Genomic DNA, 576,716 nt, shown 5'->3' with positions numbered 1-576,716 from the left:
GGGGATAAACTTTTTGGATCAAAGGCGGACTCTGCCCTTGAAAGATTTAAAGAGAGTAGAGCCACGGCAAAATCGTTAGGCTTGCAAGCCTCCTCTTCTGCTTCTTCTAGGATGTTCAGAAGATTTAGGGGGTTTGGTCGTGGCTCCTCCGTCTCCTTTTGGGGCAGATTTCAGCAGCAGGCCGCCACTGCCCTCCCCTATAGATCATACAGGGGGAGGGGAAGGGTCCGAACCAGAGGAGCCACCTAGCAGCACTCTGCCTCTTCCTCTGGAGGGGTGCAGCATGGGAAGCAGCCTTGGTCATCCACCAATTCCTTTGTACACCACTCCTGTAGGGGGGAGGTTAATTAACTTTCTCCACATGTGGGAGGCAATAACATCGGACTCCTGGGTCACCAGCATTGTGGGGAAAGGCTATGCCCTTCCCTTTCGGGAGTTTCCACCCCCCATCCCGACCGTCCTTCCTTCTGTTCAGAAGAACATCTCCTGTTACTAGAACAGGAAGTTCTAGTCCTTTCAAAGGGTGCAGTGGAGTTGGTTACAGAGCAGGAAAGGGGTCAGGGTTGTTATTCAAGATACTTCCTGATCCCCAAGAAGGATGGTCGGTTAAGACCAATCCTGGACCTGAGGATTTTGAATTGGTTCCTCAAACAGGAAAAGTTCAAGATGCTGACCCTAGCTCAGGTGCTTTTGCCGTTGAACGAAGGAGATTGGATGGTGTCTGTCGACTTACAGGATGCTTACTTTTATATCCCGATACTCAAGTCACACAGGAAGTATCTCCGGTTTGTGGTGGGATCGCAGCACTATCAGTTTGCAGTCCTTCCGTTTGGTCTTACTTCAGCACCTCGAGTCTTCACGAAGGTGATGGCGTTGGTTGCAGCAGAGCTCAGAAGGAAGGGGATAGCGGTATTTCCTTACCTAGACGATTGGTTGATCAAAGTCAAGTCTCCGGAGCTCGTGCTGCGTCACCTGCAGTCGACAACCCAGTTGTTGTTCGATCTGGGCTTTTCGGTGAACGTGCCCAAATCTCACCTGGAGCCCTCTCAGCGCCTCCTATTCATAGGGGCAGTACTGGACACAACATTGAATCGTGCCTTTCCTCCGCCTCAGCGGATTCAGGCGTTGGTTCCAATGTTTCAAAGTGGAGCGGTCATTCCAGTCCTCAAGGTCCTTCGTCTGTTCGGTCTGTTCGCTGCCTCCTTTAGTGGCCACAGTGATAACGGATGCTTCCACTCTAGGGTGGGGAGTTCATCTGGGGGGACCTGGAGGTCAAAGGTCATTGGTCTCCAGTGGAACAGATGTTTCACATAAATCTGTTGGAATTGCAGGCGATACGTCTGGCTCTCAAGGCCTTCCTCTCTTCCCTTCGCGGTCAGTCAGTGCAAGTCCTGACGGACAACACTACCGCGATGTGGTACATCAACAAGCAGGGGGAGTAGGGTCGTACCTTCTCTGCAGAGAAGCTCTGCGGCTATGGTCCTGGGCAAGGGACCATCGGATTTGTTTGGTAGCAAACCATCTGGCCGGAGTCTTGAACGTGCGTGCGGGCAGTCTGTCGGCACTTCTCGACCGATCACGAGTGGCATCTTCATCCAGATCTAGCCCTGCATATCTTCCAGATGTGGGGATTCCCTTGGGTAGATCTTTTTGCCACTCTGGAGAACACGCACTGCCCGTTGTTCTGCAGCTTCCAGTATCCGGTGCAAGGAACGTTGGGGGATGCGTTTCAAATGTCCTGGTGCGACCAGTCGCTTTACGCGTTTCCCCCATACCTTTGATTCCTATGGTTCTGAGGAAAATTCACCAAGACCGGGCCCAAGTCATCTTAATAGCTCCAGATTGGCCAAGGAGGGTATGGTATTTGGATATTCTCCAACTCTCTCTGTGCCCCCCCGCTCCGTCTCCCTCAAAGGGCAGACCTCCTCTCGCAATCGCAGGGGCAGGTTTGACACCCCCATCTCCAGAGCCTGCACCTTCATGCCTGGAGAGTGAACGGGGTAACCTGAGTTCCTTTTCTCTCCCACCTGAGGTAGTGGATGTTATTTTATCGGCCAGGCAACACTCCACTAAATCTATCTACGCTAGCAGGAGGGCTAAATTTGTGAATTGGTGTGGAGAGAAGCAAATTGATCCCTTACGTGCCCACTTATCGGATATCTTGTCTTTTGCGTTGTCCCTGGCACAGAGGGGTTGTGCAGTTGCGACAGTTAAGGGCTACTTGTCGGCTCTGTCAGCCTTTCTGTGTCTGCCTGACCGGCCTTCTTTATTTAAATCTCCTTTAGTATTGAGGTTTTTAAAAGGCCTGATTAATAAATATCCTCCCACTCCTTTCATTATGCCTCAGTGGGATTTGAACCTAGTTTTAACGTTTCTTATGGGCTCACCGTTCGAGCCAATGCATTCTTGCCCTTTGAGGCTATTGGTTCTAAAGACTGTTTTCCTTGTTGCTATTACTTCAGCAAGAAGGGTGAGTGAGCTACATGCTCTTTCTGTTAAGCCCCCGTATACATCCTTCTATGGGGATAAGGTGGTGTTGAGGACCAAGGCTGCTTTCTTGCCGAAGGTTCTTTCACCCTTCCATGTGGGTCAGTCTATTACACTCTCCTCTTTTTATCCTCCACCTCATCCTTCGAAAGAGGAAGAAAGACTGCATCGTTTGGACCCGAGAAGAGCACTGAGCAACTTCGTCGACAGAACGAAGGAGTTTAGATTGGAAGATCAACTCTTCATTGGGTACGTGGTCATTCTTTGCATTAAGCTGTGTTATTCTCTGGCAAAGAAGGAACCCCCTGATGGAATAAGGGCTCATTCCACCAGAGCTAAGTCGGCCTCTTTGGCCTTGGCTAGGGGTGTTCATGTGGTTGACATCTGCAAGGCCGCAAGCCCTATATATCCCCACAGCCAGAAGAGTCCAGCAGATGTAACAGTATATTGCTTTAAAACATCTGACATCGTAGGAAAAAGTTACAGAGTAAGACGTGGAGATCAATGGCTGTTTTTTTCACCTCAATTTCACATCCCTCCATACTTCTGCAAAGCATTATTGCTTGGATTCGAGGTTAGGAGGGATGGCCATTTTGCTCGGTCGGTGCTGCAGGATTTCTTGGTTTGACCATTCAGGCACCCTCCACTGAGTGCGGTACTGCTTTGGGACTCTATTTAATGAGTGAGGAATCCACAGGTAGTTGTATCCATCAGAAGAACGAGTTACTTACCTTTGGTAACGCCTTTTCTGGTGGATACACTAGCTACCTGTGGATTCCTCACGGTCCCACCCGCCTCCCCGTTGCCTTTCTGGTCTTACCAAGTTATCCTTGGGTGAGCTCCTGTTGGTAATATGTTGTTTTTATATGTATATGTGTATAAATATATATTTAAAAAAAAAAAAGTGCAGTGTGAAGGTGGGACATCAGAGCGAGGAGAGGGTCAGTTCTCTACCAGGCCTCTTCAGTCAGGCTCTAGGGACCCCAGGCTTGAAAGGTCGAAAAGGAGGAGTTCAGCCCAAAAGCAGCGTCGTTCCTGGCTGATGTTGGGAGGATCAGTGTCTAGACAAGGTTCTGCACCTACCTGCTTACTGTCGAGGGCTGGGTTGATGTCAAGAAAGAGGCTTATGACTTCAATGGAGATTCCCCTAAGAGAGAACTGGGATCACAACAGTTATAGCATTTTTCAAAGAGATAGCCCATATTCCCTACTTTTGTGCTTTCAACCTACTTGTAGTTTGTGGAGGAAATCAGTGTAGAACCCATGGGTGATTCTGGAAAACTTCAGACAAAATTTTGAATTCATCAAGGGGTTGTGAGTAGATCCCTTTTACCAAAGAAACTAACTTTTGAAATAGACATATTGAAATTGTACTCCAGGGGTCAGAAAAGATGCTGCAGGCTCCCCAAGGCCACAGGGCTGCTCGTGCAGGGGTCTCCATGGGCATCAAGAAACCTCAGATCCGATCTCAGTCCTGAATCCGGATTCAGGTTGCAGGTGTCATTGTGATGGCTAGGAGGTGTCAACCCAGGGTGGGCTTGAAGTCGGAATAGTCTGGGCACCTTCTCTGACCTGGTGCACCACCTGGACTCGTGCCATGAGGGTCGGGTGCAGGGTGAACAGGGCTCACGCTTCTGGAGTCCTTTTGGAGATTTCTTCTGGACAAGGGCCACTGTCCTCTGGAGTTCTAGGGTCCTCTGCTGGGCAGGCAGTCCTCTGGAGGTTTGTAGAGGTCACTGGTCCTGCAGGATGTGTCGCCTTTTTGGAGCAGGAATCTTTAAACCTGCAGACAGGCCAGCAGACCTGGGGGCCAAGTCAGTTGTTGTCTGTAGTCTTCTCTGCTGGGGTCGGCTTAGCAGTCCTCCTTTCTTCTTCTTGAGGTCACCGTGAACCTGGTATGAGGTTCAAGGGAGCCCCTAAATACTAGATTTAGGGGCATTACAGGGGTCAGAGGGCAGTAGCCAGTGGCTACTGTCCCTGAGAGTGGCTACACCCTTACGGTGCCCACTCCCTTTGGGGGAGAGAGGGAGCACATTCCTAACCCTACAGGGGGCATCTCTAAGATTACCTCTGTGTGCATTTTACAATAAATCCAGCACCTTTCATCAGTGTGGGTTTATTGTGCTGAGACGTTTGATATCAAACTTCCCAGTCTTCAGTGAAGCCATCATGGAGCCAGTTGAGTTCGTAATGACAGACTCCCAGCCCATGTACTCAGTATGGCCACACTGCACTTACAATGTCCAAGAATGGACGTAGATGCTGTAGGGGCATATTGCTCATGCAGCCATGCCCTCACCTGTGGTATTGTGCACTCTGCCTTAGGGCTGTAAGGCCTACTAGAGGGGTGACTTAATTATGCCACAGGCAGTAGTTTGTGGGCATGGCACCCTGAGAGAGATGCCATATTGACTTTACCTTTTTCTCCCCACCAGCACACACAATCTGCCATGACAGTGTGCATGTGTTTAATGAGGGGTCCCTTAGGGTGGCATAATACATGCTGCAGCCCTTGGGGACCCTCCCTGGTCACGGTGCCCTTGGTACACCTGGTACCTTTTACCTGTGACTTAGCTGTGTGCCATTTGTGGAAACAATGGTACAGTTTAGGGAAAGAACACTGGTGCTGGGGCCTGGTTCGCAGGATCCCAGGACACACTCAGTCAAGTTAGTATCAATATCAGTAAAAAAAATAGGGGGGTACCATGCCAAAAGGAGGTCGCAACAGAAAAGGGCCTAAAACACTATATGGACACATCACATTTTGTTGGATCCACACAAGGCACACCACTTGTTCAGTTCCCAGAAATGTGCGGGACTATAAATGTTCATTTGAGTGCATCCACAACTCAATCAAATTCATCCTGGTTGGTTTTGGTACTACCAGTAGTAGTAGGGTCAGAGCATCAAAACTAATAACAGTATCTGGCTTGTGAACTCATCAGTTAGTGTTAGTGAGCAGCAAAGCCACATGAAGGCACTGACTGATATACGATCCACGCCACAAAGCCATTCGTAGTACGGTAAATCCATATTAGTTTCTATTGGGTCTCAGGAGTAGCTTAGCTCTTTTGCTTCCAGTTCTGTTCCCCTGTCACCTAGTGACTTTTAACCTACTTAGCATGCTCTGTTTTAATCCATTTATTTTATTATTTATTTTAAGACGGCTGCCTTTGCTTATATTTTATAAACATGTTTTGATTTACATTATCAGTGCCACTCTGTGAAGGTGTCACTATCAGCGTCCTAATCAAGTGATGTACGTAGGTATTCAAATCATGTCCCTTTCTCACTTATGTGTAACAAGAACATAATGTACACTTGTTGGGGATTGTTTACATAATTGCTGCCACAAGTTTGCCTCCTTATCAATTGTTTGGGAACATACTTGCATTAGGGGTCCTACATGATCTGTATAAATACATCTCACATGGACAAGGTGTCAGAGGTATTCCTTCCAGCTGCCATATTCACCTTGCTGCAGAAATCAGCCTTTGTATCACCACAGAGTCTGACCTAGAGACCTCATTCCAAAGTAACAAGGGTTGGGTGGCTCTTCTTGTGGATATGCTACTGGCAGATTAGGTTTATCATACCTAGATCTCATTAGGTGAGAGATTAGGTTCTCTGTGCTAGGGATTTTGCATTTCATGTTTAGTGCAAGATGGTGGGGGTCTGTTTTCACAACTCATCTTCACAATTATGCTTCTTTTATTGTTTGTTATCCTAATCATTGCAGCTTGTGCATTTTACTGTAGATTGCAGTCTTTTCAGTAAATATATTGAAAACTTTCCTGCATCTCCTTCATTGCTTGTGTGTGACGGAGACTGATGGCTAACGAGAGAAAAGGGTAACTTTTGTTCCAACACGACTCCCCTGAGATGTAACAATCTAGAGTGCATGCATAAGGTTGGCAGAAATCACCTTTTACTATTTGGGTTTTTGGTGAGGTACTGCTTGTGACCTGGGAGGGTTGGGCCGACAGTTGCGACTTGTAGTAGGAGTGACTCAGTCACCTACAAACAAAAGTGCTTTCTTCCCTAAACCAGCAGTCTCTCCTAGGAGCGAGAGTCCAATTACGACAATACCATCTGTATGAACCCTACACTCACATCAACAAACCACCACTGTTCAATGGCCCATCACATTCACACGCCAACTGGACTAAAACAACGATCACACTGCCAGTCAGTCACTGATCAGCCAACTTATTATACAAAAACACCTCATGCAAACTGTAGAAAAGCCCCTTTTTTGCAATGTTACCCCCACTTTTTGCTCAACCAGCCCTTGACTAACTTCTCCATATCCTCTGGTGGGAGACACATTCTTGCATTACACTATTTTAGTATATGGTTCCCCCCCCCTATAAGGCACATGATTTCTGGTGTTATTATGTGAAGTCCTAGTTCTTATCTGTGTATATTTTGTGTGTACTTACCTCCAGAAATGGGGGATTGCGTATAGTATCTAGTTCAGTGTTCCTGTAATAAAGAACCTTTATTTTTGCAACACTGTGTGGTTCATTTCAGGTGTGATAAGTTACTGTGTGACCACTGTGGTATTGCAAGTCCTTCACACACCTCCTAGATAAGTCTTGGCTTCTCACCACAGCTATCACTAGAGACCCCTGCCTTCCTAGACACTGTAACACTAAGTGATAAGGGTTGCCTGGACCTGGTATAAGGTGCCAGCACCATAGGTGTCCACCACACACCAGGCCAGCTTCCTACAAAAAAAACAATACACAAATTGTGCCAGCCAACAGCCACTCATTCTTCCAGCCACACTTTCTGATACAAATTCCGACAGCCAGCAGCCACCCTATCACCGCTAAATACATACTGCCGGATGTGGTTAGGTTAGTACCTTGAACAGTTTCACTTCGACCATGAACATCGTCTTCTACCTACACAAGATAACTGTGAAAACAAGCATAGATTATGGTTTGACTTCCAACTTTAGAAATGTTCTGATTTAGATTTCAGCAGACAAGGTTAGTCACAAACATCACCGAAATCCCATATGCCAAATTAGAAGTGCATTAAATCATTTGCCACTTGTAATTCAGCCATCAGAATATCTGTGATGTTTGTGACGGCATACCCCATCCGCTGAAATTTAAATCAGGCACTAAATACCCTAAAGAGCACTGGCGGAAAGACTAAGAACCCTAGGGTTTGGTGAACAGGATACTCAGTCAAAACATGAGACATCCTGTTGACCATCACGGGCAGTGCACGCACTGAAATTCACTTTTAATATGGTGGAAAGAACCTCCACCACATTTTTGATGGGGAATGAAGGTGATAAGCAGACAAAAGTAAGACTATTGTGTGCCTCTTTAGTGGAGTCAGTAAAAACAAGATTGCTCAAATCTAATTTTGAAATAAAAGTATAGGATTACAGTTTTCAAAATTTAGATGGAATAATTTCCAACACTACATAGCTATTTGTGTAGTGGCCCATGGAAGGTTATGTATCGACGACCAGTCCTTTGGGGCAGATGGCAACTCAGAACTTACTTTTGTGTGGTATAAAGTAACGCAAGCTGGAAAATATAGGCCAGGCTGCAGTAGGCACTGGGGACAGCAATATCTACCCTCCTGATTCTTTCCTTGCCAAGCACATACTCTGCATTGGTGATATCAGTGACTTTTTCCTCTGTTGCAGGAATGCAGTCAGGAAAGTACCAATCCTGCAGTTTTTCAATGTCCTCCACAACACACCGAGTAGAGGCTACTGCTTCTACAGCATTAAGCTTTCAATAACAGACAAATGAAAGTAACGAAGGACATCAGTCTTCTGTGTTGGTCTGTCGATAGACATATGCATGGTATGTTTGCAACTGAATCAGGTGGGTTCCCAACTTCTTATACCATGTGCGAGTATCTGATAGTAACATCTATTTTTCCCCCATAGCACTTGTGCACATCATGCGACTCCGTATCAACGTGGTTCACTGGATGTGATGGCAGCGGAGTCCATCTAACACCCACTCCAATGTCAGTTCTTTCTTTCTTGCGCTTGCATCGTGGATCCGATAACTATTAGTTGGGCTGTTTGCAGCCACCTTTGACCTTTTTGTCATTTGGAACAATGTGCTTTTTCCATTTCTTCTGTGGACAAAAAATATCAGCTACATACTCCCACTCGATTTGTATGTGGTGCCTGGGAGGGCACCATGACGACGAAGAATGCGACTCCTGTCATCAACTTTGGCCAAAGGCTCTGCGGGAGCATCGTATGAAGCTTCTGGCGGCACATATGTCAGAGCTGTCCCAGTCTTCCTGCCAACAAGTGTCTCCTTCTCGTACTGCCTCCTGATCGCAGGCCAATTCAAGGAATCGTTCTTGTGGATGCCATTCTCCATTGACGTCAAGAGGTGAGTCTCAAAGCAACTGGTCGAAGTCATCAGAGTTGCAGACTTCACCACATATGACCTCCCACCATTTTGGGTTGAGGAGTCGAGGTCGGAGTCTACCCTGCGTCTCCCTTTCTTTCCAGGAGACGGGGCAACTCTAAACCAAATGTGTAAATATTACGCTTCCCTTCACTGTGCCTTTGTTAAATCATCATCTTCTGTAGTGCCTCTGGGTCCCATGGAGATAAAAAGTGCCTTGACATTTCCACGCCGCCGGGTTGGCCCTCGGCTTTAGTTGGGACTTCACCATCCGTTGACAAAGACGTTATGACGCCGGAGCACTGCTCTTTGAGGGTTCCCACCTTCTGCGGCAGTATCTGATCAGCCGACTGCAGCAACTCCACTGGTGGCCCTGATCGAAGTTGAATCCCCCTCTCCCTCTGAAATCGAAATCGACGTCAAGGAATTGCCTTCTCGATGCCAGTCGATTTCTGGAATGATGCCAGTCATGCCTGTTATCCATGACCTTCCTCCACAAGAGTCTCCTCATGTTCATCATGTTGAGGGAGGTAGTGGAGAGGTGTTAGAGGATTTTCATCAACCTTAGAGAGAGGACAACTGGCTAACTGACCTAGCTGCTGCAAGTGGCTTGGATTCTTCTCCAGCCTCATTTCTACTTTCCCTCACTGGACTTGCTACAGAGGCGAGCTCAACTTTTCCAGAATATGCTGAAAAGGGTTGCTGTAGTGTTGGATCTGACACTTCCCTCAGTGGAATTAACTTCAGGTCTACTAATTGATGTCTTCCATCAAAGCCAAATAGTGGTTGAGCCAGTGTTTCCTTACATCGAAACCCTACATGATGTTTTGTTAGGGGCTTGGGCTAAGCCTGATACAGGGGCCCCTGTTGACCAGACTATATCCCACAGGCACCAACCTGCCCCTGGTGACACTGCTTGTCTATTAAGACATCCTACTCACCGTAGTTTGGTGGCACAGGCCGCTTTGTCAGCTTGGTCGAGCAGTTAGGCTAATCTTAGAGAAGTGGAAAGCATTTGTTGTACTCACAGTATCAATAGAGCATGACACACACTCAATAGAATAACTCAAGACCAATTTACAAAAATACTTCAGATTTTTGTAAAAAAAAAAAAATGTAAGACCAAAATCAGGTATGTACTTTTTTTTAATTATGAATTTTTAAAATTTAGAAAATGTCTCAGTTCAGTGCGTAATTTCGCATCATAGGAATCAATAGAGAAATACTGTAAAAAATGCATATAAAATCAGGCAGATGTGTTTACCAATGTCTCCTTTTGTCGGTATATGGAGGTCGTCAGTTGGCCCTATGAGCCAGCTGGAGAAGTATGGGGGGGGGGCTCCCTGTTTCGGTGGGAGCAGCTGCAGAAAGTTATTGGAGCTGGTGCAAGGCCACTGCAGGGAAAGACTTGGAAAAGCACTGCATAGGTAGACTTCAAGGTGGGTCCCCTTGAAGTGTCGAGGTCAAAGAGGTGTTGGTCCCTCAGGGCAGAGCTGGATCTTCTGTGCAGGGCACAGGGTGACCAGATACATAGTGAATCGGTGAGCCAAGTGCTGTGGGCAGAGGTGCCCTAGGAAGCAGGAGGTAGGTCACATTGAGGGTTGCTTGCAGGTCAGCAGGGGCACTCTGGTGGGGAGGTCCTGGTGTTTTTTGAAGGCCCTCAACTGGGGCTTTCTCCTGGTCCTTTTTCAGTCCGAGTGGACTGTACTTCTGGGTGTCCGATGGTAGGCGGCCAGAACCTAGGGCAATTGTGGTTTGGCCATTGGAGGGCGTAGTGTCACCAAACTTGACACACTTGCAGGGTTTGTCCTCACGGTTCATCAGGTGGTGTTTGGTCCCGCTGCGGTGTCAGTTTCCCTGGTCAGCAGCCATTCAATGAAGTGGACTTCACTTGACTTCTGGTATTTGTTGCAGGAGTATGATGCCCTCACTCTAGAGGGAGATCTTTAGCGATTTTCAGAAGTGTGGAGGTTGTGTGGGGGTTTGAAGAGTCCGTCCAACGTCCAAGCAACCCCTCAGCGGCAATTGTCGATTTGTGGGTGCAGCAGGCAGAATTTGGCTTGCCGCCTTGGTGCAGCACGACTTCAGATCTCGAGCCTTGGGTCGTCTTTGTTTACTTTTAAATATACTTCTTCTGTGGGCTTACAGATATTTCATTTGTTAGTTTCAGTGTCATTTAAAAATCGTTGCTTGCTAGTGCTCAGTCGTGCCCCCTTGCGCCTCCTTCTGTGTGGGAGCGGGGACCAACTACTGTATATTCGTGGAGAAGTGTGGCTCAATGGTTAGAGCGGCAGACCCTGATGCAGAAATCTGGCCTGGGACCAGGGTTCAATTCCCGCCTCGGCGGGTCTTGGGCTCAATTTCCTCGGACCTGATAATTCTCGCATCGGTGCCTAATCTAATTCATGGGTCCCGCTCTGTAACTCTGGGCAATAGCTTGCTTAATCTCCACAACGGCCCCAACAGCGCTGGGATGCCTGGCTTCACCTTGGAGGTTGCACCTCACAGGGAAAAGCCAGGAGGGGTTCCACAGCGGTATGCGTACAGCGCCTTGAGACCCTAACGGGTGAGTAGTGCGCTATACAAGTACGAAGTTTACAGTATAATTACACTTAGTCCTGTTTATCTGGGCTGTAGGGGACTTTTTTTTGTTTACTTTGTTTCCTGCTCCTGTCCAGAAAAGCTTCCCTTTTCATTTGCAGAGCATTCTTGTTCTGAGCCTGGCTGTAAACAAGGCTATAAATCAGGCTCTTTTCTTGGTCACATTTGGTCGTGGTGGACTCTCAGCACCCTCTCTCAGCTGCCTGGCTCCCGCCCTTCCTTGGCTTGGATTTTCTTTACCAAGTGTGCCTGCCTGTATGCTGAGCGCAACGACGGAGGATCGCTTGTAATTGCTTATAGCATAGGCACCCAGCTCTACCAGGGCTCTGCAATCCTTAGAGACAGTGCCCACTTCTGCTCCTTACTGGGATCCTACTCGCAGCTCCATCAGTGCACCTCAGTTCACACACACACGAAGCCCTCAGCCATGCCAATGTCAGGAACCCCATACACACTGTCTGCCAGAGCACCTTAGTTATTGCAGTCAGCACACTCTGTTGCTCCAGTACTGGGACCTCGGGTGCAGCTCCATCATTAGACCTTAGTTCACACACTGCAAGCGCTCAGGTGTGCCAGTGCCAGGAACCCCCCACACTCTGTCTGCCAGAGCACCTCAGTTCTTACAATCCGCGCACACTGCTATTCCAGTACTAGGACCTTGGACGCAGCTCCATCAGTGCACCTCTGTTCTACCCCCGCAAGGTCACTTCCTTTCCTTTACTGGGACCACGCTCACATAACAGTTCCATTACAGCAGCTTAATTCTAATATTTAGTCCCACTGTCAAGCCAATACTGGACCCAAAAGAGCAAAAAACAGCTCAGCCAGTGCACCTCAAGTCTAACATCCAATGCCTCTGTTGAACCACAGCTCCACCAGAATCCATCAATTGTAGCATTTCTTCTCAGTACTGAGGCTCACGCACGTGCCCTTCAGGACTCCTGCTTCTGTGATTTAGAGGCAATGCCACTCCCATACTGTGCCTCACTCGCAACTTCACCTGGGCATTTCCAGGCTAACACTCCGCAACTCTGGCACGCCAATACTAGGTTCTACACATAGCTCCATTAACCTACCTCACTTCTTACCTTGTGTGCCGATTACTATTCCAGTATTGCAGTCCACATACAACTATGTCAGTGCACCTCAACCCTAACATGCAGCGCCCCATTATTCCAATATCAGGAATTACAAAGCGTTCAAATTCTCATTTGTCACCCGCTGCCTTTCTGTTATTCCAGCACTGAGCCGGGACACAGCTATGTCTATACCCCCAATCCTGATCTGAAGCGCCGGTTCACATATGAATCTGCTAATGCACCGCCTGCTGTTCTGCAGTGACTCCTAGTGTTCCACACTCTGACTTCTGTTTGAGGACATGGGGGAGCCAATAAAATATATTCTTAGCTTCCATCTTTATTTGGAAGGGTCTGTTTCACCTATCTAACTCAGTTCTTTCCTTTACTCCATTTACTCTCAATGTTTTCTTTCTTCCCCAACTTTTCTCTTTTCCAGCTCGCAAAATCCTCACATTAACAGTTTTGCTCTTTCTTTCAACTGTTTATTTATTTCTACTCCTCTCCCATTTTTTATTTTCCTCTTCTAATTGGTTCCTGCTCTTTCAAACTTTGGTTATTTCTTTTTTTTGTTTCGTTCCTCCTTTTTCTTCACTGTTTTTTCTCTTCCCTTCATTCTTTCTTTTGGTTTTTGTTTGCTCTCTCCTTTGACTTGGTATGCGTCCTTTCTCTTAATTTTTTTTTGTTTAAGATCTTTCGTCCTTCCTTTCTCTAGTGTTTTTCTTATCTTTATCAATTCACGTTTTACTAGAAATCCCTCCATTTCCTGTCTGTATATGGAAACCACAAGTTATTTGTCGAGACCGAAAGTGTCAGTGGCTTTCCCATTCTGTGTCTGTGAGAAATGTCATTACATACATGCGCTGTTTCTTTAGCTGCCTGTTTCTCTCACCATCTCTTTTTTTCTCTAATGTTCATTTTTCTCTTCATTTTCACACTTTTCATTATTTTTCCTCTTTATCTTTTGTTCGCTAGCTTCCTTCCCTTTTTTCTGGTCTCACACGTTTGCTCTGTTTCTTCTTAGTTTCTTTACCTTATTTCTTTTTTCTTTGCGACCCCTTCTCTTTCTTCCTTTTGCCTGTTATACTACTTTCGCTTCTCTTTTTCTACCCCATCTGCTTTCTCTCCTAAGGCCTAGTTATCAATAGAGCAACAGGGCCTATGGACCTCACTCAACTCTAATTACTGCTGTATTTTCCTACCGAAATTGGAGTCAACCATTTTCCTTTATTGCTCCTAGGCTCATGACACCATTACTATGCCACTTGTCCTCTCCATCTTTACTCCTGACTCCCTGTTTCCGTTAAACCCCCAATCCGTCCCAAATTATATTTTTGTTATGGTGTTTTGAGCATTCCACTCTAATGCCAAAAGTTTTTCTGCTAAAGGTTTATATGATAATTGTATATGGTTTAAGATGGAGGGCGAAGGTAAATGGAACTGCTTTAGTTAAATGCTGGGCCACTGGAATTATATGTCAGGAAAAGACAAAATTATAAGGCAGGGTTGACCAATTTATGTGGCAAGAAAAGTCCAGCTATGAAGTTACAATGCCAATAGCTGTAACTCAAGAAAATGCGACACCTACTGCATTGCAAATGCTTGTTGTCCTTGCAATCTGAATCTCTGGTCTAGGGCTGCCCACTGAATATTGTATTTAGTGGGCATTTAGGGAGTACCTAGTAGTGACCGGTGGCTACTTAACTCCTCCTGTCATTTGTTTTTTCCTGCTGTTGCTTCACCAAAAGTGGGGGTTTACAACAGGGGCGGCCATCTGCTGCTAGCAGCAGGCTTGGGGTTGAGTTTCAAGGGCGCTAAGCCCCTTGAAGCTCGCTAGAATGGCAGTGCACATTCCTGGGAGGAGGTGTGATAGCATTTCTTCCCAGGAAGGGCTTTGTTCTGAGACCCAGGCAGCAGGATCTCCAGGGTTCCAGAATCTTGTCTGGTGGTGGCAGGCTGGATGGGACCAGCCAGCAACCATGCCAGGGTGGTTAGCACCCTGGCATGGGGCACCTCTAAGATGACCCCTGGGTACATTTTGCAATAAATCCAATACTGGTAACAGTTTGGATTTATCCTCCTGAGTTGTTTGATACAAAAGAACCCAGGGTTCAGAGAAGCCGTCATGTAACTGAAATTCTTACTGACCAGTGTCCAGCACATGCACTTAAAATTACTGCACTGTTCACTTACTATGTCCTAGGTTTGGCAAGGACACAGTAGGAGCATATTGCTCATGCATCTATGCCCATACATATAGTACAGTGCACCCTGCCTTAGGGCTGGAAGGCCTGCCAGAGGGATGACTTACCTTTAGTACATGCAGTGTATAGTGGACAGGGCACACAGGCTGTGCGTCATGTCAAGTTTGCTTTTTAGGATTGCAACGGGACACTCAGCCTGTGATGGCAGTGCTGGGTGCATCTGGATGCATGGCCCTTGAGGGTGGCACAATCTGTGCTGCTGCCCTCAGGGGCCTACCCTTAGTATACCATGCCCTGGGTACCTAGGTACCATTTGCTAGGGGCAGCTAAAGGTTTTGCCAATTGTGCCAATGCATCACAACTGTTTTAGGGAAAGAGATCTGGCCCAGGGAACCTGGTTAGCGACAGTCCTAAGCACTAACTTCTGTGAGACCACATCAAATACCAGGCAAAAAAAGTGAGGGCTAACCATGACAAAAGAGGCCTTTTCTCACTGTTACCCCCACTTTTTGCCTGGTGTCAGTGTGTTTAGACTGTAGTACACTGGGATCCTGCCAACCAGGACCCCAGTGTCTGTGCTCCCTCCTCTAAATCTGGTTGCTTGATAACTTTTACACCACACAATTGGCATGCTGGTGCACCCATGTAAGTCTCTACTATATGATACTTGGGTACCTAGGGCATTGGTACACCAAGGGGCTCACATGGACTGCAGCATGTACTATACCACCCATGGGAGCCCAGGCAAACTGTCTGCAGGCCTGCCACTGCAGCCTACATGAAATGGTGCATGCACCTTGCACTTTAGATATAAGCCTTGCCTTGTATCACAGTCACTGCACTTGGACACTGTAAGACACCCCTCTAGTAGGCCCTTCAGCCCAAGGGCAGGGTGCATTTTCCTAAGTGTGAGGGCGCCCCTGCATGAGCAGAGGTGCCCCTACAAACCCTAGCCTCCATTCCCTGGTCTTTGTAAGTGAGGGGGAGCCAACTTAAGGGATGTAGTGGACATTGGTCAACACGAGTAGTTTAACTACATAATGGCTTCACGGAACCTAGGCATGTTTGGTATCAAACATGTTGGAATCATGCAACTACACTGATTATAGTGTTAGTTGCATGATACCAAGTACTCTGGGGGTTCCTTAGAGCATCACCTAGATCTGCCTGTACAGCCTTGCAGGTTCTGCCTGCCAGCATGTGCTGCTGCAGACCCACAGACACTTCTGCCCTCCTTCTGCTGAGCCTAACTCAAGCAGGGGAAGGCAGAACAAAGGATTTCCTGTAGGGTGGAGGTGTGACCACCTCACTCTTTGAAATGGGTGTCTGGGCTGGGGTGGGGTGGCCTCTGAGCATCACCAGACTCCTCTGAAGGGCACATTTGGTGCCCTCCTTGCATAAATCGGGTTGTACCAGTGCAAGGGCCCCCGCTTCCCGCTATAGCGCAAAACAACACAAAGGACAGGGAGTGACCCTCCCCTGTCCAGCTTCTCTCCTAGGCAGGTGCACAGATCTCTGCCAGGTGGCCGGTGGCTGGTTGATTCTGACATCTTGGATAACAGACTAGTTAGGCCAGGTAGATGATAGGTGGGTCACTGCAGATAGTTACCAACCCCCTTTTAGGGATACTTAAGGGGCTCTCCCAGGGTGGGTCCGCAGGAGACTGGGCTTCCACTGAAACATTGTTTCTCCAGCTTCTATAGGATTTCTGCAACATCCAAGGTTGTACATCCCCCACGGTCATAAGGACTCTGTTTGCATAAAAGAAGCAAGAAGACATTTCCCTTCGAAGGAGTCACTCTCCTGCATCAGCAAGCACCTTAAGACGACAACCACCGGCTTGTGGATCCTGCTATCCCACAGATATCAAAATAATCTGCAACACAGGTGGTGGTTCTATGGACCTTGCAGGGTCCAGTTTGTCTTAGGACCAGCTTTGGAGATGGTGGGCCCTTGCTGCAGCCTCTGGAACGGAACCCCTGTGCTCTACGACTGTTGTCCTTACCAACTCTTCCCTCAGGCGATCTACAAGCTCCAAGAAGCCCCAGCAGCCAGCCCTCTCCAACTCCAAGTTCAGCTTCCACTCTTCAACTCCTGTGGCATGGGACTTCTGTTTTATTGTACTGCTGAGGACTCCCTGTGACTCCTCTGCCTGCTGCCAGTGGGTCACTCGTGGGGTCTCCAACGATTCCTGCCAGCTCTCCTGCATGCTGAGGGCCAGCCCTGACTCCCCTCCAAGGGTTGAGTTTCCTGGACCTTTCTGGTCTCAAAATTCCGGCAAACTTCCTGCAACAACTTCTTACACTTGCCAATGTTTGTTGGCAGTCCTGCTGATCACTGACCCTCCTGCAATCCGGCAACCAACGTGGGACAGCTTGTGGGTGACTCCAAGGATCTTTGTGCATCGCCTGGACTCCACAGCTGGACATCATCCTTCACTGACCTGCAGGAACCTCACCTCTAAGAGGGTGGGCATTGCCTACCTGCACTGCCTGAACATCTCCGAGTGGTCTGTACACTGGCCCCTTCTTTTTCAAATTCTTCACATCTGCATTCCTCCTCTGGGTTGTACCGACCTGGTCCACTGGTCGCGACAACAGCTGGACAACTGAGGCTCCCATTGCTCCAGCAAGGGTTTCCAACGGCACTTCACTCCTATGCTTCTGGAATGTCTGGTGTAGGTACTCCAATCCTCCATCCAGGGGTGGGGGCACTATCCAACCTTCCTTGTGCCAACTGGTTTCCTCTGGGTCCTCTGGGAAGGGTTCTAAATCCTGAAAATTCAAACTGTAATGGTCCTATGTTAGCCTATGGGACACCCAACTCGACTCGTGGTTGGGTGCCTCCGTTCTTATTCCCCTTTCTTAGTATATTGTTTGCTTCCCCCCTCTACCCTCCACATAGGGTCCCATGTATTTCTGTGCTTTTCCTGTTTGTTGCTAAATGTATATTTTGTGTGTAGATATCTCCAAGTGGAGATAAACTAATGTTAGTATAATAGTAGTGTTATAATGAAGAGTACTTTATTTTTGCAACACCTGGTGTGATTCTTTCTTGTGTGACAATCACAGACTGCCTACTGTGGTATTCTAAGTGATTTACACTCTCCTCTCCACAGCTACCTTGTAGGAGGCTGGCCTGGTGTGTGGTGGACACCTATGGTGTTGGCATCTTATACAAGGTCCAGACAACCATTATTAGTAAGTGTTACAGTGTCTAGGAAGCCAGGGCTCTCTAGTGGTAGCTGTGGTGTGCAGCTAAGACTTATCTGAGAACAGTGTAAAGCACTTACAATATCACAGTAGTCACATAGTAACATATCACACATGAAAGGAACCACACAGTGTTGCAGAAATAAAGGTACTTTATTATAGTAACACTGAACTAGAATACTATACACAATCCCCGCTCTCTGGAGTACACACAAAATATACACAGGTAAGTACTAGGAATTAGCATAAAACATTAGAAATAAAAAGGGCCCTATAGGGGGGAAAAAAACATATACTAAAATAGTGAAATGCGAGAATGGGTCCCCCACCAGAGGATATGGAGTAGTTAGCCAAGGGCTGGGAGAGTATTGAACCCCAGGAGGTGAGTATCTAGAAGACCCCCAGCGACCAGGAGCGTATAAGTAAGTTACTTGGTCGTACTGTAGGCTAACATGGGACTTAAAATGTGAACAATACAAGAACTGGACCAGGCCGGTGGAACTGAATGGTGGATTCCGGATGAAGAGGACTTGTAAAAGGAGACAGAATCCAGTCCACACATCTGTGAGAAAGTAACCTCTTTCTAGCATGGTTACCCCCATTTTGGCCTGTTTGTCAGTGTGTTTGACTGTGTCTACTAGGATCCTGCTAACCAGGACCCCAGTAGTTATGCTCTCTCCCCATAAATGTGGTTTTTGGATACTGTTAACACATAATTCCACTCATAATTGGCACAGTGGTGCCTTCTTATAAGCCCTTTGTATATGGTGCCTAGGTACCCAGGGCATTAGGGTTCCAGGGGATCCCTATGGACTACAGCATTTCTTTTGCCACCCATAAGGAGCCTATGCAAAGGACTGCTGTTGCAGCTTGTGTGAAATGGTGCATGCACCCTTTCACAGCCATTTACACTGCACCAGGTCACTTCTAAAGCACCCATATACCAGGCCTTCCAACCCTGAAGGCTGGGTGCAGAGTACCTGTGTGTGAGGGCACCCCTGCACTAGCAGGAGTGCCCCCATGTCGTCTGGGACCATTTTCCCAGACTTTGTGAGTGCAGGGACACCATTTTACGCATGCGCTATACATAGGTCACTACCTATGTACAGCTTCACAATGGCAACTCCGAATATGGCCATGTTTGGTATCAAACATGCTGGAATCATACCCCAAGGCTTTTGCAAGCATTGCTTGTATGATTCCTTGCACTCTGGGGGCTCCTTAGAGGTCCCCCAGTACTGCCATTACAGCCTTCTGAGGTTTTCCAGGCAGCCCCAGCTGCTGACACCTCACAGACAGGTTTCTGCCCTCCTGTTGCTTGAGCAGCGCAAGCCCAAGAAGGCAGAACAAAGGATTTCCTTTAGGAGAGGGATATTCCACTCTCTCCCCTTGGAAATAGATGTTACAGGCATGGGAGGGGTAGCCTCCCAGAGTCTCTGGAAATGCTTTGAAGGGCACAGATGGTGCCCTCTTTGCATAATCCAGTCTACACTGGTTCAGGGACCCCCAGTCCCTGCTCTGGCATGAAGCTGGAGAAAGGAAAGGGGGGTGGTGCGCAGAGCTCCTCCAGAGTGTCCCTGGGTTTGGCCATCTTGGATTCCAAGCTGGCAGGGCACTTTGGGAGCATCTGAGTCAGAGACCTCCCCTGATAGATGCTTACCTGTTAGCTCACCAATCCCCCTTTCTGTGCTATTTAGGGTCTCTCGCCCTGGTGTTTCCTCAGATTCGGATTGCAAGACTCAAGCAGGAATGCTCTGCGTCTTACCAAAGGAACTGCATCTGGACCCTCCATCAACTCTACAAACTGCAACAAAGAAGGAAAGATGACTTCTGCAACATTGTATCTTCAGCTCCTGCCAGCAAATGTTTCCTGGTTGTGCATCCTCAGAGGACAGCCAGTCTTCAGCCTGAACCAGAAGAACGAAGGAATCTCCCTTAAAGTGAAGGAGTCACTTCCCTGCTTCAGCAGGCACCCCTCTGCAGCGACAACTGATGGCTTGGGTCCCCTCTTCTGAAGAAGTGCATGGATCCAGCAACACGGGTGGTGGACTGAACTGGTCCAGACATCCAACTGTCAAACTTTGGTGGAGGCAAGAGGTTGCCTCCCCACGCAAGACAGTATCCCAGTGCACCGCGTGTTTTGCAGTTGCCAAGGCTTGTTGGCATCCTTCCACAAAGTTCCTCATGCACCGTGCAGCTCCGGCCCTGAGCACTCCTTCCTGCGATGCACAGCCTCCTGCGTGGTTCTCGGGCAGCATGGGATCCCTTTGAGTAGTGCTGCGTGGGCCTCCTTTTGCACCTTCTTTGTCCTCGTGCTGTGGGACTCCTTTGCGTGCTGCCTAGTCTTCTGAGGGCTCTCTGAGTTGCTGAGAGCCCCCTCTGACTCCCCCTCCTGGTCCCGGGCAGGGCTATTTTCTGCTAACTGCGAGCTATGTGTGTGCCAGGGCTTGTTGGCAGAATCCAATATTGCAAACCAGACTGTAATCATCCATCTGGCTTGGGACATCATGTGCACCAACCAGGAACCCGCATCCATCTTCTTGGGTGAAGTACTAACTGTTCTTCACTGGTGGTGGTTCTTTTGTACCTTCATCCAGGTTGGCAGGGGCTCCTTTTCTCCCTGGACTCTTCAGTGCTTCTTGGACTTGGTCCCCTTCTTTCACAGGTCTTCAGGTCCAGGAATCCATTTTGGTGTCGTGCAGTCTCTTCTGGTTCTTGCAAAATCTTCTATCATGTGTTCTTGTGTGTTCTAGGAAAGTTACTGTGATTTACTCCTGCTTTCCTAGGCTCTGGGGTGGGTTCTGTTACTTATCTTTGGTGCTTTCTAACACTCCCAGCGCCCCTCTACACACTACACTTGTGTAGGTGGGAAACCGACATTCGCATTCCACTATTTTAATATATGGGTTGTTTTCCCCCTAGGCCCATTTCTAACTATTGTGATTTTCACTATTTCCACTGTTTTCCAACTGCTGTTACAGCTATTTCTGCATTCTAGTGTATATACTGTGTATATTACTTACCTCCTAAGGGAATATAGTCTCTAAGGTATTTTTGGTATTTGTGTCGCCTAAATAAAGTAACTTTATTTTTGTAACTGAGTATTTTCTTTCATGTTTGTAACTACAGTAGTATTACATTAGCATTGCATGTCTCATAGTTAGGCCTTGGCTGCTCATCCACACTACCCCTAGAGAGCTTGGTATCTAGACACTGACTACATTTCACTAATCTGGACCTGGTATAAGGTGTAAGTACCTTAGGTACCCACTACCACCCAGGCTAGCCTCCTACAACAGGAGTGTCCAGGCAGGGCAGGAGGCAATGCCCACCCTTCTGTGGGTGAAGATCTGTGTCCACAGTGGTGGATGAAGTCCAGCTGCAGAGTCCAGGAGCTGCAGAGGAGTCTCCCTGAAGTCGTCTAGGAGCTGTCTCTTGACAGTTGCTGGACTCCTGGTGGGTCAGGAAGACCACCAACAAGCACAAGCAAATGCAACTTGGAGCTGAATAAGATTTGCAGGGCTGGAGAGGACCAGCAAGATCCTGGGGACTTGACCCTTGAGGGGAGTCCGAGCTTGACCGTAAGAAGACAGGAGATCCAGCAGAAGCAATTGAATCCCCCACGAGCAACCCACACGCAGGTGCAGTAATTCACAGTGAGGCCCAGACAGCACACCTGTAGAGTCCCATGTCGCTGGAGTAGCAGTGAGGTGACTGTCCTTGCAGAGGTAGAGTGGAAGGGGCCAGGGGTACTTGGAGACTGAAGATCCTTCGGAGCAGGAGTCGACAATCCTTGGTTGCTACAACAGTGGTGCAAAGGGACTCCATCCTGGAGAACGAGACAAAGGCTCATTGTCTCCCAAGTTGGACAGAAGGCAGACAGTACCAAGGGGACCCCTCAGAACCACCACCTGTGTTGGAGAATCTTCGCAGGTCCAGAGGACAGCAGATTTCCTTAGTTAGACATTGTTGTCTTAGGTGCCTGCAGATGCAGGGGAGTGACTCCTTCACTCCAAGGGAGATTCCTTTTTGCTTCTTTGCTACAGCTGAAATCTTGCTGATCCCAGAGCATGCACAGCTGTGGAAATGTTGCAAAGTGCTAATGGGAACCACAGAAACTATCTTAAAAGGAGGGTTTGTGTCGATGTTGTGGTCTTGTCCAGTTCCTGTGGAGTCCATCAGCGGTTCCGGTGGCCATGAGCAGAAGAGGTCATTGCAGAGTAGTCCTGGTGGAGTCTTGCACAACAGATATGGGGACCCACCCACAAGGAAGTCTCTAAATGGCCCAAAAAGGATTGTGGTCACTTTGCAAGATGATAACCTATTGGAGGTCATCTGCCTAACCTGATCACTCAGATGCTACCAGGGGCCTCTGCCCATCTTGTTTTCAAGATGGCAGAATCAAGTGGCCACCTAGAGAAGGTCTTGGCACCACCCATGGGTTGGTGAGGGACAGGGGAGTGGTCACTACCCTTTCCTTCGTGTAGTTTCACGCCAGAGCAGGGACAGCGGTTTCCTGGACTGATGCAAACTGGATTATACAAGGAGGGTGCCAAATGTGCCATTCAAAGCAAGCTGTTGGCATGGTGAGGCTACCCCTCCCCAGCCTTGCAATACCTATTTCTAAAGAAGAGGAGATTGCCCCCTTCTCCCACAGGGAATCCTTCGCCTTCCCCAGGGGGCAGAATCCTGTCTGAGGGGCTGGTGCAGCATAGGCTATTCGCAGACCCTGGAAGACTGGTAGGAGCAATACAGGGTTCCTCTAAGGAGCCCCCAGAGTGCACAGAACCATGTCACCAATACTGGCATCCGTATTGGGGTATGATTCCGACATGTTTGATACCAAACATGCCTAGGTTCCAAGTTACCATTATGTAGCTGGACCATAGGTAGTGACCTATGGCTAGTACATAGCTAAAATAGCTTTCCTGCACTTACAAAGTCCAGGGAACTGGAACTGGAGTTTGTAGGGTACCTCTGCTCTTGCAGGTTTGCCCACGCTCATAGGGACCGGCACCCTGCCCTTAGGACTAGAAGGGCCTACCATAGGGGTGACTTACAGTGACCTGATATAGTGACCAGCAGTGAAAGGGTGCATGCACCTTTTCATGCAGGCTGCAAATGGCAGGCCTGCAGACAGTTTGCATGGGCTCCCACAGTTGACATAATACATGCTGCAGCCCATGGGGGACCACTGGTGTACCAATGCCCTGGGTACCGAAGTACTATAAACTAGGGACTTACAGGGGTACACCAGTGTGCCAATTGTGGGATACATATAAAAGAGGGTGAATATAGAGTAATAGGCGCTCCTGCCCTCAAATCAAATGACCCATATTATAATACACTACACAGTGCAAAACACTAAGGTTTCACCCTCCAAACACCCCACATGATAACACAAGTGGTTATCCAAAAACTGACAATAAGTAATTGCACACGTGTACAAATTGCAATGAAAAAGTACATCAGTCACCAAATAATGATTCAAAAAATAATATTGTATCCAAAATAATATCCTTTCTTGAGTTCAGAAACACAGTTTATTCCAAATGAAATTTAGCAGTCCAAAGATCCATACGTGTATTCTCGTGAAAATAAAGTCCCAATTCAAACAATATCTGATCCAAGAATTTCAAATCATTTCAAGTTTCACTTGGTAAGCCGAACATATTCCCATATACAATATCCAAAATTATTTCATTCAAAAGTTTTTCACTTGCTTGTCCGTCAACACGTGTTTCATCCGGGGAGTGCCCCTGGATTTCTTCAGGACCTCCTAAAACAATATTCCCATAAATAATATGTCAATATACAGCTTATTAATTACCTTCCTGATCTCATTATTAGTGATATACATACATCTCCGTGACAAACAATGGGGACCGTGCCAAATATTTTTTTCATAGCATTCAGTGATGTCGTAACATGTGAAAATCATCTTACTAGTAATTGATATAAAAATTGTGCTGTGTGTCGAGCATGCTCAGCCAAGAAAAAGAACCACCACAGTAGTGATGTATTTACTGAACCCCATAGACCTGCTCAAATATAGACCAAAACGTACATCTAAGTAAATTATATATAGAGTATACCTTCCAAATAGACTTAGATTGTCTATCCAACTATTTAGAAAACCCAATATTCTGAGACACTTCAATATGTATCCATACACTTAGCTGAAAAACAAATAAATGTTCGTAGATATTAGATATCCCTAATATCCTTCACTGACAAGTTATACTAATTATGTCCTCCAAACTACTCACCTATGCCCGATTAGTGTTGCTTGTGTTATGTATATATCAATAACCGCTTCTCCTATAACAAGTATCCAAAAATATCAAAGTAAATAATCTTTAACTACTAATCCACTCTAACAAAAGCGTAACGCTGAAAACGTGATGCTGAAAACACGTCTTACCAGCTGTTGGGGGTCGCGTAACTAGGCGAGTACGCCCAAGGTCGACTATCGAAGCCGAGGCTCTGCGATAGCGCCCTATTTGAGAGCCCCGGTCCCAATTGTAATAAAAAACGGACTAGACGTGCTTGCGTCCGTATTAAAAAACTATAGAAATAGAAGACGGACTGTCTCTATTTCATATGTGTACCTTCCACTCTTAATTCCATAAGAAACATAACTCCCCTATCGAATATGTAACAGACATTCCATTATTTAAATATATAAATAGATCTTTGATGGCAGATTGTATATAAGACTCACCTTTATAGTAATTACAACCATGAGTCCTATTTATTGACCTAATATTGAGTAGACCGAACCCTATATTATTAAAACAGGTTCCTATTGCATTAAACATGCCAATAGAGATATACTCACCTGTATATAATTAACTACATAGCTAACCACTCTTCCAATAGAGTTTCCAAATGAATATGAGAAAATAGAGAAAGAATTAAAAGTTAAGAAAAAATGAATAAAACTAAAACAATTTCCCAATCTAATTTTCTTAAGGAGGTTACATTTAACTATTTACAAACTTCAGGAATTTGAAAATTTGGACCTTTTCCACTCGTTAAATTCCCAAAATTTAACTAATGGGCTACCACCAATCCTAATACCTAATGCTTCATCTGCTATGCCCAACTAAAAGAAAAAATAATAAATAAATCTCTTGTATAAGTCTTACTGCTAGTTATTCCTCACTCCACAATCCTATAGTATAAAGTTTCCATATTTAATCATACTGATTGTGTTTGATAATCCTTAAATCACTAATCCTATTACTACTCTATCACCCAGAAAATATTCCATCTCATAATCTATATTAAGACCTCGCTACACAGCTCCTAATCGTAAAATCCATGTAGACTCCCTTCTCCGTAGGGCTAATTCCCTATTACCACCTTGTGGATTTACTTCGCAATAGTCAAAGCCCAAAAATGTAAATGCCTTGTAAACTCCCTGTGCGTCACATACCTTCATATGGGAGGCTATGGGATATCGTTCGTCTTCCTGCCTAATTGCCTTCCAGTGTTCTGAAATTCTCACTTTTAGTGGGCGTATTGTACTGCCCACATAAATTCTCTCGCATTTACAAACGAGCATATAAACCACAAACTTGGTGTTACAATCTATACGTGATTTTATGTACACTCTGTTACCACTCATATCATAAAAATCCTTTTTAGCCTGCCATGCCCATTTGCAACATTGCGCATGATCCACATTTGTAAAAGCCTAAATTACGCCCACTAAGCCAGTCTGGTTTAGTTTTGTCTGATAGATAACTAGGACTAAGAATATTATTGAGGGTGTTACCTCTTCTAAATGAGACCTCTGGTTTATTACCAATAAATTTCTTTAGTATCTCATCCTGAGTAAGTATAGACCAATGTTTACTCATGATTTTCAATAGTTTCGGAGAAATCTCTGTATAGTCCAAAATAATCCTTCCCTTTTGGTTACTATTTTTCTTGCCTTTACTATCTTTCCATATACTTGACCCCAATGTCTGTGGATGAGGTATATTCAAAACCTTGTGTTGAGATTTACGTATGACTGTCTCCGGGTAACCCCTAGCTGAAAATCTCTGTCCCATATCCTCAATTGCCTTGTGGAAATCATAATTTTTGCTTCAATTTCTTCTTGCTCTAACCATTTCCCCTAATGGTATGGCCTCTATCTGATGCTTCGGATGCGCACTTGTTGCATGCAAGAGGTCGGCTTACGATATAGTCTGCTCTCTATTCTATTATCCTCAACGTACAGTTCCACATCTAAGAATTCTAAATGAGTCACACTACAGTTGTTTGTGAATTTGATATTCACATCATTCTCATTAAGATGCTTGCAAAAGCTATCTAATGTCACTTCATCTCCTGTCCATAACATGAAACAGTCATCGATGTATCGCCCCACAATACAAAATATGTGAGTGCCATCTCGCTGCTCCCGGGCCCCACACCCAGTTTTCTTCAAACCACCCCATAAACAAGTTGGCATATGAGGGGGAAAATCTAGAGCCCATTGCCAGACCCTGTTTTTGTTTGTACCACTCTCTTTTGAATAAGAAATAGTTGTTGTTTAATATAAGATCAATCATACTTAATATCATCTGCGTGTGTTCCAATAGACTCGCAGATCTTCTATTCAAAATATGCTCAATCGCTTTCATCCCATGTTTGTGTTGTATACTGGTATATAATGCTACCACATCCAAAGTTACCATAATCATACCCGCTTCCCACTGAATATCCGATAACAAACTCAGTATGTGTTTAGTATCTTTGATATAGGAAGGTAAATTACAGACAAATGGTTGCAAAAATATATACACAAATTCTGAAAGTCTCTCTGTGGGGCCTCCCATACCCGAAACTATAGGTCTCCCAGGTGGAAATTTTGACTGTTTATGTATCTTTGGCAACGTGTAAAGACAAGGACATTTAGGGCGATACACCTGTAAATAAAGATATTCATCCTCATCCAGTAAATTTCTATCCCACCAGCTTTTCAACAGACTATTTGTCTTGTTAGTGCCATTATCTGATTGCGTAACAGCTTTTCATAGCAGTTGGTATCACTCAATTGTATGTAAATCTGCTCATAATCCACGCGGTTCATAACAACTATATTTCCACCTTTGTCTGCTCTCTTAATAATTAGATCATCAGGTTTGAGAGTTTTCAATGCAACATACTCCTCATGCTTCAAATTAGGTTTTCTCAATGGTGTCTTCTTCCTCTCCTCTCTATTCAAATCACACCATACCAATTAAAAAAAAGTCTCAATATTGCTGTCCACTATAGATCTGGGCATCCAAGTCGATCTTTGTTTTAAACCACTAGTAACATGTATGTCCGATGGTAAGTTCAAATCTCGTAAAACCGTAGATATTGTTATTGGGTACTCCTCATAATCTGTAATCGTCATCAATGCTACAGTATCATGAATATCCTGAATAGATAAACCATTATGTACCAATTTAGCTTGTGGGGCTACCTCTATATCCATTACTCGTGAATCAAAGTACCTTTTCATTTTCAACTTTCTAATAAATTTATACAAATCTATCTTAGATTTACATATATTCCCCACAGATGATGGACAAAATCCTAGACCTTTATTCAAAAGAAGTAACATATCAGAAGACAGTTGCTTATCAGACAAATTGACTACATTGTTTTCAAATTCTATGTGTGCATTTAGGTCTTTTTGTCCTGTGATCTTGTATTCATACCCAAATAGGTATCGCTTTTTCCCTCCTCTTTTTCCTCTTCTTGTCTTCCTACCCAGTTTCTTTTTTGATTTAGTTCCAAATTGCCCTGTTTTATTCTCTTCAGCTCCTGTAAAAAAAACTACCCCCTGTGTATCAGATCCAGTGTGCAATTCTGTAGCATCAGTATCACTCATACTCGTAGCCAAACTACTCGTAGACGTTGATGCAGAGTCTACAGAATTGCTAGACTCAGCTACAGATGTTACATTTTTTACCAAATTATCATATTTATGTGAAAAAGCAAATACTCTCCCGTTTAAATAGTCTAATTCATCTCTTTTTAGTTTTCTAGCTTTTCTTTGCTTAATCTCATCTTGAAATGTCATAATTACATCATTCAAAATAGCATAGTTCTTATCAGTAGCTTCTTTCAAATTCAAATCATTGATCTTTTTCCAATGCATCAGTGTCTGATTGTAACTTTCCAACTTTTCTTTCAGCATTTTCTATAAGAATATCCATCAATTTCATTGAATTGGGTTTCAATTCATCCTCCCACCTCATCAATAAATCAACATCTAAGTCATCATATGTGGGGAAAAATGTGTGAACGCAAACCCCTCGATATTCTATCCAACTTCTTATATTGTTTCAATGTAACTGCGTCCCACCATCTAAACATCTCACTTTTCTTCAGTTTCTCCAATCTTATAAATTTATCTCGGAGTCCTTCCTTATTTCTACGGTTCCCACTACCCGTTGCCTGTCGTACCGTATAACCTCTATCCAAACTCCTAAAAAGCTCTTCCGCTAATTTCAATCTATCCTCCATGATGTTGTATAATATCAAAATATACAAAATGAGTAAGGAGCTGCCCACTCATAAAATTACTACATATGAAAGAGGGTGAATATAGAGTAATAGGCGCTCCTGCACTCAAATCAAATGACCCATATTATAATACACTACACGGTGCAAAACACTAAGGTTTCACCCTCCAAACACCCCACACAATAACACAAGTGGTTATCCAAAAATTGACAATAAGTAATTGCACACGAGTACAAATTGCAATGAAACAGTACAGCAGTCACCAAATAATGATTAAAAAAATATTGTATCCAAAATAATAAAATCCAACAGTAATAAACCAGAGGTCTCATTTAGAAGAGGTAACACCCTCAATAATATTCTTAGTCCTAGTTATCGATCGTGCAAAACTAAATCAGACTGGCTTAGTGTGCGTAATTTAGGCTTTTACAAATGTGGATCATGCGCAATGTGCAAATGGGCGTGGCAGGCTAAAAAGGATTTTTATGATATGAGTGGTAACAGTGTACATAAAATCACGTATAGATTGTAACACTAAGTTTGTGGTTTATAAGCTTGTTTGTAAATGCGAGAGAATTTGTGGCAGCACAATACGCCCACTAAAAGTGAGAATTTCAGAACACTGGAGGGCAATTAGGCAGGAAGACGAACGATATCCCATAGCCTCCCATATGAAGGTATGTGACGCATTTTTATTATTTTTTCTTTTAGTTGGGAATAGCAGATGAAGCATTAGGTATTAGGATTGGTGGTAGCCCATTAGTTACATTTTTGGAATTTGAGTGGAAAGGGTTCAAATTCCTGAAGTTTGTAAATAGTTAAATGTAACCTCCTTAAGAAAATTAGATTGGGAAATTAGTTTAGTTTAATTCATTTTTTCTTAACTTTTAATTCTTTCTCATATTCATTTGGAAACTATTGAAAGAGTGATTAGCTATGTAGTTAATTATATACAAGTGAGTATATCTATATTGGCATGTTTAATGCAATAGGAACCTGTTTTAATAATATAGGGTTCGGTCTACTCAATATTAGGTCAATAAATAGGACTCACGGTTGTAATTACTATAAAGGTGAGTCTTATATACAATCTGCCATCAAAGATCTATTTATATTTTTAAATAATTGAATGTCTGTTACATATTCGATAGGGGAGTTATGTTTCTTATGGAATTAAGAGTGGAAGGTACACATATGAAATAGAGACAGTCCGTCTTCTATTTCTATAGTTGTTTAATATAGACGCAAGCACGTCTAGTTCGTTTTTTATTACAATTGGGACCGGGGCTCTCAAATAGGGCACTATCGCAGAACCTCGGCTTCGATAGTCGACCTTGGGCGTACTCGCCTAGTTACGCGACCCCCAACAGCTGGTAAGACGTGTTTTCAGCATCACGTTTTCAGCATTACGCTTTTGTTCGAGTGGATTAGTAGTTAAAGATTATTTACTTTGATATTTTTGGATACTTGTTATAGGAGACACGGTTATTGATATATACATAACAGAAGCAACACTAATCGGGCATAGGTGAGTAGTTTGGAGGACATAATTAGCTTAACTTGTCAGTGAAGGATATTGGGGATATCTAATATCTATGAACATGTATTTGTTTTTCAGCTAATTGTATGGATACATATTGAAGTGTCTCAGAATATCGGGTTTTCTAAATAGTTGGATAGACAATCTAAGTCTATTTGGAAGGTATACTCTATATATAATTTACTTAGATGTACGTTTTGGTCTATATTTGAGCAGGTCTGTGGGGTTCAGTAAATATATCACTACTGTGGTGGTTGTTTTTCTTGGCTGAGCATGCTTGACACACAGCACAATTTTTATATCCATTACTAGTAAGATGATTTTCACATGTTACGACATCACTGAGTGCTATGAACAAAATATTTGGCACGGTTCCCATTGTTTGTCACGGAGATGTATGTATGTCACTAATAATGAGATCAGGAATGTAATTAATAAGCTGTATATTGACATATTATTTATGGGAATATTGTTTTAGGAGGTCCTGAAGAAATCCAGGGGCACTCCCCGGATGAAACACGTGTTGACGGACAAGCAAGTGAAAATTTTTGAATGAAATAATTTTGGATATTGTATATGGGAATATGTTTGGATTACCAAGTGGAACTTGAAATGATTTGAAATTCTTGGATCAGAGATTGTTTGAATTGGGACTTTATTTTCACGAGAATACACGTAGGGATCTTTGGAATGCTAAATTTCATTTGGAATAAACTGTGTTTCTGAACTCAAGAAAGGGTATTATTTTGGATACAATATTATTTTTTGAATCATTATTTGGTGACTGATGAACTGTTTCATTGCAATTTGTACACATGTGCAATGACTTATTGCCAATTGTGGGATGTAAGGAGTACCGAGGCAACCAAATTTAGATAAGAGAGCACAATCACTGGGGTCCTGGTTAACAGGATCATAGTGAAAACAGTCTAAGCACACTGACAACAGGCAAAAAGTGGGGGTAACCATGCCAAAAAGGGCCTTCCTACAGGCACCCACAGATCCGTTCCCGGATCTGAACCTTCGTCAGTCGTACAACCTCGATCTTCCCCAATGATGGTTCCGACATTGATGCCCATGGTTGGCATCGACCGCATCCAGCTCTGACACTGAGCCAGACCTGCATTGTGTTGACTCTGATTCCTACTTAGAGAGGGGCCTTGTTCCGTAGGTTGGATCCTGACCCTTATTCTCTTGGGTTAGGGTACAGTAAGGATTGGAAGGGGTCGCTGGACCCTTTGCAATATCAGCTAGAAGATCCCAGGGACTCTGGATGGACCTGGGTGAGGCTAGTGGTCTAGACACTTCCCCTGACACTAGCATGCTTTCTCCCCCTACCATGGCTACGGAGGAGGGAGCGTCCTACTCAGTGGTGTTATGGAGGATGGGTCCTGGGCCTCAAGCTGCCTTCCGTGGCAGTCAGTACTAACTTGACAGAGGTGCTTCAGCCTGGGACTTCTACTTCTGAACTTCTGAACCTCTTTTGCCCTTTAATGAAGCCCTGACTGATGTCCTGCTTTGGACCTGGTCCAAACCCAACACAAGGGTCCCTGTGTCCACTACAATTGCCTGCTCCAAATGACCCAGTGTTCCTAATGCAACACCCGGTCCCTGCAAGCTTGGTTATGCAGGATTCCATTTCTCCAGGCACATTCCCTTCTGCACCGCCAATAGGGAATCCAAGAGGCTGGATCAGCTTGGGAAGATGTTTTCTTCTTCCAGCCTGGCATTGCGGTCTGTGAACACTGCTTGCCTTTTGGGCCGTTGCACCCACACTTTATGGAACATGGTTGCCCAGGTGCTGCCACAGGTCCCGGAAGAGGCCAGGGCCAATCTCTTCCAAGCTGTTGCTAACGAAAGAGACTCAGCGAAGTTCACAATCTGGTGTAGGCTGGATACAACCGACTCACTAGACTGCATCAACGGTGGCCTTGAGGCGCAGTGCCTCATTGAAGACATCTAGCTTTTCGGGGGATGTGCAATCCACCCTTATGGACATGACGTTTGATGGCACCCGTTTCTTCAGAGACAAAGCAGACTTGGTGCTCAAGTGCTTTAAGGAGTCCTGGGCTACAGTCAGGTCCTTATGCTTCGCAGCTGCCCCTCACCCCCCTAAGTCTGTTTTCACCCCTTTTGTGGCTACGGAAGGGTGTCCAACCATATCCGTTCCCCTCCAGTCACTGTGCTGCACATGCTGCCCAGCTTCTGCGTGGCCAGGGACGTGGGATCCTATGTCCTCGTGGACCATGAAGCCAGCAGTCTAGCCAGTCCACTGCACCCAACCCCCTCTGCAGCAGCCTCCAAATCTTCACAGTCTGACGCTTCCCCACCAAGGATCAGACAGAAGCAGGATTCGCTATCACCTGCCCCGCTGGCAGTCCATCCCCTCAGAGAGGTGGGTTTTGCAAATTAGTCCAAAGGGCTACTCCCTCCCCTTCGAGACTACTCCGTCATCCATGCCTCCATTCTACGATCGGATGACAAAGTATCACTTGGCACTTCTCCACAAGGTTTTGGCTCTTTTGGCCAAGGGAACCATATAAAGTGTCCCTGTGCCAGAAGCAGGTCATGGCTGTTACTCCCGCTTCTTTGTGGTGCCCAAAAAGCACAGGTGCCTCCACCCTATCCCAGACCTTTGGTCCCTCAATCTCCTCCTCAGGAAGACGAAATTCAAAATGCTCACACTGGCTCCGGTTTTATCGACCCAGGAGACTGGATGGTAGTGTTGGCGCCTATTTACATATTCCCGTCCTACCTGCCCACAGACATAACTTGGAATTCACAGTAGACCACGAGCATTTTCTGCTCTCCTTACTCTGCTTTGGCCTTACCAGCACCCCTCAGGTGTTCACCAAGGTGATGGCGGCGCTTGCAGCTCATCTGCAGATATCACAGGTTTCAGTCTTCCCTTATCTTGACAACTGGTTGTTGAAGGCAGGCTCACCCCAGGCTGTCGTCTCCTACCACAGACTACGGCGGACCTCCTGCATTCCCTGGGGATCACTATAACGAAGTCACACCTGCTTCCTTCTCAGATGCTTCCTTTCGTTTGAGATGTTCTGGACATGGTGTAGTTTCAGGCTTATGCTCCAAAGCAGCAAGTCAAGGATATTCAGGCTATATTGATGTGTCAACCACTATCCTGGAGCTTGTTGAGACTGTCACTGAGGCTGCTGGACCTCATGGCCTCCTACATCCTGCTGGTGTCACATGCCAGGTGGCATATACAGGTTCTGCAGTGGGACCTGGAGTTCGGGTGGGTGCAGCATCAGGGGAATCTCTCCGATATGGTCCAGATCTCAGAGGGAACTGTGCAAGATCTGCAGTGTTGGCTCTTGCACTGCAGTTGTGTTAGAGGCAGATCCCTCTCCCGTCCCCAACAGGATTGGACAGTAGTGACAGATGCATCACACCTGTGATGGGGCGGCCACATGGAAGAGGCGGAAATCAGAGGCATCTGGTCTCTGGCGAAGGCCGGACTCCATATCAGTCTTTTGGAGCTCAGATTCCTTCCCCCTCTCAAAGAGAAAGTAGTGCAGGTATTCATGGACAGCACCACCATGTGGTACTGCAAAAAGTAGGGTGTGGTTGTGGAGCCTTTGTCAGGAGGCTCTGTGCCTCTGGACATGGCTAGAATTTCAGGGCATTTCCCTAGTGGTTCAAACCCGGCAGGCTCTCTGAACGCCAGAGCGGACAAACTCAGCCAACAATGCCTGGTCGTTCATTAATGACGTCTACACCTGGAGGTGACACAAGGTCCTCTTTCAGCAGTAGGGAGCGCCTTGGTAGATCTGTTTGCCTATGCAGAGAACATGGAATGTCAGCAGTTTTGCATGTTGGAATTTCCAAGGCTGCACTTGCGCAGCACCACCAGGCCTCCTGTATGCCTTTCCATTCATATCTCTTCTGCCCAGAGTTCTCAAGAACAACCAGTCCCAAGTAATCCTTGTAGCTCTGGACTGGACACAAAGAGTCTGGTATCCCGAGTTATTGAGCATGGCCATCGATCCTCCGATCAGACTGCTCCTTTGGGTGGGTTCTCTGTCGCAGCAGCAGGGAACGGTTCTCCACCTGAACCTGCCCTGTCTCCGCCTTCTTGCATGGAGATTGAGTGGCGGCAGTTGACAGCTTGTGACCTTCCAAAGTCTGTAACGTTATCTTGGCAGCCAAGCGTACCTCCAAAACGGTTATACGCCTGTTGATAGAACACATTTGTGGCATGGTCCACAGACAACTCTCTCTGCCCCTCTTTCCCATTACCTCTTGTTTATATTTTGTTTGGCCCAGCAAGGCTCTGCTTTGGGCACCCTCAAATGTTATTTGTCTGCTATCTCTGCATTTCTGGGACTACTTGACCAAACCTGTTTGTTTAAGTCTCCTATTGTGAGTAGATTCCTTAAGGGTCTTACCCATATTTTTCCTCTTTCACCATTCATAATGCCCCAATGGGATTTCAATTTGGTGCTTACTTCCTTAATGTGCTCTCCTTTTGAGCTGATCCGTAATTGTCCTCTCAGGCTTCTGACAATAAAAAAACAGCCTTCCTAGTGGCTATTACATCTGCCCTCAGGGTGAGTGAGTTGCAGGGATTGTCATCTATGCCCCCCACCTTTCCATCTGTCCTGAGAAAGTGGTGCTTCGCACCAGGGCTTCCTTTTTGCCCAAAGTGGTTGCATCCTTTCATATAGGCCAATCCATCACCATGCCTACCTTTTACACACACCCTCATACTTGTAAGGAAGAGGGGAGACTACACCTCCTGGACCCAAAAAGAGTGTTGCCGTTCTTCCTTGATCGTACCAAACGGTTCTGGGTGCATGATCAAATCTTTGTTGGGTATGTTGGTGCAAAGAAGGGGCGGTGTAGGAAGTTGGCTCTGTATGTACTATTTCAAAGTAAGGAATAGCATGCACAGAGTCCAAGGGTTCCCCTTAGAGGTAAGATAGTGGCAAAAATAGATAATTCTAATGCTCTATTTTGTGGTAGTGTGGTCGAGCAGTAGGCTTATCAGAGAGTAGTGTTAAGCATTTGTTGTACACACACAGGCAATAAATGAGGAAGGGTCCAAATAATATACACACAGTTCCAAAACAACAAAAAAAAGGGGTGCTCTAGACCAAAGGTTTCCAAAAGGGGAAAGAGAGCCCTCACTCACCTTTCGGTGACATGCTTCATCATAGGGCCATGCTCCTCGTCAGGCCGGAACTGCAATGCCTGACGGGCCCCACAGGGGGGCTCTTTTCCGGAGGTCTTTTGAAAAATGATGTGAAACCGTTCAAGACGTGAAAAAGGATTGGTATAGAAAAAGTTAAAAATGACTAGAGGTAAAAATTTAACTGTTTATTCTGATATTAATACCCCTGACATGATTAAAAACAATGCATAGGGATATTGTAAAATAATGTCTACACTCCCTGGACAAAAATATATACAGTTTACTAAGACTCGTAGGGAGAATGGTACAGAAGGAGAGGACACAGAGTCCTTGTGTTACTCAATCAAAGGGTCTTTGTCTCCACAATTGTCACAGCCCTGGCACACACACATGTCCCTTGTAAATGGTACCCCTGGTACCAAGGGCCCTGTTGCCAGGGAAGGTCTCTAAGGGCTGCAGCATGTATTATGCCACCCTGGGGTCCCCTCACTCAGCACATGCACACTGTCTCACAGCTTCTGTGTGCTGGTGGGGAGAAAAAGACTAAGTCGACATGGCACTCCCCTCAGGGTGCCATGCCCACAACCCACTGCCTGTGGCATAGGTTAGTCACCCCTCTAGCAGGCCTTACAGCACCTAAGGCAGGGTGCACTATACCACTGGTGAGGGCATAGCTGCATGAGAACTATGCCCCTACAGTGTCTATGCCTATTCTTAGACATTGTAAGTACAGGGTAGCAATAAAGAGTATATGGTCTGGAAGTTTGTCAAACACGAACTCCACAGTTCCATAATGGCTACACTGAATAATGGGAAGTTTGGTATCCAACATCTTAGCACAGTAAATCCACACTGATGCCACTTATTTAGAAATGCGCATAGAGGGCAACTTAGAGATGCCCCCTGCATGCCAGGCCAACTGCTAGTGCTAGGTCTCTGCCAGCCTGCCACTTCCAGTCTAGTTTCCGACCACATGGGATGAGTGCCTTTGTGCACCTCCCCCTGCAGGAACTGTAACACCTGGCAGTTAGCCTCAAAGGCTCAAGCCTGGTGTTACAATGCCCCAGGGCACTCCAGCTAGTGGAGCTGATGGCTCCCCCCACCCCCAGACACAGCCCCCACTTTTGGCAGCAAGTACGGAGGAGATAAAGAGAAACACCAGGAGGAGTCACCCTTCAGCCAGGACAGCCTCTAAGATGTCCAGAGCTGAGGTGACCCGTTCCTTAGAAAATCCTCCATCTTGCGTTGGAGGATTTAGCCCAATAGGATCAGGGATGTGCCCCCCTGCCCCAAAGTGAGGAGGCACAAGGAGGGTGTAGCCACCCTCAGGGACAGTAGCCATTGGCTACTGCCCTCCAGCTCTAAACACATCCCTAAATTTAGTATTTAGGGGCGTCCCCGAACCCAGGAAAACAGATTCCTGACGACCTGAACAAGGAGGACTGCTGACCTGAAAACCCTGCAGAGATGACGGAGATGACAATTGCTTTGGCCCCAGCCCTACCGGACTGTCTCCAGACTCCAAGAACCTGCAACAGTGACGCATCCAGGAAGACCAACGACCTCTGCCGACTCAGAGGACTGCCTTGCAGCCCAAAGGACCAAGAAACTCCTGTGGACATCTGCTCTGTCCAAACATCCTAGAAGAAACCATCTTTAAAGGGACTCCCACCTCACTCCTGAAGCACGAGTCTCCAACACTCGGAACCCGACACCCTCGGCCCGTGTCCAGAGAAACCAACACTGTAGTGAGGACCCCCAGGCGACTCCCACGGCATGTCCACCCTGAGATGACCTCCTTGTACCCCCGCGGCGACGCCTGCAGAGAGAATCCAGAGGCCCCCCCTGACTGTGACTGCCCGGTAACAAAGAACCGGACGCCTGGAAGAAGCACTGCATGTGAAGCTCCCAGGCCTGAGAGGAACCATCTACCGGTGCAGGAGTGCCCAGCAGGCGGCCCTCATCCTTGCCCAGTCAGTGGCTGGCCCGAGAAGCCCCCCTGTGCCATGTCTGCATTGCCAGAGTGACCAATGGGTCCATCCGTTGAAACCAATACAAAACCCGACACCTACTTTGCACACTGCACCCGGCCGCCCCTGTGCCGCTGAGGGTGTAATTTGTGTGCTGAGGACGCAGGTACTTACATGCTAGCAGACTGGAACCGGAGCACCCCTAGTCTCCATAGGTGCCTATGCTATTTGGGCCCCTCTTTGACCTCAGCACCTGACCAGTCCTGTGTTGCTGGGTGTTTGGGGTTGACTTGAACCCCCCCAACGGTGGGCTGCCTATGCCCTGAAGACTGAACTTGTAAGTGCTTTACTTACCTGCTAAACTAATCTGTACTTTCTTCCCCCAGGAACTGTTGAATTTTGCAGTGTGTCCACTTTTAAAATAGCTTATTGCCATTTTTGACAAAACTGTGTACATTACTGTTTTACTTCAAAGTTCTGTATTTACCTATGCCAAGTACCTTACAATATATGTACTTACTTGAATTCTGAATCTTGTGGTTCTAAAATAAATTCAGAAAACATTATTTTTCTATATAAAAACATATTGGCCCGTAGTTAAGTCTTTGAGTGGGTGTTCTCATTTATTGCCTATGTTTGTACAAGAAATGCTTAACACTACCCTCTGATAAGCCTAATGCTCGGCCACACTACCACAAATAGAGCATTAGTATTCTCTATTATTGCCACTATCAACCTCTAAGGGAACCCCTTGTACTCTGTGCACACTATCTCTCTCTTTGAGCTAGTATATACAGAGCCAACTTCCTACAGTATGTTATTGCTCACCTAAATCATTACGAGTATCAGGTATATTTATCTTGTTCTAGGCTGGTTTTGTTCTATGTAGAGACTTTTAAAAGTCTCAGTTCGCAGTGTCTTCTCCGGGGATGGTATGACCTTATCTGATTCTGAAGTAAGGAATCTGAGGATAGTTGTTTCTGTCAGATGAACAAGGTATTTACCTTTGGTAACGCATTATCTGGTAGACACAGGATATAGCCACAGATTTCTTAATTATCCTCCCAGCTCTGCTAACTGAGTCATCTTTTGTCTCAAAGATTTCATTCTGGAAATTCATATCCTGAATTGAGAATTCAGTGACTATTTGACACAAGGGTGTCTTTAATTTTAGCACTCTGTTTCTATATGTGGATGCACGTTTTGAGCATGGAAAAACTGTTATGGCAGGAACTGGCTTCCATGTGTCAGAGAGGAGGGTATATGTACTCCGTTGACATCCAATCCGGTGGATGACGTCAGTACGGAGTTACGCGACGCCCTCTGTCGACACGCAGATGTGCTGGGACAAAAACTTTTACAGATCCGGTCTCGCTCCTGTGGAACATTCTAGAATAAGGAATCTGAGGCTAGATCTGTCTTTACCAAATAATGCGTTACCGACAGTAAGTAACTTATTCATTGTGAACTGACCTTTGTTACTAGAGTTGGGCCTTCTGGCCTACTTGTTTAAGTTCCATGCCTGTTAACTCACCCTTGACCTGTATGGATTGTGTGTAATGACGGACAGTGCTTGATACTTGCATGTGTGTCTGTTGGAATGCATGTGCGTGCCTGTGTGTCGTATATGACACAGAGGCCTGCCTATTCCGTTTTGGAAACACAAGGCCAGGAGAGGTGAGGAGTGCAATCTCCAGATTGTAGATGTGTATTGGTGACGTTCCGGAGCTCTCGCTGGGTCATACTCACTGAAAAGAGGAGCCAGAGCTTCCTCTGTGCACATCAAGTCTCTTTGATTCCTGCAAGTGTTCCTGGCAATTGGGGCCCGGGCATATTGTCAGGAAGGTGCTGGGGCTGATAACGCTGTCACTATCAGGAAATATTGAAAGAGGAAGGCTTAGTCCTGTAAACCTTTTATAGGGCATATTTGAGTGGACGCTGACAGCCAGGTGTGATCCTCAGTTACTCCCTTGGCATGTGTTTTGGGCCATTTAGAACTGGAGCCACTCCTGCTGTGGTGCCACTGTCCCTCTGACAAAGGGCAGTATAGAGGTAAATGAATTTCGAAGGCCAAGTACTAAATCACATGTGAATGGAATTGGACTGTAAAGATTGGAGCATGACTCATATATGGGGTTAAACTTCACATCTCACCAGGAGATGGAAGATCGCAAGGACTTCTTGCTGCTGGAATCAGGACTGGGGACCAGGGTCTGCCAGGTGCACCCTACGAAGGGGGACCCAGTGAAATTTGGGCCACTATCAATAGTAGCTCTTCAGACATCAGAGGCACCAATGATCTGATTATATTGACTTATATACAACACCTTTGTGTTCACTGTCATCAGTTCCTGTTTTTTATTTTAAGTTCACATTTTCCTGCAGGTTCCTCAACAGTTGAATTGCCTTTCCAGGCTGGTCTGGATAGGCTTTTTTTCAGTAATAGCTCACTATCACCTCCTGGTCATTCTGCACGTCTTCAGCCTTAACAATGCCATATGATGGCACCAGAGTATATTTGGCCCCAACCAGCAAGATTGTGTCAGTACCTGTTAGTTGGACTTGGCTCTCTCTCTCTGCAGGATCATCCCCAAACTTTCTGCCTTCACCCCTCCTATTTTTGCTGAAATTGCTTTTGTTGGCCTTAGGACTCTGTGCACTTTACCATTGCTAAATAGTGATAAAGGGCTTTTCCTCTCTCCTTTATACATGATAGAATTGGCTTATACCCAGTTGGTACAGTTAATTTACTTGGAAGTCCCTAGTAAAGTGGTACTACACCTACCCATGACCTGTAAACTACATACTACTTGTGGGCCTGCAGCACTGATAGTGGAACTCACTTAAGTAGCCTTTGTAACATGTCTCAGACCTGCCACTGCAGGGTCTATGCAGTTTAAACTACCATGTCAACCTAGCAAAATAACCCTTTTGCCAGGCCTAAGCTGTAGGAGGCTGGCTTAGTATACAGTGTACACCTATAGGTGAAGCACCCTGTACTGAGTCCAGACAACCCATGGCAATAGTATAAGAGGTTCTAGATAACTAGAGTTCTCAAAGGGTAGCTGTGATCAGCTAAGCCTCATTCAGGAGAGTGTAAAGCCTTTGCAAATACCACACAGCTCAGTTAGTGATATACACACAGGAAAGAACCACACCAGTGTTAGAAAAAAAATATCCTTTATTATAACACACACACTAAACTAACTTTGGTATATCATCTAACTGGAGATATATGAACATAGAAAAATATACTGAGAAACAGGTAAGTAAAAGCATAAAATAACATGGACCCCTATGGAGAGGCCAAACCATATATTTAAAAAACAGAATGTGAGAATCTCTACATTTAAAACTACAACCCAAGGATCCTTAAGGCTCGGGAAGCACTGAAACACCAAAGGTAAGTAGCTAGGATTCCCCAGGAGCCCACGTGCAGAGTTGTAACCCTGGCCTGTGTCCATAGGATAACATGGGAAAGTTGTGGTTGGAGTTCTTGAGTTTTAGGACCCTTTCCAGAGGACCCCAAGGACATCTGTTGGGACAAGGGAGGTTCAAGAGTGTCCCCACCCGTGGTTACCCAGAGAAGTGGAGTACCTACACCAGGGGGGAGCCCAGGTGCATAGGGTTGAAGTTGTGTCTGAACCTCCCTTTGAAGTCAATGGGGACCTCGGTTGTCCAGCTGCTGTTGTGACCCGTGGACCAGGTCAATGGATTCCGGCAGAAGTGGACCAAAAGAAAGAGGTGACAGAGTCTCGAATACCCAGGGGTGCCCAGGCGGTGCAGGGGGCAATGCCTACCCTTCCTGGAGATGCTTTCATGTTGGATGATGGTTGAAGAAGTGCAGCTGTGGAGTCTATGCAATGCTGGAAGATCCCAGTAGTTATACACTAGCAGCCCACGCTGGTCGTCTGATTGCAGAGGGGTCATTGGTCAGCAGAACCAGCAACAAGCCTTGGCAATGCAAGGAGAGTTTCAGAATTTTGGGTACCAGCAAGTTCCAGGAGACTCTAACTGTACAGCTAAGTCAGGGCCAGCCCTTAACAGGCAGGAGAGCCAGAAGAAATTGATGATGCTCCCAGCAGGACCCTCTAGCAGCAGGCACAGGGAGTTGCAGGGGGTGGGGGGTCAGCAGCACAGCAAAGAGGGGTTTGTACGTAGCAGGAGTTGCAGAGAGGACGTCATTCTTGGAGCTGTGTAGCGCCAGAGGCTGGAGCTTCTTGGAGCTAGGAGGTCTTCGGACTGAAGAGCCAAGAAGCCTTGGCAACAACAAAAAGATGAGGTGCACAGGACTTCCAGCCAGGCAGCTCCAGTGAAGGACCTCCGGCTTCTCAGCTGCAAAGAAAATGAGTCAGACCTCTGCTGGGCCACAAAACCACCACCTGTGGTGTAGAGCCTTGGAGAATCCCTGGGACAGCAGGATACACCAACTGGTCGTCGCCGTTGAGCTGCGTGCGGATGCAGAGTAGTGACTCCTTCATTCCAAGGGAGATTCCTTCTTGCTTTCCTAAGTGCAGGCAGAGTACATGTGTCTCTTGAGGATGCACGGCCAAGGAAGTTGTAGAGTGCTTGCAATGCACAGGGACAAGGTTGCAGAAGGAGCCCTCTTACTAGGTGCAGTCTGTCTTGGGTCATGGTGAAGTCCAGCAGGGGTTCCAGTATCCAGGTTGCAGAAGAGTCTTCTGATGGTTCCAGAGACAAATCCACCAACAAATCTAGGGTCCCACCCACAGGGATGCCCATAGGTAAGCCAGGAAAGGGGATACTTACTGCAGTGACCCACCTATTTGGGGGGGAGAAGGGGTCAGGGGTGTCATCCAGCTGGACTAACTAGTCGGATGCGTCCAGGGGCCTCTGCTCAAATTACTTCCAAGGCAGCAGAATCAAGTGTAGAGGACCTGGACAGAGAGGTGGTCAAACCCCTGTTCTTTGTGTGGTTTCACTGCCATTGCAGCCTTTTTAGTGTGCAGTTTTATACTGCCATTTCCACCTGGCAAAATAAACCTTTTGCCAGGCCTAAGCCTTCCTTTTGAATGTCTCCCCTATGGTAGGCCCTAAACAGTCCTTAGTGCAGTGTGTTTAATAGGGTGTACATGTACTTTTAAGTTTTACATGTCCTAGTAGTGAAAACTTCTTATTCATTTTTCACTACTGGAAGGCCTACCTGTCCTGTGAGATAACATTTGGTTATCTTATTACATTTAAAAAGTGATAATTTTCAATTGAAAGCAAGTTTGGTGTCTAAAGATTTGTAATTTAAAAACCCTCTTTAATGGTAAAGTCGGATTTTAAATCAAATCCTGAAAATACTACTTTTAGAAAGCTGCCATTTTCTTGACCTAACCACTTGTTGCCTGCATCTTGTGTCACGTGATGGGGGAGGAGTTGTCACCTACCACAATTTTACATAACAAAGCCTCTGCCTGAGCACAATCAGAAAAGGGTTTGACACTAGTCTTTTGTGTCCCCAGACAAGCTGGGGCCAGGGTAGGGAGTCAGGAAATGCCAGACATCTCTGGTGGTGGAAACCTCCAGAACCTTCTCCTACGTCCAAGCTGGCACCAGGTATACATATTGGACCTTCCGTTATATTCTTGTACCTCAGAACAGATCATCAGTCAGCTGCCCTTAAAATCACTTTAGCCTGGCGTGAAGAGTGCAGGTCCAGTCTTCCTTCTCAGCAAACATGGCAGCAGGGTAGCAGTCCTGGCAGCAGAGCAGCACAGCAGTCCTGTATAAATCCAGTTTCTCTTAGATGCACAGGCTCTCCTTCATGAGTTTTTGTACTGGATGCAACCCACATGAAGTCCTCTCATTCTTCTCCAGAGAAGATTGGAGGTATTTAGGAGATGATGCTGAGATTTCAGACTCTGATCCCTGTTCTGTGGTTCTTGTGTATGTTTGTCTTCATGGCCTTGTGCATCTTGTTGGTGATGGTAAAGCTCAAGTTGTAGAGGAGAGTCCTCTTCTATTGAAGGTGTTTGCTTACCAGCACCAGGGACTCCATTTTCACTAGCCAGTTGTCCAAGAATTTAAAAAATGTAAATACAGATTCTCAACATTGTGGGAGGCTGGCCTGGTTTGAAGTGGGTACCTATGGTACTTACACCTTATACCAGGTCCAGTTATCCCTTATTAGTGCAATGTAGGCAGTCTCTAGAAGCCAGGCTCTCTAGATGTAGCTTTAGCTGTGCAGCCAAGGCGTATCTAGAAGACATGCAAAGCTCATGCAATACCACTGTAGTCACACAGTATTCACACACATGACAGAAGATACTCAGTGTTACAAAAATAAAGGTGATTTATTTTGGTGACACAAATGCCAAAAATACCATAGAGACTATACTTCCTTAGAGGGTAAGTAATACACAAATTATATACACTAGTATGCAGAAATAGCATAAAACCAGTTGGAAAACAGTTCAATTAGTGAAAATCACAATAGTTAGAAATGGACCTTGGGGGGGAACAGAAACCATATACTAAGATAGTGGAATGCAAATGTTGGTTTTCCACCTAGGCAAGTGTAGTGTGTAGAAGGGCGCTGGGAGTATTAGAAAATAGCAAAGTTTAGTAGTAGACCCCACCCCGGAGCCCAGGAAAGCAGGAATAAAACACAGTAACTTTCCTAGAACACACAAACACGAGAAAGAAGATTATGCAAGAACCAGAAGAGACTGCAATACACCAACAGTGGATTCCTGGACCTGAAGACACGTGGAAGAAGGAGACCAGGTCCAAGAAGCACAGAAGAGTCCAGGGAGAACAGGAGTCCCTGCCAACCTGGGTGAAGGTGCAAAAGAAGAACCACAGGTGAAGAACAGTCAGTACTGCACCCAAGAAGACGGTTTCGAGTTCCTGTTTGGTGCAAGTGATGTCCCACGCGGGATAAAGGATTGCAGTCTGGTTTCAGTCCGCCAACAAGCCTTGGCACATGCACGGTTAGCGGATAATGGCACTGCTCGGGACCAAGAAGGATCAGGTGCACTCTACCCAGGAGGGGGAGCCAGAGGGGGCTCTCAGCAACTCAGAGTCCACAGAAGACCAGGCAGCGTGCACAGAAGTTCCATCACACGGGGACAAAAGAGGTGAAAAAGGAGACCCATGCAGCACTCCGACAAAGGCTCCCACGCCGCCAGAGAACCACTCAGGAAGATGTGCGTCACAGGGTAGAGTGCTGGGGGCCGGAGCTGCACGGTGCACGAAGAACTAAGTGGAAGAATGCCAACAAGCCTTGACAACTGCAAAACATGTATTGCACAGGGGTACTGTCTTGCATGGGGAGGCAAGCTCTTACCTCCACCAAAGTTGGACAGTAGGACGTCAGGACCGTTGGGACTACTTCAGTCCACCACCCATGATGCAGGATCCACGCAGCCAATCGTCACTGCAGTAGGTGCCTGCTGAAGCGGGGGAGTGACTTCTTCACCCCAAGGGATATTCCTTCACTCTTCTGGTGCTTGCTGAAGACAGGCTGTCCTCTGTGGATGCACGACCGAGTAACAGTTGCAGTTGCTGGCAGGAGCTGAAGATACAATGTTGCAGAAGTCGTCTTTGCTTCTTTGTTGCAGTTTGTAGAGTTCTGGAAGGTCCAGATGCAGTTTCTTTGGTGAGGAGGTGAAGTGGAGGATGCAGAGGATTCCTGCTGGAGTCTTCCAATCCGAACCACCCAAAGGAGAGACCCTAAATAGCCCTGAAAGGGAGATTGGTCGGCTAAAGAGGTAAGCACCTATCAGGGGAGGGCTCTGACATCACCTGCTGGCACTGGTCACTCAGATGCTCCCAGAGTTCCCTGCCAACTTGGAATCCAAGGTGGCACAACCCAGGGACCCTCTGTAGGAGCTCTGAGCACCACCCCTTGGGTGGTGATGGACAGGGGAGTGGTCACTACCCTTTCCTTTGTCCAGTTTCGTGCCAGAGCAGGGACTGGTGGTCCCTGATCCGGTGTAGACTGGATTCTGCAAGGAGGGCACCAAAGCATTTCCAATGGCTTGGAGAGGCTACCCCTGCCAAGCCTGTAACATCTATTTCCAAATGGAGGGGGTGTAACACCCCTCTCCCAAAGGAAATCCTTTGTTCTGCCTTCCTGGGCTTGACCTTTTCAAGCAACAGGAAGGCAAAAACCTGTCTGTGAGGTGGCAGCAGCTAGGGCTACCTGGAAAACCTCAGAAGGCTGGAATGGCAATACTGGGGATCCTCTAAGTAGCACCCAGAGTGCGTGGAATCATACAGCCAATGCTTGCAAAAGCCTTGGGGTATGATTCCAACATGTTTGATACCAAACATGCCTATGTTCAGAGTTACCATTATGTAGCTGGACATACGATGTGACCCATGTCCAGTAAACGCATAAAATGGCGTCCCCGCACTCACGAAGTCCGGGAACATGGTCTTGGAGGTTGTGGGGACACCTCTGCTAGTTCAGGGGTGCCCTCACATACAGGTACTCCTCACCCTGCCCCAAGGGCTGGAGGGCCTTCTATAGGGGTGACTTATAAGTGACCTGGTGCAGTGTAAATGGCAGTGAAATGGTGTATGCTCCTTTTCACGCAGGCTGCAATGGCAGTCCTGCAGAAGCCTTTGCATGGGCTTCCTATGGGAGGCAAAAGGTATGCTGCAGCCCATAGGGATCCCCTGGAGCCCCAGTGCCCTGGGTACCTAAGTACCATATACTAGGGACTTATTAGGGGGCACCAGTATGCCAATTGTGGGTGAAATACCTTGTTACCAGTATGCAACAACCACATTTGGAGGAGAGAGAGCATAATCACTGGGGTCCTGGTTATCAGGATCCCAGTGAACACAGTCAAGCACACTGACAGGCAGAAAATGGGGGGGTGGTAACCATGACAAAACGAGGGTACTTTCCTACACAGATCCTAAGATGGTAACCAGTCTCCAGCATTCAAGGCCAGAAGAAGTTGGCTGAATGACAGCATATTGAACTTTACCCGTCATATGAACAAATTCATATGAAAGTTCAGGCCGACCACAATCGAGTGAGGACTGGATACCGGGACCAGGTGGGTCCTGCAGTTAGAGCTACCTTCAAAAGTCCAGCGTGAAGAGTTCCATTTACAGTAGATGGAGGCCGCAGGAAGAGCATTGCGGATGGTCTTTGCTGTAGCGCAAAGAGCCAGTCAGTCATCGTGGACAGTCGTCTCTGTAGTGCAAAGATAATGCCGCAATGTCACAGATGGTTGTTTCTGGAGATTTGTGTTGGTGGCTGACACAGGCTGTCAATTCTGTGAAGTGCAGATTTCACTTTGCCAGATGTAGCTATGGTATTACGAGTCTGATTCTTGAGAGCCTTTGTTGGCAGGTGGAAGGATCTTGGTGCAGCCAGGTCCATTCATGAAGAGCCCAAAACTTCAGGATTACTTCATTTCTTTGGGAGGGAGCTCCAGTGATGCCCCACCAAGAGTACCGTACCTAAGGGACACCTCTTGGGGATCACTCCAGCAGAGGGCAGCATAGTTCAGGCAGGTCTTGTTGAAGGTCCAGGCAGCAAGTCAACTCACCAGATGAAGGAAGACCTCTGGAGCTTATGTCCCTGTAGCTTAGGACAGGAGATTGGTCCGCTGACCCATAAAGTCACTTTAGCCTGGGCACAAATTGCAGGTGCAGTCTTCCTTCTCAGCAAGCAGAGCAGCAGGGTAGCAGCATAGCAGCACAGCAGTCTTTCTGTAGTTATACAGTGTAGGACATTGGCTCTATATGTACTATCTCAAAGTGAGAGATAGTGTGCACAGAGTACAAGGGTTCCCGTTGGAGATTGATAGTGGAAAAATTAGATAATACTAATGCTCTGTTTTGTGGTAGTGTGATCGAGCAGTAGGCTTATCAGAGGGTAGTGTTAAGCATTTGTTTTACACACACAGGCAATAAATGAGGAACACACACTCAAAGACTTAACTCCGGGCCAATAGTTTTTATATAGAAAAATATATTTTCTTAATTTATTTTAAAAGCACAAGATTCAAGATTTTAGGTAAGTACATAAAATGCAAGGTACTTTACACAGGTAAGTAGAGAACTTTTATTTAAAACAGTAGTAAACACAGTTTTAGTTAAAATGGCAATACGCTATTTTAAAAGTGGACACTGCAAAAATCAGTAGTTCCTGGGGGTGGTAAGTTTGGTTAAGTTTCTCAGGTAAGTAAAGCACTTACACAGTCAGTCTCCTGGGGATAGGCAGCCCACCGTTGGGGGTTCAAACAACCCCAAAGCCACCGCAACAGCAACACAGGACCGGTCAGGTGCAGAGGTCAAAGGAGGGCCCAAAACATATAGGCACCTACGAAGAACAGGGGTGCTCCGGTCCTAGTCTGCTTACAGGTAAGTACCTGCGTCCTCGGGGAGCAGACAGGGGCGTTTTGTAGAACACTGGGGACACACACAAGCCCTCAAAACACACCCTCAGCTGCACAGGGGCGGCCGGGTGCAGTGGACAAAAAAGGCTGCAGGTTTGCTATTGACCGCAATGGAGGGAACTGGGTTCACTTAGGCGATGCAGGGCACAGGGGGGCTTCTCGGGCCAGTCACCGACTGGGCTAGGATGAGGGCCGCCTGCTGGTCACTCCTGCACTGGTAGGTGGTTCCTCTCGATCCTGGGGCTGCGGGTGCAGGGCTTGGTCCAGGCGTCAGGTTCCTTGTTACCAGGCAGTCGCGGTCAGGGGGAGCCTCTGGATCCTCTCTGCAGGCGTCGCTGTGGAGCTCCAGGGGGGTCGACTCAGGGTGCCCACGTCGTCTTAATCGTCTGAGAGTCCTCTCTGTGGTGTTGGTTCTCCTGAACTCAAGCCGGGGGCATCGGGTGCAGTGTGTGAAGTCTCATGCTTCCGGTGGGAACAGAGACTTCTTTAAAAGTTGCTTCTTTTTTTGCAAAGTTGTTGCAGGTTTTGAACAGTGCCGCTGTTCTCGGGAGCTTCCTCGTCCTTTGGGTTTAGGTCAGTCCTCTGAGTCCTCAGTGGTCGCTGGTCCTGGTCGAATGCATGGCTGTGCAGGTTCTTGGAGTCTGGAGACAGGCCGGTAGGGCTGGGGCCAAGTCAGTTGTCGTCTCTGCGGGGCTTTCAGATCAGCAGTCCTCCTTGTTGTAGGTTGCAGGAATATGATTTCCTGGGTTCAAGATCACCCCTAAATACTAAATTCAGGGGTGTGTTTAGGTCAGGGGGGCAGTAGCCAATGGCTACTGTCCTTGAGGGTGGCTACACCCTCTTCGTGCCTCCTCGGGGAGGGGGGGCACATTCCTATTCCTATTGGGGGAATCCTCCGAACTCAAGATGGAGGATTTCTAAAAGCAGGGATTATCTCAGTTCAGGGCACCTTAGGGGCTGTCCTGACTGGTGGGTGACTCCTCCTTGTTTTTCTCATTATCTCCTCCAGCCTTGCCACCAAAAGTGGGGGCAGTGGCCGAAGGGGCTGGCATCTCCACTAGCTGGGATTCCCTGGGGTGCTGTAACAAAAGGCATGAACCTTTGAGGCTCACCAGCAGGTGTTACAGTTCCTGCAGGGGGAGGTGAGAAGCACCTCCACCCATTACAGGGTTTGTTCCTGGCCTCAGAGTGACAAAGGCACTCACCCTATGTGGCCAGAAACTCATCTGGTTGTGGCAGGCTGTCAGAAACTGGTCGGCCTAGCACTAGGAGTCGGACTGGTATTCAGGAGGGTGCATTTTACAATAAATCCCACACTGGCATCAGTGTGCATTTATTGTGCTGAGACTTTTGATACCAAACTTCCCAGATTTCAATGTAACCATTATGGAACTGTGGAGTTCGTATTTGACAGACTCCCAGATCATATACTCTTTATGGCTACCCTGCACTTCCAATGTCTAATGTTTTGCTTAGACACTGTAGGGGCATAGTGCTCTTGCACTTATGCCCTCACCTGTGGTATACTGCACCCTACCTTAGGGCTGTAAGGCCTGCTAGGGGGGTGACTTACCTATCCCACAGGCAGTGAGAGGTGGGTATGGCACCCTGAGGGGAGTGCCATGTCGACTTAGTCATTTTCTCCCCACCAGCACACACAAGCTGTGAGGCAGTGTGCATGTGCTGAGTGAGGGGTCCAAGGGTGGCATAAGACATGCTGAAGGCCTTAGAGACCTTCCCTGGCCGCAGGGCCCTTGGTACCAGGGTTACCATTTAAAAGGGACTTAGCTGTGTGCCAGGGCTGTGCCAATTGTGGGAACAAAGGTACAGTTTAGGGAAAGAACACTGGTGCTGGGGCTTGGGTAGCAGGGTCCCAGCACACTTTCAGTCATAACTGGCATCAACAGAAGGCAAAAAGTCAGGGGTAACCATGACAGGAAAGGCATTTCCTTACATCCAGTGTATCCTAGACGCAGTGGCTCTCCTCCACATGAAGGCCTTTCATTCTCCTCCAGAGAAGATTGCAGATATTCAGGAGATGATACTGAGATTTCAGACCCCGATCCCTGTTCTGGGGGTTCTCTTGTGTGTTTGACCTTATGGTTTTGTGCATCTTGTTAGTGCTACACACCAGATAGAGGAGGAACCTTCAGTGGTGTTGGCAGTCACAGCTCCATTATCAGGAGAGCCTCAGGGTGCTCTGGTGCAGAACTCCACTCTTTATTTGGATCTGCATGTGAGAGTGCTGCAACGTTTTGGTGGCTCTCCTTTCAACCCTCCACAGGCTTAGGCTACTTTGGCCATGGATGACTCCTCACTTGGCTGGTGTGTCCATCTGGACTTAATGACACTGCAGGACCTTCCGTTTGCATTGGCAATCAACACCTGCACATAAATGTGCTCTAGGTCAGGTGGTCCACCTGGCAATGATGGCATTTCCTCCCTTCCATCTCAAGGAACAGCATTTACAGTATTAGACGACACCACTAGCTCCATTATATCAACAGACTAGGCAGTGTGGACTTGTAGAATCTAAGTAGGGATGTAGCTCTCATGTGGAAGTATGCATAGTGACAGTTATCGTCCCTGTAGGGGCTCCCCTATGTGAGGGTGGATGCCCTGTCATCTCACTGCAGGCCCACGAATGAGAACTGCATCCAAAAGTAACAGTGGTGACCATGGTTTCTGCCAATGTATTTATAAATGACCGCCTGCTAGGCAGTCATTTATAAATATGGCAGACAGAGTAGTTAGGACCTGGCAGATGTTAAGTCCTCCACCAGGCCTATGGAAAGTACTCAGTCTGACAAAAATGTAATCCAGCCTTAAGTTTATTCAGTGCTACGAATCTGAAGATAACCTCCTTAAATTTCTCCTTTCCAGTCCCTTGCAGTTTGCATTTTCTCTAGGGTCTGGCAGTGGCTTCTGTTAATCACTGTATGTGGTGCTGGGGGGGCCTGACCAATATATTTCAGCCTGAGACTCCTGCTCCTCCATGCAACCTAACCATCAGGGTAAAAAGCCAACTTGTTCTTGGCATGGCCCATATGAGGTCCACTAAACCATCACTCTCACCAACTATAGTTTTCTCCTGAAAGGTAGCAGTCCACTAAATGATTTTCCCCTAAGAAATACAAAAAGCTTGACACAAAGACTGAGATTTCTTTAGCCCCTTCGCTGTCAGGCCTTTTCCCCCCTCCTGTGCCAAGCCTTTTTTTGGCTATTTGGGGCAGTTTGTGCTTAGTGCTTAGGCCCTCATAACGTTTTGTTCACATAAGGTACCCACGCCAAGTTTGCGTCCTTTTTTCCCCCAACATCCTAGGGATTCTAGAGGTACCCAGACTTTGTGGGTTCCCCTGAAGCAGTCCAAGAAATTTGCCAAAATACAGTGAAAATTTTGTTTGTTTAAAAAAAAAAAAAAAAAAAGGGGGTTTGTCGTTTTTTCCCTGAAAATGGCATCAACAAAGGGTTTGCGGTGGCAAGATCACCATCTTCCAAGCTTTCAGGAACAGGCAGACTTGAACAGGAAAACCCTATTTTTCAATACAATTTTGACATTTTACTGGGACTTACCCCATTTTTACTTTTTTTTGTGCTTTCAGCCTCCTTTCAGTTAGTGACCAAAATGGGTGAGAAACCAATGCTGGATCCCGGAAAGCTAAACATTTCTACAAAGTAGACATCATTCTGAATTCAGCAAGGGGTCATTTGTGTAGATCCTACAAGTGTTTCCTACAGAAAATAACAGCTGAAATAAAAAAAAAAATGAAATTGAGGTGAAGAAAATAGCCATTTTTCTCCACGTTTTACTCTGTAACTTTGTCCTGCGATGTCAGATTTTTTAAAGCAATATACCGTTACGTCAGCTGGACTCTTCTGGTTGCGGGGATATATAGGGCTTGTAGGTTCATCAAGAACTCTAGGTACCCAGAGCCAATAAATGAGCTGCACCTTGCAATGGGTTTTTATTCTATACCGGGTATACAGCAATTAATTTGCTGAAATATAAAAAGTGAAAAATAGGTATCAAGAAAACCTTCATATTTCCAAAATTGCCACAATATAAGGTGTTGAGAAGCAGTGGTTATTTGCACATCTCTGAATTCCGGGGTGCCCAAACTAGCATGTGAATTACAGGGCAGTTCTCAAATAGACGTCTTTTTTATACACTGCTTTACATTTGGAAGGAAAAAATGTAGAGAAAGACAAGGGACAATAACACTTGTTTTGCTATTCTGTGTTCCCCCACGTCTCCTGATAAAAATGGTACCTCACTTGTGTGGGTAGGCCTAGCGCCCACAAAAGGAAATGGCCCAAAACACAACGTGGACACATCACATTTTTTCACAGAAAACAGAGGTGTTTTTTACAAAGTGCCTACCTGTGGATTTTGGCCTCTAGCTCAGCCGGCACCTGGGGAAACCTAGCAAACCAGCACATTTTTGAAAACTAGAGACCTAGGGGAATCTAAGACGGGGTGACTTGTGGGGCTCTGACCAGGTTCTATTACCCACAATCCTTTGCAAACCTCAAAATTTGGCCAAAAAAACACTTTTTCCTCATATTTCGGTGACAAAGTTCTGGAATCTGACAGGAGCCACAAACTGCCTTCCACCCAGCGTTCCCCCAAGTCTCACGATAAAAATGGTACCTCACTTGTGCGGGTGGGCCAGGTGCCTGCAACAGAAAAAGGCCAAAAAAGTGTAGAGATTGAGGGGATAGCACAGCAAGTTGATCAGCACATATTTTTCTTTTATACATCTTTTAGGCTGACTCTGCTTTGGGGTCCCATGCAAGTGAGGTATCATTTTACTTGGGGGACTGAGGGGAATGCTGGGTGGTAGGAAATTTGTGTGTGCGGCAGCAGTGATCCTACAAAGAAAAGTGAGGAATATATGATTTTTTAATGCAAATTTTGAGGTTTGCCGAGGAGTCTGGGTAAGAAAATGTTGGGGGATCCAGGCAAGCCACAACCCCTTGGCTTCCTTGGGGTGTCTATTTTTAAAACATGTCTGGGTTTGGTGGGTTTCCCTAGATGAAGACCGCACCCGGGACCAAAACCACTGGTGACCCCCCCCCCCTCCCCACCCCTCCCCACCCCCAACCCCACCCCAAACACAGGTAGTTTTACAATAGATAATTTTGGTGTGTCCACATACTTGTGACGTTCCAAACACTAAAATTGTGAAAAGAAACGCACTTAGGTTATGTTAAAAAAGACCCCTCACCCACCAACCAAGTTGGTGGCATGCTTCATCATCGGGGTCCCACTGAGGCACCTAGTGTCACAGGTGTGCTGCGACGCCTGATTACAGCGGAGCAGGTTTGGTCATTTTCACCACACATACTGGTTTGATTTGGCACGAGGGTGATGGTTCAGTGGATCAAATTTTATTAACGAGAGATTTCACAAAAATGAAATGCACTGTTAATAACTGAAAGGCCATAAAACGGAACCAATGACTCACAGCTCCTGAGCTGTAAAGCCACGGCAAGGCACCAACCGCTTTACAGTCCATTCACACACCTTTCATACATGACATGCACAAGACCATTCACGCCGCCAGCCACGGGCCCAGCACATTACAACACTTGCATCGACAGACAGCGCCACTCAAGGGCCCATCACTTACATAAGCCCACATGCCTGATACAGCAATCACACCAGCTGATGGGAGTGTGTGGACTGGTGTTTGGCTGGCAGTGTGTTGCAGTAGCCAACAGCAAGTCAATATGAACACTATGTACACCCTCAGCCAAGCCCCACTCCCCACACAATGGCATCACTTTTTTTTTTAACAAAGAAAACACTAATTAGAAATAATTACAAAACTACAAACACAAAAGCTCTAACTAAGTACATGACAGAAATGCTAACCATGAAACTGAACACATGAAAATACAAAACAGACAGTTTACACTGATGGTTGTTCCCAGTAATTCTTCTGGGTGTGGTAATTCTTAAAACAACCACCCACACACAGCCCAGGCTTTGAAGGACAATCTGGGCAGTACATTTGAGTCTCCCTCCGGATACCTTTTCGAAAACACACTCTACATTTCTTAGCTGGAAAGTCTTTTTTGGGTGTGGGAGGAATGTGCTCAGCAAAGTGGCGATCTTTCAATCTAGCCACATCCTCCACCACTGCTTCTCTAGGAACTGTGCCTGTTCCACCACAATAAGGCTCTCTATCACTGACTCCTGAAATTTCACAAATGTCATCTTTGACTCTGGAGACCTATCCTTAACCACAATAAAAGCATTAAAAGTTGCTAAGTGGAAGAGGTGAATTGCTAACTTCTTATACCAAACGTAAGACTTACGAATAGAAGTATAAGGTTCCAACCTTTGATCAACTCTATCTACACCTCCCATGTGCTTATTATAATCTAAAATGCACACAGGTTTGCGCACTTCAGCAACCTGGCCCCAAACAGTCACGGGGGAAGTACTCTCATCATGGATGGTACTTACATGTAGACATCCCTCCTGTCTTCAAACTTCAAGGCTAGCAGCTCATCATTCCGCAAGGCACTGCACTATCCCCTCTGAAGTTTTTTTTTTTTTTTACAGATAAGCTCCCTTGGATAGCCTTTCCGGTTACAACAAATTGTGCCACAAGCAACAGTGTCCACTCTAAACAATTCCTTGAACAACTTCACTCCAGTGTAAAAGTAATCTACATACAAATGGTGACCTTTGTTGAACAGTCGTCTACCAAGTTGCCACACAATTTTCTCAGTAACTCCAAAAGTGGGAGGACAACCAGGGGGGTCAATACTGGAATCCGTACCAGTGTAGACACAGAAAGTATACACATATCCTGTACTACTTTCAGACAACATATGCAATTTAATTCCACATTGTGCCCTCTTGCTAGGAATGTACTGCCTAAAAACCAAACGACCCTTGAAGAGGACCAAAGACTCATCCACAGCTATTTCTTTGCCTGGAACATAGACCTCTGTAAACCGATCTACAAAATGATCAGGGACAGGCCTAATCTTAAAAAGACGGTCAGAATCAGGGTGATCTCGTGGCAAGGCTAATGCATTGTCAATAAAATGCAGCATCCTAAGAAGAAGCAAATACCGATTACGCTTCATTGTTGTAGGTAATATAGCTGTTGCCATCAAGGGACTAGTAGACCAATAAGAAGCCAGTGACGGTTTCCTTATCAACCCCATCAAAAGAGTCAAACCTAAAAACCTTTTCATCTCCTTCAAATTTGTGGGAATCCACTGGGCAGCTCGAGTGCGGCCTAAGTCTAGCAGCATTGTCCCTCAAATACTGCTCTGCATACAAATTAGTCTGCTCAACAATCTCTTCCAAAAATACATCATTCACAAATAACTCAAAGAAATTGACAGGCAAAAAGTTCTCTGTATTGACTCTACACCCCGGGAGACCAGAAAAGTCAGGCAACTCTCGCTGCTCCATGTTTGGGGCAACCCAGAGTTCAGGTCTTCTAACGGGAAACCTTTCAGCCCCAGGTTGCTGCACTAATGGCACATCAGTGTCCTCCTCTGAAACAGGCCCTTCATCTGCACTGAGTGTGGCCTCCTCATCAGAAGATTCCTCTCCGACAGAAACGTCACTGCCAGAATCTCTCACTTCCTCCTCTGCCTTCGATGCAGAGTCCGTCTCATAATCATGATCAGACAATGACTCAAAAAGCATATCAACCACCTGCTTGAGCGGTCATCCTGCGGCTAGCCATGATCTTTCCTACGAAAATTAACTGGACAAATGCACCACCAACAACCAGCACTGTGTAAGATAAGTAATAAAGTGTAGCTTTATTAGTAAGAGTTATAAACTCAAAAACTGTACCGCTCACTTGCCTGAAAAAGCTTGAATCACCAGCAACTACTCTGCACAGACACAGCAAAAACCAATGATATCCCACTAAAAAGAAAGAAAGAAAAGCAAGTTAGAAATAAGACAACACAAATATTGTGCACAAATCTAAGGACAATTTCACACAAACCTGCAAAAAGTACACCACCTACAAACATGTCATTTATGCATGGCAACAATACTCCTTTGGAGTAAATTGTTTTTACTTACCTAAAACAGGCAACTATGCAAACCGCAGGTCAACCACCGCAAAAACCGCAAGGAGCCACAGCAAAGAAAGCAAAAGCTTTGAACTAGAACAAAAAGGAGGAAACAAATGATCACAAATGCAAATACTTCGTCAGTCGACAAACATCTCACCATCAAGCATTTAGAAATTGATGCCTAAGTGGATTCTGCCATAGGGGCAGATGGTCCTACTAAAAAATGGGCATATCTGCCCCAAGGAGGGCAGAAAATACCTTTAGTAGTGTGTCCCCAGAGGGAGCAACCCTTGCCCAAGGGGCCACCCCCAAACAAAAACAAAAAACACCCACCCACTATCCCTGGTGCCTACGTGGCTTCTGTCCCCTTTGGAGGCAGATGGGCCTAAAATAAATAGGCTCATCTGCCCCCGGGGGGGGCAGAAGTGGCCAAGAGTTCAATGCCCCCCTACATAAATAAACATATTTTAAAAAATCCCTGGCGTTCTGGTGGTTTCTGCCCCCCTTGGTTCAGATCGGCCTAAACCCTTGCCCAAGGGGCTGCTCCCCAACACACAAACAAGAAAGAACAACAACAAAAAAGAAAATCCCTGGCGTCTAGCCTGGGGGCAGAAATGGCCACACAAACATGCCCCCGAATGGGAGCGACCCTTGCCCAAGGGGCCGCTCCCTAACGCACAAACTAGAAAGAACAACAAAAAAAAGAAAATCCCTGGCGTCTAGTGGATTCTGCCCCCCTTGCGGGCAGATCGGCCTAAAAATATTAGGCCGATCTGCCCCCAAGGGGGGCAGAAATGGCCACACAAACGTGCCCCCAAATGGGAGTGACCCTTGCCCAAGGGGCCGCTCCCTAATGCACAAACTAGAAAGAACAACAACAAAAAAGACAATCCCTGGCGTCTAGTGGATTCTGCCCCCCTTGGGGGCAGAAATGGCCACACAAACATGCCCCCAAATGGGAGCAACTCTTGCCCAAGGGGCCGCTCCCTAACGCACAAACTAGAAAGAATAAAAAAAAAAAGACAATCCCTGGCGTCTAGTGGATTCTGCTCCCCTTGGGGGCAGATCAGCCTAAAAATATATGGCCGATCTGCCCCCAAGGGGGGCAGAAATAGCCACACAAACATGCCCCCAAATGGGAGCGACCCTTGCCCAAGGGGCCGCTCCCTAACGCACAAACTAGAAAGAACAACAACAAAAAAGAAAATCCCTGGCGTCTAGTGGGCATTCCTGCTGCCTGATCGCAATGTTGTCGGGCAGCAGGAATGCTCAGAGACACCGGTAGAAAGGAAAAGCCTTTGTCCCAAACCCCCCACCCGCCGGAGGAGAAACTCACCTGTTTCTCCGTACTCGCACTGGAAGCAAATAACTTCCAGTGCGACCGGCAGTGTGTAATGATGTTAGCGCGCGATCGCGCGCTGACGTCATTACGGTGGGGGGGAAGGGGAAGGTCTGTGCCACAGGACGTAACCACTACACCCGCGGTACAGAAGGGGTTAAGGAAGGGGTCTCCCTTCATGGACAAGTCTGTTCATTGTTCATTCCATGCACAGATACTGAAAATTGAGTTTTCCGCACCTTCTGCTAACCGTTGCCAGGTTGAGTCCTTTCAATAAACTATGTTGGAAATATTTTCATATTGCACTACAGTGTGCTGGGCCAATTCCATAGAGCACCTTGATATTGGGCCAGATAAACAGCATCTTGTCTCTCTAGAGGCTCTGGCCCCACCTCTATACCATACTCCCACTTTCACTGGCTCTGAGATTAGTGCCCCTTCCAAAGTCGCTCTGCCCAGTACTGCACGAGCCTGACTGTCCTTACACAGTTTTTGGTTCCATCTGAGCTTTCAGCCTTCGAAGAAAGCAGAAATTATTCAAGTTACTAGAGGACAAGTGAGAGCTTCCTTCATTAACTCAGCCCTGGTGAGCATCTACCTAGAGCCCAGAGATCCACTCAAATTAAAAAATCAACTCTTTTATGCTCCATTTCTGACACTTATGACATGCCTATTTAGGATGATGGGTTCATGGAGCACAATAATATCAGCACTCCTTATAACTTAGATGCTGGGCTCTAACTACATCTCCAAAAAATGACAATCTAGACAGTCAATACAGATTCCAGCAATGCTTCATTGAATGGCAAGAAGAGGGTTCAGGTCCTCAGAAGACTGTTGCAGGATTTTTTCTTTGGATTCCGCAGTTGGTAAGGGCAAGTCAGATGCCTAGCTGTTTAGTGATGTGACGTCCTCTGACTGAGGGTGTGAAGGATCTGGGTTTATCACCTTCCATAGCTGTATCAAGACCACCACTAACTTTCAAGTCAAGCTGTTCAGCAATATCACTGCCACAGTCCCGTGTCATTAAGTCAAAGTTCTTTATCCATGTTTCCTTCTCTAGAAAGTTTGATGCTTCAGGCTTCATCAGTGGAGGTAAACTCAGCGCTTTGCTGCTGCACCTCTGAACCGTGAGTGAAATTACGTGGCTCCAGAGGGCGTAAGATTTCCAATTCAGATCGGAAGTTTATCCCTGCCTCATATCAATGTCATAGTCCTCCTTGGATGGTATGTTTGCACCCTGTGGGATTCGCTAGGGTGGCTGATAAGACTTCTGGATCACAGATGTAATAATGACCTTACAAAAAGATTCTCCCCAATGTCAGTGGGTTTACCTTTTCTATATCATAAATGTTTGCTCTGTAGGTAGAGATGGTTCCAGAGATCGTTGTCTGATGCGTTTTAGGTATAACTGGGGCCCTTTGTTGTATGATGGCTGTAGGAAAGTGCCTCTTTTGACATGGTCAACACCCCTCCCACCTCCTCCCCCTCACCACACACACACCGTTTGACTGGTTTTTGGTGCAGTTTCGACTGAAAGTGCACTGGATCTCTGCTAATCAGGTCCCCAATGCCAGATCTCTTTTCCCAAAACTGCAGTTTTTTTTTCCAGTTGGCCAACCTTTAACTACCTCTGTAAGTCCATAGTAAATGATACCCCTGGTACATAGGGCATGGGGTACTAAAGGAAAAACCCTGAGGGCTGCAGCACGAATTGTGCCATCCTCATGGACCCTCTCACTAGGTGCACCCAGTGTTACTTTTGTAAGCTGCATGTCCTGGTGCAGAACTAAAATTTAAAACACGATATAGCACACAGCCTGTGTGCCCTGCCTCCTTTTAAATTCATGCAATATATGTAAGTCACCCCTCTAGCAGCCCTTCCAGCCCTAAAGGCAGGGTGCACTATATTACATGGGTGAGGGCATAACTGCATGAGCAAATATACCCCTGCTGTGTCTTTGTCGGTTCTCAGACATAGTACGTGAACAGGGAAGTCATTTGAAGTACATTTGCTGGACACTGGTCATTATAAGTTCACCAGCTACATGATCGCTTCACTTAAAATAGGGATATTTAGTATAAAACATCCTGTATTAATAAACCCTCATATAATCCAGTGATGGATGTATTAATACAGGCTCTCAGGGGCACCTTAGAGGTGCCCCTGAAAACCTACCAACTCCTAGCGTAGACACTGACTGGTTAAAACCAGTGCAACCACTGGTTTTGCTCTGGGCAGAGGTGTGACCTCTCCCAGGCAGGATGGACATTCCAGGGCCGGGAGCTTCAAATGGCTTTCCGCCTTTGTAATGCGACACAGGTCTCTCCTGTTGGTGGAGATGACCAGTACCCCTGTTCTGACCCCATTTTTGTTGTCAGCACAGGCGTGAACATTAGTTAAATTAGGAGGAGTGCCCATTTCATGCGAGTCCCACCCCTAAGGTGGACGAGCTGAAGTGAAAATTACCTTTTAAATTCCTCCACCTTGTTTAGAACAAATTAGGTCAATAAGGTTAGGGCTATGCCGACTTCCCAAAAGAAGTGGTCATAAGAAGGGTGAAGTCACCCTAAAGGTGAGTAGCACTGTAACACCCCTACAATCAGTATTTAGGTGGCACCCCTGAACCCTATCCTGTCAACCTAAGAAGAGACGGACACCACAGAGTCCCACCAGCAGAGAAGACTGAAGACACCAACTGACTTGGCCCCAGCGCAACCGTCCTGTCTGCAGCCCTCGAAGATCCTGCGCAAAAAAACGACTTGTCCTGCAGCCCAGTGACCTCCAAAGCCTTGGAGGGCCTGCCTGCCTATAATAAAGACCAATATCTTCTGTGAAAAGCGGACCTGCCCAAAATAAAACCAACTTCAAGGAAGAAGTCTGCCTGAGGAACTCCGAAACCGCCTCTGGATCCACCTCTGCACCCAACTCCCATACCCTGAGTCCAAGTGGCCCACCGGTCCTGTGAAGGTTCCCGAGCAATTCTGAGTCAGAGTCCACCATGGACTCCCCTGACCATCACCTTCCTGGGATGATATTTCTGTTGCCAAAAGACACCCCTGCACCAGGAGCCCTTGTGCTTTGGGGAGCTGAACCATTGGTGTCACTACAACCCCTGAACTTACCTGGGCAGCTGTGGGCTTTCTTCTTTCAGTCTCCTGGCCGAGCCTGCAGGCTTTTTCCAAGACTAATCTCTCCCATTGACTTACATTGGGCCCCCGAAGCTGTGTTGGCAGTCTGCATCCAGCCACCCTTATGCCGCTGAGGGTGTAAGTTTGGAGCTGCCTAGTGTACCCCCCCCCCCCATTGCTTACTTCCAACCCAGGAGACCGAGTCCTGACACTGCTTTACTCACCTGTGATCAGTGCATCTTCTTTTTCCCCTCTCACCCCCCCAGTCTCCATTGGTTAACATTGGGCTCCCGACTCCGAATTTGACCTCTGCACCCGGCCACCCCTCTGCTGCTGTGGGTGCACTCTTGATACTGATTTAAACCTTGCCTGGTGTTGACCTAAAACCCTGAAGACTGTATTTGCAAGTTGTGTACTTACCTGCAAAACTTGATTTTTGAAACTAAAACGTATTTTTAATTTAAAAACTGCTTACCTTCTAACGAAGTTCTTTGGTTCAAAGCATATATCAAAAAACATGTTTTTCTAATTTGGTCTCAGATTTATTCTTTGAGTGTGTATCTCATTTATTACCTCGGTGAGTACAAGTTTTAACACGACTCCTTGATAAGCCTAACTACTCGCCCACACTACCACAAATAGAGCATTAGACCCTGCACAGTGTACTTCATTTTAGTGAACTATATAGAGAGACAGCTTCCTTCAAGGGCTCTACAGATGGCATTGTTCGGCTCCACATCAGAAGTGAGTTTGCGCTGCCTATATGTGAGCCACCCTGACACGCTAATATCAGTTCCTTTCATTCCACTGCAACAGCATGGTTCCAGAAAACTACTTTGGTCATTTTTTAACCAACTTTTTTGACTATTTGTTGATGTTTTTGAGTTTTGCCCTAAGAGTGCTAGAGCATCATGTCCCCTGCAAAGCCTTCAAGGTTCAAGCCCTGTGGGGACTCCTGATTCCCACGCCTGATGCCAGCAGAGCCAGACTGGCTGTAGCAGGCATCAGTCATTTTCTCAGTGGGCTGGAAGGTTGAGGGCTGTTTTTTCAGCAGTGGGGGCGGTTTTGTTGCTTTAGGTTCCCAGTCCATCCCCGAGGTCCAGTCTTCACTCATTGACATGCCTTTCTATGGCTCCCATCTATTTTCCACCATGCAGCCCAGGCCCCCACCTCTCCGGCTTCTCCCACATCCAGGCCCCTTTTGTGTACCCTCCATTCAACACAGCCATCCTGTTGACAGCAGAATGTGTCCTACCAGTCCCAGTGGTGGGTGAATACTTCTGACAAATGGGTGCTTTCAATCACATAGAAGGGGTACTCCCTACAGATTGTGGAAGCACCTCAGCCTTTCCCACAGTTTCAAGAAAGGCTGATGGAGGACCATCTCTCCTTGCTGTTTCAGGAAGTGCAGGCTCTTTTGTCCAAAGGAGCTATTGAGAGGGTGCCAGCTCTAGTAGTAGGACGTGGTTGCTATTCCTGCTACTTACTGGTACAGAAAAAGGATGGAGGCCTCCACCCTAAACTAGATCTGCGCCCTCTCAACGACTTGCTGAAAAAAGATAAATTCAAAATGCTCACGTTGGCTCAGGTTCTGTCTATCCTGGTGACTGGATGGTAGAGCTGGACTTGCATGCTTTGAATTTCCACATCCCTAACCTGCTGGCCCACAAGTTTTACCTGTGGTGCCTTATGGGGCACAAGCATTCCCAGGTCACTGTTCTCCACTTCAGCCCCACCAGTGCCCCTCAGGGGTTCACGAAAGTGATGGCGGTGATTGCAGCACATTTGCAGAGGTTCGGAGTTTGTCTTCCCGTACCTTGATGAGTGGCTGCTGAAGATGGGTTCACTCCAGGCAGTCATTGCCCATATCTAGACTGCAGTGAACCTTTTACATTTGTTAGGGTTTAATGTCAACATGCCAAAGTCACACCTGACTCCATGCCTGACGCTCCCTTTCATTGGGCTGGACATTGGACATGGTGCAGTTCCACACTTATCCTCAGGAGCAGCCAGTCTGGGATATTCAGGCTGAATCTGATGTTTCCGCCTCTCCTGGATTTCAGTGAGACTGACTTTGAAGCTGGTGGACTCCTGCATTCTGCTGGTATAACACGCCCTATGGCATATACAGGCTCTGCAGTGGGACCTGAAGTCCCAGTGGGCGTAGCATCAGGTTAATCTTTCCAACCTGGTCCTGATATCGGAGGAAACTGCAAAAGATCTGCAATAGTGGGTGACCAACCACGACTGGGTCAGCAGCAGACCCCTCTCCCTTCCCTGACCCAGAGCTCAGAGTGGTGACAGATATGTCACTTCTGGGTTAAGGTGGAATTGGAAGGACTCTGGTGAAATTTCAGCTCCACATCAACTTGTTGGAGTTGAGAGCCATCTGCTTGGTATTAAAAGCCTTCCTTCCATCCATCAGTGGAAGTCTGGTGCAGGTGCTCATGGACAGCACCTTGGCCATGTGGTACTGGTTGGGATTGAGCTATGGGCCCTGTGCCTGTAGGCTCAGCGCCTCTTGACATGGCTGGAACTTCAAGACATTTTCCTGGTCGTACAACACCTACCGGGATCCTTGGGTCAGGGTGGACAAACTCAGTTGTCTCCGCCTCGCGGATCAAGAATGGTGTCTACATCCAGAGTTGGTGCAAGGTCTCTTTGTTCAATTAATTTGCCACCAATGAGAACGTGCAATTCACTTTTACGTGCTGAAGTTTCCAAAGCTGCTCTCGCTCAGCAATGCATTCTGCCTAGAGGGGAACGTGGGACTCCTGTATGCCTTTTTCCCGATAGCTCTCCTCAGTGATGCATTCTGCCTAGAGGGGAACGAGGGACTCTTATACGCCTTTTTCCCGATAGCTCTCCTACCCTAAGTTCTAAAGAAGATCAGGACTGATCAGGCCCAAGTCATCCTAGTGGCTCCTGACTGGGCATAGACAGTATCCAGAACTCCTCAGCATGAGCATCTGTCCTCCAGTCAGGCCCTCCTTCAGGACAGTCTCTTGTCACAGCAACAGGGCAGGGTCCTACACCCGAAACTGCACACGCTCCACCTTCATGCATGGAGATTGAGTGGTGACAGCTGAGGGTTTTTGATTTCCCTCCCATGCTCCTCATCTTGGTAGCCAGACGTCTTTCCGCTAAAACAGTCTAAGCTTGCTGAGGGTATTATTTTGTGACTTAATGTTCCTCAAAACACATGGACCCCCCCCCCCCCTTTCTTCTCATGTTGCAGAGGTTTTGTTGTTAATTCTTTCTTTAGCATGGCTTGGTCTAGCTCTGGGCATGTTTAAAGGTTATTTGTCAGCCATTTTGTGACTTGTTTTTGTAAAAGTTTACAAAATGTATTCCTACCTACTCTTTTTGTGATGCCCCAATGGAACCTAAATTTGTTCCTTGCTTTTCTCATGTGTTCTCACTTTGAGACCCTGCATAGCTGCCCTTCTGAAAACAGTGGGCCTGATTCTAACTTTGGAGGACGGTGTTAAACCGTCCCAAAAGTGGCGGATATACCACCTACCGTATTACGAGTTCCATAGGATATAATGGACTCGTAATACGGTAGGTGGTATATCCGCCACTTTTGGGACGGTTTAACACCGTCCTCCAAAGTTAGAATCAGGCCCAGTGTCCCTAGTGGCTGTTACACTGGCCAGGAGGGCCAGTAAGCTTCAGGCTCTGACTATCCAATCTCCATACACCAACTTCTTCCCAGACAAGCTGGACCTTCCAACTCCTGTCTTTTTTCTCCCAAAGGTGGTCATCTCCTTTTACGTTGACCAGAGCATCACCCTGCTGGCGTTCTATGCTCCACATCTTCCGTTCAAGAAGGAGGGACTCCATCGTTTAGACCCTAAAAGAGCCTTGTCATTCTATATTGATCACAACAAAGATCTTTGAGTGGAACGGGGACAAAGAAGGCTGTGCAGAAACGAACCAACTGCAGATGGATGTACTTTGATTAAGAATTTGCAACACACTGGTGAAGAAGCAAGCCCCTGAGAGCTTGCAGGCTCATTCCATCAGGGCCAAAGCTGCCAGTACTGAGGTACCATGCAGGGTACCTGTTCTGGACATCTACCATTGAAAGGTTCCCTCCATGCATTTACACAACAGTTGTGCTTGGACAGTTATGTCCATTGTGATGGGCATTTCCCCCGTTCTGTTCTCCAGGATCCAGTAGACCCACCTTTATGGAGGAATTAATTGAGTATCTATTCTGAGGTGAGGAAGGCTCTATCATAAGTACAATTTACTTAGCTTCTTAACTCTTTCTGGTAGAGACTATCTAACTGCAGATTCTTCACCAACCCTCCCCCCCCCCCCGCCCTACTGTGCAAACTGGGCTCTTTACGCAATCAATCCATTTAGCCACTGCACAAGGGTAAAAAAAAAAGTAACGTGTTTTACGTGGTTCTACGTTTCTGGTGCAGAACTAGTTACAAAAGAAACTGATGTCAGGATGCCAGGGTGGCACCTATGTGGGCACCGCAGCATCACTTCCAATAAGGCTGATGTGGGGCCGACCCGTGGCACTTATCGTCATGAAGTACTGCTCAGGATTTTCCAGATTCAGTCTGACACTTGGTGAATATTCTAAGGTGAAGAATCTAGGATTAGATGTCCTCTACTAGAAAAACCTTTACCAAAGATCAGTAACTTTTCCTCCAAATGAATACTGTAGGAAAGTAGCACCTTTCTGACACTTTTTGCCTGGTGTCGGTATGTTTAGCATCTGCAGGCCTGGCATTGCAGCCTGTGTGGAAATGGTGCATGCACCTTTCACCTAAGGTAGGCCCTTCAGCCCAAGGGCAGGGTGCATGGTTCTCATTGTGACGGCACCCCTCCATGAGCAGAGGTGCACCTACAAACCTAAGACTCCATTTTCTGGCTTTTGTAGGTGCGGGGAAGCCATCTTAAGGTATGTAGTGGACACTGGTCATCACGAGATGTTCAACTACATAATGGCTTCACCAAACATGTTTGAATCATGCAGCTACACGATTCCAGTGCTAGTTGCATGATACCATATACTTTGGGGGGGGTTTCCTAGGGGATCCCCTGTGTCTGCCTCTACAGACTTGGAAGGTCTGTATGCCAGCCCGTGCTGCTGCCTACCCCAGACACTGTTCTGCCCCCCTGCTGCTGAGCCTAACTCGGGCAGGGGAAGGCAGAACAAAGGATTGCCTGTAGAGGAGAGGTGTTACCACCTCTCCTTTAGAAATCGGTGTCTCTGGGCTGGAGTGGGGTGCCTCTGAGCTCCACCAGACTGCTTTTAAGGGCACATTTGGTGCCTTCCTTGCATAAACTGGTTTATTCCAGTGCAGGAGCGCCTGGCTTCCGCTTTGGCACAAACCACACAAACGACAGGGGAGTGACCTCCCTTCATTCCAGCTCCTCCCCTACGGAGCTGTGCAGAGCTCTGCCAGATAGCCACTTGATTCTGCCATCTTGGAAATAAGATGAGCAGAGGCCCCTGGGAGCATCTGACTGGTTAGTATAGCTGGGTGGCATCCCTGACCCCCCAGACCTCCCAAGAGGTGGGTCATTACAGTAAGTGTCCTCCTTCCTTCCTGGGTTTTTTAAGGTCTCCCCTGAGGGAGGGACCTTAGATTCATCTGGAGTCTTTTCTGTGAGGCACTTCTACAACCTGGACACTGGAACCGCTGCTGGTACCCAAGGCAAGACTGCACCTAGTAGGAGAGCTCCTACTGCACCTTTGTCCCCGTGCATTGCAAGGAGTCTGAATCCTCTTTGGCCCTGCATCATCCAGAGTCACAAGAATTCTGCCTGCACTTAGGAAAGCAAGAAGGAATCTCCCTTGGAGTGAAGGAGTCACTCCTCTGCATCCGCAGGCACCTCAACGACCACGACCAGCTTGTGGATCCTGCTTTACCACGGATTCTCCAAGGCTCTACTGCAAAGGTGGTGGTTCTGTGACCCTCTAGACGTCTGACCTGTCTTCTTTGCAACTGAGAAGTCTGTGGCCCCTCACCTGAGCTACCTGGCTAGAACCCCTGTGCACCATGTCTGTTTACGGTTGCCAAGGCTTATCTCTTCAGTCCAAAGACCTCCTAGCTCCAGGAAACCCCAGCCAGCACTACACAGCTCCAAGAACGACGTCCTCTCTGCAACTTCTGCGACGTGGGTACTCCTCTTTGCTGTTCTGCTGAGGCCTCCCTGCGACTCCTTGTTTCCTGATGCCACAGGGTCCTGCTGGAGGCTTCAGCGGTTCCGCCTGGCTCTCCTGCTTGCTGAGGGCTGGCCCTGACTTACCTGCAATTGTAGAGTCTCCTCAACCATGCTGGTCCCCAAAATCCGTACAATCCTTCCTTGTATCTATCAAGGCTTGTTGGTGGTTCTGCTGATCACTGACCCCACTGCAATCCAACGACCGGCATGGGACAGTTCATGGATGACTCCTGGGATCTTCCTGCATCACCTGGACAGCTGCACTTCTTCGACCAATGTCCAACAGGAAAGCATCTCCAAGAAGGGTTGGGCATTGCTCCCTGCACCACGTGGGCATCCCTGGGTGGGCCGGAGTCAGTCCCCTCTTTCCTTAGGTCCTCTTCTTCCTGAATCCACACCTGGGCTCCACGACCTAGTCTGCTGGTAACCTGAGGTCCCCGTTGACTTAAACGGGAGGTTCTTACCCAACTTCACCCCTATGCACCTGGGCTCCCTGATGTAGGTACTCCACTTCTCTGGTTTTTCATGGGTGGGGGCAGTCTTGAACATACCTTGTCCCACCTGGTTTTCTCAGGGTTCTCTAGGAAGGGTCCTAAAACGGCAAAAATTCCAACCACAACTTCTCCATGTTATCCTGTGGACACTGACCCGGCGTTACAACTCTGCACACGGGTGCCTGGGGAATTCTAGCTACTTACCTTTGGTGTTTTAGTTCTTCCCCAGTCCTAAGGGTCCTTGGTTGATACTTTGGGTTGGTAGGGATTTTCGCATTTCATTTTTTAGAATATGGTTTCCTACTCCCACCTCCCAACCCCCCACCCAACCTTCCCAAGGGCCAATGTTATTTTATGCTTTTTATTCACCGGTTTCTGAGTATATTTTTGTATGTTTATATCTCTGGTTAGGTGATATACCAAAGTCAGTTTAGTGTTTTGTGTTTTAATAAAAACAATGCATTACTTTTCTAACACTGGTGTGGTTCTTTCCTGTATGTACATCACTGACTGATCTGTGTGGTATTTGCAACTGCTTTACACCCTCCTGGATAAGCCTTTGCTGCTCTCCACAGCTACCCTTTGAGAACTCTGGTCATCTAGAACATCTTACACTATCACTAAGTGTTGCCTGGATTCAGTACAGGGCACCTCACCTATAGGTGTACACAATATACTGAGCCAGCCTCCTTACAGATACTGTATATGCAGATTCCTCACTGCCCTCCAACTTCCCCATTCTATTTCGTGGACTCCCATATCCCAATTTAGATTTGGCATTCTGTCACTAACAAATTAAGACACCAACATCAGTGTGCTGGGAGTGACTGCTCAGTCACTTGTGAGGCAGTGAGGGGCTGCTGCAGAGCCACACACAGCCACATCACAGTGCACAATAGTCATTGCTGGGCGAATTTTCAAGATACAGTCTAGCACCTATGGTATTCTAAAGTGAGGAAACTGCAGTATACACCCGACAATGTTACTGAAGTTAAGTAACAAGCTCGGTTAGCACGGGTGTAGGGTCACTGATGAAGTGGACCATCAGTCCAAAATCTGTAGCTATGCAGGTCTTGCATGCTGGTTGCAGTTATCTTTTAACAGTCTCAACAAAATCATTTAGCTAATTTCAAAGTCTGTGTGAGTGTCCCACTTTCCAGGCAAAGGTTTGCAGTTTTTGTGTGTGTGTGTATATATATATATATATATATATCACTAAAGAGCAGTCCTGTGTTTCTTCCAGTGATTGCCTTACGAGGTTGGTGCTCAGTAAATGGGCACAGGACCCATTTTGTATCCACTCCAACAGAAAATCAAACTTTGGCACTCCATGCAAATCACTGGCCGTGATTTATTAAAAAAATTCCATTGAACAAAACATAGGGCAACGCGTTTCAACCATCACGGTCTTCTTCCTTGGCCCTTTTTACAAACATATAACAGAGATGTGGCCCCTCCTACTTACTATATATCCACTCATCCATAGACATAGAAAAAATCCTTTTTTTTTTCTTTCTCCCCTCCGTGAAATAGCAAAATTCCAAAATCTAATGTTAGATTTCTAATTATCTATTACATACAACATACCCTATTAGAGTGATACTAATATGTAGTAAACAGTAATGCAAATAATTGGGAGAGCCACTCTATAAACCAATCATCAAAATAATACTCATTTAGGCCTTTTAAAATAAAAGATAACCTAATGTGGGATTATTACAATTTTCCCTGCCTTTCCACCATCAGACTAACCAATATGAACAGAAAGTTCTTCGTCCTTGTTCAATCCCCAAGGATAGCGGCTATTCAGCTGAATAATGTATTCAGACTCCAATCTCCTTAATTGTTTTTCTCTGTCCCCTGCTCTCAGAGTACCCAGGACCCTGTCAATACCAAAGAATTTCATCTTCTCTACTTTACCCTCATGTTTAAGATTACAGTGTCGCGCTACTGGATAAGCAGCATCCTTATTCAATGTTGCTCTCCAGTGCTCAAGAATATGTTTTTTCAGAGGAAAGATTGTACTTCCAACACATTGCAATCCACATGGGCATTCTATTACATAAATAGCGAAATCTGAATTGCAATTTATGTATTTCTTAATGTTTACTCGCCTACCGTGGGTAGCTCATATTGCTTACGATTAGAACTATATCTACACGCTTTGCACTTGGCACATTTGTAGAAACCTTGATGTTTGTCTAGGAAAGTTCCTTTCGTCTTTCTTGCGTAACTGTGTACGAGAATATCTCTCAAGGAGCCGCTTCTTTTGTAAGTTATCATTGGAGTACGACTCACTAGCTGACCAATTGTTCTGTCAGCCTTGATGAGATGCCAATGTTTCATGAGGATCTTTCTAACTTCTGAAGAATATGCATTAAATACTGTCACAAATCTCGGGGTATTGATACCTTCTCCTCTCTTTCTACGGATCAATAATTCAGCGCTCTGAACTTCTTCTGTCTTGCGACATGCATTCTTCACTATTTTGTGTGGATATCCCCTAGATCTAAATCTCTGTATCATTGTTAATTGTTCTTTCTCAAAACTTTGCGGGGTACTACAATTTCTCTTAGCTCTTAACAATTCCCAATAGGGTATACTCCATTTAACATTAGGTGGGTGGTGACTTGAGGCGTGTAGAATGCTGTTTCCAGATGTACTCTTTCTGAACAGTTTGGTATGAAGCGTGCCTTTCTCTACACTGACCTCTATATCTAAAAATTCCATCACCTGTTTATGTATTTTATACGAAAAATGCAAATTCAGATCATTGTTTGGTAACGAATTCAGAAACTCATATAATGTTGATTCTGGACCTTCCCATATAATAAATATATCATCAGTATATCGTGTCCAAAATATATGTTGGAAGCCTTTCACATTTTCATCTGACATCACCAATTGTGTTTCCCACCACCCCATAAATAGACAAGCATAACTGGGAGCAAAGCAACTTCCCATCGCCGTCCCAGTTGTTTGTCTATACCATTGATCCTCATACAAAAAGAAATTGTTTTCGAGACAAAATCTTAACATATTTAGAAGCAGTTTAGAGTGTTCCAAGAGTCTGATCGGTTTGTCCCTAAAAAAGTGTCGGCATGCCTGAATTCCCTTCTCATGTGGGATACAGGTATATAACGATACTACATCTATAGTTACCATAATATAATCAGTTTGCCAAGGAATATCCTGTATTTTTGTTAGAAAATCTGTAGTATCTCTGCAATATGAATTTAAATTGAATACATAGGGACTCAAAAAATAATCTAAATAGATGGAAGCATTCTCCAATAAGCTACCTCTTGCTGACACTATAGGTCGACCTGGAGGGTTCCCATATCCTTGTGAATCTTGGGTAACAGATAGAAGCAAGGTACTACTTGTTTTTCGTACCAGTAAAAACGTATACTCGTCATCTGAGAGCAGACCTCTGCTAACGCCTTCAAAGAGCAAATCATGGAACCTACTTATAGAATGCCGGTAAGCTGACATTGTGGATATCTCATAACAGCCTGGATTCAACAGTTGTCTCTTTACTTCCTGTTGATACTTTGTAGCATCTCACAACACTACATTGCCCCCCTTATCGGCTGGCTTTATCACAAATGAGGTTGCTTTTTTAAGGGATATTAGTGCAGTTCGTTGGCCTGCTGTTAAATTTTGTGCAAAAACATCCTTTGGCCTCTTCCACAATTTAAGCAACTCAAGTCACTGCCTCATGAAAGGCGTCAATATTGTCATGTGGTAAGACTGGGTTACATCTTGATTTAGCTTTAAAATTACTGCCACTGGCACAATCTGTTTGTAGGTCTAGATCATCTAGTAATTCAGTATTTCGCCAATGTCCTTTCTCTTATTTTCAATTCTCGTAGGACAGCTAAACCATCTATATCGCTAATCGTTAATGCTGGAGCAACCTCTGAAATGTCTGCTTCTGTTGTATGTGTTGCGGTTCCATCATTAGCTTCAATTTCCTTATCAGATGAAAGACATCAATTCGTGTTCTTGTATAATTGAAGTTGGCTGTCGGGCAAAACGATAACCCTAATTCCAGTACCGATTGTTCATCCTGTGATAAGGTATGAGATGACTGCAGGGGTGTGGAATTTATTAAAATATCTACTTGTCCACGGGACAGGTTGCTTCTCAAATCTACTTGTCCTGTAAAAAGATCTACTTGTCCCTTTGGTGCCATGTAGTGTGGCGCCAAATTATGGCAGCAATCTCATTATGTAAGAGCTCTGATAATAGCCTCTCTGATTATGCCAGGGCTACTACCATAGTAGGGCTTGAATACTTGCAGTTTCAATCCCTACTGTGTCAATTTCCTTATTTTTCCACCTTTCTGCAGATCTGCATACTGGGGCTGGAGGAAGCAGTAAGCAATAGTTCCAGGGCTGGAATGCCTTTGAGTCTGCAAACCTACTAACCTGCATGTTTTAAAGATCTTCACCAGCTTCTCTCTAATATTTTCCCATAATAAGAAAGGTTGGACATTTACTCCTGACAATGGCAGAATTAGAACTTCTTCCAGGGTTGGGAAGAAAGTGGCTGGAGGGAAAATGAACTTGCAAATGCTCAATAGATTTTCACATGAGCAAATCTACACATGCGTATTTACCCATGCTAAAATACAGTTCACAAATATTTTATAGGGGTGCGACATATACCATGGGTGCACTTTTGTGACTTTCTTTAAGAATTTGGGGCCACATTGCAATTGTAATCGTATTTATATAGCGCTTACTACCCCTGACGAGGCGTTGAAGCGCTTTTCGATGAGTAGCACGCTACTCCGGTACCCAACAAGAATTAGTGATGGATTAGTATAATTTAAATGAGGAGTACAGTTTTAGTATTATTATGAGTTAATTTGAGTTGCGGATATGAGAGTTTGTTAGTTAGATTGACTGGAGTAATGGAGGGGTGGAGGAGGAAAGAAATCCAGAAGTGTTAGTTGGGAGTTTATCCTTCATTTACTCAATCCAAAGGCTTGAGATGAATAAAAGGGGAGCGGAGGAGAAAGAGGATGTGGAAGGGTTAGGGAGAGCATAGTAGCAGGGTGAGCTGAATGCAGGAGAATTTAGTAGGGTTGTGTGGGAGGTCACAGAGGTAGAGTGAGGTTTGGTGAGTTAGATGTGGAGGTGGAGGGAAGAGCTTAGGCAGAGAGATTTAGGAGATGAAAGTGGTCGAAGGGATTTGGGATGAGTCCGAGTGAGAATGGAGGATAGTTTGATAGAGACATGACATAAGAGTGATGAGTAGATAAGTGTGATAAAAAGAGAGCAGAAATTCATAGATATCTAGTATAACAACCCATGCTATGATCCACAAACATGCCAGGCACAGAAACAACATATACACATACATACACATATATATATATATTTATACACACACACACATGAATACACACACATATGCACATACAATACATAATTAGAATCATGGGTAAAAAATACTTAGTCAGACAGGTTTAAAAGAGTGTGTGTGTATTTTATTGTTATTGGTTTAGTTTCTGTAAAATGAGCATCGTGGCCTACCCAACCGGAGTATTTTCTACGAGTATGTCAGTAAGCGTTACCTAGCATGTTTTATATGCCCCGTTTATATTGTACACTAAGGGTACGTGATGGGCCACGGGGTAAGCGTCTCCAGCAACCTTGTGTGCCTTTGGCAATGTGATTGTTACTAGTGCGTCTTTGTGGAGATGTCCTTGTGCTTCTGAGCATCAACAACGCACCACCGGAATCGGCGGTAAACGCATTGGGGTCATTTTGGAAAGCTGTCCATCATCCTGGTAAAAGGCGGGAATTCCTTTACCTACTTCGAGGGTGGACGGGGCGTGGCTCAGCGGGCGGAGCTTACAGGTGCTTTATAAAGGGAGAACCTTCGACTCTGTGTCTCCAGCAGAGGAAGATAGAACCCGAGCGTCACAGTCAGATACAGATTACGCTCCAGTACATCATCAGTTCACCTCCAGGAAGGATTCTAGATCTTTTCTGCTATGGGATCTCTGAGCGTACAGCCTTGCTTTATCTTTGCCAAGCCCAAGAGTTAGGGTGGCTTGTCCTTTCCAGAGGCTGAGCTTCAACTGCGGCACCTGCTACGTTTATATTTCTAAGTGCTTCCTGTTGAGGTTTAGTTTCTGTAAAATGAGCATCGTGGTCTACCCAAACGGAGTATTTTCTACGAGTATGTCAGTAATCGTTACCTATCATGTTTTATACGCCCTGTTTATATTGTACACTAGGGGTACGTGATGGGCCACGGGGTAAACGTCTCCAGCAACCTTGTGTGCCTTTGGCAATGTTATTGTTACTAGTGCGTCTTTGTGGAGATGTCCTCGTGCTTCTGAGCATCAACAACGCACCACCGGAATCGGCGGTAAACGCATTGGGGTCGTTTTGGAAAGCTGTCCATCATCGTGGTAAAAGGCGGGAATTCCTTTACCTACTTCAAAGGTGGACGGGGCGTGGCTCAGCGGGCGGAGCTTACAGGTGCTTTATAAAGGGAGAACCTTCTACTCTGTATCTCCAGCAGAGGAAGATAGAACCCGCGCGTCACAGTCAGATACAGATTACGCTCCAGTACATCATTAGTTCACCTCCAGGAAGGATTCTAGATCTTTTTCTGCTATGGGATCTCTGAGCGCACAGCCTTGCTTTATCTTTGCCAAGCCCAAGAGTTAGGGTGGCTTGTCCTTTCCAGAAGATGAGCTTCAACTGCGGCATCTGCTACGTTTATATTTCTAAGTGCTTCCTTTGAGGTTTAGTTTCTGTAAAATGAGCATCGTGGCCTACCCAACCGGAGAATTTTCTACGAGTATGTCAGTAGGCGTTACCTAGCATGTTTTATACGCCCCGTTTATATTGTACACTAAGGGTACGTGATGGGCCACGGGGTAAACGCCTCCAGCAACCTTGTGTGCCTTTGGCAATGTGATTGTTACTAGTGCGTCTTTGTGGAGATGTCCTCGTGCTTCTGAGCATCAACAACGCACCACCGGAAATCGGCGGTAAACGCAGTGGGGTCGTTTTGGAAAGCTGTCCATCATCGTGGTAAAAGGCAGGAATTCCTTTACCTACTTCGAGGGTGGACGGGGCGTGGCTCAGCGGGCGGAGCTTACAGGTGCTTTATAAAGGGAGAACCTTCTACTCTGTGTCTCCAGCAGAGGAAGATAGAACCCGCGCGTCACAGTCAGATACAGATTACGCTCCAGTACATCATCAGTTCACCTCCAGGATGGATTCTAGATCTTTTCTGCTATGGGATCTCTGAGCGCACAGCCTTGCTTTATCTATGCCAAGCCCAAGAGTTAGGGTGGCTTGTCCTTTCCAGAAGCTGAGCTTCAACTGCGGCACCTGCTACGATTATATTTGTAAGTGCTTCCTTTGAGGTTTAGTTTCTGTAAAATGAGCATCGTGGCTTACCCAACCGGAGTATTTTCTACGAGTATGTCAGTAAGCGTAACCTAGCATGTTTTTATACGCCCCGTTTATATTGTGCACTAAGGGTACGTGATGGGCCACGGGGTAAAACGTCTCCAGCAACCTTGTGTTCCTTTGGCAATGTGATTGTTACTAGTGCGTCTTTGTGGAGATGTCCTCGTGCTTCTGAGCATCAAAAACGCACCACCGGAATCGGCGGTAAAACGCAGTGGAATCGTTTTGGAAAGCTGTCCATCATCCTGGTAAAAGGCGGGAATTCCTTTACCTACTTCGAGGGTGGACGGGGCGTGGCTCAGCGGGCGGAGCTTACAGGTGCTTTATAAAGGGAGAACCTTCTACTCTGTGTCTCCAGCAGAGGAAGATAGAAACCCGCGCGTCACAGTCAGATACAGATTACGCTCCAGTACATTATCAGTTCACCTCCAGTATGGATTCTAGATCTTTTTCTGCTATGGGATCTCTGAGCGCACAGCCTTGCTTTATCTTTGCCAAGCCCAAGAGTTAGGGTGGCTTGTCCTTTTCAGAAGCTGAGCTTCAACTGCGGCACCTGCTACGTTTATATTTGGAAGTGCTTCCTTTGAGGTTTAGTTTCTGTAAAATGAGCATTGTGGCCTACCCAACCGGAGTATTTTTTACGAGTATGTCAGTAAGCGTTACCTAGCATGTTTTATACGCCCCGTTTATATTGTACACTAAGGGTACGTGATGGGCCACGGGGTAAACGTCTCCAGCAACCTTGTGTGCTTTTGGCAATGTGATTGTTACTAGTGCGTCTTTGTGGAGATGTCCTTGTGCTTCTGAGCATCAAACAAACGCACCACCGGAATCGGCGGTAAACGCATTGGGGTCGTTTTGGAAAGCTGTCCATCATCGTGGTAAAAGGCGGGAATTCCTTTACCTACTTCGAGGGTGGACGGGGCGTGGCTCAGCGGGCGGAGCTTACAGGTGCTTTATAAAGGGAGAACCTTCTACTCTGTGTCTCCAGCAGAGGAAGATAGAACCCGCGCGTCTCAGTCAGATACAGATTACGCTCCAGTACATCATCAGTTCACCTCCAGGATGGATTCTAGATCTTTTCTGCTATGGGATCTCTGAGCGCACAGCCTTTCTTTAGTTTCCAAAGAAACTATAAATAAATAGAAATATACATATAATCTTAAAAAAATAATTATCCACATAGGCATATGCAGTTCATAGTTGTTTGAAAAAGGTGGTTATGAAGGAAAGAGCCAACTCTTGAGTAGTTTCCTGAAAACAAGAAAGTTATCTGTGGCTCTTATAGTTGGGGGTAATGAATTCCATAGTTTGGCTGCTTGGACGGAGAAGGATGTACCACCTACAGTCTTTTTCTTGTATGGTGGTGTTCTAAGGCGGGGTGCCAGTCTTGAGCGGAGGGTTCTTTGTTGGATGTATTTGGTAATTTTCTTTCTGATGAAAAGTGGTCCTGTTCCATGTATAGCTTTGTGGGTGATACAAAGCAGCTTGAAAGTGCATCTTCTGGCAACGGGTAACCAGTGTAGTGCTCTCAAGGCAGGGGAGATGTGGGCTTGCGGCTTTATATGTAGTAGTAGCCTGGCTGCGGAATTCTGGATACGTTGTAGTTTTTTCATAACAGATAGAGATGATCCATGGTAGAGGCTATTGGCATAATCCAGTTTGGATAATACAAGTGAGATAGTAGCTTGCACCTTGTGTGGAAATCTGAGGTGAGGGAAAATGCGTCGTAAAGTCTTTAAGGTGATGAAGCTTGTGCGTGCTAATTTGTCTACTTGGGCATTCATAGTTAGTTTGGAATCCATGGTGATTCCTAGGTTTTTCACTTCCTTGGATAATTGAGGAGGTGGTCCGAGATCGTCAGGCCAGACGCACAGAGGGTCATAATGTTTCCAGTCACCACATATGAGTATTTCAGTTTTGGAGGTATTTAGTTTGAGATGGCTCCAGGTCATCCACTGATCAACGGCTCTGAGGCAACTGAAGATTTGAGATTTTCAATGTTTTTGGGGTCTTCTAATTGAAGTAGTATTTGTGTGTCATCTGCATAGTTGTAGCATGTGAGATGGAAATCATTGATCAGTTCTGGTAAAGATATCATGTAGATGTTAAAAAGCAAAGGTGAGATGATTGACCCTTGGGGGACCCCTGTTTTTGTGAGGTAGGGTTCAGATGAGAAGGGGGGTGAGTGGATGATATTTACTCTTTTTTGGAGATAGGAAGTAATCCAGTCGAGCGCAATCCCTTGTATGCCGGCTTCGTGGAGTCTTTGAGTTAGGGTGTCATGGTCAACCGTATCAAAGGCAGCTGAGAGGTCCAAGAGAAGTAGTGCAGCAACTCCATTTCGGTCAACTGTGTTTTTAAGATCGTCCCAAATTGCCATGAGTGCCGATTCAGTGCTTCTTCCTGGGCGGAATCCAGTTTGGAAGTCTGAAAGTATAGAATTGTCTTCAATGAATTGTGACATCTGGGCGAATGCTGCTCTTTCTATCAATTTGCCCAGGAAAGGTCCATTTGTGATAGGTCTGTAGTTGTTGGGGTCTTGCGGGTCTAGATTTGTTTTCTTTAATAATGGTCGTATGTATCCCTTTTTCAGGTCTGTAGGAAAAGTTCCTGAAGTTAGAGTTGTTGATGATTCTTCTTACAGGTGTAGCAGCGGAAGTAGATAGCAGGATGTTCTTGAAGATCTGTGGTGGGCAAGGGTCAGAAGGGCAACCAGAAGGTCTGCTTGCTTTGACCAAATCCATAAATTCATCCTGGGATATTTGTTTGAAGGACTGTAGAGGTTGGGATGGTTTATTCTTAAAGGGTATTTTAGTAAAGGGGTTGGTGCTGATGGTTTTCTTCTGTTTTAAATAGGAGTCCAATGTCTCTGCCTTGGTTGTGTAGTGCGTTGGCAATTTGTTTGTGAAATCTTGAGTGGTGGGATGACTTCCTTCCATGCATGTGGGTTTTCGAAATTCATTGAGAATTTTGTAAAATTCCTTGGTTGTAGATTGAGCATTTAGAATTCTGTCTGAGTAGTATCTTTTTTTAGCTTTTTTGATTGATGATTTGTATATCCTGTTAAGTTTGTGTAGCTGCAGTTTGTCTTGACTGTTGTTTGTTTTGAGTCAGGTCCGCTGCAACTTTCTGATTTGTTTCTTTATCTTTTTAAGTTCTGTGTTTCTCCAAGGTGTTGGTTTTCTTTTGTCATGTTTAGTTTTTCTGAGTGGTATTAGGACATCAAAAGCTTCCTGTAGCCACTCATAAAGTTTAGGTACAGAATTGATTGTATCTAGATCTGTGTTTGCTGTTAGTTGTGTTTCTAAGTGATCCAAATTGAGTTTTCTCCATGGCCGATAGGTGTATGTATGTAAGTGGTTGTGGGGTGTGTTGATTTGTGGAGTTGTCTGTCGGAAAGTTATTAGATGGTGGTCTGACCAGGTGGTTGGTGTGATGCTATGAATAGTAACAAGTTCAGGCTTAGCAAAAATTACATCTAGGATGTGACCAGCGATGTGTGTGGGATTGTGTACAATCTGATGTAGATTCAATGCGAGTAGGCCAGTGGTGATAGCTTTTGGATGGGGCATATTGGGTTTGTCAAACCAAATGTTTAGATCCCCAAGAATGCATAGATTGGAGTATAGTGTAATAAGGTTTGAGACTATGTCAAGAAAGGCATCTGGGAAATGTTGAGTTGTTAGGTGGAGGTCTGTAAAGGAGGAGAAAGTTACAGGTGGAAGTTGGAGTAGGGTGGCATCTGGTAAGGAGGGCTTCACAACCTTGTATGGAGATGTTGTCTGTTTTACTGAGGACTGTTTGAATATAATAGCTAGTCCACCTCCTCTCTTGCCTATACGGTTTTGTGTGATGGTTTGATAGCCTGGAGGAAGGGCTTTGTGCAATACTGGTGCCATGTCATCTCCCAACCAGGTTTCCGTAATGAATAGTAAGTCAGGTTGTGTGTCTGTGAGAAGGTCGTAGATGTGGTGCTTGTTTTTTGAGAGTGATCGAGCATTTATGAGCTGGCAGTTTAGATAGGGTGTGTTTGTGGTAGTGTTGTTTTGTTTAGTAGAAGGGTAAGTAGTATAATGTGAGCTTGAAGCAGGAGAGTTGCTAGTTGTGTTAACTGTTTGAGGCTCACAATAGTCTTGCTTTTCAACATAGTGTTCCTCTTCCAGCAGGTTAAGGAGGCATTTTGTTGGGTCTGTGTGTGTGGGTGGTGAACTTGGTGGCTGAGAGAGCCATGAGGAGTGTAGTGTTTTTTGTAGGGTAGTTTTATTATGAAACAAACAAGGGGATGCGAGGTTGCTATGAGTGGCCTGTTTTTTATTTTGTTTGCGTTTGTTTAGTGTGGATGGAGTATGGGTTAGGGGTGGTGGCGGAGCATGTGGATCATGATGTAAGGCTCTAAATTGTGCAATGGAGGAGAGGCGACTGAATGAAGGTTGCTGGGATGGGGTGCTTGTGGGAGGTGTTTGTGAAGAGTGGGGGGGTAGGGGTGGAGATAGGATGGAATTTGTATCCTTTGTGTAGTCTTGGGGGTGAGAGTGGGTATGATGATGAGTGTAATGTAAGTTTGTGTTGCTTTGATGTGCTGATGTTTGTGGTTGGTATTGTTTTTGTGGAATAATGAGAGGGGCTATTGGTGTAGTTGTTTTTGGTGAGGGACTTGTATGTGAGTTAGTGCTGTTAAGTGGAATTTGAGTGTTAGATGGGGTGTTGATGTGTTTTGGAGATGAATGTATGAGGTGTATATGAGGTGATGGATGTGTGTCAGGGAGATAAGTATTAGTTGAGATGACTGGAAGAGGTAATATGTGTGGTGGAGTGAAATATGGGGATTGTATGGTTGTGTGTAATTGGTGAGCAGAGGGGAAGAGTGTGTGTAGAAGATGTGTTTGAAGGCAGGGTTTTGGCATTGTTATGAGTTCAGGCGGTCTGTGTGAAGCGAACAGCGGATAGTGTTTTTGGTTAGTATGTGTAGAGAGTGTGTATTTGGGAGACTGAAACTGAGAGAATTGTATGTTGTAGTTTTGTATTGTGTGGGCGGTGGCAGGTAGTGTTAGTGGGAGGGGACAGAGTAGTGTTTGCTGTGAGTATGAAGGTGTTTGACTGTAGTAGTTATGGGGTGTATGTGTATATGTGTTGTATGTAGGGTATTGTGTTGGGTGGTGGGGCAATGCAATATGTCTATGGTCAGTTTGTGATGCATGAGTTGGATATCTTTGCAGATAATGTGTTTGCATGTTGAGGGATGTGTTGGGGCAGAAACCATTCCTGGTGGAATGGGAATTGGGCAGCATTTCTGGCCCTAGTCCCTAGTCCCTACCTGTCCCGAACAGACCCAAACAGAGAGCTGCCCTTGTCCTCTCCGCCCAAACAGACAGCTGCCCTTGTCCTCTCCGCCCAAACAGACAGCTGCCCTTGTCCTCTCCGCCCTTTGCCTCGACACCCGGGCTGAGACGCCCTGAATCCTAGCCTTTTATAGCCCTACTGGCCAATAAGAAGCTGGTCCTAACCCTAGCCAATCCAATTTTAAACCCTGATTTAGCCAATTAATGGGAGGCCCAGCCCTAATCACCAGTCACAGCCCTATTTCCTGACCCCCAATCACAGCCCCAGCCCTAAAACCAACAGCCAATCAGAATCCTAGACCTATCCACCAATCACAGCCCTAGAACCAACAGCCAATCAGAATCCCAGCCCTATCCACCAATCACAGCCCTAGAAACCAACAGCCAATCAGAATCCCAGCCCTATCCACCAATCACAGCCCTAGAAACCAACAGCCAATCAGAATCCTAGCCCTATCCACCAATCACAGCCCTAGTACCAACAGCCAATCAGAATCCTAGCCCTATCCACCAATCACAGCCCTAGTACCAACAGCCAATCAGAATCCTAGCCCTATCCACCAATCACAGCCCTAGAACCAACAGCCAATCAGAATCCCAGCCCTATCCACCAATCATAAAATGCATCTCTGGAGCTAGCAACCAATAAAACACCATCTCCCAAAAACCAATCACAACAGCATATGCAACAACCACGAGGAACCTATATAAGGAGCAAGTTAACTAAAGTCCAGTCACTGTGGCCTGGGGGGAGGCTATTGCTGCTCTATTCAGTATCTCCTTGGATACAGACAGGCTGAATCCACACTTCCAAGCTAGCAGAGTCTACTTTTCAGGTAAGGGGAAGATTGTTTAAGAGACCAACACTGCAATAGTTCTGGGCGCACACTCTAAAATCGGGCTTTTTTAAGGCAAAAAAATTACAGGGGGGCAGACAGCTTTTAAGCACAATTTAATTCACACAAACAGATTAAAAACAGTCTCCTAAAACCACACTCTGAAAGATTTATGTAGTCTTTTTACTAAGAATAGGGGTGAAAAAAGGAGGGCGGGGGGGGGGGAGCCACAAACTTGCAAGGGAATTCACACAGTCACAGCAAAAACGATTTTGAAACAAACACCACTTTAAAAGAGGCCATGCTGCCTGAAAACACAGAGAGTCCACAGTAAAACAAACACTTTTTGAACAATGAATACTATTTGACTAGAAAATATCTTTGGGCTCCTTACCTAGGTCTCTTTGCAATCCTTGAACACTGGGCTGTATCAGGACACAGGAGAGATGCACAGAGGAACACAAAATGTAGGTAGGTTCAGATTTGCGACCCGCAAATTACGAGTCGCAAATCCGAATGTAGGATGGTGTCCCTGACACAATCTGTGATTCACAAGGGCTTTGCAAATGCACACCTCATGAATAATCATGAGGTGGGTCGAAATTTGCGACCCCCTTGCGAATGGCGGCCTCACAGGGATGGTGGCCTGCTGGAGACAGCAGACCACCATGTCTGTGACTGCTTTTCAATAAAGCAGTTTTTTTCTCTTTTGTAATGCAGCCCATTTTCCTTAAAGGAAAACGAGATGCATTACAAAAACGAAAAATGAAACGTTTTTGTTTCATTTTTTCAGAGCAGGCAGTGGTCCTGCGGACCACTGCCTGCTCTGAAAAAATGTTTATAGTGACATTCACAATTGTTAAAGTGTTAGCACCCATTTGAAAAAGGTGCAAACTGCGATTGCTTTGCGCCCGCGTTCGCAAAACAATCCTACATTGCACTGCGAGTCGCAATTAGGAAGGGAACACCCCTTCCTAATTGTGAGTCGCAAACCCGTTTTGCGATTCGGTAACCAGGTTACCGAATCGCAAAACTGGGTTTGTGCATCGCAATGTGCTTTTTGCACGTCGCAAACAGCGAAAGACGCTGTTTGCGACATGCAAAAAGCTACCTACATGTGGGTCTTGGTCCCTAATTAGGTCTGGTGTTAAAGACATTTTGTTTTTATTAAACTTCTATTTCTCTCTCTTTCGGCTGGCTTTACTGTGAGTGATCGCATTCTTCTCTTCCACAAGGAGCATATTGGCACACAAAGTAGTTTTGTTCAGTGTCAGGAACTACAGTGGCAATCAGTGACGTAACAAAACTGGAGGGTGCCCCTTTGCAAAGAACATGGAGGAGCCCCCTCTCCAGACTCACTTAGGGCAGGCGCTGTGCTGAAGGGGCCCCCTGGAGGGCGGCTGCGGGGCCTTTGTTATGCCACTGGTGGCAACGTGTGCTCAAGTTCAAAAAAGATTTTTTTTTTTTGCCAGTGTTTGTTACAATGTTGAGGGCCTGGTAGCTCCCACAACAATAAAGTGTTACAAAAGCCATGTCAAAACAAGACACGCATTGATGAAACTAAAAGACTTATAAAAATATGTCAGATCAGTTGGCTTTGTCAGTGTTTGTTTATTTTCATGCTTCCCATAATCGTGTTGAAAATGGTTACACTGATTTTCCATTAGAAATATTTTTGGGAAATACTAGCATGCATCAAAACATTTTACTAAATGACACCTAATTTGCATCTAATCAGAGAGCATTCTGGGAGCATTATACTTAGCCTCATAGCCTAAACTTTTCAAACATGTGTATACACGTTTTTTTTATTTGTACTGGAAGCAACGTCAGTAGTGAAGTGTGACCTTAAAACATTTATTTACAGCACTCACCTTAATAATGAAGGTTTTCAAATAATGAACCATAAATACAAGTTCGAACAGCATTATCTTTTGAAAACACATTACCTCAACTGTAGAGAGTTCCACTCTCTGTAAACAGGCAGCCAAAGGGTTTGTGCTGCAGAGGGTTGGGCCTACTTGTCCCAAGGACAAAGTAAACATAAAAACTTGTTGCCCTTGACCCCAAACAAGATGTCCTGGGCGTCGGGCGATAGGAATTCCACATCCCTGTGACTACTGTCAACTCTTTATCCTTCATTGTTTCTTCCTCCTGGTCTGTCGTGCACTTTTGCCAGGCAGTTTGTCGTTTTCTTGTTGACCTGCCCCCTCTCCTGATCTTTTTGTTTCTGCGCTTTCGCCTCTGTCTCTTGGAGGTTTCCTCTGCGGTCTTGAGCTCATCTGTAAAAAACAGTATTCTTCCAGCATAGTAAATGGTTGACCCACCGATGTACTTGTATATATAAACACACATATATGTATATACATATATATCCACTCTTTTTTGGGGGCACTCAAGTGAGGTCCTTTGGGGTGTGACAAAGGCAGAGTTGCCACAGGTCCACGGTCTTCCTTTGTTTTATTTTTTTTATTTATTTATTTATTTATTCAATTATAAAGTGAACATCCAACAAAAAGATCACAATCAACAACAAAAAGGAGATAGTAGATCTCGGGTCTGGTGGCTTAGTGGACTAATGCGTCCACTATAGGGGCATGTGTTTGATCTCATGGTCACAGGTTCAAATCCCGGCAGGTTCACTCAGCCTTTCATCCAAAAATTCTGAAGTCGATAAAATGAGTACCATTGAGTTGGGTAACAATAAACATCTGTTATTCAGCGCCAAGATGCCTGCGGGTGAACGTGCGCTTTACAAATACACATGTTATGTTATGTTATGTGATCCGTAATTGTACAGGAGTATCGGATAGAGGTTCAAACCAGACATGCAACATCTCAAAAAGAAAATCCAACCTCGTATCCCGCTAACATCTCGATAAAATGTTCTCAACAATATTAAAGTATCAGTGATTAGTACATAATAAACATAATTCAAGAGAAAAATGAAGCAGATCAGAGATCCACGAGAGAAGGAAGAAGAAAGGAAGGGGGTGAGGCTGGCAGAGGGAATACATCCAAGAGGGACACAGCTATTCTTTACAAATCCATCTTGCAGCATGGAAGCAGTTGGGAAATGGAGGATGATTGTCTGTGTGGCTGAGTAAGTTATATTGCAGTATTGGATTCAAGAAAGGAATGCAGTGGAGCCCATATGTCCTTAGGTCTAGAGCCCTCGGGGGTCAGCTCCCAAAATATCATTATTTGCTCCTGGCAAAAGGAGGCGTCCCTCAGCCAGTCCGATCCACGGGGAGCGCGTCCACGACCCCAGCACATCGCAACCCTGCGCTTAGCCAGCAGCAGCAACATGCCCACCAATCTCCTGTAAGCTGGCGGCACCTCCTATACATATCCGAGGAGCGCTAATTTAGGAGAAAGGGGTAAATCCAAGCCAATCATCGCCCCAATCATGCGCATCACCTCTGACCTGTAGACACTCACATCCTGGCAAGACCACGACAGGTGTAAAAAGTCAGCATCAGGCGCGCGGCACCGCTCACAACATGCGTCTGAGCGCAAACCCATAGAGTGCAGCCTATGTGGAGTGTAATACACGCGATGCAGGAATTTAAAATGTATGAGAGACAGTCGGTAGTTAGGTGACAGGATTCTCATATGTGCACAACATTTCCTCCATTCTTCCTCAGAGATACTCTCGCCAACATCCACCCCCCATTTAGCCCTAGCCGACTGTGCAAGATCCCCCTTCTGCCTCTGAACACCGTTATACAGTTTAGTGATTAGCTTACGCGGCGACCCACGGTCTTCCTTTGTGACAGTCTCTGGAATATTGGCAGGTATGAATGTGCTTCCTTGACAATCTGCTTTTTGTATTACTCTTCTCCTTGGGCAGACAGTTCCTGCAGGAAAAGGCGCTCCCTTCTCACCGTTCTGTAAGCAGGCTGGCTCCCAGGTATTAGGAAGTCCTACAGCTTAGCCAACAAGATGTACAGATTTTAGGCAATGTCCCTTCACCTCTAAGACACTGATTATCAGTAGTTTCAGTCCTGGATCCAGGAAGCTCTTCAATTAGTCAGTTGAGTAACCCTGCCTTTAGTCAGTGAAGGAGCTTAGAACTGGAACAGGCTGGAGAAATTTTGGTCCCACTTTTATACATGGTTTCCAGAAAGGGGTTGTAGATTCACTGTCTGCAGGTCTGAGTAGCCGTAACAGAAGCACAGTAAGCGTGAAGCTCTGAACCTGGCTTTCTAGCTTTCTTGAATTAGCCTAGGGAAAGACAAAAGGCCCAGGCACTTCTTAGCAATGTCTCCCTATAACACTGAATCTCCTGTGTCTCCCCCAACTTCTCACCATATTGCAGTGCTCAATAAAGACTAATTGGCAATCCCTTTCTTCTAAGTAGATCCTACAGACTTTCTAAAGGCAGTTCTGTCTTAATTCTTTGACACTTTAGTCGCTACAGCTACACCCTCCAGCTCAGAAAGGCTGGCAATATAGCTTGACTATCTGGGGAGGCTTTATCACAACCTCCATGTTATGCTTGTCCTGAGGGCAAGAACTCTGCATAAAAGTAGCACCCTTACCTCAGATCATGCTTGTACTGGAGAGAGAACTAAAAGAGGACTATCCTGCTATTCCCTGGACCCAGAAAAGAGAGGCTGCACTAAAGACTGGAAAGACCTGTGCCTGTGGTGTCCATTTGAGGAAATGTCATCCCCAAGCCCCAGACAAAGGTGACTCCTAGAGTCAGTTGGCTGACTTCCTGGTCCCACTACAGAGCCAGAAAAGCTGAAGAAACCCACCTTAGCTAGTCAGTAGCCCCAATCCCTTGATCACCACTGACCATGCTGCTTGGGAGACCAAGTCTGGATGCTCTAAAGTTGCGCCCGAGTCAGCTGGATTCGGGAGAGTCATTGGAGTGGGGTTTGGTTGCCCAAGAGGGACACTATCCTCCAACAAGAGGAACCACTGGTTTTGTTGTGACCCGAACCAGCAGACCAGTGACAGCTGCTCTTTTGCTGGAGCCAACTAGGACTTTGAGCAACATTGACCCCTGTGGCTAAAGCTGCCCCACCAAGACTGTGGACAGAATAGATGTCACAGGAAGCCATACAGCATCTTCAGCATCCTGTATCCCTTGCATCAGGACAACTCCATTGTGTCTCATTCATAACAGCTGCAACTGGACTGGAAACTGCTTTGTTGACAAGTTTACTGTTCTGCAGCTCCTCAATGGCCCACTTCACTTGCTCCCTATTGGAGTTGGTTGCCCAAATCGGGCTGGAGTATCCAAACACTTTACAAAAAAGATTTGGAGTTTTCAAAAGTTACTGCTAACCACAGCTTTTGCCAATATTTGTTTGCATTTTTAGGGAAAAGATGTTGCTTAAATATTTATATCTCTGGAACCCCATGGTGGATTTTGTTCATTTTGAAAGTAAGAGCTGTTTTTTTATAAATTGATGTTTCATTTCTTTTGGATTGTGTGACTCTCTTATTTAATTATTTTGGTACTTCTAAATGCTTTACACTTATTTCTGTGTTTAAGCCACACTGCTCAAAGCCACAGTTACTTGGGGTTGAGCTAAGTTTTTTTTTTTTTTTTACAAACGTGCCTGATTGGACCCAAGACATAATTGTGAGTGTATTACATGGTGAGGCTGCACAACCGCACCATATAGCACACACGTTCCTCACAGTTCCTTCCTGGTAGTCATTCACACCTCCCCCCTAGCAGAGGAGAAGGCTGTCTTGAGGACAGCAGCTTGTGTGCAACCGTAACCAATCCCTGGAAAATGTTAGGCAAAAAACTAGCAACTTTCTAAAGTTGCCTTTGTGCAAAAGTTACATTAAATTCGGCTTGAGCATCAAGTCTGGTTTAATGCAGTGATTTGTTTGATACCTTGAAGCATCATATTTAGTTGTCTCATTCAAAAGTTAGCACTGCTGAGGTGTCAGCATGTAACTCTGTAAGCGCCAATCTGGCTACTAGCCTTTCCTCAGTAAAAACTACAATGCGGGGGTATTACTACCAGGATATGAAAATGTTAATAAACAAGTCAATATTTTTTATATAATGCACCCTGCATTTGGACTATAGGAGCCTTACCTTAGGGATGACTTATAAATATTAACAAGCATTTGCAATACAATGGATCTTGCGTTTGCTCGAGTTAAAGCTATTAGCGTTGTAAACTCCTAATTGTACTTTTCTTGCCACATAAACTGAAAATGAAAAGTAAAACAGTTTTACACAAGCGAGCCGACTGCCGCCATGAGCACAAAGCAGACACACAAAAGGAAGCAGAAGTTTGCTGGCAGTGAAACGTATCGGCAGAAGTGCAATTATCCATGTAACTGGGAAAAGTACAATTATCCATGTGTGCAATTGTCCATGTAACTACAAAATTGCAAATATCCATGTAACAGGGTCGATGTCATGCAAAGCGCTAGACTACTGTCCAGCGAGATTGTGCTGCCTACGAAATAAAGAGAAAAAGTAATCCGGAAACCATACGGATCTCGTATGTTTTCAGTAGTTGGCCGGTGTACTCGAGGCAGACTAAACACCAGAAAACGCATGACTTATGCATGCCTTTCACTAATTAGATCAAGGGAATATTAAAAGTCAAGCCAACGAACCAACCAAACTGATGGGCGTGGTTAAAAGCCCACCAGGGACAGAGCGATTTGTGCTCGACCCTAAAAAAGAAGGTTTGCTGGGTGTATATGTATTGCCAAACTCAGAACTGGCATGGACGAGCAATGTATCTCCAATATAGACACAACTTAAAGAAGAAGTGCAGAATTGGTCTATACTGCCACTGTCTATTCTGGGGAGGTCCACAATTTTCAAAATGGTCACCATCCTGGTTCAGCCAGCTTAACTCCGTTCTGTCTGGGTTCTTGTGGGAATGGCAGCGCAATGCAGGGCGCATTGCGCACATGCTTTCAATTAACCTGTTGTGGTGGCATCGCCGCTGCCGATATCAGCTCCTATTATGCTGCCTCCCATTTGTAAATAATTAATGATTGGCTCTGCTCCTTCCCAAACAGACCCTGCATTCTCACTAGACAGATGGGCGATGAGTGACTCCTCCCTTCTGCAGCTCCTCTACAGTAATAAAAAAACAGATTTTCTACCTCCGGCGACCCAAACAGTGATACTTATATGCAGACTGGCTCTTGGGCCCCTTTGGAGTGGTACACTTTTCCACTAATTGGCCTTCCTGCAAGGTTTTCAGAAATGGGATTATATATGGATTTCCATACTGGGAGATGTCATGCAGGGCTGGACCCTGAAATCCTTTCAAGATCTTGAGAGCGACTTTCAGTTACACCGTAGTCAGTTCTACAAATATCTACAATTCCACCACGCCATATCCCCATACCTTAGAGACTTACAAGTATTACCCGAATTAAACCCCCTGGAGCGGAAAACTCATGATGGGAGACATGGGAACACATGAAATCACACACATCTATAGCTTCTTGATCACCCACAGCACAACCACATTATCATCCCTTACGCAGACCTGGCAAGATGATCTTGATGATGATGACTGGACAGAGGCCCTAATGGCCCCTGATGCGCCGCTATCTCTGCCTGACTTCACCTAATCCAGTTCAAATACCTTCCCAGGACAAACTTCACCTGGCATAGACTGTGGCGCATAGGCGTCATAGCGTCCCCTGTATGCGTGCACTGTAGAGTGGTAGATGGAACCTTTATTCACACAGTGTAGAGCTGCAATGTGCTAGAGCACTTTTGGTGGGGGTGAAGGCATGCGCCAGTAGGTTCTTGTCCTGGGATATACCACAGAACCCTAAATCGATCCTCCCTCATAGTGATGAGGGCATTGGGGGTAACAGATACAAATGTCAGCTACTCTTCTTAGGCTTCACGGTAGTGAAAAGAGACATCGCCAGACTGTGAAGGGCAGATACACCCCCACCCCACCTTGTTGGGAGTTTGGAAAAAAGGGCTAGATCATTGTATGGGCGTTGAAGTTGCTGTCTGTCAGGCTAGGGGCAGCGCCTAGAAACATCCAAAGGTATGGCAGCGCTGGGCAGACTACTGAAGTATCGTCCTGGCACCCATTGATACTCCAGCTGTCGCCATGGACCGAGAAATAGTAAGCTGTGGCTCTACAGTGTAAGTTCTACGCACATTGGGTGAATTGTATAATAAATATTGAACATTGTGGTGGCGGAGAGGCTACGAGCAGGTGAAACGAACTGTTATGTACTTGTTATTGTGTTATGGTTGATCTAAAAGGCCTGCATATACATATGTTGTACGTACGTGTAGGCCAACTGGGCCATTTTCTGAGGCTACAAATCAATAAAAAAAAAATTGTTTGAATACCGAAGTCAAGTTAGTAGTTTGAAAACCACTTTGACAGCCAGCAATGGTGGGTTTGGAATCATGCTTTGCCTTGTCACTCTTCTGATTGCGCAATAAGTACTGTGGTCCAAGAGGGACACTTTAGCTTACAGGCCCTGGATACCCCTGATAGCATATACTTGGGATGTATAAGTTGTAGAAAATTGGCCCCTTATTGGCCTCTTGTTGGCAGTACCCTTTGCCCCCCCTGCTATTTTTGCCCGATATCTGATGCGAACTTGACATTGTATGCTGCGATCCTGCTAACAAAGCCCCAGCACCAGTGTTCTTTCCTTAACCTGCACAATTGTTTCCACAATTGGCACACCCCTGGCACACAGCTAAGTCCCTTGAAAAAGGTACTAGTGGTACCAAGAGCTCTGTGACCAGGGAGGGTCCCTAAGGGCTGCAACATGTATTGTACCCCCCTAAGTGGCCCCTCACCAAGCACATGCTCACTGCCATTGCAGATTGTGCGTGCTGGTGGGGAGAAAAAGGTAAAATTTACAGGGCACCCCTTCCAGGGTGCCATGCCCACAAACCACTGCCTGTGCCATAGGTAAGTCACCCCTCTAGCAGGCCTTGCAGCCCTAAGTCAGGGTGTACTATACCACAGGTGAGGGCATAGCTGCAAGAGCTATATGCCCCTACATTGTCTAAGTCCATTCATAGACATTGTAAGTGCAGTGTGGGCATATTAAATACATTTGCTGGGAATTTGTCATTACGAACTCCACAGCTCTATGATGGCTTCACTGAAGCCAGTGTTGGATTTATTGTAAAATGCACACAAAGGGCATCTTAGAGATGCCCCCTGTATTTTTCCTTAACCCTTTAGTACAGGACTGACCAGTCTGTGCCAGTCTGCCACTAAAAGACAGGTTTCTGACCCCATGGGGTGAGATCCTTTGTGCTCTCTGGGGTCAGAAACAAACCAAAAGACAGACTACCAAGCCACCTCAGCAGTGAAGACTCCAGATGACAACTGACTTGGCCCTAGCCCTACAGGCCTGTCTTCAAAGACCCCTGTTCCAAGAAGGCGATGCATCTTGCAGGACCAGCAACTTCTAGAAACCCCTAGAGGACTGCCTGTCCAGCAGAGTATCAAGAACTCCCAAGAATAGAAGAAACCTTCATAAAAGGACTCCAGAACCGCCCCAGATCTGCGAGCCCTTGGCCACTCTGCACCCAACGCCACTGGCCTTGGGGAATCTGATCGATGGTCCAGCAACATCCAGCGAACGCCTCCCCTACATGTCCAGCCTTTGGTTTTCCGGAACTGACCCCTTGGCCCCAGCCTACAGCATCTTTTGGGACCCCCGGGGTGCCCCTATTGAAAAGCATTGGGCGCCCAGCTGTGTTTGCACCCTGCACCCAGCCGCCCCCGAGTTGCTGACGGTGTGTGTTTGACGTGAACCTGTGCATTCCACCACCCCTCTACCTCCCCCCAGTGCTGACCTAAACCCCTAAGGCCTGTGACCTGGAACCGCAGGTACTTACCTTTAATCTGCTTTCTACCAAGCATCCTCAGTCCTTGTAGGATTCCATTGTAAACCTGACACCAACTTTGATCTCTGCACCCAGCTGGCCCTGTTTTGCTGGTAGTGCACTTTTGGGGTCAACCTAAACTTTGACCTCTGAACATCAGAACCCCCGAAGACTGGAATTGTAAGTCCGTGTACTTACCTGTTAAGTGTGCTAACACTCCCACTCCCCCAGGAATCTATAGACTCCTATGAAAAATTGCAGTGTACATTTTTTAAATTGAAGTGTTACTTGTAAACTGCTTTATCTGTAAAAAACAAAGTACATATGTTTGAAACCTATTGACAACTGTACTTATCTGCAACAAAGACCTGGTTCTAGAAATAATGTAACAATATATATTTGTGCTATATAAAAAAAATTGACCTGAAGTTACTCATTGAATGTGTGCCTCATTTCTTGACTGTGTGTGTACAGCAAATGCTTTGCACTACCCTCTGATAAGCCTGACTGCTCGACCACACTACCTCATAAGAGGGCATTAGTATTATCTACTGTAGCCTCTGTTAAGCCTCAGGGGAATGTCTGCACTCTGTGCACTTTATAACTCATTTTGGTGTAGTATGTACAGAGCCAGCTTCCTACATAAGTAAGTTAAATTGTCAATTGTGGGTGAACCACAAAGACATACATGTTTTAAGAGTTAGAGCACTGACACTGAGGTCTGTTTGGCAGGAATTGGCACACCTTCCGAGTTGAAAAACCAGCAGCATCAATCCAAAAACTTGAGGATTTTCATGCACAAAGAGCCTTTTCCTTCAACTATGTATACACCTTATACTATTTATTGCTATTCTTATAACTTGTACTGACCACCCCGAATGTTCTGTTCACTTGCAGGGAGCACTGCATCACTACTGTACACTTTTGTTTTACTTTCTACACTTACGCATGCCAGTTAACAACTGCAGAGAACCTAAGACTGATTGTACCTACCATTTAATTAGTATCTAGTGAATGTTCATGTCAAACGGGAATGTTCCAATGAATGTACAAATCTAAAATAAATAATAAAAAAGAATTAATGTTAATTTGTACTCAAACATCCAGGTTTATTGGATTACAGGTTCCCTGTGTTTTTAAATCAGCTACATTATAATCCACTTTGTACCCAAGGTTATATGGTAATGGGTGGGGTCATTTGGCCAGTAGGTTGCAAGAGAGAGGTTAAATTGTTAACAAAAATAATACCTATTCCTCTACTGATTAAGTTTGAGCCATCCACTTGTTGACCAACCTATTACTCTACTGGAACGACTCAGCCAATGACACATTGCCATCCATTTCAGGTGGCAAATTGGGTGATGATGGCACACACTTAAATGGTATAACCCCTTGAATATATATTTAAGCCCAGAGGTACAATTTAAGCATTAAACAGCTGAGTAGATAGGGCATATGCCTGTAGGCCCTCACCCTGGGGAGTATGAGGGTTAGAGCAAGGAACACCGCTTAGGGTGAACTTCTTAAATCGTTTTAGGGAAACTAAAAGGCTCCTTATCCAATGGTTGCATCTCCAACTTTCTATTTTAGATAGAACGAATCTAATACAAATGGTGATACTCCCAAAAGTTACATTCATCTTTAACACTCTCCCCCTATTTTTTAAAGCTGACTGGTTACGGAAATTGCAGGGGGAAGTAGTCAGTTTTATCTGGTCATATAAAAATCCAAGAAAAGCCTGGAAAAAATTGAGGAAAAAGAAGCTGGATGGAGGAATTGCACTTCCAGATTTCCAGCTTTATTACTGGGCATTCCAACTGAAAAATATCAGACCACTATTTTCTAAAGAATACGGTTCCCCCAAGCTACGGGCATTAACAGTTAGCCTTCGGGGGCAGGCTACATATTTCCTTTATACATTCGGCCATCCTAAATACTACAAAAAAGTAAGATTAAAAGTTATTAACTCTGCTTGTAGGATATGGTTTGCACTAAGAACGAGGTTTGGAATTCCTAATTATAGTGAGTTAGCCCCAATCTGGGATTGACCCGGTACACCAATATGTTTACAAGATGCCTTAGCTACCCCACTGATAGAGGGAGGAATTGTACGATGGGGACAAATAGTCCAACGGCTCCACGGTTTCATGGGAGCTATTATCTAAGCTGACAAATGCTAAATTATCCAGATTTAAATATATACAAATTAAATCTTGGCTACAAGGGGAGCCGGAGGCAGGTTTTGTTAGAGATTGGGAAAGTGAAATAATAGATACCCAGAGGATAAAGAAAGAAGTTTCAAGATGGTATTGGGTACTAGTGCAGGCCGAGGATGCTTCTCTTACATCACCTGTAGAGGAGTGGAAACCTGATCTCTCGATGTTTGACCTTTTTCACTTTTGGCAAACATCTTTGAAGACACTTTGGTTTGTGGTGAAACCCGCCTCCTTGAGGAGGGATCACTTGTTTACCCTATACAGGGCTTATTGGACCCCCAAAAGGTTAGCTAAATTAGGCTTTCAAAAGAGGAGTAATTGCCCAAAGTGTGGCCTAGAGGGTGTAGATGATATACATTTTTGGTGGCGATATCCGGGAATTAAGAATTTTTGGGAAAATGTGGGCAAGATGATTTTACTTATCATAAATGGTCGAGCAGAAATTAGATTGCCAATGATTATATTTGGGCTATATGAGGGTTGCCAATGATTATATTTGGGCTATATGAGGGTTTTGGGGAAAACATACATGATAAATTGACAAAACCTTTGGTACATCTTTTTTTTTTTAAATGTAATATTGATAGCACAGCACAAAATATGTACCAAGTGGTTATCTAGTTCACCCCTTCCCCCCCCCCTTTTTCATATTGACTGGTTATTGTTGGTAAAGAGTTTCAGACCAACTGTAATAAAGGCCAACTCAAACGTCCGAGAATGTGGGAACCTTTTTTGACCTTTTATAGAATTACTTCCCTCAATTAGACATGTATGGGGCCACCTCTCGCCAGTGGATTATGGTAAGAGTTCACTGATGAATCCAGACGCAACAGAGAGGAGGAGGGTATGGGGTTCGGTTCCTACAACCTCCCCTACGTAGCTTCTCACTGCATGTTAAAGGAGGCCATGTCTTGGTATCTATTCTCAGGTCTGGGACCTGATAAGAGTTGTGTAAATGAGGACTCCTCAAAAAAAAAAAAAAAAAGAAACACCGCTTAGGGACAGTCTATAAGAATGGAGGAAATCCTAGCCAGAGCGGAGGAGGACATGCCATTGGCACAAAAATACACTAACTGAAGGGCGTGGTCAAGAGTATCTGATGTTGCAGATAAATCGTAAATGAATATCTTGCTAATAATCATTTTTTAAATAGTTGTGGTCCACCTGAGTAGATGTTGCTTCCCCTCCCCTCAAAAGAGCAGAAGCAGAGGTTCCATTGTTTTTACGCAATAAGACTGAGATTTCACAAAGTTTATATATACTGTAAGGTTCGAAAGGCATAACATCAAACTAATGGGTCCTTCAAATTGCAGAAAGAGACTATGCCCTGCCCTTCCAGCAACTCTCTCCCTTCATCCCACCTCAACAGTCCTATCAGACAGAGCAACATTGGTGCATACTGCAGAAGGAGGTGACATCCCTGTTGCAGAAAGGAGCAGTGAAGTAAGTGCCCAAACTGGAAATTGTCCCTGGCATCCTACTCTCTGTACTTTATGGTTTCCAAGAAGGACAGCGATCTTCAGCTGTCCTATAGCTCAGGATCTTGAACTTCTTCATTCAAAAGGAAAAGTTCAAGACGCTGTCCCTGGCTCAGGTTGTGTTGATGCTAGAAGCAGTAGACTGGATGGAGTCCCTCGCATTGCAAGACATGTAGTTTCATATGCTGATCCTGCAGTGACACAGAAGGTACATGCACTTTGTGGTAGCGTCTGCTTCCTGTCAGTTTGTGGTTCACCGGTTTGAGTTGAGGTCAGCATCTCATGCCTCCACAAAGGTGATGGTGGTGGTCCTAACTTATCTCAGGAGGTCAGGGTTTACTGTACTTACATTCCAGTATGTCTAGCTGCTAAAAGGCAGTTTGCCGCAGATAGTGATGCATCACCTGCAGGCAATTCTGTCTCTCCTGTTTGACTTGTCCTTTTCCATCAGTGGGCGCAAATCTCACCAAAAACCTGCTAATGCACTCTTGTTTATCATGTTCTTTACAGTATGGAACACAATATCCCTACAAACCTTCCCTCCTCTCCAGGGATTCTGATAAATACCGGATATGATTCTGATGTTTCGAGGGGGAACTCGGCTACCAGTCCTGATGGTTCTTTGCCTGCTGGGTCTTCTGGCTGCTTACATCCTCCTGGCCACACACACATGCTGGCAAATGCCTGCTTTCCAGTGATGCCTCTGCAGCCAGTGGTTCCTGCACAAGCTAGATCTAACAGACACCATTGTGATTTCCTGGAATGCTGAGGCGGATTTGACTTCATGATTGGTAGAGTGGCCCTTGTACCAAGGGATGTCCTGCTGCCACTCTCCCATCCAAGCCCCTTTCAGCTGTGGCCGCATTCCTGAAACGTGTATCCACTCTTAGGGTTGTGGGGGGGGGGGTGGTGTAGCAGTGTGTTTAGTCATCTGGAAGTAGAGGAGGACAATATGACTGTAATGTAGCATGTATACAAGCAGGGCAACAGTAGGTGCTTGCCTTCTCTGTCAGCAATTGCTGAGACTCTGCTCTGGGCATGGCCACAACAGGGAATTTGGCTAGTTGACAACCATCTGTCTAGCTCTCTGAACACCAGAGCCAACACCCTGAGGCAGTGTCATCTTGCCAACTTTGAGTGGCGCCTTCCTCTGGAGGCAATACATGCAATCTATGATTCTTACCAAAAGGGGAGTAACTTCTCAATAATTCTATAAAAACTGTGACTAAAATAAGGCTAGCCTCAACTATACAAACTGCTGAAAATTAAATAAAATATTTCAGCTGTACCATACTGATAGTGATTCAGGATTTCCATTTCCATTTATTTAATTGTTGTTAGCCTATCCGGCCATAACAATAATCACACAATAAATATCAGTCCATCACACTCGGTAAAAATCACATTGAATAAAACGTCTCAATAGAAAGGGAAAACTGTGCTTGAATTTTTGATTTAACATGTGCCGAAATGTATCCGATTTGCCCTGCATTATCATAAAACTTAGTGTATAACCATAATTTGCATAAAACTTTACTTATTCTAGAAAAACATTATAAATCTAAAATTTAAATAACTTATTCTGGCACAAATCATTTGGGACCTTACGGTGCCTGCCAACTGTTTAGTAGAAGCCCAAGGCCTAGCCCAGTTTTACAACACCCTGCACCGATTTCCCAAGCTAGATAGCTATGGGATAACACAAGCAGTTATGCTTGTGCCAACTGTGGGTGCATTGATGAACGTAACTTCCATGCTTCCAATATATAAGTTGAAACCTTTGTCACAATGTGTTTCACGTCTGATCACATACATAACACTTCCGCCTCATTGCACTTCCTAACTCCGTAGGATCTAAAAAGTGGACGTAAATTCAATTTGCGGAGTTTAAGCGTGAAGTGACATAATAAAAGGAAGTGGGAAAGTGTTTCTTGGCCGCCATGAAGACATGGACAACATTCTAATCTACCCGGAGGAACGGGTTGCCATCTGTTGGTCACCGCCATCACTGGTAGTGTGCCCATGCGGAATTTAAAATAGAGAACCCTTTTTTCCTCCGGATAAATACTGTCTATGAATATTGCTGGTTTAAGCTCTTGGTTAAACAAAATGTAACGCTTAAATAAAGGGCTAAGTGTCTCACACATACTCTGTCTTTTGCTCCCAGTATGCCTTTTTTATGACAGCTAAACTAGGCCTTCTGATTTTTTCTGGATGGAGCCAGAGGTCTTCCTGGCCAATAGCAGCCAGGGTAGTTGAGATGTGTTTGAACCAGGGCAATTTCCGATGACTTTGTAGCTTCATGATGTCCATAAGTACATCTCTACATGGTTTGAGTTCCTCTTTTGCCCAAATACGGATCCAGTATCTTATTGGAGCCAGAGCAATTTAGTCCTCAACCTTTCTCATTTGTAGATCAATTCTTATTGCATTCATTGGTGTGGCATTGCCTAAACAAAGTAATCGGCGTAAAAAATTATTCTCGATTACTTGTATTGATGGAGTCTTTCTGAATCCCCAGATCTCTGCGCTGTAAAGTGCTGCGGCTCTTGCTTTTGTTTTGTATGCAAGCAGTGCAGAACTCACAGAATGGTTGCCTGTAGCTTTTGCAAATCTGAGTACTGCTCCAGCTTGTTGGGCCAAGGAGATGCTACTTTTATAAATTTGTGGTTTCCATGCCTGTTTTTCGTCCAATCTGCAACCCAGGTAATCATAAGTAGCCACTCGGGCCAAAGGCTTGTTGTTTGCCCTAAAGGTCGATTGCCTCATCTGTTTTTGGTTAAGAATCATAAACTTTGTTTTCCCCTCATTGATTACCATGCTCCTTGAGGTGCAAAATGATTCGAAACCCCTAAGTAGTCGATGCATTGCTATCTCCGTTCTTGCCAGTAATACAGCGTCATCAGCAAAGAGCAGGATAAGTACACTTTCATTGGCTAGTTTTGGTACATCCAGATTTAATTCCCTCAGGTCTTGACTTACTTCATTTATATAACAATTGAATAAGGTTGGGGCCAAAACACAGCCTTGTTTTATGCCTCGCTCGATTGGAATTTCTGCCGTATAATCATTTCACGTAGTATATCTGACCCTGGCAGTATTTCCTGTATGCAGTAGAATTAACTGCCTTCAAATTTTTCCCTGTATACCCATTTCCGACAATAACTGCCATAATTTTTGGCGGTTTACGCTGTCAAAGGCTGTTTGAAGATCCACAAAGACCAGATATAATGGACAATCTTTTAGGGTGGCGTATTTAGCGCAGATCATGTTTAGCTTAAAAAGTTGATCTGTTGTACTTTGGCCTCTCCTAAAACCAGCTTGATGTGTTGATATTAAATCTCCATCCTCTAGCCATTGGTCTAGGTGCGACTGAATCATTTTGGCAAAAATCTTTCCAACACTATCAAGCAGTGAGATAGGCCTGTAATTGCACACCATGTCCCGAGGCCCTTTTTTGTGAATTGGAACAATTATTGATTTCTTCCAAGAAGTAGGGATTACCTCGTGGTGCCAAACACTGTTGATTAGACGGGCTAGAGCAGGTAACCATAACGTTAGCTGGTTACGGTAAGTGTCTGAAGGGATACCGTCTGGGCCTGCAGCCTTTTGCGGCTTTTGGAGGAGAATAACTTGTTTAATCTCTTTCTCACTGAATTCCGGTATTAACTCCATTGCACATGGAATGGCATGGGTTACTTGCATGGTATTTGTGCTGGGGAATTCGTTAGGGACTAGTTCATTCTGGGTTTTATTTACCGATTTAACAAGCCGTTTTGAAGGTACTGCATAGGTCTTTTGAAGTGGAAATACCTTACTTGATCTTTGATTTCTGCCTACCAGCCCTTGAGTAAGACTGTTTGAGTTATTAGTACTCCCGAATGCCGTCTTGGCATCTTCCTGGTACAAGGCAGTAAAATGCTTTACCCAAAGTTGTGGGTTGATATTCAGTTCTAGGTTTTTGGAAGGACCTTCGCATCCCCACCTGACTATCTCCCAACAAATTTTGCAGTTCCCTGCCGATATTGCCTGCAGTAGAATTTTCCAGAGTTTATGTGGGAATATCTTCCTTTTGTGTCTCAGTAATTTTTTGTACTGTTGCCTGCATTCATGAAAATGTTGCTCATTAAAGTCGTTCAAATGCCGATTCTTTAGTGCTTGTGATAAGGTCTTTTTTAGTTTCAAACACTCTTCATCGAACCAGCCCTCCATCGTTTTAGGATTAGTTTGAAGATGCTTGGTCTTTTCCTTTGTTGTTTGTAATAGCAGATTATTAAAATTATGCAGGAGGGGTAAAGCTTCGTTAACTGGTAGGTTTAAAAACGTGCTAAGTGATAGCAACCAGGTTTGACTAGGTGCGCTCGTATAAGGTTAATCCTCATTTGACCTTAATATGTTTTTCCTATTTGGTCTCATGGTTATTGTTAAGCTATTTCCGTTGAATGGAGACTCTGCCTTCCCTGGGCTCGTGTCCGGAATGACTATCTCCATTAGCAGTGGGTCGTGATCACTCTCAATCCTGTCCCTTATTTCCATATCGATGACATAATGCCAGGCTTCGATGTTTATTACCATGTAGTCGATTATACTTTGCCTTTTTCTAGTTCGAAAGGTAGATTTAAAAGTTCTATCTGAATTTGTTCTTCCATTTAATGTGCGGATTCCTCCTTCTATTAATGCTTCAAAGATTAGTTCTCCTTTCTTGGAGTCTTTACAACGTTGGATGAGGGGCGTTGGAATATTCCAAGCATGATCTTCCTCTACTACTTGTTCATTGCAGAGGATAGAATGAGGTTTAGTGTTGAAGTCACCGCATATCAGTAAAAAGGTTTTACAAGGCTGGGGAGAGCGGTTGTTCGTATGACCTAGTGCTGGGTTCCTCCAACCCTTAGTTCTTTTATTTAAGATATGTTCCTTAAGGAGCCGCACACCTGGCATGACTTGGACCCGGCTAATAGGAGGGAAATACACATTTACTATTTCGAGTGACCACTCCTCATATTTTACTGCAAGCGTCTGGATTTCCTTGCTTAATACAGCATGAGTTACTACGGAGTTTCCCTGTAGTGAAGTTCTGATCCAAATGATCAGGCCTCCTGATGGTCTTCCTTTTTTTTGCTTGATAGCGGGTGAGTGGAAAGTGGAGAACCCATCTAGGTCAATAGCATTAATAGACCAAGTTTCTTGGAAGCAGCTGATGTCTTGTTTTTTAATGAATTCAACCCAGTCCTTATCTTCCATTTTGCTTTTTAAGCCTGCAATGTTCCAGCTTAGAATGTTTAATATGGGACTAGTTTTATCTTTTATGTTCAAGCCGTCCATTTTTTGATACAAGCTTCTAGATGGTTGATCTTCGTAATTCTGCGACTGGGGGGGATTGCCCCTTCTGTTTCTAGGGGAATTGGCCAACAGGCAGAACCTCATATTGCTCAGATTTATTCGTTCAGGGAGTTGTTGTTTGGAGCTAATTGCTCCCTGGAGTATCGAACCAGAATTGCCTTTTACCTCTTGCCTACCCAACATGTTTTGGTTTGGAGCTTTTTCAAGAAATATTGTTGGATATGGTTCCTTTTGTGGAATAGCAATAGATATTCCCCAGGTCTTCATCATGTTAGAACATTTTAGGATCTGTTCTGCTACCCAAGGTGAAGCCTTGTTCTCTAATTCTTTTTTTGGTATGAATCTTACTGAGAGGAGGTCTTTGGTTGTTACATTCTGCAAGGCTGGCAGGGAGTTGACCAAATGTAGGATATTAGACCTGTTCAGGATGTCATGACTTCCTCTTGAGGAGTACTCGGGGATAAACGTGATCGTGGCTTCAAGCTCTTTAGTTATTTCAGTGCGGATCTCAGTATGCCCGCCACCTCCCTGCGACCGTCTTTCTTGAAGTTGATTATCTTCATTTTGTCTGTCATGAGTGGTAACTGCCCGACTAGTCAATGTTCGTTCTACCTGGCCTTTTTCCCTCCCAAGTTGCAACTCTTTGTTCCTATGTTCTTCATAAGGTTGCCTTTTTGGAGGCCAACTATCCCTTTTTCCTTTAGTTTCCAGGTCAAGCGCTAGGCGCGGTAGGGCAAGCGAATCAGTGATCCACCCAGGCTGGTTACTGAGGTTGTGATTTCCAGGGCTAACCTGAGAGCAGTATTTTACTTTTGTCCGGGGTGCGGGAACCGGGGCTATTGTGTTGTCCACGCACATGGTTGTTCTTATACTTTGTTTGCTTCCTATGCACTCTGGGGTCTCTGTCCTTCTGCTTTCACCTTTGCTGTTTTCTTGGTCCACCTCCTCAGTAATGGAGTTCGAAGGCTGCTGGCGTTTTCCATAGTGGTCTCCTACTGTATTTGAGTAATGTACCTGAACTGAGTGTTCTATTTTTATAGCTGGGAGGTACTTGTCGATGCCGGTACTTAATTTTGATGTTTCTGGGCTCCATTTGGGTTGTCCATTGACTAGGGAGTCGTTTGCCTCATTTGTCCCATGATTTCTACCAGGATTTTTTTCAGACCTCCTTCCTTTATCTAAGTCATGCCCAGATGCTTGGTATCCCCTGGGGCCAATGGGTATATGGTTTATATGGGAATGGTGAGTGCAACTTTTGTCGCACAGTAATCCAGGATTTTTATTTATGAAATTAATGACTTTGTCAGTAGGTTTCTCGAGACTCTCGGACTTAATGTTTTCATCTCTATGCTGCTGTTGGGCAGACTCATCACCTGTGTTCCTGGTTTCCCCTATTGGGCTTATCTGTTGTGGCATGTTTGAAGCCTTTTTTGCTGGTACTTTTTTATTTCTTCTAGCTTTTTTCCATGTGTTTTTCCATCTGCCTATTGGTTGAGGCCTTTTGCTCGGGGTCCTTTTTTCTACTGTATTCGAGGCTTTGATTCCAGATTCAGGACTTCCGTTGATTCTCTCCATCTTGTCTATCTGTTTTTATGCGTCTGGGCAATCCTCTCGTCCTGGGCCAGAGAGCCCTTCTCTTTCTTCTCTGTCTATTGGCGTTTCAGTTAATCTAGATTCTGTTTCTTCTGACTCGTGATTGCACACCTGTGTGCTTTTAAGGCAATGTTTGCAAGGCTATGTTTGTCTTTGATTACTTTCGGGACTTCCAGTCATTTTTCCAGCAGTGGTCCACAGGCTTGCCTATCCGTCTTGTCCATTTTGTCAGCCACTGCCTGGTGCAACAGGTTTCTCCTTATTACGCCCTCTACAAGGGCCATCCTGCAATCTATAGTCGTTATTGAGGTTGTAAATTGTTTAGTCAGCTCAAGTTGATCGTCTAATTTTTGAGACTGGGCCATGATTGTTGTTGCAATTGAGCCCAATGTTGTACATATAACTTTCATGATGCTAAGAATTGGTTGATCTAATGAGAGATCATCTCTGTTTCCCAACTTTGCCCACTTTGCTCGTCAATTATCTGGCCTTCTAAGTTCTTATCGTCCTCTCCTCTGTGGCCTTGTATTATGCTACCTTCCAGGAAGTTTAGATCTTCTGATGTTATACTGTTTAATTGGGGCTCTATATTGCCAATAACGGAGTTGTCAGGCGAGGAAAGCTCCAGACTAAAGGAACTATCGAGTCTGCACAGCGTTAAATTAGTTTTTACAGTTTGGCTTTCGCAGTGAAGCTGTGGCGCTGAAAGTTTATGGGTCTGTTTTGGTGGTAATTGTTCTATTTCAGGACCCTTTATGTTTTGGAGTACTATAAGTTCTGCTTGGGCACATCGTGGAGGGAATATTAATGAGGAATTCCCGGAGTTTAATAGTCCCATTTGGGGTTCAGGATAAGGTGATTCATTGCTTTTTCTTTGCTCTCCCGAAAAATTGCCCCACTCTGGGAAATTATTTGACTCCACTTCGCCATCCCCGAGGGAGTTATTCATTGGACAGGATAGTCGCGATAATCCGGCAGATCGCTGCTGGAATAGGCAAATATCCTGATGCCCGGTCTCTGAAGGCTCAGGTTCACCCCCCCAACGTTATTGCCACCTTTTTCCCCCGATGACTGTAATGGGAGGTCACTAGCTTTGGAACTTTGCATTTGTAGCCGATCAGTGTTTAAGTTCACTTGGTTATAGTAGTTAGTAATGGTGTTTATCTTTAATTTAGTTTTCCTTACTCCCGTGGTCCCACCTGGGCCCGGGTGCATCGGTGTATACTGTTGTCTCCTACACAGAGGACTTACAAGGCCCCCCACAGTTTCTCCTGCATTCAGTATTGCACACCCCATATCAACGGAGTCAGTATGGGCTGGCAGCAGAGGCACTGACAGCGCTTCTGGTGTCCCACCCAACTCTTCTCCTGGTTCGCTTTCGTCACCGGGAATCCCGATTTGGACACCCTCTGCTGTGACCTCTCCTTGATTTATAAATTCCCCCTGGGATAACTGGATGATTCCAGGATCCTGGTCCTGGTCTAACCCCAGATCTTGTGAACTGTTGGATTCCTGCTCTGATCTTTGGAATTTCACTAGGTGAACGAGTGCCTTGTTGGCCTCCCTGGCCTTCTTTGTTTTTCCTCTTGTTCCAACCATCTTCGAGGGCTTCTCCGTTCTCCGTTCACCGTTCGCCGTCCCCCCCTTGGTTCCTTACTTAATCTTTAGGAGAGACTTATTATTGTTACTGATGTCTTGTTATATCTTTTTTTTTCTTACTATGTGGACAGGCTGACAACTTCACCAGCTTCAGCGGTTTCTAGTCTCTGTAGATTGTTCTCAGGATGTTAAGTGCTTTTTACGATGGCACACAGTATACGCACAATATGCTGCACACGGAAGGCACAGTACACAAATGGTGTTTGTCCCTCCAGCACCATTAACGTCAGCTCATCTGGTCCTCTGAACCTTCCCCCCCCACCCCCACACACACACAGCTGCTGGTCACAATGTCTTTAATTAGATTGATAGAGAAAGAAATAGCAGGTAAATAACAGGTGAATGGCAGGTAGTAAGGCCGCCTACTTGCGTTAGTTTATGCAGTCCACACGCGATCACCGGACCCACCAGAGCTAGAGTCACCTAAAGTCACCTCCTTTTCCAGTTCTCCATTTATTTCCTATCTCCAATCTCCTCAACACCTCGTAGTCCAGGCAACCACCAACTGAACCAACCGGACCACCAGCAACGCCAGGTCCGAGGCCGAGGCTAGAGCTAGAGCTGGGGCTGGGTGAGGTGACACGACTAAACACCAGCACCAGGGCTGGGACCGGAGCCGAAGCAGAGGGTAGAAGCGGGGGGGGAATCAAGTGGCCAAGGAGTGTCCTGCACGACAAGATCTGGCCAGGGTACCGCAGAAACAGCAGGAGCAGCGGCTCACCCGGTCTCTCCCGGTCTGCTCACCTGGTCTGCGGGGGTCTACAGGGGAGGGCAGCAAAACTCCTTCTGGCTCTCCTTCAGGCTCCTTCTAGCTCTTTCTGGCTCCCCAATCCGCGCCAAAACAGCAAATCTGGCGCTGGAAGGGAGCAGGGGGGGCACCCTCAGCCAGAACGCAGCCAGAACACACACCGGCGAAAAGCAGTCCTCCCCCGGCTAGCACCCCCAAATCGCCGCAGAAGCAGCGCGTCCGCGGCTCACACTCCCGCAGCAGATCCAAGACGCTAGCCACCCAGCACTAGCGTCCACCAGTGTCTGTGTCCCTCGGAAAAATTCAGGATTTCACTATGATTATAAGGGCAACTTAAAGTTGAACTTGCACACACTTTTCAAGTCAGAATTTGGAATTTATTTCTTAATGATAATGGTGCATTATAAAATATTTTGTGTATTTATATTTGATAATAGATTAAATATTTCTTTCTTTTGGTTTCTCTTTTTCTAGATGTTTATTAATTTGTGGATTGAGTATTCAGAAGTCGCTACCCTTTTGTTAATCAGTTTGGATAGGTCAGATATTTGATGACCTTAAACAGTTTGGAGCTAGGCACAGGGCTGAGGAAGTCTTAACTATCTAACTTAAGGCCCTCATTACAACCCTGGTGGTTGGTGTTAAAGTGGCGGTAATACCGCCAACATGCCAGCGGTAATTACCACCAAATTATGACCATGGCGGAAAGATCTCCGATAGACAGCCATGTACCACACCGACTCCCAGGGCGGAAACAACAGGCACCACGGCGGTAGCCGCCTACAGCCAGGCGGAAGTCAATGTTCTGCCCACCATTTTATGACCCAAGAAACCGCCACCTTTTCCGGGGTGGTACCACCGACATCAAAAGCCTGGCAGAAACTGACCTCAGAAGGGAAAGGACTCACCATTGGAGACACCCGGAAGAACCATGCCGCCATGGAGCCCGAGCTGCATGTCTTCTCCATGATCTTTTACGTGCTGCTCCACCATGAACAACGCTGGCGAAGACGACAGTGAGTACAGCCACCTAGCACGAAAGAGAGGGTGGGAGGAAAAAGAGTGACATACACGCACCACACCCCTCCACCCCCCACACCATACGCATAATCAGCTGCATTATTAACAACATTTTTACCCCGTACCTCAAATGAATAACACAAGGACAAAACGATTTTGAAAAAGTGAATGTAATGAGAGCACCACATCAAGATAAATAAGTAAGGCAAGATAATAGATAAATACAAATACACAGAAAAAGGGAAACAGCCCAGTCCACAATATACGTTGTCCACAAGGCCACATGCCAAAGTCCAAGGCCACACATGGCACCTGCCTCAACACAGAGAGCACACTGCAGGGGCATCAGTTGGGAAATAGGCAGGCACCTCAGGGGGATGGAGGGGCTTTTCAGCCGTCAGATGGAACAAGACCACTGGTTCTGGAGAGGGCAACATGCCCTGTGCTTGGTCCTGGGGAGTGCAAGGCCACAGTCTCTCGAGTGGTTGACTTGCCCACTTGCTCTGGAGGGGGCAAAATGCCCTGTGCTTGCTCCTGGGGAGTGCAAGACCACAGTCTCTCGAGTGGGTGACTTGCCCACTTGAACTGGAGGGGGCAACGTGCCCATTGCTTGGTCCTGGGGAGTGCAAGGCCACAGTCTTTTGAGTGGGTGACTTGCCCACTTGCTCCGGAGGGGGCAACATGCCCATTGCTTTGTCCTGGGGAGTACAAGAAGGCTACAGTATCTCAAGTGGGTGACTTGCCCACTTGCTCTGGAGGGGGCAACATGCCCTGTGCTTGGTCCTGGGGAGTGCAAGGCCACAGTCTCTTAAGTGGGTGACTTGCCCACTGGTTTTGGAGGGGGCATTGTGCCCTGTGTTCTTGATCCTGGGGAGTCTGGGGTAGGTGGGTGTCATTCTCCACTGGTTCTGGAGGGGGCATCGTGCTCTGTGCTCTTGATCCTGGGGAGTGCAAGGTCACAGTCTCTCAGGTGGGTGTCATACCCACTGGATTTGCAGGGGGCAGGCCGCACAGCAGCCATGGAGGCAGGATTGCATATCGTCTGCTGGCAGTGACTGCTGCTTACTGGAGGTGGTGCTGGTGGGGGGAAGCTCCTGCCCAGCCCCTGCAACCTCGAACGGCTGCTCACTGGTGGTGCTGGTGTGGGGAGGCACCTGCCCATCCCCTGCAACCTCGGATGGCTTCTCACTGGTGGTGCTGCTGCTGGTGTGGGGAGGCACCTGCCCCCAACCCCTTCAACCTCGGACGGCTGCTCACTGGTGGTCGTCGTGGTGGTGCTGCTGGGTGGGAGGCTCCTGCCCATCCCCTGCAACCTCAGACGGCTGCACAACCATGGTTGGTGGTGGGGGCTCCATCACAGTTCCTGCCCCAGGCCCCTTGCTCTACCTGCCTGCTGGTGCAGGCTCCTTGCTGTTCCTGACAGCTGTGGCAGGCTCCTTTGTCTTCATGGCAGCAGCTTGGGCAGGCTCCTTGCTCTTTCCGGCAGCTGTGGCAGCCTCCTTTCCCTTGAGGCTGCCTGGTGTAGGCTCCTTCATCGTCAGGACATGTTCCCTGGATCTTTTTCCACCATGAGTGGGTGTGGTGACGACTGGGCTTGTGAACTGGATGGCTGAGGTGCTTGGCTGGGTTCTTCCCACCTTGGCCAGACATGCAGGCTGGTGGGGGGGACGGGCAGAGCTCAATGATGGATAGGAACAGTTTTTTAGGGACATTGGGGCGGGAAGAGGGAGAAGGTTTGGGAATAGAGGAAGAGGAAGTGGTTGTAGGAGGTGTCTGCTGATTTTGGGTGCAGGTGCATGGGCTGGATGCTGTTGTGAGGTGGATGGCTATTGGGTGTCTGAGTGCTTGCGTTTGTGTACTTTAGGAGTGGGGTGGACAGACACAGTGGGAGAGGACACAGGGGACATGTATGGCTGTTGTGGAGGTGTTTGCCAGTGAGGTGTGTGTGCTGCTTGGTGTGGTGGCGATGCTGGTAGTGGATGATGATGTAGTGCATTTCCACTGTAGTGACAGTGGAAATTGGGGATGTTGGTATGTCTGCATCTGGATGGTGTTTGTGAGAGTGCCTGTGGGATGAAGTGTGGTGCTTGTGTTTGCCTGTACCACTCTTGTGTGCATGCTCGTCTGCCTGTGTGCTTGGGTTAGGTTAGGGTTGCGGAGAATGGGATAGTGAAGAGGAGGCTGAAGTGGGGAGGGTAGAAAGAGGGACAATGGCTGCCATCAGAGAGGAGGCCAAAGCCTGGATCGATTTGTTGGGCCGCCAAGCTAGTGTGCATTAGTCGGTTGCATCTGGGCTGCCAGCCCTTGGATGGCATTCACAATGGTTGACTGCCCTACAGAGATGGATCTCAGGAGGTCAATAGCCTCCTCACTCAGGGCAGCAGGGCTCACCGGGACAGGGCCTGAGGTGCCTGGGACGAAGGAGATGCCCATCCTCCTGGGTGAGCGGGCACGGGCAACTTAATGAGGGGCTGCTGAGAGGGCGGTGCTGGTACGGGGGTGGCGGCTGTACCTGTAGCTGGGGTGGTCACAGAAGTGTCCGCCACCACCAGGGAGCTTAAATTGGAGGAGGTATCTGTCAGTACTGTCCCCTTCAGTCTCCGCCGTGGTGCTCTCTTCGCCCTCCGTCCCACTGGTGCACTCACCCTCAGTGGACTTTGCCTCCTGGGTCCTGTGGGATGCAGCTCCCTCCATCGCCGGTGCCTCTGCTCCTCCGCCAGATGATGCTAATGCACATAATGACAGGATAAGAAAACAAAAAGGAAGAGGGAAGAGACAAAGGATACACTTGTTCAATGGCTGCACCAACACCACTGTTGGCGTACACAGCACCCTCACACACAGGGAACAGGCCTATGCAATATGCCATAGCACTACCATAGAAATAGTTAGCTGCCAAGGCATAGGGAGGGGCACACACCGTCAAATTAAGCACAGCTGGGACCCATGCAGCCCTGACCAGTAGTGGAGGCCTAAGAGCTAGGTAGCAAGATTTTCTCTTCAGAACCCTAGCCACCAGGGGACCTACGCTGCAATGTCAGGCCTGGCCTAGGGGCACCCATCGACACACATCCCCCACCCGGATACCACCCTACCATGCGTAAGTTATAATGATGAGCACTGTACTCACTCCCTTGTGGCTGCTATGATGCCCTCAAGCACCCATCCAGCTCTGGATAGGCCACCGCCAGTATGTGGGCCATCAGGGGGTGTAAGGGTTCGACAGGCACCCCTTCCTCATTGGGATGCCATCCCCAGCTGGGCCTCCGCGGTCTTCTGTGCCCAGCCTCTCAGGTCCTCCCACCGTTTGCGACAGTGGGTGCTCTGCCTGCCGTAGACCCCTCACCTCCTTGGCGATGGCACGCCATATACCCTTCTTTTGAAGGGCGCTGACCTGCAGAGGAAATACACACAGGAAAATAGTATTAGTCAAACAATCCTGCCTGTTACACTTATGGCCCACCATACCCTGACCTGATATCTGCTACCCGTCACCCCACTGGGATCCCCCCCGCTTGTGCTAGTTCTATCAGTGCTCCATATCCTGGCAACTGATTCTTTCCAAGTGACAGTGGGCTTGGCAGCAGGAATGTCACAGCTAATGTTCTCAAACGTGCTGACAAGAGTGTTGTCTGCCCTGATTAAACACGTGTGTAGCTAAATTGTATTTCCCTAGGTTGAAGATTTTGCCACTGTGAAGGCCGAGTTCTATGCAATGGGACATATCCCCAACATAATTGGGGCGATTGATGGAACACATATTGCATTTGTTACTCCCCCCGTCAAAATGAACATGTGTTCAAAAATTGTAAGAGTTTCCACTCTATGAATGTACAGATGGTGTGCTTGGTAGACCAGTACATTGCTCACGTCAATGCTAAGTATACTTGGTCGGTGCATGATGCCTTTGTCCTGAGGAATAGCAGCATCCCAAATGTGATGGGCCAGCTACAGAGGTACAAAGTGCGGCTAATAGGTGAACCCTGGTCCCCACCCAGTATATGTTGGTGTATGGGTATGGTGTGGGCCATATGGTATAGTGTGTGGCTAAGTGTTGTCCCTCAATATTGCAGGTGACTCTGGTAACCCCAACCTATCATGGCTGCTGACCCCTGTGAGTAATGCCAGGACAACGGCAGAAGAACATTATAATGAGGCACATGGGAGAATCAGAAGGATTATAGAGAGGACCTTTGGCCTTCTGAAGGCCAGGTTCAGGTACCTTCATCTAACCGGTTGATCCTTGTGCTACTCACCCAAGAAGGTCTGCCAGATAATAGTGGGATGCTGCATGTTGCACAATCTTGCCCTGAGACGCCATGTGCCTTTTCTGCAGTAGGAGGAGGCTGGAGACGCCCGTGTGGCAGCAGTGAACCTTGTGGACAGTGAGGATGAGGAGGCAGAGGATGAGGATGATGACAACAGAACATCAGTCATCAGACAATACTTCCAATGACACATAGGTAAGACAGTGTTACTTCACATTTCAATTACATTTTTGGGACTTTGTGGCACTGGCATGCTGTTATTTCCCACTTCTTTGCCCACCTACTGTAGCCTTTGGCAATTCATTTTACAGATGTTGTTGACCTCACATATGCTCCTCGTGTGATCACTGCAGCCAGCTACAGGTCATTAACCTATGCTCATTTTCTGTACAGTTGAATTGCAATGTTTGTACCTGTTTAAATGAATATATACTTGAAAAATTTGACATACTCCATTCTTCTTTTTTTTTCCCAAGGGTTTTTATTGAAGTGCTAAAATATTCAGGGGCAAGTGCAATGGGATGGGGTGATGATGGAGGAAAGTCCAGGGTATTGTTCCAGGCTGTAGCACAGGTGCATTGTCCACAGGGACATAGGAAGGGGAGCAATGGTAGTTCAAGGTGGACAGGGTGGGACACAAATGTGACAATCAGGAGAGTCTCATTTCCTGGCGAGGCTCTTGGCAAGTGTCTCTGGCTTCTGTCTGGATCGAAAGTAACAGTTGCGGGGTGGTTCACCTTCTGCTGGGGAGGGGTGCTGGTGGCCTATTGGTCCTGTGGCGGGGCCTCCTGTCCACTAGCGGCAGCGGAGGTGGAAGGCTGTTCAGATGTCTGGCTAGTGGCAGGGGCCCACTGTTGTGTGACTGCCTCCCTCATAGTATTGGCCATGTCTGCCAGCACCCCTGCTATGGAGACCAGGGTAGTGTTAATGGCCTGCAAGTCCACCCTGATCACCTGGTACTGTTCCTCCTGCAGCCGCCTGATCTCCTGCACATGGTCCAGGATCTGGCCCATCGTGTCCTGGGAATGTTGATATGCTCCCAGGATCTCTACACGTGCCTCCTGGAGAGTCAGTTCCCTGGGCCTGTCCTCCCCTTGCACACAGCAGCCCTCCCAGTGTCCCTGGTGGCCTGTGCCTCTGTCCCCTGATCCGTGTGTCCACTGCCACTGACCTCAGGCCCCAGATTGTTTTGTGTGCGAGGTTAGCCTGGGGTCCCTGTAGAGGTGGAAACACTGCTGATTGACGTGTCCTGGGGACAGGTGTGGGTACGCTGGATCAGTGCTGTGGTAGTGTTTCCTGATGAGGGAGGCTCTGTGGTAGTGTGTGACTGGGCCTGGGTAACCAACTGTCCAGAGGTCCCTGATGGGCCAGGTTGGTCATCCAGATCCTGAAAACCAGAGTTGCTGTCATTACTGTGGGCCTTTTCTGTTGGGGGACTGGATCGTGCTGACCCCTCCTCTCCTGTGACATTGGCTGGGATACCTGTGGGGATGTAAATGATGTGTTAATGTTTCTGGGTCTGACATATTGTGCATCCGTGGCTTGCCCCCTTTGGTTGTATTTGCCCTGGCAGCTTTCACTTGTGTAAGTTGGTATGTGGTGGATAGTTGATTCTCTCTAGTGTGCATGCTTTTGTGATAGGTGTCCATGCTTTGGTATGTCATGCAGGGCCTTGCATTGGGATGAGTGAGATGTGATGATGGGGTATGTGGGACGTGGTGGAGTGATGGGAGTGAGGGTGAGGGTGGGGGTATGTGATGGTATGCAGGTAGGGGGGTAATAGTAATAGAGATTTGACTTACCAGAGTCCAGTCCTCCACTTACTCCGGCCAGGCCCTCCGGATGCAGGATTGCCAAGACTTGCTCCTTTCATGCTGTTAGTTGTGGGGGAGGAGGTGGGTGCATCTTTAGCCCAAACCATTCAAGCTCATCAGACTTTATTTTATCCGGGCAGTCCCTGACACAACTGATTGCTTTGGTTAGGCCTTTGGCATGTGTGGTGCTTTGCATCACTTTTCGATCAGGTCTACGTGCTTCTCCGGGGTTGTAAAAACATTCTTAATAGTTATGCCATTCAATGGCTCTTGCCTCTTTGGGGAGAAGCTGCACTCAATCCTCCCTGTTCAGAGAGATCGTGCCAGACCTCGCTCTTTGAGTCTCTCCACAGCTGGCAGTTTCCCCAACATTTTTGTGCATCAACGTCCGACTCTTCAAGGTTGTAGCTGTGGCTCCCAGAGACAATGCTCAGGACACTAGGTACAGGGCACAGCTCAGCCCCTTACCTCTCTCAACCACAACTTTCAAAACACTTAAGTGTATCTGACACACATAGGAGCAGGAGGCAGGATCTTCCATTTTGTCCATGGATAGTAAGATATTACTTTCAACAGACTACCCTTCCATTCCCATAGGGTCCACAGACAGGGTTCTGGCTTCATAAGTAGGAACAAGGTGGGTGTTACTCCCACTATTTTCTTGTCCCTAAGAAAGACTGAGGGGTTTAAGGTTCAGAATCAACATACCAAAGTTACACCTGACTCCTTCTCAGATGCTCCTATTCATTTGAGCCATCCTGGTTATGGTGCAGTTTCATGGTTCCACCAGTCTCTCCCCTGCCCTACCGCCCAAGAGTTGAGTATCCAGGACATTCGGGCTCTGCTCTCGATGTTCTAACATCTGTCCTGGATTTCAGTGAGAAGGACTCTGAGGATACTGAGATTGTTGGCACCCTACATCCTGCAGTTAAACATGCCAGATGGAACATACAGGCTCTGCAGTGGGATCTGAAATCCCAATGGGCGCAGCACCTGGGGAACCTGTCTGATTCCATCCACATTTGGGAGGAGACTTCAAAAGATTAGTAGTGATGGCTGCTTGACCGCTATTAGGCCAGTTGCAGAACCTTCTGCTTACCATGCCCAGAGCTGATAGTGGAGACAAATGCATTGCTACAGGTCTAGGCAGGCCATCTGGGAAAGATGGACAGTCTCTGGTCCCGGGGGAAATCAGGCTCCTTATATATCTGTTGGAGTTGCAGCATTGAAGGCCTTCATGAACATCATCAGAGGGAGGGTTGTACAAGTTCTCACGGACAACCCCACCACTGTGTGATACCACAGCAAGCAGGAGGGTGGGGTCATGGGTCTTATGCCCACAGGCTCGGGTATTGGCTGGATTATCAAGCAGTTCTCTCATCATGAACACATTGCATGCTCTCTAAAGGCCAGGGAGGAGGAACTCAGCGTCCACAGATTAGCTGATCACAAATGTCAGTTACACCCTGACATAGTGAACGGCTTATTCCAGTAATGGGGAGTACTCTGGTTCAGTCTTTGCACCACGGCTAAGAACGCAACTATTAATACTGTTGTATACTGGAGTTCCCAAGGATACTCTCTCTGGTCTTTGGAGCTCGGTCTTGTTAATGCCTTTCCACCCCTTTAAAAGAAGGTAAGGGACAACTGGGCCCAAGTCATGTCAGTTGCTCTAGATTTGGCCAGGATAATGTAGTAACTGGTAGTCTTGGGCATGAATATCTGTCTTCTGATCAAACTGCTGCTTTGGGAGGATATTTTTTTAGCAGGACAGGGCCCCTGCATCAGAGCCTATACAGCCTGCACCTTTATGCATGGAGATTGAATTGCAGCAATTGATTCAATTTGATATTCCTCCCACGGTTGATCATGTTATCTTGACTGTTATGCGCCCTTCCACATACACGCCAGGCCCTGAAATTAGTTTGTGGCTTGCTGCAGCAACAGCCAGATGGACCCATTACAGACCAAACTATCAGACTTTGTATTGTTTGTTTTATCTTTGGCCCAGCAAGAGCTTACAACGGGCACTGTTGAAGGGCTACTTTTCTGCTCATTCGGTTTTCTTGCATTTGCCAAATCAGCCATCTTTGTTCAAATCACCTACTGTCGTGAGGTTTCTTAAGGGTTTCCAACCTATGTTCCCACCGAAGTCCTTGTGATGCCACTGAAAGACTTGGATTATGTTCTCACTTTTTTTGATGTGCTCCCATTTTGACACAATGCACAGTTGTCCACTACGCTTTTTTTTATTAATACTGAGAACAGGTTTTTTTGGCCCTGATGATGTCCACTCATCGCTTTCAGTCCAGCTGCCTCATGCAACCTGTTGTCCAGACAAACTAGTGTTAAGAACTCAAGCGCAATTTCTGCCAAATGAAGGGACACCTGTTCAGTGTCTTCATATCGGACAGGCAGTAGCCCTTCTTTGTCCTGCTTCAACCCTCAAAAGGGAAGGAGCAACTCCAATGTTTGGATCCTAAAAGAGCCTTCAGTTTCTACCAGAGACCATCAGGTGAATGTTAAGCTTTTTGTGAGCCTCTTGGGGACAAAGAAAGACAAGGTAGTGCAGTAAAGAATGAATCATCACTAAGTGCATAGTCCTCTGCATTAAAATCTGCTACACACTAGCTATGAAGCAGCCACCAGAAGGATTAGGGGCTCATTCTAATTGAGCAACGGCTGCTACTGCAATAGCACGCAAAGTGCCTGTCTTGAATATCAGGCTATGTTGCCATCAATACACATGTTCACAAAGCACTATTGCCTTGACAGTCCGATCTTTTGGGATGGGCCTTTTCGCCCATTTGGTCCTGATTGCCCTTTTCATCTGAGCCATTCCACAGATCTACTAGCTAGAGAGGTACTGCTTTGGTATCTATTCTCATCTGTTCACAAGGTGAGAGAAATGTGGTTAGAAGTATCCAGCAGAAGAGCAAGTTACCTTATGTAATGAACTTCTGGTAGATATTTTTCATTCATCACCACCTCCTCCCTGTTCTATGACATGGACTACTTTCCATTTAAAAAGATCCCAATTTAGAGATCTACAGACTGGTCAAAACTATTTGCTGATGATGGGGACAAGCCTACGAAATAAAAAATGTCAGTGCGTATGGATGGCATTCATATCCTGCTCCGTTTGTCGCTTCCTGAGCGGAACAATGTTCATTGCTGACTGGTATCACCTATAGGCATGTAGGAATACTACATTTGAGGTTTCTGGATCCAGTCTGATGCCCGGGGGATATCAATAAGTTGACAAATCTGCAATTAGAGTATCCACCAGAAATATATTTACCAAAGGTCAGTAACTTGTTTTTGAGCAAAATATATCAAACCTAAATCATTTCCTCTATTCAGCCCGCTACACCATCACTGTCCTCAGTCTTTCGGCATCTAAGTTCTGACACTTCTTTCTTAAGAGTCTAATAAAGGATGTGAACTCTGCAAAAAAAATGCCTCAAGGACTTTTTTTGATCAAAAATGCTATTAGAGCCATTGCCAAGATGTTCCAAATCATTTGAACTCATGCACAGATCATGGATCCACCCTCTTCCAACATGCAGCAATTTCCAGTTGGGCTGATCTGAGCTTTTGAGTCATGTTTCTACTGGATTTCTTTACATGCTCCAGTGTGATAATTCTGACAGGGACATTTGGACTGTGTATCCTGGAGTCCTCTGTTGTGGCTTTACACCAACTTTTCAGTCATTATCAGGTTTGGGCAAAACCACAGTAAATGTAGCTAATACACTACTGCCCTGAATTTCTTCAGCATTTCATATTGGGAACATTTGTCTTATATTTATAGGCTGCTTTTACCAGTTGGCCTAGTTTTTTAACAAGCCTCTGTCAAATGCACTTTGAAGCCTTCATTTGATGCTCCAATATTTGGCCCCTTTGGTCTGATGAGATCTTAGAATCCAGTGCCTTGCTCTTTTGTGCCTTACTTGGCTACTTTTGAATAGGCCTAATTTCACATATGGCAAAATTGATTATGGAAATCACTGGAGCCTTATGGCGCCCTGACATCAGTTAAAAATTATTTTTTCCTACACCCTTACATGCGGAGAAGAGGAAATTACATCAAATCTTTTAGTGCAATACAACAATCTAGGTTGGCATATTATAGAGTCCCTTGGAAGAATGGGTAGGGTTTAAATAGGTTTTAAACAATGGGTGGACTCTCATCCCAGCTGTTCTGTAATCTGCAGACATCATCCAGTGCAGAATCGAGATAATTTAGACACACTGCAATCTGCATAACCCTACTTGAAAATCTGTTTTGCATATAATAAAAAAATGTAAACAAGCCATTAAAGAACGTCCGCAAAGCATCTACTCACACCCTTGCTCTGTTTTTCAAACCTCAAGGTGATATTTCCCTATGTGAACTGGGTGGAGGTGTGTCAGCCTCTTAAGTGGGGAAAGTTGCCTAAAATAATATTCCATTTCACTTACCCCATACCTCAATAGCGGACTCATGACACAGCACATTTGATTTATATTCCTGTAAAACGCAAACAAATACCTAGAGGCGTCTGGGTGCTAAATAACAGGGAATAGTAACAGGGTGCTGCTTTTATTGACTAAACATCTAGGTATTTGATCGTTTCAGAAGCAGCTAAGGTCCTATTGGCTAAACAGCCAGGATTTTAAAGTCTTTCGGAACGAGATCAGGGATGGAGCTATTTTCAGTTCTAAAGGAAGCGAGTTCAAGTTCCATGCAGTGCAGATAACAAAACTCCTGCCTCCCCACAAAGAAGGTTTGTCGAGGGAACATCCAATTTATTAGCAGAGTTTGAACGAAGAGTCCTGCTTGGTACATACCATCTGAAAATTTCCCTCAGATAAGCTGGCCCTGAACCCTGAAGGGCCTATTATGCAATGAGCAAGGGCTTAAAAATGATGCCCTTTTCAGAGGCCACTGTTGTAAACTGTTGATAGCCTATGAGGCAGAATGAAATATGTGCACCCTCAGCAGCTGCCAAGTTTTGAAGCATCTGTAGTTTATGCAAAGAGCTTTTAGGAAGATTTTGATATAATCCATTACAATAATCAACTCTGGATAGCATGAGGGCTATGACGACTGCTTTTCGTCAATCAAATGGTAGGAACTGCTGGATTTTCCTGATGATACGCAAAGTGTAAAATAAAGTACAAATCACTTTATTGACTTGTTCCCTGTAGGGAAGTCTATAGTCAGTTAAGACACCAAGGTTTTTCACCTTTTTAACCTGGATTGGAAGAGAGCCTAGTTCATCTGGCCATCAAAGAGGGGACCAGAAAGTTGTTGCCAAAAAGGATGACTTCAGTTTTTGATTAATTTAATTTGAGACAGTCCATAGGCAATTACAAAAGATGTTGCTCGTATCCGGGCCTTTACTAGAAAGATAAAACAATCTGGGTGTCATCAGAGTATGACACTGACAGTCCAAAAGGGTTCACTAGGGATGCCCGGGATGTAACATCTAGGTTAAAAAGAGTTGGGCTTAATGATGAGCCCTCTGTAACCCCGCAAGTTAAAGGTTGAGATGTAAAAGCATTCATGGTAACAGATAGAACATGATCAGTGTGGAATGAACGCAAAAGTGAGAGTTCAATATCTTCAGTCCCTAAGTGTTCCCACCGGTCAGTCAGGGGATCATGATTGACATGTCGAATGCTGCAGATAGATCAAGTAGGATAAGGGCTGCATTACCACCCTTATCCACTTATGCCTTGATTTCCTCTGTGGCCACCATCAGTGCTGGCTCTGTACTGTGGCCTTTGCGAAACCCAAATTGTGTATTATCTAGCAGGTGGTTGTTGTCCAAAGAAAGCAGCTAGCTTGGAATTCATAAACTTGTTTGACAAGCTTGGCTGGAAAAAGCAGCCTCAATATAGGTCTATATTTGTTTGGATCAAGCGGATTCAAATTAGATTTCTTCAATAACGGTAGAATTGACACTGATTTCTACTGATTAGAAAAATAGTCAACCCGAAAAATGGCATTAAAAATTAACTTTATTGGGTAGATACTAGCTCAGGCACTAAGGGCCTCATTTACAAGAAATGACACTAGGTTGCCTCAGCGTAGTTTAGCATAACAAATTCTAACGCTGGCTATCGACTAATCCCAACACCATGCTTGCGACATATTTACAAAATGGTGCAACTTAGCATTAGGATCTGGGCAGCAGCAAAAAAAAATTATGCTTGCCTGTGCGCCTCATCGTAATTCAAACTGGCGCTAGTGCTGCAAAATTGACTGTAGCACTATTAGCGGCACATAAACTGACGCTAGGCAGCCTAGTGTTCATTTTGTGCCTAAAACAGTTGGAAAAACACCAGCAAAGCACCACTTCACAAAAGAAAATCTGAAAGGAAACGCTGCAGGTAGCTGAAATGGAGACCCTTCAAGACCAAAGACCCCAGGACAAACCCAGCAATCCAAGTACAAGCCAGGATGTCCAGACAGACTTGTAGGAGAAGGTTAAGAGGAAAGAGTAAGTGTAGATTCAGTGAAGAGGAAAACAACATCTTGATCCGTGAGGTGACGCAGCATCAACAACAGCTATTTGTCTCCCCCAAATTGCCATTAGGGAGGAAAGAGGCCATATGGCAGTCTATAGTGGACAAAGTCAACAGTGTGGCAGAGGCGAAGAGGACAGTCATCGACTGTAAGAAGCGCTTGCACGATTGCAACTGCAGAACAAAGGAGAAACTGGACAGCAACTGCAAGGCAGCAATGAGCTGGAGGTGAAAGTCCAGCACCCCAGGAGGAGGTAGGTGAACTGGAGGAGATGGTGGCAGCTGTCATCCCTAAGTTGCAGTGGAGGGCAATGTGGTTACTATGTAACATCAAAAGGGGGTGGCAGTCATATCCCTGTGCCAGAATTCACTGCCTGCAAGCTATAGTGTAGTATGCCAATGCCCTTGTGGTTAAACATATGTAATGTGTACTGACCTCACACAATTAGCTCATCTCAGGCCACAACCATCACATCACTTTCTTTATTGTGTGAAGGGCATCATCAGCCCTCGTGTACCTCACTTTGGGCCTCATTTACAAGGCACTATCAGCAAACTGTACCACCAGTGTGTCAATTTTAATAGATGCTCTGGAGATGCAGTGTGCCAGCCCATATGTACAAGGCCATGCAAAGCCAATTTGCACTGCTTTTCATGGCCATCTAAATATGGACACTTTTCACATATAACACTGCATGAAATGGCCATTACATAGTTGTTGCTTGGGGTGTTCACATGCAACAACCATGGAACCCAAAGGAATATCATGCAGTCACAGATTTACAAGGCTAGGAATGTGTCACAAGCCTATGCCACCCCAGGAGTGGCGTAACAGTGATGCAACAGGGAGAAATATCTTCGTGTAGTTTTGTTTGTACAGCTTTCTATGTGTGCTGCAGGAGCCAGCACACATAGAAAGAAGAAAACACCTCTTGTGATTGTATCTTCTGCATGAAGGTGTCCCTTACTGCACAAAGTCATTCATCCCCACAAGGCAGGCATCCTTGCACAATGGTGCATGGGTGCCTGCATTGGCACTAGACAGCAATTTGTGCACCAGTACAAGGGGAGAGGAAGAAAATGCACCTCAGCTTGTAGATAAGGCGCATTTCTGTCCTTTCCCCATGGTGCTGGCTGGTGCAGTAAGGTACTTGCTGTGCCGGCCTGTGCCACCTGCCACATGAATGAGGCCCTTTGTGCATGTTAAGGACTACAGGAATTCATCACAAAATAGCAATTTGAGGGTGGTTGATGTGAAAAATGTACAACGTTTGACCATGTGTGTACAAGCCAATGATTGTGTGGGCATGGTGGGACACCGCTACTGCTCTGCATGGTATGTGCTGACTCCACATGGCAACGCTCCATTTGGTCTGAATGTGGATTCTTACATACTGGTGAGGCGGAAATGGACACGTCAATCAATCAATTTTTGTACAGCGTGGCTACTCACCTGTGAGGGCCTCAAGGTGCTGGGGGGCTGGTAGTGGAGAAGCCTGATCCGATGAGCCACGTCTTGAGGTTCTTTCTGAAGATAGCGAGCGATGCGCTTTCTCTGAGGTGCAGGGGGACGTTGTTCCAGCTCTTTGCTGCAATGTATTTGAAGGATCGTCCTCTGGAGGTAGTTTTGCGAATGCGCGGGATGGTGGCCAGGGCCTGCTGGGCAGAGCAGCGGGAACTGGCGGGGGTTTGGATGGAGACACTGTGGTTTAGGTAGGCTGGGCCTGCATTGTGTATGGCCTTGTAGGTGTGGGTGAGTAGCATGAAAATCATTTCTTTCTTGAGCCAGTGGAGGGCCCCCGGGTATTGGGAGATGTGTTCTCAGCGTGGGAGGTCCAGGATGAGTCTGGTGGCGCATTCTGGATGAGTTGTAGTTTTTTGATGTTTCTATTTGAGGTGCTGGCATAGAGGGCATTGCCGTAGTCGAGCTTGCTTGTGACTAAGGCTTGGGTGACTGTCCTGCGGCAGTCTGCTGGGATCCAACTGAAGATCTTCCAAAGTTTGCGGAGTCTGTGCCAGCAGGAGTGACAAGTGAGTTTACCTGGCTGGTCATGGATAGGGATGAGTCGAGGAAGATACCTAGGTTGCGGGCATGCTCAGTTAGTGCGGGGGGGGGGGTGCTGAGGGATGTGGGCCACCAGGAGTTGTACCAAACTAATGTGACGTTTCTGAAGATAATGAGCTCAGTCTTGTTGGAGTTGAGCTTGAGGCAGCTTTCTCTCATCCAGGTTGCGACAGTTTCCATTCCTGAGTCGAAGTTCCTTTCGGGCATGTACGGGTCTTCGGTGAGGGAAATGATGAGTCGTGTCTCATTTGTATGTGGGACGACATGGCTTCTGACGATGGCTGCGAGAGGGGCCACGTATACGTTGAACGGTGTTGGAATCAGAAAGGATCCTTGGGGGACTTTGCAGTTGACTCCTGTGGGTTTGGATGTTTAGGGCGGAAGCTTATGGCACACCTGTGAAAGGATGGCACAGAAAACCCATTAGGGGACCACAACCTACATGTAATGTGGACTGGACCATGCTAGAAAGGGGAATGATGCACCTGTGTCTGTGTCACGTACAATTTGGAGGAGGTCAACAGGAATTTGACAAAGGGATACCAAGGAACACTTAACCACCACAACTCATGGCACACATGGAGGATCTCAGGCTAAAGTGGGTTCGCCCACTGATGTGGGTTCCGGATGTAGGGACTTGCCAATAATCACTACACCACTATAATGTGGGGTGAGACCCCAAAAAATAACTGTCTTTAACAAAACAACATGTAGTCACCTTGGATATGGACATGCATTGTTGACCTGTTGTAGCCATATGATAATGAATGTCTGGTTTGGGTAGGATCACTGTGTGCCACTTACCTGTGTACCTGGATTCAAAAGTAGGTAATCTGAGGCGGCCTGAACACATACAATGGTGTAGTCCTAAGTCATATGATGTGGGACACTATGCAGATCAACACTACACATCTGGGTGTAATGGGGGGTGGGATGTAGGTGAGCCAAATTACACATAGAAGCCCATCCTTTCAGAGCTGGCACATAGTGCCTGTGACAACAATCCATTAACAATGCAAATCTAGTAATACTGTGCAACAGAACCCATGGCCAGTATGTCTACAACATATCACTGTCTAACTCTGAGCTCCATGTGTGAGGAAATTATGCAATGTGGTGCATTAAACAAGCTTGTTGTGCTGTATCATTTACAAAGTGCAGGGATATGTGGTAGTTACTAAAATGCAACACATACCTGTACTTACCTCCATGATGGTGTACTGTCTGCTTCCTAGCGTCAACACAGGCACCCTTGCACTATAGTGTCAGGGTGCCTGCGTTGCAGCGAAGGGTGCATATGTACTGAAAGTGACATGTTCCTGAACTAGTACAATCATCAATGTTGACTTCCACTTACTATGTGTGCTGCTCAGGACTGCATACATTGAAATAAGAAAAATGTTGACTAATATGTATAATCTTTCTGTTGCACCACTTTAATGCCATACCTGAGGTTGGATAGGAACCTGACACATCTCCAGATATTTTAATCTGAGAATGGGTCACATTCCTCATACATGTTAAGCAGGTGGGGACCCAGAATATCGCTGCATTTGCTATATAACTCTGCCGGGAAGCCATCAGGGCCTGGGGTCTTGCCCGATGCCAGATTGGATATCGCATTGGAGATTTCTGCGAGGCTAATGGCCTCCTCCAACCTGCCTCTTGCCTCCAGGGACACCCTGGGAAGGGTAATGTTGTTTAAGAGGGGAGTCTCTCTCTCAATAGCGGGACGGGGGTGTTTGGCATATAGACAGGTGTAGTAGGAGGCGAAACTTTGTGCGATTTCGACAGGTGTTTTGGCGAGGGAGCCCGAGTCCTCTAAAATCTCGGGTATAATCCATTTGGCCAGAGGGCGGGTGGCCAACCAATGCAGAAGCTTCCCATTTTTGTCCCCCCATCCATAAATTCGGGCAGCTGAGGCTCTCCACATGTGTTTGGCTGAATCCAGCATTATGTGCTTAATATCATCTCTAACCCTAATCAGCTGTCTCATGATAGAGGCCGACGCCGAGATCACATGCTAGCGTTCCAGTCTTAAGGCCTTGGTCTCCAGCTCGGAGACCTGAGAGTTCCGGTCTCGCTCGCGGGATCGGAGGAGGTGTTTGGCGTGCCCTCTGAGGGTAGCTTTACAGGCGGCCCATATTGTTCCTGGGGATCGAACCGATCCTAAGTTCAATTCAAAATACTGATTGAGGTGAGTCCTGATCTCCTGAGTGTAGTCTTTGTCCTGTAAATGCCATGCGTTCAGGCGCCACATCGGGCGCCTGGTGGGATCTGCTCCGCCCAATCAGACACGTATTGGCGCGTGATCTGAGACTCCCCGAGGGAGTATCTCCGCCCCTGTGACGTTCAAGAAGTCCAAGGCGGGCATGAACACAAGGTCTATTCTGGATTGCGTCTGGTGGGCAGCCGATGTATGTGTGTATTGGCGTTCCCTGGGGTGCCAGGTGCGCCACACCTCACATAGGCCGAGGCTCTCTGCCCAGTTGCTTAGGGCTGAAGCCCGGTTGGATCTACCAGCGGTGATCCCACCAGACATGTCCAGGTTGGGGTCAAGAACAGCATTAAAGTCTCCTCCCAGCAGGGTGGCCCCCTGAGGAATTCCTGTTGTCACCCGGTGGAGCGAAAGTAAGAAGGCATCAAGTCCCGAGGGAGGAGCGTAGGCACATACAAGGTTTATCGGTGACCCTTGGAGAGTCCCCGTGACTACTACAAATCTGCCCTGCGGGTCGGACTGCGTGGTTGTGATCGCAATGGGTAGAGACCGATGGAGTAGGATGGCCACTCCTCTAGAGCCTCCGGAAAATCCCGCGTGATATACTCTGTCGTATCCTCCTCACGCAAGCATGGGGCATCTAGACCCGAGGAGGTGGGTTTCCTGTAGGAGGACCACTGAGGGGGGATATCTACGGAGAGTGCTAAATACTGCTGATCTCTTGATCTTGTCTAACAGGCCGTTTACATTCCAGGAAAGGACCTGAGTCAGTGAGGGCCAGGCGTGGGTTGTGTAGGTGCTATACAACGCTGAGTGTGTGGCTGCGGACCTAGGGACGACCATTTCAAACATATCGATGAAATATTAAAACTACAAACTAGGATAACTAACTTGTTGCCCTCTAAACCTATTTCAAACTCCCCCTCCCCATACTCCCACCCCGGAAGCATCTGTCGCCCAAGTACCCAACCAGAACCAGACAGCCAATAGGACTGTCATTGGGGTGGAGTGGTGGACCCCTCCTTTCACTCAGATCAATTGCAATTAACGGTCACAAGTTGAGCTTTAGGCACCATGTAGTAGGGAGTCTCGATGCCATCAATGGTAGTCCCTCCGGGATCCGTGCGAGCAAGTCAAACAAGGTGAGTCCCCCCCGCGTTCATCGAAGGGGCCACACACATCATGTCAGCCGAGCACCGGGGACTGGCTCAAGCGATTGTCTTCCGCCGTCTGGGCTGATGCCTGAGGCCCAAGGGGAGCAACGGAGATATTCTCTGTCTGTGAACCAGAGTCTCGGGCCGCCTCACTGTCCGCAGGAGTGTCCGGGTCTTTCTGCCTACCTCTCCGGGATCTGGTACGCTGCTGGCTCCTCCAGGGCCCTCCCGGGGGGGAGGGTTCGATACGTGGGGTCTTCCCGGCGGATCCCGGGGGACCCCTCCGGGCTCTGACGCCCTCCTCTGTTAGCCAGTCCCATGCCTCCTCCGGTGTTTCAAAAAAGTACGCTTTCCCACCAATAAGGACTTTGAGCCGCGCGGGGAAGAGGAGCATGTACGAAAGTTGCATTGCTCTAAGTTTTTGTTTAACGAGCTCGTACGACCGGCGGCGGGTTTGGACCTCCCGGGTGTAGTCCCGAAAAATGTGTTTTTTGTGGTTCTCCCATTGAAGATCTTCCGACCGCCTAGCTTCCTTAAAGATATTGTCTCTGTCTTTGAACTTGAGGAAGCGTGCAATCATCGGGCGTTTTGGGCTGCCCGCGAACAGGCGCGCAGGGGCAGCACCGCTCAACCGGCGCTTTCTTCCTAGGTTGGGGCCGTGCTGGCCCCCAGCCCATGGGGGTCCGCGGCTGGAGCACGGGCCCAGATTCCCCGGGGACCTCCGCCGCTCCTTCGGCTCGTAGCGATCACATCCAGAGGAGCCGCTGGTCCAGCCTCAGCCCAGCCGGGCGCACCCAGCCAGGGCCGCCATTTTATCTCTCGGATCAGTCGGGCCGTCGCAAGGACACGGGGTCTAAGATCCTCGATCGCTCACCGCACCAAGCCCTCCAAAGGATCCTAGGGCCACAACGATGTCTGGAGCGGCGTCTTTCACTCAGCCAGACCGCATTAACCACGGGTGGATGACGGAGGGGTCCAGAGCACTCTCAGAGTGCAACCGCCATCTTGACGCCCGAAGCCGCGCCCATGGGTCACATTCCTAAGGATTCAATGGTTGTTGTGGGGGGAACACCCACATCAGCAACTAAGGAACTCACCATGTATGCAGTGTAATGGATTAAAGGGGTACACAATTTCAGGACAATAACAAGCAACACAAGTAGCTGTGGTGTAGTTTGGTTTGGTAACATATAGGTCAGCACACTGCGCCACTGGAGCATCAACATCAGTGACACCCCAGTTGCACAGTGTGCTGTTAGGGTCTCTGAAAATAGGTCTTTAAAGTTTTCCTTTGGAAACTTTGATTGTAAACATGAACAAACAGCTCAACATTTAGCTGAGAGAACCTACCTCCATTTTATTGCAAAGGATGACACCATACCTCCTGCTCAACTGCCTGTCCTGGTCTTCTCCAATGATGTGGATGACCAGCTGTAAACCATACATCTGGATACCTTCCAGGAAATCCTTGGTGCCATTCAGACACCATCTCTGGTTGCAGGGAGACTAGACAGCGTTCTGGGGTCTTCAACAGCCATGCATCACTTGCCAGCTCCAGTTCAGCCCTGGACTCTGAGGACCCAGCACTTAAATTTCATAAAACAGTGGTAGGTCACTGTAGGCAGGTGTCCTCCACCTCGCCTGTTTGCTCCTCCGACTGGCGTCATCCCCACGCCTCGGTCGGGGAAGTATTGCATTCCCACTGCAACGTGGGAACGCCTACAGACGCCTGGGACTCGGATTTCCGGGTCCCGGGCATGAAAAGGGAGGACAGACTCAGTGAGGGGGGAGAGGAGTTTCCCTCAGCGTCCTCGGAACGCGAGCACGACAACGAACGGGAAAGAAAAGGACGGAGAACCGGAGGTGACGACGCAGCCCAATACCAGAAGAATACCGGGACCCGCGGGAAGCCTGCCGAGCCAGCAAAAAGCAGAGAAACAAGCATTTTCCGCCACGGCCCTGGAGGGACGTGGCTTAACAAGGTACGGTCCTTGTTTCAAGGACGCCGTAGCTGCTTCGAATTAACAGGGTACAGGGAGGAGGGGAGTGGAACGGGAGAGAAGGGGTTTGAGGAAGGGGTTTGATGGGAACCATCAGGGAGACCAGCCTAAAGCCTTCAGGACCTATGGGGAAGCATTAGTAGTGACAATCACACATGTTCCTACTGTTCCACTCATACACGGAGGTCGGTCTCTCTCTCTCTCTCTCTCTCTCTCTCTCTCTCTCTCTCTGTCTGGTTCTCTCTTCCTCTCTTCCCTGCTTCTTTTTGTTTGTGTGTGCGTTAGTAACGTCCCTTCGCCCAACTTACCTTTTTCTTTCTTTTTCCACTCCTTTGTTTTCGTGTTTTCCGGTGTACCTGAGAGCTGCGTCATTCTACGCCAAATAAAGAAGCACTGATAAAGGGCAAAAGGAGAAAACGCCAATAAAGAGAGAAGCCTGGTGGAAGGACCTACCAAATCTCCTTATTTGTTTTATTTTTCTCACATACTGCTTAAACGTCTGTAATAAAGTAAATACTTCCCCTTTAATCAGTCTCGGAGTCCTCTGTATCACCTCCACGCCCCGCCACAGTCACGTGTGAGCTAGCTGATACAGTGCGGGTGGGGATGGAAACTGTACCCTAGAGGCAGGCCTGAGGTGCCTCACTACAAGTGAGGACAACTAGTCTTCCATACCAGGCACTGACCTTTTAGCTCCCTGGGCTCCAGCAGTCCTTGGCTAATATCGCTGGTGTCATGCAGCTGAGGCACGACCAAATGCCCAGCCCAACTGCCACAGTAACAAAATCTGTTGTAGATCATGGAGTGGAAGCAGGACTCCCTCATTGCCACCTTGGGTGCTCGTTACCATGAATTTGCTGCTGTGTTGCAGAGCCTGCAGCTCCTTCTTGCTGCTACGCTGCCTCATGTGTTCCCACAGATGAGAGCTACTGTGGACGCAGCATCCACATCTTCTGTCCCTAATGTGTGTGTGCGTGTGCCTCCCTCTACTTCAGCACATGAGGCCACCACATACATCAGGGGAGGAAGATGTGGAAGGAACATCTTTCAGCAGGAAAACTGCCCGGTAGCTTTTCTTTGTGGGACATGGCCCCGTTTCCCTTTGTTCTGTGCCAAAGAGCATGCCAGTGTCAATCACCTGGTACCGTACTCTGTAGGAATCTCCTGCTGTTGACCTCTCACATATGTGGACTGCCATTGTGGCCAATCTTCCCTAATGGTATCCCTAATGTCCTCCTCCTCACTAAAGCATCCTCTTCAACACATTTTGTATGACATGTTCACTCCCATGGACTCTGTCTGGACATCCAAAAGACCAAATACATCTGTTGTGGCTGTTGTCTCATGCAATTGATATCAGTACTGCACATAAACTGACATACATAAATTCACTAACCAAACCAAAACCGTGGTGTTGTATGTGTGTCTGAAGCATGTTCATCAAACGGATATGCGTGGATTGTAATCCGAGACAAAGCCACACAGACTGAGTACAGTATGTTGTAAGTACATTGATGAAAAAAAGGTTTTAGGGCTCCTAAGCATGTAATATAACAGGTTTCAGGCTGTCATCGTGACAGCTGATGTAACTCACACCACAAGTGGCTGGTTTAAGCAAGGACCATAGCAAATATCTCACTTTGATGTGACAACCATATATTGCTAGTCTAAGTCACTGAGGGGCAGGCATAAGTGTGTGAGTTACAAATTCATGATTTAGGGTGAGTTCAATGACAAAACATTCTACAAATGCATGTCTTATGACTTACCAACACAGAGCAAATGCACATGGACCGTTGTGATGGGATGTGTATCCCTGAACATCTAGCTTTTCAGTCACATTGATAAATGTTTGTAGCTAGCTTTTTGGATCCCATTGCCAACCTCATGTACTTGTCAATTAGGAATACACCTTGTCATGCGTTAAAAATAAACTTCTTTCAAAGCCATATGCATGTACCAATGATAACCTGTGCAGACATGCTAACTCATAGACGGTAAAGCATGATGGAGACCATAAGGTATGATACAACAATTGTTATATAAAATATCAATAACAACTACGTAAACTAACTAACCTAGCTATCCTTACCTAACCTACACTACCTTAAAATACTTAATAACAACTAACTTAACTTATCCTATACATTTAACGTCACTTGGTAGACATTAACCCACCCACCCCCATTAAAACACATCAGGTAGACGAGGACAACAGTAACTACAGCTATACATTAACTACACAACCCGGCCTAAACAAATATATATTTTTTGTATTTGTTTCGTATTTTTTAAATATTGTTTTCTTTTTTTTCCATTAAGGACACATACCTAAAACATCAGCTCCCCTCCAATAACACCCAATAATAAAAAAGCCCAAAGAAAGTTCCCATCCCTAATAAAAGCTGCTACAGACGAAAACTACCCTACACTATGCTAACTTAATTTACACTGTATATCCAAAACCCCAACTAGAAAAATATATGCTGGGGAAGTGAGGTCAGTCCTTCTTTAGCTCATCCTTCTCCTCATTCTCTCATTCCAGCGGCCTTTAGTTCACGCAGGATGGTGAGCACCTGGTCCTATTTGTGCTCCAGGTTAGATAGCCGTAGCTTCCTGTCCGCAATCTCAATCCTTATGTCCCACTCAAAATCTGTCCAAAAGGCTAGTAGTGGGCCCTGTGGTGTGGTTGGGACAGTCATGGTGAAGGTGGATGGACCGGCCCTTGCAGATCCACCCCTGTCTGTGGCCCTGGACTTTCCCTGTTTGTGGTGGGTGGAGGTGGCTTTTTCATGGGTTGGAGGCCCTTGGGGAAAGGCACTCCAGGACCCCGATGCTGTCACCTGCTCATACGTCTTCCCCATCCTCATGTATGCTTCCTTCTCATGGCGGATGTGGCGATAACGGTCAGCCCTTTTCTCAAATTCCTTATTCTGGGATGGGTTCATGTAGCCTGAGGAAACAGGAGGAAGACGTCATACAAAGGTCCCTTGGGCAAACAAATGAATATTACGCATTCCATGTGAACACTATCTGCAAACATCACATGCTGCAAATTACAACTCTAAATAACCTCTCCAAGGGCAATGTGACTAGACATCTGCCCAAATTCCTTCATCTCCACATTGAACATGGTCAAGATAGCAAGGCTAAGCAAATGTTACAGAATAGCAATGACTCCTCTTGAGACATCTTTGAATGACCATGCCATTATTGACAATGGTTTTGACAAATACGGTTTTGTGCACATGGTATGGCACACTCATTGTGTTGCATTGCTCATCAATGTCCCTTCTGCTTACTCCATTGCCCTTGGATCCATTGGCATTTAGCAGTCATCTGAGCAAGGACTGTAAGTTAGATGGTATGTCTAACAAAATTATGTGCCTGATATGGCAAGGACACGTTTCTGCACACATTGCTAAATGGAACATACATGTGCCAGATATCATATGTGAGAATGGAGTGTTGATAGCTCACTTACATCACACATAGGTACATGACGCTACTCCCATACCCACTCATGTACATACGTGGTGGGGCGGGACATGATTCCTAGCATACTCCTCGAATACCTGACTGTCTCTCACTATGCAGGCCATTGCCTGTATATTTGGGTGAACAATTCATGTCACTTTGCTGCACACCACCACACAGCAGAGCCATTTAACTGGTGAGTGCATGGATACCCTACATCTCATCTGCAAAGGCATCTTGCAACAGTTATGGCTAATGCTGATCATTGTAGGTATTACTTCCTGTAGACTATTGGACCTAGCGCTATCTGAAGCTTCATTTGGTATTGGCATGTCATATGACACTGTTGTGCGGACACCCCTCTTGTCTTACACACGTTTCCAGTCTGAAGATGATGGGATAGCAATGTTGTCATACACAACATAGAGTATGGGGGCATCACACCACAGGAATGGGCAATCAACTGCAAATTCAAGTGTGGTATGTTGACCACTGTCCTACACATAGTAGGGCCCTATTCACATGGTCCTCAGTCCTAGTAGTACATGATTTACTGTGATGTACCTCCCGCACACACAGCAGGATTATGTCATGTGATCCACATATTCGCAGCCTGCATAGATGTGTAGGACCCTTTAACTGTGTTTTCACTCATACACCATGTGTGGGCTAGCCAGTCATATCAGTCATAGATTGCACCATGAGAAACAACAGCCTACCTGTTCCTATGAAAAGCTTAACTCTGATACACAGTGCCCTGCCATGTCCATTTCTGATTCCACCACCACATATATTCACGCCTTGGCATTGTCCTTTGGTCATACCACCATACTTGTGGGCCCTCAGTTGTAGCAATCAGAACCACCTTGACATTTTTCAAATGCAAATGCACTTCCTGCATGCAGCTCCACCTTTCTGTCCACACATGGTTAGCCTATGGAGTTTCACTTTGTATACATGCATTTTGTACATGGCATTGCACACAGCACACAACATCACGCACACTCCTTGCACTAGCCATTACAAATGTTGTAGGCCACTCACTGGTAGCATCAGAGTCAGTGAATCTCTCCACGTCTCCTGTTGTGTAGGGTTCAGTCCACCTGCAAGATAAGACATGAGACATAGCATTGTGAAAGTTAAAGAAAGAACACTTGATCACATATTGCACATTAGATATGACTTGCAAATGAACATTATGGTTTAATGGTTGTGCCAGCTCAAATGGGTCATTGGTCCTTCCTCAATGTCATTCATTGGTAGGCCAGGATGACATGTACAGATATCTGTTGGTACCGTACATGCATGTCTCCAGAACATAGTATGAGGCTTTAAAATTACAACCTACCCCAGGTTTTGTCAAGACTAGCAGAGTATAGTGGCACTGCACCTGCATGGCTCACAGAACACACTCAGCCATAACTAGCAATACTCCTGCCTCACTCTTGTCATCACAGGTTCAAGACTATGCAACATACAACAGTAGTTAGACATCCTTGTCCCTTCATTTAACAGACATCATTCAGTGTCATTGCTGCATGTTCAAAGTCAACAAACACAGGTGTTCTACATCCCCAAACCACTAAATTAACTTTACAGGTACAAACGTGTGTGGCATGTCAGGCATGCCATTCAACATGTAATGACTATGTTCATAGTCACACACATCATGCCTCATTTCCGTGAGACATAACCCCCTGAATTTTTTAAAATTTGGAAGTCCATTGCTAAGGGACATCTCCCAGGGTGGCACATGTTGGCAAATGCCCTGGCCACAGGGCACATATAGGAATTGTGCACATTTCCTGCCCACAGCACATCGGGTGACGTGCACTGTGGTGCTAACAGAAAAGTGTCCGACAGATGTACTGGCGACAGTGCCTAGTGTGGGTGCATAACAACTCAGTAATTGTACTCCTTTGTCATGCTTTGGCTATGAAATGACTATTTTGGGGTGTGCTGGCATTTGTGCCCTGACATATGTGAACCACTGACACTATGGGCCCCATTTACAAGCCCAGGTGTCACCCTGCACCACAAGAGCAATATTTCAGCTACGCTTGTGTGGCACAGTGTGACAGGTCATGATCCCAAGGCTGGTAAATAATCTGATTCAAATGGAAACTCCGGGGTAGCGTCACAGTAGCCCAATGGGAACAAAATACATGGTTACTCCACATGTTTCCTCATCCTATGTGTGCTGCTTACCGTAGCACAGATAGATGACGCAAAACACCATTGGAGATTGTGTATGGGCAGGAAGGTGTCGCTTTCTGCAAATGAACACTTGTCTCTGTCAACCATGTACCCTTGCACCATGACACAAGGGTGCCTGCATTGGTGTCCATCAGCAATTTATGCACATGCGACAAGAACAGGAATGTACCATATGTCATAATTATGGTGCATTGCAGCACTTTTTGGGGATGCCTATAGGTACAGAAACACCACTTGCAGCCAAGCCCTGTGTCCTAACTTAGTAAAGGAGGCCCTAAGGCCAGAAGGCATCTGATTGGAAGTGCAATACAAGGAATCTGCCTCAAAGAATGTGTACTCCTCCAACCTCGATTCCCAGGTAGTCAAGAAGGTCATGTTCCCTGCTTATGAAGTCTGCCCATCGATGTTTCAGCTGAAGGGCTGACAGCTCCACCTCGAAGATCCGCATCATGTGAAAGCTACCCCAGCAGATGTAACTACCCCAGAGACAGACACCCAATAATACACTCACTAAAAATATACAGTACACGAATAGGACCAAACAGGTGTCAGGAAATAACAGAAACAGAAGACAACAGAAAAAACACCTCCACCAGCACTCCTGAAAACAGCCCCAACAACTCACAACCTTTCTCAAACACAGACAAAAAGACTGGGACTGTAAGAGAAAGTGGAAATAACAGCATTTCTTGGTTTGCAGCATGGCTGATCCATTACATCACTTTCTGTGCTGTGGCCGCATGTTTTGAGCCAGTGCATTGTTTTTTTTTATTTACGCTACTCGCCAATGTGTGGATTTTTTATGACGCATGACGACGCACCATGAGGCAGTTCTGATGCGTCCTCTGGGATGCGTCATTTTGGGCAGATGCAATGGGTTAAAAAAACATGCCCTGGTACAATGCGTCGGTTTTTTTTTGTTTTGTTTTTCATAATTGTTTTTTTTATGCAGTGACTGTAATCGTGTTGCCTGTAAATAGTTGTGTTTCCCACACTCCTCTCTTTTCATGTGTACAGTGTATGTATAGAAAGTGTATAGGGGTGAGAGTACATGCCTTACAAGGATTAGACAATGCATAGACCACATTTCCTATGATTCGTGGACCTTCAGAGGATTGCCCCATGTTCCTACTATGTGCTGGCACTTCAGTCCATTGCTTAGTTTACATCCCTGGGATGCCATGGAATGTGGCCCACACACCCACATCTAGGACAGGGCAGACATCAAACAATATGTTCTGTGTCCCAACGTGCAGGCTTTCAGGTAAGAGTCAGGGGGGGCAGGGTTGAGTTATAGTTTGGGATGCAGGCAAGTGTTGTGATACTTAGGGTCTCATTTACAAGCCACTAGTACCACCAGAGCATCACTTTTAGCGATGCTCTGGTAGCGCTGTACCCTGCAACATATTTACAAGATGGGGTTAAGCCACTTTTTGTGGCTTAATGCTCCCTTGTAAATATTGGGTACCCTGACCCAGTTTTATTCAGCAAAGGGGCACTAAATGGGTGTTGCTGTGGGCGTACCCTGGCAACACCCACTGTTTTTTACACTACCCCAGATTTGCAAGAAATTGTAAACCTGAGGGAGTGGCAAAAGCTAACACCGCTAGGGGTGGTGTTAGAGTGACACAACAAGGATTTCTCCTCATTTTTTCCTCTTTCCACATGTGCTGCATTGTGCAGAACACATAGCTGAGAGCAAACTGCCATCTGTGATTGTTTTTGTGCAGGAAGGTGTCTATCCCTGCCCAAAAACAATCACCCCCTGCAACGCAGGCACCCTTATACCATGGCGCAAGGGTGTCTGCGTTGGTGCTAGGCAGCTAATTTAGCGCCTGCGTAGGGGCGAACACCGGGATGCACCATATTCTTGTACATATGGTGCATTTCTGCATTCTGGAAATGACACAGCTCGGGGCAGCAAAAATTAGCTTGAGGCACCACCCGGCGCCATTCTGTCATAAAAGAGGCCTGTTGAAGGACCAAAAAAGTTGGAGAAAAAAGTAGTTCACCTCGTTGTGGCACTCAAACCCCACCCCTGGGGAGGTATCAGTTTTTTGTGCTGCCTTAGGTATACCTTTCCATGTAAATCTGGGACAGTTTCAAAAAGCAATTGTTGTTGCATAGGTACACCCACAGCAACACCCATTCCATACCCCTTTGCCACATAAAACTGCATTGGGGCAGCTCATATTGACAAGGCTGCATCAAGACACGAAAAGTGCCTTAATGCCGCCTTGTTAATATGGAACAGACACCAGAGCATTGACAAAGCGTGCCACTCCAGTGGCACAAGGGGCTTGTAAAAGAGCCAATTAGTATACACATGTATAGATGTGTGAAAGGTGCAATTTGCTCATGTGTCACCCCCCCCCCTCCCCCCTCCCCCCTCCCCCCTCCATCCAGGTGCCTCCCATCAGGGGACACACACGGCCAGTTTTGCCACAGGATATGGTATCTGCACCACATTTGAAATACAGCAGACAGTCAAAACTTTCCTGCCCTATTATCTACTTGGGACTTATAGGTAGTGCAATTCAACCTTGCCCTATTATCTACTAGGGACTTATAGGTAGTGGGATTCAACCTTGACCTATTATCCACTAGGGACTTCAACCTTGCCCTATTATCTAGTAGGGACTTACAGAAGTCTGTCGTTAGCAATTCTACGCGTACCAATATAGCTTATGCCTATTGTTCAGAGTAGTGGGCCTAGGCCTGGTTAGCAGACCCAGGGTACAGCCAAGATCAGTCAACACCTTTTTCAGTGACTGAAAATTTGTAGTATATGGAAACTGACCTTCACACACTGTGACAAGGCAGTTAATTTTGCCACACACTGGTTATCTGTAATCTTATATAGGTATACTCTTTCTTGTTATCACAATCTTCTGACATTGTGTGAGTCACTCACTCATGTCCAATACAGATGACTAGTTTTGGTAACTCAGCAAGGTTGCTGCTATTGATGTTATATTTTGTGCTTGCCCCCCATTCTCCACATACTACTCCAGCTGTTCCTGCTCCCCATTGTCATTGGGGCATGAGAGATTATGGCCTGCACATGTTTGCCAATATGCCGCACAGTAGTATTGTTTTGTGGCCTGTTGTTGGAGAGTAGGGTAAATGGCCCCAAATCCTGTCCTGACTCCAGGAGTGATAGATACTGGGGGCCTCTGGGAGTCTCCTCCACAGTGTAGCTGGTCCTCTTTAGGCCATGATGTGGACTGTGCTGGGCTTCCACATGGTTGTGTTTGTGAGGAGTAGTCACCCACAGCTACGGACTCTATACTTTGTCACCTGCACAGTGAGTAGTGGTGGTTTTGGGTAATGGGCTTTCCAGTTAATATTCCAACATACAAGTACAAGTCATTCTATGTCCTGATGTACTCTGTCCTATTGCCAACAGTATGAGACATGCTATGACATTGATTGGCATACATGCAATATAATCATTGATTTTTTTGGACACTGTGCTACGCATACAGATGTTCTGTCCTCTGTGAGGCATTTATTATTTGTCATACATGTGAGTGCTAAACATGTTGATGTTGCGAGTTCTCAGCAGTGTTATGGATCTTTCAGCCATTGATTTGACACATATCTCACACTGATCAACTGTTGCGGTTCCTGACTACTGTTTACAGACTTTGGCATACAGTGTTGTCCTGATGCATCATGTAGTGATACCTACCTATCTGTTTTCCATTTGGAACAACAATTCATTGGCAGATATGACTGTTTATTAAAACTTGTTTGTTTGGCAGGCAATGCAAACATTACACACCACACTTTTCTGAGCTCAGTGCATTGTGTTTGGTACTTGGAGGGTGACAACAGTGTTCACACTATAGATTGACAACTTTTGGGGTCTTCTCATGGTTTCCTGGATGTAGATTTCTTTGGAAATGGGACTGTGCCAAACACTCAAGACATAGGTTGTATATGATTATTTATTAACACATTTGGCAGTCGTGCCATACTCCACATGTATTCAATTGAAGAAATGCTGAACAATGTGGGCACTTTGCCATGCACCAGCAGTAGTGTTCTGTATGTCTGGATGATTTGGCATTTCATCCTACTCCTCTTCCCAGAGAGGCTCCTGCTCCTCATCCCAGGGGACATTGGTTTTTACACAAATATTGTGCACAATTGCACATGCCAGGCTCATCTTGAAGACCATTGGGTGGAGAATACAGCAGTCACCCATCTGATACATCCAAGCAGCGGAAGCGGCTTTTAACAAGCCCAAGGTGCTCAACACAATGTTTCTGGTCCGAACATGTGCCTAGTTATAGGCCCTCTCCGTGTCTGTTTGTGGATTGGCAAAAGTTGTCATTACCCATGACTGGATGCCATTGGCAAAAGATGTCACTATCCATGAGTAGATACCATAAACTTGTAGGAACAAATGTCATTGGGATGGCTTACTGCATTTGCATACATCCTGCACGTGCTGTGTATTTGTATTGTCATGATCTTCTCCCAATTATTATCAGATGATATGTACATCATGGCAGTGTAGTGCCATTTCCTGGGGCCTGTTCATTGACTGTATGTGAGGTTCAATGCAGTGTATGGGCAGCTGCATCATACTAATCAACTTCCTGACAGACATATTTGTGCAGCAGGGTTGGATGGTGTCTGATTCACATCACTCTGGTTCACTTGATGTTTTATGTTGCCGCTATATGAGTGGTAGGACAGAATGGGCTGTGAATTATTTTTTTTTATGTCCAGCCTAGGTTGCTGGTGACATTCCGGAGGTGGTTGACACAGACACCTGTATAGGTCCAGACTTCTCCCCAGATGTTGTTTTTGCCCTACATTAAATTGCCCATGCCGTCAATTATCCTACATTGTCCATGGCCGTTGACATGATGCCATCCACACAGAATGCCCTCACACATCCCAACTGAGTGACATGATTTGACAACTGCCATTTCCCAATCCATGCTTGCGTGTCACAATGTTGTAACATTTTGTACATGTGAGATAGATTTGTAGCCAATTTGTGCACATGTGACATGTATCTTGCAGATTTGTGTGTGTTCATCTGTCTGACAGCTTCACAACTTGATGCACTGTACTACAGTTCTAAGAGGGAAAACTTGTACGCATTACCTGGGTCCTCATACCAATTTGGGGTCTAAAAAACTGGACTTATACATGTTGCCTCGCAAGTACACATTCACACTTGCATCAGGAGTTGTAGGTGTACTTTTTGACTCGTGGGTATACCCCAAGTGACAGCCATGGAACATAAGCCACGCAAGGTGGCTTTACATAGCCTTGTAAATATGGCCTGGCACACTGTGGCAGCAGAGCATCCTACAGATGTTACTCTGGTGGCACAAAGTGATGCAGGGCCTGCTAACTGATGCTCCTAAGCCCTGATGTAGGAGGCATGATGCTGCTGATGTCCCATGTGTGTTGTATGTGATCTCTCCCCAGTGTAGATGGTACACCTTCCTTGCACACACAGATGTAGAGCAGGTTTCCCATCTGCCATGCATGGCTGTGTGCCTTTACATCATGCAACGTATGCAAAAGTGGTTTGAGATGTCTTCACCTGTTTGTCAAGGTGATTTGCTTTTGATATGTGCATAGAGGCAGAGTTCATATTTGTGTGACAGACCTCATTGTGCAGTTCCTATCTGTTCAGGGAGAGTGAGATCTGTGCATTGTGCCCCACATATCTATTTATTCTTGTGTCTGTTCGATACTGGCTGCGTGCTTACCTAGAAGGAGGCCATTCCCAAATTGTCCATCCTGAAACCTCTGAGTAATGATGGAGCTGCAAAAGATGTACGCATCATGGACACTGCCTGGGTATTTGGCCAGCACAAGGAGGATTAGGCCGTAATGATCCACGATAACCTGCACATTTATCAAGTGTATGTGCGCTTCCAGCTGCAGTTCACATGTTCTGTTGCAGCAGGTGGTACAAGCTGCACATGGGTGCAGTCCATGGCTCCAAGGACATGTGGAAACTCAGCAATTGTTTAAAAGCCCTGTTTAATTTCCTGCTGCAATTGCTGGGTGTTGGGGAGGAGGATGTGTTGAAGTGTGAGGCAGATGATTTCATCCAGAACAGAGGGCAGGAAAGCAGACATGGAGGACTGCGATACTCCACTCACTTGTGCTGATGTGGTCTGAAAGGATCCAGACGCAAGGAGGTGAAGCACAGCCAGGAGCGTGGTCAGTGGTGGGATGTTGGTGGACCACTCAACCGTTGCCTGCAGTTGTGGTAGAATGAGGTAGAGCAGCTGTAAGATTTATTTGCTGCACAGCTTGTAGAAGGTCAAAACCACCTCCCGCCTGAGATCAATCAGGGATGCCCGCTAGTGGTAGATGTGCTCCCTTCGTCTGTGCTGCCTCTTTGGTCTGGGTGGTGGTGACTGTCGTGGTGCTGGATATTTTGGTGATGATGTTGGGGCTTGTGCTGGCCTGCTTGGTGCCCCAAGTTGTAACACGAGTAGATCCATGTTGGCCACGAGTACGTTTTTGTTTGTGTTCTCTTAATGTCCCTGTACCAAAGAGTAATTTTAACGCCTGGTCTAACAAGGCATGAAAATGTTGACAATAGAGTTAGTGTAACTTTTCTAGACACTTGCCATTTTTTAAAAAGCTTGTAAATATTGCGCTAGTGTAATTTTTTATGAGGGAACGCCTACATTGTATATTATTGTCGGTATCTGACACAGCCAGATCCGACGCTGATAAGATATGACGATAGCCCAGTAAAAGTGGCGCTAGAGGCCTCTCGCGTCACACTGTAGATCTGGAGTTGATTTAGCACCGTCACAGCATCGGAAAAAATGACACTACAGTGGCGCTAAATCCTTGTAAATGAGGCCCTAAGTGTACAATCATGGGGGACATGGGTCCGAGGGAGATCCTGACTTGGTACTTAGGATGGCTTGTTTCACCTCTTGCTCAGAGAGATGCTCAAATTCAATAAGTGAAATCCTGTCTTTATTCCTGACCTTATTAGTTGGATTTGTGTACTAGGTTCAAAGAAAATTTATTACAAATGCTTTAAACTTTGTTCTCAAATACCTGCGCTAGTGTATCAGAGAACACCTGACTAGAAACTGTCAGGTTTCTGGTGGCAAGGGAAGAAGGTTTGGTCACTGTGTGAAACAGTCTAGTTAGAACAACAAGCCGATTTAATATGATAAGCCAACATTTCTGTAGTAATATGTTTTTTATATTGCACAAGACTTTGTATTTTTCTTTTTCTAATGGATCATACAATCTTCTCCACATACATTCCTGTCTACAGCACCCCTGTTTGGTGGCTCGAAGTGTGTTGCCAAACCAGGGGGCGACATACACATATATTGGATCCATATTAAGTCCATCTTGAATGCACATTACGTCCAATTTCTACACCAACGCGTTACACCAGAATACTATCTACAGATTTCTCACTTCCTAAATCTCCAAGTGCCCTCCCTGATCATGACCACTTGAAGTAGCTTTCCTGTGCCGGTAGAGGGTACCCAGCCTCCGAGACATGGCTTCACAGATTAACATATATCAACATACGGAGTACTAATGTTAATCATTGTTTGAGCCCCTTGATGCTGATCCAGAGTTAGCTCTTGTTCTAAGTTTTTCTGCTACGTTTTTTTTTCGGTGTCCTTAGGGACATGTCACTGCCTAAGTTATCAGACTTTTAAAGATGTCTATTTCGGACCCGCATAATACCTGCCCCCTGGTGTTTGAAACATAAGCATCAGACCAAATCCTGCCACAAAGACAGCCACATGCACTCCAAGACCATGAAAGGAAAGGAAGCAAAGCTCTTTATGATGTGGGCTTTCAACTACCACTGGGGTTACCAAACTCTAGGTCTCCCTTTGCATGGTTTCCTCAAAAGACAAGCATACCTGCAAGCCGCATAAAAAGGTTTACAAATGGAATTCTACTTCTTGATGATGATCTTGTTCAGGGGAGAGGTTTTCAATTTGTGGTGCATTACTCTGATTCTGGTCCAGATATTGTCCACAGACCTGATACCCATCTTTAAGGATGTGTGGTTGGTGCCCAGCTTCTTTTCATTTCTACACCTTGAGTGGCCACCAACCCTACCAGATAACCACCTTTTCACACTGATCCCTTCCCAAGTGGCAGCCTTCATTTGAAGCTTTGATGCCCATGTTCCACCATCCTCCGGCTCCCTCTGGTGAGCTGATAGGACCTTTGCCCATATCTCTGTGGACAGACTTTTCCCTGGCATCATTCAATCCAGACTGTGCTGCTGGTATGGTGCTGACACACCCTGGCCTCTGCCAAAGGCCTTTCAGGTTGCCACGATGCTGCTGTCAGCAGTGTATTTGGAGCCCCCAATGTCGACTTAGGATCAAGACTCCGCCATCTAAGATGCCAAGGCATTGCAGGCCTTCTTTCATTGATGAGCCTCTTTCTGGGTCTCGTCCTCGTGCTAAGTGGTCTGCCCATGTAGACAGGATTTTGGGGTCTGATTCTGACTTTATTTGGAAGCCTAACATTGTTTAGCTTGTTTATGGTGACAGTAGCAAAGCATGTTCTTACACAGAGGTTTATTGTTTGACCATACAAAATGATAGTGGCTTGGACATTGTACCATAAATTGCCTGAGATCCTTCTCTTGGTCTGCTTATGAAGGAAATTGCTGCTCATCCAGCAAACCTGTACAAGGCAGTTCAGGTCCTACAGCTAAACCCACCTGAGTCGGAAAATAAGGCAAACATCCTTAAAAAAGACTAAGGCCTTTGTTCCCTTTCCCTGAACCACTGCTTCCCTTCAGATGCTCATGGATCCTGTCCTGCCTGCATAGGACAAACCAGATTAATTTCTAGTGCTGAGCTGCAAAGTTACTCACCACCATTGCCAGGCTCTTGGTGTATGAAGCTGGTTCTGTATATACTCTACCTAAAAGAGGTCTAGTGTGCACAGAGTCCAGGGGTTCTCCAGAGGCTGAAGTAGATAGTAATAATGCTCTTTATTGTGGTAGTTTGGATGAGCAGTTAGGCTTATCAGAGGGTAGTGCGAAGCATTTGTTGTACACACACAGTCAAGAAATGAGACACACACTCAATGACGAACTCCAGGCCATTTGTTTTTATACAGCAAAAATATATTTTGTTATTTTATTACTAGAACCAGAAGAACTTCATTGCATGCAAGTACAGTTAATAAATATCAAGCATGTGTATCAAATATACTTTGTTTAGTTTTTGCAGATAAAGCAGTTTAAAAATAAGTAACACTTTTCTATTACAGTGCAATTTTCATAGGAGTCAATAGAGTCCTGGGGTATGTGGGGAGTGTTAGTAGAGATAACAGGTAAGTACACGACTTACAATTCCAGTCGTCGGGGGTTAGCATGTCCACAGGTCAAAGTTTAGACTGACCCCAAAGGTGCACCACCAGCAACACGGGGCTGGCTGGGTGCAGATGTCAAAGTTGGCGTCTGCTTTTCAGGGGAATACTATGAGGACGCGGGGTGCTTGGTAGATAAGAGATTGCAGGTAAGTATCTGCGATTTCAGGACCTAGGCGGTCATTCTGACCGCGGCGGTAGCCGCCCGCCATGCGGTCACTGCCATTTGCCCGCTCCGCGGTCAAAAGACCGCGGAGGCGATTCTGGCTTTCCCGCTGGGCCGGCGGGCGCCCGCCAAAGGAGCACCCGCCGGCCCAGCGGGAAAGGCACTGCAACACAGAGGCCGGCTCCGAATGGAGCCAGCGGTGTTGCAGGGGTGCGACAGGTGCAGTTGCACCCGTCGCGATTTTCACTGTCTGCTATGCAGACAGTGAAAATCATGCTGGGGCCCTGTTAGGGGGCCCCTGCACTGCCTATGCCGGTGGCATGGGCAGTGCAGGGGCCCCCAGGGGCCCCACGACACCCGTTCCCGCCATCCTGTTCCTGGCGGTAAAAACCGCCAGAAACAGGATGGCGGGAAGGGGGTCGGAATCCCCATGGCGGCGCTGCTTGCAGCGCCGCCATGGAGGTTCAGCCCTGCCAGGGGTATTCCGGCGGGAAACCACGGGATCCCCTTTTCTGACCGCGGCTTTACCGCCGCGGTCAGAATGGGCACTGAAGCACCGCCAGCCTGTTGGCGGTGCTTCCGTTGCCCGCGGCCCTGGCGGTTTAGGACCGCCAGGGTCAGAATGAGGCCCCTAGTCTTGGGAATTTAGGTCAGTACTGGGAGGGCACTGGATACCACCAAACATACATCCTCAGTGGCACGGGGCAACCAGGTGCAGGGTGCAATCACAGAGCTGGGCGCCCAATGCTTTTCAATCGGGGGACCCCAGGGTTCACAAAAGATGCTGCAGGCTGGGATCAGGGGGTTGGTTCTGGGAAACCAAAGGCTGGACAGGCAGGAGAGGTGCCCGCTGGATGTTGCTGGACCATCGGTTGGATTCCTCAAGGCTAGGGGGCTGCGGGTGCAGAGGGTCTCCTTGGGTGTTGAGAATCTTTGTTGGATCCGGTTCCCATCAGGGGGTACCTCTGGATTCAGGCATCATATTGTTGGCCGGGGGAGGGTCAACCCAGGGGGGCCTCGAGGTCCAAATCGCCTGGAGACCTTCTCTGGACAGGTGGGCCACCTAGACTCGGGCCGTGGGTGCGAAGTCGACAGGGATCGCAGATCTGGGGCCATTCTGGAGTCATTTGGAGACTTCTTCCAGACAGGACCGCTGTCCTGTGGAGCTCTTGGTCCTCTCCTGGGCAGACAGTCCTCTAGGGGTTTTGCAAGGTCGCTGGTCCTGCAGGATGCATCGCCTTTTTGGAGCAGGAGTCGTTGAAGCTGCAGACAGGTCAGTAGGGCTGGGGCCAAGTCAGTTGTCGTCTGGAGTCTTCTCTGCTGGGTCGACTTAACAGACCTTCTTTTGCTTCTTGATTCTTTCTTCTTGAGGTCACCAGGAATCTGGTGAGAAAGGATCAGGGGTGCCCCTAAATACTAGATTTACGTCAGAGGGCAGTAGCCAATGGGAAGGGGGGGCACATTCCTAACCATATTGGTCCCTATCCTCCAAAACAAGAAGGAGGATTCTGCAAGGAGGGGGTCACTTCAGCTCTGGACACCTTAAGGGTGGTCACTCGTCTCTGTTTTACCTTATATTTCTGCCGGAACTGCTGCCAAAAGTAGGGCTTTGTCCGGGGTGGGGGCGTGCATCTCAACTAGCTGAAGTCCCCTGGGGCACTGTAACAGGAGGCCTGAGCCTTTGAAGCTCATTGGCAAGTGTTGCAGTTCCTGCAAGGGGGAGGTGTGACCCCACCTCCACCCAGAGCAGACTTTGTTTCTGACTCCAGAGAAGACAAAGGCTGTCACCCCATGGAGTCAGAAACTTGTCTGTTAGTGGCAGGCTGGCAGAGACTGGGCAGGCCTGCACTAAAGGGTTGGGTAAAATGTGAATTTTATAATGCATCCAACACTGGCATCAGTATGGGTTTATTGTGCTGAAAGGTTTGATACCAAACTTCCCAGTCTTCAGTGAAAATCCATCATGGAGCTGTGGAATTCGTAATAACAGACTCACAGCCCATGCACTCAGTATGGTCACACTGCACTTACAATGTCTACGAATGGACTTAGACACTCTGGGGGCATATTACACATGCAGCTATGCCCTCACCTGTGGTATAGTGCACCCTGCCTTAGGGTTGTAAGGCCTGCTAGAGGGGTGAGTTATCTATGCAGCAGGCAGTGGGTTGTGGGCATGCACCCTGTGAGATGCCATGTCGACTTTGCCTTTTTCTCCCCACCAACGCACACAAGCTGCAATGGCAGTGTGCATGTGTTTGGTGAGGGGTTCCTTAGGATGGCACAATATGTGCTGCAGCCCTTAGGGACCCTCCCTGGTCACACAGCCCTAGGTACCACAGGTACCTTTTATAAAGGACTTAGGTGTGTGCTAGGCACATGCCAATTGTGGAAGCAATGGTACAATTTTGAGAAAGAACATTGTTACTGGGGCCTTGTTAGCAGGATCCCCGCATGCAGTCAGTCAAGTTAGCATCAATATCAGGCAAAAAGTGTGTGTGGGGGGGGTAACCATGCCAAAAGGGACACTTTCCTACACAACCCTCTGCCAAACGAAAGAGGATGAGATTAACCTTTCCCAAGAGAGTCTTCTTTATCTAAGTGGCAAAACCTGAAAAGGCCATCTGCGTTGGCTATTCCGTGTTCCCTATGTCCCACTGTAAAGTCCATTCCCTGTAGGGAGATGGACCACCTCTAAAGTTTAGGGTTCTCACCTTTAATTTGCATTAGCCATCTAAGAGGTCTGTGGTCAGTCTGAACAATGAAGTAAGTGAGAAACAAGTATGGTCTCTTCGTTTTCAGGGACCAAACCACAGCAAAGGCCTCCATCTCAATGGCACTCCAAGGCTGTTCCCTGGGTAGTAACCTCCTGCTAATGTAAGCAACAGGCTGGTCATAACCATCATCAGTGGAAACCTTAGGACACCCTACCCTGGTAAAGATGCCAATGATGGCCTTGCCTACTGCAAGTGCTGTAGTAGACCTAAGGTGAATTGTTTCAGGATACCTGGTAGCATGATCCACTACTACCAGTATATATTGGTTTCCTGAGGCTGTGGGTTGTTCAAGTGGACCCACTATGGCAACACCAACCCTTTCAAAGGGAACCCCAACCACTGGTAGTGAAATTAGAGAAGCCTTTGGGAGGTCACCTGCCTTACTACTGGCTTGACAGGTGACAGAGGAGCTGCAAAACTCCTTTACCTTCTGAGGTATGGTACGACAGTAGAAATGGCTGACAAGCCTATTCCAAGTTTGTCTGGCCCAGATGCCCAGCTAAGGGGATGTCATGTACTAAAGTGAGGATAAATTCCCTGAACTGCTGAGGCACTACCACTCTCCTGTTTGCACCAGGTCTGGGGTCTCTAGCCTCAGGGTAGAGGGGTCCTTCCTCCACACAGACCCTGTGGGAGAAACTGACATCTCCCTTCTGTGGAGCTTTGCTGCCTCTGGCCTTCAAAAGTGGGACAGGTTCTCTGTCCCTGGCACCTTGGTTTTCTCCCCCCCCTTCTTGAACTTAGGAAGAACTGCAAAAAGTTAGAGAGGCGGTGGTGAAAAAACTACAGTCTCTCTGATAGAGATATCTATAGACAGTCTATCAGAGCATATCATCGCAATATTAAAATGGCCCAGTCCACCTATTATGGTAGGAAAATAGAAAATTCCTTATGCCCCCAGAAATACATTTTTCAAATTTTTAAAGAACTTACTACACCTCCCATAACCGCCCCCATGACTGAAGCGTCTATTACCCACAGTAATCTACTGGCATCATACTTTCAGGATAAAATCACCAGCATATACTCTGGGTTCCCCACCTCAGTGAATCTGCCCCCTATTTGCCAGGCCTTAGATTCCTGCTTTGAAGGAGTCTCATTATCTACTTTCTCCCCTCTCACTGATGTGATAACTGACAACCTTTTGTCCAAAATTAAATCTGGCTCTCCCATGGACCCTGCCCCTCCCTCTGTTCTTCTACGGGTATCGGATATTATTGTTCCTCCGCTTACTACAATCCTGAACCATTCGCTATCCTCTGGCTTCTTTCCTCAGTCTTTTAAACATGCTGTTATTAAGCCTCTTCTAAAGAAACCCAAACTTGACCCCACCCTACCAGAAAATTACAGACCTATTGCTCTCCTCCCTATTGCCACCAAGATCCTAGAGAAGCTTGTCAATTCTGAATTAACTAGCTATCTTGAGAACCATGAGCTCCTACATCCCACCCAAATGGGCTTCAGAGCCTTGCATAGCACTGAGTCTGCCCTTCTCACTGTAACCGAGTCGGCTCGTCAGCTCTTAGATCAAGGGACTCATGTAGCCATTATCTTGCTTGATCGGAGTGCAGCCTTCGACACAGTCGATCACGATCTTCTTTGCTGCAGACTATCAGAAATAGGGGTAGGAGGACGCTCTTTGTCCTGATATTCTCCCTTTGACCTGTGGAGTCCCCCAGGGCTCCTCTCTTAGTCCCACTCTTTTTAATGTCTTTTTGTCACCATTGGCCAAAGTGTTCGCCCCTCACAACCTCTCATTGGTCACCTATGCAGACGACACTCAATTGGTGGTGTCCCTCTCCAGCTCTGGAGACTCGTCGGTGGATAACCTCTCCTGCTGTATGAGGGACATTACTAATTGGATGATCAATTTCAAACTTAAATTTAACGATGGGAAGTCAGAAGTTTTGGTTTTGGGCAATGGTTCCCCTGCCCTCCCTCTTCTATCATTCTCTGATACTTTTAATAATCTCCCCCCTCCCAAATCTCAAGTTAAGATTCTGGGTCTGTGGCTGGATCCTCAGCTCACCATGGATTCTCAAGCAAACAAAGTCTCCTCCACCTGTTTTGGCCTTCTACGCGTGTTTAGGAAGATTCTCACTCTTCTTCCTCCCACCGCTAGAAGAATTCTTATCCAAGCCTTAATTCTCTCTCGGCTTGACTACGGAAACTCCTTGTTCCTTAGCTCTCCGCTCTACGTAATAAAGAAGTTGCAGAGAGTGCACAATGTAGCAGCCAGGCTCCTTACTCATTCATCAAAATACTCTTCTGCCAAATCGGCTATCTCTACTCTTCACTGGCTCCCCATCAAGGAGCGGATTCACTTTAAATCACTTTGCATTGTTTACAGGGCCCTACGTGGTAGGGGCCCAATCCTCTTAAGAAATCATTTTTTTTTCTGTATACTCCATCTAGGAATCTACGATCTTCCTCTCTTAGGTATGTTCACACTTTTCGGTCTAGGAGAAATTGGGGTAGCAACTCCTTTTCTAGTAAAGCTGCTCGTCTCTGGAATACCCTTCCCTTGGAGCTCCGTCATGAATCTTCAGAGCGACTCTTCAGGAAAAAACTTAAAACTATTCTTTTCCGTAACTAACTTTTGTTCTTCTACCTGTACGTGATTTCGGCTGTTGTTAGCGCTGGGATGCCCTTGGGTAACTATGCGCTCTATAAATCTAAAAAACTAAACTAAACAGATGGTCCCTAGAGGGTCCCCCTGGACCCAAGAGCTCTACCTGATAAGGATCGAGTTCCATGGGCTCAGTTCCCTCAGAGAAAGTTAAGACTTGTTCTTGAGAAGAGGAGTTTTGTGCTTGTTGCTGTACAGAAGCTGGTCCCCTAGTCTTCTTGCTTTTTCTCTTGGAAGGTTGGGCCATTATTCCAGGCTCCAATACTTCTTTTTTACCCTGTGCTTGGCTTTGTGCTCTAGTTTTCACACACACCACCTCAGGGATTCCCAGCATGTAGGAAGGTGGCTTTCTTCTAGCATGGTTACCTCCATTTTTGGCCTATTTGTCAGTGTGTTTTTTCTGTCTCACTGGGATCCTTCTACTCAGGACCCCAGTGCACATAGTTTGTGGCCTATATGTCAGTATGTTATATTGTGTTGTCAGTATGCTGACTGTGTCACTGGAGTCCTGCTAACCAGAACTCCAGTGCGTATGCTCTCTCTGATTCCAAATGTGTACTTTCATACTGGTAACCCTTTATGCCACTCAAGATTGGCACACTGGACCCCCCTTATACGTCCCTAGTATATGGTACCTAGGTAACCAGGGCATTGGGGTTCCAGGAGATCCTTATGGGCTGCAGCATTTCTTTTGCCACCTGTAAAGAGCTCAGAGAAACACTCCTTCAGGACTGCCACTGCAGCATGAGTGAAATAGTGTACATGCTATTTCACAGCCATTTTCAGTGCAACAGGTAACTTATAAGTCACCTATATGTCTAACCTTCAGTTACTCAAGGCTAGGTGCAAAGTTACTGTGTGTGAGGGCACCCTTGCACTAGCAAAGGGGCCTCCACGTTGTCCAGGACCAATTTCCTGGTCTTCGTGGGTGCGGCGACACCATTATAAGCAAGCACTACATATATGTCAATATATATATGTAGCTTCACAATGGTAACTCCGAATATGGCCATGTGAGGTGTCTAAGATTGAGAAATTTAACCCCCAATCCAATTCTGGGGGGCCAATTCCATGCACCCTTGGGGCTCCACCATGGACCCCCAGTACTGCCAAACCAGCTCTCTAAGGTTTCTACTGCAGCCCCAGCTGCTGCCACCTCGCAGACATGTTTCTGCCCTCCAGGGGATTCAGCAGATCAATACCAGGAAGGCAGAACAATGCATTTCCTTTAGGGGAGGGGTGTTACACCTTCTCTCATTGAAAATAGGTGTTACAGGCATGGGAGGGGTATCCTCCCAGAGCTTCTGGCAATGCTTTGAAGGGCACACACAGTGCCCTCCTTGCATAATCCAGTCTGCACAGGTTCAGGGACCCCCAGTCCCTGCTCTGGCACCAAACTGGACAAAGAAAAGGGGAGTGACCACTGCCCTGTCCATCACCACCGCAGAGGTGGTGCCCAGAGCACCTCCAGAGTGTCCCTGGCATTAGCCATCTTGGATTCCGAGGTGTGGGGCCCTCTAGGAGCATCTGAGTGGCCAGGGCCAGCAGGTGACGTCAGAGACCCCTCCTGATAGGTGCATACCTGTGTAGGTAGCCAATCACCCTCTCAGGGCTACTTAGGGTCTCTCCTCTGGGTGTTTCCTCATATTTGGTTTGCAAGACTTCACCAGGACTCCTCTGCGTCAGCTTCTGACTGTTGGATCAACCGCAGACTGCTCCAGGCCCCCTATAACTGCAACAAAGTATCCAGGAAGGGTACTGTGACCCTGCAACTTCAGCTCCAGCCAGCAACTGCAACAGTTTCCAGGTTGTGCACGCTCTGAGGGCAGCCTGTCTTCATTCTGCACCTGAAGGACCGAAGGAATCTCCTGTGGAGTGACGGAGTCATTTCCCTGCTTCAGCAGGCGCCTCTCTTCAACTACAACCAGTACTCTGGGACTCCTCTCCTTTCGACGCACATGATCCCTGGAACACAGGAGGTGGACCGAAGTGATCCCGACTGTCCAAAGGTCCAGCTGTCCAAATTTGGTGGAGGTAAGGGCTTGCCTCCCTGCGCCAGACAGTACCTCTCTGCACCACGTCTTTTGCAGCTCCTCGGGCTCCTGTGCACTTCCTCCAAAAGTCCTTCATGCAAAGCATAGCCCAGGTCCCCAGCACTCTATCCTGGAACGCTCAGCTCCCTGAGTTGTTCTCCGGCGGCGTGGAATCCCTTTGTGCAGTGCTGCGACGACCGCATTCTGCAACTCCTTTGTCCCTGTGTTCTGGGACTCCTGGGGGTGCTGCCTGGTCATCTGAGGGCTCTCTAAAGTGCTGAGAGCCCCCTATGCCTCCTCAGTCTGAGTTGAAGTACCCAGGTCCCTCCTGGGCCCCGGTAGCACTTTTCCCGCCAACTGCAACATTTGCGTGAGCCAAGGCTTGTTGGCAGAATCCAACAACCAAAACCAGCCTGCATCCAACGACTCGACTTTGGACATCTCCTACACCATGCAAGAACCCACAGCCATCTTCTTTGGTGCTCTTCTGTACTCTTCTTCTAATCGGAGAATCCACTTTTGCACCATCTTCTAGGTTGGCAGGGGCTCCTGTCCTTCCTGGAATCTTCTGCGACTTCTGGACTTGGTCTCCTCTCTTCACAGGTCTTCAGGTCCAGGAATCCACTGGTTGTTGATTGCAGTCTTGCTTGGTTCTTGCAATATCTTTCATCAGGACTTGTAGGGTGTCCCAGGGAAACTTGCAGTACTTTACTCCTACTTTCCTGGGCTCTGGGGTGGGGTACATTACTTACCTTTGGTGTTTTCTTACACTCCCAGCGCCCCTCTACACTTGCCTAGGGGAGAATTTGTGATTCGCATTCCACTTTCTTAGTATACTGTGGTTTGTGTTGCCCTAGGCCTATTGTATTTTCTACTGTTTGCACTATTCTATGACTGTTTACTTGCCTGATTTTGGCTACTAGTGTATATGTTGTGTATAATACTTACCTCCAGAAGGAGTATTGCCTCTAAGATATTTTTGGCCTTGTGTCACTAAAATAAAGTACCTTTATTTTTGGTAACACTGAGTATTGTCTTTTATTGTGTATCAGTACTGTGTGACTATAGTGGTATTGCAAGAGCTTTGCATGTCTTCTAGTTCATCCTTGGCTGCTCCGCTACAGCTACCCCTAGACAGCCTAAGCTGCTAGACACTGCCTAAGGTGGATCACTGGACCTGATATAAGGTGTAAGTACCTCTGGTACCCACTACAAACCAGGCCAGCTTCTCATACAGCATAGCTGCCTGGGTTGTGAGTTCTACCTAAGCCCAAGCTGAGTAATACAGGTCATTCCCTAGGAGATCTTCAACTGGGATTGCAGAAGAGATCACTACCTGTGTCAGGCCAGTAACCCCTCTCCATTCTAAGGTCACGATAGACATGATATGGACCTTAGTCATATTGTCAGCAATGGTGACTGGATAAGTTTGTCCGGTCAGATACTGTCCTGGGGAAACAAGTTTTTCTATCACCATGGTGACACTGGCATCTGTATCCCTCAGAGCTTCTACCTTAGTCCCATTAATCAAGGGATGCTGTCTCTATCTGTTCATATTAGTGGGCCAGACATCAAGAGTGGCAATATCTACCCTATCCTCAGAAACTAAAGTATCTTCAGTGTGGATCCTGATTTGCTCTGGGCACACTGTTGATCTTACCTGGAGTGTGACTATACCAGTGCTAGCTGGTGCAGTACTAGGGGATTCTCTTTGGGACAGGCCATGTCTCCAGTTTGGTGTCCATTCTACCTACAGTCCTGACACCAGGCCTTTTGGGGATCAAAGTGTTTACCCTTGTACCCAAGTGAAGATTGTGAAGAGGCTCTGGGCCTACCTTCCTGCTCAGGTTTTTGGGGGCCTTTAGAAGATTCTTTACTTTTGTCCTTAGGTGTCTTACCCCTTTTCACTAGGGATGCTCTGTAACCCCTTTCTTTTGGTCACCCCAAGTGAAAGTCTTGTTTACCTTAGTCTTGATCAATGGTCTGCCTTCTTACCCCATTCTTGGGGAGAAATTGAACCTAGTTCTTGTCATTGAAACAGTTACTTAACAGATATTCTTTCATAAACAAATTATAAACCCCATCATAGTCATACATTCCACTTCCAGTTATCCAACTATCTAGTGTTTTCACTGAGTAGTCTACAAAATTGAGCCAGTTCTGGCTCAAGGTTTTTTGAGCCCCCTGAATCTAATTCTATACTCCTCAGTGGTGAATCCAAAGCCCTCAATCAGGGTAGCCTTCATGTGGTCATAGGACTCAGCAGCTGCACTAGTGAGTGTGAGGAGTGTGTCCCTACACTTACCAGTGAACAGTTCCCAAAGCAGAGCTCCCCAGTGAGACCTCCAGTCACACCCCCTCAACCAGAGCCCTCTTAAGGGACCGGGAGGTGCGTCCACGCTGTCTAGATTGATATTCCACAAAAGTGACCCACTTTCTTTTCCTTGTAGGTCCTCAATGGCCATGTTTGGGAGGGAGGATCTTCCTTCTAGAAGTTTTAACCTTGGCATTCTGTAGGCATTTATGCCATTTTTACTTCCTTTGTTTTCTTATTTAATACTTTTTTTTATTTTTTATTATTCCTTGGTTACCAATATTCCTGTAGCACAGGGGAGCCTGTTCTGCTCAAAGGGGGTTGCTGGATCCCCCTTATTTTTTTATCATTTGCTCAACTGTCTTGCTTCTGAGTGCTCTAGTGCTTCACCCCACTTCCAGCCACGCCCTCAACCACAGCCCTCTTAAGGGACCGGGAAGCATGTCAGCGCCGATAGTGTGCTAAAGGCAAGGCCATCTGCTGCCGACAGCACCAAGCACCAGGACCCCTGGTCCTCCTAACCTCAAAGCTACTCCAGATCAGGACTTATAGAAATTGGCAAGAAAGGTAAGCTTCCCTTATGCTCTTTGTATAATTTTAATGCACCGACTACCCAGCACCTTTGCCAAAAATGCAGTTTTAGCTTTCACACTGCGTCATGGCCATGGCATGGCAAGGATGTTGACCAGTTCTCGGCTCGCCCCTGAATTAAACTCAGTAACTTAGACCACGAGTTGTCTTGTTCGTTCCTTAACACAAGATCACTTAAAAACCATAAACATGAATTTGCAGACCTCTTGAAATGAGAAAATCCAGATGTCGTTTTCTTAATGGAGACATGGGTAGTCATGTCGTCTGACCCAGACTTTAATACACCTATTCCTGAAGGTTACTACAAATTAGGGTTAATAGACAACACAAGCCAGGAGGTGGGATTGCGATTATTTACCCTAACCACATCAAAGCCACTTATAAATCCCTCTTGCATCTTATTTGTAAAGCCCTCATCTTTAATTTAAAAATTCACAACACATTCCTTTAATGGCCTTCTGATTTATCGGCCCGAGGGAGAATTTCATTTAATCACTATTGGGATTTATGGAATCCTGTGTAGACTACCCGAATTTTACAATCCTAAGGGATTTTAGTTTTTACTTAGAACGCATGGATGACAAGGATACGGAGCATCTTACTGATAACCTACAGAGCTTCAACCTCTTACAAGTGGTGAAACTTCCAACTCACGAAGCCAACCACACACGTGATGGCATTTAAACAAACAAACCTTACTTAGTTGTAAAACAAAAATCATGCCTCTGGCCTGGACAGACCATAGGGTCATTATGTTCCAAATACCTAGCCCTACAAAAATACCATCATTGGAAGAAAACTGACAATTTGAAATGAGGCAATCTGCTGCGTGAATCCCAGCCTACAATTGATGATGATATTGAGCAAGCATCTGCCACCTATGCTGCTTGGATTGATTCAGCTATCTTCCCTAAAAATCAGGCTAAATCATAGGTCCACGCCTTCGGCACCTTGGTATTACCAAGAGTTTAGAGAACTCAAGAATAAATGCAGGCGCCAAGAGCAACTCTGGAGGTTGAGTTATAGCCCTGAGAAAAAAAAATACAAAACCCTGATAGAATACAAATAGGTACAACTAAAACTATTTTTTTACAGAAATAAAATAAAGTAACCAGCACTTCCACTAAGGAACTCTTCAACACAGTGAAGTTGCTATCCAATTTTTGCGATAAACACATGGCTATCCCGGACCAACAATTATGCAATGAAATAGCTGACTTTTTCACACTAATGTAAATAATATATTCTTAGTAAGTACTGCATGGATAAAACAGTACTCAATGACAGATGGTTGAGGAATCCATCTCTGCTAAACTGAATTACTGCCCCCACTACATTGACCACCTTCACCCCACTTACTGAAGAGAAGGTAACAATTATTATTGAAACTACTAAATCAGGTGCCTCTTCGAATCCATGCCCTCATTAGGTGCTTCACCCTGTGTAAAATACTATAATCAGCTCATCTTGCTTTGCTTTTAAACATGATTCCTATTTCTGGCTGCTTTCCAGCTACATGGAAAAAAACATCCATCCTGCCCCTTCTAAAGAAACCCTCACTTGACCTGAGGTGAAGAATTATAGGCCAATCTTGCACCTTCCTCTACAAACAAAGTTCCTCGAAAGGGCCATGAACCAAGAGAACATGACCTTTCTTGAAACCACCAACCTTCTCGATCCAGCACAGCATGGATTTACCATTGTAAAGACTCCGCCCTAGTGACGGCCACAGAAGAGATCAGAGCCATCATATATGGAGGTGGCAAGGCAGCCTTGATCTTCCTTGATCTTTCAGCTGCGTTCAACACGGATGACCACTCTCGTTTGGACAACCATCTTGAAAGTATTGGCATTAAGGGTACAGCTTTAAACTTGATCAGTTCTGTCCAACAGAGAGCAAGTGGTCGTTTTGGAGGACTTCATCTCTGTACCTTTTACTCTTCCCTGCGGGGATCCCTGCTAAGTCAAACCCTTTTTAGTGTATACATCAGCCCTCTGATCAAACTCAGTCGATAATGTGGATTCTCAGTATTCTCTTATTCCAACGACACCCAAATAGTTGTCTATCTCATCTGAACCAAAAAAACTGACCAAACAATTCAACATCTGCCTGGGTATGATTGATTATTGGATGCAGAAGAATTGTTTACAAATAATTTTTTTGTTTTTTTAAACGGAGGTGGTGTTGTTTGGCAATTACACCTCCTGTTGGAACACCACTTGGTGGCCCCTCCAATATTGGGTTCCTCCCACAGCCAGTCCAGAAAGCAAGGGACTCGGGTCATTTTTGAGGCTGTTAGCATTCACGGACCACACAAAACAAAACCCCTTGTTTTCTCAGTCTGAGAATATTGGGGGGGGAAAACGCATGCCTTCCTCACATTTGAGTTAAGAAAAACAGTTATTATAGTCAGAGTTTTCGCAAAAGTAGACTACTGCAACACCATATATGTTGGCTCTCAAAATCGCCTACTAAATAAGTTGCAGATTATTCAAAATGCTGCAGCCCGGGTGCTGATGAACCTTCCAAAATTACGTTCAGTTCCCTAAATATCAGGGATTTGCACTGGTTACCAATCAGGGCATGGATCAAGTTCAAAGTCTTGTGCTGGGCTCATTAGCCCTTGCACCATTCCCAGAATCAAAAAAGCACAATGGGGTAGGAAGATGTTTCTCCTGCTCTACATCCAAATGGTGGAACTCTGTCCCTGACCATCTTAGAGCTCAGCCTAATCTCCTAAAAGTTAGGAAACAACTAAAAACTTGGGGCCCCATTTGCAAACTTTTGGCGCAGGGCAGCAGCACAAGGCTTCTTGCTGTGCTGCCCTGAATCAAAAGAAATGGCAAGAATGTGCCACAAAAATGACATCCAGCGCATTCCTGTCCTTTCTGCCTTCTCCTGTGCACAATTTGGTGCTCAGCGCCAAAGCAAGCAACCTTGCACCTTGGTGCAAATGTGTCTGCTTTGTTGGAACAATTGTTTTGTGCAGGAAGGGACAGATTCATGCACAAAAACAATCCATGGAGGTGTTTCCTCTTTCTATGTGTGCTGCAGAATGCTTTCTCTGTAGGTGCCAAGCTCAGAGCCTAAGAAGGTGGAGATGGGAGGCATTGGGGTCTGAACCACCAAACTCAAAGGATAAGATGTACCCTTGCGGATTGGCATTGAATTTATCAGAGCAGGCTTAAGTAAGCACAGCGCAGCCAGGTGGAAGGACTCCACCTGCAAAGATTTTGGCAGATGGACAGGGAATACCAGCTGGATTTTTTTCTGCAGCAGAATCAACTCTGAAAACAACTTTGATTGGTGTTAGAGAGCAGTGTTTTGACTCTAAATTCCTTTTTTTTCCTTTTTTTACTACCATTGATCCCCATGATGTAACATCCTTAGGATTCAAACATAGCTTTCTTCCATCTAACTGAAGTTTCTACATGTTGAGTCTTGTGTCTCTAGTCTTGGAGACAAAATTAGTTGAGGTTGAGGTTAGTAGTGTGCTCTACACGCTTTCATTATTAATCCATTCACAACTGACTCTATTTTGATCTATTTATCCATCATACTCTGGCTAAATACATACATGTCTTCACCCCGCATCCTGCCTTCACAAGCCCACGCTATACATAACAACACATTTTCGACCCATATATCACAGTGGTGCACTATTCCATTCATAGGAGCCCTGCAAAGATCAACTTTCACATGCTTTCGTTTATTCCTTGATAAACATCCGCTCCTGCTCCCTGGTCACAAAGTCACTGGATAGGTAGTGGTTTACCTTACCTAGATTCATCACAGAGAGGACACAGGTACGGCAAACTCATGGAATGGAGAATATTGCCACAGGGGAGAAGCCAAAATAAGTTATGTTTGCATATATGCCTGTGTGCTAATGAGCTTGTGGTCATAGTACTTGAGGATGACAACTGTGCCACAGGCATCTTTCTTCTCTCAAAAACCCTGCAGAACTCTGTGCATTTTAGCTAATCCCAAGCAAAACAACAGCCTATGATCAGGGTGAGGGCTGACCGTCTAGGTTCTACTAATGTTGGATCAGAAAGAGCATTTCTTAACCTGATGTTGAATTTTAGCTTGTATTGTCATGTATGGGTCTTTCCAGAGCCCCAAACTGTTTAGGGAAATGAGTGCCTAGGCTGCCATAACAAATATATAACAACTGAAACGTCCCTACTTTGAGCATCCTAGAGAACAGTGAATGCAGGAGGTCCGCCATAGTCTGGAGGTGAGTGACAACAGCCTGGGGCGAGCCCACCTTCAACAGCCAGTCGTCGAGACAGAGGAAGACTAAAGCCCTGATCTGCGCAGATGAGCTGCGACCACCATCATCACCTTGGTGAACACCTGATGGGCACTGGTAAGGTCAAAGGGGAGCATGGTGAACTGAAAGTGCTTGTGGCCTACCGTGAACTGCAAGTAACATCTGTGGGCAGGCAGGACCGGAATATGGAAATAAGCATCTTGCAAGTCCAACACTACCATTCAGTCTTCTGGGTCTCTGGAAAATAGAACCTGAGACAGAGTAAGCATTTTTAACTTCTTCTTGAGGAAGAGATTGAGGGAGGGGAGGTCTAGAATAGCGCGAAAGCCTTTGTCCTTTTTGGGTACCAAAAAGTAGCAGGAATAACAACCGCGACCTACTTCTGTCACAGGGACCCCCTCTAAGGCTCCATTGGAGCAGGTGATGGTGAATTCTGCCTCTGACTGTACCAAGGCTAGGAAAGTTTTGAGCTAGCCTCGTGGAGGGGGGTGGAAGACTGGCCAGATCGCTGCCTCCCTGATCGATGAGGTCGGTGGATCCCACATCTCTGACCACACAGAGGCTGGGCAGCATGTGCGGCGTGGTGGCTGGACGAGAACGGACACAGGTGGGTGCCCCTTCCATAGCCACGAAATGGGCGAAAGGCTAATATAAGGGGATGCGGGGCCACCGCAAAGCCCAAGGACCTAGCCGTAGCATGAGAGTCCTTTAAGCACTCGAGCACATAGTCTGCCTTGCCTCCGAAGAGACAAGTGCCATCAAAGGGCATGCCCATCAGATTGGCTTGGAGGTCCCCTGAAAAGCCAGATGTCCTCAACCAGGCATGGCACCTCAGGGCCACCATTTGCAAAACAGCTCTGCTCAGTGAGTCTGTTGTGTCCAGTCCACATCGGATCGTGAACTTTGCTGTGTCTCCCCCATCAGCAAATGTTTGAGAGAGTACAGCCTGGGCCTCCCCAGGGATCTGTAGCAGCACTTGTGCAACCATATCCCACAGAGTTTGGCAACAATGTCCCAAAAGGCATGTGCTGTTTCCAGAACGCAATGCAAGGCTGGAGGGAAGAAAACTTATTCCCAAATGTGTCCAGCCTTTTGGATTCCCTAGCCGGAGGTGCGAAAGGGAACACACCCTGGGAGGTAGAGACATCTCAGTGACATCCCCGACACACCAGATATTCTCATTAAGCACCTGAAGAGAAACTACATCACCCCAATGCTGACTGAACTGCACTGGCTTCCTCTACTAACCCTTATCTTCAAGACCATCTCCCTCACATGTAAAGCCAACTTAAATGATATTCCAACGTACCTGGCCAAGAAACTAGCCACCTCCGTCAGACAGCATGTCACCTGGAGCCAAGAGATTACCAGCCTGGAGATGAAGTGGTGCAAGAAAGAAAAATGATCTCTTGATATATGCACCAATATTTCCATTGAAATCAGAACCGCTCCACAGTTTCCTGCAATTTGGAAATTCGAGGCACCTCTCATTAAGGAACATTCATTCTCCAACACACTAGAAATTACCCTCAATGGCATGCAATGATATTGTTCCTTGGACTTTTACCCTTGTTGAGTACTCTGTTGCGTCACAGATTTGCATCATATTAGTAGCACTACATACATAAATTTAAAGAAATAATTGTCATACCTAATGGTGACACACTATTATGCCCCACTATTAGATGCTTTTATATTATACAGGAGTATAACTCCTAAGGAAATAGAAAAGCAGTTCATGATTTTACGTTACCAGCCCAGTTGATGCAGACACACCGAGCTCTGCAATACTGATGGTGGCTAGAGACGGATTACTTTGCCTGATGGGGCTCGTACCTCCCTTTGTGGATTCAAAGAGGCAAAATACCTCCAAACCAGGATAACCAACACTTCCTGTAGCAAGCAACTGCCCTGTGAGTGGGTCTAAAAACTAAATAGCACACTGGCAGTTGGGGTCTGCCCAAAAGCCATTTTATATATCGCCACTAGGTAGCTATAGTTAGGACCTAGTTTCCCATAGAAAAGGCAGTTTGTTTACAGGCCAATATCTTTGATGCCTCATGACAAACCTTCACAAAATGTTCCCAAAAATCAGAGTCCCAGAAAAAAGTGTTTAAACGAAAGGACCAGGGTAGAGTCACCCTGACCCCTTAGCTCTGGTGCTGGGGAGAGCCAAAAAGCATTTTTCTTTTATTTTCCACAGATCTGGTGGGGGAAAAAAAAAACAAAGCACAGGCTTCCGTGCTTAGTCATTCTCAAGTCCCTGGGTAGGCCAAGTCCCAGGGGCGTTGTAAATTTTAATCAACCCCTCCCCAGCATCTCCGGGAACAACCACCTCTCTGGGGCTTAAATGTAATTCAATACGGGGGAGACCTCACAGCCCCCCCCCCCTCTGAGCCCCGGGTATCACCACATCCCCGAAGCTTACGTGTAATTTAATGTGGGGGCGCACGGTACCCTTCCCAGACCTGGGGACCGCCACCTCACTGGGGCAGTAATTATGAACAGTGTGGGGGGGGGGGGGGGGCCTGGGGACAACGAGGGCACAAGTTATAATTACTTGAGATAACTAACTATAATTGGTGAATTTATATAGTTTAGTACATTTAAAATGTGAGCCTAACTAACATCTCTGTAACCTTTCTTTTTAAATTAATTCCTAAGGGTTTATTTTATGTTATTTCCCTACTATAACGTCTCAGTAATCTTTGGTGTTTTCAGTAAATTTCTTGTGTTTTTCCTAACATAAAGTGATTTTCATTACTATATATTAACCCAGCGATTTGCGGCAGCGGTTGGTCACAGGGCCTGGCCTGTGGCCAGACCCTAAGGCCAACTCCCCTAACCACCCAACCATGCTGCTCATGGCCCTTTGGCTGAGTGTTGTGGGAGCTGGCTGCACCCTGCCTCTTTTGTTATGAGAATCTGTGAGAGGGTGTATCTAGGGATAAGATTGGCTGTGAAAGTGGGTGCATCAGTACCTTAGTGGGTGCATCAGTGTCTGTGAGTGGGTGCCTGAGGGTTTCAGTGGGTTAGTGAGTGAGTGTGTGAGTGGGTGGGTCTGTGAGTAGGTATAAGAGTGCCTGTCGGTGTGAGTGTATCAGTGCCTTAGATGGTGTGTCTGTGTGAGTGTGTGCGAGAGGGTTTCAGTGGGCCTGTGATCGGGTATGTGGTAGGGTCTCTGAGGTGGTGTGTGACTGTCAGATTGGGTCTGTGAGTGGGTGCACAATGGTCTGAGTGGGTCTGTGAGTGAGAAAGATAGATTGAAAAGGAGAAATTGAGAGAAAGAGGGAGAGCGAGAATTGGTTTTAGGCTTAGGTGAATGATATAGTTAGAAAGAGATATTTCTGGACATATTGAAAAGAAAAATGTTTTGTCAATTTAAAAGAGTGAGATCACCTTTTTATTATGGACCTTAAATGTTTGAAGTATAAAATAAATTAAAGTAAGGAAATGACTACACACACACCTGGACTAGAACCCTCAACTTTCAGTGTGAGGGTCTGTGACCTTAACCATTATGCCACAGCTGACTTCTTTGTTTTACTTTTTGGAGAAGTCATCGCATGAAGAGACCATTGTAATGACTATCTCTCGCTCTTCCATCTCGTTATGGGATGGAAGAGAGAGAGAGTGACAGGACTGCTTGGGGGGGGGGATGGGGGGAGAGCGAGCCTGAAGGCCTCTGTGGTCCTAGCTGGCACTTCCACATCCTGTGGGAGCCGACGTTGCTCCCCTAAGCAGGGAGCTGCTTTTAATAACCGCTCCATGCTTGCGAAAGCAATGTTTTCATTTGTCTTCTCCGCATGCATATTTGCGTGCAGGGAAGACAGATGAAAACTCCGCTTTCTGCAAGGGAGAGCTGTTTGACAGCTCTCGCTTGCAGAAAGCCGCCTTTGTTTGCTTTTGTTTGGTGGGAACTGTCATCTTCCAACAAGCAAAAGGAAACAGCTATGTCCTGGGGGTGGGCACCCTGGGACATAGCAGGAGCCAGCCCTGGGGGGTGGCGGACCCCAGGACCATCAGTGGCTCGGTGAGGGGGGCTGCACGCCCCCCTCCAACTGTAAATTTAGCCCCGTGAAGGTGGTGGTCCCCAGGGCTCCAAAACGGACCGCCCTTCACATTTTTTATTGTAGCCCCGGGGAAGTGGTGGTCCCTGGGGCTGTGGGGAGGCAGCGCACCCCCTCATTGTATTTGACAATAGTCCGGGGGTGGTGGTCCACGGTCCCTACACATTTAACTTGATAAAAGCCCTCAGGAGGTGGCGGTCCCTGAGGCTGCGGGGGGGGGGGTGGACCTTGGGGGGAGCTGCGCGGCCCACCCATTGCATTTGACAATAGCCCCGGGGAGGTGGTGGTCCCCGGGGCTGCGGGTGGCAAACGCAGACCCCTCGCATTGAATTTGACTAGCCGTGGGGAGATAGCGGTCCCTGGCGCTGCGGTGGGCGCAGTCAGCCCCCCACATTAAAATTAACAATGCCCCTGGGACTTGGCCCACCCGGGGACTTGAGAATGATGAAGTACAAAAGCCTGCACTTCATTGTTGTTTTTGTCAGATCAGTTGCGAATCGCAGCACAAATTAAAAATATATATATATATTTTTTGCTCTGGGTGGGTGGGGGAGGGGGACCTCTGAGGTCCCAGCACCAGAGCTAAGGGGTCAGGGTAACCCTGCCCTGGCCCCCTTTTTTTTTTTTTTTTTTACACACTTGTTTCTAGGCCTTGGCTGAAGCTGAGTCCCAAAATGGGTGCCAACACTTCCCTGTTGATGTGTTGGCAGCCAATCAGATCTCAGCACAAGATCAAAAGGGGTTGCGTATCCTTTGCTTCCCCGCAAAGCAAACACACCCCTTTCAACAAGCAGGGGAGCTGTCAAACTGCTCCAGCTTACTGAAAGCAAAATTTTCATCTCTTTCCCTGCCTGCTGTCATGAGATTAAAACATTGCTCCCAGACACAAGGAGGAGCTATTTGTTGCGTAGCCCCTCCTAAGCTTTTTTATTATGTAGCTCCAGGGAGGTGGTGGCTTCCGGGACCTAGGGAGTCTGTGAGGCCCCAATATATTTATTTAATGTTACCCTCAGGAGGTGGTGGTCCCTGGGGCCCAAGGGGGTTCACATGGCCCCCCCTCAAAAAAATGTATTAGGTGGCCAGGGGGGTGGGGGGGGAATGGTCCCCAGGTGGTCCTGTGCGGGCCTTTAAATATATATATTTAATGTTAACCCCCCCCCTTAAGCTCCAAACCCCTTCGGCCGTACATGGCGTGGGGTTTGGAGCTCAGAGGGTTGACCGCAGGCAAGGCCCTGTGACCCTCACCTGCCGCGCATGGCCTTTGTTTGATGTGGTTATAAGGGGTTGGCCTCAGGGCCTGGTGGTAAGCCAGGCCTTGCAGACAACTTTTTGCCTCGCACATCCTTTGGAAGTGCATGGCACAGGGTTGGATGGATAGGGGGGGGGGGGTTGGCTGTAGGTTTGCTGACTCTTCACAAAATTTTCCAAAAAAGGCTGAAATTCAACAGTGATTCGCTGTCCAACTACAGGAAGCTGCTGATTGCACATAAAGCCAGAAGCTGCCTGGAAGCAGGATGTCAGCTGCCTGGTGTGCCCACCTGGAAGGAGATAGGAGACAACTAACAGACGCACTGAAACATAGCAGCAGCAGGTCGGCATTCGAACACAGGAAAGCATCAACGTGTGTTTAAGAAAGATGTCTTGTTTTCAGTGTTCATTTATGGATTTCAGTGATGTTTTCGCAGTGTTTTCCAAACCTTTTGAAATCAGTGTTTATTCAGCTGCCTAACCTCTCGAAACTGTGTTTCTCCGGTGTTTACAAAACATGTTTTGATGTCAATGTTATAAAGCACATATTTAATTTAAAGGAGAAATGCAATGTAAGTAGTGTCTTTCCATCGGCAGTGGGTCCAATGGACTTCTGTATGATTGTTTTCAGCATGGAAAGCCTGTATATTGCACTCTTGTCTCATTACCTCTCACGCGGTCAGGACTCTGTCTGGCTTACAAGACTATAAATAGATTACAAAATGTAAGAGTGCTATATCCAAATGTTTTACTGAATTCCTGAACACAGTTGGCTGCCATTTGCCTACTCCTTACTGAATATTATGATACTTTAGGTGTGGTTAACTCCGACAACGACATACCTTGTAAATCCTTTGAAATTCTGAATTACACCAGATTAATTTGTACACCTGCATTCTAAGGCACCTAAAACATCATGGTTTAAGCATGCCCGCCGCTGCTTTTTAAACTCTTTGTATGACTACATTAAGGTGGTGCTGATGTTGAGTGGGCATTCTTAGCTATCAGGTGTCCCCATGGGAAATGTCTCACCTTAAATTGGCCCTAACCTTTTAAAAGACATCATGTTGAAATTCTGCTTTTAACATTGTAACCTTGGTGTAAAGAAAAAAAACGCAGTAAACTGCATTGGGGTAAAAGGCAGAATTATCGGAAGACATCACACATAACAATAGGTCTCCTTGAAGCTATAAATGGTGTATGTGGAGAGACTTGTCATGTTTTCACCACTACCCCAGGTGGTTTGTGGCAGCACTATTCTCACAGGTACCTGTCACTACAGCTTGCACTGAATGTTTAAAGCCTGGACTGTTTGCCAGTTAACCTGCTGTCAATATTTACTTGTTAGAAAGGGTGACTGATGTATCAAAGGATTAACACATTATGGGTCTTTGAGTAAATGTTATAGTATATTTTGGTCATGATTAATATCAGCCAAATTTTCACCATTAAGTGAAAGAATTAAACGCTGCCAAAATAATTTAAACTATTTAAATATTTACATATCCTCTATAATGTGTAAAATAATTATATCGGACCTAAATGCACATCTAAATCCTGCACCTTTAGTCCAAACACACAAAACTGGAAGAAACAAAAAGAAACAATATTTTATTGACAACCCTAAACAACAACAAAACTCCAACAGAATAATCTTAGACCGGTCTTTCTTGCTGCTTCCTTGCATAACGTTACATGCTGTTGACCCCTTCAGGAAAAAATAAAAATGACTCATTCTCTCCCTCTTTCATTCCTTTGAACAACATTTTAGTTTGTGGCTGTGCAGGCGTTTTTAGTGTTTAGATGTTTACACTGATGAGAGCCTGTTGGGGGGGGGGGGGGGTGTTAGTTTTAGGTTTAGACTTAAAACTGGGTAGCCTAGTTGGAAGCCAGCAGTGGTCTGTCAGAAGGATGACCGGAAACTACAGGCATAGAGAAAGCCAGTAGGCTTTTTATTTCCGTAGCAGAAAACCACCAAAAGGCATTTTTTTTGTTTAAAGAGAACGCAGCATATCATGAAAATAAATTGTCTTTGAAAACAAGATGCAAAAATATAGGCATTTGGAAATTACATGGAGTAGAAATAAACCTCTCTAAAGCTAAAGGATAGAAATTACTGACCAACATCACATCTACCTAGTAAAATAGCAGATATTATTAAAGTGATGAAGATTATTTCATTTATTTCTTGCCTTCTATTACTGCCATTATTATCCTAGTCATTGCCCTCTGCTGCAGTGGTTACTAGCATTTGTACTGTGCTTTCCTACACATTGCAAGCGCAGGGATGCTTCTGCATCGTTCAGTATTTGTATAATTTATATAGCGCTTCTTACCACTGGTGAAGTCGTGAAGAGCTTTAATATGTTTCGGTTCTGGGGCGCCCTTCAGAGTGTGAGGTTAAAAGGATATTGACTGCGGTTTAGCATACAGGGGCAAGTTTGGAGAACTGGTTCAGCCATGGTGAGGGGTTGCACAGTGTGAGAATAGATGTTGGGAATACAGCTTTTTATCACGCGTACATACTGCTGTTGGTCATCTGTATAAACCACTAAGGTATGCATTAAATTGAGCAACCTCCCTCACCTCAGTAGCAACAAAAAAAAACCATTTTACTGGAGGCACCATTAAAACATCAAGGAAGTACTACTTGGGGGCATCCGTGGAGGCACAGTTAACTAACTCGGGAGTATCACATAATAGACCTTACACGGGCCAAGTCCACTGAAGGCACTGCTATTGTGGAGGAAATTCTATTTTAGCACACTTCTTAATAACAATCAAGTCTTATGGTTATTAACATTTCATAGAGATTGCCGTTGGTAATACGATAACCCACTCCTACTGTTCACCAAATTGAGCATACAAGGCTTAACTCTCAAAGCTGCATGCAGGCCAGCTCTTACCATATTCAAAAAAGACTTGCACTTGTGCATGTAACAGCATTACTAACATTTGCAGATGTGTGAAGTAAAGCAGTACTTCATTTTGACAAATTTTTATAAAACCGTTTTAGTGCATTTTCATTGGGTATATTTCCTTGGTAATAACATTCAAATGCTGCTTAATAATTATGATCCTTGAGGCTTTGTCAACAATAACTAATTTACTGGCACTTACCATCTTGACAGAAATTGCTATAAGGCGCAAAACTCGCTTGTTTGCCTGCTTTGTAGACCTCAAAGCTGCCTTTGATTGTGTGCCAAGCAAGCAACTTCGAGCCAAGTTGGCAGAATGGCATATACCAGGGAATATACTAAGTGGGATTATAGCACTGTACAGTGACACTTGAGCACAGGTCAAACTAGGAGACGGCAGAAGTCACCTCAAAAATTCACACTATAAACAGCTTGAAACAGGAGTATGTCCTAGCACTGAGCTTGTTCAATCTGTATTTAGCCAACCTAAACAACAATTTGAGACAAGCGGTCAGTCATCCATCTATCCTGGCGGCAGAAAGTATAGTGGGCTTGCAGTATGCAGATATCATCATTGTTTTGAGCCAATCGCCCATCGGCCTGCAAAGATCCATCAATACGCTAGTTGCTTGCATTGAGCTGCAGGATTAGAGCAGAACACAAAAGTCATGCGTTTAGTGGATCCCAAGCACAAGTCATTCTCTTGGTCCATTAGGGATGAGCAGGTGGGGTACTTCAATCGTACAAGTTTTTGGGCATTCACATTGGGTGTCCTTTGTCCTTCAAAGAAACATCTGGCTGCATTACAAGCAAAAGCCCACTCATTAACTCTTGCATTTAAGCTCCTGAAAAATAAATTTAACAGACCTTCACATGGCCACCTACTAAAGGTAATGGAAGCCCAGCTCACCTCGCCAGTAGCATATGGCTTGGAAATTATGCACGGGAAGGAAGCTGACTTTCTAAATCCGCTTCAAACAAATGTTTATAAAGCGGTCTTCACTTTCCCAAAATCAACCTTTCCCACACAGATGGCTTAAATTTGGACTTAAAAATCAAAAACTACAAAGAATGAACACCTTCATAAAACTGTGTGGTAAACTCTGCACGGCTGTGAGCTGGTCCTTGAATAATCTAAGCTGGTGTGAAATTGAGGCGTAAGTAAGGAAAAATCAAGCAAATTCTTGAGGTGAATATCTAAGAAAGGCTTTAGAAGAATTAGGCGTCCAGGACCTGTGGGACAGTAACATTGAAAGAGCAGCCTTCAGTCTAAAAATAAATTATTCTGTAAAACACCAGTCACTTTTACAAGACAAGAATTAATTTGCAGCGCGGCTGCAAGCCTGGACAGTGATTAACTCTTATAGCAGACTGAACCACAGGTGTATTTACTGCCCATTTCTCTCCTGCTCTAAAAAGAACTTTTATGCTATGCTGATTTGGACACTGGAATATAAAAGACCCCACCCCAACTTGGAATGGTAGACCAACACACCCACGTTGTCAGTTATGCGGATACAAAACAGAGTCGATACCTCACATCGTAAGTATGTGTCTGACAAGTTTTGGAGGCCAGAAAGAATTTCCTTAAACCACTATTTCAGAAGCTCCACATTCGCTCTTGTAGGCAAGTGGTCATCAATTCTTGAGCAACATGGAGATTGAGGCCAACTAGTGTCTAACAACGTGCCTCATATAATGCACCTTTTTCAAACTCTGCACACCGTTAAAGCACCTCAGAGTCCAAGCACAAAGTTTCCATTTTTGAATCATTGTCCGGCAGTCCCTCATGTGTAGTTCAGCAGAAGGGGTTAACTGTGTTTCTTAGCTGAACAGTACCCATAATAACTGCATGAACTGTTGATTTCATTTGACTTGACTAATGACTGCAATTTAGAGCCAATTATCCTGATGAAATACCTTGGCATTTCTGGCAATGTTTTAGTTGTGTATCAAGTAGTAGGGCCAATGTAATACAGAGATTGAGGCTGACTAGGGATCTATAGCATGCCTTATATACCACGTTTTTGCAGATTTTGCATAATGTTAAAGTACCTTAAAGTTCAGGCAGTACTTTTAAAGCTTTTGTTTTAGTGATTGGTAGTCCCTTAGTGTAGGTAGTTGGCTTTGTATATACTATCCCAAAGTGAGAGACAGTGTGCACAGAGTCCAAGGGTTCCCCTTAGAGGCTGATCGTGGCAAAATTAGATAATACTAATGCTCTATTTTGTGGTAGTGTGATCGAGCAGTAGGCTTATCAGAGGGTAGTGTTAAGCATTTGTTGTACACACAAAGACTATAAATGAGAACACACACTTAGACTTAACTCCAGGCCAATAGGTTTTTATATAGAAAAATATTATTTTCTTAATTTATTTTAGAACCACAAGATTAAAATTTTATGTAAGTATGTAAATTGTAAGGTACTTCGCACAGGTAAGTATACAACTTTGATTTAAAACAGTAGTATACACAGTTTTGGCAAAAATGGCAAATAGCTATTTTAAATGTGGACACTGCAAAAATCAACAGATCCTGGGGGAGGTAAGTATTGGTTAGTTTCTCAGGTAAATAAAGCATTTACAAGTACAGTCTCATGGGCATATGCACCACCGTTCGGGATTCAAGGCAACCCCAAAGCCACCACACCAGCAACACAGGGCCGGTCAGGTGCAGAGGTTGAAGGAGGGCCCAAATAACATAGGTGCCTCTGGAGAACAGGGGTGCTCCGGTTCCAGTCTGCCAGCAGGTAAGTACCTGTGTCCTAGGGGAGCAGACCAGGGTTTTTTTGTAGAGCACTGGGGGGGTGGGGGGTGGGGGGGACACACACAAGCACACAAAACACACCCTCAGAGGCACAGGCACGGCCAGGTGCAGTGTGCAAAGTAGGTGCCGTAGAAAACAATGGAGGGACCCGGGGGTCACTCTGGCGATGCAGGCAGGGCACAGGGGGCTTCTCAGGCCACCCACCGACTGGGCTAGGATGAGGGCCGACTGGTAGGTGGTTCCTCTCGGTCCTAGGGGCTGCAGGTGCAGTGCTTGGTCCAGGTTCCTTTGTTACCAGGCAGTCGCGGTCAGGGGGAGCCTCTGGATCCTCTCTGCAGGCATCGCTGTGGGGGTGCAGGGAGGTCGATTCAGGGTGTCCACGTCATTGGAGTCACCTGGGAGTCCTATCTGCAGTGTTGGTTGTCCTGAACTCAAGCCTGGGGTGTCGGGTGCAGAGTGTGAAGACTCACGCTTCTGGCGGGAAGTTGGAGTCTCTTTAAAGTTGCTTGCTTTGTTGTTGTTTCTGGACAGAGCCGCGGTCCTCGGGAGGTTCTTGGTCCTTTAGGTGCAGGTCAGTCCTCTGAGTCGTCAGAGGTCGCTGGGCCCTCTGGATGCGTTGCTGTGCAGGTTCTATGAGTCTGGAGACAGGCCGGTAGGGCTGGGGCCAAGTCAGTTGTTGTCTCCGTCGTCTCTGCAGGGCTTTCAGGTCAGAAGTCCTCCTCCTTTCTTCAGGTTGCAGGAATTTGATTTCCTGGGTTCAGGGTTGTCCCTAAATACCTAAATACTCAACTTAGGGGTGTGTTTAGGTCAGGAGGGCAGTAGCCAATGGCTACTCTCCTGGAGGGTGGCTACACCCTCTTTGTGCCTCCTCCCTGAGGGGAGCGGGGGCACATCCCTATTGGGGGAATCCTCCAAAACAAGATGGAGTATTTCTTAAGGCAGGGGTCACCTCAGCTCAGGGCACCTTAGGGGCTGTCCTGACTGGTGGGTGACTCCTCCTTGTTTTTCTCATTAACGCCTCTGGATTTGCCTCCAAAAGTGGAGGCTGTGTCCGGAGGGGCAGGCATCTCCTCTAGCTGGGATGCCCTGGGGCGCTGTAACAACAGGCATGAGCCTTTAAGGCTCACCGATAGGTGTTACAGTTCCTGCAAGGGGAGATGAGAAGCACCTCCACCCAGTTCAGGATTTGTTCCTGGCACCAGAGTGATAAAGGCACTCACCCCATGTGGCCGGAAACCCGTCTGATTGTGGCAGGCTGGCAGGAACTGGTCAGCCTAATACTGGTGTTTGGACTGGTATACAGGGAGCATCTCTAAGATGCCCTCTGTGTGCATTTTTCAATAAATCCCACACTGGCATCAGTGCGGATTTTAGTACTGAGAAGCTTGATACCAAACTTCACAGATTTCAGTGTAGCCATTATGGAACTGTCGAGTTTGTGCTTGACAAAATCTCAGACAATATAATCTTTATGGCTACCCTGCACTTAGAATGTCTAAGGTTTGGCTTAGACACTGTACGGGCATAGTGATCATGCAACTATGCCCTCACCTGTGGTATAGTGCACCCTGCCTTAGGGCTGTAAGGCCTTCTAGAGGGGTGACTTACCTATGCCACTGGCAGTTGGTTGAGGGCATGGCACTCTGAAGGGAGTGCCATGTCGACTTAGTCATTTTCTCCCCACCAGCACACACAAGCTGTGAGGCAGTGTGCATGTGCTGAGTGAGGGGTCCCCAATGTGGCATATTACATGTTGCAGCCCTTAGAGACCTTCCCAGGCCGCAGGGCCCTTGGTACCAGTTACAAGGGACTTATCAGTATGTCAGGGCTATCCCAATGGTGGGAACAAAGGTACAGTTTTAGGGAAAGAACACTGGTGCTGGGGCCTGGTTAACAGGAACCCAGCACACTTCCAATCATAACTAGCATCAACAAAAGGCAAAAAGATAGTGGGGGGGGGGTAACCATGCCAAGGGAGGCATTTCCCTACACAACCCCCACACCCCCAAAACAAAAGAGGATGAGACTAACCTTTCTCAAGAGAGTCTTCGTTTTCTAAGTGGAAGAACCTGGAAAGGCCATCAGCATTGGCATGGGTAGCCACAGGTCTTTGTTCCCGTTACAAAGTCCATTCCCTGTAGGGATATGGACCACCTCAACAGTTTAGCGTTCTCTCCTTTCATTTGCATTAGCCATCTGAGAGGTCTGGGGTCAGTTTGAACTGTGAAGTGAGTACCAAACAGGTATGGTTTCAACTTCTTCAGAGAACAAACTACAGCAAAGGCCTCCCTCTCAATGGCACTCCAACGCTGCTCCCTGATGAGTAACCTCCTGCTAATAAAAGCAACAGGCTGGTCAAGGCCATCATTATTGGTTTGGGATAGAACTGATCCTATCCCATGCTCAGAGGCATCAGTCTGCACAATGACCTGCTTTGAATAATCTGGAGCTTTCAAAACTGGTGCTGAGCACATGGCTTCTTTCAGGGTGTCAAAGGCCTTTTGACAGTCCAAGGTCCAGTTTACTTTTCTGGGCATTTCTTTGGAGGTAGGCTCTGTGAGGGGTGTCACTATGGATCCATATCCCTTCACAAACCTCCTATAGTACCCAGTCAAGCCAAGGAATGCCCTGACTTGAGTCTGAGTATTTGGAGCTTCCCTGTCCAGAATAGTCAGGAAGTTGGGTTGGAGTGGCTGAAGTTGGCCTCCGCCTTCAAGGTGACCCAAGTAAACCACAGTACCGTGCCCTCTCTGACATTTAGATTCCTTGATAGAGAGGCCTGCTGCTTGCAGGGCCTGCAAAACCTTTTTCCGGTGGACCAGGTGATCCTGCCAGTTGGAGCTAAAGACAGCAATATCATCTAGATATGCTGCACTAAAAGACTCCAAGCCAGCAAGGACTTGATTCACCAACATTTGGAAGGTGGCAGGGGCATTCTTTAAGCCAAAGGGCATAACAGTAAACTGATAATGCCCATCAGGGGTAGAGAATGCTGTCCTTTCTTTTGCTCCAGGTGCCGTTTTGATTTGCCAGTACCCTGCTGTCAGGTCAAAGGTACTTAAGGATTTGGCTGCACCTAATTTGTCAATTAACTCAACTGCCCTCGGAATGGGGTGGGCATCTTTCTTGGTGACAGAGTTGAGCCCTCTGTAGTCCACACAAAACCTCACCTCTCTCTTTCTATCTTTGGTGTGAGGTTTGGGGACCAAGACAACTGGGCTAGCCCAGGGACTGTCAGAGTGCTCATCACTCCCAACTCCAGCATCTTGTGGACTTCCACTTTGATGCTTTCGTTGACTTGGTCAGCCTGTCTGTATATTTTTTTCTTGAGAGGTAAACTGTCTCCTGTGTCCACATCATGGGTGCACAGGTGTGTCTGACCATGGGTCAAGTAAAAGAGCTCAGCAAACTGCTGGAGGACCTTCCTGCAGTCAGCTTGCTGTTGGCCAGAGAGGGTGTCTGAGTAGACAATTCCATCTACTGAGCCATCTTTAGGGTCAGTGGAAAGGAGGTCAGGGAGAGGTTCACTCTCTGCTTCCTGATCCTCATCAGTAACCATCAACATGTTTACATCTGCCCTGTCATGATAGAGTTAAAGGCGGTTAACATGGATCACCCTCTTGGGGGTCCTGCTAGTGCCTAGGTCCACCAGGTAGGTGACCTCACTCTTTTTCTCTAGCACTGGATAAGGGCCACTCCATTTGTCCTGAAGTGCCCTGGGAGCCACAGACTCCAGAACCCAGACCTTCTGCCCTGGCTGAAACTCAACCATAGCAGCCTTTTGGTCATACTACAACTTTTGGAGATGTTGGCTGGCCTCAAGGTTTTTGCTTGCCTTTTCCATGTACTCTGCCATCCTAGAGCGGAGGCCTAGTACAAAGTCCACTACATCTTGTTTAGGCTCATTGAGAGGTCTCTCCCAGCCTTCTTTTACAAGTGCCAGTGGTCCCCTTACAGGATAGCCAAACAAAAGCTCAAAGGGGGAAAACCCTACTCCTTTCTGTGGCACCTCTCTGCAGGCGAAAAGCAGGCATGGCAAGAGGACATCCCATCTCCTTTTGAGTTTTTCAGGGAGCCCCATGTTCATGCCTTCAATATATTGTTGAATCTCTCAACAAGTCCATTGGTTTGTGGATGGTATGGTGTGGTGAATCTGTAATTCACCCCACATGTTTCGGGTAAACGGACATGAAGTTTGTACCTGTCAGACCACCTCAGGGCCTTGGCTGCTGCAGGGGCATTAGCAGACCTAAGGGGAATTGCTTCAGGATATCTGGTAGCATGATCCACTACTACCAGTATGTACTGGTTCCCTGAGGCTGTGGGTGGCTCAAGTGGACCCACAATGTCCACACCAGCTGTTTCAAAGGGAACCCCCACCACAGGAAGTGGAAAGAGGTGCGCCTTTGGGTGGCCACCTGTTTTGCCACTGGCTTTGACAGATAACACAGGAGCTACAAAACTCCTTTACTTTCTGGGACATATTGGGTCAATAAAAGTGGCTGACAAGTCTGCTCCACGTTTTGGTTTGTCTCAAATGCCCAGCTAGGGGGATGCCATGGGCCAAAGTTAGGATAAACTCTTTAAGCTCCTGAGGCACTACCTCTCTCCTAGTGGCACCAGGTTTGGGGTCTCTGGCCTCAGTGTAAAGGAGTCCATCTTGCCAATAGAACCTGTGGGAGCCACTGACAATTCCCTTCTCCTGCGAAGTAGCTTGCTGCCTCAGGCCTTCAAGAGTGGGAAAATTATTTTGTCCCTGGCACAGCTGTTTCCTTGAGGATCTCTCTGGGCCCAAGAGCTCTACCTGATAAAGTTCCAGCTCCATAGACTTATTTCTCTCAGGGGATAAGACATCTTCCTGAGAAGAGAGGTCTTGTTTCTTGTGTTGTTCAGGGGCTGGTCCCCCAGTCCTCTTACCTTCTCTTGGAATGTTGGGCCATTATTCCAGGCTCCAACACTTCTTTTTCCCCCTGTGCTCTAGTTTTCACAAACAACAGTTAAAGGATTCTCAGCATAGCTGCATGGGTTTTGAGCTCTACCTCAGCCCAAGCTGAGGACTCCAGATCATTCCTTAGCAAACATTCCACTGGGATTGCAGAAGAGACCACTACCTGTTTCAGGCCAGTAACCCCTCCCCATTCTTAAGTCACCATAGCCATGGGATGGACTTTAGTCAGATTGTCAGCACTGCTAACTGAATATGTTTGTCCAGCCAAATACTGTCCTTGGGAAACCAGTGTTTCTGTCACCAGGGTGACACTGGCACCTGTATGCCTCAGGGCTTCGACCTTTGTCCCATTGATTAAGAGCTGCTGCCTGTTTGTTTGCATGTTAGGCAGCCAGGCAGCAAGTGTGGCTATATCTACCCCACCCCCAGAGACTTGAGTAGCTTCAGTGTGAACCCTGATTTGTTCTGGGCACACTGTTGATCCCACCTGGAGACTGGCTATTCCAGTACTAACTGGAGTATTGTTAGTGGGATTTGTCTTGGGACAGGCCATGTCTCCAGGTTGGTGTCCATGCTGCTTACAGGTGTGATACCAGGCATTCTTGGGATCAATGTTTTTACCCTTATAACCATTTGTAGACATGAAGAGGCTCGGGCACAACCTCCTGAGCAGGTTTTTGGGGCCCTTGTGAAGACTCTTTGTTTTTGTCCTTAGGTGTCTCACCACCCTTTCCCTGAGGAGGCTTTGTGACCCCTTTCTTTTGGTCACCCCCTGTGGAAGTCTTGGTCACCCTAGTCTTGACCCAGTGGTCTGCATTCTTTCCCAATTCTTGGGGAGAAGTTGGACCTAGGTCTGCCAGATGTTGATATAACCGGTCACTGAAGCAGTCACTTAATAGGTGCTCCTTCATAAACAAATTATAAAGCCGATCATAGTCATGCACTCCACTGCCAGTTATCCAACCATCTAATGTTTTCACTGAGTAGTCTACAAAATCAACCCAAGACCGGCTTGAGGTTTTGTGAGCCTCCCTGAATCTATTTCTATACTCCTCATTTGTGAATCCAAAGCCCTCAATCAGGGTAGCCTTCATGTGGTCATAGGATTCAGTATCTTTACCAGCGAGTGTGAGGAGTTATCCCTACACCTACCAGTAAACAGTTCAAAAGGAGAGCTCCCCAGTGAGACCTGTTTAACTTTAGGGTTGCACAGGCCCTTTCAAAGGCTGTGAACCACTTGGTGATGATTTCACCCTCTTCATATTTTGAGACAATCCCTTTGGGGATTTTTACGATATCAATATTCTCTCTGATCCTATTTATATTGCTGCCACCATTAATGGTTGCTAAGCCCATTTCTGCTTTCTCCCTTTCTATTGCTTGGAGCTGCTCCTCCAAAGCTAACCTTCTGCCCATCCTTGCTAAAAGGATGTCCTCTTCATTGAGGCTGCCCCCAATGTTCCCAGAGAAAATGGACTCCCCTGTGGAAGATCCAGATCCAGTGGGTTCTTTTCTTGGAGACAAGGGTTTGGGGACCCTGGTTTCCCTAGTTAGGCGAGGAGAGGGGGGAGAATCATCCATCTCATCTCTACCGGTTCTAATTTTTCTTAGCTTAGAGGATCCTTAACTCTCCCATCCCTAGATGGAGGTAAGGGGTGAGGTTGAGTTCCATCACTATTTCCTATCAGCTACTCATTATACTACCAAAGTTGGGATTACTTGTTAGAACTAAAAACTACTTCTAGTAACTAAATCCAAACTTTTACAAAACTTTTAAACTTAAAAAGAGGTGCTAAGGGGACTTAACCAAGGCTCTAGCATGACTTTTAAAAACTTAGAAAAATAATCGAAATTCAAAAATCAGTTTTCTAAAGGCAATTTTGGAATTGGGTCGTGTGATCAGGTATTGGCTGAGGAGTAGTCCAGCAAACGCAAAGTCGTAGACCCCACCAATGTAGGAAGCTGGCTCTGTATATACTATATCAAAATGAGAATTAGGGTGCACAGTCCGGGGTACCCCAGAGGCTTGACAGAGGCAATAATAGATAATACTAATGCTCAATTAGTGGTCGGGCAGTTAGGCTTATTAGGGGGTAGTGTTAAGCATTTGTTGTACACACACAGACTATAAGAGAAACACACACTCAATGACAACTCAAGACCAATAGGATTTTTATATAGAAAAATATTCTTTCTTAATTTAATTTCTAGAACCACAAGATTCAATTAGCAGGCAAGTACATTAAATATAAGGTACTTTGCTTAGTTATAATCAGAACTTTGAATGCAATCAACAATGTACACAATTTTTCTTAAAATGTCAAAAAAGCTATTTTAAAAGTGGACACAGTGCAATTTTCAACAGTTCCTGTGGGAAGAAAGTACAGTACAGTTTTGGAGGTAAGTAATCGACTTACAGGTTAGGTCTCCGGGGCATAGGTAGCCCACCATAAGGGGTTCAAACACCCAGCAACACAGGGCCGGTTAGGTGCAGAGGTAAAACAGGAGCCAAAATAACAAGGACCCCTATGGAGACAGGGGGTACTCTAGTTCCGGACTGCTTGCAGGTAAGTACACGCGTTGCCGGAGGGCAGGCCAGGGTGGGGTTTATAGGAGCACTGGGGGGCCCGACTGGTCAGGGAGGAGGGCCGCCTGCTGGTCACTGCTGCACCAGTGGTCGGTTTCTCTTGAGTCTGGAGGCTGTGGGTGCAGTGCTTCTCCAGGCGTTGGAAATCTTCGTCCCGGGCAGTCGCGGTCAGGGGGGTCCTCGGGATTCCCTCTGCAGACGTCATCGTGGAGGGGTGGAGAGGTCATCCCAGGGTGGACACTTGGTCGGAATCGCCTGGGGATCCTCTCTGGATAGTTGGGCCACCTGGACACGGGCCGTGGGTGTTGGGTGCAGAGTGGTTTTGGACCCACGCTTCTGGAGTGAGGTGTGATTCCCTTGGAAGGAGTTTCCTTTTCTTCTTGTTGGGCAGGTCCGCTGTCCACAGGAGTTACTTGGTCCTTGGTGATGCAAGCTGTCCCCAGGAGGCTTTTCAAGGGTCGCTGGTCCAGTAGAACGCGTCACTTTTCTTTTGCAGGGTCTTTGAAGCAGGAGACGGGCTGGGGCCTGGTCAGTTGTTGTCTCCTTTTCTGCTCTGCGGGGTTTTCAGCTCAGCAGTCCTTTTCTGGAGGTCATCAGGAATCTGACTAGCTTGGTTCAGGGAACCCTTAAATTCTAAATTTAGGGGTGTGTTCGTGGTCAGGGTGCAGAGCCAATGGCTACTGTCCCTGAGGGTGGCTACACCCTCCTTGTGCCCACTCCCTTTGGGGAGGGGGGCACATTCCTTTCCCTATTGGTCCTAATCCTCCAAAGCAAGATGGAGGATTTCTCAAGGAGGTGGTCACTTCAGCTCTGGACTCCTTAGGGGTGGTCCTGGCTGAGGGGGTGACTCTTCCTTATTTTTCCTAACTATCCCTCTGGACTTGCTGCCAAAAGTGGGATCTTGTTCGGAGAGCAGGTATCTTCACTAGCTGGAGTGCCCTGAGGAACTGTGTCCGAGGCTTGAGCTTTTGAAGCTCACCGCCTGGTGTTACAGTTCCTGCAGGGGCGGTATAAAGCACCTTCACCCAGGACAGGCTTTGTTTCTGACCACAGTGTGCACAAAGGCTCTCACCCCTTGTGGTCAGAAACTCGTCTGAAAGGGGCAGGCTGGCACAGACCAGTCAGTCTTACACTAGCAGTTGGGCTAACATACAGGGGGCATCACTAAGATGCCTTCTGTGTGCATTTTTCATTAAATCCCACACTGGCATCAGTGTGGGTTTATCGTGCTGAGGAGTTTGATACCAAACTTCCCAGTATTCAGTGAAGCCATTATGGTGCTGTGGAGTTCATAATGGCAAACTCCCAAACTATATACTTAATATGGCTACACTGTACTTACAATGTCTAAGAATGGACTTAGACAATGTAGGGGCATATTGCTCATGCAGCTATGCCCTCACCTGTGGCATAGTGCACCGTGCCTTAGGGCTGTAAGGCCTGTTAGAGGGGTGACTTACCTATGCCACAGGTGGTGGTTTGTGGGCATGGCACCCTGAGAGGAGTGCCATGTCGACATAGCCTTTTTCTCCCCACCAGCACACACAAGCTGCAAGGCAGTGTGCATGTACTGAGTGAAGGGTTTCCAGGGTGGCATAATACATGCTGCAGCCCCTAGAGCCCTTCCCTGGCCACAGGGCCCTTCGTACCATGGGTAACTTTTATAAGGGACTTAACTGTGTGCCAGGGCTGTGCCAGTTGTGGGAACAAAGGTACAGTTTTAGGGAAAGAAAACTAGTGCTGGGGCCTGGTTAGCAGGGTCCCAGCACACTTTCAATCAAAGTTGGCAAAAAGTGGGGGGAGGGGGGTTATCCATGCCAACAGTGGCACTTTCCTACAGTAGGTAAAAAGTGAATTACGTGGATGTTTTTCACTGAGGAGTCCTGAGTGACATCATAGTAAAATAAGTAAATAGAACCCTAAAAACTGTATCTGAATCTAGCTGCAGATTCCTTACCTTAGAATTTTCAGTCATCAGCTAGGAAACCAGAACTTTTGCTGAGCAATACCCCCGTGCACCATCGGGTGGCTCCGTTTAGAATCGCGTGGCATCGTTGGAGGGGTCGATTACATTACAGTCACCTATAAAGGCACCACCCAGATGCCCATACGTCAGTTCTTTTCCTTCCATCACAGTTAAGGGCAGATCTGGAATAGAGCTACCCCCTTGTCTTTTTTGACAGGCCTTTTTTCAACTTTTTGTCAAAGTTTTTTTATCTGTGTGAGGATGTCATCGAGGCCGCCATGTGGCATCTGCCATTGCACCATGTCAGTGAGAGATTCCCCATCCAGTTCGCCTTTGGTGTCTCGAGCACGACTACGACTCAAAGTCAAGCTTGGACTGATGGGCCGTGGCTCCGAAAGCTTTGAGGGAGCGTGCCTGAAGCTCCTTGTGGCCCAGTAGGTGAAATTGGCTCCAAGGTCACGGTCCCGGTGGTGGAGAAGGTCGCAGCACCGCTCCAGGAGCCCCAAGTCCTCTTCGGCCCACTTGAGGTCCTCTGGGCACTCAGGAAGAGGCACGAGAAGTCCAAACGGACTTCGACTTCACCTCAGCCGAGAAATCGAGGCAGGAACATCAACGTTCCAGGCACGGTTACGCGGAATCGTTGTGAGGGCTGACTCCCACCTCCCTTGCGGGAGCCAGAGCAACCCCCTATCAGTTAAAGGAATTTTACAAGGCCATGTGCTGCGTGTTTGAGCAGGATGGCCCCGTTGGAGCGCCTTCGGGTCAGAGGAGAGGCCCCATCAGGTTCCGCTCCGGCAGCTTCTATGTGGCCGCAGGGATTCAATTTTGGAACGGCGCTGGCTGCACACAGTCTACTTTCCCGGCGCCATCAACGTCCAGCCCAATTTTGATCTCCGATAAGCCGAAACTGCAACACACAATGCTGATTCCGGTGCCCACTGGTGCCAGTTCATTGTCTGGGCTTTTGTTAGACCAGCCAGGCACTGGAGAGGAATGGGAGGGGTCTCTGCACCCTTTAGAAATCCAGATGGATCTATGGAATGGTTTGAGGAACTAAGAGAGGCCAGTGGACTGTATACCTCTCCAGATTCTGGCTTGCTCTCTGCCCCATATTGTGGCTATGGAGGAGGGGCATCAAATGCTATGGTGGTGAGAAGGGCAGCCGAGGTCCTGGACTTTGGACTCCCCTCAGTGCAAGTCAGGACTAACCTCCTGATGGAGGTGCTTCAGCCAAGTGGCTTCTTCATCTGAACCAATGTTGCCCTTTAATTAAGCACTCACTGATGTCCTGCTGCGGACCTGGTTCAAACCCAGCACAGGGATTCCTGTAAACAGGACTATCCACTGCTGCCATCACCCGGCTCTGGGAGACTATGGTTTCCTCACCCAACACCCTGCGCCTGAAAGCTAGGTAGTCCAAGCCTCCACTTCCCAGCCCCTTCTCTTCCGCACCCCCAGATACGGAGTCCAAGAGGGTGGATCAGCTTGTGAAGAAGATATTTTCTTCCACCAACCTTGGTGAACACCTCATGCGGCTGCTTTTCCCCACACACTGTAGGATACAGTGGTGCAAGTGATGCCCCGGGTCCCGGAGGATGCACGGGCCATTCTCTCCCAAGCAGTGAAGGATGGGAGAGATGCGACGAAGTTCACCATATAGTGTGGCTTCGACACAACTGATTTGCTGGGCAGAGTGATTTCGTCTGCCTATAAACATATGGCTTCTTGGGGGATGTCCAAGCAAACCTTATGGACATGCCCTTCAACGGCTCATGCCTCTTTGGTGAAAAGGCAGACTTGGCGCTGAAGTGCTTTAAGGGCTCCCGGGCTTCGGCCAAGTCCTTGGGACTCTCAGCGACCCCTCACCAACCGTCTGTCTTTTGCCCCCTTTCTGGCTACGGAAGGGGAATGTCTGCCTTAGACCAAGGAGACTGGATGGTAGCGTTGGACTTGCAGGAGGCGTACTTCCACATTCCCATCTTGCCTGTCCACAGACGTTACTTGCGGTTCAAGGTGGGCCACAAGCACTTTCAGTTTACTGTGCTCCCCTTCGCCTTATCGGTGCCCTTGGGCGTTCACCAAGGTGATGCCAGTGGTCGGAGCTCATCTGCACAGGTTAGGGGTTTCAATCTTTCCCTACCTCGACGACAGGTTGTGGAAGGCTCCTTCGCCCCAGGCTGCTGTCTCCCATCTTCACACTATGGCAAACCTCCTGCATTTACTGGGGTTCACTATAAACATGCCGAAGTCACACCTCACTCCCTCTCACAATGCTGCCTTTCATTGGAGCTGTTCTGGACACAGTGCAGTTTCATGGATATCCTCCTGAGCAGCGAGTCCGGATTTACACATTATGATTCCAATGTTTGAGCCTCTATCCTGGATTTTAGTGAGACAGACTCTGAGGCTGCTCGGTCTCATGGCCCCCTGCATCCTGTTAGTAAAACATGCCAGATGGCACATGCGGGTTCTGCAGTGGGACCTGAATTCCCCGTGGGCACAGCATTAGGGGGATCTTGTTGCCATGGTCCAGAATTCGGAGGGAAGTGCAAAAGACCTGCAGTGATGGTTAAAGAACTGCGATTGGGCCAGAGGCAGACTACTCTCCCTTCCCCAACCAGATCTCAAGATGTGTTGCCACTGGAATGGGGTGGAAATCTCAGAGAGGAGGAGATCAGAGGACTTTGGTCTCCGACGGAATCTGGACTCCAACTCAATCTACTGGAGCTCTGGGCGATCGAGCTAGCATTGAAGACATTTCTTCCTTTTGTCAAGGGGAAGATAGTGCAGGTGTTCATGGACAACACCACAATGATGTGGGGTACTGCAACAAGCAGGGCGGTGTGGGGTTGTGGACACTTTGTCAAGAGGCCTTGCGCTTCTGGACATGGCTGGAACAGCAAGGCATAACCTGGTGGTTCAACACATGACAGGTTCTCTGAGCGCCAGCGAGGATGAACTCAGCCTTCGGTGCCAAACAGATCACGAGTAGCATCTCCATCCGGAGGTGGCACAATGACTTTCTGCAATGGGGAGAGCCTTGGTTAAATCTGTTCGCCAATGAAGAGAACGTGCAATGTCAGCAGTATTGCGAATTGGAGTCTCCAAGGCAGCACTCGCTCAGCAACGCTTTTCGCCGGAAATAGAACTCAGGCCTCCTGTACGCCTTTCTGCCCATACCACTTCTGCCCAGAGTTCTCAAGAAGATCAGGAACGACTGGGCCCAAGTAATCCTTGTGGCTCCGGACTGGGCACGGAGAGTCTGGTATCTGTAGCTTCTGAAAATGAGCATCGATCCTACGATCAGGCTGCCCCTTTGGGAAGATCTTCTGTCACAGCAGCAGGATAGAGTTTTCCGCCCAAACCTGTCAACTCTGCACCTTCTTTGGTGGAGACTGAGCGGTGGCAGTTGACAGCCTTCAACCTTCCTTCAAAAGTCTGTAAAGTTATTCAATCAGCCAGGCTTCCCGCAACCAAGACGGTATACCCCTGCCGTTGGAGGTGATTTGTAGATTATTGTACAGAAAAATATATTGATCCTCTTCTGCCACTCTCCTGGATATCCTTTTCTTTATTCTATCCTTGGCCCAGCAGGGTTCTGCATTTGGCACACTAAAGAGATATCTATCTGCTCTGTCTGCTTTTCTACGGCTGCCTGTTCAGCCTTCTTTGTTCAAATCACCTATTGTACATAGATTTCTCAAAGATCTTGTACATATTTTTCCTCCTTTGCCCTTTGTCATGCCTCAGTGGGACTTTAATCCGGTTCTCACCTATCTTATATGTGCTTCTTTCGGACCACTGCACAACTGTCCCCTCTGCCTGCGCACCATCAAGACAGCCTTCTTAGTGGCAATAACATCTGCCCAGAGGGTGAGTGAGATGCAGGCTTTGTCATCCAAGCCTCCGTACCTCACAATGTTTCTTGGACAAGGTAGTGCTATGCACTCATACCTCTTTCCTCCCTAAGGTGGTGACCCCATTTCACCTGGGTCAGGTTATCACCCTTTTTTGGTCCCCCGCATCCCTCTAAGGAAGCGGAGTGACTCCACCAACTGGACCCAAAATGAGCGTAGTCATTTTACCTTGACCACACAAAAGAGTTCTAGGTTGATGACCAACTCTTTGTGGGGTATGTGGGAGCGAAGAAAGGTCGGGCAGTGCAGAAACAAACCATTTTGCGCTGGGTCATTCTCTGCATAAAGATCTGCTATGCTCTGACCAAGAAGCAGCCTCCTGAGAGCTTGAGAGCCTATTCCACCAGGGGCAAGGCTGCTACCACAGCGTTAGCACAAGGTGTACCACTCCTGGACATATGTCAGACAGCAACGTGGATGTCTCTGCACACGTTTTCCAAACACTACTGCATGGACAATCAAGTCCGTAGAGATGGGCATTTTGCTTGTTCGGTCCTGCAGGACTTTTTAGTCTAAAGTGAATTTGTCTGCAGCCCTCCACCAGGAGGTTATGGCTTGGGTAGCTATTCTAAGGCAAGGAATCTGCAGCTAGAAGTCTCTATCAGATGAACAAGTTACTTACCTTCGCTAACGCATTATCTGACAGACTATCAAGTCTGCAGATTCCTTACACCCACCTATGCCTCCCTGCTCTGCGGACTCAATTACTAAGGTTGAGGGTTGCCCCTTTCAGGGCCCTAGTGTTGGCACAGACAAAACATGGCAGTTTCTTCCATGGCTCTGCACTTCTGGTTTGGAAATTTGTGGTATGCGGGCCTGGGTAGTACTTTTATAGGCGACTGTGACCTCATAGACGGCTCCAACGACACCACGCGAATACGTACGGAGCCACCCGACGGCACACAGTTGTATTGCTCAGCAAAAGTTCCAGATTCCAAGCAGACGCCTGGAAATTCTAAGGTAAGACGTCTGCAGCTAGATAGAGTCTCTACCAGAAAATGCGTTACCGAAAGTAAGTAACTTGTTCATCAGTTCCAGTATCATTACCTAAATTGTTACACAATTCACGTCAACATTATGTATTAAAATTTTTCTTATTTCTAACAAATTTGGCCTCAAATGCATTTACTGAACACACAGCAAAGTAAATTGGTATTTTGCTAATACAGCAATTTCAGCGTCATTATTTCTTTTATTGTTCTTTTTTGTTATTAACAGATGCAAACATGAATATTTCGACTAAATGCAAATAAATAAAAATAATTGTTCTTTATTATTCAGTTTAAGAATTATAACCCTGACCACTTAAGATGGGGAGAGATGGGAATATAAAGGAAATATCGCATTTCTGTAGAACTAAATAACTTATTGTAAAGTGTTTTATGCATGCATTACTTCAAGTATGCTGTTTTACTTATGATGCCTTCAACTACTGTGCACTTCATTTACAAACCGTTTACTATGAATATCTTGTATTGTAAAAAATGTTGAGTCTATAGCTTTTGCAACTGAAATAAAACAGTATTTTTTCAGATTTCTACCACCTCATTGTCACTTTTACAGCTAATCATCCCTTGAATTGTTTTCTTATTAACACATCTTCAACTCATTTATTTTAATACTCATAGTTTATCGTATCCATAAACAAGCTCAGGCTCACCAAAATATTTAAGGAAACGCAAATAGAGAAAAATATCTTGATCCATTGTGATTTTTAAACAAAGCATTCGTTCTGGATTGCATTAACTTGAAGGCACTGCAGTGAGTCATTTTGAGGGTATGTATATGTGTGTATGTGTATATATATGGAAAATGTCACTTACCCAGTGTACATCTGTTCGTGCCATTAGTCGCTGCAGATTCACATGCTGTGCACATCCCGCCATCTGGTGTTGGGCTCGGAGTGTTACAAGTTGTTTTTCTTCGAAGAAGTCTTTTCGAGTCACGAGAACGAGGGACTCCTCCCATTTTGACTCCATTGGGCATGGGCGTCGACTCCATCTTAGATTGTTTTCCCCGCAGAGGGTGAGGTAGGAGTTGTGTATGCTAGTAATAGTGCCCATGCAATGGAGTGAATGCGTATGTACATAATGAAGTTTAAAGTAATATATTTACAAATGTACAAATGTTTAAGATCTACTTCTAAACGGCTACAGGCTCCCGGGGAGGCGGGTGGGCGCATGTGAATCTGCAGCGACTAATGCCACGAACAGATGTACACTGGGTAAGTGACATTTTCCGTTCGATGGCATGTGTAGCTGCAGATACACATGCTGTGCATAAACTAGTAAGCAGTTATCTCCCCAAAAGCGGTGGTTCAGCCTGTAGGAGTTGAAGTAGTTTGAAATAATGTTCTTAGTACAGCTTGACCTACTGTTGTGCAGTTAACACATCTACACAGTAGTGCTTGGTAAATGTATGAGGCGTAGACCATGTTGCTGCCTTACATATTTCGTTCATTGGAATATTTCCTAGAAAGGCCATGGTAGCACCTTTCTTTCTGGTTGAGTGTGCCTTTGGTGTAATAGGCAGTTCTCTTTTAGCTTTAAGATAGCAGGTTTGAATGCACTTAACTATCCATTTAGCAATACCTTGTTTTGAAATTGGATTTCCTGTATGAGGTTTTTGAAAGGCGATAAATAGTTGTTTTGTCTTTCGAATTAGTTTTGTTCTGTCAATGTAGTACATTAGTGCTCTTTTGATGTCTAATGTATGTAGTGCTCTTTCAGCTACAGAATCTGGCTGTGGGAAGAACACTGGTAATTCTACCGTTTGATTCAAGTGGAACGGTGAGATTACTTTTGGTAAAAATTTAGGATTGGTCCGTAGAACAACTTTATTTTTGTGTATTTGAATAAATGGTTCTTGAATGGTAAATGCTTGAATTTCACTCACTCTTCTTAGAGATGTGATGGCAATTAAAAATGCAACTTTCCACGTTAAGTATTGCATTTCACAAGAGTGCATGGGCTCAAAAGGTGGACCCATGAGTCGTGTTAAGACAATGTTGAGGTTCCATGAAGGAACTGGTGGTGTTCTTGGTGGTATAATTCTCTTTAGGCCTTCCATAAACGCTTTTATGACTGGTATCCTAAACAATGAAGTTGAGTGCGTAATTTTCAGGTAAGCTGAAATTGCCGTAAGATGTATTTTAATGGAAGAGAAAGCTAGTTTAGATTTGCAAATGTAGTAAGTATCCTACTATCTCTATTGCAGATGCGTGTGAAGGTTGAATTTGATTATTATGGCCGTAATAAACAAATCTTTTCTACTTATTTGCATAGCAGTGTCTAGTGGTAGGTTTTCTAGCTTGTTTTATGACCTCCATACATTCCTGTGTGAGGTCTAAGTGCCCGAATTCTAGGATTTCAGGAGCCAAATTGCTAGATTCAGCGATGCTGGATTTGGATGTCTGATCTGTTGTTTGTGTTGTGTTAACAGATCTGGTCTGTTTGGCAGTTTGACATGAGGTACTACTGAAAGGTCTAGTAGTGTTGTGTACCAAGGTTGCCTTTCCCATGTTGGTGCTATTAGTATGAGTTTGAGTTTGTTTTGACTCAACTTGTTTACTAGATATGGAAGAAGTGGGAGAGGGGGAAAAGCGTACGCAAATATCCCTGACCAGTTCATCCATAGTGCATTGCCCTGAGACTGATGTTGTGGGTACCTGGATGCGAAGTTTTGGCATTTTGAGTTTTCTTTTGTTGCAAATAGATCTATTTGTGGCATTCCCGACATTCTGAAGTAAGTGTTCAGTATTTGGGGGTGAATTTCCCATTCGTGGATCTGTTGGTGATCCCGAGAGAGATTGTCTGCTAACTGATTCTGAATCCCTGGAATAAATTGTGCTATTAGGCGAATGTGGTTGTGAATCGCCCAATGCCATATTTTTTGTGTTAGGAGACACAACTGTGTCGAGTGTGTTCCTCCCTGTTTGTTTAGGTAATACATTGTTGTCATGTTGTCAGTTTTGACAAGAGTGTATTTGTGGGTTATTATGGGTTGAAATGCTTTCAGCGCTAGAAACACCGCTAACAGTTCTAAGTGGTTTATATGAAACTGTCTTTGCTGAATGTCCCATTGTCCTTGGATGCTGTGCTGATTGAGGTGTGCTCCCCACCCTGTCATGGATGCATCTGTCGTTATTACATATTGTGGCACTGGGTCTTGAAAAGGCCGCCCTTGGTTTAAATTTATACTGTTCCACCATTGAAGCCAGATGTATGTTTGGCGGTCTATCAACACCAGATCTAGAAGTTGACCCTGTGCCTGTGACCACTGTGATGCTAGGCACTGTTGTAAGGGCCGCATGTGCAACCTTGCGTTTGGGACAATGGCTATGCATGAGGACATCATGCCTAGGAGTTTCATTACTAATTTGACCTGTATCTTTTGTTTTGGATACATGGCTTGTATTACATTGTGGAATGTTTGGACTCTTTGTGGACTTGGAGTGGCAATTCCTTTTACTGTGTTGATTGTTGCTCCTAGGTATTGCTGTGTTTGACACAGCAGAAGGTGTGACTTTGAGTAATTGATTGAGAAACCTAGTTTGTGTAGGGTTTCTATGACATAATTTGTGTGTTGTGAACACTGTATTTGCGTGTTGGTTTTGATTAACCAATCGTCTCGGACGGGAACACATGTATTTGCTGCCTTCTGATATGTGCAGCTACTACTGCTAGACATTTTGTAAAAACTCTTGGCGCAGTTGTTATTCCGAATGGCAACACTTTGAATTGGTAATGTATCCCTTGGAATACAAACCTTAGGTACTTTCTGTGTGAAGGATGTATTGGTATATGGAAATATGCATCCTTTAGATCCAGTGTTGTCATGTACTCTTGTTGTTTGAGCAGTGGGATTACTTCTTGTAATGTAACCATGTGAAAGTGGTCTGATTTGATGTATGTATTTAATATTCTGAGATCTAGTATAGGTCTTAGAGTTTTGTCTTTTTTGGGTATCAGAAAGTACAGTGAGTAAACTCGTGTGTTTAGTTCTTGTTTTGGTACTAATTCTATTGCCTCTTTTTGGAGCAATGCTTGAACTTCTAATCCTAGAAGATTTATATGTTGTTTTGACATACTGTGTGTTTTCGGTGGGACTGTTGGAGGGAATTCGAGAAATTCTATGCAATAACCATGCTGGATAATTGCTAGTACCCAAGTATCTGTTGTTATCTCCTCCCAATGTTTGTAAAATTGGCTTAGTCTTCCCCCCACAGGTGTTATGTGATGGGGATGTGTGACTTGTAAGTCACTGTTTATTTTGAGGACTTTTGGGGCTTTGGAATTTTCCTCTATTTTTTTGGACTTGTCCCCCTCTATATTGCCCCCGAAAACTTCCCCGCTGATATTGGCTTTGGTAAGTGGGCCTTGTTTGTGATGTTGTGGTTTCTGTAGGTTGTCCTCGAAACCCTCCCCTAAAAGGTGTTTTGCGAAATGTGCCTCTGCTCTGCGGGGAGTAGAAGTGCGCCCATGGCTTTTGCTGTATCAGTGTCTTTCTTGAGTTTATCAATAGCAGTGTCGACTTCCGGCCCAAACAACTGCTGTTTATTAAATGGCATATTTAGCACGGCTTGTTGAATTTCCGGCTTGAAACCTGACGTGCGCAGCCATGCGTGCCTTCTTATTGTTATTGCAGTATTTACTGTCCTTGCAGCTGTATCTGCTGCATCCATTGAAGACCGTATCTGATTATTAGAGATACTTTGTCCTTCTTCCACCACTTGTTGTGCTCTTTTTTGGAACTCCTTGGCTAAGTGTTCTATCAAATGTTGCATCTCATCCCAGTGAGCTCTATCATATCTTGCCAAAAGTGCTTGTGAATTGGCAATGCGCCATTGGTTTGCTGCTTGTGCTGCAACCATTTTGCCCGCAGCATCAAATTTGCGACTCTCTTTGTCTGGAGGTGGTGCGTCCCCCGAGGTATGAGAGTTTGCTCTCTTACGAGCTGCCCCGACAACTACTGAGTCTGGTGCTAACTGGGTTGTAATATAAACAGGATCTGTTGACGGTGGCTTGTACTTTTTCTCCACCCTTGGAGTTATGGCTCGGCCTTTAACAGGATCCTGAAAGATTTGTTTTGAATGTTTTAGCATTCCTGGGAGCATAGGTAGTCTTTGGTATTGGCTATGAGTGGAGGATAGCGTGTTAAACAAAAAGTCATCCTCAATTGGTTCGGAATGCAAGGTGACGTTATGGAAAGCAGCTGCCCTTGCGATCACCTGTGTGTAAGATGTACTGTCCTCAGGAGGGGACGGCCTGGCAGGGTACGAGTCTGGGCTGTTGTCCGATACTGGAGCATCGTAAAGGCCCCATGCATCGGGATCATCTTCACTCATGGCAGTATGAGTCGGGGAGTGCATCAGTGGAGGAGTTGCTACTGGTGATGTGTGCACTGATGGTGGAGGAGACGGTGGTGGAGTTGTTTTCTTTGCCACCTTTGCCTGTGGCTCCTTGTCCTTTTCCTGAAAGGCAAGTTTTCTTTTTATTTTAATTGGGGGAAGAGTGGTTATCTTCCCTGTGTCTTGATGAATGTGGAGCCTCCTTTGAGTATAGTCTGGCTCTACAGCTTGAAGTTCAACTCCAAATCTATGTTTTTGCATTTGGGAGGACAATCCTTGTTCCTCTGTATAGGAACCTGTTTTCGGCTCCGAGGCTGGATGTTTGAGACCCGAAACTTTTTCGGACGTCTTTTTAGGCTCCGAAGAAACCTTTGTAATTTTCGTTGTGGTGGTGTCTCTGTGCGAATTTGTTCGGTGCCGCTGTCACGGTGCCGAAATTTCTCTGAGCCGATGTCTCGGGTCCGAGATTGCTGTGTGGCGGTATCTCGACCGGAGTTGGATGACTTCGACACCAGGGTGCCCTTTTTCGGTGCCTTGGCTCGGGCACCTATTTTTTGGGTTAAGCCATGGTGGCGTCCCCTAGGCTTTTGTTGACTTCTCGTGAGTCTTATGTTTTGACGTCTTACTCACGGTTTTCGGCATTTCTTCGGCCTCGAGCTCTTCCGAGTCCGACTCGTGGATAGAGAAAGCTTCCTCTTCCTCCTCGAAACGCTCTTGTCCTGTCGGCGTCGACGCCATCTGCAGTCTTCTGGCTCTTCGGTCTCTTAACGTCTTTCTGGACCGAAACGCTCGACAGGCCTCACAAGTATCTTCCTTGTGCTCTGGGGACAAGCACAAGTTACAGACCAGATGCTGATCCGTATACGGATACTTGTTATGGCATTTTGGACAGAAGCAGAATGGGGTCCGTTCCATCAGCCTTGAAGTCACACATGGCCGGGCCGACAAGGCCCCGACGGGGGATCGAAAAAAACCCAAAGGGCCACCGGAGCTCTTCAAAATTCGGTGTCGATCTGTTGTAACTAACCCGATACCGAACGCAAACAATACCGAAGTTTTTTCCGAGATTCTAACTAACTTTCCGACCCGAAACACGGAGCGAAAAGGAACACGTCCGAACCCGATGGCGGAAAAAAAACAATCTAAGATGGAGTCGACGCCCATGCACAATGGAGTCGAAATGGGAGGAGTCCCTCGGTCTCGTGACTCGAAAAGACTTCTTCAAAGAAAAACAACTTGTAACACTCCGAGCCCAACACCAGATGGCGGGATGTGCACAGCATGTGTATCTGCAGCTACACATGCCATCGAACATACATATATATATATATATGCAAAAGAAGACTTTCTTTGAAAGAGCCAACCCTTCCCATTATTGCGCATAACAATCCAATATGTCTCTTTGTATGACTCTTATCAGATACACTTAGAAAGAATAAAATAATCAACAATTAATGACCTGTAACTTCCCTAGAATTAAAGATCTGTAAAACATAAACACTTAAAAGTGCAGGATTGACTTGACTCCCTCAAAAACGAATTCGGTTTACTTTTTAATAAAACAGATTTTGTATTTGCTAAACATATTATTTGAAACATTTGCTAAGTGAAAACATTTAATTTTTTTCTCCTATAGTAAAGTTTGCTTCAACAGCGGAACTTCCTCGCAAGAGCCAATGCAGAATTTGAAGAAGCTCTATATGAATTGTTTGTCGCACTGTAAGAGCCCATGTACAACGTGGCATACGTCATTCACTGTTTTAGTTGTAACGTGGGAAAATGCCATGCTTAGACTGTAGTGGAATGGCAGACAGTGGCCAGCGCTCTGGTCCGTGAAATATGAGAAAAGAGTTTCAAAAGTATGTGATAACTTCTTAACTTGGTGTCATTTCTTTACAACTTCAGGCTCTGTTGAAGGTAGCATGATGTTGGTTCCTGGAATGAGATGATCCCCCTTTCCATCTAAGAGAGCATCCCATTGATTGAAATCTCTCTGGAGGGCTGGAGGCAAAGAAAGAATATTATGTAATAATCATAAAAGACACAAACATATTTAGTACTGAGTTAATAATCAGTGCGGGAGATCCTAAAAGATCATGTTTTTCATGAAGTGATGCCAAGATACAAAGTACTTCATATTAATGACATTCATTTATAGGGAATCCAACAACAATGTACAACATCATTTATAGCTCACTTAAAAGGAAGATGCATTGAATAATTAACACTTCCTGAAATGCCTGATCTTTAATCAACTCATGATCTCTGAACGCCTCATTTAAATATGAATGAATAAATGTGGGCCACAACACAATTTGAAATGTTCAAGCAGGTACCCACTCAGCACTGGTGGGCAATCTGGAAGCTTCTATAATCCTCAACAAATCACCTCTCATGAGGAAGTCACTATAATGCATAGCCTAACCAGGATGGGATGAGAAGTTATAAATTATCCTTATGACTATCAAGTGTCAATCAAAAGAATAAACGTCCTCCTGGCCTATAAATTCTTTCATCTTCCTAGATAAACAGATGGTCTACAGAAACATTTAGGGGCATATTTATACTCTGTTTGCACCGAATTAACGTCATTTTTTGTTTTTACTCTAATTCGGTGCAAAACTATCTTCATATTTATACTTTGGTGCTAGACCTGTCTAGCTCCAAATTTATGGTGTTAAAGTCATTTTCTGGAAGTGGAGACCTACCTTGCCTTCATGAGATGAAAAATAATGCTAATTCAGTGCAAACAGAGTATAAATATGCCACTTAGCGTCAAAAAATGACGCTAATCTGGTTAGTCATTTATTTTGACTCTAACCTGACTAACGTAATTTTTATTTACGCTACACTACCCTTTGCACCGGCTTGCACCATTCCATAAATATGGTGCCTAGCTGGTGCAAAACTTTTTGGTGCAAAACTGCGTTAGTGCAGTTTTGCACCAAAAAGTATAAATAAGGCCCTTAGTGAGGCTACTTGAAAAGGCAGTCCCTCTACTTCACCTGTTACATGTTTGTGTCATAAACTAGTCATCCACGATCAATAACCCCTTGATGGTATATCCTGAAAGAGCTTCCATCTTGCTGGACTTTCAAGAAAAACATGCAGCCCAGACTAAAAGATAACAATGACATCTGAATCCTAGTCACTTTCAAGGGCCCGAAGAAGCCCAGCTTTCTTATACCTGCCAAGATGAATGCAAGGTCCACAAACTGTGTCTTCGCTTCATCCCCTACCTACTTTGTCCCAAGTCTCATCCTACATTAAGCTTTGGCTCCAATGCCTAACAAGCACCTGCCTAATGAGCATACCTTAAATACATTTAACATCACTCTTAAACTAGTAACGGAACGAAATCTCAAACCATTACCCAACACCTTCAAGTGTTCCTTTAGCTAAGGGCTGTAACTTCATCAAAAATATTCCTGGATCAAGAACTCATTTGGAATTTGCTCGTGCTAAGTTATTTAAGCATTGTAATATAGTGTGGAATCTTTTGCTGACAAAACCCTGGCCCCTACAATATCAAGAACAAATCCTTGCACTTTGCCCCCTTTCAAAAGCAAACTGAAAACATAGAAACGGAAAGCCAACCAGACAGTTCATTCGGAACATAAACACCCTCAGCAAAGCCAACCAAGAAAGCATATACTTTCAAAGTGATCTCATTTATGCTTTCAGAATTACATGGACATGGCCCACGTATCCACCACCATTCCCACATCTGCCACTTTCCTCCTTTCCCATTTTATATTACCTCTGCAATGTTCAACAACGTTGACCAATCCATTAAACGTATGGTACCAATGGTTCTTTTGCTAACAGCTCATTCACAGCATCTTGCTGCTTGTCACTCACCTTTTATTCACCCCTCCCAGCCCCAATGTCCTGCACTTTCCCTTTGAAAGTCTTCTTTGGCAAAATCCTTTCCTAATCTAAGTTATTATACCACATTTATGATGGCAACAGTCAAAACATGTTTATTTTACCCTTGCTAGGAAAATGCCACTACTGGCATGCTTAACCCCTAATCTTTTGCCTTTTGTTGATGCTAGTTATGATTGAAAGTGTGCTGGGACCCTGCTAACCAGGCCCCAGCACCACTGTTCTTTCACTAAACTGTACTTTTGTCTCCACAACTGGCACAGCCCTGGCACACAGATAAGTCCCTTGTAAATGGTACCCCTGATACCAAGGTTCCTGTGGCCAGGGAAGGTCTCTAAAGGCTGCAGCATGTATTAAGCCACCCTGGGGACCCCACACTCAGCACATGCACACTGCCTCACAGCTTCTGTGTGCTAGTGGGGAGAAAATGACTAAGTCGACATGGCACTCCCCTCAGGGTGCCATGCCTACAACCCACTGCCTGTGACATAGGTAAGTCACCCCTCTAGTAGGCCTTAGAGCCCAAAGGCAGGGTGCACTATACCACAGGTGAGGGCATAGCTGCATGAGCACTATGCCCCTACAGTGTCTAAGCCAAACACAAATTCCACAGTTTCATAATGGCTACACTGAATACTGGGAAGTTTGGTATCAAACTTCTCAGCACAATAAATCCACACTGATGCCAGTGTGGGATTTATTGAGAAATGCACACAGAGGGTTTCTTAGAGATACCCCCTGTATACCAGCCCAACTACTAGTGCTAGGCTGACCAGCTTCTGCCAACCTGCCACATACAGACAGGTTTCTGGCCACATGGGGCGAGTGCCTTTCTGCACTCTGTGACCAGAAACATAGCCTGTACTGGGTGGAGGTGCTTCACACCTCCCCCTGCAGGAACTGTAACACTTGGCGGTGAGCCTCAAAGGCTCAAGCCTGGTGTTTCAGTGCCCCAGGGCACACCAGCTAGTGGAGATGCCCGCCCCCGGACACAGCCCCCACTTTTGGCGGCAAGTCTGGAGGAGATAATGAGAAAAACAAGAAGGAGTCACCCTCCAGCCAGGACAGCCACTAAGGTGTCCTGAGGTGACCCCTGCCTTAGAAAATCCTCCATCTTGCTTTGGAGGATTTAGCCCAACAAGATTAGGGATGTGGCCCCCCTCCCCACAGGGAGGAGGCAGAAGGAAGGTGTAGCCACCCTCAAGGACAGTAGCCATTGGTTACTGCCCTCCAGCCCTAAACACACCCCTAAACAGTATTTAGGGGTGACTGAACCCAGGAAAAAAGATTCCTGATGACCTAAAGAAGAAGGACTGCTGACTTGAAAGCCCTGCAGAGACGACGGAGACAACAACTGACTTGGCCCCAGCCCTACCGGCCTGTCTCCAGACTCAAAGACCCTGCAACAGTGACGCATCCAGCGGGATCAGCGCCGACTCAGAGGACTGCCGTGCAACCCAAAGGACCAAGAAACTACTGTGGACAGCGTCTCTGTCTAACCTACAAAGAAGAAACCATCTTTAAAGGGACTCCAGCCTTACTCCGGTAGCGAGAGTCCCCACCACTCTGCACCCGATGGCCCCGTCTTGTGTCCAGAAAAACCAACACTCCAGCGAGGACCCCCAGGCGAGTCCCATGATGTGGTCAGCCAGAGATGACCTCCCTGCACCCCCACGGCGAAGCCTGCAGAGAGAATCCAGAGGCTCCCGACACCTGGAAGAAGCATTGCACCCGCAGCCCCCAGGCCCAAGAGAAACCAACTACAGGTGCAGGAGTGACCAGCAGGCGGCCCTCATCATTGCCCAGTCGGTGGCTGACCCGAGAAGCCCCCCTCTGCTTCGCCAGAGTGACTCCTGGGTCCCTCCATTGCTTTCAATGCAAAACCCAACACCTACATGGTACACTACACCCGGCCGCCCCTGTGTCACTGAGGGTGTATTTTGAAAGCCTGTTTGTGACACCTTCCCCCCCCCCCCCCCAGTGCTCTACAAAAAAAAACCTTTTCTGCTCCCCGAGGACACAGGTACTTGCCTGCTAGCAGACTGGAACCGGAGCACCCCTGGTCTCCATAGGCACCTATGTTATTTGGGCCCCACTTTGACCTCTGCACCTGACCAGCCCTGTGTTGCTGGGTGCTTGGGGCTGGATGTTTGGGGTTGACTTGCCCAGGAGACTAAACTTGTAAGTGCTTTACTTACCTGCTAGACTAACTTGTACTTTCCTCCCCCAGGAACTGTTGATTTTTCCAGTGTCACTTTTAAAATAGTTTATTGCTATTGTTGCCAAAACTGTGTACCTTACTGTTTTATTTCAGAGTTCCATACTTACCTATGCCAAGTACCTCACAATATATGTATTTACTTGAATTCTGAATCTTGTGATTCTAAAATAAATTAAGAAAATAATATTTTTCTATATAAAAATCTACTAGCCTAGAGTTAAGTCTGAGTGTGTGTTCTCATTTATTGCCTGTGTATGTACAACAAATGCTTAACACTACCCTCTGATAAGCCTACTGCTGGACCACACTACCACAAAATAGAGCATTAGTATTATCTAATTTTGCCACTATCAACCTCTATGGGGAACCCTTGGACTCTGTGCACACTATCTCTCACTTTGAGATAGTTTATACAGAGCCAACTTCCTACACCCTTCCTTTACCTCATTAGTCCAAATGTTCAAATTGTCTCAATTCCATCAGACATTAGATAGCTCTTGATCATACAGTAATCTACAACTGAAAAACTACAGGCCTCAGCAGCTTCCACCTCTCTCCCAGCCACTATAACCCTTCTCTGATTCCTTGGTTTCTGTCCCCAAAAGTCAAATATGGGTACTTCTGTTCAGCTACCAGGTCAGAAGTCCTTCATCGCCCCCATCATGCATGCCAAGTTCCGGTGTTTAATATTAGTGAAATTACCCAGCATTATCATGTCCAGATAAACAAATCCTTTATCAATTTGTTTTCCATTAGTGGATAAAATCCCCTTTCAGAATAAAGAGTTGTCTCTTTTGGATCTTAAATTCTAGCAACCCATGTCATTGTGCGACATTTCTAGCTCTTTTTCTCACAGTGAACTTTAATTTGGAAGCGACAAGAGTATGTGTATGTTCAGGTAGAAAGTGGTAAGTGATAATGGATTGATTTACATAGAAGTCTGAAACCACCCACCCTATTATTGTGAAAAAATGTATAACGTTCAAAGGAATATAAATCACTGTATGGACGGAAGTGGTTGTTGTCAACTAAAGAAGCTGAAGTGAGTATTTAAGCTTAGGGATTTTGTGAGGAGCATTCATTAGAAGAGAATTATATTAAGTTCCTAAGCGGAAGAGAGCTTCCTAAATACATTTATGGCTTCACTGGTTGCCTCTTTTGCCTCCCCCCTCCCCCACTAATTGATTGATTCATGGAGTGTTCATTAGCTTCTTCCCAGTCTCCTGAATTGCTTGGAGATAGACTACAAACATCCACTTCCAATTCCACCAGCCCCTTGCACTTACTGTAATGGCTTAACTGCCGTCCATTGAGTATCCTTTGGACTGCTGGTGTCTTTGATTTTTATCTTTCTTTTGAATGCTTACTTGCTAGCTTTAATGCCTGCTCGCTTCTTCATGCATAATCACTAGACTGGTCCCTGCCCACACTCCTTTGATCCCTGTGAATTCCTACAGCTTAAATGCTTGCATTTCCCACTGACCATTCCCATTTATGTCGATAGATTAACTGTCCATTATCACACTGACTAGACCACAGCCCTTAAACTCATCTTTCTGCTGATGTTCCTAACTGCAGATTTCTCACCTTGTGAATATTCCCCCAGGTGTCACAGTGTAGTCAAAATCTTTTCAGTAGTCCCCTTGGGTGCCAGTAGGCGGCATTGTGTGGCTCTGCGGCAATGTTATTCGACTCTGCAAGTGACGTGTGGAGCTGTATACAAGAGCAGTGCATGCGCACCCACGTCAGTTACTTTCTTTCTATGCCACCAGACGCAGATCCATAGTTACTCATGATTTTAGATGAGATTTTTTTTCTATGAAAGAAACATTTATTTAAATCCAGTGTGCAAAGGACAATGTCATTTTCCAAAGCTACAGGGTTTAATGCTTCTAGGGACTGTCACAAATACGTCTGACAGATCCTCTCCAAGTATGCCTTTGGTGCTTGGTGTCGGAACATGCATCCAGAGCCTGCAAAAAGTGAACCAAGATCATCCTGGAAGGCCATACGGACCATGATGTGAAGCTGTATGTTACCAAACACTGAAAGACTCCACTCTGGGACCAGTCAAGTTCGAAAGGAAGGATTCTCTCCTTTCCCAATGCTGTTCCAGAGGCAGGCGATCATCTCAGTTGAAGTCTTCGGGTAAGTCAAAAAGGAAACACAATAAGTCCAATGACTTGGCCCTTCTCACCACACTCGAACTCCAGAGCGCAACGGTGTCAAAGTGCCTCTTGGACCTATGGTCGGTTTCTCTTGGGCTTGGGGGCTGCGAGTGCAGTGCCTCTCCAGGCGTCGGATATCTTTGTCCCGGGCAGTCGTGGTCAAGGGGATCCTGGGGATTCCTTCTGCAGGCGGCGTTGTGGGAGTGCAGAGAGGTCAGCCCAGGGTGGACACGGCATCTGAGTCGCCTGGGGTTCCTCTCTGGATAGTTGGTTTCTCTGGACACGGGCCGGGGGCGTCAGGTGCAGAGTGGTTGGACTCACACTTCTGGAGTGAGGTGAGAGTCCCTTTAAAGTTGGTTTCTTGGTCCTTTCTTTGGACAGGTCCGCTCTCCACGGAAGTTTCTTGGTCCTCGATGATGCAGGCAGTCCCCTAGAGGCTTTTCAGGGGGTGGCTGGTCCTGCAGAATGCGTTGCTTCTTTTCTTGCAGCCTTTAGAAGCAGGAGACAGGCCCGTGAGGCTGGGGCCAAGTCAGTTGGTGTCCCCTTCTCTTTCTCTGCGGTCCTTTGTTGAGGTCATCAGGAATCCTTTGGAACTTCCTATGCTTCTTAACTTTCACTGGATGATTTTGGATGTCCAATTCACTTTCTTCTCTTTCCTCTCTCACCTCGTAACCGATAGTAGACATATATGAGCACACAGTCTGCCATGCCAATCACTTTCTTTTCACTAACGTGTGCATGTTCACACATTTTAAGATAAGCGGATCACGGGCATAATCCATTTCTTTCATTTGTATATACGTAGAGTACTTGTAAGGAAATGCCTCCTTGGCATGGTTGCCCCCTGACTTTTTGCCTTTGCTGATGCTATGTTTACAATTGAAAGTGTGCTGAGGCCTGCTAACCAGGCCCCAGCACCAGTGTTCTTTCCCTAACCTGTACTTTTGTATCCACAATTGGCAGACCCTGGCATCCAGATAAGTCCCTTGTAACTGGTACTTCTAGTACCAAGGGCCCTGATGCCAAGGAAGGTCTCTAAGGGCTGCAGCATGTCTTATGCCACTCTGGAGACCTCTCACTCAGCACAGACACACTGCTTGCCAGCTTGTGTGTGCTAGTGAGGACAAAACGAGTAAGTCGACATGGCACTCCCCTCAGGGTGCCATGCCAGCCTCTCACTGCCTATGCAGTATAGGTAAGACACCCCTCTAGCAGGCCTTACAGCCCTAAGGCAGGGTGCACTATACCATAGGTGAGGGTACCAGTGCATGAGCATGGTACCCCTACAGTGTCTAAACAAAACCTTAGACATTGTAAGTGCAGGGTAGCCATAAGAGTATATGGTCTGGGAGTCTGTCAAACACGAACTCCACAGCACCATAATGGCTACACTGAAAACTGGGAAGTTTGGTATCAAACTTCTCAGCACAATAAATGCACACTGATGCCAGTGTACATTTTATTGCAAAATACACCCCAGAGGGCACCTTAGAGGTGCCCCCTGAAACTTAACCGACTGTCTGTGTAGGCTGACTAGTTCCAGCAGCCTGCCACACTAGAGACATGTTGCTGGCCCCATGGGGAGAGTGCCTTTGTCACTCTGAGGCCAGTAACAAAGCCTGCACTGGGTGGAGATGCTAACACCTCCCCCAGGCAGGAGCTGTAACACCTGGCGGTGAGCCTCAAAGGCTCACCCCTTTGTCACAGCCCAGCAGGGCACTCCAGCTTAGTGGAGTTGCCCGCCCCCTCCGGCCACGGCCCCCACTTTTGGCGGCAAGGCTGGAGGGAACAAAGAAAGCAACAAGGAGGAGTCACTGGCCAGTCAGGACAGCCCCTAAGGTGTCCTGAGCTGAGGTGACTCTGACTTTTAGAAATCCTCCATCTTGCAGATGGAGGATTCCCCCAATAGGGTTAGGATTGTGACCCCCTCCCCTTGGGAGGAGGCACAAAGAGGGTGTACCCACCCTCAGGGCTAGTAGCCATTGGCTACTAACCCCCCAGACCTAAACACGCCCTTAAATTTAGTATTTAAGGGCTACCCTGAACCCTAGAAAATTAGATTCCTGCAACTACAAGAAGAAGGACTGCCTAGCTGAAAACCCCTGCAGAGGAAGACCAGAAGATGACAACTGCCTTGGCTCCAGAAACTCACCGGCCTGTCTCCTGCCTTCCAAAGATCCTGCTCCAGCGACGCCTTCCAAAGGGACCAGCGACCTCGACATCCTCTGAGGACTGCCCCTGCTTCGAAAAGACAAGAAACTCCCGAGGACAGCGGACCTGCTCCAAGAAAGGCTGCAACTTTGTTTCCAGCAGCCTTGAAAGAACCCTGCAAGCTCCCCGCAAGAAGCGTGAGACTTGCAACACTGCACCCGGCGACCCCGACTCGGCTGGTGGAGATCCAACACCTCAGGAGGGACCCCAGGACTACTCTGATACTGTGAGTACCAAAACCTGTCCCCCCTGAGCCCCCACAGCGCCGCCTGCAGAGGGAATCCCGAGGCTTCCCCTGACCGCGACTCTTTGAATCCAAAGTCCCGACGCCTGGGAGAGACCCTGCACCCGCAGCCCCCAGGACCTGAAGGACCGGACTTTCACTGGAGAAGTGACCCCCAGGAGTCCCTCTCCCTTGCCCAAGTGGAGGTTTCCCCGAGGAACCCCCCCCTTGCCTGCCTGCAGCGCTGAAGAGATCCCGAGATCTCTCATAGACTAACATTGCGAACCCGACGCCTGTTTCTACACTGCACCCGGCCGCCCCCGCGCTGCTGAGGGTGAAATTTCTGTGTGGGCTTGTGTCCCCCCCGGTGCCCTACAAAACCCCCCTGGTCTGCCCTCCGAAGACGCGGGTACTTACCTGCAAGCAGACCGGAACCGGGGCACCCCCTTCTCTCCATTCTAGCCTATGTGTTTTGGGCACCACTTTGAACTCTGCACCTGACCGGCCCTGAGCTGCTGGTGTGGTGACTTTGGGGTTGCTCTGAACCCCCAACGGTGGGCTACCTTGGACCAAGAACTGAACCCTGTAAGTGTCTTACTTACCTGGTAAAACTAACAAATACTTACCTCCCCTAGGAACTGTGAAAATTGCACTAAGTGTCCACTTTTAAAACAGCTATTTGTCAATAACTTGAAAAGTATACATGCAATTTTTATGATTTAAAGTTCCTAATGTACTTACCTGCAATACCTTTCAAACAAGATATTACATGTTAAATTTGAACCTGTGGTTCTTAAAATAAACTAAGAAAAGATATTTTTCTATACAAAAACCTATTGGCTGGATTTGTCTCTGAGTGTGTGTACCTCATTTATTGTCTATGTGTATGTACAACAAATGCTTAACACTACTCCTTGGATAAGCCTACTGCTCGACCACACTACCACAAAATAGAGCATTAGTATTATCTATTTTTACCACTATTTTACCTCTAAGGGGAACCCTTGGACTCTGTGCATGCTATTCCTTACTTTGAAATAGCACATACAGAGCCAACTTCCTACAGTACTATACGACACTTAGTATTGATTATTGTTTTGCAGCCTTGATAAAGTCACTTGTGTGACGAAACACGTGTTGGCTGTTCTTCAGCAAAAATGAAAACTCCCCTATGACAAACGCTGTCTTAAGGATTAAAGACTTTGATCAACACCAACTTGGAATCAGTGCTTTCTTCTCCGCTTCTGGATCTACATTACCAGGGACACATTCTCCCATTGATCTTACTGGACTGTACTCCTCTGAGTGCCTGGTCAATCTGTAGCAATTTTCTTTGTGTATCTGGGTACACAATTTTCAATGCCCATTGGGTAGTTGGGCACTCGACCAACATGGCACCAATTTCTCGTATCTCTGACTTTGATATCCAATACAAACTGTAACGTTACGGAGGTGCGGCACCTTGACCGCCACTACCCCTTTTGATTGTGTGTTTACTTGGCTTTGTCCAAAGTGTGGTCGGCTGCACTCCGGTTATTGTGACACTTGCCTTACTTTATATTTTTTCTGTACACTATTTGTTTACTCCCTACCAGGTTCCCAGGCATGGCCTCTTTTGACGACAACAGGGATGTCCTAGCTGCTGAACTATTTTCCAAAAAATCCCTGACTGCACATACTTTGAACTCCATACCACCCAAAGAAGGGCTTAAGCACAAGTTTATTAAACTAGAACGATTAAAAAAACAGGAGCTAGCTCGTTGGTGGGACATCACGACTCTCAAAAGATATCTGGAACTCAAACAGATCCCTAGGGGGCTACGGGTCATAATATTTCCCTCATTTGAAGAACTTGACCCAGATTTACTTGGGGAGCGGGAACACCTTATCTCCTCTGCGTCATTCGGCATGATCAACATTCTTATCAAACATGCTGATAGGAAACGTAATAAACTACTTTTGGACATAGCTTCTCTAGAAGAAGAAATCAAAAGTCTAAAACTTACGGAAGCCACTGATAAAAACTACACCATAATGAGAGACATACTAAATGGGTACCAACTATATGTAAAAGACAAGAAGATGAGAAAGCTCATCAGGGACGAGAATGACTATAGTAGCGGCAGAATATACACTTTTGCACGCAAATTCGATCAGATAAATAGAGACACCAACAAGCCCAACTCGAATGCCACTCCGGCAAGTGCCATTTCAGATAGCCTGTCTGATATTTCCAACCTTTCCAGCGACGGCACAGACACTCCCCTGAACAGACCCATTGACAACACAGCCCCCACCAATGCCTCTCTCCAAACGAATTCTTTTTTAGAGGAATTAGGACGATACAGAAGAGGGATACGGCAGGGTTTCAACAGACCAGGCACAAACCGAAACCCACCCGGAGGGGAGGTCTCAAACACAACAAACAACACAAGGGGGGGCGTCACAACACGATCCACCGCGAGGAATCAGAAGTCCTAACTAGCAAACCAGACCATGCTACATTAAAAGCAATGGATGACTCAGTGCAAGTCATCAACCTATCAAGTTCCTGTTTGTCTACTAACGAAATAAAGGTCCTACAAAAAGGTCTGGGCTTCTGTCCTACTTCAATGCCCAATTACACCAACATTCACATCGACCTTTTTAAATTTGTACGTAACCTTAAACTAAAGAAATTTTTTCACAACAAAATTGGCACCACCAAAGACTCACCTACACCCACACCAACCAGTAATAAATCCATTAAAGATCTGCAAGACATACAGACAATACTCTCACTGGACAACCCCTCTCTCTCACCCGTACGCCTCGAGGAACTACTAGTCCATCTTGACATCCCTTCCAATTTAGATCTGCACAGTGGACTTAAACCCAAATCTTCCTTTGTCCCAATTCTATCTCCAGATAACTGTATTGACGTTTTCTACAAAGCAGTAAGCACGGAACTTTTCCAACTTGAGGACAGACTTGGGTCACGCCCACATAGATATAAGAACAACTTGACACATAGTGAATGTATGGCTTTGCAGGAACTTTCCAGACGCACAGATCTAGTAATCAAAGAAGCAGACAAAGGGGGCAATGTAGTAGTCATGGATAGATCAGACTACATCTTTGAAATCGATAGACAACTGAGTGACACACATGCTTATATTGCTGTCCAGTCCAACCCTCTCCCTGACATCTCCATTCGAATAGAAAGCAAACTTACCCATTGGAAGAATCTGTGTCTCCTATCTGACCTTGAATATAGGTACTTGCGAGTTACAGCACCCCGAGCACCCTGTATTTACATCCTACCCAAGGTACACAAAACAGATGGGTTTCCTCCTGGTAGGCCCATCATTTCGGGACTTGGGTCTCCCACTGAACACATCTCTGAATACATTGACTCGTTTCTCCAACCCTTGGTTCGTAACCTTCCATCCTACATCCAGGACACTAGGGATCTGCTCTGCAAACTGGAGGACATTGAATGGACAGAAGAATGCACATTTGTCTGCCTAGATGTCAGCTCGCTCTACACATCAATCCCACTTGAAAAGGGGCTTGAGATGCTTTCCAAGACTCTCAGCTTACGAGATGCCACCCTATTTGAACACACCTGTATGCTCCTCGATCTTACGCGCTTGGTACTTGAGAACAATGTCTTTTTACACAATGGCAACTGGTACCGTCAATGCCAGGGTGTAGCTATGGGTGCAAAATTGTCTCCATCTTATGCCAATCTATACATGGGACAGTTTGAATCAATACATTTGTGGTCCAAATGCCCGAAACACATTACCCAGCACATTCTCTACTGGGGCAGATACATTGACGACATTCTAGCTATCTGGACGGGCAACGCCTCTGACCTTGACACACTAATCCAACATCTCAACACCAATGATTTCAACTTAAATTTCACACATAAGGTGGACCGCATCCAAATCGAATTCCTAGACCTTCTCCTTTACATCACCAACCATAAGATCACCTCTAGACTATACAGGAAACCAACTGCGTGTAACTCTATCCTACATGCGCAGAGCGCTCACCCACTGACACAAATCAGAGCTATTCCCTATGGGGAAATGATCAGAGTTCGACGCAACTGTACTGACCCTGACATCTTCCAACAAGAAATAAATAAACTAACACACCGCTTCCAAGCTCGCGGTTATACCAAGGAAGTAATTTCCACGGGAATTAAACGCATTTCCTCTAAAGACCAACACTCGCTTCTCATTAGGGGTTCCAAGAAACCACCTAGAACATCTAACAAACGTCCTATCTCTTTCATCACGAAATACAGTCCCGCCAGTAAAACCATACTCCGTGTCCTTAGAAAACATTGGCATCTACTACTACTGGACTCTTGTCTAAAGAGCTATATCAACAACTCTCCAACCATGACTCACAGCAGGGGACGTACACTCAGAAACATACTGTGCCCCAGTTTTCTCATGCCCCACACACAGACACACTCCTCTACTTGGTTTCCTAGTAAACCAAGGGGTTTCTTCAAATGTGGAAACTGTATCTCGTGCCAACTGGCTCTTAACAAGATCACTTCGTTCTCATACAATACGAGATTTACTCACAAAATCACGAGCTTTATTAACTGTAACACCAGATTTTCAGTCTACTGTTTGATTTGTGTGTGTGGATTGATTTACGTTGACAGCACGGTACGCCCTTTGAAAGAAAGGATACAAGAACACGTAAGAGCTATCAGGAACTTTAACAGCACATACCCAATGGCCGTCCATTTTAACACTATGCATGGCGAGAGGGATCTTATTAACATCAGGTTTCATGGTATCGCCCAGGTCACTGGTTCGCCTAGATTGGGGGACAGAACCAGGGACCTACGGAGATGTGAGGCTGGTTGGATTCTCAAACTCCGTGCAGTAGAGCATGGACTGAACACTGACCATGAACTGCATTTCTTCCTCACCTAGCTTTGTGATGTATGCCTTTGAGCTCCATGACTATTCACTGTATATGTTCAAGTGACTCATTTCCGATGGAACATGCATATAAATGTGCATCAAACTACTGCTATATGAACCTGCACATGTAACTATATTTACCTGTTATCCCTGCATTATTATGTGTGCATAAGGAGGTTTTCAACTACGCCTCAAATTGTATTTTGTGAAGTGTTATTACGTATGCTCTGCACACTTGTCTGCACTTGAGTTGTTAACCTTTATTCCAGTGTCCCTCTTGCTGCACCAATGGAATCAGGATACTTAAGTGGACATAGACTGATATTCCACAACTCACTCACAAATAGCATGTTAGGCGTTTTTCACTTTCCCTGTCTTCTCTAATCACACAGGGCAATTGGGTCTATTTCCAGCACTCCTGCTACTCGGCTTATTTCCTGCCCTCCTATGGCTGATTCGATTTCACCATCACAAAATGGCCGCCTCTTTCTTCCACATTATCGGTGTCTACTTGGGACGTTAAGTCAGCATAGTCCACCCTCCGTTTTGCTGACACGTTTTTCACATCCAATACGTGCGGGGCGCTTAGACCCCAGACGCGTTCTTTTCGAACAACAGACGAACCGAGCACTGCCAATAAGGTATATCGCTTTTCTACTAGCGTTTCAGACTCTAAGTTTGGTTTACTTTCACCATTACAAAATGGCCGCTTCTATCTTCCACAATATCGGCGTCTACTTGGGACGGTTAGTCAACATAGTCCTCCCTCTATTTCGCTGACACGAATTTCACATCAAATACGTACGGGGCGCTTAGACCCCAGACGCGTTCTTTTCGAACAATAGACGAACCGAGCACTGCCAACAAGGTAAATCGCTTTTCTACTAGCGTTTTAGATTCTTAGGTTGGTTTACTTGCCCCCTCTTGGTTCGCGCTCACCACTCCTGCGCTTTACGAACCTTGTCATATAATTAGAGCCCGTTTGGTGGCACCTGATTTGTCTCTCCTTTACGGACCTCAGGCATTTTCATCACCCCCTTTTTCTTAAACCGCTACCCGGCAACTCACACCCGACTGTGTGCAGCTCCGTGTAGTCACTTCTAGGACGTTGTATGTTTATGCCATCTTAAATGGACACTAACTATGGGACCCAAGCTGTTTAACCTTTATGGCAGATTTTACTAAAGTCTGTACAACTGGATCTCCGGCAGCTCTGTCCAATTAGCTCCGGACACCCTGGGTCAACAATAAACGCACGCCTTTGTTCCCCGCCCTTTTTTTCCTTAATTACACATCCTAGTTCCATGGCGAACCTTTACCGCTCATATACTTACCCTTTTTTTGGCTATGTCCAACTGTGCATTTCTTTAGATAACTAGCACTACCTCTGACTCAGTTATCAGCGCTTAGTACTCGCAACAACCTTCTACCAGGCCCCTGTTTCCCTCCCTTTTTTGGTGCCTTTGGAGTTATCCTGCCATGGAGTTTCTCTGCATGAAGTATACGTGTATACCTTCTCTGTATACTCCACCTTAGACTGCTTCATTTTTTAGGTACTCGTTTGGAGGCTTATCAGGGCTTCCTTGCCTTCTTCTTCGACTACTGGATGAACATATACTCAACTTGCCTGATCCAGTACACTCTTTCAACCTACCTACATACCAACTACGGTCGTACTTTCCTTGGCCAGGACTGGCCCAGGTATGATTTTAAGAGCAGTGACTCATACCGTGTTTCACTAGACACCGCGCCACACGGCACTTTCTTCTCTCATCAGTATTAGAAACTTAGGTGGAACCCTTCCTTCCTTCTTAGCATCCACAGTTTTAAGTCCACTATATAGCACCCGGGCTTTTTTGGTCTACATTTTCAATACCTATCCTTTGGAACTTCCTATGCTTCTTAACTTTCACTGGATGATTTTGGATGTCCAATTCACTTTCTTCTCTTTCCTCTCTCACCTCGTAACCGATAGTAGACATATATGAGCACACAGTCTGCCATGCCAATCACTTTCTTTTCACTAACGTGTGCATGTTCACACATTTTAAGATAAGCGGATCACGGGCATAATCCATTTCTTTCATTTGTATATACGTAGAGTACTATACGACACTTAGTATTGATTATTGTTTTGCAGCCTTGATAAAGTCACTTGTGTGACGAAACACGTGTTGGCTGTTCTTCTGCAAAAATGAAAACTCACCTATGACAATCGCTGTCTTAAGGATTAAAGACTTTGATCAACACCAACTTGGAATCAGTGCTTTCTTCTCCGCTTCTGGATCTACATTACCAGGGACACATTCTCCCATTGATCTTACTGGACTGTACTCCTCCGAGTGCCTGGTCAATCTGTAGCAGTCATCAGGAATCTGATGATCTGGGTTTAAGGTCACCCCTAAATACTAAATTTAGGGGTGTGTTAGGGTCAGAGGGCAGTAGCCAATGGCTACTGTCCCTGAGGGTGGCTACACCCTCCTTGTGCCCACTCCCTCTGGGGAGGGAGGCACATCCCTATTGGTCCTAATTCTCCAAAGCAAGATGGAAGATTTCTCAAGGAGGGGGTCACTTCAGCTCTGGACACCTTAGTGGTGGTCCTGGCTGAGGGGGGCGACTCCTTGTTTTTCCCATTATCCCTCTGGACTTGCCACCAAAGTGGGGGCTAGTCCGAGGGTGGGCCTCTCCACTAGCTGGAGTACCCTGTGGCACTGCAACATCAGGCTTGAGCCTTTGAGACTCACCGCCAGGTGTTACAGTTCCTGCAGGGGGAGGTGTGAAGCACCTCCACCCAGGTCAGGCTTTGTTTCTGACCACAGAGTGCACAGTGGCACTGACCCCATGTGGTCAGAAACTCGTCTGGAAGTGGCATGCTGGCACAGACCGGTGAGTTGGGCTAACATACAGGGGGCTTCTCTAAGATTCCCTCTGTGTGCATTTTTCCATAAATCCCACACTGGTAACAGTGTGGGATTTTGCGCTGAGAAGTTTAATACCAAACTTCCCAGTATTCATTGTAGCCATTATGGTGCTGTGGAATTCGTAGTGACAGACTCCCAGACTATATATTCAGTATGGGTACCCTGCACTTATGTCTAAGAATTGACTTAGACACTATGGGGGCATAGTGCTCATGCAGCTATGCCCTCACCTGTGGCATAGTGCACCGTGCCTTAGGGCTGTAAGGCCTGCTAGAGAGGTGACTTACCCATGCCACAGGCAGTGGTTTGTGGGCATGGCACTCTGAAGGGAGTGCCATGTCGACTTTCTTTTCTCCCCACTAGCACACACGAGCTGCAAAGCAGTGTGAATGTTCTGAGTGAGAGGTCCCTGAGGGTGGCATAATAGATGCTGCAGCCCTTAGGGACCTTCCCTGGCCACAGGGCCCTTGGTACAAGGGGTACCTTTTACAAGGGACTTAACTGTGTGCCAGGGCTGTACCAGTTGTGGAAACAAAAGTACAGTTTTAGGGAAAGAACACTGGTGCTGGGGCCTGGTTAGCAGAGTCCCATCACACTTCCAATCAAAGCTGGCAACAACACTGGGCAAAATGTGGGGGGTGACCATGCCAACAGTGGCATTTTCCTACACCACCCTTCTGTGGATGAAGATCCGGATCAACGAGGGACGATGAAGATGAGCTGTGGAGCCCAAGAGCTGCAGGGAGTCCCTTTGAGTCATGCAGATGATGTTCCACGCCGGTTGCCGGGTCGCAGATGGTCAGGAGGACCACCAACAAGCCTTGGAAAATGCAAATCTGGGCAGAAGAGAATTTGCAGCGAGAAAGAGGACCAGCCAGGTCTAGGGGACTCGACCCCTGGAGGAGAGTCCGGGCTGACCCTCCGCACTCGGAAAAGCCAGTAGAAGCAGTTGCAGCCCCTCTCAGGCAACCCACTGACAGCAAGCACTGTAAACTGCAGGGAGGCCCAGTCAGCACACCTGGAGAGGAGTCCCACGTCGCTGCAGCAGCTGAGGCGAGACTGTCCTTGCAAGGATAAAGTGCTGGTGACCGGGGCTACTTGGAGCCTGAACAGGAATCAACAAGCCTTGGTTGCTGTAAGAGTCGCGGTGCACAGTGAACTGTCCTGCAAGGAGAGGCAAGGGCTCACTATCTCCCAAGATGGAAAGAGGGCAGAGAGGACCACTCAGGACCACCACCTTTGTTTAGGATACACGCAGTTCCTGTCGAGAGCAGATCCCAGCAGCCGGACGTCGTTGCGTTAGGTGCCTGCAGATGCAGGAGAGTTACTCTAAGGGAGATTCCTCTTTGCTTCTTTGGTGCAGCTGAAGTCTTGCTGACCAAAGAGGATGCACAGCCCTGGAAATGTTGCAGTTACTGGAAGGAGCCAAAGAAACAATGTTGCAAGGCAAGGTCCTCTCTGGCGTTGCAGGCTTGTTTGGTTCCTGTGAAGTCTAGCAGCGGTTCCAGTAGCCAGGAGCAGAAGAGGTGATGCAGAGGAGTCCTGGTGGAGTCTTGCATGCCGAATCTGGGGACCCACCCACAAGGGAGTCCCTAAAAAGCTTTAACAGGGGGATTGGTCACTCTGCAGGGTGACCACCTATAAAAGGGGGTCACTAACATCAGTCACCTGTCCTGACCAACCAGATGCTTCCAGGAGCCTCTGCGTAGTTTGTTTTCAAGATGGCAGAATCAAGTGGCCACCTGGTAGAGCTCTGGGCACCACCCCTGGGGTGGTAATGGACAGGGCAGTGGTCACTCCCCTTTCCAATGTGTGCTTTTGCGTCAGAGCAGGGATAGGGGGTCCCTGGTCTGGTGCAAACCGGATTATGGAAGGAGGGCACCAAATGTGCCCTTCAAAGCAAGCCAGTGGGGTGGGGAGGCTACCCCTCCCCAGCCTTGTAACACCTATTTCCAAGGGAGAGGTTACTGCATCCCCTCTCCCACAGGAAATCCTTTGTTCTGCCTACCCCTGTTTGAGCTGGTCAAGCAGCAGGAGGGCACATGCCTGTCTGAGGGGCTGCATCAGCATGGGCTGCACCCAAATCCTGAAAGACTGCTAGGAGCAATACTGGGGGGGTCCTCTGAGGAGCCCTAGAGTGCATGGAATTATGCCACCAATACTGGCATTAGTATTGGGATATAATTACAACATGTTTGATACCAAACATGCCGAGGTTAGTGGTGACCATTATGTAGCTGGACCACAGGTGGTCAGTACATGGGTAAAATGGCTTCCCCGCACTTATGAAGTCCAGTGCACTGGAACTGGAGTTCATAGGGGCACCTCTGCTCATGCAGGGGTGCCCTCACCCACAGGCACCTGCACCCCACCCTCTGGGATAGGAAGGCCTACCATAGGGGTGACTTACAGTGACCTGATGCAGTGACCAGCAGTAAAAGGGTGCATGCACCTTTTCACCCAGGCTACAATGGCAGGCCTGCAGACAGTTTGCATGGGCTCCTACGGGTGGCATAATGCATGCTCCAGCCAATGCCCTGGCTACCCAAGTACCATACACTAAGGACTTACAGGGGTACACCAGTGTGCCAATTGTGAGGTGTGAAGGGTACCAGAGCAACCACATTTCGGTGTGAGATGCACAATCACTGGGGTCCTGGTTAGCAGGATCCTAGTGAAAACAGTTGAAACACACTGATAAACAGGTAAAAAGTGGGAGTAATTATGCCAAAAAGAGTGACTTTCCTACAGTATTCCAAAGATATGACATCGCAAGTCATATATAGGTGCCACCCCGGCACGCTGACATCCGTTCTATTCTTTTGGCGCCAGCCTACATACAGATCCAAATAATAGCTACCCCATAATCACTTTTTGACTGTCTTTTTTTATTTTATTTTATTTTTTTACTTTTGTCGAAGCTTTTTTGACATCATGGTGCGTCGAGTATGTCGTCACGGAAGACCGGCTACAACCTGCGCACCACCTGATGTGTGTGACAGATCCGCACCTCATGTGTCTTTGGTGCTAGGAGTGCGACCACAACCCGAAGTTGTGCTCAGAGTTCCGGGCCATGAACGCGGAAGCTTTAAAGGTCTCTAAATCTTCTTGCAGCCCGTGCTCGTCTCAGTGTCGCTCTCGGTCTCGTTTGAGAGGAAGGTTACAAGACCGCTCACAGAGCCTGCACTCTTCCTTGTCCCATTCAAAATGATTGGGATGCCCTGGTAAGCATAAGAAGAATTCAAAGAAGAGCAAACATTCTTCAACTTCACCCCGTCGGTTGGATGTTGTGACATAGGAAAAAGTGTGTTGTCCCTCTAGGCATCTGTCCTCGGACCCTACTTCTGGGTCAACTCCACGTCTGCCCGAGTTTCCGGGATCCAGAGCCCCCCATGCCCACCTTTGTAGGTTGTGTGAGGGCATGTGCCTCATACTTGGTCAGTCTGACCCTGCTGGAGCGCCTTTGGGCCCTGAGGGGTCCACAGGGTCCCCATAGATTTCACACAGACTGTTTCGGCCTTGTCTCTGGAGGGCATCCAGGGATCCTCTTCCAGATCTGCATCGGCCGTGCCACTGCGATCTTCCCTGATGCAGACGTTGACACTCCTGATGCCACCCGGGTCCACAGGTGTCGTCGATCCCATACTGATTGCCGACTCCAACATGGAGCCATAGGGGCGTCGCGCAAAGCCAATTTCGCATTTGATGGGGCCTTTGCTCCCCAGGTTGGACTGTGACCCTTATTCTTATGGGTACGGTGAGAGTATTGAGGAGTCTCTGAACCCTTTAGAATACCAGCTTGAGGATCCAATGGAATGGGCCCAAGATTTGGGCAAAGACAGTTGGCTAGATACCTCCCATGATGCTGGCATGCTTGCTCCCCCTAATGTGGCTACGGAGGAGGCGGCATCCTACTCAGTGGTGGTGAGAAGAGTGGCCGAGGTCCTGGGCCTTAGAGCTGCCTTCTGTGGCTGCCAGGAACAACCTCCTGACAGAGGTGCTTCAGCCTGGGCCGTCTTCTTCAGAACCCCTATTGCCCTTCAATGAGGCCCTCACTGATGTCCTGCTGGGTACTTGGTCCAATCCCAGCACAGGGGCTCCTGTGAATAGGATAGTCACCCGCCACCATAGGCCTGCACCTAACGACCCAAAATTCCTGACCCAACACCCCACCCCTGAGAGCGTGGTAATCCAAGCCTCTACATCCTTGGGCGCATTCCCTTCCACACCTCATACATTTTGGGTTGTTACCCCCATACTTTATGGGACACAGTTGCACATGTGCTGCCACAGGTCTTGGAGGAGGCCCAGGCCTTTCTTTCCCAAGCTGTTGCTGATGGGAGAGATGCAGCTAAGTTCACAATCAGATGTGGGCTGGATACGACTGACTCACTAGGCAGATCGGTTGCGTCGACGGGGGCCTTGAGGCGCTATACCTGGTTGAGGACATCTGGCTTTTTGAGGTATGTCCAAGCTACGCTCATAGACATCCCCTTCGATGGCACCCTTCTCTTTCCGAGACAAAGCACACACTTCGCTCAAGCACTTTAAGGAGTCCTGGGCTACAGCTCTGTCCCTGGGCCTCGTAGCTGCTCTTCACCCCCCTCAGTCTGCTTTTTCCCCTTTCGTGGCTATTGAAGGAGCACCCAATCATGTCCCTTTCCCTTCAGCCACCATGTCGTTCATGCTGCCCAGCCTCTCTGTGAAGGTGGGATCCAGTGTTCTTGTGAATCATGGAGCCAGTGGTTGACCTAGTTCAACCCCTCCCCCATTCTGCAGCCTACAAATCTTCCTATTCTTATGCTTCCAAATGTCAGACCAGTTGGAGGCAGGATCTGCCATTACCTGCCCGCTGGGAATCCATCATGTCAGACAGGTGGGTTTTGCAAATAGTCCGAAGGGGCTCCTCACTCCTCTTCGAGACTACCCATCCATCCATGACAACATCCTGCGAATGACAGAGGCTCATCTGGCACTTCTCTGCGAGGAGGTTACTGCTGTCTTAGCCAAGGGAGCCATATAGAGGGTCCCTGTGCCAGAAGTAGGTCATGGTTAATGTTCGACCTCACAGCCTCAGGGTGGACACCCCTAACTTATTGCCTACATCTCTCCATTTTTGGACACTGTTTTTGCTGGTTTTAGTACTCTGCACACTTTTCCACTGCTAACCAGTGCTAAAGTGCATATGCTGTCTCCCGTAAAACATGGTGACACTGGCTAATACCCAATTGGCGTATTTAATCCACTTGTAAAACCCCAGTAAAGTGCATTAGATGTGCCCAGGGCCTGTAGATTAAATGCTACTAGTGGGCCTGCAGCACTGATTGTGCCACCTACATAAGTAGCCTCTTAACCATGCCTCAGGCCTGCCATTGCAAGGCCTGTGTGTGCAATTTCACTGCCACTTCGACTTGACATTTAAAAGTACTTGCCAAGCCTTAAACTCCTCTTTTTCTACGCATAAGTCACTCCTAAGATAGGCCCTAGGTAACTTATAGAGCAGGGTGCTATGTAGGTAAAAGGCAGGACATGTACCTGTGTAGTTTATATGTCCTGGCAGTGTAAAACTCCTAAATTCCTTTTACACTGCTGTGTGGCCTGCTCCTTTCATAGGCTAACATTAGGGCTACCCTCATATACTGTTTGACTGGTAGATTCTATCCTGGAAGGAGTAACAAGCTCATATTTAGTATGGCGAGAATGGTAATAGAAAAAACCCGCTGACTGGTGAAGTTGGATTTACTATTACCATTTTAGAAATGCCACTTTTAGAAAATAAGCATTTCTCTGCACTTAAATCCTTCTGTGCCTTACAATCCACGTCTGGCTAGGTTTAGTTGACAGCTCCCTTCCAGTTGAAGTCTTGCTGACCAAAGAGGACGCACAGCCCTGGAAATGTTGCAGTTACTGGAAGGATCCAAAGAAACAATGTTGCAAGGCAAGGTCGTCTCTGGAGTTGCAGGTTTGTTTGGTTCCTGTGAAGTCTAGCAGTGGTTCCAGTAGCCAGGAGCCAGGAGCAGAAGAGGTGATGCAGAGGAGTCCAGGTGGAGTCTTGCATGCTGAATCTGGGGACCCACCCGCAAGGGAGTCCTGAAAAAGCTCTAACAGGGGGATTGGTCACTCTGCAGGGTGACCACCTATAAGAGGGGGTCACTGACATCAGTCACCTGTCCTGACCAACCAGATGCTTCCAGGTGCCTCTGCGTATTTTGTGTTCAAGATGGCAGAATCAAGTGGCCATCCGGAGGAGCTCTGGGCACCACCCCTGAGGTGGTAATGGACAGGGCAGTGGTCACTCCCCTTTCCAATGTGTGCTTTTGCGTCAGAGCAGGGATAGGGGGTCCCTGCTCTGGTGCTAACCGGATTATGGAAGGAGGGCACCAAATGTGCCCTTCAAAGCAAGCCGGTGGGGTGGGGAGACTACCCCTCCCCAGCCTTGTAACACCTATTTCCAAGGGCGAGGGTACTGCATCCCCTCTCCCACAGGAAATCCTCTGTTCTACCTTCCCCTGTTTGAGCTGGTCAAGCAGCAGGAGGGCACAAGCCTGTCTAAGGGGCTGTGTCAGCGTGGGCTGCCCCCAAACCCTGAAAGACTGCTAGGAGCAATCCTGGCAACTTGGTGACTGGACGCAAGGATATTGAATCACGATGGTGGGTGGTTTTGAGGGAAAATCCGGCGCTCACAATCGCACACTTATTTGCTTCAGTATAATTGTTACTACCTGTCCAATTCTCTTAAAACGTGGGGCTCTTAAAAAGGAACACACCCAAAACCCCAAGCATCTAACAATCAAGCGATTGACAAACAATATGTACACATTAAGGAACACGCCCTATCATGTAAAAACAAGTTTGGCTGTTACAGGACACAAAACAAGGCTACAATAATGTGAACCAACAGAAATGTTAATAAAGCCAAGGAAATAAATCTGCAACATATTTATGTACTGCATACGAGGAAAAACTTTTTTTTTTTTTTTTTTTTTACTTGATAGAGCATGTGCCTTAATGTGTACATAGTTGCCAGGATATCCTGAGGGTCTTTGTGAACCATCTTGGTGTTGGGGGGGAATACTGTGCGGAGGGGTGGGACCCCTGGGGAGACTCAAGGGTTTCTTGGCGGCTATGGGGCTACCGACTCTGGCACTGGATTTTATACAGGACCTGGAGAGAGAGATCTCCTTGGAGGAAACGGGTTAGGCAATTCGGGCCATCAATAGATCCAAGGCTCGAGACAGGGATGGGTTCCCTGTGGAGTTTTTTTTGTAGACCTACTCTATTACACTTAAATAGAAATTGTTAGATGTCCTTCAGGAGGTACAAGCAAAAGGGATTTTCCCACACTCCATGAGGGAGTGGGTTGTCTGCCTTCTATTGAAACCTGGGGGTGATGCTGCAAACTCTTCCTCTTATAGGACCCTCACAATGCTCAATACTGATGTCAAAATATTATGTAAGCTGTTGGCAATGTGTTTTGGGGAAGTGATTCCAGAACTGGTACATGAAGACCAATGCGACTTTTGCAGGCCCATAGCACTGCCTTCAATCTACAGAGGCTTCAGCACGTTTTGCATGAGACCATGGATGATGATCGTGAGCTGGCCCTGGTCTCCCTGGACCTGGAAAAAACTTTTGACACTGTGCATTGGGCATATCTCATGGCAGTGTTGAGGGCAATGGGGTTTGGGCCAGTTTTCTGTTTCTGAGTGCAGCTTTTATATACCAATTCCACGGTTCGTGTCAAGATCGGGGGCAACCTCTCGGATCAGTGGGTGGTTAGGAGGACGACTTTCAAAACCCAAAAGGCTGATGGACCGAGTGCTGAAACTTTCAAACACGTACCCCCAGTCATAGATCTGGGATAAATCCATCTTTCTTTTGCTCACTATGCCACCCCAGTTTGGACCCAGCCATATGCAAATCAGTCTTGGGTCTGCTACCCTTGGGAACAGGCCAGCCTGAACTGCAAGGCCAGGTCCTCCCTGGACCGGAAACAAGCATCCTGGGACTGGTTTTGGGGTATCACCCCTCATCAGACAGCCTAGCTTGAATCCAGTGGTACAGTGGACAAAGGACCCATGCCTGGGCATACCCTTCCCACTTATGGCAACAAAAGCAAAAAAGAACAGATGATGGACAGAATACTGAACAATGCATACATTCACCCCCCAATCCCAGAGATCTGGGTTTAATACATTTTTTTGTGCCCGCCGAGCCACCCCAGATTGGACCCAGCATATGCAAATCAATCTTGACCCTGTTCCCCATGGGAATAGTCCAGCCCGAACTGCCAGGCCAGATCCTCCCTGGACCGGAAACAAGCATCCTGGGACCAGTTTCCAGGTAAAAACCCCTCATCAGCCAGGCTAGCTTAAATCCAGTAGCACACTGAGCATGTGACCAACATCTGGGCATAACCTTTCAACATAGGGCGACAAAAGCAAAAAGAACTGATGATGGACAGAATGCTGAACAATGCAAACATTCAGCCCCCGTCACAGAGATCTAGGTTTAATCCATTGTTTTTTTGCCCACCACGCCATTCCAATTTGGACCCAGCCATATGCAAATCAGTATTTACCCTGCTCCGTATGGGGAGGGTTGTCCCCTCCCACCCCCCCCTATTTGCTCTTGCAATTGAGCCATTGGCCTTTCTGCTGTATCGGGAATTGGAGCTGTGGGGTTTAGAGTGGGTGGCTCTCTATATAATGACGATGCACAGGTGTATGTTCAGTCCCCCTGCTGGGCAGTGGTGGTCTTGATGGGGTTGCCGACTAAATGTAATGAGGTGTCTGGCCTTAGAGTCAATGACCGGAAGTCGCTATTGTTTCCGCTTGGAAGTCTGATTGGGACACCCACTGACCGATTGCCCAAGCTAGGCCTCCGCTGGGAGACGGAGGGATTTAGATACTTGGGTATGCTGGTTGCCCATATAGAGGAGGTGTATCGGCGTTTGAATGAGGGTAAAGTTGTGAGTTGCTTGGAAGGTTCAGTACCATTCTGGTACAGGCTCCTCCTGTCAGTGATAGGTAGGGCCTCTGTGGCCAAGATGGTTTTTCTCCCATGCTGTCTATCTAGTTCAAAAAGCAAAGTTCTCACTCAGAGCTCAATTCTTTTGTGAGATGAACAGCCTGCTCATTTCCCTGGTTTGAGTGGGACGGAGTAGTAGAATAGCATTATTGGTTCTCAAGAGTGATATGGAGACTGGGGGCCTTGCTCTCCCGGATACACAACACTACTATTATGCGGCTAGTTTACAACATGCTGCACAGTGGTTGGCTGGGAAAAGAGATTGTTCCATGGCATGCTGGGGGATGACACTCCGGCATGTTTATTAATGAGGGAGGGCTGGTCTGAGCACCTGATTCCATACCTGGTGGGGTAGATGGCAGCGCTATGGGAGGGAGTGGTTGGGAAAGTACTGCGCAGGGCTCTCTTTGACATGGAGCTTTATCTTTGGGTCTTAGCTCCATTTTGGGCAATTGATGGATCAGTGGAGGGCAGGAGGTTGCTGGGTAATGGGGCATCTGTACTCTGGGGCAGTCTTCCTCACTTTTCAGGTGGCTCGCAAGACCTTTTTTTAGTGGAACCAAGTCATTTCCTTCATTATTCCAAATAAGAAAACGTCGCACAAGAGATGTGGGCTGGTTTTCCAGGTGTGCTGCGGTCCTCTAGGGTACTTGGTGACCTGTTTCAATGGAACAGAGGAAGGGGATGCACCTTAATACCTTACTTTATAAGGGGCAATCCGGGAGGACATGGCGTGTGCCGCATGTGGGGCCTGGGAGAGGGAGTCGATGGAGCCCATTGGGGATGGAGATTGGTCACGGGCATGTGAGTTGCTTCAGCGGGAGTCTTGCAACCACAGATTTAAGTTGCATCATTTTAACTTCCTCCATCATACCTATGTGACCCTAAGGCAGTTGAATAGGATAGACCCCATTGAAAGAGGCAAGATATGCACAGTGTGGAGAGCTGTTAGCCGCCTTCCTGCATCTGGCATGGAACTGTGTTGGGATTCAGAATTTCTGGTGGGAATTAGTGCCTATTATAGTGAGGGTGATGGGGGTGGAGGTCCTCATGACTGACTTATCTCTTGGGGGCGGTGACACCCCTGTGGGTGGAGGATTCCCTACAGGCTCGCCCAGCTTGCACTGCTTCTGGCTAAACGAGTGTCTTCTGGGTGGATGGGCACTCTGTGCCGCTCACATCTTCTTTGCTGCATGATCTTCTTGAATAGGCGGGGTGGCAGAGGAGATGCACATGTACCTTGCCCATACTGATATGGGTACCATGGATGCAATTATATTGTGGGGGCTTCTTCTCAATAAGTTTACTGAGGGGGATCATTCCAGCTCGCAAGATAGCTCGGATGCGGTAGCTGTGAAGGCCAAGTGTGACATCACAGTATTATCTAATGTATATCTAACTTGACAACTTGTGCTTCTGCTATTTATGTTCAGCCATGTACATAGTTGGTTTTTGCCTGTATTGCCATCTGCAGCATAAGTGATAATTTCCCTCATGTATGACTGGAAACTTGCACTGCCTGTTACAGTTGAGTTTTTTGTTCAAAAATCAATAAAACAAAGTTTTTCAACAAAATCAATCTTCAGAAAAGGCAGGCTGCCTAACAGAATTCTTCCCTCACTGCTAGGCAGGGCAATTCCAAGATCCTTTAAAGCACAGGGACCGGTATTCACTAATTAGTGTAGATGAAAGGCAGCCCCTATTTCCTGAATTTGTGCCCTTAAACAATCGATGTTACAATTCTGTTTTCACTCAAGTGATACATTCTGTATTTGGTATATTTAATTTGGTATATTTTACAAATATTGAATCACATAATAGCAAACATATATTACACATCTCAATAATAAAATATTCGAACAAGTGGAGGATTAGATGTGAAGCTGTCCAGCACAAGAGGCTGGAAAGGGTGGAGCCTGGATAGCCATTGGAAAAATATATTACAATACGTGATGCGCTAATGTATTTGCTGTATGTCGAGAAAATATTCTCTCTCTAAGTGACCTAACTCTCCAGTAGCCACATCCAGTCAGCTGTGTGTCTATGTACCTCTTTTAGAAAATTAGGTAGGCAAGCTAAGGCCAACCAATGACCATCAAGGTACACACCCACTATATTGCATGGTTAACACTGCATCTACTAACATCAATCTAACCACTACATTGCAAGGTAAGTAGGAGAATATAATAGTAAACAGGGTTAGATAGACAATGTGGAAGTAAAAAGATGTTCACCTAGACAATGTGGTTGTAGACAATGTACAGAATGTGATATTATTGTAGGCTATTAGTGTCCTTCATATAATGCTATACAACCAACATCAGATTACCTCTCTGTAGATGTGGAGAATATTGATTGGCGGGCTCAGCTAGTACATTAGGAGTTCTGAAACTCCCTCTCGCCTCATGCGGTAAGTCTTCTCACTTTCAGATTTTAGTTTAAAGAACCTAAAATAGGAAGAGGCAGTACCTGGACTCCAGTGTACCTGACCTATCTTATAATGAAGTGTTTGACAATAAGCTCTACATTGGGACATCACATAGCACAAAGTTGGGGCAGTCTATTCCAAATACCCTCTTGTAACTTGATCTTTATGATATGCCAGAAATGAGCGCCAAGCATATTATCAAATTGGAATTCAATTATACTGGGTTAACAAATCCCTTTGTAAAGATCATATAAGCTATTTATGTGTATAGGCCTTCAGGAAGAGGCACTGAATAGAACCGGACAGGTCAATCAACAAGCAAACAATCCTTCATCTTCTTAATAAAATATTTTCTCAGTATGTGGCATTCTGTCACAATGCACATTTCATAAAGCTCCAGGGAAGAAATATAATTCCTGTAATAGCATGTGGAAGATTGATGCTAAATAATTACTTACCTAAATGCTTTTGAAGAAAGGACAATGAGGCTTTATTGATTATATCAATGGCTACATGAGGATCTATGCTTCCTTTTAATTTGAAAATCTTTCCAACCAGTGTACCAGTCAAGAATGTAAAATCTGGAAAACTCTGATGTACAGCTCCTCTATAAAATGAAATAAAGAGTTTAATTGGAGCGGAGTAGATACAAATATACAAAAAATGTTCATGCATCAATACTTATTCAGTTAACTAAAGTCTAAATTTGATAATTATCAATAGGTGATAACTTTATAATTAAAATTAAAAAGGCTTAACAAATATCTCAATATTCCCTGAAACAGATGTGAAGAATAAAAGCAAAGGCTGTTTAATTCTCTTCCATTTATCAGAAGCTCGGATATATTCCTTAGATAAATACATTATTTGGATTTGATCTTGATTCTGATATTTACTCTTTCTGAAAGCAAAGTCTAAATCTGGCATTGGAGTCCCCAGATCTCTGTCCCCGCTGAAGCTATATATGTGGTGTGCAACACATTGGAGGCTTCCCTCTGACAAACTTCTTTTTTAAATGCTTCTTACCAGACACTGAATAGAATATCTTCTTAGTAAATTAACATCAAATGAAGAAGAATATAAAGCACTTGAAATAAACCAAAAGGGCTTGAAACAGACTCAAAAGGCTTTAAGTGCTGTAGCCACAGTGGTGACAGGAAGCCCATAAGTTTCAACTTGGACTACCGTTTTTTAGATCTCTCTTTTAGCAGGAAATTGGGCACAGATTCCAGGTTAAATTCCCAGAAGCCACAGCGCTCCAAAACATCTAATACAAAAACATGGAATACATAAAAGGAATATGAATAGGATGCATTTCCCACTGTGTCAAGATTTCTCACCATGCTTGCTGCCAGGCACATTCTATGACTGTAACCTTTTAAACATGAAGTAGTCGTAGCAGTTTGCCCGAAAGGTCCTATGCTGGTTGTAGTAAATTACCCTCTTTTGAGTGGTGGACACAGAATTTATCCTTGACTGTTTTTGTTGGCTGTAGAACTCTGTGCACTTTACCACTGCTAACCAGAGGTAAAGTGACTGTGCTCCTCTTTCAACATGATGAAATTGGTATAACCTTGATTGGCACATTTAACCCACCTATAAGTCCCTATTGTATCGTACAAAGTGTATCCAGGGACTGCAAGTTAAATTCCACTAGTGGACTGTGGCACCCATTATGTCACCCACCCAAAACATGGCTTCAGGCCTGCCACTGTGGCCTGACCAAAGCAGCTTTTAAACTGCAATACAACCCGTCAAAATAAACCCTTTCTACAGATCAAAATCTCCCTTTGATATATTTATAAGTCACCCCTAAGTAGGCCTTAATGCCCAAGACAGGGTGCATAGGATTTAAAAGTAGGACACATACAAATGTAATGCTGCACATATCGATACATTGAAAAAGCCCCAAAAGCTATTTTCACTGTAGCAAGGCTGCCTGTTCTATAAGAAAGTATTGGGAGGCAATATTGAATCTAAATATGGTATCTCTGACTAGGAAACCGTTTGAAACATCATTGTTAGACTCTTAAATATTATGTAAATGTTCAGCTCACTGCAGAATTTAGATTTGTAAGACAATAATATGAAAAAGGTGCTTTTAAAAAGATACATCTTCCAAGGCATTCGCTTCTAGCTGCAGCTCTGTTGAGTGCTTAACCTTGAATGAGGTGTAAAAACTGCTCCCACCATAGGAGACAGACTTAGGTTCAGGGGCGGTGTTACTCTGTTAGGATGTCCATTTGGACTGCTCCCAGGAACTTGATTAACTTCAAAGAAGGCCTACTCTGTCACAGGCAAATGTTAGCTGACAGGTGGCAGGGCCCTTTTTTTTGTTCCTCCAGCCAGGTAAAGTCCAATCACAGTGAGAGGAGCTGCCACCAGAACTGGTTTAGAGAGGCCCCAGATGAGGGGCTGCTTCTTTCCCTCGCCATCAGGAGTAGGCATACAGGCTCTGCACAGGGAAAAAAAGGTTTTGCCTCTTAGATTTATGTAGAGGGGCAACGTGGGCATTCTTGCTGTAGGGCACACAGGACATGCTGCAAAAGTGGGGAAGATAACCCCTAAGAACTTTTACAATATTGGTAAGGAAAAGTACAAGAGCACCCCAACCCCCAAACGTCAGGCGTATACATAATCCCCACAGCACTCTCCTCAGAACACTACTAGACCTGTGGAAGATCATAAGAGCACAGAATCTGCTGTCCAGGCCCTGAGAAGAGCCTACACGATTGGACCTGCACTCCTTCTGTACCCAAGACAAATACATGGACTTCAAAGGTCATAATAATGACCTCCTGTTCAAGCAACAGCGACAACACGCTTCAAGTGTCCTTTCCTGCAACTGCCCAGCTGGACCTGCCCTGGACCCTGATGGTTGCTGCTGGTGGAGTCTTGACCCCCAAGTGAAGTTCCTGAGATTCTGGAACCCTGGACTGTGTTGAAGAGTACTCCTCCTAACAGACTGAGAAACCTGGGACTTCAAAACTGTTTGTCCCCAAAGGCGTCCAGAGGACTGTGACAAAACATGTCAAGCAAATATGGTGAAGGTGTGTTGTCACTGGATTGATGATTCAGGTTTTCCCTGTCAGAGATTTTCCCCACCAGCAAATATGATTTAGCAGGACCTTATGGATATGCTATCCATCTCAGGGAACCCTCTTTAGATACAGCCTGCAGCCGTGGCATACTGGAGGAATCCAAGCTCCAAAAAAATTTGGCTAAGTGTGAATGTAAATATCTTCTTAGGGCCAAGGCGCCAAAAGTAATTGGCCAGCGAGGGACCTTCCTTGGGCGAAAAATTACAATTTCACCTACTTAAGCTCTCCCGCCAAAAGTCAACGGCTTCACAGGGATATCATTTGACAGACTTTGTGGAGCCCTTCTTGTCCACAGCTTGCTACCTCACCCCCATTACAGATTTTGGACTTCCATTTCATAGATTAAGTCCGAAGGTAAAACTTCCAACAGAGTCAAACCTGGTTTCTGTAGCCAACCTGCACTCCACTGTGGTCAGCTTCAAAACTGGGTTATGGTCTACCATGACCAGTTGTCTGTGATTAACACTTAACACTTTTTGGCTCTAATTTTTACCTTAAATGTTAAAAATTCATATCCCTGGTTTCCCTTATTGAACTTTTGAGATTTTGATATTTTATTAATTAAAATGTACTCTTTTTCTAAATTGGTTTGGGTTTTTTCTTGTGTTGTGTTATGACTTTTTTACTGTTTTGGTACTGCATAAATACTTTATCCATTGCCTTTAAGTTTAGCCTGCCTGTTCTGTGCCATAGCTACAGAGGGTTGAACTCAGGTTAATTTTGTGATGCACTTTAACAAGGATTGTGGTTATTGCTTAGGATGGATGATCACCTCCTCTGACTTGTACACCAATTCCTTACACTGGTGCTACTGATGGTACAAAGACAAAAAGGGAAAGTAACACAACATAATGATATATCGGCTGCAGTGTTTAAAACGCTGAAATCTCGGTGTGCAAAATGTAGGATAATTTTTGACTGTTCATGCCAAAAGTGTGCTTAAGGTCTCATGGATTGTTGGAATTTGGCATTATTTCTGGTCTCCTCAAGAGTTGAACTAAAGCGCCAGAACCTATTACCTTGACATTCATATACATCAGTCCACACCGGGAAAGGATCTGCTGCTCAACACAAGTCTTCCAAAAAACTATCCACAGGCTGAAGATCCTTTTTAATTGTGGTAGTATGGCATCAAAGATTTGCAGTGCCAAATCTTTAGAGCCAAGCGCGAACAACTGTAGACTACAGTTTAATCTGACTTCTCTTGATGGTTGTAAGAGCTGTGATTAGAGAGAAAGCACATAAGAATTTGCAGGGACCACTACTTTTAGGTTTCTGTAAGTACTTTGACCATGCAGGTGTTATGAGCACGGTTAAGTCTATTATCTTAGTTTAATTTACACTGTTGGAAAGTATCTGCTTAGAAATGTGGAGGACGCATTTTATACAGCTCAGAAAGCTAAACAGAGACTGTAAATGGCTTTCACTAAAACATTCAACTACTGGAAATACGTTAGCTAGAGAGATGGTAATTTCTTGTTTATTAATTTACTGTTTTATACAGGGCAAGAATGACAAAGTAGTTGGTATAGAACTTTATGTGGGAACATGCTTCTACAAACAGTAAATAAATTTAATACAGAATCTGCAAATATCCCTTCATACCTCCGATGAGAACCTGAAGCACTCTAATTAACAGTGGGTTTATGGGCACCCTTTTCAGACTGCATAGTTGTGTTTGCTATAATTCGGCCTATATGAGCAGAGTGAGGTACATGACATTTGGAGACATGCTCTAAGTGTGGTGAAGTCTTCGCTGCACATAAGCATGATGGGCGAAAATAGGCAGTCACAGTTATAAGAGTAAAAATAGTTTGGCTTTTAATGCTCTCCAGTAATTCAGGGTGGAAATATTATTTTTCTAGCAGCTTTCAGGTTACATATCTCCACTGTCTTGAGACTTTTTCAGGAGAGGAAATTTCAATAGTGGGCCCTATCAAGAATTAAGTGACCTTGTTTTGTGGTAGGTCAAAGGTTTATGTGAAAGGTAGAAAGTCCAATGTGCTGGACAGCGCCATGTGCACTGCATTTTTTATTTATTTATGTAACAGTTTTCTCAAGACTAACCGCACAAAGCTGTAGCTGTCTTTTGGATCCTCTACAGTTTATACCTTGGCATATTATAAACAGAAAAGTGCTAAGACAATCATGGCTTGTATCCTTTGAGGGAAAGATAGTTAAGGGAAAGTTCACCATAAGCAGTTGCAGTACGTAAAATGAATGAATCAGTATATTTCTAAGGCAACTACTGCTACCAAAATACATCTTGTACATATATAGAAAGATTCATAGCTAACCCTTACATTCCTTTATGTAGGTTGACCTGTTTGGGGGTGGGGCCCGCGTTATTTGGGCAGATGGTTAATGAGCGATACAGCATCTATTTCCTGCATGCTAGTTGCTTAGTATTCATCATATTTACCTTCAGATGGCTAGTGCTCAACTGTTATACCTTTGAAGACAGCCTAATCCACAGGAAGTAATCTCTAATTTGTTTTCACACAGCAAACTAGTTGAATAGCTAATTCCCATTTTGTTTAGGCTGTTTCCTTAATGCTAAAGCACAAGTGGGAATAATCTATATACATCTCAATGGTAAGAATAATTGCATCTTGTGAGTTTGTAAATTGTGTCAGATTCAGTCCAACAACTGCAAGAGAGTAACAGGCATGTGACAGAATCTTCATCACTCCAGCGTTTTCCTGCTTCTCGTCAGCTCTTACCTGCTCTGTGTTGCTAGGGATCCTGAGGGAAAGTTAGAGATGGTGCTGCTTCTGGGGTGTCAGAGGTCTTCCAACAACTAAAGTGTGCAACACAGATGAAATTAATACACTACAAACTATGAATATTGTGGGAAGTGAATTTTAGGAAAAGGAACCAAGATTCTCAAACATATACCATCCCTTTTTATAACCATACCCAGTCACTGATCTGAATATGGAGAGGTTCCCGGATTAGGAATCTGCCTTCACCAGTCAGTTAGGTTTGGAAATACATGGTCTCCTTAGGGAAGCTGCTACGACAACCAGCAGTTTTGTAAAGACTATGGGGGTCATTTTGACCTCGGTGGTCTTTTTCAAAGACCGCCGAGGGACTGCCGTGCGGAAGACCGCCATTGGTGGCGGTTTGCCGCTCGGCCTATTATGACCGTTGGCAGCTCTCCGTTCTTTTACGGATGGAGAGCCGCCAACAGCCATACTGGCGGGAGGTGGGGAAGTGGAGGTTGCTCCACCGCCACGCCAACAGAACACCGCCCAGCGAATCACGTCCTGTGATTCGCCGTGGCGGTGTTCTGTTGGCGGTGTGGTGTTGGCGGAGCTGCCCCCATGGCTCCCGTCCCCTCCCGGAGGATCGTCGGACCAGGTAAGTCGATCGTCCGTGAGGGGAGGGGGTTGGGGGGGTGTTGTGTGGGTTCATGGGGGTGTGCGTGTGTGTATGTAGAGGGGATGTGTGAGTGCGTGTATGCCTGCGGGGGTGTTGTGTGCATGGGAATGAGTGCGTGTATGTCTGCGGGTATGTCTGTATGGATGTGTGCGTGTATGTTTGAATGTGGGTGTGCGTGTATGACTGTGTGTGTGGATGTAGGCATGTATGTCGGCGTGTGTGCGTGTAAGTATGTGCGTGCGTGCGCACGTGTGGGTATGGGTGAAATTATGTTGTGGGTCGGGGTGGGGAGGGGGGCCCTGCCACCTTTGGGGGGTGGCAGGGGTGGTGGGGGGGTAGGGGAGGGAGTCGGGATGGGGGTGGGGGAGACCCCTATCAGTGCCAGGGAAGGAATTCCCTGGCACTGATAGTGCTTACCGCCATGGATTTCATGGCGGTTCAAACCGCTGGAAATCCACGGTGGTAAGCCGGGTCCAAATACCGCCGGCGGTATAGTGACGGCCGCCGGGCTGGAGACCCAGGTCTCCAGCCCGGCGGGCGGAACGGAGAACCGGCGGATGACCATGGCGGTAACCGCCATGGTCATAATTCCACAAAGTAAGACCGCCAGCCTGTTGGCGGTCTTACCGCTGGTTCTCCGCCTTCCGCCAGGGTTGTAATGAACCCCATTGTGTTATTGTAAGTCTGAAAGAGAGAACCACAGCTGGCTGCTCCTCTCTGGTGCCCTGCACCCACGCTCCTCTTCCCGTTCATTTTCTCCCGCTCTCCTGCCTCCCTAGCACCCCTCCCAGGACCTATTTAATGGAGGCTGCAGCGCACCCGCACCACCGGTGCACTGAAGGCATGACAAAGGCAAGCCTGTTTTTGCCAGTCCCCGCCTGGACTGCACCTAGTGCCAGGAACCCTGGATCTCCAGACCCCCTCAGATACTCTGCTGCAGATCTTCGTGCCCTTAACCCCAGATGCAGCAACAACTGCTGCCTGGCACTTCTCTGCAACACACCAGGACCTTTCAGCTGCCGCCACTGTTGCCTCACTGCCATGCCAGCTCCGAACACCTCCGTAGTACCCCTCCCTTCACCATAAGCACAGACCAACACCGAAGCGAAGAAGCTCAGCTGTATCTTTCTCAACACCAGATCCCTCTGCAATCGGGCCACCATCTCCTTTCTTGCCCTGATGTAAAATTCATCACGAAACCTGGATCACCCCAGCTTTCACTCCGGAGATCGCCACTGTAAAACCCACAGGCTACAAGATGAAACACTGGGACCCCTCCAACAAACACAAAGGCACCTTTCACCATCATACACAAGGAGATGACCACCTGCCCCATAACGGACGATCAGACCATGCCAATCATGGAACACATGAACTTTCAGCTCCACACCGACAATAAGACCACCATCAAAGGCACCTTGGCTTACAGACCGCGAGGTCCTTGTACCAGAATCAGCAACGCCATTGCAGATTTCATCACTCCTCTCGCCTTAGAATCCGAACACTACATCTTCCTGGGAAACCTCAACTTCCACATGGACCTCACCAACACTAACCCCACCAACCTTTTGGAAAGCCTGGACAACATCGGCCTCAAGCAGCTAGTCACCGACCCTTCGCATATAGCAAAACACACGCTGGACTGTATTTTCTCACCTAGCATCAAAACAAGGTACAGCCACACTTCGGACCTCACCTGGACCACTCCTTCATACACTTCACCATCACTGGACATACTGGCTCCATCCTGAACTGCCACAGCTAAACCTCCCACAGCTGGAGCAAAGTCATGCAACAATGGACTGATGCCCTCGTTACCACTCAGTTCAACTACCCCCCAACCTGGACCAAGCAGCACAGAACTTCAACGACTGGATCACCAATGCTGCTGACCTAGTCACTCCCACCAAACTAGCGAAATCGCACAGACCAGCCAAACAAGCCAACTAGTGAAGCTTGGAACTCAGCAGGACAAAACGCAAATGCAAACTGTTAGAAATTGGGTCTCTAGTTGGCAGAGTTATGCATCCGGTCTAAGTAGGACCCACAATCCTAGTTCAGGGTAAGGCACAACACACACTAAATTATCTTGTGCTCACCCTCTGGTAGCTTGGCACAGAGAAGGCAGGCTTAACTTAGAAGGCAATGTGTAAAGTAGTTTTGCAATAACTCATACAGTAACACAGTGAAAACACCACAAAAAGTACTCCACCCCGTTTAGGAAAATAGCTAATATTTATCTGAATCAAATAAGACTAAAACGACAAAAATCCAATATGCACAGGTCAAGATATTACTTGTTAAAGGTTTAAATGAGTCTCAATCCTTAAAAATCAGTAGTTGCATCCTTGTAACACACAGTACCTGGGATGTGTCAAAAATAACTACGCGCGGGGGCAGCAGAGGAGGAGATGAGGTGAAAAATAAGGCGCTGCGTTGGATTTTTTGGCACGGCACAGACAATGCACCTTTTCTTTCCATGCTGCAAGGTGATGCGTGGATTTCCAGGAGGGCGGTTCCTCACTGCGATGCAGGGATATTTTGATGCCCAGGGACGATACGTTGAAAATCCTTGATGCTCTGGTAAGAAGGAGCAGGTGCTGCAATTATCCAGTAGGCGATGCAGTGGTTTTTCAACAGCGAGGCAGGCGTCGATTTCTGCAGGCGTTGCATCTATTTCCTGATTCACAGGGATTTTCTTCTCTTTGGTGAAGTGTTTTTGGCCCTGAGACTTCAGAACAGGAGGCAAGCTCAATCCAAGCCCTTGTGGGGAAGGCAGAGTCCTTCCAGCAGAGGCAGGGGCAAGCAGGTAGCAGGGCAACAAGCAGGACAGCAGTCCTTCCAGCAAAGCGGTCCAGATGAGTCCTTTGGGCAGCCAGGCAGTCCCTCTGACAGAGTCCAGTTGGTGATTCAGAAGTGTCTGATTTTGGAGGGTCACAGACCCAGTATATATACCCAAAAATGTATTTGAAGTGGGGGAAACTTCAAAGAGTGGTTTTGACGTGCACAAGGTCCGCTTTGAACCCAGCCCTGTCTGCCAGGATCCCTGTAGGGGGTTATAAGTCCTTTGTGTGGGGTCACTGGCCTTTGAAGTGTAAGTGAGAGCCCCTCCACCCTATCTGCACAGGGAGACCCATTCAGTTTGCAGATGAATGCAGATGAAGATGAGTTTGCAGATGAATGCAGATGTGGCTCAGTGTCCTGTGTTTGGGTGTCTGGGTAGAATGCACAAGGGGAGCTGTCAACCAGCACAGCCCAGACATGGATTGGAGACATGCTGTAACGCACAGAAGGCAGTACGTGCAGAGAAATGCTAACTTTCTAAAAGTGACATTTCTAAAATAGTAATATTAAATACAACTTCACCAGTAAGCAGGATTTTCTATTACCATTCTGGCCATTCTAAACAGACAGGACTACTTCTTTCAGATCATAATCTACCATTTAAAAGTATTTAAAGGCAGGTCTGATGCTGGCCTATGAGAGGAGCAGACCTCACAGTAGAGAAAAGCGAATATGCGAGTTTTTCACTACCAGGACATGTAAAACACATAAGCACATGTCCTGCTTTTTACTTACATAGAACCCTGCCCTATGGGATACCTAGAGCCTATCTTAGGGGTGACTTATATGTAGAAAAAGGGGAGTTTAAAGCTTGGCAAAGAGTTTTAAAGGCCTAGTCGAAGTGGCAGTGAATCTGTACACAAAGGTCTTGTAATGGCAGGCCTGAGACATGGGCTACTTATGTGAGTGGTACACTCAGTGCTGCAGACCAACTAGTAGCATTTAATTTGCAGGCCCGAGGCACCTTGAGTGCCCATTACTAGGGACTTGCAGGTAAATTAAATATACCTATTGGGTAGGAGCCAATGTTACCATGTTTAGGGGAAACAGCAAATGCATTTTAGCACAGGTCAGCAGTGGTACAGTGCCCAGAGTCCTAAAACCAGTAAAAACAGGGTCAGAAAAATGGGAGGAAGACAGGAAAAAGTTGGGGGATGACCACCCTAAAGCTGTCAGGTCTAACTCAAACAGCTTGAGAACAGATGGCGCACCAGCAGCAGAAAAATTGATACGACCACATTTAAATTAGCCCTCAACAAATACCAAAAAGAGATCAGAACAGCAAAGAGGGAGGACCTGACAGTCTGAATCAATACCATTGCCAACCGAACCAAGGAACTCTTCACCTTTGTCAGACAGTTCACCTGCCTCGAAACTACCAAAAACACAATCCCCACATCAAAGAAGCTCTGTGATGCACTTGCCGAACATTTACACAACAAAACAGCAACCATATACAAGAACTTCGCCCCCAAACCCTCTAGCACATCCAACTTCTAATCAACCACTTAATACCTGGAAGTAACTCAGCGAAGAAGGCACAACTGCCCTTATGAGCGCCATCCACTCATGAGCTCCCACTGACCTCTGCCCCACCACCTCTTCAACCTCAGTAAAGACAAGATCAGCCACCATCTTTCCACCATCATTAACGCTTCGCTAACCACAGAGTCCTGTCCAGACGTCTGGGAAGATGTCTGGTTAGACCCCTCCTCAAGAGGCCCTCGGCAGACCCCCAACAAACTATACAACTACCGACCCTTCTCCTTGCTCCCCTTCCCTGACAAAGATCTGGAGAAGACTGTCAACCTCCAACTCACCGAACACCTGGAGAGACGCAACATACTAGACTCCTAACAATCTGGTTTCAGAACCAACTTCAGCACCAAGACGGCGCGGACCGCTGCCTCAGACGATATCGGTACCCTTCTTGACAGAGGAGAATCCACCAGCTTCAACCTCCTTGACTTATCCGCTGCCTTCGACATGGCTTCCCACCACACTCTCAGCCACCGCCTGCAGAAGATAGGAATAACCAGCGACACGCTCAGATGGATGGCATCCTTCATCACAGGACGAAACCTGGGAAGCTGCTTTTGACTTCTTGCCAAACATTTTTCATTTTGAAATCTTACAGAGTGAAAAATGTTTGGCAAGAAGTCAAAAGCAGCTTCCCAGGTTTCACATGAGATTCCCAGGTGGGATAAAGAACCTTATAATGTCCTTGCGAACGAATGGTCTTCTGGTGCTGGTTTGTGCAAGAGCTGGGACGGATGTGTTTACAGAAAGCACCTTTGGAACTGGGATGTGATTATCTATTTTAGGCAGAAGAGGCTTGTATGAAGTTGGCTCTGTATATACTATCTCAACGTGAGAGATAGTGTGCACAGAGTCCAAGGGTTCCCCTTAGAGGTTGATAGCGGCAAAATTAGATAATTCTAATGCGGTAGTTTGGTCGAGCAGTAGGCTTATCAGAGGGTAGTGTTGAGCATTTGTTTTACACACACACAGGCAATAAATGAGGAACACACACTCAAAGACTTAACTCCAGGCCAATAGTTTTTATATCGAAAATATATTTTCTTAATTTATTTTAGAACCACAAGATTCAAGATTTGAAGTAAATACATCAAATGCAAGGTACTCCACACAGGTAAGTAAGGAAATTTGAATTAGAGCAGTAACATACACAGTATAGAATAAAATGGCAATAAGATATTTTAAAAGTGGACACAGTGCAGAAATCAACAGTTACTGGGGGAGGTATGTAAGGTTAAGTTTCAGAGGTAAGTAAAGCGCTTAAGTTCAGTTTCCTGGGAATAGGCAGCCCACCATTGGGGGTTCAATGCAACCCCAAAGTCACCACACCAGCAACACAGGGCCAGTCAGGTGCAGAGGTCAAAGGAGGGCCCAAAACACATAGGCGCCTATGGAGAACAGGGGTGCTCCGGTTCCAGTCTGCCAACAGTTAAGTACCTGTGTCTTCGGAGGGCATACTAGGAGGGTTTTGTAGAGCACTGGGGGGGGGGGGGGACACAAACAGGCACACAAAACACTCTCAGCGGCATCGGGGCGGCCGGGTGCAGTGTGCAAAGTTGGCGTCGGGTTTTCTGTAGAAATCAATGGAGGGACCCAGGGGTCACTCCAGCGATGCAGGCAGGGCACAGGGGGCTTTTCAGGCCAGCCACCGACTGGGCTAGGCAGAGGGTCGTCTGATGGTCACTCCTGCACTGGAGGTTGGTTCCTTTCAGTCCTGGGGGCTGCGGGTGGAGTGTTTGGTCCAGGCGTCGGATTCTTTGTTTCAGACAGTCACGGTCAGGGGGAGTCTCTGGATCCTCTCTGCAGGCGTCTCTGTGGGGGCTCAGGGGGGTCGTCTCAGGTTACTCTTGAGGTCGCAGTCACCTGGGAGACCTCTCTGCAGTGTTGGTTCTCTGGAGCTCGATCCGGGGGCGTCGGGTGCAGAGGGTGAAGTCTCACACTTCCGGCGGGAAGAGTGAGTTCTTTAAAAGTTGCTTCAAAGTTTCAAAAATGTTGCTGTAGGTGAACAGTGCCGCTGTTCTCTGGAGTTTCTTGGTCCTTCGGTTCAGGGCAGTCCTCTGAGGCTTCAGAGGTCGCTGGTCCCGGTCTGATGTGTTGCTGTGCAGGTTCTTTGAGTCTGGGGACAGGCCGGTAGGGCTGGGGCCAAGTCAGTTGTCGTCTCCGTCGTCTCTGCAGGGCTTTCCGGTCAGCAGTCCTTCTTTGTGTAGGTTGCAGGAATAGGATTTCCTGGGTTCTGGGTCGCCCCTAAGTACTGAATTTAGGGGTGTGTTTAGGTCAGGAGGGCAGTAGCCAATGGCTTCTGTCCTGGAGGGTGGCTAGACCCTTTTTGTGGCTCCTCCCTGAGGGGGGGGGGGGTACATCCCTAATCTTATTGGGGGAATCCTCCAAACTCAAGATGGAGGATTTCTAAAGGCAGAGGTCACCTCAGTTCAGGGCACCTTAGGGGCAGTCCTGACTGGTGGGTGACTCCTCCTTGTTTTTCTCATTATCTCCTCCAGCCTTGCCACCAAAAGTGGGGGCAGTGGCCGGAAGGGCGGGCATCTCCACTAGCTGGGGTGCTGTAACAGAGCATGAGCCTCAGAGGGCTCACCGCCATGTGTTACAGTTCCTGCAGGGGGAGGTGAGAAGCATCTCCACCCAGTACAGGCTTTGTTCCTGGCCACAGTGTGACAAAGGCACTCTCCCCATGTGGCCAGAAACTCGTCTGATTGTGGCAGGCTGGCAGAAACTGGTAAGCCTAGCACTAGGAGTTGGACTGGTATTCAGGGGGCATCTCTAAGATGCCCTCTGGGGGCATTTTACAATACAATCCACACTGGCATCAGTGTGCATTTATTGTGCTGAGAAGTTTGATACCAAACTTCCCAGATTTCAGTGTAGCCATTATGGAACTGTGGAGTTCGTATTTGACAAACTCCCAGACCATATACTCTTTATGGCTACCCTGCACTTACAATGTCTAAGGTTTTGCTTAGACCCTGTCGGGGCATAGTGCTCATGCACCTATGCCCTCATCTGTGTTATAGTGCACCCTGCCTTAGGGCTGTAAGGCCTGCTAGAGGGGTGACTTCCCTATGCCATAGGCAGTGTGAGAGGGGCCTGGCACTCTGAGGGGCGTGCCATGTCGACTTAGTCATTTCCTCCCCACCAGTACACACAAGTTGTGAGGCAGTGTGCATGTGCTGAGTGAGGGGTCCCCAGGTTGGCATAAGACATGCTGCGGCCCTTCGAGACCTTCCCTGGCAACAGGGCCCTTGGTACCATGGGTACCATTTACAAAGGACTTATCTGGGTGCCAGGGCTGTGCCAATTGTGGGAACAAAGGTACAGTTTAGGGAAAGAACACTGGTGCTGGGGCCTGATTAGCTAGGTCTCAGCACACTTTCAATAATAACTGGCATCAACAAAATGCAAAACGTCAGGGGGTAACCATGCCAAGGAGGCATTTCCTTACAAGGCTGGATTCTGTTATCTGCTTATAGAAAAATGATAAGCCTTGGTTTAAGTTAACAGATGCTAAGCAAAGAATCAAAGAAGAAAGTATGAAAACGGCTATTCTCTTGGATAAAGCTCACATTGACAATTTCAGTACGAAATAAAATTATTCGCCTTGCTCCACCCGCTTAAAAGTAGGTAATAATGACTCTCATAATTAATCAGACAGAGCAGGCATTGAAAGACGTGCTGGAGGCAGTACGCAAGTTAGGAGAGCAGGGGGCCTTCAATAAACCTGAGAGAGCCTTGAGGTCCGAGGGTCGCACAGATAATAACAGAGTATCTAGGAGAGACATGTTCATGGCATTACTGAAGGATGGTGGCAACAAGGAGCAGATTGATGGGATAGATACTAAAAGCTTGTGGGAAATGTACCACAAGAGGGGACTGGACATAAAGGAAGGCAGCAGGAAAGTTAAACAAGGAAGATAATAAACAAGTGAATTAGGGCCAGCCACAGATGCATGAGGATGCAAAAGGAAGGGAGAAAAATGTTTTTTCACAAGGGAGAGAGGAGGAAGATTTGGACAGCGAGTGGTTAACTGCTGAGAACAGGGGAGGAGCGAAATCTGCTCGCAGATATGAAAACATATATCCACATCTGAATTGGGCAAAAGTTGACAGCTTTAAATCAGATTAGGAAACAGGCCAGGGATGGGCTTGTACAGATAACAGACCCCATGTTGATTTAGAAATACACTTGAAATCCAAAAATGTTCAAAGGGTCTGGGCATTAGTAGACTCCGGAGCGGAAGCCTCTTTAATTTATGGAAATTAGTACTACACCATCACAGGGTTGGGTGGTAAACAAGCCCCTGCCGTGCAAACTACTGTTCAAATGAAAATAGGAAGAACTCCAAAAAGAGAATATACTGTTTTGATTGTGCCCCTCCTGAAATATAATCTGGGAATTGACATTTTAAAGGTGATGACTTTATATTTGGATGGTGGTGGTTATCAATTTGGATCACAGAGATATATTTCAGTGGCAGCAATAAGGGCGGGTCATCTGAAGATACCCCCCAGTGCAGGTCCCCCCCAGCAACCAAGGTGATTTATTTAAAAAAGTATCTTATTCCAGGAGAGCATGAAGAAATAAGCAAGACTATACTGGAGTTGATTGAGGCTGGTATGGTAGCTCCAGTCACCACTGAATGGAATAATCCTCTTTGGCCCTTGCAAACCTGATGTGCACTATAGAATGACAGTTGATTACTGCGAGTTGAATAAATATACACCCCCTTTGACGGCTGCGGTCCCCAACACCATTACTTTGAAAGAATACAGAAACATAAAGGGACCTGGTATACAACCACTGATATTGCTAATGCTTTCTTTTCTATACCATTGGCCCCTGAGAATCAGAAGCAATTTGCTTTTTCACATGGTAGCAGACAATTCAAGATGTTATCTTTGCCTGTAGGGTAAGTACATAGCCCCACCATCCGTCACCAGCTGCTGGCAGAACACCTGGATAAAGTATCTGTCATTCCAGGGGTGCAATTGACCCATTACATTGATTTGATGATTCAGGAAGAGACACAAGAACAGGTGCAGACTCAGTTTGACCGGTTTGTGGAACACTTGTAGAGCAAAGGGTGGATTATTTATCCAGATAAGACACAGCGTCCCTCTCAAAATGTGAAGTTTCTAGGAATTCCGTGGAATCAGGGACATAGAGAGGTGTTGCTGCAGGCAAAACAAAAGATCTTAGAATTTGCCCCTCCCTGCACCAAGCGGGCGACAGTGATTCAGTGGATTGTTTGGTTTTTGGAGACCACATATTCCTCACTTGAGTCAGATTTTGGCCTCTTTGTACAAAGTGACAAGAAAGAAGCATGAGTTTGAATGGGGAGAGCAGCAGCAGTGTGCGTTTGACTTGGCAAAGGAGGCGATTCAACAGGCTTTAGATTTATGGCCAGTACAGGAAGGAGACATTGAGTTGCATGTAATCGTTCAGGGGCAATATGCAAATTGAAGCATGTAGTAAAAACAGAGAAGAACGAGGGTGCCCATGGGTTTCTCAACTAAAAAGCTACCTGATGCTGGAAAGCAATATAATCCCTTGGAGGAGCAGTTACTTGCTTGTTATTGGGCTCTAGTGGATACTGAGCAAATTACCCTAGGTCATAATGTGATTTCAAGACCAGAGGTTCCAATAATGCAGAAGGTGATGAGTTCACCTAAAACTCACCACATAGGACTGTGTATCATGTAGATGTCCACTGTCCCACTGATTCACTAGAACGATGTTTCAGTTCCCTTGCACACGACAAAGCCAAACTTTCAGAGGCAGAAGTGGTGACACGGGATTCTGACTTGGTGGGGATGACTAAGTGAGCGTACCAAAAATTTTGACATCTGGGAGAGAAAGCCAGTTACAGGTGGGTAGAGATTAGAGGGATGCACATTGCCCTATAGTTGATAAAAACTGTGATCATGCAGTGTCCTATTTGTCAACACACACAACAGAGATCTGTCCCGCAAACAGTCAAAGGTCAGTTGGGGAGAGGGAAGTTGCCAGGGCAGATATGGCAAATTGATTACATTGGGCCACTACTGACTAGTTGCAGGTGTCAATACGCATGCGTAGTAGTGAACACTTATTCTGGGTACCTGATTTCCGTCCCTTGTAAACGTGCCACCCAGTACAACACTATCAAGACTCTGGACTTGTTAATGTTACATTACGGAGTCCCACTCCAAGTCCAAAGTGACAACGGGTCACATTTCAAAGGAAAATTGGTACAAGACTATTGTTTACAATACAATATTGAGTGGATTGATCACATTCCATAATCTCCACAAGCGCCAGGACTGATTGAGAGAATGAACGGCTTTCTGAAAGCCCAATTACGAAAACTATCAGATGGAACTCTGAAAAACTGAAGAGAGCATTTAAATAAAGCCCTCCAAATTTTGAATAACAGACCACTGACTAATGCCGAGACTCCGCTATTGCAAATGTTAACCCCAGCATTACACATACAACCCTATGTGGTAACTAACACCATCATGTATTGGGAAATAAAACCAGGAGTCTTAGCTCCTTACAGAGCAACACCAGAATCTGATCTACATGCCTTAAAGGCTTCTACAATGAAACCAAGAGACATGGCAGTCCGTGAAACAGGTGTTGGAATACAGATTCCCCCAGAGCATTTTGGATTGATTGCTCCCAGACCTGGGTTGGCACTCAAAGGTATTCACATCTTTTGGGGGACTGATCGATGCAGACTACCAAGGAGAAATCAAAACCATTCTCCGGAATAGTGGAGACACGGACTTGATAATACAATCTGGAGACTGAATTGCGCAGATTGTGATTATCCCAGTGTATGGGTGGAATAGTGAAAAAGGGACTGCCCTAGCCCTTCTTACAGTGCGTGGGGAAGGAGGGTTTGGCTCAACTGACAAAAACCCTGGTACTAAGGTGTGCATAGAATCCCCAAATCATCCTCCAGAACCATCAGAAATCATAGCTAAGGGCAATTACAATATTCTGTTGATCATGAAATCCAGGAAGGAGAGGTGAGAGCATTTACCAGCTGATCAATGTCATTTGCGAGAATGATCATACTTGTCTCTTTTACAGATCATGCTACAAGGTGTCTGTGTGATAGCTGTGCTACGTGGTCGCCCTTTGAGTGTGTGTGATCGGGAGGGACCGAAAGCCCCCAGCTCCGAAATGATTTATCGACCACACCAATTGACACCTTTACTGCACCTGACTGAAAATGTTTGGACTCATCTGGCACTGGTTATACTCGACAGGTTGGATTTCTGCATGGCCCCCATGCAAAGTACGCTGGATGTCATTTCCACCTGTCTGGTGGCCATTCCTACTTGTGCAAAAGTTTTACTTCAAATTTTTAATGACACTAACAAAGATGGAGACGCTGAAGAAAGCAATGCTTTATCCCATTTGAATCCCTACGAGTACGGTAGATTTTGCCAAGAAGTAATGGATGAAAAGTGGGACAACTTGACCCAAGTGATTACTTACAATATTACCACATGTGATGTATGTTATAATAGGACATGCAATTCTCACAAAATCAGAAAATGTGCTCAACTGCGACTAGAGGCAACAACGGGGTCTCCTCAAGAGAACCTGTGGGTACAACAAACTCTAGGCCAATACCAAATCGATAAACATTGCAAAATTATGAACAATGAATTGTCTTCAACATTGTGACTGCTACTAGTCACATCAAGCATGTCAAACAACCTGTGGAATGGTTATTCTCTTGTTGAAATACCACTTTTACATACATTCCTGCTAATATAACTGATGGACTGTGTACCTTTACACGATAAGGGCTCATGATGTTTCCACTTCATTCTGTACATACTTGCTTTCCATGGGAAACAGTTCAATTAAGCAAGGATTGTGCTTCTGAACTTCAGTTATTATCTAAATCAGAATATATGAGTTTAAATCTTTCTATTTTCCAGGATTAGCTGTTTATAATACTCTGGTTATTAACAAGTGAGCATGTTTAATGGTTAAGAATATCAATCATACTTCTATTGCTTTAGCTGAATTATTGCTAGACATACAAGGTACTAGAAAAGCTGTGTTGCAGAACAGAGCCCCTATTGATTATTTACTGTTAAAGCACAATCATGGTTGCTCAGAATTTTATAGCCTCTGCTGTTTTAATCTAACAGACCTCTCTAAATCCATTCGGTCACATATTGACTATTTACATGAATTGGTGAAAGGAGTAAAATAAGATGTGGACAAAGGGTGGTGGGACTGGTTATTTAGTTGGCTGGCCGATTTTGGGCAATTATGCAATATTTTAGGCGGGATACTTGTCTTGATTTCATTATAATGTTGTGTGCATTGCATATCTAACTTTCTTACAATGTTTAAACCAAAAAGGGTTTAATTTTAGACCAGTATGTTATGAGAGTCCCTGGTCAAAGGGTGGAGTGTAATGCTATCTGTATTTAACCACCGGCTCCATCTTGACCACTCACTACATTTTGTGCTTAGCTTAGCTTCAAACGCTGTCACATTGGTAGCACAGGTATTTTTCCACGCATAGCTTAACATGTTTTAGCTTTTCACTATCAGGGAAGGGAACATAACATGGCGGATAAGGATGTACCAGGCTGAGAATGTTTATGGTAGAGCAGAGTACAGCTCGGTCTTGGAAATACACCATGAGATCTGACCAGTCTCTATCGTGTTTTTCAACACTGACCTGATATGGCCAGCGCTTGAATTGCACAACATACTCAAAGGGATGAGGGTTTCTAGAACCTTCCTCTTAAGTTGGTTTTTTAGTATATATGGTGGGGAAGCTTGACACTGAGGGAGAAGCAACTCATCTCTGGGGATAGACGCATTGCCCAATGGGCTGTTCTCTTTTGTCTCAGTTGTCACGGGTTCTACAACTTGATGTTGGCAGACAAAGGATGATGTTGGATTCACGCCCCAGGGTGATGCATTTTTAATTCTTATATCTAGCTTTGCTGTGTGCATGCATAAATACGGAGTCACTGCATATACATTATATTCATTGTTGATGTATGTTATTTTCTTTGATTATGATTATTATTCCGCTGCTGTGATTATTTTAAGAGTTGCACGTGTGCTGCAGCATTCACATTAAGTGCTCTTGGTATTATCTTCGTGTAACCTGGAAAGTGCCTTGATAAATTAATTCTTCAAACTAAGAGTGCTGCATTCCTTGCTTTCTTTAGCTTTGTTCCCTCTTAGTCTGAAGCAAAGCAGAACAAATGATTCCTGGTGGCCGACGGAACTTGACCAAACCCCCATTCAAGACCACACCCGCAACCTCAGCATCATCTGAGACAGCAAACCCTCCATGAGACGTCAGGTCAATTCTATCACCTCAGCCTGCTTCCACACGCTTTACATGCTCTGAAAGTTTTTCAGGTGGCTCCCCCTCAACACAACAAAGACAGAAACTCACGCTCTCATTACCAGTCGGCTTGACTACCACAGCACACTTTGTGCAGGCACCTCCACAGAACTCATGGAAAGGTTCCACACAATAAAGAACGCTGCCATCAGCCTGGTTCTCAACCTGCCCAAGAAAGACCACATCTCCCAGCACCTGAAAAACCTCCACTGGGTCCTGGTCCAGAAGCAATGCCACTTCCACTGGGTCCTGGTCCAGAAGCAATGCCACTTCAAGCTCCTTGCCCACGTCTACAAAGACGTACATAACCAAGGACCCGCCTACCTTAATCAGCACCCGCACTTCCACCACCCCAGCAGGAACCTCCGCTTCACACACCAGGCCCTTGCACAGATCCCTCCACTCGTTGCTGCCGTTCAGAGGATGCTCCTTCTCCTTTCTCGCTGCCAAGACCTGGAACGCCCTCCCTATATCACCCCATTGCTGACGGAATTCAAGAAAGGGCTCAAAGCCTGGCTTTTGGAATGAGACCTATCTCAGCACCTGGATACCCTCGCAGGTGACAAGGTGCGCTTTACAATACAGGATTGCTTGATTGAAACTGATAATGTTTGGGTTCCCACCATAAACCTTAAGTAGGACCTGTGTGGGGGAAGAGTCAGAAGATGGTAACAGACATCCTGAAGACCCAGAACCTGATAGTATTGGGACCCCACAGGTACCTGACGTAGTGCTTGTTGGTAGGCAGAATCAGTAGATAAAGTTGGTGTCCTAGAGGTACAGGGAAGCCAAACAATCTCAGGACATGGCTTCAGAACAGCATCTAGAACTTGTCCTGCTGAATGAACAGTATTTAGAAAGCAGTGATCTAGTATAGGCCTCAGACTCCCATCCTTCTTAGGGATGTAATAAATAAAAGGGAGTAATATCCCATGTCCAGTCTTCCAAAGGCACTAATTCCATGGCCCTTTTTGCCAACAAGACAGACTTTGCCTCCAAAAGTGACGCATGACGTGGTAAGTATACTCTTAAGGTAGGGACCATACATTTATTGTGGCATCTGAACAAGTGAGATGGCTGCTGCTGTTGACTACACAACCCTAAAGTATTCTTGTTACTTAAATACTGTTAAGGAAACTGCCATACAGAGGAAGCTGTGCCTAAACCACAAACTATAGTCTTGCTCTTCTTGAAAGGTTTCAATAATTAGGCCTTCTCTCCATAAAAGGACATGTCTACAAATGTACTGTGGCTTCACCTGGAAAACCAGTGGAACACATCCAAGCATATCGACGGAGCATGAGAGCCATACGCACAGACTAAGCACCGATTTCAGGAGTCGAAAAACTCAAGCTCTATTACATTACATCCAGTCTATCAGTCTCCACCACCAAGTAGACATGTGCCTTGTAGCTACCAGTAGACGCTTAAGGAGCTTAAAAATTAACCACTGGCATAACATAATATTCAATATTTTAAGCCATGTATGTGCATAATGGGCTGATGGGAATTTTGGTCTCCAAGCTTGTCGTGCTGCAACCGCATTCCTGATAGTTTAATATCCACCAAGTATCTCAATGACAGCACTAAGTGACAAAGTGCCTTGGCTCATAAAGTTTGGGGTGTCATCAAAGTGCTAATGCACAATAGACTTTACATGTGAGTTTCCACATAATTGGTGTGAAGGCGATCCATTCCAGTGAGCAGAGCTACGCTAGAACACTAAGGTTGCAAAATGCGGAATATTGAGTTCCAGAAGGTCAGTACTGTAAAAGATTGATAAACCCATCAGATTGGATGAATCTTTGATGTGTACAGCGTAGTAAAGAATCACTATGCCCTTAAAAATTACATTTGTAAATGATATGCTTCACTCTTTTGCTATGTTTATTAAGTAAGAATGTGAATAAGTATTCATTTCTATACGTACAATATACTAAATAACGCCTCAAAGTCATGTTTGTGAATGATGGATTCAGTCTTTAAATCTAGATTAATCTCAGAGAGTTAATAGCATTGCTCTGCCATTAACAGCCATGCTCTTTTCCATATTTCCAAATGCACTATTATGACAATTCTCAATATTTGCAAATACTCCACAAAAAGTGTCATTTGTGGTCGAAAGTGTTCTGTAAATCTTGGTTCTGTGAATCTGTATTTGTGATTTTCAACTGCAAATTTACCTTCTTGTGTGTGCAAAGGTTTGTGTGGTTTTGCGCAACGAGCTTCACAATCATATTTGTATAGCTAAAGTCAAAGTTTTATAACATATATGAGATACACTATAGCAAAACACATTTTTTACTTGATAGTGATCATTCTTCTGTCCACTGTAGCGGAGTCCAGCTTCTTTATTTGTAGAACATTCTGAGTCCACTGGAATCGTTCAGAATTGATGAACAGGAGTGGCTGGTGGACTGCAGAATACACCTCCTCGCCCAGTGGAAACATCCAGACATCTAGGGCTATCCCACACCTGGAGAACAGGATTGTTGCAATGTTAGACTAAGTCATCATCACACTATTTTGTACATATAATTCTCCCCTTCACCGCTCAAAAAAAGAACATCAGTTCTAGATTACAGGAAAAGATGAATATACAGGTTTCTCTTCTAGTAATTAGACAGAAAAGTGACGCAGGCTTAGCCCGCAAAACAGTACACAAAGATTCTGCATAAAGCAAATGCCTAAGAAAAAAGACTGTGAAGAAAAATGTGCAAACTGTCTTTTCATTTTAGTTCTTTAGTCATGTAAATGAATGCTTAAATTATGTTAAGGGCTGTCACGCCATGTGCATGCATCGAATACTTTGGGTGTTGAGCAAATAATTTTTAACTCGCTCTCTGCTGGCAGTTCCTTCAGGTCTGAACCTAAGTGACCTATTGAACCAAAGACCATTGATGAAATCTGCTTAAAGCCACCATGATTCTTGATCGATTTAGGATACATACAAGCCTGAAATCCCAGTTTAAAAACCGATACAGTTGAGTTGTGCGGTCTAGTCGCCTGTAATAAGAAAATTACCAGGTATTCAACTGCAATAGCTTATAACATTTCAGTTGTGAAAAAATAGTGTTTCATGCCAGAGCTAGCAGGGAGGCAGATCATGGCGAATCAATACAGCTTCATTTTAAACACTTTTCAGTATTATGTTTTTTTTTTTTTTTTTTAAATGAACAGTGATCAGCCCAAAGAAAAGAATTATGGTAACGTGTTTTTTATATGCTACCGTAAATTACAAAAAAGATAGCATGAGTCTCTATCTTACCACTCATTCTAAACTACAGCCTTTTATGGAAATCTGATTTACAATAAACAGTTTCTGAAATGTTTTTGCATGACATTACTAACTGGTTTAACATTTTTATTCTATTTTTATTCTTCATGGCCGCAACCATGCTATCTCTTTCTTATTGTGAGCAAGACAGTAAGGATTTAAGCAGTTTGTGGCATGGCTGATGTTGTGATTATGTATTAAGGGGAATAAAACACCCTTTCTTGTACATTAAAAGGATATTGCAAGTCAACTCTGGGTTCCATTGCCTTATAAAGGAACAAGGTCTTGCATCTTTATAAGGTCATGGAACTCTTCCATGGTTTGCCATAGCTATATTCTTGTAATGTAAGCCAGAAGTACTTTATCTCATATATTACATGTCCTATGTGCTCACTAACTCGGGGTCTCTTGGTGCAGTAACAAAGAATGCCTTTATTATGCACCATACTGTTAACAACAGACTAATAAACACATTAAATCACTATCACTTGAAAGGCATGTGTATTTCATATTTCAATAACACCAATTAATTTTTGTATACTACTTTTTTAAGCAAGGACAGGCAGAGTCAGCATAATTGCTGTGCAGACAAAGCTAAGCTAAAATTTAACTGACACAAAATGGGCGCTCATCTTCCCCATCCTCCACTGCTCCAGGCATTATGTCTCCTATTCTGCCCAACCACAGAGCTCGAGTAAACTACCCAAACTCCAAGTTCACCCCAGATGGGTGGGAGGGTTTGCAACAGTGAAGATTAAATCTAAGTAATTAAATTATCAGTAACTAAATGAGGTAATAACTTCTCGTTAACATCTTTAAAGGACCCTGTTACGCTGACAGCAACAGAGGGAAAGACGTCCTAGTGCCAGAGAAGAAGAGTAGGATGGGATCAGAACTCTAGAAACAGAAGGGAAACAAAAGACACTAGCGCCTGCATGAATGGCCACTAACTGAACTCAAAGTAGAAAGACAGAGCAACTCAGATGCCTCCTAAAGGAACCTCAAGATCTGAAAGAACCAAAATACCAAGCACAGAACTTCCACCGAGCACATCAACGACACAAGGAAGCTCATAGATGATGACAGTCACAAAATTGGTGGGTGGTAGGTTGTGGGAAAGATTAAACTGCCTGACCTAAACTAGGGACGAGCTAGGTGATATCAGTCCCAGCTTCCAAGTTTCAAACTGAAAGTCAAATGCCTTTAGGAGTCTCTTGAGAAAGAAAAGGAAACCGAGGTGACATCGAGACAAAGGTAGACCACGCTCTCTAGCAAACAACAGGTGTTGCAAAAAAGGAACAACTCAGTTGCCAAAATGAAACTACCAAGATTTAGCCCACCAAATCTGTGCTAGGATATTGAGAATAAGGGAAAGAGACGAAAGGCGAAAGAAGACTGATGCTCGTAGGAAGCAACTCCCTCAAGTGCCCATTATCTGGATGAGGGTGCTGGACAGAGTATAAATCACTGGATCTTGAGGCAAACATTTGGGAAGGTTCGTTGAAAACCATAAATAAGGCAGCACATACCTACAGGTTGAGTCATGGCTTTTTTGGTCCCAGCCTCATGCTAACCTAATGGGTGTGTGAAGACCTACACCAATCATTCCCCTGTGACTGATGCTGAACCTAGTGCGGCGCACCAAGTGACCTCTTAGTAGTGACAGGAATATTGACTGCATTACTGGTTCACGCATGTAGCACTGTGGTGGCACTATACCATGTTCTCTAGCGATCCTAATGTGACCAGAACTTTTTATCTGTGTCACATGAGTGAAAGTCTACTGGCCCACTCACAACAATTTTTGCTGCTAATAGTTCACCAGGAATCCTTACACAAACATCCCCAGAGCCTGGATGAATCAGAGTAGGAGAAACACTTGATACACTGCATGAATGTCTTGAGTGAGCCAGAGTGACACAAGCCTATGGGTTCCATTTTGAAGGCCCAGGCTGTTTAAGTGCACAAGATGGAGGTGAGGTTGGTTACCCCAACAAACGGAAGTGTATTGCTGACCTGCCTGAGGCTGGAAGAGGGGACCCAGACACTGTAAGCGGAGAGAGGAGACAGGTTTCCCCTAAGAAATTCGATGAGGTCCTTTATGATATAGTGAACTGCTGGTTAGTCTTCCTGTGGCTGCCATTTAGTGTATGATTAGGGTGGTACTGCAGGGTCTGTTGATAGTCAGATGCAGACTGCTCACACCTTTTTGTGTCTGCTGTGAGTGTTTCAGTCTGGAGATGGCCTTGCTGTGAAGAGCATCTCTTATGACAAAGGCTGAATCTGGAGGACAGCCTGAGAGGGACAAATAAATAGAGAACTGACCCAAAACGGTTCTGAAATAGTAGACCGAGAGTCCACATCCCCTATCTGCCATCCCTATGTAAGAGTGGGAGCGGCTGACCCATTTTATTTAGTTCAAAGTTTTCCCTGACCAATGAGAGGTTCTCTAGGTGGTGCAGAGAGGACTGCAGTCCAACCACTGCTGGTGTTTACCAGACAACCAGACTCCCAGAGGTGACCATCACCTGAAGTCTGATATGCAGGAAGAACGGTCATGTTCTGGAAGCCTCAGGAGTCCTGTCTGAGCAAGAGGGAAGGTGTGAGCCAAGAAGCAGCTAACTATTTGTGTGGACAGAAGCACTTTATTCTGATTCTGTGGTCCATCCACCAGAGACTCACAACCAATGTAAACTGATGTGTTCTAGACTGCGAGCCAGCCTACTCTGGTGGGCCGGACTGTAAGCAGAAGGCCTACCATGGCCCTCCTCTGTCCAAAGAAGTGAGTAAGAAACTATTTAGGTGTCCCAAGTCAGAATGAGTATATATTCTAACATATAGGGCGAGGAGCTTGGACCTGTACTAGAACTACACCACAAGGTATATAAGAGAAGGGGAGGATGGTACAGTGCATTTGGTGCCTCTTGAAGCAAAATTAATTTGCACCCATACCTTTGGTATCTGGGGCATGTCTGATTTGTGTAGTATTGTCCCTTACTGTAGATATAAGTACTGTTTCTTTCTAAAAGAGAGGCACTGTGCTGGACAATCTCATTACTGTATTGATGGGTGTGCTGTAGAAACCGGAGCCTTTTGTACCCCCACACTAACCTCCTTGAGAAGCTTATGACTGCTTGCCATTGCTACCTCTGACAGTCAAGTGCTAAAGGGATTGTCCTTGCCCTGTTTTGTACAGCCAAAGTAGGACAGACCCAGAGACAGAAGAAGTAAACAACTCCAGCCTTAACGATTCTCCCATACTGCAAAATTCCACATGAAATCCTACATGGCAGAACTTTCTGTCCCGCAAGGAAGCTGGTGGCCCACCCCTGGCGAGGAGTTCCCTCCTCAACCCACCAAAGTGATTCTGGAACCAGCTTCTCCTCCAACTGGGTGGGAAAATGTTCCCTGGGATCATAAGTATTATTTACACAAGGGAAAACCGGTAATCCTTAGGGACCTGGGGTAATGTAGAAATAGAAGAGACAATGGTCCCTAATGACAAGTACTACAACGTTACAGAACCAAATTGGTATTTTAAACAACAAACAAAACTCGGTCACAAAAACAACAGTGTAGTAGATTCTTGTGCAGAAACTTGGTACTCTTTTATAAGTGATACACACAAGTGATAAAGCATGATTAATGTGTGTATTCGAATAACAAGAAAAACACAGCAGTGTAAATGATACACAACATATGAAGGGTCCGTGTTGAAATCAATGGCGTTTTGGTCCCTTTGAGAATACCAGGATCATCATCAGGACACAAGATTATAGGGGAGCTCAAGAGAAAGTACTGCCTGAACACGTCACACTTCCCTGGAAACCAAACATAGGGATTGATGGGAGGAATTTCACAAAGGGTGAGCACATGGGCGTTCCAGGACACTGCCTTTGCGGAAATGAGGAGGGCCAAATGGTAGGATGCAGTGGCAGGGGAAGTGCACTGCCAACAGTTACGAGGACCGCAGAGAATCCAAGTAGTCCACATCACATAATATTCTGTAACTGTTACATTTTTAACCAACTCCCTATACACATCCAATATAGAGAGTGCATCAAATTATTATAGTTAATAACATCCTAAGATTCATTAATTGAGCAACTTGTTATTATGAGCCTGATTTAATCAATCAATCAATCAATCAAATTTCTTAAGCGCACTACTCACCCGGTAGGGTCTCAAGGCGTGGGGGGGTTACTGCTCGAAAAGCCATGTTTTGAAGTGCTTTCTGAAGGTTAGGAGGTCCTGGGTCTTGTGTAGGTTGGTGGGGAGGGAGTTCCAGGTTTTAGCGGTGAGGTGGGAGAAGGATCTGCCGCCGGAGGTGCTGCGTTGGATGTGGGTGACCGTAGCGAGGTCGGTAGAGCGGAGCTGTCGAGTTAGTTTGTGGAAGTTGATTCGTTCTTTGAGGTTGGCCGGTCAGGTGTTGTGGAGAGCTTTGTGAGCGTAGACAAGGATTTTGAAAATGATCCTTTTGTTGATGGGCAGCCACTGTAGGGATCTGAGGTGAGCGGAGATGTGTTCGCGGCGAGGGAGGCTGAGGATGAGACGTGCGGCTGCGTTCTTGATGCTCTGGAGTTTTCCCTGAAGCTTGGCTGTGGTCCCTGCGTAGAGGACGTTGCCGTAGTACAGTCTGCTGCTTATGAGGGCGTGGGTGACAGTTCTTGTTTCTAAAGGAATCCATTTTAAAGTCTTGGGTAGCATGCGAAGGGTGTTGAAGCAGGAGGATGATATGGCGTTGATTTGCTGAGTCATGGAGAGAGATGAGTCCGGTATGATGGCGAGGTTGCATTCATGGGTGGTGGGTGTTGGGGGTGGTGGGCCACCAAGAGTCATTCCATGCTGTCTTGTTGGGACCAAAGATGAGGATCTCTGTTTTTTCTGAGTTCAATTTGAGGTTGCTTGCTGTCATCCAGTTAGCGATGGAGAGGAGTCCGGCGTGTAGGTTTTCTTGGCGGTAGATGGGGTCCTCGTGAGGGAGATGATGAGCTGGGTGTCGTCAGCGTATGAAATGATGGTGAGGCCATGGGGGGCGGATGATTTTGGCGAGTGGAGCCATGTAGATATTGAAAAGGGTGGGGCTGAGGGAGGATCCTTGGGGGACCCCACAGATGGTCTTGGTGGCTGTAGACCGGAAAGGAGGGAGGTGAACTCTTTGGGTTCTTTCGGAGAGGAAGGAGGTGAGCCAGTCCAGGGCTTTGTGGCGAATTCCGGCATCGAAGAGGTGTGTGCAAAGGGTTTGGTGGCATACGGTGTCGAAAGCTGCGGAGAGGTCTAGGAGGATGAGGCAGACGGGGATGAGGCATAGGCGGGTGCCTGCAAGTGGTGGAGGGCCTCGAACTTCTTTCTGCAGCAAAGGCGGGGTCAGGGGCACGAAGGCAGGCTGGTGGAGCTGAGTGTACTAGTGGCCCAAAGCAGGTCAGGGGGTTAACCTAGGTGCCGCGCAGCGGGTGTCAGTAAGAATGGGAGGTGGGAGGGAGGAGCAGATGGGAGGCGGAAAGGAGTGGCCAATGGGGGCCCGAGGGGGGGGCAGGGCCGCAGGGGACGCAGCGGCAGGGTCGGAACAACCGTCAAGAGCCAGAAATGAAAAACGGGCACAATCAGAGCAAATAAAAAGGAAGCGGAGTAGAAAATGGGCACAGGTAAAGTTAAAAACAGTGTGTAAAACGAATTACAAGAGCCGAAATACGATTTACAAAAAATGAAACACACGGTACAAAGCACATCTAGATACGCCTAGCACTAGGCACCAGGGATGAGGCACAGGCGGGTGCCTGCAGGTGGTGGAGGGCCTCGAACTTCTTTCTGCAGCAAAGGTGGAGTCAGGGGCACGGAGGCAGGCTGGTGGAGCCGAGTGTACTCCTGGCCCAAAGCAGGTTTAGATCTCAGCAGAAGGAATACCCTGTCACAAAAGTGACGGATATCCCGTCTGCTGTATTACAATCTTCATAGGATATAATTGTAATGTAACACAGCGGACAGGATATCCGTAACGTTTGTGATGGAATATTCCCCTCTGCCAAGATCTAAAGGCCCAATATCTGAAAAAATAGTCACCTATTTTCCAGAACTATGTCCATAAATGATTCAAAACATAATAAAAAAATAAACATATATTCCCTAGCCAAAATGTTTCTATGCTTTAATTTGTAAAAGAAGGGGCAAACAATACAAAAAATGGCTTAACTGCTTCATTCCATTTATTCCCATAAACCCCAGACTTTATACGGGCACCTATTCTAACTGCATAGGTGCTTTCATTATTCTCTATAAATGTTAGTTAACAATTAATTAAATTGATGGATATTTTGTATCCTCTAATGTTGTTAACAATTATATCACCACTGACCTAGCTAAATAGATTACAGATTTGCCCCCCCCCCAAGGGATAGATAGATCTAGTGAAAGTTACAAATATCCAAAACTTTCCTTCTTCTCAGACTTGCCTTATTTTTAGATATGGTTGTGCAATCTTTCGCCAATTCCCCATGTTTAAGAAAGTACAGCTGACACAAATCAGTTTTATAGTGTTTACAAACTTATGCACGAATTCTGGATGAGCCATTTTGAAGAAAAGTGTACACTTCTATAGTCTGTCCTACGAATTACTTAAAAGCTTAATTAATGTTTTCCCCAAGAAACAGATGTCAACTCTACATGAACTTCCCTAAGCCATTTCGAGCTATTATAGTAAAAGCTTTTAACCCTTTCCTCATAAGATTCTGTTGCCCTAAACTAAAAACGTTTTTATTGCTCATAAAATTATGCACTCACCCTTCTGCCTTATGAATGGAAAAAGGGTTAATTTCGGACATAAAATATCTTATTTTGCAATAAAACCACCAGAGCCAGGTCTGTCCTATACTACTTCATTAATATCTAACCAAGATTTCCATTAGAGGCAAAGTCAAAAATACTGTAACACCTGTATTCATACATTTTTTTTTTCGGAGAACATTTGGCATGATGCTAATAAATCTTTGCCATTTATATTATGAACGTATCCAGGGGCTACTGAAATCTCTAAACGTTTTTTCTTTTCAGGCACCAGAGGAATTTCTTGTACCTGACATTTTGTTTTTTTGATTTGGAGATATTAATATATTGCTCCTTTTCATTTCAGAATAAATAATTGGTATTCGATTGATATCAGGATTTGTTGGCTAGATGATAGCTCCCAAACCTTGCACTTTAAGAAGCAAAGGTAGACAAATAATACATTTTCAAATTTGGTAATACCGACTCCCCCATCTAATTTCGACAAATATCAAATTGGAAGTGATAATCTGGGGGGTTATATTTACCCGTAACAAATTATGAAAACATTCTTTGTAGCTGTTTTAAACTTTTAGTAGAGAATACATGCAGCTTGCAAAATTAAAATGTTAAAGAAATCACCAACATTGTCAAGTAAAAGTCAGCCTATAATTAATAGGGCTAAAACTCACCAACAGTTTAACAATAATTTTACTTCCTCCAGCATAGGAGTCCGTAATTTCAAGCAAGCAAACCCACATATCAGAAGAGACCATAGTCCCTGGGAAGCTCTTTGGCCTGCCTTTGCATGACCTATGAATAATTTCTGACAACATATTAACCTAGGTATTAAAGATTATTGTTTTTGTCTTTTAATAATTATTCTTATAGCCTCCCACATCTTGGGATAAGTGGAATATATTCAGAGCTCTACTTACTGTGTCTGAATCTAGCTATAAAAATAAAATATTCTCATCAGTGTAAAGTTTTAACTTTGACATGTTGTTTAGCCGATGTTTAATTTTGTGGACTTGCTTTGAAACAGGCTTCTCCAACGAGTAGCTTGTGAGCTACTGGTAGCTCTCCAGCTACCTGTAAGTAGCTCTCCAGTGTGCAACCCAGATTACTAAATTAGAAGCTTTTGCTTGGTTGAAATGATAAATACATATGAACATTGAAAAGCATGTATTTGAGATGCAAATGTGTTTATTTTCTCATAAAATAAAATGTGGGGAAAAATTGTTGAATTTCAATGGAGATTTCAGTTGAATTTCCAATACAGTCCAACCACTGAGTTCGGTAAGGATAAACGTGTTATTTTTGTGCCAAGACACCCTTTGGCATGCATATGTGCTTTACAAATCCACATGTTATGTTATATTTAAAGTTAATATTTGAGTGGTAAATCATGTGAACAGAGGAGTCTTATTGCATTGATGCCAGAGACACTATGCTATGGCTGTTATGTTCAACCTACATTACTGCTGTTAACACTTTTATTGAGGTGATCATTGCAGATGGTCCTGAATGACATTGCACAATAAAATCTTGCCTGGCGTGGTCACTATTACACCACTAATAACATTAGTAGCTTGGGAAGTTTTTTGGTGAACATTTGTGGTAATTACTACACAAAAGGTTGAGACTCCTGCTGTAAAGCAAAGGCTAACAGCTCTATAAAGAAAGGAAAAGAAAAGAAATCTAGAGATAAAGGACATCCCTGGCTGGTCCCATGCATATTTTTATGGGAGTACTAATAGCAGCATTTGTAATGATTCTACCTTGTGCATTAATTTAAATATTATAAATTGACCTCGTTAGTAGGGACTGCAGGTATGCCATGAAAATAGGTCTATTTAACGTTTTTTAAATATTTTAATAAATTTATTTGCGTAGTAATTAAAACCACTGCAACAAAAAAATGTACTTGAAAATTCATTAAATACATCCAGTAAGATTCAATTTACAGTCTTCAGTCCATTTGCAATTAAAACTATTATTATACCTACCATGTGTGAATCTCCAAGTACCAATGCAATTATTTTCAGATAAAATGGCACTAGTCTCAGTGCATAGTACAATTCTAGTAAAACTTTCAAATATTATAACTTAATGTCTTAATTTATCCCATAGTGGTTGAATACATAATTGTGCAGATTTAATCTTTAATGTAAGTGACAGAAGCAACTAATAATCACTGCCAGTTATAAAGTGGTTTACTGTGCAAAAGAGATCAATATAGGATTGGTTTATAGCAAACCGCTGAGGAGGTTTCTGTTTTTTGCTATGTATTCTGCCCTGCCCCTAACTGCCAATGTGGCAGTTTGGGATTATATGGCCTGAAGCCCCCTCAAGACATCCCTTTAAGAAAAATAATTTATGTCCCATGTAAGCGGCCCTCCAGATTTATTTGACTTGCCTTATTATCTCCCTAATGTGACTGTTTCTCTTCAGAGAGTTGAATGGAAGACCTATTGGATCCCGATCTTTAAGCCGTACTTTACTTTACTGTTGTGTAGAGACTAGCAAATTCAGGTGGTAGATGTTCCTAGCTCAACAAAGAATTATGCTGAGCACTGACTGTTTCTGATATTTCCTTAGCGCCTTTGATGGGGAATGGCAGTGATGCAGACGTCCATTTGATCCTCTTGTTGCAAATTGCACAGGATGTTATATTGCGCTCAACTCCCAGGTCTGCGCTCCTAATGCAATTGATACAACTATCACCTGCGGTCAGTGGTCACTGTCTATTTTTTCACCAAGGCTGAACGAAGTTATGCATTAGGGGTAATCGCAGCAAAGTACAGTATGTCAGGGAGGCTCCTGCTTTGGAGTGGTATCACATCCTGGAGGCAGAGGATGGAGGGGGAGGTTTGTCGCCAGCAAAACAACCATTCAGGACCCAAAGACTGAAAAGCTTCAAATTTCCCACTAGCAGCTGACTTTTTTTTAATTAATCTTTTATACACCGTACTGCATTATGTTGATGCTGTATGCCCCAGTATCAAAATTTCATTTAGTTCAGCAACTGCCATCAGACACATGTTGAAATCCTCCAAGACTATGAGGGGGATATTGCCTCACTCACTTTGTAAATTCATAAACTTTTCCATCAAGGATGCTGTGCGCTCATGTCTTGCTTTTTTGCTGGGGTGGATATAAACATTTACTAATACCATTATGACGGCGAGACGTGCAATTGTGTTCAGGGTCAATGCCACAAACTGCAGACCCTCCTCATTGCCTTCCAGTTCTTTGTCTTCTATATGAACAGCTGTGGAAAAGTAAATTGCCAAACCCCCCTTTTGAATGCCCATGTTTTTGGGCTTTGGTTGCTGGAACAAAAAAGTTTGTAAAACCCTCCAGTGGCACATTGCCCACTGCCCAGGCCTCCGGTAGTAATACCACTTGAAAGGAACGTAAATACTGCAGTCTGTGGATCATCCAATTTAGTGATGATGCCGTTGATATTCCAAGAACAAATTCGTATTGAGCTATTATCCTGGGGACTTGTACAGTCCCCCTTGTCATTGCAGCTTCCTGGTCATTATCTAATGCCCCAGCTAACCAATCCTATTCCAGTTCAGTGCTGTTTTGTTGACAGGGATTAATGATTTTCTCACCTGCCAGTCTGATGGACTGCCCCGGAGATTTGCTTAGGGTATTCTTCATAACCGAGTAAGCTTTTCTTGTCTAGACTGGCCCAGGTGCCTCGCTGTTGAGGAATTCATGTGGGTAAGGGTACCTACTGGTCTTGGGGACAGATACCCCAATTCTTAATGGTTTCTGCCTCCTACAACACAATCTGTGCCAGTTCTTCAGATCCCAAGTAACTGGTGTAATCCCTAAGATTTCCCTGGCCAGATTTTAAAAACTCAATTGAGCAAATGTCATTCAAAGAGACTTTTACCCAGGCAACCCTAATTTTTGAGGCCTTATGCACTTCCACTGCAGATGGAGGACTTTTGTGAAGGCATTTTGAGTTTATTTAGCACCCTACCAGCTCCCTATGGAGTGCCTTAGAGCCCCACAGAACCACAAGGACCTCCAACTGTAATGCCCCCGATGGGTCTATCCTCAGCGCAAACTGAAACCTCTGAACCAGCTATAGGGTCTGCACCAGCTTTGGTGCCTACTTTGGTCCCAGCAGTACACATTGGGAAGGATCCCAGAGCATTGGCGCTGGAGGAAGAGGCACAACTGGTTGTTATTTCAGAATCTGAGCCAAACTCATCTCAACCGAGGCTGTGCCCGGCCTTTTGGCAACAACTCGGACACATTACCATTGCCTCAAGGGAGGGCCCAGGTTCTCCACAACCTTTTAGGGACACATTCAGACAGCGACCAATATGATGATGGAGATGTCCTAGTACTTCACTATACTGATGAGAACTGGTAGGAGAACTACATGACTCCAGGGGTGTGGGCACTTCCCCAGACACTGGCTTGGCCGGCCACTCAGGAAAGTGCCTCCTTTGCTTTGGGGGTGCGGAGGGAGACAGAGGTCTTTGACAACTACCAACCATGGAGGTGAATACAAATGTTCTCACTGAGGTCCTACAAAATGGGCAGACACTCAGAGAGCTCCTTCTGCCTTTTAATGAGGCCCTGACAGCTACCCCATTTGGGGCATCGCCAAAGCCATGTTTCAGGCCTCTGGAAAACAGACCAATAGCTTGGTGACATCGCCCTGCTCGAGGCGACCCATCCTTTTTGACAAAACATCCAATGCCACCCAGTCTGGTGTTTCAGGCATCCATCAGGAGGACAAACCCAAACGGTTTCCGCACCACTTCACCAGTCTGTAAATCCAAGCGCATCAAAACCTTTGGCAAGCACATGCTCTCATCAGATATCCTTGCCCTGTGCTTGGACAATGCCAGCTGCTTACTTGCCCACTACGCCCACATGCTTTAGACTCTGTTGCCCATTTGTTACCTGCTGTTCACAGGGACATATGCCCTTCTTCCACACAGGCCATCGAAGATGGCCATGTCATTGAAAGTGGCCTGGACACTACAGACTGCCTAGGCTGAGCAAATGGCACCAGTGGGGTGCTCAGATGACATGCCTGGGTGAGGTCTACAGGCTCCTCGGGAGACGTCCAATCTTCTCTTGTGAACATGTCCTTTGATGGTGCTCAGATTTACGGTGAAAAAGTAGATTCAGCCCTCAAGCAATTTAAAGAAAGCAGGGTCACATCTCGCCCTTTGGGCCTGTCTACTCCAGAACAAAAATTCCATTATCAGTTCTGCACTTATCTTGATTATGGTAGTGGCAGCCAATAGCATCAGAAAAAGCCTATGAAACCTGTCAAGTAGGCTACACAGCCATTTCTTGGCCAAGGCCGTTGATCACACAGAAAGCATGGATAGCAGGCAGCCCAATCACCCACCTCTTCAGCTTCCTTAACCACAAAACCATTTTAGTATATCCTTCCAGACACCCAGCCTTCCTGTCAGAGACAGGATCCAGCATTTTATCCCATGATGAGAAGTGATCTTTTTGGACAAGTGGGTTCTGAGAATAATCCATAAGGGCTACACCCTATTGTTTACTTCCACCTACTGCATCTTCCTTCACCTATAATTCTGCAGACAGAGGACCATCTGTTTTGCAGCAGGAAGTGCAGGCCGTTTTGGCCAAAGGAGCCATTGAGAGGATTGCTGCTTCAGAAGTTGGCACTGGGTGATACTCCTACTGTTTTCTGTTGCCAAAGAATGGAGGTTTCTGTCTTGTTCTAGATCTGCTCTCTCTCAATGCCTTGCTGCGAAAAGACAGATTCAAGATCCTTACCCTGGCTCAAGTCTTGTTTACCCTTGAGACTGGATGGAAGCATTGGACCCTAAGGAAGCTTATTATCCCATCCACATGCTGCAGACCAACAGGAGCTGGCTGCGGTTCACGGAAGGGCAGGAGCATTTTCAGTTTGCAGTGCTCCCCTTTAGCCTCACCAGTGCCACTTGGGTGTTCACGAAGTGATGGTGGTGGTCACAGCACATCTTCAGAGGTCAGGGGTCCCAGTCTTCTCTTACATCGACTACTGGCTGCTGAACATGTGCTCGTCCTTCACACCTAACTCTTTTGCAGTCACTCCCTTTTTATCAGAGATATTCTGCATGTGGTAAAGTTTTGTGTCTTTTTCCCCCAGAGTGGAGAGTTCATGACATTCAGGCTATGATCCCAATGTTTCAGCCTCCGTCCTGGATCTCATTGAGGATGACTCTGAGGCTGCGGGGGCTACTGGCATCCAAACCTTTGTATCCTGCTGGTGAAGCATACCAATGTCATATGCAGTCTTTGTTGTGGGACCTAAAATCCCAGTAGGCACAGCACCGGGGGATCTGTCCAATCGAGTCTAGATTTTGGAGGACACTGCAAGAGCCTGCAGTGGTGGTTGCTGTACTGGAATTGAGTCAGCAGCACGCTCCTCTTATGACCCCATCCTGAACTGACAGTGTTGATGGATTCATTTTTTAAAGTTGGGGAGGTCATCTGGGAAAGGTGGAGATCAGAGGTGTCTTGCCTCCAACAGAGGCCCAGTTACACATCGACCTACTGGAGTAGCGGGCCAACCACTTGGTTTTGCATACCATCCTGCCATCCATCAAAAGGAGCCTGGTACTGGTGTTTACAGACAGCACCCCCATCATTTGGTACTGCAACAAACTGGGCATGGTAGGGTCATGGTCTCTGTGTCAGGAGATACGGTGTCTAGATTCTGGATCACCAGGGGACTCTCCTAGAGGAGCACCACCATGGCAGGATCTTTAAGGGCCAGGGCACACAAACAGCCATTGATGACTCACGGATCAGGAATGGCAGCTACGCCAAGTGGTGACATAGAGAAACTTCCGCAAATAGGGAGGCCCTTAGCTTTATCTTTCCAACATTGCCGAGAACACGATGCAATTTAAGCATTGTTGTGCACTGGAGTTCCCAAGACCGCTCTCACTCCGAGACACGTTCTGCCTGGAGTGGCACTTGGGACTCCTATATACCTTCCCACCACTACGTCTCCTGCCACGAGTTTTGAAGAAGATCAGGAATGACTGGCTATCCTATTGGCACCAGATTGGGTAAGTAGACGATTGTACCGAAAACTTCTGGTCATGGGCATTTGCCCTCTGATCAGGCAGCCACTTCAGGAGGCTCTTCCGCTGCAGCAGCAGGGCAGGGTTCTGAACCCGGGCGTGTGCAATCTTCATCTCCAGCGTTTGAGACTGACCAGTGACACAACTACATTTGACCTCCCTCCTGAAACTGTTTATGCCATTTTGACAACCAGGTCTGCCTCCATGCCTGCGTTGGGACAAATTTGTGGTTTTGTGTGGTACTTGGCAGATCGAGCCTCTTCAGGCCATGCTATCAAGCGATCCCTGCTTACAGTGTCTCTAGCCCAGTAAGGACTTGCCTTTGGCATTAATGGTTACTGGTCTTCTCTTTATGCTTTTCGTCAGTCTTCTTTATTTAAATTACCTGCAGTGATATTTTGTGAAGGATTTACTACATTTGAACATAAAAATATCACCTAAAATTGGTCGTATAACTCCTGGTTTTCGATTAATCATCCTACTGCCCCCTATGCTCATCTGACATCATGTGTCCCTGCTGCCAGATGCAGTTTCCCCCACTTCTCCGCAAGAACAGAATGCTTTCATTAAATTTATAGGTGCAATAAAAAAGTACCAAAAACTTTAACACCTTCCCTCTAGTAGGCTTGCCCTCTAACTTTAAACTGACTCCTATAAGGTGTAAAGGAGACTCGTTACATAACACAATAATACTGTCCAATAATTCTGCCCAAAAATCTTTGAGCTTCATTAAAATTTGTCAAGATGTTGAAATTGCCTTTCGATAATAGCTTGACTTGGCCTGTTTTACATAATCACCGGCGGTCTTCCTAACTGAAATGGAAGAATCATTTTTGTAAACTCCCAGCGTTGGCACGCCATCTCGATTGACATGTCTGAAAAAACTACAGAACTGAAACTAATTTGCTGCTTTGAAAGATGTGTTAGCTAAAGCAATAGCTAGTATACATTCTTTGATTCTGAAGTCAGAAAAAAACACCAGAGCTGTTCTTAGGAAATCAGTATTTGAAGTCTGGTGAGATGGCACTCTATGGGCCCACATTATTGTGAGAGCTTGCTCAAATTCTGTCACAACATAACGCTTAACCCTGACTCCATCTTCCTTGTGTTCTGCGATCCTAGTAAAATGGAGATTAGACTGTCAAGAGAAAGATTCTCCGATTCTTTTTTTATTAGTTATTTGAAAATGTGTTTTTCTATTTGCAAGGTGTGTTCTTGATGTTTAATGCTTTATTCTCCTAGTCAGAAATCTACTGTTTAAGTTCCTATCCTCTGGTCAAATATTTTGCAAGTCTATCAGCTATTTGGTCTGTTTGCTTATTTACCTGGATTGCTGTAGGTACGTGTGACTGTTTAAGCTCTAAAGGCCTCTGGCACAAAGCTCTTTTGTGATCACAAACACTTTGAGTCACAAAAATCAGCAGCAGGTGAACAAAAAGGAGCCTTTCTGTACAAAAGCCCTTTTATGTGTCGTGAAATCATTTCCAGCTCATAAAAGGGCTTTTGCGACCCTGTCTGAATTGCAAAGAGGAAGGGGCATGAAAGGGACACCTACCCGCTCTAGGACCAGGTGGTGTTTCTTATGAGTATGTTTTTAAACCTTCCTGTACAGCCCAGCCGATTCACTCCTGGGAGTCCAGTCACTATATGATCGCAGTGTTAAACTGTTTTCTAACAAGGTGGGTTTACTACCGTGCAACAACCCTCCCTGTATCAAAGCATAAGAAATACCACCTGCTCCATGTTCTGAGGAATCTCCCAAACCACTCGGGTCGACCCATGTCGACTACTCATGCAAAGGAAGAAGGGCACCTGAATGTAGCCCTAGATAAAAGCTAACATGAGGATCCATTCAAAGCCAGATAATTTCTCACTTTTGATCATTAGTCCCCTTGCTACACTGTTTCTAAACCGTGGAGAACCGAACAGAATCATCTTCACTACTTGTGCCATGTATGTTTGTGAATTGGTGTTATGTTGGAAAAGTTTTGTTTACACGTAAAGCACTATAATCACTTCCATGTCACTAATGACAGTTCTTTCCACTACTATGGAGAGCATTGACTAAATATATAGCGTCATTCTCATGTATTCATTTGTAAAAAATCTTTCTCAACGACAAACTGTGTATTCTATCGAAAGGTTTTTGGAGATTATTCATGTTAGGAAAAATACTATAATTACTGGACAACTGAATAAGCTTCTCAAAATATGCTTGAGAAGGCATCGCTTTCTGATTCATGAATCTGATCAGAATCTGGGGTCTAACCCCTTATGTAAGCTGCTATGAGGAAATGTGACACCAGTTTCAGAAGAAAGGATGTACGCGTCCTAAGCACCAGCTTGTCAGGGACGTTGGTAGTGTATGGTGGCTGAAGTGACAAAGCGTGCAGCTCCCTGACATGATGCACCTAAATGAGAAAGACAGTTTTCAAGGCCAGCAATCTGAGTACAACTGTGAAGAGAGTCGAGCGGGAGCTCACATAAAAAATGTTTACACCAAATCGAGGTCCAAGTTCAGCATAGTGAAGGAGTAGAGGTAAACATAAGTGAAAACCCTTTTAAGAAATGCAAGACTGATTGAGTGGTTTCTGATACTGCAATGAGGAATTCATGAACTGAATAAGCACATGTTGTTCTGATGAAGGACCGGGGCTAAACAAAACTTTGGAACTAAAGCACCAACATGTACAGGACTGGGCACTCAAGATGTATTTTATCTTTTTGTAAAATGTATAAAGTTCCCTCAAGATGTATTTTATCTTTTTGTAAAATGTATAAAGTTCCCTCAAGATGTATTTTATCTTTTTGTAAAATGTATAAAGTTCCCTCAAGATGTATTTTATCTTTTTTTTTCAAAATGTATAAAGTTCCCTCAGTAAAGTCTTGCCAAGACAAATAAAAAAACAAAAGCACACCAGGCAATCTCGCCTCTTTTCCTCACCCATCCCTGAACCCTAAAAACCCTTCCAACCCAAAAATAAAATAAAAATTCTTTCTTACTATGCCTTACCCTACCCATCCCTGAACCCTAAAAATTCTTTACTCACCCTACCCACGCATTAAACCTAGAAACCCATTATTTTGTTGAATGACATGAGTACACACCTGTATGAGTGTGTGTGTGTGTCTGTCTCTCTCTCTCTCTCTCTCGTGGCATGAGACGCTGCAGATTCACATGCTGTGCATTATCCTGCCATCTAGTGTTGGGCTCGGAGTGTTTCAAGATGTTTTTCTTCGAAGAAGTCTTTTCGAGTCACGAGACCGAGGGACTCCTCCCCTTTTGGCTCCATTGCGCATGGGCGTCGACTCCATCTTAGATTGTTTTTCCTGCATAGGGTGAGGTAGGAGTTGTGTATATAGTAAAGGTGCCCATGCAATGGAGTAAGTATGTATGTACATAATGTGTCTAAAAGTGATATATATTTACAAATGTACAAGTTTTATCAACATATAATATACAATTTTCATCAACTTATAACGGCTACAGGCTCCCGGGGAGGCTGGAGGGCGCATGTGAATCTGCAGCATCTCATGCCACGAACAGATGTACACTGGGTAAGTGACATTTTCCGTTCAATGGCATGTGGAGCTGCAGATACACATGCTGTGCATAGACTAGTAAGCAGTTATCGCCCCAAAAGCGGTGGTTTAGCCTGTAGGAGTTGAAGTTGTTTGAAATAATGTTCATAATACTGCCTGTCCTACTGTGGCTTGTTGTGTTGTTAACACATCTACACAGTAATGTTTTGTGAATGTATGAGGCGTAGACCATGTGGCTGCCTTACAGATTTCTGTCATAGGTATATTTCCTAGAAAGGCCATTGTGGCGGCTTTCTTTCTAGTAGAGTGTGCCTTTGGCGTAATAGGCAGGTCTCTCTTTGCTTTAACATAGCAAGTTTGAATACATTTCACTATCCACCTGACAATGCCTTGTTTGGATGTTGGATTTCCTGCATGAGGTTTTTGGAAGGCTACAAACAATTGTTTTGTTTTGCGAAATTGTTTTGTCCTATCAATGTAATACATTAGTGCCCTTTTGATGTCTAATGTATGTAGTGCTCTTTCGGCTACCGGGTCTGGTTGTGGAAAAAAAACTGGGAGTTCCACTGTTTGGTTTAGATGGAACGGTGATATAGCTTTTGGTAAAAATTTGGGATTTGTGCGTAGAACTACTTTATGTTTGTGTATTTGTATAAAGGGTTCTTGTATAGTAAATGTTTGTATTTCACTTACCGTCCTAAGAGATGTGATAGCTATTAGGAAGGCTACTTTCCAGGTTAAGTATTACATCTCACAAGAGTGCATGGGTTCAAATGGTGGACCCATGAGTCGTGTTAATACAATATTGAGGTTCCATGAGGGAACTGGTGGTGTTCTCGGGGTATGATTGTCTTTAGACCCTCCATAAATGCTTTGATGACTGGGATTCTAAAGAGTGATGTTGAATGTGTAATCTGCAGATAGGCAGATATTGCTGTGAGATGTATTTTAATGGAGGAAAAAGCTAGCTTCGATTTTTGTAAGTGTAATAAGTAGCTTACAATGTTTTTTGCGGACGCATGTAGTGGTTGAATTTGATTATTATGGCAGTAATAAACAAATCTTTTCCATTTATTTGCGTAACAATGTCTTGTAGTAGGTTTCCTGGCTTGTTTAATGACCTCCATACATTCTTGTGTAAGGTCTAAGTGTCCAAATTCTAAGACTTCAGGAGCCAGATTGCTAGATTGAGCGATGCTGGATTCGGGTGTCTGATCTGATGTTTGTGTTGAGTTAACAGATCTGGTTTGATATGAGGTACTACTGACAGATCTAGTAGTGTTGTGTACCATGGTTGGCGAGCCCAAGTTGGTGCTACTAGTATTAGTTTGAATTTGTTTTGACTCAATTTGTTTACTAGATATGGAAGGAGTGGGAGAGGGGGAAAAGCGTAAGCAAATATCCCTGACCAACTCATCCATAATGCATTGCCCTTGGAGTGAGGGTGTGGATACCTGGACGCAAAGTTTTGGCATTTTGCATTTTCTTTTGTTGCGAATAGGTCTATTTGTGGTGTTCCCCAGCTTTGAAAGTAAGTTTGTAGTATCTGGGGATGAATTTCCCATTCGTGGGTTTGTTGATGATCTCGACTGAGATTGTCGGCTAACTGGTTTTACATTCCTGGGATGTACTGTGCTATTAGGCGAATGTGATTGTGAATCGCCCAATGCCAAATCTTTTGTGCTAAGAGACACAGCTGTGATGAGTGTGTCCCTCCCTGTTTGTTTAGGTAATACAATGTCGTCATGTTGTCTGTTTTGACAAGAATGTGTTTGTGGGCTATTAACGGTTGAAATGCTTTCAATGCTAGAAACACTGCTAGCAGTTCTAGATGATTTATATGAAGTTGGCTTTGTTGAGCGTCCCATTGTCCCTGTATGCTGTGCTGGTTGAGGTGTGCTCCCCACCCTACCATCAAAGCATCTGTTGTGATCACGGTTTGAGGCACAGGGTCCTGGAATGGCCGCCCTTGGTTTAAATTTATAGTATTCCACCATTGAAGCAAGGAGTGTGTTTGGCGGTCTATCAACACTAGATCTTGAAGTTGACCCTGTGCTTGTGTCCATTGTGTTGCTAGGCACTGTTGTAAGGGCCGCATGTGTAGTCTTGCGTTTGGGACAATGGCTATGCATGAAGACATCATGCCTAGAAGTTTCATCACAAACCTCACTTGATAGTGTTGGTTTGGGTGCATATTTTGTATTACATTTTGGAATGTTTGTACCCTTTGTTGACTTGGAGTGGCAATCCCTTTCTGTGTGTTGATTGTTGCTCCTAAGTATTGTTGTATTTGACACGGTTGTAGATGTGATCTTTGGTAATTCATAGAGAACCCTAGTTTGTGAAGGGTTTCTATGACGTATTTTGTGTGTAGAAGACACTGTTGTTGAGTGCTGGTTTTTATTAGCCAATCGTCTAAGTAAGGGAATACGTGCATGTGCTGCCTCCTGATATGAGCAGCTAATACTGCAAGGCATTTTGTGAATACTCTTGGTGCTGTTGTTATCCCGAACGGTAACACTTTGAATTGGTAATGCACGCCTTGGATTAAAAAACCTTAAGTATTTCCTGTGGGAAGGATGTATGGGTATGTGGAAGTAAGCATCCTTGAGATCTAATGTTGACATGTAGTCCTGTTGTTTGAGCAAGGGAATCACGTCTTGAAGTGTCACCATGTGAAAGTGATCTGATTTGATGTAAAGATTTAGTGTTCTGAAGTCTAATATGGGTCTCAGTGTTTTGTCCTTTTTTGGAATTAGGAAATACAGGGAGTAAACACCTGTTCCTTTTTTATGTTTGGGTACTAGTTCTATTGCTTCTTTTTCTAACAATGCTTGGACTTCTATTTGTAACAGATCTAAGTGTTTGGACATGTTGTGTGCTCTTGGAGGCACATTTGGTGGTAATTGTCGGAATTCTATGCAATAACCATGTTGGATAATGGCTAGGACCCAGGAGTCCGTAGTTATGTCTTGCCAATTTTGGTAATAATCTGTGAGTCTCCCCCCCCAGAGGTGTTGTGTGTTGGGGGTTTGTGACGTTGGAGTCACTGTTTAGTTTGTGGGGTTTTTGAGCTTTGGAATTTCCCTTTTGGTTTAGGGAACTGTCCACCCCTATACTGTCCCCGAAAACCTCCTCTTTGGTATTGGCTCTGGTATGTGGGTCTGGCCTGTGAGGTGGAAGGTTCTGTGGCTTGGGCCCAAAACCCCCCTCTAAAGTGTGGCTTCCTAAAAGTGCCTCTGCTCTGTGGGGAGTAAAGCGCGCCCATGGCTTTGGCCGTGTCAGTGTCTTTCTTTAGTTTGCCTATATCTGTATCCACCTCCGGCCCAAACAATTGTTGTCCGTTAAAAGGCATCTTCAGCACAGCCTGCTGGATCTCTGGGTTAAATCCGGAGGTGCGTAGCCCTGCGCGTCACCGAATGGTGACCGCTGTGTTTACTGTTCTGGCGGCTGTGTCTGCTGAATCCATAGCCAATCTTATTTGGTTGTTGGAGATACTTTGGCCCTCCTCTACAACCTGTTGGGCACGCTTCTGAAACTCTTTGGGAAGGTGTTCAATGAAAGGTTGCATTTCGTCCCAATGTGCCCTGTCGTATCTTGCCAGTAGAGCTTGCGAATTGGCAATTCGCCATTGATTGCTGCCTGTGCTGCCACCCTTTTGCCTGCTGCATCGAATTTCCGACTTTCTTTGTCGGGTGGTGGTGCGTCCCCAGAAGTTTGTGAGTTTGCCCTTTCCCGGGCTGCTCCTACTACTACTGAGTCAGGAGTTAGTTGTTGCGTAATGTAAACAGGGTCTGTAGGGGGAGGTTTATATTTCTTCTCCACCCTAGGTGTGATGGCTCTGCTCTTCACGGGGTCTTGAAACACCTGTTTGGCGTGTTTTAACATGCCTGGTAACATTGGCAAGCTTTGGTATTGGCTATGTGTTGATGACAGGGTATTGAATAGAAAATCATCTTCTATAGGTTTCTGAATGTAATGCTACGTTATGGAAAGTAGCTGCCCTGGTATTGGCTATGTGTTGATGACAGGGTATTGAATAGAAAATCATCTTCTATAGGTTCTGAATGTAATGCTACGTTATGGAAAGTAGCTGCCCTGGAAACCACCTGCATATAAGCAGTACTGTCCTCTGGTGGTGATGGCCTTGCTGGGTAACAGTCCGGACTATTATCAGAGACTGGTGCATCGCATAGATCCCATGCATCTGGGTCATCTTGGCTCATCCCTGTGTGCGTTGGTGACTGCGTCATTGGGGGTGTTGCTATTGGGGACAGATGTGATGAGGGTGGTGGCGATGGCTGTGAAGAAAACTGTGGTGGTGTTTTTTCTTTAGCCACCTTTGCTTTGGGCTGCATTTCCGTTTCATGGAATGCAAGCTTCCGCTTCATTTTAATTGGGGGAAGAGTTCTTATTTTCCCCGTGTCTTTTTGTATATGGAGCCTCCTCTGTGTATGATCTGGCTCTCCCATCTCCAGTTCTTGTCCAAACTTGTGGGCTTGTAGTTGTGAGGAAAGGCTCTGTTCTTCCGTATAGGAGCTTTGTTTCGGCTCCGAGGCTGGGTGTTTCGGCACCGAAACCTTCTCAGCAGTCTTTTTAGGCTCAGAAGAAACCTTTTTTGCTTTCGGGGTGCCGATCTCTCGGTGCCGAGTTTGGTCGGAGCCGGTATCTCAGTGCCGAGTATATTCTGAGCCGGTATCTCGACCGGAGTCGGATGTCTTTGGCTGCTGTGTGCCCTTTTTCGGTGCCGATGCTTGGTCACCGTGCTTTCGGGTAAAGCCATGGCCTGTCGGCGGTGGCGTCCCCTGGGCCTTCATGATTTTTGAGTGAGTTTTGGCCGGGGCTGGTTTACTCACGGTTTGTTGCCTCGCCGGCTGCTCACTCTCTGGCTCGTCCGAGTCCGAATCTGGGATGGAGAATGTCTCCTCCTCTTCGACGTCGGGGTGTCCGGCCGGTGTCGACGCCATTTGAAGCCTTCGAGCTCTCCGGTCGCGCAGACTTCTTCTTGGACCGAAATGCCCGACAGGCCTCGCAGGTATCCTCTTTGTGTTCGGGGGACAAACACAGATTACAGACCAAATGTTGGTCTGTATAAGGATACTTAGCGTGGCATTTGGGGCAGAAGCGGAATGGGGTCCGTTCCATGAGCCTTGAAGATGCACGCGGTCGGAGATGCTCTTTTCTTCGGTGTCGATGTGCTATGTCTAGCCCGATACCGATCGCAAACAATACCGTCGAATTTTCCGTTTGTTAACTAACTTTTTCGAACCGAAATACGGAGCGAAGAGGAACACGTCCGAACCCGATGGCGGAAAAAAACCAATCTAAGATGGAGTCGACGCCCATGTGCAATGGAGCCGAAAGGGGAGGAGTCCCTCGGTCTCGTGACTTGAAAAGACTTCTTCGAAGAAAAACAACTTGTAACACTCCGAGCCCAACACTAGATGGCAGGATAATGCACAGCATGTGTATCTGCAGCTACACATGCCATCGAACACATATATATATATGAGAGAGAGACACACACACACACACACACACTAGTAGCAGTCACCACTAGGTAGTTGTAGTTAGTTATGCTTTTCCATAAAAAACATTTTTGGGGTCGCTAATAACTTTGGCACTGTTCAACGAATCTTCTCCTTCCTGGAAAGTGATCCGTCAAGCAGGGAGCAAGAAAAAAGGGGGGTCTCAAAATGCAAAATCCCCATGCATTTTCCATAAACTTCTTTAGAAAATTTTACAGCAAAGACTGCTCAACAGAATTACACCAAATTTGGCAGGAAATTAGATCTTGATCCACATATTGTACTTTTTGTGATTTGGTGTAAATCCACTCAGTAGTTTTTGAGAAATTAAGGGCAAAAATAATTATATATCTGGACAGTTGGGCCCATGAGAGACTCTTGTGGAAGCACTACTTTAAAAATAAGAGCATTCTGATTGACCCAGGGAGCTTTATTTCATTCGGGCCATCTTGTTCCCCCTGAAGTCAGACTCCTGTGGGAGCAAGCCCTCTGATTGGTCGTCAGCAACATGAGAAAAATGTTGCTGGCAGCCATTACAGAACTCGGGGACCTAGATCCCTGTCCTGAAGTTAAAAAACAAATACACACACACACACACACGACTTGACAAGATTGCGACACACACACACACACACACACACACACAACTTGACAAGATTGCGTGGTAATTTTAGTGGCACCTGCAGCAGATCTGCTAACAGCAAAGGAGTTTAAGTGGTTTTCCCATGCAGGGCGGAGTATTTGGACTAACAGACTAACAGATATGTGAATATGTTAGTGCTGCTCAAAATGATGTGGTGGGAGGCGTGGTAAAAATGCACATGGCGTAAGCCGCACATCGGGGGAGCTCCAGCCGGAGGGACTAACGCTGGCACCATCCGCAGCACCAGATCACCGATCACGGTGGCATCTCGGTGGAGGCAGCCCCAACCCGTGGAATGCCTCTCGACCGTGATTGAGTGCTGGGGCTGTAGAACTGGGGAGAGGACAATGCTGCGGACTTGGCAGCGGACTGCGCCATCTTGACTGCGTCCCTGCTGTATCTTCGCAGAGCAGAGGTCTGCCGCTGCTGAGGCGGCCCCGGGGGTCGCGGATCTGTGAGGAATGGCAGAGGCCCTTTGGAGACCAACTGAGGCCTGGAGCGTGGTGAGGAGGGCAACGGAGCTGGGAGCAGTGTAAAGTGTTGACTCCGGTGGAGGTAAGCAGGGACCTGGGGATGGGGCGGGGCTCCTAAAGCAACAAGATGTCCCCCTGTGATCGGCCCCTAGAGACATTGCCTGGGTGCTTGGGCCCTGCGCTCCAACTGAGAATGGCGCAGGGTGGCGCAGTGGCTCAGGTGCCCCCGCCATCTTTGGACTGTTCAGACCCTTTCAAATGTGCTTTTCCTACCACCGGAGCGCTTTGATGGCTGGAGCATCGCGCGGGCCATTGAGCTGTGGTAGACCACAAGCATGCAGGAGCCTCAACAGTAACTAGGAGAGACCTGGGGGCTGGGCCTCTGCGGACCCTTGCTGGGTAGTCTCTCCTGCACCTGGGGTAGAGGTGATTTCCCCCTCCCCCTGTGCACCTTGCCTTGGCGCATCCCCGGTCTCCATGATTCCTCCTGACCCTGCGAGATCAAAAGGAAAGGTGGATCCCCCTGATCGAGTTGGGGCCCTGAGCTGCGCTGTCACGTACGTGGGGATCTCTGTTTGTGAGAGGAGGTCCAGGGAGGCCTTGACATAGTAGAAACTCTGCTGTGGCGCTGACATCACCCCACATCAAGTTGCATACATCAAGGGTATCCTCGCCCTTTAGCTGGGGGACATCCAGGTGGTGGCTATACTATCCGTCGGTGTCTCAACCGGTGACCTGTGCACCGCGGCATTGGGCTCCCCCTGGCCCCTGGGGTGCACGCTGGGCCACCCTGACCCGTGGAAAATCCTCCTAGACATCTCAGAGAACACTCAGTGCTCTTGCACTACTCTGACTCCAGTATGCCTCGCAACCAAACAACTAAGGAGCCCTCAGTGACATTGCTATGGGCCAAACCCACTGGACAAACCTCGCACCAAGCGCGCTGGCTACGCCGACTCAGGTCTCCACTACACAAGACTATCTAAATCACTTCCTGTAGGAGATACGGAATGAAATAACATCCCTTAAGACAGACCTGAAATCATGCATTTGGAAGGACCAGAAGGAATGATCTGATATGGGAGAAAGAGTAGGCGACCTTGAGCGTACAGTTGATGCACGATCTGAGGACCAAGAAATGCTGTGGCGGCGGAAGATGACTTTAGAAGAGCAGCACATAGATCTCCAGCTTAAGCAGGAGAACCTTGAAAATCGCAGTCTTTGCAACAATATTCACATACGGGCGTCCCCAAGGGAACGGAGCGTGAGGATATTGGGGCTTTCACTGCCACTCTCTTGCAAGCTAACAGGGGATCCTGCATAGCCAACACCGGTCCTGGATAGGGTGCACCGGGTGGCATGGTCTCTGGGCCGTTCAGGTGCTGTCCCAGACATCCTGACCAGAGTACACTTGTTAATGGACAAGGAGGCCATCCTTTAAGTGGCCTGCTCCCAAACTAGCATAGTTTTTCAGAGCTGTAAGATCCAGTTGTTCCAAGATCTGTCTGCCACAACCCTGAAGCGAAGACGGGATTTTCAGATCATCACTGCTAAATTGCGCACCCTAGGTATCCGCTACCAGTGGGGGCACCCATTCGCACAGATGTTCGACTGGGAAGGCAGGAGGTGAGCCCTTCGCTCCCTGACTGAAGCAAAGAGATTGCTGGGTCTCCCCACGACTGACGACCCGGAGGCTCACTCGCAGTGCGACGCCTTAGCTGGAGGCGCTCTGAAACACATCTTGACCACCGTTGGACGATCCCATCCTGGTAAGATTATGGCATCCACAGCCTCTCAACAGACAACAAAGGACATTATCCAACATCTGACACTACAGGGTGCCTACATTTCATTTATAGCTTTAAACCTTACTCAATGTGCTCTTTAGACAGACTAAAACTTGTTTCCCTCAATGTTCAGGGACTTAACTCCCTGAATAAACAGAAACAAGTGTGGAGCTACCTCTTACAACACAACCCTGATATTATCTTACTCCAGGAGACACATCTCCGCTGGATCAATACGTACAGGATGACACATCTGTGCTATCCAAGGCTCTGGGCGTATACTGACTCCAAGATTCTAGGGGTGGGTGTCTTGTGCAAGCATCACTGTGGTTCAGCTATCCCTAAGGTAGTAAGAGACAGAGGGGAGATTCCTTAGGCTATACCTCTAGTGCGGCCACCGGCAACTTACATTGCTCAACATCTATGCTCCCAATACCTCACAAGATACTTTCCTCCGCCGCCTATTGCGAGATCAGCCTAGGGGGATTGAGGGTGACATATTGGTGGGTGGAGACCTAAATCTGGTTGGGATCCTGCATTGGACAGGCATACGAACATCTACCATGGAACAGGGGCCATGTCAGCCCAGCTGAAATGGTATATTGTAGATTTGGGCCTCGTAGACATGTGGCGCTATCAGCTTTCAGATGCCCGTGATTATTCCTTCTATTCCCACATCCATTCTACATATTCCCAAATAGATTATCTCTTTGCGTCACACACACTCCTACATGCCCTTGATACAATAGAGATATCTGATATCTCTATCTCAGACCATGCCCATATTGAAGCCACATGGCGTTCTATGAACCTGGTGCCTGGCGAGATGACCCGATGGCGACTTCCTCCACGGCTCTTACGGGACCCAGTGGATATAGCGGATATTCGTAAGGGAATCTCTGACTACATGCCCAAGATACAATAGAGATATCTGATATCTATATCTCGGAACTTGCCCATATTGAAGCCACATGGCCTATGAACCTGGTGCCTGGCGAGATGAACCAATGGTGACTTCCTCCCCTGGTCCTCTGGGACCCGGTGGATATAGCGGATATTCGTAAGGGAATCTCTGACTATTTCACCCATAATTCAGGGCAGGCCCTATCACTACACACCAACCGGGTCAGTTTCAAGTGATCTCCACTATTGCTATTGCCCGTAGAAGAGTGGCCAGGCTAGTAGATCATACCCTGACATCCGACATTAAAGCCTTGGAGTGACAAGATAAAGCAAACATTGCTAAGGGAGCAAGTGCGGGCACATAGAACAAACAAAGCAGAACGGTCCCTGTTAGCGCTAAAGCTGGGCTACTATGAAGGGGGAAACAAGGTGGGCAGGCTCCTGGCCAACCGCGTATGGCAACAACGGACCAAAGCACACATAGCAAAATTAAAATTGTGCAGATGGGTCAGGAGCAATCATGAGCAGTGAAAAACAGGAGGAGTTTCAAGCTTTCTATCAAGCGCTTTACGCTTGCATTGAGGTCCCTCAGCTAGAGATTGATGCTTACTTACTCGCCTGCAAGTGGGAGCCCCTGCATCCCACCCATGAGGACCTCAACACTCCGATCACCCTGGATGAGATCCGATGGGCCATTGTGAGCTCCCTACTGGGAAAACGCCTGGCCCAGATGGCCTCCCTGTTAGCTGTTATCGGCTTTTCCTCCCTGAACTAGGCAAAAATGTACTTACCTTAAACAATTCCTTCAACAAGAACACGGGCCTTACACCATCTATGGCGAGTGTTGAGATATCTCTCATACCTAAACCAGGCAGGGGCCCGGTCCTCTGCTCTTCCGACCGTCCTATTGCCCTGCTTCACATAGATACCAAGATCATTCCCAAAATCCTCTCTTCTAGCTTAGACTGCTATATCCCTGATCTAATAAATCCCGACCAAGCTGGGTTTATAAGAAACCGACAAGGTGCGGACAACATCCATAGCATTGCCCACCTGCTAGAAAAGGCACAGAGACATAGTATCCCGCTATGCCTTCTCTCGCTAGATGCAGAGAAGGCTTTCGATAGAATAGATTGGAACTTTCTTCGCTCGGTTTTGGTTAAAATCAGACTGGGCCCTAACATGGTTTCTAAAATTATGGCCTTTCATGTCTCCCCCAACGGCGTTGATTTGAGTGAATGAGTGATTCACGGGCACCTTCAGTATTGGCCGGGGCACCCGCCAGGGTTGCCCCAAATCACCCTTTTTATTCGCTCTAGCAGTGGAGCAGGTGGCTATTGCTATCCGCCATTCCAAACTGAACGAAGGCATGGTCTTCGGTGCCCGCACACACAAAATAAGTCTATTTGCGGATGACTTTCTCCTGACCCTTATTAGCTCTTCCACCTCCCTGCCAGCGGGGGTGTCCTGCCGGCCACCTTTGAGGCTGTCTCAGGCTTCAAGGTGAATTTATCCAAATCTTAACATATCCATTTCATAGGCTCTGCACTTCAGGCCCTCGCCCCTTTCCGCTGGGCTCCAAAGGCTATCACATATCTAGGGCTTAACCTCACGCCTACTTTGAGCACCTGGTTTATGGCTAACTGGCCAGGTCTTTGGAAATCACTCCTGGAAGACCTGCGAAGATGGAAGTCCCTACATGTCTCGTGGTTGGGGCACCTAAATGTCATCAAAATGAAAGTCCTTCCACAGGTCCCCAACTTGTTCCAAATCCTCCCCATACCGATACCGCAGGACGCTATACTGCCGCTGCAGCGTTATATATGTACATTCATCTGGAATGGCAAACAAACATGTATATACCTAGTACAGTCCTGATACAGTCCAGGGATCGGGACGAGTTCTGTTGGCCCAATCTTTTGGAATATTATTGGGCGGCCTATTTATGATACATATTGGCTTGGACCGCAAGGGAGAGTAAGTGTCACTGGTTTCATATGGATTGGGCTGTGGCATGTCGGCCTCTGTGGGATCTTGCCTGGCTTCCCTGCCGTGCTAGACCTCGCAGTGCTTATCTCGCTACTCCAACTAAGACGGTTCTGGATATCTGGGACAAACTGGCCACAACTAGGGAGTTGACAATCTTCCCATCATCGCATACGCCGATCGCCCGTAACCCCCGAATTCCCACCGGCACAGTCCTCACACGCTTTCAATGATTGGGCGTCCAGGGACTGCTGAACCTTTCGTGATCTATTCATGGTGGACGTTATGAAGACGTTTGACCTGTGCAAAAAAGACGAGCACTCAGTTGCGCCACTAGGCCTTGTACCCATCAGTATACCCTGAAGAGAAACGCCCTCAAACACCATTCCAAACACTAGTTAGGACTTATGACGGCTCCTGTGGGCTGATATCCAACACATACCACATTCTCCAACATGGTACTCCCCGACACACCCAGGCCTATCAGCTTAGATGGGAAGACGCATCTGCAGGGACACTTTCATTCAACCTCTGGGAAAAATTATGGCTGTACATACCCAAACTTTACCGTAGTCTTTCAATCAGGGAAACAGCATTCAAGCTCATGTACCAGTAGTGTTACACCCCTTCCCGACTAGCCGCTATGTACCCTGGGGCGTCTCCTGAGTGCTGGCGTTGCGGCCTGGAACATGGGGATTTTCAACATGTTTGGTGGTTGGGCACACTATTCACAACATTTCGGAAAGAAACCCTAAGTCACATCAAATCTATAGGGGGTTTCCCGCTTCCGGCCACGTATCATCTGGTGATCCTGGGGATACGCCCCTCACAATTGAAGGCGCTGTCCACTGCTGAGTAGAATCTCAGTTATATGCTACAGGTGGCTAGACAGTTAATAGCATTATTTTGGAAACAGAAGTCCGCCTCCCCATGGCACGTATTTAGCAACCCCTCCTTAAATATCTAACACGCATTGAATACACTTGCTTTAATCCACCAAGCCTGCAATTGTTGCAGTTCTAACTTTAATAAAGCAATGGTGTTCGTATGACACCCTCCCATGGTCTCTGCCCCATCACAAAAGGTGCTCATGCTTGCATCCACAAGGATTTTCACCCAAGTTCTAGACTCTCCTTGCCACTAGTTTTGGACCTCACTTGCTAATTGTTCAAGTTGTGCATTCTTTATTGATGTTCTTACCTTGTACCCTCTTCTCTGCCCCTCCCCCTCTTTCTTTTATATATTCAAATTTAGAGAAGCAGGCAGCTGTGTAAAATGATCCTAGGATTCTTAGAGTAAATCTGACTATACATATGTAGATAATGATAACTAAGCACATGTATCTGTACCTCCACTGAATCAAAACTTTTTGAGTGCCTGTACTTTGGTGCTGATGGTTCTCAGCATGTACATGCATTACTGCTTCTTTAAACTAATAAAGAGCTTTTAACAGAAAATGATGCAGTGTCTGGCTGTTTTGCGCCCATCGGGCTGAATGGGATACGAGGAATGGAAACCATCGAATAGCCATATAAGATTGAACTAATAAATGCAAAGCGCTGGCACTACTATAGGGAGACATGAGGAGAATTACCATCTTGATATGGCAGCCGCCAAATATAACAGACTTGAAGGTGTTAGTCCCTCTTCAGTGCCACAGATTTGGCCCTCCAATAGGAACGAATGTGAACTTTTTTTTTATATATATATAAATAAATATACACACATCCACACGCAGAAAAAAACCAGAGGTTACAGTAAAATTATAATTAGGTGTGATAAAAAGAAAAACTTAGAAATTCACTGAAACAAATAAAGGTTAAAGTAAGGTTACAGTAAGGTGAATTTGTCAGCGTCAACATTAAAATTTTGACATTAAAAAACCTGAAATTCCTCAGTTATAGTTAGCAGTACTAACTATAATTTGCGCCCCCGCCATGCACTGCTTATGACCTCACACATGACATCACGCATGACATGTTCTATGACTATGATTTCAGATTTCTAGAGACCCATCCCCTGGGGTCAGACACTGTATACATGGGGGCGGGGAGAGAGAGAGAGAGAGAGAGAGGCATGCAACCTCACTCCCTGGGCCACTTTCGGCCTAAGGGACTGCATCCCCCACGGCCCAGCACCATACAAGAAGGTGAGAGTCCTGGTGCCCACTCAGAACACCCACCATATCCTTGTTGGGGGCCTCATCAGGAGCCCCAAAGGCCCCTGCCACCCCAACCTGCTCCCTGCATCCAGCGGAAGCTTGGAGAAGCTAATAATCCTGCTCCCTCTGGGCGGGAGAAATATTTAGACCTGAAGTCTACTCCCAGAGGGCGGGAGCATTTTTAAAGCTCCAGCTCACTAGAAGCGGACTTGGTGTTTGCGCCCGCTTGGCAGAGGATTTACAAATACTCCCGCCACTGAAGAGCAAACAAAAGCTTCCCTACCCGCACAGTGAGTACCCCCAGTTACCCCCAGGACATAGCTGCGGGGCGGCCCCAGGGATAGGCTCTTCGGGGCCATTAGTGGCTCAGGGAGGTAGGCTGCATGGCCCCCCTTCCCATTTGCTGCATTCTTGGTCCCAGGAGTGGACTCCCTGGAGACTCCCTGCAGCATTTTCAGTCTTGTGCTCCCACCCCATTTGCTGCATTTTCGGCCCCATGGGTAGGTTCCCTGGGGCTTTTAGAGGCTCAAGGAGGGGGGCCATATGGCCCCCCCTCACCATAAAAATGTATGTCCGCAGGGGCCTCTTGAGGCACAGGGCGCACACCTCCCCTCCCCCCCCATAAATTATAAGCATGGCCACAGGGTAGGCTCCCCAGGGCCTCTGTGGCTCGGGGAGGGGGCTCACATCTCACCTCCCCATAAATTATTTTTGGACCTGGGGCTAGGCTCTTCAGGGCTTATAATTACAAAAATGCCGCTGGGATGCCATTTTATATTTTTTTTTATTTGATCATGTAACAGTTTTGTGGGATGGCGGCATTTTTTGCCATTTTGCACGCCCCTTGCCATAAATTAAGATTGGTCCCGGAGGTGGCCTCCCTGGGACCTCTAATGGCTCAGGGATTGGGGAAGCACGTCCCCCATCCCCATAAAAAAATTAAAAAAATTCTGGGCCTCTGGGTAGATGCTCCAGGGCTTATATAAAAAAGATAAATGCAGCCCAGTCACCACTTTAGTTTCTTTTTTTTCCTTAGAGACTTTTTTTGTAGGATCGCAGCAATTTGTTTTTTGGTTACGAGGGTGGGGGGGCCCTCTGGGACCCCCCCCCCAGGGTATCACTATCCTGCCCCTATATATATATATATATATATATTATTTTTTTTTTTAACATAACTTAAGGACAGGGGACTAAGTTCCCGAGTCCTGAAATGGCTGCCAGCTAAATTTTTCTCATGTCGCTGGCAGCCAATCAGAGCACCTGCTCTCGAGGGAATCTCACTCCCACAGGACTGAGAATGCCCAAGGGAAGTAGAGCTCACTGGACCAATCAGAACAATCTATTTTTATATTGGAGCTCCTGCAAGGGTCTCAGAAACTCTTGGGTGAGCCCAACTGCCAAATTATACAATCACTGTTTACCCTAAATGTATCAAAAACTGCTGACTGGATTTACATCTAATCACAAGAGGCACATTCTCTGCACCACAATCTTGGAACGTTTTGTTAAACGGGCCCAAAGTTATTAGCAACCAAAAAACAATCTTTGTATGTAAAAGCAGACCTACCTATAACCACCTAGTTGTGACCGTCACTTGGTAGAATAATTAAATAAATAAATATTTATATACATACACACACACGTGTGGTAGTACTTATCTGTTTGATAAAGGTTGTGTGATAATGGATGTGTGGTAAAGGTCACATACCTTTGGACAGGCCTTTGAACCTGGTGCAGTTGGGGGGTGAAGGCCTGGACCCGGATTATGAGCGAAGACAGGGAAAATTACAGTTCTCAAAATGTTATACAGAGCAGAGATATGAAGTAAGGAACTGAGAATCTGCATTCAGGTGCATGTTTAGTCTTAGGGCCTGTTTTAGATCTTGGTGGAGGGGAATACTCTGTCACAAACGTGACGGCTATCCTATCTGCCGTATCACGATCCCATTATATCCTATGGAGATCGTAATATGACAGGATATCGGTCACATTTGTGATGGAGTATTCCCTCTGCTGAGATCTAACTCGAGCCTATAGTCTGATACCTAGCTGGACCCTTTAGGCCAAAGTGGGGTCAAACTGTACTTTGCTACAGATTTTGCATATAATGTAGAATACAGTTTAAGCACCACAGACCTTCAGAAAGCACTAAAGACCTACACTGTGCCCACTCACATTTTAGGCCTACCTCAGGTCAGCACCAATTCCTGAATGGTCCATTCTGTGACAGGCTACATGTGTGCAGATACCGGACTCGGCAATATGGAAAAACATGTGCAGCCTATACATGAGTTTGCTCACGTACAGGCCCAGAGCCTTTTACCTTAGGTGGGCAGCAACAGCCTTATCTTAAAGGCGGGCACTGGCGACCACTGGCGACCACTCTCAACAATTTACTGTGAATGACACTCAAGTGGTGAGACTATTTCAAAAGTAGAAGTCCAATAAACCTGGTAGTTAAAGGTGAAAAATCTATGTGGATTGAATGAGCAGAACCCATTTTGATACAATACTGGTAATTTCAGGACTGAACAACTACTGGGGCAAACTCGGCTATATTCCAGGGGGACATCCAAGACACTGGTGTTTTGCATGTAAAGATAAAGGCCAACATCTATAAAATGAGGTCAATGTATTTTATCTGCCTACTCCTCCTCATTGTCTTCATCATGTGGAGCAAGTTGAAGATCTTGTGTAGCATCCAAATCTGGTCCAGAAATGGCATTCATTCTTCTAACATAATATTGGGAAAACTGAAGAATTGGCGGAGAATTGTAGTCAACTTGCAGATTTGCTTCAGTAATGGTATACCTCAACCTCAACAAGATATAGCAGAGGTAAGGTCTGAGGCCAGAGCTTGAATGGCCACAAAAGCAGCACTACTGGAGCCAGAGGTGTTACAGGTGAGGAAACAGAAGATGGAGCCTGTGCAAAGAGAGTTAAGGCATGGTCTGGCATGGACAGTGGAGAAGGCAAACTTAGAGTCAATCAGCGCTGGGTGAAGGGATCATCCGCAACGGTCTGACGGAAGGCCCAGATGAGTTCGAAGAGCCAGAAGGAGTGCCAGAGGGACCTGGAACTATTTTTGAAAGCTTCAATTGGCTCTAGAGTCAACAATGGGTCAGATAACTCAGGGCACATTGGCTCTAGATTCTGCATTGTCCTTAAGTCGGATGCTGAAGTTGGAGTCTGACATAAACCAAGTAACTTCTCCCTGGGAAGGAAAGACTGGGCATTGCAGAGCTCTGCCTATATTTTCAGTGCTCCTTCTTTGACTTGTTCTTTGACTTAAAACTTATCTGACCACAGTCATCGGAACCCATCTTCCTTCTTGTTCTCCACAGAGTAAAGCTTTGCCGCCCGATCTCCGATACCCTTCAGTGGCATTTGGGTGCATTTGTTGCAAGACTTGGAGTCATGTTTGGAGCCCAGGCACCATAAAGAGACGTTGCGGGGGTTCATTACTGATACCTGCTTTCAGTACGCACCACACAGTTTAAACCATGTCACCTTCAAAGGAGGCATTCATACACAGTGGCAAAACTGATGATTAGCAGAACTTCAGTGTAAATCAATCTGAAGCAGTGGAGCTTCATATCCATGCCTATGGTTGGGGAAAAAGAGGAACTGCCACAGAAGTGACGCCTTTATTCAGATCAGTATCATTATGTACAGAGACAGGACAGAGTGCAGAGGAGCCGTTAAAAACTTTATGCCTCAAGTCTGGCATTTGAAGAGATTCACAAGAGAGGAAACTGGTGTTAGCAGTATCCATCAGAAAATCATGTATGTTCCTACAGAGAAAGCTAGTGTTGTGTACAGAAAAAGAGGACTGGATGCACAACATGCAAATATGTGTACCACAAGAGAAGCTGTGTTGATCTAATATAGTGTGCCTCAAGGAATCATTGCCAAAATAAAATGTTTTGCCTAAATAATTAACATTGCTTTTTAACTGTTAAAACATAATGCCTATTTTTATTCCAAAAGTTCATTCAACTTTCTTTGATGCTAATAACATCATGCTAGCAGAAGTGAAATGGAGCTATGACAGTTCAGAAAAAAATCTAAAAACATTTCTCTTCAAAGAACACCTATATTATTACAAGAGTCTAATTGTTGGCTCGCTCTATCTCTTCTCCATGCCCCCAACCTATGTAGCCCCAGTCTCCCTCCCTCATTCCACAGAGAATCTACACTCAATCTTTTACTGAAATTAGTTGATAAACTGTTTACTACACAATCCATAAATTGCAATTTATATATAATTCTAAATTAGTTTAAGTAAAATATTCATTCTGATTCTAAAAGTGACTGTTGACCGAGCTCTCAAGAAAAGCAATTGTAGGAAGAAGTGAGAAATCTATCCTCCCCATTGGAGCAAAAGATCTGGAACCCTGAGAAAGCAACAGCAATTTGTTCTGCAAAGAAGGAATTCCATGAATCCTGTTTGGTGGAGGAAAAAAAGGGCTAGACACAACTTGGAATCAGAGGACCCCTTAAATCAACAAGGGAAAGAGAGACAAAAATGAATCTCCAAACAAACCAATAATTTCCCCTGCAGCAAACAGGATGCCATCTCCTGGCATATAATGTGTTCTTTATGATGAAGCACCAGGTTTGTTCAGAACATACCCAAAACACTTTTCTGACTGTGAGTCATGATTACAGCTGTGTGTGAAGATTAGGGTAACTTTTCCCTAAAGGAAATGTTAAAAATACTTAAGGTACGGAAAATACACTTCATCGCCAAGTAGTGGATATATACATTTCTCAGTCCTTCTAGTCAATATATGAATCTCAGACATGGAGACCCTCAGTACGTTGATATACAAATCACTGCTGTGGAGTACTCAGGGACCTACTCCCTTGCTATAGAAGTCACTATTGGGGAGCTCCAGGAACTCCCAGTCCTTCAATATATATAGAACTCCTTTCTGGAGCACCCAGAGACCCCCAATCTTTTGATATATAATCTTTGTCCTAGCCATCAAGAAACCCTCTGTTCTTTAATATATAAAGCTCTGCCTTAGGGCATCTGGAAATCCTATGACCTCCACAGAGAGCTCCCCAGCTGAGAAGAGGGAATAGTGTGACTGCAGGTTTAAGTTTTAAAAATTCATTTTTGTATATTTTATACCCCTTATGACAAAGGAAGACTACAATTTGGGGGGATGAATTGTGCAGTTTCATGTTGATATATGGAGTTGGGTATCATGAGCATTTTGGCGAGTGGTCATGCTTTGTTTTATCATTATTCCTCAATGGTTCTAAGTGTAAGTTACAATCAATCAAAGTGAGGGACAAATTTATTGAAAGCATCAAAAAATGGCATAAATAGGGTGTGAAGACAATTTGCTCAAGTGTACAGAACTTTAAATTAGTAATGATCATCCTACAGTGAAATTAATATTACAGTTATATCATTGAAATACAAAATGTAAATAGTTTCACTGTTAATAAATTCTATAGGAGCTCAGCAAATGCTGTTATTTCCATAACTCCAGCTGGATGCCGGCCTTTGGCATGCAGGCTTTACCTGCCACCCGCTTCCCAGACTGCATCTCGCACGTTCCGTCATCCACATTCCAACACATGGCTATAAGGGCAACACTATGCGACAGAACCCAAGGATGTAAGAAGTACATAAGAACTCTCTGCAGGATAGAGTGGCCTAACCGGGTCCCTTACATTTTCTCTCTTGATACAGCTGCACCTACTGATATAGAAAAGGCAGGAAGTCTTTAGACTTTTTCTTTGCAAGAAAATACCTGGGCCTCTGAGGTTAAGAAACCATATTTACCTAGGTATAAGGCCTATTAAAATGGCACACAAACCTCAGCAGTCGGTAATAGGCATTACATCTCTCCTGTGTGTTGCACAGACCTAGATATTATCACTTCCTAAACTTCGAAAGGATTCAACTGGAAGGCCCTCCGCTGACCAGTGTTGTACTGGTGAAAAAGTGCGCACTCACCAGATTCACAGAACTGAACTATATGAAAGGTAATACAGAATGTAGAATAATTGGTAAAAGGTGTAGTTTCTATCCATTGTTTAACAGGTTTTCAGGTCAGTCTTATTTTAAGTGACTGCATAGAAAGATTTTTAAATCTGTCACAAAATGTAATTTATGTCCGGTAAAATAAAAAGTAGTCACTAACAGTGTTCACTGGTTTTCCAGATCTCACAAGATTCTCTTGGTTTTAGTGTTCGACTCTCTCCCTTCCACAGTAATCATTCCACTCCTTTTACTGCCATTATTATGATTTTGGAAGGGAATGAACAGCTGGACAGGACAAACAGAAACAGTACATGTGTTCCAAACACTGCTTCCAATAAAGATCAGGACTTGATACAAAGCTAACCGGTGCAGCACAGGCACTTTGTAGATCACAATCTGATAAGAATTGCAATGGCTATCGGAAACTACTCTGAGCATGTGCACTTCACCAGCGAGCTTCCTTTTGATGCCTCAAACTCCTCCCATTCAAAGCCTTCTTTGCTCTGCTGCCAAGACTACAGTGCATTTCTTTATGACTTCTTGGCAAACAAGCACAGGCAAAGCCAATAGAGGTCACCTATGAGAACTATTGGCTTTGCCACAGGATTGTAACAACTCAGCACAAAATGGCTTGAGTAAAACAAACAAGAAAAAAAAATACTTTTCCGTGCCCACCGCTTCATTTTGTAGGGGTGTGCTCGCCCAGAAAATGGGGGTTTGATGGGCAGCCAAACACAGGAAGGTCTGCCACCCCATCCCCCCCCACAAGGATATTGGGAGGGTTGGTGCAGTCCAGTGACTAACATTTTGCTTTGGGCTACAATAATGCCTCCTGTACCCCAGGGGGCTGTTTTCGGGCTACTTGCCACCATTTTAGATACGGGTGACTGGGAGTCTTAGCTGTAATCTCTTTGCCTCAACCTCCCGTCCCCAAATATTTTAGCTTTTTCTGGGAATATTTTGGTCTTAATTTGGCTTATTTTACTCTGGCTTTGTTGTTGGGACAGGTAGCAACTGGAGGTCGCGGTTGTTCACTTGTCACTTGAGACAGGTGCTTGGCGGTGGCCTGGATAATTTTGCATGAGTTTAAAGAAGTTTGATTGGCGTTGCCATTAGTGAACCATGTGGAAAGGGAGTGGGTGAACAACTTCTCACCTGGACTAAGTGGAAGTCAAGGTTAAGTATAGGACGTTTAATTGCTTGGGGGTTACAACATGCAGTTATAGGCTGTAGGGGAAAATTACGGTTGCAAACTGTTGAATGCACTACAATAGGAAGGAGATGGTTGTGGGGTTGGGTATGTTGGTTGGACGGGTGTGGTGGGGAGTGGGACATTAGATAGTTCAGTTGATGCATAGCAAAGCTTTAGTTTTATAAGGCAGATTGCCCAGGTAATGTTTATGATGTGCACCTATTTCAATAAAGTGGCCTTTTTTCCACAATACAAGTGGTCAGTGGTGTGTGCTGCGCCCCTCTCTCCCAATGATGCAGCCGCTTTTTAGTTTGTTAAGTTACCGATCAGAGTCAGTAATTTGTTTAAAGCTAGTGGGGGAGAGTAGAACCAATGGAGGAACAAAGCAAAGTGAGGCCAGGGGGCGTGGAATGAAAATGTCACTTACCCAGTGTACATCTGTTCGTGGCATTAGTCGCTGCAGATTCACATGTTTGGCACAGTCCGCTGCCTGGTGTTGGGCTCGGAGTATTACAAGTTGTTTTTCTTCGAAGAAGTCTTTTTTGGTCACGGGACCGAAGGACTCCTCCCTCTTCGGCTCCATTGCGCATGGGCATCTTAGATTGTTTTCCCCGCAGAGGGTGAGGATGGAGTTGTTTGCTATAAATAGTGCCCATGCAATGGAGTGAATATGTATGTACGTTAAGAGTTTATAATAATTATTTACAAATGTACAAATGTTTAAGATTTATGATCTACTTCTAAACGGCTACAGGCTTCCCGGGGAGGTGGGAGGGTACATGTGAATCTGCAGCGACTAATGCCACGAACAGATGTACACTGGGTAAGTGACATTTTCAGTTCGATGGCATATGTTGCTGCAGATACACATGTTTGGCATAGACTATAAAGCAGTTACCTCCCCTAAAAGCGGTGGTTTAGCCTGTAGGAGTTGAAGTAGTTTGGAATAATGTTCTTAGTACAGCTTGGCCCACTGTAGCTTGTTGTGCATTTAGTACGTCTACACAGTAGTGTTTAGTAAACGTATGAGGCGTAGAGCAGGTTGCAGCCTTACATATTTCGCTTATAGGAATGTTTCCTAGAAAGGCCATTGTAGCACCTTTCTTTCTGGTTGAGTGTGCCTTTGGTGTAATAGGCAATTCTCTTTTGGCTTTAAGATAGCATGTTTGAATACATCTGACTATCCATCTAGCAATGCCTTGTTTAGAGATTGGATTTCCTATGTGTGGTTTTTGAAAAGCTATGAACAGTTGTTTTGTTTTCCTGATTAGCTTTGTTCTGTCAATGTAGTACATTAGTGCTCTTTTGATGTCTAATGTATGTAGTGCCCTTTCAGCCACGGAATTTGGTTGTGGGAAGAACACTGGCAATTCTACTGTTTGATTTAAATGGAATGGTGAGATTACTTTTGGCAGAAATTTTGGATTTGTTCTTAGAACTATTTTATTGTTGTGTATTTGAATAAATGGTTCTTGTATGGTAAATGCCTGTATTTCACTTACCCTTCTGAGGGATGTGATTGCAATGAGAAATGCAACTTTCCAGGTTAGATATTGCATTTCACAGGAATGCATGGGTTCGAAAGGTGGACCCATGAGTCTTGTTAAGACGATGTTAAGATTCCATGAAGGAACTGGTGGTGTTCTTGGTGGTATAATTCTTTTTAGCCCTTCCATGAATGCTTTAATAACTGGTATTCTAAATAGAGACGATGAATGAGTAGTTTGTAGGTAAGCAGATATTGCTGCGAGGTGTATTTTTATAGATGAAAAAGCGAGATTTGCTTTTTGCAAATGTAGTAAGTATCCTACTATGTCTTTTGTAGAGGCATGTAATGGTTGTATTTGATTGGTATGGCAGTAGTAAACAAATCTTTTCCACTTAGATGCATAGCAGTGTCTAGTGGAAGATTTTCTAGCTTGTTTTATGACCTCCATGCATTCTTGTGTGAGGTCTAAGTGTCCGAATTCTAGGATTTCAGGAGCCAAATTGCCAGATTCAATGATGCTGGGTTTGGATGCCTGATCTGTTGTTTGTGTTGTGTTAACAGATCTGGTCTGTTGGGTAGTTTGACATGCGGTACTAGTGAAAGGTCTAGTAGAGTTGTATACCAAGGTTGTCTTGCCCATGTGGGTGCTATCAGTATGAGTTTGAGTTGGTTTTGACTCAACTTGTTTACTAGATATGGAAGGAGAGGGAGAGGGGGAAAAGCGTATGCAAATATCCCTGACCAACTCATCCATAGAGCATTGCCTTGTGATTCGCGGTGTGGGTACCTGGATGCAAAGTTTTGGCATTTTGAGTTTTCTTTTGTTGCGAACAGATCTATTTGGGGTGTTCCCCAAATTTGAAAGTACTTGTTCAGAACTTGGGGGTGAATTTCCCATTCGTGGACTTGTTGGTGGTCTCGCGAAAGGTTGTCTGCTAGTTGGTTTTGTATTCCTGGAATAAATTGTGCTATTAGGCGAATGTTGTTGTGAATCGCCCACTGCCATATTTTTTGTGTTAGGAGGCACAATTGTGTTGAGTGTGTTCCTCCTTGTTTGTTTAAATAATACATTGTTGTCATGTTGTCTGTTTTGACAAGAATGTATTTGTGTGTTATTATGGGTTGAAAGGCTTTTAACGCTAGAAATACTGCTAACAGTTCTAGGTAATTGATATGAAATTTTGTTTGGTGTATATCCCATTGTCCTTGAATGCTGTGGTGATTGAGGTGTGCTCCCCACCCTGTCATGGAAGCATCTGTTGTTATAACGTATTGAGGCACTGGGTCCTGAAATGTCCGCCCTTTGTTTAAATTTTTGCTGTTCCACCATAGAAGCGAGAGGTATGTTTGGCGGTCTACCAACACCAGATCTTGAAGTTGACCCTGTGCCTGTGACCATTGTGATGCTAGGCACTGTTGTAAGGGTCGCATGTGTAGTCTTGCGTTTGGGACAATGGCTATGCATGATGACATCATGCCTAGAAGTTTTAGCACAAATTTTGCTTGTATCTTTTGGTTTGGAAACATAGCACTTATTACCTTGTGGAATGCCTGCACTCTTTGTGGACTTGGAGTGGCAATTCCCTTTGATGTGTTGATGGTTGCTCCTAGATATTGTTGTGTCTGACACGGTTCTAGGTGTGATTTTGTATAGTTGATGGAAAACCCCAGTTTGTGAAGGGTTTGTATGACACATGTGGTGTCGTTTGCGCATTTTTTTACTGTGTTGGTCTTGATTAGCCAATCGTCTAGGTAAGGGAACACATGTATCTGTTGTCTCCTGATGTGTGCTGCTACTACTGCTAGACATTTTGTGAACACTCTTGGTGCAGTTGTTATTCCGAATGGCAACACTTTGAATTGGTAATGTATTCCTTTGAATACGAACCTTAGGTACTTTCTGTGAGAAGGGTGTATTGGTATATGAAAGTACGCATCCTTTAGGTCTAATGTGGTCATGTAATCTTGCTGTTTGAGCAGTGGAATGATGTCTTGTAGTGTGACCATGTGAAAATGGTCCGATATGATGTAGGTATTTAGTGTCCTGAGATCTAATATTGGTCTTAATGTTTTGTCTTTTTTTGGAATTAGAAAGTACAGGGAGTAAACTCCTGTGTTTTTTTGTTGTACTGGTACTAACTCTATTGCATCCTTTTGCAGTAGTGCTTGAACTTCTAGTCCTAAAAGTTCTAAATGTTGTGGTGACATTTTGCGTGTTTTGGGAGGGATGTTTGGTGGGAATTTGTGGAATTCTATGCAATAGCCATGTTGGATTATTGCTAATACCCAATTGTCTGTTGTAATCTGTTGCCAAGATTGGTAGAATTGGCTTAGTCTTCCCCCCACTGGTGTTGAGTGAAGGGGTTGCGTGACTTGAAAGTCACTGTTTAGGTGGAGGTGTTTTTGGAGTCTGGAATCTTCCCCTACTCCTTGGGAATTGACCCCCTCTATATCCCCTGAAACCTCCACTTTGGAAGGAACCCTGATATGGTGTGGTTCTTGTTTGTTGGCTGGTGGTGTCTGTGGGTTGGCCACGAAACCCCCCTCTAAATGGAGTTTTTCTAAAACAGCCTCTGCTCTGCGGGGAGTAGAGTGCGCCCATGGCCTTGGCCGTGTCTGTGTCCTTTTTAAGTTTTTCAATGGCTGTGTCCACTTCAGGGCCAAAAAGTTGTTTTTCGTTGAAGGGCATATTAAGGACAGCCTGCTGGATTTCAGGTTTGAAGCCTGAAGTGCGGAGCCAAGCGTGTCTCCTTATGGTGACAGCAGTGTTGACTGTTCTCGCTGCAGTATCGGCTGCGTCCAGTGAAGAGCGGATTTGATTGTTTGAGATTGTTTGTCCCTCTTCCACTATTTGCTGCGCCCTTTTTTGGTATTCCTGGGGAAGATGGTCTACGAGAAGTTGCATCTCATCCCAGTGAGCGCGGTCATATCTGGCCAGCAGCGCTTGAGAATTTGCGATGCGCCACTGGTTGGCTGCCTGTGATGCTACTCTTTTTCCTGCCGCATCAAATTTTCTGCTTTCTTTGTCCGGAGGTGGGGCGTCGCCAGATGTATGGGAATTTGCTCTTTTGCGAGCTGCCCCTACTACTACGGAGTCAGGTGGTAACTGCGAAGTAATAAACACTGGATCTGTGGGTGGTGGTTTGTATTTTTTATCCACCCTTGGGGTGATGGCTCTTGATTTTACGGGCTCTTCAAAAATTTGTTTTGCGTGCCGTAACATCCCTGGTAGCATTGGGAGACATTGATATTGGCTATGTGTAGCCGAGAGGGTGTTAAATAGAAAATCATCCTCTATAGGATCGGAATGCAGTTGGACATTGTGGAATTCTGCAGCCCTAGCCACCAGTTGTGAGTATGAGGTACTGTCCTCTGGCGGTGACGGCTTTGTGGGGTATGAATCTGGATCATTGTCCGGCACTGGGGTGTCGTATAGGTCCCAAGCGTCTTGATCCTGATTATCTTGACTTATGGTAGTTTGCGCTGGTGAGTGCATTTGTGGCGGTGTTTGTGCCGGCGATGCCTGTTGTGGTGGAGAGGGCGGAGGCGTGACTTTTTTAACCACTTTGGCTTGTGGTTGTGCGTCATCCTCGAGGAGACCGATTCTTCTTTTCCTTATTATTGGGGGAAGGGTTGATATCTTCCCTGTGTCTTGCTGGATGTACAGTCTCTTTTGTGTGTAGTCTGATTCTACACTTTGGAGCTCTTGTCCAAATCTGTGCATCTGGCCACTTATTCCTTGTTCCTCTGTGTAGGATGAAGGTGTGGAATTTTTCGGCGCCGAGAGAGAATCTTTTTTCGGTTTCGGCACCGACAGTATTTTTGTTCCTTTCGGCATGGATTCTCGGTGCTGATGTTTTTCGGTGCCGGTATCTTGTTTTTGTCTCTCGGAGCCGCTATCTCGGCTCCGAGGTTGCTCCATGGCGGTCCCTCGACCGGAGTCGGGTGTCTTCGCTATGGGCGTGCCCTTTTTCGGCGCCTTCGACGGGTCGCCTGTTTTATGGGTCGAGCCATGGCCTGTTGGCAGTGGCGTCCCCTGGGCTTTCGTTTTCTCGATGGTTTTACTTTTCGACGTCTTACTCACAGTTTGTTGCTGTTGTTCGACGTCGGAGTCTCCGGATTCTGAGTCCGGAACCGAGAATGTTTCCTCTTCGTCGTCGAAACGTTGTTTTGTCGGCGTGGACGCCATTTGTAGACGCCTGGCTCTTCGGTCCCGGAGTGTTTTTCTGGACCGGAAGGCTCGACAGGCCTCACAGGTATCCTCCTTGTGCTCGGGGGACAAGCACAAGTTACAGACCAAGTGCTGATCTGTATAAGGATACTTACTGTGACATTTTGGGCAGAAACGGAACGGGGTCCGTTCCATCGGCTTCGATCTCGCACGCGGTCGGGCCGACCAGGCCCCGATGGGGGAATCGAAGCTACCCCAAAGTCTTCCGATGATCGGTGTCGATGTACCTAACTATCCCGATACCGAACGGAACAATACCGACGCTTTCTTCCGAGATTCTGACTATCTTTCCGAACCGAAACACGGAGCGAAAAGGAATACGTCCGAACCCGACAGCGGAAAAAAACAATCTAAGATGGAGTCGACGCCCATGCGCAATGGAGCCGAAGAGGGAGGAGTCCTTCGGTCCCGTGACCAAAAAAGACTTCTTCGAAGAAAAACAACTTGTAATACTCCGAGCCCAACACCAGGCAGCGGACTGTGCCAAACATGTGTATCTGCAGCAACATATGCCATCGAACAAAACAAGACACAGAAGCAACACAGGGGGTGGCAGGGAGTCATGCAAGCAACATGGTACAGTTGGTGGGTCAGATGCTACAACGAGAAGCACATAAGCAAGTGCAACAGAGACAATGATGGAGAAACACAGGGGGGACAGGCAGCAGCACAATGGCAGAGAGAAGTACAAGAGGAAGATGGCTTGAAAACACATGTACTCTTTTTGAGTACATATATAAAAAGAAAAAAGTAGATCCCCGACTATGAGTACAGACACCAGACAAGCACATACATGGTAAAGAGGCAATGCTCCATGGGATGGACAAACAATTATAAGCTGGGAGATGAATAGAGAACAGGTAAACAATCGGTGGAGTGCATTGTTATGTAAGCTTTTGGCATGTCCCTCAATATGCCTTTGCAACCAGGCAATCTTCGATCTAAAAGCATAAAACTCATATCCATAACTTTTGCAGTGCTGTCTGTTATACTGTTGTGCTTTTGGACCTGCTGCCTTGAGCACTGCCTCATCTGGAGTGCGACTGCCTAGGCTATCCCCCGGTCATGCCCAAGCCACAGTACAGTTCCCAAGTGTAAACTAATGCGGCTGCCCGTCAGAATTAAGGGATGGTGTAATGTCACTATGAACGCTAAAAAGAGTAACGTCTTCGGTGCTGAGGTGGGACTGTAACAATGTTTGTGAAGTTCCACTAATTGTTGCATCAGTAAGTCTATTCACTTAAGCCTGTTAAAAAAAAAGTACTGTGCGAAATCGTGTAATTTTTCCTTGCTAAATTTCACGAGATTTCATGAAAATTGAGAAAAGGAAGCTTTCATTGCTTAATTTGATTCACTGGTATCTTGTGTCACTTTTCTTTAATAACCGGGTACGCATTCCACCCTTTACGTGAGCACCGTTTATATTACACAAGGACACATTAATTTTTTGTTTTTTAGGCACAGGGAGATTAAGGGATTTGCTCAGAATTACCGGATCTTTAAATGCATATCTGGAGTCACTAAATGCAAAAAATTTACATCTTGAGCTAATAGGTGAGACGAGAGCTTCTTATTGTTTAAATACGTCTCAATGTATTGGATATATATTGTAGCATTTTGTTTTAGCCCATCATCCTTAACCTCTTATCTGGTGATCGCCGTTACCACTGCTCAGGGACCGACGATATCGAAGCATCCATCTTGTTTTGGTCCTCATTCCTGTATCATATTCCATGTAACAGGTGCCAGGTAAAAGCTGAGTAACAGTGGGGTAACAAACTATCAGGCTGACTTTATAGCTTATAAAGCTGACCTCTCTGTGCCAATGGGCTAGGTCGATAGAATATTTACTGTGAGCATCGTATTCTATGACCTGACCCTCCCATGTTATGTAGGAGACCCTAATTCCACCAGGTGCGATCAGTTAGGTCCCAGGGATACTTCTTCATAGACCTACATCTCTATCATTACTCGCTAGATTCTAATGTTTTGGACAAACTTGTGCATAAATGTAATATGTGATGCTTACCTAAGCTATAACAGAGTGTTACTGAGGTAGGTGTAACTAGGACACAGCCTATTTAGATTATTGGGCAGGTGGAACATGATTGGGCCAAGGTTAGGAGGACTCCAATGGTAACAGACTGCAGTCAGAGAAGATAAGAGAGATAGAGTAATTTAGCTCAATTTTGAGCACGCTTTGGAAGTAAAATTATGTCGTCTGGTGGTAAAGTGATAGGCCTTTAATGGTCAAATGGAGGAGTCGTAATCAGAACCTAGGTCACGTTAGAACACACTCCCTAGCTCAGGGATCGAGTCTCAAAGAGTTTTGCATACTTTTAGCGCACAAAAAAAGCAATTTATCCTTTAAATTTTTTATCTGAAATTTTGAAGGGCAAAGTGCTTTAACCATGGTGAAGAATCCGCCAAGTGGACTGTAATGTTTGGTGTGGGGGCAAGGGAATGTGAGGTGAGACCCTGCCAAATGAAATGACCCTTCAACAACTTCTAACTTTTGATATTCACAAATATTTTCTAAGTCGTTTGCAATCCTGGAAACGTATGTAAAGCCACTCATTTAGAGCCCCACAAGTCCACAGGGAAATGTTTTCTGTACTGGTGTGAACTATTAAGCTGCCTGCTATGTTCTTCCTGCCCATTCCTTTACTCTGTACCCATTATGCTTTACGTAAAAAGGAATGATAAGATTTAACCTCTGATGAAGGAGTCTGGCATTGACGCCTATCAGCCTTCCTGCAGGAGCCTATCCTATGGTGTTGCAAGGAAGGATCTCTTCTCTGTGGTAGCACCATAGCCTTATCAGACGTCCATAGGTTTGTTGCACATGTCACCACAATTTGTCACTGGGTGCTTTCCAACCAAGAAGTGCCACCTAGGACACGTAAACAAACTGGTTACCGCCTGAACAGGCAGAAGACATCTGTAGAATGAGGAAAGTGGTCTAAACACACTTATTGGCAAGTGATGGTAAAATGGGTATAATGACTGACACCTAATCCCTCTTATATAACTGTAAAAGGCAGTACCAAGTTACAAAGTCAAATCTACTCCAAAAAGCTCATGCTCACAAGCCTCTACTGAATTCCCACACTGAAATGTCACAAACCCACTGCGTGAAAGTTCCTCAAACAAGACAAACAAGCCTTGTGGAGCTCAACAGTGACCTGTGACTGGGTGGTTTCCAACCAATCAGTACTCACATGTGCACGTGCAGGGTTTATATCCTGAACAGGTGGCCAAGTGCCATGGGGAGGTGGCTATCCCTCCATGTGAAGCTCATTCATTGAGAAGAAACCATGATGCTGCATACATTGTTTAAAAGTGGCCTACAAGGGAATTTGGCTTCTCTAAAAAAAATGCAATTTATTTTTTTATCTAAATGGTAATAAGATATTAATAGGTAAACGCATCTTTCCAAGAAGGGCAAATAGCAAAAAGAGGTGAAATGCCCAAAAAGGTTCTTGAGTGTCCAAACCCCTTCCCTACGACCCGCACAAAGGTGTAAATAACAGAAACGAGGATGGAATGCTTGGTGATGGACAGATAAAAGCCTTGATATAGTTTGCGGGGAGGGGATATTCAAATTCTTTAAATGACAGCTTCTTTCTGAGAGGCTTTGTGTTTCCAAGATGTTTGGATGGAGCCTGGATGACACAATATTTTCATTATTAAGTTAACAAAGTCATTTAAATAATGATTTTTTTAAAGTACAATATAACTGCAGTTTTAGGTGTAGGATACCATAATCCTTAAAATATAAAGTTCTAACAATGTGCTAAAGTTCAAATGCTGTTGCTACATGAAATCAATCTAAAGTGAAAAGTATGTTCTTATAAGGCAAGAAACGGAAACGTCAATAGACCAGATTTTCACAATGTAGTAAAGACATGAGCTAAAAATGCTATTCAGATATAACAATTTATGTATTTGACATTTCACACCAACCTGAATCTGGCGTCTTGGGTAAGACACTGAATTACTGTAGCAGCGCCAAATGAATGGCCCATTGAAGCTATCCTATCAACATCAATACAGCCCTGAAAAGAGGAGACGATTAGTTATATGGTGCTCTATTAGTGACTTGCGCAAACTACATAACTTCACATTGCACAACAATGTGCAGTTTGAGATTTGACTAGCACAGATATCAACACACAAACTGGACCTCCACTACTAAATTTAACAATAGGGTACTTAACAAGTAGAGGGTCTTCATTAAATGCATCAAATGATTTATTGTAAAGTATAGTATTCACAACATTTAAAGTGTCCTTGTCACCTAATAATTATAAGCATAAGAGACAAAGTTCATCCACTGGTGCAGGGAATGAACTTAAAGCTCAGATGAATTCCAAGCAGGTTGCTTTGTTTTTTGTGGTATTTATTTCATTTTTCACATACTTCCAAGCAGGAGCGTGTAAAAACAAAAACAAAAAAGAAATAATCTTGATGCATAGGGAGCTTTCTTCTTGTGCATTGAAGACATTGTTTGTTTTCCCTGTTTGTCTTCTCGTCCCTTACTTTGCATGGTAGCGAACTCAACGATGTCGACTGTGTTACTTATCAGTATCAATAGGTTACCTCTATGGTATAATCCACCATACACCGGATTTGTGAGTGCCTGCCCTTTCATTTAATTATTTGACATTTTATAGAGCACAAGGCTACCAAGCTGTCAGAGTGCTTTACAATACAAATATATTGGAGTCGCAAGGCAAACATGTAACAAACATTTGCCCACAAATGAATACAACAGGATAGCATTAGCAAATTCCTTCTAAAACTCAGCAGTCAAACAAATTGTGACTTAGGCAGAAGAAGTGGGGAGGTATAACCACAGTCAGTGTGAAAAGAAGGAGCAGGGAAGTGAAGAAAAGAGGGAGAATGGGGCATATAAGTTGAAGGAAGAGGAAATTGGGGTGGAGCATAAAAGGAGAGAAAAGGTTTAGGGGGAAGGAGACTAAGATATTATGATTAGTTGTGCTTCTATGCTAAGATGAACATTTAATTGAAACCAGAAAGATACACGGGAATGAGTGAGAGAGGTAGTTTAGAGGTTGAGGAAAACAGGAGGAGAGCTAAGGATGGCATTAGCAAGGTGGCAAGATGGATTTTTAAACAAAGGATGGTGCTACACAGTGTTTAAAGTTGTAGAATAATAAATGCTGGTGTCCAAAGCTCAGCTCAGAAGCCCCTGGTTGGCACCGGCACTTTCAATACCAATGCTGCTTACCTGGAATCTAACTCAAGCCTCTTTAATCAGTTGCCAGACACTCCCTTCCCCTTTTATCTCACTCTTGCGTGTTCCAGCTTTCTCCCTTTGTGACGATATTTCCTTCTTTCTCTCCTCTGTGTGATTTTCCCTCTCTTGCTCTCAGAAAATGTCAGATCAGGAAAAATAAGTGTTGGTTCCCACAAATGAGTGTTTGAAGGGGGGAGGGAGCAGAGGCAGCCACTGGCTTAAATTAAGCACTGGTGCTGCTCCAGTGAATGGTGGTGTTCTTTACAAGATTTAAACATTTTTGTTTTCAGTCTTAGCTTGCCAGTGATGCTTACGATCTTACTTCCTCCGTGTGGTTTCGAAGTATTCTGGATGAAGATTGTGCATGGCCTTAAGTGTGTTGCATACCAATCAGAATTTTATCATGGCTTCAGAAGGAGCGTCTTTTAAGACTAAATATATATGGCCCAATTATGTGATTTTGCCCTTGCACAGTCCTCTCATGCATACCTGTTCAATTTGATACTTCCTCCTCATTGACATTTTTACGTAGGTGGAATTTTGTATCCTCTGCAATGACCCCATGTGATGTATGTATGGCATCTTATTATTTAACTCTTGTAGCTCTGTCCACCAAATGTGCAGCTCCCTAATGCCCTAGTGCCACTTTCACACTATATAAAGCCACAAACACAAAAGAAAATTAAGGTTTACACTCACACCAATGCAATAAGTTCACAAAGTGTTCTTAGACAGAATGTGTGTTTTTTTTTTTTTTTTGATATGTCAATCATGTTTGACTATAGTTTAACCTTGTCGTTGACTGCACGTTGTCAGGAAATTTTCACTATCCTTCATTATGTAGTTATAGGAAATTGTTTTTGATATCATCTAGATGAAGAAATTAGCAGGTGAGGAATATGTTGACCCTTTTCACTGTTTTGGATCAAGCCTGATGCACTCGGCCCCAAAACTCGAGGTATTGTTGCTGTTACTTCGACACTCATGTGACCTATTGTGGCTTGTGGAGTTCCGGCTAACCCAGAGCCAGGAGCAAGAGTGCATGATTGGCTCCAGACTGCTCTAAACGCGAAAGGCTTTGAGGCGCATCGCGAACAGAATTAATTGGATGGAACCAATATCAACTAGGATTTCTGGCTCCTCACCTGTATCGTATTCCAGTCAAAGTTTAGCTCCAATGCATTTGTTACTTGTTTTCCAGCATTAATGTCAAGTATGAGATTCAGTGCTTTGATGCATTCTTCTCCTCTTTGCAGAACCTAAAAGATTGGGGGAAAGTAGAAATCTTGCATTTAATGAAAATCATGATGCAGACCAGTGTTATCAGACCTAATTTGAGGTACATCGCCAACTTTGTTACGCTTCTTCATGCTCATTGTTGCTTCATACTAACCTTGGTAGAATATCTGCTACTGTTCAAACGTGTGCATAAGTATTTAATGTCAAAAAATTGTTTTATTTTTATATATGGCTAATCAATAAACTACATTCACAACATGGGTGTTAACCTACATGAGCAAAGAATTTTCCCTAAATGTGCCCAAACCAATTATTACCTAGATATGAGCATAATCTGGATTGCACCCCCAAGCATCAAAACACTAAAATCGATTTGCAATATTTCACAAATAAAGTAGTTGACAATGTTTGATGTTTTAAGGGACTATTTGCTCAAATCGCTAGACAATTATTTCTTGTTGCACCGTTTTTTACCATAGCAATTAAACACCACATCTAAAGTCTAGTTTAATCATAAATGCTAGACGGTATGTTATCCATCGGTTTAGAGGTAGGCAATAGTAGCAGGCATTTAGTGGTATCAGTATAGGCAGTGAGGACTTACCTGGATATTGTTATTGGTATGACTGCATTACACCGGAGAACATGGCGATGGGATTCAGAGTTGTGTACATTCCTTAGTATCGTAAAGACTATCATTTCCTGTGGCACGTACGTCTCTGATGTTTGTATTATATTTTTTTTCCCTCTATTACTGTCTCAACTACCACCATACAAAAGGTTAATCAAATAATGGTCACCGATGACAAATCTAGTTTCAGTGTACAATTATATCTGGCTTGTGATAGGTTTGCTGTACATCACAGTCCCATGACTAAACAGTCGCTTTTGAAGTTGAACTGGTCCTATCCAGGGACAACATAGGAGTCTAATTGCAAATACTGTTTATGTCAGTGAAAACTCACTATTCATAGCAATCAACGTTTTACAATATCATCTTTACAACTGCTGCCGATTCCTACTTTCGCTGGGTCATGGCTAGGTCTGTGTGTCCAGGTGCTGAGGTGAGACAGCAGAATGGCAGGCCGTGTGTGCACCATACGCAAGGTCAGAGGAAACCGGTGTGGCCATTCCTCCATCAATTCATTCAAACCCTCCTGGTCCAAATGCAAAGAAAATGGAAAATCAATCACGATCCAAAACAAAGAGAGAGAAGGGATATTCTGGTGAAGTAGAGGAGACTACATGGGAGGTAAATTATTTTCTTCAATAAAAGACCAGCATTAGTCCTGCTACAATTCTTTCTCTGCTTGCCTGCCTCACGTTAGAAAGGGCACTGGAGGAACTAACAGAAGGTCCTGCGTGAACCTGCCATGGCCATTCAAAGGTCCCAACTGCTTTTCGCAGAAGTGCAGAACCTGAATGACAGAACCTGCTCTTTCTTAACAGGTATAGTGGCCGCAAAAGCATTCCAGATTGCAAGATGTAATTGGCTTTCTTTTCATACAGGATCCCAAATGTGCTATTCTGGGTATAACAAATGACCGGGATGGGTCCAGAGATGATGAAGTATCACTACATTTTTGCTATCTCATTGCTAAACAATATAGCTCTAGGCACTGTAGGGCAGAGAACCCCCCTACAATAACCAAATGGCTTTGTGGTATGGGCTCTTGTGCTCTGGCTGAAGAGACTATACATACAAGCACAGGCTTTGTAGGAAAATACAAGAAAATATGGAATAAATGGAGGGAATATTTTTAGAGATCCTTTCCTTGCGAGAAACCCTATCCATTATTGTGGGATGGTCTTTCGTTTGCACACTATGATCATTCCCATCAAAGTTTGTGGGGTTACTCAATGTATCATTCTTGGTCCCTTTTCTTTTGTACATTGCTGTTTGAGTATAAAAACAATCAAAATAAGTTTAAAAAGAATAGAAAGTCCAAACCATTCATAAGGTTATAGAACATGGCCTAGTCCTATTATCGCAAACTACAGATCTGATTACCACAGCCAATAAGAAGGCGTAAATCTAATTGCCATGATCCAAAATAGCTTTCCCTCAGGCTTGCTGCTTGATCCAAGCACCACAACATATTTTCAGCAATTGATACCCTTTATTAGCAAAATAATCCACTCCATGACATTCATCGCCTTGTCTACGGCAATATTCCAGCTGAATGGAAGAAAAGCAGTTGTGTGCCCTTTTTCATATAAAACAACTTCTCTAGATCCTTTAGATCCAGGAAATTACCACTCTATCTCTTATTCTCATTTATGGCTAAGGTGGTGCAAAAGATTGTCTTTTACCAACTGCAAGAATAATTTGAAGTAAATGATCATTTTAACACCAATCAGGCAGGTTTTCGTGCAAGATGCAGCACAGAGCTGGTGGTAGGTTTTGGTTCTTCCTGACCTTTGTAGCTTGATGGACCCCATAGACCTGGGAGCTTTGGTTCTCTTAGGCCTTTGGCCTTCAACGTCATCGACCATTCCATTTTGTTAAACAGACTCATTCAAACAGGTGTAAAAGACCTTGCTTTGACTTGCATGGAATCTTTTCTAACAGTCTACAACCGGTTTTCAAACTATATTTTTTTCCTACTGTTAAAAAACTACCTTTTTGTGTCAGTGTTCTCACCGCTGTTATTCAAAATATATCTATGCCTACTATAACAGCTAATACACAGTGTTGGTGCAAATTCTTTTATCTATGCAGATGACACATAGCTCATTTTTTGGATTTTCCCCTGCCAAGATAACATATCCTGCTTCACTACCGATTTGGCAAGATTTTTAACAATCACCTGATGGTAGATGGCTACATATTATTTGAAGCTAAATCCAAATAAGACAGAGCTTCTTGCAACTATATTAAAATTCAACGTCTTTAATCTTTGCTGGCTGGGTTGCATGGGTCAACTCTTGACTCCAACAAAATTGGTACGCAAACTAGATATATATACAGACTATAGTTTAGATCTAAAGACATAAGTAAATAACCCAGGAAAATTGTGCTTCTACTTCTTTAAGTCCTTATTGCGTTGTTTTGCATACATTGTACAAAACCTTCATCTTCCTCTGGTAAATGCAAAAATACAATCTAGAATTGACTCTGGAAAACCGGTCATATTGGAGGCACCAAAGAAACATCTGGCTTGTCTCCACCTAGTACAAAATGCAGCAACGAGTGAACCTCATTTGTGGCCTAAAAATATAATTCTTCGTCAGAAGAAAGTTTCACTGGCTTCCTGTGCCCTTTAGAGTGTTATTCAAGCCATGATAATTGTACATAAGGCAGTATAAGAAAGAAGAACTGATGGAGGTAAACTAGGTGGGAAACTCCAACTGATATTACCAACCATCTAGTTAGGGAGATTAGTCAGGGATACCAGAAAGTATACATTTGGAGCTGATTTGAGAAGTCTGCATCATGTTTTCTCTAAATCGAATTAAAACAGGAGAAAGGAGGGCAAGCCAAGGGAATGTCAGGCCACGTACCACTGATCAAAGATCAAGAGAAGTAGAAACTGAAAGTCCCACACCTCAGAACAGCTGATTCAAGATAAACAGATCATCATTAGTACTTCACAAAAACACTAGTGGCAGAATTCAACGACCAACGCTTAACCTAGATGAGATGCAAGGTGGCCTCAGGTAAAATGAGGTCACATGACATTCAAGAAATACGGTGTCCACAAATAGTCAGTGTGAAAAACTCAACCTTTTAGCATGTTCACCCTATTTTTCTGACTGATGCTGGTGGTAACTGACCCTGACTGTGCCCTGGGCTAAGCTAACTAGGCTCAGGGCCAGTGCTCTGAATAGAAGGTATATGGTGCAGTGGTACAATTACAATTGGCAATGACAGACTCCTGTAAGTCCCTAGGAGATAATAGGGCAAGGGGGATTCAAACTACCTATAAGTCCCTAGTATATAGTAGGGCAGGGAAGTTTAGAGGACTAATAGATTTCCTGCACTGGAGTGTGCACTTCTTGGTTGCCTGCTGTCATTTTTAAAGGCAGCCCTGCGTTGCAAACTGTCTTTAAAGAGTAAAATGTGTGCAAACACGACTTTGCAATTGAAGGTACTTCAAAAGTGATAATTTGGCTAATTTTACATATATGTCACCCCAAAGGTAGCCCTTAAATGCCCCAGGTGTGGGGCGCGATGTATCTATAAGCAAGGGCATTCTAAAATATTCTTATATGAGGGAAAAACTGTACATTTCATGTTTCCTCGTTGTAGATACTTAGCTCCCTAGACTTACATGGGAATAATTTCCATAAGCATAAGTATTGCTAGGAAGGAGCTAAATGTGTCATGAAAGGACTCAAAAGATTGGTAAGGATCACCATTGTTGAATGTATCATAACTAATACACCAAAGATGTTTTAAGACTTTCTTTTATGTAAGCCAAATTCTACCCTGCTAGTGGCCTCTCCCAATTGGTCAGCCTTAACCAGATTAGCCAGGCTGCTTTGATGAGGTGAAAAGTGGCCTGCACTGAGTAGAGGTTATCTGATGAGGTAGGTCTGCAACTGCAGAGGCCAGGCCAGGAAGGAGGCTGGGTGAATCAAATTTGGCTTCAAAGAAAGCAGGACAGAAAGGAAGGCCAGCCAGGTCCGCCTCTCACTCTGAAACCTACAGAAAGATAGCAGGCCCAGGAAAGGACGTTGCAAATGTCTAGAGGGGAATGTTAATGGAAATGAGCCACACCAGTAGGTTGGTTTAACCAGGAAAATCGTCCAACTTGGATTTTAAAGTGCAGTGCTTTGTGGGACAAGAAAATGTCACACTTTGGAGGAAGCAGTCATGCTTTTGGGTGGCACACTGCATATCATTGGACAGGGGTGCCTCCCTACTTGTTCCCCAAGATGATTGAATACATATCTGGGAGCTGCATTGCAACTCAAATCTGCTGCCTGAAACCACAAGAACTACCCTGCTGGAAACCTGGGCTGCAACCCAAAGGACTGCACTCTGAAGACCTACTCCTGTTGCACACTGGAACAACAGCTCTAAGGACTATGCCTTGCTTCACAAAGGACTCAGGAGTGGACTCCCTGAAAGCAAAAGGCTAACAGAGCTTGCCTGCACCAACGGTCACAAATGTTCCCAGCCTGGAGTGCATCCAGACCTTTAAGGATTTGGCCAGGTGCAAGGTACAAGGGAATTGTAGTCCTAAACTTCCAAGGACCATCTCAGAGCAGCTAGAACCCTGGAATTGTGTTTTGGACACTTTGAATCCTCAAAAGGAACTTCAGGAAGAAGTTCCAGAAGTTTGGATAAGTTTGGAGCAACTTTGAGAAAAAGCTCCATAAGTGGACCGCCCAGACATCGTGAGTCAAGCCGACTACTTTGAACCACGATCCAGCCTAAATTTCAGGTTTGTCTCAGTGAAAGCTCTGGAGCTTCAGACTTCCAGGATTTGACTGGGGCCTCACAGAAAAGAAATTCACGACATTGCACCAACATCGGCCTGCTGGAGATGACCGCACAGAGGTGAGAGAGAAAAGCTCCAGAAAAGATTCTAAGCGCGAAAGTGACATTTTGACCGAGGCCTCCAGCTCAGTGTATTCAAGCAGGGCTCCATCGCAGTCAGCCTCAAACTTTGACTTTGTCCCGGTCAAGTGTGACCAGATGTCCCCGGTTGATTTCTAAGCATTACAAAGCACATTTTTTTCCCTAAGATAAAAATATGTACTATTTTTATAAATTGGTGTGGGAATTTTTATTATGTGTTTTGTCTTACGTATTTACTGTATTGGTGTATTTAAATGCTTTACATACCTGTCTCCTATGTTAAGTCTGCCTGCTCATTGCGAAGCTACCAACAGTTGAGCAAGGGGCTGACGTTTTGAGACCTTAGCTGGACCTAACACTGCCTTGGGGACATTATTGCTAGTGATAGGTGTGTACTCACCCCTACTAATGTCCAGCCTCCAACAGTCAGGTGGTGCACTCAAAACACAAGGCATAAATGTGGGTTGTGGTAGAAGTAACCCTTTGTGATTCTTGGGACTCAATAAGAACACAGAAGTCTAACGCTTGAATCTGATTATTTTGGATACATATTTGGGCTAAAGAAGGGTAGTAATAAGCAAAGTTCCCACTTCTATTACAGAAAAAAAAGACAAGAAAAAAATGCATGCTGGATCCACTGAAAGTCAAACTGATGTTCAGGGGCTCACTTTATAATAACACCACCTTCATAAACTTTCAATGGAACTTTTAGTGACTACGTGATATGTAACTGTGATTAAAAACAGAGATCCTTACATCAATAGTGAGCATGCACTTTACCAAAACTTCAAAACTATTCATTGCTGGCTACGCCTCCAGGATATGGACACAATGTCTTGATTGATTCATATCTTTTTCTACCTGTCTTAGACCCCACTAAAATGTAACAGAAATACTTATTGTGGTGTTTTCTTTACCACGTACCATCATAAGTTTGAATAAGCTCCACTAATAGAGGTTTTGAGATCCTCGGATGGTCCTTCTCTTTTCCTCTGCCCACTTAGAAATTTTAATCTTAAAGCACTGGTGTTTCCGAAAATAGATACACAGTTTAAGTAAGGGAATCATGATGCTATGTATTCATCCAAAAAGTAAAGTCCTGGATGAGCCAGCTGTCCCCTAAGCAATTCCATTTTCATTGATTGCTTGAGTTTTACCTTTGTGCTTTGCCCTCCCGGAATTCCAATGTTTGCAAAGGACCTGGGATTATATTCATACGAGTCCAGAGGAATGCCCTAAGTAACCATTTCTTTTTATTATGTTAGTTATTCCTTATGTTTGTATTTTCAATTGTCTTTTTTCCTGCAAAGGCAGATTGACGCTGAACGGTAAGTAAAAAATGGCAAACAATTCTTTATTAAGGACAACCATAATAGAACCTTTGGTTATCCCTCCTGCTACACCAACATCTCTGAAGGGGCTCTGCTCTTACAGAAATTGTGAGTGTAGGATTATGGCTGAATACTAGATCATTCTTCATGATTTGTGCATGTGGGCATTTTTCACATGTCTCTTATTAAATTTGGTACTCTATTTTTCTTTCTTTTAGACGTACTGGCACTCCATGGCCCAATGAGTCACAGGGTTCTACACTGAGGGGAGCACTTTGTGTTTCACTTACAGTATTCTGGTGAAACTTATTTTCTGTGATTAGTCTATGTTAATGTTTACCTTTCTGAATGCCATGCAGTGCTGGTCCACCTCAACATCGTATCTCTGTTACCACATCAACCCTTATACTAGAACCATTCAGTTAGCTGAAACACACCACATTCTCACATGCACTTCAATGAATCAAGGCTACTAGGCTGGGAATGTAAGTTTAGAGAATAGTCTATTCAGGCTGAGAACCAGACAATAATTCACATCAACTGAACGAAATAAACGGCATATTCCGTCTGCACACGGAAATCCATACACGTAGTAAACTATAAGGATCACTGACTAAATCAGACGCCTTTTATTTCCCACCTTATCCAGTATGAACCATCATTAAGTAATACATGGAAAAAAAATAAAAATAAATCACCAACCAACACAATCATCTGATACAAATTACATAATTGTGTAGAAAGGGTGCTCAGAATCCAAAACATTATGGTAGAAGTGCACTACACAAATACTGATAACGTAACTTTAAAATAACTTTTTCTATGGTTGACAAGGTTCAGTACCTTTGAGTGAACATGGACAGAGAGCTATGGTCTTTCGTCAAAGCGGTATGAATTAGCTGGGCTGTAAAGAACAACAATTTCAGTGGCTAGTATAACTAGTGATTTTGTAATGGAGACCGATCCTATCTGAAGCTGCCCTGTGAGTACTGTCACTCTCACTAGGGGGTCTATGTAATATAGGGACGTTAAAGTTCACACAAATAATAGCAACTGATTAGAATATGTATGGGAATCAACCTTTTTAGGTCTCGCCTGCGACGGCGCATGTGTTACATGCACTCTCCCTAGCAAGAGGTATTGTATTGTCTGCCCATTGCTTAACATTTGTTGGCTTCATTGCCATTCTTATTTGTTGCCTTATAATTGGCCAGTGCACGTCAGCTTCAATCCCTTTTTTACGGCAAGAGCATGGGCTAAGTACCATCGGGTAATAGAATACATACCCTCCAGACCGCGATCTTTAAATTCATCTGGAATGATTAACCTCTCTGCTTATCCAGGCAGATACTTCAACGCCCCAAGAGGGAGGGAGGATTGGTGGTCCCGTGCCTTCCGGGATATTTCTAGGCTGCCCAGTTGCATTTCCTAATCGAATGGAGCCGCCTATTTACTGAAAAGCATTGGTGCTTCATGGACCAGTCTGTGGCTGAGTTTCACATTTGGAAAGAACCGTGGCTTCCATGCAAACACAGAGCGCTAGGATTGTGCTCCTCTCCTATTACCAGCTCGGTATTCTGAGTTTGGGACACAGTTGCAGTTAAAGCGGGGTTAACCTCTTTTCCATCGCCTATAACCCCAATATGTGCTAATACGGACGTCACCCCTGGCATGAGCCCTGACAACTACTGCAGCCGTCATGCAGGGGGTGCAAGAGAGTGGAGATTTTATGCGACTCTTGCGGTATCATTCCCTTCGATCGTCTAAAAGAAGATTACTGTAAGACCAAAGCGGACAGATTATTATACCCCCAGGTCAGGCACTGGGTACTGCACCCCTCAGTTCACTCCCTTGCCCGGAGACTGCTCACACGCGAGAAATGGGTAATACTTAAACTCAATGATCAACCTCTGAGATGTATGCTCTCCTCAGCACTAGAACCCACCTGCCTAAACCCCCAGGGCAATGCTGATGGGAGACTGAGCTGGGGAGGGAACTGACAGATGCAGAATGGGGAGGGGGGGGGCATACACTACAGGGCCCACCCCAACACCCATAGCCCAGAGAGCACGGAAACTGCTTATAGAAGTGTCTGCTACTGGTACCACACCCTGGCCCGAATACACTCTTTGGACCACTCTAAGTCTGCTGATTGCTGGAGGGGATGTGGCAACCCAAGCATGCCACTCCATCTATTGTGGCATTGCCCCAAGTTGAAACGCTTCTGGGGCCGCATCCTAGATGATATTGACCTGACCTTTAACACAACAATCCCTAGATTCCTGGCATATACAGTCCTTTGTCTACCCAATCCACTAACCTTCCCTCTGCATTCTAGGAAAGGGAGACAGATGGCTATTTGGGCAGCCCACCAAGCCATCTTATCACTCTGGGGCACTGAGAGGATACCCAATTATATGTCATGGTTCCACAAACTCGGGTTCCTGCTGGGAATAAAGTAACTCTCCCTCGCGGCAGACCATCAGACTGCCGACCTTGCTACCACTTGGGCACCTTTCATCCAAATGTTCTCTTGCGAATTCAATCAACTCACATGCCCTCTTATTTGAAAGTCCTGCATCTACTAGCCCTACAACCCTTTGCTGACTAAGTGGCCCTCAGGAAGCCTTTACACCCATACGATTTACACTTTGCAGTGTCTGGCTGCTGGGGAGAGATTGGGGGGGTGGGGGGGGGGGGGGTTAGGGAGGACAGAGGGTGGGAACACGTCCGTTTTTTTTTTTTTTTCTTTCTTCGTTCAAGTTGCAACTTTTAACGCTGCCGGCCTCCGTATTGTGGTTTCAGAGCTGTGTTAAATGGGTTGCAGGCACATAGCTGTGTTTTCACTTAAAACTGTAATAAACAGAGTTGATCCATAAAAGATGTATTCAGTACTATTTTAAAACCATCTGCCACTAGATAAATCTATACCTGTTACGACAACACAACGTACGAAAAGATGCTTCACGATTTCCTAATGGTGAAAAAGTGACCACGTTAGGAAAAACACATATCGGGCTATGAAACACTGAAGTATGATCCAGAACAGCGCATGGTGTCTTCCTTTTCTGACGTCTGTTCTTTAACGAGCCTTTCCACTGCAGGAATATAATATTAAAAGATGTATTCCGTATGAAACTATTTCAAACCATCTGCCACTAGAAAAACGTTTAACTTTTACAACAACATAACATGTGATTCAATGCTTCATGATTTCCTGAGAAGTCAGAGAACGGTGAAAAAGTGTCCACATTAGTAAAAAAACACATCTCAGGCTAGCAAATACAAAAGTATGATCCAGAGCCGCACGCGGTGGCTCAAGCTGTCATGTGTCTGGTCAGATGGGAGTCAAGAAGTGTCCAGTTTCAGCAAATGTACTTAAGAGGTTGCCCTTCACCACAAAAGAGAAAAAAGGTACCTACAAAACGAGTAGCTAGCGGAAGGACATTGGGCAGGAGCCACTGGCAGTGAATGGAAGCTGTACTTCTTCCAGACTCCCCACGACAGCATGGCCAGCAAAGCAGAGCAGGACGTCAAAGCAGGCGACGTGTTACGATGTGCTGTCCAATCAGAAGCTGGTATATTACAGTGGCGTTGGAATATGCCAATGGTAAGTTCAGCTAAGTAAAGGGGGGGTCCTAAGCCCCTTTTAAGATTTTTTTTATTAACAAAAGACTTTGCAAGCATAGCTCACAAGCTTGCTTCGTGCAGGCGAAACCTAAAAAATGTTGTCATGGAGTTACCTCAAATGAGCTACCTTGCAGAAAATCATTAAATGGTTCTGACTGTAACATGCAAAGACTAAAGCTCTTAGAACGTACAGTACTGTTAAATCAAAATCAAGGACTAGAATTGTGGTAATTCCGCTGTGATATGAAGTCTTGTTAAGTGTTCTGCCTTTCAACAAGTCATTGTGATGAAGTAGGCAAGCCTCAGAATGCATTGGCTCATTAAGTGACAGATTAGTTCAACTTGTAGGTTTATTTATGTCCTTATGCATTATTAACTAGCTCATCGGCCCTTATGGAAAGGATTAATTCTGATTTACAGCACTGAGGTCAATTGACATTGATTTGCAGAGTCAGGATGTGTGGACGTTTACTGTTGCAGATAGAATTTACAACCTAAAAAAGTAAGCCTGAAGAACCAGATTTTAGGCTTTCTTACGCATGCCAAAGGAGTGTGAAAATGGGCCACTGAGAAGCCATCAGGGATGGTAGGAACAGGTACAAACGTCCCCGTACAGAGTGGAAAAATGGGGTTAAAGGATATGTGCACCTGTTTTAACATTTTGCACTTACTGGAAGTTGTATTCACATGTTGTCCTCACTTTGATTTGCAACCAGAGGCAAGCTGATCCATAAAGGCAACAGGGCGTTGACCACCTACTGCAAGCCATTACCTCCCATGCTAATTATTTTACAAATGTAAATACTTTTTCGGTACCTCCATTCACTTTCCTTTGTTTTAGTGTGGGCTATGGAACTCTCCCTCCTGGCATGCTGTGGTTGGGTAGGACGACTAGCTGTAGCTGTGTTTCACTGAACGTGCATGTCAGACTGGCCTGTGTTTTGGTGTGGCCAGCCTGATATGCGCAGTTCAGGTTTCCACATTCAAGGCTACCACAGAGCTGCGTGTGAAGAGACACGGCCCCATCAATGTTATATGAATCATAGTACTCGCATGCCCCAGCCAATCGTAGCTCCTATGTCATTTGCTAATAGAAGATTCATGAGAGCAGTGTTTGAATTGGCTGGGTTGCTTGGGCCTTATGTTACCCAGGTTCAGAGCGAGGTGGGGAATTTGCTCTCTGAAGCATAGCTGCATCTGAACTTCAATCAAGGTAAGCAATATGTATAACTTTTGTAAGTACAATTAGTAATATGCTACAGAACACAATTCTGCTGCAGAGGTACATTCTGCTTATACGTACGTAAGTATCAAACTTTCCTCCCCACTAGTTTAGAAGTTGTCTGCCGCCACTAACAACTCAAAATTGAACGCCAAATGTGTTCAATACCAGGTACAGCAATTACCTGCATCTATTATTCACTATTATTATTAGTTATAAGAGCTAAATCAATGTCAAATCGAAGTTCAATTGGAAATTGTACCGCAGACGGATACCACTAAATTTAACGTACAACATTAAGAGAAACTGAAAGCTAGGACTCGGAGTATTTTCAAAGATGCTAAAATGTATTTTTCACCTTAAATCAGTACCTACATTTACCCCAAAATAGAGTAAGTATACACGTAGGACCTAAATGTGTCATATACATCTCTACGTTTTCTTCAAGTTTGAAGATGGCATTTCTCCAAATGGAAAAATGTTTTCCGTGTTTTTGCACATATCTGCTAGTTATACATAATGAACGCAGCCAAAAGGCAGCATAGCGCTCTAAAGAGTCAAAGACATGCTTAGGAGTGATAGGAGACGTTTCTTGTTTATTAGTGCATTGTGGTAAAAAGAAAAAAATCAGGAAAGAAATGTGCGACCTTTGGAACGACAACCTTTGGAAAAAGCCCAGTTGGTGTCAGCAGTCCTTTCACCCACATCAGCATGGCAACCGAACTTAGGCCCATGTTTATACTTTTTTAGCGCCGCTTTTTGACGCAAAAGCGGCGCAAACTTACAAAATACAATTGCAAAAAATGACGCAAATGTGGCACTAAGAAAGTATAGATATGGGCCTTAGTGTGCATGAGGGTTCAGTGTTCTGCTTAGCTGTTTGACTTTACTAAAATTAGACATTTAATATAGTTCCTGACAGGGGCTCTCAGTCAGCCTTACTTACCCATTGGTGTGTTATTTTGTCATTCATATGTTACCTCTGCCCCCCTCAGCATAAAGCATGCAGACCTGGGTGAGCCCACTTCATCCATTGGCTGACTTCACCGTGAGTAACCACATTCAGCTATTTAAAAAAAAAAAAACTGGCGGAGATCCAGCAGCTTCCCCAACAATAACGTTTTACAGAAACCAAGACAAGACAAAGCAAGCGTTGACAAATTCAAAAGTACTGGCTTTGCCAATGCCTTTTTTTGAATAAACTGAGGAACTCAACAGTTACTGTCCCATGGCCTGGCGGATTCTGTTCAGCATGGGTAAAATGTGTTGGCAAAGCCAATAGGCCCCAAAGGTGAGACCTATTGGCTTTGCCAATGTTGGTTTATTATTCTCCTCTGTATAGTGTATATGGGACAAGATGCCATCAAAGATGACCAAAAGCCAATTAACAACTGCAATATACCGCCGCTCTACTGAAGCTGGCACCCGCTTCACACAGGAAACGGGACAGCAGGGAGGTAGTGAGCAGATAAAACTGACATACTATGTCATTAATCTACTAATTATGTTCTCAGGCTGTCTTAGTTAGTAGGACTTTGTTCCACTATGAGTACCTGTTGATAGCGTAGAGGAAATTCCTGTTCACCTGCTTTTAGTGTCCTGTAGTACATCCACACCTCCTCGAGAGCTTCAGGCGACTGTTCAGAGGTTTCAGAAGGAGGCTTCTCCTGGAAATAATATGTTGCTGATGCTGATTCATCTCTGGGGGAAAAAACACCGTTTTTTATTTTAGATCAGAGTTTCTGTCCACACTACTAGCTAATTTGTAACAGCTGTTCTGAGGGAAAGTGAGTCATGCCTCCAGTGAAATTCAGGAAAATTGCAGTCAATCCGCAAGTAAGGGAGAATATGGAACTGATTAATGTGAAAACATTATACACATAAGAATAGCAAAACATACTCAACGTTAGTCATAGTCCGAAATTAGGCACAGTATTCCGTAAAAATGAAAACATCATATCCTGTGAAATTAAACAGGACAAACCACAGGAAAAATTCATGTTAAAATAGAAAACCGTTTCTGTAGACAGACATGTTCCCAGTGTGCTCCCGGAGAAAGAGGAATCATGTCAGGATCCAGTTTCACAGGTAGGACCAGATGAAGGCAACCACAAAATATCTAGAATAGATGCATAAGAGAAGAAAGGGCTTCCAAAACAAGTATAATTTCAATCTAAATCGAGAACCAACGCAACCTTGAGGTTCAAGACCAGCAGCAAGTGAGTCCAAGCGAGGACCTTGTTACAATAGTCGAGTTCAAGGTTGTCACCGTTCTCCGAAACAGAGGATATGCAAGTACTTACTGAGCAGGCTCATGTTCAATAAAGAGGTGTCTGTGCAAGAATAGCAGACTGTATCATTATTTGCCAGGCTGACAGAATCCTCTCCAGGTCTGCAAAGCATAAGTCAGGTACAGCAGAGCCAGGTATGACAGAAGTCTTAATTATGCTGCACGTAGGACCATGAACCTCAACCCATCTTGTGATACCACCTGTCGTCGATGACATCACTTTAGGTCTACATGGCCGTCAGATCCTGTTGACTCCTCAATAAAGACAGTGGAATCCACAAACATAAATGGAGGACACATTGGCAAGTAAGATCCTCCAGGAGATGACAGCTTGTTTTGGCTATAAAATGTTCGGATTGTACTCGACACTAAAGGCAGAGGAACAAGGGCTATGCCCTTTAAGAGGGTAAGTAAGAAATAACCAGGACGGTAATGGAAGTAGATAATGACAGAATCCCTATGCATTATACCTTGTTTTCAGGTGAAGAGTAAATGTTTCCTTTAAGCACCCCTTATATGAGTGTCTTTTTTAAAATCCCTTTATTATAACGTTTGAGTAACATAGGCATAGATCAGCTTTATTGTACAATTTTTTAGTAATAAGCATACAGTGACAATGATGCAATGGAGTAAATTCCACCAGAAATTCCAAGCTTCGCAAAACCTCAACTTTAGGCAGTGGTACTAGGAAGCATGACCAGATTATCAAAGGGAATCTCTAAGTATAAATAAAATACTATACCAATGTAATGCATCAAATAAAGAACAGCAACCAGCTGTGAGCACCAACATCTTACAGGAGAGGCTCGAGAAAACTGGAGTACTGGGAGCTACTGATTATATCTTTTCATGCAAAGTCACAGGTTTAAAGCTCTAATTCAGAGTAAAGCCTGAATTGGAGAATCCCCATGCATGTGAAGGACTGATATTGGTGGCCTTGCAGATTGTTATAAAGGGTCATTAGAATTAAGCTTAACTCATGAGGTACGTGCTAGGAATAGGCAGCGGGGAACTGGGATCAATGGCTGACTTACTAAGATTCCTGAAAGAGGGGTGGTGAAACTGTCAATCCATAGAGAGCCGTCAGATTTTACCATAACAAGGAATACATGTGGTTTGTGCCATAAGAGTGTGCAGCCCCCAAAGTCATTGTGTTCTCATTTCACATTTGACAATTATCCCTATGAACCACTTTGATACTACGTGAAGTACCTCTGGAAAAAAGGCCCCCAATGCTCCATAAATTTTAAAGTACAAATATAAGTGATGCCTAACTAAGAGAAGAGAGCTGGATCACCACCTGACCAAGCTCAAAGTAAGACCTGGGGAGAGTGTGGTGGTTACTGATGGAGCCAGGACTGTATTGTTCAGTGGAGCAGAAGTCTGCTGAAAATTGCTTATTCTTCAGAAAACCATGGAGGGCAAAACCGAACAGGAACTTTTCAATTTTTTTGATAACATCTATGCTCTTGGTACAGATAAAAAGAAATCCCCACTCCCTCGCACTACGCACAATCCTCATCACAGCGGGAAAGAGGTTTAAGATAGATTAAAGCAGAAGACATGGGAAAAAGACATAGGAGAAAAATAAAAACAATTGTAATCCAATGTCTAGGATCATTCCTTTCTCCTCACATTTAACAGATCCTCTGGAAGACTATCACGAAGGGTGTGCTGGTTGCGTTATTTAAATAGCTAATTAATTAGTACTGCACAAACATTTTAACCTGTCAACAATGAGCTTTCTTACTCTATTGGAAAATGCCTGAGGTCCCTCAATTTGAGATAAAACAAAAGAGATAGTTATAACACTAGATGGCGAACTATGCACAGCATGTGTATCTTCAGCTACACATGCCACTGAACATACACATATGTATATATATATATATATATATATATATATATATATATATATATATATATATAAGGAAAATGTCACTTACCCAGTGTACATCTGTTTGTGGCATGAGACGCTGCAGATTCACATGCTGTGCATATCCCGCCATCAAGTGTTGGGCTCGGAGTGTTACAAGTTGTTTTTCTTTGAAGAAGTCTTTTCGAGTCACGAGATCGAGGTACTCCTCCCATTTCGGCTCCATTGCGCATGGACGTCGACTCCATCTTAGATTGTTTTCCCCGCAGAGGGTGAGGTAGGAGTTGTGTATATAGTAATAGTGCCCATGCAATGGAGTAAGTATGTATGTACATAATGTGACTAAAGGTGTTATATTTACAAATCTACAAATGTACAAGTTTAATTTTTAATCAACTTATAACGGCTACAGGCTCCCGGGGAGGTGGGAGGGCGCATGTGAATCTGCAGCGTCTCATGCCACGAACAGATGTACACTGGGTAAGTGACATTTTCCGTTCGATGGCATGTGGAGCTGCAGATACACATGCTGTGCATAGACTAGTAAGCAGTTATCTCCCCAAAAGCGGTAGCTCAGCCTGTAGGAGTTGAAGTTGTTTGAAATAATGTTCATAATACTGCCTGTCCTACTGTGGCTTGTTGTGTTGTTAACACATCCACGCAGTAATGTTTAGTGAATGTATGAGGCGTAGACCATGTGGCTGCCTTACATATTTCAGTCATTGGAATGTTTCCTAGAAAGGCCATAGTAGCACCTTTCTTCCTAGTTGAATGTGCCTTTGGAGTTATAGGCAGTTCTCTTTTGCTTTGAGATAACAGGTTTGAATACATTTAACTATCCATCTGGCAATGCCTTGTTTGGATATTGGGTTCCCTGTATGAGGTTTTTGAAAGCAACAAATAGTTGTTTTGTTTTCCGTATTTGTTTTGTTCTATCAATGTAGTACATTAAAGCTCTTTTGATGTCTAATGTATGTAGTGCTCTTTCAGCTACAGAATCTGGTTCTGAAAAGAACACTGGTAGTTCTACTGCTTGATTTCTGTGAAACTGTGATATGACTTTTGGTAAGAACTTTGGGTTAGTTCGTAAAACTACTTTATGCTTGTGTATCTGAATAAAGGGTTCTTGTATGGTAAATGACTGTATTTCACTTACTCTTCTTAGAGATGTGATGGCAATGAGAAACGCTACTTTCCATGTTAAATATTGTATCTCACATGAGTGCATGGGTTCAAAAGGTGGACCCATGAGTCGTGTTAAGACAATGTTAAGGTTCCACGAAAGAACTGGTGGAGTTATTGGTGGAATAATTCTCTTTAGGCCCTCCATAAATGCTTTTATGACTGGGATCCTAAATAATGAAGTTGAGTGCGTAATTTGCAGATAAGCTGAAATTGCGGTAAGATGTTGGTGATCTAGAGAGAGATTGTCTGCTAACTGATTCTGAATCCCTGGAATAAACTGTGCTATTAGGCGAATGTGGTTGTGAATCGCCCAATGCCATATTCTCTGTGCCAGGAGACACAACTGTGTTGAGTGTGTTCCTCCCTGTTTGTTCAGATAATACACGGTTGTCATGTTGTCTGTTTTGACAAGAATGTGTTTGTGGCTTATTATGGGTTGAAATGCCTTCAACGCTAGAAATACTGCCAGTAGTTCTAAGTGATTTATGTGAAACTGTTTTTGCTGAGTGTCCCATTGTCCTTGGATGCTGTGTTGATTGAGGTGTGCTCCCCACCCTATCATGGAGACATCTGTCGTTATCACGTATTGAGGCACTGGGTCTTGGAAAGGCCGCCCTTGGTTTAAATTTATATTGTTCCACCATTGAAGCGAGGTATATGTTTGGCGGTCTATCAACACTAGATCTAGAAGTTGACCCTGTGACCATTGTGATGCTAGGCACTGTTGTAAGGGCCACATGTGCAACCTTGCGTTTGGGACAATGGCTATGCATGAGGACATCATGCCTAGTAGTTTCATCACCATTTTGATTTGTATCTTTTGTTTTGGATACATGGCCTGTATTACATTGTGAAATGCCTGTACCCTTTGTGGGCTTGGAGTGGCAATCCCTTTTGTTGTGTTGATTGTTGCCCCTAAGTATTGCTGTGTTTGACACAGCTGAAGGTGTGACTTTGTGTAGTTGAGTGAGAAACCTAGTTTGTGGAGGGTTTCTATGACATACTTTGGGGGTCATTCTGACCCTGGCGGCCGGTGACCGCCAGGGTCACCGACCACGGGAGCACCGCCAACAGGCTGGCGGTGCTCCCAAGGGCATTCTGACCGCGGCGGTTCAGCCGCGGCCAGAAAGGGTAAACCGGCGGTCTCCCGCCGGTTTACCACTGCCCTACAGAATCCTCCATGGCGGCGGAGCGCGCTCCACCGCCATGGGGATTCAGACACCCCCTACCGCCATCCTGTTCCTGGCGGGTCTCCCGCCAGGAACAGGATGGCGGTAGGGGGTGCCGCGGGGCCCCTGGGGGCCCCTGCAGTGCCCATGCCAATGGCATGGGCACTGCAGGGGCCCCCGTAAGAGGGCCCCACAAAGTATTTCAGTCTCTGCAATGCAGACACTGAAATACGCGACGGGTGCCACTGCACCCGTCGCACCCCTGCAACTCCGCCGGCTCCATTCGGAGCCGGCATCCTCGTTGCAGGGGCATTTCCGCTGGGCCGGCGGGCGCTCTTTTGGAGAGCGCCCGCCGGGCCAGCGGAAATGTAAGAATGGCCGCCGCGGTCTTTTGACCGCGGTGCGGTCATTTGTCGGCGGGACTTTGGCGGGCGGCCTCCGCCGCCCGCCAAAGTCGGAATCAGGCCCTTTGTGTGTTGTGAACACCGTTCTTGCGTGTTGGTTTTGATTAACCAATCGTCTAGGTACGGAAACACATGTATTTGCTGCCTCCTGATATGTGCAGCCACTACTGCCAGGCATTTGGTAAAAACCCTTTGCGCAGTTGTTATCCCGGATGGCAACACTTTGAATTGGTAATGTACCCCTTGGAATACAAACCTTAAGTACTTTCTGTGTGAAGGATGTATCGGTATATAGAAGTATGCATCCTTTAGGTCTAGTGTTGTCATGTAGTTTTGTTGTTTGAGCAATGGGATTACGTCCTGTAATGTCACCATGTGAAAGTGATCTGATTTGATGTAGGTATTTAGTGTTCTGAGATCTAATATAGGTCTTAGAGTTTTGTCCTTTTTGGGTATGAGAAAGTACAGCGAGTAAACTCCTGTTCCTTTCTGATGAATTGGTACCAGTTGTATTGCCTCTTTTTGTGGCAACGCTTGGACCTCTAGTTCTAGAAGATCTATGTGTTGTTTTGACATAATGTGTGTTTTCGGTGGGACATTTGGAGGGAATTTGAGACATTCTATGCAATAACCATGCTGGATAATTGCTAGGACCCAAGTGTCTGCTGTTATTTCCTCCCAATGTTTGTAGAACTTGGTTAGTCTCCCCCCCACAGGTGTTATGTGTTGGGGATTTGTGACGTTGAAGTCACTGCTTGTTTTGAGGAGTTTTGGGACTTTGGAACTTCCCTCTACTCTTTTGGAATTGGCCCCCTCTATATTGTCCCCGAAAATTTCCCCGCTGATATTGGCTCTGATAAGTGGGCCTTGTTTGTGAGGTTGTGGGTTCTATGCTTTGTCCTCGAAACCCCCCTCGAAACTGCGTTTTACGAAATGTGCCTCTGCTCTGTGGGGAGTAGAGTGCGCCTATGGCTTTGGCCGTATCAGTGTCCTTTTTAAGTTTTTTGATGGCAGTGTCCACCTCCGGCCCAAACAACTGCTGTCCGTTAAATGGCATATTCAGCACGGCTTGTTGTATTTCCGGCTTGAATCCTGATGTACGCAGCCATGCGTGTCTCTTTATGGTCACTGCTGTATTTACTGTCCTCGCAGCTGTATCTGCTGCATCCATTGCCGAGCGTGATACTCTGTCCTTCCTCCAACACCTGTTGTGCCCTTTTTTGGAACTCTTTGGGCAAATGTTCAATGAAATGTTGCATTTCGTCCCAATGAGCCCTATCATATCTCGCCAGCAATGCCTGTGAGTTGGCAATGCGCCATTGGTTGGCCGCTTGTGCTGCAACCCTTTTCCCCGCAGCGTCGAACTTGCGACTCCCCTTGTCTGGAGGTGGTGCGTATCCCGAGGTGTGTGAGTTCGCTCTCTTGCGAGCTGCCCCTACTACCACAGAGTCTGGTGTTAATTGCTGCATGATGTATACAGGGTCTGTTGGCGGTGGCTTGTATTTCATCTCCACCCTTGGAGTTATGGCCCTGTCCTTCACAGGCTCCTGAAACACCTGTTTGGAGTGTTTTAGCATTCCAGGTAGCATAGGGAGACTTTGGTATTGGCTATGTGTGGAGGATAGTGTGTTAAATAAAAAGTCACCCTCAATAGGCTCTGCATGCAGGGTGACATTATGAAACGCCGCTGCTCTTGACGCCACCTGTGTGTAGGCTGTACTGTCCTCAGGTGGCGACGGTCTCGCTGGATAACAGTCTGGGCTGTTATCTGATACTGGCGCATCATAAAGATCCCATGCGCTGGGATCATCCTGACTCATTCCAGTATGAGTTGGGGACTGCATCAGTGGTGGAGTTGCTACCGGTGATGTGTGAGTTGAGCGTGGTGGAGATGGTGGCGGGGTTACTTGTCGTGCCACCTTTGCCTGTGGCTGCTTGTCTTTTTCTTGAAAGGCAAGTCTTCTTTTCATCCTAATTGGGGGAAGAGTACTTATCTTCCCTGTGTCCTTTTGGATGTGGAGCCTTCTTTGAGTGTAGTCTGGCTCCATTGACTCTAGTTCTTGTCCAAACCTATGTCCTTGCATTTGTGAGGACAGTCCCTGTTCCTCTGTGTAGGAACTTGTTTTCGGTTCCGAAGCCGGATGTTTTGGAATGGAAACTTTTTCAGCAGTCTTTTTCGGCTCCGACTACACTTTTTTAATTTTCGGCGTTCCTGTCTCTCGTGCCGACTCGTTTCGGTGCCGAGCTTGCTCTGACCCGCTGTCTCGGGGTCAAGTCTGCTCTGTGCCGGTATCTCGACCGAAGTCGGATGTCTTCGCCACATGCGTGCCCTTTTTCGGTGCCGATGATTGGTCACCTATTTTTCGGGTTAAGCCATGGCCTGCTGGCGGTGGCGTCCCCTGGGCTTTAGTGGTCTTTCCGTGAGCTTTGTATGTCGACGTCTTACTCACGGTTTTCGGCGTCTGTTCGGGATCGACCTCGTCCGAATCCTCGATGGAGAAGGTTTCTTCTTCCTCCTCCAAGTGTTTTTGTCCTGTCGGTGCCGACGCCATCTGTAGTCTTCTCGCTCTTCAGTCTCTTAATGTCTTCCTCGACCGAAACGCTCGACAGGCTTCACAAGTATCTTCTTTGTGTTCTGGAGACAAACACAAGTTACAGACCAGATGCTGATCTGTATAAGGATACTTGTTGTGACATTTGGGGCCGAAGCTGAATGGGGTCCGTTCCATTAGCCTTGAAGAGACACGTGGTCGGGCAGACCAGGCCCCGACGGGGGATCCAAAACCCCGAAGGGCCACCGGAGCTCTTCAAAATATGGTGTTGATCTGTTGTAACTAACCTGATACCGAACGCAAACAATACCGTTGAATTTTCCGAGATTCTAACTATCTTTCTGACCCGAAACACAGAGCGAAAAGGAACACGTCCGAACCCGATGGCGGTAAGAAAACAATCTAAGATGGAGTCGACGCCCATGCACAATGGAGCCGAAAGGGGAGGAGTCCCTCGAACTCGTGACTCGAAAAGACTTCTTCGAAGAAAAACAACTTGTAACACTCCGAGCCCAACACTAGATGGCGGGATGTGCAAAGCATGTGTATCTGCAGCTACACATGCCATTGAACATATATTTATTGCATTGTGTAAAACTGTTAGTCTCTCTGGCTGCCAATCGGAGACCCGGATATATGAACACGCATGTTAGCCAGCAGAAGCAGCTCTGAATGCTAGCTTCAGCAAGACATGCCAGTCTCTGGTTACTCCCCACTTGGCTTTTCTTTGCTGCTGTATCGGCACAGGTCCCTAAAGTCATGGGCTACCATTCATATAAGTCTACAGTACGCAGAAGTGAGCCACTAACTCCATTGCAATGTCTCTGGTGGGGTGCCAGTCTCCACTATACAATACTGCTATATGGGACCCATATGTACATCGCTGCCACCAGCATGCATCCCGAAATGTAAGTCTCAATCAGTGCATCAAGACTCCTTAATTACCTCAGCTCTGGAGTCATATGCATGTCCAGGACAGAGCTTCTTAATCAGGGTAGCTTTAAACCCAGAGCCTGGTTGTACTTACAGAGCAGGCTGAGCAGATATAGTCAATTTGAGAACTACCTATGTCTTCTTGGGACATGTCTAGATTGTCATGTGTTTATACTTTTTGTATTGGTGCCCAAAAGTCACCTGTTGCCTAAGGTGCATTAATACTCATTGCTAATTCTCATTGCATTAAGCTTATGAGTGTATAGCAATATACTGCTCATGTTCCATATAGTATGACAGTTTGCTTCTCAGTCATATATGGTATAGGGTTTAGTAGTCCTAATGTTTTCTTACATTCACACATAAAACTGTAAACATTCCTACAGAAGTCTTTACACGCTGTGTCATACATCGAGGTTTCACAACCAGAGCATTGCCTAGCAAGCAGAGGGCAGTCGCTCTTTATGAAATGAGTGTGTGGTGATGCATTCTACCTCTCAGGAAGGCAGAGTGTTTTAGATGCTGATTCCTATTAGTTGGACTCAGTAGAAAAGGGGATTCTTCAAAATACCATGCCATCTGCTTTAATAATATTTATGTTCTCCACATTCCATATTTGTTGCTATAAAGTCTTCCCTTCTATGCCTATGGAATGCACAATGATTGCATTGTCAATCTACTCAAACAATGCTTGCCTGTTATTCCTCCACCCGTAAAAGAAGAGAGGAGGACACAGAGTCACAGGACAACAGCCTCCAGCACCAGGCCATAAATGGTCCTGAAGCACACTGGACAGTAGAAGCACAGCGGGTTCTGTCTGTTCAAGACAGTAAACGGTAAATAGGGCAACTACAGTATTCTCCACTGACTGACAATTCACAAGGCTCCTTGCTAAACTTTGCAATTGATTTCCCAGCTCCCTGCCTAACAGGCTCCAACCTCTGGTGTAGTTTTACCCCCTCACTATGGACATTTCTATGGCTCTCAAGTATTGCCATCAGGGGAAATAAAAAAATATAGGCATGTTGGTAGGGCAATCCTGTTCAAAGATCAGAGCTCCCCTACCGCCTCAGACTAGGGATGGCATTATCCAACAACTTTTTTAAAAAGTGTGCAATATTGTTATTACTTTCCACAGATGCTGTGAGAAACTGGGTTGTTGGTTGGCTGGGTGTGAGCCCTAGTCAAGCAAGAGCCACAATCCCTTGCAGGGTGAACCACAAAAAGCCACTAATTTAACCTGTGGTACCTTAGCACAAAAAGCAGTCAGGCTAAACTTAGAGACAATGTATTATGTATTCATGCAGCACAGAAACAGCAATACAGAGAAAACACAACATAATAAAAATCTCAAACCAATTTAGAAAACAAAAGTACATTTTGACACCAAAACTGTCAAAATCCAGTTAGTAGAACCGGAGTTATGAATATTTAAAATTTAAGGTTCAAAATAGCAAGTCCTCAGTTTTAGAAAAAGGCAACTTGGGCACCTTTAGCATCACAACCATGGGCCCAGGAGTGGATGGAAGACTCTTAGGGGTTCAAGGCTCACTCAGGCTGGGTCCGGGTGCGGGTTCAAGATGGAGCAAGACTGTTATGTCCCTGTGAAAAGGAGGCCAGCTAAACTAGCCCTTGGAGTCACTTCTAAAGTCCTGGGTGCAGGTGAAGATGCAGGGCTCCACAGCAGGGCAAGCCTCTGAAGGTTTAAGGCAGGCTCCAAGCAGCAAAGCAGTACTTCCAGGTACAGCAGCAGTATGGTAGATTGCACAGCAGGTCACAGCCGCAGTCAGTCTTCTGACAATCCTTCTGCAGGTCTTGTAGTGGACTGAAGAGTGGGCCTGAGGGCCCTATTTTTATACCCTGGTGCCCTGCTCCTATAAATTCGGGGAAGTTTCCAGAGGAGTTCTTTGAAGCTCCTTCCCTGGCTGCTAGCTGGCTGCACTGACAATACGGGGTTGTTAAGACTATTGTGTGGGAGCAGATTCCACCTCCCCCCCAGCCATCAAGTCAGTAAATGGACCATTCAAGCTCTGCTAATCCCACTATTGTGTGCCTGTCTGGGGTGAATTCACAAAGCCTCAACTGTCACTTACACCCAGTCATGTGACCTAAGGCAGGCTGCAGGCACAGAGGGGTAGGGGCAGGAAAATGCCAACTTTCTAAAAGTAAATCTGACTTAAACTTTAAGGAAGGTTTATCATTACAAGTTCATAGACAACAAACATGATATATCTACCACCTCTGGTTTAAGAATTACAGGTTATGAAATATAATAAGGAATCCCAAATGTTATCCTATCGGACGGGTAGGCCTCACAGTAGTGGAAAGGAATTTGGGAGATTTTCACTTCTAGTACATGTAAAACTAAAAAGTACATGTCCTACCTTTTAATTACACAGCACCCTGCCCTATGGGCTACACAGGGCCTATCTTAGGGGTAACTTAAATGTAATAAAAGTGGAGTTTAAGGCTTGGCAAGGGGTTTTAAATGCTAAGTCGACATGGCAGGCCTGGGACATGTTTAAAAGTGCTACTTAAGTGGGTGGGGCAATAAGTGCTACAGGCCCACCAGTAGCATTTAATTTACAGGCCCTGGGTATATGGTGTTGAAAGACTACTGAGAGGTTACTGCAGGCCCAGAGACCTTTGAGACCTTTGAGTGGCTACTGCAGCCTTGAGAGCGGACAGACCACAGAGTGCCTGCTTGAGCCGTTCTTCTGACTCATTGGCAGGACACATGTAATAAATGTTACAAATCATGCATTTAATACAGTTTCAAAAGTTAAACTTCACAAGAGTGGTCTCTCTATTATCTTATTTCTTTATCTGAAATAGCAGAATGCCACAATGGGGCTTGCTAAAAATAAAATATCTCCTCTGGTTTCCCTTTGTTTTTGATCAATAGCATTCACCAAATATCCAATTATAACAAAATGTGGGCATTGCGGATAAAACACAAAATAAAAGGAAAACAACTGTTGTTGTACTATCTGGCACATTACAAGGATCCATAATAATATAGAGACTATCAATAAATCTTTAAAACTGTCCGATAGGTGTCCCTAATAATGTAAACACTCCCTGGTAAGCTATTAACCACAGGAAATCACACTGAATAATAGGTGATGGATGGGAGTTAGTCCAAAAACATTTTCAACAACATTTCTTTAACATCAAGAACAGTTCTTCTGTTTATAATTATGTGTATTTTATGTACGTTTTCCATATATTGTTATTCTACACATTTCAAAGCATAAAGAAATGGTAATCTTCAACATCTGATGATCTACTCATAATTAATTGCCACCTAACACAAAAAAGTAGAAATATCTCACTATTGATCGTTCTATCACAATCAATAAATAAATTTAGATGCTTACCTGTGTTCAACTGCAGCAATCACAAAACCTTGAGATGCTATCTCGAGGCATATAGCAGAATAAAGCGTCCTATGGAAGAAAAAAAAAAAGAAAATGCCCATTTAAGAAAAGAATCCTCAAGATATATTAATTTCTACATTAACCGGACCCTTTTCAGCTGCAGGAAAACACCACTGGCATTTAGTGTCACAGGTTAAAAGACATTTTAAATCCTGCTCTTCAGAGGATGTGCCCTTTAAGAGATGGCCTTCAGGGTCCGCATAGGTCACCCCACCACCCAATTGTAAGGGCAGTGCCTGGTATCTACTCCCTCTGTTCTCCTGTTCCTCATCTCACCCCGCAACTCTGGTCACTTACTAGGAAGGAGAAACATAGACTTCTGTCAGGGTATTTCCTGGGAAGGATAGACATAAAGGTCAGGATAAATTCTGGACTTAACCAGAAAGACCATGAACACTAAAAGGAAAATGGCACCCCGTCCGGACTGACTTCCCCTGACATCATCAGAACAATCCACCTGGACAGTGGTCGGTACCTGAAGTGAGCAGGATCTAGCCCAAGCATCACGAAGATTGGCTGGCACCACTGGTGGTCACTTTGTGTAAAGTATGGCACGTGAAGCCTTACAGACAGCAACTCAGCCTGCTCTTCGATGCATCTACCCAAAGAACTAGCAGCTAGCTGTACCTGAACATCCATCATTCTGGAGAGCTAGCTAATCCAGACAGCCAGACTCCTGAATAATTCTAATACAATGTGCACTCAGTAAGTCTAATCAATAATGGTTTAATTTACGTGGTATTATGTTATCACTGTATCAAAACACAAGTATCCAGTATTCTTCATATTTTCCAAAATTAAAACATTCCATTTAATACATTCTTTAACCACTACTTTTGCAAACACAGTTGTGTATGGCTGTGTTTGCGAAAGTAGTGGTTAAAGACTATGTGGCTGTGTTTGCGAAACGATAAGATGAAAATGGTATACCCTTTAATAAGTTGCATTACCTGAAAGCTCCGAGTCCATGAGAGAAAATAATGAGTGGATATTTTTCTCCAGGTCGGAAAGGGGCATTCCATTTGGCAGGACATGTTACAGACCCTTGTGTGGAAAAATAATGAAACTGATAATTACTAAAACAGTCTGTGGTACAAATTGTTTTAAAAAACAGACATTTCCCGTCATACCATTTGTAACTTGCTTGTTTCAAATACAGCCTAACCATGAGTATCTCAGATATGGACCCTTGACGTCCTTCCTCCTACCCCTGGAGGTAAAGGTTCCCATGTAACTCATCATGTTCTCTTTGTGGTTCATGGGGCGATTATGGCTGTGCTCATCAGCGCTCATCAGATCTTGTAATTCCAATGGGGCCAGTACCTGCTGTAACCATCCAACTCATAATAAAGGCTATATAGTGTATACAAAAATGTTTCAGGACGACACACACAACTCAGGTGGAAGGGAGACAGGAAATTACTTTGGGGTTGGAAACATATCAATTTCCTAGAAAGTAGCACATACATATTTGAGAGGGAGGCACAGAATTTCCTGAGCTATTAAAGCACATAAATGTCTCTGGGATGGGTTCCCTGAAAGCTCTTTGAATTTAACATTTGAATCACTGCAGTTACTTAAAAGTGAACAATATAACAATGGCATATGAACGAGGGCACACAAGATACTTCAAGGCACCCTCTGCCAATCTCTGGGAAGCACTGCTATAGAGTCTAAACTCATTTATATAGTGCATGAAAGATGCACCGAGTAGCTATTATTATAGTATTTCAGAACAATTTACAATCAGCTGAATGCAACTTGATTTTTCATATGTAATGTAAAGTGCCCTGCTCTGAGCACCTCCTCTACATTCCAGATCCAGGCCATTTCCTGATGATTAGAATGCCTTTTTAAAGATCGAGACCATCTAAACAACACAATCAACTCTTTGTTGTTTTGGAAGAGTTATTTAGTTTCAAAAGGAGTCTAGGATTTTATTGTCAGGAAGTGGGCTGGAGACTCAGCTTACTGCTTAGTGTAGCTCGAGGTGAGGGAAGGAGCACTCAAAATGCAACTCACACCTCGTTCCTTTTGTGGAGTGAGATTGTGCGAGTGGAAAACCTGCTAAGGGGCATCATGGTGACAAAAAAACTACAATTTACAGCAGGCCATGAACACTTACATATTCCGGGGAGGTGGCGGTTGTCGCGTCCGATCCAGCCCGGTAGCATGCATGCACAAGAACACACCACACACACAGAGCTCGTAGTTAATGTCTGTACTCGCCACGGTACAACATTCAACTGGACTCTCAATAGCCCAATAACCGTTAAAGACCACACCCTAACACCTACCACTGAGCTTTGGTTTGTGAAATTCACACTTTTTGGCATTTAAGGTGAGCCCTTTATCTGTAAGTAATGGACACACTTGTTTGAGGGCTTTATCATGCTCCTTCCATGTTGCACCAAATACCAGTATATCATCACTGTAATGGAAGGCATGTGTCACAGGCTGAATAATTCTACGTATAACATCTTGGAATATTTCTGCAGCGGAAAACATTCCAAAGCTTAACCTTTTGTATCTTAATAAACCAACATGAGTCGAAAAAGTGGTAATGTACCTGCAGTTCTCTTCCAGTTCAAGCTGATGGTAGCCCTTGTTCAGGTCAAGATGAGAGAAAACTTTGGCTACATTTAACTGCATAATCATATCCGCAATAGGCAGACAAGATGTCTCTCTTGATTGCTTTGTTGGCTTGGCGTATATATGTACGCAAGGATGCAGCACACCTCCACTGTCCTTTTTCAGCACCACCAGGATGGGAGACACCCCTGGGGTGGGACCAGAAGAGCACTCAATAATGTAATGTTTTAGCAAAGCTTCTAGCTCCTTCAACTGCAGTGTTGCTGTGCACCAAGCCTGATGTCTTCATTAATATGAAGTTGCACCTTTGCCATTTTGAACCTTCCTAGACCGTGAAACAGTGACCGAACTGACTCACAATTTCAAACTGTGTATTTAAGTTGTAAGTGATGCATATCAGCCTGGTGTCAACAGCAGTTGAAAAACTAAGTAAGCATGCACTAGATTGAGTACTGTTAAGAACGTGAAATGGGGCTGCACAGATGTTTTCTTATGCTGCAGGGTCGCTATGAATGATCCTTGACTCTGCAAAGGTTTTGAAGCAGCCCCTGTGTACTGCTTTGTACATGACGCTTTGTGTTGTGGTACAATTGATGGACTGTGAAATTGTTCAACTAGCATGATGCTGATCAATGCATCACTACTGATTACAAAAGTTATTGGGTAAAATTTGACTTTGTTTGGTTTTGGGTCAGTGTCAATATGAGTTCTTTTGATTTCTCAGCTCACTTGTTTCTGCCCTTCTCTCATCATCCATGCAAGCGCAAAGGCCCACTTGTGCATGGTGTTTCCTTTTATGTATGATCATCACACATTCACCCTCTTCTTCGATGGTGACATCAAAGAACTCTTACAGGATGAACTTGATGACGATTGACTTGTTTAGTTTTGCCCTGTCGCAGTTGGGGTTGTTTTTTTCCTTGTGGGTGTGGCGAGACTGCTTCTTGAACCTTGATGTATCTATTTTCTCCTCCTGCCATGACACTTGTTTTTTTCCTTAACTTTACAAACAGTTACAAGGTGGTTCTCCTTTCTGCATCCTTCACGTGTTAAAGTCTTGGTGGGATTTTTCACCAGTGCTGCGCCTTCAACTTCTCCACAAGGCCTCATACAGGCTGGAGTGGCGCTTGCACTTCACATACACCAACTGGAGACTTCTTCATTTTGGCTTGGTGTGATGCTATTAATTGTGTTTGACCAATGACTTTGGGTTTCACCATTGCGCATATTAGTTGCTCAATGTTCACCAGTAGCACATTACATGTTTTGTTCAGTTTAGCTGCCTATTGGCTTTGACATGGCATTAGCCATTACATTCTGTATTCAGTTTAGCTGCCTATTGGTTTTGACATGGCATTAGACATTACATTCTGTATTCAGTTTAGCTGCCTATTGGCTTTGACATGGCATTAGCCATTACATTCTGTATTCAGTATAGTTGCCTACTGGCTTTGACATGACATTACAGTTGATATTTAGGTTAGCTGCCTATTGGCCTTAACGTGGGGTTAGACACTGCAGGTGAGCTGTGTTTTTCCAAGCTGTGTTTTTCCACAAGATGGACAAAGCTGTTTTCTTCACACCAGACCTTAGCTGATAAGAGCACATAGATTTTGTGTTTACCTCGCAATCCAGCCTGAGAGCGGGGGCTCGGGAGAATTGGCCACTCTCCGGGGTTCTTGGGCTCTCACACTGAGTTTGCTTTTAAGGATGACTCTGGGCTACAGAGAGATAGATTGAATCTGCTTGACTTCAGACAGGAACTAGACGTCAGTTGTCTGGCTCCCGTTTGGGTAGAGAATCTCTTTCTCGCAGTTGACCGGAGTCATCAACTTGCAGACCCTAGAAAGATGAAGCTGAATATTGGCCCTACCGCCTTGCCCATACGGTGATGAATTTTGACTTTTATGGTTTGCTTGGAAGTTATGCTACAATATAATCACATCTATTTGCTGAGTACATTGCAACTGAGAAGTACTTTGATATATTTTGCTGTCATTGCTGGGACTACTTTTGAACGTGTGCTTCCAATCTGCTAATTTCGTCTCTCAGGAACTGGGGGGGGAGGGGGGGGGGGAGTTAATAACTATAAATGTCTTCTTTAAACTCAGAAGTGCATTCCAGAGAGGTTCTGTAAGCTCGGTTTTGAAATAAGAGGGAAAGCAGAACACCCCTTTAAACATTAGTCAGAAGGTTAAGGCAAGTCAGACTAAAGAAAACAGAAACCAGCAGCAACAATGACCAGTGCCTGCAATGGTCAAAATCATCACCCGCCAGCAAGCACAGAAAGGAATGGCTGCTGATCTAGAGGCAAGAGCTCAGTGAGGAACAGCTACAGGCACAACAACATATGGGGAGCAGCAGCAGCAAAGGAGTTGCAACAGATCAACAAGAGACTGGAAAACAACCAAAGAAGCAAACAAAAAGAGCAAAAATATTCAAGAGACAGACTGACAAACGAGGCTGCTGGCCTGATGCCTGCAGCCAGCACAATGTTAGCAGGATTCAGCACCTCAGTGGAAGGAACAGTGGGCAATACAAATGGTGAGCAAACAAGTGCTCTCATGAGACTGCATTGCCACAAACAGTAGGTATTTGATGCAACAGGGGGCGAGTGGAGGGTGATATAGCACAACTTGCTTCAACTTCAGGGATGCAAGCAGCTTAAGCATTAAACCTATAGGGGCCCATTACAACCAGCATGATAAAAAACAGACCAAAATGCCAGGTGTAAGACAAGAATGTGGGGTCAGGGGTGTAGACAACTGTGATCCAGGCAAAGGGTACAGCAGGAGAATCCAACATGAGTAAGAAGGGCACAGCAGTATCATGCAGCAGGGTATCGTGGGAACCCAGCCCTGATGTGGGGGTGGGAGTTAGGCTAGTAAGGTAGAGCAGATCCAACCTGTGAACAATACCACAAGGCCTTTACTGAATGGCAGAGAGCTCCGAAAACCCAACCGAGTATGATCCAGTCAGTTCTGAACCCAAGGGCAGAAAATAGTGGTATAACAAAATGCAGGTCCACAGCCCACTGACCGTTTCCCCCTCCTCCCCCCACCGCCCCACCCCCCACAGACACAGTTAACACCGTAGACACAACTCAAGATTGGTGGCCAAATGCCATGCCTTTACTTTTAGCAGCAGGGACAACACAGACAACTTTACAAGCTATGTGCCCATGGTTGAACAACATACTATTAGCGGTATACACCCCACACCAATCTTGGGCCCATTGCAAACATAGGGATGCCAAGCAACGCACCAGCAACCTCACAAACCTGTTGCCAGCAGAAATCAGGGAAATACATGGGCAACTCGTCAGCAACATACCAAACCTCACAACAAGCATAGAGGTACTACGGCACCATTGCGCCAATCCTTCACATCTCATCCCCAGGGACACAGGTCCATTTGTAGCACCAGGTATGTACAACATTAGCCTTACAAATAATGTACCAATGTTAATGGCAGAAAACACAGCGTCCAGGCAGGGAACGGATAGCAATTAGCTATGTTACTAGGTACGGGAACAACAGGCCAGAGCACTCTCAAACCTTCTTAGAATGGCCCCTCTTCCATGTTTACTAAAGCCACAGGCCTAGCAAACAGACTAATTCACATATCAGTCAACGAGAGGATTTGTAGGAAGGAGGAGTTCACAGATATATTCACTGCTTGAAGTGCGATTGGAGAGTTTCATCCTGAATAACAGTGATAAAAGCACTGGGCAAGCCACACAACAGAACAAAGCTAAACACAGGAGTGAAAGGATGGCCAGGCAGAATGAGCAAAAGAGCCACTTGTTGGAAATATGACGAGGATGAGTTCTTGGGACCTAACTTGCAAATTCAGAAATACATGTAGCACATTTTGGAGGGGGTGGGAGTGAAGAGGGAGTAACAACCCGCTACTGGGTGCAGGAACAGTCTGGAGACAGGAAGAACCAACCCAGAAAGTAGGGAGGCCTGTAACCTCCAAAGGTTGGCACAGACACTTATAGTTGAGGATAGGTTGAGGGCGAGTTTTAACCAATATCACAGGAAAGAGGATAAGTTTACAGCTAATGAAAAGTTTTGCTAAGGGTTTCAGAAGTCTGTATGAAGGCCCCCAGATGAGCAGGTCACGCAATAACCATAAATCTATTGCAGAGCTGCCTTTATGTTTAAGGAGAAGACTGAGAAAGAAATGAAGCGTGGGTGGGCTTAGGCTGATTTGATAGCCCACCAAGACAATTTTATAGTGTCCCTTCTGGAGATCGTGTCCAGGAAAGACCCACGCCAATTTAGGCCAAGTCATCATCCGTTTTATTCAGAAGAGGAATCTGTGAATGATGATATTAGGCAGGAGCAGTGTTCATTTGCATATGCCTTCATAGTTGATGCAGTGGATCTGGACACAGTTGCTGGGAAAGGTGTCCTCCTGGAAAAAAGCTGCCATAGAAGAGCCTTCAGGCTCTAACTGGTCCACCCAGACAGTCTTCGTTTACTGAGCTTCCAGGTTGAAGGGAAGTATTATTTACAACAAATGCCTGCTAAGGGTGCCCTCCATATTATGCTCATACTTATAGATTTTCATCTCATTCCTAGCATAGGCACTGCATAGAATTCACCCTAAGACAGGTAGGCTCCATTACCACGATAATTTCTTGTTTGTAGCGAAAACCTAATGTATGATGCTACTGAGAAATTTCACAAACCTAGCAAACAGACTGGGAGTACTTCAAGCCAAAGGCAAGACAGTGGTGCCTCTCATAGTACTAATATTCTTGGGAACTCAACTCAACTCAAGGGAAAGTGTGTGTAGGACAACCTATGCCCATTAAAGAAGACAGTAGAAGGAATGGTATCAAGGGAAAAAGCAGATCTGGGAGAGGTTAGGCAAGCTACGCTTTGAGGCGGAGGTCATTCCAGCAGGCAGAATACTTGCCAAGAGGCTGTCCAAGCTGACAAGCAAAATCAAGAAGCAGCACCACATCCATGCATGGGCTGCAGTGAGAAGGGACTTCTCCATTTGCAGCAGTTGCCTGCCACACTTCAGGAGTGCATTGCTAAGGAAGGAGCCATAGGTAACATCCAGCCAGCTAGAGCTATTCACTGAGGCAGCAGGTAGCAAGGGTTTAGGAGAAGCATGGTTTGCCAAGTGCTAGCTACCCACTTGGATTATGAAGGGCTAGACAAATAACATTACTGTGGTCGAGCTTTTCCCCAAAGCAGTTACATTTTACATATGGGAAGGAAGACTGAGAAACAAAACGCTAACCCTGTGGACGAGAACCATGGGGTAGGGCAAATGTTCAATGGGGGACAGCAAAATCCCTGTTAAGTTTTAAAAACAACTGGTTAAGTTCTAATTGTGACAAACACTGAGGTATAGACACCTCAATTGCCGATGTCCTTTTTCTATTACAGTAGGAGAGATTCAGAGAGGTTGTCCCCCATGCAGTGTAGCAAATTATGCCACTGCCCTACAAACTAAGGAGACCCAATCTGGGCCATCTGGTGGAGCACACATGGCCCCATAAACAGACAGAAAATACTGCAGATATCTTCCTACCATCAGACATGGTCACAACTGTCAATGTACAGGATGAGAGCGCAGAACTGGAACAGGCAGTGGAAAGGGTCATATTGTGGGCACATAACGGGGGATGAAGCAAGTCATGGTTGCAAGCATTCTTGGCATCTGTGGCATACTTTGACAAGTTCTGAAGGGGAATGGTTCCAATCAATTATTACTACCTGCAGGTAACAATGAAAGGGTGGGAGATGTCGGAAAGTAGAAAGATATGAGGTGGTTAATCGACTTTAGCAGGCTAGCAGTAATGATAAGAACTGCGGACAATAAAGGTGGCTCTTCTTTCGAAGTGATAATTTTGAGATCAGTCTTCTCAATCGCATTCTGTGTGGCACTCCTCATCAGTGAGCTAGTAGCACTATCCAAAACCACAGATGGCAATTCATATTTAAACGTACGGGATTTACAGCTAGGGAGAAATATACTGCGAATTAGTAAATCATAAACGGGATGTGTCTGACAAACACAGGCAGTAGTTTAGGATTCAACATATAAAAAGGAGATAACCATGCCAGCCATGAGGAGTGCGGGGGCCTGGGAGGGGATGACTTAACAGACAAATACAGGGGTAACAGCTAGAACAACAGGAGGTCAAAACACATATTTTCTCCAGGAATAGATAAGCATTATGTCACCTCCAAGGGCCACACAAACAGTAAAGGGTTACAGGGCAAACTTTCTAGAGCAAATTATGTAATCACTACCACAGATGTAAAATGCTCTCCAAAACCACCCATTCCATGTTCCCCCTTCTTCGTCAAGGAATCAATCCTCCCCTAAGAGATTACTATAGCCGTTCATGGCTCCTCATGGCACCATGGTCAAATGTTTAAAATCTCCTCATGATGGTGGTCTTGGCTTCATTGATGTCCTTTTCTGTTACCGGAGTTTGCATTTCCTGGTCCTAACTGACTAGATTTGTAAGTCTTGAGATGTCCTGGCAATGCTGTATAAGGTTGGATGTTGGGAGAAGGCTCTCTCCTCCAGTACCTCTATGGGGGGGGGGCTTGCTCCTCCCGTAACGTTTCCCGTTATCAAAGTGGTTCTTGAAGGGTTCAAGCTTCTTTATGTGTTATACAGTGGATGGGTCTGCTTACTGGTGAAACACACTTCAGTTTGGAACATACTTGGCCTACATCTCTGCTTTCTGGGCATCTTAGGGTTGGATGCATTTGAAAGATGTGATTTCCCATTCACAGCATGGGTACCTGGGAACCCTGACAGCAACATTCCCATTGTGGTTTACAGGTGCCGTGTGTGGGCCGGGGTTCCTGATGATGAAACTACCTTTTTGCAGTTTATATTATGTTTACAGAACATTGTCGGTCCCAGATGTACCTCATGAATGCCACTAGTTTGAACTTGATTTGTCAGATGCTGTCTGTTCATAATTGTGATGTGTCTTAAATAAATTTCAATAGAAAAATGTAGAAATAAATATTGAAGCAGTACATTTCCTAAGGAACATTCTTGGGGTCAGGGACAGATTGTTTATTTTGACATAAAAGACACATACTTTACAATTTAAATATATCAAAGACACTGGAAAGGTGTGCAATTGCATCAGGGTCACTAAAAATGTTACGTCTCGTATTCCTTTTGGTCTAGACCTTCGTCATGAGCTGGAATTACTGAGACCGAAGCCTTTTTTTACCTCGGGAAAGGAATTTAGTACAGTGAACAGATTTCGTTTAACAGGAAGGAAATCAGGACACGAAATGTTTTGAAAGCCCCTCAACTTCATTGTTAAACTGAACGGAGGTTGGAGTTGTTGAGGGCAAGGTTGAGAAGGATAGAAAGAGGAGGGAAATAGGCACTAGAGGAAAATAAATTTGACCTCAACTGTCTAGTACTCCAAGCAGCATCTTTGCTAGCTAGAGTCAAAATCCAATTTTGGATGTTACATTCTAAGGATAGACAATCTTGCGGTGGAACTGATGTATAAACCTCCCGGGTGGGGCGAGATCCCAGAAGCTGGGGTAACTTGCCAAGAGGAGGTGCCATTGTTGCCTACATCACACTGCATAATTAATACTGCATCATTTACTAGGACTTTCAAACAAGACTGAAGTTTATAATGTATGACATCAGACAGTCTTTAAACTCATTCTAGCGGGACCAAGGCTTCAAAAGCTTTATAAAGGCTTTGCACATTTCAATTACAAACCCAGTACAGAAAGCCATTATTGTTTTACAAATGTTTTAAACACTCAATATAGTAAAAACCTTATATCCGGATATTAAATATTGGTTTTCCTCACTGGTCCTGTGTGTCTGTTTTGGAGGTGGTGCCTTGTTACTGTTGTAAGCGTTTTATGTGAAATGGCAAAGGGGCGTTTCTCTGCTATCAGTTCAGATATGTGTAGTGAATATCAATATGCTTTTTGAATACCTTGAGTACAGAATGTGAAATTAGGCTTGTATCCCAAGGCAATGTATGTTTTGTCATATCAACTGATACCTAGTTGAGCTCGGAACCTGGTAACGCTCCTGGTGGGATGTACATAGCATAAACAAAGATGTGACTGGAATAAACAATAAGTGACTTTATTGGGCCACTTCATGACCCCACCAATGCTACCTGCAGCTGGTCACTTTAAGGACTTATTTCACAAGGATTTCACTTCCTGAAAACTACTAGCTATTTATCTACTGATTTATAACGGATATTTATTTAGTACATGCTTTGCAAAAGGGGTAACTAAGCTTACAGGAAATAAGAAATACTGCTTAATGAGTGAAGTTAGGGAATACTGGCAATGCACAAATACTGTTTCTTTGAATTTCTTGCAGGTATGTTGCCTTTATTTGGCCAACAAATATTGACATTAGTAATATAGAGGACAATGTAAAATCTGAAATTAAATCATATTTGTTAACGTTGCATGACAGTCTGGTTGTATTAACTCAGTTGTGCAGGTGTATATGGCTGATGTGGCACCCACTGTAGCGTAAACAATTAACATGTTATTTTGCAACAGGCTGTATTTTCTGAATGTAGCGCAATTCGTCTTTAAAAAGGATTTTTTCTTTTTTTATCAACCTAGGAAGAAAATGATTTTGTATCATTCCAGGAAACTACATTCTTATAAAGTGTTCCATCTTGATCTTGAGTACAAGATCCTATTACCAGCAGAAGCAGACAGGACAATAAAGGCTTAGCTTGTTAGGCTGCTGGTTTTGTATGCCATTTGAAGATTTGTTGTTGATTAATGGCATGTAGTTTTGAACTTATAATAGAGATCCATCTGTGTTGCAATCGATTTATAAGTTCTCTTATTCACTCTGCTGCCAGCAGCCTCTGCGTTTGCTCATGGCTAGGAATACATCCACAATGGCAAGTTTCACGCACTGCATAGTTAAGGAAGTGTCTGTTCTGCCAGCTGGAGGCGTAGAGTCCCTTTTCCCTGTATCAGATGATGTTTTAGTTCCTCAAGCTCCTGTTTCTGAATTTGTCACACGGATGGGGAAGTGTTCGCTAGGCAGTAATTTTCCAATGCCACTTTAAGGACATTATTAGCTCTACATATAGATATCTATGCAGGCAACGTCTGAATTTCCGTAGCATTTAAGACTTACAAGATGGTTTAGCAATGCGAGGGCGCAGAGGGGAGCATAAAAACGCTGGTGAGTGCTAACACATTGGAGATATAGTAGAAAGGTAATTCGAATTCAGTGTCTTCCGAAAAGAACACTTCTGCCTGCCCTATCCACCTCCTCGTAGATGACTGAATAAAGTAAATAACTAATAAAATGAACTGGAACATCTCAGGTTACACATAGGATAATTGTGATCCCTACAGTGGAAATACCAGTTGACCCAGTATAAATAGTTTCTGTAGTTCTGGAACACATCATTCTTGACCGTGGGCTGTATGTGTATGTGCTGCTTCAAATGTAAACCAAAAAAACACCATTACACCCAGTACACAACTACAAAATACAAGTGGAATAAACTGGAGTTCTCCATAGCGGTTCTCTAGCTGTCCATGTACTAGCAACTTGATCATTTAGAAAGAAATTGTAACTGGGCAACTGGAATTTATACCAGGGTTAACAGGTTCTTTATATCAAAAGAAGTAGGAATAAAGTATATTCTTCTAGTTCTAATCCATTCCCCATCATCCTTTCCCACAATGGTTCAGTTACAGCATCTCCTGCATTGATCTTTTAAGAAGATGGTTAAAACCTGTCTCATGCTTCTACCATTCTAGGTTGAGGGGCTTGACTGCAGCTATGGTGGTGGGTTTTCTGGCTATTTACACTAGGCATAAAGACTTCCAGAAGCAAGAGAGCTGGAACAAGTGCCTTACAATACAGGCCATTTGTAAGTCCAACCACTCAGATCACTTTATAAACATGCGCTGAGGATATAACAAATAGCAAGCAGATACAACTGTGATTCACTTTCCCACACAAAGGAATACAGTACGCATTTATAGAGACATTGTAGTGCCCTAATCGTAGGTCTATAATGTAGGAGCATCCATTCTAGACGGGACATTTCAAGTTACAGAAAAACTATTCATTGTTGACACACAGAATCTCAATTACAGGAAAAATTAAGTAAAAAAAAAAACCAAGATTGACAGCTACTTGGCTTCAAACTATAAAACATCCAGAACTTTGAATGTCTTTTTGATGAGTTTGACATCTCAACCATCTTGATCCTAATTCACAGCAGGATGTCCATAAAAGCACAAACAGACCGTCGCGTTTAGAAAGAAGCATAATTGGAGGGCTGACACTGTATTGCTACTTCTCGCAAATAGAAGTAATCTGTGCTTTCTAAGCAGACAAGGACTTCGAGAATCTCATACACCCATATAAAAGTATAAAAGGAAGGAAATAGCTTACCAAAAAAGTAGTTAAAACATTTATTTACAAAAGTTCGGTTCATTTTTAGGGTGTCGGCTAACCCCAAGTAATATTCTTTCCTTGGAATCCACTTGGCTTGTTCAAAGTCATCGCAATCAAGGCAGGGATAATACAGACGCAAGAAGCTCCCCTTAAAGAAAAAGCATTTTTTATGGTTGTGAACATTTAAAGTAGGAAACGAAATGAAGAAAAATGAACATTTGTCTGAATAATACATTGATCGGTACGAATTACTGTGCCAATAACTGCAAAATCAAATGATAACATAGGCTGGAAAACGAAGATAGCGTGTTCAGGGTCTATTACGTTAAACAGTTTGGTTTAAAGATCGATCCACAAAATAGTTTTGTGTGATTCACAGGCAGTTTTCTCAAACATGTTTCTTTTGGGAACATTTAGTCTTCTCTTTGCTTGAACTGTAGACAAAAACATCCGCCCACTAACCACTAACACTGACGCCATGTGTAAAAGCTATCCACAAGGATGAATCGCCTGGGTCAAGATAGCCAGGAAATGCAGTGCTTATAAAATAGATATGTTTCCTAACTCTTGTTTGGAATACAAGGCACCATCTCAGGCACAAATGGATAAACACACTAGGCTATGGAAGTGTTGCCCATAATCTAAATGAAAGATGCATTTATAATGAGTACAATGAAAATGTTCAATTGAAATGAAAAGCACATCGGGCTCACTTTACAAAACAGAATGTTTTGCACCTCTAGATTTACGTCCACATTTATATTCACTACTTTTTGGAATTCACCAGTATTCTCAGTTGTACAGGAAGCAGGTTGCGCCAAGCACAGGTTATTCAGAACAATCACTGGGGCTCCTATTCCAGCTCTGCGGCGCTCTCCACAGCAGAGACCTCCGCACAGAGGGAAATAAAAACGTGGGTGCAAATTCACGTTTTCTTCTCTGCGAGGAAAATATATTTCCCCCATCGGGAAGGCCCTCAGCCTAAACACCACCACCCCCCTTCCACCACCACCCCCCTTCCTCCTCAACCCCCCCCCTCCCCCAAAAATATGGAAGAGATTCGGTCCCCTCCCAGTTGTTTCAGTTTTGTGCTGGAGTAAATCTCTGGTCATTTCCAGGGTGGAAAGGAGTGTGGTAATGCACACAAATGTATATGTTTTTGGGTGGACTTTTTCAAGCTTTCATGGTAAAAACGCCCACTTCCCACCTCTTAATTAGGACTTGCTGAGATATCCGCATTTGTAAACGGATAAAACCCTTTCAGGAACTCCTTTCCGAATTCTTGGCAGGTGGCAAAAAGGCAATTTTTAACTTTGTGAGTAGGGCCCATTGTGTTTTATTCAATGAGTTTAAGAAATGTAATGCCAATAATTCCAGTCAGAGGAGGAGATATGTGGTAATGGAGGACCAAATAACAAGGAAGGCTTGTCTAACATGCATAAAGCAAAACCACATTTTACTGCCCTGTACGATGCATTCTGTATCACTATTATTTTACCAATTGAAAATATACTGACACCAAAGGGATCCCAGCTCTAGGCAAAACACAGAGGCTTCTTAATGAAATGTCCACACATTCACAAAATCCTATAGAAAATCTTAGACAATAACAATGATTGTGTTTTGGGTTGAAGCCTAGAAATTCTATTTTAGCAACACGATCTCTTCTCACTCCAGAGAACAATAGTAATACAAATTATATACTCCTGCACTCGGCAGAAAACATGAGCGTGCACGCTTCTAGTAATGAAAGGCTTGCCTCTCCGAATCTGCCTGTCCCAGTCAGGTTTTAGAACTGCTCTGCTCTTACAGGTTTATTCTGTGCTAACACCGGAAGCACCTCACTCAGTTAAGGAACAGCCCTGCAAAGCAGTAGACAAGGTATGTGTAAAGTGTCTCGCCCAGAGGCACCCTAAGGTTCCATATTTCAGACAATTTCAGACCTTAAAAAGAGAAGTAAAATGGTTGGCATTTTCTGTATTGAGAGTGCCTTTTAATACCTCCTGGGTTGAGAATAGTGTCTGCTGGGTAACATGATTTTGTACGCATAACAAAGCAAACGCTTTAATGACAAAGATAGAATATAATTTTTCCACACTGTCTGAACTACAGTCAGGACATGATGCTTCCCCAAATGTCACGCGGGTAGGTACTCTCTCAGCAAAGATTTCACCCCTTATCATGTTAATTCTTTAGTTTGGCAATCAGTGACTAAAAGGTGACTAGTTAACCTCTATTACGTATTTTCCACTGTGGTGCACCACATGCAATTTTTTTTTTTTTGGGGGGGGGGGGGGGCTATAATCACATTTTTGTTTGAAATCTACAAATTATGCAACGGAATCCTGGACAAGCGCAGCGAGGGCCAAGGCATGGAAGACGGTAGACGCAGCCGGAACTGCTCTGGCCGACCTTGACCCTAATCCAGCATAATCCTGCACCAGTGAACCTCCATATGCCGTTGCCGATCACCTCCCCTCCCCCGGCTGTCGGACGAATGGGGGAAAAGGATTTAAAGCCGGAAACCCCCTCCCACCCCCCCACACCCGTCGGTGCTGCGATGTTTCGGCCTCGGCTGCACTGTGAGGGCTGAGGCCCTGCCAGCGTGACCACGAGTAAGGCCTGAAGAGGTCAGTTCACGCGGGGAGAGCCCCCACTGCAGGGCTGAGTACATGCTCGGAGCAGGACGCTCCCAGTGGGACCAGCCTCCCACCTGACTAAATCCATGGACCCGCGCACCACTCAAATGGGAGCGGGCGGGGGAACCCCACACACCGACGCTCCCATAGTCAGCTGGCTGGTGCTATGACTACTGGACCCCAACACACCCTTTGGGGTACTGCCTAGAGCCCTCGGACCCACATACAATGTTCTTGGCCCAATTTATGAGGCCTGGTGGCTGACCAAGAGACCTGCCCTGAAGGACAGTGAGCCCCCTGTGGGTGCTGTGGCCCAGCCAGGGCTCCCCATCGTCTCCCGGGGACCAGCACTATCCATGCTGCGCGCAACTGGGCCCGGAAGACTGCATGAGCTCGTGTGGCGTCTTGGGATGACAAAAGGTGCATTTTCTGATTCCAGACCAACGCCAGGAGGGAATCACCTTTGAGTTGGCTGCTCATGCTGCGGGCCAACTACAGGCAGACCAAGTTGTGCCGTGTTCTTGCCATTGGGAAATCAAGGACTGCAAAGGTGTCCACGCTTCACACTCAGCTCCTCGACAATAGGCACCATCTCCACGGCCAGAGATGCCTTCTGGATACATTCACAGTTTCCACAGACCATGCCCCTCTCCCAGATGGCACCGCACAGATCCATGAAATGGTCAACTCATCTAGGACCTCAGTAGAGGCCTACACTGATGGAGTGGATGTTGGTTTGCTTTGCGAGGACCAGAAGAAACTTAGAGAAAGAGTGGCAGTCACAGAATCTACCCTGCAACAACTGCAGCCGCACATGGAAGACCTCCAGAGCATGTTGCGCAACCTCACAAGTCGAATACAGGTACTGGAGGAACGGGCTGAAGATGCGGAGGGGCAGGCATGCGGCAACATCGGACTATTGGGTCTTCCCAAGGACACAGAGCAACAAGATTTGTGGCCTTCCTGGAGGAGTGGCTGACCAAAGTGGTGGCGCCACAGGGTTGGTCTGCATTTTCATGCTGGAGTGGGCATGTAGAGTGCCAGTGAGACCCCATCTGCCTGGAACGCCACACACGGCAGTGGTTGCTAAAATATTAGACTTCAAAGAGCTAAACATCGTCCATCAGGCGGCTAGGTGAGATGAAAATTATTCGGTTGGCAATGGCAAGGTACTCATCTTCCTTGACTACACCCGGCAGCCCAGAAGCACCGAGCTTGTGTGAAAAGCAAAGTGTGCGACATGGTAGTAAAATACTCATTGCTTTTCCCCACCAAACTTCGATTTACCAAAGACGGCAAATCTCCGTTCTTCACAGACCAAAAGGAGGCCTGGGACCGGGTGAAGCAGCACAGCTATACATCCGTGCCCAGTACACAATTGAACTAGTAACAGCAATCTTGGCAGCCCAGACACCAGAGGAGAGGGCCTCCTGCACCAGACAAACCTCAGACCAGGTGGTGACAGGGAATCAAAGCTGCGGGCGACCTAAGAAAACAGTCACTGGTACTTGCCTCTAACACAAGCAGTGAAGACAACTGTCCCCTCGTCCCACACCAGTTCCAAGGATGAGACAAGAGCGCTCCCCAAGATCACACCACAATCAGCAGACGATTTGGAATAGCTGGAGAGAACACAAGGAGACCCCGTCACACAAGTGCGCTGCCATTGCGCGAACCTGACAGACTCCCCGGGCATTCTGTGGTGATCACCTAACAATGCAGTGCATTGTCCAATGGAGACCTCACTGCATGGACGTCATCTACGGGGCGTCTCCAGCACCCATGCCACCCTTGAGACATTTAGTAGCATATGTATTGTTATACTCTAATTTAAGATTCTCTACCTCGTGGCCTATACCCACTTCTTTATACCCTTTTCACCCTCCTCTCTGCCCGACCACACCTCACACTCTTCTGTCCTCCACTTGTAAGTGTCTGCCTGCCTCCCGCTTATCGCTTATCACTTTCTGTGTTATTGTCAGTAGACCTCTCAATCTCTGCCGCATACACCTCTTTTTTATGGGAGAGAAGCAGTTTCTGTTTTTCGCAGTTCTCTATTGATTGGGCAGGGCACGGTTCTGATCCCAGTCCTGGGTGAATTTGGAGTTGGGAATGTTTTTTCTTTTTGTGTTTTGAATTTGCTCTTGAACACTCCACTAATGACATTGAGGTAGAAACTCATGGCAGAGATTTGAATGGTTCAGAGGCGTCTTAACCCAGAAATGCCTGGGGACTGCTATGGGGGTTGAGGGTTGGAGGAGCCCAGTGGGCAGATCTCACCTTTCTCTAAAAACACAAAAGTACTAGACCCGTTTAATACAACTTTGTGATACTGAATGTGAGGGGAGTGGGTCACCTGAGCAAGCACCATCAAATATATGCATGCCTTACTAGATGCAATCTTCACATAGCAGTTCTTCAAGAGACATACTTCATCAAGTGAGAGAGCCAATGCTTGCTGGAACATTGGAGGGATCAACTCTATTACACTGCATATTCGGCCTAAGCCAGAGGAGTCCTTATTTGGGTTCGAATGGGGGTCCCCTTTCAGCTGGTGACTCACAAAGAGGACCCTGAGGGACAATATGTGTACCTTACCGCGGGCTAAGATGGATCCCCCATACTTATAATGACCTTTACTCTCCCAATGTGGGCCAGATAGCACATCTCCATGCACTGAATGACTACATGGGATGTAGACCAGTCCCCTAGTGGAAGGGGACTTCAATTGCATGGTCTATCCTACCTTAGACAGATCCCACTCCCACCTCCCAGGCGTACACACGCAAAGTATATCAGCCAGCCTGATGGTGTGGGAGCGCATATGGAATCTTCATGATACATGGCCCCATTTGCACCCGACAAACAGAGAATATTCTTATTTTTTCTACATACAAGCCCTCCACACAAGAATAAGCATGTACTTGGTGAAAACCCTCTTGGCCCACAATTCACTTATGGTGACATTGTGTTGGCTCCCCGCACCCACAGGCATCCCCACTTGGCATCTACGGTACTCGGCAGTAGAGGATGCCACATATCGAGGTACTGTTGCAGAAGAAGTCCAACATTACTTCGACACAAACACGGGCACAGCCTCAGACCCTTTGAAGGAGCAGGACACATTCAAAATCTATATCCACAGCATATGTTTAAAGATCTCCACTGGCATTCCTGCGATCATATAACGGACAGGGTAAGGGAGCTAAGGCCACTAAAATTACACACGGTGGTCGACACTGACCACCATCAGCTACTGAAGGGAAAGTGTGGATAGCACACTGTGCGCACAGTTTTCTCAACATGATTACAAGTAATATGCAGCAAGCATATATGCAGAAGGCATTAGGGCAGGGAGGCTACTCAAGAGGTTGTTGTAGCCTGAAAACCACCACCCATTCATCACCACAATCCAACACTCGGCAGGCCACTGCATTGACAGGCAAGCAGGCATTAATGCAGTGTTCACAAACTATTATCACACCCTCTATGGACCTCCAGACGATGCAGCTAAGGCACAAATGGAACAGTATCCTGGAGAAGTCCCCTTTATGGTGATACCCACAGAAGCTAGAATGAAAGTGGATGGTCCCAGGGAGGAACGTGAAATAACGGTTGCGATCAAGCAACTAGCCACGGGAAAACCACTGGGAATGACTGGCCTACAGCTGGAATTTTATAAATCATTCTAAATGGATTTTGGTGAAAACACTGGCGTTAATGTAAAAATGGGCATGGGAGGCTAGAGCGCTGCCCCCGTCTACTAGAGAGGTCCTCATCATCCTGCTTCCAAAACAAAGGGGCGACACCCTGGACAGAGGACTATATTGTCCGCTGTCACTCCTGCAAGATCCTAGGCGAAATCCTCACAAATCATATCCAACCGCACTTGCCCATCTTGGTGCACACAGATCAAAACCGGGCAGAAGTACTTCCCGTAACATCCAACATGTATTTCATGTAATAGATAGGCTATCACCTGATCTGCCTGCTGCCTTCGTAGTCGCCGTAGACATGGAGAAGGTGTTTGATAGCCTCTTGTAGGAGTACCTAACCATGGTGCTGTGTCACACAGTCTTCAGCATTGAAATAAAAACATGTATTAAAAATCTGTACACGAACCCTGAAGTACGAGTCCAAACAGGGCAAGAGTACTCTGGCATATACACAGAGGCACTAGGCAGGGGTGCTCGCTCTCACTGCTGCTCTTCTCACTGGCAATGGTGCTCCTGGCATGCAGGTAATGCCTTGAAGGCCCCAGACATGGGATGTAAATAGCACTGCCCAATCCTGCCATACCTTTATATACGTCAATGTCCTAATATAGTTACCTGATGTCAACACGACATGGGGTTAGCACAGAAGCATTATGCTATTTTGGAGAGCTGTGTGGCCTCTGGGTCAAAGTCCACAAGTCCTGTGTGTTCCCACTGTCAGATGGTTGCGCCCTTTCCCTTGGGATAGAGGAGCCACTTGAAATACCAGTCACCCGACAAACACTTAAGTATCTAGGTTTACATGTGCACAGGAATATGGATGCAGTCGGAGAGGGCAACATTGACAGGGTGTTAACAGCCCTGCAGCAACCATTGATATTCTGGGAGTGACTGCTGATGTCACCTATGCGCTGAATTGCATTGGCAAAGATGATGGCCCTGCCATGACTGCTCTATTTGATCGCTAATCATCCGCAGTCACTGCCCAAGTCCATATTTCGAGACACCAACAAGTGGCTCTCTGGTTTAATATGAGCAGCGTGGAGGCGCAGGACAGCCCTGGATAAACTGTGCCCCCCACCGGACACCGGTGGGCAGGGGGCACCTGTCCTAGAGAGCTCAGCTACAATGGCTGATCACCTGGTTGGCACTGGATGCACTGCTGGAGGCCATCTACTCCTACCTCTGTCAGAGTGTCCCGCACCATGGTCCTGTCTAACATAATGTACCCCCTCTGCTCAAGTGGCACCAGCCCCCTCTTCTGGTGTGCATGATCAGAGACTGCTGGGCCAGGTATCTTCACAGACGGCATTGCAGGGAAGGTTATTCGGTTCTTGCCTGGTTGCGTTGGAATGTTAGCCATCCAGCGGCAGTAACTTGCACATGATTGGCCAACCTGGGACATTTATATGAATCCTGAACGCCACTCTCTTTTGTGGCAACCTGCAAAGTGCAGGCACTTTCCCTGGGGCAATTTCTCACATACACCATCATTAGGAGCACAATAGTTGACACCTGGAGTAGTCCTGACACAAAGCCTTCCTTTTGACCTGGGGCTCCAAAACGCCCCAGATTACTAACATGTATAGAGCGTTATGCATGGAAGACGCTGCTAAGCTACTTGCTCGTGCTGGAGCCGGGACCATCATCTCGAACTAACAGATAGGTAATGAGCCCAAAGCCTGGCCTATGTCTCTAAGGTCTCAAGAACACTTGTCTAAAATTCTTACAGAACATATATGTGTATCACACATATCTAACACAAGCGATGTTCGATCACCTCTTCCAAGCTGTTTCACATGAATGCCCAAGATGTAAATCTGAGCACGATGACTTCTTTCACATGACTTGGCAATGTCCAGTGCTGAGACCCTATTGCATCGAGATATTCACACAGGTTGAGGAGATCGTAAGCAGACATCCCTCAACCTGCTGAAGATGTACTTATTGGGCCTGATGTCACATCTGTGAACAGATAAAGCAGGGACTAAGTTCGATGACTTGGTATTGGCACTAGTGTGGCAAGCAATAGCAGTCCACTGAAAGGCGACTGCCACTTCACCCGTCACCAACTGGAAGCTTGCACTCCTAATCTTGGACTGAGGACAGGATGATCCGCTGAATGCACATTTGTGCAAGTAAAAACACGCAAATCACAACATGGGACACCATACTACTGGCCCTGGAGCAAGGATCTGATCTGCAACCTCCGGAGCCTGAAACACACACTACACAATGGACAATAAGGGAATTGGAACAGTGACTCAACATGTGCTTGGGATGCCACCGGCCATACAAATTTACACCCAGGCCTTGGAGGTCAGCTCGTTATGGAGCCAAATTGTGGGGACATCTTGGTGTGAACCCGCTTCCAGCGGTGAGGAACCACTTCATGCAACAGCTGATTGGGCTCCCTATAAGTACCCCTTCCCCCTCCTTCTGTTCAGGCTGGATCTAGGATTGAGACCTAAATTAGGGTTGTGTCTCTTAACAGTCCGAGCCCTTGGAGATCACTTGTGGGGGAAGGCAAAGTCCTTCCAGCAGAGTCAGGGAGCAGCAGGACAAAAAGCAGGAGAGCAATCCTTCCAGAAAAGCAGTCCAAATGAGTCCTTTGGGCAGTGCAGCAGTCCTTCTGACAGAGTCCAGTTGTAGGTCCTGATTTGAGGAGGTCACAGAGCCAGCATATATACCCAAATGTGCCTATGGAGTGGAGGAGACTTCAAAGAGTGGTTTTGAAGTGTACCAGTTTCCCTTTCAACCCAATCCTGTCTGCCAGGACTTCTATGGGGGTTATCAGCCCTTTGTGTGAGGTCAGACCACTAGCCTTTGATGTGTAAGTGAGAGTCCCTCCACCCTTCCTGCCCAGGAAGACCCATCAGTATGCAGATGCAGCTGATTGTCATGTGTTTATGGCTGTCTGGGTGGCATGCACAAGGGGGAGCTATCAATCAGCTTGGAGACAGGCTATAAGGCACAGAGAGCAGCAAGTGCAGAGAAATGCCTACTTTCTAAAAGTAGCATTTTAAAATAGTAATGTTAAATCCAACTTCACCAGCAAGCAGGATCTCTCCCTGCCATTTCACCCTTACCACACATGAAAATGCTACCTTTCAGATCAGAAATTACACTTAAAAGTATATCAGGTAATTTCTAATGCTGGCCTATGAGAGGAGCAGGCTTCCCAATAGTGAAAAAAACACTTTGGGAGTTTTCACTACCAAGACATGTAAAACTTACAAGTACATGCCCTGCCTTTTACTTATATAGCACCCTGGCCTATCAGCTACCTAGGGCCCACCTTAGGGGTGACTCATATTTAATAAAAGGGGAGTGTAAGGTTTGGCAAGTAGTTTTAAATGCCAAGTCTAAGTGGCAGTGAAACAGCACACAAAAGGCCTTGCAATGGCAGGCCTGAGACATTGTTAAGGGGCTACTTATGTGGCTGGCACAATCAGTGCTGCAGGCCCACTAGCAGCATTTAGTTTGCAGGCCCTGGGCATATATAGTGCACTTTACTAGGGAATTATAGGTAAATTAAATATGCCAATTTGGTAGGAGATTATGTTATAATGAGTAGGGGAGACAGCACAAGCACTTTACACTGGACAGTGTGGTAAAGTGCGCAGAATCCTAAAACCAGCAATAACGAGATCAGAAATATGGAGGGAGGCAGGCTAAAAGTTGGGGGAAGACCACCCTAAGACTGTCAGGTCTAACACGTGTTCTTCCCCTCCCCCCCTCACCCAGCTGAAAGTGGGGAGAGCTACCCAACCCCTTGGGAGCTCCCTTCACTAATGTGGAAGAATCTGGAGAGACCATCAGCATTGGCGTAGTCAGTCCCTTGGTGATGCTCCACCGTAAAGTCCATTCCCTGTACGGAGGTGGACCACCTCAAGAGTTTAGGATTTTCATCCCTCATTTGCATGAGCCATCTGAGGGGCCTGTGTTTGGTCTGAACCAAGGAGTGAATCCCAAAAAGATATGATTTTGGCTTCTTCAGAGAATGCTTCTCTTCTAATGGCACTCCACCTCTGTTCCTGTGGAAGTAACCTTCTGCTAATGAAGGCTACTGATTAGTCTAGGCCCTCCTCATTCACTGTGCTAAGACTGCACCTATGCCATGTTCTGAAGCATCCATCTGCACAATGAATTCCTTGGAGTAAATCGGGGGCCCTAAGCACAGGTGCTGTGCACATGGCTTCCTTGAGAGTGTCAAAGGCTTTGTGACAAGCCTCTGTCCAGATCACCAACTTCAGCTGCTTCTGTGAAGTCAGCTCAGTTTAGGGGTCAACAATGGTCCTATAGCCCTTAACAAATCTTTTGTTTTAGCCAGTGAGGCCTAGGAAGGCTCTCACTTCGGTTTGGGTTTTAGGTGGTTACCTGGCCATGATGGTTTCAATCTCGGCCAGGAGGGGCTGCACCTTTGCACCACCTACCAGGTGTCCCAAATATACCACAGAATCCTGCCCAATCTGGCACTTGCTGGCCTTGATAGTTAGGCCTGCATGTTGCAGGGCCTGAAGCACCTCTTGGCGGTGATGCAGGCATTCTTCCTAGCTGGCACTGTAGGTGGCAATGTCGTCTAAGTAGGCCGCACAGAAAGCCTCCTTGCCAGCAAGGACCCTGTTAACCAAATGTTGAAAGGTAGCAGGGGCATTCTTCAAGCCAAAGCGCATCAACCGGAATTGATAATGGCCCTTGAGGGACATCTCTTTTGCTCCATCAGTCAAGGTGATCTGCCAGTACCATGATGTTAAATCTAAAGTACTGAGGAATTTGGCTGCACCTAGCCTGTCAATGACCTCATCCACTCTGGGGATGGCGTGTGCGTCAGTTTTGGTGACGGAATTGAGGCCTCTGTAGTCTACACAGAACTGAAGTTCTGGTGTGGTGCCCGTTGGGGCGGCATTTGGTACCAACACCATTGGGCTAGAACAGGGCCTGCTGAAGGGTTCAATCACATCTAAAGCTAGCATCTTGGAAACGTACTCATGGATGCTGGCTCTCACCCTGTATGACAACCTGTACATTTTGTTCTTTACAGGGATGCTGTCTCCCATGTCAGTGTCATGGACGCACAGATGTGCGAGTCCAGGGGTGAGTGACAACAGTGAGGCAGACTCTCCCAGCAACTGGTAACAGTCACCGTGCTGCTCTGGGGCCACGGTGGCAGAGAGGTTGACACCCTTCACTGTACCATTGTGTTCCTCTGCAGAGAGGTCAGGGAGAGGTTTACTCTTATCCCCCTCACCCTCATTTATCAAAAAGGAGCATGCCCACTTTGGACAAGTGAGGCTTGAGTCTGTTGATGTGGAGCATCCTAGGGGTCTGGAGGTCCACTGAGTGGCCTCCCCCCTTAATGCCCCTTGAATTCACAGGGGCCAGTCCAGTGGTCCTGAAGAGCTCTGGGCTCTACTGGCTCCATGACCCATATTTTAAGGCCAGGCTGGAACTCCACCAGAGTGATCTTCTAGTCATATCAGTGTTTCATTACCTCCTGGCTGGCCTCGAGGTTGCTCTTAACCTTTTTCCAGAAGCGGTGCATTTGGTTCCGGATAGCCAACATGTAGCTGACCACATACTGGTTTCCTGGGGGCTTTCTCCCAACACTCCTTGACAATGCTCAGAGGTCCACCTCCTCAGCAAGATTCCTGGGATCAGTCAGCTTACTGTCAAGAAGGTGCTGACCCAACTCTGTAAAACAGATACTGAGCGTGCGTTTACTCAAGATTAAAAATTGTACAACCCAACATAATCACTGACTTTGCTACCCACAACCAGCCATTCAGTGCCTTCCTGTAGTAATCAATTAAATCTACCAAGGATTGGTTGGGGAGCTTCTGACTGTCCCTGAATCTTTGGCGATACTCCTCAGGGGTCAGTCCAAATTTGGCAGTCAAAATGGCTTTCATGGGTGTGTACTTGATCTGGTTCCCGTACCCTAATCTTAGAAGTGTGTCCCTCCCAAGTGTTGACATGTGCTTCCACAGACCTGCCCCCCTAATGCTCTTCAGGAACCCCATGTACCCTCAGTGCAACTTCATAAGCAGAAAACCACTTATCAATGTCATCTCCCACCACATAACTGGGCACCAAATCGTTGGGTATACAAACCTTCTTGTCTTCATCAGGTACTGTATGTATGCTGCCACCATCACTACTGGAATCCACCTGCCTGGCCTTGATTTTCAGCTCTTTTAGACTCAGTTCATGAGAAGTAGTTTCCTTTCTGCTAAGGCTCTTTCAGCCTCTCCTTCAGCTCTTACAGCTTGCATGGCTTCCCTCTCAGCCCCTATTTTAATTTTGCCATTTGCAGCTGGAATTCTCTCTCCTCCCTCCTTTCCTCTACGGTCAGGCCATGACTAGAGAAATTACTACCTGCGTTTACAGGTACACAAATCCAGGGGTGTCCCGATTGGCTGCTGCAAGTAGCTCTTCAGGAGAGCCATTCACATGCTCCGCCGAATCATCATTCTCTTGGGAGCGGGATTCTGCCCTGGCCCTCAGTGCCATTTGATACTCCACCTTATTGGTGGCTCCTCGGGCAGGTACCCTCATCCCTTTGCACAAGCTTCTGAACTGGCTAACTGTGTACTCTTCCAGCTTAGCCAGCTCAAACTCCATGGCTGTACTTGTAGAACCAGCCAGAGACATGTTATATAGGATTAAAAATGCAAAGAAGGGAAGATTGAGGAAAAGGAAAAGGATTCTTTGCTGGATAGTATTAAACATCTTTTGAGAACATGAAATAAATCACTGACATCAAATAATGAAGGTGCTGCGCATCCTGTGAAGTCAGTAGTTCAAAGTGGACTGATGAATGAACAAGCTTTGACACAATGCAGAGTGGTGCATATGCTTAAGCCCCCCAATTATGTACAACAGCTCTGGCAGGTGCATCCAATACTTTCATCTTATGGAAAGGTGTTCTAAACACACAGTTAGGGGTGAACATCTATTCTTTAAGAACTAAGGGACACATGTTCAAGGGCTGAGGAACATTACTACTTTGTTAATAGTTCCTGAGCTGAATTTTGTTTAAAAACTAGCAATGTTTACTCAGAACTGTTAGAGTTATGTTGTTTGTGGAATACTCTTGTGTCATATCATATCTGTGTGATCCTAAGCTGTTTCCTAAAGTTTATATTCAAAACTAAAACCACGTAAAGTCAAAGGTGGACCAGCATCTCTCCAATGAACATGCTGTTCCACCACCTAGAAGCCCCTGTATGCTTCAAACCTCAATACGTGTCAGCTAGTGGGGGGATGTCATAAATAGTAAAAAGCTGTGGGACAGGATATTGGGTCTTTGGAAACTCTGAATAAATGAGACGATGGTTGCTACCACAAGTGTGTAAATCCGTTGTACTGTTATGTCCTGCCGTAGCCATTCTGTATGTTTGGGAGATAATTAGCGTGGAGCAGACACAGATTCTGTTGGGCAGTTTGCCCAAACTGTCTATCCATCTTTAAACTTGTTTCCAAAAACGGAATAATGAAAGTCTGGATATTATAGATGAAAGCTCAGCAAATTGTAATGAGAAGTACATGATGGGGAGAGCAACTGAAGTTGCTTAACTATACCATGGTAGCCATAAAAGCTTTCATGAAGACACGCAGACTGGCCAGAATGCTGCCTGAAGTAGAAAAGGCTACGTAAGGGCCTTGTAAGCCTGTCTCACAGAGACATTTCTTAAAAGGAATACGACAATGCTAGTGAAATGCTATAGTAATTTTAACAACCAATGATTCGGGTCACAAAATGAAAGTGCCTCCCTTAAGTGTATCTCTAACCTCTAACTGAAGTTAACCTACATATCCAAGAATCAGCACTGAAATCCATCTAGGTCAAGAGAGTGTTTCAACACTAAAACAAACTCATTTGTTTGCTTTGAAGATATGCATTCTAACACAAATTTGTCACTTGCCATGTGGCTGAATGATAGCACCTCAGGAACCATCTCTTTTAGTAAAGACAACTATTGTTGGTCTGGAAAATTAAGGTTTCTCCCTACACCCAGAGATCATAGTTACCTCCTGGGTATATGCTTTCAGCTTAAAATTGACAGAACAGGCTAATATATCAAGCACACACTTACACTTAGGAGGGCCTTATTGTCCAGGCCTAGACCAGTGAGGTGAACCCTTGCTCATTTCCAAACGATCCTCCAGACAGAGAATCTAAAACGATGGATGCCTTAGGCAAATGTATGTTTTACGTTAGCAGCTTAGAACTGCAATGCGTAAATGCAGTCTGCTACTCTATGTTGCCTGACACACACATTCCCTTTGGGACATGACCAGTGATATCTTGCCAGCAGTTCCGTACGATCTTATGGCTTCTTTGACTCAGACGATACTTCATAGGCAGGACGTGGCCAAGTATGTTATCCACGGCAGTCCTGATACAGCAGATTGCATTGGCAGGACAGTCAGCACCAGCATTGTTTAGTAGACATGCCTGGATGAGGTCCATTGGTGTTTTAAACAATGTGCAGGCTTCGCTAATGGATATACCCTTTGATGGGTCTCACCTCTTTGGGAAGAAGTCAGACTTGTTTTTTTAATGCTCCAAAGACAGCAACACGGCAGCGCATTCCTTGAGTCTGTAGACTCCTGCTAACAATCGACTCACCGGTTCAGGAAATGTAGGTACTAGCCTATGGGCAGACATGTAAGCAGAGACAGCCTTCCCAGCCAGTGGTGCAGCAGAAAACCCAGTCCTTTCAGTAGCTGTGGAACTGCCAGATAACATGCAGGCCTGCAGGGGGGACAGTCCTCTATCTCCTCCTGCCCGCTACAACAGCCATCAAACCCCATTGGTAGGCCCTTAAAGGCCCATGCCAACCCAGTACGAGGCAAGATCCAGCATTTCCTCCCAGCATGGTGATCCATTACCTCTGACAGGTAGGTCTCGCGCATTGTTCAATCAGGTTACATCCTACCTTTCCTCTCCTCCCCAACGAATAGTCCTCCCACACCAGAATTAATTTCAGCACATCTTTCGATCCTGTTACAGGAGGAATGCCTCTTGTTCATCAAGGGTGCCATAGAGGGGGCTCCTGACTCTGAGAAAGGCAAGAGTTGTTGCTCTTACTATTTCCTCATCCCAAAAACACAATAGGGGCCTCAGACCTATCGTGAGAGCCCTAAACACCTTCTTCCTTTTTGCAGAAGGATGAATTCAAAATGCTCTCATTGCTTAAGATGCTATCTGCTCTGGATCCAAGAGACTCCTGAAACTCGCTGACTCGCTGCTGACAGCGGGCACGCCGCATTCAGTCCTGGACCACCTCTAGAGGACAGCTGAACTTTGAGCACTGTTGAATTTCACCATAAACGAGCCAAAGTCTCACCTTATTCCTTTATAAAGGCTTCTGTTCCATTCAATAGTGTGATCTCAGACTCAGTCTAGTTCAGCGCCTTTGCCCTGCAGCAATGACCCCCACGACATTTGAGCTATGGTACTGATGTTTCAGTATTGGTCCTGGACCAGGTGAGGGTGACTCCGAGCCTTTTAGTTTTGTGTTTACTCGCCATCAGCCAAGCCAGGTGACATATTCAAACCCTGCAGTGGAACTTGAAATCCCAGCAGGCTCAGCATCAAGACGGCCTTTGCAATGCATCTAGGTCTCGGTGGTAACTGTTCAAGATCTGCAGCAGTGGCTGTCCAATCACTCTTTGTTCAGTGCAGGCCACTCTTCCTCCTCCACTTAGATCTAACAGTGGTGAGAGATGCACTGCTGCAGGCTTGGGAAGGACTCACCTGAGGGGAGCTGGAGATCAGAGGATTCATGTCTCCAGCTCCACATCAGTCTCCCAGGGCTATGGGCCACTCATCTAACATGGAAAGTATTGTTGCTGTCCATTAAGGGGAGGTGGGTGCGGGTTCTCACAGACACTGCCACCACCATTTGATACTGCAACAAGCAAGGTGGAATGGGGGTCCAGGGTCCTGTGACAGGAGGCTTTCTACATTTCATGATGGCTAGAGCACTAGGTCATATTTCTGGTCACCAATCAATTGGCAGAAATAAGAACTGAGCAGACATCATCTGTCAGATCACAAATGGCGTCTGTATCCTGAGGTGGCGCAGGGCATCTTCCACTAATGGGGCGAAGCCTGACTAGATAATTTCTCCACTATCAGAATGCACAGTGTAAACACTTTTGTGCATTGTAGTTTTGGCAAAAACACTCATTAGGAGATGCATTCCAGCTGGAATGGAACAAGGGATTCCAATACACCTCCCGCTACCTCTTCTGCCACGAGTTCTGAAGAACAAACATTACTAGGCCAAATTACTCTAATTGCTCTGGACTGAGCCAGGAGAGTGGTCTCCAGAGCTCCACAGCATGCTCATCTGTCCAAAAATCAGAATAAGGCTTTGGGAAGAACTCCAGCCCCAGCGGCAGGGCAAAGTCCTCAACCAGAATCTGCTCAACTTACACCTCTATGCAGGAACACTGAGCAGTTAACTCCTTTTGATCTGCCACCTGAGGTGGTGTGTGTCATCCTTGCTGTCAGAAGTCCCTCAAGGAAATCAATTTCCACTGGTCACTAGGACAAGTCTGTACAATGGTGTGGTGCCGGTAACGCTGAACTCTTAAAACCAAAGCTGTCGGATTTCTATTTGTTTGGTTTGTCTTTAATCCACCAAGGTCTTGCAGTCGACAATGTAGAAGTTTATGTGTCAGCCTTTTCAGCCTTCTCATGGTTGCCAAGCATACCATACTTGTTAAACTCAACAGTTGTGATGCAGCTTATTAAAGGTTTGAAAAATCTGTTCCCTCCCAAACTGTTTGTGATGCCATAGTGAGACCTTAATTTGGTCCTAACATTACTCATGTGTACACCTTTCAAGCATATTCATGGCTGCTCGTCCCCTCGAAAACTGTTTTCTTCAGCTCGTTGCATGAGTGAAATGCAGGTATTAAAGTGCAACTATGCAAAACACAAGATATAATGGAAGAAATGCTTGCAATTTCTAAACATTGGCAACCGCTCAGTGTAGGAAAGTACCATCTTGCCTGGCATGTTACCCCCATTTTTCACTGTATATATGTTGTTTTAGTTGTATGTGTCACTGGGACCCTGGTAACCCAGGGCCCCAGTGCTCATAAGTGTGCCTGAATGTGTTACCTGTGTAGTGACTAACTGTCTCACTGAGGCTCTGCTAATCAGAACCTCAGTGGTTATGCTCTCTCATTTCTTTCCAAATTGTCACTAACAGGCTAGTGACCATTTTTACCAATTTACATTGGCTTACTGGAACACCCTTATAATTCCCTAGTATATGGTACTGAGGTACCCAGGGTATTGGGGTTCCAGGAGATCCCTATGGGCTGCAGCATTTCTTTTGCCACCCATAGGGAGCTCTGACAATTCTTACACAGGCCTGCCACTGCAGCCTGAGTGAAATAACGTCCACGTTATTTCACAGCCATTTTACACTGCACTTAAGTAACTTATAAGTCACCTATATGTCTAACCTTTACCTGGTAAAGGTTAGGTGCAAAGTTACTTAGTGTGAGGGCACCCTGGCACTAGCCAAGGTGCCCCCACATTGTTCAGAGCCAATTCCCTGAACTTTGTGAGTGCGGGGACACCATTACACACGTGCACTACATATAGGTCACTACCTATATGTAGCTTCACAATGGTAACTCCGAATATGGCCATGTAACATGTATATGATCATGGAATTGCCCCCTCTATACCATCCTGGCATAGTTGGCACAATCCCATGATCCCAGTGGTCTGTAGCACAGACCCTGGTACTGCCAAACTGCCCTTCCTGGGGTTTCACTGCAGCTGCTGCCAGCCCCTCAGACAGGCAGCTGCCCTCCTGGGGTCCAGCCAGGCCTGGCCCAGGATGGCAGAACAAAGGACTTCCTCTGAGAGAGGGTGTTACACCCTCTCCCTTTGGAAAATGGTGTGAAGGCAGGGGAGGAGTAGCCTCCCCCAGCCTCTGGAAATGCTTTGTTGGGCACAGATGTGCCCCATTCTGCATAAGCCAGTCTACACCGGTTCAGGGACCCCTTAGCCCTGCTCTGGCGCGAAACTGGACAAAGGAAAGGGGAGTGACCACTCCCCTGACCTGTACCTCCCCTGGGAGGTGCCCAGAGCTCCTCCAGTGTGCTCCAGACCTCTGCCATCTTGGAAACAGAGGTGCTGCTGGCACACTGGACTGCTCTGAGTGGCCAGTGCCACCGGGTGACGTCAGAGACTCCTTGTGATAGGTTCCTTCAGGTGTTGCTAGCCTATCCTCTCTCCTAGGTAGCCAAACCCTCTTTTCTGGCTATTTAGGGTCTCTGTCTCTTGGGATTCCTTAGATAACGAATGCAAGAGCTCATCCGAGTTCCTCTGCATCTCTCTCTTCACCTTCTGCCAAGGAATCAACTGCTGACCGCGCTGGAAGCCTGCAAACCTGCAACATAGTAGCAAAGACGACTACTGGAACTCTGTAACGCTGATCCTGCCGCCTTCTCGACTGTTTTCCTGCTTGTGCATGCTGTGGGGGTAGTCTGCCTCCTCTCTGCACCAGAAGCTCCTAAGAAATCTCCCGTGGGTCGACGGAATCTTCCCCCTGCAACCGCAGGCACCAAAAAGCTGCATTACCGGTCCCTTGGGTCTCCTCTCAGCACGACGAGCGAGGTCCCTCGAATCCAGCGACTCTGTCCAAGTGACCCCCACAGTCCAGTGACTCTTCAGTCCAAGTTTGGTGGAGGTAAGTCCTTGCCTCACCTCACTGGGCTGCATTGCTGGGAACCGCGACTTTTGCAGCTACTCCGGCCCCTGTGCACTTCCGGCGGAAGTCCTTTGTGCACAGCCAAGCCTGGGTCCACGGCACTCTAACCTGCATTGTACGACTTTCTAAGTTGGTCTCCGGCGACGTGGGACTCCTTTGTGCAACTTCGTCGAGCACCGTTTCACGCATCCTCGTAGTGCCCGTTTCTGGCACTTCTCCTGGTGCTACCGGCTTCAGAGAGGGCTCCTTGTCTTGCTCGACGTCCCCTCTCTCCGCTGGTCCAATTTGCGACCTCCTGGTCCCTCCTGGGCCTCAGCAGCGTCCAAAAACGCTAACCGCACGATTTGCAGCTAGCAAGGCTTGTTGGCGTTCTTTCGGCGGGAAAACACTTCTGCACGACTCTCCACGGCGAGAGGGATCCGTCCACCAAAGGGGAAGTCTCTAGCCCTTTTCGTTCCTGCAGAAACCTCAGCTTCTTCTGTCCAGTAGAAGCTTCTTTGCACCCGCAGCTGGCATTTCCTGGGCATTTGCCCATCTCCGACTTGCTTGTGACTTTTGGACTTGGTCCCCTTGTTCCACAGGTACCCTAGATTGGAAATCCACAGTTGTTGCATTGCTGGTTTGTGTCTTTCCTGCATTATTCCTCTAACACGACTTCTTTGTCCTTAGGGGAACTTTAGTGCACTTTGCACTCACTTTTCAGGGTCTTGGGGAGGGTTATTTTTCTAACTCTCACTATTTTCTAATAGTCCCAGCGACCCTCTACAAGGTCACATAGGTTTGGGGTCCATTCGTGGTTCGCATTCCACTTTTGGAGTATATGGTTTGTGTTGCCCCTATCCCTATGTTTCCCCATTGCATCCTATTGTAACTATACATTGTTTGCACTGTTTTCTAAGACTATACTGCATATTTTTGCTATTGTGTATATATATCTTGTGTATATTTCCTATCCTCTCACTGAGGGTACACTCTAAGATACTTTGGCATATTGTCATAAAAATAAAGTACCTTTATTTTTAGTATAACTGTGTATTGTGTTTTCTTATGATATTGTGCATATGACACTAAGTGGTACTGTAGTAGCTTCACACGTCTCCTAGTTCAGCCTAAGCTGCTCTGCTAAGCTACCATTATCTATCAGCCTAAGCTGCTAGACACCCTATACACTAATAAGGGATAACTGGGCCTGGTGCAAGGTGCAAGTACCCCTTGGTACTCACTACAAGCCAGTCCAGCCTCCTACATTGGTTGTGCAGCGGTGGGATAAGTGCTTTGAGACTACTTACCACCCTTGTCATTGTACTTTTCATAAGAGAAAAATATACAAAACAAGGTCAGTGTATATACACATAGCCAAAAAGTTTTGCATTTCCTCTTTTCACTCTTTTCTAAGTGCTGAAAAGTACTTCTAACTTTCTAAAAAGTTCTAAAAAGTTTTAAAAGTTTTTTTTCTCTGTCTTTCTAAAAGCTCTGACAAACTTTTTATCTTTTACTATCACTTTAACTCTCTCTAAAAAATGTCTGGCACAGGCCAAAATGTTGATCTGTCCAAACTTGCATATGATCACCTTAGCTGGAAAGGAGCAAGGAGTCTCTGCATAGAGAGAGGTTTGAGTGTAGGGAAGAATCCTTCCTTAGAACTGTTGATTAACATGCTTAGAGTACAGGATAAGGCCATAAGTGCCCCATCTGTTGAAAAAGTAGCTAATGGTTCTCAATCTGATCCAGGGACTCCCCCAGGAAAATATTCAGGAAAGAAACTTCCTAGCCTGCCCATTACTAGACAGTCTAGCATAGTTGGTAATGATGATGAGCCACACCATATAAATAGTGTTGTCTCACATCATAGCAAAAGCATTTATTCTCACCATACTGGTAGTGATGTTTCTGTTAGCCAAGCTGTTAGGGTGGCTTCTGTAAGGGACAGGTCTCCTTCTGTCCATTCTCACCATACTTCTGTCTCAAGGCATGTCCCTCCCACCCACCCTGATGACAGATTGTTAGAAAGGGAGCTCAATAGATTGATAGTGGAACAAACCAGACTGAAGCTCAAGAAGCAACAGCTGGATTTGGATAGACAGACTTTAGAAGTAGAGAAGGAGAGACAGAAACTGGGTTTAGAAACCCATGGTGGCAGCAGCAGTATTCCCCATAGTCATCCTGTAAAAGAGCATGATTCCAGGAATCTGCACAAGATAGTTCCCCCTTACAAGGAGGGGGGTGACATTAACAAGTGGTTTGCTGCACTTGAGAGGGCCTGTGTTGTACAGGATGTCCCTCAAAGCCAGTGGGCTGCTATCCTATGGCTATCATTTAGTGGAAAAGGTAGGGATAGGCTCCTTACTGTGAAAGAAAATGATGCTAATAATTTCCAAGTTCTTAAGAATGCACTCCTGGATGGTTATGGCTTAACCACTGAACAGTACAGGATAAAGTTCAGAGATACCAAAAAGGAGTCTTCACAAGACTGGGTTGATTTCATTGACCATTCAGTGAAGGCCTTGGAGGGGTGGTTACATGGCAGTAAAGTTACGGATTATGACAGCCTGTATAACTTGATCCTGAGAGAGCATATTCTTAATAATTGTGTGTCTGATTTGTTGCACCAGTACTTGGTGGACTCTGATCTGACCTCTCCCCAAGAATTGGGAAAGAAGGCAGACAAATGGGTCAGAACAAGGGTGAACAGAAAAGTTCGTACAGGGGGTGACAAAGATGGCAACAAAAAGAAGGATGGTAAGTCTTCTGACAAGGGTGGGGACAAATCTAAAAATGAGTCTTCATCAGGCCCACAAAAACACTCTGGTGGGGGTGGTGGGCCCAAATCCTCTTTTAATCAGAACAAGGAAAAGAAACCATGGTGCTATTTATGTAAAATAAAAGGCCATTGGACAACAGATCCCAGTTGTCCAAAGAAAGGCACCAAGCCTCCTACCACTACAACCCCTACTGCTACACCTAGTGTCCCTACTAATAGAAGTAGTGGTGGGAGCAAACCTACTAATAGCCAATCCAAGGGAGTAGCTGGGCTCACTATTGGTAACTTAGTTGGGGTTGGTCTTGTTAGGGAGACCACAGAGGCTGTGTTAGTCTCTGAGGGGGCTATTGATTTAGCCACCTTAGTTGCTTGTCCCCTTAATATGGATAAGTACAAGCAGCTACCCCTAATAAATGGTGTTGAGGTTCAGGTCTACAGGGACACTGGTGCCAGTGTGACTATGGTCATAGAGAAACTGGTCCACCCTGAACAACACCTACTTGGTCACCAGTACCAAGTAACCGATGCTCACAACAACACACTTAGCCACCCCATGGCTGTTGTAAATCTCAACTGGGTGGGGGGTTACTGGTCCAAAGAAAGTTGTGGTAGCCACAGATTTACCTGTAGACTGTCTACTAGGACATGATTTGGAGACATCAGCTTGGTCAGATGTGGAGTTGGAGGCCCATGCAGCAATGCTGGGCATCCCAGGGCATATTTTTGCTTTGACGAGGGCTCAGGCCAAAAAGCAAAAAGGACAGGGAAGCTTGGATCCTGGAACAATGGACCAAGTGCTCCCTAAAGCTAGGGCTAGTAGAAGCAAACCACTTCCTACTATCCCTCCCTCTACAGTGGATTCAACTTCTCAGGAAGAAGAATTCCCTCCCTGTGCAGAACCTACACCAGAGGAGCTGGAAGCAGACACTGCTGAGCTTTTGGGTGAAGGGGGGCCTGCCAGAGAGGAGCTGAGTGTGGCACAGCAAACCTGTCCCACATTAGAGGGTCTCAGACAGCAAGCTGTCAAACAGGCTAATGGGGATGTCAGTGACTCTCACAGAGTTTACTGGGAGGACAACCTCTTGTACACTGAGCATAGGGATCCTAAACCTGGAGCTGCCAGGAGATTAGTGATCCCTCAGGAGTACAGAAAGTTCCTCCTAACACTGGCACATGACATTCCCTTAGCTGGGCATCTAGGACAAATGAAAACTTGGGACAGGCTGGTTCCTATGTTTCATTGGCCTAGAATGTCTGAGGACACAAAGGAATTTTGTAAGTCCTGTGAAACCTGTCAAGCCAGTGGCAAGACAGGTGGCACCCCAAAGGCACCCCTTATCCCACTGCCTGTGGTTGGGGTTCCCTTTGAAAGGGTAGGGGTTGACATAGTTGGCCCCCTTGACCCTCCTACTGCTTCAGGCAATAGATTTATCTTGGTGGTAGTGGACCATGCCACAAGATATCCTGAAGCTATTCCTTTAAGGACCACTACAGCACCTGCAGTGGCAAAGGCCCTCCTGGGAATATTTTCCAGGGTGGGCTTCCCAAAGGAAGTAGTATCAGACAGAGGAAGCAATTTCATGTCTGCATACTTAAAGGCCATGTGGAAGGAGTGTGGTGTAACGTACAAGTTCACAACACCCTATCATCCACAAACAAATGGACTGGTGGAGAGATTTAATAAAACTCTTAAAGGCACGATTATGAGTCTCCCTGAAAAACTCCGCAGGAGATGGGATATCCTTCTACCATGCCTCCTTTTTGCCTACAGGGAGGTACCCCAGAAAGGAGTGGGCTTCAGCCCCTTTGAACTTCTTTTTGGACACCCTGTTAGGGGTCCACTCACACTTGTAAAGGAGGGTTGGGAACAACCTTTAAAAGCTCCTAAGCAGGATATTGTGGATTATGTACTTGGCCTCAGATCAAGGATGGCTGAGTACATGAAAAAGGCCAGTAAAAACCTTCAGGCCAGCCAAGAGCTCCAGAAGCAATGGCATGATCAGAAGGCTGTTTTGGTTCAGTACCAACCAGGGCAGAAAGTGTGGGTCTTGGTGCCTGTGGCCCCAAGAGCACTCCAAGATAAATGGAGTGGACCCCACACAATTGTTGAAAAGAAGGGAGAAGTCACCTATTTAGTTGACTTAGGCACTGCCAGGAGTCCCCTTAGGGTGCTCCATGTCAACCGCCTGAAACCCTACTATGACAGGGCTGATCTCACCCTGCTCATGGCAACTGATGAGGGACAGGAAGAAGACAGTGATCCTCTACCTGATCTCTTCTCTTCCACAGAACAAGATGCTCTTGTGGAAGGTGTAGTTTTGGCTGATTGTCTTACTGCTGAGCAGAAAGATAATTGCATAAATCTCCTAGATCAATTCTCTGAACTCTTCTCTACTGTGCCAGGTACCACTTCTTGGTGTGAGCACACTATAGATACTGGAGACAGTTTACCTGTCAAAAGTAAGATCTATAGGCAGCCTGACCATGTCAGGGACTGCATAAAGCAAGAGGTCCAGAAAATGTTAGAACTAGGAGTGGTTGAGCACTCTGACAGTCCATGGGCTTCTCCTGTGGTACTGGTACCAAAACCCCATTCCAAAGATGGAAAGAAGGAAATGCGGTTTTGTGTAGACTATAGAGGTCTCAACTTGGTAACCAAAACTGATGCTCACCCTATACCCAGGGCAGATGAGCTCATAGATACACTGGCATCTGCCAAGTATCTAAGCACTTTTGATTTGACTGCAGGGTATTGGCAGATCAAATTGTCAGAAGATGCTAAACCTAAGACTGCATTTTCTACCATTGGAGGACATTACCAGTTTACTGTAATGCCTTTTGGTTTGAAAAATGCACCTGCCACTTTTCAGAGGTTGGTGAACACAGTCCTGCAAGGGCTGGAAGCTTTCAGTGCAGCATATTTGGACGATATAGCTGTCTTTAGCTCCAGCTGGGATGATCACCTGGTCCACCTATGGAAAGTTTTGGAGGCCCTGCAAAAGGCAGGCCTCACTATCAAGGCTTCAAAGTGCCAGATAGGGCAGGGTAAGGTGGTTTATCTGGGACACCTTGTTGGTGGGGAACAGATTGCACCACTTCAGGGGAAAATCCAAACAATTATTGATTGGATTGCCCCTACCACTCAGACTCAGGTGAGAGCCTTCCTAGGCCTCACTGGGTATTACAGGAGGTTCATTAAGAACTATGGCTCCATTGCAGCCCCTCTTAATGACCTCACTTCCAAAAAAATGCCTAAAAAGGTATTATGGACAGCAAACTGTCAGAAAGCTTTTGAGGAGCTGAAGCAGGCCATGTGCTCTGCACCTGTCCTGAAAAGCCCTTGTTACTCTAAAAAATTCTATGTCCAAACTGATGCATCTGAATTAGGAGTAGGGGCAGTCCTATCACAACTTAATTCCGAGGGCCAGGATCAACCTGTTGCTTTTATTAGTAGGAGGTTGACCCCTAGAGAAAAGCGTTGGTCTGCCATTGAGAGGTAGGCCTTTGCTGTGGTCTGGGCTCTGAAGAAGTTGAGGCCATACCTGTTTGGCACTCACTTCATTGTTCAGACAGACCACAAACCTCTACTTTGGCTAAAACAAATGAAAGGTGAAAATCCTAAATTGTTGAGGTGGTCCATATCCCTACAGGGAATGGACTATACAGTGGAACATAGACCTGGGAGTAGCCACTCCAATGCAGATGGACTCTCCAGATATTTCCACTTAGACAATGAAGACTCATCAGGTCATGGCTAGTCTTATTGTCCGTTTGGGGGGGGGGGGGGGTTGTGTAGGAAAGTACCATCTTGCCTGGCATGTTACCCCCATTTTTCACTGTATATATGTTGTTTTAGTTGTATGTGTCACTGGGACCCTGGTAACCCAGGGCCCCAGTGCTCATAAGTGTGCCTGAATATTTTACCTGTGTAGTGACTAACTGTCTCACTGAGGCTCTGCTAATCAGAACCTCAGTGGTTATGCTCTCTCATTTCTTTCCAAATTGTCACTAACAGGCTAGTGACCATTTTTACCAATTTACATTGGCTTACTGGAACACCCTTATAATTCCCTAGTATATGGTACTGAGGTACCCCGGGTATTGGGGTTCCAGGAGATCCCTATGGGCTGCAGCATTTCTTTTGCCACCCATAGGGAGCTCTGACAATTCTTACACAGGCCTGCCACTGCAGCCTGAGTGAAATAACGTCCACGTTATTTCACAGCCATTTTACACTGCACTTAAGTAACTTATAAGTCACCTATATGTCTAACCTTTACCTGGTAAAGGTTAGGTGCAAAGTTACTTAGTGTGAGGGCACCCTGGCACTAGCCAAGGTGCCCCCACATTGTTCAGAGCCAATTCCCTGAACTTTGTGAGTGCGGGGACACCATTACACACGTGCACTACATATAGGTCACTACCTATATGTAGCTTCACAATGGTAACTCCGAATATGGCCATGTAACAGGTCTATGATCATGGAATTGCCCCCTCTATACCATCCTGGCATAGTTGGCACAATCCCATGATCCCAGTGGTCTGTAGCACAGACCCTGGTACTGCCAAACTGCCCTTCCTGGGGTTTCACTGCAGCTGCTGCTGCTGCCAGCCCCTCAGACAGGCAGCTGCCCTCCTGGGGTCCAGCCAGGCCTGGCCCAGGATGGCAGAACAAAGGACTTCCTCTGAGAGAGGGTGTTACACCCTCTCCCTTTGGAAAATGGTGTGAAGGCAGGGGAGGAGTAGCCTCCCCCAGCCTCTGGAAATGCTTTGTTGGGCACAGATGTGCCCCATTCTGCATAAGTCAGTCTACACCGGTTCAGGGACCCCTTAGCCCTGCTCTGGCGCGAAACTGGACAAAGGAAAGGGGAGTGACCACTCCCCTGACCTGTACCTCCCCTGGGAGGTGCCCAGAGCTCCTCCAGTGTGCTCCAGACCTCTGCCATCTTGGAAACAGAAGTGCTGCTGGCACACTGGACTGCTCTGAGTGGCCAGTGCCACCGGGTGACGTCAGAGACTCCTTGTGATAGGCTCCTTCAGGTGTTGCTAGCCTATCCTCTCTCCTAGGTAGCCAAACCCTCTTTTCTGGCTATTTAGGGTCTCTGTCTCTTGGGATTCCTTAGATAACGAATGCAAGAGCTCATCCGAGTTTCTCTGCATCTCTCTCTTCACCTTCTGCCAAGGAATCGACTGCTGACCGCGCTGGAAGCCTGCAAACCTGCAACATAGTAGCAAAGACGACTACTGCAACTCTGTAACGCTGATCCTGCCGCCTTCTCGACTGTTTTCCTGCTTGTGCATGCTGTGGGGGTAGTCTGCCTCCTCTCTGCACCAGAAGCTCCGAAGAAATCTCCCGTGGGTCGACGGAATCTTCCCCCTGCAACCGCAGGCACCAAAAAGCTGCATTACCGGTCCCTTGGGTCTCCTCTCAGCACGACGAGCGAGGTCCCTCGAATCCAGCGACTCTGTCCAAGTGACCCCCACAGTCCAGTAACTCTTCAGTCCAAGTTTGGTGGAGGTAAGTCCTTGCCTCACCTCAATGGGCTGCATTGCTGGGAACCGCGACTTTTGCAGCTACTCCGGCCCCTGTGCACTTCCGGCGGAAATCCTTTGTGCACAGCCAAGCCTGGGTCCACGGCACTCTAACCTGCATTGCACGACTTTCTAAGTTGGTCTCCGGCGACGTGGGACTCCTTTGTGCAACTTCGGCGAGCACCGTTTCACGCATCCTCGTAGTGCCTGTTTCTGGCACTTCTCCGGGTGCTACCGGCTTCAGAGAGGGCTCCTTGTCTTGCTCGACGTCCCCTCTCTCCGCTGGTCCAATTTGCGACCTCCTGGTCCCTCCTGGGCCTCAGCAGCGTCCAAAAACGCTAACCGCACGATTTGCAGCTAGCAAGGCTTGTTGGCGTTCTTTCGGCGGGAAAACACTTCTGCACGACTCTCCACGGCGAGAGGGATCCGTCCACCAAAGGGGAAGTCTCTAGCCCTTTTCGTTCCTGCAGAAACCTCAGCTTCTTCTGTCCAGTAGAAGCTTCTTTGCACCCGCAGCTGGCATTTCCTGGGCATTTGCCCATCTCCGACTTGCTTGTGACTTTTGGACTTGGTCCCCTTGTTCCACAGGTACCCTAGATTGGAAATCCACAGTTGTTGCATTGCTGGTTTGTGTCTTTCCTGCATTATTCCTCTAACACGACTTCTTTGTCCTTAGGGGAACTTTAGTGCACTTTGCACTCACTTTTCAGGGTCTTGGGGAGGGTTATTTTTCTAACTCTCACTATTTTCTAATAGTCCCAGCGACCCTCTACAAGGTCACATAGGTTTGGGGTCCATTCGTGGTTCGCATTCCACTTTTGGAGTATATGGTTTGTGTTGCCCCTATCCCTATGTTTCCCCATTGCATCCTATTGTAACTATACATTGTTTGCACTGTTTTCTAAGACTATACTGCATATTTTTGCTATTGTGTATATATATCTTGTGTATATTTCCTATCCTCTCACTGAGGGTACACTCTAAGATACTTTGGCATATTGTCATAAAAATAAAGTACCTTTATTTTTAGTATAACTGTGTATTGTGTTTTCTTATGATATTGTGCATATGACACTAAGTGGTACTGTAGTAGCTTCACACGTCTCCTAGTTCAGCCTAAGCTGCTCTGCTAAGCTACCATTATCTATCAGCCTAAGCTGCTAGACACCCTATACACTAATAAGGGATAACTGGGCCTGGTGCAAGGTGCAAGTACCCCTTGGTACTCACTACAAGCCAGTCCAGCCTCCTACATTGGTTGTGCAGCGGTGGGATAAGTGCTTTGAGACTACTTACCACCCTTGTCATTGTACTTTTCATAAGAGAAAAATATACAAAACAAGGTCAGTGTATATACACATAGCCAAAAAGTTTTGCATTTCCTCTTTTCACTCTTTTCTAAGTGCTGAAAAGTACTTCTAACTTTCTAAAAAGTTCTAAAAAGTTTTAAAAGTTTTTTTTCTCTGTCTTTCTAAAAGCTCTGACAAACTTTTTATCTTTTACTATCACTTTAACTCTCTCTAAAAAATGTCTGGCACAGGCCAAAATGTTGATCTGTCCAAACTTGCATATGATCACCTTAGCTGGAAAGGAGCAAGGAGTCTCTGCATAGAGAGAGGTTTGAGTGTAGGGAAGAATCCTTCCTTAGAACTGTTGATTAACATGCTTAGAGTACAGGATAAGGCCATAAGTGCCCCATCTGTTGAAAAAGTAGCTAATGGTTCTCAATCTGATCCAGGGACTCCCCCAGGAAAATATTCAGGAAAGAAACTTCCTAGCCTGCCCATTACTAGACAGTCTAGCATAGTTGGTAATGATGATGAGCCACACCATATAAATAGTGTTGTCTCACATCATAGCAAAAGCATTTATTCTCACCATACTGGTAGTGATGTTTCTGTTAGCCAAGCTGTTAGGGTGGCTTCTGTAAGGGACAGGTCTCCTTCTGTCCATTCTCACCATACTTCTGTCTCAAGGCATGTCCCTCCCACCCACCCTGATGACAGATTGTTAGAAAGGGAGCTCAATAGATTGATAGTGGAACAAACCAGACTGAAGCTCAAGAAGCAACAGCTGGATTTGGATAGACAGACTTTAGAAGTAGAGAAGGAGAGACAGAAACTGGGTTTAGAAACCCATGGTGGCAGCAGCAGTATTCCCCATAGTCATCCTGTAAAAGAGCATGATTCCAGGAATCTGCACAAGATAGTTCCCCCTTACAAGGAGGGGGGTGACATTAACAAGTGGTTTGCTGCACTTGAGAGGGCCTGTGTTGTACAGGATGTCCCTCAAAGCCAGTGGGCTGCTATCCTATGGCTATCATTTAGTGGAAAAGGTAGGGATAGGCTCCTTACTGTGAAAGAAAATGATGCTAATAATTTCCAAGTTCTTAAGAATGCACTCCTGGATGGTTATGGCTTAACCACTGAACAGTACAGGATAAAGTTCAGAGATACCAAAAAGGAGTCTTCACAAGACTGGGTTGATTTCATTGACCATTCAGTGAAGGCCTTGGAGGGGTGGTTACATGGCAGTAAAGTTACGGATTATGACAGCCTGTATAACTTGATCCTGAGAGAGCATATTCTTAATAATTGTGTGTCTGATTTGTTGCACCAGTACTTGGTGGACTCTGATCTGACCTCTCCCCAAGAATTGGGAAAGAAGGCAGACAAATGGGTCAGAACAAGGGTGAACAGAAAAGTTCGTACAGGGGGTGACAAAGATGGCAACAAAAAGAAGGATGGTAAGTCTTCTGACAAGGGTGGGGACAAATCTAAAAATGAGTCTTCATCAGGCCCACAAAAACACTCTGGTGGGGGTGGTGGGCCCAAATCCTCTTTTAATCAGAACAAGGAAAAGAAACCATGGTGCTATTTATGTAAAATAAAAGGCCATTGGACAACAGATCCCAGTTGTCCAAAGAAAGGCACCAAGCCTCCTACCACTACAACCCCTACTGCTACACCTAGTGTCCCTACTAATAGCAGTAGTGGTGGGAGCAAACCTACTAATAGCCAATCCAAGGGAGTAGCTGGGCTCACTATTGGTAACTTAGTTGGGGTTGGTCTTGTTAGGGAGACCACAGAGGCTGTGTTAGTCTCTGAGGGGGCTATTGATTTAGCCACCTTAGTTGCTTGTCCCCTTAATATGGATAAGTACAAGCAGCTACCCCTAATAAATGGTGTTGAGGTTCAGGTCTACAGGGACACTGGTGCCAGTGTGACTATGGTCATAGAGAAACTGGTCCACCCTGAACAACACCTACTTGGTCACCAGTACCAAGTAACCGATGCTCACAACAACACACTTAGCCACCCCATGGCTGTTGTAAATCTCAACTGGGTGGGGGGTTACTGGTCCAAAGAAAGTTGTGGTAGCCACAGATTTACCTGTAGACTGTCTACTAGGACATGATTTGGAGACATCAGCTTGGTCAGATGTGGAGTTGGAGGCCCATGCAGCAATGCTGGGCATCCCAGGGCATATTTTTGCTTTGACGAGGGCTCAGGCCAAAAAGCAAAAAGGACAGGGAAGCTTGGATCCTGGAACAATGGACCAAGTGCTCCCTAAAGCTAGGGCTAGTAGAAGCAAACCACTTCCTACTATCCCTCCCTCTACAGTGGATTCAACTTCTCAGGAAGAAGAATTCCCTCCCTGTGCAGAACCTACACCAGAGGAGCTGGAAGCAGACACTGCTGAGCTTTTGGGTGAAGGGGGGCCTGCCAGAGAGGAGCGGAGTGTGGCACAGCAAACCTGTCCCACATTAGAGGGTCTCAGACAGCAAGCTGTCAAACAGGCTAATGGGGATGTCAGTGACTCTCACAGAGTTTACTGGGAGGACAACCTCTTGTACACTGAGCATAGGGATCCTAAACCTGGAGCTGCCAGGAGATTAGTGATCCCTCAGGAGTACAGAAAGTTCCTCCTAACACTGGCACATGACATTCCCTTAGCTGGGCATCTAGGACAAATGAAAACTTGGGACAGGCTGGTTCCTATGTTTCATTGGCCTAGAATGTCTGAGGACACAAAGGAATTTTGTAAGTCCTGTGAAACCTGTCAAGCCAGTGGCAAGACAGGTGGCACCCCAAAGGCACCCCTTATCCCACTGCCTGTGGTTGGGGTTCCCTTTGAAAGGGTAGGGGTTGACATAGTTGGCCCCCTTGACCCTCCTACTGCTTCAGGCAATAGATTTATCTTGGTGGTAGTGGACCATGCCACAAGATATCCTGAAGCTATTCCTTTAAGGACCACTACAGCACCTGCAGTGGCAAAGGCCCTCCTGGGAATATTTTCCAGGGTGGGCTTCCCAAAGGAAGTAGTATCAGACAGAGGAAGCAATTTCATGTCTGCATACTTAAAGGCCATGTGGAAGGAGTGTGGTGTAACGTACAAGTTCACAACACCCTATCATCCACAAACAAATGGACTGGTGGAGAGATTTAATAAAACTCTCAAAGGCACGATTATGAGTCTCCCTGAAAAACTCCGCAGGAGATGGGATATCCTTCTACCATGCCTCCTTTTTGCCTACAGGGAGGTACCCCAGAAAGGAGTGGGCTTCAGCCCCTTTGAACTTCTTTTTGGACACCCTGTTAGGGGTCCACTCACACTTGTAAAGGAGGGTTGGGAACAACCTTTAAAAGCTCCTAAGCAGGATATTGTGGATTATGTACTTGGCCTCAGATCAAGGATGGCTGAGTACATGAAAAAGGCCAGTAAAAACCTTCAGGCCAGCCAAGAGCTCCAGAAGCAATGGCATGATCAGAAGGCTGTTTTGGTTCAGTACCAACCAGGGCAGAAAGTGTGGGTCTTGGTGCCTGTGGCCCCAAGAGCACTCCAAGATAAATGGAGTGGACCCCACACAATTGTTGAAAAGAAGGGAGAAGTCACCTATTTAGTTGACTTAGGCACTGCCAGGAGTCCCCTTAGGGTGCTCCATGTCAACCGCCTGAAACCCTACTATGACAGGGCTGATCTCACCCTGCTCATGGCAACTGATGAGGGACAGGAAGAAGACAGTGATCCTCTACCTGATCTCTTCTCTTCCACAGAACAAGATGCTCTTGTGGAAGGTGTAGTTTTGGCTGATTGTCTTACTGCTGAGCAGAAAGATAATTGCATAAATCTCCTAGATCAATTCTCTGAACTCTTCTCTACTGTGCCAGGTACCACTTCTTGGTGTGAGCACACTATAGATACTGGAGACAGTTTACCTGTCAAAAGTAAGATCTATAGGCAGCCTGACCATGTCAGGGACTGCATAAAGCAAGAGGTCCAGAAAATGTTAGAACTAGGAGTGGTTGAGCACTCTGACAGTCCATGGGCTTCTCCTGTGGTACTGGTACCAAAACCCCATTCCAAAGATGGAAAGAAGGAAATGCGGTTTTGTGTAGACTATAGAGGTCTCAACTTGGTAACCAAAACTGATGCTCACCCTATACCCAGGGCAGATGAGCTCATAGATACACTGGCATCTGCCAAGTATCTAAGCACTTTTGATTTGACTGCAGGGTATTGGCAGATCAAATTGTCAGAAGATGCTAAACCTAAGACTGCATTTTCTACCATTGGAGGACATTACCAGTTTACTGTAATGCCTTTTGGTTTGAAAAATGCACCTGCCACTTTTCAGAGGTTGGTGAACACAGTCCTGCAAGGGCTGGAAGCTTTCAGTGCAGCATATTTGGACGATATAGCTGTCTTTAGCTCCAGCTGGGATGATCACCTGGTCCACCTATGGAAAGTTTTGGAGGCCCTGCAAAAGGCAGGCCTCACTATCAAGGCTTCAAAGTGCCAGATAGGGCAGGGTAAGGTGGTTTATCTGGGACACCTTGTTGGTGGGGAACAGATTGCACCACTTCAGGGGAAAATCCAAACAATTATTGATTGGATTGCCCCTACCACTCAGACTCAGGTGAGAGCCTTCCTAGGCCTCACTGGGTATTACAGGAGGTTCATTAAGAACTATGGCTCCATTGCAGCCCCTCTTAATGACCTCACTTCCAAAAAAATGCCTAAAAAGGTATTATGGACAGCAAACTGTCAGAAAGCTTTTGAGGAGCTGAAGCAGGCCATGTGCTCTGCACCTGTCCTGAAAAGCCCTTGTTACTCTAAAAAATTCTATGTCCAAACTGATGCATCTGAATTAGGAGTAGGGGCAGTCCTATCACAACTTAATTCCGAGGGCCAGGATCAACCTGTTGCTTTTATTAGTAGGAGGTTGACCCCTAGAGAAAAGCGTTGGTCTGCCATTGAGAGGGAGGCCTTTGCTGTGGTCTGGGCTCTGAAGAAGTTGAGGCCATACCTGTTTGGCACTCACTTCATTGTTCAGACAGACCACAAACCTCTACTTTGGCTAAAACAAATGAAAGGTGAAAATCCTAAATTGTTGAGGTGGTCCATATCCCTACAGGGAATGGACTATACAGTGGAACATAGACCTGGGAGTAGCCACTCCAATGCAGATGGACTCTCCAGATATTTCCACTTAGACAATGAAGACTCATCAGGTCATGGCTAGTCTTATTGTCCGTTTGGGGGGGGGGGGTTGTGTAGGAAAGTACCATCTTGCCTGGCATGTTACCCCCATTTTTCACTGTATATATGTTGTTTTAGTTGTATGTGTCACTGGGACCCTGGTAACCCAGGGCCCCAGTGCTCATAAGTGTGCCTGAATATGTTACCTGTGTAGTGACTAACTGTCTCACTGAGGCTCTGCTAATCAGAACCTCAGTGGTTATGCTCTCTCATTTCTTTCCAAATTGTCACTAACAGGCTAGTGACCATTTTTACCAATTTACATTGGCTTACTGGAACACCCTTATAATTCCCTAGTATATGGTACTGAGGTACCCCGGGTATTGGGGTTCCAGGAGATCCCTATGGGCTGCAGCATTTCTTTTGCCACCCATAGGGAGCTCTGACAATTCTTACACAGGCCTGCCACTGCAGCCTGAGTGAAATAACGTCCACGTTATTTCACAGCCATTTTACACTGCACTTAAGTAACTTATAAGTCACCTATATGTCTAACCTTTACCTGGTAAAGGTTAGGTGCAAAGTTACTTAGTGTGAGGGCACCCTGGCACTAGCCAAGGTGCCCCCACATTGTTCAGAGCCAATTCCCTGAACTTTGTGAGTGCGGGGACACCATTACACACGTGCACTACATATAGGTCACTACCTATATGTAGCTTCACAATGGTAACTCCGAATATGGCCATGTAACAGGTCTATGATCATGGAATTGCCCCCTCTATACCATCCTGGCATAGTTGGCACAATCCCATGATCCCAGTGGTCTGTAGCACAGACCCTGGTACTGCCAAACTGCCCTTCCTGGGGTTTCACTGCAGCTGCTGCTGCTGCCAGCCCCTCAGACAGGCAGCTGCCCTCCTGGGGTCCAGCCAGGCCTGGCCCAGGATGGCAGAACAAAGGACTTCCTCTGAGAGAGGGTGTTACACCCTCTCCCTTTGGAAAATGGTGTGAAGGCAGGGGAGGAGTAGCCTCCCCCAGCCTCTGGAAATGCTTTGTTGGGCACAGATGTGCCCCATTCTGCATAAGTCAGTCTACACCGGTTCAGGGACCCCTTAGCCCTGCTCTGGCGCGAAACTGGACAAAGGAAAGGGGAGTGACCACTCCCCTGACCTGTACCTCCCCTGGGAGGTGCCCAGAGCTCCTCCAGTGTGCTCCAGACCTCTGCCATCTTGGAAACAGAAGTGCTGCTGGCACACTGGACTGCTCTGAGTGGCCAGTGCCACCGGGTGACGTCAGAGACTCCTTGTGATAGGCTCCTTCAGGTGTTGCTAGCCTATCCTCTCTCCTAGGTAGCCAAACCCTCTTTTCTGGCTATTTAGGGTCTCTGTCTCTTGGGATTCCTTAGATAACGAATGCAAGAGCTCATCCGAGTTTCTCTGCATCTCTCTCTTCACCTTCTGCCAAGGAATCGACTGCTGACCGCGCTGGAAGCCTGCAAACCTGCAACATAGTAGCAAAGACGACTACTGCAACTCTGTAACGCTGATCCTGCCGCCTTCTCGACTGTTTTCCTGCTTGTGCATGCTGTGGGGGTAGTCTGCCTCCTCTCTGCACCAGAAGCTCCGAAGAAATCTCCCGTGGGTCGACGGAATCTTCCCCCTGCAACCGCAGGCACCAAAAAGCTGCATTACCGGTCCCTTGGGTCTCCTCTCAGCACGACGAGCGAGGTCCCTCGAATCCAGCGACTCTGTCCAAGTGACCCCCACAGTCCAGTAACTCTTCAGTCCAAGTTTGGTGGAGGTAAGTCCTTGCCTCACCTCAATGGGCTGCATTGCTGGGAACCGCGACTTTTGCAGCTACTCCGGCCCCTGTGCACTTCCGGCGGAAATCCTTTGTGCACAGCCAAGCCTGGGTCCACGGCACTCTAACCTGCATTGCACGACTTTCTAAGTTGGTCTCCGGCGACGTGGGACTCCTTTGTGCAACTTCGGCGAGCACCGTTTCACGCATCCTCGTAGTGCCTGTTTCTGGCACTTCTCCGGGTGCTACCGGCTTCAGAGAGGGCTCCTTGTCTTGCTCGACGTCCCCTCTCTCCGCTGGTCCAATTTGCGACCTCCTGGTCCCTCCTGGGCCTCAGCAGCGTCCAAAAACGCTAACCGCACGATTTGCAGCTAGCAAGGCTTGTTGGCGTTCTTTCGGCGGGAAAACACTTCTGCACGACTCTCCACGGCGAGAGGGATCCGTCCACCAAAGGGGAAGTCTCTAGCCCTTTTCGTTCCTGCAGAAACCTCAGCTTCTTCTGTCCAGTAGAAGCTTCTTTGCACCCGCAGCTGGCATTTCCTGGGCATTTGCCCATCTCCGACTTGCTTGTGACTTTTGGACTTGGTCCCCTTGTTCCACAGGTACCCTAGATTGGAAATCCACAGTTGTTGCATTGCTGGTTTGTGTCTTTCCTGCATTATTCCTCTAACACGACTTCTTTGTCCTTAGGGGAACTTTAGTGCACTTTGCACTCACTTTTCAGGGTCTTGGGGAGGGTTATTTTTCTAACTCTCACTATTTTCTAATAGTCCCAGCGACCCTCTACAAGGTCACATAGGTTTGGGGTCCATTCGTGGTTCGCATTCCACTTTTGGAGTATATGGTTTGTGTTGCCCCTATCCCTATGTTTCCCCATTGCATCCTATTGTAACTATACATTGTTTGCACTGTTTTCTAAGACTATACTGCATATTTTTGCTATTGTGTATATATATCTTGTGTATATTTCCTATCCTCTCACTGAGGGTACACTCTAAGATACTTTGGCATATTGTCATAAAAATAAAGTACCTTTATTTTTAGTATAACTGTGTATTGTGTTTTCTTATGATATTGTGCATATGACACTAAGTGGTACTGTAGTAGTTTCACACGTCTCCTAGTTCAGCCTAAGCTGCTCTGCTAAGCTACCATTATCTATCAGCCTAAGCTGCTAGACACCCTATACACTAATAAGGGATAACTGGGCCTGGTGCAAGGTGCAAGTACCCCTTGGTACTCACTACAAGCCAGTCCAGCCTCCTACACTCAGCATTTCATTTCAACCCATTGTTCTTTTGTCGACCATGTCACCTCAATGTAGATCCAGCCATATGCAAAACAGAACTGACTCTGTTCTAATTGAAACAGCCCAGCCACGAATTGCCAGGCCAGGTCATCCATGAACCACAACAGCACCAACCCAAGGGTGGTTTCGCTCTAATTAAGGATCTTCAGTCTGGAGTAGCTTGTTTCTAGAGGCTCAGTAAGCAACAGACTCATCTGACCATACCGTTAGCCACTTAGGACGTTACATCAAAGAAAGAGAAGGTGATGAGAGGAATGCTTGCAATTTGCTTAATCCTGGGCAATCACTCAGGGTAGTGTTGCAGCCCATCATTCTTTTGGCCACCATGCCACCTCAGTTTGGACCCAGTCATATGCAAATCAGTCTTGACCCTGCTGTAATAGGAACAGTTCAGCCCGAGCTGCCAGGCCAGACCCGCTAAGAACTGCAACTCAGGCAACCAAAGACCAGTTTCGCCCTTATTGGGGCTCTTCATACAGATGTATCTCGGTTCCAGTTGCACAGTGAGCGGGGCAACTGTCCTACAGCACATTTTTTCCTGACAAATTAGCGTTGAGTAGTCAGACGACCTTCTTACCAGAAGTTGGGACTCCTTTCCACGCTGGGCAATCCTCTGCTCTCCCCAACGCATTGAAAAAGGAGAGAAGGCTCCATCAGTTGGGCCACAAAAGGGCTTTAAGAATTTTACATTGATCGTATCAAGGACCATTAAGTGGACAATAAGCTTTATGTGTAAATCTCTTGTACAAAGACAGGCAAGGCTATGAAGAAGATGACCATGTCGAAGTAGATAGTTGGTCAGGATGCTGCCATGGCGCTTACAAAGGCCCTCTAGACTCCTGCCTTTATCACTAAATATGAGGTTATACACTTCTACACCTTGTCTTGCCAGATATGCTTTGTATTCCAGTCTAGGCATCTTTTCTATTGTCCTGATCCATCTTGGTCCTTGAAGTTCCCTTTGCCTTCAGACCGTTCCTAGATTACGTCCTGGGGGTGGTTTCTTTTTCACTAGTTTAGTTCCTGGATCATATGGTTATTTTGAACCCTTTATGTCTGTTTTCTGGACCTGTCTCTGTTTGCTCCGATCCACGCTTCGTTCCAGGTTTTCCTATTCTCTGTCTTCTCCCCTGGTTCCTTGGTCATCCTTCCTACAAGCCTTAGTTCAACCTTCCGTTTATTGGTGGTTTCCTGATTCGTTGTCCCTGATCAATTCCTTGGACTTGGCTCTCTCCCTGCACCTGTGCTCCTCCCCTGAGCCTCAAGCTATTGCAGCCCTGTGAGCGCAAAGTTCTCCGGCTTGCAACTGATTTCTGTTGAGTCTCATTGTGCTCTGTATTCCTGCTGCTGTTATTGCAGTCATGACTTTTGATTCTTTGTCCTTTGTCCCCTGTACCTATTTTCCTGGCATTCCGCTGTTTGTAGTATTTGTTTCTGCCTCTAGTTTTCCTGCATCTCTGTTCCTGTGGTAGCCTTAGTTCATAGTGTCCCCTCTCCACTCTTTAGATCTGCCCTGTTAAATGCAGACTCCAGGACTTGTAGTCTGTGTTCCTGTTGGTCTGCATATTTTCAGCTTTCCTAGCTTTGTTCTGAGAATTTTAGTCCTGATTTTGCCTGACCCCAGTTTCTGCTTTGGTGTTCGTTGTTCTGTTCCCTGTTGCTCAGTCTTGTATTGTTAGCCTAATTTTCAGTGCTTCCAAGGGTGCCAGTTAGATTTCAAGGCTTGTGCCTTTGGCACAGAGAACCACCCAGCCACCTTCTCCACAGGAGCTGCTGGGTGTCTCCCAGAACTCTGTGAGATTAATCTGCTGCATGCTTTGGTAGAAGATCTTTTTACCTCACAGAGACAGCATTTCTGAGAAGCAGACAAACTATCATTTATGACGGTTCATCTATCATTTCACTGGTTTAAATTCCTGTTGTGTGTTCTTGTGTTTTCCCTACAGACTCAGCACCCTATTTGCAGACTCTTCCAACCTGCTTCAGTCCTCTGCTTCTGTCCTGCTTCCCCCTTCCTGCTCTCTGGCAGTCTTGTTTATATTCCTCTAGGAGACCACACACAAACCCAGTACCCAGTCATGTCCTAGTCTCATCCAGCTAGTCCTCTGACCAATCACCCTGCTAGAAGCCCCAACATAGTCCTCTGCATTAAGATCTGATACGTGTTTCCAAGAAGCAAACCACAGAAGATCGGAGAATGCATTCAACCTGGGCCAAGGCTGCCACCTCTGTGGTGGCTAGAGGGGTACCTGTCCTTGATATCTGCAAGGCTGCAAAGTGGGCATCTGTGCATCCGTTCACAGAGGACTACTGCCTTGACAGCCAGGTTCAGCAGGAAGGATGCTTCACCCTCTCGGTTATGCAAGACTTTTTGGCCAGAATCCCCTCCACAAACTCTCCATCTTGAGGAGAGGAGTCTGTGGATAGAAACATCCATCAGAAGAAGTCCTTAGCTTGGGTAATGCTCTTTATGTTGGACAGTCACTTCTATGGGGTGGGAGTTGGGGAGAAGCCCCACTCAGGCAACAACCACAATTCTCGTCATGGTCATTCGCAAAAGTCACTAAATTAACCCTCTAGTAGCTTGGCATGAAGTAGTCATGCTTAACATAGAGGAAATGTGTAAAGTATTTATGGCAGCATACATGCAGTAATAAAGTGAAAACACAACACAAGAAAAATCCCTAACCAGTTTAGATAAAATAGAGTGAATTTTAATAAATAAAATATACCAGAATGACAAAAATCTCAACAGAACCGAAAATATTTAATTGCAAAGTATTTAGGGAAAATAGCACCCAAAAGCACAAAGCACCACTCACAGTCATCTGGTTGTGCAAGACCAGGGGAAAGTCACAAGTTCTGGCTCACCGCAATGAAGCGTGAGTCGTATACAGGTTAATATGGGTTAGTCCCGCTGAAAAAGTTACCTTCTGAAAGTCAAGCACAAAGATTTCTGTTAGTTGTGTAGGAGGCCGTGAGGAGCAGGGAGAGTGTTGTGGATAATCTTTGCTGTAGCGCGAAGAGCCACATTAGTGATGCAGATGCTCAATGCGGGAGCTTCAAGTTGGCGGTCACCATGGGCTGTGATTGACGTAGTGCAAAGTGCATTTCTTGTGTTGCCGGTTGTCGCTGACGGTTGCTTTAGTGCAAAGAGCAGGTCCTCAAGCAGCAGGACAGTCCGCTGGCAGCAGGGCATTCCTTCCTCTGTATTACCCACAGATTCAGGAGTGATCCAATGAGTGGCTCTGGAGGTTCAATACTTATAGCTGGTGCTAGCCTTTGTATAAGGGACTCTGTGTCCTGCCCCCCCTCCCCATCTCGTTCTGGAAAGTTCTTCCTCTGTCAAGGCTCCAAACTGTCTAGGGTGACAAAGACAATGCAGGCTTGGTCTCGGATTCCTTTGTCTGTGTGTGAGGCTGAGCTTGTTGAATTGCATGTGAGGTTGATTGCAGCTCCTCACAGTCATCCTTCTAGGATGGCCCATCTTGTCAACGCCTAAGCCCCCTTTGTGTCACTGTCTGGAAGGAATACACAAACCCCAACAGCAGAGCTATCCACAGTCATGTGACCCAAGACACTGGCAGAAGGCACAAATGATTAGGAAAAGAAAATGCCTACTTTCTAAAAGTCCAATTTTCAAAATCATAACTTAAAATATGACTTCACTATTAAATAGGGGTTTAAATTACAATTAATTTGAGTGCAAACAGCACATCTTTATCTTGTCCCAATCCAAAGTTATCACTTATTAGGTGTAATAAGGTAACCCATTGCTAGCAATGAGGGAGAGAGAGAAGCCTTCTAACAGTGAAAACGGCCTTAGGGTTTTTTCACTGTTAGGACATGTAAAACTTAAGCACACACATCCTATTTTTTAAAATATAATGCATCCTGCCCTATGAGCATTTTGGGCCTACCTTAGGGCTGACATATGTATTAAAGAGGAAGGTTTGGGCTGGCATAAGTTTTATTTTGCCAGGCTAAAATGGCAGTTTAAAACTGCGCTACAGGCTGCAGCTGCAGGCCTAGGACATGTTTTAAAACACTATATTAGTGGGTTGCATAGTGAGTGCTGCAGGCCCACTAGAACCATTTAATTTACAGGCCCTTTGTATGTGTACTACCATTTACTGGGGACTTTCAGGTAAATGAAATATACCAATTACGTGTAGGCCAATTTTACCATGCTTGAGGGAGTGAGCACAAGCACTTTAGCACTAGTTAGCAGTGGTGAAGTGCAGAGTCCTGAAGCCAACAAAAATGAATTCAGCAAAACAGGAGGAGATTAGGTCAAATGTTTGGGGGAGACAACACCAAGAATGTCACGTCTAACACTACTTTAAAGACAAAGTAACAGTATTTTCAGAAATAGTAAGTAAGTGGACCATTTGGCATAATGTGTGAGAGTTTAGAAAACAACTTTAGTGAACAGGTAGATTTTCCTGTTAAGGATTCGTCCTGTCAAAATAAAGTTTTATAGCAAATGATATAAAGCCTTCCTCTTTCATTACACAAGGGTAATTTTATGAGCTGCATGCAACAAAAGGAAGAACTGCAGATATGCTCGATTGTGTAAAACCTATCTTAATTTTCAACCATCTCTTATTCCTGGAAACACACAGTAAACATATGTATTTCCCCGGAATATTTATCTTTATTCATCAGTAGCTGCATCTCACGGCTAAAGTGACTATAATTAACTAATCAGAGGAAGCATAACCCCAGGCTAGTAAAAGATGTCCAATGAGCATACACTAGAAAATTAAGCACCAATCTACAGGTGCATACATAAAAATAATGGTTAATTCCGTAACTCACTAAATACTAAGACGGCTAACTGATGCACTTCATTGGCGATAGTCCAAACAGGACTTACCCCTACAGTTATGTTTTTTTGCAATTTTCTTGAGCTATTATTCACAGCAATCATGTTAATTGTAAGCTAGCGTTCAGCTGTATGAAGAGGTTCAGTTCATGGTGATGTGACTGACCACACTACAAGCTGTGTAAATGGTGGGTGCAGCACTACAAGTAACACCTGTTCAAGGGCACAGAAACAGAGAGATCAAAAAGGGCTGTCCTGCCGCCTGTGGTAATGTGGCTAGATTACAGAATACTGAAACCAAGGTCCGCGGGTAAAGTAAGTCAATACCTATCTGTTGTGACACCATCCTGCAAATAAATAGCTTCAATCATCTAGTTATAGACACTTTTTCACAATGTTGTTATGCTTTATTTGCTACAGTGAAAAAACAGCTTGAGTAAGGTTTGCTACACGTAATATGGCAAATGGTGTGGCCTGGGCTGGCACTGGTGTGTGCAATGTACTGCACTCTTGCACCCAGCAAGTAGCATGCCCCTATATGCTGCTTGTAGGGACGCTCCCGGTCCCCATCCCTCCGCCTCAGGTGTTTGCCCAGTAGTGTCCTGTTTTAGCAACCGGCGCTGGTTGGGACTATGCTGGGAGTCTAGATCTATATTATGAGTCACCTGCAGTGAAATGACACAGACGAGATTGATGTCTCATACCTGGCTGGTGTGATCTGTCATTAGGTCTGTACATCCCACAGTGTAAGGTCCTTTTCCTTCGGGGATCCCTTGAAATGGGGTGCTGCTGTTACTCCCCATTGCTTTTGCACTCCAATATCTGCACCTGAAAAACAGAAGTTCACCATCAAGAATAGTATTAAAGAAGCAGTCTGCCAATGTCCTTCCCTTTGAGGACATTCTGTTATCAATTTCTACTCCAGTACTTTAGTAGGGCTAAAATTATACTAAGATGTATTCTGGCAACATACGTCTGAAATAAGGTACTTTATATGAGCTTTGTAAGTAAGCGAGGGCTGACATACAGCAGTGCATTAAACCTTTACGGATGGAGATGCATTGTTCTAGGATTGTGGCTATCTCCGTACCATCACACCAGTGTGCACTGTAAATCATGGAATGAGTCCACCATGAGAGCTCTGTGCATGAGACACACCGCAGATCAAGATAGAAGTCATATGCAAGCACTCTGTTTTTTTTCGTACTTGGAGACTAGAAATGTGTGGATCGAACTCTGCAGATGTCTCAATACGAGTGTTTGAATACCTTTTCCAACTCTGGATTCTAAATGTATTTTATGCATAATGTCCTGAGAATTGTAGGTAACAGAATAGAAAGGCAATACCAATATCTGGGTGAAATACTCATCATGAATAGCAAGAGGCGACTTCACAGGGCCGAGGAGTCTCTCACAGAGGGATAAAGGGTTGACAAAGAGAGGAATAGAGAATTCTCTGGAAATTTCTACCTAAATCGGTCATCTAACGTCAGAGGTGAAAGTAATCCTGACAAGAGGCCAGGTTTTGAGTTTGCAGATGGGCGACGCTGTCACAAATGTGACATACTCCATCCACTGTATCCTAAGTGCCACAGGAACCAAAGCACTTGTAACATGGCAGCTAAAATATCCAGAATGGTTGTGACGTGTAGCCCATCTGCGAAATTCTAAACCAAGCCCTTAGATTTCCACTTTCACTCTGATACTTGTAATTTTAGGGGCGGGGAGTTGCACAATAATAGGTACCAGGATGTAAAGTGCTCCTGGTGAGTTACTAATGACTGGTACTGGGCAGATACTTTGCAGTAAAATCATTTGGGAATGTCTCCTTTCTTGGCAAATGCCTTGACCTGATTAAGTAAAGTTTGGGTGTCTCAATTCAAAATTACCCCTCCAAAACCGAGCCCTTACTAATGTCACCATCACGTAATGATTTCAAAACACGAAACTGGCTTATCCACTTGGAATTACTCCAAGTCTGGTAACTAAGGCCAAACCCTTGTGCTTCATACTATATAAGATATTCCAACTGGATGAATACACTAAACATACTGCTGAACTTCAAGTAAGGATGTTAAGAAAATGAACCTTTCGCGCCAAACCAAGTTCTAAGACATGTTTACAAACCCTAGTTCTTAACGAAACTAATTATGGCAATGCCCTCCTGGGGGCATATTATGCATAGGGTTCTGGGTGCACCTTTACCTAAGAGCAGCGGGCACAGACTGGTCTTGCTTGCAACAACACTTCTCTACATTGCAAAAGCTTCTTCTGTGCATCACTCCGTCGCTCTCATGGAGAGGTCCACGCTATGGACCTCTATTGTAAATAAAATAATATATATTTAAATTCTGCTTTGGGGTGGGCAGCAATGCGGGGTCGTGAGGAAATGTTAGGAAGGGAGAAGGTCAGTGCCAAAGAGGCACAGTAGGCACAGACCCCAAGGATTCCACTAATTGGCAGCCGGTGCAAGGGAAATGTAAAAATAACAATGCATTGCTCGTTTTACATGTGCAAGGGCAATAAGGGAACTCCGCGTGCGCAGGCAGCAGAAAGGAGCATGCAACCTACACAGTCGGGTCATTTTAACAACCGGCACGTTTCTCAGAACTTTAACTATAAATTAGTCTTGATGCCTAACCTTCAGCACACAGATAAACCTGAACCCCCACATCAACTGCTGAGTATCCCATAAATAACTAATTACACAATAACACATTGCTATAAACAATGTGCTCACGCTAAACATTACCTGAATACTTCTATCAATCAAACGGGATTTATAAAGCGCACCTAATCACTCGATAGGGTATCCAGGCGCTTGCAGTTCCCGGAACCTCATTCGAACAGCCAGGTCTTGAGAGCCGGAATTCCGGAAGTGAGGTGATGCTTGAAAACATGAACGCGTGTAACTGCTGTCATACGACAAATTTCATTTACATTCAATCAAACATTAGTGTATTCAAATGTATAACCTGAATTGAAGACACACAAACCTAGACATTGAATTCAAGTAAACAGAACTAGAAATAACCTTTTTTTGATGAGCTACGTATGCACATCTAAAAACTTTCATTTAGAAACAAGTGCCAGTAACTTGTTTGGTTGGAGCGACCGGTTCGGGCACCTTTACGGAAAAAACGACACTGGCTTGTATCTCAAAACAGAAAGTATGCCCCGCCCGAGAGTGAGTAAAATGTGTGCAATAACTAGCAAAAAAAATATAAGAAAAATAGCTTTTTTAACCTTAACTGCCCTCGGTCCAGCGAGTGGTCGGTGTTTTCCTAGCCCGGTACGTGCAGCGAGGCTTCCGTGGCAGGCCGTGCGGGTCCGGCCGCTGCTGCCCTCTTCCCCTCGCGCGTCCACGCGGGTCTGTGCCTCCGCCGCCACGGGGAAGCCCTCCCAGCGTAACGCGAGGTCCCACGCCCCCCGGCAGGAATGGAAAACGGGGTGACTGGAGAGGGCGAGCGCGGAGTGAGTGGAACAAGCGGCGGAGCGAGGCCGGGCGGGGGACCCCGTCACCGAGGGCGCACCAGCAGGAGCAGCGGGAGCACTTCCTGCAGCCAGAGGGAGGGAAATCCCGGGCAGTGTGGGAGTGAGCTACAGCGTTTTGTTAAAGCACGATACTACACACCCCGAAACGCAAGCGCAATTGGCAGGGACTCTGGCACGGTGTGCAGCTGGGGATGGTTGGGGAGGGGTTGGTTGCCATAGTGACACACCCCTCAAGGCACCCCTGGACTCAGGGTCTGTGGACTCGCTGCGCAGCCGCTGCCAGCTCTATGAGCTGTGCACACGGCTCTTGCCTAAGCTGGTGGCTGTCTCAGCGTAATGCCGAGTTAACCAGTTGCAAATGGTCTGATGCTGATCCAATCGATGGCTTGAAATCCTTACCACGAGGGCTGCAGTTACACAGATGTTGCTTACACTTACTCTTGTAGTAACATTGCCTTTACCCGGCCAAGCGTCACGTCTCTCGCGTTAGAATAACGCATTTCCCGTAACTTTCCCACATTACCGCAATGCCTGAAATTGTCACCCAAATCCTCAAGTGCGGTAAAACCTTCTTGTTCCTGTTCTTCACTTTGCTAGGTAAGCCCCATGTAGTGTTTATCAAAGGCAGCAAGGAGGCGCTGGTGTACAATGAGAGGTATAAGACTCTCTATATATTACAATATTTATATGGTTCCCTCATCTTCACCGCTTGATTATGCTTGCAGGAAAGTGTCAGTCAAAGTCTTCGAAATGTCACTCATAATTACACTGAAATTATGAAAATGTCAGAAAGCAATCTGAAACCTTCGCAGCTATGTGCCTTACTCTCGAGTAAGCAAAGAGTACTGATGGCTTACCCGAAAAACTTGGGAACAAGCCAGTAATAATACACCTCATTACATTGAAATGTTTGCTGGGGATTACTTTCGACCAGTTTTCCATTTGACAGCCGCGCCCCGTCCTTTAGGGCAGAGGGGCCACACACCCCCACCTTTTGCCCATCATGAAGAGTGCCTGTCAGGCTGAGCAAAGGTCAGCCTCAGCCTGACAGACACTCTTCATGTTCCGCTCAGGCAGCCAGGAGCGAGACATGAATGATATGCGCAGACTCCTGGCTGCCTGAGCTGAACTTTGCTGGCCTGAAGAGGTCACAGCTCCTATGTGCATGACCTCCTCGGCTCAGCAAAGGTGCCTCAAGGCCCTCCCCTTGGTGTCACCCATTGACTTCGAACTGGGCACTTCAGGTTTAAGCCCTGAAGCGCCCAGAGCGAGTGTCAATCAGTGACGCCTCGTCACAGAGTGAGGAGGGGTCAGCAGTCTCACTGACCTCATTCCACTCTGTGACGAAGTTGGAACTGCAGCCTTCCCTCATTGGCTGACCTGGGGTCAGCCAATGAGGAAAGGCTACAGTCCCAACCCTCCTAGGACCTCCGAGCTGAAGGTAAGTGTGTGTTTTTTAAATGAATGTTTGGTGCGTGCATGTATGTTTGAGTGTTGATGAGTGTTGTGAAAGGATGTGCGTGCATGTGTGAATGAATGAGTGTGAGTGTGCTGTCTGCCCCCCTCCCTCATAAAATTACCAGCCGCCACTGCCGTTTGATACTGGAAACTGCAATGTTGGAAATGGAAAAAGCAGGAACTCGAGTAGAGAGTAGGGGAAAGTGGCATCACTAGAAGTGAACTTTAGGGGAGGCACACAGTGATCACAAATACATTCTGGTGGGGCCACCTACAAAGGTCAATTTGAAATACTGCATGTACTTGTTTGCATATATACAATGTGTACATCACCAATTTGTACTTTGTGTTGTAGAATTGGGCAAGTCAGCTAATTAATGAGAGCAAAGACGAGTGTTTGGCTTGACTCTAAAAAGTTTGCCATGTAAATCGTGCAACAAATATCATGTAAAACTAACGTACAATCTCTTCAAATTCCAAAAAAGTGCATTCAACATTTGTTTTACATTCACACTTCAGATCATATCACTGCATTCAGAGACCTTTACTAAGAGTGGTAATTTTGAAATATCTTCAGTAACATGTATGCCTTCTCCACCTATTAGTAAACTAAAAGGCATGTCAGTTGTCAAGTGCACTCTACATGTGGCTTAGACTGTTAGTAACGGTGGAGCAACGTTATAGTGTACTAAATTAAACAAAAAAGGCTTTTGTACAGTGTACATCCTGGGAAAAAAAGTATTTGAAGATGCTCCCGTATGTGATAGTGAAAAATGAGGCTTGGTGAACTAAAATATTCTCCTAAGCTCACACAGTTTGGTCAAGCAGGAAAGCTAGAATTGATCCCAGGTTTTCCAGTTTCGCACTGTGCAATTCAGCCACTTGTTGGGCATCTTGTTCTCCTGTTTTGCATCAAAGATTCACGCTTTGTCTCATTCTTGGCGTATGATGTTACATTGTGGTTCGCAAACAGAAGCCACATGAAAACTCTGCTCATTTTGGCCTCAAGGTTCAAAGAGGACATCAAGCTCAGCCAGAGCCAGACATCTGGCTCGAGCCTTTAGTTGCTTGCCCACCTCTATTATGTGGTATAGTTCTGAGTTCACACATTTGTTGCAGGCATCCTTGTGCAATCTGCCGGTCACAAGATACAATCATGGTAAAAGTTTTAGTGTGCTACACAACCTGCAAGCCATTAGTTTGAATCCTTGCAGGTGTCCAACTAACCTTTTGTTATTCTAGGCTAGATAAAAATGATTACATTGGGTAGTAATAAACACCAACAATTCAGTTTGTATTGTGTGATCTATAAACATTCTCCAGACAGACATACTTGACATTCATGCATTCCTTTTCTCACCAAGGACACAACTTTAAGAAAAGGAAATAATATTTGCAGCCCACCCCCCTTTTTGCAGGCTACTGCTCAGCACCGCAGAGCACAAACTGAAGATGTGCTGCACATTGCATCAGCCCAGGATACAGACCTGACAGCTTACTCAGGGTCAGCCCTGAACTGGATTCTGGCAAAAGAATAGCTGCCGGAACTGGATTCAGACAGCTTCCCATGCGATGACAGTACTAGTGATTGGTGTCTAAGGACTTGTACTGTTTTTCAGCAAAATTATATATGCACTTTCTTCTGGGCACATACAGTCCAGGTCCAACATGTAATATACCACAACTGGATCCAGTTGAAGCCATTTGCAGCTGCCTATTGAGAATATTTGCCAGGGTGGTACTAATGATGAGTTAAGTGGTGAGAGGGTGAACCTTTAAAAGGGGCAACAGCCATCCCCCATCTATAGTATTAAAGTCACCTCTCCAGGTAGTTTCAGGTATTAGGCGGTTTTGTTTCCCTCCACTGTGAACGACAGAATGCAGTTCCTGTCCATCATCAACAACTTTTTCCCTTCCAGCACTGCCAAACACAGGAGGTGTTAAATGGTCTGTGTTTATTCTCTATTTTAGTTTTATTCTCCATTTTAGTTTTCTCATTTGACATAAGTTATGGTCTTAGATCATTCAAACAAAAGTGCATCAAAATTATCTCAATATTATAGGATTCTTAGTGTTAGACTGGAGTAACTTTGCGTATAAAAGAATATGGTTGAATTATTTGTGTTTCTCACCATCCTTACAATGCTTGTCTATAGTATTGTGTATCATCTGTCTGATATTCGCAGTTAATGTTTCATTTTCAATAAATATTTGAAAATATGTTATTGCATCTTCTCTAGTAATATCTTGGGTATGCAAAAGTGACATACAAAAGAGTAGATCTGTTTCCGCAAATTCCTTAGGAATCAGAGTGATCATGTTTGAGGTTACAGACAACATCTATAACTCTGGAAGGGTAGGAGGTTAGATGAGGTACTGAAAGCTAGCCGAGCCAACATTTACTGATTGTAGGAAAGTGCCCCTTTTGACATTGTCACCCCCTTCCAACTTTTTGCCTGGTTTCTGGTGCAATTTTGATTGAAAGTGCACTGGGTACCTGCTAAAAAGGACGCCAGGGCCAGGTCTCCTTCCCCCAAAACTGCACAGTTGTTTTTCCCCATTTGGCACACCGTTAGCTATCACTGTAACTCCCTAGTAAATGGTACCCCTGGCATTTAGGGCCTGGGGTACTAAAGAATGGCCCCTGAGGACTGCAGCACGAATTGTGCCACCCTGAGGGACCCTCTCACTAAGTGGACACAGTGCTGGTTTTGCATTATATTGAATTGTATCATTGTTATAGTTGAAAGATGGAATGTTTATATTGAACTGTATTTGGGTTTATTTGTAGGATTAAATGTTCTCTATATGTATGTTGATTGTTGTGATATCACAATTATATTGTCATGTCTTGTGTGGCACGTTGTCCTTGTGAGTAACTGTTGTGTGTTAATATTTCTGTCGTATTATTTGTGGTTTTTGTATTTAAGTGTATTTTGTTATATTGATGAATGATTTAGGTTTATATGGATTAGAAATATATTTTTGTTTTTGAAATTGTAAATTTCTTTATGCAGGTCCTGTACATTTATGAATTTGTGATATTTTTCTGTTCTTATGCACATTCACATTTAATAAATATCTTGTTTGAATTTATTGTATTGTTTTTTGCTTTATACATTATCCTGTTAGTGTGTAGTATTGGTTAAGTAGCTCAATTCTTTGTTCTTGTACTGATTTTGCAGGCTGCCTGTCTTGGTGCAGAACTAAAATGAAAACACAACATGGCACACAGCCTGTGTGCCAGTCCCCTTTCCACTGCATGCAATTTATGCAAGTCACCCCTCTAGCAGGCCTTCCAGCCCTAAAGGCAGGGTGTATTATATTACATCTGAGGGCATACCTGCATGAGCAGAGGGCATACCTGCATGAGCAGATACACCCCTGCTATGTCTTTGTCGATTCTCAGACATAGTAAGTGAACAGGGAAGTCATTTTAAGTGCATGTGCTTGTCACTGGTCATTACGAGTTCCTCAGCTACATGATGACTTCACTGATGATAGGGATTTTTGTATCAAAAATATCATATTAATAAACCCTCACTGAGTCCAGAGATGGATTTATTAATACATGCACTCAGAGGGCACCTTAGAGGTGCCCTTTGAAAACCTACCAACTCCTAGCGTGGACACCGACTGGTCAAAATCCGTGCAGCCACCTTAGACAGAGTTCTGCCCCCCTGAGATGAGAGCCAACGCTCTTGAGGGCTCAGAATAAAGGCCTGCCCTGGGCAGAGTTGTGACCTCCTCTCCCAGGCATGATGGACATTCCAGGACGGGGAGCTTCAAAGGCCTTGCTGCCTTTGTAATTCGACCCAGGTCTCTCCAGATTGTCCCCCTGGATCCCCTTGTCCTGACCCCACTTTTGGCAGCAGCAGAGTCAGGAAAATTAGTTAAATTAGGAAGAATGCCCACTTCATGCCAGTCCACCCCTAAGGTGGACGAGCTAAAGTAGACACTACTTTTTAAATTACTCCATCTTGTTTGGATGGAATTAGGCCACTAGGGATAGGGTTATGCCATCTTCCCAATGGAAGTGGTAATAAAAACGGTGTAGTCACCCTAAAGGTGAGTAGCCCATTGGCTACCACCTGGTACTCCCTGTAACACCCCTAAATTCAGAATTTAGGTGGCACCCCTGAACCCTAAAACTCAGATTCCTGACGACCTAAGAAGAGCCGTGCACTACAGAGTCGTCCCAGCAGAGAAGAATACAGACCCCAACTGACTTAGCTCCAGCCCTACCGGCCTGTCTGCAGACCTCCACAATCCTGCTCTATAAGACGACATTTCCTGCAGCCCTGCAATCTCCAAAGCTTTGGGAGGACTGCCTGCATTCGACAAAGATCAAGATCTCCCCAGAACAGATGACCTGTTCAAGAAGAAACCAACTTTAAAGGAAAAGAACTCTGCCGTGAGGAACCGCAAAACCGTGGTCCACCGGTCCTGTGAAGGTTCCTCACTGATTCTGAGTCCGATTCCACTGTGGGCTGAGCCCTACCAGACTCTTCCTCAAAGCATGCAGCCTCAAATCGAAGAATCCCCCCTAATCGCAACCTGCCTGGTAAGCAGAGCATTGAGCACTGTGGTTAAAGACTGCAGACAGATCAAGCAAAGCCAGCAGTCTAAGTCCTGCCTCATCAATCATTTTGTAGAGTTGGTCAGTCCTAGTACTGGCCAGGTCGGAAATCCGATTGGATGGGATTCAAGGCATGATGACTGAGATTGGCCTGAAGCTGCAGCCCCCTTTACTAATATTTAAACAATTTTGGAGGTCCCAGAGCAAATAATAATTATTTTGCAACAACCAAGGTGGATGAGACCTCTCATCACTGATGTCCGAGGGCCTGACCTACTCTGATTACTGAAAACCTCTTCAGTGCTTGCCTCTTAGAGTAGTAGGGTGAGCTGTCCTAGGCTTCTCAGGCAGGTAGTGAGGAGGTAGTGATTCAGGACTCAACAATCATACAATAAAACCCAACAATGACTGTCCAACCTAGGGCTTTAACTTTATGAAAAAGTAGAAGTACTTTATTACACCAACTGCATAGTACAATACAATTGGATTATACAAGGAATACAGGAGTCTAACAAGAGGCTATAGAAAAAAAGAAAAAACAATTGTATACTTCAGTGTGACGCCCTAAGTGCAACGGGTATACACGCACAAAGGTGGGTCCCGTGCTCACTGGGCCAATTAAATTAGGCTACACCTAACTTCAGAACCCTGATAAGGGTGAAACCGGATTTGTGTGCTTCTATTCTGCTTCAGGGAGGTCCAGGCCTGCCACTTTTTTATTATTATTGAGGCAGAGACAATATTTATTTGCATATGGCTGTGTCAAAACTGGGGTGGCATGGGGTGCAAAATAACGATGGACTGGGATACAGCTCTGAGTAATTAACAGCGGCAGAGATTAATTCAAGCATTATGGTCATCACTTTTTTGTATACTTCAGTGTGATGCCCTAAGTGTGATGGGTATACCCAGATGTGGGCTTGGTACTCAGTGTGCCACTGGAACAAAGCTACACCTGATTCAAAAGCCCCCAATCAGGGCGAAACCTATCTTGAATTGCTTGTGTTCCAGTTAGGGAGGACCTGGCCTGGCAGTTTGGTCTGGACTGTTCTTTGTGGATCAGGATCAAGAATGGTTTGCATGTAGGTGACTCGAAACTGAGGTGGAATGGTGTGCAAAATAACAGTGGACTGGGATGTGGCCCTGATAATTACCAGAGGCTTAGATTAATTCAAGCATTCCACCCATCACTTTTTTCTGCACTTCACTTTGACACCGTAAGTCCGACAGCTATGCCCACACCTGGGCCCTATGCTCACTGTGCCACTGGAACCATGCTTCACCCCACGGGAGAGTCCTAATCAGGGTGAAACCAATCTTGGGTTGCTTGTGTTTTGGTTCAGGGAGGAGCTGGTCTGGCAGTTCGAGCTTGACTGTTCCTACTGGAGAAGAGTCAAGGCTGATTTGAATATGGCTGGAGCCAAACTGATTAGCATGGAGCTCAAAATAACGATGGACTGGGATGTGGCCCCAAGTAATTACCAGTGGCTGAGATTAATTCAAGCATTCCATGCCTCTACTCGACATTCTCTTATACCGGATGCACCATTTGCTCTCTAAACTCACTTATGCACCAATGACACAATGAGTAACACTACTGTTGAGCCCACTTGCTTAAAGCTGCTGTTATTGGGGATCTCATCCCTACACTCTCAGCAAATGAATGTGTGGTGAAGCAAATCTTTCAAATATCAAATCTAATATCACAGATCACACCATGGACATTGACAACACTGAAATGTGAAGCAGGCATAGGGCATGATCTGCGGTGTGCCCTGTGTACAGTATGCACAAAGCTATGCACTATGTTCTGTGTACAATACATACAGGAGAAATCATATAGCTTCGTCCTGCAGTTAGTAGACACCAATGATGGCATGTGACCATGCCCTGTATGCTGCTGGCACAAGGCAAGACCTACTGCTTGAATAACCCCAGAACACAGACAAGGCACAGCCTATCAATCTGCCCTACACACATAACATGTGACTGGTTGTTCAGCTCTGAAGCCCTGCCATTAGCTTTGTTGTATTTCCTGTGAGTGACGTCTGATATATTGTTTGTATTGTCACCTGTGATCTCATACATAGGGTCATAAAGAGTACATTGAGGGGTAGTTGCAGTTGTTCTGCTAACCATAATTGATGAATTTCAATGTTTTTATGTTGGATCACAAACATATCTCTTCAATTAAAGTTTTGAAGGCAAATTGTAGGCGTAATGTAATCATAAAGTATTAGTGCAAGAGGATCTTATGCTTTCTCACATATTGATCTTCCTTTCTACATGCTTTTGATTGGGCAAATTGAATGTGATTCTGATGAAAAATATTGCTCATTTTGCCTTTTGTGAAAGTATATGCTCACTACAGTGGACTTGAGCTGGCTATGGTGATCAGGCCTATATTCCTGTTTTGTTTACTAGAAACATTTTATATCAAATGCCATAGGTCTGCTCTGTTATTATGAAACATTATGACAAAGGCAGTTGGATTGATTTTTTTCAGAAAAGCATATGCTAAAGTCAAGTACGACAAGGTTGTAGAGAAGTATTTTGTTACATGGTATCTCACAGATTAACATAGTAAGCAAGGGTTTTGGAGGTGGTTACACCCTATGACAAACCTAGAAGATCTGCACTGCAATAATCTTGTTGGGCACTTTTAGGAGGACTATTTTGCCTACTGTAATGTCATACATATTTATAATTGCATGACTACATGCCTGATAGTTGCCTTGTGGAAAAGCTTGTGCTCAATACAGTAAGCTTGAGTTGGTTATTTTGACAAGCCAGTGTTCAAGGCTTTAGGCCTCATTGGTTTATTGTGAAAAGTAATGTTAGATTGGCCGTGGCGTGCAGAATTGCACTGGGGAAGATGATTCTATTTCCACAAATGTTATATATTTTTTTCTAAACTTTCTCTTTGTGCTGACTAGGTCATTTTTTCATACATTGCGATCTATGCTAATGAGACTCACCTGGGCTGGTAAACAGCCTTGACTCAAATAGGAGACATTGACCTTACCCTACGCGCAAGGCAGTTTTGCTGCGCCTGACTTAGAACAATATCACCCGTGTAGTCAAACACATTTTGCACCTTATTTGTTTGACCCTCAGCCCTACCTACCTCATCTAACTGTGGAGGCTGATAATGCCCCCTCCCCTGCACCACTCAACATAGTTCTTTTTAGGCGTCCCTCTGGCCACATACTGAGGGCCATGGTTAAATCACTTGTTCCATATTTTCCACAACTGCCATCAACACTAAGATCCCCGGAACAATTAATAACCACAAAAATCACCTAAACATATGATAACAAAACCATATAACTCCACACAGGTGGAGGCACAGCACCACCCTGTTCGAATCTTAAATGGGAAGCGGAATTGCGTACCCCCATATCAGATACGTAGGTTGAATTCTGTTGCTGTCAAACAGCAGCCTTGTCTCTTAGAAGCAGACTTCATCTAATACACTTCCGCTATTTACGTAGACTATATCATACACCGCTTACCTTATGGAAACAGGGACTGAGGCCAACTTTAGGCTGCTTAAGCGCTCTAAACTCTGATTTTCACCAGTTGGCCTAGAACTTCCCAAATATATATAATTTTTCAATGAACGTCCTACATACAATTTCTAACATGATGGGAGAGAGCATACAATACAACCAGAGCCAAAGTTGGTGCTGTTGGGTTTGGAGCATTCAATATCAAAATCCGTAGGTGGCTAGATAGTCTGGCTGGGTAAAGTCACCCACACTCGCCACATGGATATTTGACCTTACCAACTGCAATGAGCAGCCTGAGACTTTGCTTCACTCCAATCCAGAGCGTCCCACCCCAAAGATTGCTAGGCATGTTTTTGACAATATTCACTAAACTGCTCTATGGCTGCATAGTCCTCTGATTCTGGACTGGAATCCTCATCGATGGAACCCCATGAACTTCAAGAAATGACTATAGGCCCTGGAAACAACTGTGTCTACTTGTGTGGTGTAGGGGGGGGGGGGGAGGGTAGCATGCTGTTAAGGTATGACCCTGATATTCTTGTGGCTTTTCTGATGATGTGACATATCGGTCCTCCAAGCATTGTTTGATATATGCTATTCTACCTGGAATTGTACTTCATGTTTTAAACCAATACATACATTGAAAAAACAGTTATATTAGATGCCATAGTTCTGATCTGCTTATTATAAAATGTTGCCTGACTTATTTACTGTAAAATACATTTATAGCCAATAGGCCTTTAAGGGTGGATTCTTAGTAATCTGTGTTAAAGCTATTAGACAAGTTTTCTTTTACATGGAATCTTACAGATTACTGCAGCAGGTGAACATGGTGGTGTTGATTCACCCCCTGACCCCACCTAGGGTAGAAGATTTGCACTGTAATAATCACTGTTAGGTTCTCTTAGGAGGAGTGGTGTATTCTTAAGCCAGATGTACACGTTTATAATTTTTGAAGTGCATGCCTGACCGTTGCCTTGTATGAAAGAGTATGGATAATACAGAAGGCCTGAATTGGTTATAGGGACAAACAGTGATAAAGACTATAGTCACAGGAAAATAAGATTGTTATTGGAACAAAGAAAAAGTACTGTTGGCTATTGGTTACCGCAGTCTGCAGAAGGCGTTTAAGCACATGTGACTGACTAAACATAAAAAAGCATAAAGGATGGAAAGGAAACAAAAACTGGAAAAGTAAAATATTGACCATAATACCCTACACTAAAGGGCTCTTCTTTACAGGCAGATGTGCATAGGCAAAATGCCGACTCACAACATAAGAGTTCTAGTCATTATTTCCTTCTCCTTTTTAATTTTATTTGTTAGAGTCCCTGGCACCTTCCCTGACAGTGCTGCTAGGCTGCTTGCCTACCTCTCATTACATTTGCAGTGCCCGAATACCCTGCAGCCAGTGATTCTGAACCAGGCAGTCACCTTATTATGGTACTGTCCACAGTGTTTCATTGTTTTACTGTTTCAAGATGGCTGTCGTTTAGAAACATGTCCGTCATCTTGGGTTGACGTAGCAATTTTTTAAACATGTTTTTATTAGCATTGGTTCAAAATCAAGGCACTTAAAGATTGCATGGGCACCATGGTGTCACGCAGGGTGACCATATGCCCAATTGTAGGAGGCTGGCCTGGCTTGTAGTGGGTACCAGAGGTACTTACACCTGTGCCAGGTCCAGTTATCCCTTAGTAGTGTAGAAGAGATGTTTCTAGCAGCTTAGGCTGATAGAAGGTAGCTATGGCAAAGCAGCTAAGGCTGAACTAGGAGACATGTAAAGCTCCTACTATACCACTGGTGTCATATGCACAATATCATAGGAAAACACAATACACAGAAGTACTAAAAATAAAGGTACTTTATTTTTATGACAGTATGCCAAAAGTATCTCAGTGAGTACCCTCAGTATGAGGATAAGTTATATACACAAAATATATGTACACAAACCAAAATTATGCAGGTAATAGCAAGAAAAGTAATGCAAGCAGTGTAAAATTACAGTAGATTGCAATAGGAGCACATAGGTATAGGGGCAGCACAAACCATATACTCAAAAAGTGGAATGCGAACCACAAATGGACCCCAAACCTATGTGAACTTGTAGAGGGTCGCTGGGACTGTCAGAAAACAGTGAGGGTTAGAAAAATAGCCCACCCCAAGACCCTGAAAGGTAGGTGTAAAGTACACCTACTACCCCCAGAGAGCACAGAAGTCGTGATAGGGGGATTCTGCAGGAAGAACAAACACCAGCAATGCAACAACAGTGGATTTCCGGACTTGAGTACCTGTAAAACAAGGGGACCAAGTCCAATAGTCACCACAGTGTCGAGAGTGGGCAGGAGCCCAGGAAATGCCAGCTGAGGGTGCAAGGAAGCTGCCACCTGTTGGAAGAAGCTTGGAGTTCTGCAAGAAAGAAGAGGATTAGGAACTTCTCCTTTGGAGGATGGATGTCCCACGTCGCAATGAAGCTTGCAGAGGTGTTCCCATGCAGAAAGACCGCAAACAAGCCTTGCTAGCTGCACGGGTCGCGGTAGAGGTTTTTGGGTGCTGCTGTGGCCCAGGAGGGACCATGATCTCGCCACTTGGAGGAGGAGACAGAGGGGGTGCCCAGCAACTCAGGGAGCCCTCACATAAGCAGGCAGCACCCGCAGAAGTACCTGAACAGGCACGTGGAAGAAAAGTGAACCGGAGTCCACCCGAAGTCACAAAAGGGAGTCCCACAACGCCGGAGGACAAATCAGAAGGTTGTGCACTGCAGGAAGGAGTGTCGGGACCCAGGCTTGGCTGTGCATGAAGGAAATCCTGGAAGAGTGCACAGGAGCCGGAGCAGCTGCAAATCACACGGTACCCACGTATGCAGTCTAGCATGGGGAGGCAAGGACTTACCTCCACCAAACTTGGACTGAAGAGTCACTGGACTGTGGGAGTCACTTGGACAGAGTTGCTGAGTTCCAGGGACCACGCTCGTCGTGCTGAGAGGGGACCCAGAGGACCAGTGATGCAGTCTTTTGGTGCCAGCGGTTGCAGGGGGAAGATTCCGTCGACCCCGGGAGATTTCTTCAGAGCTCCTGGTGCAGAGAGGAGGCAGGCTACCCCCAGAGCATGCACCACCTGGAAACAGTCGAGAAAGCCGGCAGGATGAAGCGATACAAGGTTGCTAGTAGTTGTCTTGCTACTTTGTTGCGGTTTTGCAGGCGTCCTGAGCAGTCAGCGGTCGATCCTTTGGCAGAAGGTGAAGAGGGAGATGCAGAGGAACTCTGGTGAGCTCTTGCATTTGTTATCTGGTGAGATCCCCAAAGCAGAGACCCTAAATAGCCATAAAAGGAGGTTTTGCTACCTAGGAAGGAGGTTTGGCTACCAAGAGAAGTAAGAGCCTATCAGAAGGAGCCTCTGACGTCACCTGCTGGCTCTGTCCACTCAGAGCAGTCCAGTGTGCCACAGACACCTCTGTTTCCAAGATGGCAGAGGTCTGGGACACACTGGAGGAGTTCTGGGCACCTCCCCTGGGAGGTGCAGGTCAGGGAATTGGTCACTCCCCTTTCCTTTGTCCAGTTTCGCGCCAGAGCAGGGCTGGGGGATCCCTGAACCAGTGTAGACTGGCTTATGCAGAGATGGGCAACATCTGTGCCCATCAAAGCATTTCCAGAGGCTGGGGGAGGCTACTCCTCCCCAGCCTTTCACCTATTTCCAAAGGGAGAGGGTGTTACACCCTCTCGCAGAGGAAGTCCTTTGTTCTGCCTTCCTGGGCCAGGGCTGCCTGGACCCCAGGAGGGCAGAAACCTGTCTGAGGGTTGGCAGCAGCAGCAGCTGCAGTGGACACCCCGGAAAGGCAGTTTGGCAGTACCCGGGTTCTGTGCTAGAGACCCAGGTGATCATGGAATTGTCCCCCCAATGCCAGAATGGCATTGGGGGGACAATTCCATGATCTTAGACATGTTACATGGCCATGTTCGGAGTTACCATTGTGACGCTGTACATAGGTAGTGACCTATGTACAGTGCACGCGTGTAATGGTGTCCCCGCACTCACAAAGTCCGGGGAATTTGTTCTGAACGATGTGGGGGGACCTTGGCTAGTGCCAGGGTGCCCACACACTAAGTAACTTTGCACCCAACCGTCACCAGGTGGAGGTTAGACATATAGGTGACTTATAAGTTACTTAAGTGCAGTGGTAAATGGCTGTGAAATAACATGGACGTTATTTCACGCAGGCTGCAGTGGCAGGCCTGTGTAAGAATTGTCAGAGCTCCCTATGGGTGGCAAAAGAAATGCTGCAGCCCATAGGGATCTCCTGGAACCCCAATACCCTGGGTACCTCAGTACCATATACTAGGGAATTATATGGGTGTACCAGTATGCCAAAGTGAATTGGTAAATTTAGTCACTAGCCTGTTAGTGACAAATTTGGAAAGCAGAGAGAGCATAACCACTGAGGTTCTGGTTAGCAAAGCCTCAGTGAGAAAGCTAGGCATCACACAGGGAACACATACAGGGCACATACTTATGAGCACTGGGGCCCTGCCTGGCAGGGTCCCAGTGACACATAGACCAAAACAACATATATACAGTGAAATATGGGGGTAACATGCCAGGCAAGATGGTACTTTCCTACACCAGTATATCAAACAACAGAATACAGAATGATCAAGGAATCAAATGCATATTGTAATCATTACAGCAAGAAAATGCAACATATACTTGAACATCTTACACCAAAAGAAACACCAGCTTAACTGAAACAGGCCATAGGAGTGGAAGGAGGCAGGGTGCAGAGGAAAGTCGGCCTGGGGAGGAAGTGAGGGGTGGGGCAGACTCACCCGTAGCACCCCCCACACAACGTAACTAACCCCCCGAAACCTACGATAAGTAGGGAATCATCCAGTCTTTAAATCTGACACAGCCCTCGAGTCAGTTGTGCGGGGCGCCGCTTGTTTCTGGCACCCTGAAACTGGGTGTAAAGCGGGCAACCACAAATCAACCTCAGACAGACTATTCAGCATATGCTCCCACATTTCTAGATCTCACTCGATATTCTTGTCCTCGAGTACAGCTCGCAGATGCCTCTCTTCTGCCACGCCCCATTCTTGGACATCAGCTAGCCATCTACTGCTCGTAAGGGCTGTGGACTGCATCCAGTGAATGCCCCCCCCTTCACTTGGCCATCACCAAACCCAAGACAGCAAATCTATGGCATATTCAGGCCCCCACATTCAGGCATCAGGAGCACTCCAAACAAACAATGTTCCACGGAGGCCAGCACCAACACCTGTGTGACTCCCCGTAATGCCCCAAGGACTTCCTCCAAGTACTGTCATAAAGTGCAACAATCCAAGATCATATGAAGAAAGGTCACTGAAGTCACCTCACAGCACGGGTAGATTTCTGAGCACGCTCTATTGATACTGTGTAAGTGAACAGGGGCCAGTGCAACCAGTGGGAATAATACCGTCTTCTGTTTATTGATCTGAAAACCCGACGCTCCTCTGAATTCAGACAAGATGTGCAACAGCATACTAACTGATTGCTCGGGGGGTTTGACATACACTAGCGTATTGTCTGCGTAGAGTGAGACAATGTGGTTGTTGCCCCATCTCGATCCCCCACTCAGCCATGTTGTGGCGAAGGCGTATTGCCAGCAGCTCCATCACTAAAGCGAAAAGGAGCAGCGACACAGGGCATCCCTGTCTAGTACCCCTCTCGATGGGGAAATGTTCTGTCACCACAGGGCCTGTCCAAACCCTTGCAACCAGACCAGCATAGAGCAGCTTCACCCAAGACAGAAATATCGGTCTAAGCCCCATTCTCTAAAGAATCTCCCAATCACGGGTATTGAACGCTTTTTCGACATGTAAAGCAACCAACACCACTTCTATCTCATTATCAGTGACCAACTGTAATGTGGGTCCCCAGGCTGACATAAAACCACACTGGTCATCATGTACTAGATGAGTGTCCCGCCAAGCAGTCTCATAGCAAGAGCTTTTGCAAGAATTTTCGCATCAACTATCAGTAAGGTCCATACCCGGTTTAGGGAGCATAACTATTTGCGCTTCACACATGGTCTCTGGGAGTATCCAATGCTCTTGTGCCTCTAGGAGTGTTTCTCGCAGGGAGGGAGGAATAATTCTGTTAATGTTTGGTAGTACTCCACCGACAGCCCATCAGGGCCTGGTGCCTTACAACGTGCCATCCCCTGACCCGCCTGATCTAACTCCTCCGATGAGAGCTCTCCCTCAAGACTTTCAGTCTGTTTGGCCGTGACGTGAGGGAGTTGCAACTGATGTAGGTACTTGCGTGCCCTCTCTAATCTTTTATAAACTGATGTGAGATGGTCCTGCAGAAGGAGGTTAACTGGGGCCTGTGACCCTGCAAGGGTGCCATCACGGCATCTCAGGGAAAGAATCCAGGGGGTGGTCATTCCCTCCTAAGCAGGGATGCTTGTAGGTGTCCCGATTTATCACCCTCACGATGTAGTAACTGGCGATAGTCTCACCGAACCAGTCGGTCCAGCCTATCCCAGGTCCCCTCCACCGCTCTCTGGGCTGTCAGTGTTGGCCCACTCTGGGCCCCCAGCACAGGAGCATCCTGCTGGACAGCCTTCAGTTGTCTTTCCTCCTCTAGTAGTTGTGTCTCCAAGTGATGTCTGGAACCACCAATACATGACAAGCACTCCCCTTGTGCCACCGCTTTCAGCGTGTCACTCTATAGCTCCATGGGTCAACATTGACCAGTTGGGGTCAAAATAGCCATCTGTCACCCACCTGAGCTCCTCACGAAGCAGGGGGTGCATAAGCACCTCCGGGCAAAGTCTCCACAAGGGCACTAAAGCTCTCTAGCTACCCACCTCACACTCCAGTAGCAGCAGTGCATAATCTGAAAGGTATCTACCCAGTATCTGTGTCCACACCACTTGAGTGACTATATCCACTGTGGCTAAGAATCCGTTTATGTGGCTATATGTGTTGTTTGTCGGGATACAGCATGTATATTCCTTTTTGCCGGGATGAGTCATGTGCCAGAATTCCAGATAGCCTCTCCGGCCCATCACCTCATGCAGTGCAGCTACCTATTGGGCTTTGTACCCAACCTGGGAGGGTGATGATCCCAATCACTGTGCAGCACACAGTAAAAATCCCCAGCCCAAAGCAGAAGAGTTCCCAGGTAGGGGAGGGGTTCTCATTCTAGATCAAGATAAAACAGCCCATCATCTGTGTTGGGTGCATACACATTCAATAAACACACACCAGTAGACCACACAACAAAAAGTATCTACCCTTGACATCTGCCTTAAAACTCTGCATCTGGAAAGAGACCTGAGGTGCGACCTAAATGGAGATACCACAGGCATAATTAGAGGATGTAGCAGAGTAGGACTGCCCCCTCCACTTTGTCTGCACCTTTTGGGCCTCGCTCTCCAAGAGGTAGGTTTCTTGCAGCAGAGCAATCTTTATACCCTGCCGTCTGAGGTATGTGTGGACCCTATAACGCTTAACATACAAGTTAAGTCCCTGCTCATTCCAAGTCACAACTTTAAAGTGTGTAGCCAAAGGGTCTTGTAAACCTCAGTGTCTCTCCCTACCCACCCCACCCCACCACCCACTGCTGTGCCATCGCTGCAGCATAAAATAAAATTCAAACAGAAATAACCCATCCTACCCACTGGGTAAACACTCCAGAACAACGTGTCTTCCAATCACCCAAAACCTGCTACACTCAACCGAACACTAATTCACCCCACTCTACAGATCCTAGTACCCAAACAACACACAAACGTAAATCAATTCACAACCACAGTAATATAAATGGGGAGCCAGAGCCTGGCAATTGTGTTAGCCGTTGATGCCAGACCTAGTTTATCCCCGTACACACACACACACATTGCACCAAACACACTCACACACAACAACATATCCAAACCCTCACAACCTCTACTCTTGTATATGATTCATATAGAACATAAAGGAGAAAGAGCGAAAAAGGGGGGTTGTGGGTCCAACACGCCCCATTCAACTCAGTAAAGTTCATCACAGGCAATCATCAACTATCAGAGTTACAAGCTCTTCAATGGTTTCAACCATCTGTCCCTGGGAGGCCACCTGCCCCATATCTAGTCTCCGCTGCTGAGTGTGCATTTTCCCCCGATAGAAGGGGTGGACCCCCACTCAACATAATCATGTGTTAGGGTAGTCCTACCAGCCGAGGCAGCCACCAGGATTAAATCTCGCCCATGTCCGGTGTCTTCGCCACCACATCTGCGGTGCTGGAGTCCGAGCCAGAGGCTGTCACCGCCTCTTCCAATACTACTGCTGCCTCTCTTTCCAATCTCTGCTGCTGCAGATGCAGTGTGCCATCACGCCTGACCACCCAAGAGGTTGATCCAGAGGCTCCGCTGCCCCAGCTTCTCCTTTTCCCCGATTGCCAGGAATGCTGCGGTTTCTCCGTATGGCTGTTTGATCTGCAGGTGCTGGGCCTGGGATTCTACAGTCTACATGGATCTCCAGCCAGTCCCACACCGCCTTAGGGCTGGCAAAGTAGTACGAACAGTCATTATGCAATACCTTCAATTTTGGTGGGTAAAGGAGCATATAGCAGAGTCCCATAGCCCTCTGTGTTTGTTTAACTCCCCCAAATGTCTGGCACAGCTGTTGCACCTGTCAGATATAGTCAGAGAAGATGCAGATTACATGGTTCCCAAATTTGGGGTCTCTGTCCTGGCGGACTGCTCGAAGGATAGAAACCCTGCCATAGTTAACCACTGTCGCTATAAGTGTGCATGGGTTGGCTCCAGCAGGGAGCCTGAGTGCCAGTGCGCGGTGAGCTCTCTCGACCACGAAACAGGTGGAGAATTGGGCAGAGAGGGCCATTGTTGTTATCCAGCATTCAAGGAAGAGTTCCAGTTGCTGACCTTCCACACGCTCTGAAAAACCAATGAAGCAGATGTTGCAATGATTCAAGCCATCCTCCACATCCTCAGCTTTGGCCTCCGGTATGTTTGTTCTGGTTGATAAGGATGCCAGCTTAGCCCACAGAGAAGAAACCTCCCCCTGTAATCTGGAAATCTTCTCAGTTCACAAGACACGTTCCGCCACTCCACCAAGATCCACTCGCAGGAGACCCACAGTCTGAACATCCCCACTTGAGGCCTCTAGTGCTGCTAGTAATTCAGCACTGGTCAGACACTGTGGTTCCAGCATACGTTCCGGGCACTCCTGTGGCGGAGGGTTCAACCCTGTGCTTGATCCTAGAGCTGTAAATTGATCTATCTTAGTCTGCTGAGCCCCCCTCTGTGGTCTGTCCTTCCCCATGGTGGGTGTTGGCTAGGAGGGACAACCCAGGGAGTCCATGCCACAGGGGGGTGGGTAGCACCAGCCATGAGCAGGGCCCACTTACACTCCCAGGCCCTTAAGTGAGTGCAGCATGAGCAGCCCCATGATGTTCAGCTAGAGGTTTCCCCAGGGACTACTGCATCCACTGACGTCACAGAGGATAACACCAGAAGGGAGCAGGGCCTGATCGCACTCCCAGCAGAGCACAGCACGAGCAGTTTGCAGGACTCGAGGGGGTGGTTCCTCACAGGTCTTCCACGGTACAGGTGAGGAAGAGAGAACTCCAGCAGATGGTGTAGTGGCACATGCCCCTCAGTTATTCAGTAGTGGGTAGTGACTGCCGCAAGTAATTTCATGGGTACAAACCACACGGGGCCAAAAGACCGACCAAAAGTACACTTCAGTCACAGTTGAGGGCCTCCGTGCCAACAGTACCCGGTCTAGTCCACTGTAGAAAACCTAACAGAGCCACATGAGGCAATGAAACGTAAATGTACGCAGGTCTTCTCGTGCAGGCAGGTATCCAGAAGTAGTACAATGAGGGAGCAAGGCATCCCCAGGTTTGTGTTCACTGCTCTCTGCAAGTTATGGGAAACAAAGGCTTCAAGTCCCCCCTGCACTCCCCGCTGGCAGTCATCATCCTCAATCTAGACGTTTAATGTTTGTGGCAGCAGTGTGGGGTGCCGGGTGTCCAGCTGCAATCAAGGAGCAAAGGTCTCGGAGGCCCAGAGTGGCCCGGCGCCAAATATTTGTCACACTTCAGCCGCACACCTGGTCATCATCAATCGAAGCTCTCAAGCTGGGTGAACCCCATACAACCGAGAGGTGGGAGGAGAGGGGGAGGCTAAATATAGGGACTCTCAGCAAGCCCCAGCCAGCCTATCGAATTAAGCCTGGATCGGCCCACAATAATATCAAGGCAACTCAGCCTGCATGCAGGTAGGCCCATCCCCGACGGAGCCCCTGTATAGGGTGTCTCGTCGACATGCAGCATCCAGGCCCCCAGGCCGGCCACCAACAACACCAAGGACTGACGAGGCTCCCCCCGCTCACCTCAGCTGGCCCGAATTCCAGGTCTCGGTCCCAATGAGGATGTAGACCACGCATCCGGGTTGCGTCGTTCCAGGGCAGTACTGCACCAGTCAGACCCAGCCGAAAAATGACTTGCTGGAATCCTCTTTGTGCAGACCGTGCACTCTGCAAGCCATCTCCTGTGGATGGGCCTGTGGGGCAGAAGAAGTGCAGCATACCGGGCGTGGTGGCCTGAAGCCTACGGAATTGTGGCACCCACCTTGCCACGCAGGCCCCACCCCCAGATAGATACAACAATTATATACTATGCACAATGCCATTGCAAGGTGCCTATGATATTTACTTCACAGTGTACTGATAATTCCAACAGAAATGTACAGGGAAGAATGCTTACGCCTACTAAATGATTCCCGCAATTACAAGCTTTTGACAAGGGACCTGACTCCTGAAATCAAGGAGATCAATTTCCTCATCTTTAAAGGTTTTGAAAATTAATGGATTACCAAACATAAGGCAGCCTTTTTGATACAGAAGAACCCCAAAATACCGTCCTTCACATACTCCAAGGTCCACAAGGGAAAAACCCCTCCCCCAGGAAGACCTATTCTCTCAGGTATTGGCCTTTGAACCATTGTCAAACTTTCCTTAAGCCTCTGGTAAAACAAATGGCAACTTATTTGGAAGACACAACAGACATTCTAAAAATGTTGGAGAAGACGCCTTTTGACAGTGATGAGTTACTGATCAGTCTAGATGTATAATCCTTATACACCAACATTCCCCAGGAAGTGACGTTAGGATTAATAGATTAAATCTTGAGTAAGACCAAATGAGAATCAATAACTCCTCCTGTGTTCATTCTGGACGCAGCACACTTGACACTCACCAGGAATTACTTTGAATTTGAGGGTGTCTTCTTCTTGCAAATCTATGGGCAACTTCTTTGCTCCGAGCCTCATTTGAGATGGACTCTGTCTCACAATCTTCTAACCCATTCCTTGAGAAAAATCAGGTTGTGGAAGAGATATATAGATTGATTTGAAATAACACCGAGGACGAGGCAATAGTGTTTACTGAGTGGCTGAATGTACTTAACCCATTCCTCCGATTTACTATCACCATGGTAGGCAAAGAACTACCTTTTCGTGATCTCCTTATCCAGGCTAAGAACGGAGTCCTTAAAACCAAGATATACTACAAACCTACAGACAGGAACAATCTGTTGCCATTCAAGAGTTTTCACATCAGAGCCCTGAGACAGAATTTACCGATAGGCAAGTTCTTACATTTAAGACGCAACTGCTCAGGCTTAGAGTAATACACCAGACATGCAAAACAACTCTCAAATAAGCTAGCAGCAAATAACTACCCTAGCCATCTGATACAGAGAGCAAACAAGAGGGCCTGTAACAGCAAGAGGGAACAACTACTTGAGTCCTTTAAGAAACCAACAGAAGAGGAATCTGACCCGGCCTTCTGGCCATTCGTCATGTGGGAAGTGCAGCGTCTGCAGATTTACAAAGAAAACTACCAACCTAGATCTGGGACTTGAAACACCCTGGGAACGGAGATCCCTTGCAAACTGCAATAGCAGGAATGTAATATATGTGATTACTTGTCCCTGCAGGTTGAAATACATTGGGATGACCACTAGGAGAGTGGGAACACATCTGTGAGCACAGGAGCACCATCCTTGCCAGCTCACACCATAATCAAAACCGCTGCATCATTTACAAAGTTACCATGACCAGCACCCCTGGTTACCTTGAAAACAAGCTCACCATCTCTGGTAAATTTTCAGCACACCTGCAGCCAGGACACCACTGGACTGCAGACTAAGAAGTGTAAAAAACAAACACCAAAACAGCAGGCCTTTTCCATCTGTGCTCCCAGGATCTAGGACAATATGCCAGTATCCATCAGGAAAGCCCCAAAGCTGCTCCGATGTAGAAAACAGTTGAAGCCTCGCCTCCTTAAAGAACACTACACCACAATGCCATCAATAACCCAGCCTCCTCTCCTCTTACGCGTTGAATTTATGCCAGTCTTTGACTATGTAGATTGGTGCTCCTTGCCTTCTGGCTACGTTCGCACCTGGGGCGATGCCCCAAAGTGATGTTATGGCGCCGACCCACTAATACCAGCAGGCACAGTGGAAAAGTCTGCTTTATGCAGCATCGTGCGTCCGAAAAACAAACTGACAATATGGCAAGTGTTGGAAAATGGCCCTCTCTGAAGGGTCACCCCAGTCTTTTTGCCTTCCTCCTCCTCTTTTTCTGACCTAATTTTTGCTGGTTTTAGGACTATTAACCAGTGATGAAGTACTTGTGCTCTCTCCCCTAAACATGGTAACATTGGCTCATACCCAATTGGCCTAATTATTTTACCTGTAAGTCCCTATTAAGGTGCACTAGATATGCCCAGGGCCTGTAAATGAAATGCTACTAGTGGGCCTGCAGCACTGATTGTGCCATCTACATAAATAGTCCCTTAACTATGTCTCAAGTCTGCCATTGCAAGGCCTGTGTGTGCAGTTTCACTGCCACTTCGGCTTCACATTTAAAACTACTTGCTAATCCTTAAATTCCCCTTTCTGACATATAAGTCACCCCTAAGGTAGGCCCCTAGGCAACCCATAGGGCAGGGTGTTATGCAAGCAAAAGCCAGGATATGTACTTATAGGTTTTACATGTCTTGGTAGTGAAAACCCCCAAAGTCGTTTTTTTTTTACTACTGTGAAGCCTACTCCTCTCAGAGGCCAGCATTAGATATTCATTTATATGCTTTTTAGTAGTAATTTCGGACCTGAAAGGAATAGACTTGTCATGTTTGATATGGTAGTGAGGAATCCTACTTAACGGTGAAGCTGGATACTACATTACTATTTCAGAAATGCCACTTTTAGAAAGTAGGCATTTCACCACACCTACACTGTGCCTTGCAGCCTGTCTCCAATTCAAGTCTGGTGTGTGCTGGTTGATAGCTCCCCTAGTGCATTCCACTGAGGCAGCCATAAACACAGGACACTGAGCTGCATCTGCATTCATCTGCATACTGATGGGTCCACCTGGCAGGAAGGATGGAGGGGCCATCGCTTGCTGTAGGAAAGTACCATCTTGCCTGGCATGTTACCCCCATATTTCACTGTATATATGTTGTTTTAGTCTATGTGTCACTGGGACCCTGCCAGGCAGGGCCCCAGTGCTCATAAGGATGTGCCCTGTATGTTTTCCCTGTGTGATACCTAACTGTCTCACCGAGGCTCTGCTAACCAGAACCTCAGTGGTTATGCTCTCTCTGCTTTCCAAATTTGTCACTAACAGGCTAGTGACTAAATTTACCAATTCACATTGGCATACTGGTACACCCATATAATTCCCTAGTATATGGTACTGAGGTACCCAGGGTATTGGGGTTCCAGGAGATCCCTTTGGGCTGCAGCATTTCTTTTGCCACCCATAGGGAGCTCTGACAATTCTTACACAGGCCTGCCACTGCAGCCTGCGTGAAATAACGTCCACGTTATTTCACAGCCATTTACCACTGCACTTAAGTAACTTATAAGTCACCTATATGTCTAACCTTCACCTGGTGAAGGTTGGGTGCAAAGTTACATAGTGTGTGGGCACCCTCTACAGAGTCACAATGGTAACTCCGAACATGGCCATGTAACATGTCTAAGATCGATCCCCCGGGTCTCTAGCATAGTACCCGGGTACTGCCAACTGCCTTTCCCGGGGTATCCACTGCAGCTGCTGCTGCTGCCAACCCCTCAGACAGGTTTCTGCCCTCCTGGGGTCCAGGCAGCCCTGGCCCAGGAAGGCAGAACAAAGGACTTCCTCTGAGAGAGGGTGTAACACCCTCTCCCTTTGGAAATAGGTGTGAGGGCTGGGGAGGAGTAGCCTCCCCCAGCCTCTGGAAATGCTTTGATGGGCACAGATGGTGCCCATCTCTGCATAAGCCAGTCTACACCGGTTCAGGGATCCCCCAGCCCTGCTCTGGTGCGAAACTGGACAAAGGAAAGGGGAGTGACCACTCCCCTGACCTGCACCTCCCAGGGGAGGTGCCCAGAGCTCCTCCAGTGTGTCCCAGACCTCTGCCATCTTGGAAACAGAGGTGTTTGTGGCACACTGGACTGCTCTGAGTGGCCAGTGCCAGCAGGTGACGTCAGAGGCTCCTTCTGATAGGCTCTTACCTCTCTTGGTAGACAATCCTCCTTCCTTGGTAGCCAAACCTCCTTTTCTGGCTATTTAGGGTCTCTGCTTTGGGGAATTCTTCAGATAACGAATGCAAGAGCTCACCAGAGTTCCTCTGCATCTCCCTCTTCACCTTCTGCCAAAGGATCGACCGCTGACTGCTCAGGACGCCTGCAAAACCGCAACAAAGTAGCAAGACAACTACTAGCAACCTTGTATCGCTTCATCCTGCCGGCTTTCTCGACTGTTTCTAGGTGGTGCATGCTCTGGGGGTAGACTGCCTCCTCTCTGCACCAGGAGCTCTGAAGAAATCTCCAGTGGGTCGACGGAATCTTCCCCCTGCAACCGCAGGCACCAAAAGACTGCATCACTGGTCCTCTGGGTCCCCTCACAGCACGACGAGCGTGGTCCCTGGAACTCAGCAACTCTGTCCAAGTGACTCCCACAGTCCAGTGACTCTTCAGTCCAAGTTTGGTGGAGGTAAGTCCTTGCCTCCCCACTCTAGACTGCATTGCTGGGTACCGCGTGATTTGCAGCTGCTCAGGCTCCTGTGCACTCTTCCAGGATTTCCTTCATGCACAGCCAAGCCTAGGTCCCCGACACTCCTCCCTGCAGTGCACAACCTTCTGAGTGGTCATCCGGCGTCGTGGGACTCCCTTTTGTGACTTCGGGTGGACTCCGGTTCACTTTTCTTCCAAGTGCCTGTTCAGGTACTTCTACGGGTGCTCCCTGCTTCTGTGAGGGCTCCCTGAGTTGCTGGGTGCCCCCTCTGTCTCTTCCTCCAAGTGGCGACATCCTGGTCCCTCCTGGGCCACAGCAGCACCCAAAAACCTCTACCGCAACTCTTGCAGATAGCAAGGCTTGTTTGCAGTCTTTCTGTGTGGGAACACCTCTGCAAGCTTCATCGCGATGTGGGACATCAATCTTCCAAAGAAGAAGTTCCTAGTCCTCTTCTTTCTTGCAGAACGCCAAGCTTCTTCCAACAGGTGGCAGCTTCCTTGCACCCTCAGCTAGCATTTCCTGGGCTCCTGCCCACTCTCGACACTGTCGTGACTATTGGACTTGGTCCCCTTGTCTTACAGGTACTCAGGTCCAGAAATCCACTGTTGTTGCATTGCTGGTGTTTGTTCTTCCTACAGAATCCCCCTATCACGACTTCTGTGCTCTCTGGGGGTAGTAGGTGCACTTTACACCTACCTTTCAGGGTCTTGGGGTGGGCTATTTTTCTAACCCTCACTGTTTTCTTACAGTCCCAGCCAGTGCTTTAAATGGAAAAATAAAAGTGCAGGTACTCTGTAATAGAGTACCTGCTTGTTTTTGAGAAGTGCCGGTACTCTCCAATTAAAAGTATTACGTTTTTCTTGAGATATGCCGGTACTCTCCCTCTCAAAATAAAAAAGTGCTGGTACTCAGTACCGGAGAGTACCGGCCCATTTAAAGCCCTGGTCCCAGCGACCCTCTACAAGCTCACATAGGTTTGGGGTCCATTTGTGGTTCGCATTCCACTTTTGGAGTATATGGTTTGTGTTGCCCCTATACCTATGTGCTCCTATTGCAATCTACTGTAATTTTACACTGCTTGCATTACCTTTCTTGCTATTACCTGCATAATTTTGGTTTGTGTACATATATCTTGTGTATATATCATATCTTATCCTCATACTGAGGGTACTCACTGAGATACTTTTGGCATATTGTCATAAAAATAAAGTACCTTTATTTTTAGTACTTCTGTGTATTGTGTTTTCTTATGATAGTGTGCATATGACACCAGTGGTATAGTAGGAGCTTTACATGTCTCCTAGTTCAGCCTAAGCTGCTTTGCCATAGCTACCTTCTATCAGCCTAAGCTGCTAGAAACACCTCTTCTACACTAATAAGGGATAACTGGACCTGGCAAAAGGTGTAAGTACCTCTGGTACCCACTACAAGCCAGGCCAGCCTCCTACACTTACCCTTCAAAGGCCAGTGACCTGCTCTCATGCAAAGGACTGATAACGCCTCATGTGGCTCCTGGCAGACATGGCTGGATTAAAAGGTGAACTTGTACACTTCAAAACCACTCTTTGAAGTTTCCTCCACTTCAAAGGCACTTTTGGGTATATAAATTGGGTCTGTGACCCCACCAAATCAGACACTTCTGGACCTACAACTGAACTTTGTCAGACTGACTGCCTGGTTGCTCAAAGGACTCATCTGAACTGCTTTGCTGGAAGGACTGCTGGCCTGCTTGTTTCCCTGTTGCCTGCTGACCCTGCACTCCACAAGTGCTCTCCAAGGGCTTGGATTGAGCTTGCCTCTTGTTCTCAAGTCTCAGGGTTATCAACGACTTCAGCAGAGAGAAGAAAATGCAGCGCATCGGAAAATCAACGCAATGCCTTGCCGGATCGATGCAGTGTCTGTCTAGCAGTTGAAAAATCACCACATCGTCTGCTGGATCAACGCAGCGTGTTGTCTTTCCTCAAGGTGTTCTAGATTTTTCACGTATCATTCCTGGGCATCAAAATATCCCCGCATCGCAGTGAGGAACCAAGGTTGCGCTCCCAGAAAGCGATGCATCGCCTTTCAGCATGGGAAGAAATAACGCATCGCCTTTGCCGTGCTGAAAAAATAATCGATGCATCGCTTTACTTTTCAACGCAACTCCTCCTCTAAGGCCCCCTGTGTCATTATTTTTTACGCATGCCAGGTACTGTGTGTTAAAAGGATACAACCACTGATTCTTAAGGATTGAGACTCCTCTAAACCGTTAAAATTGATATCTTGACTTGTTCACATTGGATTGTTGTTGTTTTGTTCTTATTTAATCATATAAATATTATCCATTTTCTTAAACTGGTGTGGAGTACTTTTTTGTGGTGTTTTCACTGTATTACTGTATGAGTTATTGCACAAATACTTTACACATTGCCTTCTAAGTTAAGCCTGTCTGCTCTGTGCCAAGCTACCGGAGGGTGAGCACAAGATGATTTAGGTTGTGCTGTTACTTACCCGGACTAGGACTGTGGTCCCTACTTGGACAGGGTGTATACCTTTGCCAACTAGAGACCCAATTTCTAACAGCAAGTATGCCATTTTGTCTGTTTTTATTGCGGAGGCCTGTAATGCTGACTGTGCAAAGTGTGCATGCCAGAAGCACAGGCAAGGGGCTACACCAGTGCTCCATGGATTGCGCATATATGAAGGGTGTTTTAAATTTCAGTCCCCTTAATGCATTTGGAGGCCACAGACATGCTGCGTATGCCCTGTTCGTGCTTGTTATGCATTGACATTGTCAAACAGTATTTACACAACTGCTCTCCTTAATATTGACTGTGAGAAGATAAGCGGAAAAACGTTCAAACCCCGGCTTTGAATGTGTTATCTGAACTTAACAATGAAACCCGCATAGCTCCACAAAGTTTTTAGAATCTCTGTACACGTGCAGTCCGTGTGCAGATGTGCGTGGTTTGGTAAAGGCAGTTAATTTCCGGGTCTTCGCGTGCACTAGACGTCACGTACAAATTGCTCCATTATTCATGTTGCACAGCGTGTCCCGGGGCTCGCCATGTTCATATCAGCACAACGGTGTGTGCCTCCCAAGGTCTGTCTGAAGACAGGACGTTCTCGTAGTATGTCTCCTAAAAGGTGTGTTCTGGTGCATGCCGGGTTATCTTTTTTCAAAGTGCATCATGTCTATTCTTGTCAGGCCTGCCCTTTGAACACTGTATTTCTGAACCATACCTATTAGTTATGCCCAGTTTTCTTTCCATTAATCTTGTTACGGAGCTTCCTTTTCACACTCCGGCCCACCACACAAATGAAAAAAAACATGGATACAGCAGATTTCTCACGTGCCTAACTGTTAAACTAGCAATGGAAACAAAAGCTGCATTTACTATAGCCTCATTAGCTATTAATATATAATTAAGTAAAAGAACAGGGAGTAATGACTGGTTTCTTTTAGGCAATAAAAGTTCCGAAGGTAGTTAGGGACCAAAGAAGGGCAAAGCTGTTCTTAGGTCATCATTCTTTACTAGATGGAAAAGGAGGAACTGTGGACAGCCAAGGATAACTTTAGTCATTATGATGGTTGGTGCCTTCAGGGATGGCTCCTCCATTAATGCGGAGGAGCGTTGCTTCCCCGCCAGCAGCAGCACCTGCACATGCTTTAAAAGAAAACGATAATAAACTCAGTTTATTATTGTTTTCTTTTAACCCCTTCGCTGCCAGGCCTTTTCCCCCTCCTGTGCTGAGCCTTTTTTTGGCTATTTGGAGCAGTTCGCGCTTAGGTCCTCATAACTTTTTGTTCACATAAGCTACCCACGCCAAATTTGCGTCCTTTTTTTCCAACATCCTAGGGATTCTAGAGGTACCCAGACTTTGTGGGTTCCCCAGAAGGAGGCCAAGAAATTAGCCAAAAAACAGTGAAAATTTCGTTTTTTTTAAAAAAATGGGAAAAATGGGCTGCAGAAGAAGGCTTGTGGTTTTTTCCCTGAAAAGGCCATCAACAAAGGGTTTGCGGTGCTAAAATCACCAGCTTCCCAGCTTTCAGGAACACGCAGACTTGAATCAGAAAACCCAATTTTTCAACACAAGTTTGGCATTTTACTGGGACATACCCCATTTTTACGATTTTTTTGTGCTTTCAGCCTCCTTCCAGTCAGTGACCGAAATGGGCATGAAACCAACGCTGGATCCCAGAAACCGCAACATTTCTGAAAAGTAGACGAAATTCTGAATTCAGCAAGGGGTAATTTGAGTAGATCCTACAAGGGTTTCCTACAGAAAATAACAACTGAAAAAGAAAAATATTGAAATTGAGGTGAAAAAAACATAAATTTTTCTCTACGTTTTACTCTGTAACTTTTTCCTGCAATGTCAGATTTTCGAAAGCAATATACCGCTACGTCTGCTGGACTCTTCTGGTTGCGGGGATATATAGGGCTTGTAGGTTCATCAAGAACTCTAGGCACCCAGAGCCAATAAATGACCTGCACCCTGCAGTGGGTTTTCATTCTATGCCGGGTATGCAGCAATTCATTTGCTGAAATATATAGAGTAAAAAATAGCTATCAAGAAAACCTTTGTATTTCCAAAATGGGCACAAGATAAGGTGTTGAGAAGCAGTGGTTATTTGCACATCTCTGAATTCCGGGGTGCCCATACTAGCATGTGAGTTACAGGGCATTTCTCAAATAGACGTCTTTTTTACACACTGTCTTACATTTGGAAGGGAAAAATGTAGAGAGAAACAAGGGGCAATTACACTTGTTTTGCTATTCTATGTTCCCCCAAGTCTCCCGATAAAAATGATACCTCACTTGTGTGGGTAGGCCTAGCGCCCGCGACAGGATATGCCCCAAAACACAACGTGGACACATCACAGAAAACAGAGCTGTTTTTAGCAAAGTGCCTACCTGTAGATTTTGGCCTCTAGCTCAGCCGCCACCTAGGGAAACCTACCAAACCTGTGCATTTCTGAAAACTAGAGACCTAGGGGAATCCAAGATGGGCTGACTTGTGTGGCTCAGACCAGGTTCTGTTACCCAGAATCCTTTGCAAACCTCAAAATTTGGCTAAAAAAACACATGTTCCTCATATTTCTGTGGCAGAAAGTTCTGGAATCTGAGAGGAGCCACAAATTTCCTTCCACCCAGCGTTCCCCCACGTCTCCCGATAAAAATTATACCTCACTTGTGTGGGTAGGCCTAGCGCCCACGACAGGAAACGCCCCAAAGCGCAACGTGGACACAGCCACATTTTTGAAGGAAAACAGAGGTGTTTTTTGCAAAGTGCCTACCTGTAGATTTTGGCCTGTAGCTCAGCCGCCACCTAGGGAAACCTACCAAACCTGTGCATTTCTGAAAACTAGAGACCCAGGGGAATCCAAGATGGGGTGATTTGCGGGGCTCTGACCAGGTTCTGTTACCCAGAATCCTTTGCAAACATCAAAATTTGGCCAAAAAACACTTTTTCCTCTCATTTCGGTGACAGAAAGTTCTGGAATCTGAGAGGAGCCACAAATTTCCTTCCACCCAGCATTCCTCTAAGTCTCTCAATAAAAATGGTACCTCACTTGTGTGGGTAGGCCTAGCGCCCACGAAAGGAAATGGCCCAAAACACAACGTGGACACAACATATTTTTTCACAGAAAACAGAGGTGTTTTTTGCAAAGTGCCTACCTGTGGATTTTGGCCTCTAGCTCAGCCGGCCCCAGGTGGGGGGGGAAAATGCCCTAAAATAAATTTGATGCCCCAAACCCCCCTGCCCAGGAGCGACCCTTGCCTACGGGGTCGCTCCCCCTGCGTGACATTGGCGCCAAAAAACAAATCCCTGGTGCCTAGTGGTTTCTGCCCCCTTGGGGCAGATTGACCTAAAATCGACCAATCTGCCCCCAAGGGGGGCAGACATGGTCTAAATACAGTTTGCCCCCCAGGGGAGCGACCCTTGCCTGATGGGTCGCTCCCCATCTCTAAAAAAACAAACATACAAAAAAAAAAACACCCCAAAAAAAATTGCCCTGGCGCCTAGAGGTTTCTGCCCCCCCCCCCCCTGGTGGCAGATCGGCCTAATAATAGGCCGATCTGCCCCCAGGGGGGGCAGAAATGGCCTAAAATAAATTTGCCCCCCGCAAATCCCCCCCCCCACCCCCGTGAGCGACCCTTGCCTACGGGGTCGCTCCCCCTGCGTGACATTGGCGCCAAAAAACAAATCCCCTTGGGGGCAGATTGACCTAAAATCGACCAATCTGCCCCCAAGGGGGGCAGAAATGCTCTAAATACAGTTTGCCCCCCAGGGGAGCGACCCTTGTCTGATGGGTCGCTCCCCATCTCTAAAAAAACCAAACAAAAAAAAAAATAAAAATTTATTTTTTGCCCTGGCGCCTAGAGGTTTATGCCCCCCCTGGGGGTAGATCGGCCTAATACCAATAGGCCAATCTGCCCCCAGGGGGGGTAGAGATGGCCTAAAATAATTTTGCCCCCCCCCCCGGGGAGCGACCCTTGCCTACAAGGTCGCTCCCCTTGTGTGACGGCGCAAAAAAAAGATCCCTGGTGCCTAGTGGTTTCTGCCCCCCTTGGGGGCAGATTGACCTAAAATCGGCGATCTGCCCCCAAAGCGGGCAGAAATGGCCTAAATACATTTTGCCCCTCCAGGGGAGCGACCCTTGTCCAAGGGGTCGCTCCCCATCTGTAAAACAAAAAAACAAAAAAATCCCTGGTGCCTAGTGGTTTCTGCCCCCCTTGGGGGCAGATCAGCCGAATCAAAATAGGCAGGGGGGCAGAAATGGCCTAAAATAATCCCCCCCCCCCAGGGAGCGACCCTTGCCTAAGGGGTCGCCCCCCTTGCGTGAAATTCACGCAAAAAAAAAACTCCCTGGTGTCTAATGGTTTCTGCCCCCCTTGGGGGCAGATTGGCCTCATCAAAATAGGCCAATCTGCCCCCAAGGGGGGCAGAAATGGCCTAAATATGTATTGCCCCGTAGTGGAGAGACCCTTGCCTAAGGGATCGCTCCCCACCTAAAAAAAAAAGAAAACATCACACAAAAAAAAAAAAAAAGCTCCCTGGTGCCTAGAGGTTTCTGCCCCCCCGGGGGCAGATCGGCCTAATAATAGGCCAATCTGTCCCCAGGGGGGGCAGAAAAGGCCTTCCTAAAAAAAATGCCCCCCCTGGGAGCGACCCTTGCCCAAGGGGTCGCTCCCTTTTGACAGTTTCATGAAAAAAAAAAAATCCCTGGTGTCTAGTGGGGTTTCAAAAGCCGGATGCTTTTGAAACCCTGTGAGAGACTTCAAAGGGAAGGAAATACATTTCCTTCCCTTTGAAGCCTTTCGGGGCCTCCCCCATGGGATTGAAAGAGAAATGCAATGCATTTGGGGGAGACCCTGTGACTAATCAGCGCGAGCTCGCGCGCTGACGTCACAGGGGGGGGTTGGGGGGTTCGGGGGTGGGAGGGGAAGGAGCTTTCACAAACTAAGGGTTTTACATGGCCAAAGTTTTTGCTCAGAAGCCCGGGCCAACGCTATTGAATGTCAGAGTGCCGAATGCCAGAGGGCCAAATGTCAGGGCTGCGTAGTCTTGATTCCACCCAATTTGTCTGTAATCCACCACCAGACACTTCCTGCCCCTTTATTTCACTCTTGCGGGTTCTTTTTCATCCCTACTTTCTCCTTTTATTTCATTTTTGGTCATAAATTCCTACTTAATTTCCCCTTGTGTGTTTTTCTCTCTCTTGCTCGTGGTCAAAGTCTGACGAGGAAAAATAAGTGCGCAAAAACATGAGCACCAGTGGGCTCCTGCTGCAACCACCAATTCAAATTAACCACCCTGTGTACCAAGCTGAAAAGACTTGTCTTGTACATTTGCAAAAACTGTTAGACGTTTTAAAAAACGCGTGAAATTTTAAAGGTTCTAAATGACGCACGGACACAAACTGACGTATCTAAAGTGAACATGCACAGTATTGGAAAATGTTCCCACTACCACTGAAAGGCATAAATGGCAACAGCTTGCCTGCCAGTGCTCAGCAGCCAGACACTGGCAAACCACAGCTGCTGGAAGTTACACCATCCAAGTGACACACCTTCCAGTGGAAGGACATGCTTGCTGTACGGCTGCTGAGCCTCTACCTGTGTAATGGAATGGATTGTCTACGGTGTGAGCAGCAGGGTGGGCTGTTATGTGAACTGGGAAGTGAATTGGGCTCTAGTGACCTTTGAGTTGTGACTAGCCAGCAAGGTGTGTTTTGAGGTCAACAGAAAGAGACTGAAATAGGAGGAGAGATTGAGGAAGGAAGGCCACGAGAAAGGAAAAAATAAATGGCAGTGGTGTAGAAAAAGGGAGGTGCAAGGATAAACCATAAGGCAGAAAGGACTTAAGAAAAAAAGGCAGATTTTTAATTACAAATATGGAGGGAAAGGACATATGGAACAACTAAGAATAAAAGCATGACACAAAAAATAAAGTACAAAAAGTAACATGGAAAGCTTAATTGAGGAAAACTGAGTGAGTGTGCCTGTCTCAGCGATGTGAGTGTGACTGAGGGTGAGATTTCTATAGAACTGCAGCAGTGGAGGGGTGAGGTCAGTTGGGGTGGCAGTCAGGGGAGTTGTGGTGCCCTTTCTTGATATATTGTGGTATTTGCGGACGACTTTGGTTACAGATGGCATAATGATGTCCATCCTTGACATACTGTGTGTGTCCTTGATGTAACTGTGGCTACACAATGGATACATGCGGCTGTGGCACAATGGTGCATAATGGTGGTGAAATTCCCTGCAACATTATGGGCACCCCAGGTATTTGATGGCGATAATAAAAGAAAAACATAGTCATGCATGACAGTACGAATGAGTGTGTGAGAAAATGACAAGATGCTTTTTCGGGGTGACACCTACATTAACTAAAATAAAGGAAAATCTGTTATTTGTTTTGGAAGTGAAAACGCTTCTGTTTGGGGTTATTGAGCTTGTTTATGCAAAATAAAAAAAGTCATGGTGAAATGTCTATTTTCTGCTAACAAGAAGATGTTTCAGAAAAAAAGATTGCAGTTGTGAAAATCAATGAAAGTTGTTATTTTACGGATCATTTGAGAAATCTGGAGGCTTATAGCTGATTTGTGTTGCTTGGTAGCAAAGTACACTTAGGGGGTCATTACAACATTGGCGGTAAAAGCCGCTTACCGCCGTGCAGAAGACCGCCAATACACTGCAGCGGCCGCGGAAATCCGCCACAGCTATTATGACCCACATCTCGGAATCCGCCGAAATTCAGACACCCACACAAGTCCGCCACACCAAAGGTCAGTGATAAACTGGCGAAAACAAAACCTCCACCATCACGCCAACAGAAACACACCCATGCTATTACGACCCACGAATCCACACTGCGGTCTTTCAACCGCGGTATTCCATTGGCGGTACACACCGCCGCGCTCAGAATACAAACACATCTCCAAAACACCGCCACATTGGACAATTCCAAATACACACACCTGATACACATACAAACACCACTCCCACACACCCAACACAATATAAAACACACACCCACATCACCCACAAACCCCTACGACCAAAAATTAGAGACGAAGCGCACAGAGAGAGAGCACAGCAATAGACAACCCCACCACACAGAGGCACACAACACCATCACCCACACAACATCCACGCACAAAACACCACACACCACTACACATCACCACACTCATCACCACATACACCACCCCACACATCACCTACACCACCCCATGGCACGCCAAAGACACCCCAGGTTTTCGGAGGAGGAGCTCAGGGTTATGGTGGAGGAAATCGTACGGGTAGAGCCACAGCTCTTTGGATCACAGGTGCAGCACACCTCCATAGCTAGGAAGATGGAGCTATGGCGAAGAATCGTCGACAGGGACAACGCAGTGGGACAGCACCCAAGAAATCGGGAGGACATCAGGAAGAGGTGGAACGACCTACAGGGGAAGGTGCGTTCTGTGGTCTCCAGGCACAACATCGCGATTCAGCAGACTGGCGGCGGACCCCCACCTCCTCCCCCACAACTAACAACATGGGAGGAGCAGGTCTTGACCATCATGCATCCAGAGGGCCTCGGAGGAGTCGGTGGAGGAATGGACACTGGTAAGTCAAATCTTAATTATCATATCCCCCACCCTACCTGCATGCTATCACACACCCCCCACCCTCACCCCCTCCCCTATCACTCCAACTCCTCACTAATGTACTAATAACACAAACCACACATCCCAACACCAAGCCCTGCATGACACAACAAAGCATGGACACCCCTCACTAAAGCATGCCCACTGCACATACCCATAACAACCCCTAACCATCATCACACAAGCCCCCACACAGGAAAGCTAGCACTGGGGTACACGCTCACCCACCCATTGCACACCATGACACACACACATGCAATAATCATGCTTTTGTACCCCTGCAGGACCACTACCTAACGTCAACAGACAGGAGGTTCCAGATATCTCTACCCCACCCCCAGAAGAGGCCCACAGTGATGACAGCAGCTCTGGCCAACTGGATCAAGATGACCAGCCCGGACCATCGTGGGCCTTGGGACAGTCGGTTCCCCTCGCAGAGGCACAGCCCAACACTGACCTTCCACCCTCTGGTAACACCAGCACAGCACCCACCCAGCGGGCCCATACCTCCGTTCCCAGGACACGTCAATCAGCTGTGTGTCCACCACTACAGGGAACCCAGGATAACCCACCACCCCAACAACAACAGGGACCTGGGGGCAGTGGTAGTGGGCACACGGTCCAGGGGACGGAGGCACAGGAACACAGGGGAACTGGGAGGGCTGCTGTGCGACAGGGGGCGGACAGGCCAAGGGAACCCTCTCCACGAGGCCCTCTCCTCCATCATGGGAGCATACCACCACTCCCAGGAGACGATGGCGACGGTCCTGGCAAAGTTTCAGGAGACCCAGCGCATGCAGGACGAACTGTATTTGGGGTTCAGGGAGGAGCTCAGAACCATCAGCTCCGCCCTGGGCACCATAGTAGGGGTGCTGAAGGATATACAGAAGACCACGAGGGACACCGTGGCACTCCAAGGGGCCCCTGACACTAGCCTGGACGATGAACTTCCCACCACCTCCGCCGGCGCTAGTGGACAGGACGCCCCGCCACAGGACCACCACACCAGCACCCCACCCCCTGCAGACGGAGAACCACTCCGCAAGCGGTCCCTGAGATCCAGGAACAGGACAGAGCAAGATGGCAAGACCCCCGCCAGGAAATGAGACCACCCTGATTGTCATCCCACTGTCCCACTTTGTCACCCTGTCCAGATTGGAACTGTTCCAGCTCCACTTCCTATGCCCATATGGACAGTGCACCTGTGAGACTAATAGACTGGACTCTGCCATGGACATTCCTCCACCATCACCCATCACCATTTTGCCACCCCCTCCAATAATTAGCACTTCAATAAACACCCTTGAACCACAAAACAATCTGGAGTCAGTCTGTGATTTAGAAAATGTGTATTAGCTATGACAATGACAAAATCCGTTAGAAAATGTAATGTCAACATACCTATGTCACACATCACAAGCCCGTGAAGGATGCAAGCAGATGACACACGTTGGTAACCACACCTGTGAAACCGTAATGGAAATGTACCACTCAGTTAGCATATACTGCTTCAAATTGACAGACAGGATAGAGGTAGAAGTGTGAAAGTAAATGTAATAGTAAAAAAATGTGTTCTCACCTGTGTGTCACTGGAAATATTGCTGTATGACAGAGTCCCTGTTATTAATGTCTTCTTCCTCTGCTTCCTCCCCATCACTGTCCACAGGCTCCACAGCTGCCACAACACCGTCATCTGGACCATCCTCCTGCAGAAAAGGCACCTGGCGTCCCAAAGCAAGATTGTGAAGCATACAGCAGGCGATGATGATCTGGCACACCTTCCTTGGTGAGTAGAATAGGGAACCACCTGTCATATGCAGGCACCTGAACCTGGCCTTCAGGAGGCCGAAGGTGCGTTCGATCACCCTCCTAGTCCGCCCATGGGCCTCATTGTAGGATTCCTCTGCCCTGGGATTCCTCACTGGGGTCAATAGCTATGACAGGTTGGGGTAACCAGAGTCCCCTAATAGCCACACACGGTGCCTCTGGAGTTGACCCATCACATACGGGATGCTGCTATTCCGCAGGATGTAGGCGTCATGCACTGATCCAGGGAACATAGGATTTACCTGCGAGATGTACTGGTCTGCCAAACATACCATCTTTACATTCATCGAATGATAACTCTTCTGGTTCCTGTACACCTGTTCACTCCTGTGGGGGGGGACCAAAGCCACATGGGTCCCATCAATGGCACCAATAATGTTGGGGATATGTCCCATTGCATAGAAGTCACCTTTAACTGTAGCCAAATCCTCCACCTGAGGGAAAACGATGTAGCTCTGCATGTGTTTCAGCAGGGCAGACAACACTCTGGACAACACGTTGGAAAACATAGGCTGGGACATCCCTGATGCCATGGCCACTGTTGTTTGAAATTACCCACTTGCAAGGAAATGGAGTACTGACAGCACCTGCACTTCAGGGGGGATTCCTGTGGGATGACGGATTGGTGATATCAGATCTGGCTCCAACTAGGTACACAGTTCCTGGATTGTGGCACGGTCAAACCTGTAGGTGATGATTAAATGTCGCTCCTCCATTGTCAACAGGTCCACCAGCGGTCGGTACACCAGAGGATTCCGCCATCTCCTTACATGTCCCAGCTGACGGTGCCTAGGAAGGACAACAGCGACCACAGAGTCAAGCAACTCAGAGGTATTTACCCACAGCTACACAGTACACAATACATAATCCAAAAAGTTGTCTGTAAGTGTGTTGAGTCCAGGCCTAGGTATGTGTGACGCAGTTGTAAATGAAGCCATGTGGGCCCCTGAAATGGCGGCTGCCTGACCTCTAAACTGGGACAATTGGATGTGAGGTAACTGCGCTGGCGTACACCGTTGCGGTTGGCGGTCGAAGACCGCGGCGCAATGCTGCATTGGTTAACATTGGACCCTATAGGTCCCAGGAGCCAATGACGAAGTGCGCCGGCGGTGATGATACGCACCGCCGCGGACGTCACCGCCGTGGACGTGACCGCCATTTTCTATCTGTTGAATCACTCGATACCTGATCTTCGACAGGAGAGGACCTACACTGCAAGTGCTGCTGTGACCTCGGTCTGGAAGAGACAATGGCTCGTGCGTCTGGGGAAAGGGCCCCTGCCTTCACTGCACAGGAGTTAGAGAAGCTTGTGGATGGGGTCCTCCCCCAGTACACGCTACTCTACGGTCCTCCAGACCAACAGGTGAGTACATAGGGTGCAAGTTGTATGGGCTATGCCTGGGTGTAGAGGCCTGGATGTAAGTAGGAAGGGGGCAGAGTTATGCGACCATGAAGGAGTGTGAATGCATGCGCCACATGGCAAGGGCAGGGATGTGTGCCACTCACTTCGACGGTGCTGTTGCTAATGACTTCTCTTCTTCCCCTGTACATGTCATGTAGGTCAGCACCCACCAGAAGAAGGATATTTGGCGTGCCATCGCCAAGGAAGTCCGGACACTGGGGGTCCACCAGAGACGGAGCACCCACTGCCATAAAAGATGGGAGGACATTCGCCGCTGGAGCAAGAAGACGGCGGAGGCTCAGCTGGGGATGGCCTCCCAAGGTGGGAGGGGTGCCCGTCGCACCATGACCCCCCTGATGTTCCGGATCCTGGCGGTGGCCTCCCTGAGTTGGATGGGCGCTTGAGGGCATCACAGCAGACACAAGGGGGTGAGTACACTCACATTCTGATGACTTTGCGCGCAGTGGAGGGGTCTGGGTGGGGGAGGAGGGCTGTGGGTTTCCCTAGGCCAGGGCGAGTTCCGTAGGCTAGGCCCCTCCGGAATGCAGGCCATGTGCCACTCCACCCCACCTCTGGAGAGTGTTAAGTACAGGTAAACATGCCCCTGTGTCATCTATGTGGACAGATGACACTCATAGCCATGTAGGCCATATCCCAGGAACTGCATCTGTAGAGGCCAAGAGCAGGGCGTAGTGCAGGGGGCTGCTTTGTCTGTATTGTCCGCCAACGGTAGCGGTAAGCCATGCACTTAACCTGTCTTTCTTCTGTTCCCCCCCCCTTTTTGTGCTCTCCCTGTTCTTTTGTGCATCAGCATCATCAGGCGGCGGTACAGTGGCACCGGAGCACGAAGGAGCTTCATCCCACATGGCCATGGAGGGCTACACCACAGACTCCGAATACACCAGTGGGACGGAGGGCGAGCGGAGCTTCACGTCGGTCACCGGATCAGCAGACAGCGACACGGACTCGTCCTCCAATGGGAGCTCCCTTGTGGTGGCGGCACCATCTGTGCCCCCCACTTCTACAGGTACAGCCGCCACCCCCCCTACCAGCACCACCCTCCCAGCAGCCCCTCAGCCTTCGCTCTGTGCCTGCTCACCCAGGAGGGTGGGCATCACCTTCGCCCCAGGCACCTCAGCCCCTGCCCCAGTCACCCCTGCTTCCCTCAGTGAGGAGGCCATTGACCTCCTCAGGTCACTCACTGTTGGGCAGTCTACCATTGTGAATGCCATCCAGGGTGTAGAAAGTGAGTTGCAACACGGTAATGCATTCCTGGAGGGCATTCATTCTGGTCAGGCTGCCCTTCATCGAACCCTGCAATCTCTGGCCTCAGCACTGATGGCAGCCATTGTCCCTGTGTCTAGCCTCCCCCTCCAACTTCCTCCACCTAGACCCAGTCCCCTGTACCCGAGCCTATCCCAAGCACACCATCAGACCAGCATGCACACACCTCAACACACAAAAGTGGCTCTGGCAAACATAGGCACCACACATCCCACAGGCACTCACACAAGCATCACCCACATACAGACACAGCAACATCCACTGCCTCCACTGTGTCCCCCTCGTCGTCGTCTCCCTCCTCCCTCCCAGTGTCGTCTACACTCTCACCTGCATGCACTACATCTACAGCCACTAGGACTCACACCAGAACACCCAGCACCACACCCCGCTCACCTGCACTCACCACCCCCACTACCATTTACACGTCCCCTGTGTCCTCTCCCAGTGTGTCAGTGACACCCCCCTCCCAAAGTACACAAACGCGGGCACCCACACACCCAACATCCATCCACCTCACGACAGCCTCCATAACATGCACCTGCACCCAAATCATCTAAAGTTACACCTCCTACAACCACCTCCTCTTCCTCCACTCCCAGACCCCCTCCAGCTACCCATCCTAGTGTTCGTCAGAAACTTTTCCTGAGCAACGTTGACCTCTTTCCAACCACCCCCACCCCTCCAAATCATAGGTCCTGTACTAGCACCTCAGCCCAAAAAAAGTCCGGTTCCAGTGGTGCGTGTTAGAGGTATATGGAGTGCATCGTGCACCAGGGCAGCCAGTGTGACACGGAGCCAAAGCACTGCCAGTCCACCCCCTGTAAAGCACCAGAAGTTGGACAGTGCCCGACGGGAGAGGGTGAAGACTCCTGCCGGCAAAGCTGCTCATAAGGGTCCCGGGGGGAGTGCCGAGTCAGCTGTGACTCCTCACAAGGTGGTGAAGGGGCAGAAGAAGTCTCCAAAGTCTGGGAAGAGCAGCACGGCGGAGAAGGCCGCCATCCTCCCCGCTGGCCAGGACGCCACCGCCAGCCCCATCGTCACTGGTCCGGAGACCACCGCCAGAGTCAGTGCCCAGAAGGGCAGCACTATCGTCACTGGTCCGGAGACCACCGCCAGAGTCAGTGCCCAGGAGGGCACCGGCAGCCACAGCCCGCTGGGCACTGAGGGACCGTCATGCCACACACCGCTGCACAGGTCAGAGGCTGCAAAGTCAAGCACCGCGGAACAGGGCAAAGACCGCCATGGAAAGCACCGCTGAACAGGGCAAAGACCGCCATGGCAAGCACCGCTGAACAGGTCAGAGACAGCAAAGTCAAGCACCGCTGAACAGGGCAAAGACCGCCATGGCAAAGCACCGCTGAACAGGGCACAGACCGCCATGGCAGCACTGCTGAACAGGTCAGAGACAGCAAAGTCAAGCACCGCTGAACAGGGCACAGACCGCCATGGCAAGCACCGCTGAACAGGTCAGCGACAGCAAAGTCAAGCACCGCTGAACAGGGCAAAGACCGCCAACTCGAGCATCGTTAGCCCATGTGCAGCTGGGACAGTGACGGAACTGGGACCGTCACGGGGAGCGTGATGCACTCTGGGCACCAGTCCCCCTCCAGAACCTGTGGAGAACTGCATCCACTACCTGAATCCTTGACAGGATGAAGCACTCTGGGCACCAGTCCCCCTCGAGAACCAGTGGAGAACTGCATCCACTACCTGAATCCTTGAAAGGATGAAGCACTCTGGGCACCAGTCCCCCTCCAGAACCTGTGGAGAACTGCACCCACTACCTGAATCCTTGACAGGATGAAGCACTCTGGGCACCAGTCCCCCTCCAGAACCTGTGGAGACATGCATCGACTTGAGAGACAGTGGCTTTGCACTCCCCAGGATGGTACAGTGGGCAACCCACCCAATGCAGAGACTTGAGAGACTGTGGCTTTGCACTCCCCAGGATGGTACAGTGGGCAACCCACCCACTGTAGAGACTTGAGAGACTGTGGCTTTTCACTCTCCAGGATGGTACAGTGGGCAAGCCACCCACTGTAGAGACTTGAGAGACTGTGGCTTTGCACTCCCCAGGATGGTACAGTGGGCAACCCACCCACTGTAGAGACTTGAGAGACTGTGGCTTTGCACTCCCCAGGATACATCAATTGGCATGGAGCCCCCTCGTGGATCTGGTGTGGTGCAGTCATCCGGCTGAGGTGCCCCCCTCCCCTTCCCCCTGAGGTGCCTGTTGTATTTCTATCTGATGCCCCTGCAGTGTTCTCTCCTTTTGTGGACAGGTATCTAGTGTGGGCCTCGCCCATGCAATGTCCACGGACATTGAAATGTGCATACCTGCACTACTAATCGTGATGTATATATTTTTTATGTGTATATATTTCTGTATATATGAGCTTACTGTATTTTGATATATTACAATGGTTGCACTCATTTCCTTTTGTCTTTGCATTCTTCCAGGGGGGGGTTGGGGCTTGTTACTGTGATGTTTAGATATGCATTGGTGTGTGTGTTGTAGTGGGTGAGGGTCGGGGTGGGGGTGTTGCGCGTGTGTGTGTCCCTGACTTTTGCCTCCCCTATGTCGTAGGTGCAGTACTCACCGTTGTCTTCAGTGCTGCCGTTGCTGGTGTTCGTAGAGGAGCAGGAACACAATCGTAGAGAGTATTTGGAGTTCGGGCTCCATGGTGGCCTCCTTCCTCGTGGAGTGTGTTCGGTTGAGCGTTTTCCCTTTGCAAAAGCTGTTTCCGCCATGTTTTTATCCACAGTGAATCCGCCACGGAAAAAGTGGTGGATTGGTGTGTTGTAATACTGTGGGCAGTACTTTGTCTTCCGCCTGTCTGTTGGCGGTGACCGCCGCGCTGCTTGTCTGTACCGCTGTGGCGGTCGGAGTGTTAAAATGGCTGTCTATGTTGGCGGTTTCCGCCACGGTCATAATTCCCTTTTTTCCGCCGGCCTGTTTGCGGTATTAACGCAGCTTTAACACCGTCCGCCAGGGTTGTAATGACCCCCTTAATGTTGTGGATGTCATTTCATGACGTGTTTGTGGTACTTCATCATCTACATGATAAAGCTGTTTGGGTGCAGCTTGAGTAGCTAAATTTGAGTAACTTGTCTGATCCAGTAAGATTTATGTGGTTGAACAGTAACACTGGTTTATGCGCCTGTAAGAGCGTCTTCACTGAACAGGCAGAATGAAAAAGATAAGTAAAGGAAAATGCAGAAACGATTTAGAAAAATAAGCCATGTAAGATTGGAATCCAATATTTTTTATTACCTCCACAGAAAGCTCTTGAGGCAAATTTGCTGAAACAGCTAGTATTTTACAACCATTTTCAAAGTTTTCTTTGGAGGTGTTATCCCCAACATGCCAGCCTTGCACATCACAAAAGTATTAGAATGTTTCATTTAGGACCTCTCAGTTTTTACCCAGTTCATATCATGTGTCCTGTAAAATGCACTTTGTTTTGAAGGAGAAACCCATATCCTGCTAGAAGAAGCTAGGCTTGCTGGCTCCACTCACAGGTTCTGTCCAACCTGAAGCAGGTATTTACACCCCATCAGTTTTCAAACTCACCAGACACCACAGATTCACATTATAGACATACCATACTGATACATACATACATATATATGAGCATCTTGAGTCCAGAAAGCAGAACGCATCAGCAACTCGTGAAAGTGCAGTCTTGGTTGTTTAATCCTTTCTAAATCCATATTGAAAATTGTCCAAGAGGTTATTTGATTGAAAAGAAAGTTGGGAAACAATACAACTTTCATTCACCTTCCTCATGAAAGGTAGGCCTGATACAAGGCAGGAAATGTTAAGATTAGTAGGTTTAGTTGAGAGGTTCTTCATAACAGGTGATGATTTGACCAGTTTTCAAACAATTGTGAAATACATCTGGTTTAAGGGATAAGTTCACTAAATTGGTCCCTTTTGGTTAAAAGTGTTTGGTCAGTTCTTTACTGGTGTTACCAGGTATTGTGATGATAATGTGATTTCAGGGTTTAACAATGGAACTGATTGTAATACACTCAGGCTCCGAAATAACAGTCAAATGAGACCAGGATCTTTCATGATTCGATTCCCATCAGCCAGATGATTAGTCACTGGATGAAGTGAGAGTTCAACTATATCAAACAGATATCTTGGGCACTTTGAACCGGGGTCCAAAAGAGATTCGATATGTGAGGATTTAGACCTGAAAATATGTTTTTGGAGTTGCTTCTGGAAGCCCTGAGCTGAGCAAGACACCTGAGAGAAGGGGATTGTCCCTAAGAATTCTTTATCTTCTGAGGGATTTTCGTTACTCATATAGACCTTTCATGAACAAAGGGACAGAAGTTTTCAGTCTTTCTTCTTTCTTCCAGAGGAGCCCACTCCTCAGTCAGGCCTTTCATACAATAGTTATGCACAGCTGTGCCAGAGGAGGTCTACGGTTAGTGCTCTAAAGATGGGTAAGTTGAATTGGGATGTTCAAAAGCGTGGGTGAAAGGCACAGTTTGCCTTTTATAGCTTTCAGCAGTGTCTCAGATTTCCCCATTAATATAAGGGCAAAGATTGCAGTTGTTCCAAAGTATCCAATCTCGTGCTCATTGGCCTTCATATGGAGGCACGTAGGTTGATTATTTGGTGTAAGATACCCATATACATTGCCAATGGAATGGTAAATTTGTTTGAATGCAAGCTTGAGAAGATTGATTTTCTCCATGTGGTGTCTTGTGCTCAGAGATGTGAATGAATTGTTTGGTACGTGAGACAGGTCTGAATGGGGTGAGATGATTTAAGCAGTATCAGCGTTGACGATGGGCAGAGTGAGAGAATGCTTGTTTGCATTGATGTCCGTCATATGTAACTTTAACAACAAAAAAAGGTTTCTTGACAATTTGTTGGTGTAGGATTTCAGAGGTTTTGTAATAATCACTTTCTTGACCATGCTCTCTAAGCAGCTATAAAAACACAGACTCCAAAACATATATACTAAAATATCGACATTGTATAAATAGCTTGATAAAAATAACTTTGACCTCCACCTAATCCCAGGATCACACTATTGCCCCCTACCTTGCTAGAACTATTTTGATTTGCTGATACATTTTGACTCTGTGTGCTGACTTGCATGATATTTGGAAACAGATTGGCATAAATTCCGCATACCAAATAGTCAATTTGTGTGCAGCGGATAAAGTTTTAGGGGAAAATAAAGATGTGTTCTCCCATTTTAGCTCCAATGGTACCTTTTCTTCTTGCCTACAGCCTGGACCACTGAACGGATTTACACCAAACTTGGCATGAATGTAGAACTTTACCCAAAGTGTGCCTTCATTTGATTAATATAAATCTGTTCAGTAGTTTTTGAGATATTAGTGTTTTAAAAAAGTTGTTGCGTAGGGTAACACTGGTACACTTCTGCCATTTTAAATTGTGAGCCATGACTTGCAACCCTTGTCAATCACATTGTGAATTTCTTGAGACATATGATTACCTGGAGAAGGTCCCTGAAATATACTTATACGCCAGAATACAAACACACATTACCAGTAACCATTGATAATTTGGCCAGTCCACTGTCTTTGGCAAAGCCCTATGTTTAGTATATATTGATATGTGACATCAAAACAGCTGTTTAGGCTTTGGCCCTCCTGCACCCTGGACCGGGTAATATTCACATCTTCTCTAGCACCATGGAAAACCATCCTATATGTACCAGTATGTATGGTAAAGGCATTAAGGTACAATGGCCTGATCCCTGAACGATCTTCACAGGTCATTCACAGCAACATATGTGAAACAAAGGAAGGAAGAATCTATCTCAGGTGGATATCTGTTCTTCATAAAGCCCTTCCCCTCTGCCTTTACATTTATTAGAAAACCTAATTGTATATCATAGGAGGAGTGAAAGACACTAGGAGCGAATCACACCTACTTTAAAATGCAAACAATTCAAAACTCCTGAACCGAGACCTCTCTTGTCAAGTAAACAATTTCTGGAACTGCTTGCCCTAAGAGCTCCTGTTCAACATCAACATGCTCTCTTCCTACAAAGACTTGAAAACACAACTATTGAAGAGGTATCTAAAAGAATGACTCATTGCCAATATGCAATGTAAACCATGCTATCTCAGAATCGTATACCGTAAGTTTTGGTTACATGTAAAATGATCCATTGAGACTAGGTCAGCGGTACATAAATCTTTTTAAGAAATGTGTTGGTTCCAGTACCCTATCCAGTGTATTTATATGATTTGATTCGGAGTTTGCCACTGAAAGTGGATTATGCAGCTCTGGATCAGCCTAGGAAATGCCAGGTGTGGGAGTTGGCCATGTGGTCAGATAGGACCAGAGAGAGTTGGATAGAATCCTTAAAGATTCTTCAACGAAATCACATGCCAATGATGGTGCCTTTTGGCATCACACACAGTGGATGGTCTTGCAATATGGCCAGGGCTCAGTATCCGTGTCCAGGGTCCAAGTTCATAGCCATCCCCTTTTGGTACTGCACCCCAAGCCTTGGCCTGAATGTATTACACCTGTCCACATTGCCCATTGGCTACAACTAGACATTGGCTTCTTCAAATTAAATAATTTTTAATCCACAGCTAAAATAGTATAAATAATAAGAAATACAGAAGGAAACTTGACCTTGCTACATATAACAGTGGTTGAGGTATGACCTGAAACAGGTTAAGTAAAGCTGAAGACACAACATCAATTAGGACATCTGTACAGATACATTTTCTATTACAAGGGCAATGTGATGCTCATAGTGTAATAGGATATGCCCAAATAAACCAAACATGTTTTTTCTATTTTAGAGTCATGCCCTGCACGGAGTACACATTGGGCATAGTACACAAAAGATATGCACTGCAACCACGAGCAGTACAAAGTACATCATGATTCTAGTAATACTGATACTGCAAACAGGGCATGACTGGTTACCATGCCCTGTGTGCAATGCCAACACATATTTGTACTGCAGCCTTGCCAGGACCTTTAACCCTGCTTTACGGGCTCAATAAAACCTCACCTCTTCTCGCCAAACCTAACTCAAAACTCATCTAAATCTCCTCAATCCGTCCAGTCTATGCATATGCTGCTGATACCAACTCTGCATACACATTAGCTTGTAAGCAGCAAGGCAGTCTTGCCTATAACCCCACAAACTAGAAGAGTTCAAGTCTGCACAAGATCTACACCCTTCATCACATCATAGACAAACATAGCTATTTTAAAATAAACAACCAGTATGTATTGTTTCCCTACATTTCTTCAGAGCAAGGTTAATGGATGAAACCTGTGAAAATGGAGGTGGAAAAGACTGTAAGACACTAAATACCACAAGCCCCTCCTCCTCAGATAAGACTGATCTGAAAGAGGAGCTAAGAAGATCCATCTACAAACTGGGGCTTGAAATAAATGTGTATGCCTAGCTACTTGCTCAACAAGTCTGCAAACACGATGGGCCTCGTAAGGGGTAGGAAAGCCCTATGCAAAATCATAGAACAAACACATTTGCAAAATGTATTCTACTGACATTTACAATCCTATGTGATCAATTTCCAACACATTTCCAAAGACCGCACAATGCAATACTTAATGGGAGCCTGAAGGGAATGTGTTATAGAAACAGCTCTTTGTAACTCAGCATTGGGATGCCCACAAAAGCAGCGCCAGAAGAAAAGCTTCAGGTTTAAAGGCATGCTCCGGAAAGAATCAAGGAAGTTCATCTACCTTGGTGCATTAATTCTAAACTTAGGTGTTATTCCCAGACTACAGTAAGGAGAAATAGCCAGAAGGGGCATCTTGCAGCAAAGAGACATATACCTACCAAATTAAACATGCCCCCCTCAACCACAGTTAAAGATGACCCCTCCTTCCTGATACTGCTGGAACTCTCAGCCACCTTCAACACTGCTGATCATCTCACCCTCATCCATAACCTGAAGTACTGAATTAAATTCACTGGCATTGTACTTCACTGGTTCTCCTCCTACAGGTGTAATCTATTCCACAATGTTCAAATGAGCACCACCGTGTCTTAGAAGCTCCCAATCACTGGTGGAGTCCTCCAGAGTTCCATTGCGTCTCTAGCCACTGGCATCAAAATTAACCGATAGGTCGACAACATATAATTGCACTCTAAAGACTTCCCTGTGTCAGATACTCAGACACCCATACCTGATGCTCAACCTCACAAACACAGAGTTTATGCTATTCCCCAACAACAACAAGCAACAATTAATCCAAACTTGGCTCAACAACACGGACCTCAGTGGATTAAAATTCGAAATTTCAATGAATGTCAAATTAATCGGATTAACCCCACACACTGACTGCACCCTCAAGGAACACATCATTAAGAAAACCATGACAGACGAAAAAACCCTACTTGTAGATGAAGTGGGTTCACGCACACTATGCCACTGGAACCAAGCTATACCTAACAAATGAGCCTTTATAAGGATGAAACAGGGCTTGGATTATTTGTGTTCAGTTTCAGGAAGGACCTGGCCTGGCAGTTCGGGCTGGAATGTTCCCATTCGAGCAAGGTCAAGGCTGATTTGCATATAGTTGGGCCCAAACTGACGTGGCATAGTGTGCAAAAGAATGATTGACTGGGATGCGGCTCTACTACTTACCAGTGGCTGAGATTATTTCAAACAACTCAAGCCATCACTTTTTTTGTATACTTCTGGGTAGCAGCATAGCAAAAAATGGTGGGTAAGAATATCTTCCCCAGAAAGTAAAAGTATATTGCCTCCATTCGGGCAGTTGGAGGATGGAAATGCAGGCCCTGAAGTGAGGAGGGAGGATGGGGACAAAGCTGCCTTTAGAAATTCCATGAAGCGTTGTTAGCAAGGAGCTGCTGATCAGTTATTCCTGAGCAATGAAATGTTGTAGATGGTGGAGGCCAAGGGAGGTCTGCAAATTCTGTTGTTCAAAGTGAGGAAGTTTCTGATTACTACTTCAGTTAAGCTGGCGACAGCCAGATGTAGAGATCACACACTTTATTGTGCATCTGTTGTGGGTATTCGTTGGAGCTAGGCCCATTGCTACGTGCTGTGTAAGCCATCATTTTGCATAAAGGATGTGTTTGAAGTGCAGCCTGGAAATTACATTTGAAAGGGAACCAACACAAACCACTTATGAAGCACGAGGCAGTGGGTCCACACCCCTTGTCTGGAAAATGTGTATAAAACTGTGATTCAACCCACTCCATTTTGTTCCAGTTCCAAGCACTTTTTCACCAAGGAAGGGAGCTGCTGTGTAACCCGGTCTGGTATCTGTCCAACAGCTAGTCTCCCAGAGGTGAAGGAACATCACCTAAAGTCAACACTTTCTGGTGGAAGAGCTGAGGACTTGCAAGAAGATTCTAGAAGTTTGCATAAATGATGAGGGAGGGGAAGAGCATGCCTGACTGTGCCCATGAAGAGAAGCCCGGCATGTTAGTGGTGTGAGGAGAACACAGAGAAGGCTGCGGACCGATCTTCATGTGACCTGTGCTAAAATGGCTCTCCCAGGCTCTCTGTGCAGTTCTTGAGGAGCTGTAAGAAAGACTGTACCAATACATCATTCTGTATTACCGGGTATTACCGGGTAGCCTGCCTCAGGTTGCATGACTGGTGCTGCCACTGCCAATGAGGAGAAGGAGATTGAAGCGCTGCCAAAATGGCCAGGAGTCCACAACTACCCCAGACATCTCAAGCAAGATTTAGCATGGAGGCATCAACTTTAGCAAGCTGAAATGCTGGTCTGCAGCACCCAGAGGGCCTTTGCTGATCAAGATTGGTGCCTCAACAGACGCCTGCCCCCAGAACTAGTCCTGTGAAGATCGCCCTGCTCGTAGAAGCTGATGCAGTGACCCACAAAGGAAGAGTCCATCCTGTCCCTGTGGGAATACCACTTAGTCCTGTCGTACAATCTGTATGCTTGCCAATCACAAACAGGTTTTTGCAGGACTTGGCTGCACCTAGGGATGAGAGAAGACTGAGATGTGCAGGCATATTTGTCACAACGGCTTGAGAGATTTTGGTACAAAAGCTGCTAGAGATATTGAACTGAGCTGCAAGCCTAACTTGTGAAAACCTTTGAGTGATCTGAGCCTAATTTGTGCCTGCGCTCTAATATATTGGGGATGGTAATAGCATGATCTCGACCATAGTGGGAGGAAATATGGTTACTAGAGAAGGTAGGGGAAGTGTAGCACCTCATGGTTAAAGCTCACCTTATGACAACTCTATGTGATGTATTAATTGGAATGCGTAGTATTTACTTCTGTTGTGAGATTTAAAGTATTTTCTTTTTCTTAAAGATAAGCGCTGGGCTGAACATTACATTATGATGTTTCTTCTTTGACCTTTGAGTTCTGGACTCTTGCCTCCACATTACCTCCATGAGAAACTCAGCCATCCTATCCTGAAAGTCAAGTGCGGAAAGGGTTGTGTTTGGCCCAGTTTGCAGAGTGATAGTAGAATAGACATCAGGGCTAAACAACCTTAACCAGTACATTTAGGGCCCAGTAGCCTCTATCTGCCCTATGCACCCCCCTAAAAAAACCACAATAAATATTCCACATTAATAAAACGCTATACAAGTGAATCACTGCACTTCCAAGGCACATCAAAAATCAGGCAACATAAACCTCAGTGTAAAACGTGCATAAAAAATGCACGTTTTACAGTGAGGTTTATTTAGGCATATTTCAGTGTTGTATGGCGTTTACTGATGTGGATTATTTATTGTGTTGTAGAGCGACAATTATTGTGATTTAATCCACTCTGACACATTGTCCTGTGGATGGTCTCATGGACGGTTTGAGCATTGGGAGACAGAAACGTTGACTGTATACTCTCCATGACCCAATTGATTGCATGAGCTGCTGGAGTCCATTAGGAATGAAGTTCTGATTGTTTGAAAGACTGCATATAGAACTCAAACCTTTTGTGGTTAGAGAGTCAGGAGGCTTGGTGCTCTCCTTCTGTCCCTTGGATGTAAATGGATTGGGAACTAGTGGGGTCACCAGAGCATTTGTATAAAAACACTAACAATTCTCTTTGTTCCTTTGCTTTATTGATGAATATATTATAAAAAAAATCTTAATTTTTCCAGAAATGAATTACATGCTGTGTGAAGATTTATTCATTTATGGAATTTGATTTATGGTTAATTACAACATTAATAATATTTAATATCGCTGAAATAGTTTAGATTACCCAGTTCTGTGGGGAATATTAGGTTACCCTGTTTATTTGTAACAAGAAATAATGGAGCCACTAGCAGTGGCTGAGTCATCATGCTTTTAAAAAAAATAATTTTGTCAGATGCTGCATAGCATCGGCAAAGAATGCTTTTCGCAACTACTGCACAGTATCGGCAAACAGCATAGGCATCCCAGTTGGTCTAAAATGCAAGGCTGATTGATTTTTGCGAGTGCTTGTTTTTTTTCTTTCTTCTTTATAACCATTTTTCTCCTTGTAAAGTGAAACTGACTAGTCATGGAACACTCTTGCTGCTTGTTTCACCCCCGTACCACCTACAGCCTTAATGTGGCAGGGGATAGTTAGATTTTTCCTGGCTGGCAGGGCTCAGCGTACTTGCATCATCTAATGATGATAAAGGCAGATTGTGGATCATACCTAAGCAGTGCAACAGGTTAGCAATATGTTGACAAGTGCCCTGATACCAGTGAAGCTAGCACAAGACATGGGCCCTCATTACGACCCTGGCGGTTTGTAACCGCCAGGGCCGCTGGACGGGGAGGCACCGCCGACAGGCCGGCGGTGCCCCACGGGGCATTCTGACCGCGGCGGCTTAGCCGCAGTCAGAGAAGGGAAACCGGCGGTCTCCCGCCGGTTTCCCGCTGCCCCCAAGGAATCCTCCAAGCCGGCGCAGCTTGCTGCGCCGGCTTGGGGATTCCGACTCCCCCTCCCGCCATCCAGTTCCTGGCGGTTCTCCCGCCGGGAACCGGATGGCGGGAGGGGGAGTCGCGGGGCCCCTGGGGGCCCCTGCAGTGCCCATGCCAACGGCATGGGCACTGCAGGGGCCCCCATAAGAGGGCCCCAAAATGTATTTCACTGTCTGCCTTGCAGACAGTGAAATACGCGACGGGTGCAACAGCACCCGTCGCACCTTCCCACTCCGCCGGCTCGATTACGAGCCGGCATCCTCGTGGGAAGGGAGTTTTTCCCTGGGCTGGCGGGCGGTCTTTTGGAGACCGCCCGCCAGCCCAGGGAAAAACTCATAATACCCTCCGCGGTCTTTTGACCGCGGAGCGGTATTATGGAGGGCTGAATTCTGGCGGGCGGCCTCCGCCGCCCGCCAGAATCAGAATCAGGGCCATAGTGTCAACCTTAAAACAGTACGAGGTAGTCTAAATTTCCATGCAATGTGCCTTCTTGGCCCAAGACCAGAGTACTTGAATGAATAAGGCAGGCAAAGGCTCTGTTCTCCCAGAGCAGACCAAAGCGGAGGTATCCAGTAGACTCAATCAGCACTTTCTTCTGGCTAGAGCCAGCATTCAGAGGGATTGAACAAGGAGTTGTGCAGGACAGGAAATTACACCAATTGGCTGCGATTGTTTTAGTTCAAAGCCCTCTGGCTAAGGTGAAAGCAAAGTTATTAGGTGTGCCCTGACAATGAAGCTTCCAAGGAAAGTTAACTAGTGAAGGCATGTATAAAACATGTTTTTTTACAAAGCTCACAGGTGAGTGAAGAGCTGGGCTAATATAGAACAAATTGAGGACTAATGAGGTGCCATGATGCTGTCCTAGCTGACATAATGGAAGTGGGGTAAGTCACCTTTCACCACATTGTCTTTTTTTTACCCTGAGATGACATTCCCTACTACTAATGAAAGTGTAAGTTGTCCTAGTAGGACATTCTAGGAGGTCAGGATGATGCCTCATTATGTAAACTAGAAAGAACAAGGGTCTCTGGGCTCGAGGAAAAGTATTGGGTGTACCGAATCAGGTTGAATTTAGGACTTTTTATCATTTGTGTAGACACTGCTCAGGTTTCCATCCTCTATTGGTCTTCCACATCCTTCCTTCTTCACGGGATGCTTTTGTTCAGCAGTAGACGGTGTTTCTGCCTTTAAAAAATAAATACATGAATAAAATGGTGACTTGCTACTCCTTATGTCAGCAATTTCCATTCTTGCCTTTTTGGTACTCGTTTAATCATTCAACTGCATCTCTGCCTACATATGTCATACAGATTACTGGGCCTTCTCTAGTTACTCCCCTTTTGATCTACTAGCACATTTCCTGCTGTTCAGTGGCTAAGATGTTTAGTCCATATTACAGTTTCAATTTGTGTGAATATCTCACCCATCACCCCAACGGATGCTGTGTCCCAAACAATACAATACAATACACCGGATTTGTAAAGCGCGTGGCTACCCGGAACCAGGCTTCCCAGCACTAGCAGAGAACAGTGAGAGACAGGCACAACACATTAGGGAATAACACAATAACCACACAATGGTGGTCATCATGTCAGTCATGAAAACACTTCCTCTATAGGATCAAAACAAAACCATACACCTTACAGGGTAAAGCTTGTGTGGTTAAGCACTTTGATGGCCCAAATATGGGTTGTAAATGCTATACAAACAATGCAATACATCAAAACAAACTGAGTTTGTAACAGCACCGCATCTTTTTGAGCCAAGGTGCACTAGCAATCCTTTTAAATCTCCAGACTGGTGTGAATACCCCTTCTTTTCCCTGCATTGCTTTAAATGTTCTTTGGAGGCAGAAGGTCTATCTGTTGGCGGCAGGATATTATAATTCATTGCAATGCCACGAAAAGCAATGAAACTCAACCCTATTTATTGCCTGTCATGAGTCCGTCCCGCTGTGGCTTTGGAACTGGATGTGCTTTTTGGTACACAGTACTAGAAATTCAAACATTTACTCTGGGAATTCACCTCTGGGCATTCGCTCAGGGTCTGAGAGGTCATCTTGAAATACAGCTAGCAGGTTGCCTAAGTGGAACACACTACAGGGACCCATCACACCAGCACAGCATTGTTACTGGCACATCTTAACATGGCTGACATGCATTTAATGTTAAATTACATGTACTTCCCTATAGAGCTGCCATAAACCTAATGTTACAGTACAATCATTTCTAGGCAGAGCTGCTTTATTGGTAATTGGGTAGTACATCAATGATTGTACATTATTAGTTTGTCTGTGACCTGAGATTCTTACATTAACACAGGTTTTAGTAGACAATTCTTTCTTGAGCTTTGACCTGAATCACTGGCATTCTTGCAAGGCAAATCGTAGAACTTCTTTATTCAAAGCTATACAATGCCCAGCAAATCAAATAATATGAAATATATTTGGTTGTACTGAATTATGTTCTGCAAATAGCTACTGTTAACCAATAAATAGGTTTCAGTCTTTTGAACTACCATAATATAGATGTTTTCTGACCAAAAGTTCCCAAACCCTATGTTGGAAATGACCATCTTTTGCATAGTATCACCCCAGATTTTTGGCCTTGACTGTTTTTGCTGCCTGTAGACCTCTGTGCACTTTACCCATACTAAAGAGTAGTAAAGTGCTTGTGTTTCCCCTTTCATAATGATGAAACTGACATACCCCTGACTGACATATTTTATTTACCTGTAAGTCCCTAGTAAATGGTACAAAGTTGCACCCAGGGCCTGTAAGTTTAATGTCACAAGTAGACTGCAGCACTCATTGTATCATCCATGACAGTGAAGATGCAAACATGACTGCAGGCCTGCCTTTTGTAGCCTGACTGTGTAGGTTTAAACTGCAAATTCGACCTGTGAAAATAAGACCCTGAGAGGCCTAAACATTCCCTTTAAATATTAATATGTTATTCCTAAGTAGGCCTTACAGCCCATAAGACAGTGTGTATGATATTTAAATGTGGGACAAGTAAGCTTTTAATGGGAGGCATGTCGCTATAGTGAAAAGGCCCTATAAGCTATTTTCACTGTAGTAAGGATGGCTGCTCAATAGGAAAGCACTGAAATGTAATATTAAGGTTACTAACATTAGCTCCAGCTAGTAAGCAACTACAAATTTTATTCTTGGACATTTTGAAATAATTATTTTGAGCTCAATTTACTGCTGAAGTCGAATATGTAATAAATATCTTATACAATGTATTTTTAGAAACTTACCTTTTCCCTTTCTAAAAAACCTCTGGATGCCTATTTGCATGAGCCCAACTGTTGCCTGCCAGCTGAATAGCTCCCTTGATGAGATGCAAACTTGCACCCAGAGCTGAGACAAAGGCTTTGGGTGTAGGGTTGTGTTCTGTACCTCTCGCAGGACAACCATCTGAGATGTGTCTACCTAGATTTGTGTACCAAGGTGTTAGTTGGCACCTGGGCGGGGCTCTTTTTTTGACCCCCCTCATCAGACAGGCACCAATCCCAGAACAGAGGAAGGGTTGCTTATTTTCTTGGCCACATCTATGGGGTGGGCGCACAGACTTTGGACAAGGGGAGAACGCTATCACCATCTTGAAATTAAGCGGGCACTGTGGGGTTGTTTGTAGAAGGGCACACAGGAACTGCTGCAAAAGAGGGCAGGGTTGCCCCTGAAGACTGTTACCCTATTGGGTAGGGAGGGTCCAGAAGGCACCTACAGACTGGCCAGGCGTAAATGTGCCACTGACAGTACCCCCCTCACAGCACTTTTTGGACCTGTAGTAGAACAGAAGAGGACTGAACCTACTGTCTCTGTCCTTAGAAGAGCCAAGAAGACTAGACCTGCTCTCCCTCTTTTATTCAGGACAAAGAAGTGGCCTCCGAGGCTGATAAGGCTGCCTTCCTGTTCAAGCTACAAGAACATAACAAGCTGCAAGCTCCTGCAGCTACCCAGCTGACCAGTTCCAACAGGATCTACCCCAAACCATGCTGCTGGCCTCTTCTGAAGTGATTCTTGACCCCCAAGTGTTCCCCAAGGTCATGTAGTCTTGGCTGGTGTCAAAGTGTGCTCCTCCTAACTTTTCTTGAAATCTGGGACTTCAATCCATTTCAGCTTGAACAACCTCCAAACAACTGGGACCAACGTGGAGCCAAACGAATGAAGGTATGTTTCTTTTCCGCAGCAGCAAATCTGTTTCAGTGAGACCTCGCTGAGGTTTCTGGGCTCATGGAGTCTCTTGCAGCCACAACCTGCAGCCTTCTCCTGCTGGAAGAATCCGAGCTTGAAAAAAGTGACTAAGTTTGAATGTTGAAATCTTCACTGGGCGAAGACATGAGTATTCAGCTGGCCAGGGACCTTCTCTGGGTGTGAAATTCACATTTGTCGCACTCTGGGCTTTCCCACCTAAAGTCAAAGGCTTCATCGAGACCTCGTCCAGTGTCTATCTGATGAGATGTAGCCTTCCTTGGTCTCAACCTGCTGGCTTGCCCAGCTGAGGATTTTTTACAGTTTTATTTCAAAGACTAAGGCTAAGGCCAAAACCTTCGACTGGGTTGAACCTGGTTTCTGTATCCATTGTAGTCGGTATTAACTTGCCTCTAAGTACTAGTCAAGCGCAAACCAGATGACGGCATTTGGGGCCAGATGTAGTAAGCATTTTGCATGGTGCAAACTGCGAAAATTGCAGTTTGCGCCATGCAAAATGCTCATCGCGATGCTCATTCACATTTTTTGAGTCGGTACCGACTGGCAAAATGTGAATGCGACTCGCAAATAGGAAGGGGTGTCCCCTTCCTATTTGGGACTCGCATCGCAATGCTAAATTGCTTTGTGAACGCAAATGCGGTCACAAAGCAATTCGCAGTTACCACCAGTGTCACACTGGTGGTAACCCATTCGCAAAAAGGGAAGGGGTCCCCATGGGACCCCTTCCCCTTTGTGAATGTTGCCAAAAATGTTTTTTCAGAGCAGGCAGTGGTCCAATGGACCACTGCCTACTCTGAAAAACGAAACCAAATGGTTTCGTTATTTTTTTTGTAATGCATCTCGTTTTCCTTTAAGGAAAACGGGCTGCACTCCAAAAAAAAAAACTGCTTTATTTAAAAAGCAGTCACAGACATGGAGGTCTGCTGTCTTCAGCAGGCAACCATCCCTGTGAGTGCAGGGACTCGCTATGGGGTCGCAAAATGCGACCCACCTCATTAATATTAATATTAATGAGGTGGGTCTTTGCGACCCCATAGCGATTCGCAGACGGTGTGTGAGACACCGTTCTGCATCAGAATTTGCGATTCGGAAATTGCAAGGCGCGCCGACTCGCAATTTCCGAATCGCAAATTCTGAAATTGCTACATCTGACCCTTGGTGTTTAATGATTTTTGGACTGTTTTGACCCTTATTGAATTCTTTTTATTTTGGTTTCACTTTATTAAAATGTACTGTTTTTCAAAACTGGTATGTGATTTTTCTTGTGCTGTGGCTATATTACTGGTTTGGTACTACACCACTGCTTTACACAGTGCCTCTAAGTTAAGCCTGTCTGCTCTGTGCCATATCTAGCAGGGGGTTGTGCCCAGGTTAATTTAATTACTTCAAGGGTTCACCCTGACCACGGTTGTGAATGTTTTTTGAGGTGGTATTCACTCCTTCCCCCCTCAACTAATACTTCAATTTCTTACAGTCTCTAAAACATTTTTAAAGCAAGGAACTCACGCACATGGCTTAAAGTGTTTAACATGTCTCTTGACCTGATGAAGATTTTGTAAGTCACTTTAACAAATCTATTAATTTTAGGTGCTTTGTGTATTTTCTGTGTTGTCTAAAGATATCACTAAGATCTGGAAGTGTTTTTTTTTTTTTTTGCTTTAAACCTACAATTAATGGTTTATGTTGTATTATTTCTTTGAGTTATTACCTCTAGGGTGTGAGTCAGGGAGTATGTGTTTGTTTCTCAAGAATGTTCGTAATACAACATTGTTAGAAATGGGGTCTTTGGTTGGCAGTCAGGTTACCCCCTGTCCAAGCAAGGACCCTCACTCTAGTCAGGGTAAGTCACACACAATTCAAATTATCCTGTGCCCACCCTCTGGTAGCTTGGCACTGAGCAGTCAGGCTTAACTTAGAAGGCAATGTGTAAAGTATTTGTGCAATAAATCATACAATAACACAATATAGCACCACAAAAATACACCACACAGTGTTTAGAAAAATATATAATATTTATCTGGATATTTGCAGGTCAAAACGATAAAAGATGCAATAAGAGATTGTAAAGATATCACTGGAAAGTGATATGAAGTGTCTTAAGTCTTTAAAAAGCAAACAAAGTCTCTTTCAAGCACAAAGTACCTGGTTTGGAGTGAAAAATCGCCGCAAAGGGCCGCAGAGGAGGAGATGCGTGGAAAATGGTGTGTGCGTCGGTTTCGCCCCTTCACACACGTACTTGTGTCGTTATTTTTCACACGGTGAAGACGTTGCATCGATTTTCGGCGTGCGGACAGGTCTCCTCTGTGGGTCGCGGGGTTTTCAGATGCCCCGGGGTCTGTGCGTGGAATCCTGGGCTTGTTGTCTGGCTGCGCGTCGTTCCGGTGGGCTGTGTGTGGAATTTTCTCCCCTCGCGGCAGGCGCTGTGTCGATTTCCCCTCTGGAAGTCGGGCGGCATTGTCCAGGCGGGCCGTGCGTCGAAGTTCCGGTCGAACCGCAGGTGCCGCGTCAATCTTTTCCTCGCGAAGTAGAGCGCCTTCTTTCCGGTTCGGCGTGCAGTGAATTTCTCACCGCGGAACAAGCTGTGCGTTGAATTTTTTGCCGCACAAGGAGTCCAGTTGCAAGAGAGAAGTCTTTTTGGTCCTGAGACTTCAGGGAACAGGAGGCAAGCTCTATCCAAGCCCTTGGAGAGCACTTCTGCAGCAAAGCAAAGGAGCAGCAAGACAGCAGGGCAACAGCAAGGAAGCAGTCCTTTGTAGAAAGCAGTCAGGTGAGTCCTTTAGGCAGCCAGGTAGTTCTTCTTGTCAGGGTGCAGGTTATGGTTCAGGTTTCTTCTACAGGAAGTGTCTGAGGTGGTAGGGCAGAGGCCCTGTTTTATACCCAAATGTGCCTTTGAAGTGGGGGGAGACTTCAAAGAGTGGCTTAGAAGTGCACCAGGTCCCCTTTCAGTTCAATCCTGCCTGCCAGGGTCCCAGTAGGGGGTGTGGCAGTCCTTTGTGGTGTGAGAGCAGGCCCTCTACCCTCCCGGCCCAGGAAGACCCATTCAAAATGCAGATGTATGCAAGTGAGGCTGAGTACCCTGTGTTTGGGGTGTGTATGAGTGAATGCACAAGGAGCTGTCAACTAAACCCAGCCAGACGTGGATTGTAAGGCACATAAAGATTTAAGTGCAGAGAAATGCTCACTTTCTAAAAGTGGCATTTCTAAAATAGAAATATTAAATCCAACTTCACCAGTCAGCAGGATTTTGTATTACCATTCTGGCCATACTAAATATGACCTTCCTACTCCTTTCAGATCAGCAACTACTACTTCAACATTGTATGAGGGCAGCCCCAATGCTAGCCTATGAAGGGAGCAGGCCTCACAGTAGTGTAAAAACTAATTTAGGAGTTTTATACTACCAGGACATGTAACTTACATAGGTACACGTCCTGCCTTTTACCTACACAGCACCCTGCTCTAGGGGTTACCTAGGGCACACATTAGAGGTGACTTATATGTAGAGAAAGGGGAGTTTTAGGCTTGGCAAGTACTTTTAAATGCCAAGTCGAAGTGACAGTGAAACTGCACACACAGGCCTTGCAATGGCAAGCCTGAGACAAGGTAAAGGGGCTTCTAAAGTGGGTGGCACAATCAGCGCTGCAGGCCCACTAGTAGCATTTAATCTACAGGCCCTGGGCACATATAGTGCACTCTACTAGGGACTTACAAGTAAATCAAATAATCCAATTTGGTGTGATCCAAGTTTAAAGGGAGAGAGCATATGCACTTTAGCACTGGTTAGCAGTGGTAAAGTGCGCAGAGTCTAAAAACCAGCAAAAATGAGGTCAGAAAAAGAGAAGGAGGAAGGCAAAAAGTCTGGGGATAACCCTGCAGAAGGACCATTTCCAACAAACATGCTCAAGACTGATGCACATACTCACCTTTCCTACCACCCACCTGCTGAAAACCAACTTTTCACCGAAGAGCTCATGAAGATCATCACAGTGCACTATCTCCTACAACCCAATGCCCCTTTTTGTAGGGGAGTGAAACCTCCACTGGAATGATGACGTTGAGAATGACATGCAAGTAGCCAGTTTAAGCACTTCTTATCTAATCATAATTCCATACAAGCTTTTGCCAATCCAACCCACATCAAAGGGGTAAGGATCGATCTCATTATATTCAAAGAGGGAGCACTGAGAATTGACTCCATCCTTCTGAGCACCTGGTCTGACTATCGCCAAATCCTGTTCGACCTCACCACACGTAAACAGAGGACCAAAGGTCAAGGCTTGAAACCCAAACGCTGGATAAGAAGCACCATATCAATAGGAATAATAAATCTTAAATTTACCAACACCATCTTTTATTCCACATGGAGATGCAGGACATACATAAGCCAACCGCACACTATAACTATACAATGGCAGATATCATGGACAGAGTTGTTCCACTACATCTTGAAAGACAGAAATATACATTTTCACATCTCTGGTGTAACTAAAACCACAATGAAGAAAGAGCGAAACTCAGATTGCAGGAGAGAAGATGGAGACAGGATCCCTCACCCATACATTTATAACACCTCAGGAACGTAAGGAACCACTAACAAGAAACTAATGTGGAATGCAGATCTCAGCTCAACACTGCCAAGAAACGTTCAGGCAAACTCTTTGAAATCATTAAACAGCAAGCCAGCTCTTACTCGAACTTCAAAATCAAGGACTCTTCCCAGAAAAAACTGAAATCATTCACATCTTTCTTTGGAAATAAATAAAAGAAAAATCAATCTCTCCATCTCTTCCCAGATGGCTCACAAGGCCTCAACAAATGAATCCTGGGTCACACAAGTAGCCCCTGCCCCTCTAAACCCAAGAACAATGCAGCATGGAATTAATTCAAAACCGCCAACAAAACATAAGTTGAAATTATCATAAGAGGCCCTAAAGCCCACTTCACACTTCACTGACCCAGTTCTGTCATCTCTTGCAAGACATCTAGGATGCCTCGTTGTCCCCCTATGGGCGAAGATCATCAATGTATTTATCATCTAGGGCACAGTCTCAGGCTGGCTGAAAACTAGATAAGTGACACTGCCCCTGAAAAAGACAAATGCTGACCTGGTGGATCTAAACACCTACTACCCAATAACAAACACCCCTTTCCTGGCTAAAATACTAAAAACAAAATGTGTCCACAGCCAACTATGAAAACACATTGAAAAGTTTGACCTTGTTAGAAATGGGGTCTTTGGTTGTCAGTCAGGTTGCCCCCTGTCCAAGCAAGAACCCTCACTCTAGTCAGGGTAAAGGAGAAATACACCCGGTTAACCACCGCTCACCCTCTTGGTAGCTTGGCACGAGCAGGAAGGCTTAACCCAGAGACAATGTGTAAAGCATTTGTACTGACACACACAGTGATACAGTGAAACACTACAAAATGGACACCACACAGGTTTAGAAAAATTGTAAATATTTATCTAAATACAACAAGACCAAATACGATAAAAATATACAATACACAATTAAATATATGACTTTAGCAATTTAAAACACAAAAATAGTGCCTAGAGGCACAAATGCTGTAATCTGATGTTAAAGTTGTTTCCCACAATGCAACGCCACTGGCACTGTTTACTGAGTCACACGGACCCCCAGGTACAGTACCTTAGCAAAAAGGGTGGAAAACAGGCCGATGCACAGAGACGACGAGCGAGGCGTCGCTGGATCAGATGCGGCGTCGGTTCCGGTGCTGTAGGGTGAAAGAGCGTAGGCATCATGAAGAAGTGTTGTGTTCTTGCTGCGGAGCGGTGGAGGTGAGGCAGAGTCGGTCGCGAGGAGTCGGTCCCTCGGCACCTCTGGTTAAGTCGAAATCCGGTGAAGTCACGATCACATCACAGGCGCTGCAACGGAGTCGAGTGTCACAAACGTTGGGTGTACGACACTCCAATTCATGAGTTTCTACAGACGTCAGTGGCTGCAGCGACGTCAGTTCTACATTGATGACGAGGTCGTCACGTCTCGGCGAGGTCCGCAAATCCAGGTGTAGGTGGAGTCACAGGCTTTGTGCAGCGGTGTCCTTAGCAAAGTTGCACGGAGTCGTCCGGTGTAGTTTCATAGGATTTTCACTAGGAATTCACTTCCAGGGGGCCCAGGAACTGGAATGGCACTCTCTTGCAAACTAAAGTCCACAGCATGCAGACTCAGAGACTCATTGGTGAAGCCTTTGCTGTCCGTGAGGCTTCAAAAACAGGAGGCAGGCTCAGTCTAAGCCCTTGGCGATACCTCTCAAGCAGGAATGCACAACAAAGTCCAGTCTTTGTCCCCTTTCACAGGCAGTAGCAGCAACTCCAGGACAGCCCAACAAAGCACAGTTACAGGCAGCAGTTCTCCTCAGCTCTTCTCCTGGCAGAGGTTCCTCTTGAATCCTTGAAATAATCTAAAGTCTGTGGTTTTGGGTCCAATACTTATACCCCTTTCTGCCTTTGAAGTTGGCCAACTTCAAAGAAAAGTCTCTGTTGTTTACATGATCCTGCCTTGCCCAGGCCTGGCTCCAGAAACACACCAGGGGGTTGGAGACTGCTTTGTGTGAGGGAAGGCACAGCCCTTCCAGGTGTAAGTGACCACTCCTCCCTCCAGGCTAGCCCAGATGGTCCATTAGGCTATGAAGGTTACACCCCAGCACCCTTTGTGTCACTGTCTAGAGGAGATAAACAAACAACCCAACTGTCAGTCTGACCCAGACAAGGAATCCACAAACCGGCAGAGTCACAGAATGGTTAAGCAAGAAAATGCCCACTTTTTAAAAGGGGCATTTTTAAACTAACAATCTAAAAACTACCTTCACTAAAAGATGTATTTTTAAATTGTGAGTTCAGAGACCCCAAACTCCACATTTCTATCTGCTCTGAAAGGAAAACTGCATTTTATGGATATTTAAAGGCAGCCCCCATGCTAACCTATGAGAGAGATAGGCCTTACAACTGTGAAAACTGAAGTTGGCAGTATTTCACAGTTAGGACATGTAAAAACACATTAGTATATGTCCTACCTTAAACATACACTGCACTGTGCCCATGGTCCATCTAGGGTCTACCTTAGGGGTGCCTTACATGTAAGAAAAGGGATGGTTGGGGCCTGGCAAGTGGGTATGCTTGCCAAATCGAATTGAGAGTTTAAAAACTGCACACACAGACACTGCAGTGGCAGGTCTGAGCCATGTTTACAGGGCTACTCATGTAGGTGTGCTGCAGGCCCACTAGTAGCATTTGATTTACAGGCCCCAGGCACCTCTAGTGCACCTTACTAGGGACTGACTAGTCAATCAAATATGCCAATTGGGGATAAACCAATACAGCTTACACTGAAAGCATATGCACTTTAGCACTGGTTAGCAGTGGTAAAATGCCCAGAGTCCTTAAGCCAACAAAAAGTGCTCAGAAAAAAATAGGAGGAAGAAGGCAAAATGTTTGGGGATGACCCTGCAAAAAGGGCCAGGTCCAACAGACCTGCTCAACAATTTTTAATCCGGCTTCAGGTCAGAATGCAGCACTGAAGCTGCAACCTGACACATCATGGATGAGGCTCAGAATCCTGGATCAAAACAACTTGTGCTGTGTGCTAACAAATTTTCCCTCACCCTTCTCAGGGTTAAAAAAACCGCTTCCTTTCCCTCAGGTGGATGGATCTTTTTTCCTCAGTGAAAAGTGTGGTAACTATTTATTTACCAATCAATTCAAACCCAAACATCAAATTTAAACACCATGACCCAGGTGGTCACGGAAGAAAACTCCAATCAATGAAAGTTTTGAGCTTAAATTTATAACCACAAAACCAAAGTTACATAAGTTGTGAGCAGAATCGAATTGTAAAGATAAATGAACACCATAGGCTGACCTACGAAACAAGTTTAATCTGCTCAACATCAACACCATTAGATATTCAAGAAGAATAATGCATATTAATAAAGCAATTACTTGACAGAGAAACATTTCAGCTCGGACTGTGTATTCATCAGTCAAATCAATTTACAAAGATTCAGAATTCATGGTTTGGGACAAAGGTTCTCCTTACTACTAACCAATCAGGACAAACGATTGTGGGAGCGGGCTACACATGCAGGCAAAAGTAAAAAAGAAAATACAAAAATTATTTGAAAAACATAAATATTGGGCTAAGTTAAACTAGCTAAGAAAAATAGAAGACAGATGTCAGCATGCTAACTCTACTCAGAAAAGCAGGTCAGGGGAAAATAACATTGCATTAAAATATAGCATTCCTAGGTTTAGCATTCAATTCAGTTTTCTCAGTAAAGCATGTAGATCATCAGCAAAGTCTGTTAGAAGCACCATCAGGGGAAAAAGTGCAGAACATGGGCGGCACATGAAAAATAAAGAACATCCAAGGGAACAAGGTAACAGAACAAGATTCAAGGGGGGACTGCCACTGAAACGTAGAAAGTCCTTCCCCGATTAAGAATACCCAAATTAGTTTGAGTGGTCCTTTCGACAAGTCCACAAAAGGGACATTGTCCAATCGCATTATTACACAAATTGAGTTTGAAACATCAGGAAACTCTCCTAGGATGGGCATGAAGTAATTTCCTTTCCGTGTGACTTCAATAGTTTAACAATTTGAATATCACTTGTTGCAATCCATGTTCCTTCCCATGGCACAAGACGGTTTTCTCCTTTCTTATGGGAACAGTACTTTTAAACAATAGTATTACTCTACTTTCAGTCATTATGATCCAGTGTTGGAACAGTCAAGCACACTGCAGTGTAAAAATTACACATAATACAATAAGACTCTTTACTGGTCATGTGAAACAACCTGATGGAAACATTTATGTTAGAGGGAAAGAAATGATTCAGTGTTTCATTGCTGCTGCAACTATGAAGACTTCAGTCCTAGTTATGCTAACACAAGAAATACAATGCATTAATAAACACTCATAATATGCAAACTTATGAATTCTGCATTATTAATATATCAAAATATGCAAACACATTTTATTAAAAATGGCAATCTTTGTTAAAACATCACCTTAAGTATGACGAAGAAGTGCATTTATTTTTCTGCACACAACTTTAAACTAATTAATCATAAATAATTATAAATCATATTCATCTCTACTAAAAAAAACAAAATCATTCTAATGATTAAAATATATTTCAACATTGTTCTAAATCATGTTAGCACTTTGTCAGTTCTGGTAGGCATAACGTCTTCCATGATAGGCACAATGTCTGCCATAAATATAAATGTCAACACTTTTAAAATACGTATCAGTGCAGCTCTCTCTAGGTTAGGCTTTTTAAATATGAATATGAAAGTTATCAAATGCTGACTCCTGGTGTACTAAAAGAATTACTTAAATTTACCCTCCAACATTTCTCATTCTCCTTGACTGCTCCTTGGTGTTTGACACAGTCAACCATGTCATTCTGCTAGAGAGCCCTGAACACAGGGCCTTACAGGAAATGTACTTAAATGGTTCTCATTCCGTTTGAATAACTGTTCACAACTTATCAAATTGGAAGGCTCTAGGTCCAAACCGGATCAGACTCCAACCTCTCAACCACACTCGTCAACCTTTAGATGGAGCCACTGAAGACGATTCTCCATCAAACAAATTTTGCATACAATATGTAAGCAGACGACATCCAACTGTACTCAAAAGTGTCCTCTGCAGACAATATTATCCAGCTCAACAATTCTTTAAAAAACATCAAAAAATGGCTCAACCACCACTATTTCAAACTATGCTCCCTGAAGACTGAACTTCTCCTCTTCGAACCCCACAAGTTCACTATTGGTACAAGAATAGCTCTAACACTTGCCAGACATTGTCAGGGGTCTAGCAGGGTGATCTCTCAGGGGACTAGCTGGGCTGGATAACTGAAGTGTAACATAAACAAGAGAGTACGTGAAAGCTAGAAAGGAAGTAGGACAGAAGCTCAGGGCTGAAGCACATTGGATCAGGACTGAGGCAGGTTGGAATAGGGAACTGGAAGCCTGCAGGGAAAATACAAGTATTAACAACAGGAAGGTAAACCAGGGAAACAATAGACAAACTATCATACAATGATAGTAGTCTGCTCCTTAGAAATGATCTCTCTCTGAGGGGAAAATATATTGGAAGAAGGTAAGGAGCAGAAGAAATAGCACAGAGCTCTGGGAGACACCTACCCACTCCTATAGAGAAGGTGGCCTGTATTCTCTGTGCCAATGACACAGACTCTCCTCGAGTCGCCTTGCACAGCCAACCTTCACTAATCTTCACCACTTCAAAGGGGGTCTACCTTGTCTCCTCTTGAATAAAGACTTTTGTAATCACAAGCAAGACACTGCCACTGCTCTTCCACAGTGAGTGAAGAACTGCTAGGCGCCTAGCTACTCAGCAGCAGAACTGCACAGCAGTACATCTAATAAGAACCTAATCCCCCTTATACTGCAAGTGGAGGACATCTTGACTCTGAAAGAGGATGGCACGAGGGGAGTCACTGGGGTGTTCTTGCCTCCCCAAGTTGTCAGCTCAGTACAAGACTGTTTAAGGGCCTACTGTGGCTCTCGGGAGGAAGTTGGCTCCAGGACAAAATAGCTCCCTCTGTGTTGCTATGACCCCACCAGCTACAAGGAAAGGATCTCTATCCCGGTATTTTGCCAGGAAGGATGAGCAATTAGCAGGGTAATATCATTGCAGTCAGGAAGAACGGGGGGACCCGGGCTTGGGGAAGAAAAAGCCAACAAAGACAACAAGGACAAGAACGCCCAATCCAGACTCAGTAATATGTAAGGAGGACTCACACATTATAGATTTGAACTTCCCGCCCCTAAAACAGATTACAAAAATATCAAAATCACAACTGCATCAAAAAAAGAGGGGTACAAAATAACAGATTTTCTAACAAAACAAAAAAACATGGAATCCAGGGATGCTGTCTATCGCAACATCTAGCCCACATCTAGCGCCAGCCAATCCAGCAACGGCAGTAGAGGGGAGTAATGCCCCTACAGATAAAGAAGCCACACAAGAGGTGCATGGCGCAGGCATAAATCCACTAAGCCCAGCAATGGCAAAGCTTCATACAACACAGGTGGAAGTCCACAAAATCAGCTCAACTATGTCATTTTCATCCTTGAACCTCTCTGCCCTTAGCAAATGGGAGTTGCCTAGTTCAAGGTCCGCCCCTGCCACCTCAACAGGCCATCCCAAAGAACCAGAAATAAAGGACCAACCTTTGATCGTACTTACAGAAGCTGCACCGATCATGTATGGAGTTTCCGTAACGCAAATGACAAACCCCATTGTGCCGCTTCTAGCTCCTTTGCATGTGGCAGGACAACAAATACATACAGCAACGGTTAGTTTGAGCCAGTATGCGGTCTGTAGTAGTAGCTCACTGATAAAGGATAAGTTCCTCTTTGGAGCCAAGCCCCCCTTAAGTCCAATCAAGAAACCACCACAAATGGCAGTTTGCCTCAGGCCTAACGGCATCTGGAAGTGTGAGCTCTGTTACAAACTCAAAAACATCAGTCAAAGTGGTACCCGAAACAGTCGATACCGAAGACTCAGCTGGCGCATGGGGGGCTCTCCTGTCTGCCATAGATGCAATTAGACTTCAAACAGGAACTTCAGGTGGACCTTCTTAACATCCTGGCTGTACATGTAGTGGGCATCAACAAGAAACTGCAAGCTCTAAATGAGCTGATACAGAGAGCCCAAAATTACAACTATACTCAGGCAAGTCTTGTTTCAGTGTGCAAAAATAGGGGACAAACTACAGGTCCTCCCATTTATCCTCAATGAAATTCTGTTGGAAGTACATTCCCAATCAGTAAGACTGCATGAAATGATGCAGGTTTTAGAAGATCAAGCAAAAGACACAGCACACACTAAGTAACCCCACAGCACATCCCGTAAGTAACAGGGGTCTTTTCAGCACCCACCGCCCCATTAGTCCCTAGGTGAACAGTCCGCCAAGGCCCTCCAGCGACGCAAGGCTCTTACATCAACTTGCTGCAGATTTAGGTAGGAAGTCTGCAGTACATGAGGTTGTGGAGTCAGCAGCGCTAGCAATTACAACTGAGGAAAGGGGAAGAAACTAATCGGGCCTAACAAAAGGGGAAAAGAAAAGGCAAAGAAAAGCCTGCAAGAAAAGCAAAGCAATGATGTAAAACAGCATTTTGCAGTTATTTGCTCCACAGAGAACCTCAGCTTACCCCAATGCTGTGGAAGGAAATAATGAAGAAATAAAATCAATTGAGGATTGAAACCTCCGGAACCAACATACCTGTACCAGCAATAACTCTAAGCCCCAGAAGCTCGCACCATAGGGCAGTAAAACAAAAAAATCCAGCTATGCCCACAAATGGGCAAGTCACAACACAAAGGCTGAAAAGGCAGTCGGGTCAAATCAATAACTTATCAGGATGAAAAAGACGCAAGGCTCACATCCAAACACCCAGATAATACTGTGGAGCTCTCATCTCACGGAAATGTTGATAGTAAGAAGCAGCTAATCTAGCAGAAGTGAAATGAAATCTCACCCAGGGGAAAAGGGAGGGTCAGCATTCATTTACAACAAGACCTGATGCCACCGCTAGCCCAAGATCATGGGCTACACTGAAGTCTTGATGTGAGCCAGTAAGCAGAAATATGGATGCATGCTGGAGCAAAAGCCACCAAGTCACAAAAAGCGGCTAAACGTCTGCTTATAACGAATTATACATCGTTGAGGGCATTTGATACTTTAAACAGAGGAACTATCTTAAAGTTATTAAAGGAAATAAGGGAGCTAGCACACATTACCTCCCCCGACTCCCTGTGCATAGCATTTAAACCGCACCCCTACAGATGTGATTGAGAGGCAACTGCAACATCTTGGGCCTCCCCTGATATAATCCAGCAATTACTAGCACAGCAGAAATCTTCAATTCATGGGGGATTGAACTACAAATGATCGGACCACCACATTACCCAGGACCGCTGCTTCCCAGACAAGCTAGAACTTGCAATCCTAGCACAGCAGAAATCTTCAATTCATGGGGGATTGAACTACAAATGATCGGACCACCACATTACCCAGGACTGCTGCTTCCCAGACAAGCTAGAACTTGCAATCCTAGCACAGCAGAAATCTTCAATTCATGGGGGATTGAACTACAAATGATTGAACCGCCATGTTACCCAGGACCGCTGTTTCCCAGACAAGCTAGAACTTGCAATCCATCACAATCTACAGGAGGGAGCTCGGTCCTAAGGGGTTTGTTGGGGGCAGGTTTGGGTTCAACACACTTCGAAAATCTAAGAATAGTTAAAAACTGAAACAAGGTTTTCTAGGGTCAGGATCAGCAGGGATATAATGACATCATGGTACTCACAAGCCAGGACTGGCTATGGTCCCCGAACATCCAGGATATTAACCAGTCCTGATAGTTACAGCATCAGCGCGGCGGTTGACCCCGGTTACCTTAACATATGTTCATGGAATAAACATGGCCTTGAGAGCAAGTTACAAGATGGGGACGCTATGTCATTTCTTTAGAAATTTTACATTATTTTAACACAGGAAACTTGGAGTCATTAACCTACACCAATAGTTGGGTACGTAGAGCATCATATACGAGCTGAAATGTCTACAAACTCTGGGCAGGCCAGGGAAGCCTATTAATGTTTTCCTCTACCAAATTTAATTGGGTCATAGATACAGTACATCCAAGGATAAACTGGATCCAAGTACTCAAGCTAATACTGAAAAAAATATTGCCCCGTTCCAACGTCCCTGCTTATTTTAAATGTATACATTAATCCTAGAAAAATGGAGAGAGGGAAAAAACATCGCAATCCTGCTCAAACTAACAAAAACATTACAGAAATGACACAAGGAGGTGATCTTAATTATCTCTGGGGACTTCAACTTAGATCTAAGTTACTGCAGCATGGCAACACAAAGGAGGGCATCTATCACCTACCTGTGTGGTAGACGTTGTTCAGCAATAGACAACATGCTGGTAAGCATAGCAGCATTGCCCTTGGTGATCCAATTTCAGATTTCACCCTGCTCAGAGAGCACCCACATCCTTCAAACCATGCTTACAGGTTTACACAGCTGTGTCCAGCAAGTAGTGTAATCTCCACCCCCAGTTACACATAATCTAAAAATATTAAATTGGTGTACCCCTGGAATATTGAAGCTGATGGAAGAGGTCTATTGTTGTGCATGAACTTTCGAGGAGTTAAAAGGAGCATCTGAAAACCAAGACGCATCTAAAATGTCAGCAGGAGAAATCGAAAAAGCATGGGCAACCCTAATCTGGACTCTTCTAAAAAGAATTCCAGTCAGAATACAACCACTGAAGAGGTTACAGGGAACAACTAAGAAAGGGGTCCCAGGAAGGCAAAACTGGTACAGCATCAGGCTGTAGTAAGAGAAATGAGAAGAGCAGCAAAGGAGATAAAAACTGGGAAGTGGGACAAGAAAGCAACACTAAGAATTTTGAGACTGCAATTTCATAAAGAATGCTGGAAAGCAAAAAGAAGTTGTCAAGAGGAAATGTGGAAAGAGCTTTTATGGTCCAGTAAGCAGCCAAACAGCAAAAAATGTTGGCAAGTTGTAAACTGATTGTTTTTCTGGAAAGACTAGACACCATAATGCTGAAATAGAGGAGGTCTCCTGGGAAGCTTACATTTGTGCAATGCATGCAAAGCCATTCATTGATGGAGAAGGGGAAGGCTGCCAACCCAAAGCCGAAATTTAGGAGTCCCAAAATATCCAGCTAGCCTCTGCATTTCACGGCGCCCTGGAGAACCTAGATGAACCCAGGAGTTCCACTAAAGTCTTCCAGAACAACGCAGCCTCAATTGTGGACATTGATCAACAGGTAAAAATACTGAAAAAAACTGAAGGCTGAAGGGGCCGCAGGCCAAAAATATACTGCCTGATGCCCGCCTCAAATGTGATGTATATTATTGGGCCCACTACCTTGCTCCTCTGTTCAACCGTTTCTACTGCTCCAATGTCACTCCAGACTCCTGGAAAGGTATCTCTGCCCTATTCTTTATGATTCCCTTATCAGCCTCATCTCCTTTTATGAGATGTGTGCAGGCCCCTTCCTTGGGATCTATCACTGAATATAACAGCAAACCTTTAAACTGTAAAGTGAGGGTCCCTTCCTCTAGTGTGTCTGTCGGGTTCACAGGAATGCAGAAATGCACAAATCTGCTCGAGGGGATTCCTCTACTCGTCATGTCTTCACCAGGCAGGCATGCATTTCCCCAAAATGGAACCCAGGGCCCTACATGTAATGTAGCAGGGCAGGCAGACACATTCAGCGTATATTCACAGCACACTTACTGTCCAGTACTATCACCTCCATGCATTGTGCCCCTACAGGCACACATGCACTCAGCACACACATTCGGTCTGCTTGCACTGCTCATTACTGTAGCCTTTTTGTATTGCACCAGGGTGTGCTATTGGCAATTACACACACTGCCAGCACACACCCACACTGTACTCCCTGCTCAACATTCACCCTTCATGTATTGTACTTCATGCAAGCACACATATACCCTGCACATGCTTTTATTGCACACACACTGCACTACATCTTTCATGTCATGTATTCTTCACAGGCATACATAACCTCAGCACATGCACTAATCCCACATGTACTGCACAGCACTGCTTTATCCAAGTACTGACCCTTCCCAGGCACACATACAAGCGGAGCAGTCACTACTCCTATGCTACGCAGCACTCCACATCTACTGGATGTAGGCCAAGAGTATGTTAAGCACACAGCAGTGGATCTTTGAAAAAGGTGAGTGATCTGGTCGGCCTCACTTCAGTGACACAGAGTGAAAAGGACCTGTTCACTACTACTGATCATTACACAGTATGCTACCACCAGCATGATTCTGCTGCTTAACTTCTGATGAATAGTTATAAAGCAACAATTATACATCTAGGATTTGTGTAACCCAATAGATGTTATGGGTGTTTGGCTATCACTATGTACAATCAAAAAACGATAAATGCCAGTAACCATCTATGTCCAGTACAAGGGTTCTTTATATATATAAATTGTTAAGAACTCTAAAATACATATAATGTACAGAAAGGATCTACAAAAACAAGAATGGTGCTCTGCGAAACAGTGGTCAGACACTGCAAGTCAGTGAATAGTGACAGAATACAGAATAGTGATCATAAGAGGGGTAATAGGCAGTACAAGAGTCCAATCAAGGGCTGAATATATTCATGTTAGCTCCTAGTGGAACAGCTTGGTAATAGGATGTCTTTGTGCCTCCTAGTGTCAACTGTGTACATTATATGTAATTTGGAATTCATAACTATTTATGTATATAATGAAAAATATGCAAACAGAAAAATGGCCCTTTACACCTGCTTCATGGACTTGTCCAAAGCCTTTGATTCAGTGGACCGGAACAAGCTGTGGGGGAAACTAGCAAACCTTAAAATCCCGTCAGAGCTGCTAAAAGGAATACAGCTTCTGTACTCAGAAAATTGGGCAAGGGTGAAAGTTGGAAACAATGGAAGAGTGTCGGCCAGAATCCAGATAGACAGAGGTGATAAGCAGGGCTGTGTCCTGGCCCCAATGCTTTTCAACCTCTATCTGGCAGATCTGTGCACACAGCTAAACATAACTGGCTCCCATCCTCCCAAACTGAGCAACTATACCCTAACTGCATTACTATATGCAGACAACATCGTCTTACTGAATCTCTCAGGAACAGGACTCCAAAACATGTTAAACACCTTCAATCAATATTACACGACTAATGAGTTGGTGGTAAACACGGAAAAAACCAAGGTAATAATTTTTGGCAAATGGTTAATCAAGAAAACTAAATGATTCTGTGGTAATCAATCCGTGGAAAGAAGTGGAAGCTATAAATACCTCGGCATCTGGCTACACGAGAGCTGGTCGCATCACCTGCACCTAAACACCTTGAAAGCGAGGTTGGCATCACTGCTTGCATCAGTCCTTGCCCTGGCCTCAAAACTACAAACCCCAATCTGGTGTTCACTACTCACAGTGATAAAAGCAAAATTCCTCCCAGCCTTAACATATGGTTCGGAAATATACCCAAGCAAACTGAACGACTTCATGAACATTGCACATAGCAAGGTGTTTCGCCTTCTCTTCCGCCTCCCACACAGCTCCTCGCCAGCACAGATTAGGTTGGAATTTGGATTACAAGATCAAACATTAGTACAAGACTGGGCATTACTCAAATACACATCGATGCTAAGACTAGCCCAACCAAACACTCTAAAGGCACTGATTTGGGAGGAAATCAACAGAAACCAGGCGGAATTCCCAAACCCCTGGCTAAAGAGAATTGCTCTCGCCATAAAGCACCTGCAGGAAGAAGAGTTATAGCAAACGTTTTTACCCCATAAAAATTTTAAGCAACTTCTAAACAAACAAATTAAGTTGCTCTCCTGGAGCAAGGACAAAGATACGTTCAGAATTGGATCTAATGCTTGGATGACAATTAACACATACAAGGCTCCAACATCTCAACCTTCTATGACAAAAGTTTTTAAAACGTCAGTAAAAATTAAGGTGCTACACGCCAGACTCAGACTGCTACCTGCATTGGAGACTGAACCAAAATGGCTCAGATCCACAAACAATGGACGATGCAGACTTTGCGCACATCACAGGGAAGACTTCTTACCCATCCTTTGTGTTTGCTCCGCTCTATTACCCTGGAGAAAGCTGTATCTGAAATTTTTTTAACACCAACTGTATCAGAACATGCCTGCAGGCTATCCTGTTTAGTCTGAAAGGATTGACACCACAAACACATGGCCTGTTTTGCAAAACTTATTTTTAAAACAGAACATTCCTTAAAACATGCCATAAAAAAATCAAGATAACAAGCCCTCAACTGGCATAGAAAATGAACACTGGCAGCCCCAGGGCTCAACTGGACTAAAAATTACAAAGAAAGCAGGAATGTATTAATTGTTTTATGGTGTTCTTAACATCACCGCTTGTACAGTTGCAATGAATTTAAGTAATATTGCAATAAAGCATTAACTAAATGTATATAATGGACCATTGTACTGGATACAGATTGTTACTAGAATGTATTTGTTTGTGACTGTACTTATTGACAGTCAAACGTTTACATCATCAATTATGTTAAACCCTCCCATTCCCCGGATGAGCTGGTCTCGTCCAGGCACATGGTTGCCGTGTGCCTGGGACGAGACCAGCTCGTCTTGCACCGGGCCCACGGGGGAAACGCTAGTGCTCCCCCCGTGGGCCCCCTACCAACACCCCTCCATTAGGGATGAAATGGGAATCTCTTTCCCCTTCACCGTCGCCCTCCCCCCCCACCCCTCCAGTGACATCTGATGACGTCAGCGCGCAAATCTTGCGTTGACCTCATCAGGGGTCACCTTGGATCCCAGAAGAAAAATGCTTTTGCATTTCTCTTCCGACCAGGAGGTGGGGCGGGAGAGACAAGAAAGGAAAGATCTTTCCTTTCTTGTCTCTCACAGCATTTCTGCTGCATGATCGCAATGTGATCCGGCAGCAGAAATACCCACTAGACACCAGGGATTTTTTTTTTGTCAATTTCAGTATGGGGAGCGGCCCCTTGGGCAAGGGTCGCTCCCCAGGGGGCCAAATGATTTTTAGGCCATTTCTGCCCCCCGGGGATAGATCGGCCTAATATAATTAGGCCGCTCTGCCCCCAGGGGGGGCAGAAACCAAAAGACACCAGGGATTTTTTTTTTTTTTTATACTAACGCATAAGTGGAGCGGCCCCTTTGGCAAGAGCCACTCCCGGGGCCATTCTGCCCCCCTTGGAGCAGATCGCCCTATTTTTGTTAGGCCAATCCGCCCCCAAGGGGGCAGAAACCTCTAGACACCATGGATTGGTGTGTGTATGTGTGTGTTTTGTTTGAGGGGGGAACCCCTTGGGCAAGGGTTGCTCCCCATGGGGGCACATTACTGTTGGCCATAACTGCTCCCCTTGGATTGGCCTAATTTTGGAAGGCCCATCTGCACCCAAGGGGAGCAGAAAGCCCACCAGAGACCAGGGTAGATTTTTTTTTCTCCAAAATAAGAAGTTGGCCATACCCCCACCCCAAATAAATGGGGCCAAAGTAGTTCTGCCCACCGGGGGCAGATGGGGCAATTATCTGGGGGGGGCAGAAAGCCTACTAGATTTCAAGGATTTAAAAAAAAAAAAATAGTGGGGCTAACAGTCTTTCAGCTCTCCCCCGCACACTAAAACATCTTATCCCATGGCAAGCAAGAGGACATTTTACTATTTTTGTTTTACATTGGGCCATGAGAGCTTGGCAACTCTTTTTTTACTTTGGGATGCTGCCATGTAGAAAAATCCACAAGACCTAGACACATCTGAAAACTAAACATCTGGTTGATTCCAGGGTGGTGTGCTTCACATGCACCCCGCACCATTTCCTTACCCACAATGCCCTGCATATCTGCAGCTTTGCTGGAAAGCACAAATTTTTCCCACGTTTTTGTGATGGAACCTTCCGGAATCTGCAGGAATCCACAAAATTCCTACCACCCAGCATTGTCTCATCTATACCGATAAAAATTCTGCTGCACTTGTCAGCCTAAAAATTTTTTTTTCCAAACTGCCCTTTTGGACCCACTTTGGTTCCCCCTCAATTTCGACATGTTTTTGGCTCTTCCCTCTCACAGGCACTTGGCCTACCTACAAAAGTGAGGTATCATTTTTACCGGTAGACTGAGGGGAACGTGGATGGTAGGAAATTTGTCCCGGTGCGGTGATCTCACACAGAATTGTGAGAAAAATTTGATGTTTTAGCTAAATTTGAGGTTTGCTGAGGATTCTGGGTAAGAAAATGTTGGGGGATCCACGCAAGTCACACCTCCCTGGACTCCCTAAGGTGTCTAGTTTTCAGAAATGTCTGGGTTTGGTAGGTTTCCCTAGATGGCTGCTGAGCCCAGGACCAAAAACACAGGTGCCCCCGCAAAAACAGGTAGTTTTGTATTTGATAATTGTGATGTGTCCACACTGTGTTTTGGGGCATTTCCTGTCACGGGCACGAGGCCTACCCACACAAGTGAGGTATCATTTTTATCAGGAGACTTGGGGTAACGCTAGGTGAAAGGAAATTTGTGGCTCCTCTCAGATTCCAGAACTTTCTGTCACCGAAATATGAGGAAAAAGTGTTTTTTTAGCCAATTTTTGAGGTTTGCAAAGGATTATGGGTAACAGAACCTGGCGAGAGCCTCACAAATCACCCCATCTTGGAGTCCCCTAGCTCTCTAGTTTTCAAAAATGCACAGGTCTGGTAGGTTTCCCTGGGTGCTGGCTGAGCTAGAGGCCAAAATCCACAGGTAGGCACTTTGCAAAAAACACCTCTCTTTTCTTTGGAAAAATGTGATGTGCCCACGTTGTGTTTTGGGGCATTTCCTGTTGCAGGCGCTAGGCCTACGCACACAAGTGAGGTAACATTTTTATCGGGGGACTTGGGGGAACATAGACTAGCAAAACAAGTGTTATTGCCCCTTGTCTTTGTCTACATTGTTTCCTTCCAAATATAAGACAGGGCGTAAAAAAGACGTCTATTTGAGAAATGCCCTGTAATTCACATGCTAGTATGGGCACCGTGGAATTCAGAGATGTGCAAATAACCACTGCTCCTCAACACCTTATCTTGTGCCCATTTTGGAAATACAAAGGTTTTCTTGATACCTATTTTTCACTCTTCATAGTTCAGCAAATGATTTGCTGTACACCCGGTAAAGAATGAAAACCCACAGCAAGGTGCAGCTCATTTATTGGCTCTGGGTACATAGGGTTCTTGATGAACCTACAAGCCCTATATATCCCCGCAACCAGAAGAGTCCAGCAGATGTAACGGTATATTGCTTTAAAAAATCTGACATTGCAGGAAAAAGTTACAGAGTTACACGTAGCAAAAATGTTAAATTTCTTTTTATTTCAGTTGTTATTTTATGTAGGAAACCCTTGTAGGATCTACACAAATTACCCATTGGTGATTTCAGAATTTTGTCTACTTTTCAGAAATGTTTAGGTTTCTGGGATCCAGCATTGGTTTCACACCCATTTCTGTCACTGACTGGAGGGAGGCTGAAGGCACAAAAAAACATAAAAATGGGGTATGTCCCAGTAACATGCCAAAATTGTGTTGAAAAATTGGGTTTTCTGATTCAAGTCTGTCTGTTCCTGTAAGCTGGGAAGCTTGTAATTTTAGCACCGCAGACCCTTTGTTGATGCCATTTTCAGGGAAAAAAACACAAGCCTTCTTCTGCAGCCCTTTTTTCCCATTTTGTTTTTTAAAAACGACATTTTCACTGTATTTTGGCTAATTTCTCGGTCTCCTTCAGGGAAACCTACAAAGTTTGAGTACTTCTAGAATCCCTAGGTTGTTAGAAAAAAAGGACGCAAATTTGGCGTGGGTAGTTTATGTGGACAAAAAGTTATGAGGGCCTAAGCGCACCCTGCCCCAAATAGCCAAAAAAAGGCATAGCACCTGAGGGGGAAAAGGCCTGGCAGCGAAGGGGTTAAATGAATCCTAGAGGGATATTTATTGGTTTGTAACTATTGTATACCTCCCTAGTTGTATGTGTTGTTTCTGTGGTGAATGCAATAACTCCTGGTGAAGGCAGAAGCCTTCCACTACTATGAGGACAGCACTTTTGGCACCCATCCTGGTCCAACAAAACTGCAGTCTGTCAGACAGGCCGATGTCATGGCGCACAAGCACAATCTGTGTTGGCCTATGACCAGTGCTTTAAATGGGCCGGTACGGTCTGGGACGGAGTACCAGCAATTTTTAATTTTGAGAGGGAGAGTACCTGCACTTCTTAAGAGAAACGTAAAGATTTTAATTGGAGAGTACTGGTACTTCTCAGGAATAAGCTACAGAGTACCTGCACTTGATTTTTCCATTTCAAGCACTGCCTATGACAAAAAAAAAAATCTGCATTTGGGATCCAGAAAATCGTACAGTTGGGCACTCAGGGCAGGGGTACACATCTTTAACCACGCAGAGAAGTCTTTCCTGTCCAAACACGTTGCGTGCAGGGATGCACGTATCCGGATGCACACACCGGTCTTCTACGCTTACCAGATGAATCCATGTCACCTTGTTTCCAGTTCCAGGCTTTCGGTTAATAGTCCGATGCATTGTGGGGTGTGTGGTCTTCATACAGTAGGCTGAACTAATTAGATTAATACGTTTGACAGCATTAAATTGTGAAAGGAAAGCTGAGGAGTTAGGATGCATGTCTCCTATATCAAGAAAGCATACAGGGACACATTGCACTGTTGGTTGGTCTGCGCCTGTCATACAGAACATGATGCACTTTTGGCTTGCATGTATTTGTCATAAGCCTGACTGGATGGAAACCTCATCTCTCTCCTAGTTATCTTCTGACATATGTTACGTAGCTTCGCAGGAAGCTTTAACTGACTAATACTGTACATGGTGTATTTGCTGTTTTTTGCTCTCCCCTTTTCCCCAAAAATCAAATAAAAAGACTTGACGAAAAAAGAAACGGAAATGGAATGCGTCCCGATGTCTTAGAGTCAATTAGTAACCTTACACGTAGTTGCCTTAAGTCCGGAATCACTACTTGTAGGAGGCTGGCCTTGCTTATAGTGGGTACCTGATGGTACTTACACCTTGTGCCAGGTCCAGTTATCCCTTATTAGTAGATTAGTAAGTGTTCTAGCAGCTTAGGCTGATAGAGGTAGCTATAGCAGAGCAGCTTAGGCTGAACTAGGAGACATGCAAAGCTCCTACTATACCACTTATATCATATAGCACTATATCATAAGAATCGCAAAACTCAGTTACTAAAAAAAAAAAAAAGGTACTTTATTTTAGTGACAATGTGTCAGAAATATCTCAGAGGATATACTCGCTTAGGAGGTAAGTAAAATACACAAAATATACACATAAACCAAAATCAGGTAGGTAAACAGTTAGAAAAGTAGTGCAAACACTGTAGAATACAATAGGATGCAATAAGCCTAGGGGCAACACAATCCATATACTAAGAAAGTGCAATGTGAACCACTTAGGGACCCCAGGCCTAGTGTAGTGTATAGAGGGTCGCTGGGAGTGTAAGAAAACACAAAGAGGGTGTCCAAGATACCCAACCCAAGACCCTGAAAAGTAGGAGTAAAGTTACCCTACTTCCCCAGAAACACACTAAAGTTGTGATAGGAGCTTCTGCAAAGACCACAACAGACTGCAAAGCACTGAAGACAGATTCCTGGACCTGAGGACCTGTAAAGGAAGGGGACCAAGTTCAAGAGTCACAAAACTGTCGGGGTCACTTGGATACAGCTCCTGTGTTCCAGGGACCACGCTCGTCACGATGAGAGGGGACCCAGAGGACCGGTGAGGCAGAAGTTTGGTGCCTGCGTTAGCAGGGGGGAGATTCCTTCGACCCACTGGAGATTTCTTCTTGGCTTCCAGTACAGGGTGAAGGCAGACAGCCCACAGAGCATGCACCACCAGGAAACAGTTGAGAAATCTGTCAGGATGAGGCGCTACAATGTCGCTGGTAGTCTTCTTGCTACTTTGTTGCAGTTTTGCAGGCGTCCTGGAGCAGTCAGCGGTCGATCCTTGGCAGAAGGCGAAGAGGGAGATGCAGAGGAACTCTGGTGAGCTCTTGCATTCGTTATCTGAGGAAACGCCCACAGGAGAGACCCTAAATATCCCTCAGAGGAGGATTGGCCACCTAGGCAGGTAAGCATCTATCAGGAGGGGTCTCTGACGTCACCTGCTGGCACTGGCCACTCAGAGGCCTCCATTGTGCCCTCACACCTCTGGATTCAAGATGGCAGAGGTCTGGGACATACTGGAGGAGCTCTGGGCACCACCCCTGGGGTGGTGATGGACAGGGGAGTGGTCACTTCCCTTTCCTTTGTCCAGTTTTGTGCCAGAGCAGTGGCTGGGGGATCCCTGAACCGGTGTAGACTGGCTTATGCAAGGAGGGCACCATCTGTGCCCTTCAAAGCATTTCCAGAGGCTGGGGGAGGCTACTCCTCCCAGCCCTTAACACCTATTTCCAAAGGGAGAGGGCATAACACCCTCTCTCAGAGGAAATTCTTTGTTCTGCCTTTCTGGGACTACGCTGCCCAGACCCCAGGAGGGCAGAAGCCTGCCTGTGGGATGGCAGCAGCAGTAGCTGCAGTGAAAACCCCAGGGAGTTGGTTTGGCAGTACCCGGGGTCCATGCTGGATCCCCAGGGATGCATGGGATTGGCACCCCAATACCAGGTTTGGCATGGGGGGACAATTCCATGATCTTAGACATGTTACATGGCCATATTCGGAGTTACCATTGTGAAGCTACATATAGGTACTGACCTATAACAAAGTCCAGGGAAATTGCCCTGAACTACGTGGGGGCACCTTGGCTACTGCCAGGGTGCCCTCACACTTAGTAACTTTGCACCTAACCTTCACAAAGTGAGGGTTAGACATATAGGTGACTTATAAGTTACTTAAGTGCAGTGTAAAATGGCTGTGAAATAACGTGGATGTTATTTCACTCAAGCTGCAGTGGCAGTCCTGTGTAAGAATTGTCTGAGCTCCCTATGGGTGGCAAAAGAAATGCTGCAGCCCATAGGGATCTCCTGGAACCCCAATACCCTGGGTACCTATGTAACATATACTAGGGAATTATAAGGGTGTTCTAGTGTGCCAATCAGAATTGGTAAAAATGGTCACTAGCCTGCAGTGACAATTTTAAAGGCAGAGAGAACATAAGCGGTGAGGTTCTGGCTAACAGAGCCTCAGTGACACAGTCAGGCACTACACAGTGAACACACATTCAGGCCACAACTATGAGCACTGGGGTCCTGGCTAGCAGGATCCCATTGAGACAGGCAAAAACAAACTGACACACAAGTATAAATGGGGGTAACATGCCAGGCAAGATTGTACTTTCCTACACTACTACATTTCCTATATGCCTGTGAATTGTTTTTTTGTGTGTGTATACATGGATAAATACCCAGGTATACACAAAGTCCCTTAGTTATGTGCCAATGTACAAAAAGCGCACAGAGCACCGTATGTGCAGGGATTCATTCCAACTGCCATTTTTCAAACACAGACTGACAGACATATTCTTAACAAAATTCTGTGACCCAAAAAAAAGTAGGATTTTTCAAGTTTCAAAAGCTCATATAAGTATATGGTGTCACCAGAAAATGCTGAATAACCTTTGGCCTGGTATTGACATCACAGGGAATCACGTCACAAGATATGAGACATAGATGAGAGGAAATTAATGTGTGCTTCTAACCCAAATTACATGATGAAAAATAAAGCACAGTAAACAAATGAGTGGCCTTTGAATACTGAGCCCTGTCTTAAACTAATCCCACTACTCTAACACATGTCTAAATCCACAAACATACCAATGCATTGTTGTCAGTCAGTAACTCCAGCAGCCACTTACGTTTACCAGATACTCCATGCCACGAAAAATGCTATGCTCAATCCTGGACTTTTATTTTACAACTGATTGTTTTCAGGGGGTGTTATTTCAAGTGGGTCAACTGAATAACGGGACTACTATTCCCATAATGCCCTATGCTGCTAAATAAAGACTCGTGACTGGATCACGTTATTTCTGACGGCATGAAATGCTTGGTAACCCAGTTAGCGCTACTGACGGTCTGTTGGTAATCTGTATCCTACCCAGGGGGCTGGTTTGAACAGAGAGAAGCGTCCCTGAAAGAAGCAGCCTAACTCGACCAAATCTAGAGCGTTGTCAACAATGCATTAGCCTGTTCTCTAACTAAGTGGGGTTAGGAAGCATGACAATGCACCATAGCCAATATGTCGGATCTGCTTTAGACGCTATGATTAAAGTTTTAAGCATCCTACGGTTGTCTGCTACCCGTCCACGAAGCGCTTCGGCGTGTCGTCAGGAACAGAAAGCGCTACATGAATGCGAGCGCTAAAATGCACAAATAATACGGTTCGATAATACAAAACTCTGCCCAGGAAGAACAACACGAAGCTCTCCCAGTAACTATCCCACATCTCCCAGAGCAGCAAGACGTTCCTCCCTTAAGGCCACTTACATTGCGACAGCACAGACAGCGCCTACGCCTTTCCTTGCAATCCCAGGTATAGCCATGGCAGTGCAGAGGAAACGCGATCTACGGCTCACGAATCCCCTTCCCGCCCCCTTCGGTACCCCTTGGCCATTCATACATGTTGTCCTTAACACATGACCCTGTGTCTCAGAATGTATATCTTTCCCGGGCTGCTGCAGCCTTTAAATCGAAACTCGAGGGCATCGTCGCCCATACTGCTCCCCCTCCCCTGTCTCTCGAATGGTACGTTCAGGCAGAAGAGTCTCTTACTGTCTGCTCAGCCGGTTCAATTATTGCTGTTCTTGAAGGGGCGCTCTCGTGTACAGCTGTGACAGGCCGCTTGTGGCTCCTGCCCGAGAGTGGCAGGCATGGCCTGATGACAAAGCATCCAGTCAAAGGGGCTTGACGTTTTTTTCCCTTTCATTACATAACCTTTTGTTTAATTTGTTTTCTGAAAGTAAGTAGGTGTGGTGAACTTTGCCTCACAAACCTTTCCTCTAGTACAGTTATGGCAATCACGGCACGGTATCTGACTATTTAAGGCTCACGTAGTGATTCACTGGCTGCTGCCAAATACCTCACAAGTTAAGACATTCTTCCTTGCCATCGTGCCGGAAATGACAGCCAGCAACGAATTGCTGTGGTTTACAGCGGTAGAACAAGCTGAAAACCGCGTTTTTCCTTGTTATGTCATGATGTCGAGGAAGTTGGAATAAACTGCATTTCGGTTTAGTTTGGACCAGAGTGGTAAATTGTCGGCTTCTATCGCATATCTGCATAACAATTCAGAAACACTGTTAAGTGTGAAACCGAGCTAGCTAGGGGTTTTCCAGGGAGCCGGTAATTCCTGATAAGACAATTGATGTCTGGGATGATTCACAACCGAGATGATGCAAACATGCTCATACCTACTGTTGGAAATGGCACTTTTTGCACGGTCATCCCCAGTCTTTTTGCCTCCTTCCTCCTATTTTTTCTGACCTGTTTTTGTTGGCTTTAGGACTCAGGGCACTTTACCACTGCTAACCAGTGCTAAAGTGCATATGTTCACTCTGTAAAGTGTACTGCTAATTGGTTTATCCATGATTGGCATATTTGATTTACTGGTAAGTCCCTAGTAAAGTGCACTAGAGGTGCCCAGGACCTGTAAATCAAAAGTTACTAGTGGGCAGGCAGCACTGGTTGTGCCACCCACTTTAGTAGCCCTGTAAACATGGCTCAGACCTGCCACTGCAGTGTCAGTGTGTGCAGTTTTAAACTGCCAATTCGCTAAACCTTCCCTTTTACTACATGTAAGGCACCCCTAGGGTAGGCCCTAGGCTGCCCCATGGGCAGGGTGCAGTGTATGTTTAAGGTAGGACATATACTAGTGTGTTTAAATGTCCTAACAGTGAAATACTGCCAAATTCGGTTTTCACTGTGTAAGGCTTCTCTCTCTCATAGGTTAACCTTGGGGGCTGCCTTTAAATATCCTTAAAGCACAGATTCTCTTTGAGAGCAGATAGAAATTTGGAGTTTAGGGTCTCTGAACTCACAATTTAAAAATACATATTTTAGTGAAGTTGGTTTTTAAATTGTCTGTTTGAAAATGCCACTTTTAGAAAGTAGACATTTTCTTATGTATACCATTCTGTGACTCTGCCTATTTATGGATTGTCTGTTTTGGTCAGTTTGACAGTTCAGCTGTTTTGCACCTCTCTAGACAGTGTCACAAAAGGGGGCGGGGTTGTAACTGGCATATCCTGATGAGCCATCTTAGCTAGAGAGGAGGGTGGAGTGGTCGTTCACACCTGAAAAACTGTGCCTGCCCTCACACAGTGCAGTCTCCGACCCCCTGGTGTGCGTCTGGGGCCTGGCCTGGATAAGGAAGGATCTTGCAAACACTTGAGACTTTGCTTTGAAGTTTGCCAACTTCAAAGGCAGAAGTGGGTATAAGAAGAAGACCCAAAACTGGCTTGGACCTACTGACGATAGCGCTTCAGCAACGACGATGACGCTGCATGCACCGTGACCTGTGGACCCCGCCCATCGCACCGCCCTGCTTCACACCGCAGCCCTGGTCTCACCGACGCTGCTAGACGCCGTCACCGAGCCGCTGCCTGTACCATGACCTGTGGGCACCGCACGTCGCATCGTCCCGCTCTGCACTGCGGCCCGACGCCATCCACACCAGCGCACCTGACTTTATCAGCCCAGAGTTCGATCGCAACACGTATGAACTTCAAGGGCTCGACGACTCCCGCACCGACTCCAGAACCGACACTGCGAGGATCACGACGCCCTGCAAATCCAAGGTACTGCTTGCGGGTCTTCCTGACACCGTAGCTAGCCTGCGACGCCGCGGACGGCCTGAACTGTTGGTTTTGTTGCTCACGACGCCGTGATAGCCCCAGGTGGAACTATTGACTTAAGGGAACTGTATTTTTGAGTACATCTTGTAGAATTCACATTTTTGTTACTGTATGTTGGTTTTTCTTGTATTTGGTCTTGTTTTAAATAGATAAATATTGGCTATTTTTCTAAAACTGGTGTGGTGTCCTTTTGTAGTGTTTTCACTGTGTTACTATGTGTTATGTGCAAATGCTTTACACATTGTTTCTGAGATAAGCCTGACTGCTCGTGCCAAGCTACCAAGGGGGTGAGAGGGGTTATCTGAGCGGGTATCTCCTTTATCCTGACTAGAGTGACGGTCCCTACTTGGACAGGGTGCAAATCGACTGCCAACTAGAGACCCCATTTCTAACACCTACCATGGAACACTCCCCGGAAACCCTCTGTCCATCTGCAGAACCAGCCTCTGATTGACATCCAGGTTCCCTCCAGGCCAAATAGTGCTTTTTATGTCAGGCATACACACTTAGACAAAAGAGTGAGTTTTCAAGCTTATATTGTCGTCACAGAGTTAATTACACCAAGGGAACACCACAGATTAAAGTTTTGAATAAACACACATAAAGAGTGTTCTGTGCACAGTGGGTGTTAAATACTTGTGAAAGTGCTCATGATATTACAATAAATCATTTACAATTGACTAGAACAATTAGAGCTATTTCTCCATCCCTTACATGGGTGTGACTGTATGGTCACATATACAGTCACTTATGTAAGTGATTGTATGGTCACAAATACTGTCCTGTAGTAAAAGCCAGCTTCAGTGGTACAGAGAAAATTCTAATCAGCGACGTTTTGACACCAATTGTCCAATGTGTGTCTGAAAACATCAGTAGGGCCTTCATCAGGAGTGATGCAGAATGCTGCAGCACTAGGCGATGTGACATTTTGACATTGGACAATAGCTATCAGACTCCGTCTGAGGGGCCCAAGAGGCAGAAAAGGTCTATAAGCCTCAACTGTGGAAGTTGACGTCGTTTACCACTGGTTTTCCAGAGCCCTTCCTACTACGGCTCTGCGAACTGAGCTCAGCAAACCTCTTTTGGCACTTGACTGGCATTGTAGCGAGGGCAGTTGTCACAGCTTCTCAGGGAGGTTATGTGGAGCGTAGAGATCAGCATTAAAAAATCAGCCTCCAAACACAATTATCTTTATTTCCTGCCAAGTGGTTTTCTGTACAAGAAAAACAGTACTTTAAGCACACCGTTGCATAAAATACTACACAAAATCAATGATCATACAAGTCTGTGTTTCTGAGTGTGATTCCTGGAAGGTGTTACATCTGCCTTGACCCATCGACTTCTCCATCCCGGACTCTATCCTGTGTGTCCACCCTAGCTCTGTGTTCCACTCTTGAGAAATCAGGGATTGCATGAATCAAGCTCAAGTGTAGTTTTTATTCCCACAGTCAATTGCATGCTCACTGTGCTTTGGTCTGACCCACTGTTGTGGATGGATGGCACTTTCATAGTCTTCGTTCACCTCCTTTCATTGGGGGATGAGGACCCCAATGTTCCCAGCAAATCTGCTGAAGAATGTTGGGCTTCGGGGTCAGGCCGCATCTACCAGTATGCCTACTGAGCTTCTGCCAGTGAAGCTGCAGCACCAGGGCTTGTACAAGTGCAGCTGCGGTCTTTTATTGTTGCGGTGATGCTGCCCCAATTGGGCTGATGCACATGCATCTCGGTGATGGGTTGAGGCAATCTCAGTGATCCCAAATGGACCAAAGGTGTGTGCAGCCCCAGTTGGAACAACAGTCACAGAGTAGTAGTCACATCTAGGGCTACTGCCGTCACAAATTTATAGCCATTGACCAGGCCTCCGGCAATCACACAAATGCAGCCAACATCTGGTCCTACATTAGTCCCACTTTTGTGGGACTCGGCCTACGAAGAGCACAATGTAGAAGATCCTGTCAGAAACCTAAATGGGTGATCAGGAGGACATAGAAAGACACGAGTCCTCTCTAGTTCATTCTTGAGTAGTCCGCTCTCCCAGGGACCGGCAATGCACTGGGCAGCACTCTTCCTGGACAGTCTCTCTCTCTGCAGGGGCAAGCAGACTTCTTTTCCTCTCACCAGGCAGGCAAACAGGCTTCAAGGTACTTCAAGACTGAGCCACAGCTTCTCCAGTAGAAGGTTCAGACTTGGTGATGCTTGCTCACCTGTGGGAGACAAGCTGTTAGGGACAGTCCTCCTTACAGAGCAGTCTTTAGAGTAATCTACTGAGCACTCCCTTTTTTGTTCATAAAGGACTTTGAACTTAAACTAATTTGGGTGATTCGGGCCTTCACTTATAGATAACTTCTAGAAGGGGATGTGGATCCATTGTCTCAAACTGTAGAATTGATTTGGGGTGGTTCTTCTTTCAAGTGTTCTCCTCAGGGTGTTCTCCAGATACAACATTTCTGTAGAGTGATGATTCTCACAGCAGGTGACTCTTGTACTGTCTCTAAAATGGAGCACTCATAACCATGACACACAAAAGTGTGAGCGTTCTGCACCTAGCTGCAATCAGCCCAACTAAAGAGGTAATGAAGGACAGAAAAAAAAGCAGGCTTGGCCTAGAAACATTGTCACATAAGACAACAGAACTTTCAGTCTCGCCTTTCACCCCTACCATCAACCAAATGGCAATGCTAAGGAAGAACTAATCAGCGGCTCCTTGCTAATAAAAGGCCTCATTGAACAGCTAAAGATAGTTCTATTGCTAGTCAATTGACCGTAGTAGCTGGATCTCTTCCCTCCCAATTTAGGAAAGCATGCAGTACATTTCCAAGCCTGGGAGTACTATTCTTGCCCTCCATCTTGTTCAAGGTCAGGCCAGGGGCACCCAAAAAGGATTCCATTGGTCTCCATTACTAAGGCTCAACACCATGCATTTGTTACACTCTCCACATAGGCACTTGACACAGGTAGACAGAATAACAGTGCAACAGTATGGGCATACACATTAAACTGGAACTTTAACAGGTGGGTCAGTAGTCCCCATCTCATAGAGACTCAAATAAGAAGGTATGCTCACACTATTGATCCTCTTGAACATGGTATGCTGCTACCACCACTTGAAGTGCTGTACCAAAAATAGGGACAGTAGTCCGTTGCCGGCCCCTTCCGGTCACAGGACAGGTCCAGGGCCTCACATAATCAGGAAGGACGGGCCTAGGCATCTGTGTACATGCTTAGATTAGCGTAACACCAGGTCCAAAATAAAAATCTGGCTTCCAGATATACATGCAGTTGGGAACTCAGGGCAGGGGAAGATACCCGTGTAATATGCAACAGACATTATTGTGCCAACAAGATTTGATCCTAGGAAAATATTGAACTGAATGACCTGGGTGTCAAAAAGTAACCTGTGAGGCTAGGATCAAGTAAAGCCTACCTCAGGCAGTGGTGTCTTGGACCCTATAGTAAGCAAGTGAAATGCCCTCTGTCACCTTCTGGGATAGTATAAGACAGCCATATCTACATGGTTATGGGCCTCATACCTCTGAGCCACAGGTTCACTGCTACACTAATGATAGCTACACCTTTGGCTACAGGTCCACTGGAGGAAATCTAGATCTTAACTATCAGATGCCCAAGGGCTAGCTGAGTGGTGTGCAGATTATCTTCTAAAGTATCATGATTCATCCTGGCATGGAGCAAGTATCCTCACTCAGATTTCTGGGTAGATTGTAGTACAGATATGCTATTACAGCAGCTTATATGCAGATGTATAGGAATACCCTGGTAAGGAAACTGCTTTTCTGCACTACATTCCTCTTAACATTTAAGAACATGTTATGAACATGTTAGGAGTATGACTTTGTAATGTATGTTCATATATTTATGTGCTTATGAGGAAAAAGCCCACCTCAGAAATGCAAAGTTAAAGCTTTCTAATGAATACATGAACTGAACAAATCAAATAATGAAAACAATTGTATGATGGTATCCCACAGTATGATCAACTCAATTCACTGAAGTGGATGGGTATCAAATAATAGTAGGGAGAGGAGGTAACAGAGGCTGAGTGCAGGAAGCTGGCTCTGTATATACTATATCAAAATGAGATCTAGGCCCTCATTACAACCCTGGCAGTCGGTGATAAAGCAGCGGTAATACCGCCAACAAGCTGGCGGTAACCAAAATGGAGTTATGACCACTGCGAAACCGCTCATACAGACAGCCCCTTTAACACACCGACCGCCAGGGCGGTATCAACAAGCACCACGGCGGTAACTGCCAACGGCCAGGCGGAAGACAATGTACTGCCCACACTATTAAGACAGGCCTATCCGCCACTTTTTCCGGGGCTATACCAACGACATCAAAAGCATGGAGGAAACACTGCACAGAAGTCAAAGGACTCACCTGTGGAGACTCAGGGAACAACCACGATGCCATGGAGCCCGAGCTGCACATATTTCCGATGCTCGTCTACCTTTTTCTGCATTATGAACATCAACGCCAGCGAAGACGACCACGGTGAGCACTGCCGCCTAGCACACAAGGGAGGGGGGAGGAAAAAAGAGAGTGACACACACACGCAACACCCCCAGCCCCAACACCATACACACAACCCGATGCACAAACAGTACATATTCACCCTGTACCCCTCAGGGATAATGCAAGGACAAAATAATTTGAAGAAAGTGAGTGTAATACGATAAAATTACATGAATAAGTGCATCAAAATACAAACGTATATACATATTTACAAATGTAGGGACACTGCCCAGTCCTCAATGTCTGTGGGCCACAGGTCCACAACACATAGGCCAAGGCCCCACCTCACTCCTGCAAAAACACAGAGAGAACACTGCAGGGGCATCAGTTCAAAAATACACAGGCACCTCATGGGGACGGGGAGGAGGGGCACCTCACCCGGCAGATGGTACAACACCACTGGTCCTGAAGGGGGCTACATGCCTTATGCGCTGTCTTGGGGAGTGCAAGGCCACAGTCTCTCTAGTGGGTGATATGCCCACTGCTTGGTCCCAGGGAGTGCAAGGCCACAGTCTCTCTATTGGGTGGTTTGCCTACTGCTTGGTCCTGGGGAGTGCAAGGCCACAGTCTCTCTAGTGGGTGGTTTGCCTACTGCTTGGTCCTGGGGAGTGCAAGACCACAGTCTCTCTAGTGGGTGGCTTGCCCACTGCTTGGTCCTGGGGAGTGCAAGGCCGCAGTCTCTCTAGTGGATGGCTTCTTCCACTGGTTGTGGAGGGGGCCTTGTGCCCAGTGTGCTTTGTCCTGGGAAGGATGGGGCGAGTGGATGGCTTCTTCCCCTGGTTCTGGAGGGGGCCTTGTGCCCAGTGTACTTCATCCTGGGAAGGATGGGGTGAGTGGATAGCTTCTACACTGGTTCTGGAGGGGGCATTGTGCCCTGTGATGCAGATCTTGGGGAGTGCAAGGTCACAGTCTCTCACCTGGGTGTCAGACCTATAGGATTTGCAGGGGCCAGGATGCACAACAGCCAATGGACGCAGTACTACACACTGTCCACCAGCGGTGACGGCTGCTCAGTGGTGGCAGTGGCAGGGCTGGTGTTGGTGCTGGCAGTGGTGGGGGGAGGCTCCAGCCCATCCCCTGCAGCCTCAGACGGCTGCCCACTGGGGCTGCTGCTGTTGGCAGTGGTGCCGGTAGTGGTGCTGGCAGTGGTGGGGGGAGGCTCCAGCCCATCCCCTGCAGCCTCGGATGGCTGCCCACTGGGGCTGCTACTGCTGGCAGTGGTGCTGGTGGCAGTGCTGCCAGTGGTGGGGGGAGGCTCCAGCCCATCCCCTGCGGCCTCGGACGGCTGAAGCACTATGGTTGGTTGTGGGGGCTCCGAATTAGTCCCAGCACCAGGCCTCCTGTCCTTCCTGCCTGCAGGTGCAGGCCCCTTGCCCTTCCTGCCAGCAGCCAGGGATTGCCCCTTGCCCTTCCCTCCTGCAGCTGGTGGTGCCTCCTTGCCCTTCCCTGTCACAGCTGGTGGTGCCTCCTTGCCCTTCCCTGTCGCAACTGGTGGTGCCTCCTTGCCCTTCTCTGTCGCAGCTGGTGGTGCCTCCTTGCCCTTTCTAGATGCTGCTGGTGGTGCCTCCTTGCCCTTCCCTGTCGGAGCTGGTGGTGCCTCCTTGCCCTTCCTAGACGCTGCTGGTGGTGCCTCCTTGCCCTTTCCTTTCGCAGCTGGTGATGCTTCCTTGCCCTTCCTTGATGCACCTGGTGCAGGCACCCTTTCAGTGTTGCTGCCTGGTGCCCGGGATCCTCTCCCACCTGCAGTAGCTGTCGACACTACTGTGGCCGTGGACTGGGTGGCTGAGGTGCTCGCCTGGGTTCTGACCACCCTGGCCCGACGTGAAGGACGGTGGGGGGGAGTGGTAGGGAAGAGGTCAACGGTTGAGAGGAAAAGCTTCTTAGGGACATTGGGGTGGGAAGAGGGTGAAGGTTTGGGATTGGAGGTCGAGGAAGTGGTTGTAGGAGGTGTCTGCTGTGTTTGGGTGCAGGTGCATGGGCTGGATGCTGTTGTGAGGTGGATAGCTGTTGGGTGTCTGAGTGCTTGCGTTTGTGTACTTTGGGAGGAGGCGGTACAGACACAGTGGAGAGGACACAGGGGACATGTGCATGGATGTTGGGGTGGTGACTGCCAGTGAGGGGGTGTAGTAATAGGCGTGATGGTGGTAGTGGATGAGGACGTAGTGCATGCAGGTGTGAGTGTAGACGCTACTGGGAGGGAGATGGACGAGGAGGAGGTGGGGGACACCTTGGAGGCAGTGGATGTTGGTATGTCTGCATCTGGATGGTGTTTGTGTGAGTGCCTGTGGGATGGGTGCATGCTGGTCTGCCAGTGTGCTTGGGATAGGTTGGGGTTGAGGGGAATGGGATTGGGTAGAGGAATTTGGAGGGTGGAGGCTAGAAACAGGGACAATGGCTGCCATCAGGGAAGAGGCCAGAGCCTGGATTGATCTCTGTTGGGCCGCCATGCCAGAGTGAATGCCCTCCAGGAATGCATTTATTTGTTGCAAATGGGCAGCCAGCCCCTGGATGGCATTCACAATGGTTGACTGCCCAACAGAGATGGATCGCAGGAGGCCAATAGCCTCCTCACTGAGGGCAGCAGGGCTAACTGGGGCAGGGCCTGAGGTGCCTGGGGCTAAGGAGATGCCCACCCTCCTGGGTGAGCGGGCATGGGAGACGTGCTGAGGGGCTGCTGGGGGGGCAGTGCTGGTACGGGGGCTGTAGTTGGGGTGGTCACAGAGGTGTCTGCCACCACCAGGGAGCTTCTATCGGAGGAGGTATCACTGTCAGAACTGTCCCCTCCAGTCTCCGCCGTGGTGCTTCCCCGCCCTCCGTCCCACTGGTGCCCTCACTGTCGGTGGATTCGGCCTCCTGGGCCCTGTGGGATGCAGCTCCCTCCATCGCCGGTGCCTCTGCTCCTCCGCCAGATGATGCTAATGCACATAAGGACAGGGTGACAAAACAAAAAGGGGGGGAGACACAAAGGATACCCTTGGTCAATTGCGGCAACAACACCACCGTTGGCGTACACGACACACACAGGGAACAGCCCTACGCACTAGACAATGCACTAACAGTCACAATGCTAGTCACCAGCCCATGGACAGGGATACCTAATGCCAATTGCAGCATACCTGAGACCCACAGACCCCTGCCCAGTAGTGGATGCCTACTAGCTTGGTTTGAGGAGGTTTACATCAGACCCTGCCCAACATGGGCCCTACACTACAATGTCCGGCCTGGCATAGGATCACTCACAGGACCACATCCCCCACCCGGATACCACCCCACCAGGTGCGAGTAGTATATTGGGGCACTGTACTCACCCCCTTGTGGCTGCTGTGATGCCCCCAAGCACCCATCCAGCTACTGATAGGCCGCCAGGGGGGTCAGGGTTCGACGGGCACCCCTTCCTCGTTGGGAGGCCATCACCAGCTGGGCCTCTGCTGTCTTCCGTGCCCAGCGTCTCAGGTCCTCCCACCGTTTGCGACAGTGGGTGCTCCACCTGCCGTAGACCCCCAGGGTCCGCACGTCCTTGGCAATGGCACGTCATATGCCCTTTTTTTGATGGGCGCTGACCTGCAGAGGAATACACATAGGAAAAGGTATTAGTCCTGCCTGTTACACTCATGGCCCACCATAGCCCTCACATCCCCTTACGCACAGACATTGCCCACCATACATGCAGCACGCTGCTCAGGGCCCTTCCACCAACCCCCCTTCACGAGGCCCTCACACACAGCACTCCATGCATTCATACCCCATGCATTGTGCTCACAGTGTACTCACCTGTTGGTCTGGAGGCCTATACAGCATTCGGTACTGGGGTAGGACCCCATCCACCAGTGTCTCTAACTCTGCAGCGGTGAAGGCAGGGACCCTTTCCCCAGTGACACGAGCCATTGTCGGTTCCAGACACAGGTCACAGCAGCACTTGCAGTGTAGGTTCTCTACTGTTGAATGTCAGGTAGCAAGTGAGTGAACAGATAGAAAATGGTGGTCACGTCTGCGGCGGTGCGTACCGTCACCACCGGCGTACTTCACCCTTGGCCACTGTAACCCATAGGGCCCAATGGTATCCAGTGAGGAGTTGCACGGCGGTTCTCGACCGCCTCCTGCAACGGCGCACAACGTCAGAGGAATTACCTCATTTCCACATGTCCCTCCATACATGACAGGCGGACGCCATTTCAGGGGGGGGCAGGCCATTGCACCTAACTGCGTCACAGTACACATAGCCACCATTTGGGCCTATCCAACAATATACTGTTACAGTCACAACATGCAATGCAGTGTAGTGTTTGGACATATGGAATACTGACCAGCTGCTCACATTTTGCCCCCTAGATTGCAACTGCTGCGGATGAATAGGAGATGGAGACATCCCCTGTGTACAGGCCCCTGGTGGACTTGGCAACAATGGAGGACAGGCACATTATCCTCACCTATAGACTGGACAGGACCACAATCACAGAGCTGTGTGCCCAATAGGAACCTGACGTGATATCTGCTATTCGTCAGCCCACCAGGATCCCCTCTCTTGTGCAAATCCTATCTGTGCTCCATTTCCTGGCAACTGGCTCCTTCCAAGTGACGGTGGGCTTGGCAGCAGGAATATCTCAGCCAGTGTTCTCAATATTGCTGACAAGAGTGTTGTCTGCCCTGATTAAACACATGTGCAGCTACATCGTTTTCCCCAAGGTGGAGGATTTGGCCACAGTGAAGGCTGACTTCTATGCAATGGGACATATCCCCAACATAATTGGGGTGATGGATGGAACTCATATTGCATTTGATCCCCCCGGGCAAAATGAACAGGTGTTCAGAAATCGTAAGAGTTTTCACTCCATGAATGTACAGATGGTGTGCTTGGCGGACCAGTATATCTCCCATGTCAATGCTAAGTATCCTGGGTCGGTGCATGATGCCTTTATCCTGAGGAATAGCAGCATCCCAAATGTGATAGCCCAACTACAGAGGCACCGGGTGTGGCTAATAGGTGAGCCCTGGTTCCCACCCATTAGATGTTGGTGTATGGGTATGGTGTGGGCCATATAGGATAGTGTGTGCCTAAATGTTGTCCCTCGATATTTGCAGGTGACTCTGGTTACCCCAATCTCTCATCGCTACTGACCCCTGTGAGGAATCCCAGGACAAGGGCAGAGGAACGTTACAATGAGGTACATGGGCGAACAAGAAGAATCGTAGAAAGGACATTCTGCCTCCTGAAGGCCAGGTTTTGTTGTCTCCATCTAACAGGTGGATCCCTGTACTACTCACCCAAGAAGGTGTGCCAGATCATCGTGGCATGCTGTATGTTGCACACTCTTGCCTTACGTCGCCAGGTGCCTTTTCTGCAGGAGGATGAGGCTGGAGATGGGTGTGTGGCAGCAGTGGACCCTGTGGACAGTGAAGATGAGGAGGCAGAGGATGAGGATGAGGACAACAGAAGTGCAATACTACGACAATACTTCCAATGACACAAAGGTAAGACACTGTAAATTCACTTTAGATTGACAGTTTTGTGTTTGACATTGACACTGGCAGGTTGAGTTTCCCACTTCTGTGGCCACTCACTGTACCCTTTGGCATCTCTATTTTCTGATATTTGTTCCCCACTATCGCTCCTGGTGTGTCATGACTGCAGCCAACTACAGGTCATTCCTATGTATACATTACTGTACAGTTGTATTGCAGTGTTTAAAGCTTGTTAAACGAATACATAGCTCAATCATTTGACAGACTCCATACTTGTATTTATTAAAATTATGTTTATTTAAGTGCTAATAAGTAGAGGGGGATGCGCAATGGGCTGGGGTGATGGTGGAGGAATGTCCAGGATAGAGTCCAGTCTATTTGTATCACAGGTGCATTGTCCAAGGGGGCATGGGAAGTGGAGCAATGGCAGTTCAAGGTGGACAGGGTGACAGAGTGGGACACTAGGGTGACAATCAGGAGAGTCTTATTTCCTGGCAGGGGTCTTGGCAATAGTCTCTGGCTTCTGCCTGGATCACAGGGACCGTTTGTAGGGTGGTTCTCCTTCTGCAGGGGGTGGGGTGCTGGTGGCCTGTTGTTCCTGTGACAGGGCCTCCTGTCCACTAGCGACAGCAGAGGTGGAAGGCTGTTCATCGGTTTGGCTAGTGTCAGGGGCCTGCTGGTGTGCCACTGCCTCCCTCATGGTGTTGGCCATGTCTGCCAGCACCCCTGAAATGGTGATCTGAGTGGTGTTGATGTTCTTCAAGTCCTCCCTGATCCCCAGGTACTGTCCCTCCTGCAGCCACTGGGTCTCCTGCAACTTCTCAAGTATCTGGCCCATCGTCTCCTCGGAATGGTGGTATGCTCCCAGGATGTTGGCGAGTGCCTCCTGGAGAGTCGGTTCCCTGGGCCTGTCCTCCCCCGTCACACAGCCGTTCTCCCAGCTTCCCTGTTGTCCTGTGCCCCTGTCCCATGAACCGTGTGCCCAATGCCACTGACCCCAGGTCCCTGATCGTCCTGTGTTTGTGGTGTGCCCTGGGGTTCCTGTAATGGTGGAAACACTGCTGATTGACGTGTCCTGGGGACAGAGGTATGGGCCTGATGGGTGGGTGCTGTGCTGGTGTTTCCTGAGGGGGTGGGTCTGTGGTAGTATGTGACTGTGCCTGGGTAACCGACTGTTTGGAGATCCCTGATGGGCCAGGTTGGTCATCCAGATACAGGCGTCCAGAGCTGCTATCGTCACTGTGGGCCTCTTCTGGGGGTGGACTGGATGTTGCTGGCACCTCCTTTCCGGTGAAGTTGGGTGGGGGACCTGTAGGAATGTAAATGCAGTGTTATTGTTTCTGTGTGTGACATTTTGTGCATGGGTGTGTTGCCTTCTATAGTTGTTATTGCCCTGGCAGCTTTGCCTTGTGTGAGTAGTTATGTGGTGGACTAGGTGATTCTCTCTAGTGTGCATGCTTTAGTGATGGGTGTCCATGCAGGTCTGTGATGGGGGTCCATGCATTGGTGTTATTTGCAGGGCTTGGTATTGGGAGGGGTTGGTTGTGATGGTGGGGTGTGTGTGAGGTGGTGGAGTGATGGGAGTGAGGGTAAGGGTGGGGATATGTGATGGCATGCAGGTGGAGTGGGGGTGAAAGTAGTAAAGAGTTGACTTACCAGAGTCCAGTCCTCCTCCTACTCCTGCCAGGCCCTCAGGATGCATGATTGCCAAGACTTGCTCCTCCCATGTTGTTAGTTGTGGGGGAGGAGGTGGGGGTCCACCACCAGTCCTCTGTACAGCTATTTGGTGTCTTGCAGCTATGGTATGCACCTTCCCCCGTAGGTCGTTCCACCTCTTCCAGCTGTCGTCCCTTGTTCTGGGATGCTGTCCCACCACGTTGACCCTGTCCACGATCCTCCGCCATAGCTCCATCTTCCTAGCAATGGATGTCTGCTGCACCTGTGATCCGAATAGCTGTGGCTCTACCCAGATGATTTCCTCCACCATGACCCTTAGATCCTCCTCAGAGAACCTAGGGTGTTGTTGTGGTGCCATGGGTGTAGTGTGAGTGGTGTGGGTGAGGGTGTGTGGGGTGATGTGTTGGGGTGTGTGATGTAGGCTGCGTGAATGACGTATAGGCGATGGTGGTGTGTGTCTGTGGTCTTGTCTGTGGTCTTGATATCTCTCCGGTGGCACTTGCTTGTATTGGTAAAGGGTTGTGGGTAATGTGGGTGTGTGTTTTATAGTGGTGTGGGTGTGTGGTGTGTATATGTGTGTCAAGTGTGTGTTATTCAAATTGTCCAATGTGGTGTGGTTTTGTATGTGTGTATGTATTTTGAGCACAGCGGTATGTACCGCCAATGGTTTAGCGCCATTGAATGTCTGCTGCGGTGATTCGTGGGTCATAATTCGGTGGGCGTAGTTCTGTTGGCGTAACGGTGTGGCTTTTGCTACTGCCAGTTTATCACCGACCTTTGGGCTGGCGGATTTGTGTTTATGGCTGTATAGTGATGGATTGCTATGTGTGTGTCATAATATGAGTAGCGGTAATCCGCTGCAGCAGCGGTATGTTGGCGGCAGTCAGCATGGCGGTAAGTGGTACTTACCACCAATGTCATATTGAGTGCTGTAGTGTGCACAGAGTCCAGGGGTTCTCCAAGAGGCTTGACAGAGGCTAAAGTAGATAATGCTAATGCTCTATTTGTGGTAGTGTGGTCATGCAGTTAGGCTTATCAGAGAGTAGTGTTAAGCATTTGTTGTACACACATAAGCAATAAGTGAAAACACACACTCACTGGCAACTCCAGACCAATAGGTTTTTATATAGAAAAATATCTTTTGTTAATTTATTTCTAGAACCATAAGATTCAGTTTGCAGGTAAGTACATTAAATGAAAGGTATTTTGCAGAGGTAAGTTCAGTACTTTGAATTAAATCGACATTACATACAGTTTTCTTTAAAATGGCAAAAAGCTATTTTAAAAGTGAACCCTGCAATTTTCAACAGTTCCTGGGGGAGGAAAATACAGTACTGTTTTGGAGGTAAGTAATCGACTTACAGACTCAGTCTCCGGGGCACAGGTAGCCCACCCTTGGAGGTTCAAGATAACCCCAAACACCCAACACAGAGCCGGTTAGGTGCAGAGGTCAAACAGGAGGCAAAATAACGTGGGTGCCTATGGAGACAGGGGGTACTCCGGTTCCGGTCTGCTTGCAGGTAAGTACCTGCGTTGTCAGAGAGCAGACCAGGGGGGTTTAGAGGAGCACTGGGGGGGCCCCAAGTAGGCACCAAACACGCACCCTCAGCGGCACGGGGTAGCCAGGTGCAGGGTGCAAACAGAGTGTGGGGTTCCCAATCGAACTCAATGGGTGGGCCCCGTGGGTCACTTAGGGGCTGCAGGTAAGACACAGGGGGGCTTCTCGGGCAAGCTACCGACTGGACAGGGTGGAGGGCCACCTGTTGGTCACTGTTGCACCGGTGGTTGGTTTCTCTCGAGTCTGGGGGCCTCTGGTGCAGTGCTTCTCCAGGCGTCGGATATCTTTGTCCCATTCAGGGGGGTCCTCAGGATTCCCTCTGCAGGTGTCGTCGGGGAGGGGTGGAGAGGTCAGCGCATGGTGGACACTTGGTCAGAATCGCATGGGGGTCCTCTGTAGCTAGTTGGTTTCTCTGGACATGGGCCAGGGGCGTCAGGTGCAGAGTAGTTTTGGACTCACGCTTCTGGGGTGAGGTGGGAGTCCCTTTAAAGATGGTTGCTTTTTCTTCTTGTTGGACAGGTCCGCTGTCTACGGGAGTTTCTTGGTCCTCGGTGATGCAGGCAGTCACCTGGAGGCTTTTCAGGGGACGCAGGTCCTGTAGAATGCGTTGCTTCTTCTTTTGCAGCTTTTTTGAAGCAGGAGACGGGCCGGTAGGGCTGGGGCCAAGTCAGTTGTTGTCTCCTTCTCTTCTCTGCGGGGTTGTCAGGTCATCAGTCCTTCTTCTTTTCTTGGGGTCATCAGGAATGTAAATCTCTTGGTTCAGGGAGCCCTTAAATACAAGATTTAGGGCGTTTTTAGGGGTCAGAGGGCAGTAGCCAATGGCTCCTGTCCCTGAGGGTGGCTACACCCTCCTTGTGCTCACTCCCTTTGGGGATGGGAGCACATCCCTATCCCTATTGGTCCTAATCCTCCAAAGCAAGATGGAGGATGTCTTCAGGAGGGGGTCACTTCAGCTCTGGACACCTTAGGCATTGTCCTGGCTGAGGGGGTGACTCCTCCTTGTTTTTCTCATTATCCCTCTGGACTTGACACCAAAAGTTGGGACTTGTCCGGAGGCGGGCATCTCCACTATCTGGAGTGCCTTGGGGGCACTGTAACATGAGGTCTGAGCCTTTGAGGCTCACCGCCAGGTGTTACAGTTCCTGCAGGGGGAGGTGTGAAGCACCTCCACCCAGGACAGGCTTTGTTTCTGACCACACAGTGCACAAAGGCACTCACCCCATGTGGTCAGAAACTTGTCTGGAAGTGGCACGCTGGCATAGACCAGTCAGTCCTACACTACCAGGCTGGCTGACATACAGGGGTTATCTCTAAGATGCCCTCTATGTGCATTTTTCAATAAATCCCACACTGGCATCAGTGTGGGTTTATTGTTCTGAGAAGTTTGATTCCAAACTTCCCAGTATTCAGTGTAGCCATTATGGTGCTGTGGAGTTCGTAATGACAAACTCCCAGACCATATACTCAGTATGGCTACCTTGCACTTACAATGTCTAAGATCTGATTTAGACACTGCAGGGGCATATTGCTCATACATCTATGCCCTTACCTGTGGTATAGTATAGTGCATCCTGCCTTAGGGCTGTGAGGCCTTCTAGAGGGGTGACTTACCTATGCCAAAGGCATTGGTTTGTGGGCATGGCACTCTGAGGGGAGTGCCATGTCAACTTTGTCTTTTCTCCCCACCAGCACACACAAGCTGCAAGGCACTGACGGGTCCCTTAGGGTGGCATCATAAATGCTGCACCCCTTGAGGAGCTTCACTGACCACAGGACCCTTGGTACCAGGGGTACCTTTTATAAGGGACTTAACTGTGTTCCAGGGCAGTGCCAATTGGGTAACCAAGATGCAGTTTTTGGGAAAGAACACTGGTGCTGGGGCCTGGTTAGCACACTTCCAATCAAAGCTGGCATCAACATTAGGCAAAAAGTGAGGGGGTAACCATGCCAACAGTGGCATTTTCCTACAGTGAGCAAATTGGCTCTGGGCCAGACTCTTACAGAAAGGCAAGATATTTGTCTTGAAACATAATGGGTGCAGCGAAACACATTTTAGATCTTGAGTAGTCATCCAATACAAGGAGAAAAGAATGAAAAGGGAGCAAACAGAAATTTGCCAAAACCGTCTTCTATGACTAATAGGGGGTCATTCTGACCCTGGCGGTCGGTGATAAAGCGGCGGCCAACCCGCCAACAGGCCGGCGGTCAAAAAAATGCAATTCTGACCCTGGCGGGAACCGCCAACACAGCCCGCCGCATTAACACTCCGACCGCCACGGCGGAACAAACAAACAGCGCGGCGGTCACAGCCAACAGCCAGGCGGCAGACAATGTACCGCCCACCCTATCACGACCCACCAATCCGCCACCTTTTCCGATAAAAACACGGCGGAAACAGACATTTCCAATGGAAAACGCTCACCTCGAGACACTCCACGCGGAATCCGGACAGCATGGAAACCCGAATTGAACATCATACCTGCTCTCGTCTACCTGCTCATCTACCACGAGTACGAACTCCGGCGCAGACGTCAACGGTGAGTACTGCACCTACGACACACGGGAGGGGGGAGGAAGAAAGGTTACGGGCATACACATATGCGACCCCCCCAATATGTACACACCAATGCAGAGCAGGAAGTCACAGTGACACCACACAAAGACCCTTTAAAAATACAATGACACAACCAAATTTGGAATAAATTTTCATGTACAAAAAAAGCACCTGGAAATAATTGAGCAACCGTGAAAAATATTTACAAAAACCAAAAAGATATACACATCAGTGTATCACTGAAGTAACAAGTCCTGCACATCCTACGAATCTAACATGTCCGTGGGCCAAGGTTCTGCGAAACAAGGGCAAAGCCCACACACGAGACCTGAGTCCTTTGGAGAGAACACTGCAGGGGCATCTGATGTCAAAACTACAGGCACCTCAGGGGGAAGGGAAGGGGGGGCCACCACAGCCACATGAGTCCACGACGCCAGATCCACGAGGAGCCACCATGCCCACTGTACCATCCTGGGAGTGCAAAGCCACAGTCTCTCAAGTCTCTGCAGTGGGTGGGTTGCCCACTGGACCATCCTGGGGAGTGCAAAGCCACAGTCTTTCAATGTCTCTACAGTGGGTGGGTTGCCCACTGGACCATCCTGGGGAGTGCAAAGCCACAGTCTCTCAATGTCTCTACAGTGGGTGGGTTGCCCACTGGACCATCCTGGGGAGTGCAAAGCCACAGTCTCTCAAGTCTCTGCAGTGGGTGGATTGCCCACTGGACCATCCTGGGGAGTGCAAAGCCACAGTCTCTCAGGTGGATTACAGAGTCCACTGGTCAAGGAGGAGGCATGGTGGGCACAGTGAACCATAAACAGTGCCTGAGACGGCGGGACCCAGCGCAGCGGTGCATGACATGGCGATGTCCAGCGGAGCGGTGCTTGAGAGGAAGGGCCCAGCGGAGCGGTGCTTGACAGGAAGGGCCCAGCGGAGCGGTGCTTGAGACGGCGGGGCCCTGTTCAGCGGTACCTGTCTTCACGGCGGGGCCCTGTTCAGCGGTGCTCTTCTGCACGGCGGGGCCCTGTTCAGCGGTACCTGTCTTCACGGCGGGGCCCTGTTCAGCGGTACCTGTCTTCACGGCGGGGCCCTGTTCAGCGGTGCTCTTCTGCACGGCGGGCCCTGTTCAGCGGTACCTGTCTTCACGGCGGGGCCCTGTTCAGCGGTACCTGTCTTCACGGCGGGGCCCTGTTCAGCGGTGCTCTTCTGCACGGCGGGGCCCTGTTCAGCGGTACCTTTCTTCACGGCGGGGCCCTGTTCAGCGGTACCTGTCTTCACGGCGGGGCCCTGTTCAGCGGTACCTGTCTTCACGGCGGGGCCCTGTTCAGCGGTACCTGTCTTCACGGCGGGGCCCTGTTCAGCGGTACCTGTCTTCACGGCGGGGCCCTGTTCAGCGGTACCTGTCTTCACGGCGGGGCCCTGTCCAGCGGTGCTCTTCTGCACGGCGGGGCCCTGTTCAGCGGTACCTGTCTTCACGGCTGGGCCCTGTTCAGCGGTACCTGTCTTCACGGCGGGGCCCTGTTCAGCGGTGCTCTTCTGCACGGCGGGGCCCTGTTCAGCGGTACCTGTCTTCACGGCGGGGCCCTGTTCAGCGGTGCTCTTCTGCACGGCGGGGCCCTGTTCAGCGGTACCTGTCTTCACGGCGGAGCCCTGTTCAGCGGTACCTGTCTTCACGGCGGGGCCCTGTTCAGCGGTGCTCTTCTGCACGGCGGGGCCCTGTTCAGCGGTACCTGTCTTCACGGCGGGGCCCTGTTCAGCGGTACCTGTCTTCACGGCGGGGCCCTGTTCAGCGGTACCTGTCTTCACAGCGGGGCCCTGTTCAGCGGTACCTGTCTTCACGGCGGGGCCCTGTTCAGCGGTACCTGTCTTCACGGCGGGGCCCTGTCCAGCGGTGCTCTTCTGCACGGCGGGGCCCTGTTCAGCGGTACCTGTCTTCACGGCGGGGCCCTGTTCAGCGGTACCTGTCTTCACGGCGGGGCCCTGTTCAGCGGTGCTCTTCTGCACGGCGGGGCCCTGTTCAGCGGTACCTGTCTTCACAGCGGGGCCCTGTTCAGCGGTACCTGTCTTCACGGCGGGGCCCTGTTCAGCGGTGCTCTTCTGCACGGCGGGGCCCTGTTCAGCGGTACCTGTCTTCACGGCGGGGCCCTGTTCAGCGGTACCTGTCTTCACGGCGGGGCCCTGTTCAGCGGTACCTGTCTTCACGGTGGGGCCCTGTTCAGCGGTGCTCTTCTGCACGGCGGGGCCCTGTTCAGCGGTACCTGTCTTCACGGCGGGGCCCTGTTCAGCGGTACCTGTCTTCACGGCGGGGCCCTGTTCAGCGGTACCTGTCTTCACGGCGGGGCCCTGTTCAGCGGTACCTGTCTTCACGGCGGGGCCCTGTTCAGCGGTGCTCTTGCAGTATGTCAAGGGAGTCATACCTGGCCTGGACACCCTGCTCACTCGCCCTCCGACCGTGCTGTGTCAGGCCCCTTCGGGGAGTGAGTCCTGGGCCCTTTGGTGTCGTCCCTTGCAGCCGGGATGGGGCTTGTGGGGCCCTCCTGCTCCGCGCTCCTGGTGGTTGTCCTCTCCGCCCTGCTGTCCTTCCGCTCCTTAGATGGGGCTCTCGGGCCCTTACCTCCCCTGGCTGCTGTGGCCGGTGAAGTGGCCGGAGTCACCTCCTTGGGGGCAGCCATCTCTGTCCGCTCACGGTGGCCCTTCAATTTCCGGGTCCTCTTGCCTGGGGGGGGGGGGGGCTGGCTGTCCCCTTGCTGCTCACCGAAGTGTTACTGCCGCCAAAGGGTGGACTCCACATGCCATGCACCACTTGCACTGTAGAAGTTGGGCTGGTGGTGGCTGAGGTGCCCTTGGGACTTTTCCCAGTTGGAAGGGGTGGGTCGGGGGAGGGAAAGAGGTCAAAACTGGAGAGGTAATTTTTCTTGGGACCAAGGTAAGGGGTAGGAGTAGTGGTGAGAGAAGTGGAGGAAGAGGATGTGGTTGTATGAGAGCCAGGTGTGCTGTCCTTGGGTGCAGGTGACTGGGACGTAGGCTGTGGTGAGGTGGTTGGCTGTTGTTTGGGTGTCTGCCTGCGTTTATGTGTCTTGGAAGAGGGGGTGACAGACAAAGTGGGAGAGGACACAGGGGACGTGTAAATGCCAGTGGGGGTGGTGACTGCAGGTGTGCGGACTGTAGTGGAGGGTTTGCTGGTGGTGGAAGAACTGGCTGATGTTGGGGTGCATGCAGGTGTGAGTGTAGACGTCACAGGGAGGGAGGAGGGAGACGAGGAGGACGGGGACACAGAGGTGGTAGTGACTGTTGATATGTCTGCATCTGTGTGTTGCTTGGGTGAATGCTTGTGTTTTCTGTGGTGCTTATGTTTGGATGAGCTGGCCTTGGGTGTTGAGGTGTGTGCAGGCTGGTCTGATGGTGTGGATGGGATAGGTTGAGGTACAGGAGACAGAGAAAGGGTGGAGGCAGATAGAAGAGGGAGACTGGAGACAGGGACAATGGCTGCCGTCAGTGCTGAGGCCAGAGCAGTGAACGCTCGTTGATGGGCAGCCTGACCCGAATGAATGCCCTCCAGGTAGGCATTGCTCCGATGCACCTCCCTTTCCACCCCCTGGATGGCATTCAGAAGGGTAGTCTGCCCAACAATGACCGTCCTCACCAGGTCAATGAGCTCCGCACTGAGGGCAGCAGGGGTAACAGAGGCAGGGGCTGAGGTGCCTGGGGCGAAGGAGACGCGCGCCTTCCTGGCCGAGCGGCCACGGAGCGAAGACTGAGGGGCTGCTGGGAGGGCGGTGCTGGTGCGCTGGGTGGCGGCTGTACCTGTTGTTGCGGGGGGCACAGATGGTGCCGCCACCGCTAGGGAGCTCCCAAACGAGGACGTGTCCGTGTCGCTGGTGTCTCCACAGGCCCCCGTTGTGGTGCTCCCCTCGCCCTCCGGATCACTGGTGCCCTCGGTGTCTGTGTCAGTGCCCACCGGGGCCTGTTGACCTGCAGCTCCCTCCTGCTCCGACGCCAAATCTCCTCCGCCGGATGATGCTAAAACACAAGAAGACAAAGATTTAGGGTGGGGGGAGAAATGAAACAAAGTTGAGTGCATGCCTTAGCAATACCCTTTGCGGAGAGGACAGACACAGGTGCCTCGTGCACTAAGTCGCGAACTTGGGGTACACTACTCAGTACTTCTGACTAGGCAAACAGGTCTAGGGACAACACACGCGCACATGTGTGATGCTGGAGCATGGGTAGCTGCACTTGGCACCCTACAGAGGTGGGGGGCGGGGGCACAGGGCCATGCCTAAGGGAGCGGACTACACTACAGAGAGCTCCCTGGCCTAATGTCACCCACAGCCCTCCTCCCCCACCCAGACGCCTCCAATGCGCATACAGATAGGAGAATGTGCGGATACTCACCCCCTTGTGTCTGCTGTGCTGTCCTCAAGCGCCCATCCAAATTAGGGTAGGCCACCGCCAGGATCCGGGACATCAGGGGGGTCATGGTGCGACTGGCACCCCTCCTAGGTCGGGAGGCCATCCCCAGCAGTGTTTCTGCGGTCTTCCTCGTTCCGCGGCGGATGTCCTCCCACCTCTTGCGGCAGTGGGTGCCCCGTCTGTTGTAGACCCCCAAGTTCCGGACTTCCTTGGCGATGGCACGCCAAATATCGATTTTCTGGTGGGCGCTCACCTGTTTGACATGTACAGGGTGGGAAAGAGAAACCGTCACATATCTGCATGTTTGGAGTACATGCCCCTCCCTCCCCAACCTTGTCATGGTTGCCATTCTCTCATCTGTCGTGCGTTGCACTCCTCATTCCCTCCACACCCCACCAACTTACATCCCCCCCCTCCACACAGGCATAACCCATTCAATGTGCACTGAGTGTACTCACCTGTTGGTCTGGAGGACCGTAGAGTAGCGCATACTGGGGGAGGACCCCGTCCACGAGCTTCTCCAACTCTTCTGAACTGAAGGCGGGGGCCCTTTCACCAGTAGCAGCAGCCATTGTCACTTCCAGACCGAGTTCACAGCAGCACTTGCAGTATAGGTCCTCTCCTGTGGATGATCAGGTCTCGAATGATTGAGCAGATAGAAAATGGCGGTCACGCCCGCGGCGGTGCGTACCGCGGCGGTGCGTCCCGCGACCGCCGGCGCACATCGTCATTGGCTCCTGAAACCCATAGGCTTCAATGTTAACCAATGCGTCTTCGCACAGCGGTCTTCGACCGCCTACCGCCACGGTGTGCCCCGCCAGCGCAGTGACCTCACATCCCATTGTCCCACTTCACAGGTCAGGCATCGGCCATTTCAAGGGCCCACATGGCTTAATTTCTAATGCGTCACACAGGCCTAGGCCTTGCAATGGCACACATACAAACATATCAAACCATACATTTACCTGTACTGTGCAAGCTGTGTTGTACGTACCTGTGAGTGGATTGACTCTGTACTCCATATTCTCCTTCCTAGGCACCGTCCGCTGGGACTAGCGATGAGAAGGAGGAATCCTCGCGTGTACCGGCCGCTGGTGGACCTGTCCACAATGGAAGAACGCAACATAATACTACGATACCGACTTGACCGAGCCTCCATCCATGAACTGTGTGCCCAGCTGGAGCCAGCCCTGATGTCCCCCATCCGCCAACCCACAGGAATTCCCCCTCTAGTGCAGGTTCTGTCTGTCCTCCATTTCTTTGCAACTGGCTCATTCCAGACAACAGTGGCCATGTCATCTGGGATGTCTCAGCCTATGTTTTCCAAGATCTTATCCAGAGTGTTGTCTGCCCTGATGAAACTCATGCGGAGCTACATCATTTTCCCAGAGGAGGGTGATTTGCCTACAGTGAAAGCTGATTTCTATGCCCTTGGACACATCCCCAACATCATTGGTGCAATTGATGGGACCCATGTGGCTTTAGTCCCCCCAAATGACGATGAACAGGTGTACAGGAACAGGAAGAATTACCATTCAATGAATATCCAGGTGGTCTGTTTGGCTGACCAGTACATCTCCCATGTAAATGCCAAGTTCCCAGGGTCAGTGCATGACGCGTATGTTATGCGAAATAGCAGTATTCCCTATGTGATGGAACAGCTACAGAGACAGCGTGTGTGGCTAATAGGTGACTCTGGTTACCCCAACCTGCCGTGGCTATTGACCCCAGTGAGGAATCCCAGGACCAGGGCAGAGGAACGGTACAATGAGGCCCATGGGCGTACTAGGAGGGTGATTGAGCGAACCTTTGGGCTCCTGAAGGCCAGGTTTAGGTGCCTGCATATGACAGGTGGATCCCTAATGTACTCACCAAAGAAGGTGTGCCATATCATCGTGGCGTGCTGTATGCTCCACAACCTGGCTTTGCGACGCCAGGTGCCTTTCCTGCAGGAGGATGGTCCAGATGGTGGTGTTGTAGAAGCCGTGGAGCCTGTGGAGAGTGAAGAGGAGGAAGACTCTGAGGACGACACAGACAATAGGGACAGAGTGACACAACAGTATTTCCAGTAACACACAGGTAAGAATCACCTACGCCATTTCACAATTGCTTATAGCCTCCTGCATCTGTACTTTCTGTAGTTCCCCACAGATGTTTTTCATTAATTTTTGCCTTTCCCTTCCCTTCTCAGTGCTGTCTGACTCAGTACCTGACTTCTGCTTGGTTCGCCCATGAAATACAGCGTATTGACATTGGTATGTTGTCATGACTAATTGACAGAACAGAAATTGAACAGTAATATGTAATACATTTGTTAATAATACAGCATGACTCAAAACAGATTTGTGTGCAAAATGTGATTTATTTACAGTGCTAGATATCGGTATATGTGATTCTAAGGGTGATGGGTGGGGGTGGAGGAATATCCATGGCCGAGTCCAGTTCTCAGTCTCACAGGTGCATTGTCCTTTTGCCTGTGGAAGGATGGAGCATAGGCAGTTCATGGTTGGACAGGGTGGCAATGTGGGACAGTGGGAAGACTTGAGGGGGTATGTCCTGCTGGCGGGGGTCTTGACATCCTACTCTGTCTTTTTCTTTGGTCTCAGGCTCCTCTTACGGGGTGGTTGTTCTTCAGCAGGAGGTGGGGTTCTGGGGGGCTGTCGAGGTGTTGGGACCTCCTGTCCACTAGCGCCGGCGGAGGTGGTAGGCTGTTCCTGGTCCGGGCTAGTGACAGGGGCCCTGTGTGGTGCACCATGGTCCCGCAACGCGTCCTCTATCCTGTGGAGGGCCAGGACGATGGTCCCCATTGCGGTCCCGATGATTCTCAGCTCCTCCCTGAACCCCATGTAGCGTTCCTCCTGCTGTGCCTGGATCTCAGTGAACCTGGCCAGTACCGTCGCCATCGTTTCTTGGGAGTGGTGGTATGCCCCCATGAGGGTGGTGAGGGCCTCTTGGAGAGTGGGTTCCTTGGGCCTCTCCTCCCCCCCCCTGTCGCACAGCAGCCCTCCGAGCTGCCCGGTTTCCCCCGGCCTCTGTCCCCTGGACGGTGTGCCCGCTACCACTGCCCCCAGGTCCCTGTTGTTGTTGGGGTGTTGGGTTAGCCTGGGTGCCCTGTAGTGGCAGACACACCGCTGATTGAGCTGTCCTAGAGACAGAGGCATGGGCCCGCTGGGTGGGAGCTGTGCTGGTGTTGGCAGAGGGGGTCGGGTCTGGTGTGGCCTGTGGCTGCCTGAGGGGAACCGACTGCCCAGAGGTCCCCGATGGTCCGGGCTGGTCATCAGGTTCACTGTCGACAGAGCTGCTATCCTCAGTGTGGGCCTGTTCCGGTGGTGGGATGGACACTTCTGGACCCTCCTGGCTGGTGTGTTGTCGTTCGGGTCCTGCATGGGGTAAGAGAGTTTGGTTATTGTTTCTGTGTGTGCAATAGCGTGCGTGTTATGGGTGCCCTTGTCCCCCAGTGCAGGCATTCCCTTGAGGGAGGTGTTGTGAGGGTAGTTAGTGGGGGGTGGGGGGGTTAGTGCAGTGGTCATGCTTAGGTGATGGGTGCCCATGATTTGTGTTGGCATGCAGGAGTTGGTGTTGGGATGGGTGGGTTGTGCTGGTGAGACATTGTCAGGGAGGATGTGTGCTGGGGGGCTGGGGGTGAGGGTGGGGGTGTGGGTTGGCATGCTGGTGGGGTGGGGGGGATATAGTAGTTGAGATTGGACTTACCAGAGTCCATTCCTCCGGCTACTCCTGCGAGGCCCTGAGGATGCAGGATGTTCAAGACCTCTTGCTCCCACGATGTGAATTCGGGAGGGGGGGGTGGGGGTCCGCCGCCAGTCTTCTGGACCGCGATATTGTGCCTGGAGACCATCGATCGGACCTTCCCCCGTAGGTCGTTCCATCTTTTGCGGATGTCCTCCCTATTCCTGGGATGCTGTCCCACCGCGTTGACCCTGTCCACGATCCGCTGCCATAGCTCCGCCTTCCTAGCTATACTGGTGTGCTGCACCTGCGAGCCGAAGAGCTGGGGTTCCACTCTTAGGATTTCCTCCACCATGACCCGGAGTTCTTGGTCCGAAAAGCGTGGGTGCCTTTGGGGTGCCATGGGGTGGTGTGGGTGAGGTGTGGGGTGGTGTATGTGATGATAAGTATGTTGGTGAGTGGTGCTTTGTGCTACTATGTGGTGTGTGTGATGGTGTAGTGTGCCTCAGTGTGTCTTGCTATGGATTGTCTGCTGTGTCTCTCTCTCCTTCTCTCAGTAATTATGGTCGCAGGGGTTTGTGGGTGATGTGGGTGTGTGTTTTATAGTTGGTTGATTGTGTGGGAGTGGTGTGTGTATGTGTATCAGGTGTGTGTATTTCAAATTGTCCAATGTGGCTGTGTTTTGGTGCTGTGTGTGTATTCTGACCGCGGCGGTGTGTAGCGCCAATGGAATACCGCGTTTGAATGACCGCCGTGTGGATTCGTGGGTCGTAATGGCATGGGCGTATTTCTGTTGGCGTGACGGTGGAGGTTTGGTCATCTCCAGTTTCTCGCTGCCCGCTGATGTGGCGGGCTGCAGTGGAGGACGGATTTTTGGAGGTTTGGCCGTTGTGGGTCAGAATGACCGTGGCGGTTAACCGCGGCGGTGTTATGGCGGTCTTCTGACCGGCGGTAAGGGCCTTTTACCGCCGAGGTCAGAATGACCCCCATAGTCTTGATGGAGTGCACAAATGTGTAAGCATGCCTGGACTACAAATGTTTGGCACATGACACCACATGCAACCAGTTTATCCACACCTGGAAAGACGAATTTGTTTTGGCTATTCCCTGATAGGCCGGGTTAATTATCTATTTTTGTGAACTATTTTGGTATCTTTAAACTTAGTAAAACATGGTGTCACATTACTGAAGCCTTGGCGTTGAAGAGAACCTCACTCTAAAAACAATTCTGTCATGGAGTCAGTGCAAGTCACAAGGTTTGGAATGAGCTGCTGCTGCACTTTGTCCAGAAAACTCCACAGATGATATCTGTCACCACCTTAATGTCTTGATGGGCTTGATCAATTTAGGAATAGGGAGGAAAGCCATTGAATCAAGAGTAGACAACTGAGGTAGCCAAAAATCCACCCCGTCACAAGCAAAGGACAGACCCAAAGCCCACTCTAAGTGTATGTGTGCATCAGAAGCAACTGTACTGCCAGTTCTGTCTGTAGCTGAGACTTAAAATAGATTGACACTAAAGTGCCACAATTCTGAAGTGATTCTACTGGTCAGTGCTTTCAAATGTGTTTAGCAATAATCCTTATCTTGGTCTGGGAAAATCGCCTGATATTTTGAATAACAGGCTGGGTTTCACGAAGTTAATACACATTTATTCAGCATACTGCCACAAGACTACACATTCAGTTTTGAACTCCTTAAACTACAATTTCATTTTGTTTCTGATCAGCTCGTTGGACTAGGGTGATTAACCTTGTATCTCTCCTAATCTGCAGAGGAGGTATGTTTAACGACTAAGGGGGTCATTCTGACCTCGGCGGTAAAAGGCCCTTACCGCCGGTCAGAAGTCCGCCATTATACCGCCGCGGCCGCAGTAAACCGCCACAGTCATTCTGACCTCCAACTGGCAAACCGCCAAAAACCCGACATCCACGGAAGGCCGCCTCATCAGCGGGCAGCGATAAACTGGAGATGACCAAACCTCCACCGTCACGCCAACACAAACACGCCCATGCCATTACGACCCACGAATCCACGCGGCGGTCTTTCAACCGCGGTATTCCATTGGCGGTACACACCGCCGCGCTCAAAATACACACACACATACAAAACACAGCCACATTGGACAATTCAAAATACACACACCTGATACACATACACACACCACTCCCACACACCCATCACCATATAAAACACACACCCACATCACCCACAAACCCCCACAAATCGAAATTCAGAGACAAGGCGCAATACACAGAGAGAGAGCACAGGGAACGCAAACCACAACACACACAGGAACCCACCATCATCACCCACACCACATCTACGCACACATCACCACACACCACCACTCACATCACCACAAACACCACCCCACACCTCATCCACACCACCCCATGGCACCCCAAAGACACCCCAGGTTCTCGGACCAAGAACTCAGGGTCATGGTGGAGGAAATAATAAGGGTAGAGCCCCAGCTCTTCGGCACACAGGTGCAGCACACCACAATAGCCAGGAAGGCGGAGCTATGGCAAAGGATCGTCGACAGGGTCAACACTGTGGGACAGCATTTCAGAAATCGGGAAGACATCCGAAAGCGCTGGAACGACCTACGGGGGAAGGTGCGGTCGATGGTGTCAAGACACAACATCGCTGTGCAGAAGACTGGCGGCGGACCCCCACCCACTCCACCCGAATTCACAGCATGGGAGCAAGAGGTCTTTAACATCCTGCATCCTGACGGCCTCGCTGGAGTAGCCGGAGGAATGGACTCTGGTAAGTCTAATCTCAACTACTTCACCCCCCCCAACCACCAGCATGCCAACCCACACCCCCACCCTCACCCCCAAACCCCCAGCACACATCCTCCCTGCCAATGTCTCACCAGCACAACCCACCCAACCCAACACCAACCCCTGAATGCCAACACAAACCATGGACACCCATCACCTATGCATGACCACTGCACATACCCATCCCCCCCCACAAACCACCCTCACAACTCCTCCCACAAGGGAATGCCAGCACTGGGCAACAAGGGCACACACAAATCGCACACCATGGCACACACAGAAGCAATAACCATACTCTTTTACCCCTGCAGGGCCCGAACGCGAACACACCGGCCAGGAGGGTCCAGATTTGTCCATCCCACCCCCAGAACAGGCACCCAGTGATGACAGCAGCTCTGTCGACCTAGAACCTGATGACCAGCCCGGACCATCGGGGACCTCTGGACAGTCGATTCCCCACACACAGACACAGGCCACAGCAGACCCAACCCCCTCTGGGAATATCAGCACAGCTCCCACCCAGCGGGCCCATGCCTCTGTCTCCAGGACGCGTCAATCAGCGGTGTGTCCGCCACTACAGGGCACCCAGGCTGACCCACCACCCCAACAACAACAGGGACCTGGGGGCAGTGGTAGTGAGCACACCGTCCAGGGGACAGAGGCCCGGTGAAACAGGGGAACTGGGAGGGCTGCCGTGCGACAGGGGGGGGAGGACAGGCCCAGGGAACCCACTCTCCAAGAGGCCCTCACCACCATCATGGGAGCATACCACCACTCCCAGGAGACGATGGCGACGGTACTGGCCAGGTTCCAGGAGATCCAGGCACAGCAGGAGGAACGGTACATGGGGTTCAGAGACGAACTCAGGAACATCGGTTCCGCAAAGGGGCCCTCAACCAGATAGTCACCACATTGCGGGACCAGGAACAGCCTACCACCTCCGCCGGCGCTAGTGGACAGGAGGCCCCCACACAACGACAGGCCACCAGAACCCCACCTCCTGCTGAAGAACAACCACCCCGCAAGAGGAACCTGAGATCACAAAAGAAGACAGAGTAGGATGCCAAGACCCCAGCCAGCATAAGATACCCCCTGATGTCATCCCACTGTCCCACATTGTCACCCTGTCCAACCTTAAAACAGCCCCTGCTCCATCCTTCCACAGGCATATGGACAATGCACCTGTGAAACTGAGAACTGGACTCTGCCATGGACATTACTCCACCCCCACCCATCACCGTTTTACTATCATGGACCTATATGTAGCACTAAAAATAAATCACTAATTGCACTTCAAAAATCTGGAGTCTGCTTGTATTCTTAACAAATGTATTACACATAACGGTTCAATAATGTTCAGTTACATTGTGATGACAACATACCAATGTCAATGAGCTTTAGTCCATGGGCAAACAAAGCAGAAGTCACGCAGTTGGTCAAACAGCTCTGAAAAGTGAATGGAAAGTCACAATTCAGTGAAAAGGAAATGGTGGGGAACACAGAAAGTAGAAATGCAGGAGGCCAGAAGTAAATGTAAAATGGCGTGGGTGATTCTTACCTGTGTGCTACTGAAAATACTGTTGTATAACTGTATCCCTGTTGTCCGTGTCGTCCCCGTCGTCTTCCTCCTCTTCACTCTCCACAGGCTCCACAGCTGCTACAACACCACCATCTGGAGCATCCTCCTGCAGGAAAGGCACCTGGCGTCGCAATGCAAGATTGTGAAGCATACAGCAGGCCACGATGATCTGGCACACCTTCTTTGGTGAGTACATTAGGGATCTACCTGTCATATGCAGGCACCTGAACCTGGCCTTCAGGAGCCCGAAGGTCCTTTCTATGATCCTCCTAGTTCGCCCATGGGCCTCATTGTACCGTTCCTCTGCCCTGGTCCGGGGATTCCTCACTGGGGTCAATAGCCAAGGCAGGTTGGGGTAACCAGAGTCACCTATTAGCCACACACGTTGTCTCTGTAGCTGTTCCATCACATAAGGGATGCTGCTATTTCGCATAACATACACGTCATGCACTGACCCAGGGAACTTGGCATTTACATGGGAGATGTACTGGTCTGCCAAACAGACCACCTGGACATTCATCGAATGGTAATTTTTTCTGTTTCTGTACACCTGCTCATTGTCTTTTGGGGGGACTAAAGCCACATGGGTCCCATCAATGGCACCAATGATGTTGGGGATATGTCCAAGTGCATATAAATCACCCTTCACAGTGGCCAAATCACCCTCCTCAGGGAAAACAATGTAGCTCCGCATGTATTTCATCAGGGCAGACAACACTCTGGACAAAACCTTAGAAAACATAGGCTGAGACATCCCTGATGACATGGCCACTGTTGTCTGAAAAGACCCACTTGCCAAAAAATGGAGGACTGACAGAACCTGCACCAGAGGGGCAATTCCTGTGGGTTGGCGGATGGGGGACATCAGGGCTGGCTCCAGCTGGGCACACAGTTCATGTATAGTGGCTCGGTCAAGTCGGTATCGAAGTATAATATGTCATTCTTCCATTGTCGACAGGTCCACCAGCGGTCGGTACACGGGAGGATTCCTCCTTCTCCTCGCAAGTCCCAGCGGACGGTGCCTAGGAAGGACAACATGGAGCACAGAGTCAAGCAACCCACAGGTACGTAACCACAGCTTGCACAGTACACGAATCGCTATGCATTGAATGACTTGTATGAGTGGCAATGCAAGGCCTAGGCCTGTGTGACGCAGTAGAAATTAAGCCATGTGGTCCCTTGAAATGGCGGCTGCCTGACCTGAGAAGTGTGACAGTGGGATGTGAGGTCAATGCGCTGGCGTGGCACACCGTGGCGGTAGGCGATCGAAGACCACTGTGCGAAGCCGCATTGGTTAACATTGACGCCTATGGGTTTCAGGAGCCAATGACGAGGTGCGCCGGCGGTCGCGGTACGCACCGCGGCGGCACGCACCGCCGCGGGCGTGACCGCCATTTTCTATCTGAATAATCACTCGAGACCTGATCATCCACAGGAGAGGACCTATACTGCAAGTGCTGCTGTGACCTCGGTCTGGAATAGACAATGGCTGCTGCGACTGGGGAAAGGGCCCCTGCCTTCACTTCTGAAGAGTTGGAGAAACTTGTGGATGGGGTCCTCCCCCAGTATGCGCTACTCTACGGTCCTCCAGACCAACAGGTAAGTACACTGGGTGCACGTTGAATGGGCTATGCCTGGGTTGTGTCTGGTGGATGTAAGATGGTGGGGTGGGGAGAGAATGAGGAGTGCAAGGCACGACAGATGAGAGCATGTGCCACATGGCAAGGTTGGGGAGGGGGGGGCAATCACATCTAACATGCAGAAAAATGATGATATTTCCTATTCCACCCTGTACATGTGAAATAGGTCAGCGCCCATCAGAAAGTCGACATTTGGCGTGCCATCGCCAAGGAAGTCCGGGCCCTGGGGGTCCACAACAGACGGGGCACCCACTGCCGAAAGAGGTGGGAGGACATCCGCCGCGGGACCAGGAAGACCGCTGAGTCACTGCTGGGGATGGCCTCCCAACATAGGAGGGGTGCCAGTCGTACCTTGACCTCCCTGATGTCCCGGATCCTGGCGGTGGCCTACCCTGATTTGGATGGGCGCGTGAGGACATCACAGCAGACACAAGGGGGTGAGTACCAGCACATTCTGCTATCTTTACACGCAGTGGAGGCGTCTGGGTGGGGGAGGAGGGCTGTGGGTGACATTAGGCCAGGGCGCTTTCTGTAGTGTAGTCCCCTCCTTTAGGCATGGCCCTGTGCCCCCGCCCCCCACCTCTGTAGGGTGACAAGTACAGCAATCGATGGTCCAGCATCACCCATGTGCGCATTTGTTGTCCATAGACCTGTTGGCCTAGTGACAAGTACTGAGTAGTGTACCCCGATTGCGCGGCGTAGTGCATGAGGCTCCTGTGTCTGTCCTCTCCGCCAACGGTGTTGACAATGCATGCTCTCAACCTGTTTTTATTTCTCCCCCCACCCTTTTTCTTTATCTTCTTGTGCATGTGTGCATTAGCATCATCAGGTGGAGGAGAATTGGCATCGGAGCACGAGGGAGCTGCAACTCACAAGGCCCGGTGGGCCATGGTACAGACACCGAGGTCACCAGTGATACGGAGGGCGAGGGGAGCACCACAACGGGGACCCGTGGTGACACCAGCGACACCGACACATCCTCGGATGGGAGCTCCCTAGCGGTGGCGGCAACATCCGGGCCCCCCGCCTCTACAGGTACAGCCGCCACCCAGCGCACCAGCCCCGCCCTCCCAGCAGCCCCTCAGCCTTCGCTCCGTGCCCGCTCGCCCAAGAAGGCGGGCATCTCCTTCGCCCCAGGCACCTCAGGCCCTGCCCCTGTTACCCCTGCTGCCCTCAGTGAGGAGGTCATTGACCTCCTACAGACCATCATTGTTGGGCAGTCTACCCTTTTGAATGCCATCCAGGGGGTAGAGAGGGAGGTGCATCGGAGCAATGCATACCTAGAGGGCATTCATTCGGGTCAGGCTGCCCATCAACAATCGTTCAATACTCTGGCCTCAGCACTGACGGCAGCCATTGTCCCTGTTTCCAGCCTCCCTCTTCTAACTGCCTCCACCCTGTCTCTGTCTCCTGTTCCTCAGCCTATCCCATCCACACCATCAGACCAGCCTGCACACACCTCAACACCCAAGGGCAGCTCATCCAGACATAAGCACCACAGATCCCACAAGCATTCACCCAAGCAACACCCAGATGCAGACATGCCAACAGTCACTACCACCTCTGTGTCCCCCTCCTCCTCGTCTCCCTCCTCCCTCCCTGTGACGTCTCCACTCACACCTGCATGCACACCACCATCAGCCAGTACTTCCATCACCAGCACACCCTCCAGTACAGTCCGCACACGTGCAGTCACCACCCCCACTGCCATGTACACGTCCCCTGTGTCCTCTCCCACTGTGTCTGTCACCCCCTCTTCCAAGACATACAAACGCAGGCAGCCACCCACCCAACAGCCAACCACCTCACGACAGCCTACGTCACAAGCATCTGCACCCAAAGACAGCACACCTGACTCTCCTACAACCACATCCTCTTCCTCCACTCCCATTCCCACTGCACCTACCCTTTACATTGGTCCTAAAAAACTTTACCTCTCCAAACTTAACCTCCACCCCCTCCATCTGGTAAGAGTCCCTTGAGCACCTCAGCCACCACCAGCCCTGCTTCAAGTGTCAGCATTGTGCACGGGTTTTGGAGTCCCCCCTTTCCCAGCACTGATACATCGGCCAGCAGCAAGGGGACAGCCAGCCCCCCCCTGGAAAGAGGACCCGTAAAATCAAGGGCCGCCGCGAGAAGACTGACACGGCTGCCCCAAGGAGCAAAGTCCTGGGCCGTCACCTGCCACAACATCCAGGGGAGGCAAGGGCCAGAGAGCCTCATCGAAGGAGGGCAAGGGCAGCAGGGCGGAGAAGTCAGCCAGCAGGGGCGCGGACCAGGAGGGCCCCACAAGCCCCATCCCGGGTGTGACGGAGGACACCCACGGGCCCAGGACTCCGTCACAGAAGGGTCCAGCAACTACACGGTCGGAGGGCGACTGAGCAGGGAGTCCTGGCCAGGTCTGGCTCCCTTGAATGACTGGACAAGCACCGCTGAAGAGAGCCCCGCCGTGAAGAAAGGCACCGCTGAAGAGGGCCCCGCCGTGCTGAAAGGCACCGCTGAAGAGGGCCCCGCCGTGCTGAAAGGCACCGCTGAAGAGGGCCCCGCCGTGAAGAAAGGCACCGCTGAAGAGGGCCCTGCCGTGAAGAAAGGCACCGCTGAAGAGGGCCCCGCCGTGCTGAAAGGCACCGCTGAAGAGGGCCCCGCCGTGCTGAAAGGCACCGCTGAAGAGGGCCCCGCCGTGAAGAAAGGCACCGCTGAAGAGGGCCCCGCCGTGAAGAAAGGCACAGTTGAAGAGGGCCCCGCCGTGCTGAAAGGCACCGCTGAAGAGGGCCCCGCCGTCTCAAGCACCGCTGAACAGGGCCCTTCCTGTCAAGCACCGCTCCGCTGGGCCCTTCCTGTCAAGCACCGCTCCGCTGGGCCCCGCCGTCTCAAGCACCGCTCCGCTGGGCCCTTCCTGTCAAGCACCGCTCTGCTGGGCCCTTCCTGTCAAGCACCGCTCCGCTGGGCCCTTCCTGTCACGCACCGCTCTGCTGGGCCCCGCCGTGCCCCGCCGTCTCAAGCACCGCTCCGCTGGGCCCTTCCTGTCAAGCACCGCTCCGCTGGGCCCTTCCTGTCAAGCACCGCTCCGCTGGGCCCCGCCGTCTCAAGCACCGCTCCGCTGGGCCCTTCCTGTCAAGCACCGCTCCGCTGGGCCCTGCCGTCTCAAGCACCGCTCCGCTGGGCCCTTCCTGTCAAGCACCGCTCTGCTGGGCCCTTCCTGTCAAGCACCGCTCCGCTGGGCCCCGCCGTCTCAAGCACCACTGGCCCATTGACAGTGCCGGTACTGTCTCGAGCTATTGTTCACGCTGCACTCTGGGCACCCTGCCTCCTCCATAACCAGTGGAGTCTGTAATCCACCTGATGGACTGTAGCTTTGCACTCCCCAGGATGTAACAGTGGGCAAGCCACCCACTGTATAGACTTGAGAGACTGTGGCTTTGCACTCCCCAGGATGTAACAGTGGGCAAGCCACCCACTGTATAGACTTGAGAGACTGTGGCTTTGCACTCCCCAGGATGTAACAGTGGGCAACCCATCCACTGTAGAGACTTGTGAGACTGTGGCTTTGCACTCCCCAGGATGTAACAGTGGGCAACCCACCCACTGTAGAGACTTGAGAGACTGTGGCTTTGCACTCCCCAGGATGGCACAGTGGGCATGGTGGCCCCTTCGTGGTTCTGGCGTCGTGGACTCATGTGGCTGAGGTGCCCCCCCCCTTCCCTTCCCCCTGAGGTGCCTGTCGTTTTGTCATCTGATGCCCCAGCAGTGTTCTCTCCAACGGACTCAGGTCTCCTGTGTGGGCTTTGCCCATGTGTTTGGTGGACATTGGCCCACGGACTGTGGATATTCGAAAAACTGAGCTGGACTTATTGACTTTGTACATAGCTTTCGCACTGTTCATTATTTATGGTTTGATATTTCATTTCGTAAATTATCCATGACTTCAATGAACCTAATTTTTACATAAATTTAACGTAACATTTTTATTATGTCTTTGCATTTTTCAGGGGGGTTTGGGGGTGTCACTCAGTTGTTGCTCTGCATTGGTGTGTTGATGGTTGGGGGGGGGGGGGGGCCGATGTGTGTGCCCGTAACCTTTCGTCCTCCCCCTCCCCTGTGTCGTAGGTGCAGTACTCACCGTTGTCTTCTGCGCCGGAGTTCGTACTCGTGGTAGATGAGCAGGTAGACAATAGCTGGTAGGATGTTTAATTCAGGCTCCATGCTGTCCTCCGTCCTCGTGGAGTGCGTAGAGGTGAGCGTTTTCCCGTTCGTAGTCTGTTTCCGCTGTGTTTTTATCGGCGGTGCTCCCGTCCCGGAAAAGGTGGCGGATTGGTGAGTTGTGATAGGGTGGGCGGTACATTGTCTGCCGCCTGCCTGTTGGCGGTGACCGCCGCACTGTTTGTCTGTCCCGCTGTGGCGGTCGGAGTGTTAAAGTGGCGGGCTGTGTTGGCGGTTCCCGCCAGGGTCAGAATTCCATTTTTTGGACCGCCAGCCTGTTGGCGGGTTGGCCGCCGCTTTAACACCGACCGCCAGGGTTGGAATCACCCCCTAAGTTGCTTTCTAATGATTCTGCCACCCTGGGTTCTAAATTTAAGGTGCCTTAACTGTGCAACAACACTATATATGGGGCAGGAGGTAGGTGTTATGATGCCTTAATGCAATCCGCAATATATTTTACATGCTGTGGCCTTGAAATGTTGTGCTTGTTTCCCATGGAAATTACAAACCCAATAAACAGATATATTACAAAAAATGCAAAGTAACTATGCACAACCCACAGTATAGCAGCCTGTCCAGTAGTCGGACTGCACTAGCTGTATTGTTGTAACCCAATACTGGTTTAAGCAGAGCATCTCAGATGGACCCTGCTTATGCTAACAAAGAATTCTATTAAAGTGTTCTTTTGGTCTTTGTAGCTAGATACCATTTCCCCCAAATGCATAAAAATGACCTATAGAAAAGATAGCTGTCACTTATTGGTAAGAAGGCAAACTATCCCAAAGTTGGGACATTAATATGGGATTTTGACTTTCAAATCTGTGGATTTCTATCCACTGGAATGACCAACCAGCTCTGAAATGAGACTGATTATTGCTCTCTTGGGACAGTGTGAGTTAAATTAACTGTTACTCGAATGCGGATTTACCTTAAAGAAATTAATGACAAGAGGCGTTTGGCAAAACAGGAACAGTTGGTTTCATTAAACTTAGCGGCTGGGAGAGCGCAGTACAGAGTTGGGGTCCGATGACTGTCTCTCACACTCTACACTGGTAACTGTCTGAACTTTGCACGGAGTACACTTGCTATATGTCGACGTGTAACTAGTTAGTGCTGGCTGCCACCTTCCCTCAGTGGAGAAAGGCAGGGAAAATGTCTATGATTTTCACTAGCCAGAGTTATACATTTTTTAAATAGTAGACCCTTTAATACGCTTTGGCTTTTCTTCAGGGCTTCCCTGAACATGCAAGGACTCCTACTCGAAGGCCAGTACCTGAGATACATCTGGACTTCATGAGAACCTTTGCTGCACAAGGACAGATTGGACAGGGCCCTGAAAGTTAGTCTTTCAGCCCAAGGCACGTAGACTGGTTGTGGACATGGGAGCGCCCTAGGTCTGTTCCTTGACTACTGAGGAGAGGTGGTGGTGAGAGGAACGGGTCCCGACCAGGAAAGCAGGACCAAGCGGGCTGATTAATCCTGAGCTGCTGCCATTGCCCATGTCAGTAATCACTAGGGCCCAAGGTGCCCCTGGTACTTAAACTTTAGCTAGAACCACTGACCCTTGGCATTCTGTAATCATTTCCTTAGGCTGGAGATACAGTTTCACTTATTGTGACTTTTTTGTGTGTTTAAGAATTTTGTGGCCTGTGTGACAGTGTGGCAGATTCTCATATCCATTGCTTAAACCTACTGAGTTGCCTCTTTTTGCACACAGTCGCTCTAAAAAGTAGACCAAAGAACATGCACACTTGAGAGTACTGTATGTATTGTAACATTTTGTCTTGCACATTTAGTTCCACTGACCCGGAACTGGTGAGAGCACAGAAAGCTGAAGGTTTCTAAGGATAGATCAGGACATTCAAGCAGGAACCCTTGCTATTTCAATTGTAACAATTGTACAATGGGTAACTGTGTCTAGGGTCGAATCTGGTCCTCGATAGGTGCTCCAACTATCTAGCTTAGTTTGTTGTTCTTTGTGTTTACTGCGTTACATTGTCCACATGCTATTAGATTCCTATTCATGTTAAATGTACAGCTGTGAGAGAGCATTGAGTTTAATGTCTGCGATTAATGTGTCAGATTGTATCTAAAACTGAATTCTGCTACTGCGTCCCTCAGTAAACCTTCAGGGGTTGACCTCGCTGACCTTGAAGAGTCAAGTATACGAAGGGAGTAACTTAGTTATCCAAATGAGGTATGAAAGTAAATAGAGCCCTGCAACTGTATCTCAAAGGATGCTGCCCTGGTATCCACTGCTGTACCAGGGAAAAAGCCTCAGACCATTAACAATGCATTTTTTCATAAACATAAATCAATTTGTCAAATCTAATGTTATAAAGTATGCCCCACCTTAATGTGTGTGTGTCACACAATGACAGACAGCGCTTTTAAGGCTGGCACAGATTAGGTTAGAGGGTCCTCGGACCCAAACTACTCTGAAATTCACCTGCAGAGAGGATCCTAAATCAAAATCATTTCACATGGCAGGTTTTAGCACACACTACTCTAAGGAGCACAGCTATGAAAAAAAAAAAACACTTCCAAAGCAGGCCAAGTGACGCTGACTCACTTGTGCCATGGTTGATCGTCAGACACCTGCTCCAAAAGGCCCTTCATGGGCAAGTCCATAACCATAGACTTACCCTTAGCAGCCACTAAGCTCTGGTATACCAGTGACTGTTTGCAGTATTGAATTTGCTTGCTAAACATAGCATAATAACATATTAGGCTTCAGACAACTTGCATAATGTTCTCCTTTGAACTGATGTGCAGGAAAAATGCATGTCATTGTGTAGCCCGGGAACCTCTTGCGGAACGCGTGCTTTTTGTTATTTGGTGTAAATCCATTTAGCCATTTCTGAGAGATTTGCGTGTAAATAGGTCCTCATGGTAAGCGTGTAGGGGTTAAAATGTAGGTCTATCTGGAGATTAGTCCCACGGGAGTCCTGTGGTACTCAATCAATCAATCAGGCTGTATTTCTAGAGCGTGACTTATCACTATCACCCAGGTGGGTATCCATGCATAGTGCTGAGGGTCTTAGTCGAAGAGCCAGATCTTGAGTCCCTTCCTAAAGTCCGTCAGCGATGGTGATGTGCGGAGGAGGAGGGAAAGGGTTTCCAGGACTTGGCAGTAAAGTGGGAGAAGGAGTGTCTTCTGGTGCAGCAGATGTGTGGTATGTGTGCAAGGGTGAGGTGAGCAGAGGTTTCTGGATGGTAGGTGTAAATTAAAAAAATAGAGCCAAAGGTGATGCACAGCAGGGGGATTCGCTGCTCTCAGGGGTTGGGTGCAGAACATATTATAGGCCAGGCCCTGTGGCCAAACTCCTCCTGTGCATAGCCAAAGGACATGCGTAGTGGGGTGTTGGCCATTGGTGAAGTGTTGGGTGCATGTTCTGGGAGTGCCTGGCCAGAGGCCAGGATTTACAGCCAATCCACTGCTGCCCACAGCTTTAGGTCGTGCTCAGCAGGGGATTGCCACCCGTGAAGCTGGCCACCTGCTGCCTGCCAACCCTGCAAGGTTGGTTGCCTGTGGCAGTGCTAGATGCAGGACCTGGACGGAGACCTGGCCCTGCTTCCAACTCATGGCTGTACATGGCGAAAGGCTGTCCACAATGGGGGAGGGTGACCACTCACAGGAGGTTGGGTTCAGGGTCTAGCTAGAGGCAACTCACCTGACAACATTGTTGACATCACTGAGTGTACATGAATAGGAGCATAGCATGAAAATAGCCTCAGCCCTGGAGCCAAGTATGGTTGTGCATGTTGAAAGTTATATGTGCACTGTTTACAAATAACTAAAGTTTGGAGTGGAAGTAGTATGCCATGCTAAACAAAGTAAAGACTGAGTCACTTGAAGTGGTTGAAGAAGTTGTTTCAAAGTATGTTGTGGCTTGAAGCCAAAGTCTGTTGCAAAAAATGCGTGAAAAAGGCCAAAGCTTCTATTGGCAGTAGATTAGCCACCAGTGAATATCTGGGCACGTGCCTATGTTAAATAGGTGTAATACAGTTCTATAAATAAATTCTATGTGGTGAGAACATTTATAACATGTGAGTGTTTATTTCCAGAACTTTGCCTAAGGGTGTCCCACTTAGGGGTGGTTTATCTCACATTGGTGTTGTAAGCATTACTCTAAGTTTACAGATCCTGGTGACCATCTCAAGAATGTGGGTAGTAGATTTTACCAAACTATGGAGGGTTTCCAAAGGGCTTTGCCAAAGGTGTCTGTTCAATGGCAAGTGCATTCCTGTCAATCTCTTGACTCACAATTGTGGGCCATGTGAAGCTTTTAAGAGGTTGATCCCATCAGGGTGAATAGAGGATGAACTCTTTTGTTGCAGAGTGTTCAAGGTTGAAATAAAGACCAACCCTTTTAAAGTCTATGTAAACATTTTGTTTGTTAGCTGGGTGAAAGCCAGTAAAAAGAGGATAACATCCTTGTATGGCAACTTGACAGATAAGCTGTTTGTCTAGCATGTGGGCAAAGGTTATGTCCACTGTCATGTAACTGGGCACAGGTGTACCATGTTGAGTCATTTTCATAAACCCTATAGGACGTTGTCTGTGACAATGACTTATAATCTCATCAGTGATGTCATGTGAGATATCATCAGTGATGTCTTTTAACATGTCATGAGTGATGTAATATGTGAGACCATAAGCAGTGCATGGCAAGGGAACAAGTCATAGTTAGTCCAGGAAACTATAACTGCTAATTTTCAGTGTTTCTTTTGGTTTTAAACATTAGTTTTCATCTTATTCCAGCACCTAACTATCACATTATTTTAATCTTAGTTTTTTTCAGTATTTTTTTTCATTGAATTTCTAGGATTATTTAAATGTAAGTCAAGATCTTATTACAACACCTAACTATGACACCACTTTAACCTTTTGTTTTTTTCAGTGAATATTATACTGGTGTGCTTTCTAAATGAATGTTTCCCAGTGGTTCCAAATCTCATATTTAAAAAAAAGAGGTCTTACTGTCAATTATTTCTCATCATTCATAGTGATGATTTCATTTGCAGGATATTTATCTTCCCTAAACAAATAAAAATGTAAACCCAGCAGTTCATCTTTCTTTTAACCCCTTCAATGCGGGCGTCGGCCATTGGCCGACGCCCGCCTTACCTCCCTGGTGCGGGTCACGACCAGTGGTCGACACCAGGGAGGGGGTTAATAAATCCTCGGGTGCGTTGCACCCGAGGATTTAATTTTTTATTTTTTGCTCCCAGGGAGACACGGAAGCTCTTCCATGTCTCCCCCCGCCCCCCCACCCGCCCCTTTGTGACGCGCTGACGTAACAAAGTTGATTTCCCCATCAGAGCAGGAAGCAGCCTTGCGGCCGCTTCCTGCTCCGATGGGGGAAAACGGCCTTCCCCACGTTCGGGAAGGCCTCGTAAGAAAGGGGAGAGTCTCCCCTTTCTGACGAGGCCTTCTGAAAGTGTTTCCTGGCCCCCGATCGCAGCACAGCTGCGATTGGGGGCCAGGAAACACCACTAGACGCTAGGGATTTCACTTGAGGGGGTCGGCCCCCTCGGAAAACGGGCCGACCCCCCCCCCGGGGGCATATTTTTTTTTAAAAAAAGGTAGGTGCCCCCTCGGGGCAATATTTTTTTTAGTTGTTGTAGGGTTTCCCTGGGGGCCATTTTATATATCTATATATCTATATATATATATCTATATATATAGATATATCTATGTACATGGATATATCTATAGATAGATCTATAGATATATATAGATATATGTATATATACATATATATATATATAGATCTATCTGTAGATATATCTATGTAGATAGATATATATATATAGAGATAGATCTATATATATTTATATATATCACTTTTGTCAATATGTGTGTGGTTTCCCTGGGGGCTGCGATCGACCCCCAGGAAAACCAGACCCACATATAAAAGTGATATATATATATATATATATATATATATATATATATATATATATATATATAGATCTGCCACCAGTTGTCTTGCAGTTGCAGCTTGCGTCTTCAAAGCAATGCACATACTTCAACTGACGCTTTTCAACTGTAGCTTTTAGGCAGCAATAGAAAAGTCAAGTAAGTATTGTGATTATGTTTCTGCTACAAAAGGGTCAGACTTGTCTAGTGACAGTTTTAGTGCCATAAAGAAGTGCAGAAGGTTTATATGCCTACTGCAAAGAGCAAATCTGTATTTTATGTAAATAGCTGAGTACATTAGTAAAGTCAGCCATTATCTGCGCTATAATACAAATGAAATGTATGTGCGGGGTGGAGGTGGCTATGGAGAGATGAAGGGCACTTTTGCTGGGTGGTAATGAGGGAATCCGAGGAGAAGGGAGTGGGAGCACCAATAATGATTGTTGGACTGGGCGCAGGAGGTGCTAAAGACTGTGACGAATGGTATGTGACAAGGCGTTTTTTGAGTGTCTTGAAAGAACGTGCTGATTGAGGGAAGAAGCGCAGGTAAGGTGGCCTCTACTGTTGCACGTATCTCACACACACACCATCGATTTTGTGACTGTCTACGTAGGCTAGTGTTTTAGAGCAATAGTTTAGCCAATAGCAGAGATGGCATCTTGATGGATGACTGCTGCCGGCACTTGGGTTATAGAGGACAGCTCTGACATAGGATCAGAGACTGAGACATCAGATAGTGAGACAGCATCTGAGGGATAGGACAATGGAGCAGACTCTGGGAGTTATTTTTCAGTCGGAGGAGTCCCATTCGATAACTCCTCTTCCAGTACATTATGAGGGAGGTGATGAGGACAGTCCTGCTGTCCCTTCGCAAGCAGTCTGTGCAACTGGGTAATAGTGGGTTAGCCCAACCCAGAGAGCAGGTGAATGCGGCGGCAAGAAGGGAGAGAGAGAGAGTGCTCTCTTGGGAGCTTCCCAATTTAGTTCAGCCCCAAATTCCTGGGATCCACAAAATTCCTACCACCCAGTGATTCCTCACCGGTCCTGATAAAAACACTACCCCACTTGAGTGCCTACACCTAGTGCCTGCGTCAGGAATGGATCACCCCAGGGTCAACAGCTGCCTCATGTAAGGACCAACATTGACCGTTGTGTGATCTATTCCTGTCACGGGCACCAGGCCTACCCACACAAGTGAGGTACCATTTTTATCGGGAGACTTGGGGGAATGCTGGGTGGAAGGAAATGTGTGGCTCCTCTCAGATTCCAGAACTTTCTGTCACCGAAATGAGAGGAAAAAGTGTTTTTTTAGCCACGTTTTGAGGTTTGCAAAGGATTCTGGGTAACAGAACCTGGTCAGAGCCCCACAGGTCACCCCATATTGGATTCCCCTAGGTCTCTAGTTTTAAAAAATGCACAGGGTTGGTAGGTTTCCCTATGTGCCGGCTGAGCTAGAGGCCAAAATCTACAGGTAGGCACTTTGCAAAAAACAGCTCTGTTTTCTGTCAAAAAATGGGATGTGTCCACGTTATGTTTTGGGGCATTTCCTGTCGCGGGTGCTAGGCCTACCCACACAAGTGAGGTATAATTTTTATCGGGAGACTTGGGGGAACGCTGGGTGGAAGGAAATTTGTGGCTCCTCTCAGATTCCAGAACTTTCTGTCACCGAAATGAGAGGACAACGTGTTTTTTTAGCCACATTTTGAGGTTTGCAAAGGATTCTGGGTAACAGAACCTGGTCAGAGCCCCACAAGTCACCCCATCTTGGATTCTCCTAGGTCTCTAGTTTTCAAAAATGCACAGGGTTGGTAGGTTTCCCTAGATGCAGGCTGAGCTAGAGGCCAAAATCCACAGCTAGGCACTTTGCAAAAAACAGCTCTGTTTTCTGTCAAAAAAATGGGATGTGTCCACGTTGTGTTTTGGGGAATTTCCTGTCGCGGGCGCTAGGCCTACCCACACAAGTGAGGTATAGTTTTTATCGGGAGACTTTGGGGAACATAGAATAGCAAAACAAGTGCTATTGCCCCTTATCTTTCTCTACATTTTTTCCTTCCAAATATAAGAGAGTGTGTAAAAAAGACGTCTATTTGAGAAATGCCCTGCAATGCACATGCTAGTATGGGCACCCCGGAATTCAGAGATGTGCAAATAACCACTGCTCCTCAAAACCTTATCTTGAGCCCATTTTGGAAATGCAAAGGTTTTCTTGATACCTATTTTTCACTCTTCATATTTCAGCAAATTAATTGCTGTATACCCAGTATAGAATGAAAACCAACTGCAGGGTGCAGCTCATTTATTGGCTCTGGGTACCTAGGGTTCTTGATGAACCTACAAGCCCTTTATATCCCCGCAACCAGAAGAGTCCAGCAGACATAACAGTATATTGCTTTCAAAAATCTGACATCGCAGGAAAAAGTTACAGTGTAAAACATAAAGAAAAATGGCTGTTGTTTTCAGCTCAATTTCAATATTCTTTTATTTCAGCTGTTATTTTCTGTAGGAAAACCTTGTAGTATCTACACAAATGACCCCTTGCTGAATTCAAAGTTTTGTCTAGTTTTTAGAAATGTTTAGCTTTCCAGGATCCAGCATTGGTTTCACACCCATTCCTGTCACTAACTGGAAGGAGGCTGAAAGCACCAAAAATAGTAAAAATGGGGTATGTCCCAGTAAAATGCCAAATTTGTGTTGAAAAATGTGGTTTTATGATTCAAGTCTGCCCGTTCCTGAAAGGTGGGAAGATGGTGATTGTAGCACCACAAACCCTTTGTTGATTGCATTTTCAGGGAAAAAACCACAAGCCTTCTTCGGCAGCCCTTTTTTCCCATTTTTTTGGAAAAAACGAACTTTTCACTGTATTTTGGCTAATTTCTTGGTCTCCTCCAGGGGAAACCACTAACTCTGGGTACCGTCAGACTCCCTAGGATGTTGGAAAAAAAGGACGCAAATTTGGCGTGGATAGCTTAGGTGGAAAAAAAGTTTTGAAGGCCTAAGTGCGAACCACCCCAAATAGCCAAAAAAGGGCTCAGCACTGGGGGGAGGGGGAAGCCCAGCAGCTAAGAGGTTAATGCTTTCACAATGACAGTGCTGCCCCTAGACCAGGGGGGGTCTCCAAACTTTTCTGTAACAAGAGCAACTTATGTTTGAAAATCATCCTGAGCTACTAATGTTAGTGATATAGTAGTGACTACATCCTGCAAGATTGTCAGCAGTGATCACAATGCATTAGGTGGGGTCGCCAGTGATAAAATAAAAAACATTATCAATTTGGAATGTCACTAAATGGGTAATACATAACAGACATAGCTGCAACGCCCCTGGCACCAAGGCAATAATGTGAGCGATAAATCTCTCCAACTCAAATAATAGTTTTAAATGCATTTTGAGTATTCAACCATTTTTCTCCAAACACCTTATAAGTACTGAAAATACACACATTTACATTTGAAATTTATACTTTTTAATATTTTTATACATATAATACTTCAACCAAGCAAAAGATCCTCTAGTAGTAGCTTGGGCTGCACATGGGAGAGCTACTCACAGGGCACTGGAGAGCTACTGGTAGCTCATGAACTACTTGTGGAGACACCTGCCCCAGACCGTTAATCAGCACACCTGATAAACACATCCTTGCAGGCCCATCCTTGGTGTAAGTATCTGCCAATAAATCCTCACCAATGTGTAAAATTGCATATTGTAAATACAGAACCCTGTCAACAAAAAGTTACACTGTACCCCATTACACTTTATTTTATTTCTATATATAAATATATGTTTTGTTAAATCTGCTCTAAGATGTCAATATGCTACAAAAGAAAAGCACATTTTAGAATTCATTTTTGTAATCATATTTACATTTAACATTTGACATAATTATATACATTTTTGCCTAAAATACATTTTTAGTATTAGCACATTGTCCCCAATGAAACACACTTTTCTCAAAACATTGAAGGGCATGTCTGCAGTCTCAGGCAAACAATGAATATTCAATGGATGATGCTCAAACGTTCTAAATCTTTCTAAAGAGTGCTAAAATCAATTACTATATCTTGTAAGATAAAAAATACATAACAAGTAATGTGTTATATGGTCCTGCATTGCCATCTTGGGGTTCCAGTGACATTTATTTTATAACCCATTTGAGCTTCAGCCTTGTAGTTTGTATGGGTCACCAAAGACTATTGATGGTAAACATCTATCTATCTATCTATCTATCTATCTATCTATCTATCTATCTATCTATCTATCTATCTATCTATCTATCTATCTATCTATCTATCTATCTATCTATCTATCTATCCAGATTTAAGGTCCTTTGTATAGCCCATCTAGTCAAACTTTGGGGGCAACACAACTTTTTGAAAAAATAAAACAAGTTGCATATTAGCCCTTCCTTAAGAGTTGGGATGGGCAATAAATTTAACTCCACGAGTGGAGTTTGCGGAGTTTTGGCCACTGGAGTTCTGACCAAATTCCATCGACCGCTGTGTGGTGGAGTTTTTTCCCAAGCATGGCTCACCAACTGTAAGTTTTTTGACCATGAGTGAGAATTGGCATCCCTGAGCACGATTTTCGGGCGTTAGGCGGGCACCCGGTGAAATGAGAAAATCTAATCGAGCACCAAGCGAAAACCAACTCAAGCAGCATCACCCTCTGGCGTGCCGTGTGGTGCTGTTTGCTCTGATTTCTCAGTGCGAAACAAGCTCTTGGTTCTACAAATCAGTGCAAAATACCTATTTCCGTCCACTCATGGAACTCAGTGGAACCTAGTGGAGTTTTTGTGTAACTCTGCGGAATTCCATGGAGTGAAACTCTGTGAGTTCCGTGGACCCACTTTCTCCTCCGTGTTCTCAGTTTTTTGGCATGTGTTCTCGGGGGTGCAACTAGATCCAAGCTTTGGGGGATGAGGGGATTAACACTTCGAACTGTGGGGGCAGAGACATCTTCAGACCTAGAGTGAAAATGACTTTTCTGAGCAATATTTCGTAAATGATGCATCAAGGGCCACTAAAATTGGTGTGAGCTGTAGATTTTTTACAGGGGTTAAGTGTTTTCCTAAAGAAGGTGTAAACAAATGCATGGAAAATGATGTTTTATTAAACACACTGGGCCAGCAGACAGAGCAGGATTTGAAATGTCATGTTCTTGTGTCAGCTACAATCGATGGTGCATTCGTAAATACACTGAGCAAGTCGCATTGGCTTCTACCTTAAAAACAACTTTTATAAGGTATTTAGGCATCCTCTTCAAAAGAACATACTGGAAAATCTATATCAAATATTGTTGTATAAGCACATTCCTCTAAGTATTGTTTTGCTCATACTGCACTCCACAGCAGAGAATCTGTGCACTCTTTGCACTCTATGATGTTAGTATGCAAGACTACTCTCGCGTTCAGGAGAAAGGATCCTTTATGTCCTTGCTCTGTACCACGTAGACTGTGGAGACTGTACTCCATGGTACCACAGGCCGACCCGTGGTTCAACCTCCCATCAAATACCCATGGCTTTTATTTGCTTGGTCACTGCTACAGCCTGAAATGCAACACTTTTAGATAGATAGATTTGGCTACTAGTGTCACATGGATCACAGAAACGGGCCAGGTGTGAATATTCATGGTGTCCTCACAGCGCACACTGACATCAATCAGATGTAAATGTAGTAGAAGCAGCTACATTAGAAAGGCAATTTCATACCCTGGCAATGCCATTGCTACCATTGGTCTCATGGCTTACAAAGGTTTGTGCAAGATAGGCAAGTGAACACAGCTCCAAAAGCCCAGTTTTCTTTCTGAGTTTGTTGACGCCAGGTAGCCTTTGGATAGTACTTAGGAGGCTCTTGAATGCTTAAGTGTGGATCAAAGGGCCAAACCGTATGGTCAGATTGGTGGTCAATTGGTGTGTGATGCCACTTCTAATCGAATGGTGTGAAGTCACCTCTAGTCCTATTGACATTTGACTGAAGTACAGGGCAAAACAATACCCAAATCTGCACCATATCACTAGCAACAGAAGAATGTTAAATTGTAATAACCTTTGCAACGATGCTTGGCAATTATGCATGAAGATCAACTGGTACAACTTAAACACTTCTGAGTTTTTACATATGCAGTAGCGCTCGTGTGTGAGGCAAAGGAATGATAAATTAAGACCTCTTAGGGGTATGGGCAGTAGTAGTATAGCAGAGGACATCCGGAAAGAATAGTAAACACATCAAACTGACATTCAGCTAAAGAGATGGGGTTAAAACAGAAACATGGAAAAAAGCTTTGGATAAATTAGACTAATCATAGTGTGCTAAAAGGTTTGTGTTACCAACATACTGGAGTCTGCTGGGCCATAGCAGGAAGAAATTTGGTTCAATAGATGGGTTATACCATTATTTCTTCCCTTAATTTGGGGAACACTCCAGCAAAATCCACCAGTAAACAGCAATGCACTAGAAACAAACTGAAGCAGGAAGAAAATGAAATCAAGATGATGGAAAATTGCCGTCAGGAATCAAGGTGGCACAGGAACCTCATACACGATGATACACATGCTGCTATGATGCTGCCCAGAGGTCTCCAGATAGACACTGAAGAATTAGCTGCCACAGGTGGAATAGCAGGTGCCTCTGGCATAGCTGCTAAAGATGCACACCACCACAGTACAGCTGAGATTTGACCTCATGTGGCTGGTGTATGTTAGGGCATCACCTGTTCATTGCATGGCGCTACCACCAAGCCCTGTTTCTGAGCAAAAATGTGCCTGAAGCAGGAGTTCTGCAACTACATGGTGGGATAGTCTAGAATAGAGGTCTCCAACCATTTCTATAGTGAGAGCTACTTCTGATCAATGGAACGTATCCTGAGCTACACCCTTATATGTGTTAGATAAGGATTCATAAAGGGCAGGCAACTTCACCTCTGCCTTTTTAGAGCACCCAGTCCTGATGCAGTGGGCACAGATCATCAATTTCACAAGAGCTGTAGATTGAAAGTTTACTTGTGGGGTCTCCAAAAAAACAGTTTTGTCCATTTGTTCTTACTTGTGAACTGCTTCTTAGAGATAAGTGTTTCACTGGGGTCTATGATGTCTCTCATGCAATACATTGGAGGACAGTGCTTTGAATATATAAGCTAGGGCCACAAAGACACCACTCATCTAGCTAATTGCCATGGAGTCCTTTGGTTGTTAACCAGAAACAGGCCCAACCTTAATGACTCGAGATTAAGAATTACTGGTGGCAGGAACGGTATATGTTTCATAGGCAAGAGTTTTATGGTCCCTAGGGGAATCTGAGAGGTGCATGGAGATTGCACAGTGCTCTACAAGAAAACATATCTACACACGTCCCTCCATCTTGATGCATATGGGAAAACCTATGAGCCACTAATGCAGAACAAATTAATGAATAAGAAGATTAAATTGGGAAGTTTAGTCGTATTTAAGAAAAGGGAGATAAAGACAGAGGAAGGAGAGAAAGAAAATGGTAAGAGAGAAAGGATAAAGAAGGTAAAGAGGGCGAAATAAATGAAGGACAGGAACAGGAGGAGAAGAGTAAGAAAGAAAGAAACAGAGGATGTGCAGAAAGGAAAATACAGGAGTGAAGCATATACGGAAGAAAGGTAGGATGGGCAGAAAAGATGGAGGAATTAAAGGAAGAGAAGAAGAAATGATTCATGGTGAGGATGGAAACAAGAAATGAGGTAAGGAAAGGATGGATTAGGAGCAAGGGTACCAGGGGAGGAAGCAATGAGAGAAAGAGGGTAATGAAGGAAGGGTAGCAAGAAATAAAAGAAGCAAGAATGCAAAGTAAAGAGATTAAACAAAGGTACAGAGGTGAGAAGGAAAGGGAAGAAGGGATGAAACAAAGGAAAAGAAGAGAGAAGGAAGCAATGCACAAGGAGAAAGTGAGACTGGAGCAAAGGAAGCAAATAATGGGGAAAGAAGAAAAAGAAAATAGAAGGATTGATGTAGAGAATTAAATAAACACATAAGCAAACAAGGAAAGGATAGAGAGCGACAGAAAGGAGACCAAGAAAAAGGAGCGAGAAAGAACCAAAGGAAAATAATGAGAAAGAAAGAGACAGAAAGGAAGAAGTAAATAAATAAAGAAGACAAAGGAAGAGTAGAAAAACAGATCAAAGAGTGTGCTCTGAGGCATTTATTAGTTGTCAGGCTTCCTACCAGGCGGAAGCTTGGGACTGTTTATTTAACAAGAGGATGGGCTGCATATTACTCCTGCACTGTACCTTTTGGAAGCTTCAAATACTTGGGTACAGAGTGTTTTAAGATGCATCATTGGCTGGGCTAAAGTCCTTTCAGGCCGATGGACGTTGCACACCTGATTATCATCACATGAGTTGCAAGAATTTGAAGCTGCACCTTTCCGAGAAGCTTTCAGAATATCACTCCGGGCACATAACATGTATTGCACTGGTCCAGAAGTAGAGGAAATTGCGTTGGTGCAGAAATCGAGAGACCAATCTTTTGTGCTGTTTTGCTTCTTGCATAAATACTGCAAATGGTACAAAAGAGCGCGTGCTTTAGTTCATATATACCAAGGCAAAAACTGAGCAAAATAAATATACTACATTTGTTTTTGTTTTTAAATAAAAGTATGTCACGAATTTACTTTTTCTCCACTTTCAAAAAAGTGAATTATGAAACTATGTTGGAGGCAAAGTCAGATTGGTGCCGTACCTAATCAGCCAAAAAAGATGCAAAAGAGCCCATTGCCCTTGGCTGATGCTTTTCAGTTGTATTTACAGACCCTGGGAGCTGAGGACTAGTATCTGGGCTTGTTGTTTGCATTATAAAATACAGCATTAATCATTGTTCAGACATACTTCACAAATCTCAGAGATTTCCAAATCGAAAACTTCTTTCCTGAGATTGTGTCTGCTGAACCTTTTGTTGCTTGCTTGTGGGAGGAGCCCGTTTCCATGGTGACAAGCCACAACAAACGTGCACAAGAGCGTGGAGCTGTGAGACCGCTGACCCCCTGCCTTCAGCAAACAGAATTTGAGAAATGCAGCACTGTTTTTTGCTTTCAAGGCGGTTCCGTTTCAGCTGATTAAGGAAAAAAAACAGCTGAAGAAATTAATTTTGAGCACGAGGCTCCCTTCTCCGCGGAAACCAGGGCATACGACCAGGAGGCAGAGGTGATGCTTACACTGCATTTAGTTCATTATTTAACTAATACGGCATTTGCATGGTTTTTGGGGGATAAAATCACATGGGAATATTTTTAAGATTTTGTTTAGTGTATGGTTTTTATGCTGTTGTGTCGCCTGATAAATGCTCCATGGAAGAAACGCTTGTACTGAACCGTTGCAGATTGTCAGAGAATACAGAAGCACTTATTTCTAAATATTGTGGCATGAATAGGAATATTTAATAGGTTCATCGTTTGGGCGCAGCAGGAAATATCAACTGATACCCTTGTTGCTGTTTTCAACCCCTGTGATTTGTTTTCACCTCAGTGCATTACCAATGCAACCAATGTGCCGAGCTGCCGACTTTGGAGCTCGGAAACGAAGCTCGGGTCTCGGCGTCTGCTTAAAATCTTGTGATTCTGGGCAAACCACAGTCTCCCCGTGCCTGCCAAACATGAAGGTGTCCTTGTGTACTGATGCTCATGTACAGCGCTCCCAGTGCTTAATTTGTGCTTGTTGTTTCCGGTGCAGAGCACTGGCACTTATTTTTGAGGGCCGGCACTTATTTTTCTGCCTCAGGCATTTACTATGAGCAAAAGAAACATATGGGAAAGATGGAGGAAGAGAAAAAACGAAAAAGCGTCACAAAGGTAGAAAGTGAAAAGCTGCTACAGTGAGCTGAAGGGGCAGGGAGTGGCTTTAAATGGATTCAAGAGGCCCGGTGTCGAGCAAGAGAGCAAAGGTGAATAATGGTGAGCAAATCCGCATGATTGTTCAAGAATGTTTAAAATCAATGGCGCCATTATTATTTGCGAATGCTGGGGGAGCGTGCAAAGCAAAAGGGTCCGGGGGCACAGTATCCAAGGGGGACCCACCCACCAGTGACACCCTGGGTAAGGGGTCCCAGGCAATCAGAGCAGAAGGGCCACGTGCACAATGCCCATCACCTGACAATGGGGAGGAGGAGGCAGCATCCACAAGCGCCATGGCACTACCAACCCAGGTGTGGGGCACTGACTCAGATAAGAATGCGCGCAGGCGGCACAGCCCATCAGCTGACGGTCTGGCCCCGGAGGCATACAAAAGGAGGGAGCCTAGGGAGCCCTTACATGGTAGCAAGAGCACCACGGCTGGCAAGCATGATACCATTAGCTGTGAAAGAACGAATATGGCGTAGGGAATTTATCGACATATTCACGCTACTAGAGATTCAAGTCGAGGGCCTAGGTTTGACCACGGCGGACAAGAAAGAGGAAGAGAGGAGAGAGACAAACAGAGTAAGGAAAGAGAGGAATTTTGACAACGGGCTGGATGCCTTTAGAATCATGGCATGTATAATAGTTATCAAAATTCTCACATTGTGCAAAAGATTTATGGCTCTACAAATCTAAAATACACGAGGCACAGATTCAATTTACAGGGGATGCATGGCTAGATTACAACATCAAACAGCAAAAATGCAAGCCCACCCAGCGATAGAATGGGATGAGGAAGATGTAGTGGGTTACATGCACAAAATGATGATAGCAAGAGAGGCCAAGAGCTGGGCGAACAAGGGCGAACAGCACTTTCGCGGGAGCTACCAGAAAGGAAGACACGAGAAGGTGAAGCCCTTCTACAAGAGGCAGCAATACACACAGTGGAAGGGGCCACAAGATGGGAAGGCAACGACAGCAGTATGCTACAATTTTGACAAGAACGAGTGCACCTGGGGTGCAGCCTGCAAATTCAGACATGTGTGCACCTCATGCGGGGGGGGGGGCATCCCGCAGCAGATTATAGGAGAAGGGGAGGAAGCAACCTCAAGAGGGAGAAAGATTTTTTTTTAAATAGTCACACCAGCACGGTAGCCTGGCTGGGGAGAGAAGTGGAGTTGGCTAGATCCCCCATGAACACAGGCAGATTGAGGTAACTGGCCAATGAATATGACAACAAAGGGGACGCAAGATTAATATGTGAAGGCTTCGAACAAGGTTTTAGAATACCTTCTAGTTTGAGAACTCACAAGTCAGAACCCATGAACCTGCGCTCTGCTAATGAATACCCCAAAACAGTAAGGGAAAAAAGCAACAAGGAGAAGGAGCTGGGGAGGGTGGAAGGCCCTCTTCAGGGCCCCATCCTGCCTGTCCTAATCATTTCACCCCTGGGAGAGGTCCCCAAAAAAGATCAGGGCAAATTTAGGCTTATTCACCACCTGTCCTACCCCGAGGGCAAATTGGTAAACAATGGCATTGACCCGGTCCACTGCGCGGTGGGGTACGCTACAGTGGAAGCCGCAGTAGATTTACTATGCACAAAAGGGCGGGGTGTGCTGATGGCGAAAGCAGACACAGAATCAGCTTTAAGGCTTCTCCCCGTCCACCCTGAGAGCTACCATCTCCTGGGATTCAAATTTGAGGGGGAAACTTATTTCGACAAGGCGCTGCCAATGGGAGGCCCCATTTCCTGTGCATATTTCAAATAATTCAGCACATTCCTGGAATGTGCATTACACAAACAACACCCAAAGGGTGGGAAGCTGCACTACTTAGACGATTTCCTATTCGTAGGACAGCCCAGCGGGTCAGAGTGTCAGGATTTACTAGATTAACCCTTTCCGCTTCCGCCCAACTCACAGCGGGGCCGAAAACGGGGGCAGGGTTGATTTACTTTGCAGAGAGACCACTTCCGGTCCCCCGCCCTTTCGTTGTTTGCGTGCCCCATCTATGGGGCTTTTGCTCGGGGACCTCGGTGGGGTTTCTGCTCCGGCCCCTCGAGCTCCATACGGTCGCGGGTCTTCACCCAAAACCCCTCCAGACGGCCCATTCCCGCAATGACTTTACATAGTACAACAGTCGGTTATTTTGTTTGGGAAATGTTGGCCGCAGTTTTATTAGCGTTGGTTTATAGCATTTTTGCTCTGCTTTTATGAGGGCCATAAATCATTGTGTGATATCACTGTTACAAGCAATTAGAGGTTCTGAGGTTGTCATAATTCGAGATATCTCCCATGAGGTTAAAGACCCTAGATGTGTGATTCACATTGGTACATTTGTGTCATACATTGCTTTGTATCTTAACAACCCTATACTTATCGATATTTGCCGGTTACATGCCCATCAATCAATTCACCCTCAATCAGTCTCATGTTTTAGACCTTTGGCGTTAGTCCTTTTTATGTAGGAGGGTTCTCATTTCCTTTTAGGCTTACCTCGCTACCTTGTTTAGTCCTTGTGTCCAGCTCTCCGGCGGACCCGGGCTGCGAGTGCCGTATTTCCGTGTACCTCTCCCGAATGCCTTACTCTGCCGTGAAGCATTCCAAGGTAAGTAGCCCTGCCACCCCGCTGTGTTGGGTGTGGCCTTTGTTGTCCTTTATCTCTATTTTCCACCTCCATTACCTTGTCCTTTCACCCAGCCTGCGACAATCTGGGTGCCTAGCGTTAGGTGTGGGTGGGTGGGTGTCCTTCTTGTGTCGCTGACTGGCTGCCCTGGATACGAAAAGGGGTTCCGTGCCGGGCAGCCCGCTTTTAAGCCCCACTTCTGCCTTTGGGGCATGGTGGGGAAATTTGAAAAATGCATTGGTCCCATTGGGCCATTGGTTCCTTCCGTGCCCACCCTTTCCTCTTCCGCCCTGTGCCCAACTCGTGGCGGGGCCGAAAGGGGGGGACAGGGTGATTTACTTTGTGTGGAGACCACTTCCAGTCCCCCGCCCTTTCTTTGTTTGCGCGCCCCATCCGGCGCGATTTTGCTAGGGGACCTCGGCGGGGTTTCCGCTCTGGCCCCTTGAGCTTCCTACGGTCGCAGGCCTTTGCCCCAAACCACTCCAGACTGCGCATTCCTGCAAAGACTTTACATAGTACAACAGTCGGTTATTTTGTTTGGGAAATGTTGCCCGCAGTTATATTAGCATTAGTTTACAGCATGTTTGCGCTGCTTTTATGAGGGCCATAAATCATTGTGTCATATCTCTGTTACAAGCAATTAGAGGTTCTGAGGTTGTCATAATTCGCAATATCTCCCATGAGGTTAAAGACCCTGGATGTGTGATTCACATTGGTACATTTGTGTCATACATCGCTTTGTATCTTAACAACCCTATACTTATCGATATTTGCCGGTCACATGCCCATCAAATCAGTTCGCCCCCAATCAGTCTCAGTTTGCCTCCTTAACTCCGCTTGATTTTCTTAGTGAAAGACATGCATACTTCATGCCTTTTCTGGTGTTTAGCCCTCCTCGAGTGCACCAGCCAACTACTGAAAACATACGAGGCTCCATGTTTTCAGCCTGGTTTCTGCACTACTTTATCTTTTTATTTTCCATGCAGCATGATCGAGCGGGCTTTTACATAGCGCAATAGCGCTTGTTTTTTTCTTTCAATTTATGTGGCAAGAAAAGTCCGGTTAGGAGTTTACAACACTAGTAGCTCTAACTCAAGCAAATGCAAGACACTTTGCATTGCAAATGCTTGTTTTTACTTCTTTAGAAAAGTACTGAAAGATTACCACCTATGTATGCACATGCATGGGTGGGATTTTTTTATGGTTTCGTAAAAATTAAAAAAAAACTGAAAAATATCTGCCTGTGTGTGTGGATGCATGAGCCTGCATGGTCAGCCATTTTAAATCATTTTTGTAGAAAACCGATGAAGAAGATTTGCAAGTGGACAGGTAGAAGTATCAGCAGAGAAGCAGGGCCCCCGCAAACTGAAAAAAAAATTAAAAGGCACATGTTTTATTAATGAAAAAGCTCCCATTAGGCCAATAGTCCCTCGCTCTTACAGGGTCTAACCTTTGGGCAGATATGCACATCATGCAGGATGCTGTCACTCTGACTGAGGTAGCCTGTTTTAGAAGTTGGCTGACCCTGTTCCCCATGCAGTAGTGGGTAGAAGAAACATGTTAGTGACACAACAACAGAGAAGTGGATGAAAAATGCTGACTGATTTATTGAAATGAAGAGGTCTTGGCTAACACCAGACCTATTACGCCTATACATGGAGGAGCACACACGGTTAGTTGTAATATGGTTCCTTTTTTAATGTCACATAGGTAATTATAGGGTTGCATATTTTTTGTGGGGTCCTTCAAGGGATCCTATGCACCTATAGTCAAACCTTTAGCTGCTTTACTTATGTGGCTGTAGTAATTGTTGTTCTACTTGTGTTGGATGAACAATTTATGGTTTATTATAACCGAGTAAACATTTGATTGATTTGGTTTTTTATATGAGCCAGCATTTATCACATGTTGTATAGCATGTGCCCAGGAACATGATGTGGACGATGTGAAGTGATTGTCGTTGTCCCTTATTTGTCAAAATATGATTGACTTTAAAAATTACCAGTCAAATGTTAGACTTAGCCGCCATCGTCATGAAAATTAGGCATATTTATAGTTCTGAAAGAACTTTTCAAAATAAACATGGATTATGTTTTATTCTTGCCACATATGAAGTAAGCATTACACTAGGCTGACTGCTGTTATGTTATGTCTATTTGTATAGCACACTAATCACCCCTGAAGACATCCAGGTCCTTGCACAGTTTAAGTGAAGCAGGCAAAATTTTAAAATCTGCATGGAATAAACTTGTATTTTCCCACTTCTCCACATGACAGAGCCATGAGAATTGACAGCAACTATGAAACATATTAAACAAAGTTTATGGTACTCTATTTCCCATCTCTTCTGTGCAATGGCAACCCTGAAAGAAAACAAAGGAGTAAACCATGCCAAAATGACACCATTGTCTTATAACATTTTGGCATTTAGATGTGCCATTTTCTTGCCACAATATTTGATATTTGTACGCTCTGAATGAGTGTCTCCTCTTGTTGTGTTTCCCTTAGTAGATCCATATTTTTACTCCATCATTCCTGACATAAACAACTTGATTGCCCTTTCTCACACAATGTAGTTGGCCAGCCCCTTGCCATTTGGCAGGAGCGGGGCTGACTGCTGTGCAGGACAAAACTCAAACCATACATGTTATGAACCATGTAGGAAAGTGCCCTCTTTTTGGCATGGTTACCCCCACGTTTTCCTGCTATCAGTATGCTTAGACTCTTCACTGGGATCCTGCTAACCAGGGCCCTAGTGATTGTGCTCTCTCCCTCTAAATTTGGTTGCCTAGGACTTTCTAAACTCCATAATTGGCATACTGGCACCCCCTTATAAGTCCCTAGTGTATGGTACTTAGGTACCCAGAGCTTTGGGGCACCAGGGGTTCCCCATGGGCTGCAACATGTATTCTGCCACCCATGGGAGCCCATTCAAAATGTGTCTGCAGGCCTGCTATTGCAGCTTGCATGCAAAGATGCATACACCCTTTCATCAAAGGCCACTGCACAAGGTCACTGTAAGTCACCCCTATGGCAGGCCCTTCTAGCCCAGAGGACAGGGTGCAGGTCCCTTTGTGTGAGGGCACTCCTACAAAAGCAGAGGTGCCCCTGCGAACTCCAGTTCCATTGCACTGGACTTCGTAAGTGCGGGGAAGTCATTTTACCTGTGTACTGTACACAGGTGTCCAGCTACATAATGGTAACTCCGAACCTGGGCATGTTTCATAGCAGACATATCGAAATCATACACCAATACTGTTGCCAGTTTTGGTTGTATGATTCCATGCACTCTGCGGGCTCCTTAGAGGAGACCCCCAGTATTGCTCCTACCAGTCTTCTAGGGTTTTCCAGGCAGCCCGCCCTGCTGCCACCCTCAGACAGGTTTCTGCCCTCATGCTGCTTGACCATCTCTAGCAGGGGAAGTGTGGGACGCTGGCCTGGCTTATAGTGGGTACCTGATGGTACTTACACCTTGTGCCAGGTCCAGTTATCCCTTATTAGTAGATTAGTAGTGTTCTAGCAGCTTAGGCTAGACATGCAAAGCTCCTACTATACCACTTATATCATATAGCACTATATCATAAGAAACACAATACTCAGAGTTACTAAAAACAAAGGTACTTTATTTTAGTGACAATGTGTCAGAAATATCTCAGAGGATATACTCCCTTAAGAAAATAAAATACACAAAATATACACACAAACCAAAATCAGGTAAGTAAACATTTACAAAAGTAGTGCAAACACTGTAGCACACAATAGGATGCAATAGGCCTAGGGGAAACACAAACCAAATACTCTAAAAGTGGATTGCGAACCACGAATGGACCCCAGGCATAGTGTAGTGTGTAGAGGGCCGCTGGGAGTGTAAGAAAACACTAAGGGTGTCCAAGATACCCCAGCCCAAGACCCTGAAAAGTAGGAGTAAAGTTACCCTACTTCCACAGAATCACACTAACATCGTGATAGGAGATTCTGCAAAGGCAACAACTGATTGCAAAGTACTGAAGACGGATTCCTGGACCTGAGGACCTGTAAAGGAAGGGGACCAAGTCCAATAGTCACGCAAGTGTCCAGGGGGGGCAGAAGCGCACTAAACCCCGGATGAAGGTGCAAAATGGCTGCCTCTGGGTGGAAGAAGCTGAAGATTCTGCAACAACGGAAGATGCCAGGAACTTCTCCTTTGCCCAGAAGATGTCCTATGGTGTGCTGGAGGATGCAGAGTTGTTTCCATGGAGAAAGACCACAAACAAGCCTTGCTAGCTGCAAAGGACTTGTTTGAAGATAATAGGTGCTGCATGGGCCCAGGAAGGACCAGGAGGTCGCCCCTTGGAGGAGGAGACAGAGGGGGCGCTCAGCAGCACAGAGAGCCCCTGCAGAAGCAGGCAGCACCTGCAGAAGCACTTGAACAAGCGTGCAAGAAATCTGAGCACGGCGGTTGTCTCAACACTACAAAGGAGGGTCCCACAAAGCCAGTGATCAGCTCAGCGAGTTGAACAATGCAGGACGGAGTGCTGGGGACCTGGGCTATGCTCTTCATAAAGGATTCCTTGCAAAAGTGCACAGAAGCCCTAGCAGCTGCAGTTCTCGCAGTACACAGGATTACTGTCTGGCGTGGGAAGGCAAGGACTTATCGCCACCAAATTTGGACAGAAGGACCACCGGACTGTCGGGGTCACTTGGATCCAGCTCCTGTATTCCAGGGACCACGCTCGTCAAGATTAGAGATGACCCAGAGGACCAGAGAAGCAGAAGTTTGGTGCCTGCGTTAGCAGGGGGAAGATTCAATTGACTCATGGGAGATTTCTTCTTGGCTTCCAGTGCAGGGTGAAGGCAGACAGCCCTCAGAGCATGCACCACCAGGAAACAGTCAAGAAAGCCAGCAGGATTAGGCGCTACAATGTTGCTGGTAGTCATCTTGCTACTTTGTTGTGGTTTTGCAGGTGTCCTGGAGCAGCAGTCGATCCTTGGCAGAAGTCAAAGAGAGAGATGCAGAGGAACTTTGGTGAGCTCATGCATTTGTTATCTGAAGAGAAACCCATAGGAGTGACCCTAAATAGCTCTCAGAGGAGGATTGGCCACCTAATCAGGTAAGCACCTATCAGGAGGGGTCTCTGACGTCACCTGCCGGCACTGGCCACTCGGAGGCCTCCATTGTGCCCTCACACCTCTGCATTCAAGATGGCAGACGTCTGGGACACACTGGAAGAGCTCTGGGCACCACTCCTGGGGTGGTGATGGACAGGGGAGTGGTCACTCCCCTTTCATTTGTCCAGTTTCATGCCAGAGCAGGGGCTGGGGGATCTCTGAACCGATGTAGGCTGGTTTATGCAAGGAGGGCACCATGTGTGCCCTTCAAAGCATCCCCAGAGGCCAGGAGAGGCTACTCATCTTAGGCCCTTAACACCTATTTCCAAAGGGAGACGGTGTAACACCCTCTCTCAGAGAAAATCCTTTGTTCTGCCTTCCTGGGACTGGGCTGCCCAGACCCCAGGAGGGCAGAAGCCTGTCTGAGGGTTGGCAGCAGCGGTAGCTGCAGTGAAAACCCCAGAGAGATAGTTTGGCAGTACCCCGGGTCCATGCTGGAGCCCCGGGGATGCATGGGATTGGCACCACAATACCAGATTTGGCATGCAGGGATAATTCTATGATCTTAGACATGTTACATGGCCATATTCAGAGTTACCATTGTGAAGCTACATTTAGGTATTGACCTATATGTAGTGCACGCATGTAATGGTGTCCCTGCACTCACAAAGTCCGGGGAAATGGCCCTGATAATGGCTTTGAAATGACGTGGACGTTATTTCACTCAGGCTGCAATGGCAGGCCTGTGTAAGAATTGTCTGAGCTCCCTATGGGTGGCAAAAGAAATGCTGCAGCCCATGGGGATCGCCTGGAACCCTAATACCCTGGGTACCTAGGTACCATATACTAGGGAATTATAAGGGTGTTCCAGTATGCCAATCAGAATTGGTCAACATGTCCCTAGCCTGCAGTGACAATTTTAAAAGCAGAGAGAACATAAACACTGAGGTTCTGGTTAGCAGACCCTCAGTGATACAGTGGGCACCACACAGGTAACACATATAGGCCACAATCTATGAGCACTGGGGTCCTGGCTAGCAGGATCCCAGTGACACAAAACAAACTGACACACAAGTAAAAATGGGGGTAACGTGCCAGGCAAGATGGTACTTTCCTACAGGAAGGCAGTAGAAAGGATTTTCTGTGGAGAGGGAGGCAACAACCTCTCCCTTGGAAACAGGTGTTAGATGGCTAGGGAGGGTTGCCTCCAGAAGCCACCAGTTTGCTTTGAAGGGCACATTTGGTGCCCTCCTTGCATAAACCAGATTGCACCAGTTAAGGCACTGCTCTGGCGCGAAACTGTACACATGAAAGGGGAGTGACCACTCCCCTGCCCATCACCACCCCAGAGGTGGTGCCCAGAGCTCCTCCAGGTGGCCACCTGATTCTGCCAACTTGAAACCAAGATGTGCAGAGGCCCCTTGTAGCATCTGAATGGCCAGGTCAGGCAGGTGATGTCACAGACACCTCCTGATATATGGTCACCTTGCTAGGTCACCAAGTCCCCTTTTAGGGTTATTTAGGGACTCCCTTGTTGGTGGGTCCCCAGTTCTGATTGCAAGACTCCACTAGGACTCCTCTGCATCGTTTACTTTGACTTCTGGCCACTGGAACTGCAACTGGACTCTTCAGGAACTGACAAGACTGCAACATCCGAGACAACCTCGACTTGCAACATTGTTTCTCTGGCTCTTTCTAGCAACTGCAACATTTCCCCAGCTGTGCATCCTCTGGAGTCAGCGAGTATTCAGTCTGCACCAAGAAGCAAGAAGGGATCTCCCTTGGAGTGAAGGAGTCACTCCCTTGCATCTTTAGGCACCTACAGCAACGACATCTGGCTGTGTGAATCTGCTCTCCTCTGGAACTGCATGGATCCTGCATCACATGTGGTGGTCTGGAGTAGTCCCCTTGGTCCCCTCTACCTGCTGTCCAACGTGGGAGACGGTGAGCCCTTGCCTGTCCTTGCCTGACAGTACCCCTGTGCACTGCAATTCTTGCAGTTACCAAGTTGCCTCCTGCTCCAAGGGATCATCAGGCTGTGAGTAGCCCTGGCCCCCAGGACTTGTTCCTGCCAAGCACGGTCTCCTCTCTGCTGCTCCAGCGACATGGGACTCCTCTTCAGGTGTGCTGACTGGGCCTCACTGCGACTTACTGTGCCTGCTGCCAGTGGGTTCCCTGTAGGGGCTGTGATTGCTTCTTTTGGCTCTCCCAACTGCTGAGGGTCAGCCTAGACTCCCCTCCTAGGGTCAAGTCCCCTGGACCTTGCTGGTCCTTTTCAGCCTTGCAACTCTTCTTTTGCTCCTCTTGCATTTGCTAAGGCTTGTTGGTGGTTCTCCTACACCACCAACCATCTGCAACCCAACAACCGACGTGATACACCATCTGCACCACTCTAAGAACTCAGCTCCTGGCCTCCACAGGTGGTCATCTTTTTCCCCTGTCAACCTGATTCTTCAGCCACGGAAGGGTGGGTAGTAGCTCCAGCCCTCACTGGATACTCCACCATGGACTGGGCTCTGTCCCCTTCTTTTGTAGGTTCCCTTCTTTAGGAATTCGCCATTGGGTTCTTCTAGATTGGTTCTGTTCTTGCACAATCCATTTTCTAAGTCCTCCTGAGCTTAATACATTCCAAAGATAGGAAAGAATGAAGATCTCTAGATAGCACTAAGCAGTTCTGAGTTCATTGATCATTCTGTATTCAGCTCAGCTGTTGAAGACTCTGATTCTAGTGGGATATAATCCTACTCATTATACAGATTTTCATATGAGAAGAACATTGCTTACATTAATTTCTTTAGTTACTCATTAGTGCTGTAGACCAGTTACCCCCTTATGAGAATCTTCCCAACTGTTATAATTTCATACATCAGGGTGTCCAAATGAGAGGAATTTCGCACATCTTGCTTGCAGTTGTAAACAGGGATAGTGTTTCAAGTAATTGCAGGATCCACGAAGCAGCTTGTAGTCTGACGAATGTTACCTAAAAGTACAGCATCCTTTGCTTTCCTCCCTATTCCATCCAACTTTCACTTGTAAATGCAGCACCAGCACTCCTCTCCTCTGCTGGTGGTGTGGGTGACCATGTTTAGACAGCATATGTAAATCAAAAATATAGTGGGACAGAATAGTGTGTCAAAAAAAATGAGGGTTAGGCAGGGCCGGTTTTAGGGTGGTGCGAGTGGTGGGGCCGCACCGGGTGCTGACCTCAGGGGGGCGCTGTGTTTAGCAATAACTTACGAAACTGCTGAAAAGTTCATTGTGCGTCCTGCCTTCAAGACGCAATTAAAATGTCAAGATACCTCTTGTGATTAATGTTCATGCTAGAGGGAGAGATCAGAGGTTTGTCTAGCGGCAGCTTTGACTCACCATTAAGTAGGTAGAGGGTTAATATGTCTGCTGCAAAGAAAAGAATGATATTTTATGTGGATAGCTGAGTGGATTAGTAAAGCCAGTGTTTACAAGCGCTTTATAACAAATGTATGTATGTGAAAGGGGGACTATGGAGAGATGAGGGGCACATTTGCTGGGTGGTAGTGAGGGAATCCGAGAAGGTGGTCATGGGGTGCGGGGTGCCAAAAAAGACTGTCGCACAGGGCGCCACCAGCCCTGGGGTTAGGTATATATCTTTAAATGACTTCAACTCTATATAGTTTATTTATGTGTATTTAATAGACCAGCACAACTCATTCGTAGACACAGAAAATACTTTTTGCAAAGTATCATTTATTGTATAATGTGTTATGTCATCTTTAAATGACTTCAACTCTATATAGTTTATTTATGTGTATTTATGTGTATGCGTATTTTATACACCAGCACAATTCATTCGTAGACACAGAAAATACTTTTTGCAAAGTATCATTTATTGTACAATGTATTATGTCATCAGCATTTGCATAACATACCATTATCATGGCCTCTTAGTACATTGTTTTTTTTTCTGATGGGTGTTTTCACATGGTTTTAGAGTTTTCTACATGATCTCAGTCATCGTGATGATGTGTTCCAGCTATTGTGTCCTGGTCCACCCTTAAGCCTGTGAGAGTCACGTGTGACATGAAGGGTGACCATGGAGTTCAGTTGTTCTAGCACTTTAAGGGCCTGATTTATACTTTTTTAGCACCGCATTTGCATCATTTTCTGACGCAAAAGCGGTGTAAACTTACAAAATATAATTGAATTTTGTAAGTTTGCGCCGCTTTTGCGTCAAATAATGACGTAAATGCGGCGCTAAAAAAGTATAAACCAGGCCCTAAGTGTTTATGTTCTGTGGCTGGGTGACAATAAAATATTCTTTGAACTCAGAGTACATGAATTTGGTGTAAGGGAAAGTGACGGGAGACCTTGATATATGCCTTTATATGTATACATATGCCCTGAACGGTATTAGTGCGGGTGGGACAGTTTTGGGCAATTTTAAGTGGCCCGGGGTTTACAGAAAAATCTGTTATAATGGGAGTGGGTATGCACCCTCTAATATCACGAATGACTCCAGGCAGGAAATGTAGTCAGAGGCGAAGTACCGCACCTGCCCACCCCTTTCTGTCTGAGTCACGCAAGAGGAAAGCAGAAGGGGAATTATGCTGTAGGCCCCCGTGCTTTCCAGTGTCCCACCGTCCTCCAACAACATTTATTTATAGGTTTTTATTTGAAAGCAAGCCTGCCCTCTGTATTAACAAGCATTGACATTACCAATAGGTCTGGTGTTGACAACCAGCCTTTTGGCTTTGGCAAGTTTGTTCTTTGTCATGGTTTATGCAAAACGTTATTGTTGGAGGAGCTGCTGAGCCCTAGTCAATCAAAAAAAAAAAGTGGCTAAAGGCAAACATGTTTTCATTGCTCTCAAAAAAAGAGCACATTGCCATAGCACCCCCTGGCACTAAGAGGAACTACTGTGTGTGTGTGTGTGCGCCTTGCGAAAGGGTAAACTGCCGTAATTCACTCTGAAGTCAGCCAATGGATGAAGTGCGCTGACTCACTGCGCCATTGTGTAAATTGCAGTGGGAGGAAGAAAAAAGTGAATGAGACAACCACAGACTAAAGGATGAAGTCTGCCTGGAATAAAACCATAAAACAAACTATTATACACCGAATTTTAGTAAAATCAAAGGCTATCGGCTAGCACGAAACCTAAAAAATGGCAATCAGTCTGGGCTGGCTGCCAGCCTCTTGCCATTTCTATACAAAATGTTGTAATGTTTTTGTAAACCTTTCATACAAATAGTTACAGAGAGTTGAAAAGATAGCTACATAGAGAGTGTTGAAAAGGTAGATAAACAGAGAGATTTGCAAAGACAGAGAGAATTGTGTGAATAGATAGATAGATAGATAGATAGATAGATAGATAGATAGATAAATAGATAGATTGGGTATTGAGGGAGTAAAAACCCTGCTCTAGCAGCAACCACACCCCCTGTCACTAGAACGACAAACGTCACCAAATTAATGTGTGCTTAGCCCTCTGGCAGTTTGGCAGAAAGTGGTTAGGCGTAATATAGTGACAATATGTAAGGAATTTATAGAGCATACAAACTGAAATTAAGTGAAAACTCAAACTGCAAATAGGAATGCAAAATGTTTGGAGGAAGACCACACCAAAGGCTGTCAGGTGAGATAGATAGATAGATAGATAGATAGATAGATAGATAGATAGATAGATAGATAGATAGATAGATAGATAGATGTGCTTAGATAGTGAAGTAGAGAGATAAACCGGTAGATAGATAGGAACAGGAAAGTGGAATATATGGCACAGGATTAATTAGTAATATAACAGTTAAATGTTTTAAAAGCACTTCATAGGAAAGCACCGAAAGCTAACTAGAAAGCCAGACGTGCAGATCATACAGACTAATCTAGTTTACAAGTACAACTGTAGTCTTAAATTAAAATACATACAAGCATGACATACAGGAGTGCAATTCTAAATCTCCTTCATTGTGTGCAAGCTAAGAAAGGTGTGCTGTGCAATAGCAGCAGTCAGATAACTGCAGGCCAGTCCGGGGCGGCTGCTTTCTTAGGGCTTCGGAGCCACACCCTTCCAATTTTCTGCATCATCGTACAGGTCAATGTATTGCTCTCCTTAACACAAATTTTTAAAGTAGCACTTTTAAAATTAGTGTTAAAGTTGACAATATAATGTCAGTTTCTGGCTGTCGCTCTATGACCTTTACTTTAGCCAGAACTATTTACAAGTACATGCGCAAGAGCGCATGTCCGTGGCTTCAAGTACTTTATTTAAGCAAGTTAAGGGCTTACCAGCATCCAGCCCGGGCCTGCCATTTTAAGGGTCTTCAGGAACTACCCCTTGATGATGCACAGTGATGTCACTTTTTTTATGTCACCCCTGGGCGCTTTAGGTTTAAGCCCTATACATCTCGGCAGTATGCCAGTCATTGCTGCTTCAGTGCACATGATTGAGTTGTGCTCTTTTTTGTCATCACATTTGATTCGATGTGATGAGAAAAGACAAAGAGGGACAGTGAAATAAGGGAATTGTAATTATTAAGGGCAAAGAGGTAGAGTCAAATAAGGCAATTGCCTAGGATGGCACAATTTGGTCATGCGAGGAAGCTGGGCTAGGTGGCAGGTTTCCTGGTTGAATGTTGTGCAATTCTCTACAGATGGATATTTTCAAATATAAAACATTCATGACCCCCTCCTCCCTCGCAATAATGCCAGCAACAAATGGAGAGATAAGTCAGTTATCATGTGCACCTTATATGTTGCCTAGGTTGTCATCATATATAAAGCAACATTATAGTCTAATACAATGTCTTTAAGAGAGATTTTTGAATAGTGCACCTCAAAGTACTCTTAAATGTGATGGTAGAGGAAAAGGAGGCACAGTGAAGTAAGTCCATCAATACTCTAGTATCGCACAGTTTGGACAAGCAGAAAAACTGGGATTGGCCCAGGTTTCCTGATTTATGTTGTGCCATTCCGCCATTAGGTGAGTTTCTTTGTCTTGTTCACATTTTACCCAAAAGGGGGAGATCCCAAACCCTCTTGCCTGGTGTCCACACCCTTGGGTAGCTCAAATTAGATTGACAGACTAGAAATTTTATGTAATATTTTATTAAGTATAATTTAGAAATGCCAGTAACAACATTCATTGTCAATTTATTATAGAAATTGTGCTGGAAAATACATAATTTATTCCAAGTTTTGGGGGGTATGAACACCACTGAACATCCCTTGGAAATGTCCAGCTCACTTGCTATGCTCACATGCCAAATTTCATTGATTGATCTTACTTACCACTTTCAAACTACACCAGCTGCAACTGGACCAGTCCAAAGGAATTTAAAGGCACTTTAGTAGGAGACATAAACTGATAAAGCTGGAATGTGACCTGTGCTCATATCTGGTTGAAAGCATCATACCATCACATCAGACTCCACACACAAAGATAGCACTGAAGTAGTAATAAAATAAAAATGAAAAAACACTGTCCCTGGAGGGGGATTACCTTGTGTACAAATGTGCTCCTTGTGAAAGGGCTAATTGCAGTCACTCAAAGTGAAGGTAGCCAGTAACTGAAGTAGGTTGACCCACTGCCCTATGCTGCCTTCTGTAAAGGTTGGAAGAAAAATGTGAATGACACAACGACAGCCCAATGGATGAAGAGAGCTGTCTGAAAGCCATTTTAAGCTTATATATATTACTCATCAATTTCAGTAAAATCAAGAGGTCTTGGCTAACGGCAGACTTAATAATAAGACTCATTGTTTGGCTACACCACTAGATGGCGCCAGACACAATGTTTTCTCTTTATTTGAAGTACACTTCTTTAGGTCTCGCCTAGTCAGCGCATGCGTCGTCTCTTTGAGACATGCTGTATCTGCTCTGTGGGTTTAGAGCCCACTCATCACTTTTAATTTGTTGCTTTGTGTGTCCTTCACAAAGGCTTGCTGCTCTGTGGTCAATATTTGTTATATGTCACTCCTTTTTGTGTGTCGACCCTTCCAATGGAGCATGGCTCTATTACTTGTAGTCTTGCTCTTTTCTGCATGAGGTATGTTAAAGCGCACTATTTTTTCAATTGTTTCTGCCCATGTTTTCAAAATGTCAGCTTTTCTTCCTGTACACGTTTAACCAACGGAAGTTCAGCAACAATTGCCTTAGTGGTAATAAACGTAAGTATCAGCATTTGTCATTTTGTTTCTGTTCCGTATTTTGTTTTCAATCGGCCTTTTTTGGGGTTTCGCCATTGTTGTATTTTGTTTACGATCTCCTTTCTTTTTGTAAGCACAGGAGAGCCGACCCCAAGACTCAAACCCGCTTCTCCAGTTCCAAAGTCAGCAGCTTGAGATGTTACTCTGCATCCTCTCAGACCGAGATCAAATGTCAGATGCTGTTTTTTTCTCTGGCTTTAAAGTGATTGCTTAAATGTCAATGTCACAGGCGATCGAGGTGCCTGGCTGCCTAATTTACATTCTGCGAGCAGCCCAGAAAGCTCCACCCACACCTTCCTTCTTGTCTGAACTCATCAATTTTTCATGTACTGCTTTGTTCCTGGGTTACCTACTCTGGGTGATTTCAGTTTCTACGCATTAGAGGGCAGAGGTTCAGAATTGCTAACTTGAAAAGCAAATTTATTTTGCTGGGCTCACCATATTCATTTTGGATGCCCTCTTCGTAATCATAGACCTTCTTATCGGGTATTACCTCCCCTGGGTATACTCCTTGCCAATGATTGGTCAAGAGCTTCTGAAGCTCTCCTGTTATTGGATGTCTAGTGCTCATTTTCTAGCTGTCAGACATAAACTGCTGCTATAAATTCGGCTTTTTAAAATAAGCCATTAACAAAATGCTTTTGGAACTAAAGCAGCCCAGAAACGTCCACAAGTGACTGGCAAAATCATTAAAAAAATAACTGGGATGAAAGAAGCTCTATATTGCATACCAGAAGCATGCATGACATCGCAGGGGCCATATTTTCTAGGGGTCAGGTAGTTTTTCTAACCAATCATAGGATGTATGGACACCAACTCTTTCCTATCACTTTCCTGTCTCCTGTCAATCATTATGAACTAGCTTTCCGATTTTAACCTCTTAGCTTCAGTTACTGAAGTTGGTTAAAGTCTGCAGGAATTCAAAAGCAACTGGACGTTTTTTCAGCACATTCGGAATACGGAAGGTAAGTGTAACATTTGGGAATCTCCTGCACTTACAGAGTCTACATTTTTTGGTCTGCATATTTTGATGAATTATTTTGCTCCTCTGCTTTAATAGAACACAGCTAAGGCATAGGGCCGCATTTAATAAACATTCTGTCAGTCCAGTTCTGCTTTGATATTTTCACAGACAACATCCAACAAACATAGGCAAAGCCAGTAGCTCTTGCCTATGCCAGATCTGTTGGCTTTATCAATGTTCATCTAAACAAATTACCAAAGACAATAGATCATGAGTATGCAAGGCCTGTTGGCTTTGCCAATGCTTGTTATGCCTAGAAACCAGCGCTCCTTAGCAAATTCTGGCCAACATAGAAGAAGCATACAACGGATCCTGCATTATGTTTGGCTGCAGGCTTCGTACTCATTTCTAACAAGCCTTTCTCCTAGACCACAGAGAGAGCAGGTAATGCTCACCCTAGCATTTTTATGTCCTGTGGCACCCTCCTTACTCTCCCTTTCCCTGTGCCCGCTTGCCCCCAACACATAGCACCTCTCACATTGGCACTTACCACCTGTTCAAAATAGTTGGTAAATGGCAGTGGTAAGACCTGTTATTGGGCTCATAACTGAGACAAATATGTGGAAGATCCAATATTCAAGGGGCTACATCTTATTCCCCATTCTAGGGTCAATAGCTTGTAATGCCTGTTATTTGGTTCAGGCATCTGGCCCGTCAGTCTTCCCTTGTTAAATAAAAGGCTACTTGTATTTAGGACCTAAATGGTAATCATTTTTGGGAGAAACATAATCACCGACTACCTGGCACATCTATGCTTTGTTGGGTATGTTTGAGATGTTCTGTGTGGCATGTGTTTCCTTAAAGTGTAACTGATGGTGATTGCTGTTGGAAATTATTTTACAGCCTCCAATATTGCATTTCTGTGTTGTGTTGGTTGTACCTGAGATGTTCTGTTGCATCTGTGAGTGGTGTTTCTAGATGTCCAGAGCATGTCATAGGTGTGGTGTGTTGGATTCATGTGAAATATGTGTTTACTGAGGTGGATCTATGGTTAATGTTCTTTCTAATATATTTTGTTAAATTTGGCTTTGCAATTATATCTGGGTAGTGCTGTTGGAAGCACTATTTAGTGGAGGGCATTTGTTCATGAGTTACATGTGACTAAATGCACTCAAACCTGGTGTTTGATTGTTGTGTTAACAGTAGTAAGGATGAGATCTCCAGGTTATGACTTTGCATGTTTGATGTATTGCATGAGGAGGAAATATATTTTTCTGGAACTTTATCCTTATACTTAGTGCACAGTTAGTTTGTTTTTCTTAGTAGATATAGGTTTGTTTCTTTTTGTTGTAAACTAATGTCTCTGTTAGAACTCACATTGGTAAATTTACTAGAAGACAGTAGCTTTTGGACGTCTTTGGATCCAGAACTCAGATGACCATCCAAACCATTAACATTTAATAAGATTCACAACGTATCTTTGTTCCAAAAGGCTAGCCTCTTCTGATCTGACTTCACTGGGCCAGTGCCCCCACTCTGCCTGGCTGAGTAGGATACTACCAGACACTGCATTATGTTAAGCCCACCATACTATTGAGATTGAAGCACAAATCTTCTAAGAGGTTCCACCATCTAATTAATATCTTTTTTCCTCTGCCCTTGGATATATTGTAGTCTTCAGCACGGCAAAGTGAGAATTTACAATGCTGAACAATGGTTGCTTTGTGGTGAAATATCACAGTGTACCATACAAGATAAAGTAAAGTAAATTGATATTTTTGTGATGTCTGCATGTGAGGGTGAAGGTTTGAACTTCCTTTTCAATGTATGAACAGTTTCACTCTACTAATGGAAGGGATCTTGGAATGGATAGCTGTTTACTGTCAGATCAAGTCTCTATGACCTAAGGGGCTCAAGGAGCAAGTGGGCAATACTGTTTTCGGTTATCCCTGGAATCATGATAGCTGGATACCACTTCTAACTCTTTGAATTGGGAAGCAGCTCCTTCACAAGCCCAGACTTTCACAGGATAGAGAGGACAAACTGTCAAGACTTACTCTTGAAGGTTGGTGTGGGATGACACAGTTAACAGATGGCTAACACTGCGTACTATCAAATACACTCTACCCACAATCTGTGTGATTAAGTGAAAAGCTTATATTCTTGGCCTCTCCTATCTGATCAATAGTTACTGAGGCCTCTCTCGCATATTGAATTGTTAGTCTCCAAAATCTCCCCACTGGCCCATATTTGTTCCTATTGTGTTTGCCATGCCTCCAATGCAAACACAAATATCTCCTCATAAGCCTCACCTGTCTATTCCCTGGCATACCTTCGCTACACAATCTCCATTTCTACTTATCCTCTTTGACCCCTCATGTGGATGGTCACCTGCTGGCTCTTTTTTCTTCTCATTCACTATCTGTGTTCAACCAGGGCTTTATGTATCCTCTTCAGCCTTCACATCTACCTTCTAATTCCCATATCTCTCTGTGGAACACATGGATTGCCAAAGTGGTATTGTCTTTCCATCAGCTGCTATGATCTCACATTTCTCCCTAATGCCCTTGCCTATGTACATTATCCTCCATAGCTTGCCATGACCCCAAATGGCTCACCATTTGCCCTAAAGGTCTCCCCTCTGATCTCCTAATGCATTACCATTTATCGTCAGGTGGTCAGTGGTGCACTCCAGGACGCTTCTTCTGGTTTCATAGTGGTGGTATCAAGCATTACAGATCACTATCAATGCTGATGTGCAGGCAGTGCGCGGTGCAGCTTTGCTGATGGCAACTCAGTGTCCAAGTGGCTGATAGTGACTTTTGAAGACCAGCATGACTGATTCCATGGAACATGATAGACAAAATTGACTTATATTTCACTTCCCAGTAATCTTCATGTAAACCTTCAGGCTGTAGTATTAAACGCAAACATAAACACTCAACTACTAAAATTAGGAAAGAAGGAACTTATATTGTCCATGTTATTCCAGCCTTTGACAAAATGTCGGACATGACAGAACTTCACCAAGCGGCTGCTTTGGGAGATTACGACCTTGTGGCAGAGGTTTTGAGGAAAGGCTTGTGTGACCCGAACCACAAAGATATGGATTGGAATGACAGGACGCCTTTGCACTGGGCTGCAGCAAAAGGTAATCCTTTATTTTATTGTTTACTTTTTTTTATGTTATAGCGCGTAAGATAAGGATGTCATTTTCACCCCACTAACTTGTAACAAACTCAAAACTCTGCTAATTTCACCTAAATGGAACTTTGTCTAAAAAAGGAGGCTGAAATCACAATTTCAGTAACATTTCATTGACAGTGAAGCAGATTTTGCCCCCACAGTAATGACAGATAAGAGCAGATTACAAAACCATAAAGGTTTATTAATAGATACTTAAAGTTCCAATCTCCAGCCATATCAATTACGCAAAATTGATACTCACCTGAATACAGCATACATTAATATAATCCAAGCATGCCAATTAGTAACGCCTAAATTGCAATTTGAAATGTAGTTTATGCAAATCAAAGCAAAGTCTTTTTCCACAAAGGAAACTCCCTAATTCTATGATAAAGCTGTGGGCAGGTTAGGGAAATTCAGAAACAGCTAATGTCAGCAAATATAAATTTGAAAGAAGAACCATATAGAGGAACCGGATAAAAGTTCCAATTAGAATGAGAATTTAATGACCCTTCCCTTGAGAGTATTTCTATGAGCAGAAAATAAAGAGCATTGGTCTCAGGAGATGAGAAAGGACGCCTGCCTGCAAAAGTTGACAGGGATAAGTGATTTAACTAACTAAAAAGCTTCTCACAATTAAAACATAACATTCTGTCCAAATGATACAATCTTCAGGTTTCCTACCAAGTGATGACCAGTCAAAGCCCAATGTTCTCTACGTACTTGGTGATGGCCTTCTTCTCACAAAATAATACAATGCCAACTACTTCTCAGACCTCGACCTTCTCAATATCACACAACGGAGTTTTGCCTTCTTAATCTTCTCATCCACAGCAGGTGTTGTATTTTCAGTCCTACACAACTGATCACTAAACTAGGACCTTCAAAATGTAAGCTAGAAAAGAATAAAATTATAAATGAGCACACAGTGACTCCAGTATCGAAAACAGAATAATGTTATGCATAGCAAATACAACCTTTTTTCAAGATGGAGTAAGGCACCTAATCCCACTCATGTCAACTTTATATGTCATTTGGCTAACTAAAGAAAATCAAATATCGTTCTGCTATATCCCAATATAAACGATTTGAAAAATAATAAGTGACATAATATGAGGAAAAAAATGAATAAATTGTGTGTAAATCATTTAAGCTATAGTTAGCGCGGGTTACATATTAACATGTTATTTAAGTGCAAATACAATTTTTCAGCATAATCACCTCATGGCACAGCCAGCACTACAGATTGAATGTTCAGTTTCCTGTAGACCAAACACCGAAGTTAGGCTTGCCTAAAGCGCCTGATGATCCATCAGCAGAAATGCAATAATTTTGTAGTCTGATCTTCTCGCTACCAAGGTTCCTCCCTCTGGAAGTCACTCCAGCGGGAACCAGATACGCTGATGCTCCCAGGGGAACAAGAAGTGCGTCATTTTCTTCTCCTTCTGGACTTTAGCAGTTTTCTCTACTCTCAATTGCTTACTTACTTTGTTCTGTCTCTACATAACCACTTCGATGTGGCCCTAGGCTGTGGGTCTGATCTTCAATATAATAAGGTAAATAGTACATATATGCAGAGACATTATGAAAGGCAGATTTTGAGTGTGTGCTACTTCACATGAATGTAGAAGAACAACATAGTTACAAGTTTGCAGATAAGGCATAATGAGGTTGATAGTGCAATTTTTGTGATGTCATTTTAATTCTTTTCTGAAACTCACAAAGTTTTATATCTTTTGATTTTGACTGGTTGGGTGATTTGACTGAGGTTGATAACTGAAGAGCACTTGAATACAGATATCAGGGCCAGCTTTAGTGCTGGTGGTGCCCTGTGCGACAGTCTTTTTTGGCACCTGCCACCCCATGGCCACCTCCTTGGATTCCCTAACTACCACCTGGAAAGTGTGCCCCTCATCTCTCCATAGCCCCCTTTCACATACATTAATTTGTATTAAAGCGCTTGTAAAGGCTGGCTTGACTAATCCACCCAGCTATCCACATGAAATATAGTTCTGTTCTTTGCAGCAGGCATATTGAACCTCTACGTTAGTTTATGGCGAGTCAAAGCTGCCCTAGACAAAACTCCCATCTCTCTCCCTAGCAGGAACATTAATCCCAAGAGTTATCTTGATATTTTAATTCATTCTTGAGGGCTGGGCGCACAAGGAACTTTTCAGCAGGTGCCTTTAAATTGTAAGTTTCTAAGTTATTGCTAAACACAGTGCCCCTCTGAGGCCAGAGCCCCCTCATCCAGGTCAGCACCCGGTGGGGCCGAACCTCTTGCACCCCCCTAATGCCGGCTCTGGCAGATGTACAGATTTAATTTGGAATACAACACAGTACACTCTATAACTCGTACAATGTTGGGAAATAGTGAGGTGCCAGATTATTGCAATAGCTAGAACGTTTATCCTATCACACTTTGTGAATGATGTGCACTCTGGATTCCACCAGAAGCCAGTGTATTTTTTTCAGAGCTGACTGATATGGCGGAGTGTTTAAGTACACACACTTTTGGGCCACTTGATTCTAGACTCTTTGTAGTTTGGAGATTAGATTTTAAGAAAGCCGTTGATCAAATATTTTATGATCAGGGCTCATGTCAACTCAACTCATTGTTTAGTTTGATGGAATGGGATACTGTTCCTAATTAGTAGTAATTTAATGTTTGTTGAGCTCTACAACTACGTTTTGATGTGGACCAAATATTTCATCACTAATTTTAAAGAAAGGCAAGTCACCCTACCTAGTCCTAGAGCCTTTTCAGGTGCCTGGTTTGGCCATCCTTATCATAACGCGTTGATTGGTTGAAGAATATCAAGGAAGCTTGTTCACCTACGTCAAGGGTGACGCATACGTCTTCTCTGATTTTAGCCAGAATGGATTCTGTCCCTTGTAGAGATGTTTCCCTTCTCTGAAGATTATTGTAGATATTGATTTGCTCCACATATTATTGTAGTTGTTCTGTTCATGATGTTACTCAGAAATGGGAAATTGAAGATTGGATGGTAGTCACGCATCACGGTACAGTTAAAAAAACATATGTTGGGGCTATTGTGCTAAATAGAAAGAGCATTTAAAAGCTTAAAGTGATCCCACAGTTTAAGACAAAATGAATAATAAAAACACGATTGAACATTTCTACCACAAAATGGTATCAAGTTGTAGCTGTGCTGTTTAAAATACTCTGCTTTTCACAAAGCACTGTTCACTAAGAATACAGATTGTAAACCTTTCTCATGAGAAACCGTGATCCAATGTTACTCTAGGGAGTTCCAGTACAATGGCTAGCACTAGAGCTGCCCAGAGAGCTGAAAGAATTCAACATAGGGCACAACGGAGAAGCTCTTGGGGTCCTTTACAGAGAATATAGATATTTACTTTAAGAACTCCCTGGGGGACTGATTATTTACCCTTCCACTAATATTTGTATTTTTTTATGGTACATTTTTAGACAAACCAAAATCCCAAAACAGTAAATTCACAATATCAAACTTTGATTAAACATGTTACATCCTATTAAAGTGTCAATTTTATCTTACCTTTCTAACCAGCCCAGGTGGCCCCAGGGGGTCCTGGTCGAATGAATTGATGGGGTTTTTTTAGCTGCAGAAAGCACTTTCTTCAACATGGCGAGAGCACTTTTAGGTGAAAAAGGAAAGATTGAATGCCAGCCCATCATGTCACAGCTTTTATTTTGTTTTCCAAACATAATAACTCAAAGAGGGAGTATGTGTTTGAAAAAGTAAAACATATTTTCCTAGTTAGGATGAGAGGTTTTTTTCAATGTGTGGGAAAACTGATCATTTCTCATGTTTGAGGCCACTATGGTAAGTATGATTAACCTAAACATGGAAAAGCTGACTAGACTAGTGTCAGAAACCTGGACTGTGTAAGCTGGGCACTACAACACCATTCTCGGGGGGAGGGAGATTGTTTCTGATGGCAGAAGCCGGTGAGATTCTGCAATCAGAAACAACATTTCCTCCGCCTCTAAATGATGTGGGTACAAAAAATCGGGTGTTGAGGTTAATCCATTTTTTGACGATGCTCTCTTACCCACTCCCCAACTCGAGGCCCTGTGTCTGCTGCATGGTGCTCGACAGTGACGATTTTCCCTTGGAGAGTCGCCCAGGTCGGGGAGGTCTTGCACTGTCAGTAAGTCCTGTTCAGTGTCGCTTTGCCCTTTTTGGTTGGAGATCGTTTTCTGGGCTTTTGCTTTGATTTGAATGTGTTTTGCAGCTTAGATTTCTCAGTTGAGACAATCTGTGTGTAAATGTGTGAAGCAAATATCAGTACTTTCTGTGACCCTTTATTTTATTTCAGGTTGCTCAATTACACTTTTGTCTTTACTTAACGGGTATGTTCACACAAACGTATATATCTGTGAATTTATCCTTCGGTCTAGGTTGGCGAGAGATTCCGACGTGATGTTTGCTTGGTGTGTGTGAGTACAGAACACACTGGGGATCGGTCTGTCTGTCTTGGCAGGCCTGACCGGGACCCCAAAGCAGCCCTGGCAAAGGTTGTTAGACCACCCCCCATACTGTGCACAGCAAGTGCAGACAGCGAGCTGGGCTACTTCAAGGGGGTTGGGAGGTGTTTCCCCCTAAGTACATTTGAGAAAATTACAAAAATGGTGCAATCTTTATTGGGGCTCTTCAATGTTTCCCTCTCTGTCACCCTTCAACAGCGCCTCGCATCTCTCCATTCTTTCTAAAGCCCCACTGTCACGTGTACTTCATTTGTTTTATAGCACCTCTCATACTAGTGTAGGGTGTCAAAGCACTTTACATCACACACACACACACACACACACACACACACACATAGTGAGTGGTTGGTCTGGGAAGCACAAACCCAGGATTCAGAACATAACAGTCCTTAGAGTTGACTTTACTAACAAGAATTTATTTCTATGCAAACAAAACCCTTTTGAGCAAAATTAGGATAATGAAAGACCAGGAAAAACATAACTTTCCGTAATTTATGAATATGAACTGCACAGTAAAAAACGAATCTCTGTGATAAAAGCAGCATCCCACTGAAGTATACACCTAAAATACTGTTCTGTGATCTGCATAGTACACGTTCTTTGCAGCAGGCATATTTACCCTCTGTGCTACCTTAGATCAGTCAAAACTGTCACTAGACAAAACCCAGATCTCTCTCCAGCAACTAAATGAATCACCCCTTCCATCCTTCCAGCCTCCCAGGGAAATGCCCGATGCCTGCTAGGGCAAGTCCGGCCTCGCATCTTGGCATTCTTTCTTTCAGTGAGCCTGATGAGTACTAACAAGTACTATTTGTTAATTATGACACTTGCCCCCTGAAAATGGGGCAACTGTTTGTCAGTCTTTTCCTCTAAAATATTGATCAATCCACCCACTTATATATCCATTCTACTATCTCGTCAGTAATCCGTCTGTCCGCCCGAACATCCATCCATCTATTCATCCATCCACTCACTCACTCTCATATACATGTATCACTCAAACACCAACCGTGCGTATTAAGCCGCCCACGCTAAATCTTTCATCAGCCTAACAATTCATACATCCATCTGCCCACATCTATGCATCCCTCTATCCAACCACCTCTATGCATTTGTTCACTTTTTGCATATTCATAAGCCGGGTCTTCTCGGTCCTGGTTGCCAGGCGCTGTCAATATCCGAGCCATCACCTTCTGCTTAATTTCCGTGGAGCGCTAAAAGCCTGTTTCTTCTCTCGCTAATGTGTTGCCTCTCAGGCTCTGGGTATGCTCTTCTGTGCATCTGTTATCGCCAGGACACCTTTTAGGTATCTGTGCGCTTTTTAAATTTTAATAATAATAATCAATAAAAATGAATAATCGACCCCTCCCCCCGTTCTCACACGAATGCATCCACTTGCCCAGCAACCGATGTACCAAAGCAGTAACCTATGTGAGCCCTTACGCATCCTTCAGCCTATGCATAAATCCTCTCATTCATCCATCCACCCACGGATGCATCCATCAAGCGCCCACTCATGCTTCTACACTTCCACTTACACATTCATCCATCCACTCAATCATGTGTCCCTGTAGGCACTCTTTCATTCATAGTTTACTCATTCACCTGTCGTGGTTCTATGTTGCTACCTAGCATGTTATTACGTCAGCACTCTTCTTAAAAAAGTAGCCAGCCCCCTTTTTTCCATTGCCGTGTCAGAATTTCTTTGCTCTGGATCAGTGTAAGGTCCTGAGTTGATGTCGAACTTCATATCTCTATGCAGAATGTCTTGTCGCCACCTGTTCTCTTCATTTTTAATTTCTGTAATGGCGTAAATCTGCAACTTGTACGTCTCATAATTACGGTTGGCTTTCAGGTACTATATATATCTATGTGTGTGTCTGTATATATATAGGTTTATATATATACACACACACAGACATATATATATATATATATATGCACAAACATATATATATTTGTGCGTGTATATATATATATATATATATATATATATATATGTGTAAACACATTATGAAAATTACTTACCTTCATTGTAAAGTGCCACGATGTAAAGATACTGAAAACGGTCTTCAATAAACTCATCTGTGATTTAAAAAAATGTGTCACTCACTTTTCTGACATGTGTCCATCCATCTAGTGAACCATTAATCTATCCACCTATTGATGCATCCAATCATTGACACATGCATCCATTTACCTAATGCATTCACTCAATCTGCCTAACTGTACAGTTATCCTTTCTTTACGCCTCCAATATCCACCCCTTCTTCTGTCATCTACCCCATCGATCCACCCCCTCCATATCTATTTATCCATTCAGAGACCTTTTCAGGCATCCATTCATCCACCTCCCCTCCGTATACATTCATTCATCCATATCATCCATCCACCCAAGCACTCATCCCGGTACTCTTTATCTCCCATCCGTTCAACATGCAGTGATCTGTGGTCTCATGGGTTTGTATTCTCTATGTGTATGGTTGAATCTATGTGTTGTCTGTTATCTGGGAACCTGTATGTTCCACCTGTATGCACGTGGGTACTTATGTGTGCCTGCATTCATGCTGTTTTTGTGCACGTTTATGCTGGTAGGTTTTTTGGTCTCAAAGTATGAGTAATTGTGTATCAGTAAGTTTGGTGGCTTCTGCTTGCATAGATGCCTGGATATGTGTTGAAGTGTGTGCATGTGTGAACGTATGTTGTATGCTTTTGTTCGCAAACATTAGACAATAGCCATACCTGTTTCGTTTGTGAATGTTATTTTTTAAAGTTCTAGTACATGGCTTCCCTTTTCTTCTGCCTGTTCTCTGCAGGGCAATCGGACATGGTGAAACTGCTGATTGAGAAAGGAGCCCGCTCCTGCCTGCGAACTGACGCAGGATGGACTCCGGCCCACTTTGCTGCAGAGTCGGGCAGATTGGTGGTACTACGGTGCCTTCATTCACTGCATGCGCCCATTGATTTACCAGATTTGGGTGGTGACACCCCTAAAAGGATTGCAGAGATCTATGGGCACCAAGACTGCGTGAAGTACCTAGAGACGTGAGTGTTTGTCCTATAAAATGGAACTGCTTTATTTGTCGAATAAGAGAGATCACGGCATACAACCTGCATATCAAAGGGACACACGCTTCACCAGCATGTGTACCCACTTACCCTCTTTTTCAGGGCACCACAGACCCTATTGTACCTTTTACTTACCTATTACTATGGATTGGTTTACCTTTCCTGTGTCTTTTTAGGTCTAGGTTTCTGAAAGCTTGAGCTGTCTGTTGGCAAGTCCTGTCCTCTCCAATATAATAACATACACTTAGAGTGTGATTTGGGTTTAATCCTTGTTCATGATTGGAAGGCCTTGATGACCATCTCAGGTATCCTTTAACCACTGACTTCACTGGACTCTTTTTAGGATCTGGCCACAGATAGCTGTCTGGGAAGACCTTATTTCAGAACTAAACACAAGACACAACTCACAACGTAAGAAGCAACACACAGCATATACTAACATGCAGAAATGGACTTCAAGTCAGTCTTGTTTAACCAATGGGTTGTTTGCGCGGGACCCTTTTAGCCATAAACTTGCTGCCACAAGACACCTTGCCAAACTCTTCCCCACCCCAAAATCTCAGTGTTGATGGATGAGAGTCTTTAAGAACCACCAGTGCGTGCTGGAGCCCTGTGCCCCTCCCGTAGCCTGACAGCACCCGATAGATCCCACCTGCAGATGTAGGAAGCCTTCTCAACTCTCCCGCAGCCTGACATCACCCCCAGCGCATCTGCCTTGACCCCTGTATCCATACAGCACCTAACAAGCATGTAGCTACAGAGGCAGCTCCTCCATTAGGGCGGTGGAGTGTCCCCCAGGCCCCCGCCAGCAGCAGCTACAAATCCTTTACAAGAAAACGATGATAAACTGTGTTTATTATCATTTTCTTGTAAAGGGGCAGGGCATTGGGGATGACGAGCACTTAGGGGAGTCCACAGTGCACTCCCCTCAGTGCGCATGTATGTCTCCAGCTGGCCAAACACATGTGCAGTAGGCTCTCTCCAGCCCAGCAACACAGTTGCTGGGCTGACGCAGTTGCTGGGCTGGAGAGAGCCTGTACAGGCTCCCAGTCTGCCTGGGAGTGCCCTGGCTGGGCGCTCCCAGCCAATCCTAATGCTAACTTGAGCAGCGTCAGGATTGGCCGCAGGGCAGGCTAGGAGCCTGTGCCTGCAGCCTGGAGCGACAAGGGAACGAGGAGCGGCGTGGCGGCAATGGCGGAGTTAAGTTTTAATTAATTTTTTTAATTAAATGCCGCCCGAGCACCACACCCGCCCCTTCAGTTCAGAAGCCAGCGAGCCGTGACTGTGTGGCTGTAGTTACCCATGGGGCATTTACAGTTGTGCCTCAGTCCACCACGGTTGAAATGGAAACCAAAATCAGTCCTGACAAAATGTTGAAACCAGACCCACCACTGCAGCAGGAGCCAAATAAAATTGAGCCAGACGGCATACTAGAGTCATGGCAGCCTAACTTGTTCTGAAAGTCCTGAACTTACAGCCTTCTGGGAAGTGGCGGAGTAGTAGAATGGCCTTCAGAGCAGCTTGCCCTTGAATACTGCTGCTCTCTAGCTTCAGGTCTGCGAGCACAGAGCAGTGCTCCAAGACACAGTGTACTATCTGCTGTGCTTTGAAATCCGGTGCTGTGGTTCTCTGCCGCACCCCTGTTCTCTTGGTGCTGTGCAGTGAAAAAACACAATAATTATTTTACTAACAACTAAATCCAAGAAGAGCAGAAAAGTCCATGGGAATTATTTAGTTATGGAATTAGGCTATTTCCGCAAACAGAAAAACACTCACTGAAGATACAGTTAGTCCTAAATGAGATGGACGCTGCTCATGGCCTGTGCACCCCCTTTCCCCTATCTCACACACTCATTCCCTACGCTGCAGCCCCCCACATCTGCCACTTGAGAGTCACCATGACACACGCCATGCAATGTCGTGGGTTGGCTCTCAAGTTGCCCATTCATAACCACCCTCGTATAAACACACTTCCCTGGTGGGAAGATTGCTGTGAAATTCAAAGTGTTGTGGAAAGCAATGCACTTTTGCAGAACTTTTTTAAACTTTACAGTGCATAGAATACGCAATTGTTATCATAACCAGATGTGAATCACAGCTAGACATATTACTTGCCTTTGTACTGGGCGGATATATCAAGTTCAAAATACATAGCTCGACAATGAAGACTCTCATTATGCTTCACCTGGTCACATCTTATACTCTGATCAAAGCAATAGCCAGTTGCATCAGATTAGTTCATTTTGTTTTTTTCAGTTTTAAGTTGCGGACATGGAAGCTGGGATTTTTTTTCCAAAGGGCTAAACCAGGAGCAGCAAAGCATGTGAGGTTTATTGAATGATGAATTGGCTATTATAGTTGGCTTGGTTATCCCCATTTGCATTCTTTGCCATTTTAAATTGGATTTTATGCTTTACTCAGTGGGATATTGCTTGGATTTAATCTGCGTTACTTATTGTAGGAAGCCGGCTGTTTATATAGTAGACCAAAATGGGGTACACTGTCCAAAGAGCCCAGACAAACCCCAGAAGTATCACAGAGGCACAAACGACACCCTAAATGCTCTCTTTTATGGTAGTGTGGTCGAGCAGTTAGGCATATCAGTGGGTAGTGCTAAGCATGTACTGTACACACACACACACAATATAGAAATCCGACACCAAGTTATAAAAATAACATAATTTTATGTAAACTTTGATACCAAGATCACCAGAATATGGTGAGTAGTTTTCGAGATATAGATTTTTAGAGTTTTTAAAAGTTGACACACTACAATTTTTGGGTGCAGTAATGTTATCCTATGGGGGAAAAACGTACTGCATTTGGACATTTCACAGCAACCTACTGGACTGTTCTCCGTGACTTAAGGTGAGTAGGGGACAAGGTTCAATACCACACCAACAGGTCACCTTAGGAGGCATTGGAGCCTCCGGGTGCTGAGGTGTGTTATGAGTCAGGTGTCCCTTTCACTTCAATGGGGAACGGCACGGTCACAGAGTTGTTGCAGGGATGGACTGGAAGGTCAGTCCAGGGGAACCCACAGGGTTGCTTGACCCTTGAGGTCCTTGGGCATGTGGGGACACCAGGGTTCCACTCCTCCTCCTCGGGCTGTATGGCACCGGTGCAGTGCTGTCTTCTGACTTCAGGACTAGTGCTGGAGTGTCTTGCAGTTGCAGGTGGGGCCAGCAGAAACAGTCTGCAGGCGTGAAATGGGGGTCCAGTCTTACCAAGCCAATAAAGGGGCTTAGGTCTCATGAGGCTCGGAGATGCAGGGACACCCTTGGTTCTCTTTGCCTCGGTCCGGGGCGAATGGGTGCAGTGGTGTCCTGAGTCATCAGGTTTCTGTCTCTTGGTCACTTGCGTTTGCAGTGGGGGTAATCAGCAGAAAAAGGCTGCAGACACCATCTCAAAGTCCTCAGTGGGTGAACTCAGAGTGGGCTTTGTCTCTTGAGGGCCTGAGGACCACACTGACAATGTTGGCCCACTTCAACGTGGGCTTGGCACATGGATGTCTATTCACCAAAATGCCTGGGGTAGTGGAAATGATCCACTAAGTGGAAATGATTTTACACACCCTTTGACCATAATAATATTTCAAGAAGTAACATCATATGACCTTTGACCATACATCTTTCCAGGATGTGATGTCACATGAAGACACCAGGATAATTGATATCACTGATGTTTCAAAATAATAGCACAGTTAGTAAAACACAACAAAGGCTGTTGTATACTATACCTATCTTAGGGTGCTGACATGGTATTCCAAAGCAACATTCCTAATTTCTCTTTGTATTACATGAACTATTATGTGTTTGTCTGAAAATAATTTAGTAGTACAAAACGGAAAAGCACTGGGAATTGAAACTATCTAAACCACAACTGTCAAGATTTATTAGCTATTTTAATATATACTAAAATGAGAAAGTGATTGATAAATCATATGGAGAGAAAACAAAAGAGCTAGAAACCATAGTCACATTCACATGTATTAATTGATATCAATAATGTATTTTCAGTATGAACTATATTGTTTGCTTAAATTACTCTGTGTTGTTTTTCGATGTATAATTATTTGCAAGGCGCTTTCACTTGTTTGAAGCACAAAGTTAAAGGTTTTATTCAAACAAACACTTTTTTCAAGTATACACAATTAAGAAAGAACTTGTTTAAAATGTATTTTAGTTCATTTTTTTAAATCAGTAGACTGTGCATTTCAATGCTGAATTTATTTATTTTATAAGACCTAATGTGTAGTATCTCTGTGGAAGCTACAGAAAATACGCAGGTACTCATCAACATATGGTTTACCTTTTGGTCTTACAGAAGCGACTGTTGATCTTTGAAAGTGGTGCAGTGTATTACTTGCCCTGAATTGACACAAGTGAGCCCAACCTTCTCTAGGGTCACATAGTATACTTTAAAGCACAATGTTCACAAAAATTTGCTAGAACATCATAGGCACTGAAAGGGCACTAAATATTCTAGCCCTCTTATAGTGTGCCGGGCCAATGAAACTGGGCGTTCTTCACGAGTGGATCCAATTGTTTCAAAATTAGCTATGAATGTCCCTGTATGTCCAAAATTACTTCCACTGTGCCAGGGCCAGCATTATGTCATGGATGTCCCACATGTACCTCAGGTGCACCCTGAGGCCATAAATTACGTACAATACGCCAGTGCAAGAAATTGGGCTTTAGTGCCGCCCTTGTGCCCTGTGTGACCCTTATGCACAAAATTATGTCTAGTAAGTCGGAGAGCATTTTTTCATGGTTGCCCCCATATGTCACAATTGTTTTTCCTTATGGCAAAAATTACCTCCAATGTACCAATGCCATAATTTTGCCAATGATGCACCAATGCCAAGAATTTCCTACAGTGTACCAGCACTAGCATTTTTCCACAAGAGTCCCATGCAAGTAATTACCACAAGTATGCCAACGGTAGCATTTTGCCATGGTTGTCCCCCATATGCCAAGTACTACATCTAGTATACCCGTGCCAGTATTCGGTCACAAATGCCTGTGAATAGCTGTCCCAGTATGCCAGCACCAACATTTGCTATGGGTGCCTTTGTAAGCCAAGAATTGTGCGGCAGGATGAACTGCAGACTTGCAAGCACAGTACCACATAGTCACTCATGCTGACATTGCTCATTCACACTCATTCCCACTACTACCTACCCCCTGTCATTTATTCTTACTCACTTTGGCGCTCACTCATTATCCCTTACTAGTACACAGTCTTTTTCTCACTCCAACTCATTGATTCACACTCACTTACACTCATAGTTACTCTTACTTTCCTTTGTGGTCACTCTTACTCACTTCATACTCTAATATTTTCTCACTTACTCTGACTCACTGATACCACTTTTTCTCATTCGCTACCTGTCACGCACTCACTGACATATATGCTCATCCATGCAAAGGCTGACACATAAACATCTCTCTGTGGCACAAACATATTCTCACCCGCATACATGCACACAACATGCATTTAAAAGCATTTTGTTTTACTTACCTCGTATGCCAGCAAATGTCCCATTACAGCTCCTGGTGCTCCATATTGTATTACACTGATAGTGATTAATACTGACATTCCCTAGTGGTATAATAACAAGCATTGGTAAATGAATTAGGTTTCACCTATGTGATTAATATTAATTTTTTGTTGTAAGATTTCACTTGGTGAGAGGTTGTGCAATATGTTACTGAAACTACATAAAAGTGTTATAACTTGTTTATTGAGAAAGCTGATATATTGTGCAGTTACTGGTGGTAATATAATGCCAGGATTGTTAATTAAAGTTACCAGCATTGCTTGCCACATTGCTTCACATGGGTTATAGTGCAGAACTTGGCAAAGTGCAATCGCAGCGCCGTCAAGCGCGGAGGGATGAGGGTGTGCTTCCCACAGTCACAGCAATACGCAGCACATAACCTTCACTAAGCACAGTGCATTTGGACTAGTTTAGGGCCATGCGGTAATGACTGAATGAACGGTAATTGTATCACCGCAAATTTCTGACTTCTAGGGCTGTCACATAGCTCATGTTATTTATTACTGTTTCCTTCCAGTTTTTGTTTTTATTTTTAATGTATCCATCTTAAAGTCAAGTCCAGTACACAGAAAAGTAAAGAGCACCTTCCTGGTTTGCTTGTCTTTATTATTATTTATATAATTAGTAATACTTACCCTCAGCTCTATCTCTAGGCACAATGAAAATTTGAGTAGCAGGTGAGACTTGGTATGGAGAATGTTCCGAAAGAGGGGCTTACAGCTTTGTACAGAAGTATCTGCTGGTGCACAGGATATCAGAATACCACACTGCACACTTGTGTGAGCCTGGGCAACTGTAGCATGACTCCTCTTCCTGAAGTCAAACCACACAAAGTTTCAGGAATTGGTGGCAGTGCCTTTTTTGTCTTGGGTTTTTGGTTTCAAGAAAAATCCATGCTTTCGCTTCCCACAGGCCTGTTGATGCTTTTTGTGTATAGTTGTTGTTCTAGAAGTGCTGTTTGTGCTTTAGCCAATTCTTGTTCCCATTTATAAGATCTGCACACAAAAGAAGTTTACCGGCTCTGCCAGAGGTATGGCCTTGCTTGAGTTGTTACAGGGGTATCATGGTTTCCTTAGTATAGAGCCCGTCGACTTTGCATTATTGGAGCAACCTGCAGGTCCAGGAGATGGGCAACTGTTGAGTTCTTGTTAAACATATTAATCCACAGACAGAGATTGAACATTGCCGACTCATGTCTCCATTAAAACCAGGTCAGTACCTTCCACCAATGAGAATTCTGATGACTGTGCTTCTAGGCGCATGCTACATCATGCACCACAATGCACTTTCTGATGATTTGAATTCAGTTGTTTCTTTTTGAGTCATGTTTGAGGCAGAAGTTTACATACTCAAACACAGTGCACCGTGTTGGTAACATCTGTCACTGCAGTGAGTTTGTGACTTTGAGAGTATATTGTGGTGTCTGCCCTATGCTTTGTGAAAAAAAATCTAACAATATTGGTATACATACTAAATCTAATGGGCTTTAGGCCATTCATGGAAGGATGCACTGGAAGATGAATGCCCTGCTTGCTGTAAATGAGGCCCCACATATTATAGTCCCATGGGGAGGTAATACCTACTGGAAATGCCATCATGTACATGTCTTGACTAGTGGGTGGAGAACACATGGCGTGCCTGGTAACAGGCTCTGGCAAGGCTTTGTGCATATCTTCAGCTGAATGATATCAAACCATGTGGTGGGAATGGATAAAACAAACAAACTTAATAGAAACCATTATATTTCAGATAACACTTAATAAATGCAGTGTTACTGTTGTGCTGCAATTGTATGGCCTTTAGCACATTGTGTAGCCTTTAGCAGGTGTAGTGATACTTCCACGCCACGCCGCCATGCCCCTTCCACACTCCGTGACCCATGGCTGCACCCTATGTGAGTGATCTGTGAAATGGTTTTCAAATAGTTCGACAAGGGGGCTGATGAGTGCTGACATGAAAATCCTTGCCAAGCTGTGTGTCTGGTATGCATGGGGGCCTGCAGTGCTGTCACTTGTGGGGGGAGTCAACGCTGTAAGAGGAGTTCCCAGTAGGCACCCTATAGGCAAACGAAAGCTCTGCAGACTGAGCACAAGGGTTATTTAGTGGAGTTGACTTCTCAGGCATTCAATGAACGTATAGAGCCACAGCCCAGAAACAAGCAGCAGAGAATTCAGGCATTGCTACCGGATCCCTGCAAGGTTCGAGTCCGGATATGCTCACATCAAAGATAACATCTGTCCAGAATAACCTCGGGTGTCCAAGCTAGGTCTAAAAGAGTCAGAATCAATTCAGTTGTGGAACATGCATTTAAATTCAATTATTCGAAATTGAATGTAAATGATGAATCCAGATTAACCTGAAAGTGGGGATGGATCTGGCCCTCCATATACACCTTCGACAGGTCTTCGGTTCTGTAGAAAGTTTAATACAGTATTGCTTGAAAAATATAAGATAACCCTGGTGACAGCCACTCTTTTTACCCACCCCCTGGGCATGTGAAGTATTTTGGTTGTAGCCCCAGTAAATAAAAAAAGCTATTCATTATAATTGTGGTTCTGTATACCACACGTGTTTACATTACTGTGTGCTATTATGCTCGTTGTTCATGAATACTTTTTTCTGATACGTGGTACGCGTCCTGTGCATGCTTTCACATGTTCCCATGTAGTTTCACACTTTTGACTTTAAGGAAAAATTGTGTCTTTTCTGAGATCTTTTATTTATTTGTTTGCGCTTTTCAAAGTAATTATGCCTAAATCCAGGAATTGGCTCTGCGCTAACACTAGAGAATCCCCCCACCAAGACTTCCTACTGCTTCACTACAAACTCAGCTATAAATTATTCCTTCTCAGATTAAAAAAAACAAACCAAGCATTTAGTGATGCAATGTAAATAGCTAAAAACACTTACTTGCAGGCTCACAATAGATTAGGGGATTATGGAGAAAGAAAATGTATACACATCCAAAATTAGCCACATAAATAAGTAAGCAGTTCTTGTGGCGGGCGAGGAATAAGGCCATTTTACCACTGGTCCTTATACATTCCCTGAAACTGGCACCGAAGGATGCGATAATCTACGCAGGCCGGGGTGGATGATGGCAGTAGGAGGGAGCAGGGTGGGACCGTGTCGTCTGTCAGACGTGCATGTGGTCACTCGCACTGTTGTGTCAGGCATGAAGGGGGCCAGCATAGCGGCGGGAGGTCCCCCATGCACCCTGCAGACAATGGACTCACAAACAGTACTTCAAGGTCTCAGCAGCTCACACGTTTGTTTTCCGTTGTTTATTTTAGTTCTGTTATCACGCTTTCAGTTCACCTGCGGCCTGTAGGTTTCACGGCTGTCAGGTGTTAGGTGGGGGGAGCCTGCCAGCTGATGAGGAAGATGGGTCGCAGGTGCCAGACCGGTAAACAGCTTTAGAAGGTAGATCCCAGCTGCAGCACAGCATTGCCACGACAATCAGAGTGTTGAGCTGACCACAGAGGCGCTGCAGGCACGACTCTTGGAAGTTGCTTGGGTGCCTCCAGTGCTGGATGTCCCTCCCTCGCTGAATGAATCAGCCGGTGGGAATGGGCAATACACAGACAGTGCTTGGAACACACAGTGATGGGTAGCCCTGTTATTGGCTGATTGCAATGATGTGGCTGCAGCCTGAGCTGGCGGTAATCAGTCAGTCAGAAGAGATGTTCTTTGTCTCCCTTGAGACTTAAGCCATTTATTTTTACGGGTCTGTTTTCGCCTTGAACTAGGCAAACTGTTATACAGCAGGTATAATGTGTGTGGTGTAGGTGTTTTGGGTGCGCTTGTCATGGCGATGGGGGTAGTCTTGTTTTTTTTGTACTGATTTCACCACCTCTGATCCAGGGGTTGGAAAAACAGAACCAGGGTTCGTGAAGGTCAAGTTAAAATGACGTCCATTGCTAGGTGGCTTGGTGCAGTGGTGATGTCTGCTTTGGGTTTTTGACAGTCGTGGTCCTCTCATTTCTTTCCAGGGTGCCTGTGGATACAGGGGAGTAGCTCCTCTACTCCAAGGGAGCTCTTCTGGGAGATTTGCAAAGCACTTTCAGCTCTCACAGTTTCTTAGAGGCTGCAGCAACAAGACATGTCAGTTGCTCCTCAAGGGTCAGGTGCAGCAGGCAGGCCGGCAAGGTTTTTGCCAAATCAGTTGTGCACTTCGGTTCTCGGGTTCAGCAGGCTTCTTGTCCACTCCTTGTTTTGTGTCCAGTGAAGATCTGTTTTCCTGGTTTCAAGGGGTCCCCTAGTCAATTTAGGGGGCGTTAAGCGGAGTGAACAGTAGTAGCCAATGGGCTACTTACCCCTGGGGTCACTACACCCCCTAGATAACCACTTCCTGTGGGGAATGAGCATCGCCCCCTCCAGAGTTCCTAAATTCCACCACACACAAGATGGTGGAATTTCCTGTTGTGTTCACTTCATTCTGGTCATCCTGGGCCCTCGGACAGGGGGAGTCAATATCCTCCTCTGAGGAATGCCAGTTCTGTATACCAAAGGCGGTGGACTTCTTTGAAGCTCCCAGCCTTGGAATGCAGATTTGCTGGTCATCCTATTTGGAGGGGTGTGTTAACACCCCGACCAGAGCAGGCTTTGTTTCTGTCCTCTTCATAGTGGGGCTGTGACCCTGGGAGGTCAGATTCTCGTCTGTTGGTGGCAGGCTGGCCAGAAGTGGTCAAGGAGCTCACCAGCAGTTGGTAGGGTTTTCAGAGGGCACCTCTAAGTTGCCCTCTCGGTGCATGTATTAATAAATTCAACACTGGAATCAGTGAGGCTTTATTAATATGAGGTGTTAGATACCAAAACAGCACATGTATTTAAAATGGCTTCCCTGTTCACTTACTATGTCTAAGAATCAATAAAGGCATAATAGGGGCATATCTGCTCGTGGACATATATCCTCACATATAATATAATGCACCCTGCCTTGGACTGCTATAGGGGTGACTTACAGATATTACATGCAGTACTTAGGGGGACATGGTACACAGTGTGTATACCATCGGGTGTTTTCACTTTTAGGGAACACCTTGTCACAACTGCAATGGCAGTCTGGCATGAGGTTGGTGCCGGATCCCTTAGAGTGGCACAAGTTGTGCTGCAGCTCTTAGGGCCCATCTTCAGTACCCGTGTCCTAGGCACCATTTACTAGGGACTTACAGAGGTGCTAAAGGGCCTGGCCACTTGGGGATCAAGTGACCAGTTGTCTTGATGTAGGGAAGCAACACTAGCACTGGGGGCCTGGTTAGCAAGAACCCTGTGCACTCCAGTCTAAGTTGCATCAAAAACCCAGGCAAAAAGTAGGGGGTACCGCAACCAGAACTGAGCTTCCTACATGTATCTTTGAAGAAACTGGGAGCAGTTTGTAGGTGTTTATTCCTATTGTTGTTTACAGTGAATAAAGTAATAAACGTAACCGCCATGAAAAGAGGAGGAAGACGTTTTGAGAAATGTGCTCACAGCTTACTGTAATGAGAAGTATAGTGTAAGCAATTAGGTTACTGGTTGAGGAAGGTAAAACCTTTCTCACGCAGCAACCACAATTCTACCGGTGAAGTCACAAGCAAAACCTAAATTAACCTGTGCTCATTTCTTTGGCAGCTTGGCACTGAGCAGTCAGGATTAACTCAGAGCCAATGTTTAAAGTATTTGTACAATGCTTCAAACAGTAACCCAGTGTAATCACACCCCACAAAGGATCCCACACTGTTAGGAATGTAGAATAAAATGTAATAAATAAAACAAGACCAAAATGACAAAAATCCAATCAGTAGAACAAAAAGCACAAAACACCAAGTCGGGATATTTGGTTGCTCTGGACCGGGTCAAATTCACACTTACAGGCCAACTACGATGGAGCTCAGGTTAGATACAGACATCATGTTAGGCCCACTGAAGTTTACCTTCTCAGGTATGTGCCAAAAGTCACTTTTGCGTTGAAGGTCTTGAGGAGCAAGGATAGCATCACTGGAGGCTGTAGGTGAAGTATGAAGACCTCACCTGTGTTGTGGGTGTGTGTTGCTGGAGCTTTGCGTTGGCAGTCACCACGAGCAGTTGATTCTGGAGGATGAAGAGTCAGGCCGATGGAGCTTTGCACTGAATCGGCGTGCATGCAGTGAGGTCTTGGTGCAAACAGGCTCCTTTGCTGTCGTGAAGAGCCCATAAGCTTGATTTCAGCTCACTGAGCCACACCAAGGGACCAGGACCTGAGAGGCACCAGATGAGGGTTATGGGCGTACTGCAGCTGGGTCCACGGGCTGGTGTGGGAGGTTGAGTAGCCTTATATGTCCCTGAGGCTCATATCAGGAGGCCAGCAGACTAGCCCTTGGACTCACTCTGGGAACCCTGGGTTCAAGATGAAATTGCAGGTCCTGTTCTTCCTCCCTAGGCAAAAGGGCAGCAGGCCAGCCCAGCAGGGCAGCAGTTCCTTCAGAGCAGCAGTCCAGCAGAGTGGCAGTCCTTTTAGCAGCACAGCAGTCCTTCTTTCTGGCAGAGTATCCACAGGTCCAGAAGTACACTGAAGAGTTGGTATCTGAGGTCCAGTATTCGTACCCAGTTGTGCCTTTGCAATGGGGAAAAGCTTCTACATGTTTCCGTTTGAAGTCCCCAGGCATCCTGCCTTCCCTGCCCTGGCTCCAGACTAACTACAGGGACTATGCAGCACTTTGTGTGGAGACAGGACACAGTCTATTCAAGTCTATGTGGAGCTGTTCCCACCTCCTCCATCCCATCTTGGCAATGATGGCCCATCCAGGCACACCTAAGCTCCCTATTGTGTGTGGCTGTTGAGGAGGAATACACAAAGCTCAACTGTCAGCTTCACCAGTCATGTGACCAGAGACAGGCTACAGGCACTAAATGGCTAAGGCAGGAAAATGCCAACTTTCTAAAAGTGGCATGTGCAAAATTGTAATTTAAAATCTGACTTCAATATAGGTTAGGATTTTAAATTACATCCCAGAGACACCAAACATGAACTGATTACCTCTTCCCATTTGGAAATTACAATTATAAAATGTAATAATGTAACTCTAATGTTACTTTATGGGAAATGTAGGCCTTCCAGTAGTGAAAAATCAGTTTACGATTTTTTCACTACCAGGACATGTCAAACTCAAACATACATTCCCTACTTTTTAAATACATTGCACCCAGCCATCTCGACTGTCCAGGACCTACCCTAGGGGTGATTTATATGTATTAAAAAGGAAGGTTTAAACCCGGCAAAAGGTTTCTTTTGCCAGGTCAAAATTGCAGTTTCAAACTGCACACACAGACTGCAATGACAGGCTTGAAACATGGTTAAAGGGCTACTTAAGTGGGCAGGACAATCAGTGCTGCAGGCCCACTAACAGCATTTAATTTACATGCCCTTGGCACATGTAGTGCCACTTTATTAGGGACCTATACATAAATTAAACATGGCAGTTGGGTATGAGCCAATGTAACTATGTTTTAAGGACTGAGCATATGCACTTTAGCACTGGTTAGCAGCAGTAAAGTGTGCCGGGTCCTAAGGCCAGCAAAAACGAGGTCAGTAAAAATGGAGGAGGAACTCAAAAAGTTTGGGGGAAGACCAGCCTAAGGCTGACAGGTCTAACATATAGATGACAGGTGCACATATTTCACTTCGTGGACATAAAGGTGGGGAATGGCATTTACTGAGTGATTAACATCCCATTACAAATTCCTACAAATGTAAAATGGAAATGCCAATCGATCTGTATGTTTTTATTTACAGTGCTCTTGCATGAATGCCTGGCTACCATGGCCTATAGTTGCCCTGGTCACTCTGTTTATGAATCATTTTACACAGCCACTTTTATCCTCTTCTTGACAGACAACTTCTTGCAAGGCGGCATCTTTGAGAAACTTCTATTTCTCACAACAGTTCAGCTTGTACTTCAGTGATCTGTCTGTGTTCGTTTTCTGCTGTGTTCATTTTAATTTTTTGAAAGAGTCAGACCTTGGGAGATTTGGAACCCCTTACAGGCAGCAACATATTTGTAACAAGTAAAAGTTAAATTTGATTATCCTGGTTCACTTAGCTATAGCGGGTTTAGCTGAAATAGTTCAGTTGTCCTGCAGTACCCTTGCTCTTATGGAATTTATGTATGTTTATGCACTTATATCAGGGAAGAGGTTTTCAGATAATGCACACTAAGAATGAAATGGTCTCTAGGCACTAGAGAAAATGCATATTGTGGAAAAGGTGCTTATCGTTGCAGAGCACAGGTGAGTAAATCATGAACGTTTTACATATACCCAGTGTTTAATTTGTAAATAAAAACGTGCCGGTGCTCAAAGCCCTCCTCTGAAACAAGTGGCTGCTGCAATTAATTGTGTGAACACGGAATACTGAGGCAGCGTAATCCTGAAGCCTTCATGGGCCTCTTCAGTCCATTTACAGCCACTCCCTGCCTCTTCAGCTGACTTTTGCAGCTTTCTACTTTGTCCCATTGTAACACGTTTTCGTTTTTCTCTTCCTCCGTCTTTACCATATTTGTCTTTTGCTCGCAGCAAATGCTTGAGGCAGAAGAATAAGCTCTGGCCCTCAAAAATAAGTGCCGGTGCTCAGCACTGGAAAGAACAAGCACAAATTAAGCACTGCACATACCCCGAAGATTTGATATACAAATCATGCACAATCTTTAAACTGTCAAACGTCTCAACCAATGATGTCAAGCGCTGCGCCCTCTCAGGGCACCCTCTCAGGGCACCCAATGCCAGCCTGTGGTACTACAGGCTTCATGGTACTAACTCTCGGAAAATGTAGTCTCATATTGCGGTGCATCTCTCTCAGGACACCTCATACAGCCTCCACCGCAGGCTTTTGCAGCTCAATTTTGAGACACTTGGCAATGGCAAAACCAACAGGTCCGGCTTTGATGTGCTAATGCCTGCAAATAGCATTTTGCATACAAGTGTTCATTTGTGTTAGCGCGTTAAAGTCAGATTTACTGGTCTTGCTAATGTTTCTTTAATGTTGCATTCCAGAGTCCATGGAAGTGCATGTGTTTCCTGCTTCTCATCAATGCTTGTTAATGTGCCCCGCCCCCCATGCACTCTCTTTTTATTCGTCTTCCCTCTCCATTCTCTGATGCTCTCCATATTTCTCGTTGTCCGACTCCCTATTTTATTAATGAATTTATTCATTTCTTTTACCAGGGGCCTAGAAGTGCTATTGGATCGCTGAATTCCTTATTTTGTCGTCATGTACACTTTATTTTTCATTATATTTTTTAATTCATTACTCAAAAATGGTTGTCCACAATGTTAAAATGGTAAATTAAAAATGGCAACCATGTTTCACTGTGCTAGTGCATGCACACATAACAATTCATGCGTGCCCATCTGTTGTGACACATGCGCATCCATCATGATGCACGCATGTATCAAAAGACATTCTTACACAGTGGCGGCCACCTTGGAATGGGATTGCTTTTGTAGAAATCCCAGCGCAGAATTAGGCTCTTTGTTCACATGTATGCACATACGTCATGATGAATGCATTCATGTGCAAAAGCAAATTCAAAATCACTGGAAAGCCAATACTTTGGACTTTTAGAACAAAGACATATTGGGGGTCATTCTGACCCTGGAGGTCATCGACCGCCAGGGTCGACGACCACGGAAGCACCGCCAATAGGCTGGCGGTGCTTCCAGGGCCATTCTGACCGCGGTGGTAAAGCCGCGGTCAGAAAAGGGGAACCAGCGGTTTCCCGCCGGATTTCCCCTGGCCCAGAGAATCCTCCATGGCGGCGCTGCTTACAGCACCGCCATGGGGATTCCGACCCCCTTCCCGCCAGCCTATTTCTGGCGGTTTACACCGCCAGAAACCGGATGGCGGGAACGGGTGTCGTGGGGCCCCTGGGGGCCCCTGCACTGCCCATGCCACTGGCATGGGCAGTGCCGGGGCCTCCTAACAGGGCCCCATAAAGATTTTCACTGTCTGCTTTGCAGACAGTGAAAATCGCGACGGGTGCAACTGCACCCGTCGCACCCCTGCAACTCTGCCGGCTCCATTCGGAGCCGGCTTCCTTGTTGCAGGGTCTTTCCCGCTGGGCCAGCGGGCGCCCTTTTGGCGGTCGTCCGCCCGCCCAGCGGGAAAGTCGAAATGACCCCCGCGGTCTTTCGACGGGGGTACTTTGGCGGGCGGCTTCCGCCGCCCGCCAAAGTTGGAATGACCCCCATTGTCTTTTCCGTTCCCTGCTTTAAATAATTTTTAGATTTGTCTCACCTATGCCGAAAATGTAATCATGCATTGGTTTCTTTACCTAGATTTTTTTGGGAATGCTATTCTGAAATTTTTCCTCCAGGTTTATAATGTGAGTTCTAGTTCTAGGGGTAGCCATAAGCTGATAAATGCTTCGGTCTTGTGTTTATCCACTTTACAAATATATTTGTGTATTTGAGCACTCTCATTTCTCCAGTGTACACGTGCTCAGAGTCTCTTGTAAGGACTCCGCCTCTGTGCAGTTGTCTGTTTTTATCCCTCTGAACACCAGCAACAATAGTGTGAATCAACACTTTGTGCAGGTTTTCGTGGACACCCACAGCCTGGTACTTCCTTTCTACATTTCATTATTCCGAACTAAGTCCAGGTAAGAGAAGAGAAGATCTTCTTATCAGAAAAAGCACAGCTCACTGGTGCTTGGATTGCATTACATATTTCCCATAAATATTCCCCTGTTTCTGTCCGGAGTTACATGAGCAGTTACAGATTATCCTGAAAACTTAGCAGAAGTGCTGAAGTGTCTCGATAGGCCCAGTTGCTCAAATGAGCAAGCAGCGACTGAGCATCTCCTTTTCTTGAGTATCATTTGCTTGAATTTGTAAAACTCTGTTCTCATCAGGGGTGCTGTTCAGGCCTGGGACCTGCCCCTGAAGAACATAAGGAAGCCACCGTAGTAGCTTTGATCCTAAGTTCATACTGTCCAAGGAGTACATGATTTAACCTTTCTAACCTGAAGGTGGGAAAGCCCATTATCAGTGCACCACATCATGCGAGATCGAGCCGTTTTAGAAGAATGACGGGAAATGCAACTATAATTGTAAATTCTGGGGCCTGGCAAGTCAGTATGCATTTGTATGGTACAGGCATCTCCAACCTTTTCTTTTACAAGAGCTATTTATGATCAATAAAATCATCCCGAGATACTACTATCATTAGTGTTGTAATAGTGATCACACCAGACAAGATTACATTAGTGGCTACCTTATGGAAAATTACCTGCAGTGATCATCTCTGCATCAGGTAGAATTGCCAGCTCTAAAGTGAAAAAGGCTTTGTCAATTTGGAATGCCTTTACGCAGGTAATACATAACAGCCATAGCTTAAATGTCCCTGGCAACAAGGTAATATAACATGAGTAATAAACCTGCCCAACGCCACATGATTTATCTCTCAAATATCAGTTTGAAATATATTTTGGAAATTCACCTGTCAACTTATTAGTTCTGAAAATACAGACATTTTCATTATGAATACACATTTTTCAAGTCTTGGTGTACATACAATAATTGAAGTCAACAAAAGCTTCTAATTTAGTAGGCTGGACTAAACTCAGGGGAGCTACTTTTAGATAGCTGGAGAGCTACCAGTAGCTCATGAGCTACTAGTTGGCGAAGCCTGGTATACTATATAGATAAAAGAGGCCTGGTGGTAAACCTAAAACTAAAATGTGAGCCATTGACCGAACACCCCAGCATTATGGACTCCTAGCATGGCAGGATCTAAGTACAGGTCAGACAGAAGACATCACACCCAGAACAAACTGAGCTAATCACAATCGAGATGACAACAAGCAGAGATGGTGAAAAAGTAAACTTGCATAGAACCTTTAAGAAATCACATTTCATAACACCAAAGTTGTACTGAAAAAGCTATTTTTCAATGCTGCATCACTATGACGACTTGCAAGGCACTGTGGGTGACTACCCACCCGTATTAAGATAAATTGTGGGGCCGTGTAGTAATGTCTCCTCCAAGCATCCATGTTGACTGTTTTGCCATTGATTTGTTGTAGTATTGTTTAAGAACAAGGGAGAGTAACGCTGTAGGCAATGAAAGCAATAGATGCACAAGATGGGCAGGCTGAATGGGAGTGGATGTGTTATAATGAAAAGAGATCAATGGTTCTTTAGAATCACGCTTTATTTTCATCTCCACTTCTCCTCATCAGCTCTTCACATCTCCTCTTCTCTCAGCTCTCTCTCCCAACATTCTATTGTGAACTCCTCTACCTAACAGTCAGAACATTCCATTCTAAAGGGAAGGTGAGGGGGGAACGTACCACTTATATTTAACTATGTCATAACCTCTAATCTAACAAAATCTGCCTATATGTAATTACATGTTGCTACCTTAAAATATTACAACTAAATTACAACACATCTTCCCTTCCACACACAATATATACAAAGTGATCAAAAATATATACATTCAATAATAATTTGACATACCTACATTGATGTTTTAAATATATACATTCAATAGATAATTTGACATACACTACATCGATGTTTTAAAAAAAGTTCTATTGGTACTCTCTGTACCGGCGTCACGTCTCTGCTGAATCTCCTCACTCTCGCCATTCTCCATGGAATTTCCTTCACTCCTCACGAGGGCTGATGGCTGTTGGACAATCCTGTCCATACTCCAACACTGACCATTTGTTAACGTAACCACATTGTTTTTCACTTTGGCAATATCAAAAGGACCGGAAAATTTAGTGCCTCGCATATTCGGACAAAAACCCCTTACAGGATTTTTAACATAAACCTTATCCCCCACTTTCCACTGTCGTTGTTTAGTACCATGTTTAGTATTGTATCTTTTTTTGTAATTGTTTTGATGATTTTCTATTCTAAGTCTGAATTGTGGAGTTATGGCATCACTTTTTCCTCCTCCACCTAACCATGAAGGGAAAAATTTGGTACTTGGTTTCCTGCCCTTTAGAGCAGAAAATGGAGAGATTTTTGTAACTGAATTTGGAGTAGAATGGTACGCCCATAACATGTCTCGAATAGCATTTTCAATGATTATTTGGTTTACACTAGCTAACTGGATGCACTCTTTAATCATGCGGTTGGTCCTTTCGACTAAACCATTTGCCCTGGGACAATATAGCGCTGTAGTGAGGTGGTTTATGTTTAAAGAGTTAAGAAAATCTTTCATTTTTGATGAAGTTAATTGAACTCCATTGTCAGTGATCAAGGTGGCGGGTATTCCTTCCATAGCAAAAGCATCTTTAAGGAAATTTATAACTGATTCAGTGGTGATTTGGCTTACCATTTTTACATTAATCCAATGCGAGTAATAATCAATCAGTACTAAAGCAAAACGTTTCACAACACCTTTCATGTTGATAGGCCCTATGATGTCTAATGCCAATTTTGTCCAAGGCTTGTCTGGTACAGCCACAGGATATATAGGAGTTTTACGAATAATTTTAGTTTTGTCACTGCACACACATTTAATGCAATTTTTTACTTCATTTTCTATCATAGAGTCCATATTAGGAAACCAATATCTTTCTCTAACACAAGCTTTTGTGAGGCTCCTGCCTAAATGACCTTCATGAGCCAGATTGATAATTTTGTGTATCAATCCTGCCGGTGGTATTATCTTATCATTTCTTAAAACAAAATTCCCGTTTTCATTTATTTCATGTCTAACCTCCCAATAGTTTTTTAGTGTTTCGTCCAGATCCCTCCTAAATTCCGGCCATCCCTCCTTCGCTAATGTTCTCAATAAGGATAGGGATTCATCCTTATCATCAGCCAACTTCCATTCTTCTTCACTGATAGCCAGAGTACAAACAACCATTACTGGGTATTCCGGGGTCTCATATTCTTCATTTATAGTCAACGGTACTCTAGATAGAAAATCCGCAGCACAATTCTTATTACCCGGTAGGTACTCAATCTTAAAACAAAAGCTTTCCAGGCCTAAAACCCATCTAGCAATTCTAGCTGTACAGTTGTAGAAACTTTTTGTAGAGAAAACATAAACTAGTGGTTTGTGGTCTGTACGTAAAGTAAATTGTGTACCCCAAAGGAAGAATTTAAAATGTTTTATAGCCCAGAAACAAGCCAGAGCTTCTCTTTCAATTACTGAATAATTGGATTCTGCCTTATTTAAAGCCCTAGAAGCAAATGCTACAATTATCTCTTTACCATCAACCACTTGGGATAAAGTGGCTCCCAAACCTTTTTTGCTCGCGTCAGTAGTAAGAATAGTCTTCCTTTCATGATTGAAAGTACCCAGGAATGGTGCTGTTACAATGGCTTGTTTAATCCTTTGAAATGCAGATTCATGACATTCTATCCATTTGTAAGGTGTGTGGTTTTTTAGTAACTCTCTTAGGTCATATATCTCTGAGAATCCCTTGACATAATTTGTCATATACTCAGCAAGGCCTAGAAAAGATTTTAATTCTTCCTTGTTTTTTGGTGCCTCTGCCTTCTTAACAGCTTCCACTAGTGAAGTTTTAGGTTTGAACCCATCTTTAGAAATAGTGTGCCCTAAATAATCAACTGAATCTACTCTAATTTGACACTTATCCTTTCTCAATGTCAAACCCGCCATTTTTAGTTTACTAAGTACCTTTTTCAAGTTTGTATCATGTTCCTCTACATTTGCTCCATATATTAAAATGTCATCCTGAAAATATAGAGTCTTAGGGGTATCTTCCAAAACACGTTGCATGATTTTTTGAAATACGCCCGCAGCTGATGCAAGCCCAAACGGCATTCTATTGAACATATACGATCCTAGGGGTGTAGTGAAAGCTGTGAGCCATTTAGAATCTGGGTGAAGTTCAACCTGGTGGTATGCGCTGGAGAGATCCAGCATGGAAAAACATGCTGCCTCCCCCATGGTGCTTAATATTTCATGAATAACAGGAAGTGGATGTCTTTCCACCCAAATATTTCTGTTCAAATCTCTCAAATCAATGCACACCCTAATGTCGTCACAATTATGTTTCTTGGCAATTACGATGGGAGATAACCATTCTGAACTCTCAATTGGTTGAATAATTCCTAGCGATTCTAGTCTCTTAAGTTCCTTTTTAAGAGGGTCTCTAAGTAAGTGTGGAATTTGTCTAGTTTTATGTACTATCGGTTTAGCCTTAGGTTTTAATTTAATTTTATGTTGGAAGCCTGCCAGTAGACCTAACTTTTCAGTAAAAATCTCAGGGAATTCCTGGAAAATCAACTCATTGGAGTTATTTTTGTCCATGAGCAGTACTTGTTCCGGATTATTAGGGTCCAGTTTGATTCCCAACTCCTTCTGATGCTGCCAACCCAGTAAACTGGATCCTTCTTCAACTACATAAACTTTCCCTACAGTGGTACGACCCTTAAATGATATTAAAGCCTTGAACATCCCTTTAAGAGGGATGGGGTCTTTGTTATAACCCTTGGGATTAATGTCTGGTTTTGACAATCTGGCGGACATTTCTTTACCAATACCTTTAAAATCCAGTTCATTTATGATTGTAAAGGGTGAGCAAGAGTCAGCGAAAACTGTTACTGGACTGCCATCAAGGGAAATATTACACTGAGGATATTGAAAAGAATTTTCCTGTTCCTTTTTAACTTGCAGTATTATCTTTTTAACTTCTTGAGAATCATCTACCTTTTTATGCTCATATTGTTTATCAAATTTAGACACCGCCCTACACACTCTGGCAAAATGGCCTTTTTTATTACATTTTCTACATATGGCTGTCCTGGCTTGACAAAAGGTAGAGTTCGCCAAATGAGTGCTGCTCCCACAGCGGTAACATTTTAATCTTGTTGTAGGATTAGTGGTTTTTATAGGTTGTTTACCTCCAGTTTTAATTTTCATAACTTTTTCTTCTTCTGCATTTACCTTAATCTCTGCAACTTGATCAGGAGAAGCAGAAGGAGATCTGATTTATTGTAAACATAGCTGTGTGTGCTCAATGGATTTTGCTATTTCCACTGCTTCCTGCAGATCAGGTTGTTTTTGTAGTAATTTTTCCTGAATTTTTACATTACTAGTACAACGGACTATTTGGTCTCGAATCAGTGAGTCATTAAGATTCCCAAAGTTACATAATGTACTCAATCCCCTTAGAGCAGCCACGTAATTAGTCACACTCTCTTGTTTGCCTTGGGAACGACAGAAAAATTTATGACGTTCTAAGACCACATTTACTCTGTCTCCAAGCTGTTTTTCCAATTTCGTATATGCGGTGACATAATCATCCTGTACTTGTCCATCTGGAAAATCAGGTTCAGGTAATGTATCATAAATTTTTCTGCCATGTGTCCCTAAATTGTGTAACAATATGTGTTGTTTCCTGAGTGGGTTGAATTTATCTCCACCAATGGCAATTAAATATGATTCAAAAATTTTGAACCATTCTTTCCATGGGATGTTAGGTTCTCCAGTTTCATTTAAAAATGGAATTGGCTGGGACATGCCCGCTGCAGCCATTTCTAAAGGATAGTGTGATTTAAATAGTTATGTATGTATAAAATATAGCAATTACTATGTACTATCAAGTGTATTATCAAAGTGCAACTATAAACATTAAAAAGTTAGAAAATAAATATAGCAATCATCACATGTTATTAAATCTAAATAGTAACAGTTGAATGCATATTTATGAAGACATTAAAGAAAATGCACAGTCTAGTGTTGCAGCCGATTTAGAGGAAAAGACCTGAGAACAGTAGGCTGATTTAGAGGAAAAGCCCTGAGAACAGTAAATTTCCCACAATGCCACAAGCAGGAAAGAGCTGTGCCTGTCAGCGTTACCACCAACAGGCTAATATCATTACCAATGCTTCTTAAACGTTCATGCTATGCCAGTCAGCGTCACAAAAATATGCAGGTCCAATTGCTGGAGTAAGACAATTCAGTGAAACTGCGTTTGAAACCGAAGTACAGGTGATCCTCAACCTTTTCAAAAACTCCACTACAGCTGAGGTAATTAGCAAAGTACAACCTCTTGTGGATTAAAAGTTAATGAGATATGCTCCTCATGTAATTGTGCGCGCTTCCAAACAGTTAAATATAATACGAACGTTCCGTTTCAGAGCTGCCTTTCATAAAATGTCATCAGAAAAAGACCCGTTTATTTTCTTGTGCATTCATTTTGCATTATTGTCAGTAGAGACGATTAACTTGTGTTATTTAAAAATATATCCTCATAGATGAAATACTTGTGTGTGATTGATTGATTTTCTTGACCTTCCCTCTCAGAAAAGGTCGCTGTTCATAACCTGTGCTTGCCTCTCATGAAATAATGCTGGTGAAAGACACATTTATTTTCCTTTCCTTCCAGGAATATCTGTCATGTGATTGATTGTGTCTTCTTGACCTTTCCTCTCAGAAAAGGTTCATAATGTGTGCCTTATTTTATTTTCCTTGTAAAATTATTGTTGAATTGAAAGGCTAACCTTATGAACTCTTCTTGCCCGTTTCATATCACTTCTTCCTGAATAAGTATGATAATTCCACATAGGTTTACGCTCTTCTTTCTAAATTAACTTTGCCAATATCAGGTTTCGTTTTGTTTTGTCAACACTATGCTTAATATTTTAAGACTTGAAAAATCAGTAATAGTGCTATCTGCATAGCTGCATTTTGTAGTAAAGTACTTGTTGAATAAACGGGATGATCCTTATGACTCCTAGATTATCCAGTCATTTAATTAAGAATAACAGTACCTCAAGTAAATGGTGGTCACTTTGATGAGGATGCAGCACAAGGGGTAGAGATGAAAGTGCCCCCTTTCGCACTCCAATCGTCGCCAGTGTTATAATGAAAAGAGATCAATGGTTCTTTAGAATCACGCTTTATTTTCATCTCCACTTCTCCTCATCAGCTCTTCACATCTCCTCTTCTCTCAGCTCTCTCTCCCAACATTCTATTGTGAACTCCTCTACCTAACAGTCAGAACATTCCATTCTAAAGGGAAGGTGAGGGGGGAACGTACCACTTATATTTAACTATGTCATAACCTCTAATCTAACAAAATCTGCCTATATGTAATTACATGTTGCTACCTTAAAATATTACAACTAAATTACAACAGGATGTCTTTATATACTGGAAAATGTGTTGAATAATGTTCTCTCTCTCACACAACACACACACACACGCACACACCCACCCCCACGGCACACCTATAACTATGAGGACCGGCCATTGACCATAATGAAGTGTGTATTTACTATTCTAACTTCACGCGCACATTGATAGTAGGGAAGGCTATAAAGCGGACCGAGACAAATATAACTGCACTTTACATTTTTTTATACACTCACTCAAAACTACCTAACAACACTACAGGGACCGGTCCTAATAACACACCGGTCCTAACATGGATAGTGTTTGTCTAGAACTGACAGTGTTTACCCACGCTATGGGGACCGAACTGGTCCTCACAGCGCGGGCTACACACACACACGCGCACACACACACACACACACACACACACACACTGAAAACACATGCTATCATTGGATGCTTCCTCATCTTCAGAGACATAATTGCTTATAAATTTGACCAAGACAGAAGCAAAAACTGTTAAACAGGAAGATACACATGGGTTACCAATACTTTTCATTTACTTATGTAGCTCAGTGAACTAGTAGCATTATACACCCGGAAGAGGTTGCAGATCTAGTGACACGGAATACTTCTCAGAAGTAAAACCAAAGCCCGCCCAGGGTAATGAACCCGCACCCGGAGTTTATGTGTGTAGTTGCTGTGTTTATAAAGTGCAGCACCACACCCACAAGAGCCACTTGTTGTGGTGTTTCAGTGCCATATAGTGGGAGAGACAAAAATAAATGATTTTAGAAGGTTAAAGGGAATTCGAGAAGCAGAGGAGAACAAAGCAATCTTCGTGGTTTTTCTGAATTTCATTCTGAGGTCTTTTGTGTGGAATCCTAAGGTATATTAATGTGGACAACGAAATATAGCATCTTCTTTACACTGGGGTTTTTACCTTCTATTTTCCTTTACTACTGTCGTTAAATAGAATTGGTCCGGATCAGGAAAATCACCTGTAGATAGCCAATTTGCATTTGAGTACAATTTCAGTGGTATTTGGCAACACGTTAAATATGCTATTTTGCTCCATTTCGTTCTGCAATGGTCAGTTATGTTTTAAAGAAGCATAACTCGATGCGCGTATTTTGTCTACAAAGGAATGCAGCAAAAAGCACACTTTTACCGTTTGTGATACAGTGATCAGTGATGTTTTTGTTCCATTTTCTTTCTCAGCAGTCAGTGCTGTTTTGCAGCAAAAACAGAAACAACTAATTTTTGCTATCGTAAAACAGCACTGACTGTTTCACGAAAAACGTTACACTATAGCCTCACAATATGTAATGTTGTGCTATATCAGTTGCACAAATGGGGCAGTTCATCGAATCTGTCCAGTCAGTATGGTTACATTGCAAACAAGAATTCGCAGAATATGGCAGTAGTTCAGTGGCGTAACGAAACTTTTGAGTGCCCCCCTGCAAAGTGCCTGGAGGGGCCCCCTCCCCCCGGACCCAGTCAGGGGCCTGCCGCCCATGCACCGTGTTCTGTCCTTTTGGGTTCCCCCTGGAGCTTTGGGCCCTCCGCACAGTGGGGGCTGCAGTGGCCTTTGTTAAACCAGCACAGTAGTTAAGGACCACCAGGCAGATGTAGCCTGTATATCTGCATATTTGAAATTGACGTAATGTCTCAAAATGACGTCTAGCGTTGTACTAGCTTTAATGTACCATTACACCCTCGTACAATGACCTTGGCCTCTAGTTCAAAGAGTTCTCTTCTTCTGAAACATGTATTGCCTCTTTACCTGTGACCTTCCTCCTTAGGAAGCCCTATGCCTATTGTTATCTCCAATTCCTATTAGTAGTTACCTTTGAGCTCTCCTTTATAGAACTTGAGCGGTCGCCTCTAGCTCTACCTTTGTTTCCCTCCTTGAGATGGACCCTCTGAGTTGGACACCAGTCTTCAGATGGATCTCATCAGGGTCATGGAAAACAATAACCGAACCTCTTTTTTCCACCTTTTATACCATTCCCTCAGCATTCTAAAACTTCTCTTTCTCTTTAGATGGTCTTGATTATTTTTTTTTAATCCATATTGAGGTCATCAGTTCCATTAGACAAGGGACCTCCAACCTTTTCTGCAGCAAAAGTGACTTATGTTCAAAGAAAATCTTAATCATAAAACTTTATTTCGATCGCCTAGATCTTAAAGAGTACGTTTCACAAAATTGCATAATATAATTAACAATTTTAACCTTGGAAGGAAAGTGAGCAAGCACACAGGCCTGCCTTTCTAGAGAGAAGGGGGACAACCAAATAGAGAACACAATACAACAACAACTAAAAAGAAAAAATAGAGTTTACAACCCCACTCAAACATAGGAATGGGGCCCAGTGCTTAAAACGTAAAAAACAAAAAAATCACTAACTGTGATAGTAAAACCACAACATAATATTGTGTGAATAATATCACTCTATGCAATTTGAGCATCTAATCCAGAGGGCCATCAAAATGTGACTATTCCAAACACCACAACTCTCCTTGTATCAGTGCTAAGGATTCTGAGTGCCCAAGATGGTGTCTGGAGCCAACACTCCTACATAAAGGGACTATCCACTTAGGCCTCAAATGTTTATAAGAAGGACAAAAGAATAATAAATGCACCAAGGATTCTGGTCCTTCCTCACAGGCTGGACACTGATCATCAAAGGGAGCTTGAGTTTTCCATTTACTGCAAAAAAATTTAGTAGGGAGTGACCTGTACTTAAATTGAAGAAACAGTTTCCTTGCCATAGGTGGAGCGATCTCATCAATTGTGCATTCATATTGAAGGTAGGGTTTGAAATCTATGAACGCTGAGGTAAGCGATCCCGTGGGTTTGATCACACTTTCCACCATGATAGATTCCCTGTAAATTTCTTTAATTTGTCCTCTCGATATCCGGGACAGCTTCTCCGGATCTTTCCAGTATAATTCCGACCCTCCAGTCTCCAGTCCTCCCATCTTCCTATGGGCCAAATCTAGAAAAGCTGGAGTTAAAGGGATGCTTGCTGGAAGATTGTGTAAGGATCTTATGAAACAATGCTCAATTACAGATAACCTATCAGTAACCCCACATTCCTACCGTTCTGCCCCATACATAACTGATCCCAGAGTCTTGATGTTGTAAATTTCAAGTGCAGAGGCCACTTTCCTTGAGACTGCCCTTCTTTATTATATTAAAGGTCTGCTGGATAAGGAGTAGATTTGCCTTGTCAAGATGTGGAGCCCAGCGCAATTTTGGGGTGAGCCTTACACCTAGATAGTCAGAGGATGAAATCAATTTGGGTTCTCCCCAACATGCATGCATCTCATAGGTGGCTTCAAAACATCATTACAGAAAACCATATACTTGGTCTTTGTGTCATTTAACTCCAACCCACGCACATCACAGAAAAACTTATAATCATGCAGTAACTGTTGGAGCCCTTGGGGAGATTTTGATAACAATAGGGTGTTGTCGGCGAAGAGTAAGACTGGGGCCCTTCTCCCACTGACGTTAAGCGCATCACACCCATCTCTATCCAAGTGGCCCACAACCCCATTAATGAATAACGAGAACAAGGTGGGAGCTAGGACACACTCCTGCCTAACTCCACGTTTGATCTTAAAAGGCTCAGTGAGTTGTCCATCCTGTCCCCACCTGACCTGGGCAATGTTATCTGCATGTATTTGTCTTAGAATTCCATATGTAGGTCATATGGAATCCTATCTGGGCCTGGAGCTCTAGCTGGCATACTTGTATTAATTTCTGCATACGTTTATTTGGGGGAAAATACAAGAACATGTTGCCTACTGGGTTTGGCCTTTGACAATGGGTTAGAATCTTCCTCTTCCTCACAGCTTCCACAGGTATACAATCCACCATAGTGTTTCACCCACTCGTTTGGCTAAACAAAGAATTCAACAGCAGCCTTGGTAACAATCAGACATAACCCTTCTTTCTTCCAAAATTACTTATTGTCTCTTCCTGCAGAACTGTATGGAGAGAGGAACATAAAGAGTACTTACATTCCCTTGTGGCATGATCTAGTGTCAATCTATATCTAGCCCTACTCCTCACTAAGTCCTGTTGTGAAGTAGATTTTGCGGCAGCTAAAACCTCGCCCTTCTCCTTCCTACATTTTTGATTGTTCCATACCATTGCCTTAGGCAGTTTCCTCCCTACCTGATTGACTTAGCCCAGAATGTCCCTGGTCTGCGAATATAGTGAATCATGCATGGTTTTCATTCTCTGTAGCCTTCCTTCTTGAGGAACGGAAGACAGTAGATCCACCTGCTTTGTAACCTTGCTCTTGACTGTTTTGAGGGCCACAGGGTTTTTGTCCACCCAAACCCAGCTTGGGACAAAACACTCCAATCCCCGGGACCCCTGTGGACAGCTTCCATCCCTGGCATGTCAAGCATGGTTAGGCTTAAGGTGTTGTGGTTGCTATCTATTCTTTTGACCACCTCCATGTTGTGTACAACAGACCAGAGCCTACATTCAACCAAGCAAGAATCAATGCGACTTAAGCGTCCAGTTCTGTTATATGACATTTTGCCCTTTCGATCAGAACTGGTTCTTCCATTTGTGGCCCTCAAATCATACTGAAGAGTTAAGGCTGACACCTGGTCTACTTTTCTGTGCACTTAACAGTAGGGAGCACAAGCTGGGGGATTTACCAATTTTTGTCCCACTCTAAAGTCAAATCTAAGGGGGTACTTGCGAATGGCTCAAAAGTGCAGTTGAAGTCCCCTGCCACCAATAGTGGATTACTGCCCATATATTCCGCGATAACGGAGTCAAGAATTGCTACGGTGCTACCTTCCATCTTACTGAATCTCACCTGGTGATACACATTGTAGGCTCTTGTCTTCAAACCAGAAAGGAGGGCCAGATCAATGGCCATGATGTGCAGGCAGTCAACAGGGAGAATTTTAATCTTGCACTGAAGAAAATCATCCTGAGCTACTACTATTATTAATGTTGTAATAGTGACCACACCAGACAAGATTTCAATAGTTCATACCCTATGCAAAATTGCTAGCTGTGATCACCTCAGTGCACCAGGCAGGGTAGCCAGCAGTAGTGTAAAATAGTCTTTGGCAATTTGGAATTCCATAGCTTCGATACTCTTGGCACAAAGGTACTAATATCAGCAATAAGTCTCCACAACGCCACATGATTTATTACTCAAATATCAGGTTTAACACATTTTAGGCGTTTAGCCATTTTACTCCAAACATCAGCTCATGAGTTCTGAAAATACACACATTGAGCTAAAATTGCCTAATGAATGCGGTTTTTCAACAAGGACAATGCAGCCAAATCTGCAGTTCGGAAAACCACTGTGTAACCTTTTGCCAGTGACGACGAAATTGAAGGGGCTGTCCAATTTAAAGTATCCCTTTTGATTCCATTCCCACTGATACTTGTTCTTTCTGTGACCCCCATGTCTAGATATTGTGGTCCAGGAAGGAACCAGTCCGCAAATGTCCCCCATGCTCCGGATACCAATCTCTGCATGTGTGGAACATTAGTAGTGTCATTTCTGAAGAAAGACCCCTACTTTGAAAGCCTGTGTCACAAAATGTCATAATATGTGATTAAGAGAAATTCTAAAGTGCTCAAATTTGGGCCGCTTTCAGGGCCAGATGATCTGCCCCAACCCAGCCACTTAGCACCCAACTGTTCCTAGGTTCACTGGGAGCCAGTGTAGTCCTGCGTAGGAATTTGTATTCTGAATGTGTGTATTTAGCACAAACTTGTCTGGACGCAACAGAGTGTTTTACATTAATGGGGTGCGATAGGGGGTTGTTGAGAGATGATACAAAATTTCATCCACTGAGTATTGATTCACGTGTTTGAATTACGCAATTTAATTTTTTTAACGTATCACTAAATTACATATTTACAGTTTGAGGCACGGGGTAAAGCAATTTGACCCACAACACACATTTTTATGCTTATATTGCTAATAGCCAGGATTAGACTCCTAGGTTAAGAATTCAAATCTAAGTCACTATATGTAATACATCTTCTAATGTACCTGAAACAATCAGAGAGAGTAGGTAGGTAAAAGGGCATATATGCTGTTTACATAAAATAGGAAACCGAAGATGAAAAACTTAACTCTGTCCAGAGTCCTGGAGGGAGCATCACTTGACGAACATGTCTGAGTGCGAGCTTCCTTCACTTCCAAACGTTTTTGCACTTCCAAAAACTGAACTAACCTGGACCAGAAGCATCCGCGACTGCATGGACAAGGACAATTTGACAATGGTGTCACTGTAACTTTATCCTTTTATGTAAATATTGTATATTATTTTAACCAATAAGTGATGGGTTGCGACTTGATTATATAGTACTGAAAAGAAAAGTTTGTTTTACATTTTCCTGCTTTCATTTATAGTATTTAAGATAAGCTTGTATATATTTGCTAGGGACCTTTCTATTTTTTACTTTTTGATTAAATAATGAGTGTACATGTGGACCGATTTGGAGTTCCAAATCGTGAAATAATATAAATTGAATAAGTGTATGCTAATATAACTCTTGGTCTCTTTTCTTTGTTTACTAGAGCTGAGATGGAATGCCGGGACTTCCGGCTCATGGCGGAACTACAGGGAGAACCCTTGGACGAGACTGATGAAGACTGGGAAGCCAAAAAGAAAGAGTATGAGGAATGCGAATTAATAAACAAAACCCCACGTGCAAGAACCACAGATGAGCCAAAGGCGCCGCCCTCCATCTCGGCTAAGAAAAGATACGGGAAAGACACAAAAACAGGAAGACGTTGAGCTGCGGCGGAGGCAGCTGATGGTTATGTGATAAAGGGGCAGGAAAGAACACGCTATTTTGGAAACAGGCCTTCTTGATATATTTTAAAGCAGCAAATCAAATGAAAAAGGTTCTCAAAGAAACATATCTCGGACTCTGCACCGTCTTTCAGTTTTTTAATGCCTGATGCCCCAATGCCTAAGAAAGTGGTCTGGCCTCTGCTTCTGTCAACATGGTACATGGGACCATGTGTGCCCGCAGAACATCCAGGGGTAGCCATATGACAAGAGAAGGTACCGCACATTTGCCGAAGGAAAAGGGGTGCGGTATTTGGGAAAAGCCACCAGTGCAGCGGCTGTTCGCAGGGCGGAAGTCACTGTGGCCACATTAGAAATGTTAAGCTTTTTTTCCCCTCTGACTGGAATTAAAATCGTAGACTTGGTAGGGTGCTTCCCTAGTTAGCATAAACAACGCTTTTTTGGTAAAGTTTCAAGAAATCCTAAAAGAGAGTCCTCGCTGCAAAAATGTTCAAAGGGGTCATGTGTCAAGTGGAATCTGAAAATTCTACACTGACAATTCGACCGATTTATACATTTGAACATTATTTTTTAAGGCCGTACTTTGGGGGCTCTAAAGAAGGTTATATGCTCTGAATAATATTTGCAGTTGCTCCCTTTAAATGTGATGTTCACTCATTCAGTTATTGGAAGTTTCGATTCATTTCGCTGCTCTAAGTGAAATAAAATGCCTCAGTGGTAGGATGCGTTTTTTATTGTTCCAGAGACCACTTCTCCAGCTGGCAGTAATGCATCTGAAGGAGCCATTGAGACTCCAACTGGAAGTTACTCCATTGCACCATCGTTGAATTCTATTTTGAGTAGCCAATATAATCAAAACCAGGACTGCTTGCATGTTTAGAATAGGCTGTCACTTATTAATCCATTCTTTGGAAATGTACCGTAACATGATTAAAAAATACAGTCACATTGTGTATGGCCTGCCTGGGTGACCTACCAATAACTGAATGAGTAGGGCTTGCAGATAAAGTGATACTTTTTTAAGGTCTCTCATTGTATTAGTTGCGACTCCATCTTGGAAAGTGTGAAAAAGTGTGAAGATCTGCACCTCTAAGCCCTACCAACAAGGCCACTCCCAAACCCTGGATCTTTGTTTGGCTTAAGGATAACTCCTATTATAAAAAACCTGAAAAGCATCAATTGAACATGCAAAAGTAAGGGTTGCATTTTTTAATTTAATTTGCTGTGGTTGTATAAAGCACAGACTAGGCCCGTTCGATTTGACTGTTCTTTTGTGCGTGAGGTTGGAAACGTGCTAACATTCAAACTGCAAGGTTAGTGTTGGTCTTTCATCTCCAAGGCAAATGTTTAATTCTTTCCTTTTAGATACTCCAACACAGAGGGTTTTGTAGGTTTGGATCATCTATTTACTGCCACTGCAGCTACAGTACACTGCCACTAAGTAATAGTTTGGTTCCCCTACATTACGTAATTTATATTATATATGTACTTATTTTGCAGGTTTGTACCAGGGTATAAGCACATGCCACAAATATCTATAGGTACTAGACAATCTTCTAATAGATACAGGACATAAATGGCAGAGCCCAGGTCCCTGGAGGGAGCTGGAAAAGTTTGAAATGTTCAAGACTCTGGCGAGCAGCCACAAGTAAATTCACCCAAGGGTCAGGAGAAGGAAGCCTCTGAAGTCAGATCCTTCCTTTTGGAACATCTCCTTACATACCTTCATACACGTTGAGTGCAGAAAATGTCATAAAGATATGCATTCACTTTGAATTTGTGATGCAATGGATTGATAAAGTGGAAGAGGGCCGCCTTCAGCAATTCTATTTAGGAAACAAACTGTTGGTTCCACAGTCACCAATAAACCACTAATTACGATGTTAGATTTGACCATACAATGTCATGAAAATTAACAGAACTACCCACTCAAAACACTTACTAAATAGAAGAGATTTAAGATGATGTCGTATCAGCAGGAAATATATAACAAGCCTTAAGAGTTCTGGAAGAGCATTCCAAGTGTGTGTGCCAGAAAAAGTAAAGAGCTAGATTACTTGTCTATCCATTGCTAGTCGGTTGTATTTTCAATAGTAAAGATTAGGCATCCGTAAGGAGGAGAGATGGGCCAGTCTTACTGCCTCAGACATAATATAATCTACTTGAAACCGCTGGATACACATTACATTAAGGAGGAACTGTTCCTGTTCGGCTGTGAAGCACCATTCACTTTGTGTGCCAGGCGCAAACAGTAACAGTGCACCCTATTACTGAAAATGTGCTGCCCGCACAGCAGCCACAAACTCATGCTTCCCAAGAGGCTGCACATTGGTGAAAGGTGGAACGACTGTAGTAGAGTACAATAGGGACCTCTTAGTGCTTCCATTTTAAAATGCACATTTTAACTTACCATTTCTTTTCTGAGGGTGACCTTTTACATTACTTCCACTGATGCAATAATATACTGAGAATTGAATGTACATCCAGTTTGTTTCTTCTAAGTGTTGCTGCCATCCAGTCTAGACACTCAGTCCAAGGCTAGGCACACCGAACGCGATGCCCCAGAATTGTGACTGTCCGTGCAGACAGCTCCTTACTTGCAGACATATCATTGCATTGGCCGTGCACCTCTGACACAGGGGGACGCAAGCGGTGCTTGTATTGTAAATACTGCCTCTTCACCACATTCAGCAGAGGAGCAGTTTGGCTAGGATTATCCTAGAACATGGCGCACAGTGGCCACGATGCAGCTGCGCTGACTTTGATGCTGACTCTAACCTCTACCCTGCACAGAAAAATAGCCTGCACTACACCAGACTGGCTTCCTGGTACAACTTACCCAAGTAAGTATGGGGGGGGGGGAGATTAGGCTGTCCCAATTGATCTGGCAGAGGATACTCCCACCATGCAAATATCTTGTACCCTGGTGTGTTTAGGGGTTTAGATTGGGCACTGTGAGCTAGCTAAGAACCGTGTCAACATTTCCTGATGGCATAGATGGACTGAGTCCCTATACACTCACATTTACGTTGACCAGATACATAGTCCTACTTGATTCATAGGAGCCGTATAACCTGACTGGTTGAAGTAGCCAGTCCATCTTCTCAATGCAGATTGTGTCTGGGGCCATAATACGGTAAGGGTGCTCTGTCCCTGATGGTGCAGCAGCACATCTTTAACTTGGAGCACAGGGGGTGGATAGAGACAGTGCCCCCATGATATATAGTACAGAAGGAAGAAGGGCAACCCAGTAACCCCCTGTAAACTTAGGTAACAGCATAAACTAAAGCAAACGGCCAACAAGGAAATTATTTACAAAAACAAAGAGATATTGTAAATAAATGAAACCTATAACACTCTGAATGAAATTCACAAGAATGAATGAGCTATCTAATATTACAGATTCATGCAACAAAAACACCAAGGGCCAGATTTATGAAAGGACTGTGTTGCCCTTAAGTCATGCAAGAGTGCCAGCATTGACGCAAGGGTGCCTGTGTTGGTGCTAGGCTGCACTGTGTGTGCCAGCGCAGGGAGACAGCCAAAATGCGCCAGAACTCGGTAGATATGGTGCATTCCTATCCTCTTCAGGTGACACAGCACAGCAAGTTGTCAAGTTGTCTTGCTGTGTTGTGCTCTGTCACATCTTCGTAAATCTAGCCCTCAATGAAGAAGCAGGCATACCAGCAATATAATGAAAATCAGTTGGTTTGTATTTGAGCAAGAAGTTTCAAGGGGTTCTTTTAAAAGCAAAACAAAATGCACATATTTCCAGAGGGATGCCCTTGGGAGAAGAATTCTGATTATGAGCTCTAGGAATTTTGCTGTCTCAACAATGGGTCTGCTTAGCACGACGCACAAACCTTTGTACCATACTGCAAATATGGCAGCGCCATGTCGAGCCAAGGTTCTGTACTGGAAATGTACACTTCCAGTAGAAAATACTATGCTTAGACTAACTTTAAAACTTTTCCCACTTCAGATATGTGGTGTACAGTGCAGCAGACATGCAAAGTGGGAAGGGTAAGGAGAATTAAAAGCATTTCTCCTTTTTATGTCTGCATCAAAGTCCCAATATTTTTTTATTGGTGCAAAATCCAGTCTACTATTGTTATTAGATAGGGGTTTGCGTCAAAAACCATGGTTGATAACATGGGAACGCCCCCTTGATGTAGAGTAATGCAAATGACAGCTTTGTGCTTTTTCCCATTACTTTAAGCAACTTTCCAGTGCAAACCAAGTTTTGTGCTGGAAATAAAATAAAAAAAACATTTTGGGCAGGTTTGCGTCACTTTTGGGACACACATGTCCCAGAAACTGCACCCTGCATGTAGCTGCGTACAGAGGCTCGTGGGTATGGTCAAATGTGAACCTGTGGATAAGCCGGAAACCCGAAAGTGACACCTCAGAGGAACAAGCACATATACTAGTGGTGAAGTCTGCTCCATCTGACTAGCTGTGGACGAATGCTTGGGGATCTGATCGCGCATATTCATCAAATAAAAAGGGTGTACACTGCAGTGCAAATTCTAAGGGAGATTAAAGGACTTGTTTCTCTGCACTGCCTCAGTAAGCATACAACATTTCAATATGCAACATTCACCTTTACGAAGTATGTCAGTTTTCATTGATACATTTTAGACTGTGAGTGAGTGAGTGAGTGAGCGAGTGACTGGGTGATGACATTTATAAAGCGCACATCACCCAGGGGTGATGGTGCTGAAGCAAACAAATGAGTCTTCAGTTTCTGCTTGAAGCTCCTAGGTGTAGATAAGTGCCTAATGCATAGAAGGAAAGGGTTCCAGTGTACAGGGCTCTGTAATGAAAAGGTGCAGCAAGCAGGTGACTGGAGATTATATGTGGGCATCATGCCCTGCTGCTAAAGTCTTGAGCTGGTACATATTGATGGATTTCAGGGCTCAGTTACCTAGGAAATGACTGGTGCAAGTACTTATATACAAAGGATAGGCTTGAACACAATACACTCTCCAACGGAGAGCCAATGCAGTGCTGGACAAACTTTCCATAATTGCCCTCCTTTTTTAATCCAGTAATTGCACATGCAGCATTATTTTGTGCCCTCTGAAATCTGTCCAAGAGATAGCTGGGGGGCCAGCATATAGGGCATTTGGAGTAGTCCAACTGAGCATTAACTGAGCCCCTGATAGCCAGGGCCACTTACTATAGAATTAAGACACATAGTCCCTCATTACGAGCCTGGCGGTCTGTGACCGCCAGGCTCGCGGTTGGCGGGAGCACCGCCGACAGCCTGGCGGTGCCCCTTAGGGCATTCTGACCGCGGCGCTTTGGCCGCGGTCAGTGCAGGAAAACCGGCGGTCTCCCGCCGGTTTTCCGCTGCCCGTCAGAATCCTCCAAGGCGGCGCAGCATGCTGCGCCGCCTTGGGGATTCTGACACCCCCTACCGCCATCCTAACCGCCAGGAACAGGATGGCGGTAGGGGGTGTCGCGGGGCCCCTGGGGGCCCCTGCAGTGCCCATGCCAATGGCATGGGCACTGCAGGGGCCCCCGTAAGAGGGCCCCGCTTGTATTTCACTGTCTGCATAGCAGACAGTGAAATACGCGACGGGTGCAGTAGCACCCGTCGCACCTTCCCACTCCGCCGGCTCGATTACGAGCCGGCTTCATGGTGGGAAGGTCGTTTTCCCCTGGGCTGGCGGGCGGCCTTTTGAAGGCTGCCCGCCAGCCCAGGGGAGAACTCAAAATACCCGCCGCGGTCTTGCGACCGCGGTACGGTATTTTGGCGGCTCCCGCCAGGCGCGCGGTCACCGCGTCCGGCGGGAGTCGTAATGACCCCCATAGTAACCCCTTGTGTCACATTATGCCTGTACCAGGCATAAAATATAAAAGGGGGGCGGGGCGTTCGTCTGTTAGGAGGCCACGAAAAATGGCGCTGTGAAATTTACAAGATTTCACTGCACCACTTTTAGCGTCATTTTTACCGCTTGCCTTAGGCAGGCATTAAAGTGACGCTCCCATTGTATTCAATGGGCCTCCCTTGACTTTGGTGGATTGGCGCTAATCCACCAAAGCGCCACAGTAGCGTCAATATTTTGTAAATACGGCACACACATGGTGTAGATAGGGGGGCGCAAGAAAAGTGGCATATCAAATATAATGCACCACTTTCTTGTACATATGCCCCAAAATGGTTAAGAAACAACTTTTAGTCACTTCTTGTATTTTTTTATTTAAATGGGAGTAAATATCAAAGAGGACTCCCAAATAATTTGCTTCTCCTTTGGTAGGGATTTTTTTTCTCTCTAAGATGGTGGGTCCCCCTTGGGATTACAAGGTGGATCTTCCTTTCGCAATAAATAAATAATTATTTCTGCCTTACACTGAGAAATTGCAGAAAATGAATATTCATCCAGTCCTGAATTTCTAACAAGAGAAGAGTTAAGTCTAACTGGGGTTGTAAGTCTTTTCAAAACGTAATAAACATCTGGATCGACATTTGACAAATAGATATTAAATAGAGCAGGAGTAAAACAAAGTGCTCTGTAGACCCTTTAGATAATCTTTTTAGATTCAGACATATGTGCTCAGCAGAGTACTGCAACCAATAGAATATAGAGACAGTATAAACATGACAACAGAACAACAGTGTACAGGCATTAGAAAGGTCTGGATTTGCAGATTGGCCTTAGAAGGTTCCACAACATAAGGGCTTGCAATAATGGGCGCAGCCTACGGGTCAACGCAGGCAATATGTTTGTTAGTTACCCTACCCCACAATTGCGGGCCTGCCCTTCATTCGAGGGCCCACAATGAGGGAAAGATAAATGAACGGTATTAGTGCCCTGCAGCTGAGGGCAGGAAGTCTAACACCAAGTTGACCACAATATGAGGGAGTTCAGCAAGAGTAGGAGCGCCATCTCACCATGAGCAGTGGTGACTCCAGCACACTGAGTCAGTTCAGTCTAACAGTTTTTCTGTAAATCTTCGCCTCTCCACTGCCATGGTCTGATGGGTTTGTTTGACTGAAAGGGCACTGTGGGCTCAAAAACTGCTGAAAAATAGAAAAAATGACCAACACACTTGTATTGTTTATTTCTCTTAACTGCTCAGCAGCTTTAGGGCTTACATCGCCCACGGTGGCAGCGAGCAGGGCGAATATGGAGGACCCACTGAAGGGAGCGGGTGCAGTGTGCTGCATTCTCCCCTGCGTGCTCTGAGCACCAGAAAGAGGTGAGTGCTTCAGCCGTAGCAAAAGTGGAACAACACACACCAGGGATACGATGATGTGGAAGCTATGGGATACTTCCTTAACAGGCCTTTACTGGTAGTTGTAGGTCACCATGGAACATTCTGATTGGTTGATCAGCTCTCAACGTTCTGCTCTGGATGCTAATTTTATGAAGCTTAAAACAATCAAAAAGCAAGGGAGGCATGTTTTAGTGACAGATGGTGTAGTATGGGACAGTGCTCGGAGGAGTCACCATGAAAGTGAGGATGTATTACACAATGTAATGGGCCAAGAACATAGAACACACAAGTACATATTTACATTCTGGTTAGACAATAAAAAATTCTAGCTCATCTAATACCAGAAACTTGTTAGAAGAGAGACCTATTTTTTTACATGTTTATGTAGTGGTTAGCAACTCTTCCTTCACTTGCGCAGTCCTCCTTTGATACTTTGTTTTTCTCTCCCCCTACTTCCATGGTCTGAGAACGAAGAATCTTACTATGCCCTGGTCAAATTCAGATATACTCTCATCAAAATGACATCAGAGGTTATAGCATGTAGATAAGTACCTTTTTTGTTGCAAATAGGCCCATAGGGGTGAATGGAGTCCCATTTCCTAATACCGATTTCCTAATAGTGATTGCGAATTTTAAGAAATCGCTTATAGGGAATCCCTATTTTCTTACATACCATTTTGCATTTCTTAAATAGTGATTTCTTAAAATTCGTTATTTAGAAAATGCTAAATGGTACTTTCATACATCTGGCCCCAGGTTTTTTCCATGGTGGAATCAGGACATTTAATTTCTGCCTTCCTACCCAACACTTCACTTGCTTCTATGAGTACCACACTTATCAGATACTGATAAAACAATATCAACCTTATCATGGGAGAGTCCCAGTAGCTTGATTGTTTGTAAGGCGATCTGCTTAGTCATAAGACATCTAATCCGAAAGGCTGTTTACTTGGCATGGGGTGTAAGCATTTCTCCTTAAGTAAGATCTTGCAGACGTTTGGTACCTTTGCTCCAAGAATTGCCACAACTCATGAAAAATAAAACCAAATCTGATTATTTTTCTGGAATGGCACATATGACAAGATATATTCTTCAGCCAGCACACCAGAAGCCATATAATGTATGTAACGCACTTTCCCTTTTTGCTCCATGGTGCTTTTTTCAAAAGGTGCATGGCAAGCAAAAAAGGAAAGTGCACCATATTACAAAGAATGCACAGCCCCCAGGTCATCCGCAAACTTGCATTGCCTTGGAAGCAGCGCATTCAGGTGAAATACAGAGAGCTTCTTTAAAGCCACAGTGCAGGCGGCAACATGCTTGCAGTTTCAAGAGGTATTAGAGATGCTCTTGGAGGCGGGTGCAGTGAGTGACTGCTTCCATCTGCAAAGGGATGTCTGGTGGGTCCATGTTCCCTGAGGGATAGTGCTACAAGTGCATCAGTGTTATCAGTATTACAGAAGGGGCGCCGCAAACGTCTGGGGCTGTTAGAATTGGGATCTTTAGTTGGCAGACGTATACACCCTTGTCCAAGTAGGGACCACAATTCTAGTCAGGGTAAGTCACAGCACAAACCAAATTATCCTGTGCCCATCCACTGGTAGCTTGGCATTGAGCAGTCAGGTTTAACTTAGAAGGCAATGTGTAAAGTATTTGTGCAATAAATCATACAGTAACACAGTGAAAAATAGATAATATTTATCCAAATAAAATAAGGTAAAAACGACAAAGATCCAGTAAGCACAAGTTAAAATATCAATTTTAAAAGGTTTAAAAGAGTCTCAATCCTTAGAAATAAACAGTTGTTTCTTTGTAACACACAGTACCTGGGATGCATCAAAAATATCAACGCACGGAGACCGCAGAAGAGGAGATGTGTGGAAAAATAAGGTGCTGCGTTGGATTTTCCAGCGCGGCACAGATGATGTGTCATTTCTTTCCACGCTGCAAGGGTTTGTGTTGTTTTTCCAGTGCGCAATCTTGGTTCCTCACTGTGATGCAGGGGTATTTTGACGCCCAGGGACAATGAGTTGAAAATTCTTGACACGCTGGTAGAAGGAGCAGGCGCTGCTTCGATCCGGTAGGTGATGCGTTGAATTTTCCATTGCAAGGCAGGTGCTGCATCGAATTCAGTCGGGAAGTCAGTGCTGCATCGTTCCAGTTGGCGGTGCGGCGATTTCTCAGCTGCTATGCAGGCTTTGGGTCGATTTCTGCAGGTGTTGGGTCAATTTTTTGACACACAAGGAGTTTCTTTGAAGAGGTGAAGTCTTTGTTTGCCCTGAGACTTCAGAAACTGGAGGCAAGCTCAATCCAAGAGCACTTCAGGGGGAAGGCAGAGTCCTTCCACCAGAGTCAGAGGCCAGCAGGGCAACAAGCAGGACAGCAGTCCTTCTCAGAAAAGCAGTCCAGATGAGTCCTTTGGGCAGCCAGGCAGTTCCTCTGACAGAGTGCAGGTGTAGGTCCAGAAGTGTCTGAGTTGGTGGGGTCAGAGACCCAGTTTATATACCCAAGAATGCCTTTAAAGTGGGGGAGACTTCAAAGAGTGGTTTTGAAGAGCACAAGTTCCTCTTTTAGCCCAGTCCTGTCTGCCAGGGTCCCTGCGGGGGTTATCAGTCCTTTGTGTGAGGGCAGGCCAAAGGTCTCTGAAATGTAAGTGTCAGGCCCTCCACCCTTCCAGCCCAGGAAGACCCATTCAGTAGGCAGATAAATGCAGGTGTGACTAATAGTCTCTTAAGGAAGCGTTGATTAACATCCAAAAACTCTCCTCAATACAATTGTGTCATTCTGTTTTAAGCTTTATTAAATCGGCCATGGCCATTAGGAAGCGATATGAACCGATTGAAGCAGTTACACACTAACATAAACTGGCAATATATGATTTTATCTTGATGTTGGGTATTTTTATTTCTGTACTGCATATGATTACATTTTATATGGGTCGTCGGACGGACTGATAAAGGCAATGTATATAATTTTGTAATATTGCTGATTGAAGATGCTTTGTTATTACTGTTTTCTTTTAATCTATTTGTACTGTATTTTAATTATTTAAACTTTTTAGCTTGAAATGTATTGTGCTTTTATGGCATATTGCCGAATAAAGATTCTTTGACTGACTGACTAAGTGTCTGTGTTTGTGGTTGTCTGGGTGAAATGCACAAGGGAGCTGTCAACCAGCACAAACCAATTGTTGATTGGAGACAGGCTGTAAGGCACAGATGGTTTTAAGTGGTGGAGAGAAATGCTCACTTTATAAAAGTGGCATTTCTAAAATAGTAATATAAAATCCAACCCCACCAATAAGCAGGATTTTCTTTTACCATTCTGGCCATACTAAATATGACCTGGTTACCCCTTTCAAATCAGAATCTACCACTCAAAAAGTATATGAGGGTAGTCCTAATGCTAGCCTATGAAAGGAGCAGGCCTCACAGTAGTGAAAACGAATTTAGGAGTTTTTCACTACCAGGACATATAAAACACATACAGGCCTTGCAATGGCAGGCCTGAGGCATGGTTAAGGGGCTACTTATGTGGGTGGCACAATCAGTGCTGCAGGCCCACTAGTAGAATGTAATTTACATGCCCTGAGCACATGTAGTAGATTTTACTAGGGACTTATGAGTAAATCAAATATGCCAATTGGGGATGAACCAATGTTACTATATTTAAGGGAGAGAGCATATGCACTCTAATATTGGTTAGCAGTGGTAAAGTGTGCAGAGTCATAAAACCAGCAAAACAGTGTCAGAAATGTGGAGGGAGGCAGGCAAAAAGATGGGGGATGACCACACTAAGGCTGTCAGGTCTAACAGGGGCCCTTTCTGTAATACCAAATTTCCCCAGAGGCACACAAAACAGGCGGACAAGCCTCTTGGCACCCAGGACACTTTCTGTAATACAACCCCTGGTGCCCTAACAAATAAAATGCCCCAGAAGCGCACCAGATGTCTACAACCCTTAGGCACTTTAGTATGCTAGAACGGGCCACAACACTTGTGCAGCTACTTCTGTAAAACAGATAGCACCAACACCACCCTAAAAGGGCATTCTCTCGTTTGCATGAGGACGTTGCCTCAAGGAACTGAGGGAAACAAAATGCCTCTCCATCTGAGACATATTATGAAATTGGGTGCAAAGGCAAACAGGCCATTATCAGGTGCAATGACTATATGTTATACCTTCAATAGCAACTTAATCATGCACACACGTGTCAATGGCCTAACAACATCAAACCAGCGTCCTCCAAAAAATCGAAGCCATCAACCCAGCCAAAGAATTGAAAACCATAGTCCAATCCGTGGTCCTCACAAAACTTGACTATGGAAATGGACTTCTGACTGGCCTTCCCAAAATACATGCAACACCTCTAAGAGCAGCACTAAGCTGGGCAGCTCGCCTGATATCAGGCTTCAAACAATATGACCACACCTCTTCCATACTGATCACCCTCAAGTGGCTTCCCCTTGAAGCTAGAAACCAAATCACAATAGGTTGTGTTATCCACAAGGCTCTTCTCAGATGTCTCCAAACTACCTAGTCTGCAAACTTGTTGTCTTCGGGGGGTCCAGAGAACTTAGAAGTTCAGATTCCATTTGCCTCAAAACCCTACTCTTCAAATTCTGTACACCTAATCAACCCTCCTGGCGCAGCGCACCAAAGAACCGGACCTCTATCCTTGCTCCAAGGCCTCTTCAAGAATACCTTAAATTATTTCTCTTTCTTTGCTTTAACCATTTATGAGTGAGTTACATTCAGAAACACCCTGTTGGTCACCCAGCCCAGGAAGAAAGGGAGAATTTTTGGAAATTACAATAAATAACTGTTATCAGGCCCTATGTTATTTGCTTACTCTATTTTCCATTAGAAAGTGATTCTTTGACCTTTGTTTTACATGTTCCGTTTCAGATTCCATCATGTACGTCATTCATCCTCCTGTCCTCGCCACTAAAGAACTTGTTATCCTTTATCCCTTTGTCTATATATAC

The 576,716-nt window shown here is 46.0% G+C and overlaps 2 protein-coding genes across 6 annotated transcripts; one reads left to right on the top strand and one right to left on the bottom strand.

The window, feature by feature from the left end:
- Nucleotides 1-179,834: 179,834 nt before the first annotated feature.
- PLA2G7 (phospholipase A2 group VII) lies at nucleotides 179,835-454,628 on the bottom strand. Of its 5 annotated transcripts, XM_069236080.1 has the most exons (12): nucleotides 372,459-372,994; nucleotides 372,006-372,101; nucleotides 369,917-370,040; nucleotides 327,390-327,540; nucleotides 315,314-315,407; nucleotides 314,304-314,372; nucleotides 302,068-302,215; nucleotides 288,708-288,821; nucleotides 286,266-286,357; nucleotides 237,535-237,705; nucleotides 215,425-215,573; nucleotides 179,835-186,937 (listed from the first exon to the last, which is right to left on the bottom strand). In XM_069236080.1, exons 3-12 carry the CDS (start codon nucleotides 370,013-370,015, stop codon nucleotides 186,822-186,824), a joined length of 1,203 nt encoding a protein of 400 aa, XP_069092181.1. In that variant the 5' UTR covers nucleotides 370,016-370,040; nucleotides 372,006-372,101; nucleotides 372,459-372,994; the 3' UTR covers nucleotides 179,835-186,821. The 5 variants fall into 5 exon arrangements, with proteins under 5 accessions (XP_069092181.1, XP_069092180.1, XP_069092178.1 ...); XM_069236079.1 differs by lacking the exons at nucleotides 372,006-372,101; nucleotides 372,459-372,994 and adding an exon at nucleotides 454,506-454,628; XM_069236077.1 differs by lacking the exon at nucleotides 372,006-372,101 and having other exon boundaries at nucleotides 372,459-372,993.
- Nucleotides 454,629-505,550: 50,922 nt separating this feature from the next.
- Nucleotides 505,551-565,759, top strand: ANKRD66 (ankyrin repeat domain 66). The gene is made up of 4 exons (XM_069236076.1): nucleotides 505,551-505,759; nucleotides 526,295-526,453; nucleotides 533,800-534,028; nucleotides 564,267-565,759. The coding sequence occupies exons 2-4, from the start codon at nucleotides 526,306-526,308 to the stop codon at nucleotides 564,484-564,486; spliced, it is 597 nt and encodes a 198-aa protein (XP_069092177.1). The 5' UTR covers nucleotides 505,551-505,759; nucleotides 526,295-526,305; the 3' UTR covers nucleotides 564,487-565,759.
- Nucleotides 565,760-576,716: the final 10,957 nt, after the last annotated feature.

Source organism: Pleurodeles waltl, chromosome 5 (genome assembly GCF_031143425.1).
Source record: "Pleurodeles waltl isolate 20211129_DDA chromosome 5, aPleWal1.hap1.20221129, whole genome shotgun sequence".
NCBI classification, from domain to species: Eukaryota; Metazoa; Chordata; class Amphibia; order Caudata; family Salamandridae; genus Pleurodeles; species Pleurodeles waltl.
Note: the sequence above shows the minus strand (reverse complement) of the source record. Positions and strands in the feature narration are given on the sequence as shown.

Bases quoted from the DNA above. Each gene is read 5' to 3' on its own strand.
- PLA2G7 (XM_069236079.1), bottom strand. From the start codon at position 370,015: ATGGGGAGTAACAGCAGCACCCCATTTCAAGGGATCCCCGAAGGAAAA. The intron at 315,408-327,389 runs GTAAGCTATTTC...TTTCCACACAAG, and splicing joins ATGTTTTAACTACTTTTTTG to GGTCTGTAACATGTCCTGCC. The intron at 237,706-286,265 runs GTTGGTGTGAAA...CCTGTTCTCCAG, and splicing joins ACCCAAGACGCCAGATTCAG to GTGTGGGATAGCCCTAGATG.
- ANKRD66 (XM_069236076.1), top strand. From the start codon at position 526,306: ATGTCGGACATGACAGAACTTCACCAAGCGGCTGCTTTGGGAGATTAC. The intron at 526,454-533,799 runs GTAATCCTTTAT...TGTTCTCTGCAG, and splicing joins GCACTGGGCTGCAGCAAAAG to GGCAATCGGACATGGTGAAA. The intron at 534,029-564,266 runs GTGAGTGTTTGT...TTTGTTTACTAG, and splicing joins TGCGTGAAGTACCTAGAGAC to AGCTGAGATGGAATGCCGGG.